Raw genomic sequence first — 576,716 nt, forward strand, 5'->3', positions numbered from 1 at the left:
CTGTACTGCCCTACTTCCTGCCTTTCTGCATGCTCCATACAAGAGGTTTAGATATCCAAACCATACTGCACTAAGCCCCGAAAGTTAGAGGACCACTTCGCTCCCCAACTAGTTGCAAGGTAAAGGCAAATAAAGTACCAACGAACCTCGTTGATAACAAATAAGATCAAAGCTGATTGTTATGTGAGAACATTGCTCACCACCTCTCTAATATTAAAAACAACATTAATGAGAGTAGAAAGCATTTATCAAATGCTACTGTATGCTTGGCACATGCATTATCTCAGCTTAAAATAACCCAGTGAAACAGAGATTATCATACCCATGTTAGAGATGACGATTGAGTCACATGCCTAAGATCATTCAAACAGTAGGCGGTGGAACTAGAATTCCAAACAGGGCCTCCTTTCTCACTCCCTGCCATCCCCACTGATCTTTAGTTAACAACTAAACTGATGAAGAGTAGTGAAGCTTCAGTTGATCTGAATCTGGAAGATTCTTGATGCCAGGATAGATGCTTTCCTCCTCCCCATATTTAGGGAGGGCACATAGACTATTTAAATCCTTTAAACTTTCAAATAAGATTTTATGAATTTTCAAATATATTACTTAGTGAAAATAGAACTAGAGCCGTTCCCAGATGATGTGAGCCTGCCTTTTATGTTCTGTGATCATGACTGTCTGTCTGCCATTCCTCCTCATCACCATCTTTACCGGCACTATTCTCTTGGCTATGGCTATTCTTACCACCCTTATTCAGTGGTGTCCTAGAGATTCTAGCCAATCCAGCCATAAGATTAAATTAAAGAAATTCAGATTGGAAAGGCAGAAGTAGAATGATCTCTGTCTCCAGACGGCATGATCTTTTACATAGAAAGTCCTAAGTACCTACCAAAATTAATTAAGTTCAGTAGGGTTGCAGGACTCATGATCAATATATAAAAACACTTGCAACAAACAATTTAGATTTGAAAGTAAATTTGAAATTTGAAAATAATTTCATTTATAATAGCATCAAAAGGAATAAAACATGTGGGATAAATTTAACAAAAGAAGTATAAAACTTAGACCCTGAAAGTCATAAAACACTGTTGAGAGAAATTAAAGAACATTTAAGTAAGTAGAAAGATGCTCCGTGTTCACGCATTTAAATTTAAAGTGGCAATATTCCTAAAACTGATACACAAGCTCAACACAAGCCCTATCAGATTCCTAGCTAGCTTCCTAGCTAGCTTTGTAGAAATTGACTGGCTGATCCTAAAATCCATATGGAAACTCAAGGGACTCACAACAGCCAAAACAATCCTGAAAAAGAACAAAGGAGGTGAACTCACACTTCCTATTTCAAAACTTACCACAAAGCAACAGTAATGAAGAGAGTGTGGCATAAAGATAGACATACAGATTAATGGAATAAAACTGACATCCCAAAATGATTGTTTATAGTCAATCGATTTTAAGCAAGGGAACTAAAAAACAATTTAATTGGAAAGAGTCAGCTTCCAACAAATGCTGCTGGGACAATTGGATATCCATATACAAAGGAATAAATTTGGACCAGTTACTACACACATTATATACAAATTCACTCAAAATGGAAAAAATACCTAAATTTAAAGCTAAAACTGTAATACTCTTCATGGAGGAAAGATTGGTTGGCAAAGAAAATAGAGGTCTCTAAGTATACAAGCACTCCTGGTACTATCAGAGACGGAGACACAAGACCCACAGAAAAAGGGCATTGGCTCTAGAATTTTGTAATACAGCTTAAAGCCTTATAGTTGCTGTCCCACATTGGCCATTCTCTTAACTACTGTCTGGCTTCTTCTAGCAGCAAATTTTTAAAAACCAAAATGATCTGGAAAATATAGTATGAATATAGAATTCACAAAGTCAGAGAGCAGGTCTTGGAAAAGACCACTTATATTTGAATCCTGGTTTTACTATTATTTAGCTGAGAAAATGTCTTCTGTGGGGTGAATTGTCCAAATGTCTTCTATGCCCCAGTTTCTCCATTCTATTGTATTGGCCAGTTCAGTAACCACGAGCCCCACAGGGCTAGCAAACATTTGAAATGGGGCTAATCCAAATTGAGATGTGCTACAGGGTATGCAAATTATATAGCACAACTCAAAGATCTATTCCTCCCCCCCAAAATATCCCATTAATACTTTTTATATTTATTACATGTTGATACAACACTTTACATATATTAGATTAAAAACACGTTATTAAAATTCATTGCACTGGTTTCTGCTTATTTTTTTTAAAGTCATTGCTTGAAAGTTAAAAGTGCTTCTGTGGCTCACCTTATAGTTCTATTGGACAGCAATGATCTATAACATGGAAATAATAATGCTACCTACTCAATATAGTTATGGTGAGAATTAGATTATCTAATATATATATGATGTTTAAAATACCTGCCACATAACAAGCACTAAATAAGTGTTAGCTTTAAAGATATTTCTGAAGGCGGCCAGGTTCAGAGAAGCAGGGAACAACTTGTTGTGTGCAGAGATCTAATGAGATACAGGGAATGGCAGTAGGCCCTCCACAGCAGAAATGCAGCCAGACTAAATCCTTCAGGTTTGCAGGAAGAAGCTGACAGGGCAGAGGACTCATGTCCAAGGGTTGTACGCTTGCCCGGCAGACACCTTTGCTGAGGACAAAGCTGTCTGGACACTGATGTTTGAAACAGTGAATTGGTCAGAATTAGAGACAGCAAGTGAGGCTTACAGTGGTATTTCTGGCTCCAGTATATCATTTCAAAATATGGATTATCACTCCAGCCCTCCTAGACTTCTACCTTGTTCATCCAGAAAGGAGTCAGTGTTTGTCCTATGCTTCAGGTTTCTTATCTCTCTGGAGGAAGTTAGAGCTGGTCAGTGCTATCCATTCTCCAAAAGGGCGACCATGGTTGATGGAGCCAGGCAGACAAGCTGTTGGGAAGTATTATAACACTAATGTCCAGGACACCACACACATCACTCTTGAGTCAAATACTATTTTGCATTTTACAGAAGCAGTTGTGGTGTGTTAAGCATCACCTGGCTGAGGTTCCTTGGCCCATGACATCTTTGGCTTAGTGTCCGAGGTCAACTTGCTTTTGCTGTATGTAGCATGAGTGTCTTTACAGAATGCTTCTCCCAAGACCAATGCCGCCATGACACATGGCCCCTTCTAGGTTTTGATTCCTGTCTTTCTTCTCATAACACCACAATGAAGGTGCCAGTCCAGAGCCTTATGGAAACTGGAATTAGAGCTCGTTTTCAAGTTTGCAGGTACTGACAAGGTTCTGACTGTTGGTAATCTGTGGCTCATGTTCCACAGGGCTCTGACCTCCTATTAGAGAATCCATCCTGTTCTATAGAGTGTCAGAGGCTTACAGTGTATGTGTCTGAGCTCAGAAAGTGGCAGAAAGAGAGAAATATGGTGTTCAAAGTAATGGAAGACAAAGACAACTCAATAGGATGTCCATATATTTATTTCATCACATATCATTTAAAATTTACAACCAGAGGTGGGCTAGCTAAACTTCCATTGCATGTGTGTATGTGTCTGTGTTTAATGGACAAATGAGCACCTGTGACCTGTTTTGAGTTTATCACTAGCAACACATACATCTTGTTTATTAATAGGTATTTGAAAACGTTTAACATGGCTCTTTTAACTTGTACAAATAAAGACAAACTTTTCTTGATTTCATATTTTAGAAGTCCAAATCCATCAGGTTCTTAAAGCAGTAGTAAATTCTCTTGGTCATTCTGGGTTTTGTACAGACTGTAGTCAAACAGACTAGAACTTCTACCACAAAACACTTGAATGAAAGAAAAACTAATGAAAATATGAAAATGTCCCTTATAAAGGACAGTGTCCCACACTGCAGTCTCAAAGGGACACAGCACAAGTAAAATCAAATGGAGTTTTTGAAGTTCGTATTTCTAACTTGTACTGCTAAGTCTAATATCCTTGCAGGGCAGAAGGCAGAGGGCAAAATGGCGCTCTTCTAGCAACGTGACCATGTGGTCAGTGGAAAGATGATGCTGTGTTTGAATTCTGTGTGCCTTCTACCTCAGTGCTTCGTAAAACTAATGACAAAGAGATAAATATCCAACCTTGAAGCTGTGAAAAAAGTCTTTAGAAAGTCTTATTGCCTCCCCCAACTTCTCCTCAAAAAAAAAAAAAAAAAAAAACGGTCATTTCTTGTTTGTTTGTTTTGTTTTTGTTTTTTTCCCCGATTAGGAAAGATATTTGGTAGAAACAAGCATGTGTAAGGTCCTATAGAGGGCTTCAAAAACATTGACTGAAAAATCGTTGAAACAAAGTTGGGTTCTCCTGAGGGTACGTGTGTTTTGTTTTGTGTTTTACAGACAATTGTTTCTCCTTGGAATAACACTTTTACCACTGTACCAAATGGGATGGACAAAGGTACCAGAACACTAGGAATCCTGCTGGAAGTGTCTCATACATTGGCTCAAAATGACACTATCAGTACTACACGGGATTGGGCCCATATTTAATCATTTGAGGTTTTTCAGAGGTTTTTACAAAAATCTTAAATACAGGTAAATATGTAAACACTGTGCTCTCAGAGAGCAAGTATATAGACATGTCACATCGTATCCCATCTCAGAAGACAGATCCAAGTGAAACCTTACCAATCAGTCTCAAAACCAACCGCCAGAACTACTCTCAGGCTCAGGGGCAAACACCACCTTGCACATGTCAGAGTTCTCTTGGTGGAGCGGGAATTCAGATCCCGCTATGAGGCTTTCTTTTCTTCTCCGAGAGACGTAACCTCTGCCTGTGGATAGCCTTTCATACTTGGTCTCAAATTGCCTGCATAATGACAGCAACAATAATAAAATTACACACATATTAAAGGGACCCCACACTCCTCTGAGCCAAGCTACTAAGCGTGTGTACTTGAAGCTTATGTTTCAAAGCAATTTGAGAAAGGACGGGAGTGCCAAAGACTACCAGCTTCCATTCCCATGAATGGGGTAACTGTTTTCTTCCCATTTCTTTCTACACCAACAGATATATTTTGAATGCCTGGAATATGGGAGTCCTGACATATATTTTTCTAGAATGAAGGACCAAATTCCTCTCAGCTTTTTGGAGATGCTGTAAAGCTTTGCAGGCCTTGCTATGTCTCCCACCCCTCATTCCAGGAGCCCCACCTTGGGAGCACTCCCCTTTTGAGTAAGTGGCAAATCCAACTGGATGGAGGCTGAGAATGCAGACAGGCAAACATTTCTAGAGCTCTGGGCCAAGTGGAATGTGGAATGAAACCAGTTAGTCATGAGCCTGGCTTGGTGGTCACTGTATTTCGACCACTGGAAGGCTGATTTTTTTTTTTTAATTCATTAATGGAGATTTATTCTAAATATAAGCTAATATAAGACAACAGCTTTTATTCTGTAAAAATATAACCTATTCATATTTGTACTGATATCATTTATACATTCCTCATATGAGTCATGAAATATCAGCACAATAAAGAAGGTGCTCAACTCTGGTCTTCTTATTGAAGGAGATGATATAAGATATGCTTGGTATTTTAAATATCCAATTGCCTTCATGGTTAATAATGTGTGTCGGGGAGACCTCTAGAACTACAGAAGAGTTGATGCTATCCAAAGCTTCTATTTCCATGTGATAGTATTGTTATAAACAACCGTTATAAGATTCAAAGGACACAGTGTAAATGAGAAGCTGTAGGGTAAAAGAGGTGATAGGAAGCTTCACGAACAATCAAGTATTTGGTATTTGAGACTCTAAGAGTTCTACAGAAAGCAGGTTTTTTTTTTTTTTTCAATTCAAAGTCCCAAACTCTCAAGTTTAACCCAAAACTTAAACAAGACCAAGTTCCTATTGTATGATTACCTAAGAATTATGAATTAATTTGGGCTCTTAAACCAGGGTAAATGATTGCCAAGTATTTTGTTTTGAATTTTTGGTCTAGGAGATAGTTGTGAAGTTAGCTGATAATAAATACACGTTCACTATTTTTGCTGAAACTATGTGGCAACTCTTAGGGTAATTCAAATCCCTTTGTTAGCTTGAAAAAATAATTTCTGGACAAGAATACAATATTATCCCCAGAATCAAATGAATTAGTCCTCATATTTTCTTGGTATCCTAGAAACTGATTTTTAAACCTTTTAATTATTCTCTTATTTATTTAAAGGAAATTTATGTTTCACTGTATTTTTACCATTTTCTTTTAATTTCTGAAACTAAATGCTCAAAACTGGGTGCATGTTCCTGGAGAACTGGAGACTGCCCAGGAACATTCCCCAAGCACTGCCTCTTACCTGAATGGGACTCCATCCTTGTCCATCTGCATGCAAACCAAGAACGGGTACTGAGAAAACTGCACCGTGGACACAAACTCGAGGCCTGCTTCTGTTTCTGCACTGATTTCCAGCCCAGCTTTCACAAAAGAGGAGTCAACGGTGATGCTGCCAACTATTGCCAGAGCCACCCTAAGATTGAGGCCAAAAAAAACCCTGTTACTATCACATTTAATTGATCTGGAATCTGGACCAATAGCTCTAATTTCGCAGGGTCTGAACTCGCAACTGGAAGGAAACATATAAAGGACTACTGTAAGACCTAAATGCGCTCAGAGTTCTGCTAGCAATCAGGGCCTGGCTAGTCCCCTGGATGAGGCCTTGAAGGTCTGCCCTTCCCCTGCACCCCCCCATGGCCTTCAATTCCAGATGTCAGAATGAAGGATCTAGCAGGCACTACTGTGTGATAGCAAGGGCCAAAGGGAAAATGTGCCTGGAACCTGATCCTTTCAAGTCAGAACCACCTGAGCTAGCTTAAAAAAAGTCTAAACTCACAAAGACAGCTGACGTTCAACAATTTTCTTGGTAACTATCTCTCTGTGGGCTTCTATGGAGCTATTTTGGTTCCATTTCATTACTTTCTCTAAAGGGTCTTCAGAGACATAAGTCTATAGTTGTCCAGATATTTGAAAAAAATGTTGTGTCACCAAAAACTATTCCTACAGTGAGGCACGTACAATGAATTGCTCCAGGAAGAACAAATATGGTGGGTTCCCCAGTAGTCGCCTAGAGAACTAGACAGGCAGGTTGGGTTGACAAGGGAATGTGGGTTGGATGACAATGGAGGGATAAACAATCCCAGTAGAAGGTTTACCTCTAGGATCACTCTAATTTAATTTAATTAGACTTTAAATGAAATTGTGTGAAATTATTCCCCCAATTAAATCAGAGCTCTATGCACAGGCTTTTCTGATAGAAGGATACTATCAAAGTTGGCTGTGAAAATTAAAGTCCCTGTTGCTGTTGTTGGTGTAAAAGTAGGTCAGAGGTAGTTTCATGCAAGTCCCTGAATCCCTTACCATATCTTCTAATATCTTACACTCAACAAAGGCTAAAGAGATATTTTTTAAATGAACAAATGAAAAATTAAAGATAGTTTGGCTACACCATGGATACTGGTAAAGTCTTAGGGATACTGTGTCCTTTTTAAAAATCCAGATAATTTTGGGTGTGGATCTTGTTGATTTCTTTCAGCAAAAATTCAATTCCATTTAATTTGCAGGAACTTCTATCTAGAAAATAACTCAAAAAAGGGGAAAGAAGATAGATTCACTGAGAAGCCCTAAATTAAACTGCTTATCCCTCTGATGGCCTGTTTCATTTCTCTTCTTAGGTTCCTTTTAGTAACACTGTGGGGCACCTTTCACATTAAAATGTGCTGCCTTTTGATTTTTCAATTCCTTAAGTACAGTTTCATAGAAATCAAAACTTTAATTTTGCCACTCCTATTTCACTTCTGTCCCACTGTATTTTTAAATATCCAAAAAGGGAAAAATCAATTGCACTTCCATTTTTCTTTTCTTCAATTCCACAACAAACAGAAGAATAATTCTCCTGATTATCACACTGGTTTAGAACCAGTGTCTTATTCTCAAAATCAAACACGTCCATTTGACTCAACATGTACATTAGAAAAACTAAAAGAGTTGAGAACATTTTATTTTAAAAAAAAATAATACTAATGAAAAAACTTAAGGACTTAATATTTAAGACTTCAATTCTGCAACATGTTTTTATTTTTCTCCACTGAAGATAGCAAAGGAGTAAAGATTTAAAATCCCAAAAAGATGGACACCTGGGTGGCTCAGTCGGGTAAGTGGCTGCTGTTGGCTCAGCTCATGACCCCCCGTCCTGGGATTGAGTCCCACATTGGCTTCCTTTCTCAGCAGAGGGCCTGCTTCGCCCTCTGCCTGCAGCTCCTCCTGCTTCTGCTCTCTCTATCTCTCTCTGACACATAAAATCTTTTTTTAAAAACTTTCAACAAGAGGGATAAACTAAAAAGTTTGCTTTGAAGTCACCTTTCCTGACAATTTTGTCAGTTACCAAAGTAGAATAACCAAGAGCAGATGAACTTCTCATTCGTGAAGCAAGCACACCAAATACCAAGCATGATGATTCTTGGCTGAATCGATCAGATAACTGGCCTACTCATGAGAAGATATGGAAAGAATGACTTCCCATGGTTTCTTCCCACTCCGTGATTTAATAATTACAAATAGAAAACATAGGTTTTGAAAAGGCAGAGAGCTAAACAGTTCCAGAAGCATATCTCTGCAGTTCATTGAATAGAATATTATACATATGCTTACCGATTTTTCACCCGGGTTTTAGACTCCCGATACCACAGGCTAAACTCCATTGCACCTGAAATGTCAATAGCTATACCACCCTGCACATCCATATTGGCCTTTAGTCCAGATTGCAACTGAAGCTCCTAGAAGCAAAAATATTTAATAATAATAATAATAACAATACGCAAATTTAGTCTACCCCTCCCAAAGGTATGTTCAATCTCCTGCTATAGATAATGACATTTGAGTTGTGCTAAGGTTGGAGTCTTTCTTGAGGCTTGGAAACACATTATCCTAATCTTGATCCCTAGAAGCAGACTGTGCATTCACTAAAGTATTTAGTCAATGTGTTTATCAGTATTTAGCCTTTAAGTCTTGCATTTTCTGAGGACATTAGCTGGGGTGATGTTGGCTGAAAATTTCTTCAGCTGGATTGCCATCACATTGCCTGCAGACAGTGTTGGAAAAGATAATGGCTCTGGAGAAAAAAAGGCTAAGTATCTTTAATTTTGATATCCCTCCACAGATCTTAGGTTCGTGGTAGCCAGCAGCACGACTAACTTCCTTATGTAACTGTCCTACTCAGACCAAACAAGACCTGATTTCCCTAACTAAAAATGCCACGATTTTGCTTTCTAGAAAGGATCATATTGATCTTTCTGAATTCTCTCCGCTTTCTGAAATAAGTGGCAAGAAATCTCAATCAAAGGCATTGGTTTACAACCAGGTATACCAAAAAGTCTCCTTGTGGCATGAAGCTACTTTCAGTCTAAAAGACACTTGGATGAAAGTGTGAGCTTCTTAATATAGAACTCAGGACACATTAGGAGAGAATCTTAAGAATACTTACAGCTACATTTAGTCTAGAACTAAATATGGTTGTAGTGGGATGCCAGGTTGTCTCATGCATCATAACTAATATTGAAGGAACACAAATTATCCTGAGAAAGCTAGAATAATTATGCCCAAATTTTAACCAATGCCTATGAACTACAGAATCAAGATTTCAGAGTTCTGCATTTGAATTATAACCATGATTGTTCCCAAAGCTCAGTCAATTAAGTGTCCAACTCTTCTTTTTTCAAAATATTTTTTTTAATTTATTTATTTGACACAGAGAGAGAGACAGAGTATAAGCAGGGGAGTGGCAGATAGAATGAGAGGGAGAAGCAGACTCCCCGCCAAGCAGGAGCCCCGTTGTGGGGCTCAATCCCAGAACCTTGGGACCATGACCTGAGCTGAAGGCAGATGCCCAACTGACGGAGTCCCTCAGGCAACCGCAAGCCTCCGACTCTTGATTTCAGCTCAGATCATGATCTCAGGATCATGAGATTGAGCTCCATGGTCAGCATATAGCCTGCTTAAGATTTCCTCTCTCCCTCTCCCTTGGTCCCTCTACTCTCACCTGTGCTCACTCATACATGCACACACACTCTATCTTTCTCTCTCTCTTCCTCTCTAAAAAGAATAAAAGAAGAAGTATTTCTTTCTTTGGATCTTTTCCTTTCTTCCCTATTTGAAAACTATCATCTTGTTAGTCCATTCAATAAAAAAAAGTTCTTTGATGTGGACTTTGGTTTTCCCATTGGCCATATATTAGGTAGATGTCAAAACACACCAAATACCATGGAAAAGACTATTTCACAACTTTGAGACAATGTGCCTTTTGTGAAGGGAGAGCATTTCCACTGCAGTCTGGGTTTTAAGGAGTGCCTTGACTTTCTGGGAAGATTCCATTTCTCTCATGCAAAGGGACCATGACAGAATTCTTAGATGTAGTCACAGAGGAATTTTTCTGAGCTCCCATTGAAGGTCTAAACATTGATCCCTGTAGAGGGACACACCACTCTTTCTTTGTGAAAGGGTCTCAATCACATAGTGCAGTGGTTCTCATTTTTAAGGGTACAAAGTAAGTGGAACTAACACTTTTGAGTAGCTACTGTGTCCCCAAAGCTCTACATTTGGTATGTCATTTAATTCTCATACTAATCTTCCATGGTCTACATTACATCTGAAGATTGAACAGGAAATCAGGCCTGGTAGCCACACATGGAGGCAGAATGAATACCCAGACTGTCTCTAGGGAGGACACTTTTCTATTACCACACATGGCTATCACACAATCATAACTCTCTTGTCTCCTGGTGTGTAAGAAATCATGTTCTGAGAAATATTGTAATAAAGATCATAGGCTTATGTCCTCATTTGACCCAGAATGCATATTTATTGAAATTATTGCCTATGAGCTACAAGAACAAGATACATTACATTTGTAGCTAGTGTGACCCCTTGATCTTGGACCTCTGGTCTCAGAGGTGTCTCTTAGAGTTCAAACACTGATATTTTGAAAAATTATCCCATTGCTTCCATTCAGGAAAATATGTTCTTTGCTGGCTAAAGAGGATCTCCCTATTAAGCTGACTTTATCAGACATCCTTCTCTGAAGAGTAATCCAATTAGCCGAAAAGAGAGAGTGAGAATAAGCACAGAGTAATTCCATCTGCCCTGGAGGCTTTGACAGGCTATCCACTGCCAAAATTTCCTTCAATGTCAGCACTTGACCTAGAGTGGTATGTGCCTCTGAAGCTGGGATGGCATTACTGGATTGCTCTGCAGAACCTAGGAGCCTCAAACAGCTTATTTGTATAGTAACCCCTGATCTGCCAAGTACTCCAACAGGAAATACACAGACATTGGGTTATGTTTTAATAGCCACGGGATGATCTTTGGCTTAGAATGCACCTTAGGTGCCCTCTCTTAACGAACAGAAGAACTTTACAAGATCATCTAGATCAGGAGTTGGCAAACTACGTCCTGCAGGCTAATCTGGCCCACTTGCTGTTTTTGTAAATACAATATTGTTGGAGCACTGCCACACTCGTTTGTTAATATATTGCTGAGGGCTGTTTTCACTCCAGGGTGGCAGAGCTGAGTAATTGCAATAGAGACCATATGGCCCACAAAGTCTAAAATAGTTGCTTTCTACCCTTTACATAAGAAGTCTGCTGAGTTTGACTTCTAGATTATTGTGTTTTCATCAAGTTTTACAGTCCAATTCTGACCATCAGAGATTGTTGATGGGTAGCTGGGCACACACAGATGGGGCTGTACTGTCATGATTCCTGTGTCTTAAAATGTAGATCACTTCCTCAGCACTCTTATGCCTTCTTCAGAGATTTTATTCATTAAGAATCCATCTCCCTTTCGGAGCACCTGGGTGGCTCTGTTGGTTAAGCACCCAACTCTTGATTTTCTTCTAGTTTTATTGAATTATATATGACATTACTGTACTCATGTTATATTGATTATTTTCTCTTTTGCCCCAACAGTGAGGAGGTATTTTCATCAACTAACAAAGGTGAAAGAAAACCCTGCTTCCCTATAACAAAGAGGAAGCGGAGGAAGGGCAGCGATACCAATAGGGTGAGTGTTTAGAACGTGAACTCCTGGATAGGCTGAACCTTGTCCTGTATCCTCTGGGCACAGAGCACATTTCAAATGTGCCTACAAAAGGTTAGGGATTCAATAAATACTTGCAGAATGAACAGATTACCTGGGAATGATCTATCAGCAGAATGAGTCCCTTCACCACACTGACAGGGTCACCAGATGCTGACAGCATTTTGGACATCAAATCACTGTATCCATTGAAGAAAGTGACAGGTCTGAGCTGAACATCAAAGAGGATGGCTGACATGCCAGCGTAGGAGTCAAGGTTCTCCTCCCCCTCATCGGGAGTAGCTGCAATCAAGGCCTCCAGCCCTTGGGCTTCAATGACCACCTGGGGAAAAAAGGGAGAGAACAGTCCTGAAACCAGCTCCTTGCCTGCCCCGTAAGTGATGGTGAGGCTTCTGAGCTGTGGCTAGAACTTTCCTAAGGCTCAGAAATTCAGACATCTGCAGCAGCTAGGCAAACAACAACAATAACAACAACAAACTCCATGCCTGAACACAGGTTTTCTTCATTTAATGCTTACAACCATTTATCCCGTTTGTAGATGTCAAAAAAAAAAGTCAAATGGCAGAAGTAGAACTCAAAACCCTTCTGTCTGACTATAAAGGCCACGAGCTTTCCATTTTATGAGACTCCTAGTCCCTCTCCCTCCAGGACTGTCATACATAATGGGTCAGCTGTCTTGCAGAGCTCCTAAAAGGAGATGGAGAAATGTTGGGACAGTGGCTATGAGGCTGCTGCTATGAGAGGGAGTAGAGTACCCTAAGCCATGACTCACAACCTTCCTGTCCAACTTTCTCTCTTAAGCTGAAAGAAAAGATGATAGAGGCTCGCATCAAGATCTCTCCCATACACGGGAATCATATATATTCTTGGTCCCCCGTACCCACTGGGTGTTTGGCATTTCCGAGTGCATATGAGCAAACAGATGGTGATTCCTCAGGATGGAAGGACATAGTATTCTGACTAGAGTCCCATCAAAGGCTATAGTAATATAATATGGATGAGAACTCAAGTTTGTGTGGCACTGGATCATTTTAATGCTTAAATGAGCTTATTGAGAAGGTTATACTTTGATCTACATAAAAACTAAAAAGAAAGTATATTTTATGATTAGGAAGCCTTTATAGATCATAACCAAATTTTGGATAAAACTAAAGAGATGGAATTCAGCCAGTTGTCAAATGCCTACACTTTATTCTTTTTCCTTCTGGTAGTACTGAAAAATATAATGGACTCTTCAGAGTCAAAATTTTTATTATAGGGAGTCAATTTCTTCATAGAAACACCCAGAGAAGGAAAATATATTCCAGAGTTAGATACATGGAACATTAAGGACTATATCTATAAATAAAGATACAATATTTTTAAAAAAACATAAGTGAAAAATATTAGCACAATTTCAATGTTGTGAATAGGTTTGCTTTGAAATAACAAACGGATGTTTGGCAAGTCCAGTAAATCAAATTACTTAGGCTTCAAGCTCATACTTGGAATTATAAACCATATAGCTTCCTGCGGATGATGGACTCGTGAGCAACTTAAAGCAGAAGCCACTGTTAACTTATGCATCCTATGGCCTTATCATTGGTATATATGTTATTTTACTTTGGACTAAGTTTTTACATACTTTATGAAGCAAAACTAAAGGAAAATGAGTTACCTGGCTACTGTGAAGATTAGCTTTCCCAATGTACTGAAAGATGTTGAGGTTACTTCTCCTTAGGATGCCAGAACCAGAATAAAGAATGTCCAGGCTGTAAGTAGACGCCGAGTGGGGAGCACCTAATCACAACCACAAAAAACAAACAAACAACAAAAACCCAAACCCCTGTAATTTAGCAACAGTTCCAGCAATACCAACTTGGGGAAGGGAAGAGAGGGAGAACCACTTTTTGGGTGACATACGTTCTATGTAGCCAGTGTAGGCAGAAGAGGACCCACTCTTGGAGAAACGGTCATAATTATGAGTAACCATTTCCTTCAGAACTTGACGGACCATTTTGCTGCAACAAAGAAAAGGAAAAAGCTGCACATTCTTTGTAATGGCTGCTTCCCAAGTCAGATTTGGAAAACAAAAACAAAAACAAATCCTCAGGGAAAAGAAGATGGGGCCCAGTGTTCCTCATGCCACTCCAAGACTGGGGAGGTGCCCGCCGGAGTGCCAGGGGCTTTCCCCTTCATTCCTCAGATATGTGGAATTTGGGTTGGTATCAAAATGACAGCAAGGCGAGGACGCCCAGCTATGAATGGCTTCAGCCAACTGGTGGACACACCTCAGGAGTGGAAAACACATGTTGTATGAATCATCATGGTTCTCTTGTTAAGTACTATATACTTTCAAGGAAAGCTATACCAAACTGGGGGTGGGGTGGGGGATGGTGTGCCAATATATTTCTTTAAACATTTTCCTATGCTCTCTCACATTATCAGTGGCTGATGACATGCCACAGTTCATTTCCAGGAATTTTTTCTACTTACAGAGTTTTCAATTAAAGAAACATCTCAGTAAAACCCATAAATAAATGATTATCTCCTCTAAAGTAAGTCTGAAATCTTACTCCTATGCCTCTATCTTGTCTGATGTCTAAGGAGTGTTGAGGTCTTCCAATCCTGATTACTTAATACTAATCATATCAGTAATAATAAAATTATGGCAATAATACAAAAAATATCAAAAGAATCAGCTAAAGAAATCTGGATCTAAATCTGAGGAAGAAAATTATTGAGGGGAGGGAACAGTAACCCTATAGGTCCCCCCCTACACTATCACTAAGTTATAAGGTATTATTAGCCTGGACAAGAAGGGATGAGGAGGTCATGATGGCTGTCTTAAAATATTCAAAGGGCCTGCACATGGATGAATGATTTGACCGGCTCTTCTCTGCTCTGCTCCAGGGATTGGGGCAAATAGGGCCAATAGGAAGCTTTCAGTTACACAAAGAAGTACTGGTGATAGTCTTTAAATAATGACACAAGTTCCCTCAGAGGAGGTGGGCCCCCTGCCACTGGACTAGTGCAAGCAAAGACTGGACACCACCTGCCAGGAGACTAGATCCCATACCAGAGAGAGATACCAAGCAAAGTGGCCCTATAATGTTCTTTCCAACTCTAACCATTCTAGTCCCGAGAATCTGCCCTGCAGTGTTGCAACAGCTTCCTCACCTTTCCCTGGCTTCTCTCTACCCCAGTGCCTCCTCTTTTACTGTCCCCTGCATCATTAGGTTCACAAGACAAGGGCAGAAAACCCACCCAGGATCTCCTCCACAGAGTCTTATAAAAGCAAACAAAGAAACAGAAGTCAAACCCATTCCACTTGGCATACCTGGCTACAGACAGACTTTGCTTCTTCCTCCCTCGCTCACCTGCTCCTTCCTTATCTGTCCTGCTCTTTTCTCCCTTCTACTCACTCCTTCTGTACCCCTTTCTTTCGCTACCTTTAATTTTTTTTTCCTTTGTCTTTATCTATTTTCCAAACTCCCCCATAATCTGTTTTCCTTTTCAACTGGAAATGCTCAAGTTTTATCTTTCCTGGGGATCCTGCTGTGCAAGTAACTCAGGGAAAATGGAAATTTCTTTTCCAGCCCTCTCAGTTCAGTGAGGAATGGCAGAGAGCTCTGGGGAAGCCCCACTTTGAAGGGAGACATCAGTGAATTCGGAAGAAGAGACCTGAGAATTAGAAGGAAGATGAATCCAGTAAAAGTTACTGAGAATGATGAAGTCTGCTGATTCTCCTCCCCATACCTTGCATAGTCCCAAAACATGAGCCATGCCTGAAGCTTTTAACTTAAGTAGTAGATTCATTGATCTGTGATGGATGAGGCTTCAATGTTAGATCACCAACATTTGGAAAGTTAACATTAGAAACAACTTGGTAAGAACATGTATCACTTTGTTGCACTATTGATAAAAATAGTCCTATCAAAAATGTAGTTGGGTTTTAAAACATTACAAATGTTTGGCAATATATATTTACCAGACTGAACAGGAGACCTAAGTAAAATCATAGAGTTTAAAATCATAGTGCCAAAGTAAAGTTGTTTTATCTGGCCCGCTAAATAGTTCTAGGAGAAAATTTGGCAAATTCTGGTTTTATATAACATAACCTAGCAAAAGGACCATACCATTATTATTAGCCACATGTGTACTACACCAATGTATAAATAAGCTTGAACAAATAAAATAAGTTGGCTTAAATAAACAGGGAAACAGATGCACTCCATCATACCTTGCAGGCATTTCAAAACGTAGGATGTCTTGAACAACAGCAAGCATGTATTTATTCATTTCTTTGGGAAGCTCCCCAATAGAGAGTAGAATGTTTTTTACTTCCATGTAGGATGGATTGTTGTTTAAAATGATAGTGGCTGCAGTAGTGCGTACAGTCTTTTCATGAACTTTACGATTCTGGTGGTATATCCTGTTTAAAGTCTTCTTCACCTGTTCAAAGATGTTCAAACTTAGTGCATATCTAGATTTTTGAAGTTGATATTGTGATAGGAAGAGTTAGTGCTCTTAAAAATAGTCACATTCTCTTTTATTTCCCAGGGTTCTTTGCGATTAGGTTGGGACCATAGTTCTAACCAAAGGACCATGAACAGGACTGCTGCGGGTGACTTCTGGACTGAGACAGTTAAGAGCTTGTGTGTCTTCTCTCTCTCTTCTTACTACTATCGTAGTAAGCTCAGGGCCACATTTTCCCTTACCTTCGTTAGGCATGGCATGAATGAGAACCTTTTCGTAAGCTGAGATTTTTGAAGCCCATTTGTTATTGCAGCATATCATGGCATTAGCTAACTAATATCAATTTTTAAAGATGGTACTAAGGAGCAATGGATCTAGTAACTGATATTTCCTTACAATGAAGTCCCTCAGGATCTTTCCTTATCCTTTTTTAAAAAATTAATCAACTTCATTTTTTTAGGACACATTTAGGTTCACAACAAAACCAAGCTGGAAGTACAGAAAGTTTCTCTATACCCCTTGCTTCTTGTCTCCCCCTGCCAGTATACAAGCAACCTCCCCTTCCATTAGCACCCTGCTCCACGGTCGTACATTTGTTACAGTTCACAGATTTATACTGACACATCATGTCACCCAAAGTCCACAAGTTACATTAGGGAACCCTTTTCTTAATAAAACATTAGCACCAAAAAAAAAAAAAAAAAAAAAAAAAAAAAAAAAAAATCTGCCAAAATGCTGGCACTCTGTGGCAATAAATAAGGGCAACAAATGATTTTGTTCATTATCAGCACTGCCTAAAAATATTGATGAGCAGGGGAGGTTTTAAATTAGGCATTTATAAATAGTTCTTTCAATTCCACCTTTCTCTGCTTTTTTCAATCGCCCTGAAATACTGACCTTGTTCTCAAGCAGAGAGGAGTTAAACAACTCACCTGAGCACAAACAACTGGGAAAAAATAGCCAGAATGTATAGTTCTGTCTGTCTCAAAAGCCCATGATGCTAGCTGTCATGCTTTGCAGCCAACCAACTTTGACCCAAAAGTGGTAGGAAGGTGCTCAGCAGCAAACTGGAAATATCATTCTCAGCAGGCAGCTCATCTTGAGGTTTAAAAACTTTTCTGTTCTAACCCAAGTTTAATTTAGACAGCTTCCTGAAAATGCAGCTATAGGAACCAACACAGGAATTCTTAAGCCAGGATATTTCAGTGTTGAAACATTTAACAGCATCTTAAAACTTACGGAAGTAAAGGTATTTCTGGAAAGAATTTGTTTCTTAAAATAAGAGGATGTGCTTCAATATTTATGCTTTAGGATACACGACATTATCTATTCAAAATGTAAGGCTGCTTCAGAATAGCCTTAAATTCAATTTATGAGTTTTTTCTAAACAGGAAAGAGAGCTCATTAGTTTGCGGAGGAAAAGACTGACTTCAGAGAACTTTGCATTTGACTCAAGTTTAGACAGGCTTCTTTTCCTTCTGTGAATGTTGCAAATACTCTCAGGGAATTTACCTCATCAGTTATGAAACGGACATCATATCTCTGGAGCGTGGTGGTGGCAAGGTGGCTGATGGGCCCTTCCCCTGCCTCTGCGTACTTCAGAAGGAGTGGGATGCCTTCCGGGAGCAGTGCATTCTTTAGAGACAGGAGGTACATCATGGTGTCCTCTTTTTTCTCTGCTCTTTCGAGTCCTCCCAGGATTAACTTCTTGGCTTCTACCACTGCCTAAAAAAATCACATACCACCTCAGACATATGTATAATCATATATGAAATAAGGCTTGGACAAGACTGGCTTCACTCTTGGGCCCAAGAAAACAACCCAAAGTGTTAGAAAATTTTGCACTGGTTGGCTGACCAAGACACACAATGGAAATGGACACATATACTTGATGAAGGTATTGTGTTTTTTTAAAAAAAAATGCATATGCTAACATATTCTTATGAAGGAATGAGTACAATAATTGATATATCTACTTGTGAACACATTCTGAATGTATAAAGTCATTTTTGATTCCTTTGTGATTGGTTAGTCATAAAATTGCCTGTTCATTGTATTTCTAAAGCAGCAATTAGATGGCACCTAAGTGATGTCACGTACATTTTCTTAAGTAACAATTTGGTGAAAGTACTGAACTTGACCATAAGGTCTTGTTCTAAATGTTTAAAAAGTGCTCGTTTCCACTTGAATCCAAATTTGATTAATGCTACCATATAGTTCAAAAAATATTTCTCAAATGCCTTCTTTGTGGCAAACACTTTTTTTGAAAAGCTAGGTACTTTTCTGGCCTCGGGGAAAAAAAGAATTGAGTATACGTTAATAATTTAATGGAAAAGCAAATTACAAATGGAGACACCTAGATTCTGGTCTTTGCTATTACATATGTTTTAGGGGATTCAGTTTCATCTTTAAAGATGAAACTTTGCATAGGGTTTGCAAATTCTGAAATTAGGCCGCAGGTACACAGACACACACACATACAATAGGGGAGAGAGAGAGAGTGGGAGATAGGGGTGGAGAAAGATATAAAAGGTCCCCAAATAGAAGGAAAGATACTAAATTTCATGTGTAATCAGATAAATGTTATTTATTAACTATCAGATTGATTAAAAATTCAAAGGTTTGATAAATACTTTCCTATTGAGGCTATGGGGAAATAGGCATTCTCTTGCATTATTGGTAAAAGCATAAAATGGTACAATTCCTAAGGAAGATAATTGGCAAAAGCTAACATATCTGCATTTTGTTCCAGCAACCCTAGCCAACAATAAGAAAATATCTCCAACAATAAGAAAAAATGCCTACATGCATTTTCATGCAAGATCATTCATCTCAGCATGATTTTTAATCACAAAATAGTAGAAACCATCTCATGACCATATGCAGGAGATTTTTAATACACTGGTCCATAGACATAGTGGAAAACTAGGTAGTTATGAAAAAGAATGAGAAAGATCTCTGAGGACCAGTATGGGGTAATTTCCAGGGTATACTGTTAAGTGGAAAGAATAAGCTACAAAAGAGTGTATATAGAATGCTGTATTTTGTGAAAGAAAAAAAAGGAAAGCATGTGTGTACATCTGCTTACTGTTGCAAAAAGAAACACAAGGAGAAACCAAAAACTAATGACAACAGGTACATGGAGGAGGCAGGCAAGAAAGGGTGAGAAGGCTAGGAAAGGGAATGGGACACCTTTGAGAATGTTTTTAAAACGTAGTTTTGACTTTTGAACCATGTTAATACTTCATATATACAAAAAATAAAATTAAGTCAACAGGGATGGAAGATTGCCAAAATTGAATTCAAAGAGAAACAAACAAATAGAAGTATATATCAAATATAATTAATTAATTAAACATAATTAAACAGAAGAGAATAACAAAGACTTGATGCAAGAGACTTAGAATATAGAACTCTGACAGTACACATTTAGTGGGCTACATCCTAAAAACAAAAGAGCTGTGATGAAGTCTTACACTTTATTTAGTTTGACTTTTGTAGCAATACTAGTGTAGCAATTCCAAAACTATTTTGTGTGTGTTTTAGGTTTGAGTAAATGAATTTTAATATATTGATGTTCTTGAACACCAAAGTTCTCTCTGTAGGAGAAGGAAGATAAATGTATGGAATGGAATGAGAGAAAGAAGCTTGTTACATTGGACTGGAATTAAAGATAACAGTATGAACTCACCAACTAATAAATATATATATATATATATGTACTTTGTCCATCGTAAGGGCCTACATGCAACTGTATTCACGCAGTAAGAACTAAAAGCATTTAGGGGTAAAATGCCAGATGTCTGCAACTCACTCTCACATAGTTGAATCAAAATAGAAAATAATTGAGATAAAACAATGAGATAATGGAAATATGCAAGATGTTAAAAACTGGCAAATTAGGTGAAGGAAACACAGATGTTCATGGAATTATGCTATTCTTCTTATTTTCTGTAGGTTTGAATCTTTTCAAATACACATTTAAGGAAAAACGAAATTACAATGCAAGGAAGTCAAGACATAACAAAAAACTAATAAGAAAAAGAAATAGGGGACTTTGTACTCAGTGAGTAAACTTGTCTAGCTGTCACTCCGACTGCCATGGGGTAAGCAAGAAATTTCATGCTAGTAAATGCTCAAAAACTTTAGCACTCGATAGGATGGCAGGTACCTTTTGGGCAGTCAGAGCATTGTATGCCCAGTAAATAGCTTAAATTTTTGCTGAGAATACATCATTTTATTTCTATTCATATGTCCTCAAACTAAGCTATAGGTAGATGAATATTCCACAGCAGAATGTTGAAACACAAACGTGAACATTTACAACAATCCCATCTGGTGGTTAATCATCTTCAAAGATGCATTTTTTAAAAAAGTTCCCCCAAGATATTAACAAAATTGAATGACAGTGAAAGGGGATAGTCTTAAGCTCCCTACAAGATAACTTTAAAGATGTGATGAGAACTTGGCTATCCTGTTTTCAGCCAAACTTTACATTTAATCCTTTGTTCAGTTTCCTTCTTATTCTACATTCTACTCTCTCCCAAGGTTGCAGCCACTCTGTTCCTGGCCCGAACTCCTCTTCTGGGCTGCAGGTGGCTATGGCCATCTCTCTTTTGGACTTGGTGACCCAAGTCCAAAGTCTCTTTTCAAGTCTCTTTTCAACTTGGTGACCCAGAAGATTTCAAAATTAACATGGTGAAAACAAATTCATAGCTCTACCCACCTCCCAGTCCCAAACCAGGTTCTATAAACCGTGCTAGTACCACACCTAGTACCCTACCCTGGAACCTTACTAGTCATCCAGCTTCTTACCTCTCTCACACTCCCCACCTCCCATCAGTCGCTGAGTACTATTAAATCTACCTCCTAACTGACTCTTGAATCTGTCTCCTTCTCTCACCTTACTGCCACTGTGTGAACTTTACTAATTCTTGTCTTGTTGTTGCAAATATTTCCAATCAGATCTCGCTGGCTCTAATCTAGTCAACAGCTGGTCCCTGCACTCTGAATCTTTCTAAATAAGAAAAAAAAAATCTGAGCATCTCATTCACCTGTCTAAAAACACACGATTCTCCCCTCTCTCTGCGGAGTGATGGCCGTTAGCCTCTCATTAATAAAGATCCAACTTATTTTCTCTCTTCCCTTCTTTCCTGTAGCTCTGCTCTCACCTATCTGCCCCACTAATATGAAAACTTTGTGCTCCAGCTCCACAGAATTTCTCACTGTTCTCAGGCATACCCAACTCATTTTTACTTCAGGCCTTTTCATGCATTGTTATATTTCTCCTAGAATTCCCTTTATTCCATACTATCGTGCCTTTACCTAAAAAGCTTTTCTAGACAAAGCTCAAATACTACTATTTTGGTGAAACCTTCCCCAGTACCCCCAAAAAGAAGAGTTTGCTATATATTCTGTATTCTCAGAGCATGTTGTTTATATTTCAATATTATTTTTTTGTTTCTATTTGATAAAAGGACTGGGAGTTCTCTGAGGAAGATAGAATATTCTATGCATCTTTATGTTAAGTGACTAATTATAATAAGCACAGAGTAGATGCTTATTAAATTCTGCTGAATGGATGTTTCATATATGAATTCTGTCTTTAGTCATGATTAGTCATATGATTACTGAAGTAAATCAGCTATTCAAATAATTATAGAAATTGGAAAAAATATGTAAGAGGTCATAGTTCTTTGATGTCATAGAAGTAATACAAATTTGATCTCTGCCAGAACGCAACAGGCTGATGTTCAAACATTTTCAATGCCATTTCTTTTTTTAGTAATCTTTCTCGTACTTAATTTATATTCTAGCTTAGGTTGCCTCTTTTGGCACTATTTCAAGAATGTTCTCCCTATTATTTTTAAGAGCAAGCACTCAGCAAGGAAAATAATATAGTGGTGTCTTTTTTGAGAGAGAAGAAAAATGCTGACTAGAAGCTGACTGTATAATAAATGTGGACCAAAAAAGATTTTTTATATATTCAGCATCTTTAATCTATTTGCATTATAGAAAGATAGGCTGCTTTGGACATTAATCCATTTGGATTTTCTATATCTAGTTATGCTTACAAAGTAAGGTTTTGGTTTTCTATGAGAAAGATGTTAAAATTAATAGTCCACTCAGACAAATGGAGAAGCTTTGAGCAAATGAAATTAAAAACAAAATGTAAAATTTTGGATAATTAGAAGTAACTAAATTCCCTCCATCAAAACTCAAAACTGCACACCACACTTATTATAAAGCTCTCCTCAGGGCACTGCAGTCAGTCAGTTAAGGATCTGACTCTTTGTTTCTGCTCAGGTCATGATTTCAGGATTGTGAGATTGAGCCCTGCTTAGGGCTCCACGCTCAGTATGGAGTGTGCTTGGGATTCTCTCCCCCTTTCCCTTTGCCATTTCTGCTCATACTCTCCTTCCCTCTCTAAAATAAATAAATAAGCCTTTAAAAAGAAAAGTTCTCCTTAGGGGCCTGGGTGGCTCAGTGAGTTAAGCCTCTGCTTTCAGCTCAGGTCATGATCTCAGGGTCATGGAGCCCCGCATCAGGCTCTCTACTTGGCAGGGAGCCTGCTCCTCCCTCTCTCTCTACCTGCCTCTTTGCTTACTTGTGATCTCTCTCTCTCTTTCTCTCTGTCAAATAAATAAATAAAATCTTTTAAAAAAAAGAAAAGAAAAGAAAACTTCTCCTTTAGGAGATAGCCCTAGAGTCTAATATGTTTCTGAGGAAAAGGACTATACCATACATGCCACTGAAAGCCACATATGTAGTGGGCACTCAATAAACATATGTTGGTGAGGGAGTATTAGACTATTTACTTTTTAGGAAGTATTTGTTGAACATTATCTATGCATCAGCTATTATTTTAAGCAAGTGGTATTAATAAGACAAAGATCCATTTTTGCATGGTGCTTACATTTCCGTGAGAGACAGAAATAAGCAATAAATGTCATGAATAAATGAACTGTAAAGTATGCTAGATGACAATAACTGCTATGAAATAGAGAAAGTGGAGTAGGGTAAGGGAGATTAGGAGTGCCGGTGATAGGCAGCCCAGTGAGTACGACATAGAAAGATATGGAACTGCACAACACATGAGACTGGATTTGTACTTACTTTGAGTTTGCAGCCATCATTCTGACACAGCTTCCTGACGAGGGCCCCAGCGATGATCATAACAGTTTCTCTGATGTCATTGCTCCCAAAGGAACCTTTGAACTTACTCTATTAGCCAGAGTAATTGATAAACAGAGGTAAAATAGGTTATCAACACATTTAAGCATTTCCATGGGACATTTTTAGAAACATTTTTTTCAAGAAGCAAAGAAACCAACATCTAAGGAAAATGTTTTATGGTTCTTGATAGCAAATTCAAAATTTTGATTTGGCAACACATACAAATTCACTTTCTAACTTTGAATTGAAGAGTTAATAGAATCTCTTCTCTCCCGGTCTTCTTAACATGAGTCTATGAACTCCCGAGGGGTTTATGGACTGTGTTCACTGTGTCAGTGAACCAAAAAAACAGTCTTTAAAATTTTGCATATGGGTGAAGAGGAGCTTCATGGCTTTCATCAGGTCTTCAAATGGTCCCATTTTCCAAAAAGATTATAAATTATTCCACTAGATTGTAAGTGGATAAGAGGACATTTTGTTTTTAAATCTTGGACCCAAGAGAAGTCTAGCTTTTGTTTCCAATACAATTTTTTTGTATTAGAAGAATTGTATCTCTTCAACGTATTGTATATTAAATGCCAAGAAGAATTTTGAAGTCAAAACAAATATTTTAAAATCAATTTCTGAAGCATAACCAAGAGTCATCTCCTCTGAAATTTTGTTCTATGTCATATTATATGATAAGTGAATATAATCTTTTAATTTCCTTATAATACAGTTTATGTTATTTTAAAGGAATTGCAAAGAAGACACTATGTAAAAAAGTTTACTACAGTTAATGGATTAATGGATAGAAAATAATCCAATCATTGCCTAGATTCTTAATGAACATTTTAGTAGCTGAGAGCCTTTATTTTCCCAGTGTTCACTTGACTTACAATGAGGGCTCTCAGGAGTTCTTCATCGGGATGGGAGGCAAATCCACAGGCATAGAGAAACCTCTCCTGGAGGATAACACTACTGTCACTTTTGAAATCCAAAAAGTCCAAAATAGCATCTAATGAGTCTGAAGTCTGAGCAGAGGTGACAGCGTCCACCAGTTGAGGCCTACAAAAAAAGGAGAGTCATGGATATCAATATTTAGTGTACTTAAGGAATTATTTAAATCTCTACCAGTCACAGACTCTCCATTGATTTGAGTTTCCTAAAGAAGTGAAATTTTTCAATATAAACAAAAAATGATGGGGTCCATGGGTGGCTCAGTGGGTTAAGTCTCTGCCTTCAGCTTAAGTCATGATCCCAGGGTCCTGGGATTGAGCCCCATCAGGCTCTCTGCTCAGTGGAGAGCCTGCTCCCCCCGCCCCCTCTCTGCCTGCTGTTCTGTCTAATTGTGACCGCTCTCTGTGTCAAATAAATAAATAAAATCTTTTAAAAAAATAAACAAAAAATGAATAACTTCCTCAAAAATACCCCCATTTTATTTTAAACCTTTCATTTAGCGACTCTCTAATTCAATGTAAACTCAGAATATAGAAACAAGTTTTACTGTAATAGCCTAAACCAAACATAATTTGGAAATTTATATGTCAAAATTATACATGCAAAATTATAAATTAGGTTTAAATCCTTTTCTCTATGAGTAATACATCAGTTATTGATCTCAAATATTGATTCTCTTTTGTCTAATTAGCTTTGCAAATGTACACATTTCTCAAATGCCTAGTTTAACTCAGGCAGTATTATTTAAAGAAAAGATGGGAAATCCTTTTAATTTTAATTTATATCTGAGGGAGAAGATGTTGTTCATTTTTTCTAAAAATAAAAAATATCATGGTATAGTTACCATGTTCATGTTCAATGTTCAGCCATAATGGCTCTGTGTGGACAGAGTAGAACTCCTATAGGCAAGTTCTAATTACATACACCAGCTGTCAGGCATCTGGTTGAGTCTGGATGCTAAAATTTCTGAAACTATTTGTAATAGTGATGAATATATTACGAATGTAGGTTTGTTCCACATTGTATTAACACACCATACATGTGTTTAGTGCTTTTTACTTAAAAAAAAAAAAAGAAAGAAACACTTGCACTTTATCATTTTGTTCCTATCAAAAACCTAGTAGTGAATGAAGGAGAGACTGAGAGAGAATACTTATTAGGTGCCTATTACACAAGTACTGCACCAGAAATTTTAGGTGTGCAACTTCTCTCATTTCTTTGTCTGTAAGACAGGGCTAAAAATAGTGGTTACCTTAGAACTGTTGGGAGGATTAGATTACGTAATCTACGTAGAGCACTTAAAACACTTGATAAATATATGCTGTTAATAATACAATTATTTCATTTAACCCATGAGACATCTCTGTCAGTTTAGTGCTAATATTCCCCTTTATATATGAAGAAACAGACTCAGAGATGTTAATAGCCCCTAGCTATTAAGTGTATAGCTGGGGTTGGATAGCTGGTAAGTGTATAGCTCCGGTTTTTCTGACTCTGGAATCCATGATTTCATGGATTAATGTTAAATACATTAGTGTTTCCCAAAGTGTTGTTTTGTTTGTTTGTTTGTTTGTTTGTTTTCCATGTGATTATATTCCTATGAAATTCTGTAAGGAAAGGGCTCTTCAAGATTATTTAAGTTTAGAAAATGTTTAAGTAAACTTATATGTAATAATTTACAATTGAAGATGTTGAAAATTTCTGCAGCCAAGAGAATTATTTAATTTGGTTTCACTCAGCATTTTTCCAACTCGGTTGCTCACAGAATTATTTCTTCTTGGCATACTTGGTAATATTCTGCAAATTAACAAGGTACACACAATGGACACTTTGAGAAATGTTATATTCCACCACCCTGTCTTCCACTATGCTATAATAAATAGAAGGAATCATTCTCCGTAATATACAGACATTAGAAGTGAGGATTGGAGAGGCTAAAAGTAAACAATTTGCTCAAAGATTGTACATTGCTGGAGGTCAAAATTAAAAACCAGGTCTCCCAAAATTAAAAACTTGCCTGGGTGGCTCAGTCTGTTAGGTGTTGACTCTTGATTTCTGCTCAGGTCATGATCTCAGGGTCCTGGGAATGCACCCCCTATGGGGCTTCCTGCCCAGTGCTAAGTCTGATTGAGACTCTCTCCCTCTGCTCTTCCCCCTGCCCCCTCTCTCTTTCTCTCTCTCAAATAAATAAACATTAAAAAAAAAAAAAACAAACACTGAACTAAACTAGGTCTTCTGATTTTAGTTCATCCTAGTATCCTTTCTATTACACAACGTTACCTGTGGGTTCATATTATAGAGTATAATATTACATAAATATGAGTATCCCCTGCTTTTCCAAAGTTTGTTTTAGGCTACTTTGCTTTTACAAAAGACCTACGTTAGTACTGTTTTTGGTAACCAAAAGAAATCTGAAGAGGATTTTTGATTTTACAAAAAAAAAAAAAAAAAAGGTTAAAAACAAAATAGCTTTCAACATGTTTTGTAGCAAGCCCATTATAGAGGCAGTGTGCCTCCTGAACAGCAAGTATGTTCACACCAATCCCCTTCCCTGGGACCTATACTGAGCATCTCAGCATCAGGCCACCATAGCTTAGAACTGTATCTATGAGCATCTGGGCTATATCTCCATTTATTTTGTGTATCCATTTGCAAGATGTGTTCTAAGGTATCAGAAAAACCTAAGAGAGATCATTTTTTTCGGTCTGAAAATGCTCAAAAATTTTCCATGTGAATTAATAGTAATTCTTTGCTTAATACCATTTTGGGTTACAAAAGGTTTAATAGGAAGTCTTCACTTATGGGTAGCAGAAGAAACCTGTAATCTGATTTAGAAACTACATCATGAAATTATCCAAATAATTGCTATCTTAAGGTTTTTAGGGTACAAATAAGGTTAAAGTTTAATTCAATCTCCATTCTAAACTAATAACAATATTTTTTACGTTTCTTGTCAGTATCTTTGCCTTTCCTATAAAGATAAATCACCTTACAAATATATTTTAAAGTTCTATGATTAAAACAGGAGTCTGATAATCTCTGATTTTGTGTATTTTTCAACTTCTTGTTTAAATATTTATTTTTTGAAGAGAGCAACCAACTCCGGTTAGTCATATGGAATTCCTAACAATTTAAAAAATGTCCTTGAGACAAGTAAATAACAAATAGAATCAAGAATGAACAACTTCTTCAAAAAAACCTCAATTCTCTTCTTGGAGAACTGAGTTCTTTGAACTCAGTGACAACAGCTACTGGTACTGTGTGTGTGTATGTGTGTGTGTGTGTGTGTGAATTGACCAATTTCCATTTTTTATTATGTTAATGGCTATTTTGACTGTCAAAGTAATTGAGCCACTTTCTGTATCAATAGGGTAATTAGTACCATACAGCTGAATTTGTATGTACAAATTTTATGTTACAGACAAAAACCACTTGCATTTACAAAGTAAATCTGAGAATTATGTCAACTCTCTTTATTATACATGTCAATGAATCACACTTGCAGCAAACATTCAAATAATGCACAGATTTCTTTTTTCTAGATCCTTTTGACTATTTCCCTAGTTCTCAATTTTTCTATATAAAAAAATGGCTTTGATGGGTATGATCTTTAATAAAATCACATTTTTCAATCGAAAAGTCATACTTTTTTTGTTTTTATAATCAACTCCAGAATCTTTTCAAATGTAAATTAATAGGTCTACGCACAGGGAGGCAGCACATGCTTACTGGGGTCAAGATGAAGCCCTGCCCTCCCTTATCTATGTACCAATGTAGACCTGATTTAAACTCATAAACACTCAAAAAATGTTCATTCTGACTCACTGCCAAAACTTTGTTCTCACATATTTCTGGCCAAGTGATTGTTAAATTATTGTATCGTGGCATAATAACTCTTTGATGAAAATGCAAAAACAACACAATAATTGATTTGGAAGCTGGACAGTTGGTTAAAAGGGGTCTTTCTTGCTTAAGAAGAACCAATAACCCAGAAACACTTTTCTACAGATAACCCCACACCAGATTCGGGAACTTACAGCACTTCCTTGCTTTCAGCCTTGAGGATCTGGAGGATCTCTTCTCTTCTTGCTGTCCGGAGATGCTGAATAAAGGCCAGGAAGCTTCTGACAGCCTCAGCCTTGGAGAGGTTGTCAGGCTGCAGGTGTTTTCTGGTTGACTGCCAGTGCTCCGCCAGCTGCAAAGAAACCAGGCTGCAGGCTCATACCCGGGTCGGGATTCTGAACATCCGCATTGTCAAGGGACGCTCTCCCCAGAAAGAAAGCTTGCCTTGTAACTAACAAGCAAAAGAAGCTTTTTGTGTCTTACTTCCATATCCCTGATTGCCACCTGCCCCGCTCACATTCCTGTGACTCTCAGAGACAAATCTAGAGGCCTCCTGAACCCCTGTACGATTCCTCTGCAAGAGGACCATTTTTGTCTGTTAGAACTTAGCTCCAAAGAACCGAGGCTTCCAGGCCTATAAGGTCATTCATTACACCAAGGGAATTAGACCCAAGACCAGGCTTTGACAACCATCCTGCAATTGTGCAGAATTTTCTTTAAGGGCAGGAGATGTTGGAAGGGGGGAAAACATAAAACTGCTGAATAACTGTGTCAGGTTTCTTATGTACTGGGACCTCACTGAAAATTAATCTTCGTAATAACTTGAGCTCCCTATTCTATATCTTTATTTTATTGTTTTTAGGAAATGCAATGTTTAACTATGCTAAGGTCTGAACGGTTCATTATTTGCATGTTAAGTAGCATAGTATTTAGATGAAAGTAATTTTCATACTATTGTTATTCTATTATGATTTTAACAATAGTAAATAATTCTAATTAGTGATATTCTGGCTTTGAAATATGCTAAATAATTGATTTTTCATAATTTACCACTTTTCCCCACATTGTAAAAAATGTGTTTAATCCTGTTCGTGACCTCCAGCTCTCTAATTCTGGGGTATTCAGCATTCTACTAATATTTAAATTATTCGCTCCTAATAAGCAATAGACACATATTTTCTCCTTTTCAAATCCTTTTTGATTATATAATCTTAAGAGGATATCCCAAAGCAAAATTCCAACTATTCTTAGTTAAAGACCTACTGGGTCATTTTGAGGGCAGAGAGCATACTAGTGTGAATTCAGATTTTTTTCTTAAAAGGGTTGCAATAGTGACAATGTACTGAAATTGCAAAAGCAATTCCTCAAAGACAAAAACCCTTCCTACAATAATGAAGAAGTAATTATCAAATCTAAAAATGACTTATAATTTTTAATAACCATGGGGAGAGAAATTAATAGTTCACAGCACTAAAAAAGATGATTGGTTTCATCAGTCACTTTCCTAAATAATTTCCACCTTCATATGACACATTATAAAATTTACTCTGGAACATTAACTTATATATGGAAGAAAAAAAAATGAGATTTAAGAATGATGATTCTTACTTTTTGTTTTTTCCTTAGTTTAATTTTGATAAATTTGAGAAATTAGCAATGACTTAGTGTCTTATACTTTAAGCAAATTATGATATTAGTTCTTGATAATTCTACTTCTCTGAATGCCAATAATATCCAAGGGAATGGCATTTTCCAGTAGCTACCAACAAAGCATGAAGCCAACGGTTTGTTCTCCTGACAAGAGGCTAAGTATTAGGAAATGCTGGACCCTAACGTCCTATACATGGCCACCATCACAAATGACTCATGTGATAAATGAAATTTCTCTTTGTTGGACTTAAAAAGTTATGATGACCTATGCTTTGCCTTGGAGATGTGCTATCTCATTTCTGTCCATAATGGTAAGGGAGTTGGGGCATGGTAAAGCAAATTTTCCTAATTTAGCAGAGAGCTCAGAATCCTTTTTTAGTCCTCACATCAATACTCAGAACACTGAGCTCAGTAAAATATTTCACCTGAGGACTTACTGCTACTCAGTGGTAGAATTTTCAGGATTTAGATTCTTGTCCATGCTCTTCACACTACATGCTTTCCCCAAATTTCATTGGGCCCTTTACCCCCCACTGCATTCTAGGTATTATTATTCAGAACTCAGTGGTGGCTGGTAGCTCTTCATAAGCTTTCTTCAAAGAATTAACTGAAGCTTCCATTGGAGACAAAAGGAAAATTGAATTTTAAGCCATGATTATTCCCCTATCTGACCACCCCACCAAGTTCTTCACACTTACAGAAGGGCATCCTTTACACTCGCTCTGGAAGTTCTGTCCCACGATGGGAAGGGCCCTGTACTCTGAATCAACAGCTTTAATTACGGCTGCAACCTGCTTTCCGGGTATCAGTCTTGGGCCTGCTTCAGTGGTCTTCAGCTCTAATTTCTGCCTGCACAACCAAGGAAGAGAAATATCACATTAGCAGCTTTCTTTCGAGTGAACAAGCTACCGATTGCCATTCTTTTGGCAAACCAGATACAAATTTCTTCACACTATGTGAGTCTGTGTCTTTCAAACTGCAGAAACCTCAAGATCATTATGAAATCTTCCTGGAACAACAATTTTACTCAAGAGCTTCAGAATCTGGGTCTGGATTTAAGAGAACACAGGGAAGAAAACTTGCTCAGATGTTGAAAAAGATACGTGCTATCACTTCTTTCAAATTTAGCCCTGCTTTCTGAAAATATCATCCATACAACCATTTATTATCTAAGATAATTAGGAAATTGTATTTACTAAAAATGATTTCCATATTTTTTGCCTGAAATGCTTTCTCCCATCAAGATGTAGACTCTGCATGCTTATCCTTGATCTTGCGCAGGACTCTGTGATTTCCCCCAACTAAGAGAAGGACAGTAGAAGGAAACTATGTGACTTCTAAGGCTAAATCTTAAAAAGGAATTCAGCCTTCATCTGGAATGCCAGCAGCACATGTCCCTCTGGAGACTTGAGCTGCCATGAACAAAGTGTGACTCCCTGAAGCTGCCATTTTGAGAGGCCACATGTTGATAAAGAGAAACGCTTGGGGAAACCATAGTAGTTTCAGTCTTCCCAGACCAGATAGCAAATAGATGAGGGAGCAACCTTTGAACCAGCTCTGGCCAGTGACTGCCACTGCAGAATAGAGGCCAAACAAGGCATGCCTCGCTGAGCCAAGGCAAGACCAGAATTCCAAGACAGAATAATAAAATGACAGTTGCTTTTTGCACCACTAAATTGGGAGTTGTTTGTTGTAGGGCAATGGAAACCTGATAGACCTGATAAGTAATTTAAAATATTTATTTTATACGAAAATACATGAAAAGAATATGGTGCAAAGCAAAATGCAAAATTCTATCCAGATGAGACTTCAAAAGAATTTTCAAGAATTTATGGTGTGAAGCACTTCTCCCAAGACTTTGCATCCACTGCACTTTGATATTAGAGCTACTTGAGAGAAAGCATTTGACAAGTGATGGCATAAGATAGAATATATTTAATGTTAGGAAATCTTCTAAATTAAAATCTGAAAAAAATATATACTCTTAGATTTAAAAATTCTAGTCCTTAAGCCCCTGTGAACTTCTGATCAGAGAAATTTTCTCACACTGAAATAATGGGCTTGAATACAGTATTATAAATCAAAAATACAAAAATCCTGTCATATCACTTTATGATGGAATTTTTATGTGTTTCTTAACAACAACAAAAAGCTCAAAGAGAGAACAGGCAATTGCTACCACTTTTTAACCTTACCATTGGAAAGATCTGACAGAGAAATTAGAATATAAACTAGAATGAATCAAGTAGTTTGCCTTTTTAAAATGTATTTCGATGGGGTGCCTGGGTGGCTCAGTGGGTTAAAATGTATTTCGATTCAATAAATGATTGATATAATTTTAAATGAGATTCTATTAAAAAACAGTATTTAATGTATGCCCTATATTATTGTAGATGACATGAAAACTAATGGTGAACAAGATATAATCACAGTTCTCAAGAAGCTAAAAGTCAAAATAAGAAAACTCTCTCTATATAGTAAATACATATATAAAACATATATACATTTAACATTTCTAACATGTATATTTAAAAGCCAAATACAATAATATATCAAAGAATAAGAAAGAGAATTTAAATTTCCTCATTATCTTACTTTGATACTATATTGCCTGCGATGGTCTGTAGAAAATTCATCCGAAAAGCATGTGTTTCTTCTGCGAACACAGCTATAACAAAGCTGTCTTCTATCTTATAGGTAGTAACAGATGTGGCTTTTGAAGTGACACCCAAGACCTAAATAAATAAATATGTAAGTAAATAAATATTTGTAGTTGCAACAATCAGCTTTCTATTTCTGAATCAAGTCAAATAGCAAACTCTCTTCTAATTTTCAAAAGAGCTTCCTCTTAAAACCTTTCCTTCACCACCCAAACTTGTAACATATGAAAATAAACCTTTTCATTTGGTATGTGTGAAACAATACCCTAAACTAAAAACTATAAATGTTCCCCAATTCTTTGTTACCTTATTCTCCTATTATTTTAAATTAATCTCTATAAAATGTAATTATTTGGATGCCTTAAAAAGCATGATATCGGTCATACCTGATTTGAGGTTGTAAATCCAGATCTCTCTATTTTGCATGAATCCAAGGCCTTAATTTTGGTCACTTTGTCCTGATGAGCCTGGTATGTCACCTTACAATCTCCAGAGATATCTACCTAAAAAGAAAAGTAAAAGCATATTTTTAAGGATTTTCACATGGACCACTTAAATTCCAGTGGGAAGTGGCCTGAAAACTAGGGTTCCTGATATTGTGATGGGGGGCTGCTTTTTTTGTCCAGGCTGACAAGACCAAAGGACAGGAAGAATTCAGTGTTTTCTGAAGCGTGTGGATTCTTTTCCATCCTCTTTTGTTGGGTCTTACGAACCCCAATAATAAAGGATTTCCTTTAACATCTAGGAAGAATTGGACAAATGACCTGGTCATAATCAAAACCGCTGGTAAGTGGATAATTACGCGGGAAAGGGATCTGACTTTTAATGCTGTATCTAGATGTGAGTATGGGCGTGCACTCGCTCTTTGACTAGCTAAATATAATAAGAAATCCTTAAAAACTTGTGGGATTAATTCAACTCATTGTAAGTCACATTAACAATTTGAGTGTGGGCAAATGTATGTCTGTACAGACTGTTTAGCTTCTCTGTCCCTTCCCTTGGGTCTCAACTGGCACCCTACCTGGCTTTTATTCTAGTAAACTACCCAATATTCCCTTAGCCCAGCCCTGCCGATTATATTTTTTTCACCCATTCCTGGGTTGGCTGAATTCAGAACAGGTAACTCAGACTCAGCCCCGCCTTTGACCCAAAGTGTAATACTGGGAGAGACACTTAACTTCTCTAGTTTAACCCCAGTTTCTTCATCTGTAAAATGAAGGGGGTTGGTATCGACCTCTGGTTGCCCAAACTGACAATGCATCCAAACTCTCTGAGAAAACTGTTATAATACAGATGCTCAGGTCCCCCCTGATCTATTGAATCAGAATCTCTGCAGGGAATCCAGATCTTAAATAAGGTCCCCATGGGATAGTGATGTACAGTGATGCCACTGAAATGCTCCCCAATGTTTTCTGCACCTCTGCCATTTAGTCATTCTGTAAGTCTCCTTAGTATAATAGATTTGAATTTCCTTCATCCTGTATTTGGGTACAAATTGGGATAAATGGCAATCTGTTTCACATGTAAATGAGACTTAACCACCCTAGTCACCCTTTCTGAGCACTACCATAGTAGTAAATTTTTACTGAATTTCTTAAAATAGAAATCCATATAAGCAACTTCTGTAACTATTGACAAATAATATACAGGATCCTTAATATTAGTAAGTACCTCGTTGGTGGTTCCAGAGCTTAACTGCATCTGAAATAGGCTAGCCAGTCCTCTCTTGAGATTCTCTATAGCCACCGGTTCATTTGGATATGAGTAGAACTCTTTGACCTGGGGGGGGGGGAGACAAACATATATGAAGCAAAAATGCATCATTTATCAAATTGGTTAAATAATTAGTGGGAAAGATCAGATTTTCACCCTTATCAGTCTAGAAGACAGAGATCTGTTACTCCAAAGCTGGGAATTTCTTTTTTTGTAAAAATATGTTATTTAAGTTTCTATGAAGCTAGACCATGAAAATTTGGGAGGCAGATAATTAAGGCTCTGAACATGATGGGCATAGCCTAGGGATGGAAAGAGTGCACTGATTTAGGCCGAGATTTCTGTGAAAGCAAGAAGGATTGCCCAAGGAAGAGAAATCAGGAATATTTTCTTTGAACATATCAATATGTTCCCTACCTGCAACACTGCTTGAAACAAAAATGAACCAATGTTTAAAACAAAGAAATCAGTTTTGGGAAGATAATATCAATTAACATACTTGATATTCATAAGCTAGCACAACCTCTAAGGGCTATGACTAGGGCCTACACACGGCCATAAGATCCATGAACAAAATTCCACAGGGGTGATTTTCTCTGGCCCTCCAGAGCATTCATGTAGACCCTGAATATAAGGAGATAGAGATGGTTGGAGGATTTGAGGTTGGGATTGCTACCATTGCATGCCCGACACAGGCAATGCTTTGAGTCCCTTCAGAACGCAGGAGATGAGGTTGAAATGAGGAGGATGACTGTGATTTGTCTGTAATAGTCAATGGCGTAGCTTTGCTTTATCCTTGACATTTACAGGCCCAGGGGTGATAACAATGTCTCATACCATTTTGGTAATTTAGGTCATGTTTAAGAAACAAGAATAAAAATACAGAGAATATTCTGGAAAGTCTGTCACTCTTCACCCTGTATTAACTCCAAACACCTCACACAATTTAGAAGTAGAGCATGAATTTGGCTTCCTTGTAAAAATCCTCAAGGTCTATGGTAATTATAGCTGAGCATTCCTACTGGAAATATCCTGAATGCCTTCCTATTCTCTTTAAAACCAACCATGCTTTCTCAAGTAAAACAGAAAGCTCAGTAATTACATAATGAATTCAATTAATACCAGTTGAACAATTCAACCTATATGAAAACTCCCTCACACCTTAGAAGAGAATATTCGGCCTGACTTAGCCAAACAAGTGACTCAAATCTTTATTTTTATTTTCTACATATACTCTGCCTAGCGATAAATTTACTAGGTACTTTATCCAGCAATCAATTTTAGTCATTATACTGAACGAATCTATAAATGTTGGAATTGTGTTTGTCCAGGTTAAAAAGGAACTGGAATGGTGACCTAAGCGTCTGAAAATCCATGGTATCATATTCTCAAACAAATCACTGGCAATTTCTCAGTTCCTAGGCTGAGTTTCTGATGTTCTATTTTGTAAACTGGGTCTTCCTTCCTTTTCAGAATTACAGTGTAACTTCCTTTTCAAATTTCTGGAAGTATATCTCCAGATATCATGATTATTAAAGGTTCATAAGTGGATCGCTTAAACCCAGACACAGCCAGAAGGACTCACATAGTGGCAATACACATAGCCTACGACCTGTGATTTTTGTGGCTTGAGTCTTAAGTACTTCAGAAAGAAAAGAGGATCCATTAAATGGTGAAAACACTTGTATGGTCATCAGTATCTCACTTTCCTTCCAGGCTATAAAATGTGCCTGAAGTATTTATATAAAGTTTTACTTAAAATTTCAGGCAACCTAGTTCTCTGATTTAATCTTTGGACTACAGAAAAGATTAAATGCTCTTTTATCAATGGCCCATGCCTATGGATTAAGCTTTGATCTTGACTGCTAGATCTCTAAAAAAATGGTATTAAGAACTTTTTTTCCCCTAACAGATTGAACAAGATAAATTGGAAGACAAAAAGAGTTTTTTTAAATTCTTCTATTAATATTTATTGTTTCCCTAAAACTAGAAAAGTGGACAAATCTGTTTTACCTCACTTGTATGGCTGCTATCTTTAGGGCTTAAATACTGTTCTTTTAGTGCAGACCAAAGAGAATTAAAGCTCTGGTACCCATACTAGCTAAACGCCAAACTGTTAGAATTGAGTAGGCTCTCAAAAATTTAAAAAAAAATAGTAAGTCAGAACTTTGCAGTTCAATCCATTTGGCTGTCACAGCAATAATCTTAAATTCATTATTTTGCAACAGGAACCAAGTAAGCTTTATTACATTCAGGCCATAAAGCTGATTTTCTTCATTCAGTTCTGAAATGAGCTCTGAACATCGGAGAGCACAGGACTCTTATCTAAATTCACAGTACCCACAGCTTCCGGAAAGCAACAGTGATACCAGCTAGTTACAAATTAAGTCTTAAACCCAAGGAAACCAAACATAGAGGAAGACGGGTGAGTTGGGAAAAAGGAGATGCAGTGCCTCTTTTTGTCAAATTCTGAGGGCCAATTTTGCCTTGGAATCCGTAGGGATTCATCATATTCTTTTCCTTGGGGGAAAAAATGTTTCCATACATCCCCTTAGTTTTTACATTCTTTAAGAATGTAACTGGCCCAAATAGCAAAAATAAACAAAAAGAATCCCAGCCAACAGACTTATCATTTTATTTAATCTACTTTTTATTTAATCTACTTTTAGCTGGAGCGATGTCTCTACATACATCTTTGTTATACATATCTAACAGAGTATAGCTAGGCAATGACACGTTGGAAAACAGACGAGTGAAGATATATATGAAGAATTGAAGGTTTTCAAGGTGTCCTATTTCTTATATGTGTGTGAAGGAGCCAAACTGCCAGATTCAGGGAACAAATCAATGACCAGAAACAATAAAAAATAAAGGGCCATCTCAGCAGCCACGAGGTTAATTTAATCAATAGTGACAGTGAAAACCAGAAATGGAAATCTGGTAATTATCCAGTTAATTGGATTAGCATTTCAGGCCCAAAAAAGAGTCCATGCATCTTTTACTTGTCAGTGTTAATCAACTTAACCAGGAAACTGTCATGTTTCCAACTTCACTTATGATTTGTAGACAAAACTAGAGCCATGCCCAAACACCTATATAGGGAAGATGAGTGGGCATGGAAAAAAGATTATGCGCAATAAATATGCATTTGAGTGTTTTAATGGGCTCTCGTTTATAATGCAAATGTAGGAGCTTAAAACAGGGGTTCCGGAAAGACAAAAAAATACATGTTGCTCAGCATCCTTGAAATCACAGAAATTTCAGGGGGGTAAAACTTAATTCGAACCTGGGGTAGAACATATTTTTTAACAACACTGCTAATCAGTAGTTCAGATTTTCCTTTCACAACTCCTCTCATAGTAAATTGAAGTGATCATTTAAATAATGATCTTTCTGACAGTGATGTGGCTGAAAATTCCACATGGCATCTTAGTCTCCAGGGTCATATATTTTTTTTTTTCCAACAAGTACTTTAATCATATCACTGATAGAGAGCACAGTGCACTTTAACCTGAGGCGATCGTAAATCATTACAATCACAGCTCGTGTAGAATTGGCATGTCAGAGTCACCAATATAATGATGTGGCAGCTCCAGCCCAGCCTTTGAACAGTGAGGGCACCAAGTCCTTTTGTGTGTGTAACAAGACTTTGTACTCCACTGCTACCCAAGGAGCTATAAAATGGTAGGCTGTCATTAAGATTATAAATGCAACTAATATTTTACAGGCTCAAGTGTATTTACACATTGGAAGGCCAGAAAAGAAAAAAACAGTATTTCAAGTTGTTGTGCCATATGAAAATCAAGTGAGTTACTAGATATATTGAAGGATCAAATAGGAATATTACAAGTCCCCCAAAGAGGTGGTACTTCCCCAAAGCCTTACCGCTGGAAGACAGTACAATGTAGAGGTTTCCAACCTAGCCTCTGAAATTAGACCTTCTGTTTTAATACCACCTCCACTGCTTGCCAGTTGTAGGACCCTAGGCAAGTTTCTTTACTGCTCTTAAATATGGTTTCCTAATCTATTACAAGATGCTTCCCAGAGCTGTCATGAGGATAGAAGACATAATTCATGAAATGCCTTCAGCCTCTGGCACAATAAGTGCTCAGTCTGATTTAGCTATTATTAAGCAAACAATAACCAAAGCCACTCTCAAAGTTCAACTCATTTTAACCCCAGGTATCCTTATACAATCATTCCTTTAGTTTATAAACATTCATTGAGAGGACACTATGAGCAAAGGCACTGAATATACAGAGTTAAAGACACAATTGCACCCATGAGCTTACTCTGAATACTGAATGCAGACAAATACAGAGAGAATCTCAACCTACAGTGATAAACACCAAATATAAACGAGCCTAGAAGAATATGGGGTTTGGGAGAATGCTAGGAAATTCTCCCAGAACACCAAGTCAGTCGGTACAAGGCATGGTTCTGAGTACTCTGGGGAGGAAGGGAGTGGAAGTGCACGAAGGAGAGAGGGAGAGCCTGGAATATAAAGAGCAATGGGAATTTTCTCTACTGAAACCCATAATCTAATAATGAACACAAATGACCTAAGGACAGTGATAAGGGCCATGAGTAAGCTACAAGGTGCTAAGCAGGTTTTAAAGAGGGGTGGTGATTTTCAACTGGTTAGAAGGATATAAACTTTATAAAAGAAAGGGCCTGTGAGCAAAGCCTGAGGCATGATAAGTATTTTGACAAGGAGAAGAAAAGCATTCTTAAAATGGGGATTCATATTTGGTTGTAGAAATTACAACACAAGAGTCCTTTTTTAGTATTTCCTATAAAAATGCACATCATTATTAGCAATATATCACATGTCTGAAATTTATACTTTAAAGTATTTGTTTTTACCTTTATTTTGAATCTAGAAAATTTTAATCTAGAGACATTTTGGAGACATATGGCACTTAAACTCTAATGATCTCTTATTATTTTTCTACTTTGGTACCTAAAATTGATCATCTTTACAGATACGTTTTTAGGTCTGTCAATATAGTATCTATGCTTTTCATAAGTCCACATATGTAATGTCTAGTAATTCACTGATCACAATTGTATCTTAATTCCAAACATATTTAGACCATTTTTAATAGACTACAATCAAATCATAAGTAATGTACACTTATAGAATTCTCTGAGCAAATTTCCAAATGGATATTATAGTATTCATACATTACTTTATTAAATAAAATGCTTTTCAAAATCATAGCTTTTAAATAAGCTCTAAGTACCTTTTTTAAAAAATCAACTCAACCTTAGGAATGCCATGCCCTTTCCAAAGCTTCAGTTTTGTACATTAGCCAGATACTGATATTCTTATGAGTTAATATCATTAATCCAAATTAGATCATTTAAATCTCATAATTTGTCCACTTTCCTGAATGATATAATCACCTGTGATGACCTAGTGAGTTACAGTATTTTTCTAATCCTTCTTAATTTACTAAGGAATATACCTTTTAAGAATGCCTCTCAATAAATACTTGATTCTACTATAAAGATTTTCATAAAAATGGGAAACAAATGGCTAAAAAATATAAGTGAATTAAATTCCTTGATTTACTTCTGAAGTATTTAATTTGCAATCTCTACTTATTCTTGAAAAAGTTCCATTACTTTGAAAGTGATGATATCATGATTACTTCAAAATAATAACTACTGACGGGAAGAAAAATTTGAGGTAGGAAAGATGTGGGATCCCCAAAATCACTTTTACCTTTCCATGGACTAGATGAAGGAGCACAGGTCTTTGTAAAGCTTCTAAGTTTTCTTTTCTTATGATTTTGGATGGGTTTTTTCCTTTGAAAATGCTCTTCTCTCCTCTCTGCTCATTCACATTTTCAACATTTACATCTTTCATCTGGAATCATGGAAAGAAACCTGTTAGAAAAATTTGCTATGTGCATTTCCATTACAGTCTCTTAGAAAATAAAATGATAAAGCAATAAACAGGGTTGCCCATAATGTATTCTGTTGGTTTTCAATTCACGATTCTAGGACTTAGCCATTACCTTTAAAAGAATGGAGAAGGTACCCAAAAATTGGGTTTTTGAATTGGGTAAAAATTCTGATTCCTAAAGAAATCTGTGAATTCAGGTTTACAATAATTATGAATGGAAGGTGGCTTTTTTTTGTCAGTTACTCTCCTTATTCATGTTGAAGGTTGCTGTCTGCCTGGTCTCTTTACCATTTTTTTTGAAAGGAATACTAAACCATTGTACTTCGCTTACATATGCAAAATTAAAGATGAACAGTCTGGTTACTGAAAAAGGAAGTACATATGTTTTCCACAAAGTACTTTACTGTCCTATTGAGAAATGGCTCAGAGAGGTGGATGATGAAGTTTTGATCCAAAACTATGATACAACTATGAGAGACATCCAAAGAAGCAAAGATCACTTGGTACACGTATTACACTGACACCTCATTATAAAGTTTATCAACAACTACTTATCAGTTACAAGGGAACAGATCTTGGTCCTGTGTACCTGTTTCACACTAACATGGAGAAGAATAACTGACTTTACTAGAGAAATCTATTGCCTTTAGGCTCTTAAAAGCAAATATGGAATCACTGTATATTAAAACTGAAAGTTCAAGGCCGCAGAAGCCATTAAATTGACCTCCTTTCTCAACGCATAAATCTAATTATCATAACTGACCAAACACTGTGATGCAGGCCAATGCATGGTTCTTACCTCAGGAAGAACACAGAATTGGTTCACCTCCTCATTGGTAATTCTGTTACAAGAAAGAACTCAGAAAAATTGAGACCTCCCTATTTATCTCTTCTTTATGCTAGAATGGTCTTGTTTTTCACATGACTATGGATTCCAGACTTCTCATTCCTAAAACATCTCAAGTGAATTTTAATTTAAGTGTGCCTATTAATGCAAAATATAGAACTGAACATCATGCTATAGTTACTTACCAATATATACCTTCTTTTGCTTGACTCAACAACTTGGAAAGATCAGATCACTTTTGATTAGCAAAAACTTCAAAACTATAGATCTACTTATTTTAGTTATAGATAACAGACTAAATGGATATATAATGAAGAGCACAAAAGCATCGAATGATACTCTTCACAAAGACTTTGCTGACCTCCAATCTTTGCATCTCTGGTAGAGGATACCTACTGTTATTTGGATAAGTTGGTCATCATCGCCATCAGGATTCCTCCAGAGTAAGATGACATCCACATTAGATGAAATTCGGTAGCCTACACTGTCTTCTTGTTTTCCTTTGCCCCGATCAAGAAAAACTTCGGTGGAATATGTGAGTTTGTACAGCCGGTCATTATTTAATGAGAGACCAGTTGTGTGACCTGCATAAAGATTGTGACACAAGTCAAGTTTCAGTTGTAAGGGACCTGTCAGGCCAAGAACTGTGCTTTCTTGTTATAAAGCATTGCTCATCTAGCACAGTGGTGCCTGGTGGGAGCTTAGTAATATTTGCTAAATGAAAGATAATTCTATTCTCCATCTGCTAAAATTATAGACTTGAACAACAAGAAGAACAACTAACAAACAAATAAGCTTCCCTTTCAGAAAACTTTTGTTTGTATCCCTAATCAACAATCAGATTATCTAATTTTGCCCTGATTAAACCACAGAACATTTTTTAAAGAAATGTCATCATATTGCTTTTAAATTATATGATTTCTCTTCTCCCCCAGCTTTATTGCAGTATGATGAATATGATTTAAAGTAAAGGGTTAGCCAGGAATCACTTTACAAAATTAATAAAAACCATTTGTAATTCAGATAACATTTCAGTTTAACAGATCAATGCCAAGGTAATTTTAAGGGCTAGAAGGCAATTCCTTGAATTGAATATTTAAAGACAATCCCCTGCAATGTAATTTACTCTATTAGTTATAGTAAATATATTTATTTAAGTTTATTTAACTCTAATAAACTTTAGCACAGGGGCACCTGGGTGGCTCAGTGGATTAAAGCCTCTGCCTTTGGCTCAGGTCATGATTCCAGGGTCCTGGGATCGAGCCCCACATTGGGCTCTCTGCTTGGCAGGGAGCCTGCTCCCCACTCTCTCTCTGCCTGCCTCTCTGCCTGCTTGTGATCTCTGTCAAATAAATAAGTAAAAATCTTGAAGAAAAAAAATTAGCACAAAGGTACATTTCAAAGCTACACATACGTAAATTTAAATTAGCTGAATAAAATAATGTTTTACACATAAAATCAATCTTAGTACAGGCTTTAATATGGCAGGGGGTTTAATGTCAAATAGTGTAGTGAGCCAAAATAATTGATACATGGAGCAATTCACCTACTCTCTAATTCAGGTTAACTTAATCCAAAGAAATGTGAAGGAGTAGGATCAACTCTTTCAAACCTAATGGGGTAGTTATCATTATTCCTTTCCTTTTACAGATAAGGAAAGGGAAGGGCACAGAGATTATACATTTTATCCAAGGTTACCCAGACAGTTAGTGATAGAGACAGGACTTGAACCCAGCCTGTCTGGCTCTAGAGACCATGCTCTTCCTTTATTACATACATCTAAACCTTTGGGTTGAACTCTTTTCCATTCCTAAGGAGTGAGTTAGGGATTCACTCATACATTCAATAAGGATATACTGAGCACCTACTGGGTGTTAGGCACTTTTCTATTTCTGGGGTTATACCTGTTATAAGCAGACAGAATATCTGCCTTTGTGAAGTTTACACATGAATGAGGAGGAGATGGACAATAAAAAAGTATATAAGCAAATTACAAAGTGTTAGAAATACTAATGAAGAAAAATGAAATAAGAAAGGGAATAGGAATGTTGAGGGAAAGACCTTTCTGAAAAGGTAATATTCTGGGCAAAGGCTACTTAGGCTAGCCACATGGATATCTGTGGGAGGAGACTTTCCCTCTCCTTGATCCCCACACTTTTACCTTCCCCTCCAACCCTCCCCCTCACACACACACATAAAGGTAATAGCAAGTTTAAAGGCCCTGGGGAGAGCTCAGCGTAGGTGTAATGAAGATCAGGAAGGCCAAAGAGGCTGCAGTTAAGTGAAAGACACTACAAAAGATGAGGTCAAATAGCTATCTATGGGTGACCAGGAGATTTGCAGGGACATGATATAGGAAGCCCCTAGAAAGTTTTGGGTGGTGAAGTTACATGTTCTGACAAACCTTCAAAGAAAGGAGATAAGGAAACAAGAAATAGGAATCTAGAAAAGCCATGAAAAGGAAAGGTGGGAGGTGGGTATCTAAGAGTATACATATAAAAACAGACTGTGTCTAAGCACCAATCAGGCAGAACCTCAGGTATAAAATATAGAAGATAAAAAAAGTCAGGAAAAACCTTGAAGGAGATAAAGTCTGTGACTATCCCTTGCCTCCCCTACCTCCACCTCTTCTTCATTTTAACTGGGGACACGGCTACAAGTCAAACATTGGCTTTCTGGCCAGGAAAGGTATTTTGGTCAGAGAGGCCTACTTTTTATGATGCGTATCGAATTCCACAGAGGGCATAAAGGAAATACATATCTTATCTAATCCTCACAGAAATTCTGAAAGGTAAGCATTATATGACAAGCTGAGAAAAGCTGACTCTGCTTTCAATCCAACATAGCAGATAGAATGCAGAATTTGCTGTCTAAATTAATGAGATCCAAGTTTTGTGCACTACACAAAGATGTCTTCTGCTTAAAATAACTATGAAAATTTTGTAGGGAGGTAGCCTCTCTTAAATTCCAAAGATCTCCAAAGTATCATGCTGATCATTTTTTCCTTACTTTTACTTTACCAATCAAAAGAATGTGAAAACAGACAATATATTATATATATATATAATAGATCAGTTCTGGACTATGATTTGGAAGTGATAAAGCATTGGAAAAAGTATGCCTCCTTCCATATCTTTTTCCCACTTTTTTTTTTCTTAGAGAAAGAGAAAGGGATTGGGGAAAGGCAGAGGGAAAGGGAGAAAGAGAATCTTAAGCAGGCTTCACACCCAGAGCTGAGCCCAACATGGGGCTCAATCTCACCACGCTGAGATCATGACCTAAGCCAAAACCAAGACCCAGATGCTTAACCACCCACGTGTCCCTTTCTTACCTCTAACAGGAGATAAAACCTAAAAGGATTCAAATAAGTGGACTGCTGTAATATTGTCCCTGTTATCCTTTACTCTTTGAAAAGTATTCCTCTGTTTATGTTATTCAGAGATCTGGCAACAATGGGCAATGGGAACATATTCTATTCATACTATTGACTTATTTCTTTCTTAGGCTATTGCTCTATAAAATATGCAAATGGCACTTTTTGGAAACTAAGTTTAGATAAAACCTCTTCAATATGCCCCTTCAAATGCATTTAAAACATTTTAAGTGACTTAGAAGCAACAAAACTCTCAGTTTTGAACCTGTTAAGAAATATCTTAAAATATGCATTTACCAAAATCAGGTAAATTCAAGGTGAGATTTAAAGACAAATGCAGTATTGATAAGGATAGGTAATGGAATTTAGGATTCCAACAGAAAACTACAAGGCAAAAAGCAAAAGAGTAAAATGAAGGATAAGGGAAAAAGATTGGAAGATGATTCCTGTGAATGGACTGAATAGTGCAGGTCTGACTGGGGACTGAGAGAAAGACTGGAAATGAAGGGACAGTTCATGTATAGAGGTAAGAAGATTAAATAGAAAACTCATGCCTGGGTTAGCAAAAGTAAAAGTACTATAAAGAAATCTTGAGGAAAGCATTGAGAATAGATCCTGCCATGACAAAATACAATTGAAAAAAAGTAGGGAAAACTTGAGTCTTTAGGACATTCACACTCAGCCTATCTCTTCTAAGTAGACCCTAGTCCATACTAATTCTACCCTTATTTCTCTTCAGTCCAACCTGCACTCAGAATCCCCCCAGATCTGGGGATTTGCTAAGCAGTTGCATTTATAATTAAGTTTGAGGTGGGTTTTGAGGTTATACATGAGATCCCAAAATTTATAATGGTCTGATTTTAAAATAGACTTTTACAAGTAGTTTGTTTCTTAAAAGTCAATCAATTCAGAGGACAAGGTATCTATAATGAAATCATGGTACCAAAAGACAAAAAGTTATCACATCCAGGTAGAGAGAGCTGTCAAGTCCTCTACTTTTTATTTATGATATTTGACATAAGCAGCTTGTAGCCTGAAGCTAATGATGCTTCAGCTTTGGGGCTCTCTGACCCCCAAGCTCTTTCCGAGGACTTGGAAGGGGACCCTAGCAATGTGTACACATGCCATATCTTTTTTTACATAACATTTGCAAAAGTAAGATGTTTTTGCAATCTTTTCTCAATAATGGCTCCTAAATTGCATAAGCTTCAGGTTCTAAAACTCCGGACTTGCCACTGAGCTTGTATACAACAAACTGTAGCTATCTGTTATGTTCTAAACTGTATTTCTGAATGTCATTGTAGTGTGTGTGTGTGTGTGTGTGTGTGTGTGTGTGTGTGTGCGTGTTTTAGAGTCTTCAGAAGTGCATGTATTGGAAAACATCAACTTATCCAATTTTCTCCTTTATAAAGTGGGAAAAAATAGAAGTGTACAATAACTACTATAGTTCAATAATTTTTCTCAAAATAATAAGGGTATTAGATTTGATACTATGATATATAAATCCCTCATATTTTAAACACTATAAACAATTTATTTGGCAGATATATCACATAAGGACTGTATTTTTAAATAATCAACACTTTGGAAACTGGTGAAAAATACCATCAAGAACCTAAAGTGTGATTTGCTTAGGTAAAATAATTTACATTTAGCCTTTCATTTATTGCTTCAATAACAAAGATTGTCTCTCAAGAGAAATCTTGAGACTAATTTTATCTTAAGATCAAAAGCTACTTATCCCAAAAGTGTTTTAGAACTTTTTAAGTGAATTGTTTTATATCACTTAGAGTACATAGTTATTAAAACTGGATCCTATCATGCTAAGTTATGTGTTAGATCAATTGGTTTTTTACAGTGTGTCCTCTTAAGAGACTCTAAAAGTGTTTATTTTACATCAGGTACAACATGTAGAAATCCAAGGAGTTTGTTTATTTACTAGGTGATTTTAACAAGATTCCATATTAATACATTTCATTCAGCTTTTAGAAACCATCCCTTTTAAAATGTTTGTTCTGAAAGGTATCAATTCCTATGTTTTTTAAAATCAACTTTTCTTCAAGTAGAAACTATAACTGGTAACACTATTAATCCAAACATAATAAGTCTTATTTCTTAAATCTATACCATGTAGTTTTATTTTCTTTAATTCACCAATTATGATAATTCTCACTTTTGAATGGTAATGCAATTAAATGCATGCTTTACCATTTCATTCATAATTCTTTGGGAGATCAAATGCCTTTTTCATTGGGTCTAATTCTTCTTGATGTCACATTGCTAAGCAACTAGACGGAAATTTAAAAACTGGGTTTTTTTTTTTTTTTTTTAATCCTCTTTTACAATTCAAATAAAGGAGCTGCATTCAGTGAGTGACCAACAGCAGCAGGTAACAATAGCTGGCATTTCTTTTCTCTCTTTTAAAAATAGACCATGAATGAGAAACCGAAGCAAGGAGCACATTAGTCTAAGGGGCTGAAACTAAAAGGAACCTCTGTTTTCTTAATGTATGTAGGAATTTGAATTTGGTTTTCATTCCAACCCAGGCATGACTTCACGAATATTCCAAAGTTATGTAGTTTTGAAGATGGTTTAGTTAGGAACTCTTTCACTAGTCACACACACACACACAAACACACACTTTTCCCCTCAATGATTAAAACTAAGGTTTAGCAAAAATACAAACTTACCTTTAACTGAAGCTGAATATGAGGAAATGAAGCAGAGGAAAAGCACGGCGAGGAGAATCATATTGACTAGCTACCCTCTAAGGCATCCAGTTCCCAGCCAGGAGTCACTGAGAAGTGGACTCTTCTGATGGCAGCGAGGAAGTGACCCTCCTCAGAACCTGCAACAAGCATGTTTATCTTTGGGGAAAGGTCAGATTCCAAACTCCAAAATGAGGACCTAAGGTCACCAAAGAACTCACTATTAATGATTAAACTTAGGTGGGCTGCAGTTTTCAGTCTCTCACTCTACTTAATTATTATTATTTTTTTTTTACTGAAGAAGAAAGATCAAGAAAATTTTCACTTTTGAGAGCTAAACCAGTCTGCCTTCCTATAAATTCAGAAGTGTGGAAGGGCGCTTGAGAAAAATTGGTGGTGATACTTCTCTGCTCAATACACAGTCATCATCATCCTATGTTAAGTGCTTTTCTGTACATTTTGCCACTTTATGTGGGAGGGTGGTGAGGATTCTCAAACTAAACTAAACTTAATTGAATTTTATTACTTCCTTAGAATTTTTTAAGACTATGTGTATGCTATTATTTAAAAATCATTCTGAATTTTAAGATTTATTTTTAAATTTTTAAGTTGTACCACCACCAACCACTTCAAAATAATGATATAGCAGATAGAGCTTTCCATTTTGAAAACTAGATTGTTCTCTTTATGTGTGAAATTAATGGGGTTGTAGTAAATCAGCACCATCACTAACATGCTAGCAGGTCAAGTGAGGATATTATAGCAGACCTCTAGCTATTTCCATGACAGGAAACACTTATCTGAGTCCTCAGATTGGCTAGGTGTCCCCTGTGCTTTCTGGATCCCATTTCTAGGAAGAGATTCAGAGGGGAAATTCTAGCCCTTAGCATTTTTGCTACAGAAAATTAATTGGGAAATTTCTCTAGAATTAAAGTGAATATTCTAGTTTGGTTAAGTAAACCAACTCTTGTCCTTGAAAACTTCTGCAAAAGAAACCTGCTATGAAGAAAACCTACTAAAATGAGATGGTTGGTGGGGATTGGGGGTGTCTGTAGGGATGTTTTGGCAGGGAATAAAGCACTGGTGAAGGGCTTTATTTGAATGAACTTCAAAATACTTACAGCTATCTTTAAGTATAAACGGGTTCTTAAATCTTCCCTCTTCTTTCTCAAAGCCCTTTTCTAAAATCCTAACCTTAACCTTATATCTTTTAGACAACCCAGATAAAAAACAGCTATCTTAATGGGGTCACAAAATGAAATATAAAATTTTTAAACTTCCAAAGTTAAGCATATTACCTCTTGAAATATATTTTGTATAAAGAATTGCAGGATGCGGGGCACGTGGGTGGCTAAGTGAGTTAAGCCTCTGCCTTCAGCTCAGGTCATGATCTCGGGGTCCTGGGATCAAGCCCCGCATAGGGCTCTCTGCTCAGCAGGAAGCCTGCTTCCCCCGCCTCTCTCTGCCTGCCTCTCTGCCTACTTGTGACCTCTGTCTGTCAAATAAATAAAAATCTTAAAAAAAAAAAAAGAATTGCAGGATGAAATTGCCTTTATCACCTATTGATATTAAAACTTAATTTGCTATCCTAAGTTTCATATACAAATCATGGTTAAAGTACCTATACAAAAATAAAATGTTTGGCTGTGACTACATCAAAATTATAAATAATAAGTTTTCCTGGGGTAAACAGAAAAGGCCATTCTTAGAAAAATGCTTGTTGAAGAAATGTAGGTTTTTATGAATAGCAGGAATTATAAGTACAAGGTAATGTGAAAGTGCTTTGCTGCTTTACATTTGAATGGATTTCTATGTCCTCTACAATATCCGCATTACATACATAGTGATATAAAGCCATTATAGACACATAAACTTTGCATTCTTACTTGTTTAAATTAAAGATTGGTTTGATTCATGTGATTCTATGAAAACTATCTTTTGTATTTCCTCCATTTGAGGCTCACAGTTACATAGAGCTTTAATGTTTGTGGTTAGACTATGCTATGCATGCATGATACGTGTCTCTTTGGGTAAAGTACCATTTGTTGTCAAGTGTTTGCCAGAGTCCAACCAATAAAAGACGTATCAGTATTGCTTCATAAAATAAATGTTGTTTCACTTGAGCATTTGCTTCAGACTAGAAAGAAAGCTTCTATGAATCATAGTATTAAACAAATATTTCAGCATAGGATGTTCAAAGGAGCCTGTTTCTGTTAGTAATAAATAACATCATCCTTAAATAACATCATCTTTTTATATTTTGCTTATAACTTTTACTTTGTACAAAGACATTTGAAAGTCTTAAGACTGTTTTACCAGAAATAAAATAAGAATATCAAACTCTTCCATATTCAGTGAATTCTGTGTACCGAAGAAGAAGCATTCTTCTCTGTTGCGCGGTTGATCAAGTAGAGCAAATATGGTATAATATATGTGGAAGATACCTCCCCAAACTTGTCACCTATTTTACATGGCATATGAAGCAGGACAGAAGCACAGCACAGTATAAAAATAGCAGAAGCGGCCATCTATGAAGAAATTACTATGTATAATATCCTATGCTGAACACTTCAGATTTTTTCCACTATAGCCTAATAATCAATTAACATATTAGAAAAATGAGACTTGATTTAGTAAAGGATTGATTTAGTAAATGAGGTTAATGAGGTAAATTTAGTAAATGAGGATTGTTTAGTAAAAATAACTTACGAAATACAGAAAAATAAACCTTAAAACCTAATCACTACTCTATTCAAAAAATGTTATAGATAGGAAGTGGAAAAATTGATTTCTTAATGATGACAGAGAAATATTAATTGGGACTGTCACTAACTTTAGCAAATCCATCACAATTTTGTACAGTGGCGAACAGAGCACTTGACTGTTGTGTTTAGATGTTCCAGCCAGAACGTACGGGGAAAAAATTGATTTGTGTTAAGCCGGTCATAATCAAATAATAGATTTTAAAACAATTCTCTTGCAAAGAAATTCTATTGATAGTACATAATACTATGGAATATCTGCTATACAACTCTTTTGCAGTGACAAATAAGAGACTATGACATAAAGATGGATGACTAATTCCAAAGTGCAGTTGTGTTTCTGTTGAGTATCAGAGGTTATTAGGAGTTAACTCAGTTTTGTAGATTGGAAGATAAATGAACTTCACCCACTAGAGGTTGGAAGGAAGTGTATTACCCTACCAGATAGAGATATAGTAAATTAGGCTATAAGATAGCTATAGAAGGGGGAAAAAAAAAGTCTTTATAACATTAGAATATTAGAACACCTTACTCTTTTCTTAGGGGGGCAAAAAAAAAAAAAAAAACCATGACATTAATAGGGGAAAAAGAATTAGGACATTTCAAATTACTCCTTAGTGGTCATAATAAAGTCTAATAGCATTTTTGATTCAGTGAGGGAGTTAGAATTTTCAAGAGGTCTTACAAAAAATAATTCTGTTAGGTTGAGAATATTCTTATGATGTAATTATCACTTTTATGCCAAGGCAAAAGTATAGGAGAATACACAAACTATTTTAAAAGGTATATCTTAAGAATTCTCTTGGGAAAAATAAGAACCTAGTTGCCTAACACTAAATGTCTTTCCTTAACAAGAATAAACTTGAGACTTAGGTTTGAAACATTTGAAATCTAAGGCTCTCTGAAAAGGATAGTAATTTTTCCAAAATGAAGTTATTAAACTTTACCCTCATCCCATCTACACACACACACATATATTTGACAACAACAACAAAACTCCTTATGGTTCAGTAGTAAACCAACAGCTCCCTAAGAGCAGTCTAACTACATTATCTTTGGCCACAAAAAAAACCCTGAATTTCTAACATTTAAAGGAGAGAAAGGATGACTCTTTCAGTAGACTATTGTAAATAAAACAAAATTTAAATTTGGATCAGATTGATTTTAATTACTAAGGCAGTCCAGAGATTTCCCATATAGCCTACACCCAGTTATTCCTATTATCTTACAGTATTTGTAAGATTTGTTTTGGGTTTTTAAAATTAACAAACCAATACTGATACATTATTATTAACTAAGATACATGCATATCTCATTTCATTGCACTTCACTTTATTGTGCTTTATAGATCAAATTGGCGCCATTTTTCCAATAGCATTTGCTCACTCTATGACTCTGTGTCACATTTTGGTAATTCTTGCCATATTTCAAACTTTTTCCTTATTAATATATTTATTATAGTGATTCGTGATTAGTGATCTTTGGTGTTACTATTTTAACTGTTTTAGGGCGCCACAAACCACGTCTATACAAAATGGAGAATTTAATAAATAAATATGTGTGCTCTGAGTGCTTCACCAACCAAGCTCTTCCCCCATCTCTTTCCCTCTCCTTGGTTCTCCCTATTCCCTGAGACACAATATTGAAATTAGACCAGTTGATAACCCTACAATGACCTCTAAGTGTTCAAGTAAAAGGAAGAATCACATGTCTCTCACTTTAAATAAAAAGCTAGAAATTATTAAGTTTAGTGAAGAAGGTATGTCAAAAGCCCAGATAGGCCAAAAGCTAGGCCTCTGTGCCAAACAATTAGCCAACTTTTGAATGCAAAGTTCTTGAAGGAAATTAAAAGTGCTAGTCCACTGAACACAAGAGTGGTAAGAAGGTGAAACAAACTTCTTGCAGATATGAATAAAGGTGGAGAGACCTGAATTGAAGATCAAACCAGCCACAACATTCCCTCAAGCTAAAGCTTAATCCAGGGAAACTTCCTAATACTCCTCAGTTCCCTGAACGGTGAAGAGAGGTGAAGAAGCTGTAAGTTTGAAGCTAACAGAAAAGTTTGAAGAAAAGTTGGAAGCTAGTAGAGGTTGGTTCATGAAGTTTAAAGAAAAGAGTCATCTCCATAACAAAAATGTGCAAGGTGAAGCAGCAAGTGCTGATGTAGAAGCTGCAGCAAGTTATCCAGAAGACCTAGATAAGTAATTCATGAAGGTGGCTACACTAAATAGATTTTTTGCTGTGGAAGAAACAGAAGAGGACACCATCTAGGAATTTTATAGCTAAAGAGAAGTCAGTGCCTGGCTTCAGATCTTCAAAGGACAGGCTGTCTTGTTAGGTACAATGCAGCTTGTGACTTTAGGTTGAAGCCAATGGTCATTTGCCTTTCAGAAAATCCTAGGGCTCCTAAGAATTATGCTAAATCTACTCTGCCTGTGCTCTATCAGTGAAACAACAAAGCCTGGATGACAGAATATCTGTTTATCTGTTTCTAACATGGGCTACTAAATATTTTAAGCCCACTATTGAGACTTACTACTCAGAAGCCTTCCTTTCAACTCAAAATATTATTGCTCTACATCCTCTCCAACACACGTTGTTTCCTGTCTTGCTAATTTTGGCCATTCTAACTGGTGTAAGGTGGTATCTCAATGTGGTTTTAATTTGAATCTCCCTAATGGCTAGTGATGTTGAACATTTTTTCATGTGTCTGAGAGCCATTTGTATGTCTTCATTAGAGAAGTGTCTGTTCATATCTTCTGCCCATTTTTTGATATGATTATCTGTTTTGTGTGTGTTGTTTGAGAAGTTCTTTATAGATCCTGGATATCAACCTTTTGTCTGTACTGTCATTTGCACATATCTTCTTCCATTCCGTGGGTTGCCTCTTTGTTTTGTTGACTGTTTCCTTTGCTGTGCAGAAGCTTTTGATTTTGATGAAGAGCAAGATCAAGTGGTTTCTTGAAATGGAATTTACTCCTGGGGAAGATGCTGTGACATTCACTGAAATGACAACAAAAGATTTACATAAAATTAATTGATGAAGCAGCAGCAGCAGGGTTTGATAGGATTGACTCCAGTTTTGAAAGAAGTGCACTACTGTGGGTAAAATACTATCAAACAGCATTGCTGTATGTGAGGTGTGAAGTAATAACTCACTGTGGTTTAGATTTGCCTTTCCCTGATGATTAATATTGTTGAGCTTCTTCTCATGTGACTATTGTCCATCTTAATGTTTTCTTGGTATAAAATGCCTACCCAGGTCCTCTGCTGATTTTTTAATCTGGTTGTTTGGGTGTTTGATATTAATTTGTGTATGTTCTTTTATATTTTGGATATTTACCCCTTATTGGATACGTGATTTGCAAATATCTTCCATTCAGTAGGTTGCCTTTTTGTTTTTTTGATGGTTTCCTTCACTGTGCAAAGGCTTTTTAGTTCAATATAATCCCTTTGGTTTGTTTGTTTTGTGTTTTTAGCTTCCATTGCCCTTGGACCAGGAGACTGGTCCCCAAAAGGTATTGTTAAGATTGATGTCTGAAACCTTATTGCCTATGATTTCTCTTAGGAGTTTTAAGATTTCAGGACTTATATTCAAATCTTTAGTCTATTTTGAATTTATTTTATATATAGTGTAAGATAGTGGTCTAGTTTTCCTAACACCATTTCTGGAAAAGACTGTCTTTTCACCATCGAATATTTTTGTCTCCTTTGTTATAAATTAATTGACTATATATGCATGGGTTTTTCTCTGGGCTATATATTCAGTTTCATTGATCTATATGACTATTTTCATGCCAGTAACATACTGTTTTGAATGCTGTAGGTTTGTAGTATAGCATCAGATAGTGTGATACCTCTGGCTTTGTTCTCCTTCTCAAGATTACTTTGGCTATTCAGGATCTTCTGTGGTTCCATACAAATATAAGGTTTATTTGTTCTAGTTCTGTAAAAATGCCCTTGGTATTTCAGTGGGGATTGCAGTGAATCTGTAAATTGCTTTGGTATTTTAACAATATTAATTCTTCCAATCCATGAGCATGGTATACATATTTATCTATGTCAATCAATTTCTTTCATCAATGTTTTACAGTGTTCGGAATACAGGTCTTTCACCTCAGTTAAATTTATTCCTAGATATCTTATTTTTGATACTATAATAAATGGGATTGTCTTAATTTCTTATATAGGTATTAGTGTACAAAATGCAACAAGTTTCTGTATATTATCCTGCAAATTTACTGAAGTCATTTAACAGTTCTAAATTGTAATTTTAGTTTTTTTTTAGTAAATAAAGCCTTTAGGGTTTTCTATACACAGTATCATGACATCTGCAGCTTGTGACAGATTTCATCTTCCTTACAAGTCTGGATGCCTTTTATTTCTTTTTCTTGTCTGATTACTGTGGTGAGGACTTCCCGTACTATGTTGAATAAAAGTGGTGAGAGTGGCCATCCTTATCTTATTCCTGATCTTAAAGATTTCAGTTTTTCACATTAAGTATGATGTTAGCTGTGAGTTTGTCATATGTGGCCCTTTTTATATGGAGACATTTCCTTCTATGCTCACTTTGTTAAGAGTTTTTTTTTTTTTAATTAATTTTTTAAAAAAGATTTTTATTTATTTATTTTACAGACAGAGATCACAAGCAGGCAGAGAGGCAAGCAGAGAGACAGGGTGGGGAAGCAGGCTCCCTGCTGAGCAAAGAGCCCGATGATGCTGGGCTCAATCCCAGGACCCTGAGATCATGACCTGAGCCGAACGCAGAGGCTTTAACCCACTGAGCCACCCAGGCACCCCGAGTTTTTTTTTTTTTTTTTATCATAAATTGATGTTGAATTTTGTCAATCTCTGCATCTCTTGAAATGATAATTTTACCTTTTGTCAATGTGGTATATCATATTCATTTATTTGTAGATGTTGAATTACCCTTGCATCCCTAGAATAAATCCCATTTGATCACGACTTATGATTCTTTTAACGTATTGTTAAATTCAGTTTTCTAATCATTTGTCGAGAATTTTTGGATCTGTGTTCACCCAGAATATTGATGGTGTCTTTGGTTTTGGTATCAAGATAATGCTAGCCTCGTAAAACGAGTTTGGAAGTGCTCCCCCCTGTTCAATTTTTTATGGAATAACTTGAGAAGGATAGGTACTAACTCTTCTTTCAATGTTTGGTGGAATTCACCTGTGAAATTGTCTGGTCCCAGACTTTTATTTTTTTGGAGACTTTTAAAATTACTGTTTCAACTTCATTACTTGTAATTGGTCTATTTAGATTTTCTATTTCTTTATGATTCAGTCTTACAAGGTTATGCATTTCTATGAATTTATCAATTTCTTCTAGGTTTTCCAATTTGTTGGTATATATTGGTCTAGCAATCTCTAAGAAAACTATTTCCTTTTCTTATCTTACTGCATTAAGACTCCCAGTAAGATGGTCAAATACATATATGTGTACTTTTTGTATTTTGTATTCTCTGAGTTGTCACTCCTCTTCAAATCTTCTTTTCTTCAGTCACTTTATTTCTAAGGTTTTTGTTTGTCTGTTTTATGTTGTTCTATCTTCTATCATTTAAAAAAAGTCTTTCAGGGCTCCTGGTTGGCTCAGTGGGTTAAGCCGCTGCCTTCGGCTCAGGTCATGATCTCAGGGTCCTGAGATGGAGTCTTGCATCAGGCTCTCTGCTGAGCAGAGAGCCTGCTTCCTCCTCTCTCTCTCTGCCTGCCTCTCTGCCTACTTGTGATCTCTCGCTGTCAAATAAATAAATAAAATCTTTTAAAAAAATAAAATAAATAAATAAAAACCTTTTGGTTTGAAATATTGGGTTATAGTTTTCATATGCTTTTTTCTCTATTTCATATGTTATTATAACAACTTGAAAAGGATTTAACTGTAATCCTTTTTGTGGTATATTTTTAAGCTAAATAAGTTATCTTTTACCTTTAAGAGGAAAGATTGGGTGTAATAGATTTCTAGCCTCATGGTTTTAAAACTTCCTTTTCTCATGTTTTCCTACAATGACACCTATGTATCCTTGTCTTTTCTGAGCTCTGTCTCTTCTCTCTCACTTTGATTTGGACCTTAATTTTTCTTTGCCTCTATTGTCCCATTCCTGTTCAATTTGGATTCTATTCCCAGAAGTTTCTTCTAAGTGTTGGGCTTTGCCCAACAGGGGAGCTCAGGTTTATTAAGTTTTACAAGTTCATAAACTCCATATCTCTCCAGCACTTTCAGACCTTCCTGCTCCTCCCTTTCTACTTACCCTGAGATTACAGACAGCCCGTTTTGCTCTTGATCTCATATTGGTCTCCCTTGCTTTTCAGTAAATACTTGTGGGCAGTTTGGGGGTCCTCCCATTCTCATGGCCTTCAGAAGTCTGTTGTCATCCTGTTGTTTCTTCCTACCCAGAAACTGATACTAAGTTGACAGTTTGTTCCCACCTGCTCATATTATGAGCTTTATGAGGCTTCTTTTTCACTTAGTTATGTTTTAGTCATGGTCTGTATTTGTTATTGTTATTGTTTTGCTATCCAAGGTGTTCAACCTGGTTTTAAAAAGAGATTCAGACTACAATGCCTCCATAGTTATCTTCACAGAGCTTCAGTATTCATGTATTAATTGGAGAGGGGGTACGTTATATCTTTTCAAGTTTTAAACTTTTCCTATATATTTGAAATCAATCAAAATACAAGTTGAAATTATTATATTATTCTGCCTTTTAGATAACTCCAGCTAATTTAAAAATCAATTTGTTTTGCTTTCTTAGCCTGAAATTAATGTACTCACAAGGATTAGTCTATTCCCATACCTCCCCACTCCCAACTTGCTGAAGGACACTCTTAGACTTAATGAAATAATACAAGTAGGCTTAAAATAATGCAATTTGTGATTACTGCCCAATGTTCTCAGGCCAAACATTTGGAGGAGCTCATGATTGTATTTATTACCATTTGTTATTGTTGTCATTGTTGTTGTTGTTGTTACAGATTTCTGGTTCTATCTTAGCCCCTTTCTCACCCTACAAACTACAGTCCAACTTAACAAACTGGCTGCTAATTATCTGACTGTGGTCCACATGTTTTGTTTAGCCTGCTGACTATTTAAAAAATGAACAAAATAGTTGTCAACACTTAAAAACCAGATTTTACATAAAAATCCAGTTTCCTGGCTTCTCTTTAAAAATTGAGATCTGGTGTAATGAAGCCCATATTCCTACTTGGAATCAGTGCCCTGACTAAACAGAGAATGGTCTCTCAGGTTCGTACTTTTCTCCCAGATAGTTTCTCTCATTGTTATCTTCTAGTCCTCATAGACATTATAGGTTTGCAACCCATGAACTTGAATCTCTTTTATTTCAAACTCTTATTTTGGCTTAAACCACTAAATATTTGCTAATGATTTCTAAATCTGTTTCTACTTAGAAATCCCACATACTCCCCGGAACCCACATATTCAATATCAAACTATTTTTTTTAAACCTAATTTTCTCCCACTATTCCCTAAATGACCCAGTTAACATAATTGCATTCCTATAGTTGTCCAAATTAAAAAACCCTTAGGGTTATTCTTTTCTCCTTTTTCTTCATCCTATCCACAGCTTTTCAATCATGTGCCAAATTGTGACATGTCTTTGTTTTTATAGCTCCCAATATTTGAATACCTTTTTCTTCTTTATACCTGGAAAACCACTTACTTTCCAACATGGAGCAAAATTATTCAATTTCTAAAACTATATTTCCTGTCTCCAAGAGCATTTAGTTGCTCCTTTTCATGTATAGGTCTCTCAAGTACATTGTATGTTGTATGGGTATTTATTTACTGCTGGCTTGCCACTAGTCTATGGATTCCTTACAAGGACACAGATTATGATCTAGTTATCTTTGTATGAACAGTACTAAGACAAAAACATGAACTCGATAAACACATGAATTTTATAAATCAATGAAGGTTATTTCATATCATGAATTTACTTTCCTATACTTTCTATATTATGCTTCAATTTCTGATTAATCCCCCCCTCTTTTTTTGCTGGCACTTTTTTGGTGCTTGATAGTAGAATCATTGATAGTATATCACTTAAATATTTGCACCACATGACTGTAGAGTTAAAATGGCTGTATCAAAAGAAAACAGACTCTGCCATGAAAATATGAAGGTTTTTAAGGTAACTTAAAAAAATCCTGCCTTAAATACATAAGGATGCCAAATAGTAACACTGAAAAAATATATTATTACTCATAAACAGAATCCTGAGAGGCACTGAACAGCTGTTGAAAAACTTGGCACGTCATTATGCCAGCCTGAGTTTAATGACCTACATGTGAAGGGCTACATATCCAATTACTAATCCTCACTCAGCTACTCTTTGCCCTGATATAGAGGCAGCTGGAAAAGAGATGCCCTACTAACATCAGAAATGGATCCAGAGTTTGTTGTTAATGTTCAGTTAAGAGATCTTTTAGATTTAAGATGAGGAAGAAACAGGGAGTAACCCGCAGTTTTATAGCTGACCTAGCTTTTCAAGTAAAATTTGAGGGTTTAAAACAAGAATGCTTTCAGTTTTGTGATGAGAGAACTCAAATTTTGAATTTAATTTTCTATTCATTAAAGCCTTTAAATATGTTCAAATATGTTTTCAAGTATCAATAATTTACTTCATAATTCTTCCCATACCAATATGGCAGTCTTCTATTCATCCATTCAAATCTCATTCTTATATTCAAATTCTGCAACAATCACCTATTAGAAGAAGGCTAAAATAAAAGCTAAAATCAACAGTCTACTAGATTATGTTTCAGTTTTCCCTCAAGTTGACTTGGTCTATATATAGCAAAAAGATCATATAAGGTCATGTATTATGAACAATGAAACGTCACATGATGTTTTGCAAAACTGTAAGAAAATTAGTTCAAGGAATGAATGGAGAGTAAGACTTAGGGTATAATGAAGAAAAAAAAATTAAACATTCTAGATTTAAATGCATCTTATTGGGAATTGGACTCACTCTTCCAATTTGATTTTCCATTTGAGTTGTGTGAAATCATGTGATACTGACAGCCTTCTTCCGTATACATCATAGTTCAGGCGTAGCTATGCTTTCCTTCCATCTCCAGTAGAGAATTAAAGAGCTCTCCAACACTGCTTCGCATTTAAAATTTATAAAAGTAGTTATGCCTTACACCCCTCCTCTATCCCCATAGGAATATATAAATGAATACATGCCTGCAAGCATACACTTGCTTTGAGGTGCAAAAGCAGACATCATTGTAACTACCTCCCCTCCAAAAACCCTCACTCCAGACCCCGCCCAACATGAACTCCCTCCCCTTTCCGCAGGTCCAAATGTGGCGCGTTTGATGACGTAAAGACGTACGCGCCCTAGCCTCCTATGCGTAGCCGCCGTCCCTGCCTCTGGGAGTTGAAGTTTCCTTAGGAAGATTCGTGAGCTCTATCAAGACCATTACGAGAAGGCTCTGGGTTGGTGTTCTCAGTTCCCTGACAACTCCTTGGCTCCGTAAGTCTCTTGGCACTGCCTCTGGCTCCTGCCTACTCTCTGGTCTTCTTTGGGCGCAAAAGGGGCTCTTGGCGATGCCCTTCTCGACTAGCAACACGGCTTCCGGGGGAGAGGGGAGTGGGGCTGTAGAAATGGAGCCGCGACTCCGTTCCCGAAGGAAGTGATGTCACATAGAGCGCGTCCCCCGCGCCACGCAGCTCCCTGATTCGCTGGCTGTAGTTTAATCCCTCCTCGAGTGCGTCCGCCGACGGCTGCCCGGGAGGGGAGTGTTGGGCGAGGCTCGGCCCACCCGCAGTGGGAGTGCCGACGGTCGGCGTGTGTGTGGGGGTCGGGATCCGGTCCCTAGTGTATGAAGAGAGTGAGTTTCCAAATAATGAAGGGAGAGGGAAATCTGGGCCCCGAAAGGCTGGCAAACGAGTGTGGTTCTGCCCCTTGGTGGCTAGAGACCGCGAGCTGTCGCTTTACCTCTTTAAACCCGCCTTACCGCGTTTCTCCCAGCGAGGGGCGGACGCAGCTGAACGCTCTGAAATGCTGAGAGCCCCAGGGAAAGTTGCTGCAGGTGCAGGTAGCCCCATGGTGGTGAGCCGAGGATGGTTTTTAAGGAGACAGGCGTTACTTGATTTCAGCGAACTATTTTAAGTGTTAAAATTCGGGAATTTTTTTCTAGAAATATAAAGAGGATAGCAACAGATGATGACTTTCTCCCTTTTGGTTTTGGTGGTTTTAATTCCTTCCCCTCTCCCTAGGCCAGCCCAGCTAAATCGTGCGCTTTCGATACCGCAGATCTGGCCGGCGCCTTTTAACAAAGGGTTTCTTTCCCTCTCACTTTTCTTAAACGACCTGTCACTGTCAGGCCATTCAACTCCATTTTGCAGTTATTCCAACATTCGTTTGGGTCTTTCAGGTGGGGAGGTTGTCATAAGTAATGAAGACTTTATTTAGCCCAATCAAAATCCTTTTTTTTTTTTTTTTAAACTTTTGACTGATATATGTCTATGTTCCCTGCTGGAAGCTGTGCTGAGAACTGGAAATACAAGGAAGATTGAGATGACTTTTACTTACTTATTTGTCTCACACCAAATGGCCTTAGTCACCTTTATCCAGTTCTTGGTGTTATCAGACCATCTGATAACCTAATTCTTGTAACTAAGCGAACCAACTTTGTAAAAATTCTCTATTAAAGTAAACTAAATTTCACACAGATATTTCTATACAAAATATTCTTAAGTATTTGTTGAACGTGATTGAATAAATGAAAATATACTGTGTCACAGCATGGGAGGGAGGAACACAAAACTGCTATGGAGCTTATAAACTGTGGCACAAACTTTAAAAAGCAAGTATACCTGGTAAAAAATGCCACATTTTGCTTCAGGTCATCTGAACAAGCTAGTATATGGTGAAATGCTTATTGTATGGTATCGGAAGTGAGAGTTGATACTTATCTTTGAAGAGTGTGATGTAAGCAGCAATATATTGGGTCTCAAGCTAGCATCATTTTTATTTTGTGCCTCAATGCATCTAGATTATCAAAGCTTAAAAAAATTCACTCGCTGCAGTGTATTTTCTTAATTCAGAATAGCTTTTAAAATAATGAAATTGTCAACCAGCTCGTGACCTTTAGGCCAAGTTAAATTTAGACTACTCAGGTACGAAAGACAAAAGCTCCTCCTGGTGTACATGAGCTGTAAAACATAGCTATATATTGCCTTTTTTTTTTTTTTTTTTTTTTTAATTTTCATACTATAGAGCCAGTCAACACTTTTTTAACAGAATAAAGAATAGCAAAACACGATGCCATTGATTAACAGAAATGTTCTCTTTTGGAATATGAGTCATTGTTTTATGAAGGGAGCAATTTGTTTCCTGTGAATTTTAAGTTTGCGTATTTAGCTTAGTGGATCGGGTTTAACTTATTTTCTCTACCTTGTACGGTTTTGCATACATGCATTGCTTTTATTTAATGAACTATGTATATAAAGGAAGTAAAATAAAAGTGATTCTGGAGATCACAATATATATTTTAAAATTTTCTTTCTTCTGATTTTTTCAGGTTTGCTGATTTTCTCCATCTCCTGTTTCTTAAGTTGAATGCTTATTTATTTTCCAGCTTTTTAAAAACACTCTTTAATGAATGAACTCAAGGTTTTACATTGACCTCCAGTTTACCTTTTTGCTTGTATCTCTCTCATCCTAATATTAAGTCTTTCGTGTCATTTTGTTTCTCTGAATTCTGAGATTGTCAGGATGTCTTCTAATTCATCCATTTCCTCTTGGGCTCCAGGTAATCTGGAGTTTATCTTATATCTTGAATTTTTTATGTCTTTATTTACTGGTTTCCAAATAGGCTCTTTTCCATAGATTCTTCTTTTGCTTATTTTATACCTGCTTTTGTGTCCCAATTTCTGGTTTAGTTTTTATTGTTCTATTGCTATGATCTCTGAAAGATTCCAATCAAATTTATTTTAAAGTCTTTCACATTGTCCTATTATTTTCAGTTTGTGAAGAGTGGATTTATCTCCTGATCATTGATTTTTCTGGGATTTTCCCATCATTTCTTTGTGTAACTTTGCTTTGCATAGTCCTCTTACAGAATTATCTCTACCCACCCCTCAAAACCATCTTTCTATCTGCTGCTGAATTTGTGGTTGCTCCTATCCTGGCCCTGTTAAATGCGTCCTTCCACTCACAGCTTGCGAAAGTGATTCAGATTTCCAATTCTAAAGTATTCTAAGTTCATATGTCATCTCATCGTTTGGCTCCAGTTATAGCTGAGCACTAGACACGGCTTCCTTCAGGTTTCCCCAGGTAACCAGTGTGGTATAAGCCTTTAGTCTAAATTTCATCTGTTTTCAGGCTTTTCTTCATGGAAAAAGGAGCCCCATCCCCAACACTAGTTTAAGGTTCATCTTAAACTCTCTGCTAGGGGTGCCTGGCGCTCAGTTGATTAGATTCTTGATTTTGGTTCCTGTCATGATCTCAGGGTTGTGAGATTAAGCCCTTGCTCAGTAGGGAACCTGCTTCTCTCTTTCTCCCTGACCCTCTCCCTGCCCGGCCCCCACCAGTGCATGTGTTTTCTCTCTCTCTCTCTCTCTTTCTCTTTCTCTCTAAAATAAGTAAATAAATCTTTTAATAATAATTTTAAAAAGTGTTATTCTCTCTCCCATCCTCTTTAAAGCTAGGAGAACTCCCAGTTGTCTTTACATTGCAGACCCAGCAGGAACAACATCTATTTTAGTTCTTGGTTTTGAGAGAAGCTATTCCTTTTTTGTTTCCCCTTGGATCTTATCTACTGTTGTCACATATTTCAAGATTGAGAGACAGGATGCCTCAAAACATGAACTTTTGGCAACTATCTCTAGGAATAATCTGTCCCATTTTTGTATTCAGTTGCATAGGAATTGAACTGGAGCTATTTTTTCTCCTCTTTCAGTGACACAGTGTTCTCAGAGCCCTCCAGCTGTAGGGGTGAAGCCGCACAGCTCTTTTACATTCTTTGGAAACCCTCATTTTCTAAATAAGATTTTGGATTTCTGGGAGAGAGTAGAGTTGAAGCTGGGTTTGAATCTTAGCTCCATCACTTTATTTTCTATTCATTCAGCAAGTATTTAGAGGACTTTGTCCTAGATTTGTTCTAGATGTCTTGTTTCTTAGGAATTAATTAGTACTTTTGTAATTTGAGGCAAGTTATTTTATCTCACGGTGCCTAAAGTGCACATGATGCTTTCTACCTTGTAGGGTTGTTTTAAGGATTAATTTAGATAATATTATTTAGCATAGTAAGAATTAACAAGTGTTCATTATAACTACTTTCATCACTTTTAAAAACTTTTGTAATATATTCACTCATTTGTTTATTTTGCAAATAAATAAGCATCTACTGACATCCAGGCACTCTGTTAGTAATGTAATGTGGTGCTAAATGTTAGGCAAAAGCAGACCTCATCCATGCCCACAGGCAGTTTCCAGTATAAAATCAAATTTGGGTTGTCACTTCTAAGAGATATTTGCCCCCAGACTAAGGATACTGTTTGGTTAGTGGCAAAAGGAAAACTTGCGAACTCTTACTTGGATTATCAGATGGTTCTTTCCCCTTCAGTAATTTGTGACTTAGCAAAACGCCAGGGTTTTTGCTGTAGCCCCTAATACACACATCTTAAAATTTATCTTTCAGTCAAAGTCTGGTAACCTTTGTATTTTCTTAGTTATCCCCATGTGTCCTGTTATAACATTAACATTTTTAAAGAAAGTGAGAACCCTAATAAAACTGCGTAAATTATCTTCTGCAAGGTTTTGTCCTTTCCGTTATCTGAATTGTTGGAATTTTTCTCTTAGATTCTAGCTTCTCTGCACAGACTTGTTAGCCATCTCTTTAAGAAGGAAGAATCAGAGTTTTCTTTAATGCCAGTAGAACATTTGCAAATCATGCTTAGTCTTTGCTAGGGATAAATAAATTTTTAAGTTGTAGTGCTAGTAATCTATTAAAGAGAAAAGACATCTTAGTATTTTTAGCTCTTTCCTAATCTGAGGGTAAATTCAGTTCTGGACAACAGATATGAAGATGTGGGCAGTTAATCCAATTAAATATGTTTGAGATGGTCCTGCACCTCCCATGACTGATTATAAGATCAGCTTACATATTTTGTTCTATAGCCAAGACTAAGGTGGATATTTATAATTATGTATTTACAATGAAATATACTGAGAGGCAACCAAATTTGTTTTCTTCACTGTCCAAAATATATAAATCTATAACATATCTTTTGTTAAAAATCATTTCCGAGTGTACACCCAGGTCATGAAAATAACCTTTCCCTTGTACTGTAGCATTAATGACAACTAAAAAACGTTCTTCCCATCACTTTTTTAAAGTATTTTTTCTTTCATAAAGCAATATATTTTCATTATATAAAATATAGAAAATGCAAAAAAGTGGGTAAAAATTAAACATTATGTGTACATATTCTTTTTAAAACAAAGTTGGACATAATGTTTATATTGTTTCTGGTTTTTTTTCTACTTAGTATAACCATTTCCTTTTATCACTGAATAGTTTGGGGACACAAGATTTTTACTGGATGGTTAGTATTCCCAGCCCATGTTATAGATGAATTGTAATTTACAGACCCCTCTTGCTGACATACAAGTAATTTCTAATTTTCATTGTTAAAAAGTATATTCTGGTACATATACTCTTTTGCATTAATTTTGTGTATATTTCTAATCCATTTACAGGATTTTATTCTAAGGAAACAAATTATTGGGTCAAAGGGTATCATGACATTTTAAAGCTCTTGAAACACAGATCTGCGTAACTTTCTGGAAAAATTGCCATGACTGCTAATAGTATATGCAAACACCATTTCATCAAATGGTCTTTGCCAGTAAATGACATTTAATTGTCTAAATTTATATTTTTTTCATTATTGATAGGATTTAATTTTAATTACATCTTTTGGTCTTTTTTTTTTTTTTAACTTTCTGTGTGTGTATGTGTGTGTGTGTGTGTGAGAGAGAGAGAGAGAGACTTACCTGTTCACATCAAAAGTTGCTTTTCAGTTTTTTCAGAGGCATCAAATAATGTCTTCTGAAATGTTGCCAGCATTTACTGAGTCTTCTAATGTTGAAAGAAAGCAAAGCTTAAGTGAAGATCAAGAGAAGAGCCAGAAGCCAAGATTAGGTGAAGAGTTTGAACCAATATCTAAAAGACAAATGAAGAAGCTAATTAAACAGAAACAGTGGGAAGAACAAAGAGAGCTCCGCAAGTATGTTTCAAAATGTATATATATGCTGTACCATTCAGGAGTGCTGAACTTTGCATAGCCCTTTGACACATCAAAAGTAACTGTGATAATTAAAATTGGGGCTATGTATGTTGTTAGCACTGTCATTTGGCTGTTATTTGTTTCCATCTTGGTAGATTTACAGTACACTTTTTGTCACGCAGAGCCTATTGTGAATAGCAGCACAGTTTCTGAAATAGCTGACTTAGATAAGGGATATAGTTAGCATCCGTGTCCTAGATATAGAACAAAAATAACCACCTCAGAAAGATCAAATTTGGGCCTGACATTGATTTTGCTAGAAAAACCATTGGTTTTGGTGAGAGCAGTTAAGCTGAAGCTATTATTATATAATGCCAACATTAATTGAGGGAAAATAAACTATAGTTGGTGTAGATTATAGGAAAAGTATGAAGTGTTTTTAAAAAAAACACTCTTACTTTGCTTTATTCTATATTAATGTTGTTTGAAAATCATGTAGGAGAAGAATGATAAAAGTAAAAATTCATCCTTAAGTCCAAAATTTAGTATTTTACAAAGTCTTAGTACAGTGTAATACCAATAATAAATGAAATTAGGAGTAGTGAGGGTCTGTGTAGAAAGTATTTTATTGCTTTTACAAAATAATATTCTTTCTATCTAAAGCTTTTTGGTGGACAATATAAAATAGCTGACATTTGATCCACAGAAGTGGCAGTTTTATGTGGTTCAGCCTGCTAATTCAAAAAAAACTATTGGCTTTTTTTGTCTATTTAGAAGAGTCTTGTAAATATCAGAATGTGTAAATAACAACAAAACATTTCAATTCCTAATTTTAGACAAAAGCGGAAGGAAAAACGCAAGAGAAAACAATTAGAGCGACAATGTCAACTGGAATCAAACGTAGATGGAAATGACAGAAAACGCATTCGAAGAGATGTTGTCCACAGTACACTCCGCCTTATCATTGACTGCAGTTTTGACAGCTTGATGGTATTAAAGGTATCATGAATCGTTGTCAGAAAAATCCTGTAGGTAAAGTAGGTTGAGGGGCGCTTGGGTGGCTCGGTAGGTTAAGTGTCTGCCATTGGCCCAGGTCATGATCCCAGGATCCTGGGGGGAGCCCAGAGCCTATTTCTTCCTCTCCCTCTGCCATTCCCCCTGCTGTGCTCTCTCACTCTCTCTCTCAAATAAATAAATAAAGTCTTAAAAAAAAAATAGGTTGAATAATTCTTGCTTTAATAGGTAATATCACTTTAATGTAAACTTATGTACTAAAATGTATCTTAAATAAAGTTTTTCAAGATCATGCCCCCTAAGTTAAACTAGCTAATAAATTGCTCTTATATGCATAGAAGAGAGAGACAGACATGGTAATTAGATTATAAGACTCAGTAACTGTATATTAATCATAAAGATCCAGGAGTTTTTTTGTTATTTGTCCTAATCAGAAGAAGAAAGTAAGAAATGTGATTGGTTTAATAGAATTATTTCTTATTTAGTAATTTGAGAAAACTGGCTATCTGAACAATGTAGGAAAGAAAACATGCTTTACTTACTTTCCAAACCATTAGTAGGTTATGAAATAGCAGTAGTGTGGCTCTACAAGAGTTTTTCTTCTTTTGTTGTCTTTTATTTATTTATTTATTTTTTGAAAGATTTTATTTATTTATTTGACAGAGAGAAAGCACAAGTAGGCAGAGAGGCAGGCAGAGGGAAAAGGAGAAGCAGGCTTCTGGCTGAGCAGGGAGCCCAATGCAGGGCTCGATCCCAGGACCCTGGGATCATGACCTGAGCCAAAGGCAGACTAGACTCATAACGACTAAGCCACCCAGGTGCCCCCTTTTGTTGTTATTTTTTTTTTTTAAGATTTTTTTTTTTTTTTTTAATTTATTTGTCAGAGAGAGAGAGCGCGAGAAAGCAAGCACAGGCAGAAAGAGTGGCAGGCAGAGGCAGAGGGAGAAGCAGGCTCACTGCTGAGCAAGGAGCCTGATGTGGGACTCGATCCCAGGACACTGGGATCATGACCTGAGCCAAAGGCAGCCGCTTAACCAACTGAGCCACCCAGGCATCCCCCTTTTGTTATATTTTAAGAAGAGTAAATACTTTCATGAGTGAGCATTTTAAGTGGGTACAAAATTGAGTTACTGATCAGGGTATTGACTTGACTTACAGTAATTATTAAGTCAGTATGTACAGAAGTTGAATGGAAAATGTCACAAAGAACCTGTATTTCCAGAGGAAAAAGTGTATTGTCTTGACCCTCTCTTTTGCTTATTTTATTCTACTAAGATTATGGACTGGCCATAGGTGATTTTCAAAGTGCTGCTTTAAAAATTGCACTCTTTTATAGGACATTAAGAAACTTCATAAACAGATTCAGCGATGTTATGCCGAAAATCGGCGAGCACTGCATCCTGTGCAGGTATGTTTGGGGAATTTAAAACAGATTCCAGGTTCCTTTTTCTGGAAACTTCTTCTGGAAAAGGCGTAGATAATCCCAGTTGCCTATACAAGAATCTTACAGATGCTTTTCCCTAAAGAACAAAATGCCTATTTGAAAAATGTTCTAATTTGCTACAAAAATAAAGTATTTTCAACATTTTTTCCTGTGTCAGTCTTAGTCACACGCTGTACAGTCATTGTGTTTTGTACCCACTGACCTCATTCCTGTGTAGTTGAACATCTTTGCTAAAGGACATATATGTATTTTCATACCAGTTTCTCAGCTCTCAACTCCTTTCCTCACAGAAAGTGAGGGAACTTCCCCCAGCTTGATGTGTGCCATCATACCTGTTGGTTAGGTTTCTTCTACCTAAAGGATTTTGAGTCTGTGGCTATTTGGAGAAGTACTCCCACTGTTAAGAGTAGATTGGGTCTTTTTTCTATTTGTTTGAATTCTAGGTGACCTAAAAATGAACACTAGCTCACTGATGTTAAGAACCAGAAATTCTTAATATATTTTTGATTAGATATTTATTTTCTTTTTATCAAGTAATAGTATTTTTATATTTTTACATCTTATATTCTTCTCACCCTTGATTAGACTTGGAATAGGTGTCAGGGTTTAGAATCAAAGGAAAATTATGAAGACTTTGGACTGGTAAAAAACAGCGGTGGCAAAAGAAACTGAATGAAAACTTGACATAAATGTAGGGAGTTTGTAGAGAAGCGATTATTAAGGGAGAGTCAGATTGTAGCTGCTTGTAAAATGGGAGAAAAATGTGGATGGAATACTCAAAGTAGTGGGTTATGAGATACACCAAACATGTCACTTTTATCATACATTTATTCTTGTATGTTTTAAAGCATGTCACAAATTTTTTTTTCTAAAATGGCTATATATATATATATATATATATATATATATATATATGGTTCATTGATGATCAGATGATTTTAGAAGAAAAATAAAATACTGGACTCTGGTAGTTATTTGCTCTTTCTTTCTGTGTCCACCAATCTCTTTTATCAGTTTTACTTGACAAGCCATGGAGGCCAATTGAAAAAGAACATGGATGAAAATGACAAAGGATGGGTCAACTGGAAGGTAATTAAAATAGATGAACTCTCACATAATTCCAAGTATTTTTATGCTTAAATTTTTTACTTAAATTCTAAGTAATGCCAATAAATACAGGAATCGACAGTCTCTAAACCCTGTATATCACTAAACCTAAGTCTAATGTTACTAATGGTAGAAGCTAAAGAAACTGAAATGCCTATTCACATGTTCTCATTAAGTCTCACTTATTTTGCCACCTTTATCTTTTTATTTTGTTATTTCTTTTTTTAAAAATTTATTTATTATTTATTTTCAGCATAACAGTGTTCATTATTTTTGCACCACACCCAGTGCTCCATGCAATCCGTGTCCTATATAATACCCACTACCTGGTACCCTGACCTCCCACCCCCAGCCCCTTCAAAACCCTCAAATTGTTTTAATTCTAGTTAGGTAACATATAAGGTGAAATTGGTTTCAGGTGTAGAATTTAGTGATTCATCACTTACATATCACACCCAGTGCTCCTCAAAACAAGTGCAGTCCTAAATTCCTATCACCCATCTGGCCCATTCCCTGCCCACTCCCCACCCCAGCAACCCTCACTTTGTTCTTTACTGCCAACTTTAAAACAATTTTTTAAAACAGGAAAAATTTTAAAGTCTGTGTGTATAATCTCTACCTAGCAAACTGGTAATACATTACCAGAGTGAAATCTCTTTAAAACTTGGAAATGTACTTATATTCTGTTTCTACTAAATCTGTGCCATCCCGTGTGGTGACCACTATCCACCTGTGGATATTGAACTCTTGAAATGGGACTGGTCTGAATGGAGATGTGCTATAAATGTGAAATATACTTGGATTTGAAAGACAGTATAAAAAAAAAGAGAGAATGTACAATACCTGCTTGAAATTTTTAAAAAAACTTATTATATGTTGAAATGTTAACATATTGGGTATAATGTGTTAGGAACAATGTATTAAAATTAATTTCACCAATTTTTGCTTTTTTAAATGTGTCTACTGAAAGATTTAAAATTACATATGTGGCTCACATTTTCTTTTTCTTTTGGACTAAACTGTTCTCATTTGCAAAGATAACAAATAGTTTGGCTTTAGTACTAATCCCTGAGGAACCTTGCCCTATTCTGAGAAGTACTGGGTTAGTCCTATTTTTTTTTTCTGTCTCAGAGCCAGTTTTTACGTGATAAACTTTCCCTCTCACACTCACTAATCCCATAATACTGCTTTTTTTTTTTTTTTGGAGAGGTGGGTGGGGGAGGAAGAGAGAAGATCCTAAACTGGGACATGGGGCTTGATCTCATGACTTTGAGATCATGACCTAAGATGAAATCAAGAGACACCTAAACGACTGAGCCACCCAGGCACCCCTGAATTTATTTTAATAATAGCCTATGGTATGAAACATTTTCTTCAAAAGCTTTCCTAAGTTTTAAAGTACAATATATTTACCAAGTTTTATACCTATGCCTATTTTCCTAAGAGATAATGTAATTAGTATAGGCATACTTTCAGTTATTTTCTGGCTTGTTAAATTTATTATTTATACCACCAGTTTTTCAGAGACTCACAAGTTAACTGCTCTTTACTCAGGGCCCTCCAGGACCCCCCATTAAGCATAATACCATTTTCCAGAAAAGCAGCTATTTATTACCTAGTAGGTTATGCATTTAAGGTGAAAAATCTCCTTCATTTTTTATTTCTTTAAAAATTACTAAGTAAATGCCATCTGAGTCTGGTGATGCATCATCTCTTATTCTATCAATGTAGTTTGCAAAATTTTGACTGCTGAATGTTGTTCAGTCTTGTACCTCTGACCTGATAATTTTGGTGAAGATTTCAAATGTGATCTTTGTAGAAACAGATGTGTAGAATTTATTAAATCTATAGTCCTTTTGTGATGATACAGGCAGATGGATAGGAAGGATTGGAAGAGGCATTCTTTGGTTAGAGAGAAGTTTGAGCAGATTGTGGCCAAAAAAATACATTTGTTTTGTTGGAACAGAGCCAAAGTTAGAAAGCTACATTAGTGCCATATTCAAGAAAGAGTTACTGAGTAAAAGGGTTTAAGTTTCATCCTAAATCATTGAAAGTAGGGTTTTTAGAAAGTGAGTCTGCCATTGGTATATAGAAGTAAACTGGAGGGATCTGGGGCTAGAGACAGGGAAATAGCAATAGGAGGCTGCTTAAATAATTGGGGTGTGAGGTGATGAGGAATTGAAGTAGTAGGTTCTCGATAATTGTAAAATATTGTTTCATACTTCCTTTCATATGCTCTCGGGTGGCTTTGCTTAAGGAAAAGAAAATAATCCTTTTTAGCCAATTTTTACAAAATCTTATTAATAACATCTTTCTACTTATGTCTTAAAGGATATACACATCAAAGCAGAGCATTATAGTGAATTCATAAAGAAAGAAGACCTAATTTATCTAACATCAGACTCACCTAATGTGCTGAAGGAATTAGATGAATCAAAGGCTTATGTGATTGGAGGGTTAGTAGATCACAACCATCACAAGGTACTATTAAGTTTTTATTTTTACTTTTGCTCATATTTTAAAATGGATATCACCAATTTTCTTGATAGTAAAATACTACCAATAGCTGATCATTATTGAATGCCTACTATAATCCAGTCACCCTTCTAGCTAAGAAAGCATTTCACATATATTTCTAGTTTGCTTAATCCTCCCTACAACACAGTGAGGTTAGTGTTATTATCTATATTTTTGATGAGGAACTGGGGGCACAGAGAAACTAAGTCTAAACTCAATAGTAGTAGGTGATAAAGCAGATATTTGACACCAGCAGATGGTTCCAGAGTCCACATGCTTAAATGATATGCTGTATTGATAGTAGATGCTGTTGATGGTAAGATTTATACCAAAATTAATGCCAAATGGTAAATTTATATGAGTTTTTAAATACATAATTTTCATGGGATGTGTTTTCTATTCTCTTGTATTTTGTACTTTTGTCTCTTCCCACCACCTCCTTACCCTCATTTGAATGAAAAATTACAGAAATTTACTTTATAAAAGAAAACATTATTTTGTTCTTGGCCAGCTACTTTGCAGTATGCTAAATTCAACCCAACTCAAGAAAAACATGTTTACCAGTTGTCTAAGGAAATGCTATCAGAATAATATGAAATAATTCATTATTCTTGTATAACATCACTCTGAGGTAGAACTGTCAGTACCGTTGGGATAGTTTATATCATCTTGTCCATTATGATAGCCATGTGCTGTTGAGCACATGTAATGTACATAGTTTGATTGAGAAACTCATCAATTTAAACTTAAGCAGTCACAGTTGTGGCTGTAACTTGGGAGTGCAGCTCTGTAGCATCACAGGAAATTTGTATCAGAATGATCTTTAGCTTCTTAAAATTTTTTTCTTAGTGGAAAAATTCTATTTTGTTGTTTGTGTAGAATCATATTTTTTTCTCTAATGTTCTATGTTTTTCTGAACTACATTAAGTTTGTTTTCAAAAGCACCTGTCTCAGTCTATTATTTGTCCCTAAAATTTGCAAACTACTGGTTAAGAAATTTAGCTCTTCTTTCTCCTGTACTTTGTCTTTTGGCTATTTCAGTTCTGTTTAGAACAGACTCTAAGAATTTTAATTTTGAGGAGAAAATTTATATTTAACAATCTTTTAATTGGTAGGGAAAATAAAATTTATAGGCAATTTAAAATTTTTTTCAAATCAGGTTTTCTTTTACTTTGTCTTTGCCATTTGTGCCTCTTACTGTTATATAATTGAAACATAGTTTTATCTTTATATGTTTTTACATTTACGGGAAGAGTGATGATGCTTCTCTAGGAATTCAATTTGAGTATTTTAAACTGAGAGGAAGGCAGTGTGGAATGGTGAAGAGCTATCTGAGTCAAAAGGCATGAGTCAGATTTTTCTTGTGGTTCTTCCACTGAGGAGCTTTGTGTTGGGGTAGGAAACACTAAATTAGTCTTTGGTTTCCTCATTTGTAAAGCTGTTAAAGCAAATGCCCTAAACATTCTGGACGATACTTTCTGTCGAAAGAATGCTTCCAGATTAGCAATTACACACACAAACACACACACTTCGTCAGATAATGTTCTCTGAACTAAAGTTGTTTCTTATTCTGTTGTAGACTGTAAGTTAAAATAATCTAATGTTCTAGTCCGAGTTATAGTATCTTTGTTTTAGGGACTCACATATAAACAAGCATCAGATCATGGAATTGACCATGCACAGCTCCCCCTTGGAAATTTTGTGAAGATGAATAGTAGGAAAGTTTTGGCAATTAATCATGGTAAGCTATAAGTGGATTATGAAAATATGCTTGAGTGAACAGTGTGAAGAATAACATTACCTTTGGACAAGTAGAAAATATACATCTTGCTGGAGACAAAATTATAAAATGTAATCATTTATAATTTGAATATTGCATATTTTAGAAAAAATTAGAAATGTAGAAAAATATGCTATAATTCCACTACCCAGAGTTACTTGCTATTAACTTCTTGGGTGTGTCCTTCCAGTTCTTTTCCTATGCATATATAATATTATTTGTTACATAATTGGATTTTTACTCTGTTGCATAAAATATTATAAATTTGGATGTTTTCTCCCATTTATAATTTTATTTTCTGTCATTGAATCATTATTAATGGCTCCATAATATTCCATCATCTGAATATACAGTAATGTATATTCTAACTGGGAGAAAATTTTATTTCCTCTTATTTCTGTTGTCAATTTGATTTTTTTTTTTCTTTTTTACTTTTGTAAATAACATTGTAGTAGATACTCTTAGACCCGAGTTTTGCCTGGAGTTTTGCTAAGATTTTTTTTTTAGTGGAGATTTTTGTTAGTATACAACTACTTATTGGGCTCTTTTTATGTGCTAAATTAAACACTTTCTCTACAGCACACTCTAGGGAATTACAGAAATGAATTTATTGATTCAAGGAATGAACTTCTAAGACCTTTGATAGATAGTGGAAATTACTTTTTCATAAAGAAATTCAAATTATGCCCTTTAGCAATATATTAAAATGAGAGTAACTTGCAGACAGTATTTATATTCTTTATCTCTAATGTAAAAAAAAAGGGAGGGCAAGATACTCCCCAGAGTGAGTGACTCTCTATAGGAAGGACAGAAAAAATTTAGATTAATGCTAACCTGGTTTTTTTGTTTGTTCCTAGTTTATGTTAGCATATAAAGGATATAGAAGTGAAACAGGTAAGAAGAATAAGAAGGAAATGAAAATGGTGCCCTGCCTATTGATTATAATTGACAAAAGATAATGGTAGATCTTTGAGTGCTCAAGAACTGAATTGAGGAAAAACTAGAGATGAGGTATCAGGCCTAGTGGGCCTTGGGGCAGATTGGCTCTTACAATGCATAGGAGAAGGAAGTGATACAAACAATGTAGTTACTAGGACATCTTAGCACTCTTAATACAAAGGCAGTGTATTTTAAAATACAGAATGCAACATTGTGATGAACCTGGCCAAGAAATGTATGGATTTTTTCTTTGTTGCAGTGTTTGAGATTATTCTGGAATATCTGGAAACCAAAGACTGGCAGGAAGCATTTTTTACTATCTTACCCCAACGGAAAGGAGCTGTTCCCACAGACAAAACCTGTGAAAGTTCTTCGTATGACAAGACATCTGTCAGGGTTGAAGATGGATTGGACAGTGATTCTAGTGAGGAAGAAAATAGCAGAAATGAACTAGAATCACCACATGAAGAAAAGCAAGATAAAGAAAATAGTAATGAATCTACAGTGAACTCTATGCCACACTAATGTTATCTGTTGTTTTTTGTTTTTTGTTTTTGGTTGTTTTTTTTTTTTTTTTTAGTTTAAGGAAAGCCAGAGAAAATGAGGTGCTTCATAGAATATTCTAACTGGGAGAAAATTTTATTTCCTCTTATTTCTGTTGTCAATTTTTAAAACTTTTTTAGAGCTAATTGATAAAAAGCCCTTATAAGAAAGTATTTTTTGTTTTTACATAAAATTTAAATGTATAATTTAAATGTATAATTCTAAGTCTCAAGAGGTAAAACTTCATTCTCTCTTATTTACTGGATTATATTTTTTAGAATGTGCCTTCTGACCTTTCAGTTTTATTTTTTAATGTTTATATCAAGTGTCTTTCTGATTTTTGCCTACTTAGTTGTAGAGGTAGATATTCATCAATCTCCTCTAAGTCTACTGAAATGTTCTGTCTGGGAGGTTACCTCCTATTTGCAGCTTTTTTTATTCAACTTAGTTACTTCAAAAGAATGCAGTTATCTTAGGAAGAAGTATTAGATTGATAAACTCAACAATTTATTTCTTTTGGACTATGGAGCCCATCTCTATTCCTCCTCTGTGATGCCTTTTTGTGGCTCTAAAGCAATCACCGAAGAGGGTAAAGAATCTCTTTAATGTTCTTTCCGAAGTTCAATAATGGTGGTAACTTATTTCAATTACCAAATGTAATTCTTCAGACTAGATTATTTTAAAAGGCCATTGAGTATCAATTTTGTCTTAAATTTAAAAGGAAACAGCTCTTAGCTGTCCTTTCCTTCTGTATGTACTTCTATTAAATAATATATTTCTTGGTTCTTAAAGTGAACAAAGTTAACTTTATATGTGCATCTGTCTACTAGCATATAATATACAAGCTAATATAACTGTATGTTCCTATAAATAAGCATGTATGAAAAATATATAATTGTATATATATCCACAATCATGTATGATTCTCAGTTAATAACAGAACTGAGTTGCCAAATATCTGTATAATTGCCTCAATGACTGTGTTGAACAACACTAAGAACTTGAATTTCAGAAAGTACAAAAATCCATAGCTAAACTTTTATATGAGGACATTGGCAAGGTGGGGCTGAAAGGAGATGTTTTTATTTTCTCCTGGTAAATGTAGAGCAGATATGTTTAAAATAGTGACTATTCTTTGTCATAGCTAAAGCAAGATTTCAGAAGCCTTCACTGAGTTTGGTTAAATTTTCTGTTCTTTTTACTCACTGACATCTCAAATTATGTACACATTTGGTAGAAAGTTCATTAGATTTAGTATTGATAGTCACGGTCTCTTAATTTTTGTTGCTTTATTCCTAGTAATATAGTTATCCGTTTAAAATAAGGTCTGTGAGCAAGGTACAGAAATAAAAGCCCCTACCATTCTAGAAGAGCAAAGCATATATCTCGAGTTGTATTTCTCAAAGGTTCAGGTTTTCCTAAGTACGGTTTAGTAAAATGAAATCTAATTAATCCTTGAAAAGTGTGGGGATGAGGGGCAGCAACCCCCTCACACAGTTGAAAATCCATGTATAACCTTGTCTCAAAACTTAATAGCCTACTGTTGACCCAAGATCTTACTGATAACACAGTAAGTGTATTTAAACATGTATTTTTATGTTATATGTATTATATACTGTGTTCTGAAAATAAACTAGAGAAAATGTTAAGAAAATCATAAGAGAAAATACATTTACAATACTGTACTATATAGAAAAAAATTCACATATAAGTGGACCCATGCATTTCAAACCTGTGTTGTTCAGGGGTCAACTGTATTATGCCTTTTACTTAAAGTATTTAATATGGAATGAGGCACAAGTTAATTTTGAAAGGAGGGGCAAAATCATTACAGGCACTGTGCAGTTTGTCACTCATTATGAAAGCCCTGTATTATTTCCTAGTGCTGCCATAACAAATTACCACCCGGTGGTTTAAAACAACAGGAATTTTTTCCCTACAGTTCTGGCGGCTAAAACTCAGAATCAAGATGGATCATGTACCCTCTGAAGGCTAAAGGGAAAAAAGTCCTTCCTAGCCTCTTCTTGGTTTTTGGTGGTCCCAGCAATCCTTGCTGTTCCTTGGCTTACAGCTGCATCACTCCAGTATCTGCTTTGTCATCAAATGGCTTCTGCCCCGTCTTTCTTGCCTGTGTCTGTGTCCCTCTTATAAGCATAGCAATCATTGGATCAGTGTCCAACATAATCCAGTATGACCTCATCTTAACTGGATTACATTTGCAAAGATCCTATTTCCAAATAAGGTCACATTTAAAAGGTACAAGATACTAGGACTTGAACATATATTTGAGTAGGCACAGTTCTATCCATACAAGTTTATATCTTAGGCTGTTGGTGACAGGGAGATACAACCTTCACCTCAGGGTAAGATTACAATGAGAAATAAGTAATTGCTGAGGTATTTAAAAATCTTTTTAAAATTATGGTAATCTCTCATTTTAATGTATTACTTTTAACATTGTTTTGGCTTATTGAGGTGCCTTATTTAAGACTTCATTTGCAGTGAAGTCTCCTGTATTGGGACATAATAAAGGTAAGGAATTCAGTCAGTATTTAAATAAATGCATCCAAAGGAAATATGTCTCCTGAAATAATAAAATTTTCTCTCACTTCATTTCTTCAAAAACCTGCAGTGTTAATAAATCAAGCTTATTGATAAAGGAAGGAGCGTTCTTTGGATTGATTCCCCAGAAGTCAGTGTGTTGCCATCTGGAAGCATTTGAAAATACTTGAAATTGGAAAAGAAAACAAACAAACAAAAAAGGCAAGCACTTCTGAAAGAATGTTAAGGTGAATGAACAATTACGAAACCTATCAACTATTGCCAATTAAAAAGGAAAGTGATAGACCATTTTATAGATGGAGAGAGTCACAGATGATATATATCGGGAAAAGGCAAGAATTGTCCATAGAGCACTGAGAACACATACAACAGTTGTAAGAAGAAAATTTTAAAAAGGGAAAAAAATGGCAGAGATTAGAATTAGCAGTGGGGTATGGTGCTCATTAAACTTTGACCTCAATTGGCAGAGAGATGCTTATGTGTGTTTCTAGCTCCTAGTCAAGCACATAGAATAGGCTTTTCATAAATGTGAAGGAAAGAAGCAGTGTCACAATGAAAAGACAACAGAGTTAGTGGGAAGAATAGGCTTAAATTTTGGCACAGCCACCTTTTGATTATGACTCTGGGGGAACTTAATGAACTTCTGTCAGTCTTTGTGTCCTCACTTGTGAAATAGGAATGTTACCCATTTATCCTTTCTCTTAGGGTTGAGCAATCAATTGATTTGAAACTGAGCAGAAGCTAACTTCACAATACTTTCTCATTAACATTCCTTCATATCTTGCCTTGTTTGCCTTGTTTCACATTGTTTGACATGATATGCACCCCCCCCCCCCCGCAAAATGAATAAACCATATATAAGCCTTTGTTTCAGACTCTGCTTTCTGGAACCCAGATGTAGAGAAGAGTTTAAAATGTGAACTTCTAAATTAGCAGAATGAGCACTCGTGTAACAAAATATGGATATCATGGATCATTTAGTGAATTACTTTAAAAGACACTGAAAACAGAATGCTAATATAAAACACAATAACCTCACAAAACCAAATCTCTCCTATGAGCAAGTATAAATGTTGAAAACCACCAGTGTTGAATTAAAAAGAATAAAGAAGGGCATATTGGGCTAATAAAAAGAAGTCAAGTTTAACATTAATTAAAGGAACAGAAGGGCAGGTTGTAATGTTCAAGAATGCAATCCTTATGGGCGCTGAATGGCTCAGTTGGTTAAGTGTCTGCCTTTGGTTCAGGTCATGATCTCAGGATCCTGCTCAGTGGAGAGCCTACTTCTCCCTCTCCCTCTATCCACCGCTCCCCCCCCCAGACCCTTTCACTGTGTATGCGTGGGTGCATGCTTTCTCTCAAATAAATAAAATCTTTAAAAAAATAATAAAAATAATGAAATCCTTAGTTAAGATTTGACAGTTGTGAATATCTATACACAAAGCTTAGTATTCAAATTCACTGAGGAAAAACTGGGATTATATGAAATACTAAGAAATTCATTAGTAGAAGGAGACTTTAAGGCATACTTCACAACCTATGATAGCTGAAATGGACAAAAAAATATATGGGAGATGTAAATGCTATAATTAATAATTGATAAATATCAAGTTCTCTAAGCTGAAAGTAGTTTTCAACATCCATGTAATGTTCATTAAAGTATCTATATATTAGGCCACAAAAGAAAATATTTGCAAACATAAGCAATAGGCAGCTTATCTGATAATATATTAAAGTAGGAAATAAACTTGTGAATGGGAGGAATGCCTTACTACCCAGAACTTTTTTCAGTAAAAAATTTTGTAAAAATTAGTGTTAGAGATAAAGTTGGTCATAACTTCATTATAAAATTGTGGACTGTGTTTGCACATCATGTCAAAATGTATGAATCAAAATGGACAAAATTACAAAGACCACAGAAATACAGACATTTTTATTACACATCTTTCTAATTGATAAAGAAAAGTTAGATAGTATATATAAAATTTGAACAGTACAAATAACACATTTGTTCTAATGGATAGAGCTGCAAATTTGCATCCAAAAATTTTTAATTTCTCTACGAGGCATTTATAAAATTGACCATATGCTAAACCTCAAAACTACCCTCAAGAAGATAAAAGGATTGGTCATTTTTACAGATCACATTATCTGACCACAATGCAATTAAATCATTTAAAAATCTAACAAGATTGAAAAACAAGCTATATTTGGGAATTAAAAAAAAAAAACTCTTCTAAACAACTTGGTCACAGAAAAGAGTAAAAATTAGAAATATTTAAAAGTAAATTTAATGAAACCATGAATTAAAACTTGTGGAATGTAGCTAAAGCAACATTTAAAGGAAAATGTATAGCCTAAATTGCTTAAGTTAGAAAGAAAAACTATCTTTATTGAGCTGTGCATTTAACAAGTTAAAAGAAGGACTGCAGAATAAATTCACAGTTGAAAAAGGAAAATAATAAAGATGGCAATAATAATTAAACATCATAAAGAGGCTCAAGGAAAAACTGACTCTTTGAAAAGACTAATAGACTAACATCTGGCAAATTAAAAAAAAATTTTTAAGAGGGAGGGAGAGAGAGAAGACATAAATATGGAAATTAATAATGGAGATATTAGAAACAAATATTAGAAAATACTTCATGTCAATACATTTGAAAGTTTATATGAAATAATTAAGTTGTAAATTAAAATTACCAAAATAATCTTAAAAAATGAAAACTCCAAGAATTTCTTAACTCAAAAGTAAACGTGTAGTGTTTTAAAATCTAGGCCCATATGTTTTATGGGCATATCTGTGAGACATACCAAATGTAAGTCAGCTTACACAGACTCTTTGTAGATAATTAAAAATCAGGGTACACTCATTTTATGATGCTTATTAACTGTGCTGTTGAAGTCTTTATATTTTCCCATGTATATATAATTTTAATTATGATAAAACAATATTAAATTTACCATCTTAACCATTTTTAAGTGTACAGTTTAGTAGTGTTAAGTATATTCACATTGTTGTGCAACAGATCTATAACTGACTCATCATGAAGCACTGAATTCTATGTTCACTAAACACCCAATTCCACCTCCCCTATCTCACCTGCCCTTGGTAACCGCCTTTCTATTTTGCTTGAAATTTTGACTACTTCAGATACTTCAAATGGTGGAATTTGAAACACAGTATTTCGTCCTTTTGTAACTAAAGTCCTTTTGCTTAGCATAATGTCCTCAAGGTTCATCTATGTTATAGCATGTGACAGGATCTCCTTTTTAAAGCTGCATAATATTCCACTGTATGTATGTACCATATTTTCTTTTTTTTTTTTTCTTTTTTTTTTTGTACCATATTTTCTTTATCCATTCATCTGCTTCCACCTCTTGGCTATTCTTAATAATGCTATGAATGCGGTATGAAAATATCTCTTTAAGATCCTGCTTTCAATTCTTTTCCATATGTAGACTGAAGTGGGATTTCTGGATCATATGGTAATTCTATTTTAGTTTTTTGAGTTTTCTCTAGTATTTTCCATAGCGGCTGTACTATTTTACATTCCCACCAACAACGCATAAGGGTCCAACTTATCCACATCCTTCCCATATTTATTTTCTGTTTTCTTGATAGTGGCTCTAATGGCTGTGAGGTGATATCTCATTACAGATTTGATTACATTTCCCTAATGATTAATGATGTTGAGCATCTTTTCATGTGCTTCATGGCAAGTGGCATATCTTCTTTAGAGAAATGTTTATTCATGTCCCTTGCCCATTTCAAATAGCCATGTCTTTTGTCATTGAGTTCTAAAAGTTCCTTATATATTTTAGGTATTAACCCCTTACCAAATATATGATTTGCAAATATTTTTCCCCATTGCATAGGTTGTCTTTTCATTATATTGTTCCTTTTGACAAAAAGTTTTAGAGTTTAATGGAGTCACATTTGTCTGTTTTTTTATATTGTTACTTGTGTTTTTGGTGTTATATCCAAGAAATCATCGCCCAATCCAATGTTCTTAGGGTTCTTGCTCTGTTTTCTTCTAAGAGTTTAAGTTTCAGGACTTACATTTATGTCTTTAATCAAATTTGCGTTAATTATGTATATGGCATAAGGTAACTTCATTCTTTTGCATGTGGAATCCTGTCTTCCTAACACTATTTGTTGAAGACAGTCCTTTCCCCATTGTGTAGTCTTAACATCTGTGTTGGGAATCATTTGGCCATAAATGCAAGGGTTTATTTCTGAGCTCTCTATTCTGTTCCTTTGGCCTGCATTTCTGTCTTTATGCCAATACCACAATATCTTAATTACTGTTGCTTTATAGTATGTTCTGAAATCAGTGAGTGTGAGGCTTACAACTTTGTTATTTTTCAAGATGTTTTTGGTTATTTGGGGTCCCTTGAGATTTCATATGACTTTTAGGATTTTTTTTCTATTTCTGCATGAATTGTCATTGAGATTTTGATAGGGATTGCACTGACTCTATAGATCTTTTTGGCTACTGTTAAAATTTTAGCAATATTTTTTTTCAACCCGTAAGTTTAGGATGTTTTTCCATTTATTTGTTTCTTTGATTTCTGTTAGCAGTGTTTTGTGGTTTTTAGTGTAAAAGTCTTTGACATCCTTGGTTAAGTGTATCCCTAAGTATTTTATCCTTTATGATGCTGTAGTAAATGGGATTTTTTTCTTAATTTCCTTTTTGAACCAATCATTGTTATTGTTTAGGAATGCAACTGATTTTTATATCATCAATTTCACTAAATTTGTTTATTAATTTTAACAGGCTTGTATGTGGTATGTGTGTGTGCATATAATCTTCAGAGTTTTCTTCAAATAATAGGATGTCATATACAAACAGATCATTTTAGTTTGCCTTTTCCCCAATTTTTTTTGCCTTTTATTTCATGTTCTTGTCTGATCACTCTGTCTGGAATTCTGTTCTTGTACAATATTGACTAAAGTATAGTGAGAGTGGGCATCCTTGCCTGGTTCCTGATCATAGAGCAAAATCTTTCAGTGGTCCCCCTTATCAAATATGGGGTTAGCTGTGAGCTTTTAATATATGGCTTTTATTATATTGAAGTGGTTTCTTTCTATTCCTGGTTTGTTGAGTATTTTAATTATGAAGGGTTTTGTCATCTTAAAAAGGTATTCAAATACATGAGAATGAATGAATATAACTGTAGTAATCCAACTCAAGACATTGGAATACTAATGAATCTAAAGAAACTAAAATAAATAATGAAAGAAGATATTAATGAAATAAATTATAGAAAATAAATAAATTATGGAAAATAGCACTGAATCCATCTGATTTTTTTGAAAGTAATAATAAAATATAAAAGCCATTAGCTAGCTGAATAAAAAATAAATAAAATATATAAAAATGAGATTGCAGGGTAAATATAGCAAGGAATTTAGAATTATAGTAAATCTCTGTCTTAACTCTAGAAAGATGTTTGGAAACATGGATGAAAGGCTTAATTTTCTCAGAAAAATCAAAATTTCCAATCTCAGTCCTCCAAAAATACAGAAAACATAAACAGGGCAGTTACAATAGGAGGAATAAAATTTTCAAAGGGCTAAACACCAAACCTACATGGTCTGGGTGGGTGAATTTTACCAAGTTTTCAAGGAAAAGGGATGTGCAGTACCATTGTAAACTCTCTGTAACAGGGGGAAAAAAAGAGAGAGGAAAGCTTTGACATTAATTTTATGAAATGAGCCTGGTTTTGGTACACATCAGTAGTGCCTAGCGGTTAAGCAGATAGGTTCCAGCCACACTTTGAGTCAGCCACTAAACCTTTGTGTCAGAGAGAGTTAACTATCCACCAGAATTCAATTTTCCTCTCCATAGAATATAGTTGTAACTGGAATATGATTCCCACTTAAGAATTTTATCAACCCCCTTTCAGCTAGACCATTTTTCAACCATGGAATGTGACTAGAAGTGATGTTTGCCATTTCAAAGCCAAGATTTTAAGTAGATGTACCGTCTTCGTAGAAGGCAGAATAATGTCAAGATCCTAATCCCTGGAACCTGTGATGTTACACAGTGAGGGGAAGTCAAATTGCTAATCATTTGCCCTGAAGATGATCTTGACTAAGCTGGATACCAGGCAGGCCCAGTGCAATCATAGGGTCCGTAACAGTGGAAGAAGGGGACAGAAGAGTCAGTGTCGGAGGGAATGTTGTGGAAAGACTCCACTGGCCATTGTTCGCTCTAAAGATAGAAGGGAGCCATGAGTCAAGGAGTGTGGGCAACTTCTAGAAGTTGTAACAAGCAAAGAAACAGATTCTCACTTAAAGCCTCCAAAAGGAATAGACCCCTGCCAACACCTTGATTTTAGCCCAATGGGACCCATTTCAGGCCTCTGTCCCAGATATGCAAGAGATTAAATTTGTGTTGATTTAAGCCACTAAGTGTGTGGTAATTTATTACAGCAGCCAGAGGAGGTCAAGACTTTCCTCCACTCCCCTTTCTATCTCTTTTGCCAGCAGGATGCAGTTGATAGTGATACCCTGGGTGATGGTTAAGTCACAAGATAGAAGGATCCCCGGTCCCTGAATCACCAAGTAAAGCAAAATCACCTGCTGACTAAAAACCACACACTCTGTTGGGTTTATTTATTTATTTTTTGTTATTATGTTCAGTCAGCCAACATATAGTACATAGTTAGTTTAAACCAGGTGATGGGTATTAAGGAGGGCATGTGTTGCAATGAGCACTGGGTGTTATATGCAACTAATGAGTCATTGAACACTACATCAAAGCACACACTTTGAACTCTTACGTGAGAAATAATCCTCTACTGTATTTGAAAAGTGACATTTATTACAATGATTTATCCTATCCCGATGAGTACGACTCTCAGCACCTCAGTTTTCTTATTAAAAAAAGAGAGAATAGCAATAGTATTTATCTCAAATAGTTATCATGAAAATTAAATGTTACTATATCCACTCAGTTTTCTTATTTAAAAAAGAGAGAATAGCAATAGCATTTATCTCAAATAGTTATCATGAAAATTAAATGTTACTATATCCAAAATGTTTAGAATGATCCCTGACACACAATTAAGTGTGATGTAAATGTTGTCATTAAAATCTCATAGACAAGGAGTGCCTGGGTGGCACCAATGGTTAAGTATCCAACTCTTGATTTTGGATCAGGTCATGATCTCTGGGTCATGATTCAAGCCCCATGTCAGGCTCCACATTCAGCACAGAGTCTGTTTATTCTCTCTCTCCCTCAGCCTCTCCCCCAACTCCTTCTCTAAAAAAAGAAGAAAAGTGTTGCACACACCCATACACACATACACAAAATTTATAGTATCTCTTGAATATCATCGCAAACATTCTAAAAGATTGGCTAGTTGGTAGACAGAATCCAGAAATACACTGAAAGAATAATAGCTATGGCCCAATAGTGGTTTATTTTAAAAATACAAAAAAGCTAAGTATTAGGAAATTTGTTAATATCACAATTAGCAAAGAGTAGAAACTAGTTCCTCTCTGGCTCATAAATTAGTGATAATTTTTGTATCTTTTTTGGGGACAAGGCCAGTATTTTTCCATTATCACTTCAGAATCCATTCAGTATTCTAACAGCACTGAAACACGGTAGACTGTGAAAATTAGCTCAGATGTTAAAATTCTGTGTTTTTGTTTTTATTTTTTTCTCTTAAGAGTTTGGGGCACGCATCAAACTGCAGCTGCAAAATTCTGTTATGGATGGCTTTTCTAGAATCAGGACCTTATGACCCAAATACAATTGTACAAATACAATCAGTGCAAGACTAGAAATGTAGCATATAACTAAACATACTTCTTTTACACATGGTACCAGATTAACTACAAATAGAAATACTGTCTCCATTATTATTTATTTAGTAGCATTATATACAGGTGCTTTGAGATTTACATGTGCCACCAATTATTGATTCTCTGGTACTGAAATATTTTTTAAAAAATAATTTGATGTTGTTATGGAGTGAAGCTCATGTCTGTGAAAGAAATAACTCAGTCTAGAATTTCTACCTTTGGAATGTTTAAGGATAAAATGCTCTCTGGGGAGAGAGATTGAATCCTTGTTGCATACTCCTTGCAGACATTGGTTTTGTTGATATGTTTTCCTGAATTTTAGGCTTGGGAGGAGATTTTGGTTTGCTGAAATATTCTGCAATGGGAATTCTCATATTATTTCTTCTTATAAACAATGGAGGCCTGTCCTCAGCCTCTGAAATAGAAAAACAGAACAAAACAAAACAACAAAATAAGACCAAAATTGAGACATCAAATATAGCCTCTGCCATGTTTTAGTAGCAAATGACTTACAAAAAATATATAATGTTTAGGTGAATCAAATATACCCCAAATTCATAAAAGAATCTATACTTATCTTTCTCACCACCAGCACATTTTTTAATGCGTTATTGGTCCTATAACATGTAGGATATTTTCTATTCTCTTAAAATCAAACATTATTTTGGAAGGAATGAATTAGAACTGCTGATCTGTAAAGGTGACGGGCAAGGATGGGACAAGTGAGAGAAAGGAAAAGGATCTATGGTCCTGATAGACAAAAAATAAAATAGACAAACAGATTAAAACAAGTTAATTATAAGAGCTTCGCAAGACCTATAAGGTCAGACCCAAGCAGGAATTAGGATTTGGAGAGATGCTATCACCACTGGAGAATAAGGAGTGTTATTGGGGCTTCTTATACAAAACTTCTCCAAATATCTATTCAGGGGCCAACAGGTAAGACATAGAATTGAGTAATGGAAACCAACCCTGTCATGATTTTGTCGTCTTGAGTGAGGAGTTTGGTGGAAGTCAGACACGACAGACTATCCTTGGTGTGTCAGAGTAAGGGAGTATTTTCTAACTTCTCTACTGTATTTCTCATTGCCTGTGAGCACAGATAGCCTCTTTTGGGTTTGGTTAACCCCCATAAAAGCTGCTGGGGCTTAGAGTGACCTCAAAGAACTCTAACTGATTACCATGTGATTCCCTGGATAAGAGAAGCTTGTAGAAACATCAGGATAGACTTTTGTTTCAGGCTTAAAGACCTACTTCCTAGTTGTTGTTCTATGGTCATTTTTGTCACACATGTTTTAAAGTAAGGAGCTGCCAAACCCACAAGGATTTGGTCTATTCTGGACCAAAGTAGGACATTCTACAATTCTTATTTCTTCTTGGTTCAAATTGTGGAGTGTGGCTGGGTTTCTGATGGGGACACAAACTGCTCCTCTCTCTCGTACTTCACCTGTCTCGTAGAACATCTGCTTGCAGCCGATTGCCATTTTACTGTTTTCTGTGATCGACTTGGTCTCTAATTAAAATAGCTGAGCTCGATAGTTAAAAGCTATGAAGAACCAAACTCTGAGATCATTGTCCTTTTTTTAGGTCAGTGCAGAGCTATTGGATTGGCGTGTCCAAACCTACACTTCCTGCTACTCTGTTATCTTACTTCTAAAAGAGTATCCATTGGTCTCCGATGAGGTACTTGACCTTGCAAAACAAAGTTAAGTTTATGTCAAATTTATCTCGGTAAGAAATTCAGCAGACACTGTCCCTTAAAGGTAATTGGAAATCAATATTGAATTTTACTGCCTTTAAAACCACAGATTTAAATACTTACTGGTTTCCCTATACCAACTCAGTAATTATCACAAACTGTACTTAACCTTTTGGCACTTCATTATTTCCTTCAGATCCTTGGCTTGATACTCTAAATAATCGGAGAAAGAGAAAATGAAATTCACAGGTATATACAAGTACTTTCTACTGACTGCACTATCATCAATATGTTAACTACATACATATTTTAAACATTCTATCCCGATTCTTTGTTTTTCAATGCAGACAGTATTAAGTATACTTTCCAACAAAAGATTCTTCTGACTTTGAGTAAACATCTAAACAGTATCATACATTATTCACTAACATAGAGAGACTAACCCTATTTCCCAGTTTCCAATTTTATGGAAACTTTAAGGTGGAGACAAATTGCAATACAAAACTCTCTGTCTTAGTGATTTTTTAAATGACTTGGGTTTTGAATATTTAATTTCTCTTCATTTAAGCTTTACCTAACTTTTAATTTTAAAGCAACAAGATTTTTTCTTCTGACTTAAATAATATCTTATTACATTTTCACCACATTGAGTATGCATATGTATTTTCTTCTGTCATTGAACTAATAACATTTAAGAAAAATTTATACTAAAAAAATTCCCAATTCCTATAATACTTATTTTCATCCTAGCAGCCTCCAGGAGTGTGCCAGAGAAAGTTAAGTGAAGCAGTTTATTTTAATCTATCATTGTTCTACACAAGAAAAGTGATACTTGTGTGAGATGCATTTAACAAAATATGTAATACAATTTTGGTGTCCTTTATTGCTTTCATGTTTAGATCAAATGAAAAAAAATTTTTCTTAGATGTCTGGATGGCTACAATAGGATTTAGAATGAATCTCATATTACATTTATGAAAGTGAAAGAAAACAAATACACATTGTGGTCATTTACTGAATAAAGAAGAGACTGAAACATCAGCATGTTTAGTGTTTTGAAAGATAATGAAAAGAAAATTAAAAGTCTTTCTGTACCACATGCCCTGTAAATAGCCATTATATCTAATTACCTGGAGGGTTGATGTTCTTGCCTCATTCTGGTCATCACTTTCAATTTTGCAGGTGAATTTGGGGGTGATTTAACTTTGGGTGGCTTCCTAGTCCCTGCTGCTAGGTTTGCTGTGATGTTTCTTCGTTGGGCCAACAAGTTTATTTCAGCCAGTTCAGCATGAATCAAAGCTGAGACCCACTCTTTTTCTGATTAAAAAAAAGGGGGGGTAGGCATGGAGGTTATAATTAATTATCACATTGGCTAGAAACACAGGATTTGTTATTTTATCCAGCACTGTAGTGTGAAAGGCTGGTGATATGTTTGCTGAGTGGACATTCATTTGTGAGTCAACGTTTCTGTGGACAAGCTGGGTCACATCACCGTGATATCTGTGACCTGTGATATTATGGACTGCCCCAAGTAGTTAACTCACTGAAGGACTTGTCCCCAAATTGCAATGGAATGACCTAAATATTGAGTACAAAATTTCAGGTTGTTGCCAAATAAAAAAAGAAAGCATATCTATACAAAATACTAAGACCAATATGACCTCATTAAAATATAGACTGATAAATAATAGTTACAAGCGTATCTGTAAAGATAGATACCAAAGTCATCACTGAAATGATATTTATGATGATTTGATTCATTATTGTTCTTCTTTTCTTGTATTTTTTCTGATGCATCTGGGTCCCCCCCTCACACCCCCAGCAGTAAGCACTTATTATTTGTATATATTTTTTAAAGTTTCATTCTTAAAAAGGAAAACAAAAGTATAAGTAGTAAAGACTCCTTACCCCCAAATACTTCTTAATTGCTTGCCAAGTAGTCTTGAATTTCTAGGTAAAGGACTATTTCCAAAATGCTCCCTATTCAAAAGTATTAGTCTATCCCTAACATGCTGACATTTCCTAACCTTATTAGTGCAGATTCTCAAAGAGTGGCCCCCAGACCAGCATTATCAGTATCACTTGGGAACTTGTTAGAAATACAAATCCTCAGGCTCCACCCACCTCTGAAGTTTTGCCTTAGTCAGTCTGAGGACCATTTAGGTCTCAGGACAGCTACTCTGCCAGTTATGGTTGCCCCCCCTGGGACTGGCACATGCTTCTATGGAACAGTCCACAAAGGTCCCAAAGGAGCCTGGGAGAGGACTGAACTGACGGTTTTGGTGGAGGAGTTGGCAAGGCTGTTAGACTCCAGAACTTGGAAGGCCATGCTCCTGCCATCATATCAGAGAAAGGAAATAGACTCTGCACTCAGGGTTCACATCCGGCCAGAAGATATGCTCAGGGAGACCCCTGAGGTCTACACGACCTCGAGAAGCAGCAAAAACCAACCCTGGACACAAGCACTTCACATCACCCCAAGAAGTTTCAATTGGGACATGCCAAATTTGTGGTCATCGAATGACCAGTTGAATGCAGTCAGAGAGGGCTGCAGAGACTCGGATACTGAATCAGGAGGGAAGTAAGAGTGCAGCAGTATGTTTGCAAAGCCAAGGTCGAAAACTTCAGATATTGGCACATCCCTATTTTCTGATAAGGCACTGAGCTCAGTGTTTGCAAATGCTTCTTTTAATCTCACCTTTTGAGCTTGCGTGAAGCAGCCACTGTAGAACTTCGGCCAGGGAATCAGTGCGTAAAATGTTACAGAGCTTCGCCAGAATCTGACAGAGAGTATTAGAGTCACACAGGGAGCAAATAAATGGCACATGGTCTCTAAGACTTCCTTTACCTCCTCCACGATCTCATCTTTCCAAAAGTCACTCAACACGTGACGCTCAGTTAAGTCAGTTGGGATGTTAGCCTGGGAACCCTATGTCAAATAGTATGCAGTGGAATCTTAAAACAAAACCTCTCCAACACAAGCAACAGTTTGTGGAAGGTGATACAGCGTTCCTCTGGTTTTGTCTGCTCAGTACCCACATTTTCTGGAAGCAAGATTCACTTTTTTTCTTTTGGGGAATGGATCTTACCCTGCTGTACCAGGGTCTCCCCCCCCCCCACGCTTTTTAAAATTGTTGTTTGTTTAAGATTTTATTTATTTGACACAGAGACACACACAGGGAGAGAGGGAATACAAGCAGGGGGAAGTGGGAGAGGGAGAAGCAGGCTTCCCACCAAGAAAGGAGCACGAAGTGGGGCTTGAACCCAGGACCCTGGGATCATGTCCCGAGTTGAAGGCAGATACTTAATGACTGAGCCACCCAGGTGCCCCTGTACCAGGGGTTCTAACTGAAATTTTCCATAACTGTCTGGACTCTCCCTTACTGCACTGCTCTTCTCCGTAGTGGGTGAATCTAGCTGGAGTCATTTTTCCTCAGTTCCCTGAACACACTGATTGGCCCAGTGGGGCGGGGGGGAGGGACATAATTCCCTTTTGTCAATCAGAATCCCTCCTTGACATTTTTCATCTGAAGTTAAGGGCTGACATGCGGGTGATAGAGGAGATAAATATATGAAATAACTGTAATAAAAATGGACTATAATAAGCATCAACATACAAACATGAAGCATGGGTAATGATGATTTCAGTTTGATCTTAAATTGTGTCTATTCTTAGAATTTAGACCCATCTGAAATTCAGTCATATATATATATTATATATATTTATAATAATAATAATTATAATATTATATAATATAAAGAACCCAGATTATCTAAAACTAAGCCCATCTTTCTCTTTCTAGAACCTGCTCCAATTGGTTCCTCCTCATCCCCCTGTCTCGGTGGATAGCATTTGCAAACCCTGAAGAGATGTCCAAGCCAGACCCAGAGATCCATCGTGGACAACTCCCTTGCATCTACAATATGTTGCTGGACAACAAGTTCAGTAAATGCTTCATTCTCGATATTTCTCACATTTCTCCATTCCTTTTTATCCCTACAGCCCTGACCTTGTCTAAACTATCATCAGTTCTTGCTTAAGCTACTCTGCAATATCCTTTTCCCTAGTCTGCCTGAAATTTTTTCTTTTTTTCAAAAGATTCCCAAAGCTACTTTGCCTTTAATGGTTTTTTCATCAAAATGGTGGTTACACAGTGCTCCCAGCTTCTTTTAACTTACAGATCGCTCTAGATTGAATGTGGAAATCATCCCAATTGTTTCTCCTCTCTGAACTGTCATAAATCTGTGCTGTCTGTTGCTTAATGCCTGAAAACAGTTTCTTCATGTGTTTCCCCAGTTTTGTATAGTTGTTTACAGCAGGAAGCTAAGTCTTGGACCTAATCTAACATTTGGAAGCAGAGTGCCTTCTGTGCCATTTGGCCTCCACCTTCCAAATTAGTTCTGCATATTGTATCTAGAGCGATTTTTCTAAAGTACAAATCTGACCATGTAATTCTTATATTTACAAAGTGATTTCAGTATAAGTTGGTGTTTGAAATTCACTAGCTTCCCACAGCACTTCAGATGAATCTGAACACTTATTTCTGGTCTATGCCTAAGTCTCCAACCTCAAACCTTAAAGCCTTCTCCCTCCGAATCAGCCTTAATGTTTTTAGTTTCTTGAATGAACAGTGCTCTCGCTTCTTAGCCTTTAGATATGAAGGTCTCTTGTCTGGGAATGATCTCTTCCATACTAATCTTCATTTTTTAATTGTATCTTAAATATTCTTTAGGTTTATTTCCCTTTGAAGAATCTCTCAGCTCCAAAATCTCCTAAATGTTCTTACAATGCCTGTACAATCCCTCTCATAAGCTATGTGAATAAAGGAATGAACTGTATTCCCAAACTCCAGTATTTTGTCATTGATAACAAAATAAATGAAAGTATTTGGCAGACTTTCCATGTCAATAGTAAAGAGACTATTATTTCTGTAAATTCAAGATTTTTGAGAGGAAGTCTAAAGACAAGATATCAGGAGACACAGAACTCTGTTTTTCTTTTCCTATAAAGTAATAATTGTGAAACTGTATACTCTTTCATACCCACCCCTGCACAAACATGTCTTGCCTTCTCAGCTATTCAGAATTACCAGCCTGGATTGCAGGAAATAGGAAGAGAGTTCAGATTTTTTTGGAGAAGGTATGAAAGGTTGGAATACAACCAAAATGGATCTATTTTTAGGACTCATTTATACAAGCCAAAAGAGTTTGGTAAGACTTATATTCTCACTTGACCTCCTCTGTTTTCATTTATTTCACAAATAGCCACCAACTATTTGATAAAATGCCATGCTGTGTATGCAGCAGTTAATAGTTTTCAAGCAAAGCGATGAGTGCTGACGAATGAGTTGTGAAGTAGATGGAAAGGATCCTTTCGGTCAAAGAGTTTACATTTTAGTGGATTTTGTATTAATGTCCAGTTAAGTCAATATCTGTGAGGTAGAAGATGCTTTTGAGAGGAGGGTTCTTTTATAGATGCCCAAAGTCCAGTTCTGTAGGATCATGTTGCTGGCCCAATATTGATGTGCCTAAGGAAGTAAGACAGCCTGACTCAAACTCCACTCAGTTTATGGTTTCGTTGTGTTTATCAGATGTGAGCATATCAGATGACCTATAATAGGCAGGCCCTATGTCAGTTAACTGATTGCCTACTGTTCCACTCTGACCTTGGTAAAACTTTTCTTTTTAATTCTTGTATTCAACATTCAGTAAATGCTTTTTAATGATTACTAGAGGCCTAGCACTTATCTAGACATAGGAAGATAAAGCAGGAACCAAAACAGAGGAGTATGAGATCCCATAAGACTTAAATTTTAGTGTGAGTGAAGTGAGAGGCAGAGACATTACTGAAACAAATAAATACGAACATATCAAATAGGACATACGCTATGCAAAGAAGAACAGAGGTAATAGCATAGAGGGTAAGTAGGTAGCTACTTCAGACTGGGTGGTCAGGGAAAATGTTTCTGCGTGATATTTTAACTGAGACCTTAATGAGAAGACGGTGACCACTGAAAGGATCAGGGAGAAGAGATTTCTTATAGGGAATCAGTGGTGCCAGAGTGTAGCAGTAAGATGGACAGTGATTCTGAAGACTCTATATAATCAGGAGTCTTTCACCAGAATCATCACGAACACATGTATAACCATAACTCTTGTCTACAGATACTCTCTTCTCTTCTCCTTTCATTTTCCTCATTTTAATCATCAGCATAATTATACGCAACACCACTGTTATGCTTTCCTTTTAAAGTAGTTCCTTATCAGGATTATTCAAGAACAATCCTTATAATATGCTCTTCTATTTGTAATTGCTACTACAGAGGACTCATTTAAAACTGCCATCAAAGTCATCATTATAACACTTTCACTCTTAATTCGTTGCAGCGGGTCTTACTGTGAAGCAAGGTGGAGGTTACCAAAAGGATCTAAAGAAGGAAAACAAAGGAGGAAAGCAAACATCAGCTGATTGAGTCGTTCTTCGTTTTATGTCATTCTCAGAAATAACCGTGGTCGGAGAGAACCTTCCAGTCCCCTGATATGACACAACTGTAAATACAACTGAGTTTATAACCCCACGCAGAGTAGGTTTGAGGAAACAGTTTTCCACAGATAAGACGGAGAGATGGAAGTTGATTGGAGGAACTCTGCCTTAAAGTACGGGAAAGAAATGTATAAGTAACAACGAGTAGTGCCTCTCAAGCACTAGGAAGATGATAAAGAAAAACATGGGGAGAAAGGGCCCAGTGTTTGGCAAATGCCAAGTTCTTCCTTATGTCTAAACCAAGGGTTGTGCTTCTGTAACAGTGACTGGAAATAATTGAAGTAGGCCTTGGATTTCAGGCTAAGGGGTTTTAAATCAATTTGGTTGTTAAGGGAACCACTAAAGAATCTGAAGGATGTTAGTAATGTGATGTTTTGTATGTTCATGCTCTTCCCAGGTTATGGATTTAAGAAACCTGCCTCTTACTTTGATTTCCTGGTCCAGATAATTTGGTATGCAAACAGTATTCTCTTTGACGTCAGTCTTGGTACTCATCACCTCTGAAGAACAGGAGTCAGCACTGGAGCATGCTTTTGGAGGAGACAGTGGCTTTTTTACCTTTATTTCTTCCTAAATCAAAGGCATAATATAATCAATATGCATATCCAACCCCTTATATTTTCTATGAAAGTTGAATTTATTCAATTCATTGTTAAATTTGAAGCATGCAGCCAAAGCGGTGTTTATTTAAAAATCATAATAATATATGACCATCTTAGAAAGAAAAATGGTCTCAACTCAATGACCTAAGCTTCCATCTTCTATAAAGACAAGAACCAAAATCGATGAAATAGGAAAAGAAAAACAACAGATATCATCAATGAAATGAAAGGTTTATTCTTTGAGAAATTCAATAAAGCTACCAAACCTCTAGTTAGATTCATCAAGAAAAAAAAGAAGATACAAATTCCCAATGTCAGGAATGAGAGGCAGAACATCTCTACAGATCATATAGTCATTAAAAGGATATGTTATGAATGACTTTATACCAGTAAATTGAACAACTTAGATGAAATGGACAAATACTTTGACTAACAGAAACTACCAAAGCTCACTAAAGAAGAAACAGATAACCTGAATGTATCTGTATCTGAATGGTCTACATCTATATGAAAATAAGAAAATGAATTTGTAGTTAAAACTCTAACTCTAAGAAAACTCCAGGCCCAGACAGCTTCACTGAAGAATTCTACAAAATTTTAAGAAAGAAACAGTACCAATTCTACATAAAATCTCCCAGAATTTTAAAGAGAAATTCTGAACTTACTCTATGAAGCCAGGGTTATTCTAGTACTAAAACCACAAAAGACATTACAACTGCAAACTCATATTCATTATGAACATAGACCAAGAATGTTAAACAATATTTTATGAAATTAAATATACAAAAAGAATACAACATGACCAACTGGGTTTCCCACCCCAGCAATGCAAGCGTAGTTTAACATTTAGAAGTTAACCCATGCAATTCACCATATTAGCAGATTTAAAAAGAGTGATCGTTTCAAATACATGTAGAAAAAGCATTACGCAAAAACCAATCCCTATTTCTGATACAAACTTTTAGAATACTAGGAATGGAAAGGAACTTCCTCAAGCCATGTGAAGAGCATCTATAAACAAAAAAACTGACATCACATTCAATGATGAAAGTATAAGGTTTACAGCTATAATTAGGTGTGAGGCAACAGTGTCTGTTCTCATCACTTCTATTCAACATTGTACTAGAGGTTAGCCTTTACAGTAAGGCACAATAGAGAGGTAAACATCATGTGGACCTGAAACTATGATAGAAAAATTCTAAATTTGGACTTCATCAAAGTTATAAATTTTGGTTCTTCAAAAGTCACTGTTCTAAAAATCAAAGGTAAGCCTCAGGTTGGAAAAAAAAAATTGCAAAATGTATATGTGACAAAATAATTTTTATCTAGAATATATAAGGAACCTTTAAAACTTCATAATAAAAAGACCCACAACCCAATTTATAAAATGAGCAAATATTTGAACACACATTTCTTAAAAGAAGGTATATGGATGGCAAGTAAGAACATGACAAGAGGGGCACCTGGGTGGCTCAGTGGGTTAAAGCCTCTGCCTTTGGCTCAGGTCATGATACCAAGGTCCTGAGATCAAGCCCCGCATTGGGCTCTCTGCTCAGCAGGGAGCCTGCTCCCTCCTCTCTCTCTACCTGCCTCTCTGCCTACTTGAGATCTCTCTCTGTCAAATAAATAAAATCTTTTTAAAAGAAAAAAAGCGATTCTCTCGTAAAAAAAAAAAAAAAGAAGAAGAAGAAGAACATGACAACCTCACTAGACATCAGGGAAATGCAAATTAAAACCGCAGTGAGACACCACAACACACCCACTAAATTGGCTAAATTTAAAAATACTGACCATCCTAAATTTTGGCAGGATGTGGGGGAAAGGAAATCGGTAAACTGCTGGCAGAAATATAAATTCATACAACCACTTTGGAAAACACTTTGGCAATTTCTCAATAATTTAAACCCACACCTATAATAAGACCCGGTCGTTCCACATCTACCTATTTAACCAAGAGGAAAGAAAATATATACCCATACAAAGACTTGTACCCAGATGTTCATATCAGCTTTGGCAAAAATTGGAAACAAGCTAAATGTCCATCAATGGGTGAGCATGTACACAAACTGTGGGATACCCATTGTGGGATACTCTTATACAACTGAATACTACTTAGCAATAAAAAGGAATGAGTTATTGGTCAACATAACAACATGGGTAAATTTTAAAATAATGCTGCTGAGTTAAATAAACCATTTTTAATGTTTCTATTTAAATTCCAGTCGTTAACATACAGGATTATGTTATGTCGATTTACAACAACATGGATGGAACTAGAGGGTATTATGCTAAGCAAAATAAGTCAGAGAAAGAGAAATGTCATATGATTTTACTCATATGTGGAATTTAAGAAACAAAATAGATGACCATAGGGGAAGGGAAGGAGAAATAAAATAAGATGAAAACAGAATGAGACAAACCATAAAAGACTCTAGGAAACAAACGTGAGGGTTGCTGGAGGGGTGAGGGTGGGGGGTGGAGTCACCGGGTGACGGGCATGAAGGAGGGCACGTGACGGAATGAGCACCGGGTGTTGCATGCAACTGATGAATCACTGACCTTCACCCGGGAAACTAAGAATACAGAGTATGTTAACTAAATTGAATTTAAATTAAAAAATGCTTTAAAAAGCTGTAAAAAATATTGTGGAATGTACCTTTTCAGAAAGCTATGGGAAGAAAAGGAGAGGAAATGACAGAAATTGAACTGAGTAGATAATTGTAAATAGTTGTTTCTTTACCTTCTTAATTGCTAAGGGATTCTCACTGGAAGTTTTGAAGCACTCCTTGATTTTTCTACAGGGCTCTGAAATGATATTGCAGGAAAATTATATTTAGATCAAACTGAAAAAACTTCTACCATGTGACACAGACATCAGTTGCTGAAATAAATGAGAGTATACCTGGATTTCAAATAAGGTCAACTCAGAAATATGTTTTTAAATATTGGAAACCTTGCAGGTAAAGTTATACTACAATAACATGATAAAAGGATCTTTATGTTTACAAAACTAATTCAATGCCCAGGAAGATGGTACAAAGAAAGACTGGAAGAGCTTTCTCGATCTGGATAAACTAATTTTTAAAAATACATATTTCAGTATGACATGTTTTTCTGTTTTCTGTCCATATAACCAACACCTTCTCTAATCAAAGAGATTATATGTGCGCTGTTTGACCTGTGGCCAGAAGGAGATGTGTGCTGAGTTATAATTTCATTTTTTATTTTATTTCTTATTTCATCAATCTCTCACCCCCACACATTTCATAGATTCATCTTACAAAACCACGCTAAAACCATTTTAATGTTTACGTAATTCCCTTTTGCATTAATTTTGTTATATTCTCCATAAGCAATGTTATCTTTTTTATGGAAAAACAGTTAACATAATTTCTTAAAAGATGAAAAGATTTGGTGCATTTCCCAAAAGTAACTGAAGTCATTAGTCCTAGCTGTAGAAAGAAAAATATTGTAAAGTTACCTCTCTCCAGAAGAGAGCAGGGAGGAAGTAGGAAGAACGGAGTTAGGGGCTGTGAGTCTATCAAGTTAGTGTTCACTGGTGAGAAACAAACCACTCTATTTTAAAATAGACTGTAAAATAGACAGAGAATTAGGTGTTTGCAATTTCACTGGAAGGGCTGGAGCAGTGAACTCTGGTGTTGACCGTGTTGACCGTCACAAATCACTTCAAGAGCAGAACCTTGTCCCTGGGCGACCCATGGGGCACAGCCTTTATCACAATCAGGAGGAAGGGGAGTCAGGATGCCCCTCACACTTCAGTTGCTGTCACAGCATCTGTGAGGCTAAAGATTAGGCACTGGGTCACTGCTACTGTCAGAAAGCCACCGTATCGGGTGACTTTGCCACAGACACCCATAACTCCAGAATATGAGCACTGGGATATCATAGCAGGAAAAGTCCTTGTCTCCAGTCATGCCTGAGGGCAGACAGCAGCCAAAACAATGACCTGAGCCCCACATCTGAAATGTAAATCTTACCAGATGGTGACACTTCCCATCAAGGGGCTTTTGCAAATGTAACTGTTAAGTTTCTGGGTTTTATGGTATGAGAACGAACGAAAGAAGGTGGCATATGTGAGGTTTTGATTTCCTTGTTGCTAGCATGTAAGGAAGAGGAACATTTGAAAGCATGAAATGAGTTAACAAGGGTGAAGACCTTAGATTGGAATCACATGGTAAGTACTAATGGTCCGTCTTATGGTTATCCTTTAAAGGATAATATATTTTCCCACATTATACCAAAATAATTTTCATGTGCCCTGAAACTTTCAGTAATAAGAGAAAGAGAGGAGTGCCTGGGTGGCTCAGTGGGTTAAGCTTCTGCCTTCAGCTCAGGTCATGATCCTGGGGTCCTGGGATCAAGGCCCACATCGGGCTCCCTGCTCAGTGGAAAACCTGCTTTCCTCTCCCACTCCCCTGCTTATGTTCCCTCTCTTGCTGTCTCTGTCAAATAAATAAATAAAATCTTAAAAATAAAATCAGAGAAAGAGAACTGGATACAATTTCCACCACCCAGAATTCCTTCTGTTTTACCTAGCGCTTTAGATTTTGCCATACTATAATTTTTTTAAATATATTAGTTTAAGACATACAACATAATGATCTGATATGTGTATATACTGCAAAATGATGATCACAGTTAAGTGTAGTTAACTATTCCCTCACAAAATTTACCAACGCTTCCTTGTGATGAAAAATATTAAATCTCCTCTTCTAACTTCCAAAACCCTTTATTAACTCTTTGTTCTGCTGATTACACTACATACACTTTTCGTTTCATTTCAGTAAACATTAATTAATTGATTGATTTCTAAAGATCAAACACTGTGCTGGGACCTGGGGAGACATCAAGAATACCAGAAACACTGAAGGCAATAACACTAGGCCCCGAGCTTCAGGAGCTGACCATCTGGTGGGGGAAGACGGAAGCACGAAATTCCATCGCTACTGCATTTCCCTGACTCACTTTTTGCTGTAGTAGTTTCCCCAATCTTGTTCGCTAAACATTCATTTTTAGTACCTCTTAGTTACTTTTGTCGGCATTAGAGACAAGAACCACACATATATGTCCTGGACATAATAAAGACAAAATATGTATTAACATTACTGAGTTTAAATGAGATTAAATGAGTGAAATGAGATTAAATGTGTGAAAGCTTTTTATAATGAATTTTCTATTTCATAGTGAGAAAATTTCTTGACTACTTAAAAATCACTGCAGCTATATTAACAATCATAGAGACTATCCTCCCTTCCCTCCCTGCCCCCCGCCCCCGATAGTTTACAGGAGGCCTCAGGAAAGATTTCATGAGTTGCAAGGGACTCACCAGAATGAGGCCTTGGGGGCACCTTGACATTGTTTGGGGCTGGCGAGACTCCTCTGACGGGGCTCTCCGGGGCTACAGCGCTGGGTGCATAACCGCTTTTGGCAAATGGTATCTCGTCCTTCTCCAAGTGGTCGAACTGGCCAACACCCCACAATGCTCCCAATGAGTTGTCATCATCATTCACAGTACAGATGGGAATGTTATTCAAACCTAGGTAAGGATAAACAGACCAAACAACCACATTAGGTTTGGGGCAGATTTTCTTCAAATGATCAGCCATTTCCTGATCAGATATTGTTAAGTGTACACATTGTTAAGATGTCAGACTATAAATTGTATGAACCAGTGTCAGGTGGATATTCTTTGAAGGTCAGTGTAGCAAATTATGTTTGCCATACATGCTTCTTGAAAATGTTCTGCCATCTTTGTAGCCTTGAGAACCAGGCTCACATCTTTGATCTTGGGGTTAACAGTCAAGTACAACAGATCTGCTTCTATCCCAGACAGACCTCTCATTTCCCAAGTCTTGAGGATGACTGAGGAACTATGTTAGCCCTCTTCATGAGTATCACATTCAGGTGTTTGGAAGCATCCAGAATGTCTCAGTACACGGCCTCTGAAAAGACATACATTGGCCCTGTTTTTGTCCTCTCAGGAGGTTTAAATGGCAACGGGAGCTCGGAATAGGAGGCAGGATGAGGTAGACTGTGGTGGAGGGAAGGAAGGAAAACACGGTACAAAGGAACCTTCTTCCTCATGTCTAAGCTTTCTAGGCTCCTTCACTCTCTTGTAATAGTTATTTGCCTTTGACTGATTTATTGAGTTATAGACAGATCCTCTTCCTGGTATCAAAGCCATGGTCATGACATACTAGACAGCTTAGGAAGGTATACAGGACTTTGCTCTATGTTAAACAGTGAGAAGTTCTGAGAGATAGGAATGGATGTCTGCTTTGTTTCCAAGAAGTTGCACAGGAAGCTTCTGAATAGTGTTTTTCATACTTGCCCATTTTTCTCAATTTCCTTCTAGGACTATCAGTCCACCGCCTTCTTATCTGTTCAAATGACATCAAAAAGTTCTTGGCTGGAAACCCTGACTGAAATTTACCCCCTCACACTGTCCCTTTGAGTGCTTTTATTCTTCCCATGGCATTTGTGACCTATCATATCGGTTTGCATATTGCTGGGCTGAGCTGCCCTGGAATGTAAGCTTCACGAAAGCATGCACTTTGTTTGTTTTGTTTTTTTGTCACTCTATTCCTGGTGTTTAGAATAGTGCCTGGCACAAAGCTGATACTCTATGATTATTTATCAAATGAATGAATAACACAACCAAATATAAACCTTTTATTTAGTCTGATACTTAGAACTTTACTGATAGTAACTGGTTCCAAATAGAAATGAGAATAAAATTTTTGAAAATAACACCACATCTTACCATTTTATCTTAGTGATTGACCAGGTGCATGGTGAAACATTACTTACCAAATGAAATAAAATATTAATATGGAGACAGGTCAATGGCAAAATCCCTATTTTCTCTGTTATTTCCTTTAATTAAAAAAATGCAATAAGTAATATCAAAGAATTCAGATTCTGTCTATCCCAGAGTTAGGAAAGAACTACATAAAAATACAGAAAGTGCAATGTCATTAATGGCTTCAGAATCATGGGACAGAGTTAATGGGACAGTATTAAATGATTTAAAGGTAGTCGGGGAAATGTGAAACCCAACCCAGCAGTGAAGGAGATCGGGACAAGATGAGTGAGAATTTCATTAACTTCCTCAAAATACAGGAGAATTAGGTAATGGAGTCTGGGGCTCAGGAAGGACCAGCTCCCCCTACTGGACATCAAATTTCTGTTCTGCAGGATTCCAAAGGACTCACCTTTCAGAGACTGCTGGATGAAGATTCAAAGTTCACATTCCTGCCTTATTTCTGACTGATATGCAACCCCAGTTTAATGCGAAAGTAACTCTAATTTTTTTTTCCTTTTTTTCTTTTTTTTTTTTTTTCCAAGGTAACTGTTTCTCTACTTGATGGTGTGCTTTTAACTTTGGGAAGGTTTCAAATAAAAGATAGAAATTATAAAATGTGAGAACTACACACTATTCTTATTCATCGGTTAAGTTTAGTAAAAACCATTGCATGTGTGCTTTTAAAATGTATATAATATTAGGCAGAAAAGCACGAGAATATCATTACGTTGGTAAACAGTATAGAAGTGTTTTAAATAATATATTTGTCTATATTTATGCTTAATTTATTTAATTTATAGGAGTTATTTATAGCTTGGTGAGAATTCACATGATAAAGATGTGAAATATTTAAAAAAATCAAGTCTACTTAATGCATAATTGACATTTAAATCTTTAAATGTATTCTTTTACTAAGTTTACGAATGGGACTAAATATTAATCAAAGATCCCCTTGAAGTGATTGTTAAAATTTTCTACATGTATAAGCAAAATAATAAAATTTATAAGGTAAATTTAAAATTTAAGTTTAAAATTTTAAATTTTAAATATTTAAATATAAGTTGAAGTTTAAATTTTAAAGTTAAATTTTAAAGTTCACTTTAAAATAACAAGTAACTGCATTAATCTTTATTGTGCATAAAACTTTCCATCAAGAATGCCAAATACTTACTATCAAGATAGCAAGTGCTATAAAAATATTACTACTCCACATCACACCCTCCTCTCCAGGCCAAAGATGACCCAGCCTCTACAGACCAGCAGGGGAGTGGGGGTATGGAATGTTTTTCCTCCCCCTTACTCTTCCACTCTTCCTTCCCCACTCACCGCTGTCAGCTCCTCTGGAGTTGGGGTGGAGGAAGAAGGAATAGTGAAGGGGACACAAAGTCCTGCTTGCTTAGTGGTTTTAATTTAGTGTTGAGGCATCTGTGAGGCAGAGAAGAAATGCTGGCTCTTTCTCTCATGAGATATTTTTATGGGTTCTTTGGAGACCCCTGGCTGAGGAAATCTCTGACACTGTTCATTGTCATGGATAATGTATCTACCAGATAATTGCTAACATCTCTTCCTTCCCACCTTCACCCCAGGTGAAACGTCACCAGCCTCTTTGGGTTGGAGTTGTCCAATGAGTTAATCCTCTTGGGCTGGGTCCTTGCAAGACAGTTCTCGACCAGCTTCCTCCGAGTGTCCACTCCAGCCCACAGGAAACAACACTCTGCCTGGTCTTCTATGGGAGAGCAACTCAATCCCAATCTGTGCCACTGACACAGTGAGCTTCAGCCAACTCCAGGCAGCTCTTGTCTTGACATTTTAGAGGAGAATCAGACACCATTCTCTGTGTCCTCCATAACACAGAAGATACAGAACAAGTTCACTGTGTAGTCTCCCCATGATCCACTACAGAAACAGGGTAGGGCAGACCAAGAACAGCATGGGCAAGGAGATAGCTAGCCTGTGAGATCTGTCTCCTCTCTAGACATTCTCCATAAATGATTCCCTGGAAAGCCCTGGACGTTTGGTAAAGGCAGCTACTACTGCTCTTCATGGAGGGGAAGGGAAGTACACAGCACCCCAGTGACTCTTTTTTTTTTTTTTTAAAGATTTTATTTATTTGATAGGCAGAGATCACAAGTAGGCAGAGAGGCAAGCAGAGAGAGAGGAGGAAGCAGGCTTCCTGCTGAGCAGAGAGCCCGATGTGGGGCTCGATCCCAGGACCCTGGGATCATGACCTGAGTTGAAGGCAGAGGCTTTAACCCACTGAGCCACCCAGGCGCCCCGACCCCAGTGACTCTTTTCGAAGAAATCTTCAATCTCTCTCCTTTCTATCAAGTTTTCTCCAAAGCAAAAAAGCCTAGAGATAGGCTACCATCATAGGGCTAGTTTCTAAATTACTTCTTAGCAAGTCATGCATAAATGATCTCAAAATACAGCTTTAGCAAAAGTTCCAAAAAGCCTCATTTAATTCCATGACTAAATATAATGCTTTTTGCCATGAAGTAGGGGTACTCAAATTTCTTTGGCTACTGTGCTCTTTGTTCAAACACATTTTACTCCATCTTTGTCTCTTGCCTACCTAGATTTCTAGGACTCTTCTGAATACAGCTTAAAAACTTCTGCCAAGCAAATGTAATTTAAAATCATTTCTCTCTGTTTTCAGAGATGTTTTCTATCAAACATCTCTGCTATTTTCAGTCTCTTTCTCTGGATTTTCTGGAAATCTCTGGGTTTCCATCCCTGTGTTTTTCAGAGTTCTGTTGGGATTTCTTTCTTGGGCGATAACATTACTGTTTTAACCTAAATGCTCCTGCTTTTCACATCTACTTTAGCCTCATCTAACCCTTAGCCTCCAAGTCCTCCTATCAATTTCTCTACTTGGTCATTTACTCCTGAATGTTCCATTGGCATATCAAGTACAAGGTTGTCTGAAATGAAGCTTTTCATCTTACCTCTTACATATGTCCTTCATCCTATATGCTCAAGATTAATAGTTGGTTCACTATCCACCCAGTTAACCAAACTAAAAAAAAAATTGATAATAATTTGAGACTTTTTATTCCATCCTTAAATCCAGTAAATGCCCCCAAGTCCCGCTAATTGTTTCTTCTTAATTTTCATCATGTATCTTCTATTATAAACCTCTTGAAATGCATTCCTGACACTCATCCAGTGGTTTCCCTATCTGTGTATTACATCTGAATTTCCAGCATTCTTCTATCACTGCCCATAACACAATGTATTATAATTATTTCCTATTATTCCTATCTCCTCCAAGTACACTGTGAGCAGAAACTGGCTTATGTTGTGTTGCTAACAAAAAGCATAGATGTATCACAAATGGAGACTTAAATTGACATTTCTTAGACCGAACAAACTTACTGATGATTTAATTTTTTAAGGACTTATCTACTAAAATAGCACTAGATCTCACAGACTTAAACATTTGAATGTTGGTAAAAATGGACCATAAGAATTATCTTTGGGCTGAAACTAATGAAACCAGTTGTAGTGTCCTTGTGCTGAGTGTGGGTTCAAGCTACAGATCTGTTAACAGTCAGAATAGAGCAGGTTGCTCCTCTTCTCTTCCTCATGCAATTCCAGTTACTAGGCTTTCTAGAATTAGCATGGATTTCCTTGAAAGATTTCCAAAGAAAATTTTCTATCCAATTGAATGTATATTTATATGTGGACACACCGTACTATAAGCAAGGCTTTGTGGTAGGCATTGTAGGGAATTTGAAGACCTAAAAGTCAACCTTTGCCTGCCAACAGTTTTATACTGGATTATAGGTATAAGATAATTCAAGGCAGAATGTGAATTACATATACAGGACTTATATATCAAGTACTTTCAAGTATTTGGAAGTCAGAAAAAAATATTACGCTCAATTTGGTAATATTTGCCCTCATAGAGAAAAAAAGTTCTAATGAAATGCAACGTTTTTCTCATGTGGGTTTTAAAAACCTGTATTGTCAGATTTTGTCAAGACAACAGATTCAAGGCATCTATGACTTCTTTATTGTAATATCTGTTTGCTCTCTCTTGGCCTTCATTTTCCTGATCTTCTTTAGGAATTTGTCTTTGGTGTTCACCCAGCCATTCTCATTCAATCTTATTTTATCTCATAATCCTGTGATGACGTTCCCTATACTGCTCATCTGGGCTTTTCTCTTGCTCTAACCCAAAGTTCAGTCTTCACTTCTCTAACCTGCTGTCTGCCCTGGCCCATCCTTCATCCCTCTCACTTGAATGACTGGGTCAGCCTTTCAACTGACCTCCTAACCTCTTCTAAGGCCACTGTTCCCCTTCCACTTTCTACAATACAGCTAGAAGGAGTTTTTTAAAGAATGAAATCACTTGCTCAAGGACACACAACTAGATAGCTGAGGTACAACATGAACCCTTTTTAAAATCTTTTAGAGGCTCTAAATTTTTATTTAAATTTTATCTATATTTAAGCTTCCTTCTTTCCTTCCACAAGAATTATCTAGTACCTCCCATATCACAGCCACACTAGGAAACTGAAAATAAGTGGTGAGCAAAAGAGACACATCTTCAGCCTTCAAGGCACTCACAAATTTGTGGAAGATACTTGATAATAATCAAATAAAAATATTTAGTCATAAGCTGCAATAGCTGCTGTCGTAGATGTGGGGATGCACTACCCAAACCATGCCTTCAGGACTAGCGCGCTTATCCGTCCACCTGACATGTGTCAGCGACTGATGGCTCATGCTGAGTCCCTCTCTGGGAATTGCTCTCAGCTGAAGACAGCTCTCATGCATGACAGAAACTTGACCAATAAGTGGTTGATGGGGGTTACAAAGGCCTGACCCCCTTGCTTTAAGCTGAGACACCTCCACAGAGCTGTCCATGGCTCCTTATGGGACTGACTGAGGCTTTTTTTATTTACATTACCTCTGTCCAGTCCTGCTTCCCTGGCCCCCTATATGTGTTATTCCTAAGAGCAGTTCCCAATAAACCTCCTTCACACAAATATCCATCCAAGAGTCTGTTTCCAGAGAACCTGATCTAAGACCATTGCCCCGATAGAGTACTATGAGAATATACAGTAAAGAAAGTGAATTTAGATTGAAGATGTGGAGCCTAGAAGTCTTTTCTAAGTTACACTTAAACCAAAACCTGAGAAACGAGAAAAAGCAAATAATGAGGGGATTTTTTGGTGAGAGGAAATAGTATGAGTGAAAATCCAGAGATGGGAAAGGTCTTATTATACGTTCAAGGAACTTAGGCAAGTGCAGTATGGCATACATATAATGAAAATGGGTGGGTGGGTGGCTACGGATAGGAGATGAGTCATAAGAGGCAGAGGCCACAACATAGTGAACATTTTAGTCTTACATCACGATAAACGTTATCTTAGATACATGGGAAGTCTCTGAAGGGTTTTGAGTAGGGCATTGAAACAGTTAAATTTACATTTTAATATGATCTTATTCCGTGGAGAGTGGATAGGATGAGGGCAGGGTTGGAAAGAGGGCAGTTAGGAGGCTACGAATTACAAAAGTAGCAGTCAGACCAAGAGATAATAATGGCCTAGAAAGGAGCTGTAACAGTGGCCAGGGAGAGAAGTAGCTTAATTTGCAAAATATTTAGAAAAGAAAGTGACAAGATCAAGTTAAGTATTGCAAGAGGAAAGGAAGGAGAGGAAGGAGGTCAAGCAAGACCCAAAATGTATGGTACCACTTACTAGTTCAGGTAGAGTAGCTGGAGAAATACACTTTTGAAGGAAGATCCAGAGTTCTGTTTCCAAGAGCCAAATTCAAGGTGCCCATGAAGCATCCAATGCCTCACATATAGGTCAAACAGGCAATTGAATATGGAGGTCTCAGTTTTAGAAGAGTAGTCTGAGTCCAAGACACCCATCTGAAAGCACTTGGTCTATTCAGTTTTTGAAACTTGTGAATGAGTAAATTGTAGTAGGGTCACGGTATAGATTAAAGAGAGAAAATGGCTAAGGACCGGGCTGTGAGGGACTCCAACATTTACTACAGAATCAGGGGGAAAAAAAACAACTCTGGGAAGGAGCAGTCAGAGAGATAGGGGAGACAATTAGCAGTATATGATGTTACAGAAACTAAATTTTAAAAGACAGAAATAAAAAGAGAGAGAAGGAAAGAAAGAAGAAAGAAAAGAAAAGAGAAAAAGGGGAAGAGAAGACATGAGGCAAAGATGGAGAAAAAGAGAGATGGAAGGAGGGAAGGAGAAAGGGGAGAAAGAAGAGAAAAAAGGAGAGAAAGTAACAGAAAGGGGAAAAGGGCTAGAGGGTAAAATGTATGCTTCTCTAGGGCTAACATTTAGCCTGTAAGTGCTAGCACGAATATGCAATTTGTTGAAATATTGAATACTTTTATACCAATTGGTCAGTTGTTGCCTGTGAACGCTTTGGCCCCCCTCCAGGTCCCTTTCCTAACAGTCAGGAAATCCCAGGGTTAATGCCTGGCACAGGGGATGCTTGCAGGCTCTGCTCTAACCTCAAGTCTGGTCTCTGGTCTCGATGGTCCATACCCGTGCCTCACCATTAGTTAAGTATTCTGAGTACTATCCCTGTGTTTACCCACCAGAATCATCAAGTAGCCCAAATGCACGGAGAGAGAGAGATTCTAGGATCTCGAGTTCCCTTACCTTTGATGTGGCAGACCCTTCTGGGGTGAGGGGTGTGCCGGACTAGAAAACAGCTTCCATTTCTAGCCATGATATGGCTGCCTTTGCTCTCAAAGGGAAGAGCAGACGCTGGGGACTTGAGGCTCATGTTCTTGAGGTATGGGTTTGCTCCTCTCCGCTGTTGCCCCAAAAGGTCCTGGGGTTCTACCTTGTTAACCTCACTTCCAGAGGTGCTTAGACCCTGAAATCATAGAATGATATTCATTCTGATGAGGGGTTCTTGACATTTCCTTACACATCAAACATTTCTTCTTTGTTTGCACTGCATTATTTCTCCTGTTGAAACAACGTGAGGCTATTTTACTTTGGACCAAATTTTTGTAAACATTGAAATGAATACTGGCATGGGTGGAATGGAGGCATTTTTCCCTGGAAAACTCAAAATCTTAAAATATGTTCTATATTTAATTACGTTTAAGGTCACTTTGTTAGCTTACCAACGTAAAAATACATAACGTGGCTATCAATTTTGAAATAATAAATGAAAATGAGAGCTTTAAACTATAATACTTACAACTGTGTTTTATATTGATGCACCTTTCCTATTACGATGTGATACATATAATGAGGACCCTCCCTATTATGCTTTAAGACAACCAGCTTCTTAAATTTGTATCCTCTTCTGAGAAGAAGGTAAAACCTAAAGGAGAAAAGAAATCTGATAGTTACGTCTACAAATGATGTTGCATCTACAAACGATAAACTAGGGAAACTTTGGCATTCGTTAGTTGCAATATTCAGTAATATTTAATGATTTTCTCTCAGTCACTCAGCAATCATTTATTAGACACCTACAGTGTCATAGGCTTAAGCGATCAAAGATAATGTTATGGCTCTTTGGGAAGTTACAATTATGTGGGGAAATTTTCTGGGTGAGAAACACAGGAAAGAGTTAAATAAACTTTCTCTCTCTCTCTTTTTAAAAAGATATTATGTATGTATTTGTCAGAGAGAGAGAGAGAAAGCACAGGCGGGGGGGGGGGTGGAGGGAGACAGCAGGTGGAGGGAAAAGTAGGCTCTCTCCCGCTGAGCAAGGAGCCTGATGCAGTACTCAATCCCAGGACCCTAGCATCATGACCAGAACAGAAGGCAATCACTTAACTGACTGAGCCACTCAAGCGTCCCTAAACAAACTTTCTTAAAGATGGCTTAATATTGGGATGCCTGGGTAGCTCAGTCAGTTAAGCATCTGCCTTGGGCTTAGGTCATGATCCCAGGGTCCTAGAATGAAGCCCTATGTCCAGCCCCATGTTGGGCTCCCTGCTCAGTGGCAGCTTCACCCTCTTCTCTGCCATTCCCCTTGCTTGTGCTCTCTCTCTCACTTTCTATCAAATAAATAAATAAAATCTTTTAAAAAAATGGCATACTATCTTGAAATTTAAAGAGGATTTTATATTTCCTATCTTACATGGAAATCTTATTCATCATAGCAGTTGGGAAATATACATTTTACTACTAACCATGGAAGGGAGTTTTTCTGGTTAGAATAATTTTCAGCATTCAAATACATCCATGTTCTAGAAACTGATCTCAAGATTGGGGCACACATTTTTAGTTTATTGACTACCTTTTTAGACCATAGAATCTGTGTTCAACTTTTTCATGGTATATACTCAGAGTCTATGGTATATAAATTTCCAGCCCTGTTGTCACAAAACACCTAATATTAATAAATTCTAAACTTATTCTAGGCTAAATAAAATATATTAAAATATTTGGAATTCATCAAATACTGTTATCTAGCAATAAAACGTGTATTTTCTTATTGTTCCTCATAAATAATGAGGAGTTAGTTCTAACCTCTTTCCTTAACTCAAACTGTAGAGTTACTGATTCTTTCTGTGTGATATTTCATACAATTAAGTTAGTAAATTCATTTTGTCTCTATTGGGGAAAAAGGATACAGTAGGCAATTTGGAGAGTGGAAAGGACACTGAACTGAAATTTAAAACTGAATACATATGGTCCTAATTTGTCATTAACAAGCTAAGTGACCAAGGATAAATACCTTTATTTCCTAGATTTTGATTTGCTCATCTGAAACTTGATGGGATTGATGGAGTGGTCAGCTAGAATATTACCTGTTCTACTATGTGTGTCTTCCCCACATCAATCATTCTCTTAGGTTAATTTGAAGGGTAGGGATATACTTTAAATTCTGGTGTTATAGGTCAATAAACAAACAATGAAGAAAACTCTTCTTTTTCCTCTTATGAAAATTTTGCTGCCTCCAAGAAGTTTGAAATTCATACATTTAAAAAAGTGCTATAGAATTTACTCTGGGATTACAGAAAACTTAATTATATGATGTTGTGACTTTTATTGCTTCTATTGGAAGTTTCAAAATAATTTCAAAATAGTTGAAGAGATAAAGGCGATATGTAAATATTTTATCCATATATATCATTAAAATATTTACAAAATCAACAAACATCATGGACTATTGAAAGTCTGACTTAAACTTAAATTTTTAGGGCCACCTGAGTGGCTCAGTTGGTTAAGTGGCTTCAGAGATCATGAACTCAGTGTCCTGGGATCGAGCCCTGGATCAGGCTCCCTGTTCTGTAAGGAGTCTTCTTCTCCCTCTCCCTCTGCGCTCTGCGCCTCCCCCTTGCTTATTCTCCCCGCCCAAATAAATAAATAAAATATTTTTTAAAAATCTTAACTTTTCAGAAATGAGGTAAATGAATAACTCCAGACAAAGTTGTACTTTGAGTTGTTCTAACAAGTGATCTAATGATGAAAAAATAAAACTACCTCGAACCTGAAAAAAAGTGAAACTATATTTCACTTTATGAAAGACATTGTTAACAGAATGAAAAGGCAGGTCACAGACTGGGAGAAAATATTGTGATACACATATCTGATAAAGGACTTTTATCCAGAATAATAAGGAACTCTTAACACTCAACATTAAGAAAACAAATAGCCAAATTAATAACTGGGCAAAAAAGCTTAACAAATTCTTCATCAAAGAAGATAATCAGATGGCAAACAACCATGCATATAAAAAGATACTCAACATCATTTTTCATTAGGGGATTGCAAATTTAAACAATGACATACTGCTACACACCCATTAGAATGGCTAAAATCCAACATACTGACAATGCCAAATGTTGACAGAAACGTGGAGCAACGGGAACTCTTATTCATTGCCAGTGAGAATGCAAAATGGTATTTTATTTTTTTTAAAGCCACTTTGGAAGACAGATTGGAAGTTTCTTACAAAGCTACACCTACTCTTACCATATGATCCAGCAATTGCACTCCTAGATATTCACTCAAAGGAGTTGAAATCATGTTGACATAGAAACCTACACATGAATGCTTGTTCATAATTACCAAAAAATGGAAGGAACCAAGGGGTCCTTCAATAGGTGAACGGATAAATAAACTGTGGTACATCCATACAATGGAATACTATTCAGCAGTAAAAGACATGAGCTATCAAGCCATGAAAAAACATGGAGGAACATTCAATGTATATTGCCAAGAAGCCATATGAAAAGGCTACATACTGTTTGATTCCAACTATATGACATTCTGGCAGAAACAAAACCATGGAAACAGTTAAAACATGAGTGGAGGCCAAGAAGCTCTCAAGGGGAGGTGGGGGAGTAATGAATAGGTAGAATGCAGGAGATTTTCTGGGCAGTGACACTAACCTGGATTATACTGCTCTAGACCATAACTGTGGATCCATGACATTATGCATCTGTTGAATCCTAAAGAACTGTACAACACAGAGTCAATGCTAGCTCAAAGTACAGACTTCAGGGGTGCCTGGGTGGGTCAGTAGGTTAAGCCTCTGTCTTTGGCTCAGATCATGATCTCAGGGTCCTAGGATCGAGTGCTGCATCAGGCTCTCTGCTCAGCAGGTAGCCTGCTTCCCCCCTCTCTCTCTGCCTGCCTCTCTGCCTCCCTGTGATCTCTGTCTGTCAAATAAATAAATAAATAAAATCTTTTAAAAAATTAAAATACAGAATGGACTTCAGTTACTAATAAGGTATGATATTGGTTCATCAATCATAACAAATGTACCACACTAACACAAGATATGAATAATAGGGAAGACTAGGTAGGTAAGATACTTCCTGTGCTTTCTGCTTAATTTTTCTGTAAGCTTAAGAACTACTCTAAAAACTAAGGTCTATTGATTAAAGAAAACAAACAAACAAACCCAGAAACTACCTCAAGTCTAAAGAAAAGCAAAACTCTTTTATTTACTATAAACAATGGCCACATCTTATGCTTCCACCTGTTGCTGATACTGATTTTAACACTCTTTGACTGACAATTCATTCCTCGTTTATTTTAATGTATATCATTCTAAAGTTCATAAATTGGCTTAGAATAATTTTTCTCTATTAAGGTATCTCTTTGTTATAAGCACTGATTTTGGACTATAACTTTTTAAGACTTATAAACTCAAAAGAAATGAATGAATCATTAATTCTCAGATGTAAGAATAGATTTTTCCCCCCAAAGACAAGAGCAATATGAAAAGAACATATTATTAAAATAAGGAATTAACAGAAGACCAGAAAATTATTTACTCATTGGTAAACAAAGATTATCTTTATTATACAATCAAAAATATCACTTATTTTATAATGAAGTGACTAAAAATTTTCCTAAATCAATGTTAGAGATACCCTTTAATGCAAAACTGGTCGATGCATATCATGGATAGATTCTGTAAGACTAAACCAGTTATAATAACTTTCACAAATAAGCCATGGATTCTTTACTATACCCAAATACAATTTTATGAAATATTTTTTTAAAAACCCCAAACAAATAAACAACAAAAAAGAAAACACAGAGAAAACAAAACACACACATACTTGTTTCCACTATTTTAACTTGTTAGGTTTTTACTGTATAATATGGAATAGTTCCCAACCTACTTCTCCACCGTGATGCACATGATAGGTGGTGTTCACAGGGAAAGACACATCCCCATCTCATGCTCCAACTTTAAAGAATGCATTCCACAGTTGTGGAGAAGCAAAGGACTAAAAACATTTTCAGTCACTGCAACTATGGTGTGTCAATAACTGTTGTTCAGAAAAGCTGTATGTATTAACAGGTTTTAACTTCAATCTTTCCAAACAGGTAGGCAAATGACATTGGCACTAAATACCAAGAGATAGTGTTGGAAAACTTACCCTTCTTTATATTAATTCCTTTTAAAAGCGAAATGATTTGCAAACATGAATATTTTAGCTATTATTAGTAAATATGTTGTGTTTTGCCTAACCACCTGTGTTGCAAAACCTTGGTGGAGCCCTCCTGACTTAGAGGCTAGGCACAAAAGATCTGCTGAATGAAAGTAGCCAAATTCTGTTTATAATTCTATGTTGCTTGTGATGCTAGCATTCTGCTTTCATTCTGGAGAAGGGGAAAAAAAAAAAGCTGTATAGTGGTAGCTGAGGGAAAATCTGATTAAAATTACCATTTGCCATACAGGGAATTATGAAAGTGCTTCTGAGAACAACATTTTCTTTCCTACAGCCTCTTGAATTGACCTGTATATTAGCAAATCACCGAATTTTATGTAGACTACATGACACAAAATCCTCAAATCTATGTTTTAAAAACATTAGTAATCATCTAGTCCTAACTTTGGCCACTGTTATTTTTAAACTATGCAAATCTGTATTAAATATTAATAATCTTAGTCCAAAATAACACTTATGTATGATGTGTGTTTAAAACAGGAGAACATAATACATGATCGAGAAGAACTGAAAACTACTATGAATTCCCAGAGATGCAGAGATTACATACATAGATGATGAATGCTGAAATATTTTGCATTTGCTAGGAGTAGCCTAAAATGTACACCACTCAGATCTTCACTTCATTGCTCTGCCTAAAGGAGACTTTCTCCAAAAGTCTTCCTTACCCTTCTCTAAAGTAGTTCCCTACCATCTCCCCAGCCTCCATAACTCTCTATCCCTTACCCTCCTTAAGCTGTCTTCATAGCACATGTCACTTTCTTTTTTTAAAAAGATTTTATTTACTTATTTGATAGAGAGAGAGATCACAAGCAGGCAGAGAGGCAGGCAGAGAGAGAGAGGAGGAAGCAGACTCCCTGCAGAGCAGAAAACTCGATGCGGGGCTCTATCCCAGGACCCTGGAATCATGACCTGAGCCGAAGGCAGAGGCTTTAACCCACTGAGCTACCCAGGCACCCCTACATGTCACTTTCTGATTTTTTTTTCCATTTCTATATTTATTTTCTGCTTCTCACCATAAGATATCATAATTAAGCAGGCAATGGTCTGGTGTCCAACCTCTATATTCCCAGTATCTGTCTTATATGCTCAGTATTTGTTACATGAAGTTACTGTTTTCCGCAGAATGTGGAATAAATGTGGAAATAAATTCCACAACATTAGCTCATTTTATTTATATGACCTCCTCAACAACAGATGGTTTACTTTAAAAGATAATACCCCATTACCTCAAAACAGATTTATTTAGCCTTCACATGGTCTTGAAAAAAAGATGAACCTGAGGTTCATTACCTAAACCATACCAAACCTTTTTGAAAATTATTTTAATGATGAATTTAAAATTATACCTGAGGACAGTTTTCAAAGAAGGTAATCTGGTTGACAGGAACTCAAGGTTGCTGATATCCTCCAAGCCCCATAATGGATCTGTACTTAGTTGTAATCTTTGCACTTGAGCTGGGAATTTTTAATTGGCAGAGACAAACTAACGCCTGATGCTTCCAAAAGAATCTCACTGTCTCCCTCCAGTTTCTCCCACTGTTACTCCAAGGAGCCCACGGGGCTCCCTGGTTGTTAAGATACACTACACGGCTTAGCAACGTCGTAACATTCCTTAGGGAAATCTGAATTCCAGAACCTCTTCACCTGCCATTCTTCTCAGAGCTTCACTTACTCAGAGCCTCACAAAACCACGTGGGACCGGCGACTTTCCTCCGTTTCAGACATAGCATAGTGTTGAATGGAATGCAAGAGAAAGAGAAAAGAGAGGGCAATTTCAGTCATATTGATACTTCTCCCCGTAATTCTGCTCGAAGAAACATACCGCGCAGATGTACAAATGTAATCAAACTTAGCTCACCCAAAACATATGGGGGAGAAAGTGTGAGTGATTTTAAAGACATCTCAGTCATCGTGCTTGGTAGCCAGGATGTCCATGATGATGGCTTGTTCAAGAGCCTTGAAAAGAAATTGAAATGTTAACTAAAAGTCAATAAAGAAACATTAATACAGTTAAAGTCATAAAATTTCCTGTCAAAAGTGAAGGTGGAATCATATGCAGTAATTCCATATATGCATGCATGTGCACACACACACACACACACACACACACACGTTTCCAACTATCAGGATTAGATAGACTGGGACTTCCTTATCAGACCATATATGATTTTAATTTCTGAATTACAGTCTCTGAAATCAACATAAATAATTTGTAAAAGACAAACACGAATTGAAACAATACAAGGATAGCACATAAATGAGTCTGTTTCTTTTTTACTTTCTTTCTTTTTTTTTTTTTAGATTTTATTTATTTAACAAACAGCAATCACAAGTAGGCAGAGAGGCAGGCAGAGAGAGAGAGGAGGAAGCAGGCTCCCCGCTGAGCAGAGAGCCCAACGTGAGACTTGATCCCAGTACCCTGGGATCATGATCAGAGCTGAAGGCAGAAGCTTAACCCCTGAGCCACCCAAGCACCCTTAATTGAGTCTGTTTCTTGACTGGCTCAAGAATTAAAGGCTAAGCATCTCCTCATGCCTATAACTCATTTAGGATTTATACCATGCCATTTAACTGTATTTTATGGAGGATTTAAAGGATTTTCTGAGGTAATTTTGACATTCTGAGATTTTCTTTCTACACTTTGTATCAGTTAGGCATTTGCTTTACCCAGCAAGTCACAGAGACGTATTTCTCTGTCACATGAGAGAGTCCAATAGTCCAGGGTTCGTATAGAAGCTTCATGGTGTCATTTTGGACCCGGGTTTTTTCCACGTTTTAGCGCCATCTTCTTTAACATGTGGTTTCCCTCCTTGAAGTTAACTCTTATCCAAGATGCTTCCTAAAGTTCCAGTCACGCAAATGGCTTCTCTGTTTCCAGACATCAAATGCATAGTTCAGGCAGAAACAAAAGGAAAGGGAGGTAAGCACAGACAAGGACATGTGATGGCTCTGTGCTTCCTCCATAAAAGTCTTCTCATGAGTCCCAGGCAATAATCTAGATGCACTGATCACTTCTAGCTGCAAGGTGGAGAAAGAAAATGTAGCTTCTTCACCAGGCACGTTGCCACTGATTTTTAGAATAGGGGCTCATTTACTAACAAAAAGGGGAGATAAAGTATATTGGGTTGTAAACAGCAGTCTCTACCACAGTTCCTGACATTCAACCCTAACCTCTGTGGAAGAAGTGTCCACTCTTTCTGTGTAGTTACACCTTTCATTAGACAGAGCCAAAGGTCCATCAGACATATGGGGGGGGGACATATCCCTGGCTATGGAACTATGGGTCTATTATAGTCCCTTTATGAAGACCTATGGGACCTCTCTTGTCTCATTACTGGGAAAAATGATTCAACTGGTTTGTTTGGGCACAGTTTTCAGTAATTCCGTCAGAATCAAGGGATAAGAGGTTGCTCTGTTGCTCTGCTCAGGGCACACATGTATCTTTGTTGCCTTGGTAACAGACTACCAGTCTGAGACACTATTATTTTCAGCAAAGACAGAAAATAGATGGAGAGATTTCTTGGAATATGTGCATGAATTTTTGAATGGTGATTAGTAATTTTAAAAAACGCTGTCTGGGGCACCTGGGTGGCTCAGTCGGTTAAACATCCAACACTTGATTTCGGTTCAGGTTATGGTCTCAGGGTCGTGGGATCAAGACCGGTGCTGGGCTCTGTGCTCAGTCAGCATAGAGTCTGCCTGTCCCCCTCCCTCTACTCCTGCCCCCACTCATGATCCCATTCTCTCTCAAATAAATAAATAAATAAATAAAATCTTTAAAAAAAAAACAGCAATGGCACTATCATCATAAGCAAGCTGAACCCAAGTTGTTCATCATCCACAGATATTTTGAGTATTATATGGACTGAACTGTGTCTCCCTAAATTCATATGTTGAAGTCCTAACCTGCAATGTGACTACGTTTGGAGGTAGGACCCTTAAGGAGGTAATTAAGACTAAATGAAGTCAAAAGGGCGAGTCCAAATCTGATAGGACTGGTAACCCTGTAAGAAGAGGAAGAGACACCAGAACTCTCTCTTTCCATGCACACATAGAAGAAAGGTCATGTGGGGACAAAGCAAAGACGTGTCTGTCTACTGTTAGGGTCCGTAATCAAAGGAGCGAGACTGATACAAAGCGAAGGTCAAGCAAAGCTTTATTTCACACCAAGCATTGAGAATCAAACTGACGGGTCAGGGCCATCTCTTACAAAGAGGTGACCTCTCCCAGCCTCACAGACTAACTTTTATAGAGGTAGTTGAGACTGGCTATACACAGGTGGCCAATGAGATTGCAATACACAGAGAAAGCTGCATAGTCCTGCTAAGTCTGTAACACACAGAGAAAACTGCACAGTCATGCTAGGTTACACACGGGTGGCCAATTGAATTTCAATTTACCCTACTAGATATATGCATGCCCCACTGACTGGATGTCTCCACCTGGCCTGACCTGCCCTTGTATCCGGGCTTTGCAAGTAAGTTCCTCTGGGAGGGGCAGGGTCAATCTAAGTTCACTGCATAAACACAAAATGGCTCCCTCTAGCTAAGTAGGCCTGTACGTCTACTAGCCAGGAAGAGAGGCTTTATGAAAAACCATCTTTTCCAGAATCTTGACCTTGGACTTCCAGCCTCCAGAATTGGCGGGGGGAGGGGGCGGGAAGAACTTCTGTTGTTTAAGCCACCCTATCTGTGGTATTCTGCTATGGCGGTCCTAGCAGATGAATACAAGTGTGAATAGCAGGACACTCTCTTAGGTCCATTTTCTCCATATAATAAAAAAAATGTAGCCACATCTAAAGCTGTGAACTGCTTAGATCTATTCATCTTTATCCTTATTTTGCATTTTCTATATCTATATCTATAGATATGCCACTGTTTTTGCTTAACATATAAGAAGATAATGTAAATAATTTAGGAAAGGCAAAATGCTTATTTTAAATAATGCAAGAATAAAAGCTTATTTCATCTGGTGTCTTGTCCACCCTCTACTTTGTTCTGTCAATTTTGGAAACACATGATTGAGCTCTAAATTTGCAACAAGTTTCTGCAATTACAGAAAAGGATACCTTGGGATACCTTGTCGTCACCAGAGTGTAACAAAAGTATTGATGTTAAGTAGAAAGAATTCTAAATTAGCCTCTCCATTTCCTCCCCCCGGTGTATAATCCCCATCCCTTGATTGTGGGCACACCTATGAATATGGTAGATGTCGCTCCTGTGATTAGGTTACATTCTATGGCAAAGATGAAGAGATTTCACAGATATAATTAAAATCCCTCATCAGAATTGCTGTGAGTTCATCAAAAGGGGATTGTTTGGGGGGTGAGTCTGACTTAATCTTTAAAGGAAGATTTAGGCTTTCCCTAAGATCAGATAAGCTTCCCTGCCAGCCTTCAAAAAGCAAGCTACCGTGAGTTCTACAGCTGCAAAGAAATGAATCTGCCAACAACCCTGAGGGCCTGGGAAAGGACCCCAAGCCACAGAAAGATCTCAGACTCAGCTGGTACTTTGACTGCAGCCTTAGGACATAGGACCCAGGTAAAGTTAAGCTGTGCCTACACTCCTGACACATGGAAACTGTGATGTAACAACTTCGTGTTATTTTAAATTGCTAGGTTTGTAGTCATTTACTAGGCAGCAGTGGAAAATTAATACAGTAAATATTACTTAAGAACACTATTTACAATTGATACTCAAATATATAAACAATGTCTGTTTCAGGTATGAGATTATGATCTCTTCAAGTGAGGCAGGTTTTGAAGGTGGTTCACAGGTTTGGGTCATAAAATATATCTGTGTGTTCTCAGGGGTGTGTTACAGTTGTGGGCTGCATGCATGTTCTTGGGTAGCAAGCCAACAGGGTGAAATTCAGCCGCCCTGCCCTGACCAGGTGTACTGACCATTTTCAGCTACGTCCTCTCCTGTTGGTTGGTATCTGTGCCGCACAAGTTGTCGGATATTTTGAGTATCATCTCTCATTATAGGACAATATCTGTCTTCTCAAATTTTTAAAAAAAGATTTTATTTATTCATTTGACAGAGAGATCACAAGTATGCAGAGAGGCAGGCAGAGAGAGAGGGAGGGGGAAGCAGGCTCCCTGCTGAGCAGAGAGCCCTATGTGGGGCTCTATCCCAGGACCCTGAGATCATGACCTGAGCTAAAGGCAGAGGCTTTAACCCACTGAGCTACCCAGGCACCTCTCTGTCTTCTCAGTTTTGACAGACTGTCTAAAATGGCCCAAACAAACCAGTTCCTTGAAGGAAGAGGTGATCATTGCCTAAACTTGACATTTGAAATGCCTCAGGTGGGAGCTCATCAGGAAAGCACGGGTGATATAGTGGGAAGACAGAGCACGAGTTAGGCCAGTGCAGCACTTCATGGGGCTTTCAGAGGTTTATGACCATCCCAAGACCATGTGACAGGCAAAGCCTGCCACAACTCTAGGACCTTCCAGTTTCAGCACACTATTAGTAATGCAAGCAGGAGGCTGGATGTTCTCAAGGCCCGTCTGATAGAAAAGAACCTTAGCAGGAAGCCCAGCCCGGCCCATGGAATTAAACTCTTGAGTGAGCGAGAGGTAACTGTCTAAAGAAGGGTTAAGCAGAAGCCTTTTCTTTTGACTGCTTTTGCCAGGATCTGTGTGTGAATGCAAGCAAACGTGAGTGTGTGTGCACGTGTGCGCACACACGTGCACATATAGGGGACGTGCAGGGACAGGCCGCAGGTGTCCACTGTGATCCCTTCACATAGTCTGTGTGCTCTTTCGTCCTCAAGGACATTGTGAAAACTAGTCATTTTCATTGGGGAATGTCACTGGGAAGAATGGAAGCATGATGAGAAAGACAGTTTCACAGAGAGAGATGATGGAAAGAAGTCAGGCTTCTGTCTCCTTCTCAGTATCAGTCCTGTCCTTGCTGTCTCTCCCTCGCTCTCAGCCTTTATTCTCACTGCAGCTGAGGTCTCTGTGTTGCTGCATTTTAGTTTTGCTCTCACTTTTCCTCTAATAGTGTTTTTATTTTATTTTAATTTTTTAAAAAATTTTATTTATTTATGTGACAGAGAGAGATCACAAGTAGGCAGAGAGGCAGTCAGAGAGAGAGAGAGGAGGAAGCAGGCTCCCCTCTGAGCAGAGAGCCCAATGTAGGGCTCCATCCCAAGACCCTGAGATCATGACCTGAGCCGAAGGCAGAGGCCTAATCCACCAAGCCAGCCACCCAAGCGCCCCAATAGTGTTTTTATTTTTAATTAATGTCTCACTCCACAAGCTGTATATCATTCATTCCTTTCAGAATCTCTGAAATTCTATGGGCCAAGCATTGTGCAAGGTGCTGGGCACACAGTTGTGAACAACAATAACAACAAAAGCCTGATGGCTCCTTTCTTCAGAAAACTCAATCACAGACTCGAACACATAAACCGATATCATCTCCCAGCTTGTCCATTATCTGTTGGACAGAATGTCCGAAATGCATGTCCATATAGGAATTAAGGTTTGTCCAACCAGGTCATTCTGAGGAAGATGGTGGAGGAGGAGTATCCTACATTCTCCGTGTCACATAGATATTCCTAGTGTGAACAACCCAGAAAACAACCTGCAGAATGGAGAGACGCTCCACAGCTAAATGGACAGAAGAGGCCATATCGAAGAGGGTGGGAAGGGCAGAGACATGGTAGGGAGCCAAACTGACCAGCATGACTGTCCATGGGAGGGAGGGACACTAAGAGTGCAGAGAGGAGAGAGGAGCAGGCCTCACAGTAGACACCCCAGGTATGTGGGTCCCCCACACTGGGAAGAGAAATCCTCATAACATTTGGCTTTGAAAACCACAGGGGCTTAACTTCCCAAGTTTTTATAATGAGTGGAGCTTAACACCTAGAACTTTAAAATTCATCAGGCTCAACCAGAGGGCGCTAGGAAACAGTCCCTACCCTTACAGAGATAGCAAAACAAACATCCCTGCTGAGATACAGCATCGAAGTAGCAGTTTGAAAAATACCCGGGGTATAAGAGAGGGAGATTTGCTTACTAATCCCAGAAAGTGCTGGAAAGGTAAGGGTCTTTGGGAGACTTCTCCAAGAACAAAAGAACTAGCAGGCACCATTTCCCTTCATCCCACACCAGCCCAGATGCACAGACACCTGCAGGAACCAACACAGTGCAAACATTCTCCACCTAACTTGCTAATAGTGTGCCCTCTCCATCCCCACTCTCACATTCTCCTGCTGACCCAACCCTCCAACCTGTTCTGAGTAGGAATTCCCCAAAGCGGCTACAAGTCTCTTCTCATGTCAGACCAGCACAGACTTCCCTAACACCACAAGCCCCGCCTCTGGGTTCTCCCACAGACTCCCCAGCGTGCCCTTGGCAGGTAACCATCCAAAGCGACCCAAGCATGCCGGTGTGCAAAGCAGCCCTGATGGTGATCAACACCACTCCAGAGTGACTCTTGCCCTGGGGAGAAGGGAAGATAACCACACACATCAGTCTGACTGACCCCCCAGCGGTGGTACCCTACAACAGTAGGGTATACGCAACATGCAGAAGAGACATCTCTGAAATGTAATCCCTGAAATGTAACAGAGGACGTTGCACTGCAGGGCATTATAGGATTTCTTCATAAGATCACTATGTAGAAGGAGATCTTGCTGACTTTCCTAAAATATAGGAACAGACACACAGTGTTTGACAAAATGAGGAGACAGAGGAGTATGTTCCACATGAAAGATCAGGACAAAATCACACCAAAAATACCTAGATGAAATGGAGATGAGTAATATGCTTGATAAAGAATTTAAAGTAATAATCATAAAGGTGCTCACTGGACTTGAAAAAGAGTGGAGGACCTCAGTGAGACCCATAGCAAAGAGATACAAAACATAAAAAAGAACCAATCAGGGATGAAGAACTCAATAACTGAAATTAAAAATATACTAGAGGGAAGGGCACCCAGGTGGTGGAGTTTATTAAGTGTCCAACTCTTGGTTTCAGCTCAGGTCATGATCTCAGGGTTGCGAGATTGTACCCTGTGCCAGATTCCAGCCTCTGTGTTTGGTCAGAATCTGCTTGAATTTCTCTCTCCCTCCCCCTGCTCTCTCTCTCTCTCTGAAAATAGTAAGTAAATCATTTCAAATAATACACTAGAGGAAGCAGAATGAATTAGTGACCTGGAGGACAGACTAATAGCACCCAACGTGGAAGCACCCAAATACATAGAGCAGCTAATAACAAACACAAAGGGGAGCACCTGGGTGACTCAGTTTGTTGAGCACCATCTCTTGGTTTCTGCTTAGGTCATGATCTCAGGGTTGTAAAATAGAGCACTGCATCCAGCTCTGTGCTCATCAGGAATCTGATTGGAATTCTCCCTTCCTCTATCCCTCCCCGTTTGTGCCCTCTTTCTCTCTCAATTAATTAATTAATTAATCAAAATAAAATTTTAAAAAACTAAGGAAGTAGTCAAGAGTGATACAATAACCATGGGGGGCTTTAACACCCCACTTACACTAGTGGATAGATCAGCCAAACAGAAAACCAACAAGGAAACAGTGGCTTTGAATGACACATTGGACCAGATGGATTTAGCAGAGATATTCAGAAAATTCCATCCTAAAACAGCAGAGTACACATTCTACTCAAGTGCACATGGAACATTCTCCAGATTAGATTACATTCTAGGCCACAAGACAAGTCTCAACAAATTCAAAAAGACTGAAGTCATACCATGCATCTTTTCCAACCACATTTCTATAAAACTAGAAATCAACCACAAGAAAAAATCTGGAAAGAGTACGAATATATGGAGGTTAAATAACATGCTACTAAACAATGAAAGGGTCAACCAAAAAATCAAAGGTGGAATAAAAAATACATGGAGACAAATGAAAATGAAAACCCAGCAATCCAAAAATGGGATGCAGCAAAGGCTATTCTAAGAGGGAAATTTATTATAGTAACACAGGCCTACTTCAAGAAACCAGAAAAATTTCAAATAAACAACCTGACCTTACACCTAAAGGAGCTAGAAAAGAAAAGAACAAACAAAACTCAAAACCAGTAGAAGGAAGGAAATAATCAAGATTAGAGCAGAAATAAATGAAATAGAAACTAAAAACAAAACAATAAACAGGATCAATGAAACCAGGAGCTGTTTCCTTTGTAAGATCAACAAAATTGATAAAACTTTAGAAAGACTCATAAATGTGGGGGGAAACTCAAATAAATAAAATCAGAAATGAAAGATGACAAATAACAACTGATATCACAGAAATACAAAGGATTATAAGAGAATTTTATAAAACATTATATGCCAGGGGGTGGGGGGTTGCGTGAGCCTAGTGGTGGGTATTAAGGAGGGCACGTATTGCATGGAGCACTGGGTGTGGTGCATAAACAATGAATCTTAGAACACTGAATAAAAATCACACAAAAATAAATAAAAATAAATAAAACATTTAAGAAATCATTATATGAAAACAAATCAAGCAATCTAAAAGAAATGGATGAATTCCTAGAAACATATAAACTGCCAAAACCAAATCAGGAAGAAAAAGAAAATTTGAACAGGCCTATTGCTAGCAATAAAATTGAATCAGTAATCAACAATTTTCCAACAAGCAAAAGTTTAGACTCAGATGGCTTCACAGGTGAGTTCTACCAAGTATTTAAAGAAGAATTAATACCTACTCTTCTCAAATTCTTTCAAAAAATACAAGAGGAAGGAAAACCAAAACTGCATGTATCAAAATCCCAGATTTCAAGATAGTAATTAAATGTAGTAATTAGAACAGGATGGTACTGGCACAAAAACTGACACAAAGGTCAACAGAACAGACTAGAAAACCCAGAAAGGAACCCATGATTAATCTTTGATGAAGGAGGAAAGAATATCCAATGGGAAAAAGTCTCAAACAGATGGTGTTGGGAAAACTGGATGGCAAGATACAAAAGAATGAAACTGAACCACTTTCTTAGACCAAACACAAAAACACAAAAATAAACTCAAATGCCTTAAAAAAATGTGGAGGGTGCCTGAGATGCTCTGTCATGAAGTGGTTGCTTTCGGCTCATGTCATGATCCCAGGATCCTGGGATCCAGCCCTGCATCTGGCTCTCTGCTCACTGGGAAGCTTTCTTCTCCCTCTCCACCTGCCTCCCATCCCCTGCTTGTGTTCCCTGTCTCTCCCATCCTCGCTTGTGTTCCCCTCTCTTGTGTTTTTCTCTGTCAAATAAATAAATAAAATCTTAAAAAAAACCCAAAACAACAAAAAACCTCAAATGGATTAAGGACCTAAATGTGAGACCTGGAACCATGAAAATCCTAGAGAGCATAGGATTTTTCTAACACTGGCCTTAGCAGCATTTTTCTAGATATGTCTCCTGAGACAAGGGAAATAAAAACAAAAATAAACTATTGGGACTCCACCAAGATAAAGATTCTGCACAGCAAAGAACACCATCAACAAAACTAAAGGACAACCTACTGAATAGAAGAAGATATTTGCAAGTGTCATATCTGATAAAGGGTTAGTATCCAAAATATATAAAGAATTTATACAACTCAACATACACACAGACACACACACACAAAGAAATAATACAATCTAAAATGGGCAGAAGACATGAATAGACATTTCTCCAAAGAGGACATACAGACACATGAAAAGGTGCTCAGCATCACTCAACATCAGGGAAATACAAATCAAAACCACAATGAGATATCACCTCATACCTTTCAGAATGGCTAAAATTCACAACACAAGAAACAAGTGTTCTTGAGGATGTGGAGAAAAAGGAACCCTTGTACACTGCTGGTGGGAAATGTAAACTTGTACAGCCACTCTGGAAAACAGTATGGAGGTTCCTCAAAAAGTTAAAAACAGAATACCATATGATCCAGTAATTCCACTACTGGGCATTTACCTAAGGAATACAAAGACACTCATTCCAAAAGATATGTACAGCCCTATGTTTACTGCAGCATTATTTACAATAGCTAAATTATGGAAGCAGTCCAATGTTCATCGACAGATGAATGGATAAAGAAGAAGTGGTATATATACCATACATAGTGGTATATGGTATATCCTGGTATATACTGCAAAAACATGGATGAATGTAGAGGTTATAATCCTAAGTGAAATAGGCCAGAGAAAGTCAAGTATCATATGATTTCACTACATGTGGAATTTAAGAAACAAATGAAGAAAGAAAGAAAAGAGACAAATAGATGCTTAACTTTAGAGAACAAACAGGTGGTTACCAGAGGGGAGATTGTTGGGGGTTTGGGTGAAATAGGTGAAGACCCTTATCACGATGAGCTCTGTGTCATGTACAGACTCACTATATTGTATATCTAAAACAAACACAACACTGTATGCTAACTATTGAGGAGTTAAATTTTTTTTTCATTTGTCCATTGAATATTAACTGTCCTTAATGCAATGTGGTATCTTACACTGTTGTTTCCTTGAGTGCAATAAAAGGCTTAGAATGCATATTTTGGGGGAATTACTCCACTCTTGGTTTTTCCTTCCTATGCTTAACTGTCTTCTGGATAGGTCCACTTGAGTATCTCATAGGCACCAGAAAAGATGATTCCTATTCGGCCAACTAATAATAGCATAGTAACAGCATGCTGTCGGGGGGTCTAACCCAAGTCTGTTTGAGGCAAGACCTACCTCCACACCTGCCTGCCTAACACAGTAACGCAGTTAACTCTAAAGCTATTTGAAGCCCTGTGCACTGTGATTAACTGGGAAATGTGATGCAGACACTTAGAAATGCATTTTAACATTCTAATTTTGTTCTTGACTAACTTCACTTAGCATAATCCCCTCCAGTTCCATCCATGTGGATGCAAATGGTAGGTATTCATCCTTTCTGATGGCTGAGTAATATTCCATTGTATATATGAACCACATCTTCTTTACCCATTCGTCTGTTGAAGGACATCTCAGTTCCTTCCACAGTTTGGCTATTGTGGACATTGCTGCTATAAACACTGGGGTGCGTGTGCTCCTTCTTTTCACTACATCCGTATCTTTGGGTAAATACCTAGTAATGCAACTGCTGGGCCACAGTAATTTCTTACAAGACACATCTCCAAAGGCAAGGGTAACAAAAGTGATAATGAACTTTTGGGACTTCATCAGGTTTTCTTTATCTTCTTAAAGCTAATTAAAAACCAGTGCTCTTGTTTATTGGATAAATTAGGGAGGCACTTATGTTCATGACTTCCTTTTTGGTTGACAAAGGTGGGACAGACGATTATTATTTTGTTATGAGCTTCCAAGTTTGTAATAGCTCATATCTTTACCATAGTTTTCCTTTGAGAGTAAGGAAATAGTGAAAGTTAACTCCTAAAGTCTTCATTATTTTATAATTCTTATTAATTTTTATTTTGGAATAATTGTAGATACACAGAAAAAAGGGAATGTCCTACAGAAGGATCTGATAGGTGGGGGAAAGGGGAGGAATGGGAAAGGGTCTTAACAGGAGAGTGAAAGAGACGGGAATAGAGTCTGCAGTGACAGAAACAGGCAGAGGGGAGACAGGGAGGGGGAAGAGCTGGTTAGTAATGGACACAGAGAAAAGAAGCAAGGAAAAGTGCAGAGGTTGTTGCTGGATGAGAGGGCACCTCTCGCAGCTTGGGCTGAGGAAGTCTGTGTCCCCAAAGTAAAGAGACAGTAGAGGAGAGACAATGGAACATATGGTAAATAGACCCCATTTATGGTGCTTCATCGGTGACAAACCTTTAATCTCTATCATGGCATCTAATCCTTAAGCTACTTTAGGAAGCAAGCATTACTAGCTACGTTGTACAGAATAGGACACTGGCAGCCAGAGAGAGGAAGTTATTTGCTCTGAGAGCACAGATGTTAAACCAAGGTCTATCAGATGCCAAGTCCAGTGATCTTACTCCTGACCAGTGGGCACCGAGTCAGGCCCCCCAGGGTCTGGACTCTGCTCAGGCAGGAAGAATGGCTCATGACATGTGCGAGTTCACCCTGAGAGTGTCCCATGAGGGCAGTGTAGGTTTGCATGTGTCTCACAGCTTTCTCTGTCCCCTGAGGATTCCACAAGCTCAAGAGAAGGGCCGCTGGGCCTGGCACAGGCGCTCTGATGGCTAGTTATGGGGTGGCTTCACACTTGAGCACTTTGCCAGTCGAAGTTGATTTTCGCATCAAAATATAGGGATGTGAGAGGACCAGTTTCATTGTTTTGGCTACAGAGGGCTAATGTCTGTAAAGGGAAGAGCACCAAGCCGGCGCAATACAGAGCTGCCTTATTATAAATACCACGACCTTCTTCCCCCACAGTCGGCTCCCCAAACTTTGAGGCGGCATCGATCCTATTAAAGCAGAGATTTCTCCCAATCCCCAATGCCTCCTGTTTCCAGCTATTCTGGTGCCACAGACACCCCCACCCCCCGCCTCCCATGGGGGCTACACAAGACAGGGAGGGCCAGTGCAGAGCGCAGCGGAAAACAGGGACGGGAAACTGGGGCGAGCCCCTGAGGTGAGTGAGGTCAGAGCAAGGGCGCGCCAGGAGATAGAGGGGAAAGGCATGGCCTGCTGCAGCTGCAGCCCGCCTGCGACTGGGGAGACACAGATGCACATCAGTTAATGCGCCTCCATCTCGCACGGAGTTTGAGAGTGTAGGGAGGGTCAAGGTCGATCTTGAGATAATTGGCAGAGTACAGAAGTCGAACAAGGAAGTTAGAACTGCTTCCTCCCTGAACATCCAAACTGGTGCTCAGTAATGTCACAGCTGTTGTTTAGCCGAGCAGCAGAGGCAAAACTGAGTTCATAGATAATCATGAATAGATTGGCAGCCGCCAGAGGCAGGGGCTGGGCTGGGGGGGTCATATTATCCAAGCTATTATGCAATTTGCTTTCCGCACTTACCATGGGATGTGATAGCCCATGTTTCACTGGTTCACTGCTGCCCAAGAAACTCCCCTCACCCCCAAAACTTAGTGGGTGAAAAACAAGTTATTTTTTTCTCAAAATCCTCTGGGTTGGCTGGGAGGTCCTGCCAGTTTCCCCTGGGCTCACTTATGTGGCCATGTTCAGCTGGAGGCTGGGCCAGCAGACCCCAGAGAGCCTCGCACATATTGCTGGAGCCTTAGTGCTGGCTGATGGACGGGTGTCTCCATTCCGGACCACATGGCCTCCCACCATGCAGTAGGCTACAAGAGCTCCTTTATGGGGCAGTTCAGAAATAAGGGCTCAATACAGTTTGTTGCAAATAAGTACTTAGTATTACAGTTGCTGTCTGAATACTCAGCTGCAGACTCTTTTCAGTGCTATTTGCTTTTTTATATTGGTATCTTGTCTATCCAACTAGGTCATACGTTTCTAAAGGAAGGAGAATCTTTTTCTTTTTCTTTTTCTTTTTTAAAGATTTTATTTATTACTTGACAGAGAGAGACACAGTGAGAGAGGGAACACAAGCAGGGGGAGTGGGAGAGGCAGAGGGAGAATCAGACTTCCCACCAAGCAGGGAGCCCGATGTGGGGCTTGATCCCAGGACCCTGGGATCATGACCTGAGCCGAAGGCAGAGGCCTAAGACTGAGCCACCCAGGTGTCCCAGAAGGAGAATTTTTCTATTTCTTCTTTGTAGATCAAGAAGAACTTAGCATACAAAGTGCTGTCACATGATTTCTTTTCCTTTAGTGCTCGCGGTTCCTGGTCACACTGCTTAGAAGAATGAAGAGGTAGCCGAGACCAAGAGTAGTGGGCCGCGAAGTCAGGTTGAAGGAGAGCACAAAGCTCCCAAAGAGGAGGAGGACCTGCGAGGGTTGCCACTGGAGTGTCTAAATCGAAGGGCTTTTATGAGCTTGCTGGTGGACTATTTAATTTGATTAACCCTCCAGGGGCCTGTCACCCCATCAGGTTTTAGTCCTCTACCTGTCACATAGGAAAGGGTGGAGGGCTCCTTCCAGCGTGGTGTAAAACCCTTTTAAGAGTGGTTTCCTCTTGGTGGTGGTTTCTTTGTCCCTGACTACCTTTCTTCCAACTGTCCTTTATTAGTGTCTTGGACATGGATGCCTTTAAATTAATAGCTTGTTGATTGGTTGATCATGTTTTCAAGAGTTGATGTTAAAATACCCTTGTGAGCTGGGCTGACAAATGGTAAAAGTGTGAAGTGAGTGGAGCACAAAACCAGATGGAGTGTTGGGGAGCACAATAAACTGAGGAATGCAAGACTAGTCTTCAGAGAAAAAAACGCAGGCATATCTGTTTGCCTCATTCAGTGTAACGTGTGACAGCAAGATCAGTGTTTTTCAGTGTGGTCTGCACACCCTTCATATCAGAATCACGTGGGAGGGGTGTGTGTCAAAAGCACAGCTTCTTTTACACAATCACCAGAACAGCTAAAATGAAAAAACTCAGTAAGACCAAGTGTTGGTAAGGATGTGGAGCAACTGCCTCTTGCATACTTTAAACATGCTTTCAACAAAAGCGGAAATGTAATTAAAATTATTTTTCTAACATAAGTAAATATTTCTAAAGCTAAACACATCTTCTTAATAGCCTTGTTAATTACTAGTCTTCCTGGTGAGTTAAAAATGTAGCCCAATACAAAATCCCATCTTTTTACACATGTTTTGTTTTGATTTTTTTGCTTATTTTAGGTTTCAAGAGCAAAGACAATAACCTTAAACTTGTGTCTGATTTTATGGCCTAGAAGATTAATGTGGACCTATTGAAAACTCAGGTATTGAACACGGAACAAATTTAGGAAGGAAGTGACTCACATCATTCAGGAAAGAGGTGTGTGTTAATATAATACATTTTTTAAAAAAGATTCACTTATTTTAGAGAGAAAGAATGTGTATGCATGGATGGAGGGTCAGAGGGAGAAAATCTTCAAGCAGACTTCCCCACTGAATGGGAAGTCGGATACAGAGCTTGATCCCACCAACCATGGATCGTGACCTAAGCTGAAACCAAGAATCTACTGAGCCATCCAGGTGCACCTTAGTATATTGCTTTTTAATTTAATTTAATTTTTATTTTTATTTATTGATTTGATAGAGAGAGAGAGAGCATAAACTGGGGGAGTGGCAGAGGGAGGGGGAGAAACAGCCTTCCCACTGAGTAGGGAGCCTGATGCAGAACTCGAACCCATGACCATGAGATCATGACCTGAGCTGAAGGCAGACACTTAACCCACTGAGCCACCCAGGTGCCCAATACATTTTATTTTTAAATATTTTTATTATTTTTATTTATTGAGAGAGAGAGAGAGAGAATGAGCAGGAAGGGCAGGGGGAGAGAATCTAAAGCAGATGCTACACTAAACACGGAGCCTTACAGGGGGTTTGATCTCCTGACCCTGAGATCAGGACCCGAGTGGAAGTGACCTAAGTCGGCCTCCCAGACACCCCCAAATATTTCATTTTTTAAAAAGAAGAGGAAGGGGCTCATTTTGAACTGTAGTTGAAATAATATTTATCAGTATTATTTTCTTACATAACCTCTATTCCTACATTTCTAACCTATGGATACTTTATTCCTAAATTATCACAATAGTTAGCTTTTATTTTATTATCAATTTATACCCAAATAAAGTATTTTTCTATTTCCTCTAGATTTTTATCTTTTTAATATAGAATGTTCAAATTAGGGGATCCAAGCCTAATAAATCTTCAGGCAAAAATATTTGCATTTTCCATTTGCCACATAATATTAAATAAGCAACTGTAATTAATACTCTAATCACTTACTTTTTTAGTATCTTGAGATGTTTTGAGACATTGTTTTTCACCATCCAGGTGAAAGGGGAGGGGTGTAATTAAGTCTAGAGAGGGGAAAAGTCTTCATTTCCAGGCATATATTCCTGAACCAGAGCTCCAAGGGTTTTTAAACTGCATTCACATGTGAGTGCACCTGTTTTGAAAACTTACATGGCTGATTTGATGTGCAAGAATGCCTTCACAAATCTTTGAGTGACAAGTGCTGGGGAAAGAAAAAACTCAAAGAATAGGAGTCAGTACCCATTTTAGGCTTTAGAAGTAGGGACTATTAATTTTGCAATGATTGTAGTAGTCTTATTGGCGAAAGAAAAAACAAGTTTTATAATAATAAGACATGGCAAATCTATTGAGCTAGAGATTCTTCTACTTTCTGTGATGCTGGTTGCACCGACGGAGGGCAGGCCCTTGTGCGATGTGGGCAGACAAACACATGGTAGGATACACATGTAGTTGTGTGATCTGAAGTATTACATGGTACTCACAACCAGGCAGCAGGCCATCCATCCCTGAACTGAGGTGACTCCTAGGAATAGCACTGCATGGTCAAGTGAAGCCAGAATTCTCCTCAGGAAGGAACTTTGGTTTGCTCCAGCTTAGAGTGGGGGGTGTCATATGTATGTATGTATGTATGTGTATATAGGACACACAGAAACACAAATACAATATTTTACAAATGCTGTGAAGAAATGAGAAGGGGAAGGTGATGGAGAATAATAAATGTTGGAACTATAATATGTGTCTAAAAAATTATCATAATCAAGGGGGGTATCAATCCTCGATAGGATTGTGTAATGGATAAAGTAAAAGCTCTCTGGATTCAGGGCCCTTGGGTTCAACTCCTGGGTTCAAATCCAACATTGTCATTTACTCTCTTATTAGGCTATTTTCCTAACCTCCCTGAGTCTGTTTTCCCATCTGTAAAATAAGAATACTATTTATTGCATGGGGCTATTATCTGAGATTAGATATAGGACTAGTCTATTTAAAGAGCATCTGCAGGGGCACCTGGGTGGCTTAGTTGGTTAAGCGCTGCCTTTGGTTCAGGTCATGATTCTGGGATCGAGCCCTGCATCTGGCTCTCTGCTCAGCAAAGAGCCTTCTCCCTCTTCCTCTGCCTGCTGCTCCCCCAGCTTGTGCTCTGTCTCTGTCAAATAAATAAATAAATAAATAATAATTTAAAAAAAACTTCTACAAAGAATCTTGGAAAATAGTACAGCCTTATTTTGTCTATATCATAATGCACTACTAATGAAATGTTCTGGAAGCTTTATGTACTGATTGTCTCCATTTTTATATTACAGTGGTAAAGTTGCATTTCCATTTTCAAAACCTTGATGACAAGAAGTATGAAGTCTTTCAAGAAAACTCTCCTGGAATTTTTAATTTAGACATGGCACTATTCGCCAATTACAATTAATTTTTTTTTAAATTCCTCCATTGAAACCAAATCTGAGCTGCTCTCAACAAGATTCAAGATAACTCAGCCTATCAATCCTAGATTATACAAACTTTCTATTCAGTCAGAGCCCCAGTTTAGCCACATCCATCAATCCCAGATTAACCACATCCTAAAATTCTTCCTAACCACTGCCAGCCTCAGATCCCGTATATCTTCTTCACACGTGGCCACCCCTAGATTCTTTTTCCCTGTGTGCTATCTCTAACTGGTGTTTGCCTCTGAAAAAAATAGTGTCTTCTAATTGAGTTTACTAAAAGAAGGGATCTGTTGTATTATTTCATGCTATTGATACCTATAACTGTAATGAAATTATACATTTCTTTACAGTATTCAGAAAATAACTTGATAAAAATGAAAATTTGTGGGATGCCTGGGTGGCTCAGCGGGTTAAAGCCTCTGCCTTCGGCTCAGGTCATGGACCCAGGGTCCTGGGATCGAGCCCTGCATCAGGATCTCTGCTCAGCAGGGAGCCTGCTTCCCTTCCTCTCTCTGCCTGCCTCTCTGCCTACTTGTGATCTCTGTCTGTCAAATAAATAAATAAAATCTTTGAAAAAAAATGAAAATTTGCAAATGGATAAAAGATGGGAAAAAATACATCTCACAGAACAAGCATGTTCTGTGTAGTTTCCAATCTGATCTATGTCTTTAGAATAAAGTTCTCTAAAGTTATTAAAGGAGAAGTCTAAAACCAGGAGATGTATAATTACTAATATGGAGCCAAAAAGTTTTCAGGTCTACCACATTGTACGGTACACGATTATAAAATAATTATTTATTAATTCAACAAACACTTACTGGGCGTCTCTTGTACCAGCTTCGCACAGAGTCATTACCATTCCTTGTAAGATACCGCACAGGGACAGCACATCCCTGGATTAGAAGCAAGTGGTTTTGTACAGAAGATTTCCTAGGGGCTAATTTATGTAGCAGAGAGGTGGTAAAACACAGTGATTAAAAGCACAGGCTTTGGAGTCAGGCAAACTTGGATTTTGTCCTGCTTCCTGCCCTAGCTACGTGATTTGGAATCTGATGACTTCACACCTGAGGTTTTAGTTTCCTTTACTGTTAGTTGTAGATTCCAAAGCTACCAGCTTCAGGGATTTTTTTAGGATTCTATGATAATGCACAATATCTGGAATATGGTGAACATGCTATAAATGTATTTTCTATAAATGTAAGAGTAGTTTTTATCACTGAAGTAGCTGAGCAGGTGCTCTATGTTTCTTGGGAGGGGCAAGGAGAGGAGGTAGGACAAGAGCTCTATAGTCTCAGCTCCCCCCTCCCCCTGCCAGCCTCCCCACCCGCCCTGCTTCTGGTTCACCCATTTCAGATAGCTTAAAGATCTCACCAGTGGTTTTGTTCCAGGATTCTGAACTTTCCATCTCTCTCCAAACAGTTTTCTGTGAAAGAAATCATCTCTTTATCCCATACCTCCATTAAAACAACACTCAACAAAGCAGGCTCTACACACCACCAACCCTCCAACAAGACACTAAGCTACAAATTAAACGTGTAATTTGTAAGTAACCTATTGAGATGTATGTTACTAGAGTTCTTTGAAATTGGCCTATTTCTCAAAAACTAACTCACAGAAGGTCAGTGTTTGCCTTGGGAAGAGATGGGGATTTACATGCTCCCCCACTAACTTGAGTGAATATTAAGCCAAAAGGGGTTGTCGGGGGATGCAGGGTATAGATGCTGACGTTGCAGCCAGACCTGGGCTGATCATCGTCGGTCAAGGACAATTCCAGGCATAAGCCAGATCCCCAGGAAATTTAGGAGGATGTGAAGGTGTCCAATATAGGTTATACCCAGGCAAATAAATCACAGAATGGCTATAAAGATCCAAAATAATGCCCAATATTTAGACTACACATGTTCACAGCAGTGCTGATTTTTATAACAAAAACCTGGAAGCTGCATAATTGAAATGTAAGAGGATGAATTAAATATTTGTAGGTAAAGCTATAGAATAATATGCAATAACATGGAAAATACTAATTATTATTCCATGAAAACAGTTTATGGAAAAGAGAATAGCAGAGAGCTTTTCACTTTTTAAAAATATTTGTGCAACCCAGATTGCCTCAAATTCCCTAAACTTCAGGGCCACCATTCAAAATAATAATCACTGCAATTTCTATTCCATTAAATGGCCCAGAAGTCTAGATTTATTTTGTCAGTAAATGGCCAAGAAGTCTAGATTTATTTTGTCAGTTTCCTTTCCATCTGGGGGTACCAGGTAATTCTAAAACTAATTCACAAATGATTCCCGATTTTTCCTTGTCACTTTAGCTAGCCCTTTCCCTCACCCCAGGCTGCTGCTCAGGGCTCCTCTCCAGATCCTGTCTGGCCACTGGCTGCCGTCGGAGCCCTCCCAGTATTCTCTGGCTCCAAGTGTAATACAGACCCTCCTAGTACCAACTAAAACGAGATCACTATCACACTTTCTGTGGACCAACTTCTCTTCTGAGCAAATATTTATTTATATTTATTCTTCACAAAGCCTAAGAGCATGGTATGGTTATTTACATTGTTTTACAGATGAGAACATCAAAGCAGCAAACGTTTCTGTAACTCTGTCACACAACTAGAAAATATCTACATCAGAATTCACACCTGGGTATTCTGGCTCAAAGGTTCTGCTCTTATCTAAGAAGCTAGCCCGTCTACCAATTCCCCAGGGCACAGCAACGAGGTGGTAACAATCCACAAAACATGGCTGATGAGTAGGGAAGAATAGGAGAGAGTTGAATTGAGGAGCAGGAAACTGAATTTGGCATTTCATGACTCCTTGATGACCAGCATAATCCTTACTCTAGGGCCTCGTGATATGTCCCAGCGCCTCACCCACATTTCCCGAGCCTTACACACACACACACACACACACACACACACACGCACGGGTGCGCGCTCAAAAACACCCGCACAGAGAGCAGAGGGCACTGTGCTGACTGCATTTCCAGTCTCCTCAGTCCAGCGCCTACCAAGACAGAGTGGCTCTCATACTGATACTTCACATTCACACACTCTCGACTTAAGAATTATCTGAAGGGGGCCACCTGGGTGGCTCAGTGGGTTAAACCCTCTGCCTTCGGCTAAGGTCATGACCTTAGGGTCCTGGGATCGAGCCCCACATCAGGCTCTCTGCTCAGCAGGGAGCCTGCTTCCCCCTCTCTCTCTGCCTACTTGTGATCTCTGTCTGTCAAATAAATAAATAAAATCTTAAAAAAAAAAAAAAAAGAATTATCCGAAGGAATAATCTCTGTTTGCCTCTTGCAGCCTTTAGTGGCTGCAGGTATTCCTTAGCTTGTACTTACAAGACTATTTGTCATTGGATTTAGGACCTATCTGAATAATCCAGGATGAAATTATTGTGAGATCCTTAACTTAATTATACCTGTGAAGACTCTTTTCCCGAAAAAGGTTGCATTGACAGGTTCCCAAGATTAGGATAAGGACACATCGCTTGAGGGGCTACCCTATAACCCAGCACAAAGTGACTGTAGGGTCATGGGTCTTATAAACAAGATACTGTGGCAATGGAATCAGTGCTTGTGTGTGCGTGTGCACATTCATATCTGTGTGTGTGTGGGTATGTGTGTGGGTGTGTGAGAGAGTTAGAAGCAATCTTAGCATCTATGTCAAGGGTTTTCAGCAGAAGCCCTGAAGACGTGAGTAAGTTCCCCAGGTTCACGCAGAGAGCTAGCTAGTGCCAGAACTGGTCTCATGTGTAGAAGAACCAAAAGAAATGCAGCATCTTCAATCTGGGACCGCTGGCAGCTTCACAAAATTCAGACTTAAATGAATGAGCTATTTGTTTCTCACATTTCTGTCCCCTCATTTGAATAAAAGGGAAAGCTAGCGGAAATGTTAATTGAGTTCCTTGCAAAGTTTAGGATGGACAACCTGACTTCAGTTCATTAATCAACAAAACAGAAAAAGGGAGATGATAAATTTATTTTTTTCCAGCTTGTGGATCTTATTTCTATCAACTCCTATCAAATGATCTGTCTACAGGTGAGATATTAAAACTCAAAGCAGAGTGCTTTTGAATTGTTCTTCTGGCTCTGAGAAGAGAGGGGACATTCACTGGAGAAGTGCTCTACATCAGATGTTTAAGTCTTCGTAAAAAAGGCTGAAAGAGCATTCTCTGTCACGTGCATAGCCATATTAGCTATTTCACAAATATTGAGAAGTTAAGGTGATAGTTTCTTCCTGATTTTTTTAAAAATATTTTATTTATTTATTTGGCAGAGACACATAAGAGAGAGGGAACATAAGCAGGGGGAGTGGGAGAAGGAGAAACAGGCTTCCCGCTGAGCAGGGAGCCCAATGCGGGTTTGATCCCAGGGGCTCGATATCATCATGACCTGAACCGAAGGCAGACACTTAATAACTGAGCCACCCAGGCACATCCTTAAAAAAAAAAAAAAAATTATAATATGTGAATAGAGGAAACAGAGGAAAGGAGATTTGGTGCGCCAATTTAAAAATATGCCTAATTACAGAATATTTAAACTTGTCAAAAAATACATCAGAGTGTCGTTGTTGGGGGGGGGGCAGCAGGAAATTCAAAATTGTTTTCAAACTGACCTTGAGAATCCTACTGTACTTAATGACCGCCCTGCAAGGGATTTTTATTTCAGTCGCAAGTGTTAAATGCCATCTTTACCACAAGGTGGCGGCAACAGGCTATACTGTGCACAGCCTTGGCAGTGCCCAGGTCAGCCAGGGTAAGGGTCAGCCTTCCGGGCAGGATCTGCTATGGCCATTCAGTTCCCTCAACTAACAAACCTCTCGGAAGGAAGAAAGGAAGGAAAGAAAGGAGGGAAAGAAAGGGAGAGAGAGAGAAGGAGGAAGGAAGGGAAAAAGAAAGAGAGAGAGGAAGGAAGAAAGGGAGAGGAAGGAAGGAAAAGAAAGAAGAAAAGAAGGAAAGAAAGAAAGAAAGAAAGAAAGAAAGAAAGAAAGAAAGAAAGAAAGAAAGAAAGAAAGATTGATTCAACAAATATGCACAGCTCCTTCAAGAGGATCCTCTTAATAAATTAGAACATCTGCAATAGATCGCTTCCACTAGTAGAACAGTCTACATCTTGGCTTTGCCATTTACCAGTTTTCTCCTCATCCAGGTTGATGCAATATTACGTAGCAGGAAAAGCAAATGAACAATTAACATAACTGTTACAGAAATGTATTACAAATTCAAAAGTGCTAGAGAAATATGGGCTGCCATTGACTATTAAGTTATTATTCCAGGAAGAAAAAGAGCTGTAGAGTCAGGCCTCCAGCAAAGACTTGCTCTACAGACCCTGACTGTTCCCCTAGCACCAGCTGTCCTCTTCCCTTTTCACCCTGGGCTTATCCATGCCTGTTTTGTCAGTGCCTCCGCATGATCTGAAATGTTGTATATTGAAGGCACACCTGACAGCTCAGCTGCTTATTTATGATGGGCTGGGCATCCTGTCCTTATTCTGGCATATTATTTGCCAACTTTAACTGCACTCGCTATTTTTTTCAACCCAGGCTCTGAAACAACCTACCAGGGAAGGCTTTTTAAAACACAAATTGTAGGCCCTATTTCAGAGCTCCAGAAGCTCTGCCAGGTTCTTCAGGGGTTTCTGATATCAGTGTTGTCCTTGCAGTGTAAGAAGGTCATGCCTTTAGCTATATTCTTGAAAGGACTGATGAGTTAGTGCTGTCTGGGATGTCCCAGACCCTGAATCTGTCTGGCAGGTCCCCCTTGAGTATTTGTGCAGCCCAATCTCTGCATAGCAACGTGGTTATTCATCCTTGTCCTTTCATGCCCTGCCACCTGCTGCTAATGATACAGAACAACTCTCAGTTGCCTAGTGGGCCTCTGGTGTAAGAGAAGATGTACCTGCCCTTACTGTGGCTTCTGGGACCCACTTTCTATGAGATCCTATGTTTGTCTGGATATGTTCAGGATTCCCATATCTACACTTTCTGTACCACTTCTTGCTAAGATCCTGGAGAGAAGAGATGCTGTAATACATCCCCCTTTTGGCTAGAGGTCCCTCATATATTAGTTTCCTAGGGCTACCCTAATGCATCATACAAACTTGATAGTTTCTGGAAGCCAGAAGTTCAAAATCAAAATGTTGACAGGGTGGATCTTTCTGGAACCTCTCAAGCATAATCTGTCCCCTGTGTCTCTCATAGCTTCGGGAAGTTGCTGGCAATCCCCGGCATTCCTTGGCTCATAGAAAAACCACTCCAATCTCTGTCTCTGTGGCCAGATGGCCTTCTTATAAAGACACCAGTCATTCAGTTGAAGGCCCATCCAACTCCAATATAACCTCCTATTAACTACTTACATCACATTTGCAAAGACCCTAGTTTCAGATAAGGTCACATTCCGAGGTTCTCGTAGACATGGATTCTGAGAGGACAAGATTCAACACACTCATTTCTTCCTAATTAGGTCTTGTAAGAGCATGAGGCATCATTCAGGAATGCTTGAGATTTTACCCACACCATGAGTCTGTATCTCTATATGAAGGCTCATTTATCCAGATTCAAAAAAAAAAGAAAGAAAGAAAGAAAGAAAGAAAGAAAAGCAAGTTAGCTTTTCATCATTGAACACACACTTAAAAATGGCAGTTCAGAGAAAATACTATGAAATACAAATTTTTCAAAGCTTTCTTTTTCTTTTTTAAAGATTATTTATTTATTTATTTATTTGACAAAGCATGAGATCACAAGTAGGCAGAGAGAGGGGGAAGCAGGCTCCTCGCTTAGCAGAGAACCCAATGCGGGCCTCAATCCCAGGACCCTGAGATCATGACCTGAGCCAAAGGCAGAGGCTTACCCCACTGAGCCACCCAAGCACCCCCAAATTTTTCAAAGCTTGCCACATATACCTTAATAAGTCCAGTTAGGGGGCGTCCAGGTGGCTCAGTTGGTTAAGCGACTGCCTTCGGCTCAGGTCATGATCCCGGAGTCCCGGGATCGAGTCCCACATCGGGCTCCCAGCTTCATGGGGAGTCTGCTTCTCCCTCTAACCTTCTCCCCTCTCGTGCTCTCTCTCTCATTCTCTCTCAAATAAATAAATACATAAATCTTAAAAAAAAATAAGTCTAGTTAACATGCATCAGGTAGCTACCCTCTGCCAGGCTTACCACTGAGCTTTAGTAACAGTAATAAAAGCTAATACTTGCTGATCATTAACTGTTAGGGAATATGTCAAGTGTTTCCTATATAGTATCTCATTTGATTTTTTAACAACTCTGTGACTAAAGGGCTATCAGCCTTATCCTCTTTTACAGAAAGAAATTAAGACTTCCTGAAATTAGGTAATTTATCGAAGGTGAAACCATTCTCAAATGGATGTCAGAGTAAGGTGATTGAATTTTTAAACACTGTTCAGTGTAGTCTCCTCATAAGAAAGACATTATCTTTTCCATTTGGCAGATGAGAAAGAAATGAGTACAAGAAGTTAAGTCATCTGCCTGAAATCTTCTGGCCAGTAAATCTGAAATGCAAATCCTGGTGTATTTTACCTTCAGTCTAAATTTTATGATTCCTGAGTGACATTTTGGGCTCTACGGTGGCCCAGATGATGATGGCAATGGAGAAGAGAGGATAATTTGGATCTTTGAGGATTCAGCTGATAGAAAGAAAGAGAGGGAGAGAGGGAGGGAAGAAGAAGGAAGAAAAGGAGGCAGCAGAATAATGGATAATGACCAAAGAGTTTGTTAAATACACACGGGCCTGGCTGTGCCTTTCTTCCTTCTTGAAGCTGATTGATTCTATGTGTGGGTAAGCAAGACAATAAAGGTTTCACACTACGTTCTGCTGCTTGGCTCTAGGGCCATAGGGGCAATCCTATCTTACACTTCAAGCTGAGAATGATGGCTCATTGTAGAACTTGGATGTAAGCTTCAGATCATGTGTCTGTTTCTAGCTCATTTATTTTCTTTCTTCCTCCCTCCTCTTCTTCCTCCTCTTTATTCAGCTATTTTATAAACACTTCCACAACCAACTCGTAATTTTCATTGTCACTCAAGTAGCATTTCCCCTTTGAGATTACCTCCTGAGGCTTACTTCAAATTGTATCTCAGTCCCTCATCTATAAATATGGACTGATTCATGATGATAATGCTCAACAAAGTAGGTTCAGAGGGAGCATAACTCAGCATAATAAAGGCCTGATATGAAAATCCAGGCTAACATCATATTCAGTGGAAAAAAACTGATAGCTTTTCTTCTATCATCAGGAACAAGACAGGGATGTTTACTCTCACATTGCTATTTAACATAGTACTGGAAGTCTTAGCAAACAACAAAAAGAAATAAAAGGCATCCAAGTTAGCAAGAAGTAAAACTGTCACTATTTGCAGATGGCATGATATTACACATAGAAAACCCGAAAGACTCCACCAAAAAACTCCTACAACTGATCAATGAATTCAGTGAAGTAACAGGATACCAAATCAATGTACAGAAATCTGTCGCATTTTTGTATGCCAATAATGATGCAGCAGAAATAGAAATTAAGGAATAGGTCCCATTTACAATTGCACCAAATACCATAAGATACCTAGGAATAAGCCTAACCAAAGAAGTGAAAGAACTATACCCTAAAACTATAAAAAACTGATGAAAGAAATCAAAGATGAGACAAAGAAATGGAACAACATTCCATGCTCACAGATTGGAAGAACGAATGTTGTTAAAATGTCTATACTACCCAAGCAATCTACACATTTAATGCAATCCCTATCAAAATACCAACAGCATTTTTCACAGAGATAGAAGAAACAATCCTGAAATTTCTACAGAATAACCAAAGCAATACTGAAAAAGAAAAGCAAAGCTGGAGGCATCACAATTCTGGGCTTCAAGTTGTATTACAAAGCTGTAGTGGTCAAAACAGAATGGTACTAGCACAAAAATAGACACATGTATCAATAGAGAAGAACAGGAAACCCAGAAAGGAATCCACAACTGTATCATTAGTTTATCTTCAACAAAGCAGGAAAGATATCCAATGGGAAAAAGACAGTCTCTTCAACAAATGGTGTTGGGAAAACTGGACAGCAGCCTGCAGGAGAATGAAACTGGGCCACTTTCTTAAACCATTTAGAAAAATAAATTCAAAATGGATTAAAGACCTAAATGTGAGACCTGAAACCATAGAAACCCTAGAGAACATAGACAGTAACCTCTTTGACATGGGCTGTAGCAACTTCTTTGTCTCAGAGGCAAAGGAAACAAAAGCAAAAATAAACTATGGGACTTCATCAAAATAAATAACTTCCACAAAGGGGTGCCAGGTGAGTCAGTTGGTTAGGCACCTGGCTCTTGATCTCAGATTATGTTTTGAACCTAAGGCCATGAGTTCAAGCCCTGTGTTGGGCTCCATGCTGGTTGTGGAGCCTACTTTAAAACACACACACACACACACACACACACACACACACCACAAAGCAAAACAAAACAAAACAAAAACCTGTGCAGTGAAGGAAATAATCAACAAAACTAAAAGGTAACCTGTTGAATGGGAGAAGAAATTTTGCAAATGACATATATGAAAAGGGTTAGTATCCAAAACATATAAAGAACTGATAAAACTCAACATCAAAAAACCAAATAATTAAAAATGGCTAAAAGACACAGAATACATTTTTCCAAAGAAGATATACAGATGGTCAACATGAATAGATGTTCAACATCACTTCTCAACAAAGAAATGCAAATCAAGGGGTGCCCAGGTGGCTCAGTGGGTTAAAGCCTCTGCCGTAGGCTCAGGTCATGATCCCAGGGTCCTGGGATGGAGCCCCACATCAGGCTGTCTGCTCAGCAGGGAGCCTGCTTTCTCCTCTCTCTCTGTCTGCCTCTCTGCTTACTTGTGATCTCTGTCTGTCAAATAAATAAATAAAATCTCAAAAAAAAGAAATGCAAATCAAAACTATAATGAAATTACTTCACACCTGTCAGAATGGCTAAAATCAATAAGATAAGAAACAACAGGTGTTGATGAGGATGAGAAGAAATCCCCTTGCACTGCTGGTGGGAATGCAAACTGGGGCAGCCACTCTGGAAAACAGTATGGAGGTTTCTCAAAAAGTCAAAAATAGAATTACCCCACGACCCAGCAATTGCACTACTGGGTACTTAACCAAAGAATACAAAAACACTAATTCAAAGGGCTACATGTACCAGATATTTATAGCAGCATTATTTATAATAGCCAAATTTGGGAACAGTCCACTGACTAAAGAATGGATAAAGAAGAGATGATATATATATATATATATATATATATATATATATATATATGGTAGAATATTACTCAGCCATAAAAAAAAAAGAATGAAATCTTGCCATTTGCAATGACATGGATGAAGCTAGAGAGTATTATGCTCAATGAAGTCAGTCAGTCAGAGACCAATACCATATGATTTCACTCATATATGGAATTTAAGATACAAAACAAATGGGCAAAGGGAACAAAGAAAAAGAGAGAAAAGCAGCCCAAGAAAAAGACTCTCAACTATAGAGAACAAACTGATGGTTACCAGAGGTGAGGTGGGGCGATGGGAGAAATAGGGGATGGGGATTAAGAAGGTCACTGTGATGAGCACTGGTATAGGGAAATGTTGCATCAGCATATTGTTCACCTGAAATGAATTGTCGGAGGCAGGCCCCTGGCCAGGGCGGCCTCCGCCATTAAAAGATGGCACCTGGCTAGTTGCCAGGTTAGGATTACCTCGAGACTAAGCAGAACACCCAAAGAGGAAGTAAACAGCATTGGTTGCTAGCGAAGTTGTTCGTTTAGGTGCGCAGCCTGATTCGCTCCCTCCTGTACCCTGCTCACTGATTGGTCATGTAAACGTATATAAGCGTGTAGACTTGCGGAAATAAAGGGAGAGAAGATACATCTGAACCAAGGCTGATTGTCGTCCTTGCGGGTCGAGGGCGATAATGAATATTACACTGTATGTTAACTAACTGGAATTTAAGAAAAAATTAAAAAAAATAGACTTATCATTATGTGCTTTGTAGGGGTTTTATGAACATTAAATCAGATCATGATTTAATGAGTTAATAAATGTTAGCTATGTCAACCAAGGGAATAATCACGTACAAAAAGAAAGATACAGAGCATGTTTTGACCAACGTAACTTCTAGCAAATTGCAGACTATATTCAGATGAAAAAGACCATCTACTCTCCTTCTTTCAGACTGGCAGAAATTTGGCCATATTTCTGCTTTTCAAGCATATTCTGATAGAAAATATTCTGTTCCTTTTTTTCCCCATAAAGTATTGAAATGTTTCTGAAAATTGCTACATTTAAGTATCCAAATCATATTTCTAAGACTAGTTCTCAAATATAGAAGTGAAATCAATTTCAAAGCTAAAAAAAAAACAAAAAAACAAAAAACAAAAACCTTTACTAGACTGTGCATTGATTTTTAATTAGGAAAATAAAATAATATAAATATACGTGTAATTAAACCTTTTTATTTTTAAATTAGAGGGTCTTTGTCTTGAAATAATCCAGAACAAGTCACAGATTTGTCAGTTTGGTTCTCTCATTAGTATTGTTCCTCAGACCTCAATTTAGGCACTAGCTTTTCTCATATTATGCAATCCTGGGGTCTTGTCCTCAGTGAGAACTGCCATATGGCTCCATCCTGCCACATAACTTCATTCCTAAGGCCAGAAAAAAATAAAACAGAGCTATGAATCTGTGACCACAGGTCTTCAACAAGGCCCAGGGTTCTTCCTCCAAGAGTGAGTTTGGCAACAGGGCCTCATGTTTGCTAGAAGACAGGCACCTACTGCTTCATCTTAAAGTGCTATTGAGCTCTTCCTTTTGCTTTATCATTTAGAGGTAATTTACATTTCATACTTATACATCTCCTTCCCCTCCCTCCCAGTCACACTATGAAAGAGTATTGCATCTGTGACATTGACGTCCTCTGAGAGAAACTGGCAAAGATAAGCCAATTCTTGAAGATGGTATACTTAACCCTCCTAATGAAACAGACAATGATAAAGGATCCTACTCCATGTTGTCCTGAAACAGGCTTTGGGAGGCGGGGCGGGGTTTGGAAATAGATGAAAAAAAAAAAAAGAGAGAGAGAGAACAAATCACCAGCTCCACTTAATGACATACTATGCTTCCCAGAATCATAGCTGCCTTCTTCCCAGGGCCACACCTCCTGCCTTCTAGTTCTTAGACATGCTCCCTTTCCTGTTGCTTTGATGATTTGTGGCCTACCCTTCTCAGTAAGAAATAACCCTTAGGCTCATATCTATAAAGAGCTCGCAGGCTTTGGTGCCTTGGGGTTATTTTCAACTTGTTCTCAGCCACATACACAGCAAAACTGATCTATGTTTGTTTGTTTGTTTGTTTGTTTTTAAAGGGGAAAATTGGGGGGGGGGGCTGTTGGGCAGGGGAGTACAAACAACTTGGACTATCTTTTCACTCACTTCCTGATCCCCTCAAATGGAAATTCTCATCAGCAGCACACTCAGCTGGTGAGTTGAGCACAATGGAGAGTTTCTGTTGAGCAAATGTGAAACTCTTGCATTATTATGAAAAATCTGCTTTGGATTCTTTTCTTGGGCAGGGTGTGCCTGCGGAAGAAAATGCTAAGCACCATCTTCACAGGGCGGTTCTGAAAGCCGACACCCTGCGCCTGAAGAAAGGATCAGCAGGACCTTCCCCTGCCAGGTTAGAGCTGCAGAAACCCCAGCCCAGCCTGGCTCTCCAGCCTGGCCCCATCCCCACGCGGCTTGGCACACTGGAAAGGATGAAAGGATGAGTTTCAGCTTTCATCTGGCTTTCTGACCACCTGAGTTCTGCGGTGCTGGAGAGAGAAACTTTTAGGAACAGAGGCCAGAAATAAATCCCATCCTGAAGTTTTGGCGACTAGCAGTTGTGTGCCAGTCCCTCCGCCATGATGAATGACTCAGCAACAGGCCGAAGTTCATTTCCCTGTGGGTCCCTTTTCTTCCTCTCTTAACCTTCTCACTTACGGCCATTTTCTTTTACTCACTGACAGTTTAATAAGCATCTCCACACGTTACTTCGCGGAGGTTGCACGACAAGCCGTAAAGCGGGTATAACTTCCTCTGTGGGCAAAGGTCAGAGCATTTAGCATCTTGCTGCAAGGCCTAACCGGTCGCTGCTGGAGCTCACGCTTGAACCCAGTTCTCCGGACCCTGGTCACTGTTTTCACTTCCCCGCTCTCGTGTTGAGATGGGGGTGTTCAGAGTCCTGTTTGCGGTCTGAAGGGGGAAGGATCCGGACTTGTGAGAGAGGAGGGCTCTGACCTCTGAAGCTAAGGCGACCCCGCACGCCACACACCTGCATGGACCCTGTTGTGATTTAGAACCAGCCGAGGTGACCAGTAGGTCGCCATTGGCCTGAGACTCTCCTGGCTGTGGCACTTAAAATCCTGTGTCTTGGGAACTCCTTCAAACCTGGGCGAACCAAAATGGTTCCTCATCCCATGTGTGGGTTATATTTCACTTCTGCTCCACCTGAATTTCTGGTAGTACCTCCAGGTTCAGAAGATTCTTAACCTTAAACTCTTAGGAAATGTTGGAGATTTCTGAGACCCCACAACTGGTCTCTGCTAAACAGTTTTTGCTGAACCTGGACTCCTGGTCATTCTGTCTCCAAGTGTCCCACTATTTTAAAAATCCTAGCCCTTGGTTGCCAATGGGAAGCAAGGTAATTCAGTGGAGTTTTGCTACTCATTATGCACCAGGCAGGAAGAGCTTTATGATCCTCACCACTAATCCTCAGCATATCATGCAATGTAGTCAGTACTATTCACATTTTACTAATGTCCAGCTGAGGTACTACACATTCGAGCAAGGTTCCAGACCATGTACCAGGTGTACATGACTCCAAAGCCCTTCCTCCTTCCTGCAGCACACTTCCCCAAGTTCTTCTGGGTCCCCTATGTCTTATCCTAAGCAAATTAGAGTTGCCTGGGTATTTTGAAATTAACACCGTTCTTTCCTGGCTCTTGTAAACTTCTGGAGTAGAACAAGGATCACAGTTAGGAGATTCAGTACCCTGTGAGAACTGGCCCCAGAATGTCATAGAAAAATGGTAAAGAGGTTTAGAAGAGAGATCCAGCCGACAACTCCTCCAAACCCAAATTTGGGACAGATGTGCTGTATTACCCAACATGACTGCATTTTTTTTTTTTTAATGACTGCATTTTAAAAAAATTTATTTCTTTTCAGTGTAACAGAATTCATTGTTTATGTACCACACCCAGTGCTCCATGCAGTACATGCCCCCCCATAATACCCGCCACCTGGCTCCCCCAATCTCCATCCCCTCGCCCCTTCAAAACCCTCAGATTGTTTTTCGGAGTCCATAGTCTCTCATGGTTCATCTCCCCTTCCGATTTCCCTCAACTCCCTTCTCCTCTCCATCTCCCCATGTCCTCCATGTTATTTGTTATGCTCCACAAATAAGTGAAACCATATGATAATTGACTCTCTCTGCTTGATTTATTTCACTCAGCATAATCTCTTCCAGTCCCGTCCATGTTGATACAAAAGTTGGGTATTCAACTTTCTGATGGAGGTATAATACTCCTTATCCATTCATCTGTTGAAGGGCATCTTGATTCTTTCCACAGTTTGGCAACCGTGGCCATTGCTGCTATAAACACTGGGGTACAGATGACCCTTCTTATCTTTGGGGTAAATACCCAGTAGTGCAATTGCAGGGTCATAGGGAAGCTATATTTTTAATTTCTTAAGAAATCTCCACACTGTTTTCCAAAGTGGCTGCACCAATTTGCATTCCCACCAACAGTGTAAGAGGGTTCCCCTTTCTCCACATCCTCTCCAACATACTTTGTTTCCTGTCTTGCTAATTTTGCCCATTCTAACTGGTGTAAGGTGGTATCTCAATGTAGTTTTAATTTAAATTTCCCTGATGGCTAGTGATGATGAGCACTTTTTCATGTGTCTGATAGTCATTTGTATGTCTTCATTGGAGAAGTGTCTGTTCATGTCTTCTACCCATTTTTTGAAATGATTATGTTTTTGTGTGTGTTGAGTTTAAGAAGTTCTTTGTAGATCGTGGATACAAGCTTTTGTTTGTACTGTTATTTGTGATATCTTCTCCCATTCTGTGGGTTGCCTCTTTGTTTTGTTGACTGTTTCCTTTGCTGTGCAGAAGCTTTTGATCTTGATGAAGTCCCAAAAGTTCATTTTCACTTTTGTTTCCTTCGCCTTTGGAGACATATCTTGAAAGAAGTTGCTGCATTTTTTTTAACTGAACTTTTCATTTTTTTAAGTAGGTCACCTTCTGTAGTTTGGCTTTTGACATTCAATTGTCCAATCAACTCTCCTAGAAAAGGGATTAAGACCAGAAGGATTTATACTGATATTAAGCCTCACTCAATGCACTATTTTTTGAGGGGGGGCGGGGTTAACATGCTGTAGGATTTTGCCAAGGCCTTTAGAAGGAATTTACAATTGCATGGCACGTCCCATGTTGGCTTTCTTTTGCCTTTGTTCATAAGTAAACAACTTTTCATTGCTGAGAATAAAGTTTGTTTTCTTTGGTTTGAAGGCTGAGACTCAGAATGTTTGTCTATACCTGCTTACCTTTGCTTGATAATACCTGCAAGGTATGCTGGTTTTCTTTAGTGTTTTCACTGCTAAAACAATGACACTCACACTCAGGCCTGATCAACCAGTAGTGTGCTTTTATCTGGTGGGTTTAAATTTGACTGTTGAGATTATATATTACATCAGGAGAGATATTTGTGGCAGTCATACCAGTTTTTTCTAAGACAGTGTTGTTTGTATGTATTATCTGAAAAATATTTCATAGTGTTAACAGCTTTGTCTGAAGAGTTAGAAAACCTGCCTCTCCGATTCACTCTATAAGAGTAAAATCTCCCTTTTGTGGAAAGAATGTACTTGGAGGTGAGTGTGCGAGTGTCACCACTAAACACTATAAGAAGTAAAATCACTTATTTGTGGAGCATAACAAATAACATGGAGGACAAGAGGAGATGGAGAGGAGAAGGGAGTTGAGGGAAATCGGAAGGGGAGGTGAACCTCGAGAGACTATGGACTCTGAAAAACAACCTGAGGGTTTTGAAAGGGCAGGGGGTGGGAGGTTGGGGGAACCAGGTGGTGGGTATTAGGGAGGGCACAGATTGTATGGAGCACTGGGTGTGGTGCAAAAACAATGAATAATGTTATGCTGAAAAGAAATAAATAATTTAAAAAAAAAAAGAAGTAAAATCTACTTCAGGCACCCTCCTGTGGATAGAGGCAGAAGATCCAGAAGATGATAGCATTATTACATCTTAAATTAAGAAAGTGTGGACTAAAGTGGTAAAGTAGCTACTTTAGAAAAGCTATGGCTCAGTGAGTTAAAGCTTCTGCCTTCGGCTCAGGTCATGATCCCAGGATGCTGCTCAGCAGGGAGCCTGCTTCCCATCCTCTCTCTCTGCCTGCCTCTCTGCCTACTTGTGATCTCTGTCTGTCAAGTAAATAAATAAAATTTTTATTAAAAGAAAAGAAAAGAAAAGCTAAGCATTTGCTCAAGTAAATGAAAGCCCTTGACATTTGGAAGTCAGTATACAGGCTGGATTTCAGTTTCCTTTCTGCCCTGAACTTGCACCTTTGTGCACACTGTTAGAAAATTTCCAGTGATGGGGCACCTGTGTGGCTCAGTCAGTTAAGCATCTGTCTTTGGCTCAGGTCATGATCCCAGGGTCCTTGGATCGAGCCCCACATCGGGTCCCCTGTTCAGCGAGGAACCTGCTTCTCCCTCTCCCTCTGCTGCTCCCCCTGCTTATACTCTCATTCTCTCTGTCAAATAAATAAACAAATAAAACCTTAAAAGAAAAAAGAAAGGAAAAAATAAAACTTCCAATGATGAACTGAGTAACCTCAAGATGACACTTTCTAATTATAATTAATGATAAAGTATATAATTTAAGATATAGTGTAAGAGCCATATAATTTTTATATAAAGGTGGCCATGTAGTAGTGTGGTTTGCATAAGGGATATATATATATATATATATATATATCTCCCAAGTTGCTATAGTGTTTCAGGGTACCTCATGAAAGGAAGCATTCTCTTAACATTGGGGATTATTTTTTCTCTTTTTTTGAATAAACATTTTCTTTTTAATTAAAAAAGTGAAAGGTGATTGATTGTTCAGCTTGCTAGGGCTGCCACAACAAAGTACACAGACTGGGTGGCTTAAACAACAGAAATGTATTTTTTCACAGTTCTGGCAGCTAGAAGTCTGCAATCAAGGTTAGCAAGGTTGGTTTCTTCTGAAGCCTCTCTCTTTGACTTGTAAATGGCATTTTTTCTCCTTTTTCACAGGGTCTTCTCTCAGTACATGTCTGTGTATGGACTACTCTGCTAAATTTTTTAAAAGATTTTATTTGTTTACTTGGGAGAGAGAACAAAGTGTGGGGGTAAGGGGTAGGGGCAGGGAGAAGCAGACTCCCCACTCCCCTCATGTGGAGCTTGGATCATGACCTGAACAGAAGAAAAATGCTTAACCTACTGAGTCATGCAAGGTACCCCATAACTTCCCTGCTTAAGGACTCCAGTCCTTTCCACAGTTTGGCGACCATGGCCATTGCTGCTATGAACATTGGGGTATAGATGGCCCTTCTTTTCACTACATCTGTATCTTTGGGGTAAACACTCAGCAGTGCAATTGCAGGGTCATAGGGAAGCTTTATTTTTTAATTTCTTGAGGAATCTCCACACTGTTTTCCAAAGTGATTGCACCAGCTTGCATTCTAACCAAGATGACCTTCAATGGATGAATGGATAAAAAAGATGTGATCCATGTATACTATGGAGTATTATGCCTCCATCAGAAAAGATAAATACCCAACTTTTGTATCAACATGAATGGGACTGGAAGAGATTATGCTGAATGGTGTAAGTCAAGCAGAGAAAGTCAATTATCATATGGTTCGCTATTTGTGGAGTATAAGGAATAACACGGAGGACATGGGGAGATGGAGAGAAGGGAGTTGGGGGAAACTGAAGGGGGAGATGAACTGTGAGAGACTATGAGCTCTGAGGAACTGAGGGTTTTGGAGAGGAGAGGAGTGGGAGGTTGGGTGAGCCTGGTGGTGGGTATTATGGAGGGCACGTATTGCATGGAGCACTGGGTGTGGTGCATAAACAATGAATTCTGGAACACTGAAAAGAAATTTAAAAAATAAATAAAAATTAAAAAAAAATAAAAGGACTCCAGTCCTAATGGCTTGCAGGCCTACCCTAATACCTCATTTTAACTTAATTATCTCTTAACGCACCCATCTCTAATACAGAGATGTTCCAAGGAATTGGAGATTAGAACTTCAACATTTGTAGCTTAGGGCAATACAATCCAGCACATAACCATAATCATTTTATAAAATGTGAATAATCAGAAAATATGAGAGGGAAAAGTCAACCATAGTCTTATATCCTAAAGACTACCATTGATTTCATTATTGTTTATGTTTCCCTCCTTACAGTTTTCCATCCATAATGTATGAAGTTATACTCACACAATATATAAAAATTTTCACTCTATTTTCCTACCTTATTGTATTTTCTAAATTTATTATGATTTAAAAGCATTTTTAAATGTTTAACTCTGTTTTCTAGATTTACCATAATTTATTTCATCATTTCTCTCTACTGTTTACATATTTGTTTACAAATATTGTTTATATATTTTCCTTTATAAACAGTGCTGTGATGACCTCTAATATATATTAAGATTTTTCAGAATTTAGCATTTATTTAAGGTAGATTTAAAAATGGAATTATAGGGTAAAAGTGTCAAAATACTTGTAAGTAGGATCCAAAGTTTTGGTTATGCAAGAGGAATGAGTTTTGGAGATGTAATGTACAGGATGGTGATGACAGTTGGCAATATTATGTTGTATACATGAAAATTTCTAAGAGAATACACCTTAAATTATATCTTCTCAACACATACATAATAGTAACAATGTAGAGGTGAAGGATAAGTTATTTAGTTTGACTGAAGATCTTTTCACAATGTATACATATATCAAAGCATCAAGTTATATTTCTTAAGCATATATACATTTCATATGACAAAGATATCGTAGAAATGTTGATAAAAGAAATAAAATGTGGTCATCCACAAAAATAAAATAGTCTTAAGTATCCTGATGTGTATACTGCAAGTTATTTTCCAAAGGTGTTCATATAACACCCATTACCATTTCACCACCCTTTTGCCAATACTGTGCTTTCTCACATAGTAAAAAGTCATTGCTCATACTACCTAAAGCAATTTATAGATTCAATCCAATCTTTTACGAAAATACCAACTGCTATTTTCACAAGACTAGAATAAATAATCCCAAAATTTTTATAGAACCACAGAATACCTCAAATAGCCAAAGCAATCTTGAGAACAAAGCTGGAGGTATCACAATTTTAGATTTCAAGATCTACGACAAAGCTGTAGGAATCAAAACAGTATGGTCCTGGCACAAAAATACATGCACAGATCAATGGAACAGAATAAAGACTCCACAAATAAAACCAAGATTATATGGTCAACTAATCTATGACAAAGGAGACAAAAATATGCAATGGGAAAAAACCTCTTTAACAAATAGCGCTGAGAAAACTGGACAGCTACATGCAAAAGAATGAAACTGGACCACTTTCTAATACCAGACACAAATTTTCTTTATCCTCGATCTTCCCTCTCCATCATCTTATATGTAATCTAGCTGCAAGTCCTATTAACTTTACATAGAGGCAATATTTCAAATTTGGCCATTTTCTTCAACTCACCACCATCATCACATCTTGACTGGAATGATGTAACGGGTTCCCTTCTATTGTCCTCATTACTCTTCATTACTCCAATAAGTCTCCATTTATCAGCCAGAGTAATTTCATAAAACATAAATCAGACTACTTTCCCTTTTCATCAAGAATCTTTCAGTAGATTCTATAATGGAAAAATCTCATCTGTCCCATGACAAAATGGCCACACTTGTCTCTCTTGAGACCCTCAAGCCTGCTGAGCTCTTCCTGCATAAAAGCACTTTGATCATATGCTCAGTCTGAGAAGTTCTTGTTTCTCTGTCTACTCTACCTGTGGAGAAACCTCTTCGCATTATTCAAGGGAACATGACTGCTTCAATAAAGTGTGTTCCAAATCTCAAACTCTCATTATATCCAAACTATCATATCCAAAGATGTCCAAAGATGTCTCATTATAGATAAGTCCTCCTCATTAAATTATGAGCTCCAGGAAGGTATTGATCAAATCTTCTTTAATCACTACAGTGCTTATCAAGGAGCATGAACACAGCAATGGCTTAATAATTAGCAGTTGGAAAAAAAGGAATGTATGAATGAATGAAAGAAGGGGATGTCCAAATATGTGGAAGAAGTGTGGAAAAAGATGAAGGAATTTGCGGAAAATATGCAGTAGATGTGGAGGCAGATTTGTCCTAAACATGAGCCCATGACAAGTCTGAGGTCCACAAATCTAAAACATTAGTGTGCATGCACATATCAGTAGCATTTTCAGTCACCACTTGCTTATAGATTTCTTTGGAAAATTCTGGAGATGTAACGTTCTGTCCTAGATAGAGGTGAAAAAAAAAAGAAACATTGGATTTATTTTTACAATTTGTATTTATAATTTTTTTACTGTATAAGATGCATTGATACCATATTAACACCTGACTAATATACTACTAAAAAAGACAATCTCCACTTTGAGGTATTTTTTTTTTCCTGGTAGCTGTGTCTTAAGGCAAATCACTTGAATGAACATATGTTCTTGCCTTTGCCTATTTGAAAATAGGTCACACTTACAATATAAGAGTATGTGAGGGGGAGGTCTCCAAACCCCCCTTTGTTTCAATGATTCACTGGAAGAATTTATGAAACTCAGAAAAGTGATTATCCTCATGTTTCCAGATTGTTACAGCAAAAGGATACAGATCAAAAATGGCAAACAAAAAAGGCACATAGGGCAGAGTCCAGGAAAGACCAGGTACAATCTTCTGGTTGTCCTCTCCCAACAATATCACATGGACAGAGCTTAATTTTCCCAGCAACAATGTGTGTCAACCATGAAAGTTCACCCAGATCTTGAGGTCCATGGTTTCTATTGGGGAACATAGGCATGGAACACTCCTGTGACCAACCTCAGCTATTCAGACCCCAGTATCACTAGAAGTCAAATAGCTCAAAGCCCCAGATATGCAAAAATAGGCATTCACCATACATGATTATTAGCATAAACTATCATATCCAAAGATGTCAGATACACAGACACATAAGGCAGGATAACCTAAGGACTCAAAAGTTATCTTTTAGGAGCTGATCAAGGGTCAGTCTGAAAACTTCTGGAGTATGGGGCACCTGGATGGCCCAGTCAGTTAAGCAACTGCCTTCAGCTCAGGTCATGATCCCAGGGTCCTGGGATTGCATCCTACATCAGGCTCCTTGCTCAGCGAGAGTCTTGTTCTCCCTCTCCTGCTTGTATTCTCATGCTGTCTGTGCCAAATAAATGGATCTTTAAAAAAAAAAAAAAAAAAAAAAAAAAAAGACTTCTGGAATAGTGAAACCAGATTTTTTTTTTTTTTTTAATTAAAGAACACTAAGGGAATGGGAACAATGCAGAAAAACAATGGTAAAAAGTAGAACCTAATTATATTTTAAAATTCCTGTATTTTGTATTTTTATTTTAGACTATGGTATTCTTCTGAAATAATGATATGGATAATTTACTACAGACATTAATTTATAATTCCCATTCCTTCAAAGAGGAAGGTTGGGAAAGGGAGAGGGTCGTGGGTTTGTTGTTCATTTTCTTGTTTGGTGGAGTTGTCATTGTTTTCAGATGGAAGGAACAGTTAGCAGGATAGGGCCATGATCCATTTAGAGGCTCAGAGGCAAGTAACAAGAGGGTCAAGAAACTATGACTTGACAGATGGATAGCTGAGACCTAGGGAGAAGTTGAGTGGTACAGTTTTATGATTAGAAAGATCGCACTTCAGGGCCACCTTGGTAAGTCAAATATTTACTAGAGATAAAGCTGAATGAGCTTCGGAAGACTGAGCTAAACTCATAAGCTTTCATGCCTAAATCTAGAACCTGAAATGCAACCAGCAACAAAAGCTTCTGTCTCAAATCTGGACAATAAAGCTAGTACATAAACTGAAAGGAAAGACAGAACATACCCAGTTGAGTTTCTGGTGCAAAATTCTCCCCATTAAGGAATCCATCAATAAAGTTTATTGAATGAATGAATGATACTTGAGAGAATGACTGCACTGGCTTCAGAGCTTCAAATTCAGGAACTAAACTGAAGGATTAGGATGCCATAACTGACATTAAAACCCACGGACAGTAGGTGTAATATATCTGTAGTTCTCTGTCAATCTCTGATTATAGGTATAGACATTTTAAAACACATGCACACGTATATGTACACAAGGTATTCCTTCAGGTGGTCCCTTCAAGGAAGGACAAAACCAGAGAATCAGAAGGTCTTAAAATAGACCCTGCTTACCCATAAGCCTCTGCATTTAGGGAAGAAGAAAAGGGAAGGAGGGAGGGAGGGAGGGAAGGAGAAACTATCACAATAAGTGTCATACCTGTTCCATCGGTTTCCCTGTGTTCAGGTCTCTCTGATACCTGATGTGAAACAGGATTAGGACTCTTCTAGCAGGAAAATAACTTCTGGCTAGAGCCTTCTTTAATATAGCTGAGTAAAAATCCCAAAACTGATTAACCTCATTTCCTTCCTAGAGGAAGGATGCATACGCATGGATCACTTAATGGCTATGTGGAGGTTTGACTTTGATGAAAAACCTATTTATTTACAAATGATTCTGAGTCGTGGTTATTTAAGGAAGTGTTAGTCAGAGCAAACCTAGATTTAGAATAACTCTGTGGAGAAGAGATAATAGAGATCTTGCCACTTACTTCACCCCGTTATGAAGTAAGATGAGGTTGTGGGTGGTGGCCAGAAAGGCTACAGAAACTCCCACACAAAGGCTTGAATAACGTAACCTTTTATAAAGGGTTTTCAGTTATCTGGCAAATACTGTTTTTGTTCCTTTTCTGTTCTCATACCTTCTGCTGTTTCTAATCCTCTTTGAAGCATTATCGTTAAAATAAGTCATCCAATCCTGATATCATACAGAGCCTCTGAATTTTGTGTTCTTGATACTGCCTTTTTATCCTACTTTTAGCATTTACAGGTCACCCTGTGGTGAAATTGTGCTGTCTTTGACCTGGGAGGGATAGCCTTTCAGTCATCATGAGCTGTAAGCTGGCTGGGTACCCAGGTTTCTTGGATTTACCTAAACAAAGACAAATTTGAGAAGGCCATAGCTATGGTTGCCACCAAATGCATCAATTCCCAGGATTCTATAAAGCCCATGGGTGAGGTGATTTCAGAAATGACAGGCGACACTGCAGCCTAGGGGCTTTGAAGTCATTGGGCATCTTGAAATGGTGATAAGAGCCAAGATAGGGGAGCCATACAACACCCAAGCTCTTTGATTGCACAAGGCAAAACTCACTTTCTATAGCTTTGTTAACAACCAACTACAGAAATAAACCTGCTATGCCCAAACTAGTAACCATGAAGCAGGTTTATTTAAAAAGTCAAAAGCTTATAAGTGTGTCTTCTAACCATAAGTATCACATTACACCACTCTCATGTGACCAGAGTGCAAGGCAGTCAAACACCTAGACAAGTTTTTGTGTTCTCTTTCTTGTATACCTGGATTTCTTGTATATCTCTTGTATATCTTGTGTATCTTACATATCTTGTATATCTCTTTCTTGTATATCTGGATTTCTGGACAAAGGTGAGTCCATCTCTTATACTTTAACCAGCCAAATATCACAAAGTGACCCTCTGAGATCCACAGGGAAAGGGCACTTTTCCAAATTTGTCAGTCTTATCCCCCAAATCCATGATGTAACCAACCGTACTCCTTACGCCTGAGTTTTGTTTTCCGAATGTGAATTCCCTTAAAATAGAAGCCTTCAACTTCTTTTTTTTTTTTTTTTTAAGATTTTATTTACTTGACAGAGAGAGAGAGACACAGCAAGAGAGGGAACACAAGCAGGGGGAGTTGGAGAGGGAGAAGCAGGCTTCTCACTGAGCAGCGAGCCCCTGGGCTCAATCCCAGGACTCTGGGATCAGGACCTGAGGAGAAAGCAGATGCTTAATGACTGAGCCACCCAGATGCCCCAGCTTTCAACTTTCTAAAATGTGCCCCCATTGCAGCAGCCAGTAGCACCAGATCCCCCTTTAGATTTGAGAAGTAGGTCCAGGGTATATTATTAGGGTCTATTGATTTCTAGATGATACTTTGATGAACACTGGTCTTTGAAAAATGTGCACAACTATTGTTATAATCCAGCAACTACTCAGAAAGCCACTTGGACAAATGGCCACAAAATGTGGGTTTAACCTCCAAGATGTAATCAAAAAAAGAAACTCCTTTGTCTCATGTCTTAACATTTTATTTTCATACCTTTTAAAAAAAGATAAGTCAATTGACTTAGTAGAGTTAATTCAATTTAATTGAGTTCAAATGACTTTTCAGGGTTCATCAGAAGTGGTGATATTGGTCTGAAAATAGCACAGGAATTTTCTCTTGAGTATTGGTCCATGGTCCATTGAAATGCCATGAACACTGACCACAATAATTTCTGCTTTCTGCCTTGAAGAGCAAATGTATGAAAAAGTTAAATTAAGACTAGAATTACATTGTAATTTTTTAAAAGATCTTATTTATTTATTTGACACACAGAGAGAGAGATCACAAATAGGCAGAGAGGCAGGAGGGTGGGGGGGGGGGGGAAGCAGGCTTCCCGCTGAGCAGAGAGCCTGATGCAGGGCTTGATCCCAGGACCCTGAGGCCATGACCTGAGCCAAAGGCAGAGGCTTAACCCACTGAGCCACCCAGGTGCCCCTGTAATTTTTTGTTTTAAGCAAGCAGAAAGCAAAGGCATGGGGACCTAATTTTCAGCATCATGATGTGGAAATTGAACTATTTGCTGGAACCACAGTAACATGTAGGACATTTCAGGGTCCATGAGATATTACAAAACAGAAGGAACAAATAATCGCCTTTGTTTTAAACTCAGATTGATGCCCTTGCAGCCTGCTATGGAACCAGCATGGTGCAAGTTGCTCCTCCATGAGCCAACATGCTCACCCACAACCCTATGCTGCTCCTCACTGGACATTGTGTAGGGGTAAGGACAGCAGAGCCTCTGATGTAAGAGTGGTGTCTTAAACCTTGGAGCTTCAACAAGTGAGAGAAGCCTATTGTCTCATCATAACCCCCCTTACAGGATTTCCAAGGATGGGTATAAAATGAAACCACATGATATGAAGAACAATTACCCACCCCTCACCCTGATTTAGGGCTTTTAGTTGGCATGTGTTTAAAATTGGCATTTACAACTCAAGTTCCTCCAAGGCTCGAATAGAAACACCAGCACTGTTTCTATCATAATGGTTTGTGGGACAAGATGTTTGAGTTGATTGTTCTCAAAATATTCAAGAATGTGTATTAAAAATAGAAAGTATCCAATTCACAATAGCATCAGAAAGAAATTCTGGACCCTAAGCCAAAATATACAAAAAGAATGTGTTACATTTTATAGGGACAATTGAGAGTCACACTAAAATGAGTGACATGGACAATGGTCAACTCTCAGTCCTGGTCTTGTAAGAATGATCAGCATAATTTGATACTGCTGGTGGCTGCCTTTTTCTCAAACACTCTGTTCACTTGGATTCTAGATATCACTTTGTTGTTCTTCTTGTTGTTCTTCTCTTTTTTTCATTTTCCTGTCTCCCTGGTCACTCCTTCTAGGAATCTATGCCAGAGCCTCTACATTCCTCAGACATCTAACTTTGGGGTATCCTAGGGCACAGTCCTCAGACTTCCTCCTCTTTACTTACCTTTACTTCCAAGGGGATCTCCTCTGGTCTCGTGGCTTTCAATACACTGTTTATGACACTTAAGGTTATCTCTTCAGCCTAGACCTCCACCTGAGCTGCAGACTCATATATCCAATAACCTACCTGACACCTCCACTTAGATATTTGATAGACATGAAAACTCAACTTGCCCCAGACCACACATGATTCCACCACCTCTAACCTAAGACCCCACCCTACCTCTCCAAATCTTCCCACTGCAATAAACAATAGCTCCATCATTCCTGTTGGTCAAGCTCCAAAACTTGGATTATGCCTTCTCTCTCAAATAATGAATGTTTCATCAAGTCCTATTGGCTCTATCTTCAAAGCATACCCAGGGTCTGACCATTTCTCACCAGCACCTTCACTTGTCCATGCCACTATTATCTTTTTCCTGCATTAGAGTAACTTCTTAAATGGCCTTCCTGCTTTTGTCCTTTGCCCCTATATAGAATGTTCCCCTCAGAGAAGCCAGACTGTTAAAAATGGGAGTCAGATCAGGTCACGCCTCTCTCAAAACCCTCTAATGGCTTCCTTTTTCATTCAGAATAAAATTCCAAAATATGCAATGGCCAAAAGGCCCCACATGATCTGGCCCTCTGACCTTAGGTGCTACTGATGAGGGAGTAGGAGGCTGGCTGAGAACGGATCAGGGGCTGGTGCCTTGCACCCCCTCTCCACCCACTCCCCTTGGTAATATGTGTGACATTCCACAGGCACCCCTGACTGCCCTAAAAGAAGAACACATGGTTATCTTGCAGAGATCACAGTCCTGCAAGGCAGGAGTCTCTCTTGGTTTACAAATGTCCTTGAGATTTACAAAAAAGAAGTTGCCTTATCAATAGCCCAATTTCCAAAGATACATAACTCAGTTCCTCAAGCACTAACGTCACCCTCCCCTCCATAAAAAACCGAAGGAGATGGAGGTAGAAGGAAAAGTAAATAAAGTTAAATTTCTTTTAAGACCTAAATCTCACTAACAAGGACGTTTGATAGCAGGAATGTAACATTCCACCAGGAGACTCCCAATTGTCTTTATGTTAGTGCCTCATTAGAGGGAAAGTGGCCTTGGCTTGATAGTAACCAGGCCTTCAATATCCTGACAGTTTTCTTTACCCCAATAGCCCTTCTGAACACCCCTTTGTCCTCACCTACCCAACTCCTGTGTATATAACCAGACACTCCTCACAGGCCCTGGGCAGCCGCATCTCTGCCTGCCCATGGGTCCTGTCCCCGTGCTCTAATAAACCACCTTTTTGCACCAGAGACGTCTTAAGAATTCTTTCTTTAGCTGTCGGCTCCGAACCTCACCCCACCGAACCTCACCTAGGTTCAAGAACTTCATCACTACTATTCTTCTGTCCTCGCGCTGTTCAGCAACACTAGGCTCCTCCCTGTTCTCTGGGCCAACACTCAACCTCGCTGGTCTTTGCGTTTACTCTGCCCTCCCCCTAAAATATTCTTTCCCAAGATTTCTGGCTAGCTCATTTCCTTTAGGTTTTTGCTCAAATGTCACTTTATCAAGCAGCCCTTCCCTGAACTTTATTAAGTGGCATTCCTTCCCTCCCTACCCACCCTCATTCCCAGGCACTCCCTCCTGCCTCTACTCTGTTTGTCCTTCATGCTTGTCACGGATTACGCATTTATGGTCAGTTCTCGACACTGAAAGGAGACGGTTCTCATGCTTCCTGTGAGCGGTGACTTGGTATGTTTCACAATACTGGCAGCCCTGAAATGGTGCCTGATACTCAGTCCATACTCAGTAAGTATTTACTGAATAACTGAATTTACTTCTAATATTCCTGTATAATCCAGAATCTCCCCATACCACACACACAGTCCAAGTGAGGAGGCTCAATTTATATCTCTTATTGTTTGTTCCTTAATTCAAGTCTTATTTCCTTGAAGGAGTCTTCTCTAAAAAACCCCATCCATACCAACCAGCCCCTCACTCTTGTAACCCAATTACTGTGGAAAGAAAACAAGCTTTGGCTTCACATCGACCACTAGGTCATGGGTGATCCTGACAAACGCTGTAAGCAGAGTGCTGAGTGGGCTCCAGGGAGAATGAGAAGAAAGGAAGTGGAATCGCAAACAATGAACTAGAAACAATTCTTTCTGTAAAGACTGTTTTATGTAAAAGGAACACATCCAGGGCAACAAAAAGAAGATGCAAGCATCAAGAAAGGGTTTGTTGTTGTTGTTGTTGTTGTTGCCTTTGTTTCTCAAGACAGGTGAAATACAGCTTATGTGTTTGCTCGTGAGAATAGCCATTATGGGAAAAAAGTAATAATTCAGCAGAGAAAAGGGATAAATGTAAGATAAAATATAAAGATCACTCGGTAAAGCCGAAAGAAAAAAATGTGTGTTTATTTATAGGTTGGGAAAGTAGAGATAATGTTCCAAAACTAATGACTGATTTCCTGACAAAGAAATTTGACCCAGACCAGTTGATTATCTGTTTTATGTTTTAAAATAAAATCAGTAAAGAATTTGAGCTCCTCTTATTCAGGACAAAGGTCTCTGTCTGGTGATCTCGATCCCTCCCCACAATCAACTTTTAAAATGTAATACTTATCAATGTACCCATTTCCTTCATATTTTATTTCTGATTATTTAATCTAACAAGATTGATATCTCTGATTATTTCTTCATAGATTTTGTGTATCACTGTCCTATATTAGCCACTTTTTTTTTGTACTGTTGAAGTCATTGCTTATTACAGAAAAAGAAAGGAGCATGCAACATTGGCATTTCAAGAATAATGAGTGTGTCATTCACTCACAACAAGCAAGAGGATTCAACAGACCCGCTGGACTGATCTGGTATGAAGTAATTGCATTGATGACTCTTCAAGTTGTGATCACCAGATAGAGCCTGGCAATTATTTTGAACAGCTGGCTGGTATTGTGCATCTATTTATAAAACCGTCCTCTTCTACAAAGCTGGGATCTTTTTTTATTTTCTTTTTCACTTGATTTCATCTTGGCTATTTTTTATCTCATCATAAAGATGCTTATTTTTTCAAGTAAGGCCTCAGAAACTTACTTTACAGTTTTCAAAGTGCTTTTTCTAAACCTACTATCTTCTGAGCCTTCTATTATTATGGTTGTTGCAACCATTTCCGGTTGAAGAAACCAAGATTGTGAGTGGCAAGTAAATAACTTCCCAGACCTCACAGAGGCAGACTCAGTGCAAAGCCTGGGCTCTTCCCACCACTTTTGAGCTCCTCTGGCAAAGAGTGGGCAAGCTCCGGGCCAACAAGGACTTTTCTTGTCACACTACTTATTGCTTCTGAGGGTTGGGCAAGAGTTGAGGTAAGATATGAAGAATTCACAAAAATATCAACTGGGTCATCCATCTCATAGGTCAGAGATCCTGTGTATAAGATGAAATAAATTTCATTCACTGAGTCTAAATTTACCAAACATCCACTACATGCCAAGGCTTTGGGTTTCATTAGCAACAGGAACTGTGTTAATGAAATCTGAGATCCAAATTCTCACTAGTTTTTCTCCTGCATGCCTTTTCAGTGTTGTCTCTAGTCTCTACATCTGGTCTAGATTACTAGATCATTTTATCATGAACATTCAAACCATTTATAATAATAATAAAAAAAAGTGGTTCCAACTGTCAGGATTGCCCACATGCCTTTACTCGGTGAAGCAAAAATAATAGCTTAATATAATAATTACAAATTATTGTCCAAAGAAATAAATTCCACTTTCAGGAATTTTGCTTCAAATATCCCACCTTTTGCAGTGACTTCCCAGTGAATATTTATAGACCCAAGCTCTTCAATTTCTACCTACTTCCTGTAGAGTTCCACCTTAACGTCCCACTTGCACCTGCTTTGTCACAAACAGTTCTTTCACCAGCACATCTCATCTCAGGAAATAATGCCCCCTTTTCTGCTTTTATAGACTAGAAGCCACAGCCTCACATTTGACTTCTTCACTCTTGCCTAGCACATAACAAACTGATGGTGAGACCCGATGGTTCCCCCTCCAGTATGCCTCCCTCTCTTGCTCACGATCATTACCTTAGCTCAGTCTAATCATCCATCATCTGGACAAGTTAACACAGCAGTGGGATAACAGGTCTCCTGCCTACTGCATTTTAGCACAATTGTCAGGCCTTCGCCAAGCTGCTAAAACTCAGCTTGTCCCCAAATGCCAACAACACCTTAGAATAGTTCTGGAATTCTTTACTATTGGACCACAATCTATTTTATTTCCTAATGTATCCAGTCTTTCAAAAACTAAGAACTAAGCACCCATTCTTCTGCAGCATCTGTGCTACACTCTGGAGACCTAGTGAGGGAGGAGGTCTCATCCACTTTTATAAGTCGGCTAGGCATTCAGAAGTTTAAGTGTACTCAATTACACTTCCTGCTCACACCTTGCTAGCCTTAAACATGCTTTCCCTTCAGCCAGAAAAACTCACTTCCTATTGTCAGCCTGTGGCAACCGTACTGATGCTTCAAGAATAGGCTCAGATATCCTTATCAAAGACCCACAAGAGGGAAATTAATTGGTGAGGACTTCAGGTCCAGGATATTACCAATACAGAATTTACCTGAAGATTCTGTAACAGATAGGAAGGCCAATTGGTTTAACTGTCATCTGGGAGGTATGGAAACAAATTACAAAAATGGTCATTCTCCCTTTCGCTTCTGAACTGTCTAGACATTTTGAGTCAAAGTGGCAGGAAATCTGTTGTATAATGGCGACCTGGAGCTCCTTTTTCACACTTCTTTCCTCTGTGATCATGGATCTGTTTCAAAAATATAAGCAGAAGTAGAAGATTTGGTGAAGATATATAATCTTTATAAAATAAATATTTAGAGGTTTCTTAGCCCCAGGAAATTAGCGGGGGGCTTGGGGGTCAATAATACTAAAATTTTAAATTTATATTTTCTGCATCTGTAGTTATGTTTGGATTTTTACATTGAATAGTTTCTAAAAAGAAATTTAACCGCTGCCACCAGTTAGAGCCGACTGGGCATGTAAAGATAACGGTTTGTATTTCTTAAAGTAATAGTAATGCTATGGATGGTCTTTAACACATTGTAACCATATTATTTTGGATTGAAATGGAAAATTCTTTAAAACACTTTTTATAAATTAACTTGAATTGGGTTTTCAAATCTGCTCACTGAATGGTACAAATTCCTTGATGAGCTTAGGAAAGAAATAGGGTCATTTAAGGGCAAATAATATTTTTTAATGATTAACTTTAATAATCATTATTATATAACTAGGTGAAACCAAAAAGCATAGTAAAGTGCATGAGGCTTTTTTACCAGCATATATTAATATCTCAGAAAATATGCCTTTTTATAATATTACTTAAATATAAAAGTGTAACTAGAATCACGCTGTAAAACATATCCTATGGGGCATCTGGGTGTCTCAGTCTTCAAGCATCTGCCTTCGGCTAAGGCATGATCCTAGGGTCCTGCTAGGTGAGCAGCTTCAGGCTTCCTGCTAGGTGAGCCTGTTTCTCCCTCTCCATCTGCCTACCACTCTCCCTGCTATGCTCTTTCTTTCCCTCTTTGACAAAAAAATAAAATCTTAAAAGAAAAATCCTAATGTTCAGCTCAGTAAAGTAGAATCATAAGTCCCCAAGCCCCTGTTTACTTAGTAATGACTCTGATTTAACAAAAAAATGTTTTCAATTTGGTGCAACTGCATCTATCACCTTTCTTTATGTCTATATAATCTATCAATCTATCATCTATCTATTTCTTTATGTATATTGCACTAAAATTTCATAACAAAAATTGAATAGTTTATAAAATGTTTTGTGGTGATATATTTTGTTTGAAGAGGGCAGTTTTATTTTGTTATTGAGCTTTTCTTGGCCTTGGATAAAGTATTAAAACACCTGAAAAAACATATGAGATGCTTTGTAAAAAAAAAAAATAATAAGTAAAGGGGGTATAGCAGAAATAGGGGGTTTTAATACAAGGCCATAATATAACTCAGGCAGACCTGCCTTGGTAGATTACAAAATCTCCCAAACCTCCACTTTTACACAATGACATGAAAAATGGCTTGAAGTCAAGAGTAAAAGTTTTCTTCCCTTCTCCTAGTTTGCTGATCTAGTTTAACTAGGCTTAAAAAAAACCAAACAGCTGAAATACCTAAAAAGTACATGGAATTCCTTTGTGAAGTACCTTCATCATCAGCTAAGTTTGGCTATAGCAATTTTCAAAGCACTGGTGATAGTCACAGTTTATTAATATATAAGATATATAACACACATAAATATATGTATTTATGATATAGATGTACAATCTATACTTAAGAATCATTTAGAGACATTTCCCTTGTCCATTAATAATGGCTACTGTTAGAACCCTATGACCTAATTAATTAGGAAGTAAAAAGTGCCCCCAGAGAAGCATTTTTGACCAGAAAAATATGTGAAATGAATTATCTCTTATCTCAAACTTTAAAAAAACATTAAATAAGGACATATAAAGTTATATTCAAGTACCGTTACAGCAAAGAAATAAATCCAAGAAAGAGTAAACATGTTATCAGATAAGTTTTGATCATCTTGGAGTCAAGATGGAGGAGAAGTAGCAGGCTGAGATGACATCAGGTAGTAGGATATCAGCTAGATAACTTATCAAACCATTCTGAACACCTACAAATCCAACAAAAGATCAAAGAGAAGAAGAGCAACAATTCTAGAAATGAAAAATTGACCACTTTCTGAAAGGCAGGACGTGCAGAGAAATGAATCTAAAGCGATGGGAAGATAGACCATAGGGGAAGGGACTGGCTCCCAGCAAGCAGTGGAGCAACGGAGCACAAATTCAGGACTTTTAAAAGTCTTATCCACTGAGGGACATCACTCCAGAGTCTAAACTGGAGTGAAGCCCATGCAGGAACAGCGTGGTCTCAGGTCCCACGGGGTCACAGAAGGATCGCTGGTGTCTGAGTGTCACAGAGCTCACAGGTATTAGAGTAGGAAAGCCAGCTACAGAGACAGCAGAGGAGTGAGCTCTCAACTCAGGGTTACCTTACACTGTGATCCGTTGCAAAGGCCACTACTCTGTGAGTGGGGACACCCCTGGAAGAGCACGGATCTGAGGTGTTTGGAGACTCCAGGCAGGTCTGTGTGCCAGAGACAGAGATGCTTGGTCACAGGCTGGGTGAGCTTGGAGTGCAACTGGAGGCCAGGGAGATGAGAGTGATTGAGCACTTTTCTCTGAAGGTGTACTGAGGGGTGGGGCCCTGAGCTCTCGGCTCCTCCGGGCCAGAGATTGGGTGGTCATCATTTTGATTCCTGTCCTCCAGAACTCTATGGGAAGTTTCTGAAAGTGAACCCAAGCAGATTACTTAGCCTGGCCCCTGGTAAGTGCGGTGCAATTCCACCTCAGGCAAAGACACTTGAGAATCACTCCAACAGCCCCTCCCCCAGAAGATCAACAAGAAATCCAGCTAAAACCAAGTTCATTTACCAAGGAGAACAGTGGAATTCCAGAGGAGGAGAAAGAAAAACATGGAATTCATGGCTTTCTCCCCATGATTCTTTAGTCTTGCAAAGTTAACTAATTTTTTTTAATTTTATTTTTTTCTTTTGCTAAATTTAAATTTTACCCTTTCCTTTCTTAATGTTTTTTTAAAACTAGTTTATCTTAACAATACCTTTCAAAAAAATCTTTTTTTAACCTTCAATATTATTATAGTCATATTTTATCCTTCATTGTATCTAACTTTATTGTTTGTATACACATATGGTTTTTTCTTCTAAAAAAAATTTGTGATACAACTTCTTCTAATAGATCAAAATATACCCTAAATCTAGCACAGGGCTTTGTTCTAGTCTCCAGCCTGAGCAAATTCTCTTCACTTTCTTTTTCTTTATTCTCCCAACTAACCTATCTTATCAACTCCTTTTTTTAGAAATTAAAAAAAAATCATCTTTATAGTCATATTCTATCCCTTAATTGTGTTTACCCTTATATATGTTTTTTATTCTTTAAAATTTTGGGAGGTAGTTTCTTCTAAGAGACTGAAATGCTCCCAAAATTAAGTGGGTGACCCTGTTCTATTCATATATATATATATGATATATATATTCTTTTTAATATTTTTTCCTTATTTGTTTTATTTTCTTAATTTTTTTCCCTGAACTTCTTTTTACCCCCTTTCTTTTCCCCATGATTTTGGGTCCCTTCTGATTTGGTTAAAGCACATTTTCCTGGGGTCTTTGCCACCCTTTCAGTATTTTATTCTCTCCTTCATATATTCTTATCTGGATAAAATGACAAGGTGGAAAAACTCACCACAAAAAAAAGAACAAGAGGCAGGACTGAAGACCAGGGGCCTAATCAATACAGACATTGGTAATATGTTGTATCTAGAGTTCAGGTGCAAGTGGGGCTCAAAAAAGGCATGGAAGATATTAGAGAAACCCTGTCTGGAGAAATAGAAACCCTTTCTGGAGAAATAAAAGAACTAAAATCTAACCAAATTGAAATTTAAAAAGCTATTAATGAGGTGCAATAAAAAATGGAGGTTCTTACTGCTAGGATAAATGAGGCAAAAGAGAGAATTAGTGATATAGAAGACCAAATAACAGAGAAAAAAGAAGCTAAGCAAACGAGAGACAAACAGCTACTGGACCATGAGGGGAGAATTCGAGAGATAAGTGATACCATAACAGGAAACAACATTAGAATAATTGGGATTCCAGAAGAAGAAGAAAGAGAGAGGGGAGCAGAAGGTATATTGGAGAGAATAATTGGAGAGAATTTCCCTAATATGGCAAAGGGAACAAGCATCAAAATCCAGGAGGCAGAGAGAACCCCCTCAAAATCAATTAGAATAGGTCCACACCTCATCACCTAATAGTAAAATTTACAAGTCTTAGCAACAAAGAGAAAATTCTAAAAGCAGCCTGGGACAAGAAGTCTGTAACATACAATGGTAAAAATATTAGATTGGCAGCAGACTTATCCACAGAGACCTGGCAGGCCAGAAAGAACTGGCATGATATATTCAGAGCACTAAATGAGAAAAACATGCAGCCAAGAATACTATATCCAGCTAGGCTATCACTGAAAATAGAAGGAGAGATAAAAAGCTTCTAGGACAAACAAAAATTAAAAGAATTTATAAACACCAAACCAGCTGTACAGGAAATATTGAAAGGGGTCCTCTAAGCAAAGAGAGAAACTAAAAGTAGTAGATCAGAAGGGAACAGAGACAATATTCAGTAACAGTCACCTTATAGGCAATACAATGGCACTAAATTCATATCTCTCAATAGTTACCCCAAATGTAAATGGGCTAAATGCCCCAATCAAAGCACACAGGGTATCAGAATGGATAAAAAAAGAAAACCCATCAATATGCTGTCTACAAGAAACTCATTTTAGACCCGAAGACACCTCCAGATTTAAAGTGAGGGTGTGGAAAACAATTTATTATGCTAGTGGACATCAAAAGAAAGCTAGGGCCGCAATCTTTATATCAGGTCAATTTTATTTTAAGCCAAAGACTATGATAAGAGATGAGGAAGGACAATATATCATACTCAAAAAGTCTGTCCAACAAGAAGATTGTGGGAGCAGCCAACTACATAAAATAATTAATAACAAAAATCAAAGAAACACATCGACAATAATACAATAATAGTAGGGGACGTTAACACTCCCCTCACTGAAATGGACAGATCATCCAAGCAAAAGACCAGCAAGGAAATAAAGGCCTTAAATGACACACCGGACCAGATGGACATCACAGATATATTCAGAACATTCCAACTCAAAGCAACAGAATACACATTCTTCTCTAGTGCACATGGAACATTCTCCAGAGTAGATCACGTCCTGGGTCATAAATCAGGTCTCAACCAGTACCAAAAGATTGGAATCATTCCCAGCATATTTTCAAACCACAATGCTCTGAAGCTAGAACTCAATCACACGAAGAAATTTGGAAAGAACCCAAATACATGGAAACTAAACAGCATCATTCTAAAGATTGAATGGGTCAACCAGGAAATTAAAAAAGAATTGAAAAAATTCATGGAAACAAATGATAATGAAAACACAACGGTTCAAAATCTGTGGGACACAGCAAAGGCAGTCCTGAGAGGAAAATATATAGCAGTACAAGCCTTTCTCAAGAAACAAGGAAGGTCTCAAATGCACAACCTAACCCTACACCTAAAGGAGCTGGAACAAGAACAAAAAAAAAAAAAAAGCCTAAACCCAGCTGGAGAAGAGAAATAATAAAGCTCAGAGCAGAAATAAATGAAATAGACACACAAAAAAATAGAGCAAATCAATTAAACTAGGAGCTTGTTATTTGAAAGAATTAAAAAGATTGATAACCCCCTGGCCAGACTTAAAAAAAAGAAAGGAGAAAGGACCCAAATAAATAAAATCATGAATGAAAGAGCAGAGATTACAACCAACACCAAAGAAATACAAACAATTATAAGAACATACTATGAGCAACTCTATGCCAGCACATTTGAAATCTGGAAGAAATGGATGCATTCCTAGAGACATATAAACTACCACAACTGAACCAGGAAGAAATAGAAAACCTGAACAGACCCATAACCAGTAAGGAGATTGAAACAGTCATCAATAATCTCCAAATGAACAAAAGCCCAGGACCAGATGGCTTCCCAGGGGAATTCTACCAAACATTTAAAGAAGAATTAATTCCTATTCTCCTGAAACTGTTCCAAAAAATAGAAATGGAAGGAAAACTTCCAAACTCATCCCATCAAAAAAGAGAATTACAGACCAATATCCTTGATGAACACAGACGCGAAAATTCTCACCAAAATACTAGCCAATAGAATCCGACAGCACATTAAAAGGATTATTCACCACGACCAAGTGGGATTTATTCCAGGGCTGCAAGGTTGGTTCAACATCCACAAATTGATCAATGTGATACAATACATTAATAAAAGAAACAACAAGAACCGTATGATACTCAATAGATGCTGAAAAAGCATTTCACAAAGTACGGCATCCTTTCCTGATTAAAACTCTGCAAAGTATAGGGATGGAGGGTACATACCTCGATATCATCAAAACCATCTATGAAAAACCCACCACAAATAACATTCTCAATGGAGAAAAACAGAGAGCTGTTCCGCTAAGGTCAGGAACATGGCAGGGATGTCCATTATCACCACTGCTATTCAACATAGTACTAGAAGTCCTAGCCTCAGCAATCAGACAACAAAAAGAAATTAAAGACATCCAAATCGGCAAAGAAGAAGTCAAACTATCACACTTTACAGATGATATGATACTATATGTGGAAAACCCAAAAGACTCCACTCCAAATGTGCTAGAGCTTGTACGGGAATTCAGTAAAGTGTCAGGATAGAAAATCAATGCACAGAAATCAGTTGCATTCCTATACACCAACAACAAGACAGAAGAAAGAGAAATTAAGTTGTCCATCCCATTTACAATTGCACCCAAAACCACAAGATACCTAGGAAGAAACCTAACCAAAGAGGCAAAGAATCTATACTCAGAAAAGTGTAAAGTACTCATGAAAGAAACTGAGGAAGATACAAAGAAATGAAAAAAATATTCCATGCCCATGGATTGGAAGAATAAATATTGTGAAAATGTCTATGCTACATAAAGCATTCTACACATTTAATGCAATCCCTATCAAAATCCCATCCATTTTTTTCAAAGAAATGGAACAAATAATCCTAAAATTTGTATGGAACCATAAACGACTCAAATAGCCAGAGGTATATTGAAAAAGAAAGCCAAAGTTGGTGGCATCACAATTCCGGACTTCAAGCTCTATTACAAAGCTGTCATCATCAAGACAGTATGGTACTGGCACAAAAACAGACACATAGATCAATGGAACAGAATAGAGAGCCCAGAAATTGACCCTCAACTCTATGGTCAACTAATCTTCGACAAAGCGGGAAAGAATGTCTAATGGAAAAAAGACAGCCTCTTCAAAAAATGGTGTTGGGAAAATTGGACATCCACATGCAGAAGAATGAAACTGGACCATTTCCTGACACCACACATGAAAATAGACTCAAAATGGATGAAGGACCCAAATGTGAGAAAGGGATCCTTCAAAATCCTTGAGGCGAACACAGGCAGCAACCTCTTTGACCTCAGCCACAGCAACTTCTTCCTAGGAACATTGCCAAAGGCAAGGGAAGCAAGGGCAAAAATGAACTATTGGAACTTTATCAAGATCAAAAGCTTTTGCACAGCAAAGGAAACAGTTAACAAAACCAAAAGACAACTGACAGAATGGGAGAAGATATTTGCAAATGACATATTAGAAAAAGGACTAGTATCCAAAATCTATGAAGAATTTATCAAAATCAACATCCAAAGAACCAATAATACAATCAAGAAATGGGCAGAGGACATGAACAGACATTTCTGCAAAGAAGGCAACCAGATGGCCAACAGACACATGAAAAAGTGCTCCACATCACTCAGCCTCAGGGAACTACAAATCAAAACCACAAGGAGATACCACCTGACACCAGTCAAAATGGCTAAAATTAACAAGTCAGGAAATGACAGATGCTGGCGAGGATGTGGAGAAAGGGGAAACCTCCTACACTGTTGGTGGGAATGTAAGCTGGTGCAACCACTCTGGAAAAAGCATGGAGGTTCCTCAAAAAGTTGAAAATAGAGCTACCCTATGACCCAGCGATTGCATTACTGGGTATTTATCCTAAAGATACAAATGTACTGATCCAAAGGGGCACATGCACCCGAATGTTTATAGTAGCAATGTCCACAATAGCCAAACTATGGAAGGAATCTAGATGTCCATCAACAAATAAATGGATAAAGAAGATGTGGTATATACATGCAATGAAATACTATGCAGTCATCGAAAGAAATGAAACCTTGCCATTTGCAACGATGTGGATGGAATTAGAGGGTATTATGCTTAGCGAAATAAGTCATTCGGAGAAAGACAACTATCATATGATCTTCCTGATATGAAGAAGTTGAGAGGCAATGTTGGGGGTTTGGGGGTAGGAAAAGAATAAATGGAACAAGATGAGATCGGATGGGAGACAAAGCATAACAGACTCTTAATCTCACAAAAGAAACAGGTTTTCCAGGGAGGGGAGGCAAGGAGAGGGTGGTGAGGTTATGGACATTGGGGAGGGTATATCCTATGGTGAGTGCTGTGAAGTGTGTAAACCTGGTGATTCACAGACCTGTACCCCTGAGGCTAATAATACATTATATGTTGATTTTTTTTAAAAGATATGGTTTTACGTAAACTTTACTTTGACTGGATTAGAATTTCCTATCAATTACATTTTTATAAATGTTGCATATGTCATGATTTCATATATTTAATATTTGTTATGAAATTTTATGAAATCTTTTTTCACTTCTGTACTTGTCATGGTCAAATAGTGAAGAAAAAGACCTTCTACTATTTTGCCAGAAAACCTGCCTATGAATGGTTTTTTGAATCATCAGAAAACACTGCTCTTAAGGTGAGATCAGGAAATTGATAGTTTTTGTTTATTTTTCATTTTTAGTCAATGAAGCCATGAAGCAATGTCAAACTGAATTATTGGATGTTAAATCAAAGGATAAATAAGCAAGAAATTCCTAAGGGATGTTAAAAGAAATATCATTTTTAATTAAGCTTCTTTTTTAAAGAATAAAATTTTGATCACTTAATGTGTGAGGGGTATTCATTCATTTGGCAATGTTTTTTTCCCTCTTCAGCCATGTACCATGTACTGAGTTAGGTAAGCAGCTAGCTCACAATGGCAAATAAAACAGATATGGTCTCTGTCCTTATAGATCATATAGTGTAGTAAGAGACCACATAAATAAGGGAATGACCGAGGTACCATGTTAGAGGGGAAGAAAGGGTAGAAAAAGAAGGAATGTTCAGCTTTCCAGAAGGTGATTTGGAAGGCAAGATCACTTTAAGCTCACATGTTAAGGATGAGCTGGAAACAGGAAAAATTCTCCCATTGAAGGAACCACATGGCCAAAAGCCAGTAATCTGGAAAAGTTGATAGTATCTACTGGGAATTATAAAAAGGCTAGCACAACTGGTATTTGCCTCAAAATGTTAGAAAGATTGTTTGGGTTCATGAACCTGAAAAAAAAATGTTAATTCCTTAAGGACATTTTTGTGTATCTATTTATCTCAATAGTCAGTCCCCTTATGCATTTGTCCAAAAGAAAACATGATTTAGTTTTCACCAAGATTGGTATAAAATGATTTTAACTTAGAGGAAGAAAAAAAAAAAAGGAAGAAATAGCTACATACGTAGCTTTCCCCATGACTTCCTCCACTCTGTACCTCCCTCCACTAGTGTTTTCTTGTTTCTCGCTCCTTTTTATATCTAAAAGGTTTTCTAGTCCTCTGTAATAATTAGCTGTGCCCTCATAAAGTAATATTTATCTTTCTCATGCACAAATATTTGTTCATCTTTTTGTTCCTCATTTCTTCGCAGAGTTGGATTCCCTTCATGAAAGGAAAAGTAAAAATCCCTGTTATTCCAGGCAATTAGCCTTGGGTTTCAGTAGTTCTTTCCACTAACTTGCTGACATTGCAAGTCACCCCATGATCTGAAGAGAAGTGACTGATGCCTTGCCTGAGAATTCAACCCTTTATACATATAGTTTCATAAAACAGAGACTACTGCAAATTCTTTCTTTAAACAGTACCTAGTAGAACATCCTGTGCCCAATGGACACTATGTATTCTTGACTGATTCAACAATCCAGTTGAAAGGATATGTATTTCTGGCAGTACCAAGCATCCAACACACTAAATACATCATCATGTTAGCCAAAGAACTGAATGAAGTAGCAAAACATGTTCTCGGCCACTGCTCTTTCTGGCAGTCAAATTATCTAATTTCATATTTGGATTTTTTCTACTCTGAATGAATAAGACTCTCACTTAAAAATCAAGTCAACATTTCAATTAAAAATAATGTTTACCCAAACTTGTACCTATGGGGGGGGGGTGGGAGGAACAGTGTTTTAACTTTGCTGGCATTTTATAAATTTCAATGCAAATTTAGCAAAGAACCATACACTTACATAACTACCTGGCATATCTCAAAAGTAGCACTATTTACTCAGCAAAACATTTCGTAAAACTAACTTGGATATTAAAAAAAAAAAAAGCCATGAAGCCCAAATAGCATATGTAATTATGGATTAGAACTTAATCAAAAGCCTGATATGTCCACCTGCGTCCGAGGCCTGGATTCCAACTCTCAACATTTGAGGTTCCATCTTTTTCCAACTTTCACAGCCTAATGTAACTAGAATGAGGGCTTCTGGTTTCTCTGTCTTTAGGAAAAGAATGCTGAGGAGTGCTTTCCTAGGAATAAAAGGTGGTAAAGAACTTCTACTTTATTTTTGCAAAACAGAGGACCCACGCTAGTGCTTTCATTCTGGCAACTGAGAATCACAGAAATGGGCTCTCTTCATTCAGTGGAAGCCACCAAATGTCCTGCAAAGCACATGGTAGAATTCTAAAGAAACTCTCCAGTGTGTTCACCTAATGGAGTAATAACTCAGACAGAGAGAGGACTACATTCCAAAACCTCAGCCCTAGCACTGCCAGAGGCCCTGTTTCATTCCTACTTCCTTCTAGAATGCTTGGTAAAACAAATCTCACCTGATTTGGACTATTGTCACTTTGAAACTTAAATAAATAAATTATTATAATCCTGGTTATTTTTTTTTTTTGAAGTCAGTTTCCTCTTATTTTGAGGTTTCTTTTTTTATTTTTATTTTTTTGTAATTTTTTTTCATGTCCCAAGATTCACTGTTTATGCACCACACCCAGTGCTCCATGCAATACATGCCCTCCTTAATACCCACTACCAGGTTCACCCATCCCCCCACCCCATCCCCTCCAAAACCCTCAGTTTTTTTTCTCAGAGTACACAGTCTCTCATGGTTTGTCTCCCCCTCCAATTTCCTCCAACTCCCTTCTCCTCTCCATCTCCCAATGTCCTCTGTGTTATTCCTCATGCTCCATAAGTAAGTGAAACCATATGATAATTGACTCTTTCTGTTTGACTTATTTCACTCAGCATAATCTCTTCCAGTCCCATCCATGTTGATACAAAAGTTGGGTATTCATCCTTTCTGATGGAGGCGTACATTGTATATAAGGACCATATCTTCTTTATCCATTCATCTGTTGAAGGGCGTCTCTTGGCTCTTTCCGGTTTGGAGATTGTGGCCATTGCTGCATGAACATTGAGGTTTCTCTCGTTTGAAGAATATTGTCTCATCCTTTCCCCCAGTTGCTTCACGAAGTAATTCAGCATGGAGAATATCCCATTATCCAAAGTCTTTCCTCCAGTTGTAATAAGGGTCAAATCCCTATACTGGATGTTTATTTCTGAGACTCAATTAGCCGCTAGCTGCCAGACTTTCATAGAGGCAGTTAGGCATGTTCCTTTAGTGTTGGTGCAGTAGACAAATGTTTGTAGGAGTAGTAAGAGTACCTAAAAGGAGAAACACCTAATCATTCCCTGAAGTCTCCCCACCTCACTTAGGAGACCTCTAACATGAGGTCTTTCTATCTTTAACCAAGAATATTCTGATTTTCACAACTTACACCATGGAATTATACCTGACAGTCCATGCCCAGTACTTTTCCCTAAGAAGAGGTGGGCAGGGTGCCTGGGTAGCTCCGTCGTTAAGTGTCTGCCTTCAGCTTAGGTCATGGTTCCGGCATTCTGCTATCACACCCTACATTGGGCTCCCTGCTCAGTGGAGAACCTGCTTCTCCCTCTCCCTCTGCTTCTCCCCCTGCTTGTATTCACTCTCTCTCACTGTCTCTACCTATCAAATAAATGAACAAAATCTTTAAAAAAAAAAAAAAAAGAATAGCTTGGCATTTTGACCTTACTCATCTGGACGAACTCTCCAACTACTAGGGAATAATCATCTGGGCAATTCAAACTAGTCTGACCCAAACTAAATCCTTTATTCCCTCCAGAGTCAACCTACCTCCTGGGTTTCCCATTTTAGTTTGTGGCCCCACCATCCACTCAAACTGGAAAGCTAAACACCATGCTGGATTCCTCCTCTGCACCAGTCTCCACATGTAACAACTCATTAAGGCCTCTTGGTTTTACCTCCGAAGTAAAAAATGAGCTAATTTCCTCTCATTTCCTGCTAGCACATTTCCTGACTTGGTTTCCTCATCTCTTGCCCAAAGGCCTGCAATAAACATCAAACATGTGTCACTGTCTTGCAAAATGGCTTTGGACTAATTCGTCCAAGGCCTCCAAACCCACCCCTGCCAATGCCCAAACTAGTATTCACTTTTCTTGCTCTTTAAGATACAAATCGGCTTTCTGAGTGCAAAGGAGAAAGCATCACCAACCTCCTCATACCACATTCTCTCACCTAAGGCCTGAGAGCGGGATGGGCATGGACAGGATGTGTGGAGTAGAGAGGGCATGCCCCATTCACCATGGATCAGCTCTGCTTGGGCCCCAGTTGGTTTCTGTTCAGGTGGGAGCGAGGACAAGGCCCCACCTGACAAGAATGGATAGAATGCCAAGCACAGGTGCCCCCTATGGCTGGGACTCTGACCCCACTGATGTTCTCTCCTCCTTTCCACCAGAGCAGGAACTGTTTCTTTTCCCTTAGGAAGGAGTTTTATTTTTCACTGGCTTATTTCCCCTGAAAAACAATGGAGAATTCAGGGTCCAGATACCATGAACTTAACTGCTTTATCTTTCATTGAAGAATCATGATATTCTTCTAGTTGGATTTACTGAGTTTTAAAATTTAATTTTACTACTAACCATTGAAAATACAGCCTATATGACCCACTTAATTTTCCCTAATCTTTGGAAATTATGAATACTTAAAGAGAAATGTTGCTATCCTATTACCTTCCTGTAAAGTAATTACAGAGAGAACTAGGAAATTCCATATACCTTATCTATTATCTTATTCCCCTCTGGTTTTTTCCCCACAGTCCCCAGGTGAGGCATCTGAAAGACAAATTTGACTACATCATCTCTTTACTTAAAAGTCCTTAAAAGACCAAACTTTGCCTCCTTCAAAGACAAAAACTATGAGCACGAATCAAAGACCCTGCTTGATGGACCAGCTGACCTCCCCACCAGCCACTATATCACCCACCATGTTCAGGCAACACTGAAATGCTTGGGTTCTTCGCTGCACATACCATGCTTGGGTTTCTTCTTTTCCTGGCTTTCTCTCTTGCTTTTCCTCCTCCTAGAGTTTTCTCCCATCCTGCCCCCTTGTCTTAGCAAATTCCTGCTCAGCTGTCAGGATTCAGGTTAGTTTTCACTCCTCCAGAATATCTCCTCTAACCTCAATGCCTCTCTGCTCATTCAATAACAACCTGGGTATGAGTCCATCATTGAATGTACCACAACACATTGTAGCATTCTGTTTATGTGTTTGTTCCCTCACAACTAATCTCTCTCCAGCAACTAATCCTCTCTGCTGGCAGAGAGGCTAACAAAACCAGATGCCCAATAGTGTTTCTTAAGTAACAAACGCACAAATGGAAGGTTGTCAGTCCAGTGAGGACTGATTTCCTCTGTGGATCTGAGAAAGGAGTTGGGGGTGGCAGTATCTATTGAAGCCAAAAAGTTAAGAGTGAGTCCACTGTCAAATTAGGAAGACAGATGAGACATAACTGCTCCTTTTCACAGGTGCCTCAGGACACTCATACAAATGCCTTGTTTATTTCTCTTTTCTAGCAGGGTTGAGGACAATGAAGTCACAGCCAGAAAGTTTGTGCTTAATGGCAACACCACACCCTGAAATGCTGGACCAGCTCTGCAGCTTACACAAAGCACACCCCGCCACGTCTGTCCTGCACAACCTAGGAACTGCTTTAGGAATAAGAGAAAATGTCTAGAAAATGGTCTGTTAATCCATGTGGAAATCACATTTGAGCTTACAAATTATGTCACTGGCTGAGAGTTTTAGGAGAGTGTGCTTATTATATGCCTACTATGACTCTAAATCTTTCTTTTTATACTATATTTATTCACTTTTAATCTCACTGAATTTATCCCATTTTCCCACTTTATTTATTTTTAAATTATGTTACATTAGTCACCATACTGTATGTCATTAATTTTTGATGCAGTGTCCCAAGATTCATTGTTTACGTACCACACCCAGTGCTCCATGCAATGCATGTCCTCCTTAATACCCACCACCAGCCTCACCTGTGCCACCCACCCCATCCCCTCTAAAACCCTCAGTTTGTTTCTTGGAATCCACAGTCTCTCATGGTTTTTCTCCCCCTCTGATTTCACCTCCTTCATTTTTCTGTTCCTTCTCCTAATGTCCTTCATGCTACTTATTTTTGACCACAACCCAAGCAAGATGTACCTTAGGGCTATTGGCCTCTTGTTCCTTCAGCCTGTCTTCTGGGGGAGAGGGCTGCCATGCTCTTACTCAGGCAACCCTGTTTGGGCAGAATTTCCCTGCTCCATATTGGGGGGGAATGGGCTCAGTGAAAACGGGTGTTGAGGGGCTTTTGTGTTCTGGCAGCTTTCTGCATGTCTTCTGAGAGTCAGAGCAGAAGTGATGGAATCCAATCCTCTATCTCAGAACAGAGAGATCATAGTCTATTTTCCAGAAAGCCCTCCAGGCCATATTGACTCCATTTTTTACTGTGTTACTAAAATCCACAGCTCCTGGATTGTGTGCCCCACAGTAGTACTCCCAGTGCTAAAACCACCAGCCACCCCCAGTTCACATGCATGCCCCCGCAGCTCCAGGTTTCAGTCTGGGGGGCTGCCCTAAAGTCCTTTCCCTGCAGCTTCTGGTCTGCAAGACTGTGCCTGGTCCCCAGCATGGGTCTTTTTTGTGCTTCTGAGCTATTTCACTTTCCCAGCACAAGCACTTATGGCGGCTTCCTCCACCTTCTGTTTATCTTCCAATATCTGCCCAAGAATTGCAGCTCTCTGCTTCATATCAAAACCATCTGCCAGAGATATTCTGTTGGTATATATCTTGATATATCTTCTTACATCTCAGGCTGATTTTGTGGGTGTTCAGAGTGATCTGGTAGATATCCAGCTCAGTTCAGGGGACCGGTTGAAATAGGATTCCCTGTTCTTCCACCATCTTGGCCCCCCTGTCAAACATAATTTTAAAGCAACTATTATTAATCAAAGCCACACATCGTCACCCAACTTCTAATCAAGATAAAACATCTAAGACTACCACACTGAGTTCATAGAGCCCAACCAAAAGAAAAGCAATTTGACCTTTTTGGCTCTATAGTCCTACCAAGAAAAAGACACATTTGTTTAATATCTGAACTAACTCTTTGCTTCTGTTACTTCCTTCTCAAAGTTTCAAGACCTCTAAGATCAAGAAATAAAATTTGATAAACTGGTATTCTATAGTAGAGTTAAAATCAACATGAAATGTACCCTTGACTTTGTGATGACCACTTCAATATTTACATGAATGTATTGAGTATTTATTTATTAATTTATTTGCTTTTCAGAGTTCTAGAGTAATTCACTGCTTAAAGGAGATTTGTGTCATGAAGAAATAAAGAACTGGGACCAAAAGATTCATTTCCCCCACCAAGAGAACCCACCAATCTATGGAACACACACGGATCTCTAAACAGCATCTGGTTCCACAACTTCTCAAATCACCCTCCTCACTCCTGTAGCTAGATCCATCTTATTTCACAAAGTTTCTTTCTCTAAAAGATGGGAATGAAAAAAAAAATTACTCTTTCAGAACCAAGGTTGGAATTTTATGTATTTTTCATGGCACTACATTAAGTTTGAGCTTTAAGAAAATTTTTCAGATTCTGGGGATATAAAACAACATTCAGCTTTCAGAGTTTTATAGATATTCAAGCTCAAAGTTAGGTAACATATTAAGTTTACCCTGTGTTTCAGATCTAGTATTGGCTGGCTTCTCTCTTGAACTTTGTATCTATAATCCAGTTTTAGAAAGAATCAAGAACACAAGTATATTCATCATTAACCATTAATTTCAATGATTAATCCTGTGTATGATTAACTTAGCTTCTATCTACCCCAGGTCCAGAAATATGGTGGATATCACCAGAACAAATTTTGTTTAGTTTTAACAAATATTCCCAGATGTGCAGCCTCATACGTAGACTCTAAAGCCTAGGGTGGGTGACAGTCCAGGGAGGCCAAAGAAAAGACTTGGATACAGCGATTAAGAGAGATTTATTAGGGAGACTGTAGGTACAGGGAGTCTAGGAGAGGCCAAATGGACAAAATAGCCACTACTGGGATCTATGTGCAGCAAGTTTTTACATCATAGCAATTCAATCAAGCCCTTCTCCTCCCTGCACCACAAGTATTTCCAAGGAACCAAGGCCTGCTGCTTGGACATTCTTCATCATAATGTAGACACGCTTGGTGGCTACCCAAAAGCTCTTGACCCTGAACACTGGATAATACATTTTTTTTTTTTGTACATTCTGCTCAATGGAAATATAGAGGGAGGAAAGGGTCTCTATGTTTTTCAAGATTGTCATTAATAGAGGCATTCAAGGTATGCTTGCACAAACTAGCTATTCAGCATGTACCATACACAAAAGTGAGGCTCAAAGCCTACAATCAGAGATCCAGGGGAAGAAGGGTCTTCTTTGTAGTTGGGGCACACCCTAGGGGATATGTGGGATTTAAGGAAAACTTGTGGTGGTCAGTTTCCTTACAGCTGTATAGAATAGGAGTCATGTCAGCACAAATGAAATGAGTGTTCGGTAAATGGCTGCAATTGTCTCAAAGTGGTCCCTGGTCTCAGAAAAGCCAAAGAGGTCCCTTTGTTTAGGTCACAGTGGAAGAATGACCAATGGTCAATGCAAGGGGTTACAGTGTTTCAGGTCCTTTTTGGTTTCAGCTGCTTACCACATGGCAAAAATGGACTGTAACAGAAAACTAAACTGGACCTGTGTGAGTGTGTGTGTGTGTGTGTGTGTGTGTTTGTGACTGTGTACAGCAAAATTACTGGTCTCTTTCTCCTGGCGGGGAACATGGAGTTTCTTAGGGTTGGTGAAGTTGGGAGTTGGGGAGGCAATGCCCTTCTAAGAAAGTAGGGACGTGCAAGACATATGCACATAACTCTCTGTTGGGGTAAAGGATGATTTTTTTTTAAAGATTTTATCTATTTATTTGACAGAGACAGACACAGCAAGAGAGGGAGCACAAGCAGGGGGAGTGGGAGAGGGAGAAGCAGGCTTCTCACAGAGCAGGGAGCCAGACATGGGGCGTGATCCCAGGACCCTGGGATCATGACCTGAGCTCAAGGCAGATGCTTAAGGAGTGAGCCATACAGGTGCTGCATGAACCATTTCTATTGGCCTTTGATCTTTTGGATGCTTGTGACTTTGGAGCCCCTGTGCAACAGAGGGGAGACAGAGGAAGACTGCTTCTTGAGGGTCTCAGTATTTCTTTGTCATACATGAATGGGGTGAGTGCTGATCGATGCAGCCCTGGGAGCTGATGCAAGAGACAATAGGAGAACCTGCTGCTCTCTCGTCTCCAGTGAGTTAAAGTGAGAGTGAGTCTAACTACCTTGTGTGCATGAGACCTGTGTAGTACTTTATCAGCTCCAGCTTTTTCTCCCCATTCCCCTCTTGTCAGATGTCCCTATCCAGTTCTACCCAGTTCTACCGGTAAGACATTCTGAGTCCCATTCCATGCCTCTTAAACTTCATGGCCTTGAAAATATATACAAACAGGAAAAGGTCTTTAGTTAGTGCAGGCTTCTTCCACCTCCTCACCTCTTTTCCCCAGAGTCAGTTATGAGGTAGAGGCATATGGACCCTTCTAAACCAGAGAAATTCATACCAGGAAATGTCATAATAGTCTGCCCCAGTCCCACTGAGTAACCCAGTGTCCCCTCATTTGAGATCTTGGAGGCTCCCTGACAAAAGTTCTGGGAAAAACAGAATGGGAGGCTGTTGCTACAGCTCAGTACAGCCCCCATTTCACTTGTCAGTAAGAGCCCTCTGGACTTGCCTGTGATCTCCTAGAATTTCTTCATAGGTAATGGTCTGGAGTGTTCATCCTCTGTTTAATCCCATCAGCTCCGAGTGGCTCTGAGGTTTCTTACACACAGAATGGATGGGATGAGTAGGAAAGGGCAGTAGACACATTTGGAGGTTCCAAGAAGAAAAGAAAAGGTCTGACTGATTGTCCTCCTTAAGCATCACACTGAGTTTCCTGTCTGTAAGATGAGCATAACCCCGTGCCCCACCTCCCTGCTGCGGCAATGGTGGGATCCAATAAAGTCACATCAGTGGGCCCTCAGAGTCTCTAAGTCCAATGGTCACAGTCAGATAGTTCTTCCACCAAAAGGCTAAACTTTACCCACAAAGACATCAAGAGGAGGCTGTGAGGAGCAGGAGGGTCCTTCCTCCTTTAGCTCCTCCCCTACAGAGTCCTGTGGATTTCATAACATCTCCAGTAAGACTGTGGCCTCCATAGGATCACAGGCTCAACTTTGGGTTGAATTGCTAAGTGGTGATATTGTTCTCATACATATCCTATTAGCTCATTTTAAGCCTTCACAAGTGCTGTGTGAAGAAAGGGAAAAAGGAAACCAAAGCTGATATGAATATTTATTTTCATTGAGTCTACCCTCACTGGCAGTTTACAAGTGACAACTCTCTTTGTAGACTCCATTTATGTTGGAGGAAAATCTCATCCCCTGACACTCCCAAGTCACATTCCACTAGACTTGAGCCTCTGCAGGGGTATCTTTTACATGCAAAATATTAAGCTTTCCAGTTTCTGGGTGACTAAGAGAGTACCTAAATTCTCAATCTGAAAGTAAACCAAACCCAGCAGAACTGGAATGCACAGAGTTTTATGGGAGGGAAAACTGAACTAATAATATGTATTGAGAAAAAAGGCAGGTAATGGATAGGCTGTGAGAGCTGGAAATGAACTTAAATTACTCCAAATTCTACCCCTTATTTTATAGGTTAGGAAGGTGGAAAATAAAGTCACACAGTTGGTTCAGAGATAGGAACTCATGATCGTAGTGTAGTTTCTTCTGCTCCTTTCAGTGGGACACTCTACATTCTAGCAGCTGGTGTGATTTTAGTTATTAAGTTAGAACAGGAAAACAACAACAACAGCAACAACAACAGTTCTCTGCTGCTTGCATTAAAAAGGTCAGGGAATGATGTGTGTCCACCAACAACCAGAATATTCTAACCTCCAATTTGAAAGAACTTTATAAGTTGTCTACTGGGACCACCCTCACATCTGATGTTCAACTTCTCCCCACTGTGATTTGTGTAACGGTTGGATAATCAGCTAGGACATCTTCAAGCTGCCCATAAGGATTTCACTGCTCAACAGCTAACCTAGGGAAGTTGCTCATCATGTCAGGCTGGTCTGCCTCTAAGTCCAAGCCTTGCCCTGGCCCTGCATCATAGACCTGAGAAAACCGGTCTGATCTTTTTTTCCTACATGCCAGCCTCTCTTCAGATGGTTGAAGATGGCTGTCATCTGGTTTCTCTGCCTTCATCTCAAGCTCACTCCTCTACAGAGCAAATGTCTTAGTTCTGTCAATGACTAGGCTGAGCAGCATGCAAAGATGGCAAAACCTTCAAGCAAGGACTATTTCCTGTGATGCATCCTGCTTTCTTGAATGCAAAATGCACTTATAACTAAATAGAATATTAAGACATTGGAATTTATGGGACTTTTTATAGGCCTATAAATTTTACCATTAAGCATTGTAATGATTTTCTCCAGATTAAATAAAACAGATGTCCCTGACAAACTGAGAATATACTAACTCATGGAATCAAAGGATGAACAACCAAACAATGAAGAGGATAGAAGGCACCTGGACCTCAAGAACAGTGGGACCCAGGAATAGAACTTGATCTCAGCACAGACTTCACCTTTATCATTTTATCTGCTTCTTTTTACTAAAATATTTTATTTATTTATTTGACAGTGGGAAAAAGAGAGAATCAGAGGATGAAGGGAAAGCAGACACCATGCTGAGCAAAGAGCTCAATGCAGGACTCAATCCCGGGACCCCGGCATCATGACCTGAGCTGAAGGCAAACACTTAATTGACCGAGCCACTGAAGTGCCCCTATTACTTATTTATGTGAGGTAACTTCTCTTTCCTTCACTTAAATTTGGATTTCTTCATACATAGTGAGGTTAGTACCATTTCCACCACCAATTCATGTTCTCTTGATAAAAAGATTCATATGGGAACAGAGGATTTAAGCAATTCTGAGAAGAAGACGACTTTGATATGTGTACTCCCCCATGGTGTTCATTCTGTCTCTTTCTTCCCTCTCCTGCATCTTAGCCAGCATTGGTAGGTGCCAACAAAATTTATTATCCAAATCAGTTTAATTTTAAAAATCAATGGCTGTTTTACCAATAATTATGCTGAGACAAAAGGCACAAACAAACAGTAGCCCAGAAAAACTAAGAGACGGTTTTTCACTCCTACTTTCAACCTCCCCTTAAGACCTGTTCAAAGGAAAGTTTTAAATCAGTTATTTATATCTTTTCATGAATTAAAATGCTTTCTCTCTCAGGGAAATTTTATTATTTTTTAAAATATTTTATTTATTTATTTGACAGATAGAGAGATCACAAGTAGGCAGAGAGGGGCAGAGAGAGAGAGAGAGAGAGAGAGAAGCCGGCTCCCCAATGAGCTGAAAGCCCGATGCAGGACTCAATCCCAGGACCCTGAAATCATGACCTGAGCTGAAGGCAGAGGCTTAACCCGCTTTGCTACCCAGGTGCCCCTCTCCCAGGGCAATTTTAAATCCCAATTTAATTTACATCAAAAAATACATAATAATAAGTAATTTTATTTTCTTTGTAAAGGAAGTAGAAGAGGTTGCTTTTTTATGTTTAATTTTATAAGGGTTTTAAAAGATACTTTATGATTCTACACCTTTAATCAAAGACATTCCTGCTGCCAGCTAAAGATGTGTGTGTGTGTGTGTGTGTGTGTGTGTGTGTGTGTGTGTGTGTATTTTGGTTTGGTTTTGGTTTGGATTTTTTTTTTTTCTCCATTGTGGGACCTTGATTACAGATGAATACAGGAAGATAAAGTCAACTCAATGACTGTTAGATAATAAAGATTTCCCTGATCAACTTCATACTGTGTATATAGGCTTTTTAAAAAGCTCCTCTGAATTATAATTGACATACAAAAAACTGCACAGATATAGAATCATGACCAATATTTACTTTCCAGCTATGTTAAATAGCCTGGTTTGAGCAATGTGACTATGATATGCCTTGGCATAGTTTTCTCCATGTTTATTGTGCTTGGTGTTTACTGAACTTTTTGGATCTGTGTATTTACAGTTTTTGTCAAACATGGAGAATTGCCAACCATTATGTCATCAAATATGATCATCTCCCCCACTTTTTTCCCTAGGACTATAATTATACATACATTAGACCTCTTGAAGTTAACTCACTTCTCACTAATGCTTTGTTCATTTTTTCCCCCTGTATTTAATTCTGGATAGTTTCTCTCTCTCTCTCTCTCTTTCCTTTTCTTCAGATTGACTAATCTGGGTGCTTGGGCAGTTCAGTCAGTTAAGCGTCTGCCTTTAGCTCAGGTCATGATCCCCGTGTCCTGGAATCAAGTCCTGCATTGAGCTCCCTTTTCCTCAAGGAGCCTGTTCTCTCCCTCCCCTTGCTCCTCCCCACTGCTCATGATCTCTCCTCAGCCCTTGTCAAATAAATACATACAAGTATATTTTTTTTAATTTTTTATAAACATATATTTTTATCCCCAGGGGTACAGGTCTGTGAATCGCCAGGTTTACACACTTCACAGCACTCACCAAAGCACATACCCTCCCCAATGTCCATAATCCCACCCCCTTATCCCAAACCCCCTCCCCCCAGCAACCCTCAGTTTGTTTTGTGAGATTAAGAGTCACTTATGGTTTTTCTCCCTCTCAATCCCATCTTGTTTCATTTATTCTTCTCCTACCCACTTAAGTCCCCATGTTGCATCACCACTTCCTCATATCAGGGAGATCATATGATAGTTGTCTTTCTCTGCTTGACTTATTTCGCTAAACATGATACGCTCTAGTTCCATCCATGTTGTCCCAAATGGCAAGATTTCATTTCTTTTGATGGCTGCATAGTATTCCATTGTGTATATATACCACATCTTATTGATCCATTCATCTGTTGATGGACATCTAAGTTCTTTCCACAGTTTGGCTATTGTGGACATTGCTGCTATAAACATTCGGGTGCACGTGCCCCTTTGGATCACTATGTTTGTATCTTTATTTTTAAAATGATCTTTTCTTCTGCAACATCTAATCTTCTGTTAGTCCCATCTGGTGTATTTTTCATGCCAGACATCAAAAGTTCAATTTGTATCTTTTTTATTGGTAAAAACACATATAAAATTTACCATCTTAATCATTTTTAAATGTACAGCTCTGTAGTGTTAAGTGTATTTACACTGTTGTAAAACAGATCTCTAGAACTTTTTTATCTTACAAATCTAAAACTCTATGCCCATTAAACAACAACTCCTTTTTTCCTCATGGTAACCGCCATTCTATTTTCTATATTTATGTATTTGGCTACTTTAGAGAAATCATATAATGTAATCATACAGTTATTGTCCTTTTGTGACTGGCTTATTTCACTTAGTATAATATCCCCAAGGTTCATCAATGCTGTTGTATGTGACAGGATTTCCTTTCTTTTTTAAAGCTGCATAACATTCCACTGTATGTATGTACCACATTCTGTTAATCCATTCATCTGTTGATGTGTTACCCCAAACTCTTGACTATTATGAGTATTGCTGCCATGAACATAGACATCCAAATATTTGAGACCCTGCTTACAGCTCTTTTGGATATATACCCAGAAGTGAAGTTGTTGGATGATATGGTAGTTCTGTTTTTAATTTTTTTAGGAATTGCCAGTTCACAGTTTTTTGTGCCATTTTAGAATCCCACTAACAGTACACAAGTTTTCCAACTTCTTCTCCACATCCCTGTCAACCCTTGTTATTTTGTTTGTTTAATAGTAACCATCCTAATGACTATGAAGTGGTATCTCTTTGTGGTTTTCATTTTTAACCCTGATGATTAATCATATCTCTTCCAGAGAATAGAAAAAGCAACATTTTCCAGCTCCAATTATAAAGCTAGCATAAATATAATAATACCAAAATCTATTACTGCATCACAGAAAAAAGGAAAATTACAGATGAATCTTACAAAAAATAGATGGAAATATTCCAAACAAAATAAATTCACCATATTATAAAAAGGATAATACATCATGGCTAAGTAGATTTATCCAGGAATGAAAAATTGGTTTAGCATTTGAAAATCAATGTATTTCAGCACATTGACTGAAAAAGAGACAAAGCTATATGATGATCTTGATATATGCAGCAAAACATGAATTAAAGAGACCTTTCTTATTCTGATAAAGTATATCTACATATCAACCTACAGTAAATATCATACTTATAATGAATTATTGAGACTGACAATGAGGCAAGAATACTAATAGGAATACAACTCCTATTCAAATTTTAGTGGAAGCCCTACCCAGTGTAAGGATGTAAAAAGAAGAAAAACAATGTTTAAGAATCAGAAAGGCAGAAATAAAACTTTCATTATTCCTAGATAGCATATGTACAGAAAATCTAAAAGAATCTTCAAATTATTAAAATAGGGAATTTAGAAAGATCACTGATACAAAGTCAATCTATTTCTGTATAGCAATGACAAACAGAAAATGAAAATAAAAATAAAGCTATATTTCACCCATAAATAGATCTAAAAATGACTAATAATTTAGTATATAATAATTGAAATTTTAATGAATGCTTAAGGGAGAGATAATTCAGTAATTTGTATTGGGATACTTGATCATATTCCTACCTCATTCCACATATCTAAATAAGTATCAGAGATTAAGATTTATACATTAGTAGTAGATTTACCCCATTAGTAGTAGAAGACATATGTTAAAGGTGGGGGAAAAAGCCCTAGAAAAGTTCTAACTGCCAAAGACAACTTGGAAAATTTTTCAAATTAAACATAAATGGCTAATGTATTCTCTACAATGATTTCTTGCATATCAGTAAGAAAAAGATCTCTCAAAAATAGGCAGAGGAAATGAATTAATGAATTAATATCTGGAAGAAAAACAAATGGTCAATCAGTACATAAAAAATTAAGCCTCAGTAATTAAGAAAATTAAAACTAAACCAATCAAACAAAGGAAAACTTCAAAGACTGAAAAGACTAATATGGGTGGAATGTAGGAATCAGAGGTTCTGACATATTGTTCATAAGTTATGGTATATCCATACAGTAAAATATACTTTTCACCAATTTAAAATATCATAGATGGACATTTGCCAGCATGAAAATATTTTTCCAAAAAAAGAAAAAAGACAATATTTTCACTATTCTGACGTGAATTTGAAAAGTACTGAAGAGTGTAAGTCATATAAAGTTGTGTGTACAAAGAATTCTGGAAGCAAATAGACCCAATGTTATTATTCATGGTTATCTCTGGGTGTTGGATTTTATTCTTTTTACTATCAGATCTTATATTTCTATAATATATAGTATTACTTCCCAATAAATTTGATGTCATTAACAAAGGAAACATTACACTGTGTTTGTAATTTCTATTAAGGATAAACATTTCTGAGGAAATTATTTCCTACAAATATTACCCTTACCTGCGACAGTTCATTAACATGAACAGAGAATGTTGTCTGTCCCTGGCACTGATTTCACTGGGAATTACGTGAAATGCAAACATTTACTTTGGATGTTTAGTTTAACTGGAATTCTTTGTGATAAGGCCACTCTCATGAGCCAATGATAATACTGTTTTCCTTAGGCATATTTTCTCTTAAGCTATGGCTGTTTTGTTTTGCTGAATAATAAACTTAGTAGATAAACGCCTTCTTTGAATTTTGCTGTAGGTAGTGCTGTTAACTGAATTGTGTCCCCCATTCATATGTTGAATTCCTAACCCCTAATATGACTATATTTGGAGTAAGGAAGTATGTCAAGTTAAATAAAATCACAAGAACAGGGCCCTGATTTATAGGATTAGTGTTCTTGTAAGAGAAGACACAGAGAACTCACTCTCTCCAACAGAGGGAGGACACAATGAGAAAGTAGACATCTATTGGCGGGGAAAAGGGCTCTCATAAGGAACCAAATTGTCAGCACCTTGATCTTGGACTTCCAGCCTTCAGAACTGTGAGAGATAAATGTCTGTTATTTAAACCACCTCATCTGTGGTATTTTGTTATGGTAGCCCAAGCTAAGATAAGTGGTGAAGTATTTGCTTAGACCTGTGTTGGCTAGTTCCACAGCTCTATCAGAAGAAATGGCATATTAATAGTCTGTTTAATAAATACTGTCTATGGTGAGAAAACTACTACTGTACTTGATTACTGAAGAGGGAATTAGCATTGCCTATAGTTATTGTCAAGCCAAACTGTTTTTCCCTCTAATAAGCTACTAACATGAAGACAGTTGGGAGTTTCCTGGAGGAATGTTACACTCCTCCTATCACAAGTCCTTGTCAATGGGCTTTAGGTTTAAAAGAAATTCAACCTTATTTACGTTTCCTTCCACCTCAGCCTTCCTCAATTTTATGGAGGGGAAGGTGATGTTAGGGCTTCGGGAACTAAGTTATGGGTCTTTGGAGGTTAGGCTATTGATAAGAAAGCTTCTTCCTTGTAAATCAGTAGGACATTTGTAAGCTAAGGGAGACTCCTGTCCTGCAAAATTGTAATCTCTACAAGTTAACTGTTTCTTTTTCCTTTAAGGCAGCCACAAGTGCCTGAGGAATGTCACATATATCCCATTGGGGAGGGAGAGGTTGTGGGGTGTCAGCTTCTGCTTTGTCCTCAGCTAGCCTTTTGCTCCCTCATCACTTTGATTCCATCCCCTTCAGTTTTCCTTTATATCCACTTTAAAGTGATGTTACGATCTCTCAATGAGATAGTATTTGTTAAATGTGATTGGCACATGGCACATGGTCTCAACAAGGTCTTAGTTCCCTTTCATGGCCACCCATTTCTCCCATGAGCTGGGAGAAAATAAAACATAAAATAAAATAAAAATGCGCTGCCACCTGTATCTCAACAATAAATTGCATGGATTGTAATTAGGAGTTTGAGTATGATCTCTTCTTTTCCATTTTCTTTTCTTTTTTTTTTTTCATTTTATTTTTTCCACTTTAATGCCACTGCTCTAATTTTGAATGTTTATATCTTCTTACATAAAATAATATTTCTACTGCAAGAACTCCTGTCCCCCCACACACCTCACAATATTCTTGTACAAGGCTAGTGGTGGATTTTTATAAAACACAGCTTTCATCCTTTCACTTTAATAATGGGAACTTTCAGCAGCCTCATTCTTTTGATAAAAGAAACGCTAAGCCTTTAAACTGGTGTTTGAAGTACAGTTGACCGAACATGGGTTTGAACTGAGCAGGTCCACTTATATGTGGCGGTTTTTTCCACCAAATACAATACAGTACTGTAAATGGATTTTCTTTACTTTATGATTTTGTTAGCATTTTCTTTCCTTTAGATTATTTTATTGGAAGAATATAGTGTATAGTATATATAACATAAAAATATGTCTTAGCTGCTTATGTTATCAGTAATGCTTCTGGTGAAAAGCAGGCTATTAAGTTTTGGGAAGTCAAATGTTATAAACGGATTTTCAGTTGCATGGGAGTTGGCATCCCTAACCACCACCATGTTGTTCAAGGGTAAACTGTAATATATACTTAGATCTTACCTACTTCTCAAGATTACCTCCCTACGCTGTGGGCACTCAGACAAAACATGCCTTACCTTGCCCCATTCTATTCAAGGGATTCCTCTATTTGGAATTATAATTCCCTCATGTGTTCATTTGTCAAAATATATAAAACCCTCTTTATTTTTATTTTTTAAAAGATTTTATTTAGTTATTTGACAGAGAGATCACAAGTAGGCAGAGAGGCAGGCAGAGAAAGAGGGGAAAGCAGACTCCCCACTGAGCAGATAGCCCAATGCAGGGCTCGATCCCAGGACCCTGATATCATGACCTGAGCTGAAGGCAGAGGCTTAACCCACTGAGCCACCCAGGGACTCCTAAAACCCTGTTTAAATGTCAACTCTGTGAAGATTTCCCAATTGCAACGGTTTGACTTATTTGATAACTCTTTTTATGCTTCTACGAAAGGATTTATCTAACTTTCCCTATAAAATCTTCTGGAATTTAAGTTTCTTGCAAACAGAAAGAACATCAAACTCAAATTCAAATTCTTGGTATTTGTGCATCTGTCTCCTACTGAGCCCTCCATGCTGCATGTGGAGCCGGCTTAAGATTCTCTTCCCCTCTCCCTCTGCCTCTACTAGCCCTCCCTCCCCAGCTTGAGTATATTCTCTCTCTTAATAATCATAATAGGAAAAAATGACACCTTCTTCTACATTTCATCCTTTCCTACCTACTCAGGATTTTTTTTTTTTTTTTTTTTTTTTTACATTCTGTGACTAAAGACAAAGAACCATAGTTCCCAATATAACATTCCCTATATAGATCAGTATATCCCACACAGACTGTGCTATCCATCACATCCCACCAGATCTGGCTGTCTTACTTGCCAGCACTATTTAAACTTTTCCCACGCCTCCTACCTTCCATTCTCACCCCACAATTCCAGAGGGAAGATGGAGTGTGTTGATTTGCAACAAACTGAACGTGAAAGGGAATGTCACTGGAAAAGCACATGAGCTGTTAACAGAGATTTTAAGGAAATCACAAAGAAGTATGAGGGACACAAGTGAGGGATGGGGGACAATAGACAGAAGAGATTGCAATATCAATGTCAACTAATAGTGCTTTGACTCCAAGCTTTAAAATTCATAAATTCTATCACATTCTGGCTCCTGCATTATCTTTGATGACCTTAAAATTTTAGGGTCTTGTAGGAGGAAACTGCCAATTTTGCCACATAAATGGACTTCACTTTAGAGTTGAAGTCGCTGATCCTTGAGCCAGTAATATTCTGTTACTTTATAGCTTTTCTGGAAATTTTCACTACTCCTTAGATGTCAGTCTTAGATTTGACCAGACTTGACCCCTATTTCCATTGTTATAATTTAAAAATATTGTTCATTATCCCTTCCTGATGGTGCTTTCATTCTGTCCTTGCTTTCATGTACTATGTGCTATGTGCTATGCCTCCCAAATATTATACTATACTATGCCTCCTAAATCTACACCAGTAGCCAGGGCCTCTCTTTGGAAATCCAGATTCATGTCGGCCAAATGCCCACTGGGCACTTCCCTTTGGATGGGCATTAGGCACCTCAAAATCCACATGTCTAAAGTACGACCCATCACCTCCTCCACCAACTTCTTTCTTTTCTGATCCCTCTATACGTGAAAGAACCAGAGAATCAATATGCATTTCTCTGTCTCCACTTCTGACATCCAGTCAATCACTAACTCCTGCATTTCATGTCCCAAACATCTCTTGGTCTCTATGATTACCCCCTACTTGTTTAGCTCACCACCTCACGTAGGCTGTCATGGTCTTTCCTGTGTGCTACTACAATAGGCCCCTGCCTGGTTTTCAGTGTCCAGCTTAATCCTTATCTATTCTATTCTTCACCACACAAATACAATGGTCATTTGAACATGCCAAAATGATTACAAGCCCATTTAAAAATACCCAAAGTTCATAGTTCATACACATATATAAAATCTCCAAAGTTTCTCAATCACTCTTATGGACAAAGTCTTAAGTCTTTGTTCTCAGAATTCCTTAGAAAACCATCTAGGTGGAGGCCAAGACTTCCTGGCACAACCACATAGTGTTTTATTTTTCCTTGTGGGGACAGATGTGATTAATAACTTTGTTTTCTATAATTCTTAAGCAAAAAATGCCAAAGGCTAGACTTCATTCTGACACATATTGAATATCTACAGTAAAAGGGGTACACATGTAATGTGCAACCAGAATATCAAAATACTCTCTGTTTAGAAAATTAAATATATTTACCTTTTATTTGTCCATAAAATTCAGCAAGAAGCTTGTCTTCTGTATCCTAAATCAGAGCAGAAAAATGTTGTGATTCAATGCCACTATGAATGTACATTATTTGCCCTGACAAAGTAATAAACAGAAACAGAACACCCTCCTCTGTCCTTCCAGGGAAGGTGATCAGGTTGTCCCAGCAGGGGCTCAGCTGTAAGTGGCAAGTAAAGCTCTTCTGTGGTCTTCTAATTAAAATATGAGCTCTTCTATCTCTGGGTCTCAGTTTCTGAGGCAATTAAAAACTTCCATTTTCAAGGACAGAGCTAGGCACAACACAGTACTAGCTGAGTAATAACTGGCTTCTACACCAGTGTAGAGAATAATGACAAAGCTACAGGTGGTTGAAGAATAGGATTTATAATCTCTGTAAGAAAAAATTCAATTCAGTCAGTTTTCCCACCAGACATGTGTGTCTTGACCTGTTCTTTCAACAAAGTTGCTGCAGTTTCTCTACTTCCTTAACTTAAATATCTAGATTATACTTTTTCTTATTAAATAATTAAAGCTTTTGCCTATGAATACAAAACGTCCAAAGTTTTATTTTTAATATCCTCTTTGAAACAATAGCTGGTAGCTGTTTTTGTTTGTTGATTTTTGTTTGAATCTGTGCAGTTAGATTTTAATTTAATTTTCAGACTGTATGACTTGTACAACTTCTGCTCTTTGGAGTTAATAAGAGTGTTGTGGGGCACCTGGGTGGCTCAGTCAGTTAAGTGTCTGCCTTCAGCTCAGGTTATGATTCCAGGGTCCTAACATTGAGCCCCACTTCAGGCTCCCTGCTCAGTGGAGAGTCTGCTTCTCCCTCTCCCTTTCCCCCTGCCTGTGTGCGCGCTCTCTCTCCCTCTCTCTTTCTCCCTCTTATTCACTCTCACTGTCAAATAAATAAAAATCCTTTAAAAAAAAAAAGTGTTGGGGCACCTGGGTGGCTCCATTGGTAAGTGTCTGCCTTCAGCTCAGGTCATGATCCCAGGGTCTTGGGATTGAGTCCTGCATTGGGCTCCCTGCTCAGTGGGGAGTCTGCTTCTCCCTTTCCCTCTGCTCATGCTCTCTCTCAAATAAATAAGTAAATTATTTTTTTAATGTGTTACTATATCCTAGTGACGAATTTCATAAGTCTTCCATAAATGTTCAAAAATGAGAATAGTCTCTATATGCAGAGTATGTCGCATATATATTTTTACCTTATTATGTTATTATTAAAGATAGTCTTTATATATCAAGTATTTGAGTGTGCATGAGTGAATAATGTGCATTTGAATCACCTAGGCATTTTGTTAGAATGAAGATTCTGATTCAATAGGTGTGGGCTAGGCCTGAAATTCTGCATCTCCAGCCAGTTCCAGATGAATCCCGTTCTGCAGGGCTGTGCACCTCACTTTCAGTAGCAAAGTCTTAAGCCATGGTCCACCCAGATTTTGTGACTTAGAGTACAGGCATCCTCACAGATGGAGTAGCCCAACCTGTATGCATTCCTCTCCCTTGGGTTAGATCAGCATTTCCAAGTTCCCATTAAGGGTTTGTGTCTCTCATTTTCCCCATAATTCTAACTTATAAAATATCACATTTATTTAATACTAAGATATTTCTTGACAATACAACTTTCCTCTTATCAATACAAAATTGATACCTCTGTCAGTTTTCATACTTTTTTGCCTTGCCAGCTACTCTATATGATATTTATGAAAACATTTTGATTTCTTTTTCATTTGAATTTTCACAGTGTATGCCTAAAATGGAATAGATACTTAATATAATTAAGTTAAAATTAAAGTTACTGTCATCTTTTCTTTTATTTTTAATCCTTATCACTTTAAGAAATTCTTTTTTTAACTCATTCTACAGCTTCTTGATGAGTATCTCAAGTTTGTCCTCTAGATTATTGATATGTCAGAAGTGTTAATTCTATTTACTACTTCCATTTTGAGAGGATCTTTAAACTAGTGTACCTATAACTTATCGTGTAAGTTTCTCATTCACTCAGATAATACTTGGATCCCAGCTTTTGCCTTAGCCTGATGGGCAAAGTACCTATTTCATGGAGGCTACCATTCATGTGTTTAGAGACCAATGAAGCAATTGCTTTCTAAAATGATGTATATTTATATAGATTTGTTTTCTTTTATATTTGGGGGTGTTTCTCTCTTTCCTTAAGCTATAGTATCCTTTTATAAGCCCCATTGTAGATTTTTCTTGTTTACTTTTTCTTAAATGACATCCAGGCACTGTATTTTTCAAAAGATACGATGAGTGGAATAGTCTTCAGTTTCCATTCTCTGCACTTGAGAGCTCATTTTATAACTAAAGCTAAGGATTCAGTCTATGTGCACAGTTCCTAGGTCATTTTACATTGGCTAGCAATGCAACTTCCATTCAGTGCTCGGTTCCTACTTGAACGAAATAACATATGGGACTAGACCTCATAAACTGTTCCCACACCTTAATTCTATCCACTTTTGCAACACTTTTCCTTAGGTCACTAAGCATTTCAGGATGCCATGTGATTTCTCCAGGTCCCTTTTCATAGAACATGTTATATTCATGGAAAAGCCTGGACCAGGGAAAGGAGGCAGTGACACTGTAGGATCTGGTCAGGAAGAGAAGAATAATTCTGATGGGAAAAGATAATGCTTCATAGTTCAGGAACTCGAATTTCCCAATGGTTGTTTTAGAACCCTTTCCTTCTTAAAAAAAAAAAAAAAAAGAAGAATAAGAAGAAGAAGGAAGAAAGAAAGAAAGAAAGAAGAAAGAAAGAAAGAAAAAAAGAAAGAAAGAAAGAAAGAAAAAATAAAAAAGAAAAGGAAAAGAAAAAAACATATAGGAGAGAGAGAGAAAACAAAATAGTTTTCTTTTTCTTTGTTGTTAAATTTCCATCTGGTTCAAAGGCTGAGGTATGTGGTATGCTTCAAAGAAAATGCTTCTCAATACAAATGGGAGCTCTATTCTGACTATGGCCATCTGAATTTCTACTGTGGACACCATTTTTGTAGTCATTGCTGATTTGGTTTTGTTGACTGGAAGTGTAGCAGACAAGCTACTCTCCTATCATGCTGAAGCAAGGGTGCGATAAGGTTAGAGAACTAAGACACCTGTGGTCAGACCCCTGTGTTGGTGAGATATACTAGAAAGCACATGAAGCTCCTATTCCAGATAATTTGTCAGCTCTGTGTGACCTGAATACATTGCATAATCTCAGAGAACCTTTGGTTTTATCATGTATAAAGTAACTTAGACCTTAATTATCCCATCCAACCACAGAAAGTTTGTAAAAAAAAAAAACCTCAAAGTGCAATAGGAGTGTTTTTATTTTTCCTACAGAGTTTTAGTGTCAGAAAAGCCTTATAAAGCAGATGTTCTCCACTTTTCAAAAGACAGAGGACCTAGAATTTAAAATGGTCTTAATGGAATATTGTGTAATGTTGACATTAAACTCAGAGCAACTAATTATGCAATTCTGAGATAATAGAATAAACACATAGACAGAGGTGTCAAAAGTTTAAGTTTATGGCAGGAAGAGAAAACATGTTATTTTGCCCAAGTCTACTTCCTAACATTATTTTCATGCTCTATACAATAAACTGGCACACATACTCTTTTCAATTATCTATTGTTTTTAAGATTTTATTTATTTATCTTAGAGAGAGACCACAGGGAGAGGGCCAAAGAGAGAGGGAGAGAATCTCAAGCAGACTCCATGCTAAGCACAGAACCCAATGTGGGGATCAATCCCAGGACCCTGAGATCATGACCTGACCCAAAACCGAGAACCAACACTCAATCAACTGCATTAAATGGGCCCCTCTACCTATTGTTTTTAGAAGTTTTACAAACTTAAGATTAACTTTAATTGAATTTCTGTCTTTCAGACCCTTGAGAATATTTTATAGGAGGTTGCAGAATACAGCCTGCTTTTAAAGTTTTTTAACTAATTATTTCAATTGTGTGACAACATGAGTAGGAAGAAATCAGCCAACTCTGACTCAAGGGCCCAGGCACTTTGCTGAAAGAAATACTGCTCCTCTATGTTGTCGCAAATGGCAAGATTTCATTTCTTTTGATGGCTGCATAGTATTCCATTGTGTATATATACCACATGGAACTAGAGCGTATCATGCTTAGCGAAATAAGTCAAGCAGAGAAAGACAACTATCATATGATCTCCCTGATATGAGGAAGTGGTGATGCAACATGGAGGCTTAAGTGGGTACGAGAAGAATAAATGAAACAAGATGGGATTGGGAGGGAGACAAACCATAAGTGACTCTTAATCTCACAAAACAAACTGAGGGTTGCTGGGGGGAGGGGGTTTGGGAGAAGGGGGTGGGATTATGGACATTGGGGAGGGTATGTGCTTTGGTGAGTGCTGTGAAGTGTGTAAACCTGGTGATTCACAGACCTGTACCCCTGGGGATAAAAATATATGTTTATAAAAAAAAAAAAAAAGAAAAGAAATACTGCTCCTCTTCACAGTCGCGGAGCAGTGTTCCAAACAGATTTTAATCCTATGAGAGTAAGATTTTACATTTCTTTTTTTCTTTTTCTTTTTCTTTTTTTTTTCAGGTCAGAGGTTTTAAAACAAAATTGAAAAGTGTGGTCTCATTGTACCTGGAACATGGCCACATGAAACAAGAAATACTTTCTATTATATTATGTCAGCAGTGCAAACAGGGTTAGCACGTAAGGGGAAGCCACAACTGGCTGTGTTTTTATTAGTGTATAGGCGTATCTGGGAGGGCTTGTCTCTTAAGGACCGGGAGATTTTCATTTATTTTTCATGTGGTAACTCTAAAATTATTGCAAATCACTGCAAAAGCATTGCAATGTATTCAGTGAGGACATATTAAAGGTCAGAGAGCATGATGCTTTCCAAAAGTGAAGGAAAATATCTTCCTAGAAGGAGGGTGAATGGATGTTTCTACTCAACAGTCATACTCGGTAGCTTTGGTCAGAACAGGGAAATTAGAAAAACACTGGAATTTTCTACCCAGTTCCAAAGCTGGCCTGCATTACAAATGTTTGCTTCTCTATGACACCATCTCCTGCTAAGAGCTTCTTCTTAATCGACCAGAAATATCCATTTGACTGGTGGTTAAAGAAATATGGATAAGCATTTTTCCTATTCAATTCATGACAGTTAATATAGGACTTCAAAGTAAGACAAGAAACTCAAAAGCCAAGACTTTATAGGAAGAGAAATTTCTAAATTCCTTTCTTTCATTTGTTTAAATCTGGAGAAGACGCCGATTTCTCACACAATGTAACACCTATGTGCCTTCTGTGCTTGATAGCCAGGTCTTATTGCATGGTGATAGGAAGAAGATGTGATGCAGAAGAAGGCAGGGAAGTCAGTCCCTGTTACTAGGGGGCTATAGGAAGGAAAAGGGAAAGAGAGATGTGGAAAACAGTCAGATCCGAGTGTCCCAGCTTCTCTCTGGGCTTCAGCCAGGATTGGGTGTTAGGAAAGACAATAGGGTTATTTTAGATATGGTTTTAAAAACATATCTTATGTATATGAGATGCAGTATGCATAAATTTTTTTTACCTTATTACAAATGCTTGTTGAATAAATTAATGATAAGTAAATGAATGAGCCAAACAATATAAGGGAGAAAAAAATAAGAGCTTAAGATAATTAATCATCTTCAACAGTAAAGTTCTCCAGAGAAATACTAAAATCTCGGCAATATCTTTAGCACTAAGATTATGGTTTTCCCCAGTATTAGGTCCAGTAGGAATGAGCCTGAAAAAAATTGCCAAGTAGATAGTAATTTCTTTTCTTTTCTTTCATGAATATTTAATATTAATAGAAATCGCAAACAATTCTATTTATGATTTTTGGATAGAAACATGTTGCAGGAGCTACGAAATTTACACTTGTGGTCTTCGATGAAAGGTCTTTCATGATGGTGCTGGTGGGTAAAAAGAAGGAGTTTTAATTTGTCAGTTATGTTTTCTTTAACAAAAAAGATCTGAAACAAATATGACATAATGTTGCTGGTTTTTAAATGACAAATGTTAACATTGATTAATTCCATAGGCTTTATTTTTTTTAATTTTTGTGTTTAAATTTTTCAAAATTAAAAAGAAATCAGAGGAAAGGCACTGAATTTTCCCAGGGAAGCTTGGAAAATCTCCAAGAAAAGGTGACAGCTGGGTGTTAAAGGCAGGCTAGGAGTTGGCAGGTTTTACTGGGTGCAGGGGACTTAAGAAAAGGAGATGCAGAGTGTTCAAGGCCAGGGCATATGTGCATTTTTTTTTTTTTAAGATTTATTTATTTATTGGTGGTGGAACAGAGGGAAAGAATATTCAAGCAGAGTCCCTACTGAGTTCAAAAGAACTTAATCCCAGGACGCTGAGATCATGATCTGAGCCAAAACTGAGAGTCAGAGGCTTAACTGACTGAGCCACCCAGATGCCCACTCTGTACTTTTTAAATGTTAGTTGAATGACTTATTTTTATCAAGATGCCCCTTCCCTGCTACCTTCCTCATCGTCATTCCAGCTCCTCTATTTCTGGGCTGGGTACATAGTAAGTAGGCTTCTGTTTGAAAAGTTAAGTGTCATTTGATGATTATTTTAGCCCCAGATAATCTAATGGGGTTGGAAGAGGAATGACCCAAATATATAAAATTGAAGATTAAAATAGGGAAATAACCACAAATTCAGAGAAAAGAGAAAGTATTCTTGGAGAATATTATGCTTGACCACACACAAATTCAGCTGGGAACCAGTTGAAACTGGTAATTTTCTGAGAAAATATAAGTCACCAGTTTGACTCAAAAAGAAAACCTCAACAGACTAATATCATGAAAGAAACTGGTAAAGAAGATCTCTTTAATGTGAGAGGAGGCAAGATGGAGAATAATCAGGGGACCCTGTTTCAACTGGTCCCCTGAATTTACCTGGATATCTACCAAAACGTTTTGAACATCCACAAAATCAGCCTAAGATGTTAGAATATATATCTGGATCTCTACATGCAGAAAAGTGAGTGCTTTTTGCAAGCTAGGACAGGTGGAGCTGTGAATCTGCAGGGATATATTGGAAGATAAACAGAAGGCAGAAGGGGCTTCCATAAGCTGACTCCTGGAAAGTGATACAACATCAGAGTGCAAAGCCATAGAAATCTGCTCTAGGGATAGACAGTCCTCTCTGAAAGATGCTCTGGAAATGAAAAGGCAGAATTCTACATGGGACATTGTGGTCTCAGGATAGGAAGAGCCACAGAGTAAAAGAGGGGCCCTGAACCACAGAGTGCCCAACCAGTAGAGCCAGGGAGCAGGTTATGGTCAGTGAGTTCAGGAAGGAACTCTCAGATCAGATCACCATAAACAAGGAGCTATAATCACTGGTCTATAATCACTCTTCTCTTGGGCAGCCTGAAAAAATCTTGAACCTGTGTCCACAACCAGGCAAAATCTTGCAGAGTGGTAGAGGCCCAGAAAAGGCTCTAGAGTGGCACTCAGACATGATCCAGGAACTCTGGGTGTGACCTGAGCCTGCAGCTGCTTGAGGTTTTAGAATCACAAAAGCCAGTGCTCCTGAGCTCCTGGGCCTACCTCTGAAAGAATTGCTGTGGGTGTGCACCATAGGCGTCTGCAGTTTTCAGGGGTATATAGGGAAATGGAGACTGTTTGTCCGGGAGGGTTTATTAAAGAGGGCAGACTGTAAATTTTCTGCTTTGGGCCAGAGGTTTGGGTGCAGCCATTTTTGCTCTGCTCCTCTGAAGAGGAGCAGATAACTCCAGGGAAAAAAAGATACATTAAATACCAGTTTCCACTGAACCCAACCCCCTGACAGAAGGTGGGAGAGACTCCACACAGGGAAGGTTACCTGAGAAAGAGTAAGGCAGGCCCGTCCCTCAGAAGACAGGCTAGAAGACCAGGTGGAAGACAATGCTATGGATCCCACAAGATTGTAAAATCACAATGCCAGGGAAAAATTATATATTGAACTCCAGGTGTAGCCTCATGAGTTGTTTAGTTTTCAGTAAATTCTCACTTTCTTTTTATTTTTTATTTTTTTTTCTTTTTCTTGTGCTTTTTCTTTTTTTTTCCTTTTACCTTCTCATTTCAACTAGATGTTTACTATGTCAAATTGTATTTCATAGTAGCTTTTTGATGTATATTTTTTCACACCTATGTCTTTTATAGATATATGCTTTATTGTTGTCCTTTTCCCACTATTCAATTTTACCTTTATATATATACACGAGTTTTACTTTCTTTACAATTTTGGGATGTGGTTTCTTCTAACACACAGACCAAAATACACCCAGGAACAACTGAAACACCTGTTTTGTCCACATTGAGAGATTATTCCACTCCCTTTTAAAAAATTTGTTGAATTTCACCCTTGTGTTTCATTATGGCTTAGTTTTTTTGGTGGTGGCTTCAGACCACTCCAGATTTTGCTAGGGTTCATCTTGCTCAGGTCGTGGTTGGTATTTTGGACTCTGCTCTTTCACTTAACCAACCCTTGACAGAATGAGCAGGAAGAACTCTCAACAAATAAAAGAAACAGAGACAATGTCCTCTGCCACAGAACTAATGGATATGAATATAAGCAAGATGTCAGAGATAGACTTCAGGACAGCAATCATAAAGTCAATAGCTAGGTATGAAAAAAGCATTAGTGACAATGTAAGATCTCTAAGAACAGAAATGAGATCTAATCAGGCCATACTAAAAAAATATTGTGAAGGAGGTACAGTCTAAACTGGATACTCTAACAGGGTAAATGAGGCAAAAGAAAGAATTAGTGATCTACAAGATAAGCTGATGGAAAGGAAGGAAGCTGAGGAAAATACATATAGCCCTCTAGTAGCACATGAGAAAAGGATTAGAGAGATTAAGATACTATGAAATGTTCCAGAGTTAGAATTATTAGGATCCCCGAGGGGGTGGAGAAAAAGAGGGCTAGCACATATATTTCAGCAAATCATAGCTGAGAACTTCCCTAATTTGGTAAATGAAACAAGTATTCATGTCGAAGAGGCAGAGAGGACCCCTCCCAAAATCAATAAAAATAGATCAACACCCCAACATATAATAGCAAAGCTTGCAAATTTACAACTAAGGAAACAATCCTGAGAACAGCCACAGAGAGGAGGTTGCTTGCATTTGGAAGGAGGAGCATCAGAATAACATTAGACCGATTCACAGAAACCTCAAAAGTTAGAAAGGGCTAGCAAAGACATATTCAGCGTACTAAATTAAAAAAAATATGAAGCCAAGAATATTTTATCTAGCAAGGCTGTCATTCAGAATGGATGGAGAGAGAAACAGCTTTCAGGACAGGCAGAAACTGAAAGAATATGTGACCACCAAGCCAGCCCTGCAAGAAATATTAAGGGAGATTATGTAAACCTGGAGAGACTCCCAAGAGTCACATATACCAGAAAGAAACAGAGAAAACCTATAACAACAGGGACTTCACAGGCAATACAATGACACTAAATTCACATCTTTCAATAATTACTCTGAATGTAAATGAGCTAAATGTTCTCATGAAAAGACACAGGACTTCAGACTGGATAAAAAACCAGGACCCATACATATGCTCATTTTTGAACCTAAAGATACCTCCAGATTGAAAATACGGGATGGAGAACCATTTATCATGCCAACAGACTTCAAAAGAAAGCTGGGGTAGCAGTTTTCGTATCAGACAAATTAGATTTTAAACTAAAGACTAGTCAGAGATGCAGAGGGACACTATATCATACTTAAAGTGTCTATTCAACAAGAAGATCTAACAATTGCAAATATCTATGCCCCCCAACATGGGAGCAGCCAACTACATAAGTCAATGCTGACCAAAATGAAGAATCATATTGATAATGATACTTTAATAGTAGGAGACCTCAACACTCCATTCTCTGCAATGGATAGATCATCTAAGCAGAAGATCAACACTGAAACAAGAGCTTTGAATGACACATTGGATAAGATGGACTTCATAGATATATACAGAGCATTCTACCCTAAAACAACAGAATATTCATTCTTCCCAGATGCACATGGAACTTTCTCCAGATAGACCACATACTGGGTCACAAATCAGGTCTCAAATAATACCAAAAGATTGAGATTATTCCCTTTATATTTTCAGACCACAATGCTTTGAAACTGGGACTCAATCACAAGAAGAAATTTGAATAAACTCAAATTTTTGGAAGTTAAAGAGCACCCTGATAAAGAATGACTGGGTCAACCAGGAATTAAAGAGGAGCTTCAACAATTCATTTAAACCAATGAAAATAAAAACACATTAGTTCAAAACCTATGGAATACAACAAAGGCAGTCCTAAGAAGGAAGTACATAGCCATCCAAGCCACCCTCAAAAAATCAGAAAAATCCCAAATGCACAAGCTAACCTTACATATAAAGGACCTGAAAAAAGAACAGCAAATAAGGCCTAAACAAAACAGGTGAAGAGACATAATAAAAATTAGAGCAGAAATCAATGAAATAGAAACCAGAAAAACAGTAGAACAGATCAACAAAACTAGAAACTGGTTCTTTGAATCAATAAGATCAATAAACTACTAGCCAGACTTATCCAAAAGAAAAGGGAAAGGACCCAAATCAATAAAATCATGAATGAGAGATCATGACTAACACCAAGGAAATAGAAACAATTATTAGAAATTATTGGGAATCAAGATGGCAGAGTAGCAGGCTGAGATGACATCAGGTAGCAGGAGATCAGCTAGATAGCTTATCAAACCATTCCAAACACCTACAAATCCAACAGGAGATCGAAGAGAAGAAGAACAACAATTCTAGAAACAGAAAATTAATCACTTTCTGAAAGGTAGGGCTGGCAGAGAAGTGAATCCAAAGCAATGCAAAGATAGAACACAGGGGGAGGGGCCAGCTCCTGGCAAGCTGCAGAACATTGGAGCACAAAATTAGGACTTTTAAAAGTCTGCTCCACTGAGGGACATCTCTCCAGAGGCTAAACCAGGGTGAAGCCCACGCAGGGTCAGTGTGGCCCCAGGTCCTGCAGGGTCACAGAAGGATCGGGGGTGTCTGATTGTTGCAGAGCTCACAGGTGTTAGAGTGGGGAAGCTGGCTACAGAAACAGAGCTGAGGAGTGAGCTCTCAACTTGGGGTTACCTTGAACCATAATCCATGGCACAGGCCACTGCTCTGTGAGTGGGGTCCCCACAAGATCCGGGGAGACTCCCCTTGGAAGACCTCAGGAATCTGCAAGGGTCAGAGACTCCAGGCAGAGTTGTGTGCCAGAGACAGAGATGCTTGGTCACAGGCTGGGTGAGCTCGGAGCACGGCCGGAAGCCAGGGAGATGGGAGTGATTGAACGCTTTTCTCTGAGGGCATACTGAGGAGTGGGGCCCCGAGCTCTTGGCTCCTCTGGGCTGGAGCCTGGGAGGCCACCATTTTAATTCCCATCCTTCAGAACTCTACATAAATCATTCAGGGAACAAAAGCTCCCGAAAGTGAATCCGAGCAGATTACTTAGCCTGGTCCCTGGTAAAGGCAGTGCAATTCTGCCTTGGGCAAAGACACTTGAAAATCACTACAACAGGCCCCTCCCTCCCTCAGAAGATCAACAAGAAATCCAGCCAAGACCAAGTTTACTTACCAAGAAGAACAATGGAATTCCAGAGGAGAAGAAAGCAAATTCATGGCTTTCTCCCCATGATTCTTTAGTCTTGCAAAGTTAACTAATTTTTTTAATTTTATTTTTTTCTTCTGCTAAATTTTTTTTAACTTTTACCCTTTCCTCTTTCAACATTTTTAAACTAGTTTATCTTAACAATACCTTTCATAAAATAATAATAATAATAATCATTTTTGAACCTTCATTATTATAGACATATTTTATCCTTCATTGTATCTAACTTTATTTTTTGTATACACATAGGATTTTTTCTTCTAAAAAATTTGGGGTACAACTTCTTCTAATAGATCAAAATACAATGTAAATCTAGCACTAGGATTGTTCTAGTCTCCAGCCCAAGCAAATTCTCTCCACTTTCTTTTGATTCCCCCAAGCAATGTACCTTATCAACTCCTTTTTTTTTAGAAATTAATAATTTTTTTTTCATCTTTATAGACATATTTCATCCCTTCATTGTGTTTACCCTTATATATGTTTTTCATTCTTTAAAATTTTGGGAGGTTTTTTTCTTCTAAGAGACCAAAAACTCCCAAAATTAAGTGGGTGACCCTGTTCTAGTCACCAGTCTAATATTTATATATTTTTTCTTTTTTATATTTTTTCTTATTTGTTTTCTATTTTAAATTTTTTTTTCCTGAACTTCTTTTTACCCCCTTTCTCCCCCACTCCCATGATTTGGGGTCTCTTCTGATTTGTTAAAGCACATTTTCCTGGGGTCTTTGCCACACTTTCAGTATTTTATTCTCTCCTTCATATATTCTTATCTGGACAAAATGACCAGACAGAAAAACTCACCACAAAAAAAAGAACAAGAGGCAGTACTGAAGGCTAGGGACCTAATCAATACAGACATTGGTAATATGTCAGATACAGAGTTCAGAATGACGATTCTCAAGGTTCTAGCCAGGCTCAAAAAAGGCATGGAAGATATTAGAGAAACCCTCTCAGAGAGATAAAAGCCCTTTCTGGAGAAATAAAAGAACTAAAATCTAACCAAGTTGAAATAAAAAAAGCTATTAATTGTGGAGGCTGAGAAAAATCAAGGCCATCCCACCTCAGGTTTAGCCTTAACATAAATACAGCCATCTTCGCTCCAGCAGCCATCTGAGACTCCTGTGCCCAACGGCTGATCTTTCCCCTACTTTACTTTAGTTCTAAGGACCCCCGCCCTGTTTTAGTAACAAGAACCCCCACCCTGCTTTGGTTCCAGAAACCCCCACCCTGCTTTAGTAACAGGAACCCATAAATACCCCTGCCTTAACTAAGCTTGGGGTCCAAGTCCCTACTCCGCTGTGTCAGGTATACTTGGGCCCAACCTTAAGCTTGTTAAATAAACCCTTATGTGATTGCATTGGTGTTGGCTCCTTGGTGGTCCCTTGGATGCAAAAACTTGGGTACAACATTTGGAGGTCCCACCGAGACCTGGGAGACTCGCAGGACCCCAACCTGGAGGGTCTTGCGCCAGCTGGTGAGTGCACTCCTTTTTATCTATTTGTGCACATAATTTGGGAGCTCCAATCTGCATTTTTACCTGTAGGAATTCCAACTTGTATCTGGGCCAACATTGGCTCAAGCAGACGCGGACATGTGGTGGGCTGTTGTCCCTTGCCTCCACAGGGGGTTTGAGTCCCCCACCGTTTCAGGGGGTTAGAGCCCCCCTAGGCCATAACCAGGGGGTTTGAGTCCCCCATTGTTTCAGGGGGTTAGAATCCCATAAGCAATCACGAGGGGGTTCGTGGTCCCCCAAGACAGCCAGGGGGTTCGAGTCCCCTAGGTGGTCAGGCGTCTTGTTTCTGTTGTCAGTTGTGCTGTTTGTTAAATGTATGCTAGTTGTTAAGTTTATGGGAATTTTTGGAAGAGGCATCCCTTACCCCCGCCTGGAGGGCAAGATCCTCATCTATGAGGAAAGCTGGCTGCCATTGGGGTCAGATTCTCTCTTAACTTCCTTTCAATTTTGTCTTCGCGGCCACGCCAGATCATTTGTCTGTGTGAGTGTGTTCTTGTTAATTATTGTAAGTTTATGTGCCTTGTTGTGGACTGAAGGCATGATGGGACAGACACAGACTAACCCTCTAATGATTAACCTGATGATTAACTACTTCTCAGATGTCAGGGAGAGAGTTCATAACCTGAGCACAGACTACAAAAGGGAAAGTTTTGGACTTTGTGCATGTCTGAATGGCCAGCTTTAAATGGAAAATGGCCCTGGGAGGGAACTTTTCAACTGCCTATTATCCTACAGGTTAAGGCCATCATCTTCAGAGAAAAACCACACGGCCACCCTGACCTTATATACTCTGACCTTATATACTGGTCTGACAAGACATGATAGAGAATCCTCCCTCCTGGCTTAAACATTTTCTCCCTCCCAAAGCAGGACCTACACCCAACATCCTGGCCCTGCGGAAACCAACTCCTAAGTCTAACAAGAAAGCAGAGTCCAAACCAAAGACTCTGCTTTACCCGGTGTGCCAGGACACTCCCACAGAGGACCTAATTTTTCTGCTGCCCTACCAGGTCTCCCCAGACCCCCATCTGCCCCTCCAGCAGAGGCCTCAGGGGCTGTCGAGGGAGTGCCACCCCCTCTCCCAGATCAGGGGCCCCCATGCATGGGCCGGCAGCAGGGACACATGGACGGACCCATTGAGTGGCCCCAGCCTCAAATCTGGGATGAGGCAATTCCATTGTCCTTCCCCTTAATGCCATGGGACCCCCCGAATGAAACAGGGGGAAAACCAATGTTATATCTGCCATTCTCTACTAGTCATTTATACAATTGGAGAACTCAACATGCAAAGTTCTCCGATAACCTAAAGGATCTGATTGGTCTTTTGGATACTGTTCTTTTCAGCCAACAGCCCACCTGGGATGACTGTCAGCAGCTCTTGCAGGTCCTCTTTACCACTGAGGAAAGAGAGCAAATCTAGATGGAAGCCTGGAAGTTCACGCTGGGTGATGACAGACAGCCAACACAGAACTCCGATCTCATAAATGTAGCTTTCCCCTTGTCTTGCCCCATTAGGGACTACAACTTGGCAGAAGGTAAGGAGAGGCTCTGGGTCTACTGCCAGACTCTAATGGCAGGTCTCAAGGCTGCAGCACACAAGCCTACCAATCTGGCCAAGGTATATGATGTAAAACAGGGTAAAGATGAGAGTCCCAGTGGCATTCCTAGAAAGGATCATAGAGACATTCAGACAGTACACCCCTATGAATCCAGAGGCCCCAGAGGCCAAAGCTGCCATAGTTATGGCTTTTGTTAACCAAGCCGCTCCAGACATGAAAAGAGAATTACAGAGGCTAGAAAGACTAGGAGAGAAGAGCCTACAGGATCTGATAGTGGTAACAGAAAGAGTCTACAATAACAGAGACACCCTGGAGAAGCAACAGGCTAGGATAAGTGACCACCATCAGAACTGGAACCTGGCTAAGATCCTACTGGCCATGACCATGGATGGCCCACATGAAAAACAGAGAAGTCTCAAGAAGCTGGCTTCAGGAGAAGGTAAGGAGGATGGCCCCCACTGAGAATGCCCCAAACTGAATAGAAACCAGTGTGCTTATTGCAGGAAAGAAGGCCACTGGGCAAGGGCCTGCCCCTGGTTAAAGCAATCCCCCAACAAAAGACCAAAGGCCTCCACTACTATTAGAAGTCGAAGAGTTAGATGACTAGGAGAGTTGGGGTTTGGCACCCCTCCCCAAGCCCAGGGTAACCCTTAAGGTGGAGAAGCAACCAATTAAATTCCTATTAGACACAGGGGCCCAGCACTCTGCCTTGCTACAACTTCAAGGGAAGTTAGCAAATAAAACCTCATGGGTCCAGGGGGCCACAGGCACTAAACAATATTCATGGACTACCTGAAGAACAGTGGATCTCAGCATGAGCTTGGTAAACCACTACTTCATGGTCATTCCTGAGTGCCCCTACCCCCGGTTAGGCTGGGACCTACTCACCAAGATGGGAGCCCAAATTAGTTTCCACCCTGAAGAGGCAAACGTTCTGGATAAAGAGGGACACCCAATCCAGGTGCTTGTCATGAACCTGGAGGATGAATATTGTCTTTACCAAATGCCCCTAGAATAAATGACCGACATTGACCACTGGTTGCAGGAGTTTCCCCAAGTGTGGGCAGAAACCAGGTGAATGGGATTGGCCCAACACTGGCCAGTAATATACAATGAACTAAAGCCAAGAGCAGAACCAGTCAGAGTCTGCCAATACCCCATGCCTCTCACAGCACTCACAGGGATCACCTCACACATCCAGCGACTGCTAGACTCAGGCATACTGCAGCCTTGTCAGTCAGCATGGAACACTCCCCTGCTGCTGGTATGAAAGCCACACTCTAATGATTATAGACCTGTACAGGAATTGAGGGAAGTTAACCGACAGGTGATGGACATGCACTATGGTCCCAAACCCCTACACCCTCTTCTCCACCTTGCCCCCAAATGAGACTTGGTAAACAGTGCTAGACCTAAAGGATCCCTTTTTCAGCTTGCCCTTGGCCCCAAAGAGCCAAGACCTCTTCGCTTTTGAATGGGCGGACCTGGAGAAGGACATCAATGGCCAACTCACCTGGACTCAACTACCGCAAGGATTCAATAATTCGCCCACCATCTTCAACAAGGCACTGCATGAAGACTTAGGTGAGTTCCATGCCAAACATCCTAATCTGACTCTATTACAATATGTAGATGATACCCTGTTGGCAGCAGAGGACCAGGAAACATGCCTACAAGGCACCAAGGACTCGCTCCAAACAATAGCAACTCTGGGATACCAGGCTTCAGATAAGAAGGCTCAGATCTGCAGAATGGAGGTGAGCTACCTGGAGTACAAATTAAAAGATGGACAAAGATGGTTAATGGATGCAGGAAGGAGACCATCATGAGAATCCCACAGCCCACATCCATGGAGCCATTTATAGAGAAAGAGAACTCTTAACAACAGAAGGAAAGACTACTAAAAACAAGGCAGAAATCCTTGAGCTCCTAAGGGCCCTTTGGCTGCCTAAGGCACTGGCCATTATCCATTGTCTAGGACATCAAAAAGCAGACACACCAGGCCAGGGGAAACAAGCTGGCCAACTTAAAAGCAAAAGAGGCAGCTCTTTCAGTGGACCATGTCTTAGTCACCACACTGCCAGATCCAGGAGCACCGAGCTTGCCAGACAACCCCAACTTCGCTGACACAGACTTACAATGGATTAGGCATCTACCCAGGGCACAATGCCTACATGGCTGGTGGAGAGCTGCAGATCGCAGCATAATCCTACCAGAGGAACTGGGATGGTGACTCCTATCCAAAATGCACAGGAGTACACACATGGGAACAAAAAAAAATGGAAGACTTGGTGCGACATGCAAAGATCACTATCAAAGACTCCCAATCAAAGATCTAACAGATTGTGGTAAGCTGCCACACATACCAATTAACTTATGCCACCGCCCATGGATCTAACCCAGGCACCCGGCTCCAGGGGGACTGCCCAAGAGCCTACTGGGAAGTGGACTACACCAAGATAAAACCTGGAAAATACGGATACAGATATTTACTGATATTTGTAGATACTTTTTCAGGATGGACAGAGGCATTTCCCACCAAACATGAAACCACACAGACCATGACCAAGAAACTACTGGAAGGCATCTTACCAAGGTATGGTTTTCCTGTTAAGATTGGATCAGACAACAGACCCGGATTCATCTCTATGGTAACAAAGTGTGTGGCACTAGTACTTGGGGCAGATTGGAAATTACATTGCACATATATGCCCCAAAGTTCAGGACAGGTAGAGAGGATGAACATAACATTAAAAGAAACCTTGACTAAATTAGCCTTGGAGACTGGCAGGGATTTGGTGACTCTCCTTCCCTTCACCCTATATATGGTGTGAAACTCCCCATATTAGATGGGACTTACCCCTTATGAGATCATGTTCAGTATTCTTCCACCTATTATTCCCAATTTAAAATCTGAGGTGCTTGCTGAGTTTGATGATCACCAGCTCCTTTTCTCCCTCCAAACATTACAACGAACCCATGAGCAGGTGTGGCCTAAGCTGAGGGCCCTCTATGAGACTGGGCCACCCCTGGACCCCCATCAATATCAGCCAGGTGACTGGGTGTATGTCTGGAGATACCAACACCAGACACTTCCATGCTGGAAGGGACCCTACATCATGATCCTGACCACTCCCACCGCTCTCAAAGTCAACGGGATTACTCCCTGGGTCCACTACACCCACGTCCAGCCAGCTGACCCACACGCCAGCCTCAAGGACTTTGTCCCAGAATGGAAAAGTCAACCTGACAAGGACAATCCCCTAAAGCTAAGACTGCACCATTATCACTTACCCCACTAATGTTGCTTATTTTTGTCAAAGACAGAGTCAGTACAGTTCAGTTCATGGTACTCAGACAGCAATACCAACCATTGGACCTTGTTGCTGAGACCAGCCTGGACCCATGATTGGGTCCTTCCTTAGGTTCCTTTGAGAGGGGGAAATGTGGAGGCCAAGAAAAATTAAGGCCATCCCACCTCAAGTTTAGCTTTAGAATAAGTACAGCCATCTTAGCTCTGGCAGCCACCTCAGACCCCTGTGCCCAAGGGCTGCACTTTCCCATACTTTGCTTTAGTAACAAGAACCCCCATTCTACTTAGGTTCCAGAGACCCCCACCCTGCTTTAGGAACAAGAACCCCCACCCTGCTGTAGTAACAGGAAGCTCCACCCTGCTTTAGTAACAAGAATCCCCACCCTGCTTTAGTAATAGGAACCCATAAATACCCCTGCCTTAACTAAGCTCAGGGTCCAAGTCCGAACTCCGCTGTGTCGGGTATACTTGGGCCCAACCTTAAGCTTGTTAAATAAGCTTGTTAATCACCCTTGTGTGATTGCATTGGTGTTGGCTCCTGGTGGTCTCTCAGATGTGAAAACTCAGGTACAACATTAATGTGGTGCAATAAAAAATGGAGGCCCTTACTGCTAGGATAAATGTGGCAGAAGAAGGAATTAGTGATATAGAAGACAAAATGACAGAGAATAAAGAAGCAGAGCAAAAGAGAGACAAACAACTACTGGACCATCAGGGGAGAATTCGAGAGATAAGTGATACCATAACAGGAAACAACATTAGAATAATTGGGATTCCAGAAGAAGAAGAAAGAGAGAGGGGGAGCAGAAGGTTTATTGGAGAGAATTATTGTGGAGAATTTCCCTAATATGGCAAAGGGAAAAAGCATCAAAATCCAGGAGGTGCAGAGAAGCCCCCCTCAAAATCAGTAATAATAGGTCCACACCCCATCATCTAATAGTAAAATTTACAAGTCTCAGTGACAAAGAAAAAATCCTAAAAGCAGCCTGGGATAACAAGTATGTAACATACAATGATAAAAATGTTAGATTAGCAGTGGACCTATCTACAGAGACCTGGCAGGCCAGAAAGAACTGGCATGATATATTCAGAGCACTAAATGAGAAAAACATGCAGCCAAGAATACCATATCCAGCTAGGCTATCATTAAAAATAGAAGGAGAGATAAAAAGCTTCCAGGACAAGCAAAAACTGAAAGAATTTGCAAACACCAAACCAGCTCTATAGGAAATATCAAAAGGGGTCCTCTAAGCAAAGAGACACCCTAAAAGTAGTAGACCAGAAAGGAATACAGATAATATATAGTAACATTCACCTTACAGGCAATACAATGGCACTAAATTCATATCTTCCAATAGTTACCCTGAATGTACATGGGCTAAATGCCCCAATCAAATGACACAGGGTATCAGAATGGATAAAAAAAAACAAAACCCATCAATATGCCGCCTATAAGAAACTCATTTTAGACCTGAAGACACCACCAGATTTAAAGTGAGGGGGTGGAAAACAATTTACCATGCTAATAGACATCAGAAGAAGGCTGGGGTGGCAATCCTTATATCAGATAAATTAGATTTTAAGCCAAAGACTATAACAAGAGATGAGGAAGGACACTATGTCACACTCAAAGGGTCTGTCCAACAAGAAGATCTAACAATTTACAAAATCCATGCCCCTAATGTGGGAACAGCCAACTACAAAAACTAATTAATAACAAAATCAAAGAAACACATTGACAATAATACAATAATAGTAGGGGATTTTAACACTCCCCTCACTGAAATGGACACATCATGCAAGCAAAAGACCAACAAGGAAATAGATGCCTTAAGTGACCAGATGGACATCACAGATATATTCAGAACATTCCATCTCAAAGCAACAGAATACACATTATTCTCTAGTGCACATAGAACATTCTCCAGAATAGATCATGTTTTGGGTCATAAATCAGGTCTCAACCAGTACCAAAAGATTGGAATCATTCCCTACATATTTTGAGACCACAATGCTCTGAAGCTAGAACTCAATCACATGAAGAAATTTAGAAAGAACACAAATACATGGAAACCAAACAGCATCCTTCTAAAGAATGAATGGGTCAACCAGGAAATTAAAGAAGAATTGAAAAAATTCATGGAAACAAATGATAATGAAAACACAACAGTTCAAAAATCTGTGGGACACAGCAAAGGCAGTCCTGAGAGGAAAATATATAGCAGTACAAGTCTTTCTCAAGAAACAAGAAAGGTCTCAAATGCACAACCTAACCCTACACCTAAAGAAGCCAGAAAAAGAACAGCAAAGAAAGCCTAAACCCAGCTGGAGAAGAGAAATAGTAAAGCTCAGAGCAGAAATCAATGAAACAGAAACCAAAAAAAAAAAAAAAAAATAGAGCGAATTAACAAAACTAGGAACTGGTTCTTTGAAAGAATTAATAAGATTGATAAACCCCTGGCCAGACTTATCAAAAAGGAAAGAGAAAGGACCCAAATAAATAAAATAATGAATGAAAGAGCAGAGATCACAACCAACAACAAAGAAATACAAACAATTATAAGAATATACTATGAGCAACTCTATGCCAACAAATTTGACAATCTGGAAGAAATGGATGCATTCCTAGAGACGTATGAACAACCACAACTGAACCAGGAAGAAATAGAAAACTTGAATGCAGACCCATAACCAGTAAGGAGATTGAAACAGTCATCAAAAATCTCCAAATGAACAAAAGCCCAGAGCCAGATGGCTTCCCAGCGGAATTCTACCAAACATTTAAAGAAGAATTCATTCCTTCTCCTGAAACTGTTCCAAAAAATAGAAATGGAAGGAAAACTTCCAAACTCATTTTATGAGGCCAGCATCATTTTGATCCCAAAACCAGACAAGGAGCCCATCAAAAAAGAGAATTACAGACCAATAACCTTGATGAACACAGATGCGAAAATTCTCACCAAAATATTAACCAATAGGATCCAACAGTACATTAAAAGGATTATTCACCACGACCCAGCAGGATTTATTCCAGGGCTGCAAGGTTGGTTCAACATCCACAAATCAATCAATGTGATACAATACATTAATAAAAGAAACAACAAGAACTGTATGATACTCTCAATAGATGCTGAAAAAGCATTTCACAAAGTACAGCATCCTTTCTTGATTAAAACTCTGCAAAGTGTAGGGATAGAGGGTACATACCTCAATATCATCAAAACCATCTGTGAAAAACCGACCACAAATATCTTTCTCAATGGAGAAAAACTGAGAGCTGTTCGGCTAACTAAGGTCAGGAACATGGCAGGGATGTCCATTATCACCACTGCTATTCAACATAGTACTAGAAGTCCTAGCCTCAGCAATCAGACAACAAAAAGAAATTAAAAACATCCAAATTGGCAAAGAAGAATTCAAACTATCACACTTTGCAGATGATATGATACTATATATGGAAAACCCAAAAGACTCTTCTCCAAATGTGCTAGAGCTTGTACGGGAATTCAGTAAAGTGTCAGGATAGAAAATCAATGCACAGAAATCAATTGCATTCCTATACACCAACAACAAGACAGAAGAAAGAGAAATTAAGTAGTCCATCCCATTTACAATTGCACCCCAAACCACAAGATACCTAGGAAGAAACCTAACCAAAGAGGCAAACAATCTATACTCAGAAAAGTGTAAAGTACTCATGAAAGAAACTGAGGAAGATACAAAGAAATGAAAAAAATATTCCATGCCCATGGATTGGAAGAATAAATATTGTGAAAATGTCTATGCTACCTAAAGCAATCGACACATTTAATGCAATCCTTATCAAAATCCCATCCATTTTTTTCAAAGAAATGGAACAAATAATCCTAAAATTTGTATGAAACCAGAAAAGTCTCAAATATCTGGAGGAATATTGAAAAAGAAAGCCAAAGTTGGTGGCATCACAATTCCGGACTTCAAGCTCTATTACAAAGCTGTCATCATCAAGACAGTATGGTACTGGCACAAAAACAGACACATAGATCAATGGAACATAATAGAGAGCCCAGAAATAGACCCTCAACTCTATGGTCAACTAATCTTCGACAAAGTAGGAAAGAATGTCTAATGAAAAAAAGACAGCCTCTTCAAAAAATGGTGTTGGGAAAATTGGACATCCACATGCAGAAGAATGAAACTGGACCATTTCCTGACACCACACATGAAAATAGACTCAAAATGGATGAAGGACCCAAATGTGAGAAAGGGATCCTTCAAAATCCTTGAGGCGAACACAGGCAGCAAACTCTTTGATCTCAGCCTCAACAACTTCTTCCTAGGAACAATGCCAAAGGCAAGGGAAGCAAGGGCAAAAATGAACTATTGGGACTTCATCAAGATCAAAAGCTTTTGCACAGCAAAGGAAACAGTGAACAAAACCAAAAGACAACTGACAGAATGGGAGAAGATCTTTGAAAACGACATATCAGATAAAGGGCTAGTATCCAAAATCTTTAAAGAGCTTAGCAAACTCAACACCCAAAGAACCAATAATACAATCAAGAAATGGGCAGAGGACATGAACAGACATTTCTGCAAAGAAGACATCCAGATGGCCAACAGACACATGAAAAAGTGCTCCACATCACTCAGCCTCAGGGAACCTCAAATCAAAACCACAAGGAGATACCACCTGACACCAGTCAGAATGGCTAAAATTAACAAGTCAGGAAATGACAGATGCTGGCGAGGATGCGGAGAAAGGGGAACCCTCCTACACTGTTGGTGGGAATGTAAGCTTGTGAAACCACTCTGGAAAACAGCATGGAGGTTCCTCAAAACTTTGAAAATAGAGCTACCTTATGACCCAGCAATTGCACTACTAGGTATTTACCCTAAACATACAAATGTAGTGATCCGAACGGGCACATGCTCCCGAATGTTTATAGCAGCAATGTCCACAATAGCCAAATTATGGAAAGAACCTAGATGTCCATCAACAGATGAATGGATAAGAAGAGGTGGTATATTAAAAAAAGAAAAATGGAATACTATGCAGCCATCAAAGGAAATGAAATCTTGCCATTTGCAAAGACTTGGATGGAACTAGAGGGTATTATGCTTAGCAAAATAAGTCAGTCAGAGAACAACAACTATCATATGATCTCCCTGATATGAGGAAATAGAGATGCAACATGAGGGGATTTGGGAGGTAGGAAAAGAATAAATGAAACAAGGTGGGCTCCTGAGGGAGACAAACCATAAGAGACTCTTAATGTCACAAACAAACTGAGGGTGGCTGGGGGAAGAGGGGTAGGGAGAGTGTGGTGGGGTTATGAACATTGTGGAGGGTATGTCCTATGGTGAGTGCTGTGAAGTGTGTAAAACCTGGTAATTCACAGACCTGTACCCCTGGGACTAATAATACATAATATGTTTATAAAAAAATTTTATTAAAAAAACAATTATTTGGAATTATTACCAGCACTGGGAAAATTGGACAGTTATGTATAGAAGAATGAAACTTAACCGTCCTCTTATATCATACACAAAGATAAACTTGAAATGGATAAAAGACCTCAACATGAGACAGGAATCTATCAAAATCCTAGAGGAGAACATAGGAAGTAACCTCTTCAACATCAGCCACAGCAACTTCTTTCAAGATATGTCTCCAAAGGCAAAGGAAACAAAAGCAAAAATAAACTTTGGGTACTTCATCAAGAAAAAAAAAAAGCTTCTGCACAGCAAAGGAAACAGTGAACAAAACAAAGAGGCAATCCACAGAATAGAAGAAGATATTCACAAATGACACTAGAGACAAAGGGTTGATATCCAGGATCTATAAAGAACTCCTCAAACTAAACATTCAAAAAACAGATAATCATGTCAAAAAATGGGCAGAAGACATGAACAGATACTTCTCCAAAGAAGACATACAAATGGCTTACAGACACATGAATAAATGTTAATCATAATTAGCCATCAAGGAGATTCAAATCAAAACCACATTGAGATACCATTTTAACACCAGTTAAAATGGCCAAAATTAATAAGACAGTAAACAACTGTTGGAGAGGATGTGGAGAAAGTGGAACCCTCTTCTTACACTGTTGGTAGGAATGCAAGTTGGTGCAGGCACTTTGCAAAACAGTTTGGAGATTCCTTAAGAAATTAAAAATAGATCTACCTTATGACCCTGCAATTGCACTACTGGGTATTTACCCCAAAGATACAGATGTAGTGAAAAGAAGAGTCATCTCTACACCAATGTTCCTAGCAGCAATGGCCAAAATGTGGAAAGAGCCATGATGCCCTTCAACAGATGAATGGATAAGGAAGATGTGGTCCATATATACTATGGAGTATTATGCCTCCATAAGAAAGGATGAATACCCAACTTTTGTATCAACATGGATGGGACTGGAAAAGATTATGCTGAGTGAAATAAGTCAAGCAGAGAAAGTCAATTATCAAATGGTTTCACTCGTTTGTGGAGCATAAGGAATAACATGGAGGACATGGGGAGAAGAAGAGGAGAAGGGATTTGGGGGAAATTGGAGGGGGAGATGAACCATGGGAGACTGTGGACTCTGAGAAACTAACTGAGGGTTTTGGAGGGGAGGTGGGTGGGAGGTAGGGTGAGCCTGGCGGTGGGTATTAAGGAGGGAGCATATTGCATGTAGCACTGGATGTGGTGCATAAACAATGAATTCTGGAACACTGAAAAGAAGTTGAAGTAGTAAATAAAAATTTTAAAAAAGAAAGAAGAAAAAAAACCTTATGCTTTTCTAATGACACCATTAAGGAAGTGAAAATGCCAGCCACAGAGTGGAAGAAAATATTCTTGACACAGATATCTGACAAAGTACTGGTATCTAGAACATTTCAAGAACTCTTACAATTCAATATTAAGAAGACAGCCCAATAAAAATAGGTAAAAGATTTAAACAGCTCACACAAAAGAAAATATACAAAGGGCCGATATGAACATGAAAAAAATGCTCAGTAAGTACAGATTTTTAAATAGAGTTATTTATTTATATATTTATTTGAGAGAGAGAGAGAAAGCATGTGCACGTGTGTGGGGGGGAGGGGAAGAGAGACAGAATCTGGAGCAGACTCCCCACTGAGCAGGGAGCCCAACACCAGGCTGGACCCCATAACCCTGATCATGACCTGAGCCAAAACTGAGAGTCAGACTCTTAACTGACTGAGCCACCCAGGAGCCCCTGAAGTAAGTGCAAATGTAAACCACACTAAAATAACACTATACCCAATACACTGGCTAAAATTTAAAAGACTGACAGTCTCAAGTGCTGATGGGGATACAGAACAATGGGAATTTACATGCAGGGCTTGTGGGAGTGTAAAATGGCAGAGTGACCATTTTTCATAAAATTCAATATCCACCTATCACATGACCTGCAAATCTACTCCTCAATATTTATTCAAAAGAAATGAAAACATATGTCCACAAGAGAACTTGTCCACAAGTGTTTCTCGTGGTTATTTTCCTATTGTCCCAAACTGCAACAACTGAAATGTCCATCTCCCAGTAAATGGATAAACAAATTGTGGTAAACCCATGCTATGGACACAGTCTAACAATAACAAGGAATAAACTACTGATACCCACAAAATACTTACATCTCAAAAACTGCAGAGGCTAAACACAAAAAAGGGTGTACTGGCATGATTTTATTTATATGAAATGGTAGAATAGACGAAACAATCTATATTAATAGAAAGCGCAGCAGTGGTTGCCTGGCATTGGGTATATGTGGGTGGATTGACTGCAAAGGAGCCTTAGAGGAACTTTGGGGGGTGATGGAAATGTCCCATATCTTGTTTGTGGTATATTTAAAGGTCTATTAATTGGTCAAAACTCATTGAGTATACACAGCATGGGTGCATCTTTCTTTGTGTAAAGTTGACATCAATCAAGTTAATTTTAAAAATAAATAACTAAACTGCTCAAAGGAGCCCAGAACCCTCAGACCTGATAATTGCCTACTGCTTAAGTTGTAATCTTTGGAATGTCCCTGTAGGAGGAGAAGACACCATGTGTCTTATAAATAGCCCATGAATCCTCTAAACCCTTCCTGCTATTTTTATTGGAGCATGGGGGGAGGGGCAGGGGAAGGGTGGTGCCTTTGAACTCTCTTTTATAAAGGAATATACTGCACTCCAGACTTTCTTTTAGAGTCTACTTTACCAAGGTCTGAATTTAGACTCAGGAGAAAAACCTATTCCTAAAGTTGTTTTTTTAGCATTCTTCCCTTCTCCTCTCTGCAACTTAGATTCCAGACAAGGCATTTCATGAAGATACTTACTTTTAACATTAAAGTAAACAATATTAGTTCTGTTTTGAGACTACGGTGATCGACTTTAAGACAACTAGAGTCTGCCAAGATTACCACAATTCCTGGATTTCCAGGTGAGTAGTAAATCAGAAACATCAGGCTTACATAAGAATGATCTTGCTTTTTCTCTGATTTGCCTTCATTGAAAAGAAAATTTATTATGTTTGTTGGCATAGTAAATGCCTTAAAAAGCTTACCTGGGCAATCTTTCACACAGCTGTGCAAACCAGGATTTTTTTTTTTTTTAATTTCCACTTAGCATGCAGTTTACACAAATAAGCAAGTTCTTTCTCTGTTGTTTATACTAGCAGCACACAGAATGCCTTCTGGATTGTAAGTCAGGGAAAAAAGAAAAATACCCAAGTCCACATTTATGACCATTAAATTCTACAAATACCAATTTGATTAAAGCTATAGTATAATCATTGTACTTTTCATTCTTTCTCATTCCAATAATTCTATCTGTTCTTATGCAATGGCCCATTTCCAGGTTCTTGCAAGTTTTATACAAATAAAACTTCAATGCAGCCACTGCTTTCAGATCTTTCAGTGACTACTTGATTAAGGTTTTGTTCTACTCATTTCCTAACAAAATTAAATATTTAACTATTATATAAATATTGAATACAGAATTTGATTCATTCTAAACTCAGCTTCTGAGAGTAATTTTCTTATGAGTCTGTCAAATTTTTAAAATCACATTAGCCTTTTCTTTTTTTAATCCTAGACCAGCTTATATGTTATTCATAAAGTAGTAAAGGTTAGCTAAGTGATACTTTGTACTACTCTTTATAGTTAATTGTCACAATATCACTGAAATAGATCACAACCACCAGAACTAGGTGGCAAGCAGTTTTTAAGTTCTAATTCTTGAAACTCTGAGGTTTGTTCTCTTCCCAGCAAGCCTTTTGGAGCTAACTAAATCTAGGTCCCATCCAGGGTGTCCATGAGCCTCTGTTCGGGCTCACACAGAAGGAGAAGCAGGGTAATCCCATAATTAACCACCTGAACTAGCACACTTCTGAAAGCAAGGGGTAAGCTATTATAATCACTCTGGGATAACAGTCAATGTCTCTGGCACACTGAGATGTGTTATTATCAAGCTGTCACTGTTCAAGCTGTAGCAGAGGTCTGAACTGGACCATGAACTTATCCGTCATCCTAGCAATATTATCTACAATTTCTCAGGAGACTAACAGGCATGGTAACCAAAAAAAAAAAAAAAAAGAAAAAGAATCAGGTCTCCTGTTTCCATGAATATAAGATGTATAAATTCAGAGGTGACAATTTGGGGGCAAGCCAGCCAAAGGAGAAGCTCTTAATCTTAGAAATCAAATTTTTCATTGCTGGCACCCTGCTGCTCATCACCCCAGGCTTCAATTCCACGGCACCTCCTGCCCGAGACCTGCAACTGACAATGAGGCATCAGTGCTAGGTTAGCTGGTACCCTCAAGCTCTAGGAGGACTGTGCAGGCTTTGGAAACCCTATGCCACCTGTGCCTTCATGTAAGAAGAGGTTTGAAGCTGGAGGGAGCACAAATACAAAGAGATAGTATAAGGAAAAAGGGGCTGGGGAGAGAAAGAGAGTAGTGTGTCAACATATTCCCTATATGAATAAGAATGAAGGAAAGAACAGAGAAGGCAGGGTGGGAGAGGGAAGGAGTGAGTATGAATGAAACAGTTTAGATAAATTTTCCCAAACTTAAAAGTTAATCCTCATTTTGTTTAAAACCACTGCATGCCAGAAAGACAGTACGCGCCTTTAGTCTGACCCAGAACAGATCACTGCAAAACTGTCATGTGAAGGAGGAGGAAGCAGCGAGCTGGGAAGGAAAGGGTGGAGTGTGAGGCCGCAAGCCGGGGAATGTAGCAGCTGCCGGAAACTAGAAAAGGCAAGGAATGCAGTCTCTCTTCAAACCTCTGCTGACACTTGATTTCAACCCAGTGATAGTGACTTCAAATCTTGGGCCTCCAGAACTGGGGAAAAATAAAACTCCACTGTGTTAAGCCTCCCAGTTTGTGAACATTTGTTACATCAGCCACTGGAATTCAATACCACACGTTGCCCCAGGGGCAGAGCCATTCTGGAGCACCCAGGCCATTCTGGAGCAAGTCAAAGCTCTAGGTGGGATTTCTCTACAAGACAAAATGGGGGGGGGGGGTGTGCTTGATGGCATCTATTTGTCTAAAGTGGTGAATTAGACCACTGGAGACACTTTGGGCATTGAATTTGTTATAAGTATAAAAACAAAATCAAGCTAGGTGGTTTTTTTTTTTTTCATTCATCAATAATATTTATTTTTTTAAATTTAATTTAATTTAATTTTCAGTGTTCCAAGATTCATTGTTTATGCACCACACCCAGTGCTCCATGCAATATATGCTCTCCTTAATACTCATCACCAGACTCACCCAACCCCTACCCCCTCCCCTCCAAAGCCCGCAGTTTGTTTCTCAGAGTCCACAGTCTCTCATGTTTCAACTCCCCCTCCAAGTTCCCCCAACTCACTTCTCCTCTCCAGCTCCCAATGTCCTCCATGTTACTCCTTATGCTCCACAAGTAAGTGAAACCATAGGACAATTGACTCTCTCTGCTTGACTTATTTCACTTAGCATAATCTCTTCCAGTCCCACCTATGTTAACACAAAAGTTGGGTATCCATCTTCTGATGGAGACATAATGCTCCATTGTATAAATGAACTGTATCTTCTTTATCCATTTGTCTTTCGAAGAGCATCTTGGTTCTTTCCACAGTTTGGTGACTGTGGACATTGCTGCTATGAACATTGGGGTACAGATGGCCCTTCTTTTCACTACATCTGTATCTTTGGGGAAAATACCCAGTAATGCAATTGCAGGGTCATAGGGTAGCTCTATTTTTAATTTCTTTTTTCAAAGATTTTATTTATTTATCTGAGAGACAGAGATCACAAGCAGGCAGAGAGGCAGGCAGGGGACGGGGGAGCGGGGAGCAAGCTCCCCACTGAGCAGAGAGCCCTGTGCGGGGCTTGATACCAGGACTCTGGGATCATGATGTGAGCCAAAGGCAGAGGCTCTAGCCCACTGAGCCACACAGGTGTCCCTATTTTTAATTTCTTAAGGAATCTCCACACTGTTATCCAAAGCGGCTGCACCAACTTGCATTCCCACCAACAGTGTAAAATGGTTCCGCTTTCTCCACATCCTCTCCAACATTGTTGTTTCTTGCTTTGTCAATTTTTGTCATTCTAACTGGTGTAAGGTGGTATTGATGACGTTTTAGAATATAAGTCAGGTACGGTGGGGTGAGGTCCAGGGCCAATGACCAAGAAAGAATTCTTGAGACATCTTCAGTGCAAAATAGTGGTTTATTAAAGCATGTGGACAGGACCCATGGGCAGAAAGAGCTGCTGCTCCAGGTCTGTGAAGGGTGGTCCATTATATTATTGCAAGTGGGAGGGAGTCAGGGATGGTGTAAGTCTCTAAGGAATTTTGGAAGCAAGGTTTCCAGGACCTTGAGGGCCTTCTATTATTGGGGAAAAGGTTATTCATTACTGGTAATAAAACTTTTGTCCTGAGACCCGTTAGATCAGTGGGCCATATGCTTGGGGATAATTGCCAACACTCTCTTAGAGGGTTTAGAGATAAAGGAAGTTCCCAAAGAAATTGTTAAAGTAGGCTCACAGGATCCTGGTTGGGCATAGGGGTTGGTGGGTCAGGCTAGGATAGCCCTTTGCCCTTAGTGAAGCCTTAAGGTGGAGAATCCCTAGAGGAATCACTCTGCCTATTTCAAGGGCTTGTCAGTGCTAAGGAAACTTAATAATTTTTCTTCTGCCTCTGTTTCCCACATTAGTATCTCAATGTGGTTTTTTATTTGAATCTCCCTGGTGGCTAATGGTGATGAACATTTTTTCATGTGTCTGTTAGCCATAAAACCAAGCTAGTTAAAAAAAAAAAAATTTAATCCTAGGGGAAAGCAGAATTGCTTAGGTAAAGGGAGAAAACAAAAACAAAAAACACTGTAAACTACACAGCTCACCCGTAAGCAGCATTCACATAGTCCTAATAATACGAATTATTCTGTTACTCCTTTGAGAAGCAGAAGAGTAGAGTATTTTTGTGGTATTGTCAGTCTCAAATTTTTATCCTCCAAATTGTGAAGTTAATAGACATGCACAAAGAAAAACCAAGTTAAGAATATAGGCATACTACTTAGAGATGTGGAAATAAAAAACAATATAGTAAGTTTCAAAAGTTGAAAGCTGTGGATGCTAGGGAGGAATAAATGTAGGAAGAAGTAGGAGGGTCAATACTGCTGCTTGTCTTAAGAGGTTGCTTCTTTTTTCCTTTTTAATTATATTTATTAACATACAATGTATTATTTGCTTCAAAGGTACAGGTCTATGAATCATCAGTCTTACACAATTCACAGCACTCACCATAGCACATACCCTCCCCAATGTCCATCACCCAGTCACACCATCCCTCTCCCCCAGCCCCCAGCAACCCTTAGTTTGTTTTGTGAGATTAAGAGCCTCTTACGAGATTTTGTAGAAAAAAATTTTTGCCTACGTATAGGCATGTATAATTTTGGTAAAAATGAAAATGAAAAATCAAAAACTAGAAAAATGATGAAGACAAAAGAGTTGGTCATATTCTAGGACTCATAGAATACAAAATAAATGGGAATTCTAAAACAAATTTCATAGCTTTGCGCAAATAGGTGGTTGTGACCAATCATTACATTTTCAGTGGCTTTATCATCAGGATTCAAAAGGTACTATATTTTGAACCCCTTGCAGGTGCTCTGGAAAACTACTGGAAGGCACATGGACAGTGTGCAAAACATTGCAGATGAGGCCTACATTCGATCTGTAATGGAAAAGAGCAACTGGGTCCTGTTAGTCATCTCTCCACTTCTCTATTGATGATTCTGGATCTTTTCCTTTCTTCTCAACCTCCTTAAACATACCCATTCCAGTGCTTTCTGTCAGCAAACTGCGACCATTACAAAGACATCAACTCTGTCTTCGTAAATACTTTTACTTGAGAATGCACTTCCAGGAGGACTCTTGGTGAGAAGAATTGTCTTAGTTTCCAGTAAGGGAAATAGAAAACTATTTCAAACAAAGGGGATTTAATACAGAAAACTTGTGGCATAATTGCTGGAAAGATCACAAAAGGCATGTTAAGGCCACACAGAACATTAAGAACATTCAGCCCCTGGAGTGCTCGGAGAACAAGAAGAAAGTGGTAATAAGGCAGTCAGCACTGAAACCTTAGCAAGAAGCTAATATGCATCCAAGTTTGTCCTATTTCAGGCTCTCTTTTAAGCGCTTTAAAAGGATGATCTGTTTTCCTCAGACAACTCTTTTTTTTTTTTTCAAAGATTTTATTTATTTATTTGACAGAGAGATATCACAAGCAGATGAAGAGGCAGGCAGAGAGAGAGAGAGAGAGAGAGGGAAGCAGGCTCCCTGCTGAGCAGAGATCCCGATGCGGGACTCGATCCCAGGACCCTGAGATCATGACCTGAGCCGAAGGCAGAGGCTTAACCCACTGAGCCACCCAGGCACCCCTCCTCAGAAAACTCTTTGATGATGTTAGTCATCCTCATTTTATAGATAACAAAACTGAGACCAAAGACACTTAAACAAAAAATCCAAGTGCACACAGCTGGTAGGGTTAAGGTCTGCCTGGGGTGCCTGGGTGGTCCAATTGGTTAAGCATCTGCCTTCAGCTCAGGTCATGCTGCCAGTGTCCTGGGATCGAGTTCCGCATTGGGCTCCTTGCTGAGCAGGGAGCCTGCTCACCCCCCCCCCCCCCCCCGCACCGCCTGCTTGTGCTTTCTCTCTCTCTCTCTGACAAATAAATAAATAAAATCTTTAAAGATTAAAAAAAAAAAAAAAGAAGCAGTTGGACATTAGTGCAGGCAAAGAGAAAACAGAACTCTGAATACCCTATGTGGGATTGAGAGAGAAGAAATATAGAATCCAGGAAAAAGAGGGAGATTAAAATTTATATGTAGGGAAATATTTAACCTAATGAAATCAAGATATTAATTGAAGTTGGCATATTGCAAAAAAAAAAGTCAGGGTGTGAAGGCTGGCTCAGTGATCTTTCCTTTCTGATTTGACTTGGCTAGAGAATAAACTGAGGAGATTGGCTTAACACCCTCAGATCACGTGGGTGCAATGGGTCGTTACTGAAGCAAACAACCTGTGCAATGTATCAGCTTTATGTACTCAAGCAGAAAACAGTATAAGGATTCACCAGTCTCCTGCCTTGAAGAGAAAACGGAACCATGAGCACAGCAGGAAAAGTAAGCAAAAAAACTTTTTTTTTCCTTTCGGAAATATATTCTTATTATATAATACACAAAGAGATAGTATTAATGAATAATTTAAAATTCACATGAAAATTAGAAATAATAATGTACTTAGGGGTGCCTGGGTGGCTCAGTTGGTTAAACGACTGCCTTTGTTCTGCTCCGGTTGTGATCCTGGAGTCCTAGGATTGAGTCCTGCATCCGGCTCCCTACTTGGGAGTCTGCTTCTCTCGCTGATTTCTCTCCTTTCATGCTCTCTCTCTCTCTCTCAAATAAATGAATAAAATCATTAAAAAAAATTTTTTTAAATAAATAAGATGTACTGAAATACAACAACATTATGTGCTTCAATATGCTATTCTACTACACTACAATGAAAATAGGCTATTCCTCTGTTAAGAGTATTTATAGACTGTGACAAAACTGGGACTTGTTTCTTATAAATTATTTTGAAGTATAACTTATAGTACACTTATAGTTGATGAGTTTCAGAACACTTTTTTCTAAAAAAAATTTAGCTCTTTGTACACCTGAGTGTCCTGTCTGAATTCAGTTTTAAATGCTATGCAATGGCAATTTAATGTTTCCTACAGCATTTGCTGTAATTTGCAGAAGTCACATGAGAAAACTAAGAGTACCTTCATGAAATCATGCAAAATACCTGTTTATGCATTGTCTCTCTATCTGTTCAATTAAAAGGAAAAATATTTTTTAAATTGTCTTGTTAATAATTGGCTTATGCAAAGTTCATGTAAAAAGCAGTGGAGGGTTTTTTTTTTTTTTTCTGTTGAACTGGGTGATCTTTAAATTTAATTTCTATTTCTCAAAAAAAAAAAGGCAATTCCTAAATATCTTTATCAAGAATGAATAGCATCTGTACCTAATAGTCTTGACTTCCTATATTAATGTGCAATAGGTATGGCCAATCACTAATAATTTGCAAACCTAAAATTCTATGTTCTTAATCAAGAAGTAATCTTTATATGAAGAAACCATAATTTAAATGTGGGGTTTTTTTTGTAATCATATATTTAGGAACACAGGGAAGTTACATCTGACAAAAGGTCTATGACAGGAATTTGATTCAGAGAACTTTATCCTTTGAAGCTTCCTATGAAATCTCTTACAAAAGGCATATCGATTTCAAAGCATTAGAATCATCAAGGTTAAGCAAGCCAATATCAGCATGCAAATTCTGAATTAAAAGGGTCTTATTGGGGCGCCTGGGTGGCTCAGTGGGTTAAAGCCTCTGCCTTCAGCTTGGGTCGTGATCCCAGGGTCCTGGGGGGGATCGAGCCCCACACTGGGCTCTCTGCTCTGTGGGGAGCCCGCTTCCTCCTCTCTCTCTGCCTGCCTCTCTGCCTACTTGTGATCTCTGTCAAATAAGTAAATAAAATAATTTTTAATAAATAAATAAATAAATAAATAAATAAATAAACGGGTCCGGTTGTGGCAATCCAGGAAATTTCCATAGAAATCCTATGGAAATCCTTTTCTGTTTCCTGTTTTTTGTTTTTTTGTTTTTTACAAAAAAGTAGTAAGAGTAACACAGTTTGAATCACTTATTAGCACCGGGAACACAGATAACCGGTTCCAAGTCTTCCATAGATCACGTCTATTTGTTCAGGGTGCTCACGGGGGCAGAGAAACACGCAAGTGGTCATGCAACATAAACAATTCATGTTGTTTAACTGCTTAATTGCAAAAGCCTGTGCAGCTGTTTCCAGTATAGGTGTTATGCTAGGAGTGGACCCCACCCACAGTATGCTATCTTGCTAAGAGAAATTAAAGATTCAGAGGTTTCTGCACACACTGTGATACAACACTCCTGTTGTATCAGTAAGATCTGCTGAAAATCACACAGGCCACCAGCTGTCAGTTTTCTCATTGCAACTCTTTTTATTTTCATTCATTACTAGTTACCCTTTAAAATGGCATTAGGTTTCAAATGAAGAATAGTTAGGAAAAAGGAAAGTTAAATATGCCAAAACTCAGCTTAAAAGAAGGAGGTCAGAGAGCAAAAGCGTAAACCAAATGTATTAATGAAAACAATCCTCTCCTTTGGATGCAACATCAACACTTTCAGCTTTGTGCAACACCATTCATGTTTATCCTTCCTGCATTCTATTGTCCTCAAATGCCAAGAGGCAGTAATATCTATTTTATAAGGTGGTTATGAGAACTTAATAAATCAATACTGTAAAACACTTAGGATAGTGCCTGGCACATAGAAATAATTCAATAAACATTAGTCACTGCTATTACTACTGTTGTTGCTACTACTATTTAACCTTTGTTAATCTTTCACTGCCATGGGGTAGCAAACAAATAAAGTTGGATGATTCTTTTTTAAGTTGGAGTCTCTGGACAGCCAGCTTTGTGACTTTTGGGGAAATTATTCAATTAATTACTGAGTCAATTGAGCTCAATCTTTTTAGTTGTAAAATAAGACCAAAAATTCAATAATACTGCTATGGTAGCATCATGTGAGGTTTACAGATCAAGCATGTAATTCACCCAGAACAGAATCCTATAATTAGGACCTATCTACATTAGTGTTTTTTCCAAGAGCTTTCACATTTTTTGTGGCATTGACTATGGCCAATGCAAAAGTCTTGCAAAGTGGAAGGATTTGACATATAAATAATGAAAATGAATTGTCAGAGGATATATTCCTATTGAAGATTTTTTTTTTATCATATTTGCAATTATATCAGTTCTTTTTGGAAAAAACTCCCTTACCCGTATAAGCTTTGCAACAATGAAGACAAACTTTTTTTGTTTGTTTCTTTTTTTGTTTGTTTTGTTTTATTTTGTTTTGTTTTTAAGAGAAGGAACGCAAGCAAGTGGAGTGGGAAGAGGGAGAAGTAGGCCTCCCGCCCAGCGGGGAGCCCGATGCGGGACTCCATCTCAGGACCCTGGGAGCTCAGGATCCTGGGATCATGCCCTGAGCCAAAGGCAGACACTCAACAGCTGAGCCACCCAGGAGCCCCAAGACAAGTTTTATATTACATTCCCAAGCACTAAAAACACGTTTTCACCTTTTTATTTTAAAGAACTTCCATGAGTCGCCTGTACAAGCTAGAAATTCAAGCACACCATTCTCCCATTTTTATATATATACATGCAAATTTGTGGGTGTGAGTGGGTGCGTACAGCTATAACCTGGGCAATTTTTGTTGCAAATCTAATATGGAAGGATTTCTATACATACATTTGATGAAAAAGACAGTACTACCAAAGCTAACTGCCAAATGAGTGATGCAAACAAGTAGCACACACAAACAGTAGGGAAAACAAAGTCAAGAGAAGAGAACAGGCAAATAGAGAAAAAGAAGGCATTGTAGGCAGGGAGGCAAATGTGCAAAGGAAATAATAAAGTTAGATCATTTGGGTTTCAGCAGAGAATTGAGCAAGAAGGCAATAGATTTCATGTGAATAGCACTATACCTGTCAGCAAAATTATTTCGATTCAGAACTTCATGCACTAGCAACAGGTGTGGATAAACAACCAACTTAAGGACCACATTAAGAAATATAAGAAAGAAACATCCCTTGGAGAAGAAAAACCAACATACAGAGGCCCAAAAGAATATATTCCTTTTTATCTCAATATCTCATTATAGTTAATTCTGTTTCTCTTTCCTTGTGTTATTGCTTTACCTGTTGTTTAAAAAGGTATTTTTATTCTCTTTGTAAATCAGAGGTCCTTCATTTCTATGGAACCCTTGTTAGTTTCCAGACATGGGGATAGATGTTGCACATAACAAAATGAAAGTCACTCTCCTTGACTTTAAGAGTGGGGAAAACTGGTATCATCGTTCTGTTCAATTTTCAGGTAATCAAATGCAAAGCAGCTGTGCTATGGGAGATAAAGAAACCCTTTTCCATAGAGGAGGTCGAGGTCGCACCACCTAAGGCCCATGAAGTTCGTATTAAGGTGAAACATTTTTCCATTTCTATTTAGTTTTAGGTTTAAAAATTTCAGAAAATGGTAAAATTGGAAATAAGCAAAAATCCATTAAAAGGCACTTTTTATATGGTGATCCAAGCAGTGGAATTACATTTATTGTCAAGAAAGATGTACATACAATTCATCAAATTTTTAAGAAGGAACCAAGGAGTATATACAGGATAATCCTAATAAAATAAAAAAAGAACTTATGCATTTGTACAGGAAAAAAGCACAAAGGGATATACATCAAGATTTTGAAATCAATTAGCATCAGATGGTAAAACTTAAGTGACAATTTTCTGAGTGTTAACCTGAAATTTCTACTTCTATAAAAAAGGATATATTCTTATATATTAAATAAGATTTAAATATTTCAGAAACAACTATTTTATGGACTATTCCAAATTATTTGATGAGGAAAAGGAAAGGGTCTTTATCTTTTATAAATCTAAATATCCTCCCTTTATTGTGTAGATGGTGGCCTCAGGAATCTGTCGTTCTGATGATCACGTGGTTAGTGGAGCGCTTGTCACACCTCTCCCTATAATCTTGGGCCATGAGGCAGCTGGCATTGTGGAAAGCATTGGAGAAGGAGTGACTACAGTAAAACCAGGTACAGAATTCTCACTTAAGGAATGTGTCTCAGTTCAGGACCCCAAGATCATCCAGCCTGGAAAGACCTTACAGAAGGTCATGGCAAAGCTGGGACTAGAACATAGGTCTCCTCCTTTCTTTCCTCCCTGACTCAGACATGTGTGCATTCATGCACTCATAAATTCTCTCGTTCAGCAAGTGCCTTTTGAGTACCTACTAGATGTCAGACACTAGGTTAGATCCCAGGGACACATCAGGATTGAGAAAGATGCAGTGCCTGCCAAAGTTAGAGTTCATAAACAAATAATTTCCATTTTACTGTTGCTGAGTATTGTCTTCTGTCAGGTCCAAAAAGAATGACAAATGAGATAAAATAAGAAAAATTAAGACTATGTCCTGATCCTCCAAATCAGTGTATGGAAAATGTTCCATGCTGATTTCACAGGATGGGGGCCATGAGTCTACGATTAAATCAACATGATCTCCTCTTAGATGGGAAGAGGAGCCCATTCACTGGTTTCCTCTCCCAGTATGGCCTCCCATCTTGAACACTAAATGAATGAGACAGTCTAAATGGAAGGGAAGGAAGTATACCCAGCAGAAAACTTCCTGCCATAAGCAATATCTGTTTTAGTACCTTTAAAGTGGTTAAATGTGATTGGTGATAAAGTACTACTTTATCTTTAATATTTATTTTATCCTATAGAATATCCTATCCCAATAGTTTAACAATTAAGGGGTGACATAGAAAATTTCCATGTCATCATCTCCATATAAAATTTATGTACTAAATGTTATGACCTAACCACTTTTCTGGGTTTTGTGGATAGGTTGCTTAGGTGATTAAAAATAAAAATTCTGGGGACGCCTGGGTGGCTCAGTTGGTTGGACGACTGCCTTCGGCTCAGGTCATGATCCTGGAGTCCCGGGATCGAGTCCCGCATCGGGCTCCCAGCTCCACGGGGAGTCTGCTTCTCCCTCTGACCTTCTCCTCGTTCATGCTCTCTCTCACTGTCTCTCTCTCAAGTAAATAAATAAAATCTAAAAAAAAAAAAAAAAAAAAAAAAAAGAAGAAGAAGGCCTTTAAAAAAAATAAAAATAAAAATAAAAATAAAAATTCTGTCTAATTTTAAAAAATCACTTTAACAGTAAATGTGGCCTCCCCCTTACCAAATACTTAATTGGCCTATCATCAGAAAATAATAAAATAAATCATCTGGCTTGAGTTTCAGCTCTTAATCTTTCCTTTAGTTAGAAATAAATTAATAATAAATGACACACTTACTTTTTAGCTCTGTTCCTTCTACCAAAGCAGAAAAAATAATTAACCAATTCGGTTGCCAGATACAAACATTTGAAAGACAGGTTTTTTTCCTCAAAGAGCACGCCTAACTCATTGTTGAGGTCTACAGAGGGATTTGGTGAGTTCTTTTTGTTCCATTTTTGTTAGTTTTCCTTTAAAAAACAAAACAAAATCCTAAATGCATAGTCACTCTGAAAAGCCAAGAAATGGTTGCTGAAATATGCATTTTTACTTCATCCCAAACTATTAAAACTACTGAGGACAACCAGGCATCTAATGGACCGATGGCAGCCTGCTCACAGCTGAAAGTTGTATTTACAGTTACAGGGAGAATATTTAAGGTTTAATTATCAAGGATTTATGAGATGGTATGTATAAAATCCCCAAGAGAAAAGGCACCCCATGAAAGAGAACTATTAACACAGGAGAAATAGTCCTTTAAATCCACATTGTTTCCTATATTCGCATGTCCTCTTTGGGAATCTTCAGGCACATACAAACCCAGGCCATTAACAGTGCTGGCAGGGAGGGACCAGTGACTTGGTGGTGACTGAGCTCTATTTCTTGGAGATTTTCCAAAGACACACACCTCTAATACATACACATAAGCTTCCAGTTCTTACTGCCTTAACTCCTGAGTAGAAATTTAAGAAGAATGTGTTTTGTACCTTCCAGGTGACAAAGTCATTCCACTCTTCACGCCCCAGTGTGGAAAATGCAGTGTTTGTAAACACCCGCAAGGCAACCTCTGCTTGAAAAATGAGTAAGTTTCTGATACTCTCCTTACACAGCCAATGGATTTGTGCATCGGTTATGTCCCTGTCTCATGCCCTCTGTGTCTATGTGTTGTGTTGGCCAGTCTGAGCAAGCCTCGGGGGTTCATGCAGGATGGAACTACCAGGTTCATCTGCAGAGGAAAGCCCATCCACCATTTCATCAGCACCAGCACCTTCTCCCAGTACACAGTGGTGGATGAGACTGCAGTGGTCAAGGTCGATGCAGCCGCACCATTGGAGAAAGTCTGTCTCATTGGCTGTGGATTTTCTACTGGGTATGGGTCTGCAGTCAACGTTGCCAAGGTAGGAATGACAATGGGTGATAAAATTGGTTATACTCAGACTATTAGGAACTAAAAGGAGAGCCATTTCTCACAGTAATCAGAGATCACTCTTCATAGATTTGCTGGTAGCTTTCTGCCTTGTTACCACAATAACATTGATATACTCTACAAAATTTAGGTTATCAGTTATGAGCACAAAAATGGCCTCGGAAGGAATTGAAGAGCATTTCCTAGAGAATTCATCTGTTTACCACAGATGAAAAAGCTTTTGATGCTTAGTTAGGCAAAAGTAAAGTTGTAATCTTCACAATTATTATTACAATTATTCTTCTCTACTTGTTCTTTATGTGATCACTAAATTTTAGAGCTGGGAGCTTATTTAGTAATTTACTGTATTGCTATCACCAATATGCATCAGGTAGAGTAGGTTCTGCGAGCTTCTGAGGCAGCAGACGTCAGTGAGATGAAGGGGTTGCCTCTGAGGAACATCTAGCCCACGGACCTCTACTCCCAGAATTAAGACCAGCAGTAGATTCCAAAGCCTTATGTGTCACACTTCCAAATCAAGAGTCAGCAACCCACCTACTCTGTGGATCCTTGAAAAGGAAGTAATGAAGCTTCAATAATGCATTTGGCATTTAGTCCAGTCATTACAGGATTTCACTGCTACATCTCATCTGCGCGCGCGCACACACACACACACACACACACATACATTTTAAAGGTGGCAGATTTTAAAGAGCAAGGCCTCTTTTCTCAAAAGGTTGGAAATCTCACAGTATCCCTTAATTTTATGAAATGGAGGCTCAGAGACATAAAGCTATTTGCCGAAAATCTCACAGCTGGTTAGTGTGAGAGCAGCCACTAGCCTTTCTCTCAAAACTGCTGAATCATAGGGGCACCTGGGTGGCTCAGTGGGTTAAAGCCCCTACCTTCAGCTCAAGTCATGATCTCAGGGTCCTGGGATTGAGCCCCGCATTAAGCTCTTTGCTTAGCAGACAGCCTGCTTCCCCCTCTCTGTCTCTGCCTGCCTCCCTGCCTACTTGTGGTCTCTCTGTTAAACAAATAAAATCTTTTTAAAAATTGCTGAATCTTAAGTCATGATACATAAATACCTTCACCTTTAAACCAGAATCACAAGTCTCAATTTTTTCTAAGTAAGGTAAAAAGTGGTGCTGTTTCCCACAGAATGATTACTTGGGAAAGGAGAAATATAGTCAGCCACCCAGAAGGCTGACCATAGAAGTTTAGATTTACTAACAGACCAATTTAAATCATTGAGTGCACTTGTTTTCCAAATTTCTGTGGCTCTAGCATTAGGTGCCTTGTGCGATTACATCATCTGTTTGAGCAGAGCAGAAGCAAGGGCACCCTTAATAATTAATCTCAGCCATTAATAAAATACAGACCAACTTTTCAGTGCACTATTGTTTATTAGTACATTCTTAAAAGCAGGGATAACAACCGACAAGATCACAGCAGTCTCAAGCTGTATTATCTTAGTTATCTGTTAAATTTCCCCTGTTCTCAGGCTTTCCTCTAAACTAAGGATAACTTTTTTATGTTTCACAGCTCATTTCTGTTCTCGCGATACTGGTCATGATACTGAAAGCTAATGAACCAAGGAATTAATTATTGAGGATCTGTTTGGATTATTTTTCAGTATTGCAGAATAATCTTTCCACTTATTATTTCATTTCCCCAAACTTGCATTTCTGTGCAAAAAAAGCTGGGCATTGGTGGCTTTGAGCTATTAGATTCTCTTCAAGATGGGGCTCATTGGCATTTAGAGCTTAAAGATCATCCAATGCACTGGCTCCAAACCTGGGCTTCCCATTGGGGTCACCTGGGAACTGGGTCCCACCAGCAGAGACTCTGATGAAATTGATTATGAGCCATGACCTGGGCACGGAGACGTTTTAAACCTCCCCAGGTGAGTCTTACGTCCAGCAGAGTCTAAAAACCACTCATCTAATTCAACCCTCTTAATTTCAACACAAAGCAACTAAAGCCGAAAGAGATTTGACAGCCGGTTGGACCTAAGAGTTTGAATAGCTTCTCATAACAAACAAGGCATGGCACTTTCTTCAGCTTAGATAATTTCTAGTAATCATTATTTAATCCATTCTTGCATTTTCTGTAAATACAGGTCACCCAGGGTTCCACCTGTGTGGTGTTTGGCCTTGGAGGAGTCGGCCTGTCCGTGATCATAGGCTGCAAAGCAGCAGGAGCAGCCAGGATCATTGGGGTGGACATCAACAAAGACAAATTTGCAAAGGCCAAACAGGTGGGTGCCACTGAGTGCATCAGCCCTCAGGACTACAAGGAACCCATCCAGGACGTGCTGAAGGAAATGAGTGGTGGCGGTGTGGATTTTTCATTTGAAGTCATTGGGCGGCTTGACACCATGGTATGTAACAGGAAATGCCCTGAGATATTGGTTTCTACATTCCAGAGTGTACTTTTAGGCAGCAGAATATAAATATTATATATAAATAATATTTTTAAAACTATGAATGATGGTTTTCTATCCCCTGCTGGTTACCTGGGATATTCAATTTATTACTATGAGAAATCTTTAATTCCATCAGCTAAGCAAATCTGTCTCAATAGTTCCCCTTTAGAGAAGGAAGAGGGTCTTTTTTTTTTAATTAAGTCATTACAAATTTACTTTGTTAATTTTTAGTAAAAAATTTCAAATTCAAGTAAATATAGATAATATAAATTCTGTTTTCAGACTGCCAAGTTTCACTTTTCCCCACATTCTTAAGAAAAATGGCTTAACAATTTTTTATGTTTTAATAAGTTTTGATTTCTTTTCATATATCATACTTTGGCCAGAAGAGATAATGGTCAATTTTAGACCAGTATCATTTTATTAATAGAAAATATTACATTTTACCATTTACCACACTGCCCCATTTTGCCACAGCAGACAGCATAGTGCCTGGCACAGAGTTAGCATCCAATATCTATGTGTTGGGCTGAATGCTTTAGAAAGTCAAAAAATTTTTCCCACCAAAAATATTTAAGAGATACATATTGTATAGCATGGTTTATAAATTACATGAGTTAACACACATAAAATACCTAGCACAGTGTCACCTGTCAGATGATAAGCCCCATAAACAGTAGCTAGTATTATTGACATGCAATACTGTTTCTTTTTTTTTTTTTTTTAAGATTTTATTAGTGACAGAGAGAGAGAGCACAAGCAGGGGGAGCAGAACGGGGAGTGAGAAGCAGACTCCCTGCTAAGCAGGGAGCCCGATGTGGGACTCGATCTCAGTACCTGAGATCATGACCTGATGCATAAACATCTGAGCCACCCAGGCGCCCTGCAATACTGTTTCTGATCTTGCAGTGTTTCCATCACCAGTGGAATATGCAAAACGCTACTTTCAAATAATTATAAATATCATCAATTGCAATGAGGAACATATCTCCAGTTATAGTCCACCTAACCAGAACTCTCTAGAATCCTACTGAAACAGTCTCCAGAAGCCAACAAATCCACCTTTTGAGGTTCTCCAGTAAATCCCAGGAGTGCTGTAATAGGGGGCACTGCCCTAAGAGTTAAGCTCTTCATAGCCTTGACTTAGGACAATATGCCAACTTCAGAGAACAGAAGTTCCAAGGGAATCCAACTTTATTCAGGGTGGTAGCATTTCTTTTTATGCCTTTTTTCTGTTGTTTTCTCTCTCTTTTCTTCTGTGAAATTGGATTTTTACTTCATGTGAAGATACCAAATACCACCCAACAGCCACATGTTCTGAGGTTACCTGGTCTCATATACATCATATTCCAAAATCAAAGGACGAATCCTTATGTATTGCTGGGGCAGGAGGTCCTCAACAATTCTCTTACAATGGAACATGTTTAAAACCTTGACTGGAGGGGCTAGTCTTTCTTGTGAAGTTCCAGGAGGCCATCAAGTGGATAAGAGACCAATTTTGATGACGTAATTGATCTTATATCTTGTTTGCCATCAAAACATGTGGTTCAAAGTACTGCATTCAAAATATCGACTTGATAAATAAGTGAAAAATGACTTAATCAACTGCCTGAGAGCCATATAATGACAAAACAATAATTTTACTTGAGGACTCAGACTTTATATAGATATGTTTGTAATGATGTTTGCCTCCATTATTTTATAAGGAAGAATTATGCTTGCACAAATTATTCATCCACTGGTCTCACTAAAAAAAAAGATTTTCTGGACATTTCCTAAAATCACAGCATGATTCTAGGCACAATGGGGAATAAAAAAACAAAAGACATTATCTCTTCCCCAAACACACTCACAATCTAACTAAATCAGTATTGCATACCAAGCATCATGAGTGGAAACTACCAGAAAATTCACTTTAATGATGCTAAATACTAATTTTATTCTAGGTGGCTGCCTTGTCCTGCTGCCAAGAGTCCTATGGTGTAAGCGTCATTGTAGGAGTACCTCCTAATTCACAAAATCTCTCTATGAACCCCATGTTTCTACTGACCGGACGTACCTGGAAAGGAGCAATTTTTGGTGGTATGTGGTTAGGCTTGATGGCTGAATTCTTATTAACCTCAGGAGTTCTTCCCTTTTACAAGTGACAAAACCGGGTTTTAAAAAGCAATATGGTTAAAAATAAATTAAAATTCCTTTATAAGCTATAAGCTATAAAATTCCTTTATAAGCTATAAGCTATAAGCTATCAACTAGATTTATGGATCTGATGCACACTGAAGGTTCAAAGACACAATTTTTGGTGTTCCCATAAGTTAGCTAGAATCTTCCAGTACCCTTCTTTTATACCAATGATGGCACAAGGCACTGAAATACCTCACAGGACCCAGGAAATCCATAGCAGTCATTCACGTGTGCCCTCGTTGCCTAAAATTAGGCTAAATTTTCTCCTTGATTTTGGGAACAGGCACCTATGGTATAATTTCATTATGGAGAGCTAATAATTAAGAACCCCAGTTTATCCAGGTGGATTAAAAAAAAGTCTAACATGGCAAAACGATATTGAAACACTATCTCTTATTAGCCTCAGTAATAGTAGTCTGTGGGACATAGCACTTTCTATAAACTTTCCTCTTAATTCTGCTTGGAAAGTCTCCTCTCCAATTCTCCTTTTACCCATGCCTGAAACTTACAATGATGTCATTTTCTTTTTAGGCTTTAAGAGTAAAGATTCTGTCCCCAAACTGGTGGCTGATTTTATGGCTAAGAAGTTTCCACTGGATCCACTAATAACCCATGTTTTACCTTTTGAAAAAATAAATGAAGGATTTGACCTGCTTCGCTCTGGAAAGAGGTAGATATTAAATTTCTTTTTATGGTGGGTATGGGTCAATAAAGAAAAAAGGTGAAAGAATGAAAAAATACTGGAGTTCCTTGTTTCTCCATTTGTAGTTCAGTCTTTGGATATAAAGAACAATTAAGATTGTATTGGGAGAAACTAAAACAATTGCTTTCTTACTTCCTCTTCTACTGAAACCAAATTATTTTGGTTACAGTGACTCTGAATAATCAGAACCACTCAGCTTTACTTACTAAAGAAGAGTCACCCTTGCAAGGAAAAGAATCAGTCACACAGTCTTAATTTGAAGTCACTGCAGCCTCTGTCTGGCCTCCTAAAAAGGTTGAACTTTAATGGCTACAAATAAATTTAAATTATATTAAGGGCCTATTTCATTAAGGAAGCAGGTAGAACTACCTTGATATTTTTTTATAAACATATATCACTAATTTTTTCATTAAAAAACACCCTTTTTTTTTTTTAGTTTACAAAGAACTTTTCACAACTAAAAATTATAGCATACCTTAGAGGTATGGTGGGCTTGTCTCCGGACCACTGCAATAAAGCACATATGAGTAAAGTGAGTCAAAGGAAGTTTTTGCTTTCCCAGTGCTTATAAAAGTTACTTTTACACTGTACTGTAGTCTAGTAAGTGTACATTAGCAGTATGTCTAAAAAACAGTGGACATACCTTAGTTAAAAAATATTGTGTTGCTAAAAAATGCTAATCATCATCTGACCTTTCAGTGAGTTGTAATCTTTTTGCTGGTGGAGGGTTGTACCTCAGTGTCATTGGCTGCTGACTGTTTGGTGTGGGGGTTGCTGAAGTTTGTAGCGACTGTGGCAATTTCTTAAAATAAGACCGCAATAAAGTTTGATTCTTCCTTCCACCAGAATACTTAGAAACCACTGCAGTGTTATTAATTGGCCTAATTCAATATTGTTGTGTCTTGGGTGATAGTCGCAGGAAATCGAGGGAGATGGGAACAGCTAGTAGCAGTCAGAATACACACAATACTCATGGATTAAGTTCACTGTCTTCTATGGGCGCATTCATGATAGCACCCAAACAATTACATAATACATAACAATTACCTAATAACACCGAAGATCACTGATGACAGATTAGCAGAACAAATATAACAACAATGAGAAAGTTTGACATATTGTAAGAATTACCCCAATGTGACAAAGAGACAGGAAGTGAGCAAATGCTGTTGGGAGAAGTAGTAATGGGAGACTTGCTCAACACAGTTGCCACAGACCTTCAATTCATAAAGAACGCAGCATCTGCAAGGAGAAAGGATGAGGGATGCCTGTGTTGTAAAGGGGAATGCTCTTTTAAAGGCTAAAGTCTTTCTTACATTTTCTTCCATGATTAGGAAAATAAGCCGATTTCATTTCCTACCTCTAACATTTAACTATAATGACCACCTAAGAAGAATTCTGTCGTCTGCATTTATACATGAGGTATAATTTGACCTAGGCAGTTATAGCTAACTCCCACCTTCTAGTTGCATCGCCTATAACTTTTTCTGCTATCACACACTTCTCATGAGGTTTTCAACTTTAAATAAATTTCTTCAGCACCCGCACACATAACATACTGGGCAGTCTGACAAATCTTATTGAGAAAGGAGAGCACCAGATTTCATCCTTTCTGGAAAGTAATTTGGTTAATTTGCATCAGAAACCTTTAAAACAACTTAGATCCTTAGTCCCAAGCAATTCCATTTCTGGGAAACTATTCTACAGAAATAATCAGAGACACAAATATACATCTATTTAAGCACACTCATCTATTATCTATATTATCAAAACTTGGAAACATACTAAAGTCCAACATTAAGGGGATGGTTAAATAAATTCCAACAATGTACTAGAAATCAATGAAGCCATTAAAAAGAAGTTATTTCATGAAATTTGGAAATTCTCAGATTGTAATTTTAAGTTACAGAATTGAGAATACAAACATATATAGGATGACCCCAAATTTTCAATATGAGCAGTAAAAAATTGACATACTCTAAAAAAAAGTTGATCAAAATTCAAGAAAATATTAGCACTGATTATCTGTGTGTATGAGATTACAAGTAATTTTTATTTTCTTCCTCACACTATCTTTGTTTCTAAAATTACATATATTTTCCTTATTAAATATAAGAATATATATATATATATATATATATATATATATGTATTTAAGGCACAAAGACCATCTTTTTCTAAAAGTATATATCCATCAGAAGATAGATTATAGGAAGGACAATAGTTCCAGTGTAAGTATTACATTTCTAATCTCCACAAGAATGAAGTTTCTGAATACAAATCAACTTTATTATCTATTTCTAAGAATCCTTCAACATTTCTTTTTTTTTTTTTTAAAGATTTTATTTATTTATTTGACAGAGATCACAAGTAGGCAGAGAGAGAGGAAGGGAAGCAGGCCCCCTGCTGAGCAGAGAGCCCAATGTGGGACTCAATCCCAGGACCCTGAGATCATGACCTGAGCTGAAGGCAGCAGCTTAACCCACTGAGCCACCCAGGCGCCCCCAACATTTCTTTATCAAAGCTCTATGAACCTTCAAGATGGTCTTTATTACATTCTGGTTCCTTTAGGCAAGTCATCTATCATTTTTTAATTTCTGCAACTTTATATTTAAATTTAAATTCTCACACCCCACACTAGATATGTAACCTGGAACAAGTTAAAAACCTCTCTCTCAGTGTTTTTAATCTCTAAAAAGGAAACATTATGACCTGCATCCTAGCATGGTTGCTTCAGCTGAGGTTTAAATGATAAAATATATGAAGAGCATTTACAGAATATGTGACAAACAGCAAGAACTTATTACACACCATTACCCATTGTTGTTTTGCATTATTATGCCAGATATGCATGCTCTCCAAAGTGATTTTTGGAGGATGTTCATATACAGTGAAGCCTAAATGACAGTCCTACTCAGGATGTTATGATTGAGCTTAAGGCAGGAGAACACACAAGAGAGGACCAGCAAAAGAAGACCCACCGTACCACTTGACTTGACAGGAATGCAAGGGATGTGAACAAAGTAGAGGGAACCACAAAGAGCCTCTCACTGCGACAAGGCTGAACGTTCCTTGAACTCTCACATGGAAGAGGGTGGGTTATCTGAACAGTAAAACAACTAATATCTTTTATTTCCTGTTGCAGCATCCGCACCATCCTAACATTCTGAGACCATATGGATGGCTTCATTGCAGCAGGCTTTTGGCTCGTGAACCTTCTAGAACGAGCAGCCAAACAACATCACCAGTTCTGTTCTTCAGAGATGCAGTCAACAAATCATGCATGAGAGCTATCCAAAAGAAACAAAAATTCATGCGAAATCCTTTTTCAAGCCAATGTTTAAAATTCAAGTGAGAGCTAGATGAATCATTAGCTGCATAGTTGAATCCAGTAAACTTTCTTTCTTAATCATTCTACTCATGTTGAATTATGGCATCTTTCCATTGAAGAAAGACAGGTATTTCTTTGACTTCTTGAATTTCTTTTACCTGTGCCACCCTTAGTCCCTGAAACCTAGGGGAGAAGGTCTTCATTATACTTTATATGATACATAATGACCTCCAGCATACATTGATTAGCTACTGTGCTTGAACTCTTCTATTTCTATTTCCACTGTCTATATTTTCCTTTTTATGAAATGTACCAAAGTCCTAAGGGAAACGCTATCATCTGGGAAAGGATACACTTAGATTTACCAGTAGGGAAGGTCTAGAACCTCTATATGCATGGAATTTCTTTCTTTCTTTCTTTTTTTTTTTTTTAAACTGAAGTGTAGGGGCGCCTGGGTGGCTTAATGGGTTAAAGCCTCTGCCTTCTGCTCAAGCCCCATGTCAGGCTCTCTGCTCCATGGGGAGCCTGCTTCCACCTCTCTCTCTCTGCCTGCCTCTCTGCCTACTTGTTAACTCTGTCAAATAAATAAATAAAATCTTAAAAATAAATAAATAAACAAATAAATAAATTGAAGTGTAGCTGACATACAATCTTATATTAGTTTCAGATGTATGATGTAGTGCTTCAACACTTACGTACATTATGAAGCGATCAACACGATAAATTAGCTACTATCAGGCACCATACAAAATTGCTACCATACTATTAGCTATATTCTAAAAACGAGGAATTTTTTAGGGAAATGTCACATATTTTTATATGACAGAGGGAAGTACACTTACTGCTTTTCATACTGTCCACAGTGAAAATGCCATTATTCTTTAAAACAGAAGAAGTTTCATGCTACATGTGATAAATATGAGGTTCAAATATTAAATGTTAAAACTGAACTATTCCTAGAACCATATTCAAAAATCTGTAATTTTTTGGTACTTTATTGGCCACACAATTAATTATTACAATTAACTAAAATGAGTCATAAGGTAATTAAAAGGTAATATGGTGGCTTGAAGTGTAGGGATCAGAAAGAAGCAGCTGTGGACCCAACATGTAAAATGGGGAACTAGGAAATGCACAAACATCCAAAGTGATAGATTTTTTTTTTCAGTAAACATACATGCATATACAGATGTGCATTTTCAATCTAGAAGTTTTCTAGTAACTATCATGTCTTAAATCTATAATCCTGGAATTAATGTTATTTTTTTGAATATGCAAGAGCCTGTGGTACTTACCCATTTGTCCATGCTTTCCCACTCTTGAGGGAAGATTTGCATTTTAAGCTTTATCTCCAGATGCACTCTTTTAAGGGGTTTTGTCTCTCTCTAAAAGTGTTATTTGTTTCTGTGTCTACAGTTTGTTTGATATTGTGGAAAGGACTTCAGACTGAGAGCAAGTGATCTAACACCTACATAATGGTGACCTTCCCTAAGTCTCTCAACCTTTCTGAGGCCGTTTCATCCATTGCTTTAAAGAACTACTTAAAACACAAGGCCCATGAAACCTTTTTGTTTGTTTGTTTTAAAGTATAAAAGATTAATTTAGTGCCTTTGACACATTTTTTTATTGTGGAGGATGTATGGTATCAGCACTGACAGATCACACAGATACAAAGAACTCTAGCTTATGACAATATTGAGGGCTTATCCCAATTCTGCAAAAGAGCTTCTTTTTTTTTTTTTCTTTTTATTTATTTGACAGACGGAGATCACAAGTAGGCAGAGAGGCAGGCAGAGAGAGAGGAGGAAGCAGGCTCCCCGCTGAGCAGAGAGTCCGATGTGGGGCTCCATCCCAGGAACTTGGGATGACCTGAGCAGAAGGCAGTGGCTTTAACCCACCGAGCCACCCAGGCGCCCCCTGCAGAAGAGCTTCTTAAAGATGCTGTGAAGGCCTCAGAGCAGCAGGCTTCAGATAAGAGATTCTCCATAGACTGAAATGTCGAGGACCTAACACCTGTGTGTTGATTATTAACCAACGATGTGTTCCCTATTAACCAACAATCGCGTATGGCACATACACCTCACCCCTCAGGACCACACTCACCAGGTGATTCTGGATTTTCTGTAGGCCGGGATAGAGCAGATAACACCTATCCACCCCCTGATCTGACACATAGTTTACAGTCTCAGACCAACACTTTAGTCACAACAAAAGTGGAAGGAAAAGAGAGGGACGGCTTTTTCATCAGTGCAGAAATGTGGAGGGGAAAGTAGCTTGCAAACAAAATGTGAATCAGTGTGATAAAATGATGCCCATGTCTGCTGGACTTTCAGTGAACACCAAACCAGCAGCTCTTAACAATCAGCACCATTCGCCCAGATACCCCTTCAGTCCTGTCCAGCAGACAGCCTGACCATTGTACTTCTTTGTGCCTGTTTCTAATGTCTGTGCATTGGCAATGCATTGAGAGATGATGTATATCTGATATATTCCCTTGAAATAAATTTCCAGCAAACTTTCTAACTTTTTAACTATTGAAAAAGAGATTTAAAACTTTTGCTTAAATCATGCCCAAATTATGGACTGTGCCTCTTATTTTTAGAAATCATTTCTTACCTTTAAAATTTTCAAAGAAAAAAAACTGAGGTACTGGTGAAGTCCCCAAGTAAATGTGTTCTCTTTTCTCCATGCTGCCAGTAGACCAAATCAAAAGTCATCGCCCTCCCCCCAAAAAATGTGTTTGAGAACATGTGTGGATGAGAAGTGAGATTTATAGATTGCAGTCTTTGTTTCATGAAGCTACCAAACTTTTTCATTCTACACCTAAAACTTATATTACACTGTATGTTAGCTAACTAAAATTTAAATTAAAACTTAGGGCAAAAAAAAAGTTACCCTTTTTCTCTTTGTTATGGAATTTAGTGATTGTAAAAAGAAAAATGAAGGTTTGTTGTATTTTTGATGCTGGCATGAGGTTTACTTTGTCAACTTTTATTCATATATCTGGGTATAAAAAACTCTGTCCAAATGTTTACTATGAGATTAGCATTATGTTTTGAGGTAAACAGAAAAATTTATACTACTTGATAAACTATTGTAAATTTTAAAAGGTTTCTTTACCTCAATTAACATAATGGACCAATAAATCTTAAAAAAAACAAACAAATAAACAAACAGATTACTCTACCAGGCCAACACAGCTTCATAAAGATTAGACAATATGATGCTAGTGATAGGGCTCTGTCAACATGGAGTGCCATGTACACATAGGGCATAGTTTAATTGTTTTGTCAAAGAGGCTGAGGGAGATATTTATGGTTAAGGCAGTTTTCAGAGTGGTTCTAAGAAAACACCATGGAATACTATGGGTCCCATATTACTCAGCATACCAATGTTTTATGCTGGTGCTGCCAGAGAATGAAGGCATGGTTCCAAATGCACACAGCACAAGAGTGGGCATAAAATCCTACTGGTTGTCCAGAGGCCTATAATCACCTCCAACACTCCTTCCTCCCAGGCTATGGGTAGCAAGTGGAGAGTAGAACCGGGCATGTCACTGAGTGGCACAGTTCTCCATGGAGTATCTGTGGGGGAGTTGGGGATAGGTACCTTCCGCACCCAGCACTGGATTGACATTAAAGGGAAAAGAGGCAGGTTGAAATCCAATGTATAAAAATGGTATCCTGATGAGGCTATAATGGTGCATATGGTCACGGTGTCCAACTGGTCTCCAGCAATGAAAATTTTGACTCTAGAACCAAAAATTTCCATATTGCTGTTTTCCTTTAAAAAATATAACTGTGAATATACATAACTTGCACTGACTTTTATCCAGCCCCAAATGCTGAGTCAAATTGAAGAAAATTTTCAGTTTCCTGAGAAAAAATTTCATGTTGATGGTGTAGCTAATAGCTCTGATACAGTGACACGGCTCCTTCTGAAATAGTAAATAAGCAAAAAAGAAGCAATAGGATCTCTTAATTAACCCTTTGCCATTTTATAAATCATGTAAGCTGGTTTAGGATTAGAAAGGAAGTCCTTTTGATAGAACCATTAGAAAATTACTCAGAAGTTGAAGCAGAGTGAGATCAAGTCTGTATTTGAAAATTACATTTCTTAGACACTTGACTACTTAATTCTGTTAGTAAATGATTATTGCACAAATAACCTCTACTAAATGTTCCCTGAAAATGTTAAAATAACAATTTTATTGAAGTTCACTAAGTTCTATTTGTCAAAAACCCAATAATACTTGGAAAATGGGTCACCAAATAAAAAGAGAAACCAAAATTAGGGAGGCAAGAACAAAAGAAGAATGGGAATATGAGACTCGGGGCCAAACACAATTTCGATGAGGTTAACGGTTGTATATGTGGCCTTGTTTGCTCATTGTATTCACTTGGGACCCGGTGTCCAGAAGATCATCTGCACAGTCCTGTCAGAATCAAGAGAACCCAGAAGTGCTTAATAATTTGCAAAGTTTGAAAAAAAAATTCTCAAAGTTGGGATGCCTGGGTGGCTCAGTCGGTTAAGTGTCAGCCTTCGGCTCAGGTCATGATCCCAGGGTCCTTGGATCGAGTCCTGAATCAGGCTCCTTCCTCAACAAGGAGCCTGATTCTCCCTCTGCCTGCTATTCCACCTGCTTGTGAGCTCTCAGGCTCTCTCTCTCTCTCTGTCTGACAAGTAAATAAGATCTTCAAAAAAATTTTTAAAGATAAATAAAAATAAACAAAAATTAAAGAGAAGATTGACAAAGAAAAGGGGGTGGAGGGTCCCAGACAGAAGGCTCAACATGAAAGAGCAGAATGTGTTCAGGGAATTATAATCATTTTGTATTGCTGACCTGCCAACTTTAAGATGGGAAAAGTAACACTGATTCCTGAATTCTTCAAAGAAGGTTTAGATTTTATCCTCTGGGTCATGGGAGCTTTACTGAAATTTTCTAAGCAGAGGGGTGATGGATCACAACACATCAGTAGCTCATTCTTGCAGCCCTGGGGAGGGGGTGTGAGAGGTGAGGAGAGTAAGAAGTCTTTCATTAAGTAGAGACAATAGAGAATGGAACCTGTTCTAGGGCAGTGTCAAACGGGGAAAAGGGCACCAGATAAATGAGATGTCCTTAGGGAGTACAAGTGACTTGGCAGCAAGACTGAGAGAATGCAGGATGCACCATAATGGAGGCGACAGAAAGTCTTCAAAAGATGACCAGTAAGTAGATGTGAGATGTGAGGTCCAAGATGGCACAGGAGATGAGGTGATTCTTGCCTCATTCCCCAGTCATACCAGGCAGAGGTAATAGTAAAAAGCATGAAAATAAAAACAGTTTTTGAGAGTAGTGTATTGGGATGTGTCCCCATCTTTAGGGTAAAAAAACAAAAACAAAAAAAAAAAAAAAGAGAGAAGGATGTTCTCTGAGGAGGAGAGACAAGCAGCAGCCAGTAAAGACAGTAAGACAATGAGGAGACACTGGGTTATGAAGGCCAGAGATCTTAGGAAAGAGCTCCCTTTTACCTCTGGAAGTGACAATTCTAGCAAAAAAGGAGAGAGGGAGAAGTAAATGGAATAAATGAAGAAACTCAAGAGTTTAGCAATAAGGGAAAAGAGGCAAGTATGATCAACTTTAAAAGGTTGGACAAGTAGACTGTAATAGCAGTAGCAACAGGGTGGAAAGGAAATTCTTTTTAGGGAGCCATGAGAGGAAGATCTCTAGTATGGACTTCATCTATCCCATAGTTTTGTGCACGGGGAAATGCTTTCTAAATTTCAAAAAATCTAGAAGGGAACTTCTAAAATATGATGTGTGACCTGGACATTTCTTGTAAGAGCCATCTCAGTCAATTCGCCTTGCAAGTTTATGGGCTAACGAAGTTGAAACTTTGGACTGTGAGATTGTAAAACATAAAAATTAAAAATTAATAAATAAGATGACTGGTTATCAAAGTAGTCACCAACCTAGTGCACCTTTTGTATGGGTAGCAGTGTATTAGAGTTTATACATACAGAAAATAAAACTTACATCCTAGGATAAAAGCACAAGATTTTGATTCTTTTGGTGCTGGGAATGCTTTCTGTGATCCCAGGCAACAGAATCTTCACTGTATGCCTTGTTAAGTGTGGTATACATTTCAAACATGAGTCCAGAATGGTAGGCAAATAACCAGGTAGACAGGAAGATATTGGGAAGTCTGAATATAGATTCTTGATGTGGGGGGGGGAAAGCCTACCCATTCCCTTGGGCATCCCAGTTACAACACTACAATGCAACCCACTAACTACCTGTCCTACAGGAGGCCTCACGAAGATCCCAAGTGAAGAAACACAATTTTCATTTGTCAACCAAGTATCAATCCTTATGAGTTCCTGAATCTTACAAATTTTTAGTTGAGTGAGATGTTTCACATAAAAGAGACCAACTAACTGCCAAGGAAGGACTTTTTAACTCTGATTTGTGCATACACAAAAACAATGAGAGTCTGATGTTTAAAGGCACACAGCTTAAACAAACATCATGCTCTGAAAAACACTGTCAATATTGGCTCTACCATATTAGAGATGTTTTTTCTATAAGGTCCACCAGTAAATATGAAAACTCTGAAAAACCTTAGATGGCCTTCTTTCTCCCACATTGTTAGCATTTAAACTAAATTTACCAGGAAATGACTATGTTTCAAAGATAAATAACGAAAATAATAACAAGTCAAACTCCTGGTAGACAGTGAAGCCAGATTATGTATGTTTACCTCACTCTAAAAACAAAACAAAACAAACAAGCAAAAAACCTAACTTGTTCCCAACCTCATAGATGACACCCTATACAATATGTTGTCCAATTTGAATATTACAAGGCTTTCAAGACTATGTCATATGTCAAATTCCCATAGAGAAAGACTGAAGCAGGTTTTTTACCAGGGTTACAGAGCCCCGAGTCCAGTGGTCAATTCTATCACGCCAGCTCTTCCTTGGGGCCACTGCCCAGAACATGCTGTCAAAGATCTGCACTGACTCTCTTTCAAGTATGAAAACTGACAATATGAAAAATAAGATGAAGTTTTTAAAAAGAAACAAAATTTACAGATTCAATGGGCTTTCATTTTATTATCTTTATATATTTTTTTATTTTTGTAAAGATGTTATTTATTTATTTGACAGAGATCACAAGTAGGCAGAGAAGCAGGCAGAGAGAGAGAGAGGGGGAAAAGCAGACTCCCTGCTGAGCAGAAAGCCCAATATGGGGCTCAATCCCAGGACCCTAAGACCATGACCTTTGGCAGAGGCTTAACCCACTGAGCCACCTAGGCACCCTAATTTTATTATCTTGAGAAGTTGGTATGTTTATTCCAGTCATGTTGCCGTTGTTCAAAATATGTTTTTAAGCATGGACATAAAAGTCTGTCACATCTGATTTTAAAGGCAGTAAGAATATGAACACTGCTTAAAAAAAAAAGTTTGAATGTTGAATGTCAACAAATAATGCAGATCCCTGCAACTATCTAGTTTGAATCCTAGCAAGTAACTAGTACAAATTAGCTAACCTCAGTTTTTTCATCTGTATAATAAGGATAATAAAAGCACCTACCTATAGCATCATTGTGATAACTAAGTGAGACCATTCATGTAAAACACATATTCCTACCTCCAGTAGTCCTTTGTTCCTGACCAATAATATCCATTGCCTAAACCAGTATACCTCAAACCACGTCTACCTTGCTGCCTCTACCACAGGGCTTAGGAGTTATATACTTGCTTTCCCAGCCTTTCTTGCGTCTAGGAGTGGCCATATGACATTCTTCTTACCAACAGAGATGTAACAAAATTTTGATGAAGTCTTCTAGAATGAAGCTGCCCATTTTTTTTTTTATGAATAAAGCAAATGTGATTAGCACTATCCCTTTTTTCTGCCTTCTCCCCTTTGCCTGTTTAAACATAGTTGTAAAACGTGGAGCTGGGACATTCATCTTGGACCCAATGGTAACAATCATGGGAAAGGCTAAGGTACCTTCTGAAACCCTAGCCTTGATGTCTTCATGCTGTTGAACACATGCAGGAAAATGTCTACCTCCACATTCTAATTATCTTTGGAAGAAAATAACCCCTAACTGTTAAGTTCATTCTGAGTCAGGTTTTCAATTACTTGCCCTTGAATCCATTTCAAACTAATGTACTTCTTAGACTTCATAATCCCCACACTGAAAGTTGAATTTGAGCCCCATTACCTGGTGTGCTCCTCCTCCCTTGTAGAAGCCTGCCAAATATCAAATGCCATCATGCTGATGTGAGAAATGAGAAAGTGAAAAAACAAAAGGAGCTATTAATGTGTTTCTGTGAGAGACACCAAAGCTCCTTTATTGTGACAAAGGCTACCCAACAGTGAAAACATGGACATCCCAAGACATGGCAGCAAGAGAACTTTTTCTCCTCTGACTCCTGAACAGATAGTTCTACAGCTTATAAGTCAAGTGTTCATGTTATTGCCTTACATGTACCCTTTAATATTCTGTTTAACCTCAAGGTTATATTGACCTTTAATATGTTTATTATGTTTAATATTATGTTAAATTATGCTGAACTTTCACTTAAATCTCTCACTATAAGGGAGTGTCTTATGGTGCCAAGACCTTGTTTTGTGTGTATCTAGTCTCCCCAGAACCTAACACTGCAATACACATAGTAGGGGAGGAGTAAATGTTGTTCTGAAACTTAATCTTGTGCAATTTAGACATTTGCAATCAGCAATAGAACACACTGGTGTGATCAAATTTCATCATGTCCATTACCCTGAGGGTAAAGTTTAAGCTCACGAATGAGTCTTGTTGCCTCTCTGGGTCTACATTTCCATTCAAATCCGTGGCTCTCCACTGATCATTGAAGAGACGATAATTCTTGTGAAATAGTCAAAAATTATTATTTTCCCTAACACAGTTCCTAAAAAGAATTACATCTCTTTCTAGTTTGGTAAGTGAAGAAAAAGTGAGGAATTCTAACTGAATGATAGTTCATATATGGAAAATTAGTATTACATAAAGAAGAAATGATAACTTTGAAACTGATTTTCTTTTTCTTTTCTTCTCAGTACAAACTAGTCCACTCCCTGGGCAACTTGGAAGCTGGGAAACTAGAAAAAAAATGACTCATAAATTAAACATTAAATGAAAAGTAAATCATTAACAGTCTGAAGAAGTCATAGTATATTCAGTTATCTACTTTCATTTGGGGAAGGGAGAGATTTATATAATAAATTTCCAAAATTTGAAGACTGATAACACCTTGGGACCTAGCTATCATGATTATATCATGTGCATTGCTTCAGGAGTAGAAATCTCTGCAACTTTCTGGGTGAGCAAATGTCTTACAGCTCTTCCCACAAGTTAGGAAAAAAAATAGGAAGGGAAGGAAGAGCTACAGTGCTTCCAAGTGGGACAAAATCTCGTGACTAAAAACTCCTCCTTCCCCTGACCAATCTCCTAGATATACTGGGGTTGTTGTAGGGCCAATAGTTAATGATATTCCAGAAGAAGGAAGCACTGGCCCAAATTGTTACTGCAGTCCTTAAGGTCTCTTTGTTATACTTTCAGAACTATAAAAACTGTTGATTAAATGCTCTCCTTAAACTCCTTTATACAGGGATGCCTGGCTGGCTCAGTCAGAAGAGCATGTGACTCTTGCTCATGGATTGGAAAAACAAACATCATTAAAAATATCTATGTTGTCCAGAGCAATCTACACATTCTATGCAATCCCTACCAAAGTACCATTGACATTTTTCAAAGAGCTGGAACAAACAATCCTAAAATTTGTATGGAACCAGAAAAAAACCCAAATCAACAGAGAAATGTTGAAAAAGAAAACCAAAGCTGGTGACATCACAATGCCTAGTGTCAAGCTATATTACAAAGCTGTGGTCCTCAAGACACAATGGTATTGGCACATAAACAGACATATAGATCAATGGAACAGAATAGAGAACCCAGAAATGAACCCTCAACTCTGTGGTCAACTAATCTCCAGCAAAGCAGGAAATAATATCCAATGGAAAAAAGATAGTCTCAATAAAGGTGCTAGGAAAATTGGACAGCCACATACAGAAGAATGAAACCAGACCATTCTCTTACACCATACACAAAAATAAACTCAAAATGCATGAAAGATCTCAGCGTGAGACAGGAATCCATCAAAATCCTATAGGAGAACATGGGCAGAAACCTCTTTGACCTGCGCCACAGCAACTTCTTACTAGAAATGTCTCCAGAGGCAGGGGAAACAAAAGCAAAAATGAACTATTGAGACTTCATCAAGGCAAAAAGCTTCTGCACAGCAAAAGCAACTGTCTAAAAACTAAAAGACAATCTATGCAATGGTAGAAGATATTTGCAAGTGACATATCAGATAGAAGGCTGGTATCCAAGAAGTATCCAAAGAACTTATCAAACTCAACACCCAAAACCCAAAAAATCCAGTCAAGAAATGGGCAGAGGACATATACAGACACTTTTGTTTATATATACAAATGGCCAACAGACCCATGAAAAATGCTCAAAGTCATTCAGCATTAGGGAAATACAAATTAAAACCACAATGCAATACTACCTTACACCAGTTAGATAAACAAGGAATATCAAATGCTGGTGAGGACATGGAGAAAGAGAAACCCTCCTATACTGTTGGTGGGAATGCCAGCCAGGGCAGCCACTCTGGAAAACAGTACGGAGGTTCCTCAAGAAGTTAAAACTAGAGCTACCTTATGACACAGCAATTGCACTACTAAGTACTTACCTCAAAGATACAGACATAGTGCAAAGAAGGGACACATGCACCCCAGTTTCATAGCAGCAACGTCCACAACAGCCAAACTGTGGAAGGAGCTGAGATGTCCTTCAACAAACGAATGGCTAAAGAAGATGTGGTTCATATATACAATGGAATATTACTCAGCCATCAGAAAGGATGAATACCTACCATCTACTTTGACATGGATGGAACTGGAGGGGATTATGCTAAGTGAAGTAAGCAGGGAAAGACAATTATCATATGGTCTAACTCACACGTGCAATATAAGGAATAGCATAGAGGACCACAGGGAAAGGGAGGGAAAACTGAATGGCAAGAAAGCAGAGAGAAAGAGACAAACCATGAGAGATTCTTGAATTCGGGAAACAAATTGAGGGTTGTGTTAGGGAGGGGGTAGGGGTAACCAGGTGATAGGCATTAAGGAGAGCACATGATCTGAGGGGCACTGGACATTATATGCAACTAATGAATCATTGAACACTACAACAGAAATTAATGATGTACTATATGTTAGCTAATTGAATTTAAATTTAAAAATAAAGAAAAGATGTCAATGTTGGGGTTGTGAGGTCAAGCCCCACACTGGATGTAGAGATTACTTAAATAAATAAAACTTTTTAAAAACTCCTTTACATAAATATCAGAAGTAAAAATAAATAATTTTAACATTTAGCCAGTTTATAAGACTTTTTAAATTATTTTAGAGCTTATTTCTATCCTTGTATCACACTTTTTAATTTCAAACTAAATTTTCCATTTTCAAAAATTTCCTAGCAAGTAGTATTCTATTGTTAGTTTCCCAAATGCTTCCCCCTCTGGAGTCAAAATCTTAGCCCAAGTGACTTCCCCATCTCTACTCACCCATCTCCTTCACCCTTCATATCACTAAAAAAACTCCATAATTTCCCATCCTCCCTAATGTCTGTCCTTATTACCTAAAATCAATTCCTTTCTAAACATCTTCCTTGATTACACATAAAGGTTTACTCTAAATTTGAGACAATGTACTCGAAGAATAAACATTGTTGTAGGTGATTCATAATGGCATGAAACATTTTGCCATATGTATATCAGTTTTCTACTGCTATGTAACAAATTATCATAAAATTAGTGGCTTGAAAGAACATCCATGTGTTATCTCATGGTTTATAGCAGCAATGTCCACAATAGCCAAACTATGGAAAGAACCTAGATGTTCATCAACAGATGAATGGATAAAGAAGAGGTGGTATATATATACAATGGAATACTATGCAACCACCAAAAGAAACGAAATTCTGCCATTTGCAACGACGTGGATGGAACTAGAGGGTATCATGCTAAGTGAAATAAATCAATCAGAGAAAGACAATTATCATATGATCTCTCTGATATGAGGAATTTCAGAGGCAGGGTGGGGGTCATGGGGGGTAGGGAGGGAAAAAAATGAAATAAGATGGGATCAGGAGGGAGACAAACCGTAAGAGACTCTTAATCTCATGAAACAAACTGAGGGTTGCCAGGGGTGGGGGGAGGGATAGGGTGGCTGAGTGATGGACATTGGGAAGGGTGAGTGCTATGAAATGTGTAAGCCTGATGATTCACATACCTATACCCCTGGGGCAAATAATACATTTTATGTTAATTTTCTTTAAAAATTGGGGGACCAGTTAAACTGGTCTTTCCATTCAGGGTCTCCCAAAGTTGATATCAAGGTGTCAGCTAGGCTGAATTCCTTTCTGGAGCTTGGAGTCCTCTAAGTTCACATGGCTGTTGGCCAAATTCAGTTCCCTGTGATAAGAGAACTAAAGTGTCACTCTTGATGGTAGTAGGCCAGGAAAAATCTTAGCCTGGTTTTTTCCATTTGTCCTTTCATGTTTACAACCTCCTGACTTTCGTTTTTTATTTTTTATTTTTTAATATTACATTTTTTTCAGTGTTCCAAGATTCATTGTTTATGCACCACATCCAGTGCTCCTTCTAATCCTCCTCCAGTCTTGTGTAATGCAACATAATCGTGGCAGTAACAATAGCATCACCATTTATTATACAAAATAACCTAACCAAGCAAGTGACTAGCCCAACATATTCAAAGGTGCCAGATACACTTAAGTCTAGGGGATTATGCAAAGGGTATATGCAGGGTAAGGAATTCTTTGGAGTCATCTTAGAATACTGTCTACTGCAATATGACAATACAATTCAGAACTAGAAACCCTCAATATCAAGTTCTTATAAATTATTAAAGTATGTGCTTAACAGCATTTTGTTTACCTGTCCACTCTTTAAGACTTTTAAGAATATTGGATCAGGGCACCTGTGTCCTCAGTCAATTAAGCATCTATCTCTTGGTTTTAGCTCAGGTCATGATCTCAGGGTCATGAGATCTAGCACCCCATAGGGTTCCATGCTGGACGAGGAGCCTGCTTGTTGCTTGGGATTCTCTCTCTCTCTCCATCTTCCCCTACCTTCCCTCTTAAAAAAAAAATCAGATTAAATCAACTTTTACTAAAGAGAAGGTTGATTAAATAGCTCAAGTGATTATATTTATATAAAAATATGTATTCCAGCACAGAAGTTATTGACTAGGACCATAATTGAAAATTTCCACAGAAAAGGAGAAGGCACAGGCAGATGTCATAGATATTGATAACAGGATTTTAAGAGTAACTGAAGCATAGGGCCTGGAGGATAAAGGAGAAAATGTGTGTGGTATATAATAATCCCTTTAAATCTCTGACTTCTCATGAGATATATTAATTCAAATAAAATAAGAAGTTGACATCAATAATTTCATGAAAGTATTTAATATCAAACTCTGAGTATGTAGAAAACTTGTAATTTTTTGTATAAAAAATGAAGTCAAAAAGAAAATAATACACAAGGAAAAATATGTACAACATATGATTAACAAAAATTAAGATCGCTAATATCTAAGAGCTTTTTTACAAAGAAGACAAACAGTTCAAGAGGAAAATGAGCAACAATGAAAATTCATAACAGAGAAAATACAAATGGCCAGCAGGCATATGAAATGAGGCAAAACCATGATAGTAGTCCATAAAACATAAAATAATACAAAATCAGAGAACATCTGGGTGGCTCAGCCAGATAAGTGTCTGCCTTCAGCTCAGGTCATGATCCCAGAGTCCGTGGATGGAGCCCCATGTCGGACTCCCTGCTCAGCGGGGAGCCACTTCCCTCTCTCCTCCCTGCTTCTCCCTCTCCTCTCTATCTCTGTCTCTCTCTCAAATAAATAAATAAAATTTTTATTTTATTTATTAACTCACCTCCCAGTTTGTACAACGGATAAAAATGTGACTTGTTACAGGTTCCTAGCAATTGACAATATTTATGAAAATTTTAAGACATACATTTTAAAATTCCCCCAGGAATACTATACCTGGGCATCAAGCATCTGGGTGTAAGGATATAAAAACAAGGTCATGGGGCGCCTGGGTGGCTCAGTGGGTTAAGCCGCTGCCTTCGGCTCGGGTCATGATCTCAGGATCCTGGGATCAAGCCCCGCATCGGGCTCTCTGCTCAGCGAGGAGCCTGCTTCCTCCTCTCTCTCTGTCTGCCTCTCTGCCTACTTGTGATCTCTCTCTGTCAAATAAATAAATAAAATCTTTAAAAAAAAAAAAACAAGGTCATTTATTGCAGCTTTATTGTAGAAGAAAAAAAAATCTTTAAACAGGATAAGAAATAATAAAACCCTCATTTGAATGTTAAGTGGATATTTATAAACTATATTTTTAAGAGGGATGAATATGATGCATCATTGTAAATAAAAAAGTACAGAGTAACGTATTGTGTGATCCAATTTTTGTGAAAGACGAAGTAAAAATATTGCCATTTGTTAATACATAGGTTTATATGAACAAGGAGAAAGGTGTGGAAATGCTCAAAACCGTCTGTTTACCTCAGATACCTGTGACTGAAGGGAAGTAGAGAACTAAATTTACTTTTAACTGTAACATTTTGGTTTTACTTGTTACAGTGAGATTTATGGCTTTATTACTTATAAAGAAATATTGAAGAAATAAAGCTTTCAGCTGCCAACATTCACATGTAACTATAAAATAACTTGAAGTTATTGTGATTTTTCTTTTCATTAAGAAAAAACCCTCTGGCCAAACAATTGTCTAAATAATGTAAGTTATTCTAAGATGGCTAAATCCTTGAAAAGATTCAAAACTTTGTACATTTTGCATGTACTCTTAGAGTCGTAGATGTGTTTTTCTCACTGGATCATTTAGGAACCTGAGAGTATCTAAGGCAGATATATAAGTCTAGATATAAAAAAAAATTCACAGGCCTTAAAAGAGACCATTTAAGAGCTAGTAAACATGAGATGATAAGGTCTAATAGAGTTTTGGCTTATAGTCATATGAGGTTAATGTAAACAAACTTTCTGGAGTTGCCTGCACATTCCTAGATTCTGCCTTTTTCTTCCAAGAGACTTATACTGGGATCTTCAACTGCCCTCTTGGACCTCTAAATAGTGGCAGTTGGGCATGTATGCTCCACACAAAAAACTGGAAAATCCTTCTGTGAAAGATTGGGGTATCAATCCTTCTGACTGAAAGAGGCCAAGGAGAAAAGACTTAGACATATTGACATTGCAGATTCCCTAAAACTAAAAACCACCAGATAACTCCCTAGTAAATCTCATGGTCAGCAAATGCCACCCATGTATCCAGAGCGTCCCAGCTGCTTGTTGGTGCCCCATTCTTCAACAAAAAATAAACAATCAAAACCTACCAGATGTCAGAGGTGATTCTAACTTTCCAACATGACAGAGAACAAAGCAAAGAAAAAGAAGTTAGAAGAAATAATCCATGAAAAGAATTTTAAAATCTCCCCAAAAGCTGTTATTAATATCCTGAAGGAGGCAAGATACTGAACATATGAAATAAGAAAAGGTTGCAATGGAGAAAAAAGCACTTGAGAATTGAAAGTTTTCAAGGAAGGAATGAAAATCCAATAGAAACATAAAAGATCTCAAGAATTTATGCCCCTGTGCACCTTTTCTCATGAAGTTGCTTAACGTTCTACCAAAGTGACAAACCAAATCAAGAGAAAGACACTAAATTCTACCTCTGAAACAGAGGAAGAAGGAGGGGGAAGGGGGAGGGAGATGGAGGAGGAGGAAGAAGAAAGAAAGGAAAAGGAAGAAGGGAGAGGAAAAAGAGGGAGAGAAAGGAACCAGACCAAACCATGGACTCCTCGAGGCTAAGCAAGCTGATCAGAGTGCACACCCAGAACTTACTGCACAGTCTGGCACATACAACAGGAACACCCAACCTTCAGTGTGTACAAGAATTTCCCGGGCTTTTAATGATCTAGACAGTCTGGAGTACAGTGTGAGATTCTGGGTTTATACCAAGGTTGGTGCTGATGATGCTGGTCTTCAGATCACACACTGAAGTAGCAAGCTCAGAGAGCAGGATTCCCACATGGCTGTGCATCAGCCTCTCCTGTAGGCCTGATTAATTGATTCCTGGGGCCACGCTCAGCATTCTAAAATGGTAGGTCTGGGGAGAGCCCTGAGTATTTGTTTTTTTGTTTTTTGGTGTTTTTTTTTGGTTTTTGTTTGTTTGTTTGTTTGTGTTTTTTTTTTAAAGATTGTATTTATTTATTTGTCAGAGAGAGTGAGCACAGGCAGACAGAGAGGCAGGCAGAAGCAGAGGAAGAAGCAGGCTCCCTGCTGAGCAAGGAGCCCGACGTCGGACTCAATACCAGGATGCTGGGATCATGACCTGAGCCAAAGGCAGCCGCTTAACCAACTGAGCCACCCAGGCGTCCCCGAGCCCTGAGTATTTGTAACAAAACCCACAAACAATCCTGGGGCTCCCACCACATAGGGAAGCCATTGATGAGAGTGCTTATTATGGGAAGATCTTACATCCACCTTTGAAAGGTTTTTGAGGGAAGAAAAATGCAAGACATGCTAGGAGATATATATTTTCTCTTCCATGGGGCACAACCAAATGGCAGACTGAGGAAGTTGTTATCAGCTCCACATAAAATCTCTGTGTCAGTCAGAGTGTAGATCTTAAATGTTTGTACCACATTAAAGAAAATAACTATGTGACATGATGCAGGTGTTAGCTGATGCTGTGATGAAATCATCTGCAGTATAGAAATGTATCAAATCAATAGGTTGTACCCTTAACCTACACATGGATATGCCAATTACATGTCAATAAAGCTGGAAAAAAATCTCTGAAAAAGAGAGAGAGAGAGAGAGAGAAAGTCATGGGATCTAGAAGCCAATGTTCTCACCCAAGAGAAAGTAGAGTAATTTCCCTTGGACAAGGGTGGGGAAGCTCGAGGGTGGCAGGGACGCTCAGATGCAAGGCACTGCCAGCCTATGCTAGCATATGCCAAAGACTCCAGTAGGAAAGGTGTCTGGCAATAAAATTTCCTGTGCTGTATCAGCTCTTGCTTGAAAAATGTACTGTGTCTCGAGCAACTTAGATGGAAGTGTAGTTGACATGTTCTGGAAAACTGCCACAAAGCGAAAAAAGTGGTTTTAGTGATGACATAGACATTGAGGAAAAACATGCATCTCTAAAATGGGGATAATAGTGAACCTACCACACAATCATTGTGAGGATTAAATGAATTGTTAAATGTGGTACCTGGAACATAGCGAGAATGACAAAAATACCAGCTATCACTGCTGTTGTTGTTGTTGCTGTTGGGCTATTAGGCAGGTTATTTAACTCTGGAGCTGGGTTACCTGGAATACAAGCTTTACCACCAGTTATTTTACCTTGAAACATTTATGTAAACTCCTTAAGCCTCATTGTCCTCATTTGTGGAATGTGCATCACAAAGATATCTACCTCATGCATCAATTTTAAGAAATAGATTAGATGCAACAATGTATGCGAAGTACGTGGCAAACTAAGCACCCCATGAATATTAGATACTGATAGTAATAATTTGTTTTTCATGAAAAATTGTATTCTTAAATTGAGGAGAAAACCCTCTACCATTAAAGGACTATTTTTTTTTATTTTTTTATTTTTTATAAACATATATTTTTATCCCCAGGGGTACAGGTCTGTGAATCACCAGGTTTACACACTTCACAGCACTCACCAAAGCACATACCCTCCCCAATGTCCATAATCCCACCCCCTTCTCCCAAACCCCCTCCCCCCAGCAACCCTCAGTTTGTTTTGTGAGATTAAGAGTCACTTATGGTTTGTCTCCCTCCCAATCCCATCTTGTTTCATTTATTCTTCTCGTACCCACTTAAGCCCCCATGTTGCATCACCACTTCCTCATATCAGGGAGATCATATGATAGTTGTCTTTCTCTGCTTGACTTATTTCGCTAAGCATGATATGCTCTAGTTCCATCCATGTTGTTGCAAATGGCAAGATTTCATTTCTTTTGATGGCTGCATAGTATTCCATTGTGTATATATACCACATCTTCTTGATCCATTCATCTGTTGATGGACATCTAGGTTCTTTCCATAGTTTGGCTATTGTGGACATTGCTGCTATAAACATTCGGGTGCACGTGCCCCTTTGGATCACTATGTTTGTATCTTTAGGGTAAATACCCAATAGTGCAATTGCTGGGTCATAGGGCAGTTCTATTTTCAACATTTTGAGGAACCTCCATGCTGTTTTCCAGAGTGGCTGCACCAGCTTGCATTTCCACCAACAGTGTAGGAGGGTTCCCCTTTCTCCGCATCCTCGCCAGCATCTGTCATTTCCTGACTTGTTGATTTTAGCCATTCTGACTGGTGTGAGGTGATATCTCATTGTGGTTTTGATTTGTATTTCCCTGATGCCGAGTGATATGGAGCACTTTTTCATGTGTCTGTTGGCCATCTGGATGTCTTCTTTGCAGAAATGTCTCTTCATGTCCTCTGCCCATTTCTTGATTGGATTATGTGTTCTTTGGGTGTTGAGTTTGCTAAGTTCTTTATAGATTCTGGACACTAGTCCTTTATCTGATATGTCGTTTGCAAATATCTTCTCCCATCCTGTCAGTTGTCTTTTGATTTTGTTAACTGTTTCCTTTGCTGTGCAAAAGCTTTTGATGTTGATGAAATCCCAATAGTTCATTTTTACCCTTGCTTCCCTTGCCTTTTGCGTTGTTCCTAGGAAGATGTTGCTGCGGCAGAGGTCGAAGAGGTTGCTGCCCATATTCTCCTCAAGGATTTTGATGGATTCCTTTCTCACATTGAGGTCCTTCATCCATTTTGAGTCTATTTCTGTGTGTGGTGTAAGGAAATGGTCCAATTTCATTTTTCTGCATGTGGCTGTCCAATTTTCCCAGCACCATTTATTGAAGAGGCTGTCTTTTTTCCATTGGACATTCTTTCCTGCTTTGTCGAAGATTAGTTGACCATAGATTTGAGGGTCTATTTCTGGGCTCTCTATTCTGTTCCATTGATCTATGTGTCTGTTTTTGTGCCAGTACCATGCTGTCTTGATGATGACAGCTTTGTAATAGAGCTTGAAGTCCGGAATTGTGATGCCACCAACGTTGGCTTTCTTTGTCAATATCCCTTTGGCTATTCGAGGTCTTTTCTGGTTCCATATGAATTTTAGCATTATTTGTTCCATTTCTTTGAAAAAGATGGATGGTACTTTGATAGGAATTGCATTAAATGTGTAGATTGCTTTAGGTAGCATAGACATTTTCACAATATTTATTCTTCCAGTCCAGGAGCATGGAACATTTTTCCATTTCTTTGTGTCTTCCTCAATTTCTTTCATGAGTACTTTATAGTTTTCTGAGTACAGATTCTGTGTCTCTTTGGTTAGGTTTATCCCTAGGTATCTTATGGTTTTGGATGCAATTGTAAATGGGATTGACTCCTTAATATCTCTTTCTTCTGTCTTGCTGTTGGTGTAGAGAAATGCAACTGATTTCTGTGCATTGATTTTATATCCTGACACTTTACTGAATTCCTGTATAAGTTCTAGCAGTTTTGGAGTGGAGTCTTTTGGGTTTTCCACATATAGTATCATATCATCTGCGAAGAGTGATAATTTGACTTCTTCTTTGCCGATTTGGATGCCTTTAATTTCCTTTTGTTGTCTGATTGCTGAGGCTAGGACCTCTAGTACTATGTTGAATAGCAGTGGTGATAATGGACATCCCTGCCGTGTTCCTGACCTTAGCGGAAAAGCTTTCAGTTTTTCTCCATTGAGAATGATATTTGCGGTGGGTTTTTCATAGATGGCTTTGATGATATTGAGGTATGTGCCCTCTATCCCTACACTTTGAAGAGTTTTGATCAGGAATGGATGCTGTACTTTGTCAAATGCTTTTTCAGCATCTATGGAGAGTATCATATGGTTCTTGTTCTTTCTTTTATTGATGTGTTGTATCACATTGACTGATTTGCGGATGTTGAACCAAACTTGCAGCCCTGGAATAAATCCCACTTGGTCATGGTGAATAATCTTTTTAATGTACTGTTGAATCCTATTGGCTAGTATTTTGTTGAGTATTTTCGCATCTGTGTTCATCAAGGATATAGGTCTATAGCTCTCTTTTTTGGTGGAATCCTTGTCTGGTTTTGGGATCAAGGTGATGCTGGCCTCATAAAATGAGTTTGGAAGTTTTCCTTCCATTTCTATTTTTTGGAACAGTTTCAGGAGAATAGGAATTAGTTCTTCTTTAAATGTTTGGTAGAATTCCCCAGGGAAGACATCTGGCCCTGGGCTTTTGTTTGTTTGGAGATTTTTAATGACTGTTTCAATCTCCTTACTGGTTATGGGTCTGTTCAGGCTTTCTATGTCTTCCTGGTTCAGTTGTGGTAGTTTATATGTTTCTAGGAATGCATCCATTTCTTCCAGATTGTCAAATTTATTGCCGTAGAGTTGCTCATAGTATGTTCTTATAATAGTTTGTATTTCTTTGGTGTTAGTTGTGATCTCTCCTCTTTCATTCATGATTTTATTTATTTGGGTCCTTTCTCTTTTCTTTTTGATAAGTCGGGCCAGGGGTTTATCAATTTTATTAATTCTTTCAAAGAACCAGCTCCTAGTTTCGTTGATTTGTTCTATTGTTTTTTGGTTTCTATTTCATTGATTTCTGCTCTGATCTTTATGCTTTCTCTTCTCCTGCTGGGCTTAGGGTTTCTTTCTTGTTCTTTCTCCAGCTCCTTTAGGTGTAGGGTGAGGTTGTGTACCTGAGACCTTTCTTGTTTCTTGAGAAAGGCTTGTACCGCTATATATTTTCCTCTCAGGACTGCCTTTGTTGTGTCCCACAGATTTTGAACCGTTGTATTTTCATTATCATTTGTTTCCATGATTTTTTTCAATTCTTTAATTTCCCGGTTGACCCATTCATTCTTTAGAAGGATGCTGTTTAGTCTCCATGTATTTTGGTTCTTTTCAAACTTCCTTTTGTGGTTGAGTTCTAGCTTTAGAGCATTGTGGTCTGAAAATATGCAGGGAATGATCCCAATCTTTTGATACCGGTTGAGTCCTGATTTAGGACCGAGGATGTGATCTATTCTGGAGAATGTTCCATGTGCACTAGAGAAGAATGTGTATTCTGTTGCTTTGGGATGAAATATTCTAAATATATCTGTGATGTCCATCTGGTCCAGTGTGTCGTTTAAGGCCTTTATTTCCTTGCTGATCTTTTGCTTGGATGACCTGTCCATTTCAGTGAGGGGAGTGTTAATGTCCCCTACTATTATTGTATTATTGTTGATGTGTTTCTTTGATTTTGTTATTAATTGGTTTATATAGTTGGCTGCTCCCACATTGGGGGCATAGATATTTAAAATTGTTAAATCTTCTTGTTGGACAGACCCTTTGAGTATGATATAGTGTCCTTCCTCATCTCTTATTATAGTCTTTGGCTTAAAATCTAATTGATCTGATATAAGGATTGCCACTCCTGCTTTCTTCTGATGTCCATTAGCATGGTAAATTCTTTTCCACCCCCTCACTTTAAATCTGGAGGTGTCTTCAGGCTTAAAATGAGTTTCTTGGAGGCAACATATAGATGGGTTTTGTTTTTTTATCCATTCTGATACCCTGTGTCTTTTGACAGGGGCATTTAGCCCATTCACATTCAGGGTAACTATTGAGAGATATGAATTTAGTGCCATTGTATTGCCTGTAAGGTGACTGTTACTGTATATGGTCTCTGTTCCTTTCTGATCTACCACTTGTAGGCTCTCTCTTTGCTTAGAGACCCCTTTCAATATTTCCTGTAGAGCTGTTTTGGTATTTGCAAATTCTTTCAGTTTTTGTTTGTCCTGGAAGCTTTTAATCTCTCCTTCTATATTCAATGATAGCCTAGCTGGATATAGTATTCTGGGCTGCATGTTTTTCTCATTTAGTGCTCTGAAAATATCATGCCAGCTCTTTCTGGCCTGCCAGGTCTCTGTGGATAAGTCAGCTGCCAATCTAATATTTTTACCATTGTATGTTACAGACTTCTTTTCCCAGGCTGCTTTCAGGATTTTCTCTTTGTCACTGAGACTTGTAAATTTTACTATTAGGTGACGGGGTGTGGGCCTATTCTTATTGATTTTGAGGGGCGTTCTCTGAACCTCCTGAATTTTGATGCTCATTCCCTTTGCCATATTGGGGAATTTCTCCCCAATAATTCTCTCCAGTATACCTTCTGCTCCCCTCTCTCTTTCTTCTTCTTCTGGAATCCCAATTATTCTAATGTTGTTTTGTCTTATGGTGTCACTTATCTCTCAAATTCTCCCCTCGTGGTCCAGTAGCTGTTTGTCCCTCTTTTGCTCAGCTTCTTTATTCTCTGTCATTTGGTCTTCTATATCACTAATTCTTTCTTCTGCCTCATTTATCCTAGCAGTTAGAGCCTCCATTTTTGATTGCACCTCATTAATAGCTTTTTTGATTTCAACTTGGTTAGATTTTAGTTCTTTTATTTCTCCAGTAAGGGCTTTTATATCTCTCGAGAGGGTTTCTCTAATATCTTCCATGCCTTTTTTGAGCCCAGCTAGAACCTTGAGAATTGTCATTCTGAACTCTAGATCTGACATATTACCGATGTCTGTATTGATTAGGTCCCTAGCCTTCGGTACTGCCTCTTGTTCTTTTTTGTGTGTTGAATTTTTACGTCTTGTCATTTTGTCCAGATAAGAGTAAATGAAAGGGCAAGTAAAATACTAAAAGGGTGGCAACAACCCCAGGAAAATATGCTTTAACCAAATTAGAAGAGATCCAAAATTGTGAGTGGGGAGAAAGGGGATAAAAAGAGGTTCAAAAAGGAAGAAAGAAAAAAAAAGCAAAAAGAAAAAAAAAAAAAAAGAAAAGAATTTTTTAAAAAAGAAAACACCTAAGAAAAATGTAAAAAAGAAAAATATATATATTAGATAAACTAGTAAAAAATTGTTAAAAAAAGAAAAAGGTAACAGTTAAAAAAAAAAATTTACCCGAAGGGGAGAGAAAAAAAAAAAAAGAAAAAGAAAAAATTAAATTAACTGCAAGACTAAAAAAAATCACAGGAAAAAAGTCATGAGTTCCGTGCTTGGCTTTCTCCTCCTCTGGAATTCTGCTGCTCTCCTTGGTATTGAAACCGCACTCCTTGGTAGGTGAACTTGGTCTCGGCTGGAGTTCTTGTTGATCTTCTGGGGGAGGGGCCTGTTGTAGTGATTCTCAAGTGTCTTTGCTCCAGGCGGAATTACACCGCCCTTACCCGGGGCCGGGGTCAGTAATCCACTCGGGTTTGCTTTCAGGAGCTTTTGTTCCCTGAGCGCTTTCCGTAGAGTTCCAGAGGACGGGAATACAAATGGCGGCCTCCTGGTCTCCGGCCCAGAGGAGCCGAGAGCCCAGGGCCCCACTCCTCAGTGCGCCCTCAGAGAACAGCGCCCAGTTACTCCCGTCTGCCTGACCTCCAGCTGCGCTCCGAGCTCACCGAGCCTGCGACCGGTTCAAGGTAACTCCGAGCTGTGAGCTTACTGTCGGCTCTGTCTCTGTAGCCGGCTTTCCCGTTCCAATACCCGCAAGCTCTGCGACACTCAGACACCCCCGATCCTTCTGTGACCCTGCGGGACCTGAGGCCACGCTGACCCCGCATGGGCTTCGCCCCGGTTTAGCTTCTGGAGCGATGTCCCTCAGCGGAACAGACTTTTAAAAGTCCTGATTTTGTGCGCGGTTGCTCCGCCGCTTGCCGGGAGCCGGCCCCTCCCCCCAGGGTCTATCTTCCCGTCGCTTTGGATTCACTTCTCCGCCAGTCCTACCTTTCAGAAAGTGGTTGTTTTTCTGTTTCCAGAATTGCTGTTCTTCTCTTCGATCTGCCGATGGATTTTCAGGTGTTTGCAATCTTTAGATAAGCTATCTAGCTGATCTCTGGCTAGCTGAAGCAGTCTCAGCCTGCTACTTCTCCACCATCTTGACTCCTCCCCCCTCTAAAGGACTATTTTTAATTAAGATATTTGTATGCTGTCATAACCATGGCATTTGTATTACTTTGTATTATTTCAAAGTACTGTGAACATTTGGTGTTTCTACATCATCTCAGTAATTTTATTTTGCCTCTGCCAAACATACCATAAAAATTATTTAAAATAAGTCCCCCAAACATTTGGGGAACATTCGGATTGTCAGTTGGTTCTCACAGAGAAATGAAGTGTACATCTTTGTAGTTTGGGATTTTGGCTTCTCCTAGATTATTTCCCAACACTCTCAGGAGACAGGCAGACAGGAAGTTACAAATTACTCACAATGTTATTCATGGCAAGCTTCCTGGCTCCACAGCCCCAGCAGTACTCGCAAGTATTTCCATTCCCTTAACATTTTTGGCTTTGGTATAAAAATCAAAATAAAATGCTAATTGTGAAGTAACTAATGGTCTTGAATGTGGCTATTTTTTTAAAATTGCTCTAGGAATTTAAAATCTTGGTCCAGAGTTCTATTTACTGTTACTAAATTCCCTCCCCCACTCTTCATTCTGTAACTCATCCTTCATACTTTAAAGTTTCCAGACTATTTATGTGCTTATGTGAAGGGTTACATTTTTTCTCTAAATATTTTTAAAATAACTAATTTCATCATTTTGCCAAGCAATTTAACCTTTCAAAACTAAGAATTTGGACTGAGAATTATTTCTGCAAGTTGTAATATTCTTTCTTAGGTTCTTATAAATTATGAGCCCTCTAGGTAAAAAAGAGATAGTTCAGTCTCTTGCAAAGATGCTGATTTTTCCCTCTTGGTCTTTGGAGTCAAATCCTAGCAATGCTCATTATTAGAAGTTTGATGTATTAGAGATGCTAATGTAATGTAATTTGTTGTATTATCCACAAAAAATTAATACACGCCCTGTTGTCATATGGCCACCTGAGGACCGTGGGTAGTCCTGTCACTCTCCTTGACCACAACCTGAAAAGTTTCTTCTATTTTAAGAACTCATGTACATAGATTGGGTCCACCTGAGTAATCCAGGGTAATCACTTCATTTCAAGATCTTTATAGAAAACAAAAATACTGATTTAAAAAAAAATATATGCAACTTTATATTTACTGTAGCATTATTTACTATAGTGAAGATACAGAAGCACTTAAATGTCCATTGAGAGATAAATGAATAAAAAAAGATGTGGTGTGTGTATGGTATAGTGTATATATGTATATGTGTAGACATACATATATATGGGTATATATACTCAGCCATTACTCAGCCATAAGAAAGAATGAAATATTGCGATTCATGACAACATGGATAGACCTATAGGGTAACATGTGAATAACAAGTGAGACAAAGAAAGACAAATATTGCATGATTTCACTTATATGTGGAATGCATAAAAACAAACAAATGAATAAACAAGCAAACAAAAACCCAGAAGAGATTCATAAATACAGAGAACAAACTGGAGGAAGCCAGAGCAAGTGTAGGGGTAAGTGTAGGGAGGATGTGCAAAATAAGTGAAGGTGATAAGGAGGTAAAAACTTCCAGTTATAAAATAAGTTAAGTCATGGGGATGAAAAATCCAGTATAGGGAATACAATCAATAATATTTTAATAATGTTGTATGGTAACTACACGTCATGGCAAGGATCACATAATATATGGCATCATTGAATCACTATGTTGTACACCTGAAACTAATATAGCATTGTATGTCAACTATACTTCAGTAATAAAAAATAAAATAATAGTAATTTTGAAAGATCTTTAATTTATTTTATTTTATTTTATTTTTTCAGTGTTCCAGAAAGATCTTTAATTTAATCACATCTGCCAAATCTCTTTTGCATGTATGATAACATACAGTTAATCTTTAAACAACACAGGTTTGAACTACAGGTTTGAACTATACTGGCAGATTTTTTTTTCAATAAATACAGTTTAGTAGTATAAACTTACTTTCTTTTCCATATGATTTTTTAATGTTTTTCTTTTAGTTTTTTTCCCTTATGATTTTCTTAATAGTATGTTCTTTTCTTTACCTTACTTTATTGTACAAATACACTATGTAATACACATAACCTACAAAATACGTGTTAATGAACTGTTTGTGTTATTGTTAAGGCTTCTAGTCAACAGTAGGCTATTATTAGTTAAGTTTTGGGAGAGTCAAAAGTCATATGCAATTTTCAAATGTGCAGTGGAAAGGGGATGTTGGTACCCCAACCCCTGAGTTGTTCAAGGGTCAACTATATTCATAGGTTCCAAGGATTAGGAATGGACATTCCTGAAGGCTATTTTCCCAACTACCTGAGGGAGCATCTGTGACCTGGTCTGAAACAATCATATCCTCTCTCTGGAGAATCTGAACTTAGAAGATGGTGTTTGCATCACAACGTTATATAGAGTTGGGCTCAGTTACAGAGAGAAGGGACAGAGACAGAGAGAGAAAGAGAGAGACAAAGGTGAGGGATACCCTTTAAAAATTGATAGGATTACATTTGAATATTCCAAACAGTGTTCCAGGTCTGTCATGGCCATTTCAATTTTGGAACACTGGTACATGTCCCCTACTCTTCTGACCTGCCAATCGAAACTTCTAGAAGGCAGGACAATGGGTAAGAGCAGAAAACTTGCCAGAGCATAACAAAGATAGTCTGACTCTATGGAGTTTGTCCTCATGTGTTTTTGGTTTTTTCTGGGGCCATAGGTTCATGGAGTAACAGAATGTCATGGTTCGGTATCAGAGCTCCAAAATCACTTAGGACTTGAAAACAAGCTGGTAATGGCTATAATTCCCTCAAACCTTCAAACCAGATCTCTGGGTAGGGGAGATGAGTAAACAGGAAAATGTGTATAAGAGGATATTAAGGGAAAAAAATTTTAAGGTTCTCTATGTTGATCCCATCTGTACCTCTCATTTCCAACTCCTCTTTCTAGGTAAGACTTAATAGAATACTTTCCTTTAAAGCTTCTTTGACTCTCTAAATAGAAGTTACTCCCTCAGTTTAGTGAACAAATATCTGAGCACTCACTATGTGCCAGGCAGTGAGTTAGGTGTTGAGAATGCATAAATGAAAAAAACAGGGTGGTGTCTTCTTCCTCTGGATACCACTTTAGAACTCTATTGACAATGACCACTTCCTACCTCATAGGAAGTTTTCTCTGTCTTGTTGACCTCATGAATGCTGACCCCACAGCTATTTGCGAGCCCTTAAAGAAGCAGCACTGGATTATATTCATTACAGATCCCTCATGGTTATTATATGCCTGGCCTAAGGTAAATGAGCACAAAAAATCATCAATTATTTATTAAACACCTATTGCATAACGCTACTAAATACAGCTGAGAACGTAAATGAAATTTAAGAAGGTCCCTGACTAGACATTTCCTGTAGGATTTGAAAGTTTGATCTCTATACTAAATACAAAGAGCAACAGAAGAGAATGTGTCCTAGATGCCGCAGGAGGAATGCTGGTGTCGAAGGAATGACTATGAGATGGAGCTGACCTATTCCCATAGTGGGGCACTTTGACCTGGGTCTCATCATTTGGGTAGAATCTGAATGAGCCAAGGGGACAGAAAAAAGAAGGAACGTGATGAGCAAGGGTTGAATAAGGAACAGATTTCTGTTCTGGAGACCATGCAGAAGACGTTAAAGAACATACATCCTATACTGGAGAAAATGGAGAGGTAAGGTGGATGGGAAAGTTAGAGTCAGATTATTAAGGGTCTTGAATGCCAGACACCAGATTGGGCACTTTCTTCTTTCCTTCAGACCTTTCCAAACTGGAAGCAACTTGAAATCATAGGACCTCCCTTGCCTCTGGTAGCTGAATGTTTCTTAGCTCCCATTCATTTCTCAATGACTACATGATTAAAACTTGCTGATACAGCCATGGACCAGTTACAAAATTATTCCATTGTCAATTCTAGGGAAAGGTGTCCTTTATGTTAACTTATCCAACTGGACAAACTACATTTCATTAGATAGCTTGCTGTCCTATGGATTTTATAAGGTTGTCAAATGTGAATTTAAAAAAAAAAAACAAAAAAACAAAAAAACACCAAACTTCTATTCCTTGGAAAACAAACACATACTAGTTATTCTGAATAAAGGTCAATAAGCATGGCCCAGTAAGGTTTTTTTTCTCTATTCTCCAAGATTATTTAAAGTCTACCTCAAATGCCTGCTCCTCTATAAAGTTCCTCTGAGTCTTTCATTCAGAATGTTGTCTCTCTGCTCCCAGAGAGCTATCTCATACCTATGATATGGCACTTCCCAGATAGGCCAACACAATAACTGGTTGTCTGTGTTTCTTTTCTCTTATAAATTGTGATCTTGCTTTTATGGATAATAATTGTAGCTAATATGTATCAAGGGTTGTCTTATTTGCCAGAATGCCTCCCAATCCTTTAAAAGAATTACCTCATTTGTTCATCAAAGCACCCTTTGTAGAGGGACTATTATTGTCCTCATTTTAGAGATAAGGAAACTAGAGTCAAGGACAGTTAAACAATAAATTTAAGTTAAACAACTAGTTGGGATAGGGTCTGCTTGAACCCAAGGCTATGCCATAACCTCTGCTCCGAATTCCCTGCTGGCACAGGCAGAGGCCACCTCTTACCCATCATTGCCAGCCCACTTTGCCCAGCTGAGTGCCTGGAATGGGAAGGTGCACAGTCAGTGCTGGTTTCTGTTGTATGGAACAGAAATGCCAGAGATGGTGAGCACTTTGCTGTGACCAACTTGCATGTCTGACCTCCCTGCAGTGAAGAGGAGGAGAGTGCTGGAGCTCTCCACAAAAATATTTTGACTGAGGTGCCTGGTTGGCTCAATCTGGTAAACATCTGCCCTCAGCTCAGGTCTTGATCCCAGAGTTGAGTCCCAGGATTGAGTCCTACATCCGTCTCCCCACTCAGTGGAGAGCCTGCTTCTCCCTCTTCCTCTGCTTGGCACTGCTCCTGCTGGTTAAGTATCTCTCTCTCTCTCTCTCTCTCTTTCTGCATCTCAAAATTAAATAAATAAAATCTTTAAAAAATGTTTTGAATGGTAATAGTTTTATAATAATGAAAAGAGATCAGTGAATGAATGTCAATTTAACTCAAGTCAATATCTAACAATTGAGTCAATATTTAACTCAATATCAACTGTAGTTCAAGACTAAAAATATCTAAGCAAATTCAATCCCTAAAAATAACTATCATCAAACATTAAACTGTCCCAGGTAGAGACTCAAACCCAGTGTCCTATGCAAAAAGATGAAGAGAAGGAAGAAAAAGGGGAAGAAGAAGAAAAGTTTGACTTTGTAGTTTTTGACTTCTGCATTTCTTTTTTTTTTTTAAGATTGTATTTATTCATTTGACAGACAGAGATCATAAGTAGGCAGAGAGAGAGGAGGAAGCAGGATCCCTGCTGAGCAAAAAGCCCAACTCGGGGCTCCATCCCAGGACCCTGGGACCATGACCCGAGCCAAAGGCTGAGGCTTTAACCTGCTGAGCCACCCAGGTGCCCCTTGACTTCTGCATTTCTTGTCCCAGCTCCAGTCTAGAAAGCAGTCCCTACACAGAAAACACAAAGCAAAAGACTGTGTGCATGCTAAGTTCCAAATGAACTACACGAACAAAAATTCCCTCTGTAGTTCTACGGAGAGAGAGTTAAATAAAGGTGAAGCAAACATGTAGAGAGTGAAGGGGAACACTTGGGCTGATTCCATAATTTGGCTATTTGTCAATAATGCTGCTATAAACATAGGTGTGCGTGTATTGCTTTGAATTAGTGTTTTTGTATTTTGGGGGTCAATACCCAGTAGCACAATTATTGGATCAAAGTATTTCTATTTTTAACTTTTTGAGGATGTTAACTATAGTGGAATTAAAGTTAAAAAAAAACACACACACAGATTGGTGTGGCTGAAGCAAACAACTGAATAAGGAGGCAATAAGAATAATAAAAACACAAATATCTTTCTATCACCAAATATCGGTGATACAGAACTTCATGCACTGACTTCATGACAGAGTTGTCGTTAGATAACCACTGATAAAACTACACTAGGAAATCTAAATCTAAATCTAAATCTAAATCTCAGTTAAATTACCAAGTTCATCACATCCAAGTTCTACTTTCCACACAACATTAGAATACAATTCAAATAAGTTTTCTGCCACTTCATAACAAGGACTGCCTTTCCTCCAGGGTCCAATAACAGATTTCTCATGGGCAAAATGCAGTTACCTCATTCCAGTATACCCCAAAAGGCTTGACTTATTCCAGCATTAACTCTAAATTCTAAATCTCATCTAAATAACTTCAACCCCAAATTTCCAAATCTTATCATTTAAATTGTGTATCGGTCAGACTTTAGGTATGATCCATCGTGGTGCAAAGCTTCTCCCTATTTGTGGACCTAGAAACCTGGAAAATTAGTTACCTGCTTCCCAAGTACAATGGTGGGACAGGCATAGGATTCCAAAAGGGATAAAATGAAAGAAATAAAGGAGTCTTTGGTCTAAAGAAAGTTATCAATCTGGCAAGACAAGTTCCATCAGGTTTCAAGGACTGAGAATAATTTTCTATGGTGGAGACGCCCTGTAGGCTCATGGAGGCTCAAATCTCTGGGTCTGTCACTGTAGACTCTGCATACACAGCCCTACTCTCGGGGTAATTTTTCTTTTGTCTTAAAAGGTAGCATATGTATGTAGCTGCATAATTCTGTCAGCTGTTTTCCTGTTTGTAGACTCCCAGAAGTCCAGCAGCTTTCCTTCATCCTGTCTCTGGTTCCCTCTGTTCAATCTGGTAGTATTTCTGCTGTTATAATGTTTTCTTTTTTTTTTTTTTTTTTTAAAGATTTATTTATTTATTTGACAGAGAGAGATTACAAGTAGGCAGAGAGGCAGGCAGAGAGAGAGAGGAGGAAGCAGGCTCCCTGCTGAGCAGAGAGCCCGATGCGGGACTCGATCCCAGGACCCTGAGATCATGACCTGAGCCGAAGGCAGCGGCTTAACCCACTGAGCCACCCAGGCGCCCTGTTATAATGTTTTCAAGAACCATATTAGTCTTTTCTGTATGTCAGGGGATCCACACCATTACATAAGAGGGTCTTCCAAAGATCCTTCTTTGGTAACCTCACTTTTATTCCTTCCTTCTGATGAGATAGTTGATCAGATCCATGGATAACACACCTGATCTCTTCAGTAAAGGTTGTCCAGTCACATCCTTGGATCTGTTTCAGAGCTGCATTACCTAGATTATCAAGTGTTTTGTTTTGTTTGTTCATTTTGGGGGTTATTTGGTTCGTTGGTTGGTTGTTGTTTTGTTTGTTTTGTTTTGTTTTGTTTTTTGCTTACCACTTCCCTTCTCAATTTATCTTTTTCTTCTCCTACTTACTCTAGGCATCAAGGAGAAACCGGGATACACCTTCCATATTTGGCTCAGAAATCTCAGCTAAAATACAAGTTCAAGGGGAGATGGAGAGGAGAAGGGAGTTGAGGGAAATTGGAAGGGGAGGTGAACCATGAGAGACTATGGACTCTGAAAAATAATCTGAGGGGAATGAAGTGGTGGGGGGGTGGGAGGTTGGGGTACCAGGTGGTGGGTATTATAGAGGGCACAGATTGCATGGAGCACTGGGTGTGGTGCAAAAATAATGAATACTGTTATGCTGAAAATAAATAAATTTAATTAATAAAAAAAAATTTTAGAAAGATTTATTCCAGCTCTGTGAGTAAAATTGATGTTATTTTGATAGGGATTTCATTGAATGTATAGATTGCTCTAGGTAGCATACACATTTTAACAATATTTGTTCATCCAATCCATGAGCATGGAATGTTTTTCCATTTCTTTGTTTCCTCCTCAATTTCTTTCATGAGTGTTCTATAATTTTCTGAGTATAGAACTTGCCTCTTTGATTAGGTTAATTACTAGGTATCCTATGGTTTGGTATGCAACTGTAAATGGGATTGACTCCTTAATTTCTTATTTCTTCTGTCTCAGTGTATAGGAATGCAACTGATTTCTGCACATTGATTTTATACCCTGCCACTTTGCTAAATTCCTTTGTGAGTTCTAGCAATTTGGGGGTAAAGTCTTCTGAGTTTTCCCAATAGACTATCATGTCATCTGCAAAGAGTGAGACTTTGACTTCTTCTTTGCCAGTTTGGATGCCCTTATTTCTTTTTGTTTTCTGATTGCTGAGGTTAGGACATCTAATACTGTGTTTAACAGCAGTGGTGATAGTGGACATCCTTGTCGTGTTACTGACCTTAGAGAAATAGCTCTCAGGTTTTCCGCATTGAGAATGATATTGGCTGTGGACTTTTTATAGATGACTTTTATGATACAGAGGTATGTTCCCTCTATCCCTATACTGTGAAGAGTTTTAATTAAGTAGGGATGCTGTATTCTATCAAAAGTTTTTTCTGCATCTATTGAGAAGATCATATTGAGAAGATCATTTCTTTTATTAGAGTGGTATATCACATTGATTGATTTTCAGATGTTGAACCACACTTGCAGCCCAGGAATAAAATCCACTTAGTGGTGGTGAATAATCTTTTTAATGTACTGTTGGATCCAGTAACTAGTATCTTGGTGAGAACTTTGTGTTCATTTCATCAGGGATATTGGTCTGTAAGTCTCCTTTTTAGTGGGTCTTTGTCTGGTTTTAGGATAAAAGTAATACTGACCTCATGGGTTCAGAAGTTTTCCTTCCTTTCTCTCTTTTGGAAAAGTTTCAGTAGAATAAGTATTAACTCTTCTTTAAACGTTTGGTATAATTGTCCTGGGAACCCATCTGGCCCTAGGATATTGTTTGTTGGAAGATTTTTTTATTACTGCTTCAATTTCCTTGCTGGTTATGGGTCTGTTCAGGTTTTCTATTTCTTCCTGGTTCAGTTTTGGTTATTTATATGTTTCTCTTAATGCATCCATTTCTTCCAGATTGCCTATTTTTTTGGCATATAGTTGCTCATAGTGTTCTCTTATAATTGTTTGTATTTCTTTGGTGTTGGTTGTGATTTCTCCTCTTTCATTCACGATTTTATTTATTTGGGTCCCTTCTATTTTCTTTTTGATAAGTCTGGCTAAGGGTTTATCAATCTTACTAATTCTAAGAATGAGCTCCTAGTTTCATTGATCTGTTCTACTGCTCTTTTGGTTTCTCTTCCATTGATTTCTGCTCTGATCTTTATCATTTCTCTTCTCCTCCTGGCTTTAGGCCTTATTTGCTGTCCTTTCTCCAGCTCCTTTAGGTGTAGAGTTAGGTTGTGTATTTGAGAACTTCCTTGTTTCTTGAGGAAGTTTGTATTGCTATATACTTCCCTCTTAGGACTGCCTTTGCTGCATCCAAAGATTTTGAACCGTCATGTTTTCAATTGTATTTATTTCCATGAATTTTTTAAATTCTTCTTTAATTCCCTGGTTGACCCATTCATTCTTTAGTGGGATGCCCTTTAGCCTCTATGTATTTGAGTTCTTTCCAACTTTCCTCTTGTGATTGAGTGCCAGTTTCAAAGCATTGTGGTCCAAAAATATGATATGATTTGTGACCCAGGATGTGACCTATTCTGCAGAATGTTCCATGTGCACTCAAGAATGTATATTCTGTTGCTTTAGGATGGAATGTTCTGTATATATCTGTGAAGTCCATCTGGGCCAGTGTGTCATTCAAAGTCCTTATTTCCTTTTGATCTTCTGCTTAGATGATCTGTCCATTGCAGTGACGGGGGTGTTAAAGTCACCACTATTATTTTACTTTGTTGACGTGTTTCTTTGATTTTGTTATTAATTGGCTTATATAATTGGCTGTTCCCATATTAGGGGCATAGATATTTATAGTTATTAGATCTTATTGGACAGAACCTTTAATTATGGCACAGTGTGCTTCCTCCTCTCTTATTACAGTCTTTGATTTAAAATCTAATTTGTCTGATTTAAGGATTGCCACTCCAGCTTTTTTTTGATGTTCATTAGCATGATAAATTGTTCTCCACCCCCACACTTTCAATCTGGAGGTGTCTTTGGGTCTAAAATGAGTCTCTTGCAGACAGCATATGGATGGGTCTTGCTTTGTATATAATCTGATACCCCATGTCTTCTGATTTGGGTATTTAGCCCATTACATTCAGATTAACTATTGAAAGAAGTGAATTTAGTGCCATTGTATTGTCTGTAAGGTGACTATAAGTCTCCTTTTTAGTGGGGTCTTTGTATACTTTCTCTGTTCCTTTCTGGTCTATGTTATTTTGGGGCTCTCTCTTTGCTTAGAGGACCCTTTTAATATTTCTTGTACGACTGTTTTGGTGACCACAAATTTGTTTGGTTTCTATTTGTCCTGGAAGCTTTTTATCTCTCCTTCTAGCTGGGTAAAGTATTCTTGGCTGCATATTTTTCACATTACTGCCCTGAATATACCATGCCAATCCTTTCTGGCCTGTCACATCTCTGTGGATAGGTCTTCTGCCAGTCTAATGTTTCTATTCTTTTAGGTTATGGACCTCCTGTCCTGAGCTGCTTTCAGAATTTTCTCTTTGTCTCTGAGACATGCAAGCACCACTATTATATGATGGGGTGTTGACCTATTTTTATTGATTTTGAGGAAGGGTCTCTGTGCCTCCTGAACTTAGATGCCTGTTTCCTTTCCCAGAGTAGGGAAGTTCTCTTCTATAATTTGCTCCAATGTACTCCCCCTCTTTCCTCTTCTGGAATCCAAATTATTCTAATATTGTTACACTTCATGGTATCACATATCTCTCAAATTGTCTCCTTGTGATCCAGTTGTTGCTTATCTCTCTTCTTCTTGGCTTCTTTATTCTCCATCATTTTATTTTCCATATTACTAATTCTCTCTTTTGCCTCATTTATCCTAGTAATTTGAGCCTCCATGTTTGATTGCATCTCATAAATAGCCTTTTTGATTTTGACTTAGATTTTAGTTCTTTTATTTCTCCAGAAACAGATTATCTAGTATCTTGTACTATTTTTTTCAAGCCTAGGTATTTTCTTTATAATTGTTATTCTGAACTATAGTTCTGGCATCTTACTTATGTCCATACTGATTAATTGTCAGTACTGCCTCTTGTTCTCTTTTTTGAGGTGAGTTTTTCCTTGTAATTCTTGCAGAAAATGGTCACTTTTCTATTTGTAGCATTGCAGCTATTCTTTTCTTAGGTCTCTGGTTGAGTTCACAGGTGTTCAGAATGATTTGACAGCTATCTAGATTAATTCCTGGGGCCAGACAAAACTAAGGTCTCCTACTCCTCTTGGGCCATCTTGGACCCTCTCAACTAAGTTATTTAAACAGCACATTTATCTCTCACAGTTCTGGAGGCTGGGAAGTCCAAGATCAGGGTGCTAGCAGATTTGGTACCTGGTTCAGGCCTGCTTCCTAATTCATAGATGGCCATTCCCCTAATGTGTCATCATTGTAGACAAGGTAAAAGAATTCTCTGGAGTTTCTTTTAAAAGGTGGCACCACTGTTATGACCTAAGTAGACCCCGTTGGCCCTACCTCATATACCATCATATTGGACATTAGGTCTAAATTTACGAATTTTGAGAAGACTCAAACATTCAGTATCTAGCAACCCTATTTCCAAATAAGGTCACATTCTGAGATTCTAAATAGCCAAGAGGTTTGAATGTTATTTAAGCCAGTATATATTATAAGTACATATTTAGTTTTATTAGAAACTGCCAAACTTTTTTCCAGCATGGCTGTACCATTTCATGTACCCACCAGTGATGCATGTGTGATTTAGTTTTTCCACATCCTTGTTAGCACAGTATTATCACTATTTTTAGTTTTAGCTGTTCTAATGGTGTATAGTTCTAATACGTATATATAATATGGTTTTAGCTTGCATTTCCCTAATGGCTAATGATCCTGAACTCTTCTTTAGTGAAGTATCTTTTATGTATTTTGCTCATTTACTGTTGAGTTTTGAGAGTTTTTTTTATATATTCTAGAGATAAGGCTATAGTCAATTATATGGTATTTTTGTTTGTTTTTTGTTTGTTTGTTTTGATGATGTCATTTACAACCATGTTCTCACAATCTGTATCCTTTGATTCTCTTAATAAGATCTATTACAAAGAAAAATTTTAATTTTGACGAAGTCCAATTTACATTATTTTTTTATGAATTATGATTTGATGTCATGTTTAAGAACTTTTTATCAAACCTGAAGTCCTGAGGATATTCTCCCATGTTTTCTCCTAATAGTTTTATGTTTTTTGTGTTTATATCCACAGTCCATTTTGAGTTAGTTTTCTATACAGTATAAGGCTTAGGTTGAGGTTCACTTTTTTGCTTATTAATGTCTGATCGACCCAGGACCATTTGTTGAAAAGATTTTTTTTACTCTTCTTCCATTGAATTGCTTTTAGACTTTGTCAAAATGGACATATTTGTGTTGGTCTATTTATGGATTTTCTATTCCATTTGTGTGTCTATTGACACCTGTGTGTCTATTCATCTACTAATACCATACCATTCTGATTACTATAGCTAGAAGGTAAGTACTGAGATCAGGTAGAGTAAAATTCTCCACTTTAATTCTTCTTTTTCAAAATTGTTTATTCTAGTTTCATTGCTTTTTCATATAAATTTCAGAATAATCTTGTTTATGTCTACAAAAAAATTGCTGGAATTTTAATAAGAATTTTGTTAAATGTGTAGATAAATTTAGAGAGAATTACATCTTTACTATATTACTTCAAAACTTTTAAAATTCAATTTTCATCCCACAATGTCTGCCCCAAAATTACTCCTAGAAATGGAGGCTTTTATAGACATTTTTGCATTCTTTTTCCTCGACTCCCTTTTTTACTGCCTTTGCATATGACATTTAAAATGAAAGTTCAAAAAAAGCATACTCATTATAGTAAATCTAAGCATATTCTTTTCAAAAAGCCAATGACTTCTGTTCATAATGATAACCAAAATTTTATTTCCATATAATCCAAATCAACACAAAATGCCAGATTGGCTCAATAACTATTAGAACTTAGGCAATCCACCTGGAACTTCAATAGCAAAAAACTAATCCTGAAATGCTTTGAGAATATTTCAGATTTGTTTAATTAAAGATTAACTGAAATATGATAAAAGTTTTTTAGCATAGATCATGGCTTATAATAACTATTTTAAAATTATAGCTATAAATAGCAGAAGAAAAAACATTATTATATACAGTATGGAGATCACATGAAGTGATGTATGTAAGAGTACCTTGTATATGTAAGGTATATAAGAGTATGTAAGAGTTCCATACATACATAACATCATGTGATCTCCATAATAATGAGAGGTATTACTTTAGTATTTTAGAGGAGAGATAACCTAGACCTGGATATATAATGGATTGTCAAGTTAATGAAGATAATAAGCAGAGCAGCCAGAATTGAGACCTATGTCTACTGACACCAAAGACAATACTATATATTATATACTATACCATAGTATATCATACCAAAGACTAATATATACAAATTACTTAAAACTATTAGATAGTTAAACCATCATCATTAGCATCATCATCACTACTTTGTGATCAGGAAGAATTATTGCTCTCAATCACAACACTGATCAGCAAAGGAAATGTTGAAATATTGTTAAACTCTCACTCTAAAGTTTGCTATGCATAAGTAAGTACAATAAACCCTATGACATGGGAAATATATAAAATGATATAATATTTAATGATAGTGGAATTATATAAATTTGCACTTCTGTTTAATCCTTCTAGGAATATAAACTGCTCCACATTTTCTGGAAGCAAAAATCTTCATCAGGAACTCCATGAAGGTGGCATTGTAGTGAAACTTCCAGTTACTACCATGATGGAACATTTATATGAGGCTGAAGCTCCAAATGATGATAACTATAGAAACTGGACAAAATATATAATACAACCATACAATCTTAACTTTGAAAAAAATAAAATTTATATTTGTAGAAAAAAGTTCTAAAATACTTATGGTGATTAATAAGTAATGTGGTTATAAGAATTTTTATTTTTTCCTTAATTTTTCCTTAATAAAGCCTCTTGTCTAAACATCAACTATACTGAGGATGATGGCTTAGGAAGATAATGAAGCATAAAAAAACAGTTCCAGAGTAAACATTTCATTTCCAATCTCCTGAAGCTGAAAAGCTAACCATAGCTATGTATCAAGTCTACAATTATTGCAGGGGTAGCAGAGAGAGATGAGGCTGAATTCTCAAGCTCAGTAAGTCAGCTCTGCCAAAGTCAGGAACATTGGCATGAATACTTAATTGTTAAGAAGAGGAGAATGAAGCTTTAAAAAAAAATGTCAAAAAAGGAACAACCAAATATTATGGGGAAAAAAACAGAAGAGGTTTGAACCAAGAAATCAAAGGAAGAAAGAGTTACAAGGAGGATGTGACCAGTGGCACTGAACTTTCAGGGTAACTGCTGAAAAATGGCTATTGGCTTTACTGAAATGGAGATCACAAACAAAGTTCAATATGGATGCTTTAGTGGAGTGCTGGGAGTATAAAACAGGATACTGTGGTCAAGGAGCAAAAGGAAGATGAAGAAAGGGTGAATGTAAAGCATCTTTTCTTAAACTGTGTCTGCAATGATAAGACTCTGGTTTATTGCTATCTTTGCAGTCACTAGCAAACACCTACCAAAACACTGTAGAAACTCCCTGAAGCAACACAGTCCAAATTACAAAGTCAAATTATACATTGGCATCCTCTTACTAAGATTATGAAGTGAAACTAAAATTATTCAAATATAAAAATCCACCCACCAATTGGTCAAATTGCAAAGTCCCAATTACACCCAGGATAATTAAAATTTCTCAAAGCTAATAACCAGAAGGCCAGATTAATAGTATTTGGCCTATAACTCTTAACCCTCAATTCAGAAAGCCACATAAACATCCATCTTGATTCCCAGTAGTAGTTGGAAAGAGATATGGGAAATGGAAAGTTTGTTTCTGCTTTTCTTCTTAGTGGGAAAGGGATGACTATGTTAAAAACCTGATAAGTTGGGGTGCCTGGCTGGCTCAATCAATGGAGTGTGTGACTGTTGGTCTCAGGGTTGTGAGATCGTGTCCCACGTTGGGTGTAGAAATTACTTAAAAAAATAAGATCATAAAAAAAAAAAAAAAAGCTGACAAGTTACACTGACAGAAGAAATCAGTAACATTGAGTTTCCCAAGCAGAGAGAGACACATGATAGGGAAGAAAAAGATGAGTAGGGATGACTGCATTATACATAGATTACATAATAGACATCCAAGGAAGTTCTTTTCTGATAACCTCACTTTAATTCATTAATTCAATACTTACTGAGTTCCTACTATGTATCTGGCATCATTCCAGTTACTTTGAAGAGAGGAAAAAATATTGAGATTCAAAGTCCCAAGTCTTATAGAAATTGTATTCTAGAGTAGAGAGTAAGATATTAAACACTAGCAAATTTGGGAAATATATCAGAGGTAGATTTGGCAGGAATTGTCAATGAAGTGAATATAGAAAGGGGAGGGTTTTGTCCAGAACAACTGGGTGAATTTTCAGTGTGCTGTAAGTTCATCTCTAGAGGGAAAGGAGGATGGAAAAAAATGGGGAGTGGGATAATGGTCAGATATTTGACACAAGTGTTGAAAGACTGATATTTATTTCAGGAAATTGGACAGCAGTTTGGCTAGGAAAATGATATATTGCCAAGCACTACTGAGACTTCATTTCACCTTGGTGATCCAGAATTTACAATGGAGCCAATCAGCCCTGTGATCTTCCCCAGCAACCTTCAGCTATTCATCAACATGGCTGTGAAAACAACTACCAAATTCTTCCACACCTGCACAGCATGGGCTAGTTTTCATTGGTTCAAGAGTGAGCACCTGACCCAAACTGAGCGAGGAAAGACTCCCTTACATTTTTGAACCTAAGAGGACAGACAGATCTGAACTTTCTCGTTGCAATTGTTAGATTTAAGAATTAAGTGGGTTTTTTGTGGCCATATTTCCCACTATATGGCAAAAGAAAGACAGTGTTGAGAAGAGGCAATAAAAGTGCTCAGAGACACCATAATAAAAAAATAAAAATAATAATAGATAATACCTATATATAGGCCATGCTTTGTACTTGGCACAGTTCTAAACAACTGTCATTTGTTAATTAATGTTTATAACAAACCGATGAGGTAGAAACTGGTCCAGTCATCCTCACCTTATTGATGGGGAAACTGAAGTACAGAGATGTTGAATTTCCTGCCTTATGTCCCAGCACATAAGAGATGGAGCTAAGATTGAATGCCGGATTGTTAGTGTTAGTGTTCATGTTGTTAACCATTTTGTTGCATTGCCTCACATAAGGAAGAGGGAAAATCCTACTGAAGTTGAATTGATTCTAGTTGCTATTCCCAGTTGCATTCCTGCCCTTGACTTTGTTTGTTCATTCCTTTCATGATTTCTGTGAAGTCAACATTTTCCTCCTTTGCCTTAAGTTTGCTCATGTTGGGTTTCAGTAATTTGGAAATAAAAGAACCCTAGTACAAAAAGTGGGTTCCAGAAGGGAAATAGTTCATTGATGTTCCAGAACTATGGAATTCACTGAGTGGAGGGGATTGGGAAGCAATGAAGATCCCACCATCCTTGATTTGGAAGATAGATCTTGTAGAAAAGCAATTACATTGTAAGTTATCACCTGTCATCTCAGGATTCAGACCACATGCCCACTGAAGCTCTAAATGTAGGCAACTTGGAAGAAAAAAAAACCTTCCTAATGTTTTAGCCTTTAGCAAGATGTTATGGGAGAGACAAACCCAAACTGGTCCTTCTGAAAAAAATCATTCACATCAGAACATTCGTTCACTTCAAGTCACAGTCAGTCTTCTCAGACAATATTGAAATCTCATCATCCAAGCATTGCTGACCAGGTACAATGTGTAGTTTCCACACGTAGTGCATGGATGCAGAAAGCTTCATGACAAGGGTATTGCAGAGAAAGTTTATTTAAGGAGAGAGAAGAATGTACAATCTTAAATTCCTTCAACGCCATCCAAGAACCTCCATTCTTGTGCCATCTTGCCCAGAAAGGTGATACCTCCCTAGATAAAGCATAGTCACTTGACATGCCTCCAAAGAGCATTCTTCTGGCCAAGTTTCAGAACAAAGAAGTTGAGTCTCTCCACCCTAGTCCAGGACGTTTCTGATCCAAGTTTTACAGCAAGAGCTTCAGAATATCTTTAGGGGAATGGCAAGTCCCTACCCTGCATGATAAGACTGTAGTTAGGGTCACGACCCTGAGAGGATTTCTGAATTATTAGGAGATATAAAACCCTTCAAATGAAACTTATAAACAACTAAGTAGGGGGTTAAGAGAGTTTTGTTGCCAGAAAAACTCCAAACTAGGGAGCTACTAATTACTGAAGCTCGTCCCAAATTACTCTCACTTCCATTCCTACCCAAAGTTTAGTAGCTGTGAACTGTCAAGGTAATAGGTTTGTGGCAGAGAAACTGCTACATTTTTGGAGTTCTTTCTATCATATTTATGCTTTTCCATCTTTTTTGACTCCCAGAGACCCAGTGTTATACTTTCCTTGTCTGGATCTAGCAATACCTTTCATGTAACTGACATTCCAGAAAGTCTTATTGTTAACTAATTAGTAATTGAACTTCCTTTTAGTTACTATCACTTGATTCACATTTTAATAGTCTCTTCATTGCTTTCTCATGCATTCCTACCTTTCAAGCTCTCCTTATTCACATCCTTGTTTCAACCCACTGCCTCCCTAATCACTTTCCCATGTTCCTTTCTGACTTTCACCTTCACCTATTTGCTAATCACTTCGCCTGTCTGGTTTTCCCCAAGTTGATGTGTGATTATGTAATTATTTTTAATGACTTTTGGTATGCAAACAGTATAAATACTTGTCTAGGTTGTCCAGGAGCAGTCAAAGAAGTGCCTTTCTCTCGGGTATACCTGTAAGGCACCAAGGAAAGAAAATTCATCATGGACACTTCAGGCAAAGTAAGTGCTACCTTTCAAATAGATCTATGTCATTTTCATTAGTTATCTAAAAAACGTACACTGAAACAAAATTAAGACACCGTTTTCTCGAATCAGATTAGCAAAGATTTTTAGTGATAATACCTAACGTCTCCCACCTGTGGAAACCCAAACATCCCTGGTGGGAAAATAACTTGCTAGAAGTTATAGTTTGTGGTAGTTTGACAATATTGTATCAAATATCTTAAAAACATGTCTATCATTTGACCCAGAGATTTATTTAAAAGAAATAATAATGTTGTTTCTATAAACAAGTTAACTGTGACATTGCTTTAAAGGGTATAACGCTGGAGGGACAACTGAATGGCTCAGTCAGTTAAGCCTCTATTGATTTTGGCTCGTGCCATGATCTTGGGGGAGTGGGTTTGAGCCCCATGTTGGGCTCTGCACTCCACATGGAGCCTGCTTGTCCCTCTCCGTCTGCTCCTCCCAACAATTGTACTTACTCTCTCTCTCTTTAAATCTCTCTCTCAAAAAAAAGCATAACACCGGAAGCAGATATGTCAAATACTAGGAAACTGATTAAATAAATAATGATATATTAGTCAGCGATCATTTTAAATTACCTGGAAAACATTTATAAAGCAAACTTCAAGAACAGACCATAAAACAGTATCCTTAGTATGATTACACAGACACACGTGGAATATCAATTGGAAAGACTTACCCTAAAATGTTGAAATAGTAATAGCTGAATGCCAGATCAGATCTGCATTTTTTCCTTTTTACATTTGTCTGAGTTTTCCAAGTTTTTTGCCTTGAGTGTGTATTATTTTGAAATTACAAAAGATTTTTTTCATACATTTTTAATTGAGTTCAGTAGGTAAAAGCAGAATTATTTCATCCTGAAACAAATAATGTTTTTTTCCTTTTTTTTTTTCCTTAAAGATGTATTTATTTATTTTGAGAGAGAGAGCAAGCGTGAAGTGGGGAGATGCGGGCAGAAGGAGAGAATCTTTCAAGTAGACTCCTGGCTGAGCAAGAAGCCCGATTCAGGGCTCCATCCCATAACCAATGATATCATGACCTGAGCCAAAACCAAGAAGTGGACACTTAACAAACTGAGCTAACCAGGCATCCCAGAAATAATTTTTTTTTTGTATCTTTTTATTTGAATTTCTCTTCTGGCATTTGTCTCTTTTCTTGGTATTTTTTTTTTAAGATTTTGTTTATTTATTTAACAGAGAGAGAAAACCTGAGTGGCCCAGTGGGTTAAGCCTCCGCCTTCAGCTCAGGTCATGATCTTGGGGTCCCGGGATCAAGCCCCACATTGGGCTCTCTGCTCATTGGGGAGCCTGCTTCCCTCTCTCTCTGCCTGCCTCTCTGACTACTTGTGATCTCTGTCTGTCAAATAAATAAATAAAGTCTTTAATAAAAACACTAGTGAAAAAAAGAGCTAGTTTTTTGTACCTATTAGATACTTTGGTTTGGATGACTACTGTCAGTGCTAAAGAGGGTGGAATAAATGATGATACAGATATCCTTTTATACTTCTAGGAATTATGCCAAGTTATTCAACATTTCTGTAAAGAAATTTGGAAATCAATTTAGCCTTAAAAAGGTCTCTATCTTTTCCAAAGTAGTTGTTACTTTAGGAAACCAGGCAACTCAAAATTATGAACAAAGTTGTTTATCAAAATATACTTTAGAGTAGTCAAAACAATGGAAATAATTACATGTCTAGATAGTCATTAAGCAAATTGGGACATATTCAAATGATGAAATATAAAGTAGCCATTTAAATTTCTGATTACAAAGCATTTGAAGTCATGAGAAAATGCTTACTTACAAGTAAATGAAAAATGCTCACTATATGATGGCTGTTACTAGCAAAAAAGCAGAATATAAAATTCTTATAGACACAATCTCAACTATACCAAAATTGTTGTTAAACTGAAAGGGAATATGCTAAAATTTCAACAGGTTGTACATGAAATTGCAAGGATCTTTCTTCTGTTTCTTTTTGATTTTTATATTTGTACTAATTATAACAAATAACTGTCATTTGTATGATCAGGATGAAAGTTAATTTTTTTCACTCAATGATGTCACTTTATTGTCATCATGTCAACAGATAATTACATGCCGGGCAGCCATTGCCTGGACAGCAAATTCTTCTCTTTCAATTGAGGAAGTACAAGTTGAACCACCAAAGGCTGGGGAAGTTCGTATAAAGGTAAATTTAAGTCTTTTAACTTTCATCTATGAGGGTAAATGTAAGGAAATCCTGTTTTGTTTCATGTATATATTACATATATAAATAATATGCATAGAATTTGGATTTGGGGTCTGTTCACTTTTCTTAGTAAAAGAAGAAATTTTAAAACTAAGATAAATGAATAGAGGTAATGAATGTTTAAGATATTCTTAATACTTGTAAAATACTAGTAGTTCACTCATCCACCATAATTATTTTTTCAGGATTGAAAATTTTACTTAAGTTATATAATATCATAGGCCTATATAGTTCACAATGTGACCTAGAAGGTGTTTTAAGTAGTAACTTTTTTTCATTTTTGAGAGAAAGAGAACAAGATGTTTATTCCCCTCTACTTCTCTGATACAAAATTGATATCAACAAATGAATATGCAGTGGCTAACAGACTAATTTTCCATCTCTATTGTTTTGGACTCATACATTATAGTGATCTCAGATTTTGTCTGAAAAAGTCTAGAAATGCACACTGGGACATCCTGATAGCCTCCAAAGTGATTTGGAAGGGTTAACAATTATTGAACAGAACTGAGACCAGGGATGGGAAAATACTGACCTGTCAAAAGCTCCTTGCCACTCTCAAATCTCCTCTCAATCAATACATCTCAAATTTTACAAAATCATTAAATACCCAGTTTTAGGAGTATTACTGCTTTAAATCTTATTAAACATTAAATTCACCTATCTTTAAATTTGAGACCAGGAAATTCAACACCTGATTTAATGAACACAACAAATACTGAAATCCATATGCTTCTAGTCCATATTATATCTAATCAAAGTAGAAGGTATAGGAGGCTGGTTACAGGAGAAAAGGAATGAAGGAAATTGGAAAGATGACAAAGGGAAAGGCAGTGAAGGGAAGGAGGAAAGTAGGAAAAGACAGATGGGCAGTGAAAGACAAAACAGGAGAATAAATTATCAACTCCATGTCTGCTGTTACGCTAGAGATTTTATATCACCAGAGAGAGATGGTAAAGAACAAAATGAAAAGTGATCAGAATGTACACAGAGAAAGGAGTTTAGTAACTGACTCCTCTTCCAAAGCTATATTTTTCTATTTATCATCCCTTCCAACAGCTTTTAATTAGGGCTTACTGTATACTGTGTCACCATCTGCTGAAATGTTTCCTAGTTAATTAGCCAATATTCTCTGATCTTACACTGACATGCTCCTTCACCACAAAAGCTGAATCCTAAACAATAAATCCACAATCCACCAAATTAAAAGTTGCAACAGCAAGAACCTGAGCAATATCACACTGAACCCTAGACAAAATCAAGCTTATGGACTGTATTTGTTCATAAGCACAGACAATTCCACCTCCAGTTTATGCCATGGACAACTTCCCCAAAATAACTGCATATTCTTAACTGATAGAGCAAACCTAATGAAGGGATTCTAGCTTGCTGCTTACCTAAAACAACACTTCAAGCCTTTGATAGCATCTCAAAGACATTTTAGCTCTATGGAAACCAAAACCACAGCGTATTTCTAATGAGTTATCTTCTTAGCTATTTGCCACAATCATATACTGTGGTTGTTCCCAATGTTCCAGTTATAAATGCTGCCATTCCCACTACGCATACTGGAAAACTAGTCAATATGCTTGGGCATATGCTTTTCTGGCTGTATTCCAGGCAGGGCAGTAACTTAGGGACCATGGTACATGAACTGTTTCATTTTTATGATCAATGTAGTTTGGTTGAGTCTATTAACTGAAAGAAAACTCAATCCATCAAGTAAGAAGTTTCAAAACTCAATATCAACTGAATTTTGCAATGGTTAATTTTAACTGAAACTCATTCTTACATTATTGATTTGAAGAATGTTTTCAACATACAAGTTTAAAATGCTGAAAACAGATTTTCCCAGGGATGCCTGGGTGGCTCAGTTGGCTAGGCATCTGCCTTCAGCTCAGGGTTCTAGGATTGGGTTCCACTTTGGGCTTCTTGCTCAATGGAAGCCTTCTTGCTTCTCCCTCTGCTTGTGCTGTCTCTCTCTGACAAATAAATAAATAAAATCTTTAAAAAAAAAATAAAAAAAAAAAAAACAGGTTTTCCCAGAGCAGGGGATAAACATTCCATGGTATGAGCCTAATATTTTTTGTTTCTCAATGGCAGTGCTGTTGATAATGTGGGCAAAAAGTCCTTCATTGTATTCAACCATCCCTCATACTTCAAAACTATTTGATGACATAAATGTACAGAGTAGATTTCAAAAACCCTAAATTTATTTCCAGATCTGAACATGTGCCATGCAAATTTGGACAAGTCATTCTCAGTCGTTGAATCTCTATTTCTTCATCTCTAAATTGGAAATGATAAGATCTGCCCTGTATTCCTCTGCACAGTGGTATAGGGATGAAATGACATGATTCATGTAAAATTTTTAATAATCAGTCTCAGATTAAAAAAAAGAAGAAGAAGAAGGAATAAAAAAGAAAAATTCCAAACCAGGTGATCCTTATTCACTTAATTCCTCTGCAGATGGTATCTACAGGGATCTGCGGTACTGATGATCACACAATAAAAGGATTACTCTCAGCAGTCTTTCCTTTCATCCCAGGCCATGAAGGAGCTGGGATTGTGGAGAGTATTGGCAAAGGAGTGTGCTCGGTGAAACCAGGTAGGAGGTGGGGCCGTAAAACGCTTCCCACAAACAGCCTCCCAAAGAGCAACTATTGCACAGAGAGGGAACTTAAAATGCATTAACGTATATTTGAGAAGAAAAATCATGCTTAGCGAAATAAGTCAAGCAGAGAAAGACAACTATCATATGATCTCCCTGATATGAGGAAGTGGTGATGCAACATGGGGGCTTAAGTGGGTACGAGAAGAATCAATGAAACAAGATGGGATTGGGAGGGAGACAAACCATAAGTGACTCTTAATCTCACAAAACAAACTGAGGGTTGCTGGGGGGAGGGGGTTTGGGAGAAGGGGGTGGGATTATGGACATTGGGGAGGGTATGTGCTTTGGTGAGTGCTGTGAAGTGTGTAAACCTGGTGATTCACAGACCTGTACCCCTGGGGATAAAAATATATGTTTATAAAAAATAAAAAATTAAAAGTGAAAAAAAAATTGGTTTGCCTCTAGACTCTTCTGACTAATCACATATCATTATATTAAGTGTATCCAGTGACTCCAAGAGTCACAGGTTTCCCTACTGCCTTCTCTAGCAATCCAGAGGGGCAGTAGCTGAGCCAAACATATATCCATAGCTAAAAGAGGTGTGAGATAGGACCAGTGTATTTCTAAATAAATTGGAAGCTACTGAAACTGTTTCTTATATATATTTGTATCCCGACATGCTTAGCACAATGCCTGTCCCAGGGTCAGAATGCATTAGAATGTTTGACAAATGAATGTTCTAATCAACTGGAATATAGAATTTGAATTTTCATTGACTGGATGATAATGATATTTCAAAGAATCAAAGAAAGCAGGTATATGCTCTTCACCAGACCATCAAAACAGATCTTCACATCGCTATTCGTAGCATGTCTGAAATGAACAGAAAGAATAAGGGAATGGCACAGACCAAGGTATTACAGAACCTCACAGCTTGGAGCCAGGCCCACAAAGAGATTTAAGAGAGTGCATGGTCAGGACACTTGTGAAGCTCTTACCAGGGAATTCATTTAGCAAACAATTATGAAGTAGCTACCATGCATCTGACACTAGACATAGCACGGGGACAAAAGTAAAAGGCGTGGTCTCTATGTCTCCAAAAACATAATACAAACAGGTGAGATACATGCTCTAATTCCTCTTAGCTAGAGGAAATGCCAGTGAAAGTTTTGTGGAAAACAATGAGCATTTGGAGGGAAAGGATAAGAGAGCAAAAGTTCTCCTGAATTTGAGATGCAGGACCTTTGAAATTTTTAAGGGCCGGTGAAGCTAAGTTGCATCTTATTTAAATTTACAAGAGATTTTAATGCCATCTAAACTCTGCAAAAGGCCGAAGTGGGGGTTGTTTCATTGTTAAGAAAATTGTAAGGGTTATCAGAAACAGTGTTGTAGACTTCTGACCAGGCCTTTGTAAGTCTGTGATGACTGTGTTAATTAATTTTCTTCGCAGACTCTATCCAGCCGGTCACCCTAAGGCCCAGGAGGGCTATCTAATGACTGCATCCAAATATAATCAATATTCTCTCCAGAACTCTCTGCAGAGGGAGAATGATTCCTTTTATTCTCTGGAATTAGCATATCTAGGAACTAAAGAAAATACGTCAGAGGCTGCTATGGGTCAGTGTGCCATCGTGGGGCACACTCAATGAAAAGTGCTCTGTTATAACCTAGCTGGGTCCTAACCAAGTTTCTACACTATGGGGCTTAAATCCTTCAAATGGAAAACAAAAGGGTTAAATCAGATAACATCTCTAAGGTTTGCTCTTAGTTTCATCATTCTATTTCCAGAGCAGAGAAAAGCAAACCTACAACTATCCACCCCATAAAAAAGATCCCCAAATTTCCATTATTTGCCCAAAAGAATAATGTAATTTCTAAAACCAGGCTATATGGTTTCTCCGTCAAAACAGCAATGTGCAACACAGGAAACAACAGGTGTTGGGGAGGATGCAGAAAAAAGAGAACCCTCTTGTACTGTTGGTGGGAATGCAAACTGGTGCAGCCACTCTGGAGAACAGTATGGAGGTTCCTCAAAAATTTAAAAATGAGAGACTGTGGACTCCAGGAATCAAACTGAGGGTTATAGAGGGGTGGGGGGTGATGGGATGGGTGAGCCTGGTGATGGGTATTAAGGAGGGCACGGATTGCATGGAGCACTGGGTGTTATATGCAAACAATGAATCTTGGAACCCTCCATCAAAAACTAATGATGTACTGTGTGGTGATTCACATAACAATAAAAAAAAATTATTTTAAAAAAGTTAAAAATAAAACTACCCTATAATCCAGCAATTGTGCACTACTAGGTATTTACCCCAAGGATACAAAAATACTAATTCAAAAGGACATGTGCATCCCAATGTTTATAGGAGCATTATTAACAATAGCCGAACTATGGAAATAGCCCAAAAAGAATGGACAAAGAAGACGTGGTATATGTACATGCATACTGGAATATTGCTCAGCCATGAAAAAAAATGAATTCTTGCCATTTGCAATGACATGGATGGAGCTAGAGGGTATTATGCTAAGTGAAATGTCAATCAGAGATAGACAAATATCGTTATGATTTAAATTGTGTGGAATGTAAGAAACAAAATAAACAAGCAAAGACAAAGAGAGGAAAAAAAAACCAGAGAGGGGCAAATCAAGAAGTATACTCTATTTTTTTTTGCTTTTAATAAAATTTTTTATTTTTTATAAACATATATTTTTATCCCCAGGGGTACAGGTCTGTGAATCACCAGGTTTACACACTTCACAGCACTCACCAAAGCACATACCCTCCCCAATATCCATAATCCCACCCCCTTCTCCCAAACCCCCTCCCCCCAGCAACCCTCAGTTTGTTTTGTGAGATTAAGAGTCACTTATGGTTTGTCTCCCTCCCAATCCCATCTTGTTTCATTGATTCTTCTCGTACCCACTTAAGCCCCCATGTTGCATCACCACTTCCTCATATCAGGGAGATCATATGATAGTTGTCTTTCTCTGCTTGACTTATTTCGCTAAGCATGATACGCTCTAGTTCCATCCATGTTGTTGCAAATGGCAAGATTTCATTTCTTTTGATGGCTGCATAGTATTCCATTGTGTATATATACCACATCTTCTTGATCCATTCATCTGTTGATGGACATCTAGGTTCTTTCCATAGTTTGGCTATTGTGGACATTGCTGCTATAAACATTCGGGTGCACGTGCCCCTTTGGATCACTACATTTGTATCTTTAGGGTAAATACCCAATAGTGCAATTGCTGGGTCATAGGGCAGTTCTATTTTCAACATTTTGAGGAACCTCCATGCTGTTTTCCAGAGTGGCTGCACCAGCTTGCATTCCCACCAACAGTGTAGGAGGGTTCCCCTTTCTCCACATCCTCGCCAGCATCTGTCATTTCCTGACTTGTTGATTTTAGCCATTCTGACTGGTGTGAGGTGATATCTCATTGTGGTTTTGATTTGTATTTCCCTGATGCTGAGTGATATGGAGCACGTTTTCATGTGTCTGTTGGCCATCTGGTTGTCTTCTTTGCAGAAATGTCTGTCAATGTCCTCTGCCCATTTCTTGATTGGATTATTTGTTCTTTGGGTGTTGAGTTTGCTAAGTTCTTTACAGATTCTGGACACTAGTCCTTTATCTGATATGTCGTTTGCAAATATAAGAAGCATACTCTTAACTATGGAGAACAAGCTGGTGGTTACCAGAGGGGAGGTGGGCAGTAGGACGGGTTAAATAGGTGATGGGATGAAGGAGGGCACTTGCTGTGATGAGCACTGGGTGCTGTATGGAAGTGTTACATCAGTATATTGTACACTTGAAACTAATATAACACTGTATGTTAACTAACTGGAATTTAAATAAAAACTTAAAAAGAAAAAAAAAATGGCCAGTGTTTCCCTGGCTGCCATAACCTGCCCACAGCAAGTTTTCAAACCATCTGATGAAACATTTATAAACATACTATTGTATTTCAGTTCCAAAAGTATTTCAAACTAATGCTTGTATTATTATTTTTTATATATACAGGAGATAAAGTCCTCACACTCATTATTCCACAGTGCAGAGAATGCAGCTCCTGCTTGCATCCCAAGGGAAACTTCTGTGAGAAGCAAGAGTTAGTAACTTACTCCTTACTTTTTTATTAAACTGCTGATATTGTATAAGCACTAACCTGTAACTAAAGGGGCTCAATTCTGTCTTTACAAATCCATGTGTCTGTGCCCTGCCTGCACCTGTGTCTGTGTCACTGCAAAACAGTGTTCTGCCTTCTTCGGGATTAATGTTGGACGGGACAAGCAGATTCATCTGCAAAGGAAAAAAGATTCATCACTCTTTCCGTGCAAGCACATTCACTGAATATACTGTTGTACCTGAGATTGCAGTGGCAAAAATTGATGATGCTGCTCCCCTGGATAAAGTCAGTCTCATAAGCTGTGAGGTGCCCACAGGTTATGGGGCTGCTGTGCACTCAGCCAAGGTGAGGAAGCTACCTGTGTGAATGTTCAACTGTTATATACATTTCCAAAAGTTTCAATGGTTGTTTTTGTTTGTTTTCTTGATTACATGTGCACCCAGGTTTGATTCCTAATACCTGTCCTGTGAATTTGTAGGTCACTCGTGGTTCCACCTGCGTGGTCTATGGACTTGGTGGAATCGGTTCAGCCATTGTCATGGGCTGCAAAGCATCTGGTGCTTCTAGAATCATTGGGGTTGACATCAATGAGGAGAAGTTTCCCCGGGCCAGAGCGTTAGGAGTCACTGATTGTCTCAACCCTCAAAAACTCAAGAAGCCTGTCCAGCAGGTGGTCAGGGAAATGACAGGAGTTGGTGTTGACTTTGCCTTTGAGGCCATTGGACTCAGTGATGTCATGGTACGTGGGCTTGGGGCACAGTGATTAGATGCTTAATGTGGGGGGTGCAACATGCTAAATATCTTCATGTAGATACATACAAACTCTTCTAAACATGGGTTTTGGACCTGTGGACCTCAAGTGTAAAAGAATGTAAATTCACTCTAAAATATTTATTTTAAAAATAAAAGCAATATATACTTAAAAATATGTCATTGTAGCACACAAAGTTTAAACATTTGAAAGGCCACAATACCAGTAGTCCCTTTTCTTTATTCTTAGCTCTGCATATATGCTTTTATATTTAAGTATAAACATTATTTAACTCATGTGGTAATTATGGGTCCTATATTAGAACCATTCATTCATTTGAAAAATGAATTCCTATGCACCAATGCGTTATGTTCTAGGGATACAAGGGTGAATAAAATATGTACCTTTCAGATCTTACAGTTTAGAGGACAGCAGGTAGATAATTCATATGTACCTAATGTACTTAACTGAAAAATAAAGGAAGTAAAGGTAGTGATAGAGATAACAGGAAAGAGAAAATAAGACAAAACAGAGGAAAAGTGAAAGACAGAAAGATTCAGTCAACTTTTTCTGGTACAAAGCAGAGAAGAAAGTAAAATAATTAAATGTGAAGAAGTACACTGAACATCCCTACAAAACAGTCCCTGGCAGAACTGTGAAAAAAAAAAAAATAATAATAAAACTTCACATACCCATATGTATATATTTGTTTTATTTTATACAAATGGGTAAGACAGAGAACCATAGCTAGTGGACAATTTTATTTAACAAATATACGGTCCTTATTATATCCCAGGTAGTGTTCTAAATGTTTTAAAAATGATAAATCACTTAAATCTCATAACCACACTATGAAGTAAGGTAGTATTCTTCTTCTTTTTACAATGAAGAAACTGAGGCATAGGGAGGTTAAGTAACTTACCTCAGGTCATCCAGCTAGCACAGTCTGTGCTCTTTCCTACTAAACTCTGCTGATTTTCTAATGAGATCCCATCACTGGCAGTGTTGAAACTGAGGTTGAGGTAGTATCTGGCCAGGAAGAGATGCAAGATTTAGGAACTTGATTCCTTCCACTTCTGGTGGTAGCTGTCACTTACTCCTGGGAGGGTGCTTATGGTCATTATTATCATTATCAGCTTGCTGCTTGGGAATCCTGCCACCTGAGCCATGGTGTCTGCCTGATCGTTGGGGTGGCTCCAGTAAATTCAAAGCTTTCCCTGTCTGCACCAATGATTGTCTCTGGACGGACGTTGAAGGGAGTATGCTTAGGAGGTAGGTCGATGACTAGGAGGGGCTGGTTGGTTGCTCTCATGAAATCCCTTTGAGTTTGTAGAAACATAGAATTCAAAATTCTTCTCCTTGAGGAAACAGAATTATAATGGTAGGAAAGATTTCTCCAAGAGTTGGAAAATTTTGTTAAATCGATTTTAGTTAATTTAATTAAATAGGTTTTTTAAGTCCAAATATAATTTTTATCTCCTGCAAAATAGTTTTGGGGTTTTTCCAATGTTTCAAATAATTTAGTCAATCTCAGTTCCATGCCAGTGGGTTTCTTGTGCTTTTATAGCCGCAAAGCTTCTCAATTGTATAACACTATATAAATTATATATATATTTTTTACATATATATAAAAAATATAAGCTCTCTCTCTATATATTCATATATATATTATTTATAAATATGTAACATATATATATATATATAAATCATTTATAAATATATAACATCAACCTAGTGTTTTGGCACCGGCTCTTATCTTTTAAGAAGAGCCTTTATTTATGAGCAATGTCAACCAACAGCTTTAATCAATTAATATTCCCATATTTCCCCATTGCTCTGATACTAAGTTTCCAATGCCATCTCCATGCATGTGAATACACAAAGGATGAAATGTTTATGCCATGGTAAGCCCAGGAACTGAGCTAGAGAATTCTAGTTTAAAAGTACCATTTTTCAACTGAGTAACATGTGAATATTGACCCAGTTTTTCTTCAAAGGAATTCTAGGTAACAGAATTTCTGGAGCAGCACACTTAATAACAGTAGTCAATGGTTTCTGATGTACAAATGATTTATTTTCCATGTTTAATGTTAATTTTTCAGAAGAAAATCTCCATGACATAATTTTTTGTTTTGCAGATTATAAAACCAGAGACTGTATTCCCCAACTTGTGACTAGTTACCTGCAAAATAAAATTAATATAGATCCATTAGTAACCCATCAGTTGCCTTTTGACCAACTCCACAAAGCTTTTGAGTTGTACCATGCTGGAAAAACGTGAGTGCTTTATTTGATGATCTTCTATACCCTGAATTCACAGTGAAAATGACTACTCAAACATTTCCAAGTGGTTTTGTGACAAAGAGACGGCTATTTAGATCTTTAATATCTTTCACATGCTCAACCCTATTCCTGTCACCAGAATAAGAAAAGGTTTTACCTGTAGGTCCCTCTTTAGGAAATATCCTCATCGACCTATTTTAAAGAAATGTTCAAGAATTCATTATAATACTACGAACCACTCCACACTACATTGGTCAATTATACATTTTTTTTCTGGTTAGAGACATAATCTAGAATGAATGAGTTGATATGATTGGAGTCATACAATCTTGTGAGGAATCTTAGAGGCCAAGGTTTAGACTCCACCTAGAGCACAAATCCTTCTACGTCATTTCTGACAAATAGACACTCTGCTTCAGCTAGCAGGAATGGAGTGTTCACTCAGTGTGTTCATTTTTTCAATATTCATTTAGTGATAGTAAAATATTAGCCAGGACTTTCCCAAGTGCTGGATACACAGAAGAGAACAAACAATAATAAATAAATAGGGAATTACTCCTGTGATGAATGCTTTGATTTTCTCATTCTGATTCTAAACACATCTCCTTTTCATATTCTCTTCCCCAACTCTACCTACAGATTTTCTGTTTAAGTGATTTAAAAAAAAAAAATTTCTCTAGGTCTTTAAGTTTTACCTTACTATACTGCTTTCTTGGTTTTGACCCAGCATGTCAGCCCATCTAAATCAGGAATGAAGAATCAAGAAACCTCATCCGAAATTTTATAATCGGATTACAGAGAATGCAGAGAGGGGATCTATCAAGCAGAAGAAAGACTTTAAAAGGAAAGGAATCCCCCCAAAATGCATTTATTTTCTTTCCTCTTCAGACACAGTGCTAGATCTTGGAATTGACAGATGCTGATCAGAAGCTATAGCAGAGGATTTGGATGTCTTTGTGGTCATGCAGCCTGAGGGAGCTGGGCTCAAAGCTGAGGCCTTCCTTTCTGATGTTGGATCCTGATGCTGATCCTGCTTTCACCATATCCACGTGGTGATATTAATGATGATCCCAAACAGATGATCAGTCAATATTTCATACAGGTGTACTGGGTTGAAGGTGGTCAGGAGGGGGTATAGAGAAGAAAGTAGGCAATGCAACCTCACATGGTACTGTGCAAAATTGCTTTGCTGAAATCACTGTTTCTTAAGCACATCAATCATTTTATTACTGCACTTTTTGTTTCAGCATCCGCTGTATCCTGCTGTTCTGAGATCCCAGATGATAAAAGGTGCAGGGACCTCCTTGGGGATTTCATTCCTTCGTGTATCACCTCTCTGATTGTTCCAGTACAGAGGAAGAGTATCAAAGATGGAAATGTAGTGTAACTGTGCAAAATAAAATAATGCATCTTGAATGTTGCTGTAATAAAATAACTTCTTAGAGAACGGATGTTATATAATTCATTCTATGACTTTAAGAAGAGAGATGATGGGATTTAGTGGTGACATTGTTGATAATACCTATCAACCCAACTGACCTCTGTCACCAGTCCATAAAAGTGTCATTGAGTCATCCCTTGTTTCCATCCACAGAGTGCCTCCGTAATACACAAATTTCTCTGTATCTTTCATGCCATAAAAGAGTTTGTATGATTTTGCTGCTTCTTCAACATGCTGGGATGTCATAAATCTTTGGAAGTCTAACTCAGGACACAGTAAGCCATTTTCTATACTAATCCTAATTATCATATGCCTTTACCCATGAAATGTCAGGCCACAGTTCCCATCTGCTTTCAAACACGAAAACACATTTGGAAAATCTTGCCAACTTCACCTCTACGTAGCAGGTATATGACCCTCTCAGAAGAATTCCTTCATATTTACAGCCTCCTAACTTCCTTTTAAAGTCTTTGAGTCAATATAACCATTCCCTCATTGGGATTGAGAGATTTGGAGCAGAAGCAAAAACTTAAGTCCTCTTATCCTGCTTCTTTTCTTATATTTTTCATCTGTCCTTGAGTCATTTCCACTCTCCTTAATCCTTCAACTTTTGAAACACAGAAGCCAAGAGTAAAATTTCTCTTATAATCATTTTAGTTGCAATATCCCTTTCTGATATTTGGGCACAGAATGGCCAGTTGACATAAAGGGGGAAGGTCCAAGAATGAAAGAAAACACATAAAAAAAATGTTTTCCAAAGGTGACTATGTTAAATATGATCCTGACAGGTTAGTTCTATCACCTTCATAAGTCCTTTCCTCTCTGAGTATCAACTGCCACACTATAAAATGGAGAAAATAAGAGCAAAGTTGTTGGATGATTTTTAAGACTGGAGATCATGTGTATAAACATAAAAATAAAATGGAAAACCTCTAAAAAGTTTAAAGAATAAAATAATTAGGATTTTTAAAAAGAGGGAGAAGATAAAGCAAAGAATATTTTAAACTAATCAGTCAAATAAAAATTTATTATAGAATCAAAACATCCTACAGAATAAATTAACAATTAATTAAGATTAGGAAGAATTGAATTTCAAAAGAATACAATGAAAACTGGAGGTTTTTAAAAAAGATTTTACTTATTTATTTTTCAGAGAGAGAGAGAGAGAGAGCACAAGCAGGCAAAGTGGTAGGCAGAGGCAGGGAGAGAAGCAGGCTCCCTGCTGGACACAGAGCCCAATACAGGACTCAATCCCAGGACCCTGGGATCACAACCCAAGCCAAAGGCAGTTACTTAACTGACAGAGCCACCCAGGCCTCCCCAGTGAAAACTGTTTTAAATAAAATATAAAAGCTATCAAATTGACCCAAAATATGAGAAAGAAAATAAAACAGTAATAGAACACATTCTTAATAAATCACAAATAGAAAAAAAAAAAAAAACTGGTAGCATTGTTGCATCCCAGAAGAGCCCACTTACAACACAGGGACCAAACCCTGCTCACAACAGGCAAAGAGAGCCATCACAGATGACTGGACTGAAGGAAAACAAAACTCAGCCACAATAGTAGTGTGCATGCAACATACATAGGAGGTCACCCCTGATGTGCTAGGTACTGGTGAACAGGGGACACTGCACTGCAGGACACTACAAGACATTTTCATTAGGCCACTACTTTCAAAAGCAGGGGACATACCTGTCTTTGCTAAGACAAAGAAACAAACACAGAGAATTAAAGAAAATGAGGAAATAGAGGAACATGTCCCAAAGGAAAGAATAGGATAAAATCACAGCAAGAGAGCTAAACAAAGTGGAGATAACTAATAAGTCTGTTAGAGAATTTAAAGTAATGGTCATAAGGATAGTCACTGAACTTGAAAAAAGAGTGGAGGACCTCAGTGAAACCCTCAACAAAGAGAAAGAAAAAATTAAAAAGAACCAATCAGTGATGAAGAACTCAATCACTGAAATTAAAAATAAGCTAAAGGAAGCAGAAGAATGGATCAGTGACCTAGAAAACAAAGTAATGGAAAGCAATCAAGTTGTACAGGAGAAAGACGAAAGAATAATTTTAAAAATGCAAGTAGATTAAGGGACTTCAACAACACCTTGAAGAATAAAAACATTTGGGGCACCTGGGTGGCTCAGTGGGTTAAAGCCTCTGAGAGAGCCTGCTTCCTCCTCTCTCTCTGCCTGCCTCTCTGCCTACTTGTGATCTCTGCCTGTTAAATAAAATATTTTAAAAAACAAAAACAAAAACAACAACATTTGCATTATAGGAATCCCAGGAGGAGAAAAGAGGAGAAATTGGGCAGAATATTTATTTGAAGAAATAATAGCTGAAAGCTTCCCAAATCTGAGGAAGGAAATAGATATCCAGATGCAGAAAATATAGAGATTCCCCCAACAAAATCAACCCAAAGACATCCACACCAAGACACATAGTAATTAAAATTGCAAGGAGTAGGGATAAAGAGAAAATTTTAAAATCAACAAGTGAAGATATAGTTACAAACATGGGAAACCCCATAAAGCTATAAGCAGATTTTCTAGCAGAAACTTTGTTGGACAGAAGAGAGAGGCACAATATATTCATAGTGCTGAAAGACAAAAACCTGCAACTAAGAGTATTCTATCCAGTAAGACTATCATTCAGAATAGAAGGAAAGATAAGGAGTGTCTGAGACAAACAAAAACTAAAGGAGTTCATTACCACTAAACCAGTCCTACAAAATGTTAAAGTGAACTCATTGAGTGGAAAGGAAAAACCACAAGAAATATTTAAAAAAAAAAAAAAAGTAAGAAACACAAAAGCAGTGAATATAAATAAGTATATCTGAAAAAATCAGTGAGGGAAATCACAGAATAAAAGGGTGTAAAGTTTGACACCATATAACTAAAACATGGTGGGGAGGGGGAGTAAAGAATGGGTTCATATGTAAGCAAACATCAACTCAATATATATGGCTATATGCAGAAGATGTTATATACAAACATAATGGTAACAAATCAAAAACTGGTAACAGGTATGCAAAAGGAAAGAGAGAGAGAGAGAGAAAGGAATCCAAGTATATCCCTAAGAAAGCCAGCAAACTGAAAAAAGAGCAAGAGATGAAGGGATAAGAGAAGAAATACAAAAACAGCCACAAATCAAGTAACAAAATGGCAATAAACACATACCTATTAATAATTACTTCAATGTAAATGGAATAAATGCTCCAATTGAAAGATATAGGGTGACCAAATGGATAAAAAAGCAAGAGCCATCTATATGCTGCCAACAAGAGACTCAGTTCCGACCTAAAGACACATGCAGATTGAAAGTGAGGGAATGGAGAAATGTTTCATGCATATGGATGTCTAAAGAAAGCCAAGGTAGCAATACTTACACAGGATAAAAATAGACTGTAACAAGAGACAAAGAAGGACACAATATAATCATAAAAGAGACAATCCAAGAAGATATAACAACTATAAATGTGTATGCACCAAACATGGGAGCACGCAAATACATAAAACTGTTAAGAACAAACAAAAAGGAACTAAATGATAAAAACACAAAAAGAGTAGGGGAACTTAACACCACACTTAACATCAATGGACAGATTATCCCAAAGAAAATCAACAAGGAAAGAGTGAATTTGAATTACACTCTAGGCCAGATGGATTCAACAGGTATATACAGAATATTCCATTCTAAAAGAGCAGAATGCAAATTCATTTCAAGTGCACATGGATCATTCTCCAAAATAAATCACATATTGGCCACAAAACAAGTCTCAAAAAATATAGAGATCAAAGTCACATCATGCATCTTTTCTGACACAGTGCTATGAAACTAGAGATCGATCACAAGAAAAAAATCTAGAAAGAACACAAATATACAAAAGTTAAATAACATGCTATTAAACAATGAATGGGTCAACCAGAAAATCGAAGAAGAAGTAAAAAATTACATGGAAACAAATGAAAAGGAAAACAAGTGGTTGAAAATCTTTGGGATACAACAACAGTGGTTCTAAAAAGGAACTTGGTAGCAGTACAGGCCTACCTCAAGCAAGAAAAATCTCAAATAAACAAGGCAATCTTATATGTACATTAAAGCTAAATGTAAAGCTTTACATTTATCCCTGTTACATTTAACTTCATTAGTTCAGGCCAGTTATTGCAACACATTAACAGCTTTTTGAATCTTGACTTTGCTAACATACTAATGTGATTCATGGATTTGATGTTATTAATGAAAGCATTGAAATGACAGACTCTAGAATAGAAAATTTAAGAAGTATATGTGCCAAAAGGTAGGCACTAACATGTTCCCAAAGTAGCATTATCCATGGTATTTTCAATCTAGTAACAGCCCAAATGTTTATCAGTTGTAGAACAGACAAATTAATTATGGTATATTTACAGAATGGAAGACTATACGGGAAGGAAAATAAATGAACTACACTAGAACAATTACTTTAATGAATCTCGCAAACTGGTGTTAAACAAAAGACCCCAGATACAAAAGAATATATAGTGTATTTTCATAAATTTAAAAAACAGATGAAACTCATTTATGACTAGGTATCAATATACTGGTTATCTTTAGGCAGAAATTAGTGGTTGAGAAAGTGTGCAAGGTGGGCCCTTGAGATGATAATGAAGTGCTTCACTTCTTGACCTGGATGATTCTATGAAAGTGTTCACTTGGTGATAATTCTTCAAGCTGCATACTAAAGGTTTGTGAGTTTTTCTGTATGTTTCTTACATGTCAATGAAAAGTTTATTTTATTAAAAAAACAAACAAAAAAAAACGTAACCTAGAGGAGCTAGAAAAGAACAAACAAAACTCAAAACCAGCATATGGAAGGAAATAATAAAGATTAGAGCAGAAATAAATGATACAGAAATTTAAAAAAAAATAGAATAGCTCAAGAAACTAGAAGCCAGCTCTTTGAAAAAATTGACAAAATTGATAAACTTCTCATAAGACTCATGAAAAAGAAAAAAATCTCAAAATCAGAAAAGAAAGAGAAGAAATGACTGACCACAAAAATACAAAAGATTGTAAGAGAATATTATGAAAAATTGTATGCCAACAAATTTGGCCTCTAGAAGAAATGAGTACATTCCAAGAAACATATAACCTACAAAAACTGAAAGAGGTAGAAATAGAAAATTTGAAGACACCCATTACCAGAAATCAAATTTAATCAGTAATCAAAAAATGGTCAACAAAAAAGTCCAGAACCAGACAGCTTCACAGATGAATTCTACCAAATATTTTAAAGATTTATTTATTTATTTGAGAGAGACTGCATGCAATGGGGAAAGGCAGTGGGAGAGGGAGAAAGAGAATCTTTTTTTTTTCTTTTAAGATTTTATTTATTCATTTGAGAGAAAGAGAGAGAGAGAGAGAAAGAGCATGAGAGAAATAAGTCAAAGGGAGAAGCGAACTCCCCATAGAGGTGAGAGCCAGGACTCTGGGATCACGACCTGAGCCAAAGGCAGTAGCTTAACCAACAAAGCCACCCAGGATTCCCGACAGAGAGAATCTTAAGCAGACTTCCTTTGAGCCCAGAGTCCAGAGCCAGATGCAGTGCTGGATCTCACAACCCTGGGATAACAAAATAAGCCAAAACCAAGAGTCGGATGCCCAACCAGCTGCACCATCCAGACACCCTTCTACCAAATATTTAAAGAAAAGTTAATCCCTGATCTTCTCAAACTTTTCCAAAAAATAGAACAGGAAAAAAACTTCGTAAATCATTCTGTGAGGTCAACATTATTCTAATATCAAAACTAGATAGAGATACCACATAAAGAAGAGAACTATAGGCCAGTATCTCTGGTGAATATAAGTGCAAAATTCCGCAACAAAATAATAGCAAACAGAATCCAACAAAAAAATTATTCACCACACTCTATTGGGATTTATTCCTAAGATGTGAAGGTGGCTCAATATTCACAAATCAATCAATGTGCTATATCACATCAATAACAGAAAGAATAAAAACCACATGATCATTTCAAGAGATGCAGAAATATATATAGGAAAAAGCTTTTGACAAAGTACAACATCCATTCATGATTTAAAAAAAAACCCTCAACACAATAGCTTTAGAGGGAATAAATCTCAAAATAATAAAGGCCATATATGAAAAGCCCACAGCTAACATCATACTCAATGGGGGAAAACTGAGCACTTTTCCCCTAAAGTCAGGAACAAGGCAAGGATGTCCACTCTCACCACTTTCTTTCTACATACAAATTGTTAACTGTTTTGAATACTTTATGAGGTTTTTTTTTTTTAAGTATTCTATACCTTCAGATCTGAGAAATACTCTATTTCTTTATAATTTCTGACTTTTTGTTTCTTCTCTCTTTAAAATTACAATTAGTTGCCTAATATCCTTGTTGCTCCCCTTAATTTTTATCCTGTCATAATTTCTAGGGGCTTTGTTTGTTTTTTTTTTCCCTTTACTAGATGATTTTCAAGGATTTTCATCACCATCATAATTATTATTTTGTCATTTATAAGTCATGTTTTAACTTTCCAAGAATGATTTCTTCTTTGTTCCCCTTTCATAGCATCCTCCTGTTTCAAAAAATTAATACCATCTGTATCCTCTCTAAGCACATACATTAGGTTATTAAAAACTCAGTCTTCTATTTGATGTACCTTGTGTGTGTGTGTGTATTATTGTTTCTTATAAATGATACTGCTAGATATGTATTTTTAAAAGATTATTAAATTTAAATTTAAAAGATTATTTAAAAGTTTATTTATTTAATTCCAGTATAATTAACAGATAGTATTATATTAGTTTCAGGTGCACAATATAGTGATGCAACAGTTCTATACATTACTCAGCGCTCATCAAGATAAGTATAGTCTTAATTCCCTTCACCTATTTCACCCACCCACCTCCAGTTTGTTCTCTACAGTTTGTTTGTTCTCTATAGTTAAGAGTCTGTTTCTTGGTTTGTCTATTTTTTTCTTTGTTCATTTGTTTTGTTTTTTAAACTCCACATATGAGTGAAATCATATGGTGTTTGCCTTTCTGTGACTGACTTATTTTATTAGTATAATACCCTCTAGATCCATGCATGTTGTAAATGACAAGATTTCATTCTTTTTAATAGCTGCATAATACTCCATTGTGTGTATATATATATATATATATATATATATATATATATATGCTGCTAGTTATGTATTTTATGTGCAGTGCATTCTAGTTCAAGAATGAATGACTAAGCTGATTATAGGTAGATGTTTTTCTTGTGTAGGCTAATATGCTTCCCCATTAGCTTTTCTCCTGAGTGAAAGGCTGACCAGAACTCTATGTAAATGTATGTATGTGCATGTGCATTGTGTATGTACATTGTGTGTGTGCATTGTATGTGCATTGCTTTAATATCCATTTCCTAGGAGGATCTCTTGCAAACCTTGGAGGAACCTCCAAGCCTAACTTCAGAGGAAAACTAGGTGGTTTTGTAACTCCCAATATAGTAAGGGGAGAAAACAGAAGTAAGGGCTTGTAGAAGGGCATTTGGCATTATTTTTCTATCACTGCTTTCCTAATACTATGAAGTTACTCTGAGGTTTATTCTACCTAATGTGATGGCTAATTTGAAGCTTAGCTTTACCTATGTTCTTCATGGTGTGAGATCAAGAGAAGCCAGCTAGAGAAGGGAGAACCCCACAATCTCAAATAAGATCTCTGAGAGAGGAGAGGTTGTTCACTGAAGAGACTTTTACAAATTGTCTCAAATATATACTCACCAAGAATGGTGAACTTAAGAAGATGAGATACCCCTTGACACGAAAAGTGAGATCTATCCCTTCAGAAGTCTTAAAGCTCTGAAAGATGGCTGAGGCAAATGTCTATCAACAGATGGATGGATAAAGAAGATCACACACACACACACACACACACACACACACACACACACACACACATTCAGTTGTAAAAAAAGAATGAAACTAGCCATTTGCAACAACATGGATAGAGCTAGAGAGTATAGTGGGATTTACTTCTGGGATGCAAGAGTGGGTCAACATTCAGAACATAATCAACATGATATATCACATCAATACAAAAACATATGATCATTTCACTAGATGCAGAAAAAGCATTTCACAATGTACATCCATTCAGTACAAAAACAAAACAAAACAAAAAAACCCACAACACTCTGCAACTCAGGTCTAGAGGGAACATACCTAACCCTAGTAAATGCTTTATATGAAGAATTCACAGCCAACATCATACTCAATGGTAAAAAACTGAGATTTTTTTCCCCTAAGGTCAGGAAAAAGACAAGGATGTCCACTCTCACCCCTTCTATTCAACGTAGTACTGGAAGTCCTAGCCGCAGCAGACGACAACAAAAAGATATAAAAGACATCCAAACTGGTAAGGAAGAAGTAAAACTCTATTTGCAAATGACATGACACTATATATAAAAAAAGCCCTAAAGATGTCACAAAAAAGTAACTACTAGAACTGATAAATTAATTCAGTAATGGATACAAAATCAATGTACAGAAATCTGTTGCATCCCTATAAACGAATAGTGAAGCAGGAGAAAGTGAAATAAAGAAAATAATACCACTTATTATTACACCAAAAAGAACAAAATATCTAGGAATAAACTTAACCAAAATGTCAAAAAAAAAATCTGAACTCTGAAAACTATAAAACACTGATAGAAGAAACTGAAGATGGCACACACAAAAATATGGAAAGATATCCCATGGTCATGTATTGGAAAAATAAATATTGTTAAAATGTCTATACTACCCAGAGGAGTCCACATATTTAAAGAAATCCCTATCAAAATACCAACAGCATTTTTCACAGAGCTAAAACAAACAATTTTCAAATTTCTGTGGAACCACAAAAAACCCAAGTAGCCAAAGCAATCTTGAAAAAGAAAATCAAAGCTGTAGCCACCACAATTCCGGACTTCAAGCTACATTACAACGTTGTAATGATCAAAGCAGTACAGGTACTGGCACAACAGTACAGAATAGAAAATCAAGAAATAAACCCACGATTATATGGTCAATTAATCTTTGACAAAGAAGGGGAAAAAATCCAATCGGAAAAAGTCTCTTCAACAAAAGGTATTGGAAAACAGGACAGCAACATGCAAAAGAATGAAACTGGACCACTTTCACAACACACAAAACCAAATTCAAAATGGATTAAAGTCCTGAATGTGACACCTGAAGCCAAAAAAATCCTAGAGGAGAACACAGGCAATAAATTCTTTGACATGGGCCATAACAACTTCTTTCTAGATATGTCTCCTGAGGCAAGGGAAACAAGAGCAAAAATAAACTATTGAGACTATGGTAAAATAAAAAGCCTCTGCACAATGGAAGAAACAATCAACAAAACTCAAAAGCAACCTACAGAATGGGAAAAGATATTTGCAAATGACATATCCGATAAAGGGTTTTAGTATCCAAAATATAGGTATATAGGTATATAAGTATGTCAAAATATCACTCTTCCCTTCAGATATTAATTAGCAAAGTGTGCAGCAATCCATATAAAAATTAAAATTTTGACTAAAAATGGAAAAGTAGCCAAATTGTAACTGGTTGTTTTTGTTCATATCTTAATAGGTAAAATGATGAGACTAATGATGCCATACACCAAAGAGAAACTGAAAAATTTTATTACTCATGTAATAAGGTTTTCTGGCAGGAAGAGAGCAGACTTTCAACCAGGACCAAAAATGACACAAGAGAGCAAGTTGCAGTAATTATCTTTGGCTTTTACAGTGGTTAAGGTGTTAGGCTAAAGTAAGAGTTCCATAGGGCTTCTGTCATTTAATCTAGTTGAATTTGAACTTAAGTCATTACGGAATTCTATATGGCCAGAAAGTCTGAGGCTGGTAAGAGAGGTAAAATTTCTACCGACTACCCTCTTCCAAGAGCCTAATATTGTGTATTATAAGAAGAGAAATCAGTGATTTGGTTACTACCAATAATGTCTGTAAACCTGGGTGATAAGGAATGTCTGGATAAGTCCTTCATATGGCTTTAGCATATAAACATCCATATGGGGCCTTGATTTATATTTTTGCACATCCGTGAGGCAGAAAATTATCACAGTCCTTTTCCTCAGAGGAAGCAACCTTGGATAAGGAATAGTTGCTGCCACTAGTCAGGCCAGATGGTCACATCATTGACAAGAGCATGCAAATCTGTAAGAAAGTGCACATGGAGCCAACTGCTACCCAGGACATCCTCTGTTACAAAGATGACTGAAGTTCAGCCAATTGTGCTGACCCTTGAGTTCCATCCTTCACAGGGATGTTCAGTGTACAAAATGAAAGTCAACAGCTCTCCTTGGAGCTCCGTATGTGTGATGGTGGCGGCACAGCCATCTGCAAAATGAACAAACTCCTTTTGCTGTTCATTCAGTTGATTCCTAGGGGCTCCCCATGTAGCCAAGAGGTCCAGGAGTTGGATGAATTCCCCCATCACCATGACATTTGTCAAGGGACTAAGGATAGACCACCATCCCCTCTTGCAGGTGGCATATGTCAGAGGACCCAGATCTGGCTCCATCCTGCATTAATGCTTATTTTCATTTTAGCAAGGAGGAATTAGAGGTCATCCCATGTTTGTAGGGTACTGCTTCCTTGACACAGGCTTAATAGGCAATTTGGTATGGAAGTTCATAGACCCAGGGCCTCTAAAAATTTCCCAAAAGAAAATAGTATGTGGCCAGCAGTTATCACCCTAATGGCATACAGTATGGGATTTAAGAGGGCAGTCTCTTGTACCAGGAGACACTATTACGTAAACCATTATAGTATATTGTGTGGCCTGCAGCTTGAGGCTGGTTAGGGTGGTGAACAATTTATGGCCATCACAGGCAGACCAGAGACTCCAGGAGGCAAGAAAGGAGGTTAAGGCCTCTGTAAAAGGAGTCTTATTGGGCATTGATGGAAATGCCTTTTATACTACAATTTGAACAGATTCTAGAGCTTTGCTCTGGAGAGTCCTATTCAAAGTGGGCTGATTTTTCAAGTAACAGTGTAAATTAGCTTAAACAAAACTTGTGAATGAGAAATATATTGCCTCTAAAGTCCAAAATGGCCTAAAAAATGTTCAGCTTGTTTTAAGATTATGGGTACTGAAAGGATCAGTAACTCTTTCTTGACAGTATGAGGGATGGAGAGGCCCTTGACTGATCAAATAACACCCAAAAATGTTACTGAAGTGGTGGGGCCTGTTACTATACATGGGGCAATGACCCATTCCTCTTTGTGTGCAAATCGGTGAATATTTGGATATCCTTAATTAGTATCTCAAATGAATCTCAGAGGAGAATGTCATTAATGTAATACCATACCCAGGTTCCTAGAGAAAGGTGGGTGTAGGTAAGAATTTGCAGGGGGCGCCTTGGTGGTTCAGTCAGATAAGCATCTGCCTTCAGCTTAGGTCGTGATCCCAGGGTCCTAGCATCGAGTCCTACATAGGGCTCCCTGCTCAGCGAGGAGTCTGCTTCTCCCTCTACCTCTGCTTCTCTCCCTACTTGTACTCTTTCTCTCTCTCTCTCTCAAATAAAATCTTCAAAAAAAAAAAAAAAAAAAAAGGATTTACCTACAGGGATTGTGAGCAATGGCAGGACTATTAAAGATAGAATAGACAGCTCAAGGCTAATAAAGGGATATTGTGTCCCTTCAAAGGGGAAGGTAAACCACAACTAATAGGCTGTTGAAATGGCATGGAACAGAATGCACTAGTCAAATCTATAAGACCAAAATATCTTCCAGTTACTAACTGCATGTAGTCTTTAATTTCAATGATATTGGTACAAGGACCTAAACGGGTATGCCCACAGCATTCAGGTTGTAGTAATCTGCCATGAAAACCCACTCATTCCTGCCAGATTTGAGAGTAGGCCAAATGGAACTATTAAATATAGAAATAGAGGGAATAATCATCCTTTCTCTACATAGGTCTTTTATAATGGGTTTCAATCCTTAAAAGCCCTGCTTTAATTTATATATGTGCCATAATAAGTATTTCAAGTAGGGGTATAAAAGGTTATTTTGTCAGGGCAATTATAAGTACCAAAGATTTAATTTAATTTAATTTCTTACTTGTTAGGCCAGAGTGTCTATGCCTGATACCTCCATACCCAAGAGATATTTGAGGACAAGGAGCTATATAACCATGGGAAATTTACACAAAATAATAGCTCTGATGGTTAAAATGAAAAATACTTAAATTTCATCTGTTTTATATTTGCCAACTCTCCTAAGAGAATAGGGTGTGTTTTATTTCAATTTAGTGAGATCCCCATGAATAAGGAACCTTGTTTAATTTAAATTCAGTACAATCCACCTTGAGCTCTAGTGTTTTTTTTAAGATTTTATTTATTTATTTGACAGACAGAGATCATAAGTAGGCAGAGAGGCAGGCAGAGAGAGAGAGAGAGAGGAGGAAGCAGGCTCCCTGCTAAGCAGAGAGCCGGATGTGGGGCTCAATTCCAGGACCCTGGGATCATGACCTGAGCTGAAGGCAAAGGCTTTAACCCACTGAGCCACCCAGGCGCCCCAAGCTCTAGTTTTAAGTTCAGAAAAGTTTGCCATGTGGTGCATCTCAGTAGATGTTAATTTAGAACCCACATTATACAGGCACAAAAACCTTTTGGCATTATTTTCTGTTGTATAAACTTTTTAGGAATTTTAGATTTCTAATCAGGTCAAATTGTGGATGTCTTTTTTGGTTGTGATTGGCTATACTTTGAAGGAATTCTGTATATTCTGTTGATATTTATAGGTTTCTTCCTCCAGAGTCTCAAATCTGCATTATTAGGATTAGGGGACTTGCTCGTTACAATGGCTGCTCTGTAGGGGTTAAAGACACCCTGACTTAAGGTTCAGTTGACACCTTGGCTAAGCCATGGGTATCCTTCCCTATAGCCCTGAGAAACAGGATCTTTGTTAAGGACAGAGGAGTAAGCAACAGCTGCTGCATAGGGTCTTAGTGCGTGATCTCTTTTAGGAGTGTGGACCTCACATACCACATGGTGACTATTCTTCCTCCACATAAGCAACCACCCAAATGGCCCGTACATTGAACAGAGCATCAGTCTTTCTCCTGAGTTCTCTATGCAATGGCATCAACGCCTGGCTGAGATACACCGTCATCATCACAGAATAAGAATCATTTCCCTGATCCTAGCATCTGCCATGGCTTATCCTAGAACTGAAATGCATGATTCAATCTGAGATATACAGGTAGGTCTGGGCCAAGATGCACAATTCAGGGTCAGGTTAAGGAGGACTCCAATTTCATATCCTCTCCCCAAATGGAAGTTATCAAAGCTTCTGACTCAGGGCAGGGCAGTTAAATCTGTGACAGACTCCACAGGACTCAGCAAATGCAACACTAGGCATTAGCTCAAAGTATAAGCTTGCCAGCATAGTTCAAAAAGCATGCTAGGAAGCAAGCAGCAGCTCAGAGCATGTACTCACCAGCTGGCAGCAGAACAAATCAGCAAGCCAAAGCAAGAAAAGATCTCCCAGTGGTGATGACCTTGCTGAGAAATGTTGCTTGCTGCAGAACTGCTGTAGTCACACACCTTTTTGAGATGGGATGGACTTCTTGCCCAAAATCCCATCAAGTATGGACAGATGATGTCACGTGTATACCCAGAAGGTATGAAAAGAATTTTTTTAATTTTTTATTTTTTATTAACATATAATGTATTATTAGCCCCAGGGGTACAGGTCTGTGAATCGCCAGTTTTACACACTTCACAGCACTCACCATAGCACACACCTTCCCCAAAGTCCATAAGGTATGAAAAGACTTATTATTGGGGTGCTTGGGTGGCTTAGTTGATTAAGGGACTACCTTCGGCTCAGGTTGTGATCCTGGAGTCACAGGATCGAGTCCTGCATTGGGGGTCCCTGTGCAGCAGGGAGTCTGCTTCTCTCTCTGATTCCCCACCTCTCCTGTGGATAAATAAAAAAATAAAAAATAAATAAAAGAAAAGATTTATTATTAACATAATGAGGCTTCTGGGGAGAGCAGGCATACTTTCAAGCAGGATCAACAATGGCTTGAGAGAATACATTTTTGACTGACTTTGACCTTTATTGGGATTAAGGGATGGGTCAAGATAAGGAAAGACCAGGGCATGTGGTGAACCTTCCCCCATCACCAAAGGAGAGAGTGTGCAGCATTTCTGATAATATGTGGGGCATGAAGGGAAAACAGATGAGTAAGGGCTTAAAAGCAGTCAGCAGCCAAACATGAAAAATGGAATCAGACTCTCTTACTAGAATTAAAAGCAGAATGTTTAGAGGGGAGTGTATGTCAGCACTTGTTGGGGTGGCAGCCGGAGGCCTTCCATCTACTATGCTCCCCACAGCAGGTTCTCTTGAGGAGATCTGAAAAATTCGCCTCTGCAGCCACCTCGTCCACTCCTTGCACCACATCTCTTTCTCTTTGCATGATCAGAAGCAGCTCCTCAGTGGTTCCCATGTCTTTCTTATTGAGGAGAAATTAAGAAAAGAGATGATAGGTGGATGACCAGAGGCTCCATTGCTGCACTTCATCTCAGGGCTGCAACTACCACTCACTGTGTCCCTCTTCTCCATCCATTCTAAGTGTCTTTCTCCCTTAGCTATGGCCTTAGCAAGTCTTAGTGAGTTACCTGTTGGTGGAACCTGTCATTATCTATGAAGCACCTGTTTGTAATTCTTGATGAAAAATTATTTTCTGAGAAAACAGAAGTTATTTAAAGTTGACTCAAGAAATAGGAAACTAACCAATTATCGAGGGAAAACTTTTTGCCTAGAATGCTTTCCTCCCAGAATGCTGCAGTGCTGCCTCCTTCTGGTCAGTCAGGTCTCAGGGTAGTTACCATCTCTACAAAGAAGTCTTCTCTGACATGGTATCAAACACCTCACCCTCAAGTGCTACCCCAACACCCAGTTTCATAGCACTTATCTCTACACAAGATTATTGATCTACGTACTGACTGAGGCACTCAGGCACCCGAACATGAAAAGCCTTCTGTTTTGCCTTCATTGATTGGTGGAATAAGGGAACAAAGAACAATGCAGGGAAAGAAGCATTAATATATTATTTTCAAGAGACGCCATAAAATTTGGATTGTTTGCTTTATCACATCCTGTAGAACACAAGACTTTTTATTCTGATTTTGTGTTCTTTAAATACCAATATAAATAACACAGTATTATAGTTCATACACTGCCAAAGAGAGTACGTAACATACAGTGTTATATTGGTTTCAGGCTGTTAGGTCCCCCAATAATGGGTCCATGATTAAAGGAGCGAGACTGATACAAAGCGAAGGTCAAGCAAAGCTTTATTTCATGCCAAGCATCAAGAATCAGACTGACCAGCCAGGGCCACGCCTCTTACAGGGAGGGCGACCCCTCTCTGTTTCACAGACTCGCTTTTAAGGGCAAAGGCCATGCGGTTGGACCTGGCCATGCACAGGTGGCCAATGAAATTGTAACACACAGAGAAAGCTGCACAGTCATGCTAGGTGACCAACTGAATTACAATTTACCCTAGTAGATATTTGAATTAGCCTATCACCTTGGTCAGAATTGATTCCCAAAAGACTCCCAAAGGGCAGGGCACATACTCCTTGGTAACTAGGGAGACAGTATGCACCCCCACACAGATCGGATGTCTCCGCCTGGCCTGACCCACCCTTGTATTTGGGCTTTGTTACCTGGGACTGGTTTTCAAGACTTGTTTTTAAGTAAATCCCCTGGGAGAAGGGGGGGTAGGGACAGTTTAAGGGTTAAACAACAAGGTTATTGTTTAACCTGGATAAGTGCTCTGGCTAAAATAGGTCCTTACATTCCCCTCTTTTCTTTGGAGATTATTCAAATCTTTGACTTTTCAGCCAGTTCTATACCCCCCTTTTAACAGCAGCTAGACTGTATTAATGACTCCAATGTGATTTACCCAGAAACAGTATTTCTCTCCTAGGGCTACACAGAGCCCCCCTTTTTCTAGAAATTGAATATCAAGCCTTTCTCTATTTTGCAACTGTCTATATCTCTCACCTATACCTTAACAACAGGAGCAACAATGAACTTAATGAACTCATTGTTTTTTGAGTCTTAGCTTTTGTCCACAATTGGTGGGGTCCATTGGCAGCGGCATCCACCTCTGCAGGGTGCCCTCATCCTCGGCTCATTTGACATGACCCGTGTGTATCCAGGCCCTGATGCCCTCTACTTCCGCCACCGTGGGAGTGGTTGAGATGGTAGCAAAAGGTCCCTTCCAGTGAGGCTCCAAGTTTCCCACTTGGTGGCGATGTATCCAAACTAAGTCCCCAGGTTGGTAAGGATGTGGCTCCACTTCCATCTCTGTCCCAGTGTGGGTAGTCCAGATCCCTGCATGGGCTCTTTTTAAGACAGACTGTAATGCCTGCAGTCACTGGAGTACAGACTGATCAGTCATTTCTGCTATAGCAACCTCTTAAAGCCAAGGGCAGAGCGGGGGGAGGGGGTGTCTTCTGAACATTATTTCAAATGGGGTCACCTTATTTAAGTAGGGTATACATAGCGCCCGGAGGAAGGCTAAGGGAAGGAGATCCACCCACCCACCCCCAGTCTCCATAATTAACCTTGTCAAGGTCTCTTTAAGAGTCTGGTTTATTCTTTTTACATGGCCAGAATGCTGGGGCCAGTAGGCACAATGTAGCCCCCAACTAGCGTCCACGGCTTTGGCCAGTGCCTGCGAGATTGAACTCACAAATACAGGGCTGTTGTCTGACCTGATCGCAAGAGATAACCCAAACCTCTAGTAGCTTTTTGGCTACCACTCCTGCCATCTCATGTTTGGCAGAAAAGGCCTTTACCCAGCCTAAAAAGGTATCTATAAAAACTAACATATACTTGTGTCCATATTTTCCCGGTTTCATCTCTGTAAAATCTATTTCCCAATAAATTCCTGGTTCCTTACCTCTTTTTCTTTTCCCTCTTTCCATTCTAGTTCTTCCCGCATTTACCACCTGACATTGAGCACATCTATCAACCACATCTTGAGCCATATGCCCTAATTTAGAAACCTAGAACTGCGTGCCCATAAGCTCTTTAAGCTTGTGTGTCCCCAAATGAGTGCCCTGATGTATTTGGCTTACTAATTTCTTCTCATCTTCAAGGAAGAATTAACTTTCCTGTTCTAGTATTAGCCCAATCCCCTTTATAGTCTAATTTAGTCCATTTCTGTAAATATACTTGCATCCTTGACCAGGAGGGCCATGGCAGCAATTATGTGGAGGCAAGAGGGAACCCAGCCGCTACTGGATCTAGTTTCTTGCTAAGATAGGCTACTGGCCTTTGCCAAGGCCCCAGAGTCTGAGTCAAAACTCCTTCAGCCACTCCTGCCTTTTCATCCACATACAAGTGGAAGGGCTTGGTAACATCTGGGATGGTCAATGCTGGCGCACTCAGTAAGGCTGTTTAAAATTCCCAAAGTGTTCCTTCTGTCCACTCTACCATAGTGAATCCTCCCTTAGTCAGTTTATAAAGAGGTCACGCCATCTCCTCAAACCACGGTATCCACAGCCTGCAGTAGCCCACTGTCCCAAAGAACTCCCTCGTGGAGATCAAAGCTTAAATAAGTGGTGTAAGGACATATTTAGAAACTGTCCCTGCTCCCCTTCCCCCAGGGGATTTACTTGGAGACAAGTCCCAGAAACCAGTTTCAGGTAACAAAGCCCAGTTACAAAGGTGGGTCAGGCCAGGTGGAGACATCCAATCAGTGGGGGGGTGCATATTATCTCCCTGGTTACCAAGGAGTATGGGCCCAGCCCTTTGGGAGCCTTTTGGGTGCCAATCCCAATCAAGGTGGTTCAAATCAAGGCTGGTTCAAATGTCTGCTAGGGTAAATTGTAACTCAATTGGTCACCTAGCATCACTGTGGAGTTTCCTGTATGTGTTACAATCTCATTGGCCACTTGTGTGTGGCCAGGCCCGACTGCATGGCCTTTGCCCTTAAAAGCTAGACTGTGAAACAGAGAAGGGTCACCCTCTCTTGTAAGAGGTGCGTCCCCAAATGTTCCATTAGATTCTTGACGCTTGGTGTGAAATAAAGCTTTGCTTGACCTTCGCTTTGTATCAGTCTTGCTCCTTTAATCACGGACCCATTATTGGGGCATAATATATGGGGGCTCATCCGGGATTAATGACGAGAATTGAGCCAGCATCAGAATTTCTGGGAAAAGCCTTGAGGTAAAATCTCAACAGATTTTACTCTGTGGGATCCGCCGATCTCCAGGTGCTCTGTGAGATCGGTTGGTCTGTCTGGGTGGAGCTCCAGGTATAGACCACTGGGGTGAAGCCGGACGTGGCCATGCTCCCCAGGGCTGGAAAGGATGGGGGGATGCCCCTTCCCTCCACTGGTAGATCACCAGGGGGTTCGAGTCCCCTTAGGCGGTCACCTAGGTGGTCACCTATACAGCCAGGTGTTTCAAGTCCCCCCAGGTGGTCACCGGGGGTTCGAGTCCCCCTAGGCGGCCGGGGATTCAAGTCCCCCTGGACAGCCAGAAGATCAGAAAGTCCCCACTAGTGGCAGGTTCTGGTTAAGAACTGCTGGGCCTACGGTTGTCTTTGTCTTGTCTTTTTGCTGTCCGCTGTGCTGTTTGTTGTGTTTGAAGGAATGGGGCAAACAGAGAGTAAGGGAACTCTGACTCTTTTTTTTTTAGATTTTATTTATTTATTTGACAGACAGAGATCACAAGTAGGCAGAAAGGCAGGCAGAGAGAGAGGAGGAAGCAGGCTCCCTGTGGAGCAGAGAGCCAGATTCAGTGTTTGATCCCAGGACCCTGGGATCATGACCTGAGCTGAAGGCAGAGGCTTTAACCCACTGAGCCACCCAGGCACCCCAGGAACTCTTGACTCTTAAATGGCTATAACTGGAGCCAACTGGAGGTAGTCTAACTCAAGACAGAGACTTTAAGGAATATTCCCAAGCAGCTGCCAAAACAACTTTGTTTCGGGGACATTCCTTGCCCTCTCTGGCCCAACAGAGACTGCCTAACCCCTCCCCTTGCTGGGGGAAAGCATGGCATCTGCTTCTCTCTTGGAGCTGATGAGCTCTAAAACTGGGAATCCTTTCTCTGCCTCCTGGCAGCATTTTATTTCTTCTGTTTTCCCCTTCTCCTGTTTCTGTACCAACGTGTGTGCAGCCTGCATGACTAGCCTCTAGATCATGCACCACAACTCCTTCTCTCTTCACTGTCAAGGAGCAAGAAGAGCAGCCCCTGGACCTAATGCCCCCCACTCCAGATCTTCCCAACCAGGTCTCAGGTAAACATTCAAAACAGAGTGGGCCCACGTGGAATGTAAATCAGTATTTGAACTAAGTTAAGTTTGTTGGGTTAATTAGGATAAACATGTCTTTTGAGTTAAAAGTAATAAATGTGAAAGTTCAGAGTTTTTACTTAAGGTCAATTAAACTCGTGTTATTTGTTAAAATGTGTTAACAAAGAGATGACTAAACTGATGGTTAATTGTCTGTCTCAAAGTTTTAATGGGTAATTGTTAAAGTAGCTTTCAAAGTCTTTGGTAACCTGAAATTTTAAACCAAATGGGTAAAATGCTAGAGCGCTGGTTGCTGGAACTATGTCATGCGTTTGAAATCTGTTGGTAAACATGTTTTCTGCTTAACTGATTGATAAATTTGCCATCTAAAGAATTCTGTTGTAATAGTTCACAATTGGTTTATATTTAATCTTCAGTAGAGGTTAAGGTATTTCTAAGAGTACAAAATTCTGTTAAGTGTAATTAAGACTGATGGAATTGGAGGGGGGACAAGATGGCGGGGGAGTAGGAGGAGGCGCCTTTTCAGCCAGTACCCCAAAGTGAGCTGATTACCTACCAAAGAACTCCGATCACCCATGAAATCAGCCTGAGATCAGAATTACACACGTCTGGATCTCTACAGGGGCAGAAGATGCCAGTGGGCAGGTAAAGCAGAGTGGGAACAGCGGACTGATATCGGAAGATAAACAAACAGGGGGGGAGCCACCAGAGGCGACCTGCTGGAAAGTAATACCCCAATACGAGCGAGAGTGCCCTGCGTCTGGGGACCAGCATTAACTTGGAGAATGGTTGAAAGCACTCCAAAAGAGCAAAGGATCGCGGAGGGGGGGATTGTGGGAATCGGGGCAGCTAGGGTCAGGGACTTAAGTCCCCGGTCCCAGGACAGCCTCTCGTGGCGCTAAGGCAGAGAGAGTGCGGCGGAGAAACCGGCTCTTGTCCCTAAGCCACCAGCACGCCCGAGAATGTGTGGGTTCTAGCTCTTTGACCCACGCCATTGTTTCAAAGCCTAAGCCAGGCGCCCCAAACTCTCCCCTGACAGAGGTGCGCAAAAGCCCAGCCTGGTGCTTACAGACCAGCGCCCCGTTCTCAGTCCCTGAGACGCGTGATGCCTCTGAAAGAGGTGTGCGCAAGCCGGGCACTCCCAGCCCGGGCCAGCGGCAAAATCTCAGTGTGCGATTGCTGCTTGGAACCTCTCTGGCGGTCAGGAGCTCCCAGACAGCCGCCGCTGCCTTGGCTTTAGGTACAAGCAAAAGATCCTGCACCCCCAGGGTCTGCAACTTGGAACCTGCTCTGCCAGCTGCCAAGGCGGAACTTATTTAGGCTCTGCACCCAGACTGAGGCTTCTCTCTGAGAGGGAGATAAGGGTGCAGTTTGTTTTCTCTAAAACTACAAAAGCCTGAAAAAAAACCAGTTTCCTCAGAGCCCACCCCCTTGAGGGGGGCGGGAGGACTTAACTCAGGAAACATCATTGACTGACAACCCACATGGCAGGCCCCTCCCCCAGAAAATAAACCAAGAAAGAAAAAACAAAAAAGAACTACAAGAGTGATAATTTGACTTCTTCTTTGCCGATTTGGATGCCTTTAATTTCCTTTTGTTGTCTGATTGCTGAGGCTAGGACTTCTAGTACTATGTTGAATAGCAGTGGTGATAATGGACATCCCTGCCATGTTCCTGACCTTAGCTGAAAAGCTTTCAGTTTTTCTCCATTGAGAATGATATTTGCGGTGGGTTTTTCATAGATGGCTTTGATGATATTGAGGTATGTGCCCTCTATCCCTACACTTTGAAGAGTTTTGATCAGGAAGGGATGCTGTACTTTGTCAAATGCTTTTTCAGCATCTATGGAGAGTATCATATGGTTCTTGTTCTTTCTTTTATTGATGTGTTGTATCACATTGACTGATTTGCGGATGTTGAACCAACCTTGCAGCCCTGGAATAAATCCCACTTGGTCGTGGTGAATAATCTTTTTAATGTACTGTTGAATCCTATTGGCTAGTATTTTGTTGAGTATTTTCGCATCTGTGTTCATCAAGGATATTGGTCTATAGCTCTCTTTTTTGGTGGGATCCTTGTCTGGTTTTGGGATCAAGGTGATGCTGGCCTCATAAAATGAGTTTGGAAGTTTTCCTTCCATTTCTATTTTTTGGAACAGTTTCAGGAGAATAGGAATTAGTTCTTCTTAAAATGTTTGGTAGAATTCCCCCGGGAAGCCGTCTGGCCCTGGGCTTTTGTTTGTTTGGAGATTTTTAATGACTGTTTCAATCTCCTTACTGGTTATGGGTCTGTTCAGGCTTTCTATTTCTTCCTGGTTCAGTTGTGGTAGTTTATATGTTTCTAGGAATGCATCCATTTCTTCCAAATTGTCAAATTTATTGCCGTAGAGTTGTTCATAGTATGTTCTTATAATAGGAAGAATAAATATTGTGAAAATGTCTATGCTACCTAAAGCAATGTACACATTTAATGCAATTCCTATCAAAGTACCATCCATCTTTTTCAAAGAAATGTAACAAATAATTCTAAAATTTATATGGAACCAGAAAAGACCTCGAATAGCCAAAGGGATATTGAAAAAGAAAGCCAATGTTGGTGGCATCACAATTACGGACTTCAAGCTCTATTACAAAGCTGTCATCATCAAGACAGCATGGTACTGGCACAAAAACAGACACATAGATCAATGGAACAGAATAGAGAGCCCAGAAATAGACCCTCAACTCTATGGTCAACTCATCTTCGACAAAGCAGGAAAGAATGTCCAATGGAAAAAAGACAGCCTCTTCAATAAATGGTGCTGGGAAAATTGGACAGCCACATGCAGAAAAATGAAATTGGACCATTTCCTTACACCACACACAAAAATAGACTCCAAATGGATGAAGGACCTCAATGTGAGAAAGGAATCCATCAAAATCCTTGAGGAGAACACGGGCAGCAACCTCTTCGACCTCAGCCGCAGCAACATCTTCCTAGGAACAACGCCAAAGGCAAGGGAAGCAAGAGCAAAAATGAACTATTGGGATTTCATCAAGATCAAAAGCTTTTGCACAGCAAAGGAAACAGTTAACAAAATCAAAAGACAACTGACAGGATGGGAGAAGATATTTGCAAACGACATATCAGATAAAGGACTAGTGTCCAGAATCTATAAAGAACTTAGCAAACTCAACACCCAAAGAACAAATAATCCAATCAAGAAATGGGCAGAGGACATGAACAGACATTTCTGCAAAGAAGACATCCAGATGGCCAACAGACACATGAAAACGTGCTCCATATCACTCGGCATCAGGGAAATACAAATCAAAACCACAATGAGATATCACCTCACACCAGTCAGAATGGCTAAAATAAACAAGTCAGGAAATGACAGATGCTGGCGAGGATGCGGAGAAAGGGGAACCCTCCTACACTGTTGGTGGAAATGCAAGCTGGTGCAGCCACTCTGGAAAACAGCATGGAGGTTCCTCAAAATGTTGAAAATAGAACTGCCCTATGACCCAGCAATTGCACTATTGGGTATTTACTCTAAAGATACAAACGTAGTGATCCAGAGGGGCACGTGCTCCCGAATGTTTATAGCAGCAATGTCCACAATAGCCAAACTATGGAAAGAACCTAGATGTCCATCAACAGATGAATGGATCAAGAAGATGTGGTATATATACACAATGGAATACTATGCAGCCATCAAAAGAAATGAAATCTTGCCATTTGCGACAACATGGATGGAACTAGAGTGTATCATGCTTAGCGAAATAAGTCAAGCAGAGAAAGACAACTATCATATGATCTCCCTGATATGAGGAAGTGGTGATGCAACATGTGGGCTTAAGTGGGTAGAAGAAGAATCAATGAAACAAGATGGGATTGGGAGGGAGACAAACCATAAGTGACTCTTAATCTCACAAAACAAACTGAGGGTTGCTGGGGGGAGGGGTTTGGGAGAAGGGGGTGGGATTATGGACATTGGGGAGGGTATGTGCTTTGGTGAGTGCTGTGAAGTGTGTAAACCTGGTGATTCACAAACCTGTACCCCTGGGGATAAAAATATATGCTTATAAAAAAAATAAAAATGAAGTAATAATCTAAACAAAACAAAACAAAAAAGAACTACAAGAGAACAACCACTACTTCATGGGAAAACGTGTATTGTTCACTCGTTCCCACTATTCCGGTTCTTTTTTTTTTTTTTTTTAAACATAGGTAATTTTTTTAACCTATTTACCATCACAGCGAATTCCATAATACCTTTCTAACCTGAAGTTTTTGATACATACAGCTATGTTTTTCTTTTGCATTTTTATTTTTTGAATTCCTTTTTTAAAATTTTAGTTTAGTTTAGTCTAGTTTATTCCTTTTTATTTTTATCCTCTAATATTCATATAGAGTTAAACTTCAAAGTAATCCCCTTTCCCCAATCAATACTACCCCTATAGGTAAACCAATTTTTAATCCCCTTTATCTTAGGAAAGTTGAGTCCTTTAACAAAGATATCAAGATACATCCAGGAAGAATCAAAACAACCTTCCTCGCACACACTGAGAATTTATAAGAACTCTTCCATCTTCTTCCACCAGTGTTTCTGTTTTTTGTGTTTGTCCTGATAGCATATAAATTTCACACTTGTGGTTCTTTTTGACGAGGTTCTTTCTTTATTTGCATATATATATATATATATATATATATATATATATATATACTGATACAAGTATATATATATACTTGTATCAGTCTTTTTATCTCTTTTTGTTTGTCTACTTCATAAATCTTACCTTGGGGCCCATCTTTTTCATCTTCTTTTTCATCTTCCCTTTCTTTCCTGTCTCTCTCTCTCTCTTTTTATTTTCTTCTTTTCTTTTTTTTCTTTTTCTTTTTCTTTTCTTTTGTCTCTCGTTTGGGTGGGGAATCCTGATTGCTCAGAAGTGTTCCAGGGTGCACCTTGACTGCACTACAGTTGATACATCCAGCTACATCTGTTCAGTCATCTCCCACCAAAATGACTAGGAGGAGGAATGCCCAACAGAAGAAAAATACAGAGGATGGACCTTCTGCAACAGAGCTAACGGCTTTCAACATAGACAATATATCAGAAAGAGAATTCAGGCTAACAATTATCCAGGCAATAGCTAGGTTGGAGAAAGCCATGGATGACCAAACAGAATTGATTAGGGCCGAACTGAAAGCGACCAGACAAGATGTTCACAATGTTAGGGCGGAGCTTAAAGATACCAGGGAGGAGGTTCACAATGCTCTCAATGAGTTCCAATCTAATCTAAACTCTCTCAAAGCTAGGGTAACTGAGACAGAAGATAGAATTAGTGATCTGGAAGAAAAACAGATAGAGAGAAAGGATCAGGAGGAAGCCTGGAACAAACAGCTTAGAAACCATGAAAACAGAATCAGGGAAATAAATGATGCCATGAAGCGTTCCAACGTCAGAATTATTGGAATCCCTGAAAGGGAGGAGAAAGAAAGAAGTCTAGAAGATATAGTGGAACAAGTCCTTCATGAAAATTTTCCCAATCTCGTGAATGGAACCAGCATTCAGGTACTAGAGGCTGAACGGTCTCCACCCAAGATTATACATTCCAAAAAAAACATCACGACACCTGATAGTCAAATTGAGGAATTATAATTGTAGGTATAATCTCTTGAAAGCCGCCAGGGCAAAGAGGCTCCTTACTTACAGAGGGAAGCCCATCAGAATAACGTTAGACCTGTCCACAGAGACCTGGCAAGCCAGAAGAGGCTGGCAAGATATATTCAGGGCACTAAATGAGAAGAACATGCAACCAAGAATACTTTATCCAGCAAGACTGACATTCAAAATGGATGGAGAGATAAAGAGTTTTCAAGACTGGCAAGGCTTAAAAGACTATGCAACCACCAAGCCGACACTGCAGGAAATATTAAGGGGAGTTCTATAAAAGAGGAAAAATCCCAAGAATATCATTGAACAGAAATATAGAGACAGTCTACAGAAAGAAAGACTTCAAAGGTAACTCGATGTCAATAAAAACATATCTATTAATTATTACTCTCAATGTGAATGGCCTAAATGCACCCATAAAACGGCACAGGGTTGCAGATTGGATAAAACGACAGGACCCATACATATGTTGTCTACAAGAGACCCATTTTGAACCTAAAGATACACCCAGACTGAAAGTGAAGGGATGGAGAAGCATCTTTCATGCCAATGGGCCTCAAAAGAAGGCTGGGGTAGCGATTCTCATATCAGATAAATTAGACTTCAAACGAAAGACTGTAGTCAGAGATACAGAAGGACACTACATAATCCTTAAATGGAATATCCACCAAGATGATCTAACAATTGTAAATATCTATGCTCCCAATATGGGAGCAGTCAATTACTTAAGAAAACTGTTAATAGAGATAAAGAGTCATATTGATATGAATACACTAATCGTAGGAGATCTTAACACGCCTCTCTCAGAAATAGACAGATCTTCAAAGCAGAAAATCAATAAAGAAACAAGAGCATTGAATGACACATTGGACCAGATGGACCTCATAGATATATACAGAACATTGCATCCTAAAACAACAGAATACTCATTCTTCTCAAGTGCACACGGAACCTTCTCCAGAATAGACCACATACTGGGTCACAAATCAGGACTCAACCGATAACAAAAGACTGAGATTATTCCCTGCATGTTCTCAGATCACAATGCTTTGAAATTGGAGCTCAATCACAAGGAACTCAAACACCTGGAAGCTAAAGACCACCTTGCTTAAGAATGCTTGTATCAACCAGGAGATCAAAGAAGAACTGAAACAATTCATGGAGACCAATGAGAATGAAGACACTTTGGTCCCAAACCCTTGGGATACAGCAAAGGCTGTCCTAGGGGGGAAATACATAGCCATCCAAGCCTCCCTCAAAAAAATTGAAAAATCCAGAATACGCCAGCTGTCTCTACACCTTAAAGAACTGGAGAATCAACAACAAATCAAACCAACTCCACACATAAGAAGGGAAATCATCAAGATTAGAGCTCAGATCAATGAGGTAGAAACCAGAGATACAGTAGAACGTATCAATGAAACTAGAAGCTGGTTTTTTGAAAGAACGAAGAAAATTGATAAACCATTGGTCACACTAATCCAAAAGAAAAGAGAGAAAGCCCAAATTCATAAAATTATGAATGAAAGGGGAGAGATCACAACTAATGCCAAGGAAGTAAAAACAATCATCAGAAGTTATCATCAACAGTTATATGCCAATAAGCTTAGCAACCTAGATGAAATGGATGCATTCCTGGAAAAATATAAACTACCAAAATTGAACCAGGAAGAAATCAACAACCTGAATAGACCGATATCTAATAACGAGATTGAATCAGTGGTCAAAAACCTTCCAAAAAACAAGAGCTCAGGACCTGACAGATTCCCTGGGGAATTCTACCAAACCTTCAAAGAGGAAATAACACCTATTCTCCTGAAGCTGTTTCAAAAAATTGAAGCAGAAGGAAAACTTCCAGACTCTTTCTATGAAGCCAGCATTACCCTGATCCCCAAACCAGGCAAAGGCCCTACCAAAAAGGAGAATTTTAGACCAATATCACTGATGAATATGGATGCTAAGATTCACAACAAGATAATAGCCAACAGGATCCAACAGCACATTAAAAAGATTATCCACCCTGATCAGGTGGGATTCATCCCTGGGCTACAAGGATGGTTCAACATTCGCAAATCAATCAATGTGATACAACAAATTAATATGAGAAGAGAGAAGAACCACATGGTCCTCTCAATTGATGCAGAAAGAGCATTTGACAAAATCCAGCATCCATTCCTGATTAAAACGCTTCAAAGTATAGGGATAGAGGGAACATTCCTGAACCTCATCAAATCTATCTATGAAAGACCCACAGCAAATATCATCCTCAATGGGAAAAAGCTTGCAGCCTTCCCGTTGTGATCAGGAACAAGACAAGGATGCCCACTTTCACCACTCTTATTCAACATAGTATTAGAAGTCCTAGCAACAGCAATCAGACAACAAAGAGAAATAAAAGGTATCCAAATTGGAAAACCCAAAAGACTCCACCCCCAAACTACTAGAACTCATACAGCAATTCAGCAACGTGGCAGGGTACAAAGTCAATGTGCAGAAATCAGTGGCTTTCTTATACACTAACAATGAAAATACAGAAAGGGAAATTAGAGAATCGATTCCATTTACTATAGCACCAAGAACCATAAGATAACTGGGAATAAACCTAACCAAAGAGGTAAAGGATCTGTACTCGAGGAACTACAGAACACTCATGAAAGAAATTGAAGAAGACACAAAAAGATGGAAGACCATTCCATGCTCTTGGATCAGAAGAATAAACATTGTTAAAATGTCTATACTGCCTAGAGCAATCTATACTTTTAATGCCATTCCTATCAAAATTCCACCAGTATTCTTCAAAGAGCTGGAGCAAATAATCCTAAAATTTGTATGGAATCAGAAGAGACTCCGAATCACTAAGGAAATGTTGAAAAACAAAAATAAAGCTGGGGGCATCACGTTACCTGATTTCAAGCTTTATTACAAAGCTGTGATCACCAAGACAGCATGGTACTGGCATAAAAACAGACACATAGACCAGTGGAACAGAGAGCCCAGATATGGACCCTCAACTCTATGGTCAATTAATCTTCAACAAAACAGGAAAAAAATATACAGTGGGAAAAAATCAGTCTCTTCAATAAATGGTGCTGGGGAAAACTGGACAGCTATATGTAGAAGAATGAAACTCGACCATTCTCTTACACCGTACACAAAGATAAACTCAAAATGGATAAAAGACCTCAACGTGAGACAGGAATCCATCAGAATCCTAGAGGAAAACATAGGCAGTAATCTCTTCAATATCAGCCACAGCAACTCCTTTCAAGATATGTCTCCAAAGGCAAAGGAAACAAAAGCGAAAATAAAATTTTGGGACTTCATCAAAATCAAAAGCTTCTGCACAGCAAAGGAAACAGTCAAAAAAACAAAGAATGGGAGAAGATATTTGCAAATGACAGTACAGACAAAAGGTTGATATCCAGGATCTATAATGAACTCCTCAAACTCAACACACACGAAACAGGCAAACATATCAAAAAATGGGCAGAAGATATGAACAGACACTTCTCCAATCAAGACATACAAATGGCTATCAGACACATGAAAAAATGTTCATCATCAGTAGCCCTCAGGGAGATTCAAATTAAAGCCACATTGAGATATCACCTTACACCAGTTAGAATGGCCAAAATTAACAAAACAGGATACAACATGTGTTGGAGAGGATGTGGAGAAAGGGGAACCCTCTTCCACTGCTGGTGGGAATGCAAGTTGGTACAGCCTCTTTGGAGAACAGTGTGGAGATTCCTCAAATAATTAAAAATAGAACTTCCCTATGACCCTGCAATTGCACTCCTGGGTATTTTACCCCAAAGATACAGATGTCGTGAAAAGAAGGGCCATCTGCACCCCAATGTTTATAGCAGCAATGGCCACGGTCACCAAACTATGGAAAGAACCAAGATGCCCTTCAACGGACAAATGGATAAGGAAGATGTGGTCCATATACACTATGGAGTATTATGCCTCCATCAGAAAGGATGAATACCCAACTTTTGTAGCAACATGGACGGGACTGGAAGAGATTATGCTGAGTGAAATAAGTCAAGCAGAGAGAGTCAATTATCATATGGTTTCACTTATTTGTGGAGCATAACAAATATCATGGAGGACAAGGGGTGTTAGAGAGGAGAAGGGAGTCGGGGTAAATTGGAAGGGGAGGTGAATCATGAGAGACTATGGACTCTGGAAAACAATCTGAGGGGTTTGAAGTGGTGGGGTGTGGAAGGTTGGGGTACCAGGTGGTTGGTATTATAGAGGGCACGGATTGCATGGAGCACTGGGTGTGGTGAAAAAATAATGAATACTGTTTTTCTGAAAATAAATAAATTGAAAAAATTTTTTAAAAAAGACTGATGGAAATGAGGAAAGCAACTCTGTCTGTAAAAAGTAGGAAATATGTAAAAGGAGAGAAAAATACCAGATGCCTGATCCTGTTCTAATAAGAAAGAAAAAAACAGGCCCAGGTCCACTGTCTGAGCTAGATCCTTTCATAAAGAATGGAAGGGGAGAGCCGGTGGGGGGAGGTATCCAACATGTTTGAATCTGAAGAGTGCCTGACTGTGTGAATGTTTCTGTATGGCTCCACCACTTCCGCTACGGAGTCTGAGTGGGCTGCACCCTGAGTCTCGTGGGGCGTCATATGGCATAACGGTCATGTACTCCACGGAGTAGCCTGGTCCGGAGTTTATATGGACAGACCTTAGCTAAGACGATCCTAAGTTCCCATGAGGGACACGAGCAGGACAGCATCTGAAAGATCTCCCCTCCCTTTGTCTGCGACATCATTCATGATGGGAGGGAAACCCAGAAAACTCATATCTTAAGACTGCGTGCTTAAAAATTAAAAAAATGAAAGACACTGGTATAGAAAAGCTGGTTTTTCTCTCTGTTTAAAAAGGCAAAGTTTTCTTCAGTTAATTGAAATGTAAATGGTTTTCTCTTTGCCTGCCCAGAGTTGTAAATGAGATCTCTTTGGCTCATAAGGCTTCCTTGATATGTTAAGTTATTGATAAACCTTGGGTTGCATTTGGGTAAATGCTGTATTTATTCTAGAGGTTCTATACATTTCCTAAAATTATAATGTTTTGATTTAAGGGTCATCACTTGATATTTAACTGTATCTGTTCTGAGTTTTTTCACTTGTAATTGTTTTAGTTCTCTTGTAAGATGAGTTCCGCCTTAAAGGAAATTCATATGGGAAGACTTTCAGGACAAATACAGGTCTTCGATATGTTAAATTCCTGGGAACTGAAATGGGTAAAGATTTACAGAAGTAAGGGCTACATTCAGACTAAACCAGAATTAGTAACATGGGACTAGATGAACTAAAATGTTGTAATGTTGTGTCTCTTAATGTTTTAAACATGACTGGTTCTGTAATGTTTGCTCCTCTAGACCAGGGAAACTTTTTCTTAAGTTACCTGTAACTTATAGAGATGTAAAGGTGTTCATTTGTAAACGAATTAAGGCATTCAACTTTTCTCTTTATCTGAACCCTCTGAAACCAAAAGGTCTCAGCAAGTATTCTTCCTTGGCAATCAGTCATTTGCATAAGTTCAATAAGAATCTGTTCTCCTTGTACCAGGATACCATTAGAAACACTGGTTATTTTACCAAGGCTTTGACAGGAATGTCATATTTGAAAAGACTCAGATATGACCAGCTTAAAGGAACTAAGGTTGACTTTGTAAAACCTGAAGCCATAAAGCCCTTTGGAACTGTTGGCCTGATCCCTTGCTTACAGAGTTCCCAGCAGCCTCACCAGGTGAGTGAAGAATGTCACTCCCTGGTAGGAGCAGGAGCCTCAAGATACTTTGGGTACCTCAGGGAGAGGATTTTGCCAAAGTCAGCAGGTATTGCAGGCATGCCTGATGGCAAGTACGTGGCTTGGCTTCTGGCCCAGAGAGGCTACTAAAAGTTCAACCTAGAGATTCCTTATAAAAAGTTCCAGCAAAGCAGATTCTAAAAGATTTATATGATTACTCACTGTTCTTGCTGAGTTTATGTAAATAATTAGGCCAAGTCTGTTAAAACAGGACTTGTTTTTCAAACGAGTTAGCCCTGATTTGGCTATATGGAAATGAGGGTTATTTTAGAGAGAAAAATTATGTTTTAATAACATGGATTTATGGGTGTTAAATTCTAGATTAGATAGTTATTAAATGTTTGTTTACCTAAGCTAGACAGCTTAAGGTAAACTTCAGAGAAGTTGCACAATAACTCGTGTAGATGATCTTGCTTTTGCCAGTCAGCCCCAGATATAAGGAGGAGACCTCAGAAAATTGAAGGATTTGAAAGGAAGAATCTGACTGAGTTAGTGGGAATAGTAGAAATAGCCGCTGAGGACTATGGGTCTTGCTTATAGGGGACAAGAGCTCTCTTACAGACTCTGCAGGGAAAAGGGTACTGGGTGTCAGCAATAAAAACACAGCTTTGTAAGAGCCACACTACTTACTTAGGCTTTGGTCTCCATGAGGGAGTTTCTTGGGACGTTGGGCTACAGCAGGCTGTGGATACCGTGGTTCGCGGAGCTGGCGCGACCTCTCTACGAACTGACTAAGGGATGACTCACTATGGTAGAGTGGACAGCTGAGGCAGAAGGAGCATTTCGGGAATTACAAACAGCCTTACTGAGTGCCCCAGCATTGGCCATCCCAGATGTTACCAAGCCCTTCCACTTGTATGTGGATGGAAAAGCAGGGGTGACTGAAGGAGTTTTGACTCAGACTCTGGGGCCTTGGCAAAGGCCAATAGCCTATCTTAGCAAGAAACTAGATCCAGTAGCAGCTGGGTTCCCCCTTGCCTCCTCTTAATTGCTTCCACAGCCCTCCTGGTCAAGGATGCAAGTATATTTACAGAAGTGGACTAAATTAAACTATAATGGAGATTGGGCTAAAACTAGGAGAAAATTAGTAAGCCAAATACATCTGGGCACTCATTTGGGGACACGCAAGTTTAAAGAGCTTATGGGCAAGCAATTCTAGGTTTCTAAATTGGAGAGTATTGCTCAAGATGTGGTTGATAGATGTGTTCAATGTCAGGCGGTAAATGCGGAAAGAACTAGAATGGGAAGAGGGAAAAGAGAAAGAGGTTGCTATAGCAGAAATGACTGCTCAGTCTGTACTCCAGTCACTGCAGGCACTATAGTCTGTCTTAAAGGAGCCCATACAGGATCCGGACTGCCCACATTGGGACAGAATCGGAGGCGGAGCAACATCCTCACCAACCCAGGGACTTTGTTTGGATGCGCTGCTGCCAAGTGGGAGGCTTGGAGCCTCCCTGGAAGGGACCATTTATGTCATCCTGACCACCCCCATGGCAATAAAAGTAGAAGGCATCCGGGCCTGGATTCACGCAGGTCATGTCAAACGAGCCGAGGATGAGACGCCCCCCAGAGGTGGATGCTGCTGCCAATGAACCCTGCCAATCATGGACTAAAACTAAGACTCAAAAAACAATGAGTTCATTAAATTCATTGTTGGCTCTGTTGTTAAGATATAGGCGGGAGGTATAAGCAATTGTGAATAAAAAAGGGGGGGGCTTAACTTACTGTTTCTGATAAAAGGAGGAGGGGGGCTCTGCAAACCTTAGGAGAGAAATACTGTTTCTGGGTAAATCACACAGGAGTCACTAAAACAGTCTAGCAGCTGCTAAAAGGAGGGTATAGAACTGGCTAAAAAGTCAAAGATTTAACTAGTCTCCAAAGAAAAGGGGGGAATGTAAGGACCTATTTAGAAACTGTCCCTGCTCCCCTTCCCCCAGGGGATTTACTTGGAGACAAGTCCCAGAAACCAGCTTCAGGTAACAAAGCCCAGATACAAAGGTGGGTCAGGCCAGGTGGAGACATCCAATCAGTGGGGGGATGCATACTGTCTCCTTGGTTACCAAGGAGTATGGGTGAAAGACCCCCCCCATCGTTAAATAATTAACTGCTCTTTTGTTGTGTAAGAGTACCCCTCCTCCCCTTGCAATGAAAATACCCTTCCCCCAGGGTTGAATTCAATGTAACTGCTCTTTTGCCTTTCTGTAACTGCTTGGCTTTTAGGGCATGACACTTGTCTCCTGTTTGAACAAGATACCTTCTCCTAATAGCCAAGGCAAGGTCACGCAGGCAAGGGGGCTACAGGGTCACGTAGGTCACGTAGACAGGGGGCTGCATAGTCAGGTAGGCAGGATGTCTTTCTGCTGAGTAATAAGGTCAAACTTCCCCTCTTTGTTTCCCCTTCCCGCCTTTCTCTTCGCGCGAGGGGGTCTTCCAAAGCCAATCCGCTAACACCAAGTATGCCTTTTTTCAAATGTTCAAATTGTCAGCCAATCGGCCCCGTCCCATCCGGGACTTGTTTGTACCTGTCTATAAAAATCCTGTACCACCCCAGCCTGGTGTGCTCAGCTAGCAGGAGCTGCTGACCACCCGCAGGCGCCTGTGCTACAATAAAGAACCTCTTGCTGTTTGCATCCTGTGGCAGTGTTGAATTCTTGGGTAAGGGGATCCGCGGGTCTTTCAATGGGCCCTGCCCTTTGGGAGCCTTTTGGACACCAATCCCAATCAAGGTGGTTCAAATCAAGGCTGGTTCAAATGTCTGCTAGGGTAAATTGTAATTCAATTGGTAACCTAGCATCACTGTGGAGTTTCCTGTGTGTGTTACAATCTCATTGGTCACCTGTGCGTGACCAGGCCCTACCGCATGGCCTTTGCCCTTAAAAGCTAGACTGTGAAACAGAGAAGGGTCACCCTCTCTTGTAAGAGGTGCGTCCCCAAACGTTCCGTTAGATTCTTGATGCTTGGTGCAAAATAAAGCTTTGCTTGACCTTCGCTTTGTATCAGTTTCGCTCCTTTAAACACGGACCCATTATTGGGGCATAACAAGTGGCATGGCTCTGACAGAGCTGTGCTTTCTTTGCTGACACCTGCTACCTTTTTTTTCCTGCAGAGTCTGTAAGAGAGTTCTCGTCGCCCACAAGCATGACTCATAGTCCTCAGTGGCTATTTCCACTATTCCCACTAACTCAGTCAGATTCTTCCTTTCAAATCTTTCAATGTTCTGAAGTTTCCTCCTTATATCTGGGGCTGACTGATTGGCAAAGGCAAGATCATCTAAACAAGCTATCGTGCAACTTCTCTGAAGTTTACCTCAAGTTATCTAGCTTAGGTAAACAAATATTTAAAAAACAACCAAATCTAGAATTTAACATCCATAAAGGTGTGTTATTAAAACTAGTTTTTCTCTCTAAAATAACCTTCAGTCCCGAAGATATCCAAATCAGCACTAATCCATTTGAAAAACAAGTCCGGTTTTAACAAACTTGGCCTAATTGTTTACATAAGCTCAGCCACAACAGTGAGTGTGATCATATAGATCTTTTAGAATCTGCTTTGCTGGAACTTTTTATAAGGAATCTCTAGGTTGAACTTTTAGTAGCCTCTCCGGGCCAGAAGCCAAGCCACGTACTTGCCATCAGACATGCCTGCAATACCTGTTGATTTGGGCAAATTCCTCTTCCTGAGGTCCTGCCCCTGCCAGGAAGTGACAATCTTTACTCACCTGGTGAGGCTGCTGGGAACTCTGTAAGCAAGGTATCAGGCCAACAGTTCCAAAGGGCTTTATGGCTCCAGGTTTTATAAAGTCAGCCTTAGTTCCTTTACGCTGTCTGGTCATATCTGAGTCTTTTTCAAATATGACATTCCTGTCAAAGCCTTGGTAAAATAACCAGTGTTTCTAATGGTGTCCTGGTACAAGGAGAACAGATTCTTATTGAACTTATGCAAATGACTGATTGCCAAGGAAGAAAGAATACTTGCTGAGACCTTTTGGTTTCAGAGGGTTCAGATAGAGAGAAAAATTGAATGCCTTGATTCATTTACAAATCAGTACTTTTACATCTCTGTAAGTTACAGATAACTTAACAAAAAGTTTCCCTAGTCTGGAGAAGCAAACATTACAGAACCAGTCATGTTTAAAATAAGACAAAATATTAAGAAACACAACATTACAATCTTTCAGTTCATCTAGTCCCATGTTACTAATTCTGATTTAGTCTGAATTCAGCTCTTACTTCTGGAAATTCTTACCCATTTCAGTTCCCAGGATTTTAACATATCAAAGACCTGTATTTGTCCTGAAAGTCTTCCCATATGAATTTCCTTTAAGGTAGAATTCATCTTACAAGAGAATTAAAACAATTACAAATGACAAAAATTCAGGATAGATATAGTTAAATATCAAGTGACGACCCTATCAAAACATTAAAACTTTAGGAAATATATAGAACCTCTAGACTAGTTACAGCATTTACCCAAATGTAACCCAAGGTTTGTTACTGGTTTCAAAGAGATCTCATTTACAATTTAAATCTTGTCAACAATTGCTAAAATTTTAGAAAGTTTTAAAGCACATATCTAAATATAATTAGGGATGTTAAGCACCTGATAAAACAAAACATAGAAACAGAATTTTCTGGAAAGGCAAAGAGAAAACGATTTACATTTTTGAACAGGTCAATTAACTAAGAATACTTCGCCCTTTTGAACAGAGAGAAAACCAGATTTTTTATACTAATATCTTTCCTTTTCATTCTTAAGCATGCCGTCTTAAGATACTGGATTTACTGGGTTTCCTTCCCATTGTGAATGATGTCGCAGACAAAAGGTGGGGGGGGGGATCTTTCAGATGCTGTCCTGCTCACATCCCTCGTAGGAATTTAGGAGCATCTTATCTAAGGTCTGTCCATATAAGCCCCAAACCAGGCTACTCCATGAAGTACATACAATTATGCCATATGATGCCCCGTGAGACTCAGGGTGCAGCCCACTCAGACTCTGTGGCCGAAGTGGTGGAGCCATACAGACACATTCACACAGTCAGGCACTCTTCAGATTCAAAAAGGTTGGACACCCCCCTCTGGGTATCCCTGGCTAATGGGAGGTGATCATTCTCCCCTTCCATTCTTTATGAATGGATCTAGCTCAAACAGTGGCTCTGGGGGCTGTTTTTCTTTCTTATTCAAACAGGATCAGGCATCTGGTCTTTTTTCTCTCTTTTTACATATCTCCTACTTTTCTACATACAGAGTTGCTTCCCTTATTTCCATCAGTCTTAGTCACACTTAGCAGAATTTTGTACTCTTAGAAATACCTTAACCTCTACTGAAGATTAAATATAAACCAATTGTGAACTGTTACAACAGAATTCTTTGAAGGCAGATTTATGAATCAGTTAAGCACAAAACATGTTTGCCAACTGATTTCAAAAGCACAAACCTAGTTCCAGCAACCAGCACTCTAGCATTTTATCCCATTTGGTTTAAAGTTTTAGGTTACCAAAGACTTTGAAAGCTACTTTAACAATTACCCATTAAAACTTTGAGACAGACAATTAACCATCAGTTTAGTCATCTCTTTGTCAACAGATTTTAACAAATAACATGAGTTTAATTGACCTTAAGTAAAAACTCTGAAGTTTCATATTTTCTACTGTTAACTCAAAAGACATGTTCAGCCTAATTAACCCAACAAACTTAACTTAGTTCAAATATTGATTTATGTTCCACCAGGGCCCACTCCACTTCGAATATTTACCTGAGACCTGGGTAGGAAGATCCGGAGTGGGGGGTGTTCGGTCCAGGGGGTGCTCTTCTTGTTTCCTGACAGTGAAGATGAAAGACCCCCCCTCGTCTTTAATTAATTAACTGCTCTTTTGTTGTGTAAGAGTACCCCTCCTCCCCTTGCAGTGAAAAGACCCTTCCCCAAGGGTTGAATTCAATGTAACTGCTCTTTTGCCTTTCTGTAACTGCTTGGCTTTTAGGGCATGACACTTGTCTCCTGTTTGAACAAGATACCTTCTCCTAATAGCCGAGGCATGGTCACATAGGCAAGGGGGCTGCATGGTCACGTAGGTCACGTAGACAGGGGGCTGCATAGTCAGGTAGGCAGGATGTCTTTCTGCTGAGTAATAAGGTCAAACTTCCCCTCTTTGTTTCCCCTTCCCGCCTTTCTCTTCGCGCGAGGGGGTCTTCCAAAGCCAATCCGCTAACACCAAGTATGCCTTTTTTCAAATGTTCAAATTGTCAGCCAATCGGCCCCGTCCCATCTGGGACTTGTTTGTACCTGTCTATAAAAATCCTGTACCACCCCAGCCTGGTGTGCTCAGCTAGCAGGAGCTGCTGACCACCCGCAGGCGCCTGTGCTACAATAAAGAACCTCTTGCTGTTTGCATCCTGTGGCAGTGTTGAATTCTTGGGTAAGGGGATCTGCGGGACTTTCATTTGGAGGTCCCACCGAGATCATCGGCCTCCTGCCCAAGGATCCAACCGACTCCCACCGGGAGATAAGCTGGCCAGCATTTAAATTTTAATAACTGTGTTCTTGTCTCCTGTCTCGTGTTCTCGTTTGTCCTCTGTCTTGCCTATAGGCCTGTATAGGACTGTACTACTATGTGTAGTAGCTCTGTATTCTGGGCAGCTTGAGAAGGAGTTGACGAACTCGGACTTCTCCCCTGCCACACTGGGGGACGCCCCAGGGTTCAGAGGGGCCCGGTTTTTTGGGGCTTCACAAGTATCTGAGGGATACGTCTGTCTGTAGGCCTCAGAGGAGACTTGCAGTTCCTCGCGGCCGTCTGAATCTGTACTTTCGGTGTTGCACCGAAATCGCGCGCGTTTGTCTTTGCCGGCTTGTTAATTGTCTTGTGTGTCTTGTGTGCTTTTCTCGTCATCCTTTGTGTTTCCCTTGATTAAGGTTAACTGGAGCCAACTGGGGTTAGTCTAACTCGAGACAGAGACTATAAGGAATATTCCCAAGCAGCTGCCGAAACTCTCTTTGTTTTGGGGAAGTTTCCCTGTGTTCTCTGGCCTGACTTGGACTGCTTAACCCCTCCCCCCTTGCTGGTGGGAAAGCGTGGCGTCTGCTCCTCTGTTGGGGCTTAGGAGCTCCAAAACCGGGAATCCTTTCTCTGCCTCCTGGCGGCGCTTTGTTTCTTCTGTTTCCCCCTTATGTGTTTCTGTACCAACGTGTGTGCAGCCTGCATGACTGGCCTCTAGATCATGCACCACAGCTCCTTCTCTCTCCACTGTTAAGGAGCAAAAACAACACCCCCTGGACCTAACACCCCCCACTCCAGATCTTCCCACGCATGTCTCAGGTAAACATTCAAATTGGAGTGGGTCCAGGTGGAACATAAATCAGAGTTGGAACTAAGTTGAGTTTGTTGGTTTAATTAAGATAAGACGTGTCTTTGAAGTTACAGCAGTAAATGTAAAACTTTTATTCTATCAGTTTACTGAAGGTCAGATAAGCTCGTGTTACTTGTTAAAATTTGTTAGCAAAGAAATAACTAAACTGATGGTTAATTGTCTGTCTCAAAGTTCTAATGGGTAACTGCTGAAGTAGCTTTCAAAGTCTTTGGTAATCTGAAAGTTTTAAAGTTTCGCTTGGATGACAAATGGAATTGAATTGTGGACATCTATATCTTAACCAAACAGGATAAAAAGCTAAGTCATTAATTACTGGATGTAGGTTTGTGCTTTTGACTTCTTACTGCAAAGAAACTAAGAGTATTTAAGTCTGTTGGTAAACTTGTTTGCCACTTAACTGATTGATAAATTGCCACCTGAAGAATTCTGTTGTAACAGTTCACAATTGGTTAATAACTAAAGGTGTTTCTAAGAATACAAAGTTCTGCTTAGTGTAACTAAGACTGATGGAAATAAAGGGAAACTGTATGTAGGAAAGTAGGAGATATGTAAGAAAGACTTAAGGAATGGGAATACATTTTGTTGAAGGTAAAGGAAGGTAATTTTGTCCTAAATGAGATGGTTGTTTAGAAGGAAATGGCTTGGGACAAAACCTGAATGCAAAGGAAAGTTGTAGAAGGTTTGTGAAGGGAAATCTTCAGAAAAGGAATTTTAGCGATGGTCAAGAATGAACTAAGATTGAAATGAATGGATTTTAAAGGTACATTGGTACAAGACTGAAATTGTCTCTGTTCAAAAGGACAATGTTTTCTTAGCTCAATTGATCTGCTGTTAAGAAAATGTAAATGGTTTTCTCTTTGCCTGCCCAGAAAAACGAGTTTCTATGTTCAGTTTTATCAGGTGTCAACATCCCTAATTATTTAGGCATATGTGCTCTAAAACTTCATAAAATTTTAGCAAATGTTGACAGGATTTAAATTGTAAATCTCTTTAACTCAGGCTTTTCCTTGGTATGTGAAGTTGCTCATGAAGTACTACTGAACCAATGATAAACCTTGGGTTACATTTGGGAAAATGCTATAACTATTCTAGAGATTCTACGCACTTCCTAAAGTTTTAACGTTTTGAGAGATCACCGCTTAATACTATAATTATGGAAATGTTATGTATCTCAGAAATAACCTGATTTCCTTGCAGCTAAATTGTAAACTCATGTGTCTCTTTAGCTCTAACCCTATCCATTCTGAGTTTTTGTCATTTATAATTGTTTTAATTTTCTTGTAAAATGAGTTTTATCTTCAAGGAGATTCCTATAAAGGACTTTCAGGACAAATACAGATATTTGATATACTTGAAAATCCTAAAACTGAAATGGGTAAGAATTTCCAAAACTGACTAAAGCCGCATTCACCAGAATTAGTAACATGGGACTAAATGAACTAAAAGATTATAGTGTTGTGTCTCTTAATGTTCTGTCTTACTTTAAACATTGCTGGTTCTCTCTAATGTTTGCTCTTCCAGACTAGGGATACTCCCTCCTAGTTATCTGTAACTTATAGAGATGTAAAAGTGCTCAAAGCATTCACCTTTTCTCTCTATCTGAACCCTCTGAAACCAAAAGGTCTCAGTAAGTATTCTTTCTTCCATGGCAATCAGTCATTTGCATAAGTTCAATAAGAATCTGTTCTCCTTGTAACAGGAAAAAATTGGAAACTGGTTATTTTACCAAGGCTTTGACTGGGATGTCATATTTGAAAAGACTCAGATATGACCAGACAGCTTTAAGGAACGAAGGTTGACTTTATGAAACCTGGAGCCATAAAGCCCCTTGGGACTGTTGGCCTGATAACCTTGCTTACAGAGTTCCCAGCAGCCTCACCAGGTGAGTAAAGAATGTCACTCTTTGGTAGGTGCGGAGACTCAGAAGAGGCATTTGCCCAAATTAACAGGTATTGCAGGCATGCCTGATGGCAAGTACAGGGCTTGGCTTCTGGCCCGGAGAGGCTACTAAAAGTTCAACCTAGAGATTCCTTATAAGAAGTTCCAGCAAAGCAGATTCTAAAAGATCTGTTGATCACACTCACTGTTCTTGCTGAGCTTATGTAAATAATAGGCCAAGTTTGTTAAAACTGGACTTGTTTCACAAGTGAATTAGTCCTGATTTGGCTATCTCTGTAAATGAGGGTTATTTTAGAGAGAAAAATTGTTTTAGTAACACACCTTTATGGATGTTAAATTCTAGATTTGATTGTCTTTAAATGTTTACCTAAGCTACTAAACAATTTGAGATAAACTTCAGAGAAGTTGTACAATAGCTTCTTTAGTCGATCTTACTGTCTTGTGGAGATAATGGATGACCCCACTTTCTTAATGAGTGGATTGAATGATGCATGGGGAACTCCCCTTATCTCTTGACAAGTTTTCTTTTTTTTTTTTTTAAGATTCCATTTATTTATTTGACAGAGATCACAAGTAGGCAGAGAGGCAGACAGAGAGAGAGAGGAGGAAGCAGGCTCCCCTCCGAGCAGAGAGCCCGATGCGGGACTCGATCCCAGGACCCCGAGATCATGACCTGAGCCGAAGGCAGCGGCTTAACCCACTGAGCCACCCAGGCGCCCCTCTCTTGACAAGTTTTCTCACTTGCCAATGATTCTCTGTAATCAGGATATTGTTAAGGCTGGACCACTCAAAGGTCTCCTTATTGGTTTCATCCCTTAGTCATATTTATCCTAGAGGCCACCTCTGTTGAGGTGCAATTGCAAATAGATGCTTTAGCTAAACATAGAACAGCCCTCATAAAAGGAGCCTCAAAGCTCACTATGGGACAGTCCCTGACTGTAATGATGTCACATCAGGTCCAGATTTGTCTTAGAAGCCAAAGACCACCAATGGATGATGGAGGCCGACTTACTAAATACTGGGCTACACTAACAGATATGCCAGAAATAATACTTAAGACTTGTCAAACTTTAAACCTAGTTACCTGTATGCCTGAACCTGACCACTGTACTTCTTTCTCTATAGAGCAAAAATGTTCAAAGGTTATTGATCTTGCTTACTCTATTTGCCCAGATTTAAGATGCCCCTGTTAAAAATACGAATGACAGTTGGTTTTCTGATGACAATAGTTTTCATAGAAAGAAATAAGATAAGCTAGGTATGCCATAGTGCTCACTAGCACTTTGCAATTGCCAAAGCCTAAGAATTAACATTTATACTGACTCCAAATATGCTTTCCTGGTACTACATGCCCATGGAGCTATTTGTAAGGAAAGGGGATTGCTATCAAGCCATAACTCCCCAATCCAATATGGGCCTAAGTTCCAAAACCCTCCTCATCACTATACTAAGGATGGTGTATATCAAATCTGAAATACATATCTGTGGCTTACACCCATGATTGGACAGCTCAGTCAGAAGGCAGTTTTATGCTGGGAACAAAGAAATCATATGTATGATACTTGGGCAAATAACACACGACATCTAGGATGGCTGTCTTTAGAAATGTTCCCAAGTAATAGTACTCCAGGCTACTGACTGGTTTGCTACTGACTGGGCAAGGCGACCTGGCATTAGATGGCCAGCTCCAAATGGAACCCACTGGATATGTGGAACTAACCTGTGGGCCTGGCTTCCTCCAGGGTGGATAGGTCGCTGTACTTTAGGACTTGCCTGGATTCATGGGCGCATTACTAAAACTTATCACCACTCCAGCTAATCTCCCTACTTAATACCGAAGTCTCACAGATACCAAGGCACCCCAGAAAATAGGATGGCCTTAGACAGCAACCCAGGGTGGCACATGTGCAATTATCAAGACAGAATGTTGTGTGTACATCCCAGACTATCACAAAAATGTCACAGGACTAATAAAGGATATGAATGCCCAGATTAAGGCACTACAAGGTCTCTCTCTCTCTTTTAGTGATTGGTTAAGTTCCTGGCTTGGAGAAGGGATATGGCCGAATCTCCCTTTCAGGCTTCTCATTCTTATTGCCTTACTAACCTTAATATGTTGCTTTGTTCACTGTTTCTCTACTTGGTGCTGAGACTCCATTGTTACAATGACTACACCACGGCAGACGATCCTTCTCACGCGCGAGGACGCCTCTTCACTGTCAGCGCTGGATTCAGCTGCCTCCACCTTTCCTAACTCCCTTATACATTCCTACCCTGATCAATATTGACCCCAGTAGGTAGGGACAGCTCTGTGCCCCTATTCAGCACGAAGAAGTTACAGAAGATGAGACCTTCCACCTTCAACCCCCTTAAAGATTTTAGGGTCAAGATTGTTCAGGGGGAAATGAAGGAGCAGGAGGCTGGCTGAGGAGAAAGCAAAAGCTGGCGCCTTGCACCCCACTTAGTGCAAGAAAAGGACAAATGGATATAAGATTCTATCCATGATCAATAAAAAGTGGGGAATGAAAGACCCCCCCCCCAGTCTTTAAATAATTAACTGCTCTTTTGTTGTGTAAGAGTACCCCTCCTCCCCTTGCAGTGAAAAGACCCTTCCCCCAGGGTTGAATTCAATGTAACTGCTCTTTTGCCTTTCTGTAACTGCTTGGCTTTTAGGGCATGACACTTGTCTCCTGTTTGAACAAGATACCTTCTCCTAATAGCCGAGGCATGGTCACATAGGCAAGGGGGCTGCATGGTCACGTAGGTCACGTAGACAGGGGGCTGCATAGTCAGGTAGGCAGGATGTCTTTCTGCTGAGTAATAAGGTCAAACTTCCCCTCTTTGTTTCCCCTTCCCGCCTTTCTCTTCGCGCGAGGGGGTCTTCCAAAGCCAATCCGCTAACACCAAGTATGCCTTTTTTCAAATGTTCAAATTGTCAGCCAATCGGCCTCGTCCCATCCGGGACTTGTTTGTACCTGTCTATAAAAATCCTGCACCACCCCAGCCTGGTGTGCTCAGCTAGCAGGAGCTGCTGACCACCCGCAGGCGCCTGTGCTACAATAAAGAACCTCTTGCTGTTTGCATCCTGTGGCAGTGTTGAATTCTTGGGTAAGGGGATCCGCGGGTCTTTCAAAGAACAGAACAAAGTGCCACCAGAAGGCAGAGAAAGGGTTCCCAGTTCTAGGGCTCATCAGCTCCAAGAGAGGAGCAGACGCCATGCTTTCCCGCCAGCAAGGGGGAGGGGGTAGGCAGTCCACGTCTGGCCAGAGAGGGCAAGGAATGTCCCCAAAACAAAGTTTGATTCTGCAGCTGTTTGGGAACATTCCTTAAAGTCTCTGTCTCGAGTTAGACTAACCACAGTTGGCTCCAGTTGTAGCCATTAAAAGTCAGAGTCCCCTTACTCTCTGCTTGTCCCATTCCTTCAAACACAACAAACAGCACAGCAGACAACACAAAGACAAGACAAAGACAACCACAGGCCCAGCAGTTCTTACCCAGAACTTGCCACTGGTGGGGACTTTTTGATCTTCTGACTGCCTAGGGGGACTCGAACCCCCTGACTGCCTAGGGGGACTCGAACCCTCTTACTGCCTAGTGGGACTTGAACCCCCTGACTGTCGAGGGAGACTCGAACCCCTGGCAATCTACCAGTGGAGGGAAGGGGCATCCCTGCATCCACTCCAGCCCTGGAGAGCATGGCTGCATCCAGCTTCTCCTCAGTAGGCTATACCTTGGAGCTCCACAACCAGACAGACATATCAGATCTCACAGGGTAAAATCTGGAGATCTTACCTCTGGAGGCTTTTCCCAGAAATTCTAATGGTGGCTCAGTTCTCGTAGTTTAATCCCAGCAGAGCCCCCAAATGTTAGGTCCCCCAATAATGGGTCCATGATTAAAGGAGCGAGATTGATACAAAACGAAGGTCAAGCAAAGCTTTATTTCATGCCAAGCATCGAGAATCAGACTGACTGGCCAGGGCCCCACCTCTTACAGAGAGGGCAACCCCTCTCTGTTTCACAGACTAGCTTTTAAGGGCAAAGGCCATGCGGTTGGGCCTGGCCATGCACAGGTGGCCAATGAAATTGTAACACACAGAGAAAGCTGCACAGTCATGCTATGTGACCAACTGAATTACAATATACCCTAGTAGATATTTGAATTAGCCTATCACCTTGGTCAGAATTGGTGCCCAAAAGACTCCCAAAGGGCAGGGCCCATACTCCTTGGTAACTAGGGAGACAGTATGTGCCCCCCCCAACTGATCAGATGTCTCCACCTGGCCTGACCCACCCTTGTATTTGGGTTTTGTTACCTGGGACTGGTTTCTGGGACTTGTTTTTAAGTAAAGCCCCTGGGGGAAGGGGGGCAGGGACATTTTAAGGGTTAAACAACAAGGTTATTGTTTAACCTGGATGGAAGTGCTCTGGCTAAAATAAGTCCTTACACAGGTATATATAGTAATTCAATAATTCTGTACAGTATTCAGTGCTTACCAGGATAATTGTATTCTCCTTTTTTAATATTTTTAAATTTTTTATTAACATATAATGTATTATTAGCCCCAAGGGTACAGGTCTGTGAATCGCCAGGTTTACATACTTCATAGTACATACCTTCCCCAATGTCCAAAGATAATTGTATTCTTAATCCCTTTCATCTATTTCACTCACTCACCTCCTCTCTGGTCACCAGTTTGATTGATTGATTGATTGATTTTAGAGAGAGAACACAAGTGGGAAGGGCAGAGAGAGAGAGAGAATCTCAAGCAGATTTGTGCTGAGTGCAGAGTCGGACATGGGGCTCCATCCCACAACCCTGAAACCAACCTGAGCTGAAACCAAAAGGTGGACACTCAAGTGACTACACCACCCAGACACCCCTTCTTTATATATTTAAGAGTCTAAATCTTTTTCTTCTTTGTTCATTTGGTTCATTTCTTAAATTCCACATAAGAGTTTCTTCAATTCCATAATATGGTATTTGTCTTTCTCTAACTTGTTTTGCTTAGCACTATACCCTTTAGATCCCTCCATGTTATTGTAAAGGAAAGATTTCATTCCCTTGGCTGATTGATATTCCATTGTTATAGAAACCAGTTCTTTATCCATGCATCCATCAATGGACACTTGAGTTGCTTCCGCAGTTTGACTATTATAAATAATGCTATAATAAACATGAGGATGCATATATTCCCTTGAATTAGTGTTTTTGTTTTCTTTTGATAAATACCCAGTAGTGGAATTACTGGATCATTAGGTAATTCTATTTTAAAACTTTTTGAGGAATATCCATACTGTCAGCCTCAGTGGCTGCACCAGTTTGCATTCTCACCAAGATCACCCAAGGAGATCTTTAAAAAACAAACGAGACTCTGTGACTCCCTTGCTTAAGTTTTACTGGCCTCCTGCTACTTTTAGAACCCAATCCAAGTTTCTCACCACAAGGTTTTCATCCTTATCTCCTCCCTGTCCCATCCAGCCTCAGTCTGTGGCAACCACAGCTGCCTTCTACTAGTTCTTAATCATGCTAACTCCTTCTGTCTGGGTGTTTTTGCTCTGCTGCTGTTTTTTACACCTGAAACAAAGAATTTCTGTTAGTCACTGTTATTCTTTCAATCTCAGTATAAAAGTTCCTTCTTCAGTAACACTTTTGCTCACCACTCTACCTAAGGTAGCTTCCTCCAACTACTCCTTCTTCCTGTATTTTTTCCCCTCACAGTAATTAACAAAGACTATATTTTCTTTATCTGCTTACTTGGTTATTACCCTTCCCCCTCATTGAAGTCCCACTGGAGCCAGGACCCTGCCTCTTACTCATCTTTATCCCCACCTTCTAGTACAATGGCTGGCATACAATAGGTGCTCAGTAAATGTTTGTTTTAAGAAATAAAGAGAAAGAATAGACATTATAAATATTTCTTCCATTTCCAACTACCTTTCCACTTTTGTCAATTCTATTACCTCAATCTTTTGTTTCCTTTTGCCTGGATTTTCTTCTATTTCCTGTTTTCATAGAATATATTATATTGGAGTAAAACATCCATTTTTGCCTTTTTATTTCAGCTTTTTTTACTGCTCTTTCTCTTCTTACTGTTTTTTACATATAAGAATCAGTGATGAGATTAAGCTTTCTGGCCCCCTTCTTTTTCTTTTCTGAAACTTTCTCAATAGCAACTCAACACTGAGCTCTCCTAGTTTTTCTTGGGTTTTCATATGAATAAGACTTCCCCTGAAGGAAGATGTAGGCTCTATAATGATAGAATTTCTTTTCTAACTCAGAGAGTGGTTTGTTGAGTTCTGGGCATGTAAATCTCCAAAAAACTGAAGGAGGTGATCAGCAGTACTTTTTTTTTTTTTTTTTTCAAAAAAAAAAATTTATTTGTTATTTATTTGACAGGTAGAGAGAGAACAAAAGCAGGGGGAGCAGCAGACAGAGAGAGAGGGAGAAAGAAAGCAGGCTCCCTGTCGAGCAAGGAGTCCTATATGGGACTCAATCCCAGGACCCTGGGATCATGACCTGCACCAAAGGCAGCCACCTAACTGACTGAACCATCCATGTGTCCAGAGCGGCACTATTATGCCCAAGTTTTCACATCCAAGAGACCACCAAGGAGCCAACACCAATGCAATCACATGAGGGTTTATTTGACAAGCTTAAGCTTGGGCCCAAGTATACCCAACACAGCGTAGTAAGGACTTAAACCCCAAACCAGATTACAGTCAGAGTTTTTAAAGGCAGAGTACGGGTGGACTCGGCAGTAGGTGATTGGGCCATGACTGCTAGCCCTATGTTCCTGTTTTTTTCTGACATGATTTATTACAACATTAAGCTATCCTATTCCTGATTGATCTTTGGTATGGGGTGTTGTTTTTGAAACCTTTGGTCAACCTTCCTTGAACCAGGGGTAAACGAGTTGGGTAGGTGAGGACAAAGGGGATGTTAAGAAGGGCTGTCATGGTAAAGAGGACTGTCAGGATATTGGAGGCCTGGTATTTGTCAAGCCAAGGCTTTTATCCCTCCAATGAGGCACTAACATGAAGACAATTGAGAGTTTCCTGGTAGAATGTCACCTATCAAACATCCTTGTCAGTGAGTTTTAGGTTTAGAAGAAATTTAACTTTATTTACATTTCTTTCTGCCTCAGCCTCCTTCAGTTTTATAGAAGGGAGGGCAACATTAGGGCTTGAGGAACTGAGTTGTAGACCGAGGGAGACTCCTGTCTTCAGGATTGTAATCTCTGCAAGTTAACTATTTGTTTTTCTTTTAAGGCAGCCAGGGGTGCCTGAGGAATGTCACACATATTACCAAGGTGAATGAGTGGAGAGGGGGTGCAAGGTGCCAGCTTTTGCTGTGTGCTCAGCCAGCCTCCTACTCCTTCATCAGGCACCACTTTTTAAAAACACAATAAGACTCAGGTACGCCATGGTTAAAATATCAAAAAATTCCAAGTCAGTGGATCCTGAAACTGTTACAACCCTACAGCATTCCAAATTTAATTAACCATATACTTTTTGTGTAGAACTTCTATAAGAATAACATGTGTTCTTGGGGTGCCTGGGTGGCTCAGTGGGTTAAAGCCTCTGCCTTCAGCTCAGGTCATGATCCCAGAGTCCTGAGATGGAGCCCCGCATCAGGCTCTCTGCTCAGCGGGGAGCCTGCTTCCTCCTCTCTCTCTGCCTGCCTCTCTGCCTCCTTGTGATTTCTGTCTGTCAAATAAATAAATAAATCTTAAAAAAAAAAAAAAAGAATAACATATGTTCTCAAAATCATGCAGAATAATTTCCTACAGATAACTCCCTGTTTAGATAGAGGAACTGGTATCATTTATTTGGTAACATATCTCTGCACACATTTCTATTTCATACAATTCAATAAGATTATAATTATGAAAAAGGAATACAATTTCATCTTAACATGAAGCTCTAGTCCCCCTGGTGACAGAAATTCTTTTGATGAAGACTATAGCCAAAAATATGGTTAAATATTTTCAAAGACCTTTCACCAGAAAGACTCGCATTGTGGATTTTGTTTGCTATCTTGTTTATAACTTATAGATATCCAAATACCTGAGAAATGAGCCCAAAAGATGACTGAAACTTTTGATTCAAGACCTAGCACATTTGTTTTGCTTCGCTCTAATCTTCAGAACTGCGTATCATGTTGACAAGTCCCAGATTTCTTATTTGTTCTTTTAGTGTTAATAATAATTTGTTGCCATGCTTGGAGCTAAGAATAATGTATGTCCTTTTTTTTTTTTCTTTCATCATGATTAGTGTACTCTTTAATCCACATCACTATTTCACCCATTCCCACACCCACCTGCACTTGGGTAACCATCAATGTATTTTCTATACTTGACTTTTTTTCTTGTTTTTTTCTCTCACTTTCCTCCTTTATGTTCTTTCATTTTTCAATTTCAATTATTTTCAAATAATTTTCTATTATTTTTTTAATTTAAATTCAATTAATTAACATGTGATGTGTTATTTGTCTCAGGTTACAGGTCTGTGATTCATCAGTCTTACATAATACCCAGTGCTCATTACAACACATAACTTTTCCCAACTTTTCCCATCACCCAGTTACCCCATTTCTCTACCCCCTTTTCCCTCCAGCAACCCTCAGTGTGTTTCCTATGGTAAGAGTCTTTCATGATTTGTCTCCCTCTCTGGTTTTTTCTTGTTTTGTTTTTACTTCCTCTCTTCCCCTAGGATCCTGTCTAGTTTCTTAAATCCCACCTATCAGTGATATCATATGGTAATTGTCTTTCTCTGACTGACTTATTATTTTGCTCAGCATAATACCCTCTAGTTCCATCTTCATCACTGCAAATGGCAAGATTTCAGTTTTTTAATGGGTCCTAGTTTTGTTATTTCCTTCCATTTGTTTTTGTTTTTGCTTTTAATTTCTATGTCATTAATTACTGTTCTGATCTTTATTTTCTCTCTTCTCCTGCTGCCTTTAGGCTTTATTTGCTGTCCTTCTTCAGCTCCTTTAGGTGTAGAGTTAGGTTGTGTATTTGAGACCATTCTTGTTTTTTGAGAAAGTCTTATATTGCTATATACCTCCTTCTTAGGACCACCTATGAGGCACCTCCAAAATTTTGAACTGTATGTTTTCAATTTTTGTTTCCATGATTTTTTAAAATTCTTCTTTAATTTCCTGATTGACCCATTAATTCTTTAACCTCTATGTATTTGAATAATTTCCAACTTTCCTCCTGTGATTGAGTGCCAGAGTCTAAGGACTGTGATCCAAAAATATGCAAGGAATGATCTCAATCTTTTGGTGCCAGTTGAGACATGATTTGTGACCCAGGATGTGATCTATTCTAGAGAATGTTTCATGTGCACTAGAGAAGAATGTGTATTTTGTTGCTTTAGGATGGAATGCTCTGAATATATCTGTGAAGTCCGTCTGGTCCAGTGTGTCATTCAAAGCCCTTATTTCCTTATTGATCTTCTGCTTAGATGATCTGTCTATTGCAGTGAGTGGGTGTTAAAGTCACCTACTATTATTGTACTATTATCATGTATTTATTTGATTTTGTTATATAATTAGCTGCTGCATGTTAGGGGCATAAATATTTATAATTGTTAGATCTTCTTGTTGGACAGACTGTTTAATTATTACAGTGTCCTTCTTCATCTCTTAATACAGTCTTTGGTTTAAAATCTAATTTGTCTGATATAAGGATTACCACCTCCGCTGTCTTTTGATGTCCATTAAGATGATAAATTTTTCTCCACCCCTCACTTTCAATCTGGAGGTGTCTTTGGGTCTAACATTAGTCTCTTGCAGACAGCATATTGGTGGGTCTGGCTTTTTTATCCAGTCTGATATCTTGTGTCTTTTGATTGGGGAACTTAACCCATTCATATTCAGAGTAACTATTGGAAGATATGAATTTAGTGTCATTGTATTGCCTATAAATTGACTGTTCCTGTATATTGTCTCTGTTTCTTTCTGGTCTATGTTACTTTTTGGCTCTCTCTTTGCTTAGAGGACCCCTTTTAATATTTTTTGTAGGATTGGTTTGGTGATCACAAATTCTTTTCATTTCTGTTTGTCCTGGAAGATTTTTATCACTCCTATTTTCAATGACATCCTAGCTGTGTAAAGTATTCTTGGCTGCACAGTTTTTTTGTTTAGCACCCTGAATATACCATGCCAGTCCTTTCTGGCCTGCTAGGTTCCTGTGGATAGGTCTGCTGCCAATATAATGTTTCTACCCTTGTAGGTTATGGACCAAGCTTTTAGGATTTTCTCTGTCTCTGAGATAAGTAAGTGTCACTATTATATAATGGGCTGTTGACCTATTTTTTATTGATTTTGAGGGGGATTCTCAAGTGCCTTCTTGATTTTGATGCTTGTTTCCTTCACCAGAGTAGGGAAGTTCTCCACTATAACTTGCTCCAATATCCCTTCTCTCTCTATCTCTCTCTCTCTTTTCTCTTCTTCTGGAATCCAAATTATTCTAATATTGTTTCACTTTATGGTATCACTTATCTCTCAAATTCTCCCCTCATGATCCAGCAGTTGTTTATGTCTCTTTTTCTTGGCTTTCTTATTCTCCATCTTTAGTCTTCTATATCATTAATTCTCTCATCTGCTTCATTTATCCTAGCGGTTAGAGCCTCCATTTTTTACTGCATCTCATTAATAGCCTTTTTTATTTTGACTTGGTTAGGTTTTAATTCTTTTATTTCTTGAGAAAGGGATTTTCTAGTCTTCTATGCCTTCTTCAAGCCCAGCCAGTATCTTTATAATTATTCTGTACTCTAATTCTAACATCTTACTAATGTCCATATTGATAAGGGCCCTGGCAGCCAGTTCTACCCCTTGTTCTCTTTTTTTGAGATGAATTTTTCCATCTTGTCATTCTGTCCAATGAAGAAAAGATGAACAAGAGAAAAAATACTAAATAACAACCCCAGATAAGTATACACTAAAGAAATCAGAAGAGACCTGAAATCAAAGAGAGAGAAAAAAAAGAAGGAGCAAAAGCATATTATCGGGGGGGAGGAGTAGAATAGAGTAACACACTGGATTCTGTGTGTATTTTGGTCTGTTTTTTTTAGAAAACTAGGTCCCAAAACTATAAATAAATAAAAACTTATAAATATATATATATATATATATAGAGAGAGAGAGAGAGAGAGAGAATTAAATACAATGAAAAGATAGAATGTAACTGTAAAAATGGCTATTAAAAGACAAGAAAAATAAAAGAGAAAGAAAACAAAACAACAGCAACCAAAAAAGTAAGGTATATAAACAGACACATGAACAGAACAGAGCAATACTCTATCTCCTGCGAGTACTTTGGTCAGTTTGTTAGAGGAAACTACACCTCAGAATTACAAAGAAGGAAAAACTTACATATACAAAAATAAAATTAAATATATTGAATGGACAGAATATAACTGTAAAAAGGAAAATTTAAAAGGTATTAACAAGGGGGACCTGGGTGGCTCAGTGGGTTAAGCCTCTGCCTTCGGCTCAGGTCATGATCCCAGGGTCCTGGGATCAAGCTCAGCATCAGGCTCTCTGCTTAGCAGGAAGCCTACTTCCTCCCTCTCTCTTTGCCTGCTTCTCTGCCTACTTGTGATCTCTGTCAAAAAAATAAATAAATGTTTTTTTTAAAAATGGTCTTAACAAAACAAAACAAAAAATAGAACATATTTTCTAGATTTTCTTTTCTAGCCATACACTAGAATTTGGGTGTATTTTGGTCTGTTAGAAGAAACTGCATCCCAATATTTTAAAGAAATAAAAACATATACAAAAATAAGATTAAATACAATAGAATGTAACTGTAAAAATGATAATTAAAAAAGATTTGAAAAAGGGATTGATAAAATAAGAAATTAGTTGAAAAAGGAAAGAATAAAATTTTAAAAGAAAAAAAAAATTAAATTAACATTGAAAGACTAAAGAATCATGGTGAAAAACCTCACCTACAACTGAGTGTTTCTCTCTCAGGCACACGACCCTGTTTAAATCTCCAGACCCTGCAGATTCCTGGCATGCTCCTCTGCTGCTCCACCCAGGGGGATGAAGGAGGATCTTGCCTTCTCTGCCACTAGTTGGGCCTCTGCTCAGACAGCAGTGACTTGACTGTACCACAGTTCTTGGTTTATGGTAACCCTGAGCTGAGAGCCCACTCCTGGATTTACTCTTTACATCCAGCTTCCTCACCCCAATGCCTGGGAGCTCTACTGCACTCGGGCACCCCTGGGTTTCCTGTGACCCCAAGGATCCTGAGACCACACTGTCCCAGCTGGACTTCTGTCCCCACTTAGCAGCTTAAGTGACCTCCCTCACTGTAGCCAACTTCTAAAGGTTCTGTTTGTACTCCACTGCTGTATCACTTGCCAGTAGCCAGCTGATGGAGGCTCCCTCCCCCTCCATAGTCTGTCTTCATATAACACCTCAGATTCATTTCACACCTCCTACCTTGCAGAAAGTGGTTCCTTATCTTTTCACAATGTGGCAGCTATTCTATTCTTTGATCTCCAGTTGAGTTTGCAGGTGTTCAGAATGATTTGATGGCTATCTAGCTGAATTCCTGGGACCATACAAAATTAAGGTTTCCTATTCCTCCACCATCTTGGACTCTCCCCTGTTTGTTTTGTTTCTTAAATTGCACATATGAATGAAATCAAATGATATTTGTCTTTCTCTGACATATCACTTACTATTACACTCTTTAGCTCAATCCATGTTGTTACAAATAACAAGATTTCATTATTTTTAATGGCTGAATAATATTCCATTGTATTATATACACCACATCCTCTTTATCCATTCATTTTTTGATGGACGCTTGGGCTGATTCCAAATTTTGGCTATTCTAAATAAAGCTGCAGTAAACATAGAGGTGCATGTATCCCTTTTGTGTTTTTGTATTTTCCCAGTAAGAGCCCACAGGGTTATTTTTTCCTCCATAACTTCTCCAACACTTGTTTCTTGTGTTTTTGATTGTAACCATCCTGACAGGTGTGAGGTGACGTCTCACTGTAGTTTTTTTCATTTCCCTGTTGATTAGTGATGTTGAGCATCTTTTCATGTGTCTTGGCCATCTGTATAGTTTTCAAAGTAATGATCTTTCACAGTCTTGGTTAAGTTTATTTCTAGATATTTTATTCTTTTGGTGGAATTTGAAATGGGACTGTTTCCTTAATTTCATTTTCTTCTACTTCATTATTACTGTACAGAAATGTAACAGATTTCTTTATATTGATTGTGCAACCTGTGCCTTTATTGAATTCATTTACCAGTTTTAGTAGTTTTTTGGTGCAGTCTTTGGGTTTTCTACCACACTTCATAGTATTTGTAAATAATAAAACTTTTACTTCTTCCTTACCAATTTGGATGCTTTTTTTTTTTTTCTTGTCTGACTGTATGGCTAAAACTTCCAGTATTGTGTTGAGTAAAAGTGGTGAAATGGACATCTTTGTCTTATTTCTCATCTTAGAGGAAATATTCTGTTTTTCACCACTGAGCTTTTCACCACTGAGGAAAGGTTCTGTTTTTACTTATCAGCTTTTCATAGATGGGCTTTATTATGTTATGTTCCTTTATTTACTGAGATTAATAAATAAATTTTCCCATATACCCAAGGTATTTTTCAAATCTCTACTTCTACTCTGTATCTCTATGGGCTTATGTGTTATGCTGCATCTTTAAGGGCAGGGACTTCGGTTCCTATCATCACCCTCTGGCTCTTCCAAAGCCAAGTCAGCTGATTTTTTAAAGTTCCTAATTCCTAATCCCCACTGATTATAAAAACTCACAAAGTTAAGCACCCCTGGTTTTCAAAGCCAAATGTTATGGGGATTCTTCTTGTGAGTGTGGGTCCTTCCTTCCTGGGGTGTTAGGTGGGGTGTGCTCCTCTCTCTTCTCCATATTGACTGGAGTGGTGTCCCTCCCTTTTGTGGTTTATATCATGGCATTGTTTCCCAACCGTGTCTCCACCATTTCTACCACTTTCAGTTAGCTATGGAGACTGTTCTGCTAGTCTTCAGGTGTTTTCTGGGTTATATACACTAATATGGGTATTATGCAGGTGCATCTGTAGGTCAAGGTGAGCTTAGGATCCTTTACCATCTTCCCCAGAAATCCACAGAGCTCTTCTTGGCAAAGAGCTAGAAAATACTTCAATAGTGTTTGTGATATTACAGAGGCCTTGGGAAAATTATAAAGACAGAAACAAATAAGTGTTTTCATCCTTTTCTGAAATAGCTATACTATATGGACATAATCATAACGTCAAATTTGTAGCCCAGGCTTTAAAGAATATATTCTACCTCCAGTGTAGGAAATACTTACTGCACTTCCCTGAAGGATCCAATTTTATGACAAGGCATTTCATCTCCAATCATCTAATCACCATTCAGATTCTGTCTTCTAGGTTCTGTGGTTCTAACAGGTACATCCTGAAAGGTAAAAAGATAATAGCTTTCCTATGATTTGGAGCAATGGGGAAGGAGGAATCATAGAGAGTAGTGGAGAAAGTGTAACCAGTGTGAAACCAGGTAGACAACTGGGCAAGCTACAGTGTCAACCCAGTAAATTCTCCCTCCCTAACACTCCCTGACATTTCCCTCAAACCACCATAAACACAACCAAACTCATCACATATTCACTAAAAATTTAAATGTATTCACACACTAGATATAAAAAATAAGCAAACTAAGATTCAGGATCTTCTAGTTTTGTATTTGACTAAAAGGGCCCAAAGAAAAAAAATCGTTCTCCACTCATTTCCATAGAGATTATCTCTAGTTTATTTATTCCAAATCAAACTAAAAGTTACAAATATTTACAACATATTAAAAGTATGTACGATTAAGAGCTTTTTTTCTACACCCATACACATCCTACACTTACTCCCGTACATATATATGATAATTCTTTAAGTTGCCTAAAGTAGGCATCATCGATAACCAAGTTTCCTCTAGAATTTATAGTTTCTTCTTCTGCCTTGGACACAATAAATATTTCAAACACGTTTCTAGCTGCTTTACATTATCACCTGTCATTCTAACAATAAGCATATGTCATATATATTCCCATTTTGTGTATGAGAAAATAGAGGCTTCAGCAAATTAACTTAGTCACTTGATTTAGCTACTTAATGGCATGGCTAGTATTAAAACACTGGCTGCCTTCCCTCAAATTCTGGGCTTTTTATAATACCTCAGAATGAGTATTAATTCTAACATTAACACTAGAGTATTAATTAATTCTTTCAACAACTACTTATTTTTTTTTTAAGATTTTATTTATATACTTGACAGAGAGAGGTCACAAGTAGGCAGAGAGGCAGGCAGAGAGAGAGAGAGGAGGAAGCAGGCTCCCCGCTGAGCAGAGAGCCCGATGCGGGACTCGATCCCAGAACCCTGAGATCATGACCTGAGCCGAAGGCAGCGGCTTAACCCACTGAGCCACCCAGGTGCCCCTCAACAACTACTTATTAAGCACATACTAGAAGCAATGCTTCACTAGGCTCCTTGGATAGAACACACCCAAACAGACAAGTTTCATACCACAGATAGTGGTGTCATTCTGAAACTTAGCTAGCTCTCGATTACATTTGAACATCAATGTTAATAGAGACAAATGTTCAATTTTTATTCTGTATTTTGAAGGTCCATTGCATTGACATGGATTTATTTCCATACCATTGTGAGATGATAATTAACTTCAAAAAATAAGTACTATCATTACAAGAAAATAGTAACATTTATTACAAATAATTTCCTATCAATAAATACAGTGTTCATTGCATTCAGTGCCTTCCCTAACCTGGTAATGACTTTCTTGTTCTTCTTTTCTCAGGAGATAAAGTTTTAATGTTCCTCTGTCCAAAGTGCAGAGAATAAGGCTCCAGGTTGCTCCACAAGGGCAATTTATACTTGAAGAAGAAGTTCTGATTTCTCTGACCTCTTTTCACCCAATTTGCTTTCATTGGTACAGGTATTGACTAGGAGCTAAAATCTGATATTTCTCTGCTTATCATACTACCTATCTGTGAAACAGTATTCTTTCTCCCACTGGACTAATGTTAGATGGAACCACCAGATTTACCTGCAGAAGAAGGAAGATTTATCTTCTTTATGGCACTAGCACACTCACTGACTATACTGTCATGTGTGAAATTGCAGTGGGGAAAACTGATGCTGCTGTTCCCATGGATAAAGGCTGGATCATAAGAAGTGAGGTGCATAAAAGGCTTTGGAGCTATGTTTAACACTACAAAGGTTAAAATGTGCTTTTGTGTAGTTTTTCAGTGACTCTAACTACAATACTGGGAGCAATACTGTCAGACTGCTTCTTCCACAAGAGATAACACTACAGTGGTTTTTTTCTTTTCCTATTAAACACAGGTGCACCACCTCTGAATAACTTATAGATGTTTATCTTCTGAATTTGAAGGTCACCCTGAGTCCCACCTGCATTGCCTTTGGGCTTAGAGGAATTGGCTCAGCCATAGTCATCCAGGAAAGACCTCTGGTAAATCTAGGATCATCAGGGTGGACATAAATGATAGGAAATTTCCCTGGAAAAGAGCATTAGTGGTCACTGATTGTCTCAACCCTTAGACCTTCAAGAAGCCCATCCTGCAGGTGGTGGTGGAAATGATAGGTTTGGGTGTATACTTTGCCTCTGAGGTCATTGGAATCACTGATAGTATGGTATGTGATTTTAGAGCACAGTAAGAAGGAGCTACCTATCAACATATGAGTACACATTAACTTTATGAAGATATGAAATCACTATTGTTTTGTTTGAAATTACTATTGTTTTTAACGAGTATTTCTGAGCACATTTTTTTAAGATTTTATTTATTTGACAGAGATCACAAGTAGGCAGAGAGGCAAGCAGAGAGAGATGGGGAGAAGCAGGCCCCCAGCCAAGCAGAGATTCCGATGTGGGACTCAATCCCAGAAACCTGAGATCATGACCTGAGCCAAAGGCAGAGTCCCAACCCACTGAGCCACCCGGGCACCCTTTCTGAGCACATATTATGTGCCTTGCATGGTGTCAAGATATGTACATACCCTAGCCCATTTAGTATTCACATCATTTTACAAGTTAAATACTGACATCTTCATTTTAAAGACTGAAAAACTTCATTGTTATTAAGCTAAAAACAGCTTGCCTAAAATCTAACGGGGGGTGTACAACATGTTTATTCTATATTATTTTTCCATATAGCTACCCTGAAATTATGTTTTAGGATTGTGAGTTAAAAGAGTTATAATTACGGGTTACTGAGATGCTAATCAGGTTCATTTCTGAAATTAGGCCATGGAGTCCTGCCATCTACACTATAGAGTATGTATGATGACTGGAGTAGTGCCCTCAGATTTACAACTCTCCTTGGCCCAATGCTGATTCTCTCTGGGAGAATCCCGAAAGGTAACATTATGGGAGGCAGATCTTTGACTTTACATTGCCTTTTCCAGAAATCGGGACCTGCTGCATTCCCCCACCCCCCAAAAAAGGAGAGGTTGAAGAGGTTGGAAAAATACTCCTCTATGAAAGGAAATAGAAGACAATGTGTTAAAATAGGAAAACACATCTTTACCTTCCCACAGGCATTTATTACCTATAGGAACAAAAACAGATTAATATTTTCACATTATTAGTAAGATATAGAGTAATTGCATTTCAAAAAGCTGCCATTCCATAATTGTTGGGAATCATCTCCTGCCCCCGTGTCACTCTACAGCACAGGATAAGACTAGAAGAAAATCCCACTGTGCTGATTGCAATTCTTATCTTAGCAATCATCCTAATTTGCTATTTAAGAATAAAATAGACAACTCTAATGTGGTATGTAACTTGAATCCCTCTTCCCCAAACAACACCTCCAAATTCCTTTCACAAAATCTCACACTTACATCCAGTATTCTTCAGACTGGCACTCTCCATCTTGGAAAATTTTCTGTGGTGATGAATATGTTCTACAGCTGTATTGCCCATTCAGTAGCCACAAGCTGTATGTGGCTAGCTACTGAACATGTGAAGTATGTCTAGTACAACTAGAAAACAGACTTTTAAATTCTATTTAATTTTAATCAATTTGAACTTCAATAGCCACATATTGCTAGTAGATACCTTATTACACAGCACAGTTGAGATTCTTTTGTTCTTGGACTCCTGGCAGAATGCTTTGGTAAGATTAAATGGAGAAAACTGGCATAGAACTACATAACATTGGCTACGCTATCAGATCACTTACCAGACTTGTGACCTGAGCAAGTTATTTAAACTTGTTGGCAGTCCTATCATCTGAAAAACAGGGTAAATAATAGCTCCCTTCTTACCGACTATAGTAAGAACTACATGAGAAAATGTAGGTAAAGCACTTGACAAAATACTGATGCATATGCAAAAAATTAATGTTTAACTGTGGCAATTACAACAATAATAACAGTAGCTTATCAGCCCAGACAAAAGATAAGGAGGAAAACACATCTATTGCAGAAAATAACTGGAGGATTTTTTGCTGTTTTAAAATATCTGGGTGCTCTTTCCTTTTTTCCTTTGTGCAACTTTGCATGGGTTGATTGAATGTAAATAAAACTGAATTAGTATCTAGATGTCAAATATTAGAGAAAACTTTGCCATTGGCCAACCTCCCATTATAGAAGTTTCTTTTTCCAAGACTCTAGATGTATGAATTTTCCAATTTGGATAAAAATTCAATTTAAAATTTAAACTATTTCAAAAGTGATTAAGCTGGTATTTGAAATGACTAAGCATAACCAACACTATTTCTTTCAATGTTAACCATTCTCAGCTTCATTGGAGGAATTTATTTACATTTTCTAAAACTCTTCATTATATATAAGGCTGATGAATCACAGACCTGTACCCCTTGAACAAATAATACATTATATGTTAATTAATTGAATTTAAATTTTTTTAAAAAACTATCATGCTCAAATTCTCAATGAATAATTATGGATGTGAAAGCTAAAATTGTTATTCTGACTTGGGGCATTATGTTTTTAAAATCTTATCAATATTAACTGAATAAAAAAATATCAACTGAATAAAAGTTAAAAAAATTAAAAATAAATAAATAAATAAATAAATCTCCTCATTATGTATCTGCCATGTCTTCTTCCTCCCTACTACATGGAAACACTCTCAGGAATCCACCCTTAATAAGATTCTCATTCTGAATAGAAAGATCTGGAATGGCTTTTACCTTTCATTCTTGCCATGCTGACGAGTTTCTAAGTTACTCAAAATCCTGTATATCAATTACATAATACCCAGATATTTTAGCATAAATTGTCCTAATAGGTAACAAACTATTTGTAATCAGGGCTCTGATAAAGAGTACCGATTATCTTTTTAAAAAAGAACTCAACCTTTCTGGTTTTGTTAACCATATCTTAACATTTCCTAATAATCTTAAGAGCAATTTTACATGACATTTATAAAGAATATAAAGTTGTAGAACTTTATATTCAGTACTATATAGTATTAGCAGAACTCTGCTTGTAATATAAAGACCTGGGTCCTAGGTTCCGCTTTGCCACTTTGTAGGTAGGCATCACTGATTTAAAATGTACCCAGGGGAGTGCCTGGGTGGCTAAGTCATTAGCATCTGCCTTCGGCTTAGGTCATGCTCCCAGCGTCCTGGGATCAAGCCCCACATCAGGCTCCCTGCTCAGCGGGAAGCCTGCTTCTCCCTCTTCCACTCCCCCACTCCCCCTACTTGAGTTCCTTCCCTCACTATCTCTCTCTCTGTCAAGTAAATAAATAAAATCTTTTAAAAAATAAAAAATGAAATGTACCTAGTATTTAGTACAGTCAGATATGGCAAAATGGCAAATACAGAGACAACTGCCTTGAAAGAAGAATTTATTACTCATATTTCCCAAGAGAAGGGAATATCCCACACCTTACAGGCCATATGGGGAACATCCAGGACCAGGTAGAAAGAGCCTGGCAGAAAGAGCTAGAGGACAGCACAAGTCAGTGCCTTTATTCTTTATTCATAAGAAGGAGCAGGTAAGGCCAGGTAGGCAAGGTAAATAAATTACAACAGGTCCTGGGCCATAGGGGTGGTCTTAGACAGACTCTTAGGTGACTTAGAACAGGGAATAATGTCTCAGACTGTTGGCACCTGATAAAAGGACCAAGATAATACATTTACTGTCGGGGCTGGCGTGACAAATTGGCCAGGAACGTGAGGGTAAGAGGATGAAGAAAAGAACTCGAGAAGCAAAGAGATGGGGGCAGGAGGAGCACTGAGGAGGATGTCCAACAGTGCTAAGTTTATTCAAAGCACTAAGGCCATATATATATAGTGATAATAGGAGAAGCAATACATCTGTGTCTAGTTGAACACCCACGAGTTCCAATAATAAGTTTCACATTTAACTATAAGCAGACCTCGTGATGCCAAACAGCTGATGCCAATACAATTGTTCTGTATTGATACAGCAAACCTGAAAGTAATTCATGTGCTGTACTAGGGCAGCAAGGACCAGCAACGAACTTTGGACCCAACCGAATTGTTCTCATTTGTTTAGCAAGCATGTGGAAAGTTACGTAGGCGAGCGCCCAACACATAGCACAGACCCTTTCTTAGTGCTACTCAACTTTTCCCATCCTAAACCTTTTGTTAGGTTATTCGGACTTTAAAGGAGGCACAAGTCAGGGCCTGGTTTGGTCCTCGTCTCAAGCCTTATTGCGGCCTCCCACAATTTACACATGCTTATTATTTATATAAATAAACTATTTAAACAAATTACTAAGAAAAAATGAGGATAGCGGACTTGCAATTGCTTGGCTGCAAATCAAAGACTTGCTGACATAAGCCATTTGCTATCTCTAGAAATTAGCTAACTCCAGGAGGAGCAGTCCCTCCCCAGGTCCACATGTTTCCAAGGCATCAAAGCATCATAAAATGTAGAAAATGAAAAACATAATAAATGCAATCAATGAAAGATATTTCACCTGTCTAAACCTCAATCCCATCAAAGTTAAAAATGGGAAAAATAATGTCTGCATCTAACTTACTCAAGGTGATCAAATAATAAATGGGATCCAGGCAGGGCACCACAAGCACCTTCTGCAACTACTCAGGTACACTACACCCCAAACACTAGTAAAGGAGCAGCAGAAGTTATTTCTGAGGTTGAAATGTTAGGTATGTGAAGGAGCTATATCGAGAGCCTCAGATGGAGGGAGAACATGGCAAATCAAGCCAGCTGAAGGGTGAACAGTTACAGGAAATCCTTAGTGCCCTGAAGGCAGAGGAGAGCAGTAGGCTGAAGATCCGTGATCATGACGAAATGCGGTTCAGTCATCAGTCCACTACTGCCCTTACAGGACTCACCTACAATCTTAGCACTCCTACACATTAAATGGATTCTGCTATGGAATAAATTTTACACATCAGCAGTTCATTTGATGCTTTTGTTAGCTTTGATTTTTTTTTTCAGGTCTTGTTTTATTATTAACCTTTCCTTATACAGAGTTTAAAACCAGACTCTACTTCTAAAATAATAACTGACTACCCACAAAACAAAGTCAAAATATAGATTTGCTTACATCCTGTAATTTGCCTTTTTACTAATTAATAAGGTAGATGAATTGCTCTGAGTTAGAAATATGTGGGTTCTTGTGCATAAGTGGTCTGTGTGTGAGTGGTGTGTGTATGTGCATAAGATGTATCTGTGTGAAATATTTTATACATGTGACTCTCGAATGCAAAATTTTGTGAAAAATGAGGTCTCAGAGCAAGTATAAAAGAAAGCAATTATTAAAAACAGCTCAGAGAACCACAATAAAAGACCTTTAAGTCAGTTGTGACTTAAGTTGTGACCTCAACCCTTTACTCAGTGTCCGTGTGACCCCAAATGGCTACCTTTACCCATGTCATCCATGTTACCCATGATGCCTCAAATATCTAATGGGAATAATAATAACATATACATTTTCAAGAATTTTTTAAAATATTTTATTTATGTATTTATTTATTTATTTGAGAGCGAGAGCAAGCAGGGGGAGAAGCAAAAGGAGAGAGGAAAGCAGACTCCCCACTGAACAGTGGCCCAAAGTGGGTCTCAATCCCAGGACCCTGAGTTCATAACCTGAGTTAAAAGCAGACAGTTAACCAACTGAGCCACCCAGGCACCCCAACATTTTCAAGATATTTTTATAGTATTTTCAAAAAATGTCAAAGACCAAGGTCACCAAAATTTTAGGGAAAAATGAAAAGGGTGAATCTAATTTCCTGAGGTGGTGAGATGGGCAATGATGCTAATTTGATGGATAACATGCTTTATTTATAAGGTGGATGGTTCTTTTGCAGAGTTTACAAGCACATAAAAAGATCAGAGAAGTTGCCATTTCTGCCATTCACATTAACTATGACTAATGGGGTAGTGATTAAAAATAAGCCCAAGATATTAATTTAAAGCAGTTATATTGCCTATCTTAAAACCTAATTTCAGAACTTGACCATAAAAGCAGGCAATTTTCATCAACTTATTTACAAAGTCTTCAAGCAATTTACATTGCTGAACTGGACTATCAGGAAGTGCTACTTCTGTTTAAATTTCCTTTTTTGGAACTGGCTTGAAAATCATTTGTCATTTAAGAACATTAGAGTTTGGCACCAATGGTAAAATAAATCAATATTACCCCATTGTAATTATAGCAGTGTATATGGTAATAGAACAAAATGGGTGCAAAGAATTTGAGATGAACTTTAATGAGGAAAAAAAAAAATGCAGACTAAGCCCCTGGGGTTTTTCTGTTTTGTTTAAAGATTTTATTTATTTATTTATTTATTTGAGAGAGAGAGAGAGAGAGAGAGAGAGGGCATGAGCTGGGGGCAGGGGCAGTGGACAGGGGCAGAGGGGAGAAGCAGAGAAGGCTGATCCCAGCATCATGACATGATCCAAAGGCAAACATTTAACCAACTGAGTTACCCAGACGTCCCTACCCCTGGGTTTTATACAAAGATTCCTAGACTAGAATATTATTAGCCTTCCTCAACCCCACTAACAAAAGCTATCTGTAGGAACCTCGTACAAAGGGACCTTTTGAACTTAGCTTTTATAGGGTATGAGTAGATATAACCCCTGAGGCCATTTGCGTGTTTCCTACATTTTATGGGGAAGAAAATCAGGACCCAGGGAAGTGCAGTATAGTAATTTCCTAGAATCACATAGCAAATTACCAGGTGAGTAAATTCTCCTGCATTCTTCTCCTCTCTATATATGAATCTTCCATGTTATTCACATCTTATTATTTCACCCCTTACATGCAATAACTCAATCACACTGAGCTTCTTTCGATTTTCCCACAGTCCCCATTCCTCAAAGGATGATGCCAGGCTGTTGTCTCTGAGCCTTCACACATGTAGTTCTCCTTGTTCTGGAACCCATCCATGCACAAAACCCATCCCCACCAAGCTCCATGTTCCTTAACTCCCAGCCATCATCCAAACTACAGTTTACCAAGGCCTCTGAGTACCCAGAAATTTAAGTTACATATACTTCTCTGTTCAATTCACCCTCTACTTCCTCCTAGACATATTGCAACAGGTCAAACACTGTATGGTAACTGTTGATTAATTATTTGTTTGCACTATTAGACTTTGGATTCTCTGAATATCTAATTCAGAATCATTACCTAGCATCAAGTATAATGCTTGAAACATGAAAGCTGCTCAGTAAAAAAAAAAAATTTTGCTTAAATGAATGAATAAATAAGAACATGAATTAATGAGCCAAGGCCCCTAAAACAAACACATTTAGAACAGAAAAATTAGACTACTGCACAGATCTAGGGAATCTGCTAATATACAATGTGCAATGTATATTGTTCTTCCTAATAAAGAACTACTTCACAGCTATTAAAAATGGGGATGTTACATCACAGGAGATGAGGAACTAAAGAAAGAAGCTAACATCTGAAGTGGATCATACTGTGATGATCCTCGTGTAACCACTGACAATTAGAAAATAGAGAGAGGCTGTGAAAACTCTCCCTTTCCCACCAGACCACCTCATGGCCAGCAAAAAGGTGATTAGAAATTATGGGGTAAAGTGGACCCTGTAATTGTGGATCCAAACAAGATGACAACTCAAGGCTCACAACTCTTTCTTGCTTTATTGTCTTTGCCTCCCATTACTAATGTCAGATCCCATGGTTGCTACTTATCCACTGTATTCAATTCAAGAGACATTTTCTGGTGTCCATAAGGGAAAGGAGGAGATAAATGTAGAGAATATATATATATATATATATATATATATATCTCACTATAATAACATTAAACTCGAATAACTTATCTAATTGAAAGACAGAGATTGTCACACTAAATAAAAAACAAGATCCAAATATATGCTGCCTGCATTTATATATTCAAAGATATAAATAGATTGAAAGGAAAGGCTAGATAATGATAGCATGCAAACAGCAACCACATGTTAGCTGGATAGACTATACTGATATTAAACAAAACAGACTTCTAAAAATGTTATTGGAGGGGCACCTGAGTGACTCAGTCAGTTAAATGTTTCTTGGAGCATGATCTCAGGGTCCTGGGATTAAGCCGCATCAGGCCCACTGCTAAACAAGAAGCCTGCTTCTTCTCTGTCAGCCCATGCCCCTGCCTCAATCCTGCTCTCTCTCTCGAATAAATAAAATCTTTAAAAAAATAAAAAGAAAAAAGATCTTAAGTCAAGAACTTTCTACCTTACAACACTGGAAATCAAAACGAAAACTAAACCCTTATCAGGCAGAAGGAGGGGAATAATAAAGATTAGAAGAGAAATTAATGAAAGAGAAAATAGAAAAACAATGGAGAATATTAATGAAACCAGAGCTGGTTCTTTTGAAATGGCCAACAAAATTAAGAAACCTTTAGCTAGATTGACCAAGAAAGAAAATTCAAATTACCAGATTCAGAAATGAAAGAGGAGACATTACTACCAACCTCATAGAAATAAAAAATATTATGAAGGAATGCTACAGAATAAGGAAAGGGTTAAGACATAGACAAGGAGAGATAGGGGGCCCCTGGCTGGTCTCTGAATCTATTCCTGCCAGGCAGAAGTGCTAACCCAGAGTGAACAAGAGATAAGGAAACAGACCAGCTGGTCCTGAATGGTTACAGACCATTTTTCTTTGATGGCTACAGTATATCATAGAAAGTGTCACATCTCAATGAATTAAGTCATTAAGGTTGTTATCAATAATCCATGCTCAAACCAAGACAGCAGAAGAATCTCAAGGTCACAAGTTTCCCAGTCAATTCTCACTAAAAGACTGCCACTAGAAACCTTCAGTGGCTACCCTTTCAGGACCCTTCTCACTCTAGAGAGCTGCTTCTTTGCTTTCTGCTCTCACCTTCATTTAATAAACTTGCACTTCACCTCACCCTTTTGCGTCTACGAGATAGATTCATTCTTCGACTCTGAGAGTCAAGGACCCTGCCATCCTATAACACTATGAATAACTGCATGCCATTAAATTAGATAGCTTAGATAAAAAGGAAAAATTCTCAGAGTCAAAAACTACCAAAATGGGGGTGCCTGGGTGGCTCAGTGGGTTCAGCCTCAGGTCATGATCTCAGGGTGCTGGGATCGAGCCCCGTATCAGGCTCTCTGCTCAGCTGAGAGCCTTCTTCCTCCTCTCTCTCTCTGCCTATCTGCCTACTACTTGTGATCTCTGTGTGTGTGTGTGTGTGTGTGTGTGTGTGTGTGTGTGTGTTAAATAAATGAATAAAATCTTAAAAAAAAAACCTACTAAAACTAACTCAAGAAGAAACAGACATTCTGAACAAACCCATAACAAATGAAGAGATTGAACTTGTGATCAACTTATCACAGAAAAGAAGCTCAATGAGCACCTGGTATCATACAGAAGCATTGCATCAGTATGTGGTACACCTGAAACTAGTATTACACTCTGTGTGAACTAACAAATTTAAATAAAAACTTAAAAAAAAAAAAGGAAAAGAAAAAGAAGAAGCCTGAGCTCAGATGGCTTCACTGGTGAACCCTAGCATATATTTAGTGAAAAATCAATGCCACTTTTTCACAAATTCTTCCAAAAATATAAAAGGAGAGAACAAGCACTTCCCAGCTCTTCTTATGAGGCCAGTATTATCCTGATGCCAAACCAGACAAAGACATCACAAGAGAAAAACATAATAGTGTAATGAAACTAAAAATAAAAATAGGATAAAAAAATCCACAATTTTGAAGATTTTAACATCCCTGTCTGAAAAATGGATAGAAAATTTAAACAGAAAAAAGACAAAAGTATAAAAGAACTCACAACATCACCAACTAATGGAACATAACATTTATTTATTGAACACTCCTCACTAAGGGAGCAGAATACATATTCATTTCAAGCGCCCACAAAACATGTCTCAGTGAGACCATATCCTGGGCCATAAAACAAACCTTAACAAATGTAAAAGAATTATAAATCATGCAAAGTGCATTATCAAACTACAATGGAGTTGAACTAGAAATTAATAACGAGACTGAATGTGAAATCAGTAACAGAAATAAAAAGAAAATTTCTAAACATTTAGAAGCAAAAGAACACACTTTTTTTAGGTTAAAGAATACTCAAGGAAAATTTTTCAAAACACACTGAACTTAGTGAAAATGAAAAAATAACGTCAAAAATCTGTGTGACACAGGGGCTCCTTGGTGGCCCATTTGGTTAAGTGACTGCCTTCGGCTCAGGTCATGATCCCAGATTCCTGGGATGGAGTCTCACTCACATCAGGTTCCCAACTCCACAGGAAGTCTGCTTCTCCCTCTGACCTTCTCCCCTCTTATGCTCTCTCTCTCTCTCTTTAAAATAAATAAATAATATCTTTTAAAAAAATAGAATTCACTGAAAAATTTTTTAAAAAATTTGTGTGATACAGCAAAATTACACTGATCCAATATTTATGGCATTAAACACCTGCTTTAGAAAAGAAGAAAAGCTGCAAATCATTCTCCCTCATACCTCGTGATCCCAGAAATAAAAGAGCAAAATAAACTCAAAACAAGCAGAAGGAATAAAATAACATAATAGCAAAAATCAATGAAATGAAAAGAGAAAAACAAAAATCAATAAGAAAGAGTTGTTCCTTTAAAATATCAATAAAATTAATAAATCTCTGGCAACAATGACAAAGAAAAATAGATGCAAATTATCAATACCCAGAATAAAATGGGATATCCTTACAAACATTGCAGACATCAAAAGAATAATAAGCTAAGTGTGTCTGGGTGGCTCGTTAAGCATTGCTTTCGGCTCAAGTCTTGATCCCAGGGTCCTGGGATTGAGCCCCACATCGTGCTCCCAGCTCGGCAGGAAGTCTGCTTTTCCCTCTCCTTCTGCTTGTGTTCCCTCTCTTGCTGTGTCTCTCTCTGTCAAAATAAATAAAATCTTTAAAAAAAAAAAAAAGAAGAAGAAGAAGCTAAGATTATACTCAATGGCAAAAAACAGAGCTCTTCCTCTAAGGTCAGGAATAAGATACTTGTAGCCCTATGTTTAGGGCAACATTATTTATAATAGCCAAGATATGGAAGCAACCCAAGTATCCATCAAGAGATGAATAGATAAAGATATAAATACATATATATAGATAAAGAACAAATATAGATATAATATATATACACAATAGAATATTATTCAGCTATAAAAAAAAGAATGAGATCTTGACATTTGCAATAATATGGGTGACCTACAGGATATAATGCTCAGTGAAATAAGTCAGAGAAAGACAAATACCATATGATTTCAATTATATGTGGAGCTTAAGAAACAAAATAAACAAACAAAAAGACAAATGAAAAAAAAAAAAAACCAGACTCTTAAATACAGAGAAAACCTAGTAGTTATCAGTGGTGACAACTACTAGTGTAAGTGGGAGGAAGGGTGAAACAGATAGGGGGAATTCAGCGTTCACTTATTTTGATGAGCAGTGAAAAAGTTATATAATTGTTAAATCATTATATTATACTGAAACTAATATAACACTGTATATAATTATACTTTAATACAAAAAAAGAAGGGAATACTATTAACTCTATACACATAAATTTGACAGCTTAGATAAAACGAACTAATTGCTTAAAAAAGTATCACAACTCACCAGATATAAAATCGATCATTTGCATACCCTACAAATATTAAAGTAGTTGAATGCATGATTTAGAAATCCCAAAAAAGAAATCTGTAGACCCAAATAGCTTCACTGCAGAATTATACCAAATACTTAAAGAATTAACACTTATTTTACACAATCTCTCCCAGAAAACAGAAGAGGAGGGATCAATTTCTCAAAATTACAGTTGACCTTCGAACAACACATGAGGTAGGGGCACAGACACCCCACCACCACAGTGCAGCTGAAAATCTGCAGATAAATTTGGCTCCCCAAAAACTTAACTACAGTTAAGCCTTACTGATAACATAAACAGTTAACACATATTACATATGCTATGTGTATTATAGGCTATATTCTTACAATAAAGCTAGAAAAAAGAAAGTGTTATTAAGAACGTCATAAGGAAAAGAAAATACATTTACACTATTATTCTACATTTATCAACAAAAATTCGTGGACCCACACAGTTCAGTCATCTGCAGTGAAAGGGTCAATGCAGTATTACTCTGATACCAAAATCACACCAAGACAGCACATAGAAAGAAAAACTAACACCAGTAACTCTCGTGAATAGAGACACAGAAATCTTTAACAAACATTAGCAAAATAAATCCAGGATTATAGAAAAGGAATTGCATGCCCAGTGCAATTTGTTCTGGGTAGGTAAAGCTGGTTCAACATCAAGAAATTAATCAGTGTAAATCACCGTATCAACATGATAAAAAAAAATCTTATGATCACAGCAGTTGACACAGAACAGCATTTACTCTTCTTCTCTTCTCTTCACAAGAGACGTATTTACTTGTTCCCATCATTGTTTACCAAGGTCCTGGGTCTTGGTCAAGACTCTCTTAGTCCACATACAGAGGTTTATCTTAAATTCAAATCGGACTGTCAGGATCATTATGCAAATTGGGTTCACTTTCTCTGAGTAACCAGTTCAGCATACCAAGAAGTGGGGAGTGTATGCTAAACTACCAGATAAAACTGTCTAGTCATATGCTCAACAATGTGACACACGTTTGGAAAATCAAAAGGATTACTCAAATTTAGAGACACAATCATATTTGCATTTGAAAAGCAACATAAAAGAAACAATTTTGTAAGCTCTATTAGAAATGCTAAACTTGGACATTTAAAAGACCAAATTTAAAATTCAACAGGTGTACTAAGAGAGAAGCTTCACGACTTTCACGACTGTGAAAAGAAAAGAAGTTCAGGTAATTTCACATTTTATGTTCTTTCACTGAGCTAAATCTATTTAGATTATACTTAGGAAAACCTCCCTCAAGGAAATGGAAAAATCTCAGTTTCCAGGTATTGGGCATAATGATAGCCTTATTATTTAAAAACCAAACCAAAACAAAAAAACTCATGACCCAACCTCTTGGCTAACCAGTGACTTGTGTAATACTAACCTTCCCGCAGTGAAAGCTATAGCCCGAATCCCTCCTTTCTCAATACATTCACTTGTGGAGAGAAGAACCCCAAAACAGGCAGCATGAGTACTACAGGGAAAGTAAGTACAGTCTTCTCTTTATATTGTGTCATGATTGTGTCAGCTTCTGTGCTTGCTTTTTCACCTACACCTCATCACCCAAACAGTATCTATATTTTTCAAAGTAGGAGACTATCTTGATCTTAGTATCGCTCCTCTACTCCCTTTTATTTTATGCCTTTTAAGCACTTGCCTTTCTTCATTTTTTCATTTCATCATTAATCAATATATTAAGTCCTATGTCAAATTTTCCAGAGTCAGAGACATCCCCTCTTTCAGTGGTCTCACAAGGAGATAGAGTAATTATAAAAGAATCATTATAAAAGAGTGTGCAAGGGTAGAAAAGAGAGAAAGTGCTCCTAACCTAGCATTGCTTCCCAGAGATGGGGACACCTAAGAGGAAACCTGCAGAAGAATGTGCCACGTACAGGAGAAGACAGTTGTGCAGGCAGATAAAGCATGAGGAGCAACATAGAAACAAGAAAGATATCCCACATAAGAATCTCCAGAATATTTTCCTGTGCTTGGAGGGTAAAATCTAAGGCAGGAAGTGACCAGAGGAAAGGTGTGAGACACTGACTGGAAGATCATGGAGAGCCCCATAGATCATGTCAATGGATCCTGATAAACAATCAGAGTATCACTTTTAGGCAGAAGATTAGCACGATCAGGATTATAGTGCAGATGGCAAATAGCATAGAGGATGGATTTGAAATTGATGAACTCAAGCTAGGTGAAAGGCAATGAGGATGTGGACCACACAGTGGTGGTGAGAGTAGAGAAAAGGAAAAAGTTCCCAGAAAGTGGTAGATTGTGGAGGTTGAGGGAGAGAGATAAACTAAGGATACTTCCCAGGTTTCTTTCCTACATAAATGAATAGGTTACATGGCCACTCATTGAAACAGAGACTACAGAGGGAGGAATAGATTATATGTTGTGTCCTCCACTCATTGAGGAGGGGAAAGGGGGGAACGGAAGGTGAAAAGAGGACAGAAGGAAGGAAAAAGAAATAATGTGTTCATGTTTTGTTTTTGTTTTTCGAAAGATTTATTTATTTATTTCAGAGAGAGAGTAAGGGGGGGGGGGGGAGCAGAGGGAGAAGAAAGGGAGAATCTCAAGCAGACTCTGCACTGAGCATGGAGCCCGAAGCAGGGTTGATCCCATGACCCTGAGATCATGACCTGAGCTGAAATCAAGAGTCAGACGCTCAGCCAACTGAGCCACCCAGGCACCCCTAATGTGTTCATGTTTAAATGTTTCTATAGGACATTCAAATAGGAGATGAATAAATAAGTCTAAAGCTTAGAGTCAAGTTTATCTATAGATACAGACTGTCAAAGTTATCTCCAAAAAGGTAGTGGTTGAATCTATAAAAAGAAAGGTAAAACAACATAGGAAGAGGTTTTATAGCAAGTATAGGGGTAGACTGAAATGAGAACCCCTAAATACTACTTTGCCACCAACAACTTTTCTGACCTTAGACTGCCAGTGACCACTACCATTTGATGAACTACCACAACTAATGGTCTCCATTCCCTGCTCCATAATTGACCCCTCTACCCCAAAACTGATGATCTCCCATACCTAGGATCACATAAATTCCCACAATGCAAATGCCATCCTCATGCAGAAACAGCCACTGGACAACTTCATTCTTGATACAAACATCAAAAATAGGACATCTACCCTCTTATTGTATAGCATTATATAATTAACACTGTGAAAATAACTAGAATATAGAAACTGATAGCACAAGAAAAGCTGAATTGGTATTTAGAAACTACATATAGCATATATTTAAGCAATGATTATTTTTTTCTGTTCTGAGTGTAGAACTGAACTAAACCTTCTAATATTCATTAATATAGGAATTCCCCAGCTCTTAGGCCTAAGAAGTTTCCCTTTCTGCCCCCATATTCTATTTCCCAGGTCATTAGGTGCAGAGCAGCCATACTCTGGAAGCCTGGTGCACCATTTTCCATCGAGGAGGTAGAAGTTGCCCCACCAAAGGCAAAGGAAATTCGCATAAAGGTAAAAAAAAAAAAATCATATTTCCACACCAAAAATCAAAGCTATTAACTGTAAATTACACATTCTTTTCACAATGCTCAACTCAGAAATAAAACTACATACTCTGCTATTTCTTTTCCATTTCCACCAGTCTTTTTTTTAAAGATTTTATTTATTTATTTAATTGACAGAGAGAGAGAGAGACAGCAAGAGAGGAAACACAAGCAGGGGGAGTGGGAGAGGGATAAGCAGGCTTCCCACTGAGCAGGGAGCCTGAAGCAGGGCTCAATCTCAGAACTCCAGGATCAACGACACAAGCCGAAGGCAGACGTCACTTCATCAGTCTTTTAATCCAGCCAGACAAAAGATTAGGAAGATATAGCATAGGCTAAATGCATAAAGGATACTTATTTACAACTATAATACTAACTACTAATTAAAAGAAGCTTCTACCCATAAACCATATTGTATGATTAATACAGCCCTAAAACCCCCTCCACCGTGAAATAAAGTAAGTCTTCAATTATAATAGGAAACATCTCTTGCTTTTCTGGGTTCCAATTATTTCATTTCTATAATTGGTCTTCTTCCTCCATACTCCTACCCACAAGCTTCAATGAAGGACAAGTGAGACCTCTGATGTACACTACAGTTGTACAGATGTCTTTTCTGAACCTATGTAAGTCTTAAATCATCATTTTGCTTCTGAAATTAGCTAATGAAAACCACTGAATTGCTTTAAACAAATTATTATTGACCCCTCTCTACAATTAAATCTAGGAAATAAATGCATTAAAATTAATGTAGTGTATCAAACTCATAAAAAGTTTTAAAAGATTAATAATTCCTTTCTTCTCCGGTGATCCTCTGTCTTGTTTCCTAAATTCCACATATCAGTGAGATCATACTATAATTGTCTTTCTCTGACTGACTTATTTTGCTTAGTGTAATACTCTCTAGTTCCAACCAGGTCATTGCAAATGATAAGATTTCATTTTTGATGGCTGCATAATATTCCATTGTATATATACACCACATCTTCTTTATCCAATCATATATGTCGATGGACATTCATACTCTTTCCGTAGTTTGGCTACTGTGGACATTGCTGCTATAAAAATTTGGGTGCATGTGCCCCTTCAGATCACTACGTTTGTATCTTTAGGGTAAATACCCAGTAGCGCAATTGCTGGGTCATAGGGTAGCTCTATTTTCAACTTTTTGAGGAACCTCCATGCTATTTTCCAGAGTGGCTGCACCAGCTTGCATTCCCACCAATGGCATAGGAGAGTTCTCCTTTCTCTACAACCTCACTAACATCTGTCGTTTCCTAACTTGTTCATTTTAGCCATTCTGACTAGTGTGAGGTAGTATCTCATTGTGGTTTTGATTTGTATTTCCCTGATTTTGAATTGGGTAAGGGGATGAGTTAGTGGGCGATGGACATTGGAGAGGGTATGTGTTGTCATGAGCACTGGGTATTATATAAAACTGATGAATCACAGACCTGTACCCCCGAACCAAATAATATATTATATGTTAATTAATCGAATTTAAATTTTTAGAAAAACATTAAAAAAAGATTAACAATTCTGAAACACCTTTGTTTGACACTGAGAAAACCATCTTACTTTTTGCCTTCCATATAGATTGTGGCCACCGGACTCTGTGGTTCAGAGATGAAAATGTTGGAGAATAAAACCTTTTACAACCATTATCCTGTCATTATGGGCCACGAAGTAGCTGGAATAGTTGAGACTGTGGGAGAAGGAGTGAGCACAGTGAAAACAGGTATGAATTAGCACTGGGAGCTAGGAAATTGCAGCAACTTAGAACCCCCATCAGGAAAATAACAAGCATCTCTTAAATGTTAAGCTCAATTGGAAACAAAATGTGAAAAGTTGCCCATTTCACAGGAAAGGAGGGATCGTTATTTATAATTTACACAAAACACAAAATGTATCTATGCATTCCTATTTTGATATTAATAAAAACAAGTAGAATGCAATAAACTGAACTTGAAATAAAGTACAAATGAGGCAAACATTTATAAAAAAGGAAACTGAGGAAAACTGTTGAAAATTATTAAAATGAAGCATATAATAAATAGCCGAACACAGTAGTGGAACAAAAGAGGGAAGGAGTCCAGAATTAGATCAAATATATAAAGAAATTTTTTTTAATTTTTTAAATTTTATTTTGTTTTATTTTTTTCAGTGTTCCAAAATTCATTGTTTAGTCACCACACCCAGTGCTCCATGCAATACGTGCCCTCCTTAACACCCACCACATTAATACCTACTCACCCATCCCTCTACCCCCTCCAAAACCCAATTTAACACAGGGTTTGGTTTGGTTTTGCTTTCAAATTTGAGGGGGAGAATGTGGATTACTCAGTAAATGATGTTGAAACAATTGGATAGTCATCTGGGGAAAAAGTAAGTTGAGTTGCTATTACATTCTTTATGTCAAGGAAATACACATTATGAACCCAAGAATTAAATGTGAAAAGTGAAACTGCAGAAGTGCTATAAAATGCTAAGAGAGGGGCACCTGGGTGGCTCAGTTAGTTAAGCATCTGCCTTCAGCTCAGATCATGATCTCAGGGTCCTGGAATGGAACCTCCCCACCCAGCTCTCTGCTCTGCAGGGAGCCTGCTTCTCCTTCTTCTCCCTCTGTGCTCTCTCTCTCTCAAATAAATAAAGGGAGTCTTTAAAAAAAAAAGAAATACCATAAGAGAACACTGTATTACCTCAGGGAAAGGAAGGAAATTTTAATCAACACAAAAAAATCTAGAAGATATGAAATAATACATCAATTAAATTAACACCATAAAAAGTTCTTGAAATTTTGTTTATAAAAAATAACCCCCGGGACACCTGGGTGGCTCCATGGATTAAGTCTCTGCCTTCGGCTCAGGTCATGGTCTCAGGGTCCTGGGATCGAGCCCCTAATTGGGCTCTGTGCTCGGCAGGGAGCCTACTTCTCCCTCTCTCTCTGCCTGCATCTCTGCCTACTTTTGATCTGTCAAATAAATAAATAAAATCTTAAAAAAAAAAAAAAAATCAACAACAATTATGACAATGGGCAAATTCCCCTAATATATAAAGAATTTTTTAAAAGCCATTTGATAAAAACAGCCAAGTAGAAAAATAGCCAAAGGAAATGTACATTTCCTTTGGAGAAAATACATATATACACATGAAAAGCTGCTTAACCTCAAACATACTGAATAAAAATTTAAAATACAATGGGCACTGGGTATTATGTAAGACTGATGAATCACAGGGCTATACCTCTAAAACCAAATATATATGTTAATTAATCAAATTTAAATTTTAAAATGTTTAAAACAAAATACAATGGTAAAATACTGGCTTTTTGTTTTTGCTTTTGCTTTTTTTTATTAACATATAAGGTATTATTTGTTTCAAGGGTACAGGTTTGTGAATTATCAGTCTTACACAATTCACAGCACTCACCATAGCACATGTTTTTCCCAATGTCCATCACCCAGCCACCCTATCTCTTCCCCACCCCTCCAGCAACCCTCAGTTTGTTTCCTGAGATTAAGAGTCTCTTATGGTTTGTCTCCCTCCCTGGTCCCATCTTGTTTCATTTTTCCCTCCCTTCCCCACATGACCTCCTGCCCCGCCTCTCAAATTCCTCATATCAGAGAGATCATATGATAATTGTCTTTCTCTGATTGACTTATTTTGCTTAGCATAATACTCTCAGTCCCATCCACAGCATTGCAAATGGCAAGATTTCAGTTTTTGATGGCTGCATAGTATTCCAGTGTATATATACACCACAACAGATGTGGTGTATATATACACTGTTGATGGACATCTAGACTCTTTCCATGGTCTTGCTATTGTGGACATTGCTGCTATAAACATTCAGAAGCATGTGCCCCTTTGGATCACTCCATTTTATGTGTAGGGTAAATACCCAGTAGTGTGATTGCTGGGTTGTAGGGTAGTTCTAGTTTCAACTTTTTGAGGAACTATATACTGTTTTCCAGAGTGGTTACACCAGCTTACATTCCCACCAACAGTGTAGGAGGAAAACACTGTTTATCTAACAAATAAGCAAAGGTTTAAAATTCTGATACTATGTAGGGCTGACAGAGTGCAGGCAAATAGCTACCTCAAACATTATTATCTAGAAAGTAAATTTGTACAACTTTGAATTTGGCAATATGTAACATCATTTAAATGTGTATATTTTGGATCCAATACTCCCAATTCTAGAAAGTCATTCTATAGTTCTATACTCATGTATTAGCTTTCTATTAACGATGTTAAAAAAAAAAAAAAAAAAACAAAGCACCACAAATGTAGAAGCTTAAAGTAAAACAACTTTATTATCTCATAGTTTCTGTGGGTCCAAAGTATGGGTGGTTGACTGAGTTCCCTGCTTAGGGTTTCACAAGGCTAAAATCAAGGTGTTGATCAGTGGGGTTCTCATCTGGAGATTCTGGAGAAAAATCCACTTCTAAGCTCATTCAAGTTGTCAGTATGCATTTCCTGGAGGTTGTAAAACTGACATCTTCAACCTTAGCTGAACAGCTGTTGGCTAGGGCCACTGTCAGCTCCTTGAAGCTGTTCACATTACTTCTCATGTGGCCCTTTGCCCACTTTCAGTCTCAAGGCAGCACTGGCATATCCAATCCTACTCAACCTTGCAATCACTTTGTCTTCTTCTGATTTTTCCTCTTGCCTCCTTTCAAGGGCTCATGTGATTACTTTGGATCCACCTAAATAACCTAGGATGATTTCCCTATTTTCATGTCAGATGCTCAATGAACTTAATTACATCTGCAAAGCCCCCTTTTCCCTGTAACATATTCATGGGCATGATAACACATTCAGTTTCTGGGGATTCGAATGGGACCTCTTGGAGGGGCACTTTTTAAAATTTCTGCCTACCACAGCTCATGTATGCACAAAATATTCATTGCATTGTTATTTTTCATGACTGTTTAGGAAAAAACCTAAATGTCTATCAGTGTCCAAAGAACTGGTTAAATAAATGATGATATATCTATACGACAGAAAAACTATGTAACTATTAAACAAAAATCACTAAATCTCCAAGGTCTATTGTTAAGTAAAAAAGTAAGATCTACAAAGAGGGTAAGCCATGTGTTAGCCTTTATATTTTGAAATGGGTTACAACTCTGAAAGATACCATTGATAAGAACATAAACTACATTTTTGTGAAATTTAAATGTTTTGACATATGCATGTATACTTTTTAAAAACTAAAAGTAAATTTATAAAGTCCAAATCCTGTAAGTGTTCTTAACTAAAAATATGAAACAAATTCCTCTACAATAATAGATAATGCAGTTGTATGATTACAAGTCAGTAAGTCCATTACATGCAAGTTACTCTAATTTTTTTCTTATACTTTGCACATTACTAGAGGAACCTGCCTGAACTTTTTTTCTTATACTTTGCACATTACTAGAGGAACCACCGCCAAGAAGGACTGATTTAAAACACAGAAGAGAGTAAAGAGACACTCTTTACTTATTCTCTGAACTAGAATCCATTCTATTTTACATCCAATCCTTCACAGCAGAAGTTGTATAGAAAATATAAAGTAAGGCATGGCTCAATGACTACATAACAAAATCATTTGACTTCAAGAGGAATTTACAGGATGGCAAGTTCCTTGACATTCAGTTGCTGAGCCCAGGGCTGGACACAGATGAAGACATCCCCTCTTTTCATAAGTATTTGATATTTTCCACAAAACTGAGCACCATTAAATGCAGAAATAATTCACAGTTACCATATTTTCTTGGGTGTCTTGTTGGTGAAGTCCTGAAAGTCAGCTATCTCTTTACTTGGAAAAATAATAACCTAATAAATGCTTTTCTTCTTCAGGAAATAAAGTTATCATACTCTTTCTACCGCAGTGTGGAGAATGTGCCTCTTGCCTTAATCCTGGGGATAATTTTTGTATACAAACCAAGTAAGGTTTTACTAATATTCTTTTTGAAAAATTCAATTTCCTTAGAAGGAAACTAAGCTTTCTAATTCAAAAGAAAAATTTGGTTTTGTGTTTTGTTTTGTTTTTGTCTATAACAGACAGTCAGAGTCCAGCCTGATGTCTGATGATACCAGTAGGTTTGCCTGCAAGGGAAAACCAGTGTATCACTTTGCAAATACAAGCACCTTCTCTAAATACACAGTGATAAAAGAAATCTCGGTTGCCAAGATTGATGCAGTTGCTCCTCTGGAGAAAGTATGCCTAGTGAGCTGTGGTTTTCCCATCGGGTATGGTGCTGCAATCAATACTGCCAAGGTGAGGAGCATTTATACCAGGTATGAACGGAATTCTTGGTCGATGGAGATGAAAATCCTCATGCACCTGGCTGGGCATGTTTAACCAAACAACCTGAGGAAGAATCACAAACCTTCCTCTAAACATCCCTGAGTTCCTTACTGTCTCGTCATCCTCTTACACCCTTCAATATCTTTCCCATTCCCTTTTGGTCAGTGGTAAGTAGCAAATCAAGTCTGGATGACAGTCACAAATGGAGATACCAGGAATTCCTGGGAGTTAAACATAAAACAGTTGCAAAATTACTGTGTTCCTCCACATTCCAGTTCATCCTTTTTGTTTTGTTTTGTTTTGTTTTGTTTTTATTCAACAAACATTTATGGAGTCATTCACTGCTCCAGGTGCTGGCATTCGGCAGCAAAACTCACTGAGCTGCTATTCTGTTGTATAATGTATCAGGGGAAAGTCAAGTGCTCATAAAAATAAAAGGATAGTAAAAAGACCAGGTGGCAGAGGAGATACTGCTATATAAGACAAATTGGTCAGGTAATCCCACTCTGACTGAATGGGAACTACTCAGTAGTGGGAACTACTGTTTCTGAGACATCCCCCAAACCTTCCCAGCTACCTTTTGTAAATAGCTGTTGAACTTCATTACTTTGTTTTACTCTAAAGTCTGTTAGTCCCCATCCTAGAGAAATAGGACAGAAGGGGTTCTATTTGAAATAGTCTCATTTTGGACCCCCCCCCCAAAAATAAGCCTTTGCTTCATAAGGCATTGACATTTAAAGGGATGCAAAGTTTTCCAAAGGAAAAGAGAAATGAAGAGTTGCATGGAGATAGATGAGGAAATAAAATAACTGGAATCAAATATTCTGTTAAGTAAGTCTTAAGATCCAATGAAATTTCATTAAACTGCTTCTACTCATGTTAACTTCCAGAACTTAAAATTGTATTTACAGGCAGTTTTTTGCTCCTCTAGCAAACAGTATTCCACATCTAGAAATACCCTCAGAAACTAAAACTCTCAGTTACAACGAGTTTTATCTGAAAATGTCCTTTGCTTATATCTCATAAAAAGTATATACAGACTTGGCTCTTTCCAACTGAGTCAAGACACATGTCCCCTTTGCTTTTGTTTTCTGCCTTCGTGTGCTTAGGTGACCCCAGGTTCTACATGTGCGGTGTTTGGCCTTGGAGGAGTCGGCCTGTCTGTGATCATAGGCTGTAAAGCAGCAGGAGCAGCCAGGATCATTGGGGTGGACATCAACAAAGATAAATTTGAGAAGGTGAAGGAAGTGGGTGCCACTGAGTGCATCAACCCACAGGACTTCAAGAAGCCCATCCAAGAAGTTTTATTTGATATGACAGGTGCTGGTGTGGAATTTTGCTTTGAGGTCATCGGAAATCCAGAAACTGTGGTATGTGATTTTTTTCCCGAGGGAAAATAACCAATATTTCTGCCCGTCGTAAGTTTAGATTTTAATTGAATGAAAATTCTAAAATTCCCTCCACTTTTCCTCTAAATTATTTAATTTTCCTTGTGCCCCCATGACATCCAGCTGGTATCCTCTGTCCACGCTTACAAATCTATTCACTACTCCAACACTGAACTCCCATACTGAGATTTCTCCCTCTCTTCCATCATACCATTCCTTCAAATAAGAAGACAACCTCCAACAGGAAGTACAGAAAAGCTTTGTAAAGAATTCTCACTGAATTATTTCATGAACAACAACCTGGTAACTACAGATTCCAAGCCAGGAGAGTTAAGAAAGAAGGGTAGTACTGGATTAACCACCGTATAAAGGAATGAGCTTTGCACTTTGAGCAGTCTTTCACGGTAGATCTGAGTAAGCTTCCAAAGAAAATATTAGCCAATTTGATTAGATGGATTCATTTCAAAAGTGAAGCAAGCAGTAGTTGTTTTTCCAGCTGAACATGGTTTATATAAGAATATAAATGTAGAGGGAGTTATTTCACAATCTGATGCTTTCCTTGAGGATTTGTAGAAATAACATACTATTGAATTGCATGACTCTGTGTTCTAGTTAGCTGTATGAAAACCCAATCACCGTCTCTTTCAATCTCAGTGCTTTCCTCAGCTTACAAAATGTTTTCATTCCTCACTACACATGAACTCCCTCGTGTGTAAAAATGTATAACCAAATCTTTCTCACAGTCTTTCCCACAGATAGTCTTGCTATGAGAAACAGCTTTTGAAAATAACTAATGGGAACATGTCTGTTTATCACTTGGTTAATACAAGATGTTATACAACTCTCCAGCTGTACTCGTCAATGTCTAAAAGAAAAAGTCAATTCTAACAAATCACCCATATTAGTAATGGTTCTCCTAAAAATTATTACTATCGTTGCTGTTGTTGTTGCCACCACGGGTGTGTTTAGTATTTTCATTTTTTAATTTCCATTTACTGGGTCTTAAAGTGCCAGGTATTACACTAGGCATCATGCAATGTCATTTCAGTAAATCCCTGTGAGATAAATGTTATTTCAAATGAGGTCATGGAGCATCAGAAAAGATCACAGACCATTTAGCAGTTTATCTGAAATTAGGTCCAACTCTCAAGTACATCTTTTAACTCTTGCATTGTCTTGCATTGCTTCACAACAGGAAGCTGCCCTGGCCTCGTGCCACGAGAGCCACGGGGTCTGTGTGATTGTTGGGTTCTTGGCAGGCGTCCGTCTCAACATCAGTGGCTTATTGTTTCTTTCAGGACGTTCTTTGAAGGGAACCATTTTTGGAGGTATGGATGAAATAGGGGAGAGGGAAAATGCATGAGGTTTTAGAGATGATAAGTAGAGAAATGTGTCATAAATGCTTAAGAAGGAAATAAAACAAGAACTTTAGATTACAGTTTTTGTTTCAACACATAAATATACAAGATAGGGAGATGGATATTTGATGTATACAGTTACTTTTTTAATTTTATTGAAACTTACAGTTACTTCTTGGTAAACTTTTTGTTGATTAATAAAGAAACCGGTGTCCAAAGTTTATTACAAATTATAAGTTGAAAAGAAAAGGCAATATTGTGATCAAAAACTATACTTCAATTGAATTATATATATCTGCCAAGTGAGATTCTTTGAAGAATATACTGAACTACTGTTTGACTAATGTAAGCCTCATATCAACTCAAAGATATTAAACATAATGGATTAGTGACTAAAAAGAAATACTACCAATAAAAAGCAAATGAGAATTATTCCCAGAAAAAAAAATTTTTTTCATAGAATCCTTTGATTTTCCATTTTTTAAGCCTGTCCTAGAACCTGCATTCTAATGCACTTTAAAAGAGTAGTTTATTGAGAAAATTAAGAAAGTAGAAAACTAAATAAATCTGCTTAGGATTCTGGTCTCATAAGCAAGTAATCTATTATTTAAGAAGAAATGTTTTATCCAGAAATTTGGGACAATCTGAATTTGGGAGCAGAAGAGATAAGGATTAGGAGCTATCTGAATTATTTGGACCAGTGAGCTATTTGTGGTCTCCAAATTAGCTATGGCAATGTATTGTTATAGACACTAAGAGTCTTACCCAATTCATTTATGAAGAGTAGATAAATGGCAGGGCTAGCAAAAGCAAACAAACAAATACATAAATAATCCAGTTTAAATTAAAAATTTCAGTTCTTCCATTTGTAATAATTGGATACAACCACTGCATTGTCCCCCTTTTATAGATGAAAACTATTGATTCCAAATACACATACTCAGCTAACTCTTATAAAATAAGATCACCAGGATTTTAAATAATTCCCATAAACTATATCACTGGCCACTTAAGCATTCATATAGTTATTATTAAATGAATCATACCTTCCATAGACAGTATAATCCTCTGGGTCAATAGTTTTCAAATAATGACAATATTTAAGAAAGGGAGGATACAAGAGGGCAGTATAGGGAGATCCTAAACTCATCCCCTCCCACAGACACATCAAGCCTACAGCCCCACACGGATCACTTCCCTCTGGAAAAGATCTAAAAACTGAAAACTAGATGAAATGCTCTATACAACAAAGGATAAAAGGATCCTATTGCCATGGGGAGAAGATGCAGAGACATGGTCTTACAAAAACCCCACCCCTGCTTCAGTGATATACAGTAAGGATGAACCTCAGCAGATAGGCGCTTGTTCCAGAAGAGCAAAAGATTGGTTCCCTACAACAGGCACCCTGGCCCCTGAGATTTGCACAAGGATGAGATGAGACCCCAGAATGTCTGGCTTGGAAAACCCACCAGGGCTGACATTAGGTGGGGGTCCCAAGTGCTATAGGAAACTGAGATTCCTCTCTTAGAAGGCTCATGTATGGTCTTGCTCACCCCAAGACCCAGTGAAAAATCAGCAGTTTGAAAACTGTCTAAACTATATGTGAGGGAGATACATTTGCTAATCTGGGGTCATCCGCTGGAAGGACAGGGGCCAGATGAGAAGCTCCTCAGTGATGGAGGTACTAGCCAATGCCATTGTTGTACTCTCCACAAAACTGCTAGCATAGGTAAGCAAGCTTGGATACAGCACACTCCCATGGCACTCAATGAGGCCAGAGGGCACAAATGGTTGTAGTGCTCCCCTGTTCTCTCTCTGGGGCAAGGAAATCATGAGTGGAGTTCTCCTGGTACCTAGCTAAAGTCTGTGAGCTTGGGCGGTTGCAATGCTCCCTTGCCCCTGACTAAAACTGACAAGCACAAGCAGTCCAGCATTTTCCTGCTTTCAGCCTAAAGGCTGCATACACACATACTGAATAGGAGGAAATATTTGCAAATCATATGCCTGATAATAATATCCAAAATATATAAAGAACTTATACAACTCAGTAACAAAAAATCAAGCAATCCCATTAAAAAAAAAAATGGGAGAGGAACTAAATACACATTTTTTTTCCACTGGAGACAAACAGCTGGCCAACAGGAACATGAAAAGATGCTCAATATCACTCATCATCAGAGAAATGAAAATCAAAACCACAATGAGATACCAGCTCACACGAGTCAGAATGGCTAGTGTCAAAAGACAAAAATAACAAGTGTTCACAAGGATGGGGAAGAAAGGGAACCCTCGTGGCACTGCTGGTGAGAATGTAAATTAGTGCAGCCACTGTGGAGAACAGTAGGGAGGGTCCTCAAAAAATTAAAATAGAACTACCATATGATACAGCAATTCCAGCAATGAAAACACTAACAAAAAAGATACAGACACACTTATATTCATTGCAGCATTATTTACAATAGCTGAGATATGGAAATACCTAAGTGCCCGTCTGTGAATGGATGCATAAAGGTGTGTGTGTGTGTGTGTGTGTGTGTGTGTGTAATAGAATGCTGTTCAGCCAAAAAAAAAAGAATGAAATCTTGACATTTGCAATATCAAGTATGAACCTTGCGGCTATTTTGCTAAGTGAAGTAAGTCAGAGAGAAAAAAAAACAAATACCACATGACAAATGAAACAAAGCAAAACCCAGACTCATAGATAAGGAAGACAGATTTGTGGTTATCGGAGGGGATGAAGATTGTGTGCAAAATGGGTAAAGGGGGTTATGAAGTACGACTTTCCAGTTAAAAAATGAGTAAGTCCTGGTGATATAATGCATTACATGCAGAATATAGTCAATAATGGGATATTAACTTTGTAAGGCAGTACATAGTAACTAGACTTGGGGTAACCATTTCACAGTGTATACAGATGTCAAATCACTATATTGTACAACTGAAACCAATACTGTATGTCAGTTTTACCTCAAAAAATTTAGAAAGTAGAAGGGACAGTGTTGTCCAGGAGGCTAAACCTCCTATAATGTACACAATGAAGCACAAAACGCCATGCCATTGTGAGAAACACTTCCTCACCTAGTGTTTGGTCTTGGACCCTTTCCTTGTTTAAAAAGCAACTGGAAGTATTTCTCATATAGATATGAAAATGCTTTATAGATCACCAAGCACAAGATAATAACTAAGAACAGATCTTCAAAGTTGTCATCACAAGAAATAAAAAAATTTATAACTGTGTACAGTGAGGGATGTTAAATAGATTAGTAGTGATCATTTCATAATATATATAGGCACTGAATCATTATGTTGTAGGCCCAAAACCGATATGTTATATGTTAATTACACCTCAATTTTTTTTTAAAAAAGATAAAAACAAATAGAAAAAAATACACTAGCCATTTGTGTCATGAATAGAGGAACAGTTAAGAATTGATCACATATAACAGAAGCAAACTTAATAGACAATGAAGTTTTAGGTAGTTTTGAGAATAAGTAGGAAGGTTAGAGAACTCAGCCCAGGATGGAATCAAGAAAAGTAAGTAACTGCCAAGATCCTGTCACAGTATAAGCTTGTTCTGACACTGCTACTTCCCTGCACCATTACACAACACTCACCCTTTCCAGGAATGAGCAGGCCACCAAATTCTGGGTTGTGCCCCAGCAGGCATGTTACTTAGCACAATACTAAATATAAGGATGTATACTAAATATACTAAATATAAGGATGTATAAATTCTAAATATAAAGGTAGTATTTGCTTGAAAACCATGATTTTTGAGTCTCATGAAAATCATGATTCTTGAATCTCATGATTCTTGAAAATCATGAGAAAGAAAAGAGAACGGCAAGCTTACATTGCCTTAACTGATCCCCTCTTCCCCTGTGCAACTCTTAGTTCCATAAAGCACACCTCATTCTTTCCTCAAAGCTTGACTGAAATCACTACCATGATGAAAGTTCTTAAGATATTTGGCTTTTTCAGGAAGCTGCAGATCAAAACACAAACACGCACAACCTTTGCACTACTTCCTTTCACAGTTCCCAAGACTTTGGTCTTTGTTACACATTAGATACGGATTTACAGCTCCCCAAATAGTACAACCTGACACCAAAAACATCTAAGATGAGACCCATGTTCTATCTGCTTTGAGTAAATCCTCCTCTTAATATCAGAGGTCTTCTTCAAAAGAAAAGCCTTCTCCATAGGTGTATGGTTGGGACAGTCATTCCCAGGATGACTGAGATAATCAATAGGAAATCCTTAGATCCCCTCAAAGCCAGGACCTCCAGCAGTTACCTTATATTGCCTTTCCTGTATGATGAGTCTCATACATAAAATTTATGGTTTATCTGTGTATTTCCAGGCTGGAAAAGCAGAGAGAGCATCCCTAAACTGGTTTCTGATTACATGGCAAAGAAATTTAATCTAGATCCACTAATTACTCACACTCTGAATCTGGATAAAATCAATGAAGCAGTTGAATTAATGAGAACTGGAAAATGGCAAGTTGCTCACATAGTTTTTAATGTCTGAGTGTTTGGGACCAAGAAATAGAAGTGTGGGGACTGGGGAGGCAGTAAACAGGAAGTTAAGGGCTGCAATTTAAGGTTTCAGGAATTTGTAAAACATTTCCTTCTGCTTTATATTTTATTTTATTCCCAGTTTATAAAATATGTAAGCCTGAAAATATTTAAGTGTTCAACTGCCCTTACCAATAACATTTAATTTACAATCTAGTGGGTTTCTTTTTTTTTTTTTTTTTTACATGACAGATTACCTAGTGAAGTTAGCTCACAAAATTCTAGCCCAAGTTCAAGTTCATAGTTTATAAAGAGGCCACTATTGTTTTTGTTTATATTAAAGGGGAAATTATCTTCAGAATTCTAAATTCTGATGTCTATCTTTGGCCCACAAACCAGACAACAGTTATAAATTGGGGCACTGGTATTCCCCACAAGAGACTAAGCCTGCATCCCTGTTCTTTTACCCTTGGAGTTCATGCCATTTTGAAATATCTCACAACTGATTTAATCTGCCCATTTTAGGCTCACCTAAGAGAATCTAACTTACTTGTCTACAAAGTTAAAAAATTGAAATCCAAAACAGATGTTTTAGAAACATTTCAACTGTTTTTTTTCCAGTATCCGCTGTATCCTGCTACTTTAAGAACAATGCGATATAACTAAGATCTGCAGTTTCTTTCACCAACTAGATTGTGCTCTGCATCATTTTTGTGGTCTAGAAGAATTATCCACACAACACTGTTTCTAATTTCTAGCCTCTGATACATTCAGCAGTAGGCTCATAGCTGGCTTCTACCTACCCTCATTACCCCCATCAACATTGTTCTTAGGTGACCCAATGTCCCCCAGTAACATCCTCCCCTTTAGAGCTACATTAAGTTCGATCTGAATCACCCAATTCTAGACCCTTTAAACAAGTCACCCCAAGATACTCCCACTTTCATCTCTACCTCATGGCCCATGTTTCCTTGAATATTTTTTCTCTCCCACCCCGGTAAGCTCTGTTCATTTCACACCAAAGAAACAAAACTCACCATTCATGAGTTTATAAAACATTCAGGCTAAATAAAGCAAGCTGATGGAAGGCGGTGGCAGTCTTCATTACATCAACTTAAATAAATCCCCATTGAACATTAAGTATTTCATTCTTAATACAACTCCCCTCAGAGAAACTTCTAGTGGTATTTCATCTTATGTAACCTAGCCTTAAGCCATCACTTACATCTTTGGCACGTCCCTCTTCTCTCCAGTCAAAGCAATCTCAAGTTCTTCTTCAATTGGCCAGGAGAGTTTAGCCCTCAGCGGTACAGATTACCTGACCTTATAACTAAGTCATCTAGGGATTCCACAGGGAAAGAAAGGGGGTGGAGGGAGGAGTGGGCTGGGAAGAATCTTGTTATTTATCAGGATCCACACTTCCTGGGAGACAGTTGTGGTATTAAACAACAAAACTAGTTTTTATTCCACTCTCCACAGAAAGGGGATAATTGTGTAGTGCCTTCCTAATGTGTCTCACAGATTCTTTCCCCCAGGAAATGGAGGAGGGGAAGACAAGATCCAGTAATGGTTGGTGGCATCCAATCCCTCTACCCTGGCTCCCTGACACCCTGCCTAAACCCCTTCTTAATTCTCCTAGAACCAGGATTATCAGTCCTCTTGGGACAGGACTTCCTTTCCTATCTCCTAGATACAGAGTCTCCTTCTCAACTCTCTTCCCACCATACATACAACAGGAGCTCCCTTCCTAGTTCAAGTCTCTTCTGCCCCAGCCTGGGCTTCCCTAGATCTGGAACCACTGAATTAGACAGGAGCCAACACATCGGGAAACCTTGAGAGACCAGGAAATAAAATACCATTTTTTAAAATCCTAAACCCACTAGCTTCATGATCTAAGATTGGTCAGGAAGGTGGGCTACATCCTTAGTATCTCTGATACTAAGTACCTCTGATACTCTGATACTAAGTATCTCTGATACTCTGATACTTAGTATCTCTGATACTCTGATACTATCTCTGATAGGATATCATGGTTATCACATGATGTCAAGGGACTCTTGTGAGACCCTGCTTTCCAAACAGTAAGCATCATGAGGTGGACATCCTGCCTTCCCTTCAGGGTGCCTGCTCCCTGCAGATGGAGGGGATAGGTGCTAACAAACCTATTCACTCGGCCTTGGGATGACTCTTCACCATCTTCCCAAGTCTGAACTGGAATTTCCATGTCCAACACACTGCTGTGCTCTCCTCTTCCCAGAGGGCAGCTATGGTGTCCTCCTGCTCTGCCTCCCAAATTAACCTTACTAACAGTGAGATGTTGGAGGAATCTTCAGTTCATGCAAAGTCTGAGTCTGTCCAAAATGTTTGGCTGTAAACAGAGTCCATATTCCTTGCTCTAATAAAGCCCAATTCTTGAAGCTACTTTGAATGTCTCTCTATAGTATACCTTATTGTGAAAGCCTCTCTAATCTGCAAAAATGCAGATTTTTTTTTCTTTCTGTTGATGCATGTCCAAAAGTATTACACAAGTACTGGTGACTATCCACATCACTACCTACTCCTTCACTGCCGTTGCTCACTTGGAGGCTACACCGGACTCCTAACATTGGCGCCATAAACTTTCTGTGAATAGACTCTAAGTTCTGGGTTTCAGGTCTAAACTCTACCACGTCGGTCACATGTAAATGTCCTGTTCCAATCACAAAGCAAAATACTTCTTTCCATTCTTGGGTGCAGCACTTTCCTGGACAGTCACTCTCTTAGGGCAGTTTATGTATTTCTAGTCCCAGACCTACAGTGCGATTCTAGCCTTCAGGGAGAACTACAGTCCACACCTCTTGCCTTTATAATGAGAAACCTTGAGAATTTTCAGAGCTTTGAGGTGCCTGGATGGCACAGTTGGTCGGTCATCCAGCTCTTGATTTCAGCTCAGGTCATGGTTTCAGGGTCATGGGATCAAACCCTGCATCAGGCTCCATGCTCAGCGGGGAGTCTTCTTAAGATTCTTTCCCTCACCCTCTGCTCCTCACCTCCTCTTTCAAATAAATAAATAAATATTTTTTTAAAGAGAAGAAGAATTTTTAGACTTTGACCTCAAAACAAAAATAATCACATTCTAAGCTATCACTCAAACAATAAAGTGTGTCCATACAACCGAAGCCTTCTATTAACACATGATATGCATCCAGATGCCCAATTACAACACTACTGATAATTAATGTTCCATGACAAGTTGCAAGTGATAACCATATGCTCCTGCATAGTCACAAGAAGGCTTTATACTGGTGTTGGCACAAACTGCTGAAATGTTTTCATATCCTATACATGAACCTCAATTTCTTAATAAATGTTGTAAGGTAACACTAGAATTCTCTCCAGCAGAGTATATGATACTAACATATATTATAATTTTAGAAGAATTATATTGCTCCCCCTTATTTCTCACTGACATTCTTACACTAGAAAACCAACCACAACTAACAAGATACTGAAGAAATTCACTAGCTTTTCTTTGCCTTTTTGAGGCACACTGATAGTCACTTAACTAATCATTTATTCATACAACAAACATTTCTTCAGTAAATGTACTTGGTGTTGGAGACATAAAATTCCTGGTACAGCTTGATGTCTAGAAGGGAGATATGCTAACAATTAAAACACAATTTAGGGGCACTTGGGTGGCTCAGTTTGTTAAGACTCCAACTCTTGATTTTGGCTGGATCATGATCTCGGGGTCATGGGACAGAGCCCCATGTTGAGCTCCACACTCAATACGGAGTCTGCTTATCCCTCTCCCTCTGCTCCTCCCACTGCTCATGCTTTCTCTCTCTCCCAAATAAATAACTAAAATATTTTTATAATGGAAAAACATTCCATGCTCATAAATTAGAAGAACAAATATTGTGAGAATGTCTAACTACCTAGACCAATTTACACATTTAATGCAGTCCCTATTAAAATACTATCAACTTTTGGGGCACCTGGGTGGCTCAGTGGATTGGGCCGCTGCCTTTGGCTCGGGTCATGATCTCGGGGTCCTGGGGTCGAGTCCCACATCGGGCTCTCTGCTCAGCAGGGAGCCTGCTTCCCTCTCTCTCTCTGTCTACTTGTGATTTCTCTCTGTCAAATAAATAAATAAATAAATCTTTTAAAAAAAAATACTATCAACTTTTTTCAAAGAAATGGAACAAATAATCCTTAAATTTATATGGAACCAGAAAAGACCCCAAATCAACAGAAGAATGTTGAAAAAGAAAACCAAAGTTGGTGGCATCACAATTTCAGACTTCAGGCTCTATTACAAAGCTGTCATCATCGAGACAGTATGGTATTGGCACAAAAACAGACACATAGATCAATGGAACAGAACAGAGACCCCAGAAATAGACCCTCAACTTTATGGTCAACTCATCTTCAACAAAGCAGGAAAGAATGTCCAATAGAAAAGAGACGGTCTCTTCAACAAGTGGTGCTGGAAAAATTGGACAACCACATGCAGAATGAAACTGGACCATTTCCTTACACCACACACAAAAATAGACTCAAAATGGAAGAAAAACCCAAATGTGAGGTAGGAACCCATCAAAATCCTTGAGGAGAACACCGGCAGCAACCTCTTCAACCTCAACACAGCAACTTCTTCCTAGAAACATCACTAAAGGCAAAGGAAGCAAGGGCAAAAATGAACTATTGGCACTTTATCAAGATAAAAAGCTTTTGCGCAGCAAAGGAAATAGTTGACAAAACTGAAAGACAACCAACAGAATGGAAGAAGATATTTGCAAATGACATATCAGATAAAGGGCTAGTGTCCAAAATCTATAAAGAACTTATCAAACTCCACACACAAAGAACAAATAATCCAATCAAGAAATGGGCAGAAGACATGAACAGACATTTCTCCAAAGAAGACATATGAATGGACAACAGACACATGAAAAAGTGTTCCACATCACTCAGCATCAAGGAAATACAATACACCTCAAACCAGTCAGAATGGCTAAAATTAGCAAGTCAGGAAACAACAAATGTTGGCAAGGATGTGGAAAAGGGGAAATTCTCCCATACTGTTGGTGGGAATGCAAGCTGTTACAGCCACTCTGGAAAGCAGTATGGGGGTTCCTCAAAAACTTGAAAATAGAGCTACCTTATAATCCAGCAATGGCACTACTGGGTATTTACCCTAAAGATACAAACGCAGTCATCTGAAGGGGCACATGCACCCCAATGTTTATAGTAGCAATGTCCACAATAGCCAAACTATGGAAAGAACCTAGATGTCCATCAACAGGTGAATGGATAAAGAAGATGTGGTATATATATACAATGGAATATTATGAAACCATCAAAAAAAGAAAGCTTGCCATTTGCAATGACATGGATAGAACTAGAGGGTATTATGCTAAACAAAATAAGTTAATCAGAGAAAGACAATTATCATATGATCTTACTGATACAAGGAATTTGAGAAACAAGGCAAAGGATCACAGGGAAGGGAGGGGGAAATAAAATAAGTCAAAACCAGAGAGAGAGACAAACCATAAGACACTCTTAATCTCAGGAAACTAACTGAAAGTTGCTGGAGTGGAGGGTTTGGGAGGGATGGGTTGGCTGGATGGTGGACATTGGGGAGGGTATGTGCTATGGTGAGTGCTGTGAATTGTGTAAGACTGATGAATCACAGACCTGTACCCCTGAAACAAATAATACATTATATGTTAATTATATATATATATATATACGCACATATATATACACACACACACTTTTTTACTTCCTCTTCCTATCAGTCCTTAGAAAAAGAGATAAGAAGGTGAAGTAGGAAGGGAAAGAAGAAAGATTACAGGTTTTGCTGCATCATATATATATATATATATATATATATATATGAAGCATGGTATATATACATATATGTATGTGTATATATATATAATGCACACACACACATATATATGTGTATATATCAAGAAATGGGCAGAATATATATATATATAAGTTCTTTATAGATTTTGTATATGTGTATACACACACACACATACACATATATATATATACACATTGGTGCATTATATATATATACACATACATATATATATGCATATATACCATGCTTCTTTTCTACATTTGTTGTTGCTGCTGTTGTTGCTAACTAATCTTTGGGTAAGAACGTTTTATAGAAAATAACTTGGTCAGTGCAATAAAATGATATTAAAGATTAAAAAAATCTTTTAAAAAAACATACAATTTAATAACCATTATGGCAGAGGAATATGCAATCAAGAAATAGGATGGAAAAATTAGTCTCGCCTGGGAGATACTGGAGAAAATGCCACAGAGCACATCACCTTTGAGCTGAACCTTGACAGGCATACTTGATTTTTCCAAGTAGAAAACAAGTACTGAGAGCCTAGATAAAAGCACGAACAAAAGTTGAAGGTGGTAAAAGAGTACGGTCTATCATGGGAGGAGGCTTGAGATTCCCTCCTTTGAGAGATGGTATATACGAGACGGTGGGAGAGAGGTGTGACTGGACAGGCAGTGATAAGAAGGAAGAATTTCATCCCAGAAACCAAGCATTGACACAAAAGGAGTCCAAGGAAACAAATGGCATGTTATGTTTTTGGTTTTTTAAGATTTTATTTATTTATTTAAGAGTGAGCAAGCAAGAGAGCCCGAGCAGGGGCAAAAGCAGAGGGAGAAGCAGCCGTCCTGCTGAACAAGGAGTGCGACGCAGGGCTTAATCCCAGAACCTCAGGATCATGACCAGAGCCAAAGGCAGATAAGTGCTTAACTGACTGAACCACACAGCGTCCCAACAACTAGCATGTTTATAACCCGTGTTTCAGAAAAGCATTACTTTGGTAGCACTGTGGAGGATCCTGTGGATAGGAGAGAGACCGGAAGTAGGAAGAACAATTAGAAAAATTGTGGATTAAAACGGACTAGAGAAAAACTTTGGAACTAAAACCAACAGATGTAGTTACGATTGACATGGACGGCTCCGGGGGCTGCTGCCTTCAGGGCTTCATCCAGATCCTTGGGACCTTACTACTTTCCTTTGCCCTGTTGGCTTCCCGCTGCCAGAAGCAGGATTCCCATGCCTGAGGGCTTTTGCCAAAATAGCAGAAGGTTTCTCTGCCCACCTTCAGGTTAGGCAAGCCAGAAATCCCAGAGAATTTATACCTCCCCGAAGCAGCCCTTAACTAATGACTGACAGAAGTTGCTATAAAATATACAACCCACAGAATACCCCTAGGGGATTAAACTCCCGATGCCCATTTTGGTAATTGGCTTTAAACATGCACTCTTACACCCATGTTAATGGTGGCATTATTGGCAACAGGCAAATGAAAGAAGCAACTCAAGTGTCCATTGACAGATGAATGAATACACAAAATATTGTATATATATATGTGGGGGAATATTATTCAGCCTTTAAAAGGAAGGAAATCCTGACATGTTACAACATGGTTGAGCCCTGAAGACAAATACACCGAGTGAAATAAGCCAGTCATAAAAGTACACTAAATGAATGATTCCACTTATACGAGGTATCTAGAGAAGTCTAATTCATAAAGACCACAGGTAGAATGGTGTTTGCCCAGGAATGGGAGGAGAGAGGAATAGCCAGGTAGTGTTGAATGCACAGGGAGTTTCAATTTGTAAAGAGGGGAAAGTGCTTAACATAGATATGAATGTAAGTACAACATGCATGTACTTAATGCCACTGGACTGTATGCTCAAAATTTTATGATATGCATACGTTATCACAATAAAAAAAAAACTCTTTATTGGTAGCTTTCCCTACCTTGTATCATCTCCCTGCTTTCCTATTTAGTGTCCCATTCATCTTGTTAATCAAACTACTAGAAAACTAATTTTCATCTCAAGGTCTGCTTCTGGGGTTCCCAAACAAAGTGAGTTGGTACCAGAAGTCATCCTAGGAAGCCAATCCTAAGGATGGGATTCTGGAAATTGATCACTTACCAACAAGATGGCAAAAGACCACCACTGTGGTCTGTTCTTAAGATGGGCCCCCAGGATGCCTGCCTCCTTGTATTCAACCCCCTGTGTAATCCTCTCTCCTTAAATGTGGGTTAGACTTACTGACTCAATTTTAAAAGCAGAAATGATAAGATGTCACTTCTGAAATGGGTTCCAAAAAGACCATGGCTTCCATTCAGGGAACTTCTCTCTTGGATTGCCTGTTCTGAGAGAGGCCAGCTATCACAGCATGAAGCACCCTTGTGGAGAAGACCCAAGTTAATTTGAAAATAGGTCTTCTGAGGTCTGTCAACACCCATGTGAACACAACTAAAAAAGGATTCCTCCTGAGTCAAGCTTTGAGATGACTACAGCCCTAGCCAACATCTCCATTAGAGCTTTGTGGGATCCTGAAACAAAACACCCAGCTAAGTTTCTCCCAAATTCCTGACCAATAAAAACTTAGAGAGCATAAATGTCTGTGTTTTAATCTGCTGAACAATAGATAACTAACACACTGGTGTTAAGTGGGTAATAATCCCCCTTGGCATGCTCTTATAATACAATTACTAAGAGTCTTCTGTGGTTAATTGGGAGGAGATACTGATTGCAGGATATGCATGGCTTGTGCAACATCATTGGCACCTGAGAGAGAACATGGTTTAGTTGGTTTTTGTTAAGTGTCATCAATATGCTGAAGGAAAAACAAAATGACAAGCTGAGTCAACCAACCACCAACTAAAAGCCCAACTGAAAACCACAAAACTTCTCTAACAGCACTTAAACTGTCCCTTTATCTCCTCTGATTACTCTAGTTGTAACTGCTGGCTATAACCAGAGGACAGATTAGGCTAAAAAATCAGGCCTAGGATTTGATTATCAGTCAAATTGCAGAGAAGTTTTCATCTAAAGTTCTTCCTTTAATCTCCAACATTAAAATCAGGGCCCTGATAGGGAAAGATTAAGGTCTTAAAACTCTTTGGGGAATATCTTCAGAAACTTGAGCCACAGATTCTGATAACCCTAAAGGCCTAAAGAAGTGGCCCATTGCCCACTGCCACGTGAGACCAGTTTCTCCCTGCCTGGACACCACAGGAGCTTTACTAAGGCAAAAGCCTCATAAAATGATACCTACCTTCCTTCCCTCATGACTTCTCCACCAATAAATAAGTTCAAGTCTCAGCCTGACTAGGAAAATAGTTCACCAAAATAACCACAAGCTGTGGCTCACATGTACCAGGAAGAACTGGAAAAACATGTTGAAAATCAATTATAAGCAGACCGGACCAAGGGAAGAGAATATAAGGGAGAGGTTATTGATATGGATACAATCTATAACTCAGGACTGAACTACTGAGGAGGACACCTAGAGTCAGTTCTGTGCTGCTGGAACGGTTCCTTGAAGCTTGGGGCAGGGAGGCGTGGGGGGGGGGGCAGGGAGAATTATGGCCTACAACAAGCAAAGTGGAAATGCCAGAACTACTTTGGCAATGTACCAGAAGTCGAGACACTCAGAGAGGTTGGCATGTTACAGTAGGTCTGGCATAAAAATCTGAAAATCTACCAGATGACCATGGTCCTCAGTAGAATCCAGAGGGAGCACCCCTTTCACTATAGCAGAAAGAAATGCACCAGTGGTTCAGAAAGAATCCACCACACAGTAAATATATACACTGCCAATTCCCCTAATCCTCTCCCATGCAGACAAACTAAAATAATTAGACACGGGGAGAGAGGGAATGCCCAGATCTTTCAAGAACTGTCAGATACAGAGTCCGAGCTGACACTAATACTGGGATAACCAAAATGCTAGCGTGTTCCCCTATTAAAGTTTTGTGGAAGATGAGGCATTCCAGTTTATGGAAGAACTTACTGGGGGAAGAAGGGAATCAGTAATTTGAAGTTGTTCAAGACATCTTGTCTGGAAGCCTTTTATCTGACCCTACTTATTGTTGGTTGCTTTTCCAAACCTGAAGAACAAAAACATGAATTCCGGAATCTAGCCCCTTGGTTAAAGTTGTAGTATCAGCTACAGAAACTAAAGTGCCCTTAATCTATAGAACTTCATACAGAAAATGTGCTTGGTTGTTTCCATGTACAAAGAAATAAATACTTCCCTTTCTCTGATTATTTTGCAATTAATAAGTCCTCATTTACAGCATGCTTACAGAATACATGAAAACTGTAGCAGGCTGTCTTCGGCAGAGCTATTATTTCATCGGTGTCTTTACCACAACTTGTATTCTACCTCAATCATAACACTCGTCACCAAGACCAAAGTTATATACCAACTAATGTAATGCTCTGATTTGGCATCTGTTTGGTACATAACAAATTACTTCAAAACTTATGTCCCAAACAACCACATTTATTATCTCACCATTTCTGGGGGTGAGCTTTTTGAGGAAAGCTGAGCTAGATGGAGTCACCTCACAGTCTATCCTAGGGTTGCAGTGAAGATGGGAACTGGGACTACTGCCATCTGAAGCTTGCTTAGGGCTGGATAAACTGCTTTCCAGGGCCTCATTCATATGGTTGGCAAATGAGCACTGGCTACTCTCTCTTTCTACCACCTGGACCTATCTATATGGCTGTGTGGGTGTCCTCACGGTATGGAAGCTGACTTCTCCCAGAGCCGGTGATCCAGAAAGAGTGAAAAGATGTCACATTGTCTTTTATGACCTAGACTTAGAAGTCACATCCCATCATCTCTACAATATTCCATTAATAACACAGGTTGGCCCTACTCAGAGTGGGAGTTGACTGCATGAATACTGGGTGGCAAGGAGCGCTATGGGCGATCTGAAGCATGGTTTATGACACGATCCTACCCCCCTACTAGTGCATTTAAGGGTGGCCTTGGATTTACTTTAGTATCTGTAAAAAGTGTCCTAGTTGGATACAATAAGGACTGTTGAGTTTAACTGAGATAGATTATGCAAAATGGCAAAAATAAGTGAGAAGGTTAAAGTGGGGTAGGAATCAGGGAAAGAGTACAATCTATGAAAATAGCCATCAACAACAAATGTACTGACTTTCCCAGGTTCAGGACTACCAAACCAGTTTTACTCTATTTTATTGCCTTCTAGGATACAAAACTTAGCTCAACCTCAAGTTCAAATAAGCATTATTGAGCGTACTCAAAGCATACAAATTTAAACAGCCAAAGGTCCTTGCCATTGCATTTTGCTATGCTTCAGTCAGGATTCAGCCAAGAGACAGAAACCATACCAGTTAAGAAATTGTTAGGTGGCAAGAGAGTTGGTTTACTAGGTGATTAAAAAGCCAAGAAGAGAAGACTACCATGTAATAAAGGTAGCAATTCCAATAAACTGCTACAATCTTTAGGGTTGAGAGAATAAAAGGACAATGTTGGAATTATTAAAACAGAAGGTTAAGAGAGGGGCCCAGCCAACCTGAGACTCAGACCTCTGAGGAGGGGGCTCTGGCTAGCTGGGGTCTCTGCGGATGCATCATGAGAGACTTTTGCAAGGGCTGGGAAAACTTCTAACTGGAATAAGCTGCTGCTATAAGAGGGCCTTGCTGCTACTGGGGTGAAGAAATGATGTTGGGGTGATATTCACAGGAAATGTAAGCATCAAAGAATAAAACGGGAAGCTCTCTGTGCATAAACAAGAAAGAGCAAGTCCTTCTTCCTTCTCCACCCTCCTGGTCCCCCTCCTCCATAACCCCAGTGTTCCCTGTTGGCAGAGAATAAAATGGATTCAGCCAGCAAAGCAGAACAGTGGTTTACAGGAGTGCCAGCATCATGGAACCAAGTGTACAAGGGTATTTGGAGTTGAGAGAAAATAGTTTAACAGCTGTACACTGGGCGAACAAACAGCAAACAAGACAGACACCAACAGTGCTGTCCACCATGTGTTATGCTCTTGTAATCTTTGCATTTTTGTGTGTATCCAGAGATACTCTTGTCATATCCCTTTGGGTTTATAAGTAGGAGGCTATGTTCTATCAGACAAGGTTATGTCCAAGTAGCCAAAATATATAAAGAACTTATACAAATCAATAGCCAAAAAACAAATAATCCAAATAAAAGTGGCATAGGACACGAACAGACTTTCTCCAAAAAAGACATTCAGATGACCAACAGACACATGAAAAAGTACCCAACATCATTGTCATCAGAGAAAAACAAATCAAAAACTACAGTGAGATATCACCTCATACCTGTCAGAATGGCTAAAATCAAAATGCAAGAAACAACAGGTATTGGTGAGGATGTGGAGAAAAAGGAACCCTCTCATGCACTGAGGGTGAGAAAGCAAACTAGAGCGGCCACTCTGGGAAACAGTATGGAGGTTCTTCAAAAAGTTAAAAATAGAACTACCAGTTATCACATTATTGGGTATTTACCCAAAGAATACAAAAAACACTAATTCTTTTCTTTTTAAAATTATTTTCTATTTAAATTCAATTAACCAAACATTTGGTGTATTATCGGTTTCAGATATAGAGTTCAGTGATTCATTAGTTGTATATAACACCCAGTGCTCATTATATCACCTGCCCTCCTTAATGGTCATCACCCAGTTACCCCAGGCCCACAACCCCCACCCCTCTAGGAACCGTAAAAAAACACCAATTCAAAAGGACATACACACCCGTATGTTTATTGCAGCATTATTTATAATAGCTGAATTATGGAAATAGCCCAAGTCCCCATTGATAGATGAATGGATAAAGAATATGTGGTGTGTGTGTCTGTATTTTTCATATATATATATATATATATATATATATATATATATATAATGAAATCCTACACAGCCATTTAAAAAAAATGAATCTTGCTATTTGTAACAACATGGATGGAACTACACAGTATAATACTAAGTAAAATAAATCACAGAAGGACAAATACCATATGATCTCATTCATATATGGAAAAAAGAGAGAGAGGCAAACCAAGAAACAGACTCTTAACTATAGAGAACAAACTGATGGTTTGGGGGGGAGGGGGGAGTGAAATAGATGAAGAAAATTTAAAAGTACACTTACCATCATAAGCACTGATAATGTACAGAATTGCTGAATCACTATATTATACGTCTGAAATTAATATAACACTGTATGATGATACTAGAATTAAAATTAAAAACTTAATAAAATTTTAAAGGAAAAGAAAAGGCTATGTCCAGGCATGAGCAACTAGAGGTGCAGCATGTGATAAGCCCCTGGCACTCCCAAAGAATGTGCAGGAGTAGAGCCATGCTGTTGGAAAACACTGTTGGAGGTTCCACTGAAACTGAAGTGGTCAGATCAAAGAGAAGATAGTGGGGAAAGAAAACAACTGTCACCACCACCCCACATATGCGTGCGCGCACACACACACACACACACACACACGCACACACGCGCAGAAATACATAAAGTAGGAACACACGTAATGTCTCCAAATACAAACACATTCCAAAAATATGTAGCAATGGTCTCAGAGCAAAAGCCTTAACCAGCCACTCAAAGCATGGACAAGTACAGGTCAAGGAACTCTTTGCTGTCAGCCCATAACAAAGTAAATACCAAAGTTGAGAGTAAACATTTAGAAACCTCCGTAGCACATTACCAGAGTACTTTTATGTCTTTTCAATATAATAATGAAAATCAAGTCTTATTTTTGTCTTGGGGTTTATATTTCTAATCTCATTTTTCTAGCAATTGATTTTTATATTTTCTACCAAAAAAGCACCAGCCCACAATGGACAGAGAATATAAACAGAAGTCATCCTTCACTACCGATAACTTGAAAGACACTATCCTAAACCAGAGACTTGCTGCAAATTGAATGCAAGACACAGTAACTGGCACAGCTTGGCCGCCAGGTATCATCAGCTAGTGCTCCATGTGCATCATGGCCCAGGGGACATCCTGGGAGAGACAGTAACTAGACAAGTTGAGGCCAGAGGATGGGCTCTAGCGCCAGGAAGCAGTGGCACCTCTGTCCAGGCAGTCTACCAAAAGGAGAAGATGCTGAAACTGAGCAGGGAAAGTCAAAGGGCTCATGACTACTGGCAGAACCTTCACCAGGAAATCTTCCAAGCAGCTACTCTACATTTTCAAGTGTTCAGCCATTGTTTGCCATGAACACCCTGAAGACCTCAAAAACTAGGGACATTTATTTATTTACTTACTTATTTATTTTTAAATTTATTTTTTATTCATTTTCAGCATAACAGTATTTCAACATAACACCATGCAATCCGTGCCCTCTATAATACCCACCACCTGGTACCCCAACCTCCCTCCCCCGGCCCCTTCAAAACCCTCAGATTGTTTTTCAGAGTCCATAGTCTCTCATGGTTCACCTCCCCTTCCAATTTCCCCCAACTCCATAAACGTGTCCTTTCCAGCACCCCAGGTTTTTCTCATGATGTTCTGATGCTACAATGCCAGATACAAACAGAGATAACCCACATATCGGGAAGAAAAGACCTGAAGGCTATAAAGGCCATAATCAAAAGGTAAACTATATATAGTGACTCACCTTGTAAACAAGGGATTGAAACAACCCTACCTCATGTTTACAACAAATATGTAAATACTCTGGTTTCTCTTCATATCTTACAAATCTTTTGCCTTTTACAACAAACATGTATTATTTATGTAATTTTTAAGAACAAAATAATTAAAAATGTAAGCCTTTAAGACTCAACAACAACATGCTCTTGCCTAATATCTACAAGTCTTAAGGTATCTCATAAGTGTTTTCCAGATGAGGTTCAAATCCTCTGGACCACAGCATCCCTCCTTGAATATAATATTTTCAGTAGCAATTATCTTCATCAATCCAACAGACATTCTTTCCAGTTACCTGTCTTAATGCACAGAACGACCTCTGGGAGTTTCTGGCAGTCTGACAAATTATATTTTACCCCATAATTGGCCATGGATCTACAAAATACACAGTGACTATATAAAGATCTAAGGTTAAAAGATTTTAACAGGAGGGGAGCCTGGGTGGCTCAGGTGGTTAAGCCTTCATCTCAGGTCATGATTCTGGGGTTCTGGGATCAAGTCTTGCAACAGGCTCCCTGCTCAGTGGGGCATCCCCCCTCTCCCTCTCTCTCTGCCCTCCCCCACCCCAGCTCATGCTTGCTTTCTCCCTCTCTCTCAAATAAATAAATAAAATCTTTAAAAAAAAAAGGAATTTTTAACAGGAAAGAATTTTTAATAAGAAATGTTTTTGAGTCAAGATGGCGGAGAAGTAGCAAGCTGAGACTGCTTCAGCTAGCCGGAGATCAGCTAGATAGCTTATCTAAAGATTGCAAACACCTGAAAATCCATCGGCAGATCGAAGAGAAGAAGAACAGCAATTCTGGAAACAGAAAAACAACCACTTTCTGAAAGGTAGGACCGGCGGAGAAGTGAATCCAAAGCGACGGGAAGATAGACCCTGGGGGGAGGGGCCGGCTCCCGGCAAGCGGCGGAGCAACGGCGCACAAAATCAGGACTTTTAAAAGTCTGTTTCGCTGAGGGACATCGCTCCAGAGGCTAAACCGGGGCGAAGCCCACGCGGGGTCAGCGTGGCCTCAGGTCCCGCAGGGTCACAGAAGGATCGGGGGTGTCTGAGTGTCGCAGAGCTTGCTGGTATTGGAACGGGAAAGCCGGCTACAGAGACAGAGCCGACAGTAAGCTCACAGCTCGGTGTTACCTTGAACCGGTCGCAGGCTCGGTGAGCTCGGAGCGCGGCCGGAGGTCAGGCAGACGGGAGTAACTGGGCGCTGTTCTCTGAGGGCGCACTGAGGAGTGGGGCCCTGGGCTCTCGGCTCCTCCGGGCCAGAGACCAGGAGGCCGCCATTTGTGTTCCCGTCCTCCGGAACTCTACGGAAAGCGCTCAGGGAACAAAAGCTCCTGAAAGCAAACCCGAGCGGATTACTCACCCCGGCCCCGGGTAAGGGAGGTGTAATTCCGCCTGGGGCAAAGACACTTGAGAATCACTACAACAGGCCCCTCCCCCAGAAGATCAACAAGAAATCCAGCCGAGACCAAGTTCACCTACCAAGGAGTGCGGTTTCAATACCAAGGAGAGCAGCAGAATTCCAGAGGAGGAGAAAGCCAAGCACGGAACTCATGGCTTTTTTCCTGTGATTTTTTTTAGTCTTGCAGTTAATTTAATTTTTTCTTTTTCATTCTTTTTTTTTTCTTTCTTTTTCTTCTCGCCTTCGGGTAAAATTTTTTTTTTTTTAACTGTTACCTTTTTCTTTTTTAACAATTTTTTACTAGTTTATCTAATATATATATTTTTTCTTTTTTACATTTTTCTCAGGTGTTTTCTTTTTTTAAAAAAAATTTTTTTTCTTTTCTTTTTTTTTCTTTTCTTTTTTCTTTTTTTTTTTTCTTTCTTTCTTTTTGAACCCCTTTTTATCCCCTTTCTCCCCACTCACGATTTTGGATCTCTTCTAATTTGGTTAAAGCATATTTTCCTGGGGTTGTTGCCACCCTTTTAGTATTTTACTTGCCCCTTCATTTACTCTTATCTGGCCAAAATGACAAGACGTAAAAATTCAACGCAGAAAAAAGAACAAGAGGCAGTACCGAAGGCTAGGGACCTAATCAATACAGACATCAGTAATATGTCAGATCTAGAGTTCAGAATGACAATTCTCAAGGTTCTAGCCGGGCTCGAAAAAGGCATGGAAGATATTAGAGAAACCCTCTCGAGAGATATAAAAGCCCTTTCTGGAGAAATAAAAGAACTAAAATCTAACCAAGTTGAAATCAAAAAAGCTATTAATGAGGTGCAATCAAAAATGGAGGCTCTAACTGCTAGGATAAATGAGGCAGAAGAAAGAATTAGTGATATAGAAGACCAAATGACAGAGAATAAAGAAGCTGAGCAAAAGAGGGACAAACAGCTACTGGACCACGAGGGGAGAATTCGAGAATTAAGTGACACCATAAGACGAAACAACATTAGAATAATTGGGATTCCAGAAGAAGAAGAAAGAGAGAGGGGAGCAGAAGGTATACTGGAGAGAATTATTGGGGAGAATTTCCCCAATATGGCAAAAGGAACGAGCATCAAAATTCAGGAGGTTCAGAGAACGCCCCTCAAAATCAATAAGAATAGGCCCACACCCCGTCACCTAATAGTAAAATTTACAAGTCTCAGTGACAAAGAGAAAATCCTGAAAGCAGCCCGGGAAAAGAAGTCTGTAACATACAATGGTAAAAATATTAGATTGGCAGCTGACTTATCCACAGAGACCTGGCAGGCCAGAAAGAGCTGGCATGATATTTTTAGAGCACTAAACGAGAAAAACATGCAGCCCAGAATACTATATCCAGCTAGGCTATCATTGAAAATAGAAGGAGAGATTAAAAGCTTCCAGGACAAACAACAACTGAAAGAATTTGCAAACACCAAACCAGCTCTACAGGAAATATTGAAAGGGGTCCTCTAAGCAAAGAGAGAGCCTACAAGTGGTAGATCAGAAAGGAACAGAGACCATATACAATAACAGTCACCCTACAGGCAATACAATGGCACTAAATTCATATCTCTCAATAGTTACCCTGAATGTGAATGGGCTAAATGCCCCTGTCAAAAGACACAGGGTATCAGAATGGATAAAAAAACAAAACCCATCTATATGTTGCCTCCAAGAAACTCATTTTAAGCCCGAAGACACCTCCAGATTTAAAGTGAGGGGGTGGAAAAGAATTTACCATGCTAATGGACATCAGAAGAAAGCAGGAGTGGCAATCCTTATATCAGATCAATTAGATTTTAAGCCAAAGACTATAATAAGAGATGAGGAAGGACACTATATCATACTCAAAGGGTCTGTCCAACAAGAAGATTTAACAATTTTAAATATCTATGCCCCCAACGTGGGAGCAGCCAACTATATAAACCAATTAATAACAAAATCAAAGAAACACATCAACAACAATACAATAATAGTAGGGGACTTTAACACTCCCCTCACTGAAATGGACAGGTCATCCAAGCAAAAGATCAGCAAGGAAATAAAGGCCTTAAACGACACACTGGACCAGATGGACATCACAGATATATTCAGAACATTTCATCCCAAAGCAACAGAATACACATTCTTCTCTAGTGCACATGGAACATTCTCCAAAATAGATCACATCCTCGGTCCTAAATCAGGACTCAACCGGTATCAAAAGATTGGGATCATTCCCTGCATATTTTCAGACCACAATGCTCTAAAGCTAGAACTCAACCACAAAAGGAAGTTTGGAAAGAACCCAAATACATGGAGACTAAACAGTATCCTTCTAAAGAATGAATGGGTCAACCGGGAAATTAAAGAAGAATTGAAAAAAATCATGGAAACAAATGATAATGAAAATACAACAGTTCAAAATCTGTGGGACACAATAAAGGCAGTCCTGAGAGGAAAATATATAGCGGTACAAGCCTTTCTCAAGAAACAAGAAAGGTCTCAGGTACACAACCTAACCCTACACCTAAAGGAGCTGGAGAGAGAACAAGAAAGAAACCCTAAGCCCAGCAGGAGAAGAGAAATCATAAAGATCAGAGCAGAAATCAATGAAATAGAAACCAAAAAAACAATAGAACAAATCAACGAAACTAGGAGCTGGTTCTTTGAAAGAATTAATAAAATTGATAAACCCCTGGCCCGACTTATCAAAAAGAAAAGAGAAAGGACCCAAATAAATAAAATCATGAATGAAAGAGGAGAGATCACAACTAACACCAAAGAAATACAAACTATTATAAGAACATACTATGAGCAACTCTACGGCAATAAATTTGACAATCTGGAAGAAATGGATGCATTCCTAGAAACATATAAACTACCACAACTGAACCAGGAAGAAATAGAAAGCCTGAACAGACCCATAACCAGTAAGGAGATTGAAACAGTCATTAAAAATCTCCAAACAAACAAAAGCCCAGGGCCAGATGGCTTCCCGGGGGAATTCTACCAAACATTTAAAGAAGAACTAATTCCTATTCTCCTGAAACTGTTCCAGAAAATTGAAATGGAAGGAAAACTTCCAAACTCATTTTATGAGGCCAGCATCACCTTGATCCCAAAACCAGACAAGGATCCCACCAAAAAAGAGAGCTATAGACCAATATCCTTGATGAACACAGATGCGAAAATACTCAACAAAATACTAGCCAATAGGATTCAACAGTACATTAAAAAGATTATTCACCACGACCAAGTGGGATTTATTCCAGGGCTGCAAGGTTGGTTCAACATCCGCAAATCAGTCAATGTGATACAACACATCAATAAAAGAAAGAACAAGAACCATATGATACTTTCAATAGATGCTGAAAAAGCATTTGACAAAGTACAGCATCCCTTCCTGATCAAAACTCTTCAAAGTGTAGGGATAGAGGGCACATACCTCAATATCATCAAAGCCATCTATGAAAAACCCACCGCAAATATCATTCTCAATGGAGAAAAACTGAAAGCTTTTCCACTAAGGTCAGGAACACGGCAGGGATGTCCATTATCACCACTGCTATTCAACATAGTACTAGAGGTCCTAGCCTCAGCAATCAGACAACAAAAGGAAATTAAAGGCATCCAAATCGGCAAAGAAGAAGTCAAATTATCACTCTTCGCAGATGATATGATACTATATGTGGAAAACCCAAAAGACTCCACTCCAAAACTGCTAGAACTTATACAGGAATTCAGTAAAGTGTCAGGATATAAAATCAATGCACAGAAATCAGTTGCATTTCTCTACACCAACAGCAAGACAGAAGAAAGAGATATTAAGGAGTCAATCCCATTTACAATTGCATCCAAAACCATAAGATACCTAGGAATAAACCTAACCAAAGAGACACAGAATCTATACTCAGAAAACTATAAAGTACTCATGAAAGAAATTGAGGAAGACACAAAGAAATGGAAAAATGTTCCATGCTCCTGGATTGGAAGAATAAATATTGTGAAAATGTCTATGCTACCTAAAGCAATCTACACATTTAATGCAATTCCTATCAAAGTACCATCCATCTTTTTCAAAGAAATGGAACAAATAATGCTAAAATTTATGTGGAACCAGAAAAGACCTCGAATAGCCAAAGGGATATTGAAAAAGAAAGCCAACGTTGGTGGCATCACAATTCCGGACTTCAAGCTCTATTACAAAGCTGTCATCATCAAGACAGCATGGTACTGGCACAAAAACAGACACATAGATCAATGGAACAGAATAGAGAGCCCAGAAATAGACCCTAAAATCTATGGTCAACTCATCTTCGACAAAGCAGGAAAGAATGTCCAATGGAAAAAAGACAGCCTCTTCAATAAATGGTGCTGGGAAAATTGGACAGCCACATGCAGAAAAATGAAATTGGACCATTTCCTTACACCACACACAAAAATAGACTCAAAATGGATGAAGGACCTCAATGTGCGAAAGGAATCCATCAAAATCCTTGAGGAGAACACAGGCAGCAACCTCTTCGACCTCAGCCGCAGCAACATCTTCCTAGGAACAACGCAAAAGGCAAGGGAAGCAAGGGAAAAAATGAACTATTGGGATTTCATCAAGATCAAAAGCTTTTGCACAGCAAAGGAAACAGTTAACAAAACCAAAAGACAACTGACAGAATGGGAGAAGATATTTGCAAACGACATATCAGATAAAGGTCTAGTGTCCAGAATCTATAAAGAACTTAGCAAACTCAACACCCAAAGAACAAATAATCCAATCAAGAAATGGGCAGAGGACATGAACAGACATTTCTGCAAAGAAGACATCCAGATGGCCAACAGACACATGAAAAAGTGCTCCATATCACTCGGCATCAGGGAAATACAAATCAAAACCACAATGAGATATCACCTCACACCAGTCAGAATGGCTAAAATCAACAAGTCAGGAAATGACAGATGCTGGCGAGGATGTGGAGAAAGGGGAAGCCTCCTACACTGTTGGTGGGAATGCAAGCTGGTGCAGCCACTCTGGAAAACAGCATGGAGGTTCCTCAGAATGTTGAAAATAGAACTGCCCTATGACCCAGCAATTGCACTATTGGGTATTTACCCTAAAGATACAAATGTAGTGATCCAAAGGGGCACATGCACCCGAATGTTTATAGCAGCAATGTCCACAATAGCCAAACTATGGAAAGAACCTAGATGTCCATCCACAGATGAATGGATCAAGAAGATGTGGTATATATACACAATGGAATACTATGCAGCCATCAAAAGAAATGAAATCTTGCCATTTGCAACAACATGGATGGAACTAGAGCATATCATGCTTAGCGAAATAAGTCAAGCAGAGAAAGACAACTATCATATGATCTCCCTGATATGAGGAAGTGGTGATGCAACATGGAGGCTTAAGTGGGTAGGAGAAGAATAAATGAAACAAGATGGGATTGGGAGGGAGACAAACCATAAGTGACTCTTAATCTCACAAAACAAACTGAGGGTTGCTGGGGGGAGGGGGTTTGGGAGAAGGGGGTGGGATTATGGACATTGGGGAGGGTATGTGCTTTGGTGAGTGCTGTGAAGTGTGTAAACCTGGTGATTCACAGACCTGTACCCCTGGGGATAAAAATATATGTTTATAAAAAATAAAAAAAAATAAAAAAAAAAAACCAGGTTAATAAATACATTAACAGGTAGGTTAACCATAGAGAACAAATGTCCTAGTTTTCTTTTTGAAAAGTCAATAAATCAAGTATGCTGAAAAAAAAAAAAAATGTTTTTTAATGATATTAACACTCATGGTACTAATGCTAAATTGACCCTTCCCTATTTAAAGATGGCTCAGAGTACAGACAGCACTAAACGCAGCCATTGAACATTCTAGAAAAAAACTGTCTGTATATGAACTGTCTGTTAGGCATGTTGGCAGGCCATGTGCGTGACCTGAACAAATCAGACATGGGCCTTTACCTTTATAGAGCTTATAGTCTTAGACACTAAATGTGTACACACACAAATAAATACATAATTACAAACTGTGATAAATATTTTGAGGATAACTGGCTGCTGTGAACCAGAATGAAAATAATAGGATGAATCTATTTTGAAATTGGAATCTAAGGTGAGCTGTGAATACTAACAGAGCAATGTGTGTACATAATAGGTTTGTGTTTATCCTGAGCCTTCTAGAAAATATAGCATTTATTGTCTTTTTTGGTATGTTCTCTGATTTTTAGGTTTTTATTATTTGGTTTGGCAGCCACACTTTGCTTCTAACATTAGCAGGACATGAAAGTGCTTGAGATACCATTCTCACTTTTTATTTCATTAATATTCAATAAAACATTTGTAACATTTAACAACTCAGTATCTCCTTCCGTGATCCCTTCAGGCTTCTTCTGACCTTTGTTTTCCCTGGAGGAAAAACACATCATGCTGATTCTGTTTCAGAGCAGTTCAGTTTATTCTGCAAATATTCTCCTGACATAACGTATGATCGCCTAGAGCTTGTGTGGTAAGCTGATGGTGAAGAATTACTGTAAGTCCATTTAAATCCTGCACGCTATATATTCATCCTAATCACTAGGTGAAAAAGAGACACTACTCAACAGTACCAAATTTAAAAGTGTAAGTTAAAAGTGCCATGACGGAAAAGGAAAGGGTGTTGTGAGAGTAAAGCACAAGGGGCCCTGACCCAATCTGAGGGATTTGGGGAGGACTAACTAGAACAAGGGACGCTTATGCTAAAATCTGAAAAACAAGAGTTATTTTCCTGATCTCCCAATGCTAAATGTATTATATGTTATTATGAATTATCTTACAGACACTCATCTAAAGATGGAAAAATAATTCTTTTTTTCTAACTAGGACCTATTAGTGCTATACATGTTTACTAATTTAACAACAATGAAAGTAAAATGAACACCATCCTAGAAGTCACAATTGTATTTAGAAGTCATGGCAAGAGAAGGGAAACCACAGAGCCCAAATTGTGCTGAGTAAGGTAAAACTTTCCACAGCTTAACTAGAAAAAAAAACAAACATGAACTTTGGATTCAAACAGACTTCAAATCAAATCCTCACTTTCTTAACTAACAAGTGTTTAGAAGCTAATAGGAAACATACTATCTACTTCCCAGGACTGCGAGAGAGGATGAAACTAGTAACAAAGTGCCTAATAATCACCAGGCAGTCAATAAGTGTTCCTTTCTTCCAACTAAATAAAACCAACCAGTTTTAATTTAGTTAATAATTTATATACTAAACAAGAATTTTAACAGGAACAAACCCCTGTGACTTTTTCTGACACATCTGTTTAGTTTTCTTCCCCACAATCAGACAGAGCTGGCTATAAGATTAAGTAACCAGAAACTAGGAGCTATTTAAATCCATCGATGAAGCTCCGAACGATTTGGGAGGAACCAAGGCTCACAGAGGTACTCTGGGGCTTCATGTGTTTTGCTTGCTGCTACAGCTTTTGGCATCTTTGGACAAAACCAGCTGTGTTCTAATTTCTACTAACTGGAAAGTGGGAAAATGACTAATTAATGGATTATCAATTATAATGCTATCTTGCAATTAGATTTGTTCTGTAAAAGAGAGATATTTAGAATTTGGGCCATTAATGTCCTCTCCACAAACATTAGTGAAATAAAGGCTAGATTTTGTTTGTGTCTTGTGTGTATGTGTCCACATATGTTATAAGTATGAGATATTTTCTCTACCCCTAGACGGTTTTGCTGAAATTAATTTGTAAAGGAGCTTTATTTAATTGGTTTAAAAGCTAGTGTTTGTAAAAATTGGGCACTCTGAAACTCAAAAAGATAAGAACTAACCCAAAAGTTTTTCAAGTTCCTGTGATCCGGGATAATCTTTGGTAAATTAAAATTTGATTGCTGGTTTAATTAAAATAGATGTACTTAGAGTTATCATCATTAAATATAAAATGTTTATTCTACCAGATTTCCTATAGGTCAAATAAGTTCATGTTATCTCTGTTGCAATCTGTCAGCAAAAATTACTTAAAATGATTACTTTTTTCCTGTCTCTTTTTTTTTTTTTTCCTGTCTCAAAGTTTTCATGGGTAATTGTTTAAGAGCAAACAGGTTAAATAAATAAAAAGATTTCTAGGTAAACTTTTAATAGCTTTCAAAATCTTTGTTAACCTAGAACTTTGAAGTTTTGCTAGGTTAAATGATACATTGGGTTAAATTCATTGAATATGTAAGTCTTTTCCAAGTAAGATAAAATACTAAAACAATTACAAAACACAGGTTTGACAGCTTTTGTCCTATTGCAGAGAAATTGTAGATACTTGGGTCTATGAGTAAATATGTTTTATGTTTATTGATAGTTACACTATGAAAAAACACATGTTTCTAGAAGTTATGAAAAATATTCATAAATTTGTCATCTAAAGATTTCTAATGTAACAGTTCACAATGTGTTACTACTTAGTTTTCACTGGAAGCTGAAGTTTCTAAAAGTTAAATTTCTGATAAATGTAATTGAGACTGCTAGAAATGATAAGGATAGCAACTTTATACATAGGAAAGTAAGAGAAATGTAAAAAGAAATGGTATAAAAAATGACAAGTAATTTTGTCATGAAATGAGACAGGTTATTTAGAGAGGAAATTTTTAGGACAAAATCTAAATGAAAAAAGAAAGTTGTAAAGGGGAATATTAAGAAAAGAATTTTAAGTGTGGCCAAGACTTAGAGAAATGAATAAGTTTTAAAAGTATACTAGTATAAGATTAGAATTCAGTTTTTCTCTCTGTTAGAAAGACAAAGTTTTCTTGGATTGTTGGTCTGCTCTTGATAAAAAATCATGAACAAAGGCGTTTCTTTATCTGCCCAAAGAAAGTTTCTATATTTCGTCTTTATCGGGTCTTCAATTGCTTAAGAAGTTTAAATCTTCTCAATGTTAAAGGAGCTAAGTTTTTCTGTGTAACCTTCTGTATTTGTCCAGAATGTCTTATGGCTACCTTGGTTAAACAGATAATTAAATTCTAAGTTTTGAAATGATCTGTGATCCTATTTAGGCATATGCTTTAAAATCTTTTGATTGTTGGGCACCTGGGTGGCTCAGTGGGTTAAAACCTCTGCCTTCAGCTCAGGGCATGATGTCAGGGTCCTGGGATGTAGCCCTGCATCGGGCTCTCTGCTCATCAGGAAGCCTGATTTCCCCTCTCTCTGTCTGCCTCTCTGCCTACTTATGATCTCTCGCTCTCTCTCTGTCAAATAAATAAATAAAATCTTTAAAAAACAATCTTTTGATTGTTATAACTTCTCAAATACTCAAATCATAAAATGAAGTCTTTTTGACTAATTAGCTTGTCTACTTGCTATGTTAAAACTACATGGAAAGCATTGTCAGTTAAGGGATGATAAATCTTCTCAGGTTATATTGTACGAGTGAATTCTATAACTGTAATAGAAAGCAATTAAAATTCTTAAAGTTCTAATATGTTCTGGTGCAATGCTATCACTTAAAATTCTAATTATTAAAATGTTATGTTTTCCAGAGTGCTTGCACCAGCTTGCATTCCCACCAACAGTGTAGGAGGGTTCCCCTTTCTCCGCATCCTCGCCAGCATCTGTCATTTTAGCCATTCTAACTGGTGTGAGGTGATATCTCATTGTGGTTTTGATTTGTATTTCCCTGATGCCGAGTGATATGGAGCACTTTTTCATGTGTCTGTTGGCCATCTGGATGTCTTCTTTGCAGAAATGTCTCTTCATGTCCTCTGCCCATTTCTTGATTGGATTATTTCTTCTTTGAGTGTTGAGTTTGCTAAGTTCTTTATAGATTCTGGACACTAGTCCTTTATCTGATATGTCGTTTGCAAATATCTTCTCCCATCCTGTCAGTTGTCTTTTGATTTTGTTAACTGTTTCCTTTGCTGTGCAAAAGCTTTTGATCTTGATGAAATCCCAATAGTTCATTTTTGCCCTTGCTTCCCTTGCCTTTGGCGTTGTTCCTAGGAAGATGTTGCTGCGGCTGAGGTCGAAGAGGTTGCTGCCTGTGTTCTCCTCAAGGATTTTGATGGATTCCTTTCGCACATTGAGGTCCTTCATCCATTTTGAGTCTATTTTTGTGTGTGGTGTAAGGAAATGGTCCAATTACATTTTTCTGCATGTGGCTGTCCAATTTTCCCAGCACCATTTATTGAAGAGGCTGTCTTTTTTCCATTGGACATTCTTTCCTACTTTGTCGAAGATGAGTTGACTGTAGAGTTGAGGGTCTATTTCTGGGCTCTCTATTCTGTTCCATTGATCTATGTGTCTGTTTTTGTGCCAGTACCATGCTGTCTTGATGATGACAGCTTTGTAATAGAGCTTGAAGTCCGGAATTGTGATGCCACCAGCATGGAGGTTCCTCAAAATGTTGAAAATAGAACTGCCCGATGACCCAGCAATTGCACTATTGGGTATTTACCCTAAAGATACAAATGTAGTGATCCAAAGGGGCACATGCACCCGAATGTTTATAGCAGCAATGTCCACAATAGCCAAACTATGGAAAGAACCTAGATGTCCATCAACAGATGAATGGATCAAGAAGATGTGGTATATATACACAATGGAATACTATACAGCCATCAAAAGAAATGAAATCTTATCATTTGTGCCAACATGGATGGAGCTAGAGGGTATTATGCTTAGCAAAATAAGTCAATTGGAGAAAGACAACTATCATATGATCTCCCTGATATGAGGAAGTGGAGATGCAATGTGAAGGTTTTGGGGGTAGGAAAAGAAAAAATGAAAGAAGATTGGATCAGGAGGGAGACAAACCATAAAAGACTCAATCTCACAAAACAGGCTGAGGGCTGCTGGGGGAGGGGAGGTCAGGAGAGGGTGGTGGGGTTAGAGACATTGGGGATGGTATGTGCTATGTTGAGTGCTGTGAAATGTGTAAACCTGGGGATTCACAGACCTGTACAACCTGGGGCTAAAAATACATTATATGTTTATTAAAAATTTTTTAAATTAATTAAAAATAAATAAATAAATAAGGACTTTTGACAAATACAGGCTTTTGATATTTTTAATATCACAAAACTAAACTAAAACTTTCTAGAATAGGAAAACTGCATTCAAACAAAACAAGTATAACACTGGACTAAATGAACTGAGAAGGATGGTTATAGTTTTTATGACTCTTATTTGAAACACTGCTGGTTTTCTAATTTTTGCTCTTCAAGATATAAGGAAATTTTTTTCTCTTATGGTATCTACAACTTATAAAAATTTGATTTAAAAATGTTTTATAAACAAATTAAGACATTTATCTTTTTCCCTTACCTGAAACCTCTAGAATTCAAAAAACTCTCAGTGAGTATTCTTTCTTTCATGGCAATTATCATTATTTGTGTAAGTTCAATAAGAATCTGTTCTCCTGGGGTACCTAGTCAGAATAGCATACAACTCTTGATCTCGAGGTCATGAGTTCAAGCCTCAATTTGGGTGTAGAGATTACTTACATAAAAACTTAAAAAAAGAAAAAGAATTTGTTCTCCTTTTAACATTGGTTATTTTACTATGACTTTGAGTGGGATGTTATATTTGAAAGAGATGCATAGACACATATTTAACCAGACAGTTTCAAGGAACTAAGGTTAGCTTTATGGAGCCAATGGAGCCCCTTGGAAATTTGGACCTGATATCTTGCTTACAAAGTTTCCAGCAGCCTTACCAAGTGAATAAAAAAATGTAACTTCCTGACAGGTATAGGAACCTCAGGATATTTGGGAAGGGAATATCAGGAAGAGAGGAATTCACTCAAATCTACACATACTGCAAGTGAGTTTGATGGTAACTATTTGACTTGGCTTCTGGCCCTGAGAGGCTATTAAATATTCAATCTGAAATTCCTTATAAAAAGTTCCATCAAAGCCAATTTTTTGTCCAGCAAAACAGATTTCAAACACCCATGTGGTCAATCACTATTCTTGCAATACTTATGTAAACAATTAGGTCAAGTTCATTAAAACTGGATTTGCTTGGTTGCTCCCGGGTGGTTGAGCCAGTTAAGCAGCTCACTCTTGGTTTCAGCTCAGGGTGGGCTGTAAAACCAAGCCCCACATCAGGTTCCACACTCAGCACAGAGTCTGCTTAAGATTCTGACCCCTCCTTCTCCCTCCCTCTGCTTGTGCACTCTTACTCTCCCCCTCCTTCTAAAATAAATAAATAAATAAAATCTTTTTTTTAAAAAAACTGGATTTGTTTTTACGAACAATAAATTAGTCTTAATTTGGCTATCCTTCTGTGGAAATGAGGGTGATTTTGGAGAAAAAGATTTCAATAACACACATTATGGATGTTAAATTCTAATTCTGATAAAGTGTCTTTGAGTGTTTCCTATTTGCCTATAAACCTAGGCCAGATCCTGAATTCTTCTGATTTCCTTAAATATCTGGCTATGACTTCAAAGTAAAGTTTCTAATATTCTCTGATTCTTTTGACTTGAAATCACTGAGAAATAGAACTGCCCTTTTCCCCAAAGCCCTGAAAACTGAAGCTAGCTAGACTTATGTTCACGGGCAGAGAAACTGCCACAATGGTCCATGTTTACACAATATTCCTGCCTAATGCTCTGTGGTCACTCAGAAGGATCAACCAATGACCTGTGAACTATAAGCCCCCAAAATCCACCAGGTTGCCACTGCCTGCCCCTACTCCATCTGAGGATGCTTTTCGTCTGATATCCAGAAATCGTCTCACTGGATTCAAACACTATATTTGTGCTTTGCTCCAAACATTAATCTGTGTTTTTCTTTTTTTCCATAGAAACACCTCTTGTGAATTACCTAACAATTTGCATAACACAGGCCTAACTCTGATGGCTCACCTGCAGGAGCACCCCCTACAATGAGACAACTATTTCAACTTAGATATAGATACATAGATTGTTTAAAGTCATGACAATATTTAATTAAAAATAAAAACAAATGACTTCCCTGGTAGGAAAAAAGACTTTGATTTTTCACAGTGTAATCCAGATACTTGTCACGCATGTGCATCCCCTCTTGCATTCACTATTCCCCCTCCCAAAAAAATGGCTGGCTTATAGACTCCCTTCCATGTTTTCTGAGAATTTCTGGGCTTACGTTCATGTGGTCTGAATTCCTAGTCCTACTGAATTTTTTTTTTTTTTAAGCATCCCATGGGTCAGCTGTCCTCCTAAAGCTACTGTCATCTGTGTCACCTCACCATATGCTGTACTTTCCCTCTTTCTGTATTTTCCAAGCACCACTAACACAAGGCCCTGGTGGACAGTTGACTTTGCTGAGGGCTTAGGAAAGATAGATGATAATGCAGTGAAACATGAACAGACAACAACATTATTCTGTTGCACCCACACAAAAAAGATTTTAAAAATCCAGCTATAATTTACTTACACTAACATAATTATTCGTCTATACCTCTTCCATCTAATCCCTGGCCAGACGCCTTGCCCGACATAACCACCCATGACCACAAAGGCATTTTTCCTATACCAGATTGAATTTTTCACTTTTCCTTGGCCAATTATCACAAACCATATAGGCAGATTCTAAAATAATACTGCTTCTTCCTATTACACCAATACTGATTTAACTTACCTAACTTACCTAACTGGATATATATAATATATACCTAACTGGATATACCTAACTTACCCACTTACCTAACTGGATATATATCAATGCATCTAAGGAAACTCCATCTGAAACAAAAGGTTTTCATTCCCTACCAAGGAGTGATAAAGATGCTCTCCTTCACCAAATCTGATTCAGGTTCCTCTGAGCCCTCTTCCCAACTAGGTCCTGGCCTTGGGCACTGTCCTTGGCCTGCTTAGTCCAGTTTTAGAAAGAATACTGAATTATTTTAGCAAAACAAAACAAAACAAACAAACAAACAAAAAACAAAAACAAAAATTACGTTCAATATCTGGTCTAATTTCTCTTCTTCCACCCTTGGTATCTTATCACCCTTGCTTGTCTTCAGCAAGGATCCCGTGGAGCCAAGCTAGCAAGAACCTTCCTAGTCTTGACCTTTGCTCTTAGTAATTTTCCTTCCACTAACTGCCACTGAACCCTGCTCCTTGGCCATAAATCTCCACTTGTCTTTGTCATATTTGGAGTTGAGCCCAATCTCTCTCCCCTATTGCAAAACCTGCTCTGCCCAAGTCTCTCTTTCTTGAATAAAGTCTTCTTTATGTCTCTAACAATTGTCATGAATAATTTTTTCTCTTTAACAAGAGCCAACTGCAACAAAGGAAAGTGAAGGCATCCCAGGAAAATGACCTGTGTGCATTCACCGGATCATCAAAATATTCTTATTTGTTAAAAAACATGAAAGATCATAAGTCCGCTGGACTTATATTCAAAATTTAAAGAGAATTTAGACAAGAAATGGTGGCATATAGTTCTTCAAAAATTTCAATATCATGAAAGATAAAACCTAAGAAACCATTTGCAATTGAAGGAGACAAATGAGATATGACAACTAAATGTAATCCATGATCCTGGACTGGATCTGGAACTCATAGGGGGAAACATGCTATAATGTAAATTATTGGAGGGGCGCCTGGGTGGCTCAGTTGGTTGAGCATCCAGCACTTGATTTCAGCCTATGTCAAGATCTCAGGATCATGGGCTCAAGCCCCACATCAGACTCTACTCAGCTCAGTGTCTGCTAGTCCCTCTCCCTTTGCTCCTCCACCCTACCCCCTGCAATCTTGCTCTCTCTAAAATAAATAAAATCTTAAAAAAAAAAAAAGTAACTTATTGGAAAATGATCAAAACTAGAATATGGATATAGGGGTTTTTTCTTCATGCTTAAAAAATACATATTTTGAAACAACCGAAATTTATAGAAAAGTAGCATGTACAGAACAAAGACTTTATCCACCTGAACTATTTGAGAATAAGTTGACAATGTAATGTCCTGTTATCCCCGACCTCTTTAATCTATATTTTGTGCAAAGATATTCTAACAGTACAAACATCAAAATCAGGACATTCATATTAATACTTTACTACCATCTATTCCTCACCCGAGTTTCATTAATTATCCTAATAATGTCCTTAAAACCTAAGGATCCAATTAAGTATCACAAGTTGCATTTAGTTAACATATCTTTTTAACCTTTCCAGAACTGGAATAGCTCCCCATACTTCCCTTGACTTTCACGGCCTTAATACTTTGGCAATTTCTCTATAACTTAAAAATGTTTTTCAAAATAAAAAAAAAATTTTAAAAAGGAGTCAATGCAATTGCTATCTCAAGCAAAATCTCAGAAAGAACTCCATCCTCAAGACTGAGAGAGTAGACGGGGCGCCTGGGTGGCTCAGTGGGTTAAGCCGCTGCCTTCGGCTCAGGCCATGATCTCAGGGTCCTGGGATTGAGTCCCACATCGGGCTCTCCGCTCAGCAGGGAGCCTGCTTCCCTTCCTCTCTCTCTGCCTGCCTCTCTGTCTACTTGTGATTTCTCTCTGTCAAATAAATAAATAAAATCTTTAAAAAAAAAAAAAAAGACTGAGAGAGTAGAGCTAAAGTAGTTATTACATGTAATCACAGTGTTTTATAGAACCACTGAGAACTCTGTAATAATCTATGAAAAGTAGATTAGGTGATTTCAAAGGTATCAAATTTCTGTTTTATAACAGGCCTTACTAATTAATCTAGACCTTGTATCCATTGGGTGCCATTCCCCTATTGGGATTTCTTAGGAATATCTTCTGAACCCCAAGCTTTGCATAGGACTCAGGGACCCTAAAAAATCAATTTATAAGCTACACCTAAGGCAAAAAAAATGAAACTAAGTCCATAATAGAAAAAAACAAGGAGACTAAAAAGATTTCTACTTAGAGATACTAGTGGTATACATTTCAGGATTTTGAAATGAAATAATAAAAGGAATGAAATGAATGCCTAATATTTAAAAATACTCCAAGAGTAGAAAAATTAAAATGAAAAGAAAAAAAAGCTGGATAAGTTAACATAAATATGCAAATGTTCTTTCCAGTTTCCAATGATGGAAAAAAAGAAAAGATCACAAAGTAAAAATCTTTGTAGTTCCAGTCCCAGAATTTGAAATCCCAAGGAACATACATAGAACACGAACAAAAGCAGAAGGTGCCAATATTTATTCATCCATGTCTATGTGTGGAAGAGGTTGTTTTGACTTTAAGTCATTAATTTTGTTTCTTTAAGCAAATATAGCTCCAGAGTAAAGAAAAAGGAGCATTCATTAAGGTTTATTGTAATATTGGTTGATTCCCCAATATTATTCTTCCCCACGGATGATTAAACTAAATCTAACAGTAGCTTTTAACATTCTCCCCACAACTGTTCTTGGTGTATGGGCACGTGACTTGAGTTGGCCCAATCAGCTTATAATCTCCCATGAGTTTAACTGAGTTCTATCTGGGTTGGCTGTTTTGTCGCTTTATCACGACTACGTCACCGAGTAAGATGACATTCCTATTTTCTGGAATTCAGTGGGATGGCACTTCTTTTTCTGGAATTTCAAAGCTAGTAATCAAATTCAAAATACCCCTCTCCTCTTCTCTCCCAATTTCAAATGAATGAGGAAGCATGTAGTACCAATTAGAGATTCTAATCACAAGAAAAAAATGGCCCCCAATGAATTCAACAGGGACAGCAGAGCAGAGAAAAAGATACAATCTAAGTTCTTACTGACATCGTTGACCCAGTAAATCAGCCACCTCAAAAGTCAACCTGGAAAGTCAACCCTGGAAATCTAGAAATCTAATTAAAGCCATAATGATCTTATTTAAGCTAATTCGGGGTCAGATATTCCTATCATTTCCCGCTAAAAATGTCTTGAATAATTTAGTTCCCTCCCCTGTAGTCTAAATAAATTATTCCCAACTTTCTTTTGGTTTCCCAATAGCAAGTGAATTGTCTGAACTTTGAACTCTAATTTAAGTTTCAAAATAGACCCATGAGTCAGTAAAGATGTGGCCTTTGCAGCAATCAGTCACAGAAATCTGACAGGCCCTATATATTTCCCATTATAAATTAACAAATTGGCATTACAGTGTGCAGACACCTAGGAGTTTAATTTATTGTGCTTCCTTTCTCAGTACTACCTTATCTTGTAATTTTTAAAAGTTCCTGTTTTCTGGAACTCTAAAATTAGCAATAAAATAATGGGCCACATTTTTATGATATGCTAATGAATATATTAGTCTGTATTCTGAGATATGCTTTAAAAAGATGAATCATAAAGAGGTAAATTATATGAACTTATTTTAAGTGTAAGAGTAATCATCTCCAGCCATACACAAATACATAATACACAAAATTGAGCTAATTTTTGCAGTAATAGATCCTAACACCTAATTATTCCACTCTACTGCCTCCCCTCCCCCCACAAATCAAGAAACAAAATGCAGTAGTTACTATACTATACTTTTAAAAAACACATTGCCCTCAGAGGGTGACTCTTCAAAAGTCTTAACCCAAACTATCTGGGGCTAGAAGTATCTTTCCTTTCATTAATAACCTTAATACTGTAGCAGTATAAGAATAACTGCAAAAGTACAGAGCAACTGTGGTCTGGGGCTGGGACAGCACCTGCACATTCCTCCAATCTCCTCCTGGGAAGATAATTAAAGGGAAATTCCAGTCAAACAGGCACATCTCAGCCATATTCACAGCCCTTAGACAAGGCAGCCTATTCATGACAAAACTGCTTTCACCACCATCAACTGCTCCCTGGCCTACTTATTACTATTTAAGTGCCTGAATTTCGTAACTCCTCACTGGCATAAACTGAAGTATCTTTTTAAATCATCACTCAGACCTGTTTGCTCTGTAAAGTCCTCAGGAAAACAAAGGTCATTTAACAACATGGGTCATTGAATATCGAGGCCACTTCAAAGATGTTGAAAACACACAGCTGAAAATAATTAAACCAATCAATAAGACAGTTTACCAAACATGTAACTTAATTTCAGTTACTAGATTTACTGAAGAAACAGCCTTTCCTATATTGTGCTCCAGCTTTCCCAAATAATACTGTCCTTTAAATTAAAGTTCCAGCTCAATTCCCAAGAATCTGCTCTTATTCTGTCCACCACATTACCAATCCACCAGCATGATTCTTTGCCTTCAAGGCAAGTTTAAAGTTATTAGATTCACAGATTCATATTTCTGTAGATTTCATATTTTCATTCCTGTTTCTCCAACAGACTAAAAGCAAGTTTTTTCTCTTTTCCCTAACACATAACCTCCCTAACACACAGCACAGTATACTTCAAAAAGATTCACCTAATTCTGTGAAACCACTGAAGCATTTCATAGTGAAATTAGTTAATTATTAAATATATTTTTTTAATTTTTTATCTTTTATAAACATATATTTTTATCCCCAGGGGTACAGGTCTGTGAATCACCAGGTTTACACACTTCACAGCACTCACCAATATTTTACATTTATAAAAAACTACAGACACAAGATGAGTAAGTCTTTGTACCTAATGAGGAAGGTCAAGAAAAGAACATGATCTTTCATATTAAAAGGCAGAGCGAGAGGGATAATATATGAAATATACCAATTTCTCTGGATGCTCCGAAGAGGGAAAATCATGTATGGATGAGAGGTTTCACTTGGAAGAGGATTTCTGAGATGAACCTTTAATGAAAAGTAGAAATTCCACCTATAGAAGTGAAGGTATAGGAAACAAAATTAACAAAAGACAGTATAGGAGATGTTCCTGTGACAGTGAATCTTCCAGATTTGTTGAAACAAAGTATTACCAGTGAAGGAGTGAAATAAGAGCAGCAAAATTTATAGAGAGATATATTTAAAGTCTTTGCATCCGGAATAACAAAGTCCTACCTAATTTGACAGATTTGTTGTGGAACCATTGAAAAATAGTTTTAAAGGAAATTATATAACTTCCCTTTGGAAACCTACTAGGCCAGTGGGGTTTGGATGAACTAAAATGAGAAGAAACCAGAAGGTCAATGAAGAAGTTATGAGGGCTACACCATTTAAGAAACAGTAAGGAACACTATTTCACACTATCTAGAAGGGCTATAGTGAAAGGAAAAAAAGAAAAATAGCAAATAGCAAGTGTTGATGAAAAGTGAAGAAGTTTGAGGCCTTATATACTGCATGTAAAATGTAAAATGGTGCAGCCACTGTGTCAAATAGTTTTGCAGTTCCTCAAAAATTAAACACAGAGTTACCGTAACTTAGCAATTCCACCTCTAGGTATATACATAAGAGTTAAAAATGTATGTTCTGCACAAAAGCCTATATGGGAATACTTATAGTAGCATTATTCATAATGCCAAAAAGTGGAAACAACCTAAATATCCATCACTTGAAAAATGGTAAACAAACTGTGGTATACCCATACAAAAGAATATTGTTTGGCAATAAAAAGGAATGAAGCACTGATACATGCTACAGCACAGGAGAACCTTGGAAGTGTTACAGAAAATCAAAGAAGCCAAGCACATGAGGTTGTATATGTATGTATATTTGCATATATGTATGATTCCATTTAAATGAAATGTCTCAGATAGGCAAATCCATACAGACAGAAGGTAGATTAGTGGTTGCAGAAAATAGGCAGAGGGGGGGATTAGAAAGAATGGGGTTTCTTTTGGGGGTGGCAGAAATATTCTGGAATTAGTATTAGTGACGGTTCCATAATATTGTGAATATATTCAGTGATTAAATTGTACACCTACGAAGTTAAAATGGTGAATCTTATGTTAAATGAATTTTAACTCGATAAGAAAAAGAAACTGAAGAAATGAATTACAGTAAAGGTCATGTGAGTAGAAACAAAATGGGTGAAAAGTTAAGGAGTTATAATCCACATGTTTTTGCAACTATTATATTTTATGAGAGCTAAAGTGCCATCAATGTTAAGATGCATCATAATTTTATATACCAGAAGGAAAGAAAAATACTACCAATTAAACAATGATATGCCATTGATGGTAAGAAGCAACTGGTACAACAAATTTTACCTTAGGGGGCGCCTGGGTGGCTCAGTGGGTTGAACCTCTGCCTTCAGCTCAGGTCATGATCCCAGGGTCCTGGGATTATGCCCCACATCTGGCTCTCTGCTCAGTGGGGGACCTGCATCCCCCTTCCCCTCTGCCTGCCTTTCTGCCTACTTGTGATCTCTCTCTGTCAAATAAATAAATAAAATCTGTAAAAAAAAAAAAAAAAAGAAAGAAAGAAAGAAAGAAAGAAAAAGAAAAAGAAATTTTATCTTATCAAAAAGTGCTTTAGAATGAAGGAAATGTAGAATTAGATGCAGGAAATAAAGAAAATATGTAGTTTAGAAATAGAGAAAGATCTATTTTGTGCAGAAACACAGTGAATTCAGTTTGGACCATCACAGGTCCCAAATAAGCTATTTGGATATTCATGTTGGGATTAATGAATTATTATCTTAAAATTATTTATATATAGAAATGTAATGGGAGGGATATTACACTTTTAGATGTATACAACACTGAGAATCTTGAAAACTACAACCCTAAAAATCAATGATCAAGAAAGGTAAATCCAGTCTCTCAAGAAAAATTCATGACCTTCTTTTTTTTTTTTTTTTTTTTTTTTTAATTAGAAGCAGCCCTCACATCCAAAAGCCCAGGGATTTACCATTCTGAAATCTGTTTTCCAGCTTCCTCTCAAAACACTTTTTAGAAGGTTCTTTTGATATTTATAAAAAAATAAAAGTCTCTATCTTCCAAGAAACTCATCAAAGTGCAACACAAAAACAAAAGCAGAAAGAAGGCTAATAAGTCCATTAATGGCTACTGTGCAACTGAGGTAAATATTAAATTTGATCAGCATTCATTAAGCATGGAGAACTTTTCAGTCTCTGAACTATACCCTGAAGGATTTGAAATGCAAGTAAAATAAAATTTTTACAATTAAGGAAGCTAGAGGTGGAAATGAGGTGTCAGAAAGGATAAAAATAACAGAACACAAGACAGAATAACTTTTGCTTCATATAGCTATCTATGTGTGAACAGTACAACCTATGTAAACATGAGTGCTGTGGAGCTTCAAAGAGGGAAAAGATTGCACCCAAAAAGGAGAACTGGAAAAGGTAAGATAGATATGTACATGAAGATGGACTTAATATATTAGAGTTTAAGGGCAGCTGGCTGGTTCAGTTGGTAAAACATGAAACTCTTTATCTCAGAGTTACAAGTTTGAGACCTGCATTGGATGTAAAGCTTAAAATTTTTCTTTAATTCCTTAAAAAAAAGAATAAATTAGAATTTAGTAGGCAGAGATGCAGCAGTAGGGTTTGTTTATTGTTTTTGTTTTTTAAGATTTATTTATTTATTTGAGAAGGGGGAGAGGGGAGGAGTAAAGGGAGAGTCCCAAGTAGACTCCATGTTCAACAGTCTTAAGACTACTAAATGGACTTGAAAAAAGTGTAGAAGACACCAGAGAAACTCTGGCTGCAAAAATAAAAGACCTAAAAAACTAGTCAGGCTGAAATTTTAAAAAATTCTATAACTAAGACACAAAACCAAATGGATATAAGCACAAGGACTGAAGAAGCAGAGGACAGAAGAGGTGATATTAAAGATAAAATTATGGAAGGGCACCTGGGTGGCTCAGTCATCAAGCATCCGCCTTTGGCCCAGGTCATATCCCAGGGTCCTGGAATCAAGTCCTGCATCGGGCTCCCTGCTCAGTGGGAAGCCTGCTTCTCCCTATCCCACTCACCCTGCTTGTGTTCTCTCTCTCTCTCTCTCTCTCTGTGTGTGTGTGGGTGTCAAATAAATAAAATATTTAAAATATTATGGAAAATAATGAAGTTGAAGAGGGAAAGGAAACTATTAGATCACAAAGATAGACATAGGGAACTAGTGATTCCATAAAGAGAAATAATATCCATATCATAGAAGTCCCAGAAAAGAGTTGGATAAAGGGTCAGAAGGTTTATTTGAACAAATTATAGCTGAGAATTTCCCTAATCTAGGGAAGGAAATAGTCATTTAAGTCCAAGAGGCACAGAGAACTCCCACAAAATCAACAAAATCCAGGTCAACACACAACATGTCATAGTGAAACTTCCATACAAAGATAAAGAGAGAATTCTGAAAGCAGATGAAAGCAGCTATAGACAAAAGATCCTTAAACTACAAGGGCAGACCCATAAGGTTAGCAACAGAGCTGTCCACAGGGAGCTGGCAGGCCAGAAAGGTCTGGTATGATATATTCAAGGTATTAAATGGGAAAAATGTGCAGCCAAGAATACTTTATCCAACAAGGCTGTTATTGAGAATAAAAGGAGAGACAGTTCCCAAGACAAACAAAAGCTAAAGGAATTCATGAACACTAAATCAGCTCTTCCAGAAATACTAAAGGGGAATCTTTGAGCACGAAAGAGACACTAAAGGTAACAAAAACTGGAAAGGACAAGAGGCAATCTATAAGAACAGTGACTTTATAGGCAATACAGTAGCACCAAATTCATATCTTTTAATAATTATTCTGAATGTAAATGGATAAATACCCCAACCAAAAGACACATGGTATCAGGTTGGATTAAAAAAAAAAAAAAAAAAAACAAGACCCACTGACATGCTGCTTACAAGAGACTCATTTTAGACCCAAAGACACCTCCAGATTGAAAGTGAGGGGGTAGGGAACCATTTATCATGCTAATGGACATCAAAAGAAAGTTGGAGGAAGGGGGCCTGGGAGACTCAGTCAGTTAAGCATCTGCAATTGGCTCAGGACATGATCTCGATGTCCTGGGATCAAGCCCCACACTGGGCTCCCTGCTTAGCAGGGAGTCTGCTTCTCCCTCTGCCCCTCCCCCTGCTCAAGCTCTCACTCTCTCTCTCTCTCTCTCTCAAATAAATAAAATGTTAAAAAAAAAAAAACTAAGAAAGCTAGAGTAACCATACTTCTATCAGACAAACTAGATTTTAAGCCAAAGACTGTAACAGAGATAAAGAAGCACACTATATCATAATGAAGGCATCTATACAATTAGAAGACCTAATAATTATATATATATATATCCTTAACTTGGGCACAGTCAAATCTATAAACCACTCAACAATAAAATCAAAGAAATTCACTGATAATAATGCATGATAGTAGGGAAATTAACATCCCACTTACAGAAATGGACAAATCATCTAAGGGGATCAACAAGGAAACAGGGGCTTTATTATTTTTAATATTTTATTTATTTATGTTAGAGAGAGAGAGATCGAGAGAGAGAAAGAAAGCACTAGCAAGAGGGAGAGGGAGAAGCAGGCTCTCTGCTGAGCAAGGAGCTCAACGTGGGGGTTCCGTCCCAGGAACCTAGGATCATGATCTGTGCTGAAGACATATGCTTAACCAACTGAGCCACCTAGGTACCCCCAAAACAAGGGCTTTAAATGACTTACTTGACCAGATGGACATAACAGACATATTCAGAGCATTTCATCCAAAGCAGCAGAATTCACATTCTTCTTGAGTGTACTTGGAACATTCTCTAGATTAGAGCAACATACTGTGTCACAAATCAGACCCATCAATTCAAAATTGATGAAAGACCTAAATGTGAGGTAGGAACCCATCAAAATCCTACAGGAAAACACAGGCAGCAACCACTCTGACCTTGGCCACAGCAACTTCTTACTAGACATGTCTCCAGAGGCAAAGGAAATGAAAGCAAAAACAAACTACTGAGACATCATCAAGACAAAACTTCTGAACAGCAAAGGAAACAATCAACAAAACTAAAAGGCAATCTATGGAATGGGAGAAGATATTTGCAAATGATGTACCAGATAAAGGGCTAATATCCAAAATCTATAGAGAACTTACCAAACTCAGCACCCAAAAACCAAATAATCCAGTCAAGAAATGGGCTGGAACAGACAGTTCTCCAAAGAAGACATACAAATGGCCAACAGACACATGAACAAAATGCTCAATGTCACTCAGCATCAAGGAAATACAAATCAAAACTACAATGAGATACCACCTCACACCAGCCAGAATGGCTTAAATTAACAACTTACAGAAACAACAAATGCTTGTGAGGAAGCAGAGAAAGGGGGTCCCTCTTACACTTTTGGTGGAAATGCAAGCTGGTGCAGCCACTCTGGAAACAGTATGGAGGCTCCTCAAAAAGGTAAAAATAGAATTACCCCATGACCCAACAATTGCACTAGTAGGTATTTATCCAAAGAACACAAAAATAGTGATTTGAAGGGGCACATGCAGCCCAACGTTTATAGCAGCATTATCAATAGTAGCCAAAATATGGAAAGAGCCCAGATGTCCACCAACCAATGAATGGATAAAGATGTGATATATGTGTGCATATGCGTGTGTATGTACACATTATATGTGTATATGTATACACACACACATATACATACAATGTGCTTCTACACACACACACAATGGAATATTACTCAGCCATCAAAAAGAATGAAATTGCTATTTGCAATGATGTGAATGGAAGTACACAGTATATTATGCTAAGCAAAATAAGTCAGAAAGACAAATACCATATGATTTCCCTCATATATGGAATTTAAGAAACAAAAAAGATGAACATGGGGAACAGAAGGGAAAATAAAGTAAGATAAAGACAGAGAGGAGGCCAACCATAAGAGACTCTTAAATATAGGGAAAAAACTGGGTTGCTGGAGGGGAGGTGGGGGAGTAACTGGGTAATGGGTATTAAGGAGGGCACTTGATGTAATGAGCACTGGGTGTTATAGGCAACTGGTGAATCAGTAAATTCTACCCTTGAAAATAATAATACACTATATGTGAACTAACTTGAATTTAAATAAAATCTTGAATTAAAAAAAAGAAAAATGAATGAGAAATACAAATTTAAAAACAAATTTCAAACACATATACCATTCACAACCACAGATTATCAAAAGTTTTAAAGTCCACCATTCCAAGCATAGGCAAGGATATGGAGCAATGGAAACTCTTATCAGCAACAACACTAATAAGTGCAGCCACTTTGTAAAACTCTTTGATCTTATCTATCAAAGTTGAAGACTCAGCAATTCCACTCCTAGTCAAAGTACTTAACAACCAATGTTCAGTTTCCGAAGTATGATTCAAGGGATCTATGGCCCACAGCACCATAGGTCATAGCCCCAGGATGTCTGAAGGGCACTAGGGATTTCCCTACCGGGGTCCAGAGACTACCCTGCTACATACCATCAGAGACGCAGAACCTCTGGGGGCTGCATGATGAGCTCACACATCTGGAGGAGCAAGAGAGTAGCTCCTTAGCAGTGACTGAACAGGGCTCCCAGAGCCACCACAGAGTTAAAAGGAAATCTGAGAATTTGGGGTAGTGGTTTTTTTTAGCAAATGAACAAAAATTTCAATGTTTTAACAGTTGGCATCACCTTAATAATCCCATAATATTGTGTACTGGTTGCACATTAATCATATATTTTCCCCCAAGGAAACTTATGCACATGTACAACAGAATACTTTAAAAGGATTTTTATGTAAATAAATAAATGATTTTTTAAAAGGATTTTTATGTAACCACTGATTAATCATAAGGAAAAAAAAAGCAAAAAGGAAAATAGGTGATAAAACAGATTAATGTGGATGTATCTCACAAATTGGAGTTGAGAGGAAAAAAAAAGACAAAAGAACACATACACTATGACTCCTTCATATTAAGGTTTTAATGGGTAAAACTTACCATGTAGAGAACCATAAACTATAAGGAAATGATTAGGTTTGTGAAGGAGAAGGTCTAGGGCAGTAGAAACATCCTTTACTTTATATGTTAACTCATCTGTGTAAGGTTAAAAATCTTTTCTCTATTATCTTTTATTTTTCAATTAAAGGGAAAAAAAATAAACATCTGGGCCTCCTGGGTGCCTCAGCTGTTAAGCATCTACCTTCAGCTCAGGTCATGATTCCAAGAGAGTATAGGGCTCCTTGCTCAGCAGAAAGTCTGCTTCTTCCTCTGCCATTCCCCCTGCTTGTGTTGCCTCTCTCACCGTCCTTCTCTGTCAAATAAATAAATAAAATCTTGAAAGAAAGAGAGAAAGAAAGAAGGAAAGAAAGAAAGAGAGAGAGAGGGAGGAAAAGGAAAGAAAAGAAAAGAAAAGAAAAGAAAAGTGGCTGCACTTATCAGCGTTTAAAAGATAACAGGTTTAACATTTATTTGAACTATCTTTATATTAACCATTAGCCCTAAGAAAAGAAAACAGAGAGAAAGGAAGAAAGAGAAAGAAAGAAAGACGGGGAGGGAGGGAAACATAAACTCTTCAAATAAGGGCTGGGAGCAGTGGTAATTGGCAGCTGAAATATGATAACACAAATCACATGAGAAATGGGCAGAGCTATGTGTCAAAGCCATAAACGAGAAAGTGATTGGATAATAAAAGGCAGTAATGGTATTTATTCAAAGACAGGTCATTACAGGACACAGAACACACTGAACAGACGTGGAAGAGCTTCTTAAATCAGAAAGAAACTTCCAAGCCTAGTTTGCCAAAGGAAAATGGGCACCAAGGGCAAAGTAAGCAAATATACTGTTTCTTTATTTGATTCTTGGTTTGTGTGGTTGGGTTTTTTGTTATTGTTGTCTCTTTATAAGTTTACTAAAACAAATTTCCTTTAGGATTACTCTCAGAAAGCAGCTATTTAAAGCTGATCAAAAGGATATGAGTGAACTCGTGCTAGGAATTTAAGGAAATTACTGTGGATTTGCCAAAATGCTTAATACAAGAGTGTTCAATTAAATATTACTTATAAAGGTCAAAAAAAGAGGAATTTGAGTACCTATGCTACAATAACACAATAGAATTTGCATCTGTTAGAAATAAAAGAATATGGAAAATAGTGTATTAATAAGTAGAAAATGTAGATTATGAAGTATTACGTTTTCATATTATTACAAAAGTATTATGAAAGTATTTTGTATTAGTTTCTCATATTTTATATTAATATAAAAGTATTACAAAAGTATTTTATAATACAAAAGTATTACAAAAGATCCCATATAGAGATACTGAAAATATTTACATCAAAATCATAAAATGAGTCATAAAATTCCAGATGGATTTTGTTTCTTTTATTTTTATTTGTATTTTGAAACTTCCCATAATTAATATATATTGCATCTGCAATAAGACTAATGATATTTAAAAATATAATTCTAAAATTGTATAACTACCAAAAATTATGGATTCATGTGTCAAAGACTGGGAAAAGCATACCAAAATCAAAAATAGTAGCATTACAATAGAGGATTATAGGTTTGTTTCTTTCCACTTTCCTTCAATGCCATACTTAAATTTTTAAATACAATCTTGATTAATGCTAGTTTAAGGCTTATCTGTTATTTATGTGATTAATTTCCCCTTCCTCCCTCTTTCTCAGGTTATTAAATGCAAAGCAGCCGTTGCCTGGGAAACAGGCAAGCCTCTTTGCATAGAAGAGGTTGAGGTAGCTCCCCCCAAGGCTCATGAAGTTCGTGTGCAAGTAAGTGGGGATTTTTCATAGCCCGTACAGACGAGGCACTAAGTGCAGACTTGCCTTCTTCAGGTCAAGCCTGCGTGGCATGACTGAGAGTACCTGGAGTTTCACCTTCAGCAGAACTACAGTCTTTAGGTCCAGATAAAAATACACATTATCCCAGGAGGTGCAAATTACTAATTACCAGTTGTTACTGATAACAGGTTTAACATTTATTTGAACTATCTTTATATTAATCATTAGCCCTAAGAATTAGACCAAGGAATTCACTTCAGACGAGAATCAGGTAGATTTTCTTTTAGTTTCCAGTTGCCAGTTATTGGAAAGTGTTATTAAAAGAAAAATGGGAGGGGGGGGGACTGGCTCCAAAACAAAATAGAGGAAAGACCTGAAGTGCTGCCCAGGGCAGTAAAAGAGACCTGGGGGCGCAAAGGGGGAAGTATGGGTAAGCAGGGAAAAGAGACCATCCCAAGGAGGCAGAGATCACAGATCAAAAGGTGGCAGAACTTCTCCATTTTCGCCACAGCTGGCCTGGCTTCCATTTTTACCTCCGGACCACTACAAGACAGGTTTATACATGAGAATGAATAGGATAGCCTCACCAAGAGAATCTTGAAGAGTAAGGGGTATGTTGGTGACTGAGACAATCCTTTATCTGCTATAACTTTGAATTATAAAAATTGTATTATTTCTATTTCACTTCATAAAATTTCAACAAAATTTGCACAAGCCCTAGGAACCTGTGTTCCCTACACTCCCTCTTCTAAAAGATTCTGTTCAGCTTTTCTCTTTTACCTTTGATTTCTCCTCTCCTGGAGACACTAACTGCCAATTCCATCTCTTCGCCTAATTTTCCAGGGGCCATGAAAGTTAGAAAACAAAGATTTAGAAGAAAAGACTATATGCTGATATTTTTAATTGTTCTTTTTTTTTTTTTTTTCCAAAATGTAATTCTTTTACTGAGCTCCAGGAATGTTGTAAAGTTTCAGGGTGACATTGGACCTAAAACTACCCTCCTAACAACTCCAGTGATATGACAGAAACAGGACTCAAGTCTATGATTGCCTTGTAGATAATCGCCACTGCCCTGTGCCATACTGATGCCCATCCTATCAATCCTAAATTTAAAGATGGCCTTCTTCCAGTGATCCTTGGCCATGAGGGTGCCGGAATTGTGGAAAGTGTGGGGCCAGGAGTGACCAACTTCAAACCAGGTATGTTCTTTCCTGTCTCCGATTCAATGGAAATGTCCAGATAGCTTGAGAACTGAAAGAGTCCTGGTTTTGCATGTTATAATTGATCTCTATGTTTATAGGGGAACCATATCTTCCAAAGACAAACTAAGTAAGACATGCAATCTACCACAGTCTAACAAGGAGACAGAATATGTGATATCAGAACTAATAAAGTCTGGAAAATATGGTCACTTTATTTACATATAGCATCAAGAAACTGTGCTATGAAGCAAAGCCACAAAGTGGGGCACAAATGAAAATTCATGACAGCCTCTTCTAAATAAAACAAAAATAGTTTAATATCATAAAGAATTTAAAGAATGAGTATTTACAGTTAGCTTAAGTGAGAAATATTATATATGCCCATGTCAGCTTATGTGTCTTTTTGAAACTTTGTAACATAAAAATAGTATGTAAATGAAGTATGGCAATGGCTGAAATCATTTACTTCACATTTTATAACATATTCACAAAATATTGGAATATGGGCTATATACTTGTCATGTAGGAGGACCCATATCATTCTTTCCTCCTTTAATGAGAATGCTCCAAACCTAGAAGTGTTTTAGATTCCATGCCAAATAAGATCAGAGAAATAAACCGCTCCTGTAAGTTTTGTATCTGTCAATTAGTCTGGAGAATGTAGTTCCAGCTCTGCCGTTTACTGAGCCATTTACTGGATGTGTGACCTCCACCAGTGAAGTCACTTTTCTATGACACAGCAGATTTCTGTTTTGTGAAGTGGAGAAAAAAGGTACCCATCTCAAAGATTGTCTGAGAATTAAATGAGATAGTATGCAAAGCAGTTAAAAGGTGCCTAGTCCATACTAAATGGTCATCAGGGGATAGAAGCCATTATCAAATTGAAATAGAGTAAAAGGCAGAAAGATACAGAATGTGAGAGTGAACTAAACGATGACACGCGGCAATGACATCAAGTTTAATCTCCATATCCAGCATGTTGTTGTCAACCTCTCCTATTATATGAGGATACTCTGTTCCCTACTGGATGCTCAGAAATGTAAAAAATAAAAATAATAGTAAGAGTTATGATGCAGAGAGTTGCAATGACAGCAGAGTCTCAGACAGGACACCGTAGCTAGCGGTATCAATGCAGATTTCTTGCTTACATGCCCAGTAACCAAAAAAAAAAGGAAAAAGGAAAAGTTAAAAAGACAGTTATGCAATGCTTGGAAGAATCAGCAATCTTATAAAGCAACAAAACACCATCCCCATTTACACTTCCTGCTGAACATAAAATGTGTATCATAAAGAATGGTGTTTTCTACTAACTCTTCTGGTAGAAACTTTTTAGAAGCTGTATCTTAGGCACCATCCAGCATATGGTCTTTCTTTCCAGGTGACAAAGTAATTCCACTCTATATGCCTCAATGTAGAAAATGCAAGTTCTGTCTGAGTCCACTCACAAATTTCTGTACAAAACTCAGGTAAGCTCTATACTCTGGTTAGTAAAACTATAAATTGATATAAATATATGGGGAAGTATATTGGCAATACCTGAAGTTTCTACCCACCAATTCTAGGCCTGGGTGTATATAAGAAATTGTTGCAAAATTACCCAAAGAAATATGTGCTAAAATGTTCGCTGCAACACTGTTTATAACAGCACTTAAAAATAGCCCAATGTCCGGGTGCCTGGGTGGCTCAGTGGGTTAAAGCCTCTGCCTCTGGCTCGGGTCATGATCCCAGGGTCCTGGAATCGAGCCCCACATCGGGCTCTCTGCTCCATGGGGCTCCCCTCTCTCTCTCTGCCTGCCTCTCTGCCTACTTGTGATTTCTCTCTCTCTGTCAAATAAATAAAATCTTAAAAAAAAAAAATAGCCCAATGTCCACCAATAGGAGAATGGATTAACAAATTGCTCTGGAGTAACACAATGGAAAACTATACAACAATGGAAAGGGTTAAACTTGAGCCACATACAACAACATAGAATAATTTCACATACATAATGTTAACAGAACAAAGCAAGTTGCTGACAAATATATTTAGTAAGATATCATATACAAAACAGTACAATACACAGGGGCTCAGTCCCTTAAGCCTCTGACTCCTGATTTCAGCTCAGCTCTAGATCTCAGGGTGGTGAGATCAAGCCCCACATCAGACTCTACCTGCTTCTCTCCTTCTCCCTCTCCCCATTCGCACTGTTCTCTCTCTCTCAAATAAATAAATAAACTCAAAATAGTAGCTACTTCTATAGGAAATGAGAAAATAATAAAATGAGGTGCACTAAAATAATTTATTCCAAGGCCTACAGATATAAGTTCTGAGCTAGATTTCGAACATGGTCTGACTCCAGAGTTCAAAACCTTCATCGCCTTATTCTTTAATGAGACTACATGCAGAAAACTCTATTTGTCCTTAATGCCAAATAAAGCTAGTTATTTCAGAAGCTAAACTGTACTACTCTTACATCTAATACCGTGCCTCAATTTCCTCATCTATAAAATGGGAATAATAATAATGTTTACTTTGCAGGGTTGTTTAGATATTTAAAGAATTAATATACCCTTTTGCAAAATTTAAAGAAATAACAGATTTTGGCAATGACCATCAATTCTTCCTAACACCACAAAAAAGAGAGATAACAAGGTAATATTTGTCTCCAGATGAAGATACACAACACCACCTCTGAAATAGTCCTACAAAATATAAAACCTTAATTAAATCAGCCAATTAGACTGAAAATACTAGTTTAGAGGAAATACAGGGATGGAAAATGTATAAAACCCAATTGGGTTTTAGTATTTTTTATTTAAATTTATTTATTTTATTTAATTAATAAATTTACTTATTTAATAATTTAATTAATTCAGGTTTTAATTAATAGGAACGTAATTAAGAGGAATTAATAGGAATGTAATCAGAACACTTCAGAATGAGGAAAACTGTACAGGACAAATGACTATTTCTTCAGTAAACAAATTGCAAAGGAAAAAAAGAAGAAAAAGGAGGGAGGTGAGAACCTATCGATTAAAAGAGATTTAATCATATCAAGGAAATGCAATATGTCAACCTAAAAGAATCCTTTTGAGATACATATTAAAACTAAAAGAATCCTTTTGAGATACATACTAAAATATTTACAAATGAAGTTATTAATGTGTGAGGTTTACTTCAAAACCATCCCATGGGGGCGCCTGGGTGGCTCAGTGGCTTAAAGCCTCTGCCTTAGGCTCAGGTCATGATCCCAGGGTCCTGGGATCGAGCCCATATTGGGCTTTCTGCTCAGCAGGGAACCTGCTTCCTCCTCTCTCTCTGCCTGCCTCTCTGCCTACTTGTAATCTCTGTCTGTCAAATAAAATAAATAAAATCTTTAAAAAACCAAACAAAAAAAAACAAAACATCCCATGGGGGAGGGTAGGTGCTGGGGAAGGGTCAGTGCTGGAGCCAGTGGCGGGGCATGGTAACAGACACCAGACCATCAGCCCTGAGATGGTAAATTCTGAAACTGGGATACGGTTGCACAGACATTCAACACACCAGTCTTTCTACTTTTATATACAGTTGAGTTTTCCATAACAAAATTTGTTTAAGAATTAATGCATACAAATCCCTAAGAGAGTTTCTGGCACATAAAAAGTATTCAGTAAAAAGTTTATTATCATTATTGTCTTTGGACTGCTTCTGACTATATATTTACAGGAAAAGTCTCAAGTCATTTTCTCAATTTTTCTATCTCATAAAATTGTCAAAACAAAAATATGACACCTAACATTTTTTTCAGGATTGTAGTCAATGGTCCATTTACTTTCTCTTTTTATATCTTTTTTTTTTTTTTAATTTTCTAGTCTTGACAAAAATCCCCTTATTGATCAAGAACTAATGCAAGACAAAACCAGCAGGTTCACCTGCAAAGGAAAACCGATTTACCATTTCATGGGGACCAGTACCTTCGCTCAGTACACTGTAGTATCAGATATAAATCTTGCCAAAATCGATGATGATGCAAATTTAGAGAGAGTTTGTCTGTTTGGATGTGGGTTTTCAACTGGCTATGGAGCTGCAATCAACACAGCCAAGGTAAGAGTGTTTCATCACCAGGTTGCATGAAACAGGATTTTACCAGGAGACAGGGTGATAAAGCAGCTAGTTATTCTTTAAGCCCTAGCTCTGTCATTTATCACCTCTGTGGTGTTAGGCAAGTTATTTAACTTCTCTACTCCTACTCTCTGCAATAACATCTACTACAAATGGTTTTGGAGATAATTAAATTATATTACATATATAAGACATCTGGCCCAGCAGCAGGCATAGAGTTGGCACCTGGTTCATGTTAATCTCTTTTCCTACACTGATACGTTAGATTACAGACCATCCCTACCTTAAACACTGCATGCTTAAATATGTCCCCTGAATATAAATGCTCATCTTGGAACAGCAGACCCAGTCAAGAAGCAAGAGAAACTACAGAAACCCCACCCATACAGTCACCCCTGCTTTCCCCCTGATCTTGCAGATTTCTCTCCCTCCAATTTGTAGTTCATCTCCGCTTCTCATCCTGTCCCTTTATGGCTCCAACGGAGTTTCTCAGGAGGCAGCCCTGAGGGTGGCAAGATGCATCCCTGGAAGCCCATGTTAGAATCTAGAAGCTTTCACAAAACCGTTCAATGAGAACTGGACAGATGTCAGTATCACTTGGATGCCTCAAACAACCCCCTTATTGAAGCCTCTTTCACATCAGCCTTCATCCCTTGAGTTCAAACTGCAAAATGCAACCAGAGTGGTCTTTCTAAACAACAAATGTGAAGATTTCATTCCCCTTTCATTACTCCACTTTTCTGTCAGCGAGCTAGTGATTCTCCCTAATTCTTCCTTCGCAGGTTCACTATTCCTCAAGGCTGACCCTCAGTCTCTGGGCTCCAGTCACTGTGGCCCCTGGGATTTCCATACCTAGTTCCCACCAACACTCTATGGAAAGCTCCCCACCTCTTCTGGTTGATTCCATTTTTTTTTTTTAACTTCCTACCAGAAACCCTCCAGCCTCTTAGGCATGCATTGAGTGTCCCTGCCAAGTTCCCCCAAAGTATCTGTGTTTATCCCCATCTTCCTTCTTAATACACTCTGGAGAAATTTTCAATTTATTTCTCCTTCTTATCAGACTATTTCGTCCTTGAAGGCAAGAACTCTCTCGTTCATTGTGATATCTCCAGAGCCTAGCCCCGCGCCTGGCCCACAGTAGGAACTGGATAATTTTTCAATGAATGAATGAAGCCAGGCTCTTATGCGACCCTTTAAACACCTTGATAAGGCTTGATCCTCAGCTTTAAAATCCAAATATTCCTTTTTATCAGGCTACCTGGAGTTGTGTAAGTGTCAAGGAATTAAACTCAGCCTAACCAATATAAAAAGCTGATCTAACAGCCAGAATATCTAGATAAGACTTCTCACTGAGAATTACTCAAGCAGACAGGAATGCTACTTTTGGCTATTAGTATTAAAAATTTAAAAATTGTATGAGAAGTCAGACTACAATCTGAAGGCTCCTAGAGGAAGGGTATCGTTAATTGAGTGGACTTAAAAGCACATGTTAACCATGGCAGTCAAGGCATATTCTCCTCTAGAAGGCACTGGAAGCATTATTGCTCTTTGGGCCACCCTTCCCCCTTTCCTGGAGTCCATGCAGACTATCACCTTCTATTACTCTAGTCTTTCTTCAGGGATATTAACACTAATGATTCAGCTACAGTTTTCTTTAAAAACCAATCAAAGTTGATGTAAATTTCACGTCCTGCTCTTCTCACTGTTGAGGAACACTTAAACCACTTCATAGGAGGCTTAGGGAATAGAAGAGAAATGAATCTGATAGTAACAAATTAAGAGAATAAATATCACTGATTCTAGCCAAAAGGCAAGAGCTTTAATAAAGTTTAATATACTTCCGGGAAAAAAAGTCATGAAACAACTTTGTATAATTATTGTATAACCTGCATCCAGGATGACCAGGACTCCTAATTCTTTTTAATTTGCTCACATCCTTTACTGCCAAATTAACCACATGTCACAGAGATCTTTGGAAGCATTAAAGTGTCCTGTAACAGTGTTGTCTACGAATAGATAATCATCCACTATGTATAGTCCTATCCTCAAATGGGGAGAGGGATACTTTATGTAACCCTTTCCCCTACTGCAATCAAAGGCACTTCTACACACAGCCATTCAGTTGTTTAACACAATTAATACAGTATATTCTAATTATATGGTTGTGAGCTGTGTACAACCACTGTGTACAACATTGCCTTTCTACTCTCAATGACAGAGGCAAACTTTTGAACATGGTCTCTAGAGAAATATATTTAGGACTATAGTGAACACATACCACAATATTAAATAGTACATTGTGTACATAGAAAATATTCTGAGTACTTGTAAAAAAATGTTTTATTTCACCCTGAGTAATAAAAGTCAGTGTATGCATGCCTAATATCATGCATAAATTAAAGTAAGAGATACTCATTCTCTCCATTCATTAACAATTTTGTTTTCAATTTAGAATGTATCACTATTCCCTGTGGGCAGATTCCTCTTTCCCTTTTGTTTATGATTTAATTCTAACAGTTTCCCATCATCATTAGAAAATATTATCTCTGTGTAGTATTTTTTTTACAGTTATACCATTCTACAGAATAACACATCTCAGTCACAGCAACTTTCCTTATCATCTTGTATATTCTGTTTTTATGTAATTCAAGGCAACAAAGATTTATTAAAGACACGACATACAGAATACCCTGAATAGCAATGTGGAAAATAATAAGCCTTCAAAGAACTTAGTCTTTTGAAGAAACACACAAATACAAAATCAATCAACTAAGGCAGATTATAAATACAACATAAAAAAAGCAAAAAAGGTGGACACTAATTCCTGATTGAAGAACCAAGAGAAGTTTCATAGGGAGAGTGTCACTTAAGTTAGGCCTAGAAGTATAGGTCACATTTTAAAGGGAGGAAATACGATGATGAGGAGTGCATCAGGCAGAGGAAACAGCATGAACTGAGGACAGAGAAAGGGATTGGCAACAGTGTGCTGTGTTGTAGCAATGGAACTACCACAGAGAGGAAGCTAGATGTCTGCAGGTCAGCTCTAAAAACCCTTCAGTGTGATGCAAAGATATCTAGATTTCATTCCATTTAAATCAACTGATGATTTGGGATGGGAGCTAATTTACATATAGAGAAATATCTGTGCTCATTCAAAACCAAGTATAACACTAATATGACCAAATAAGAATTAAAAATATAAATTAATTATGATCTATTGAAAAAGGAAAACAATAAACCCTTTAAAATATGTGGGTTTTAAAATTTTGTTCTGATAACAGTTAAAGGAAAGAGGAAACAAGCAGCTTATTTTCACTTGGGTTTGCTTCTCATGAGCTGATAATTCTAATGGCATTCAAATGATTGCCCATATTTAGCCAATGACCCATCCATTTTCATATTGGGAGATTTCCCCCATTAGCTCTATCATCTTGTTCTATGACAGGCAGTCTTTTATTTTTATGTTTCTGTCCCCAGCTCACTCTCTTCCTTAAACAAAAAAGAAAAAAAATAAATAAATAAAGGCTACTTCCTTTTATAGGGGTGGCTCGATGGCTCAGTCTTAGGCATCTGCCTTTGGCTCAGGTCATGATCCCAGAGTCCTGAGATCGGACCCTCATTGGGCTCCCTGCTGCGAGGGAAGCCTGCTTCTCCCTCTCCCACTCCTCCTGCTTGTGTTCCCTCTTTCACTGTGTCTCTCTCTGTCAAGTAAGTAAAATCTTTTTTTTTTTTTTAATTATTTTATTATTTTCCTGCCTGCAGGTCACCCCTGGTTCTACTTGTGCTGTCTTTGGCCTAGGAGGAGTTGGTCTTTCTGCTATAATGGGTTGTAAAGTAGCAGGAGCTTCCAGAATCATAGCTATTGACATCAACAGTGAGAAGTTTACGAAGGCCAAAGCCCTTGGAGCCACTGACTGCCTCAATCCTAGAAACCTAGATAAACCCATCCAGGAGGTCATCATTGAAATGACCGGTGGAGGTGTCGATTTTGCCCTTGACTGTGCAGGTGGACCTGAAACCATGGTATGTATATTTTTTATAATAGTATATAATAATTTGTATTTGTTAACATTAATAAACATTGGCAATATGTTTATACTGAATAGTTATTTTATATTTACAATATATAATATATTTATATAGACAATATTTATTAATAATATTAGATTGTGTGTATTATTACTAATATTTAACTAATAAATATTAATATTTACTTAGTAAGATATTAATATTTCTGTATATCCTTCCACATGAAATTCAGTAAAAAGAGAAAATTTAGAAATGAAAATCTTAAGAGAATTGTGCCTATGAGAAATGAGAAAGAAAAAAACAAAAAAGGCAGATTTAGAGAAGGGAAGAAGATAGGCTGACACAATATTACCCCTAACAGCTGGAGGTATTCCACACCCACCTAAAAGCAGAGAGTTCAAAGGTTAGCAATCTACAAAATTAGGTTCACATCATAAATCTGAAATTTTCAAGTATATTCAATATATTAAATACACACACACTGCAAAATTGAAAAGTGGATTTTTTTTTTTTTTCCTAAACACTACAATTCCGTATCATTCAGATTTCTTCTCTCTGGACAACCTACATAATTGGCAGGCCTATCTAGGCATAGGACCCTAAGTGACTGCACAGCTGGAGACCCACAAAGCCAGCCCTGTTTATTCTACTCTAGAAAGTGGGGTAAAGAGCCAACCACAGAGATAACACATGGAAAAGTTAGCTTGCCAGACTGCCCAGCCTCACTCTCCAATGAAGGTTCACTTGATGCCTATTTATTTGCTCAAAGACGCTAAGTAGGGTTTTGCTTTGTTTTATGAAATGACCAGTTTATCAACTAATTATCTGCCCATGAATTCTTCTTATTTCATGAGTGAGCTCTGTGATTAACTATGGCAGGATACCATTTTATTTACGACTTCACTCAGTGAAGGCTCCCAAAACCCTCCTCTGGGGAGGTTATAGAAAATAGAATTCTGTACTTTAACCTCCCAGTAGCAGGCTTCCCTGCAGTTCTTCCCCTCGGTTCTTATCCAACTCACACATTCTCCAGAAGAGAATGGAGTGGAGGAGGAGCTTCGGGAAGCATCAGGCTCCCTTCCTGCCTCTCTCCTCTCAGGATGGTTTCACTGCTTAATGTAACTGCTTAAAGTTACATTATTACCTGGCAGGTAATAAGCACTCAATAAATATTAGCTGTTACTGAAAATGCATGCATTAAGGGTTCCTTAATGTACTGTGTTCAATGCTTCAGACCCTGCTTTTTAAATTATCCTTGGCATCTGCAACTTACAACATGTTACATCCACTCCTCCACTTTCCACAGCTCAAAATTTTTTCAAACACTGAAATTCAGCCTATTGACCTTATTTTTCCAGTACAGAAATTGTCAATACTGGCTACACTTTATAAATGACGGAGATCACAAGTAGGCAGAGAGGCAGGCAGAGAGAGAGGAAGGGAAGCAGGCTCCCTGCTGAGCAAAGAGCCCGATGTGGGGCTCGATCCCAGGACCCTGAGATCATGACCTGAGCTGAAGGCAGCGGCTTAACCCACTGAGCCACCCAGGCGCCCCTAAAATCTTTTTTTTAATTGCTTCTTTTATACAGTGATCAGTGATGGAAAAAGCTATACTTCCTATTGAGACTTTTGTAAAAGTAAAAATTGCCCCAACAAGTCAGAATTAAGTTGAGCACGGAGTATGGCAAAGGACATAAAACAAAGTTCACACTTTTCCTCTTTAAGATTAGTCTCAAAAGATTTAAATGTTCATCTATTTACCATATAGCTTCTTGTGGAATGGCCATCAACAAGTTTATATATTTCTTAAATTTCTTTATATTTTTAATCCTTGGCATTTTTATATTAACCCCAAACTTCCAATAAGTTACCATAATATGGTTTTCTCTGTCATGGGAAGATCAGTGCCACTCCCCTGGACCACTGCCTTCCTTGCAGTGACTCAGCAATCAAGGCTTAATCAAGTTCACAATTTTCGCTTTCACAGTCTCAACATGAGGTCATCTTGGTTGTTACAGCAGGAGAATGGACAGCTGGCAGGTCGCACACCAGCTTTCCTGTTTTGTCTATGAGGTAACACATCACTTCTGCTCACAGCCCATGGCCCAGAGTTAGTGATATAACTCCACCTAACTATGAGAGTTAAAAAATGTAGGGAAGCAGATGAAATGTTTTATGAGCAGCAGCCAATGTCAGATTCTGTTTAACTGTTTTTCTCTCTGCTTTAAATAGCATTTTTTTAATCTATTCTATTGAGATATACTAAGTTTACAGTGTGTACCTCACTTCCTAGGTTCTAGTAAATACTTATTCATCCTCTCCTCAGGACTGCAAGGATTGTGTTTTTATGTCTCTGAAATTGCACGTTTTAGTACATACCCACAGCAGATCACAGAAAACTTGATTAGAATTTATAATATACATCTTCTAGAGTTCTTTCTTAACTTCACATATGTTTTTTTCTTGATATGCAATGATCTAAAGTCCAGGTTCAGCCCAACTATGGTATTAAATAGAAGAAATTATTAAGCTCTGTTTCTTTTTAATATCTTTTTTGATGAAGTTCAAATTTTTAATGAATGTTCTATCTGAAACTGAACAGTGCAGCTTCAAGTATCAATCAACAATACCGTAACCTCCTTAGCTTTAATAATCTTGTCTTATATGCAGAGTTGTATAAATTTTCCCTCAAGTATTTTACATACCTACTCTAGAGTTTGTGTTCTATTTTTTTCTACTTACTCAGCTAATCCTTTTTGTTTAACTTCCAGAGAGCAGCCCTGGACAGTACAACAGCAGGTTGGGGGTCATGTACTTTCATTGGAGTAGACTCTGAAATGAGAGGACTGATGATATCTCCAGTGGAGCTAATAATGGGCCGTACCGTAAATGGAACATGCTTTGGTGGTCAGTTTCTTTCCTCTCTTAATTTTCTCCATAGCGGTACACAAATTCTTATAATGAAGATTATTGAATGGAAAGGAAAATTGTTTAAATACTGAATGCCTAATAATACATCTAGAGACTGCATAAAAGTTATTCTAGGAATTATTTGAAAGTAAATATTTTGTATATATGGATAACTACAATTTGCAGACTGAAATTCAATTTGCATTAAAGTGAACCAACACAGAAGAAAAACTGAGATAATTCCTTATCTAGAAATAGGAACTAATTTTAACATTTCTTATTAAGAAAAACTTTAAAAAAAAAATACAAGTGTAGAAAATTAAAGAAGCAACCTAGTAATTTCATTCATTCAACAAACTGATTAAACTAACTCCTGTCAAATACCATGTCTTTAATTGGCATTTTGGCCAAATTACAGGTTGGAAAAGCATTGATTCTATCCCAAAGCTGGTTACTGACTACAAGAAGAAGAAAATTGATCTGGATATATTGGTGACTCACACCCTGCCTTTTGACAAAATCAATGAGGCATTTGAACTAATGAACCAAGGCAAAAGGTAAATTAACAAACAGAGGAATAAGTGGTTTGAAAAAACTTTACGATGACTATTTTATGTTAAGAACTAACCAGTTTGTCTTTTCTGACATCTTCCACATCATCACACATACTAGATGTGCTTAAAAGATTAAATAGTGGCCTCTGGAAAAAAGATAAGCTTCCTGCTCTATTTCCATAATATACACTGTCATACACTATTCCAACATAGAATGGTGATATAAACTGATAAATATTTTCCTTCTCACAAACAACTATTAACTCAGTTGGGGCTGCTCTCTAGAAAGAAAGGTTTTCACAGTATAATATTGCCCTGGGTTTCGCCTAATTATGTTCTGCAATTAACAAAAAATGCCCACTCCAGGCCCTTCATAATCAGAACCAGGTAAAAACCATGGACATGTGAGCAGTGGGCGGCTCATTTAAAGAAACTTAAAGGGTGCCCCAACTCTACTCCCTCTTGCTTTGTCCCTGGTCTCCTATAAGATACATTCTGATCCACAGTTTTAGCTATATTGTGCTCCTCTGGCACAGACCCTGAGAACTGATTTATAGAAATGTCCCAACTGGGGGACTTGTAGCAACTGGGGAGCAGGAGATCTTAGGATGATTAATTTTGGTTAAAATGATCAAGCACAGTTTGGTAACTAGAAACAAAGGGGGAAACACCAGGAACAGTTTCACAGAGGAGATGCAGGACCAAAAAAGCAACAAAAAAAGAAGATATCACAAAATGAAAGTCAGGGGAACCTAAAGTTAAATGACATGAGTGTGAAGCAGAAAATAAATGTTGCAAAAGTAGAAAATAGGTCCATGACATGAGGATCCAGTTTCTTTCCTGGGAAAGAAACCTGAGAAACTATTTCTACTGACATGAATTATCTAATTTGCAAACATATTACCTACAACATATCCAATAGAAGCTCAATAGGGGCACCAGGTTGCCTCAGACAGCTGAGACCCTGCCTTTGGCTCAGGTCATGGTCCCAGAGTCCTGGGATCAAGTCCCACATTGGGTTCCCTGCTCAGCAGGGAATGTGCTCTTCCCCCTCACTCTCCCTCTATGCTCTTTCTCTCTTGAATGAGTAAAATCTTTATTAAAAAAAAGTTCAATAAAAGAAAGAAAAAAGAACCATTATTTAAGCTATATAAGATAACTTAGTGTATAAATCCTGCAATATCTCGCACATTCTCAATAACCCCATAAGGAACAGCCCTTATGTTGGGAGTTAGGGTGGAGTTTGGGGCCTCAGACTATAAAACTCTCATCTCCTCCACCACCATCCCTTTTCCCCCTAGAGTTATGTTACAGAATATAACACACAAGGAATGCTGAGTGGGAGCCAAATGGAAAATGGTGAATTACTTTATTAATAGCTGGGAAAGTCTCCCATACTCTTAAAGCAGGCCTGATAATCGGTGGAAGAATGCTAGGCTGAGGGCTAGATACCTGAATGAGGCCTCCTACTTCCCCTCTGGTTCACTGGGAAGACCACATTACTGCCCACACTGAAGGAAAAGTGACAGTGGAGAAGGCAGAGGATAGAAGTTAGCATATGGGTACAGAAGCAAGGAAGTAGAGGGAATGCAACACCCAGCTGGTCTTTTAAGGTGCAGTGACCCTGACTCATGGTGAGGCAAGGACACAGGGGTTCTCCCTCCACAGGTAGACAGATGTAGTTCCAGTCTCTGGGTGAAGAAAACATCATGCATGGCAACCTGCTAAAGCCAGGGATTCGACAGCTCCAGCAGTAAGGTGGAACATAAGGAAGTCTCTGTCCTTAAGGCTTTATCCACTTCTTTGCTTCTTGTTGAAGGAATTATCCAGGAGTAAGAATATTTAGATTCTCAGAAAGCATCATCCCAGCACACCAAGCAGTGACTGTTCCAAGATGAAAACCCCAGTACAACCAGAGCATGTTCTACTCTGTAGCAACAATGGGCAGCACAGACTTCACCCAGGGTCACGTGAGGGTCCCCAACTTTTCCCAGCTTAATAGCACCATGTACAAAGTATTATTAATTCCATGAATGGCAAGATAAAAGAAATTAGGGATAATGTATTAATTTCTTTCCTTTATAGATTGTCTATAAAGAAAGACTGAACCAAATGTTGAAAGAAAAATACAAAAATTGGGGCACCTGGGTGGCTCAGTCAGTTGGGCAGCTACCTTTTGCTCAGGTCATGATCCCAGGGTCCTGGGATCAAGGCTGATCGGGCTCCCTATTTTTCCCTCTCCCTCTGCCTATCATTCTCCTTGCTTGTGCTCTCTCTCAATCTCTGTCAAATAAATAAAATCTCTTAAAAAATACAAAAATTATTTGTGGGTTTTGGTTAAATTTACCATAAAAAATTATGCCAACAATTGTCTTATTTTTCACAGCATTCGAATAGTCCTGACCTTCTGAAGATGCGCAGGAACAATCTGGAAATCTACCTGACTGATTCTGAATGGCTCCAGTTGATTTGTATAAGGAAACAAACATTGCCACGAATCTAAACAACTATTTGTAGCTATATAACTATTTAACATCAAATAGTTATAAACATCATAGTATCTGTATCCATAAAGCATGTTAATATTTCCTATTTAGTAAGTATGATAACTGATGTTTATGAAGAGAATTATGAGAATTGTTTAAAACTAGTTCTGCAGGGGCGCCTGGGTGGCTCAGTCATTAAGAGTCTGCCTTCGGCTCAGGTCATGATCCCGGGGTTCTGGGATTGAGCCCCACATTCAGTTTCCTGCTTGGCGGGAAGCCTGTTTCTCCCGTTACTTGTGCTCCCTCTCTTGCTGTGTCTCTCTCTGTCAAATAAATAAATAAAGTCTTTTAAAAAATAAATAAATAAAACTAGTTCTGCAGAGGTGGGAGTGAAGAATGAAGAGTGATAACTAAAGCTAGATTGGCTATATGTTTATAATTTTTTAGGATGGGTGATAAATATATGGGGTTTCCTTACACTGTTCTCTCTACTTTGTTTATGTTAAAATTTTCCATAATAAAATAATTCTTACTAGAAAAAATTACTATTATAGATGTGTACATAAGATACATATATCTTAAAACATGTCATGTATATAAAATGCTATTACATAATTTCTGGGTTTCAATAAACTGCAAGCTCATCTTTAATAAGTTGTTAAGTAATTTCCTTTTTAACATCTGGTATTTTCTATTCTCTCAGCCCTACTTTACTGCTATGAACTATAATTACAAGTAGTGGGATATCAGAAGGTATATAAATGAGTATAGGTGTATAAAAAATGAAGATTTTTGAAAAGAAAAAACACATCTATACTCTCCAATTTCTATCTTTATTAATTGCCCCTTTCACCTTTGATAATCATGACAACATATAATGTTTAGAACTTTGGAGTTTAACAATCTGTAATTTGCATTAAGTATTTTTCCAGCCAAAGAGAAAAGTACCTATAATAAAGTAACACAGTAAGTAAAAAGTTACAAGATATAACAGTAAGTAAAAAGTTACAAGATATAACAGACTAAGATTCACATAGGCTTTAGTGGGAAAGGAGGGGAAAAATTAAAAATAAAAAAGATTTATATGAAAAGTAAAATGAGTATTTTTAAACAATCCTCATAGACGCTACAATGGACAGTTTAAGAATAAGAGATAATAATATCATGATATTTGGATCACAGTAACAAACACTAGCTATCAGCTTAGAATAACTCCTGAAACCAGCTAGTTTTATTTTTAAATGTTTACTACATGTTGAATTCTGAGGGAAAATAAACTTCTCAGAAGCTCTGGCAGAGGAGGGTGATAATATCTCAAAGCAGAAACTAGTATTTCTGCTTACTGCAGAGTCTCTTTCCTTAGAAATGGAAGCCAGTTCATCTGTGTGTAAATGCTTGCTTTGTTGGCATCCTGGGAAGCAGGATGTGCCCAACAGGAGGCTGGCTGTCCTGTCCCAGGCTATTCCCTGTGTCAGGTATGTCTGTCCCCTCAGCCCCTCACCTCCTCTCCTCAAGCCTTCTCCAGCCTCCCTTGAGGCCCACCACCTTTTCAAGCTTTTGGCAGCCACAGAGATGTTTTCCCTCCCTGACCGCCTTAGGTTCTTAATGTCTTTATCCAAATTCTCATACAGGCCCTTTCAAGTGCATGTTTGTAAACTTCTTCAAGGCAGGACAGTCTTTGAATACGTGCCTCTGTTAGACGCACTCAAAAAACACATGGTGCTTGACAAAGTTTATCCTCACAAGTATCTGGTTTATGTTAGAATGATATTTCTTCTGAGTGATATTTTTCCAAAACATTTTCTACATGCTGCTTTTTTTACTAAGCAGAAGTTCACAAACCCCATCCTAATAACTCAGAATGGTCACTATGAGAATTTTTATGCCACGTTGTTTTCCTCTCCCTCTCCCTTCTCTCCCTCTATCTCTGCAATCACTCCTGCAGTCAGTGGCCCCTGACTCTATCCAACTTCTAATTTTCCAATTTTGATTCTGTGACTTGGAAAAAAAAAAAAAAAAAAAAAAAAACAACTTCATTATTCTTCACTAGTCTGTTAAAATGACTTACATAATCAGTGAAAACCCAGAGTGATGTGTATGAGGTTTAAAGCTGAACTTTGCTCATTCCTTTGGCAGCAGAGACCTTTTTTCTCATCCATGCACCCAGCTGAAACTCCTAGTGTATGAAATTACAATATAATTCTACAGTACAATATAATTCCACAATATAGTTTCCTGTAGATAAGAAATCGACAATATAATTGGGGGACCTAATGCCTAAGTCCCCCAAACATCTCTTTCTTAAATGAGAAACGAATGCCAAATCTGTATGATACTCCAGAAACCAAAATCACACACCAGTAACACATTTGGCAATGTGCAGAAAAGTTCCATTTAAAAATTGCACTTCATTTTTTTAAAAGACTTATTTATTTGTTTGACAGAGACAAAGAGAGACTGAGGGCAGGAAGGGGGCAGAGGGAGAGGAAGACAAGCAGATGCCTCACGGAGGGGGGAGACTGATGTGGGCTCTATACCAGGACCCTTAGGATCATGCCCTGAGCTGAAATCAAGAGCCCCTAAATCAAGACGCTTAACTGAACCCCTAAAAACTGCACTTTAAAGACATAAAAATAAATTGCAAGCTACTGACAATTATCCGTTTCTCCTAAGGGCTCTCACATTCTCTCTTCAATTGTAAATGTCACTTTTTAAAATACTAAGGGCAACACACAAATCACAGTATTTCTAGGGTATCAAGTTACAAACAAAACTGGATGGGACTTGATCCCTCTAAAGGGAAAAAGAAAATTATTTTAAAGTTTTCAATTCTCTAACATAGATATTCAAGCCTATTTTTGTGTGTGTGTGCTTTTTTGGCCTGAAATTATTACAAAACTTTAAGAATGTCAGTTAACAGGGTGAGCAATACTTGAATTTAAAAGGCATCACAAGGAGCACCTGGCTGGCTCAGTGGGTTAAAGCCTTTGCCTTTGGCTCAGGTCATGATCCCAGGGTCTTGGGATCAAGTCCCACATCGGGCTCTCTGCTCAGAAGGGAGCTTGCTTCCCCCACTCTCTCTCTCTGCCTGCCTCTCTGCCTACTTCTGATCTGTCAAATAAATAAATAGATAATCTTTAAAAAAAATAAAAAAAAATAAAAGGCAATACAATCATGGTATACTCTTCCGACAGGAAAAAAAAAAAAATGTGGTTTTAAGATACAGTCCCAGTCTCTTCAAACATCTTAGCCAATAATTGTTTTTCTAAATGCTACTACAGCACCCTCTGGTGTTCATTAAAACACTATTCCCGAAGAGATTACTGCCTATGTTCTCCTCTAGGTTTCTGATGGATTCCTGTCTCACCGTTGACGTCTTTTATCCATTTTGAGTTTATCTTTGTGTACGGTGTAAGAGAATGGTCGAGTTTCATTCTTCTACATATAGCTGCCCAGTTTTCCCAGCACCATTTATTGAAGAGACTGTCCTTTTTCCACTGTATATTTTTTCCTGCTTTGTCAAAGATTATTTGCCCATAGAGTTGAGGGTCCATATCTGGGCTTCAATATCTGCCACAGCAACTTCTTTCAAGATATTTCTCTAAAGGCAAAGGAACAAAAGCGAAAATAAACTTTTGGGACTTCATCAAAATCAAAAGCTTCTGCACAGCAAAGGAAACAGTCAAGAAAACAAAGAGGCAACCCACCGAATGGGAGAAGATATTTGCAAATGACAGTACAGACAAAAGGTTGATATCCAGGATCTATAATGAACTCCTCAAACTCAACACACACAAAACAGACAAGCATATCAAAAAATGGGCAGAAGATGTGAACAGAGACGTCTCCAATCAAGACATACAAATGGCTATCAGACAAATGAAAAAATGTTCATCATCACTAGCCCTCAGGGAGATTCAAATTAAAACCACATTGAGATATCACCTTACACCAGTTAGAATGGCCAAATTAACAGGACAGGAAACAACATGTGTTGGAGAGGATGTGGAGAAAGGGGAACCCTCTTACACTGTTGGTGGGAATGCAAGTTGGTACAGCCTCTTTGGAGAACAGTGTGGAGACTCCTCACGAAATTAAAAATAGAATTTCCCTATGACCCTGCAATTGCACTCCTGGGTATTTACCCCAAAGATACAGATGTAGTGCACCCCAATGTTTATAGCAGCAATGGCCACAGTCGCCCAACTGTGGAAAGAACCAAGATGCCCTTCAACGGACAAATGGATAAGGAAGATGTGGTCCATATACACTATGGAGTATTATGCCTCCATCAGAAAGGATGAATACCCAACTTTTGTAGCAACATGGATGGGACTGGAAGAGATTATGCTGAGTGAAATAAGTCAAGCAGAGAGAGTCAATTATTATATGGTTTCACTTATTTGTGGAGTATAACAAATAGCATGGAGGACATGGGGAGTTAGAAAGGAGAAGGGAGTTGGGGGAAGTTGGAGGGGGAGGTGAACCATGAGAGACTATGGACTCTGAAAAACAATCTGAGGGGTTTGAATTGACGGGTGGGTGGGAGGTTGGGGTACCAGGTGGTGGGTATTTTAGAGGGCACGGATTGCATGGAGCACTGGGCGTGGTGAAAAAATAATGAATACTGTTATGCCAAAAAAAAACCACTTTTTCCCATCTACCAGATTCTATTTTCTTGAAGAAAAAGGATTCAGGGAGAGAATAACAAGTTTCATTTATATCACAGTTAACATTTTAAAAAGTACTTTCATGTGCATTATTCCATATGATTCTCCAGAATTCTGACTGAACAATAAATTCTTTTTTTTAAGATTTTATTTAATGATTGATTTGAAAGAGAGAGACAGAGATAGTAAGAGAGAAAACATAAGTGGGGAGGAGAGGGAGAAGCAGGCTTCTGGAACTATGACTGGAGTTGAAGGCAGACGCTCAACTGACTGAGCCACCCAGGCACCACCTAGACCATAAATTCTTGAGGGTAAGGCCATTTTTCATATTCTTTGAGTGCCTTGCCAATAGCAGGCCCTCCAGCAATGTGCCCTATGAGGTATTTATTAATTTATTAGCCTCATCAAATAAAGCCTGTGTTACAGGGAAAAGAGACACTATTTTTCTCACTTGCTTATGAAGACTCTCATAAGCAAGTGGGAAAAATCTTGAAGGGTCACAGAAACTTCAAGCTGAACATGATCTTAAGAATGTATGGTAACGGGGCGCCTGGGTGGCTCAGTGGGTTAAGCCACTGCCTTCGGCTCAGGTCATGATCTCAGGGTCCTGGGATCGAGTCCCGCATCAGGCTCTCTGCTCCACAGGGAGCCTGCTTCCTCCTCTCTCTCTCTGCCTGCCTCTCTGCCTACTTGTAATCTCTCTCTGTCAAATAAAAAAATAAAATCTTTAAAAAAAAAAAAAAAAGAATGTATGGTAACATGTAGGAGAATGTCCCTATTAGGAGATAACTGCTAAAGAATTTAGGGGTAAATTTCATGAGATTTGCAACTTCCTTTCAAATTGCTCATCAAAAAGTTTGTGTGTGTGTGTGTGTGTGTGTGAGAGAGAGAGAGGGGGGGGGGGAAGTAAATGTGACCAAAAAATATTAATTGGTACATCTAGGTGAAAAGCATAGAGGTATCCATTGTCCTGTTTTTCAAATTCTGAAATTGTAAAACTTTTCAAAATAAAAATTTGGGTCAAGAAAGACAGATATTTCCCAATTCCACATTAAATAAATAAGTCACATTTTAAAATATGCCTGACAGGCAGTCAGTCCTAGATGAAGCATCCTTCCAGGACAATTTTTTCCTTATAGTTAAAACTAAGGTCTGCCTCCCTAGTTCTGCTCTCTGGAGCAGTAGAAAGTTTAGTCCCTCCGGTAGTTGAAGACAGCTGGAATAATCCCGTCTCCCATACCACCATGTCCTCTCTATTCCTAATTAAATATCTCTAAGTATACTTAGAGTCAACATTCCACATGCAGTGTGAATAACAGACCAGCAAATGCAAGCTGTGTTTATATATTCTTTAGTCTGCCAACTCCATCACTGACAAATATTGAGGTGCATAAAATTCCTAAATATTTCCTCTCTGGAATCTACTAACCAGAATGTTCTTATTCTATCACTTTAACCCAAAGATAGACCATTTGTCTTCTCCAAAGTTTCAAGATCCTTTTAGAAGGAAATTATGAGTAATTAGACATTTACTAATATAGAAAAATTATATTCTCTTTATTTTATTATTTTATTTATTACTATCAAATATTTTATTTTATTTTATTACTATCAAATAACATTCTTTAAATGAAACAAGATGGGATCAGGAGGGAGACAAACCATAAGAGACTCTTAATCTCATAAAACAAACTGAGGGTTGCCAGGGGAAGGGAGATAGGGAGAGAGTGGTTGGGTTATGGACATTGGGGAGGGTATGTGCTATGGTGAGTGCTGTGAAGTGTAAACCTGGCGATTCACAGACCTGTACCCCTGGGGCTAATATATACATTATATGTTAAAAAAAAAAAATTCTTTATCCTTTCTGCCAATAAATTTGTTTTGTAGGCCTACTTACAATGTAACTAATAAAATTTCAGAACCTGACCTAAAAAATAAAAATGTTTATAATTAATCAAAGGAGTTTGAGAAAGAGTTTCCCTTTCTTGCAGATTATGTAAAAAATAAAACAAAATTCTACATCATAAACTACTTCTAAAAACCTGGTTTGATAAAGTATTAAACTAGAAAGGTTTCCAGGGGTGCCTGGGTGGCTCAGTGGGCTAAGCCTCTGCCTTCGGCTCAGGTCCTGATCTCAGGGTCCTGGGATTGAGCCCTACATTGGGCTCTCTGTTCAGGAGGAAGCCTACTTCCCCTTTTCTCTCTGCCTGACTCTCTGCCTACATGTGATCTCTCTCTCTCTGTCAAATAAATAAATAAAAATCTTTAAAAAAAAAAGTTTCCAAAAGAGACAAACCAAAAAACCAACTCTTAACTGTAGAGAAAAAACAGATAGGAAACCAACCAGAGGAAAGGTTGGTGGGGGGAGGGGGATGGTGAAATAAGTGAAGGGAATTAAGAGTACACTTACCTTGATGAAAAATGAGTAATAAATGCAGTTGCTGAATCACTATGTTGTACACTTGAAATGAATATAACCCTCTATGTTAACTATACTGAAAATAAAACTTTCTTAAGCTCTATTTTCTCTAAAAAAAAAAAAAAAAAATTAAAAGGTTTCCAAATATATCCACTGGTTGTCCTCAACAATATGGAGATGTGTGACTATCCACAACTGTTACTAGAATGTCTCCTGCTCTTTGTTAAAAAGAAATAGATTCTCAGTTAATTTAATATTATTTGAACCAAAATGTCTCATATGACTACAAAGACTTTAGAAAGTGTTGCCTTGTCCTGTAAAAATAACCTCCCAGAGGAATCTGCAATTCTGCTCATCTTATAGCCAAGATTTTAACCTGGTAATAATAATGTAATTAATATCTCTATATTTCTAAGCAGTCTTCCAATTTTTCTGCCAAATTAAAAGAGAATCCTTAGCACTTTCCTTTTCTTCTGCATGCACAATGTGGAATTATTAATTATTCCAAAATGATGGGCAAATGTACGCAAAGCTGAAAATAACAGATAGGGGGAAAATTCTAGATTTGGAATAAGGGTTGATCCCAATGAGAACACATGCCTGCCCCCTGCATGGTGGAAGGAATCCAGTGTAACCAATCTGTCACAGAATGGCTGCCTAGTCCCCCTTAGGTTTTGTACCATATCAGGGATCCAGCATTGTTAGACACCACTATCAGTCTGAACACTCAGCAGTGGCAGAGCCAGAACACGCTTGGAAAGGAATGTTTCTGCTGTTGAGCCCACGCTCACGACTACAGGCACCACATGGATCAGGCCTCTAAGCAAGCACTTGGGGGACCTGAACAATATCCCCAGGCTGGCTCACCTAGTTCACCTGACAATCTCTTTCAAAACCAGAACGTTAGGTGAGATTCACATGGAACATAAATTTTCTCACATACGTGCTCAGTACAAAAGTTCCAACCACGTATCTCTTCTCCAGATTTCCTTATTACCAATCTTATAACCTCATTCCTTCAAAGTCCCTGACCATCTGACCAAATCACTAATTACTGCCTATTAATCAATGTAGATCCATACCTCAGGCCATTTCACTCCTATCAAAGAAGACTCAAAGAGATACACACAGGGTACCGATGGGCTCAGTCAGTTAAGCATCTGCCTTTGGCTCAGGTCATGATCCCAGGGTCCTGGGATAGAGTCCCTCACGTGGGTTCCCTGCTCAGTGGGGTGGCTGCTCTCCATCCCCCTTTGCCCTACCCATGCTCTCTTGTGTTTTCTCTCTCTCAAATAAATAAAATCCTTTTAAAAAAAAAAAAATTTTTAAAACAAAGAGATATACGTAATTCTTGAAGTTCTGTATTCCTGTAAGATTTTCCAAATCTACCTCTACCAACTGCCAGAATATTGTGCAGAGCACTGTAAGCAAAGCTGAAATTCTCTTCCTCCTCTACAACTGATCTTATGGAAGTAGAAGTGCAATAGGAGTGTGAATCAATTGCTCAGCAATTTACTGGGCCTTCAGGATCTGCTTGGATTCAGCCCTGTACACACAATTCCACTTGATAATGCTATCCTCCTGGGGCAGGTCCAGGCTTATAATTCTATTAATTCAATAATACCCAGCTCATGGTAAGAAATTCAGAAAGCATGATTACCTAATATGTCGTAGTCAGATATTTTCAATCCTAAGCAGGACTGAAGAAAGCATGATTTTGCTCTAAAACTTGAGGTTCTCCACCATAGATCTACTACTGGAGTTTGTATAGGCTCCATACAAGAACACAGACACTAAAAAAACATTAAGTCTATAAAAGGAAAGCATCAAGGTTGTTCTCCCAGCAGTCTAGACCAGCTGGACTTCTCTCGCTCTACGTTCCATCAAAGCTGGGAGATTTTAGGTCACACTGTAAATAGGTAAGAGCTGCCCAAAGATGGTGTTGCCCATATTGGTTGCCGGCTCATTAGCCATTCCTCACTTCTCTCTTAGGAAAAAACCCCAATTTCATTCCGGAAACAAGCAATAATGAACTCAGGGAAAGTAGGTGTCTCCCTCAGCCCCAAGAGTTAAACTATGAATGGTCTAATCCCATTCTCCTTTGCTAGTCACTGACGTGGGATAGACACATGACTCTATTCTGTTAAGACACAAGGGAAAGTCTGTTAGAGGGCTTTTGGGAGTGATTTCTCCCCGGATTTTTTTTTTAATTTTTTATTGAAAGATTTTATTTATTTATTTGACAGACAGAGACCACAAGTAGGCAGAGAGGCAGAGAGAGAGGGGAAGCCGATTCCCTGCTAAGCAGAGAGTCTGATGCAGGGCTTGATCCCAGGATCCTGAGATCATGACCTGAGCCGAAGGCAGAGGCTTAACCCACTGAGCCACCCAGGCGCCCCTCTCCCCTGATTTTAGAAAAAGGAAGGGGAAAAAGAAAATCTTTTCCTTCCTACCCTTGGATGCTGCCATGTAAGGACATGAGAAGCTGGAACTGTAGCAGCCATCTCACAATCATGGTAGGAAAAACAAGAGAAGAGAAGAGCAGCTAAACAAGAGCCCTGACATCACAGAGCGACCAGAATTTACCACTCTCTTTCATTAACTGTCCAGCACTTTTTTCTGTTTTTTTTTTTAATTTAAATGCAATTAGCCGACATACAATACATCATTAATTTCAGAGGTAGAGTTGAGTAATTCATCAGTTGCATATAACACCCAGCACACGCCCTCCTTAATGCCCATCACCCAATTACCCCATCCCCTCACCTTCCTCCCATCCAATAACCTTCAGTTTGGTTCCTATAGTTAAGAGTCTCTCATGGTCTTTCTCCCTCTCTGATTTCTTCCCATTCAGTTTCCCCTCCCTGCCCCTATGATTGATTCTCTGTGCTGTTTCTTATATTCCAAATATGAATGAAACCATATGATAGTACTAGAAGTCGTAGCTTCAGCAATCAGACAACAAATAGAAACAAAAGACATTCAAATGGACAAAGAAGAAGTCAAACTCTCTCTCTTTGCAGATGACATGATTCTTTACACGGAAAACCCAGAAGACTACCCCAAAATTGCTAGAACTCATTCGGGAATTCAGCAAAGTGGCAGGATATAAAATCAATGCACAGAAATCAGGTGCATTTTTATACACTAATGATGAGAAAGAAGAAAGAGAAATTAAAGAATTGATCCCATTTACAATTGCACCAAAACCTACAAAATACCTAGGAATAAACCTAACCAAAGAAGTAAGGGATCTTATTCTAAAAACTGTCCAGCACTTTTAGAAGCAACCATCTACCAGCTCTAGCTCTGAATGACTCACACACGTTAATACTCTTCTACAGCAAAAACTGAGTAGTCCCCAAGGCATTGTCTCCAATACTTACTCACTTCATTCCAGAAAATCAGAGTTGATTTTTTTTTTTTTTAAGATTTTATTTATTTATTTGACAGAGAGAAATCACAAGTAGGCAGAGAGGCAGGCAGAGAGAGAGAGAGGAGGAAGCAGGCCCCCTGCTGAGCAGAGAGCCCGATGCGGGACTCGATCCCAGGACCCTGAGATCATGACCTGAGCCGAAGGCAGCGGCTTAACCACTGAGCCACCCAGGCGCCCCCAGAGTTGATTTTTTAATTAACTGTTTCATTCATCCCTGCATACCTAGAGACGCTCTACTCCTTTAGAATCAACTGAATTTTCACTGCTTTCAGCCTCGACCAGGTCAGATAATTAATCCCAGATTAACCCACTGATGGTGTGTTTTCTTGCAAAATTCCTAGCAGTGTTTTTGACTGATTTCCTTGCAAGTCACAGAAATCGATTCTGGCTAATTTAAAATGATAAGGAACTTGTTTTAAAGATATTGGGTAGTGAGGTGCCTGGGTGGCTCAGTCATTAAGTATGTGCCTTCGGCTCAGGTCATGATCCCAGGGTCCTGCAATCAAGCCCTGCATCAGGCTCCCTGCAGAAAGCCTGCTTCTCCCTCGCCCACTCCCCCATTCCCTCTCTTGTTGTCTCCCTCTCTCTGTCAAATAAATAAAAATCTTAAAAAAAAAAAAAAAAAAAAGATATTGGATAAGCCACAGTACTATTAAGAGGACTAGAAAACACTTTCAGAGACATACAGCTTGAAATTTATGTCCAACCCTATGCAGAACTGATCTGATCAGGCTCCAGATGCTACAGACTGAACCACAATACCATCCCTGGGCACAGGACCACCACCACGGGCTTGGCTGCCATAACTACCCCAGGAAATGAAATCTGCAGTAGCGAAGGAACAAGGGGTTTTCTTCTTCTGTTCAAGCTCCATCGCTCCCACCACTTGCTAGCTACTGCTCAAACTCCTCCATTGTTCAGATTCCAAGGGAGGGGAAATTTGGAGGAAAAGACTGTATTCTACACTACCAGTAACTACTGTTGCAATCTGTTATTGGTACTTTCTGGGTGTGGCACCTTTCAGAGAGATACTGGATTTCTTCTTGAGTGGGGAATTTCTGTGGCTTTCACAAAGAACCCTCTACACCATTAGGGACCTCCTACCTACAATTACTTTACAGGTTGGATTCTTCACACAACCAGCCAAACTAAGACTTTGCCTTCAGCCCCTGACTTGCATCAGGGTCACCTACCCTCTCCAGATGGATTTCTTTGGTGAAGTTTCTTTTAAGATTATCTACAAGTGTAGATAATCAGGCTCCACATTTGGTCCATGGGAAAACACACCTCTGTGTCTGACTCCACTAAATTCTCCTCTACTTCATTCTGCCACCAAACAGACTGCTCTAGCCAGCCTCTAGCCTGACATTTTTTTTTATTATTATTATTTCAGATATCTGACCTTTAGATATATTCAAGTTCCAGAGAATATATTTCAAGCTTCTTGAGTGGCTTTCTTCTCTTGGCTTCAGATGAGAAGAAGTGCTTCCATCACCGTCACCAGAAGGTGGGAAGGACATATACAGCACACTGACAACTCTCTCCAAAGACATCCTCCCTCATAATTATTTCTGCCCTTCTTCAGGAAGCCTTTGCCATCCCTTACAGAGCTCAGAAACAAGAGATGAGCTAATGCTGGCAGAAGAAATTGCCTATGTCTTATGTCCTACATAAGGTAGGTTAGTACCTTGCCTTAGAATGTGAGGGTAATTTTGTCACCTATATTCAGCCTTCAAGTTCTTAGCCAAAACTGAGATAATATGAAATTATAGCTTATACTTCTCCAGCCTGTCAGGTTTTCCAGAGTCTCCAAAGTTCCTGTCCAGAAAAGATAAGCTCAGGTTATTTACCATAAAGAATAACTTCTAATATATTATTACCTAAGAAAAATACAAAGAAAGTTTACTTATGTGGGATCACAGAGCCCCCTGAGAACTCTCTGACCTCCTGATTCTATGATATATGTTGGTCTTGAAAAGTAACAGGAAAAATTGCACAACATAATTTAGATCTGTAGCTGCAAACTAAATATCCATCTTCCCTGTATGCTACATGTCTATGTGTTAGGTAACTCTGGAACCTTCAATTTATCAGAATCAGTACCAGCCACTTCTGGTTCTCTCATGTAAACCCAACTGAGGCTTCCTTCAACTCAGTTTTCTGTTCTGATTCATGGGGTCTATAGCACTGGCTATCTCTGCCTCTCAGATGGAGCACGTACACAAGCAATGTCAACTAGAATGGGAGGCAGAGGGGCAAAAGGGGGGAATAGTTCCCCTGAAAATGAAGAAGATAGTTATGGCTTTGTGAACTCTTCTTTCAATTTGTTCAGTATTTATCTTTCTTGCGAGCTCTATGACATATACTTTCACTTTTTGAAATGTTTGATTATGTACACTTATTTGCTAGTATAAAGTCAAAAATGATGGGTCATCATCACCTAACAAGTCCTTCAGTTCAAAATAAACTGAACTTTTTTTTTAAAGAATTTATTTATTTATTTGACAGAGAGAGGTAACAAGTAGGCAGAGAGGCAGGCAGAGAGAGAGGAGGAAGCAGGCTCCCTGCCAAGTAGAGAGCCCAATGCAGGACTCGATCCCAGGACCCTGAGATCATGACCTGAGCCGAAGGCAGAGGCTTAATGCACTGAGCCACCCAGATGCCATTGAGAGTCAGAATTAAGTACAAGTTAGCAGTGTAAATCATTGTTTACTCTCTTCTACTAGACGAAACAAAAGGCAAGATACATAGATCAAGAATTTAACGGGGCGCCTGGGTGGCTCAGTGGGGTCAGCCGCTGCCTTCGGCTCAGGTCATGATCTCAGGGTCCTGGGATCGAGTCCCACATCGGGCTCTCTGCTCAGAGGGGAGCCTGCTTCCCTCTCTCTCTCTCCCTCTCTACCTGCCTCTCCGTCTACTTGTGATTTCTCTCTGTCAAATAAATAATTAAAATCTTAAAAAAAAAAATTTAACTAAATGATGCCTGGAGGTTGATGTTCCCCATTACTTCTATCTTTTGCTGCTATGCCTGTTTTGTGATTTGTATTTGGAAAACATCACCTGTATCTCCTACCTGGTCAGGTTATTTTTCATCTAGTCCACACTAGCAAATTCCTTAATGAAACTGAGGGCCTCTGATTTCACTTTGAATCAATTTTTCCTTCTCATAGTAAGTGGATGTGACTTCCACATCTACTTGTAAATCCTGTCTATTTTTTAATATACTTTATTTCTAGAAATTTTAGGATTCACAGCAAAACTGAAGAGTGCCCATGTACCTGCCGCCTCCACACACAGACACAACCTGCCCCTCTATCGGCATGTCCCACAATACTAGTGCATTTGCTACAACTGATGAACACTGACACATCATTATCACCCAAAGTCCAGACTCTAGGTTACAGTTCACTTTTGGTGTTGTAAATTCCATGGGTTTTGACAAATGTGTAATGATGTATCCGCCATTACAGTATCATCATACAGAATAATTTCAATGCCTTAAAAATATTCTCTATTCCACCTATTCATCCCTCCCTCCCCCCAATCCCATACTGTCTCCATTACTGTCTCCATAGCTTTGTCTGTTTCAGAAAGTTGTATTGCTGGAATTATATAGTATGTAAACTTTTCAGACTGGCTTCTTTCTTTCAGTAATATGCACTGAAGATTCCTCCAAGTCTTTTCAGAGCTTCATAGCTCATTCTTTTTCAGCATTTGACAATATTACACTATCTAGATAAACCACAGTTTATTTATCCATTCACCTACTAAAGGATATTCAGTTGCTTCTAGGTTTTGGCAATTATGAATAAAGCTGCTGTAAATATTCACATACCAGTTTGGGAAATTATGAACAAAATCATTTGGGTAAATATCAAGGAATATGACTATTGGATAGTATGGTAAGAATATGTTCAGTTTTATAAGAAACTGTCAAAATGTCTTCCAAAGTGGCCATACCATTTTCCATCCCCACCAATAACGAATGAGAGTTCCTGTCACATTTGGTGTTCTGTTTTGGATTTTGGCCAAACAGTTGTGTAGTAGTGCACATTATTGTCTTAATTTGCAATTCCCTAATGACATGTAATGTCAAATACCTTTTCATAGTTGCCTGCCATACATACGGCCTCTTTGATGAGGAGGCCCATTTTTAAGTTGGATTATTGGTTTTCTTATTGTTGAGTTTTAAGAGTTCTTTGTATATTTTGGAAGACCATACTTTATCAAACAACCTTGTAAATGTTTTCTCCTAGTCTGCGGCTTGTCCCATTCCCTTGACACTGTCTTTCAGAGCATAGGTTTATTTCAGTGAAGTCCAACTTATCAATTATTCCTTTTATAGATCATACCTTTGGTATTATATTTAAAAACCATTGCTATACCTAAGATGATCTAGATTTTCTCCTATGTTATCTTCTAGAAGTTTTACAGTTTTACATTTACTTTCAGGTCTATAATCTATTTTGGGCTCATTTCTATGAGGGATGAAGGTCTGTGTCTAGATTCTTTTTTTTTTGCAGTGTATATCTAGTTGTTCTGCACCATTTTTTGAAAGACTGTATTAGGGACACCTGAATGATTCAGCGGGTTAGGCACCTGCCTTTGGCTCAGGTCATGATCCCAGGGTCCTGGGATGGAGTCCCACATCAGGCTCCCTGCTCAGCTGGGAGCCTGCCTCTCTCTCTGCCTGCCACTCCCCCACTTGTGTGCACTCTCCCTCTCTATCTTTAAAAAAATAAAATATTGTATTTCCTGTATTGTATATTGCATATTTTCTTTGCTATTGTCAAAGATCATTCATTATATTCACACAGGTCTATTTGTAGACTCTATATTCTGTTTTATTAATCCATTTGTCTATTTTTTACTTAAAACCTACTGTCCCAATTATTATAGCTTTATAGTAAGTGTTGAAGTTGGATAGTGTCAGTCCTCCAACTTTGCTCTTCTCCTTCAACACTATGTTGACTTATTCTGGCTCTTTTGCCTCTCCATATAACCTTTAAAGTAAGTTTGCTGATATCTACAAAATAATTTGCTGGGATTTTGACTGGGATTGTGTTGAATCTATAGACCAAGTAGGAAAGAACTGTCATATTGACAATATCGAGTCTTTCCATGAACACAGAGTATCTCTTCATTTATTTAGTTCTTATTTGATCTCTTTCAACAGAGTTTTGCAAATTCTCCCCATATTAATATTGAACATATTTTGTTAGGTTTATACCCAGTATTTCATTTTTTCATAAGCACACATAAATGGTATTCTGTTATTTTCAAATTCCATTTGTTCATTGCTGGTATATAGGAAAATAATTAACTTTTGGTTATTACCTAGTACCCTACAAACTTGTTATAATCAGCAGTTCTAGGAGACTTATGTGGATTCCTTCAAATTTTCTACATAGGCAATTATATCGATTGTGAATAGTTTTATCTCTTCCTTGTCAATCACTATACCTTGTATTTTATTTTGTCCTGTTGCATTAGCTAGGACTTTCAGCATGATATTGAAAAGGAGTGGTGAGAGAAGACATCCTTGCCTTGTGCCTGATCTTAGCAAGACAGCCTTTAGTTTCTCTTCATTAATTATATTTTTACTTGTAGTTTTGTTGTAGATGTTCTTTATCAATTGAGGAAGTTCTCTTCTATGCCTAGTTTCCTGAGAGTTTTTATCATAAGTCGATGTTAGATTTTATCAGATGCTTTTTCTGCATCTATTGATATGATCATGATTTTTCTTCCTTTAGCCTGTTGATATGACAGATTATGTTAATTGATTTTCAAATGTTGAATGAGCCTTGCATACCTCAAATAAATCCCACTTGGTCATGCCATATACTTTTTATAAATTGTAGTAACCAATCTAATAATATTTTGTTGAGAATTTTTGCACCTCTGTTTATGAGATATTGGTCTGTAGTTTTCTTTTCTTGTAATGATTTTGTCTAAATTTGGTATTAGGGTAATGCTGGCCTCATAGAATTAATTAGCAAATATTTATCTTCCTCTGCTTCTGTCTTCTGAAAAAGATTATAAATAATTGACATAATCTTTCCCTTGAACAGTTGGTAGAATTCACTAGTGAACCCGTCTGAACCTGGTGTTTTCCGTTTTGAAAGGTTATTAATTACTGATTCAATTTCTTTAATAGATATGTCTTTTCTAATAACCAATTTTTTCTTATGTGAGTTTTAAGCAGATTGTGTCTTTCAAGGAATTGTCCATTTGATCTAGGTTAACAATTTTGTAATTATACAGTTGTTCACAGTATTACTTTATTATCCTCTGGGTGTCCATGATAGTCCAATGTCCCTTTTTCATCTCTGATATTAGTAATTTGTGTTTCTCTCTTAGTTCTTAATTAGTCTGGCTAAAGGCTTATCAATTTCATTAGTCTATTTAAAGAACCAGCTTTTGCTTTTGTCGAATTTCTCAACTGATTCCAGATTCCAATTTCTGGATTTCTACTCTAAATTTTATTATTTCTTTTCTTCCGCTTACTTTGGACTTAATATGTTCTTCCTTTTCTACTTTCCTAATGCAGAATGTTAGCAAATTGATTTTTATCTCTCTTCTTTTCCAGCATATACATTCAAAGCTATAAATTTTCCTATAAGCACTGCTTTCACTACCTGCCACAAATTTATTGTGCTTTCATTTCCACAAGGTTCAAGTAAGGAGCAAAAACAAAACTTTCTTCCCTTCTTTCCCACTGAGCACTTTGTCCAAGACCCTATTTCAATTCTGATAGCCCACTTATAGGCCAAGCACCGCGCACTCCCTGAAGTCACAAAAGTGTGAGGGAACACCCCCACCCCCGCAAACGACTACATCTCTCTGGAGTTAATTCTCAGACTTATCCACACTAAGCTTCCAGCAATTCATCTTTTCCAATACCAGTACTGGTTCCCCCAGAGGTGGGTTTTTGCTCCAATAAGTTGTGATTTTCTGTATTTGTCTAACTCCAATTCTGGGGTCATTGGTTTACCCTGAGTTCTCAATTCTCTGATAGATCTAAGAAGAGTTTTTGATTTCTCAGTTTGTTTCAGCTTTTTACTCGTTAGGATGGACGGACAATTTTCAATCCCCTTATATGTCAGACCAGAAACTAGCAAACTAGGAAGGTATCACAAAAAATGCAAATGCCTCTTCCCAGAAAATAGACAATATAACTATATTGGGATATAGTTGGGATATATTGGGATATAGGAAAAAGAACATTAACTCTTTGCTAAAAGCGTTCTTTCACTGCATCCCAGGCAAAAGTTCTATTATATACAAAGGCTTGGAATCAAGAAAGAGAACAGTCCTTTTAAGAACATGCAAATGTTCCATAAGATTGGAATGAGAGTTGTGTGGTAGAAGAGCAGAAAATAAGCATATAGAGATAACTAGGATTCAAAGGGTATTAAAGGTGGGGTACCTGGGTGGCTCAGTGGGTTGGAGCCTCTGCCCTTGGCTCGGGTCATGATCTCAGAGTCCTGGGATCGAGTCCCGCGTCCGGCTTTCTGCTCAGCAGGGAGCCTGCTTCCCCCTCTCTCTCTGCCTGCCTCTCTGCCTACTTGTGATCTCTGTCACATAAATAAATAAAATCTTAAAAAAAAAAAAAGAAAACAAAGGGTATTAAAGGTGAAAGAAATAGCACGAATTGGTGTGTGTTTCAGGGGTCATTAGTCAGAAATGCCTTAGACTCAGGGGCCTGACAACAAAGACATCAGATGGGAGGCTTTTTCAGAAACCCTTTAAGAGGTGATGACAGCACAAAGTAAGGCAGCAGCAGTGAGGGGTTGGGGATGGAGAGAGACCAATTCAGGGGGATGGAGGGGGGGCAGAGAAGGCACAAGATATAAGAGGTATTTAGGGTTTGGTGACATTTTGAATGGAGGCACTGAGTGTCTGGGAGAAGGTGCAGTTTCCAGGTTTCTGGCTTGGGGCAAGAAGGTGGGGGTGCCTGGTTGGCTCAGTAGGTCAAGCATCTGATACCTGTGGCTCAGGTCATGATCCCAGGGTCCTGGGATTGAGTCTGCATCAGGCTCCCTGCTCAGTGGGTAGTCTGCTTCTCCCTTTGCCCCTCCCCCCCACTGGTGCTCTCTCTCTCTCCTTCTCTCTCCCAAAAATAAATTAATGAAATCTTTAAAAGAGGAGAGGAGTGGGGAGGGGGGAAGGGAAAAGGGGGGGAGGGGAAAGGGAGGGGAGGGGAGGGTGGTGGTGCCATACACAGACAGAAGGAAGATTAAGAAGAAAAGATGACAAAATGACTTGAAGAAGTCGACTTTGAGATAACTAGGAGATACCCGAATGGAGACAGACAGATGTCTAGTAGTCCGTTGTATGCCCTAGCCTGGAGTTCACCACAGCCATCCTTATTCATAACCTAGAAGCTGTCCTTACATAAAAATAAGTTAAAAGCCATGTAAATGAGAGTGGAGTGAAGGGAAAGTCGTTAGACAGAAATTTTTTTTAGATCGCCAGCACTGAAGATACATACTGAGCAAAACGAGCCACGAAAAAGACCATGAAGCAGAGGAAGAGAGTGGTCTGGTAGAGCCATTTAAAAAAAAAAAAAAAATTCAGCATTCACAACAGAGTTTAAGAGAAACTGGCAAATCCTCCACCTCCTTTCTCCACTCCGGCCACTCCTAAACCACACCACATCAAATACATCCACGCTCCGGAGGCTTTACACTCACTCGTGCCCTCCTCACAAAGTTCTCTCCCCGCATCCTACCAACCGCCAAAACTTCTATTCGCCCTTCAAGAACAGCTGGAATAGAGCCTGGGCAGTTTCCCGAATGGGTGCGTCCTTTGCGTCCCCTTTACCATTGTCCTCACAGCTCAGTTTCCCCGCTCCACTGAAGAGTCCTTTGAAGGGCTGGATCTTACTCCTGTTGTCATCTCAAGACACAGCGCGCAAGTAGTGTGTAGAAGGAGCACAAAATGGTGCCGTCCTGTTTCTCACGTGCTTCCAGTTAAATTCCTGGTTCCTCACATTCCATCTCTCTCCTTCATAAGCCTTATCTCGCTGCCTGGGCTAAAAGTGACGGGGGAAAACTCCTTCAGACACAGATAATTCCACATAGAGCCTAACTGCCTCGCGCAACCCCTCCAACTTCAGAGCTGAAATCACGTGGGCGCGTCCTACACCATCTGCCGCGTCCAGCGCAGGCCCCGCCCAGCCCAGGCCCCGCCCAGCTCAAGGCCCGCCCCTCGCGACCAAAGAAGGCCTAGCAAGTCCCGCATTCACGCTCCGCCCCCGGTGCAGGCGGAGGCGGGACCACGCCAGGAGCACGGCCCGCCCACGCCGCGCCCCCAGCGCCAGGCGCACGCCCCCCTCACGTGCCCGGTACCGTGGGTCCCACCCCGGATGTCCGCCCCTAGCCGACTGAGCCCGAGGCCATGGCGAGCCAGGTAGGCCATCCTGAGTCGCGCGACCGACTCCAAGGAAGGAAGGGCTAGAGGGAAAGCGTACGATGGAACCCGGCCGCTGACTGTGAGGGGAGCGCGGGTCTCGGCCCGTAGACAGGCACGAGCTGCCGGATCGGAAACGGTGCCTGGGGCGAGCGGTTCTGCGGGAAGGAAAGGAAGGAATCTTTGTTTGATTCCTTACTGGAAAAGATGTTGCTGCTTCTAGGGCAGCGGAGAGCGGGGGCGGGGGTGGTCGGTTTCCTGCTAGAAGTGGTTTAGGAGCACTTGTGCTTTGCAAATGCTAAAATAACTAACTTGCCTGGGGTCATAGTTGGCTGGTAGCAGAACTCGTGCGTCTAACCCTTACAATAGTTGTGTTTCATGATCGTAATTCATAATTGAACATAAAAGACTGTATTTGGGGAAGACTGCTAGAGACCTTTCGGTAGTAACATTTTTGAGCATTTAAGGCACCAGAAGTTTATATCCTTTTAATCCTCCCGTGACACTTCTGCGGGGTATTGTCTCCATTTTACAGACCAAAAATTGAGGCTTAGAGGTTTGGCGTGCTTAGTGGTCACTTTAAGGTAGACAAGATTCCGATCCAAGTCTGTTCCTGTGCAAGGACTATTCTAGGTTCCTGAAATAGGCATTAGACGATAAAGAAAGGCAGAAATATACGAATACCATGAATAATTAAAAGTGATTTGGTGTTTAAATGTTTTGCAAACTTTAGAAATTTTCTAGAAAGATTTAGGACCTTAAATGTTGAAGTTGAGAAGAAACGGTAAACTGTAGACAATCTTTTAGACTTAACAAATTGGCAGGTTGTTTATCCTTATTACCAAGTGCCTTGATTCGAAGAAGGTGAGAAATTATAATCCTGTGATAGTTCAATTGTTGAAGTAGGGCAATTGTCTGTGGATTTGGGGTGGAGCCTTTTCTGCTTAGAATCGTCATTGAAAGGAAAAGGTTAATCTTTCAAACATTCCTGAGAAGGAAAGGGGCATAAAAACTTAGATTATAGGTGTTAGATTATAGGTATAGATTATCATGTTGCTTAAGTTCTCTAGGATCCATGACTATTCTAAATTTGACCTTTAGGACTTTGTTCTGAGCTTTAATGATCCATTCAGTTGGAAACAGATTCTAAAACAATGTCTGAATTCTTTGACCATCAGATTTAATATCTACACTTTAATTTTAAAAGCAGTAATTTCCAGCCTCACCAGTTTACCCAAGCCATTCATCTCTCCATATAGTTCAACTCTCCTTTTCCTCCAGGCTTTGTTCTACTGCTACTAATAAGTATTGATTTATTATTACAAAGCTACACAATGCCAAGGACTGTTTTAGGGACTTCGTTTTCAGTTACTTCTCACAATAGCTTTTTGTAATTGTAGGTGTTTTATCACTATTTGTAACTCTTTCTCATCCTTTGGTATCCTAGTTAAAAGTGAAGATTTTTCAAACCCACCAACCAAAGTTAACTCTTTCTCCGCCTTGTGCATTCTGTAGCACTTTATGCCTCTCCCTTTAACTTACACTTGTTGGAATTGTTGACTTTCCAGTCTGTCTCCTGTAAACCCAGCAGTTTGCAACCTTTATTCTGTCAACAGATTTCATAAGCATTATGTGAACTAATCAAAACTTTCCTGCGGGGTTGGAGAGGTGGCAAAATAGGTGAGGAAGATTAAGAAGTTCAAACTTCCACTTATAAAATAAAGAAGTCATGGAAATGTGAAGTACACCGTTAAGAATAAAGTCAAGAAAATATTGCAATAACTTTGTATGGTGACAGATGATAGCTAGACCTACTGTGGTGATCATTTCCTTATGTATATAAACATCAAATCACTATGTTGTACACCTGAAACTAATATAATACTCAATGTTAACCATACCTCAATTAAAAAAAAAATGTTTAAACTCTCCTCATTACACTTGATTCTCTGGTAAAGGAGGAGTGTACTGACTAGAATTTCTAAGGCAATGCTGTGCTATAGAAATATAATACAAGTGCCATATGTAATTTTTATTTTTCTAGTTGCCACATTAAAATTGGATAAAAATTTAATCCATTATACAGTAATCCACACCACCCCCTGCCCTACCTTATCCACTATTTCAGTTACCCAAAGTCACCTACAGTCCAGAAGCAGGTGATCTTCTTTCTGACCTATTGTCAGAAGGTCACTAGTAGCCTAACACTGCATCACAGTGCCTACATCACTCTGTGTCACCTCATGTAGGCATTTTATTGTCTCATATCATCACAAGAAGGGTGAATACATAACAGTACAATAAGATATTTTGAAAGACCATATTCATATAACTTATTAGAATTGTTCTACTTTATTATCATTGTTAATCCCTTACTGTGCCTAATTAAATTAAACTTTATCAGAGGTATATTTGTATAGGAAAAACATAATAATTTCAGATATCCACTGAGAGTCTGAGAATGTATATTCCACAGATAAGGAAGAACTACTGTATTCAAGTTACTATCATGATATATAATTAATTTTTTTTAATATTAAAATACTTCTACTTTATTTGTACTAAGTCTTCATAATCTGGGTAACTTTTACACTTACAGTTTGTATCAGTTCAGACTGGCCATTTTCCAGCTCCTCAGTAACACACATGGCAAGTGGCTACTGTATTTGTATAGAACAGCTAAAAGGAGTAGATGTAGTATTTTCAAGTTCCTGCCTTCTGTTACTCCTTATGCTTCTTCCCACTTTGCAGTTTTGCACTAAACCAGTGTCAGCTTAAACCAGCCATAGAGGAATCCTCTAGGGTATATGTTAAGCATTCAGATTCCTTGGATCCTATGCCAGACCTACTAAATCAGATTGTCTTGAAATGTGTATTCTTTTTTTTTTTTTTTTAAGATTTTATTTATTTATTAGAGAGCAGAGTGAGGGAGAGAGCACAAGTGGGGGTGAGGGGCGAAAGGAAAAGGGCAAGCAGATTCCCTGCTGAGCCAGGAGCTGGACATGGACCTTAGTCCCAGGACCCTGAGATCTTGACCTGTGCCCAAGGCAAACACTTAACCCACTGAACCACCCAGGCGCCCCTGGAATCTGTATTCTTTTTTTTTTTTTTTAATATTTTACTTATTTATTTGACAGTGAGAGATCACATGTAGGCAGAGAGGCAGGCAGAGAGAGAGGAAGGGAAGCAGGCTACCGGCTGAGCAGAAAGCCCGATGTGGGGCTCGATCCTAGGACCCTGAGATCATGACCTGAACCGAAGGCAGCGGCTCAACCACTGAGCCACCCAGGCGCCCCTGGAATCTGTATTCTTGATGTGCTCCTGCTTATGCATTGTAGAAGGCCATTAAGTATTTGGTTAACAAAACTTCTTTACCAAAAGAGGCTTTTATATCTGACCATATGGTCTTCTCAATTAAATTTTTTCCATGAACATTATTTATATGAAATCTAACAACATGCAAAATAGTTCTCCCTATGACTTCGGGGTGTAGAGTTTTTGTGTGTGATATACTTCCTAAGATTAGCATTCCTCAAGACCTAAATTAATAAGTAGTTCATTATTAGTGCAGGAGGATAAACAATGTGCTCTCTATTTTTCCCCATTTCAGGTTATCAAGTGCAAGGCTGCTGTTGCCTGGGAGGCAGGAAAGCCTCTCTCCATAGAGGATGTAGAGGTGGCACCCCCAAAGGCTCATGAAGTTCGAATTAAGGTAATGATACATCTAAGGCCCTGGAAGAGAAGACTTAAAATTAGGTCTCTGGGTAGGTGAATCCTCTGAGGATAAATCCCAAAGGCCAGTGTCAAGGAGAAGGTATCGAAAGTCATCCAACCTTAGAATCACAACATCTTCCTCTTACTTTACCCAGTTCGCTTTTGCAACACTCCTCTCTGTCTTTTTTGCTTTGATGTTGAGCTGAATTCAGCAACCTTCCCCATGGATCAATGGATTATTGCTGCTTACCTTCTGTAGCCTGTGTTTAAGATGAATTTGTAAGATGCTCCCTTTTCTCCTGATCCCATGACTTAAAATGTATGAAGACCTTTGGAAACAGAAGTAGAAATGGTCTTCAGTTGTTAGAAAAGGTTTTAAATAATATTTGGAAAGAGGCTCCTGATTTAACTGGAGCAACAGCCAAGTGAAATCCGCTTGCTTAGAGAGCTTTAAAATGTACTGACCCTTGCAGGCAAGGCCAGGGTTCAGGGGATCAGTCTAGTCCTACTCAGCCTCTACTGTGGCAGAGAAAGGAAGATCCCCGTGGAGAAAAGGCTGTTGCACACGGCAGTCACCTGGATATTTTTAGCATTCTACTGTGTTGTTTTGATGCAAAATTAATACTTTAAAGTAGTGACCACTGAGTAACATTCTAGAAAAGTAAGCTTTTTTTGCTTTTTTTTTTTTTCTTTTTTTTTGCTCTGAATTAGAGTATACCTTCCCCATCTCACCTCCAAACGCTCATGCTCCCAGGGATCAGATACCAAGTGGAGGAGCCTAGGGCCAAGTAACTTTTCAAGATCCTATTCAACTCGGACCCAGGAATCTGAAATCTTACAGGGCTTAGACGTTTTCCCTTAAGTTCAGAAATTAACCTGATTGTGATTTTGCTACTGAAAAAGAAAATGTGTCCTGGGATGTACTAAGATGAGCTGTAGAGCAATAGGAAGCTACTAACAAATAGCAGGTATATAGGTGAGAAACAAAGAAGTATAAACACAAACATTCCACACTTTTTTTTTTTTTAAGATTTTATTTATTTGAGAGAGAGTGTGTGTGTGTGCACAAGCAGAAGGAGTGGCAGAGAGAGAGAAAGAAGCAGACTCCCCGCTGAGCAGGGAGCCCAATATGGGGCTGGATGGAGTGTGGCTCAGGATTCGATCCCAAGACCCTGGGTTCATGACCTGAGTCAAAGGCAAACGCTCTACCAGCTGAAGCACCTAGGCACTCCTCCCAGATTTCTTTCTTGTGCTTTTAGTGCTTAGAAATATAAGCTACTTTTTAAAAACCAGAGAGATAGGAATGAAGGATTATTTAAGTAGAAATTGTGTGTGGTTGCTAAGAAGGGAGTCAGTTTCACTAAAAGCTCTGAATTTGGGCTCAGAATAAGTAGCCTGTCATATTTCAGAAGTAGGACATATCTCCTTAGAAATCACAATTGTCAGCAGTCAGGAGGATCCCAGCAGTGAAGTGGGCTCCACCTGCTTTGTACACAGGTCATGTTCCTCTCCATATCTGGAGGCACAGGGCCCATAAAGTCACCATGTTTACCTGCTCTTGCTAGCCTGCGCTGGAAAGGAGTCAGAAAAACCATTTCCTTTGCGTATAAACACACCATTACTTTTATGGATCACTAAAAAATGCTGTCAGTTCTAATTGTTAAGAGGCCATAGATTATAAGCACATGCTGATTTTTAAAGAGGTTAAAATATCAAAGAAATGTGTCTTAGAATCAGTGAAATACGGTATTAAAAATGCCTTGCCTTTGACCTGTATCTCACTCTGAATTGCATGCAAACACACATAAATGCTCTTTAATATCCTGTTAGATTATTGCCACTGCAGTTTGCCACACCGATGCCTATACCCTGAGTGGGGCTGATCCTGAAGGGAGTTTTCCAGTGATCCTAGGACATGAAGGTGCCGGAATTGTGGAAAGTGTTGGGGAAGGAGTTACTAAGGTGAAGGCAGGTAAGGAGGATATTTGAACCACTTGATTTCATAATTTCAACTAATTTCTGCAAGGAAATTATAATTCCAATAAGCTATGCATTGTTTCTTCAAGAACAGATTATCACCTGAGTCATTTGTCAAGAACGATTTTATTCCTTATCTGGGAAGTTCAAATACTGGAGTGTTTTTTCTTTTGGATTTTGCAGACTACTGTTCTTCTGAAACTATTTTTCCCCAAAGCCAGTTTTGACCAATTACGCAAGAATTTTTGAAGGTTCAGCAGTGAATCGGTATTTCAAAGCCCATGACCTTGTTTTCCAGTTAAAATTTTAAGAGCTCCATTTCAATCAAAATTTTGAAAACTTGTACTTCTTGTATAGTCAGTGGTGTCTGAGTGATGTTACGTAGGTTATGATCTAAGTGAAAGTTGTTAATTTGGAAAGCCATGCGAGTTGACAGGAGTGGGAATTTACAGGGGCTGAGGTATCCATTTAGAAACAGAGGTTCCCTATTCAGGAGAGTGTCTTTGCATTTGTTTCCCAGGTGATACTGTCATCCCACTTTACATCCCACAGTGTGGAGAATGCAAATTTTGTCTAAACCCTAAAACAAACCTTTGCCAGAAGATAAGGTTAGTATCTTTGTGATTTTTTTCTTAAAATAATAAGTAATTGTGTGGCAGTGTATACAGAATACTCTACCTGCATTATTTCATTTCAGCCTTATGGCAGCCTTATCGCTCATATCCCCATTTTCATGGATGAGAAAATTAAGACTCAGAAATTAAGCGGTTTACCCAATATAATAACTGTTAGATAAAACAGAATTTTCTGAACCCATTTTCCTTCCATAACACTAGGCTAAATTTGCCAGAATATACATTAAGGAGGGACATGCTTATGAAATTAAATGAAACCATTTAAAGAGCCATTTTATTGTCCATGAGATCCAAGTAATAAAACTCATAGGTTACTAGGAAGACTACGGGAGATAACATAACCCCTTACTACACAGAAAAAGGTGGTTATTTTATTGTAGTAAGGTAGCAGCACTTAACTCTATTTTGAGGCAATTTAAGATCTCCATGTATTCACCTTTTTTTCTTCTTCTTCTTGAGGTAGAACATATATAATAAAATACTTAGTCTATAAATCTTAAGTGTACAGCTCCATGAATTGTTATGTATATACACACCTATATCCACCTAGATCAAGATCGAGAACCCTTCCAGCACCCTGTGGAGTCATTTGTATCCCTTCCACGTCAGTACCTGCCTCCCTCAAAGGGAACCACTATTCTCATTTCGTTTGCTACAGGACTTCATATAAATAGAATCTCATACAGTGTGCTCTTTTTCTGGTTTCTTTCATTCAGAATGTCAGTGAGATGTATCCAGTTTGCGCTGCCATATTTCATTCATTTATCTCTAGCCATTCCCCTGTTGATGGACATTTAAGTTGCTCCTTCAGTGTTTGGAGCTGTCGTGGCTCATGCCGCTGTAAACATTCTTGTGCATATCTTTTAGTGAATGTATGCACTACTTTCTCTTGGGTATTTTCCTAAGATTGGAATTGCTGAGTGTAATACCGTGATTTCATTTAGATGACCAAATTTATATTCTCATACGTATTTGGTATTCTGCCATGGTTTCTGGCTCATAGCTACTAAAACCCTTGGAATTTCCTATGATGTGGGCTATGAAGGTGTCTTTATCGTGTTATTAAAAGTGACCTTTGGAAAACCGTTAGGAAATCTACGAACGGCCTGGCCTTTGGTAGAGGAAAAGGGGCTACTGAGGTCGAATCAGCCAATGGCCAGTGTCAACCATAACTATAATTAAGCTTCCATAAACCCCAAAAGGATGGTTCAGAGAGCTGTGGGGTTAGTGAACACATGGAGATTGGGGAGAGTGACATACCTGGAAAGCATGTGGGAACTCCTCGGTTTTTTCCCATACGTCCTATGCATCTCTTCATCTGGCTGTTGATTCGTATTCTTTATCATATCCTTTAATAACAGAAGTGTTTCCATGAGTTCTGTGAGCTGCTCTGGAGAATTAAAAGAACCTAAGGAGGAAGTCTTTGGAACCTCCAATCTGGAGCCTATGGGTCAGAAGCATAGGTTCCATGGGGCACCTGGGTGGCTCAGTCAGTTGAGCCTCCTACACTTGGTTTTAGCTCAGGTCGTGATCTCAGGGTTGTGGGGTCGGGTCCCGTGTCAGGATCTGCACTTGGCACCAAATCTGAGATTCTCTGCCTCTCCTTCTGCCCCTCCCCCAAGTCATGTGCACGCATGCACCTGCACATACTCTCTTCTCTCTCAAATAAAATCTTTAAAAAAAGGGGGTGGGGGGGCCTTGTAACAACCTGGAGCTTGCAACTGGCTTTTGAAGCAGAGGGTAGGGACAGTCTTACAGGACTGAGTCCTTAATCTATGGAAGCTGATGGCTCTCCAGGTAGCTGGTGTCAGAATTGAGTTGAATTCTTGGACCCTGCTGTGTCCAAGAATTGTTCAGTGTTGTGTGTGAGGGAACACACCCCCACACACACATTGGAATTGTGTCCGTGACCTAGAAGATTGAGTCATATATGGAAAATCCATGTGTCATATTTGTTTTCTAGTGCCATTGTTAAAATTAGCTTATATTTTGGGAAACGAGATTCCATTTACTTTATAACAAAAGTCCAATTAGTTTTGGCAAAGCTAGAACCAAAACAAATCTTGTTTTGAAAGATAATTTCAAACACTGTCTAAAAGCTTGGGACCTATCAAGTATAATAAGGATAATGGACTTTTTGTGGTTGTCTGTAACCTTTTAGAGGGACAAATCCTTTCAAAGCATAAAATGTATCCCATGTCCCCTTTTGTTAAAGAAACTCCTCTGGAACAGAAGTGATTTCTTACATTAAGGAAGGCTAAACAAACTTAAGTTGTTCTCTTAAAGATAGAAGTTATTTTTGGTGGAGCTTTGTCACATAGTTTTTTGTTTCTGGTCTTACTTTTCTCTCCAAGGGAATATATTTGCTCTTATGTCTAGAGGCAATCCATTTTCTCTTCATCTGTGTATTTGTTTATTCTGTGTATTCCAAAAGATTAGCTTAAGAATGTACATCAAATTATAGTACATTGTTTTTACTAAAAACAACAAATATTTATTAAATTAATTTATTAAATATTTATTAGTATTGTCCCTGTGCCAAGCACAATACTAATGCTTTATGAATGCTCATTTGATTTTTATAACAATCTGTAAGGAAAATACAATTGTTTCTCCATTTTCTAATGAGGAAACTAAGGCACAAAGGTTAATTAACTGGCCCACGATCACACAGGATTTGAACCCAACTGTGTTTGACTTTAGGGCCTGCACTCCTAAGCAGGACATTACATTACCTATCTATTTAGAATGTCAAAAATAACTTTTGACACCATTTATCATACTGGTGGCCTTTGTGAGGTTTTTTTTTTTTTTTTAATCCTTCATTAGTGTTACCAACTACAAAGGCAAAAAAAATAAAGAAAGAAAGAAAAGATAACTTGAATCCTTGAGGACCGTTTTGAAAAAACAAGCCTCCTGAAAGATCTAAATTAGCCAGTGTGGCTATCTATTTTCATCACCTGATCTGCATAATTGCTCATAATCTCTCCTTGTATAGATTCTGGCTTTGGCTCTGTGCTTTCAGAAGTTATATTTGCTCACAGTTTTATGACAGAATTTTAAAATTGTTTCATCTGTCGTAAGTTGTATCTGTTAAATTTATTTCAATACCAACAGTAAGATCCAGAAGGATATTGAATGTTGGCAAATGTCTTTCTTAAGTTTCCTTAAGAAGGCATTGCTGAAAGGTGCTAAATTATTAACAAATACAATAGAAATTAGACTTTAGGGATCACCTGGGTGACACAGTTGGTTAAGTGTCTGATTTTTGTTTTCAGCTCAGGTAATGATTTCAGGGTCGTTCAGTGAGCCCCACATCATGCTCCTGTGCTAAGCACAGAGTCTGCTTGAGTTCTCCCTTTCTCTCTGCCCCTTTTGCTTACGTGTGCACATGCTTTCTCTGGCACGTTTGTGCTGTCTTCTCTTTCTCTCTGAAAAAAATTTTTTTTTTAAATTAGACTTTGGGTCATAGCACACATTTCTGTCATATTTACAATCGATTTTCCTGTGCATTTTGGGAAACCTGATTTTACCCTGCTTTTTTCCTTTTTTATTTTCTTTAGAGTTACTCAGGGGAAAGGATTAATGCCAGATGGTACTAGCAGATTTACTTGCAAAGGAAAGACAATTTTACATTACATGGGAACCAGCACGTTTTCTGAATATACAGTTGTGGCTGATATCTCTGTTGCTAAAATTGATCCTTTAGCACCTTTGGATAAAGTCTGCCTTCTCGGTTGTGGCATTTCAACTGGTTATGGTGCTGCTGTGAACACTGCCAAGGTAAGACATTGACCTGGATTTTAGCTTCTGCTTTCTAATTTGATAAAACAGAGCTTTGCTAAAATAGTGAACTTGGCCTGGTATGTAAGAAACCTAGTGATTTCCTTGACACTTGCACAATGAGTGCCTAATAGACTATCTTTACTATTAGGTGGAGCCTGGCTCTACTTGTGCCGTCTTTGGCCTAGGAGGAGTTGGATTGGCGGCCATCATGGGCTGTAAGGTGGCTGGTGCATCCCGAATCATTGGTGTGGACATCAATAAAGATAAATTTGCAAGGGCCAAGGAATTTGGAGCTTCTGAATGCATTAACCCCCAGGACTTCAGTAAACCCATCCAGGAAGTGCTCATTGAAATGACTGACGGGGGTGTGGACTATTCCTTTGAGTGCATTGGTAATGTAAAAGTCATGGTAGGTATGTTTCACTTTATTCCTTTTTTTCTCTAGCTTTATTATAAGAATAGAGCATAAAATACCCAAAATATTGGCTGATTGACTGTTTATACTATTATAAATTATTATTTTATATTTTATGAATATTATGAATTATTATTATAAGTAAGGCTTCCAGTCAACAGTAGGCTATTAGTTAAATTTGGGGGGAGTTATGTGTGCATTTTCAACTGCACAAGGCAGGGGTGCCCCAATCCCTGTGTGTTGTTCAGGGGTTAGCTGTACATCCACTTCACTAACCTCAAGCAACAGCTTCTCTAAAGCTCAGTTTCCTCTTGTGTAAAATGCAGACAGTAATGACACCTCCTTCACACAGAGTTGATACTCAGCAGGAGTATCACGATTCTCCACTGGCTTCCTTTATTAAAGTCTGTAGAATTTTGAACTAGGATTTATTTTTAAAACTAGACAGTAGGGGGCGCCTGGGTGGCTCAGTCTGTTGAGCATCTGCCTTTGGCTCAGGTTGTGATCCCACAGTCCTGGGAACGAGCCCCATGTCAGGCTCCCTGCTCAGCGGAAAGCCTGCTCCTCCCTCTGCCTGCCGCTCCCCCTGTTTGTGTGTGCTTGCTTGCTCACTCTCTTGCTCACTCTGTCAAATAAATCAAATCTTTAAAAAAAAAAAAAAAAAAAACTAGACAGCAAATAAAAGCTTTAAATTCTTTCATTTTGTGTTAATATTTAGCCAGGTTAATAATTTTTTTAAAAATACTGTTGAATGAAATTACATTTACTAAATATACAGTATGATCATTTTGTTGTGATTTTCTTAAAAAGCTCTGAGCTACCACTCTCTCCCACCAAAGCTATTTTGCTGATATTCTTAGCCAGATGCACTGACCTCTGTGATTTGGTCCTATCTCTGCCTGCAGAGAGCAGCACTGGAGGCCTGCCACAAAGGCTGGGGTGTCAGCGTCGTAGTTGGAGTAGCTGCATCTGGTGAAGAAATCTCCACTCGCCCATTTCAGCTGGTAACAGGCCGCACGTGGAAAGGCACTGCTTTTGGAGGTAATTCAGTGGATGAGCATGTTTTCTCTGTTGTTATCTCCATTGGCATAATTTTAATCCCAAGCTGATTTTTATTTGTTTTGTTTTAACAAGAATTTTCATAGACTACCTTCTCATCACAAGTTGTTGCATAGTTGCTGTAATGGGAGGGTTTCACGTTCATTCAGTACTCACCCCAGGGCTGGGGAGATGCTCACCTTCCTGTGAAGCACTAGATCACATTCCGCACACACAGTCAGTATCCTGTTGATGAGGAAATAGTTGGGGGTCAGGCAGGAGTGAGGAGTTGGTTCCAGGATACACAAACAACAGTGTCAGCCACACTGTTACACTCTGGACTTAATTGTTGGCATTTCTACTCCTCTTTCCCAAGTGCAGCTGTCGCTGGATGTGATCATACCTCTGTCTACATAGTACTGACTTCAACAGTAACCAATACAATACTGCAATAAAATACTGGGGTTTTTTAAAAATTTATTTATTTGACAGAGAGAGACAGCGAGAGCAGGAACACAAGCAGGGGGAGTGGGAGAGGGAGAAGCAGGCTTCCTGCCGAGCAGGGAGCCCAATGTAGGGCTCGGTCCTAGGACCCTGGGATCTTGACCTGAGATGAGGGCAAATGCTCAACGACTGAGCCACCCAGGCGCCCCTGAAAATACTATTTAAGACCAAACTTTATAATAGAATTGAAAAGTTGCCAGACTGATCATTTTTCCCTTTTGTGATCCTAAAAAGTACATGGTTGGTTGCAGTTGCCTAACTACTGGTAGAATGCTAAAAAATCATTTCCATCTTTTTCGTGGTTGCTCAGCTAAGAAGCACAAATCATGCTTTTATATCCCAACAATTATGAATGAATGAAATCTTAAGTTTTTATAGGTTTTTAATACACACACACACATATTCTTACCATTCTTTTAGGAGTGAAAAATCACATAGCATGAGTTTTTAATCCGTATTTAACAGAGTGTCTCTTAAGATCCCCATTGTCCATATTATGTCCACTTGTTTGTAGCCCAGAGGAAAAGATCGGGAAAGTATGAGGAGTTTGGCCAAAGTTTTCTGTCTTTGTACTATAGAATTCATCATAAAAAGATGTCAAGGGGGCGCCTGGGTGGTGCAGTCGGCTAAGCGTCTGACTCTTGGTTTCAGCTCAGGTCATGATCTCAGGGTTGTGAGATCAAGCCCCATGTTGGGTTTAGCTCAGTTCTGCTTGCAGATTATCTTTCTCCCTCTGCCCTTCTCCTGACTCAGGTGAGCTCCCTCTCTTTCTCTGTCTTGCTGTCTCTCAAAAAAATAATAAAGTCTTAAAATAAATAAGGGATTTCTATTAAGAAAAATATATAAAACTGACTAAACTTGCCTTTCCAACTAGATATATGCCTCACTTGAGTATCTTAGAATAGACTTTTAAGGTCACACATCCTCCCAGGGTCTTATCTGCATTTGAAAGGACATTCTGAGCCTGGGAGACTGAGCCTGGGGTTTGATCCTAACCCTAACTGAAGCCTCATCCTCCTGGCACATGCTGATTGGGAAATAAACTGGAGCACTGGGGCCCAATGGTGTTGTTAAAATATGACCCACAGATGAAAATAGAAGTTTTGGTCTAGAGAAGAGTGGTGGTTGTACTTGTCTCCGTTACCAGGAGATTTTAAAGGTGAAAGAAGGGGGTGCCTGGCTGGCTCAGTGGGAAGAACATGTGACTCTTGATCTTGGGGTCAGGAGTTCAAGCCCCATGTTGGGCATGGAGCCTACAATCAGTCAATATTATACACACACACACACACACACACACACACACACACTTTTTTGTTCTTAAAGGACAAAGAAAAAGCCCCATAATTCTTAGGAGAAGAGTAATTGGTAGAAGATATAAAGAGGGAGATTTGGAAAAGGCTCAAAAGTAGTTTGAAACAAGCTACAAAGTGTCCCTAGTTTAAAAGGTGAAGAGGCTTCTTTGTCGTTTTATTGCATCTTTCAGTAAAAGTGAAAGACTGAAGCCCCTGATTTTGTTTAAAATCTTAAATAGCTAAAAATTTCCCACTTTTGTTTTGTTTTACAGTTTTTTAGGGTGAGATGCTATCCCTAATTTAATTGCTAAATTTAAAGCCAAAGGAATAAAGTCATGTATCACATCAGTTTTATTCTTCCTTGAATTTCAGGATTATAGAACTCGTTCTTTTGTGGACCTAAGTAAATTTGTTGTGAAATATCCAGAGTTCTGTCCAAGGCAGTTTAAAATTTTGTCTCAATTTGCTAAAAACTTAATGAGATTTTAGTAAATCTTAATACAGAAAAAGGAAAATACTCAGAAGGCATTTACTATTTTCTTAACTAAAGACAAACATTAAATTCTTCTTCCTCTCTGCTGATTTTGAAGGTCTTCATTCCCTTTTAATTCATGATAAAATTTATTCTCTTAAATGTCTGTCACCCACTAAGTAATAAGCATACTCTAAAGATTTGTTGGGAGAATTAATAGATGTATGATTTCTTTTAGGATGGAAGAGTGTGGAAAGTGTCCCAAAGTTGGTGTCTGAATATATGTCCAAAAAGATAAAAGTTGATGAATTTGTGACTCATAATCTGTCTTTTAACCAAATTAATGAAGCCTTTGAACTGATGCATGCAGGAAAGAGGTAAGCTTCCTTTTTGGGTATATATTATAAAATGTAGTAATGAATTAGGGTTTATGGAGGGAGGGTTAAAAAAAAGTAGTTTTAGTGGTCTTCAAAGATAGCATTTAAAACCTATTTATTGTTTCCTTCTCTTACAGCATTCGAACTGTTGTAAAGCTTTAAATTCAACAGAGAAAGCTTTAAATTCAGCAGTTCATCCTTGTACCTAAGTCTTGCGGTCCAGCTGGAACAGCCAGACAAACAGGGAGAAGATCTTCCAAGTTCACAGCCTCTTAGACATTCTAGACCTTCTAGGCCTTCTCTACTGTTAATTCTAGAGCAACCTACTTTAGCAGTATTTTTTGTATAATTCACAAATCTCTAATCAAGGACAAGACTAATAGAGTCATAAATCTGATTTCTCAACTCTCCTTCACATGAATAATTGCCAGCTCATTAAGGAATATCCCAACATAATAAAAATAAGTTCTGCATATGTGTAGATGTTTTCATCTCTCTTTTATGCTGAATTCATTCTCATGGTTCCTGTCCGCATTATCTTCATTCTTTAAAGGAAAGCTAGAGGAAACAGGGTAGTGGTGAGTATCTGAACCTTGCCTTCTTCTGTCCTCAGTAATTTTTGCTTAACTTTTAAGTCTCTGGCCCATTTACTAAAGAACAGATTTCCCTCACCATCAGGGGCAAAGTTAATCAGAACCCAGGTCAGCCTCTGTGAGAGTACATTCTTGAGAACAGATACCATGCCTTGTTCAGACTTTCCCAATTTCCTAGTATGGCATCTGGCCCACAGTGGGCACTAAACTTCATTAAACTACCTTCTGGGCAGAAGGTATGTGTGTGTTGGTGGTAGCTCTATGAACTTTCAAGCATATTAAAAATATAGGGGCGCCTGGGTGGCTCAGTGGGTTAAGCCGCTGCCTTCGGCTCAGGTCATGATCTCAGGGTCCTGGGATCGAGTCCCGCATCCGGCTCTCTGCTCAGCAGGGAGCCTGCTTCCCTCTCTCTCTCTCTGCCTGCCTCTCCATCTACTTGTGATTTCTCTCTGTCAAATAAATAAATAAAATCTTTAAATAAAAATAAAAATATATACTGAATTTCACATTTTTCCAATTCTAGATCATATTGCCTTTCCTCTCCAGAGGTTTCTTGTGAAATACCTGCCCACATCCTTTCTTCACCACCCAGAATTTGGTGTTAACTCTTCATGCATGTTGTTATACTTTATACATATGCATTAACCTTCTAGTCTTTTGTATGGAAAACCTGATACTGTCTCATTCTGCAGCTTTCATTTTTTACTCATTATTGTGTGATGAATCATGTCATGCTGTTTTTAATACTGTGCTACAGTATTCAGTTATATGAAATAACATAATCTACTTGCTGTCTAAATGATGGCATAAAGCAACTTCCAGAGCTGTTTCTGTTTTGCTAACACTGGTGACAACCACTGTACATCCTGCTGATTGTGTTAGTTACTTAGGCCATATAGCTGACCCTTGAACAACATGGGTTTGAACTGCACAGATCACTTACACATGGATTTTTTACATTATGGTACTGTTAATGTATTTTCTCTTTAATATTTTTCTCTAGTTTATTTTGTTATAAGAATACCACTTATAAGACTTATATAAGAAATATGTTAATCAGCTGTTTCTTAAGGCTTCCAGTTGAAAGTAAGCTGTTAGTCGAGTTTTAGGGGAGTAAAAAGTAATATGTGGATTTTCAAATGCGTGGAGGGTCAGCAGCCCTAACCCCTGTGTTGTTCAAGAGTCAGCTATATATCCTTGGATTAGCGCATCTTAACTTGACTAGAAATTGCCAGATTGTTCCTCAAAATGGCTGAAAACTTTAGCAGGTGAGATGGACATGACATGATATTTTGTTGCTTTAGCTGGCTTTCCCCTCAGTTACTAAAGTACTATTATACATTTGTATTTTCTTTTTTGTGAAGTATTCATTCACATACTTTGCTCATTTTTCTGTTGAATTAGTTATCTTTTTCCGAGTAATTTTTAGGAGTTACTATAGATGCCAACCCTTCATCCATCTTATATCTTACTTTAATATATCTTATATTTATTTTTAATAGAGTCAAATGTATCAGTCTTTTTGTGGTGCTCTTAGGTAACATTTGTGTTTTTTTATCCTAAGCAATATAAAGAAGCAAAAATGATTCATAATCTTCCCATCCAGGTAATCCATTGACATAGAAAAAAATAAAACATAAAAGCAACGTATCCAAGAGTTAGAAAATTCAAATAGAGAAAACTATATAAGAAGAGCAACACTCCCCTCCCACAATACACGTAGTTGACTGCTGTTAAGTTTATATTATCTTCCCAGAAGTTTCAGTACATATAAGAGCATTGATATATATCCTTTCAGACTACACAAAGCATATTGCAGACTGTCTTTTTATCAACACATTGGATATGCCATGCACATTAATCTCTTCTGGTTGGATTGAACCCATGTGCTTTTTTTATTGTTTTAATACTTTCGATCAATGTGGCTTAATTGCTCCTATAAAAAAGTTGTGTTTCTGAGCACCATCTAGTTGACTGAAAAGTAGAAAAGTGGCAATTATGGTCAGGCCCTCTCCTTTTTGGATCTTTGGTGCATTTGTAGGCAGTGCAACCTAGCTTTTCAGTTTAGCTAGAGGGCTAGAGTACACTAGGGGCCCAATAGTCGCAAACTATTGCCCTGAGAAAACCAAAAGAAGAAATTAAAACTAGCTTCTACCAAAGCTTCAGAAATAGGCTTTTAATCAGGTTTGATATAGCCTAGACTTCCAGGAACCAAGTATATTATTACCTTGAGCAATTGCACTAAGAAAATGGACATGTAGGGTAATAATGGAGAGCTAATAATTCTTTAAAAAGTTTTTTTCCCCATTGCTTTTCTAATACATGAGGTATACACAAATGAGATGGCATTTTTATGTTCCCCAGTGTGAGAAAGTAAAGCCATTTTTAAATATAAAATAATTAACTCCATTTCTTGTAGCTGGCCAATTAGAGAGTTTACTTTTTATTTCTGTCACAGTTAAGTACATACTCCCGAGCCAGCTAATTTAGTTTAAGAAGTAGGAGCATTTCCTGGCTGAGAGCACAATTGTCTATTCAAGGAGCTAGTAGAAGCAATCAAGTTTATAAGATCCTTATTATAAAGATTCTTGGATCATGGGACTAGAAAGCTTTTTCAGGGTCCTTTTAATATATCCTTTTGGGTGGCATCTAGGAAGTTATAGGCTTTAGAAGAAGGTATAGATAAAACATGGCTAAAATCTATTCACTGTGCGCATGTCAGCAAATCTACCCTGGTTGCCCAAAATTAGGAGTCTACCACTTTAGAAGTATTGTTGAGAATTTTTTTTTTTAAGTATCTTAAACTGCTTTCTTGGACAGATATATAATTTTAACACAAATGGCTAACCCATTATATATTTCATGGAAGCTAGTAAAATGTATTTTTAATTTAAGTACCTAAAATTTTACAGTATTAACAACTAATTTTACGGGTTCCTGGGTCGCTCAGTCAATTAAACATCCAACTCTTCGTTTCGGTTGTGATCTCGTGGCTCCTGGAATTGGCCCCCGCATCAGGCTCTACATTCAGCAGGGAGTCTGCCTGAGACTCCCTTCCTCTGCCCTCCCCCTCCCCACTCACACTCACTCTTTCTCTCAAAAAAATAAAATAAAAATAAAAATAACTAAGCATCTTTTTCACTGAAAATTTTTACCATACCTAGCTAATATTTTTCAAATCTTATTTGCATATCCATTTTCAGCATGCTGTGCTATTCTTTTTATTTAACCCTACTAATGTTCACTAGAGTAAGATGTCTAAAGACAGACATGTCTTAGAATAAGTTCTTTATTACATGCAAAAAACTAACCTATAAAGTATAGTATAGTATAACTAACCTATAAAGTATATAGAATGATGAGGTTTTAGGGGATGGAGGAAGGAAAAAACTGCATTATATCCAGAACAAGTCACAGGGAACCAGTTAATGTGTGTACAAATTAAAACAAACAAACAATGCTCCAAAAAATAAACATAATGCTATTTCCATTTATCCCATTTGAATGCAAAAGTATACATAGCTGGTAATTCTGAAAACGTTTGTTGATTTGGAAACAGAGGGAACATATTTTCCATGCACAGAATTCTTCAGAACATTTTCTGCTTGGCTACCAATCTGCCAGTTACACTGATGATCAAAGTCCTAAAGTAACTGACAGTCCCTTTGGGCCTAGAGTCACTTTGTGACCCGGGAAAAAGACCAACTCTGGATTCAGCCAAATTTATTTCAGTTAATACACAAGATCAGATTTAGAAAAAGTATACTACAAACACATTTGGAAAACATTTTATAAATTATATTTAAAGAGATATTTTGATAATAAATGCATGGAACTAAGGGAATTGTGTCTTTAAAGAAGTAATTACTGGGACACCTGGGTGGCTCAGTTGGTTGGACAACTGCCTTCGGCTCAGGTCATGATCCTGGAGTCCCGGGATCGAGTCCCGCATCGGACTCCCAGCTCCATGGGGAGTCTGCTTCTCCCTCTGACCTTCTCCTCGCTCATGCTCTCTCTCACCTTCTCTCTCTCAAGTAAATAAATAAAATCTTTAAAAAAAAAAAAAGTAATTACGAAGCGAACAGGGACAAACAAAGTCCTCCATTATACAAATTGCTTTGGTAGAACTTTTCTTTCTGAGACAAAGCAGGTGGGATGACTTTTAAGCAGACTGGTTTTTATCAAGGTGGACATCATACCAGAATTCCTTATGAGATAAATTTTGCACATGTTCTTTTCAAGAAAGGAGTGCTAATGTACCAAAGAACCACCGCCAGTTCAGAATGGACTCAAATGTCCTTGACTACCGAAACCAGGCTATATGAAGCAACATAAACAGTGAAAATGGGCTCTAAAATATCTACTGCTCTTTCTCTAAATTACACATCTTCATACTAAATGTTCTTATCCTCAGCTATTTTGTTTCCTCTGAATCACTCAGGGCTCAGATTTACTAATAAAGTTTTTTTCTACCCTGAGGGACACCTGGATGACTCAGTTAAGCATCTGCCTTCAGCTCAGGTCTTGGTCCCTGGGGTAAAGCCCCGCATCAGGCTCCTTCTGTCTTTCCCCCCACTAGCTCCCCTCTCTCTCTCTCAAAAATAAATAGAATCTTGATTTAAAAAAAAAAAAATCTACCGTTTTCTGTTGACCCCTGACCCAGGTATTGAAATAATGTGAAATTTATAGTCATATTATCCATAGAATAAAACAGTTCCTAAGTTATGATTACCATTCCACAAATTGGAGGTCTCCACAGAGAAGCACGATGATTTGTCCTAGTCAGGCAACCAAGTAAAAAATTAGAGAAATCAGAGCCCTGGGGTCCTGACTGTTAGTCTTGTGCTCTTCTCGTGACACCAAAGTACAGATGTATCTACAGGTTTTGGAAAGTGTTAGCCTGTTTGTTCTTAGGGTAACAGTAACAGGGCCAAGCACTCAGGAAATGTAAGCCATTACTCTCCGGAAAACTTTACAATGGTAAAAAGATTAAACATCCATTTTTTAAAAAGTTAATGAAATACTTCAAGCTATAACAAACATATTACTGGTAATTTTCCAGTAAGCCCTCCCTCAAGTGTTCTACTGACTTGACTTTTTGGCACATCTGAATAAGATATACCAGGGTTGATACATTTTTTATTTTATTTTTTTTTTAAGATTTTATTTATTTACCTGAGAGAGAGACAGTGAGAGAGAGCATGAATGAGGAGAAGGTCAGAGAGAGAAGCAGACTCCCCATGGAGCTGGGAGTCCGATGCGGGACTCGATCCCGGGACTGCAGGATCATGACCTGAGCCGAAGGCAGTCATCCAACCAACTGAGCCACCCAGACGTCCCTTGATACATTTTTTAATATAACCACAGAATCGCCATAGACTGACAGTTCTATTTTTGCTCATCCACAGTTCCCCAAAAGCAAATGGTAACAGGGAGCCAAGGCCACCTTATTCCTGCTTCCTTTTTCTCAAAATAACCAAATACACACCACCATTCTTCTTTGTCATACTTAACACCAAAAGGAAGAAGAGGAAGGGGGGAAGGATGCCACCAAAGGCTGCTTGCTGCTCAGAGTTCAAACATGGGAGAGCCAGCTAATTTCTCCCCAGAGCCTGTGCTAAGCTAACCTTTCCTTGCACATTCATTTTTAAAATGCAACAACACATTAAAAACCTTTAGGATATTAGCATAATGTAGCCTACATTGTGAAACAATTTGTTCCTAAGGCATCAATGTCCAGATTTTCTTCTCTGCTGCAAAATGGGCCATATATCCACATTACAAAGAGGTATAATTTGCTCCTCTTATAGCTAGAGTTTGGTAGAAGTCAAACACCAAATGTAGACAGAATCGTATCACACTACCTCAAGCAGTTCCAGTATTTCTAACTCCCAGACCACTAAAATATTCCCCCCCAACTCCTCCTACTATATGTTTTCCCCCCAACATTCACTGTATTCATTGTTTAAAATGAATGAAGGGAGGAAACTAATGTTTTCCTCCAAGGAAAACAAGGGAGGAAAACTGTAAGAGACTCTTAATCTCAGAAAACAAACAGGGTTGCTGCAGGGTAGGGGCATGGAAGGGATGGGGTGGCTGGGTCATGGACATTGGGGAGAATATGTACTATAGTGAGTGCTATGAATTGTGTAAGACTGATGATTCACATACCTCTACCCCTGAAACAAATAATACATTATAGGTTAATTAAAAACATTTTTTTTTAAAAGTAGCTCAGTTTAGGAAATTTTGAATATAGTAGGAAGAAAATTGCTTCATGTAATTTTTAAACCAATACTCTGTACTCTCACAGTGAGTCATGTTCCAAGTTAGTAAAAATCACAAAATAATACAAATTTTGTACTTAGGTTCATTGTTGGTAGTGGTTTTGATAGAGCAATTCTAAATTTTACATGTCTTCTAGACTCAAGCAAATAAGTAAATATTAATGTTATTGAGAACCAAAGTTCCCACCATGGGATAAAACAGATACAAATATGAAACAGGGAAAGGTGAGGAAGATTAGTGGTAGATTTAAAAGTATCAGAATGGGGATGCCTGGGTGGCTCAGTTGGTTAAGCAGCTGCCTTCGGCTTGGGTTATGATCCCAGCGTCCTGGGATCGAGTCCCACATCAGGCTCCTTGCTCAGTGGGGAGCCTGCTTCTCCCTCTGCCTTTGCCTGCCATTCTGTCTGCCTGTGCTCGCTCTTTCTCCCTCTCTCTCTCTCTGATAAATAAATAAAATCTTAAAAAAAAAAAAAGATTTAAAAAAAAAGTATCAGAATGAACTCATGATTTATTTATTTTTTTTAAATGCATTTCCTTGTTCAGTTCCCTGAAAGTGACTGGAAACAATGACAACCAGTAGTACCCAGATCTTGAATTCCAAATAGCAGTTCCGATGAAAAGGAAGCAGGGTTCCTTGGAGAAACAGCCTGTCCCACTGAGGGAAAGGAAAACTGTATGATAAACATACACCTTGCTATGGAAAAAAGCAAGAAAGTATGCAACGACCAGTAGGCACAGGTCAAAATGACACATGAATAAGCTGAAAGTTGCTTCTGCTGGCCAAATTTGGCCCAATTACAGCAACTGATTTATAAGAACTGATGTTTACAGAATTTTTATGAATCGACGAGCTCATATGGATACTCAAAAACAGTGCGTAGGAGGGTAAAAAAAAAAAATGCTTCCTTGTAAAAGAGTGACAGCTAATAATGTAGATGGAATGCTACACTTAGAAAATCTCAACTTACAGTCCCCAGTATAATAAAATAATCTACCCCAGCAAGGATTATCAATGAATGTTAAAACCATGGAGTGAACAGGATACCAAAATAACCTCCAAATATCTCCTCCCAGATTATTTGCTTAAGAAAAGATATCCTTAAAATGGAAAGACGGACAAGGCAAATGACGGAACTTATATTGGCAATGTGACAATAACATTGTGTCTCCTGATGCGATACCAAGAAAAAGACATGCTGCATATCATCAGCTGACTCTTCTGCCAAAATATTTATCCTGAACTTACTCATGAGAAACAAATACATAATTCTACAAGCTAACTGGCTTAAGTGTCAATTTCATAAAACACCCAAAAAGTTAGGCTTGTTCTATAATAAAGAAGACTACAGATACGGGACAACCAAATGCCATGGGGTTTGGATCCTGGATTTTCACAGAAGAAGAAAAGCTTTAAAGAACACTAGCAAAAAATTGAGACTCATGTTTGAATGTGTACTCTAAGAGAATTCTGTATCAATGTTAAATTCCTTGGGTGCCATAATTGTCTTATGATCAGACAGGAAACGTGCTTACCTTGTAAAAGACAGGCTGCAATAGTACTGAAAGAAGTACGGAGCAACTTCTTTCAAAAGAAGTGCCTCAAGAGAGAGATGCAGCCAAGTAACGGGCACTGGACACAGGGAAAGAATTTAGGATTATTTCATTGTACTATACTTTTAACTTTTATGTAAATCTGAAAATTTTCAAAATAAAAGGCTGGAAGTAAAAAAAAAAAAAATTTTTTTTTAAGAAGTAACAGCAGATACCAGGAGGGTGATTTGGGGGGCCTTAGCCAAGTGAAGCCCAAGCCCTTCTATTTTCACCTAACAGAAAGAAAAGCCAAATGTGGTTACAGGACAAAGGAATCAAGCTAAGATAGCAAACAATTCCTAACCCTCTTCCTATTAATTTTGACCTGTGGCAAATGGTATAGAAGTGTCAGTGTGTGGGTTCTAATGTACATTAATCCATTCTATCAGCAAAAAAAATAAAATGAAGATAAAAGGCAAACATGTTTCCCTGCTTCTAAAATTATAATCCCAAGGAAGATGGAGGAATGGCAGGAAAAAATATATATTTATTATTTTAAAAGTTAACACCAAAAAATGGAAACTTAAATTTACTGACTTATTTTGGTGAAAAGTTGGCAGAATGATATAACTTGATGTTTTCATCTAAATCTAAGAAATATGATATTACATATTTACATTTAGACTAGAGTCCATATTGTTTTGAAATCTCTCAAACCGAAAAAAGCATCATCACCAATGTGCTGGTTTATCTTTTCCAAAACTATCCCAACAAGACCTTTTCCCCTTGAGCTTATTTTCTAAGGATAGACATTAAAGAAGCCCTCACTGTTAATTTCACAATCAGTACATAAGATGCTCCCCTAAATATTCAGCACTCGATCTTAAAATTAGCTCTCAAAAATATAGCTGCATCTCAAATGCTGCTGATAGACTGCTGAAACAAACACAGTAATGGAATCTTTTTAACTCAAATGGTCATGGAGTTTATTTGAGATTATGAAATCACCCACCCTATTCCCATCACTGCCCTCTGAAATCCCCAACAAATGCAGCAAAGTTAATGACTACACAGTGAGATAATCACTCAAACTTTTAATCTCCCTTTACACATTATATTAACATTCATATTGCAAGGCATTCCATTCACAAATATTACAGTTTGATAAAAAAACTTCACACACATACCCCCAAAAGTCTATACCAGATTCAGTCACTTCACTAAATCATTAAAATAATAAAAGTAATGAAAACATTATCATAATTCTTTTAAAGCAATAAAGGTCTGAGGCACTCTGGGAAAGATGTTCTTGTATTAACATGTCAGTGGTATCAAATTATCTTAAAGAAAGTTACCAGATACCCAGTAATCAAGTACGCTCCAATGACAGTAACTTTGACCTGATATGTGTTCACTGGATACACTCCCATTGGACTGAACTACTGAAAGGAACACAGATATTGGGCAGCTGAGGTCATTTCTAAGGAGGTTCCCAACTACGTAAAGGTAAAGTGTGTTTTCAAAACACCAAGGACAGCTGCACCTCTACCGCAAGGGAACAACAGTCCAGTCTCAAAAAAGAAGTTCCTTTCTTCATCAGTACCAGGTTTACTAAATGTCAGAAGCTAATAGTCCACCAGACTTAACTCTGCTAAAGAGATTTCAGAACTGTCTCTTCCCATCAACCTCCACAGTGCAACCTTCGCCCTTCTCTGAATATCTCCAAGGTGTGCCCTTGAAATAAAACAGAGGGGAAGAAAGGGAGCTTTCTCCCTCCCATTTCGACCAAACAGAGGTCTGAAATAGCAACATTTACAAAATTCTCATGCTCTGCAACAGTCGGGTAGCATCTGAAGCATGGCTATTTTTGCCATAAACTAGGTTTTTAAAAAGCTGACAACCCTTTTCCAAAGTGAATTTTGCCACATCCGCTCACTGACAGAGTCCACGTTGGAGAGAGAGTCTCACTGACTGAGTGCTTCCTTACACACAATTACAAGGGTAAATAATCAGCATGGGGAAGAGGGAGGCCAATTCCCAACTGGGAAATAAATCACTGCAAACTATGGGTCCACTTATGACAGCATATCACCCTGTCAGAGCAGAATCAACACAAACCCAGGTCATATAGTGTTCGGTAATTACATACATGGAATTTAAAACGTATACATATATATTTCCATACATATATAATAAAAAAAAAATCTGGAACAACATATGTTGCTAAAGTTTCAAGGATTCTCATCTTCCACATTCACCTGGAGAACAGCTGGCTCTTGCTGGCCCAGTTGTGGCAGTGATAAAAGCAACTAGAAGCAGGTTTAAGTAAAAAGTGCTCAAAGGCCAAGTGAGAAAACGGGGGTGCAGAGATTTCTGGAGGGACAGGGGAGCACTGAAAAGAGTTGAGAATGTCTCCTTTATTCTTCTCAGCTTTTCCAGACCCGAGACAAGTTCTGGAGGACACTCATCCAAAGGTGGAGTCCTTCCTTATCTATAGTCAAAACAAAACAAGTAATAAAAATTTTCCTCTTCCATTCTGTACTCTCTATAAAATGCATAGTACAGCCAGAAGGTATTATCGAGATGCGCCATCTCAGGAGGAATTAAAACTGGGACATGAAGTGAGGCCGCGTGCTGTCGAGTCGCCGCGTCAGGATTTCACAGCCCGTGTCTGTGACCAGCAGGGTGTGCTCGAACTGAGCAGACCGCTTCCCGTCTCTTGTCACCGCGGTCCAGCCATCTGGCCAGGTTTCATCCTGCCATCCACCTTAAACATACAAACAAGAACAGTTTCTTAATTCTATCACTCAGTTTTCTTAACAAACTCTTGAGGTAAGTGTATTTCCATGTACTCCCATATGCTGAGATATCAAGAAACAATTAGAAAATTCACTATAGGACACCTACTTACAAAAGGTGGACAGCTACATGCAAAAGAATGAAACTGGACCGTGTTCTTAACACCACACACAAAAATAAACTCAAAATGAATAAAAGACTTGAATGTGAGACCTGAAACCACGGAACTTCTTCAAGAAAACATAGGCAATAATCTCTTAGCCATCAGCCTCATCAACATATTTATGAATTGTATCCTCAGACGAGGGAAACAAAAGCAAAAATAAACTATGGGGGGGGTCCCCAGGTGGCTCAGTGGGATAAGTGTCGACTCTGGGGTTTTGGCTCAGGTCATGATCTCAGGGTCATGAGACTGGGTCCTGGCTTGGGCTCTGCGCTCAGCACGGAGTCTGCTGGAGATTCCTTCTCCCTCTCCTCCTCTCCTTGCATCCCCCTCAAATAAACAAATAAATCTTAAAAAAAAAAAAAAAAACTATTGGGGCTACACCAAAATAAAAAGCTTTTGCACAGCAAACAACAACATCCACAAAACAGAAAAGCAACCTACTGAATGGGACAAGGATCCACAAATGATATATATATCCAATATGGGGTTAATATCCAAAATACATAAAGATTTTATACACCAGGGTTGCCTGGGTGGATCAGTCGTTCAGCGCCTCCTTTTGCCTCAAGTCATGATCCTAGGGTCCTGGGATCAAGCCCCACACTGGGCTCCCTGCACAGCAGGAAGCCCGCTTCTCCCTCTTCCACTCCCCCTGCTTGTGTTCCCTCTCTTTCTTTCTGTGTCGAATAAATAAATAAAATCTTTAAAAAAGAAAGAAAAGAATTTATACACTAAAACAACAAAAACCCTACACAAATAATCCAATTAAAAATGGGCAGAAGAAGGGCGCCTGGGTGACTCAGTCAGTTGAACATCTGCCTTCGGCTCAGGTCATGATTCTGGAGTCCCCAGATCAAGCCCCGCATCAGGCTCCCTGCTCAGTGGACAATCTGTTTCTCCCTCTGAAGCTCCCCCACTCTCGTGCTCTCCCTCCCTCTCATCACTTGGCATCAGGGAAATGTAAATCAAAACCACAATGAGATAACACCTCACACATGTCAGAATGGCTAAAATCAAAAAGGTAAAAACATGTGCTGGTAAGGGAACAGAGAAAAGGGAATCTTATGGACTGTTGGTAGGAATGCAAACTAGTGTAGCCTCTGTGATAACTTGTGTAGAGTTTCCTCAAAAATTTAGAATGACATACGATCCAGTAATTTTATTACTAGGTATTTACCCAAAGAAATAAAAACAGTAATTCAAAAAGATACATACACCCTTACATTTATTGTAGCATTATTTACAATACCCAAGACATGGAAGCAACTCAAGCGTCTGCTGATAGATGATGGAGAAGATATGGTATACATACATGATTGAATACTACACAGCCATAAAAAAGGATGAGATTGTGCCATTTGCTGCAACATGTGTAGACCTAGAGGGTATTATGCTACATGAAATAAATCAGACAAAGGGGAAAAAAACCCTATGATTTCACTTTTATGTGGAACCTAGAAAACAAAACAAATGAACTTTAAATCAAACAGACTCTTAAATACAAAGAACAAATTGGTGTTGCCAGAGGGTCGGTATGTGGTGGGGGAGGGCAGGAAATAGATAATGAGAATTAAGGGGTACAAGCTTCCAGTTATAAAATAAGCAAATCATAGAGATGAAAAGTACCACACGAGAAATACAGTCAATAATATTGTAATGCTATATGGTGATAGATGGTGACTATACTTACTTACCACGATGGGCACTGATACAGTACTGTCCAATCAGTATGTTTACCAGATGCCTGAGACTACCATAACATTGTACATCAACTACACTTCAGTAATAATAATGAAGATTCCTATTTATACTTCAACTGTTTTAGTCCTTCCAACTTGATTTTGGTCCTTAGTCCAATGAAGTAATGATGATATTTTAAATTTCCTTGGATATGTTATAATCTCAGGTTTTTTATACCTCCCAAATATCAAATCAAGATGGTATTTCCAAAATAAAGGTACTGGGTTTCATTTTAGAAAACATACTGGTACCACTCATTATAGAACTATGAGTTAAAAATTGAATTAATGAATTTAGCTCTTTCCTGGTTTAACTTTGGCATCTGACTAAACTACAGCCAATGCATAGTGTGAAGAATATAATCTTTTTATACTTCTATTATACCACTTAATTCCTGATATTATTTTGAAATGGCAGGCACACAGATGGTGAGAACAGATTATACTGTGCAATTTCTGTGGACTATACACCCCTGTTAACCAGAAGACAGGGCTAAGAGATTGGTGAGGGAAGTTAAGAAATTAGAGTGAGGCAAAAGAGGTTAGGGAGGGGCTAAGACTAGAGAAAGGAAACTAAGGGACAGTGAAAACAGCCCCAAGACAATGAAAGAATGGCGGGAAGGAGAAAAGGAGAGTAGGGGAGAGAGGCAGAAGTAAAATGAGAAAGTTCTGCAGTTCTGGATATTGCTATCAAACTGTGTTTATAGAGATTTACTTTCGTGTCTCCAAATTAGAGGTCAAAAAATCAAGACATCCCTCATTCTGAGTAATCTTTATCAAAGATTAGGTCTCAGTGACTCAGTAAAATCCCAGAACATAAACTCTGCAGTGAAGTAACCTACTTTTGCAATATTAAATCCCAGCCTAAAAAGAAAAAATATGAGGCAGCTTGAAGAAAGTTAACTCAGGCATTGTCAAACATCTAAAGACAAGTGACTGGGTATTTTCTGATGTAATGAGTAACGTTTTCACCTTCTGATTTAAGATACAATACTCCTCTGACTTTATTGTGATTTGCTTAAATCAGGTTCTTTACACTAATGTCAAGTAAAACATGCCTGGATATTATCCTGAGAAAATACAAATTCCTCTTTGGATTTGAAACTTTACACTCCAGAGGTAGGATTTAACCTCACTGAGCTACACTGAAGTATATGCATTATAATTTGATGACTATCTGACCAGAGTCCTTGGAAAGTTATTTGCTTATACCTGGAAATATCACATTGTGTCTCACCAACTACATGCCAGTTAACGAAAACAGGTGCATGACCAAAACACTTTCCTCTGAGCTCCTTGCCTTTGCCTAACATACTTACTGCCCTTGCAATTGGTTCCATGTGATCAGAACTTCATTGTTATTCCATGAGGATGACAAAAACAATACCTTACATCTGTATAGCTCTCTAAAATACACAAGGTATTTTGTGCTACCATAAATCGTCTCAATTCTTAGAGCAGCCCTGGGGAGTTGGCAGGTTCAAGAATGTCATTTCCACTTTACAGAAAAGGCAGCAAAGTACCATGTTATAAAGCAGCCTGTGAGCTGGATTCAGTGACTCACTCCTAAGTGACTGCAATCTGGCAGAAATAATGGGATGTCACTCCCAAGATCAGGTTACAAAAAAGACTGGAAGGATCCAGAAAGGAAGTATCCTTCAGTGAGGCCCCAGGACAAAAGGACCCCACTACCACTGTCTCACTGCAACCCCTAATCCCAGCAGAGAACTGGCTGAGAAGAAAGATGAAGGGAACACATGAGCCTCTGGGTGAGAAATCCTAATCATGCCACTGGGTCTTCATCATGAGCACAAGCCTGCCATGGGGACCAGTGACAGTGAGGGCACCGATCTGTCACCACTAAGCTTGTCTGGGCTGTGCTTTCCTTTACAGCCTAAGCACAGAACCTGAAGGGGCAGAACAGCTCCTGAGGTTAGTGTCAGACAAACTCTGTCACATAACTAGCTCGTGACTTTAGACAAGGATCAGTCTGCTCTTCTACATAATGGGGTCAGCACCTACCTCACGCGTGGAGAATTAAACATATACCCGTGTCTGTCTCAAAGTGAATGGCTCTACTACTTCTTTCCTCCACCTGGACCCTCACCATGCAAGCTCTGCACGGTGGAAACTCGGGACTGTCAACAACACCCCCCTTGATAGAGTCTTTCATTGAAAGGGATTGGGATTCAAGTACTTGAGCATCTACTAGAGCAGAATTAGCAGGCAGAAAGGATTGCTTTATTGACAACCCTTACAAGTCTCAGTTCTCTACATGATATTGAATTGAGCTTGAGATGGGACAGAAGCGGAAATAAACCAAAAAGAAAATAAACAGAGCAGACTACTAATCTGATCATGAATAACCAATACAATTGGTTATATACAATTAAAAGACATTACAGCAACCCTTTTTCTCACCTTCACAAATCATTGGTTCAATTGTAAATACGTGGCCCGCTTTCATCACTCCAACTGCTTTATTTTCTGAAATTAAAGAAAATAAAATTCTCAAAACATAGCAGAATCTCAACAGTGTGCTCCTGAACAGCTCATTGGTAAGAGTACACATTGTGTGTGAATATGAAGAGTATTTTTCAGGACCATCATGAGAAACACAACTATGAATTCCAGTATCCAGACCTGCCATCCTCCAAAAAAGGCTAAAAGGTAATAATAGGGACAGACCTTTGGAGACAATGTCAGACGAAAATGGAGAACCAGGTTAAAGTTCAAATTCAAAAACAACGGATGTGAACATCCGCAAACGAGAGACTGCACTTGCTCTGCCTGACCACCAGATGGCAAAGGCACTGGCTTTCAGGCTACCCTCGCCACGGGGACTTCAGGAAAGGACACTTCTGGAGATGCACTCTGGAGACTGCATTTACTAAACACCATTCTTCCTGGGTATGGTCTCAACTCACCCACACGTTTTTACCTGCACATCTTCCTTGTGAACAGCTACTATGCTGCTCCCCACTATCTTAGGTATTGCCAAAATACACTTACTGCCGATTTTAAAATCAGGAGTTTGTAAATAGTAAATCTGAGAGGCAAAACATAATTTTGACTTTCTATTTCTAATCCCATGAACCTTCTTTCCCAGTGACTGCAACTTACTACATATAAAGAACTGGTCATAATCCCTGGATATATGTATATTTTTTTAATGTCAAGAGTGTCAGCGTGGTGTCACAGAAAGGAAAAGGATAAAGGCCTCTGGAGCCAAGCTGTCCCACTGCAGTCAGTGCACCAAGCCAAGGAGTGTTTGCAAAGAGGCCAGTCAGAATGGTATCGGCTCAAAGTATAAAAAACAAGTCAATTTCAAAGACAAAGTATGTAACAAATCTCAATCATTTTTACATTGACCCAATGTTAAAATACTGCCACTGTGAATGCAATGTATTAAATAAAATAGACCATTAGTTTCACCTATTTCTTTTTACTTTTTTAATATGACCGCAAGAAAGTTTTAAATTACATATGTGCCTCATAATACATTATGAGCAGACAGTGCTGATACAGAGAAATCTAGTTCCACTCCTGTTTCTGCCACTGACTCATTATTCTAGAAAAGTTACAACTCCCACTCAACTTGACTCATGGTTTCAGTTTCTCAACATACCTCATTCAGCAAATGTACCTTATCTGATTGACTATAGTACTGCAGATACTATACTAAGTATTTTTTAAAAAATCTGTACCTGCTCTACAATCTACCTCAAAGAATTACTTTAAAATACATTCTAAATGTAGGGTATTATCATCATCACTTCCTAACCATGATGACTTAAAGGACATCATCTAAACTAACAAGGACTTCTCTTACATTAAAGAGGGTGGAAGGAAGTTACACAAAATTTCCTAGTTTCACCTTCAGTCGGTTAGGAATATGGAACGACAAGCCAAAGCAGGGATCATTTACATTTCAAAAGGTCTCCTCTCTACAAAGACAGTTTTCTTTTACACTTCCCTAAAGTGATCACAACCTACTCTAATTTACATAAACCCAATTTACACTGGACTTTTCATAAATGTCTCAAATTTATGAAACAAGTACATGCCTGGTCCTTGCTTCTTTTTCTAGAATCATTTTTTTTTTACTAATTAAATGGGTTTTATGTGCTTTACAAGCACAATCATCACTGACCCATATCCCCTTCTCCCATAAATTCTATCTTCTTCAGTCTCTCTTTATATAATCCATATCTAAACCTGAGTTTGTCAATTCAGTAAATAAAGGGACTCTTTCCACCCCCTCCCCTGCACACGCTCTTTTTACACACATATACACAAACCTACGCCTGTATCACTGTAATCACAGCAGTTACTTCCATTCTGTTAATGGAATGCACATTGGACCACTACAGGGCCTCCCAGGAAGGAATTAAGTTAGTAACTTACTTTCTGTCGCTAATTTTTATTTCAAGCACAATTCACAGCTTAAATAAGAACTCTGTGGTCTGCTAATAAATGTTTGTTGATATATATCAAATGCTGTGCTCTAAACTACTTCCCCAGCTTCTCCCGCTGAGAGGCTTCTCACTCATCTCCCTTTTCTTCACAACTACTGACACCTAGAATTTTCCAGCTTCACATCTCAACTGCAGCAACTGTGCATCAGGCTGGCTAGCCTTGAGTCGCTCACACCTGCAATACGTTCTAGGTACCACTGTCAAACCTGTCCTCCTAAAATAGCACTTCACCTTGTCATTCTGCTCAAAAATGTTTCTGCAAATCCCTGCAAATGAAGTCAAATATCCTCGGTCTGGAACTGCCTACTGCTAGCTTTTAACACAAAATACTCAGCCCCAGCTTATCTTGTCTCTATTCAGTCTCAACCTCAAGTTGAGACTCATGATACCCTATACCTGGAATGTTCTTCCTCATCTTCTCCACTGAACCAAATTTCAATGGTTCCGTATTTCTCTCACAGGACCTGCCTCCAACTACTCCAGTCCTCACCAGGCAGCACAAAGTACAGAAATAAAGACTGTCTCTAGAAAGAACCCAGGTACCAATCCTAGCCCTATAATTTATTTACCAGTCTGTGTGACCCTGAATAAATAAAGTTACTTCCCTAAGCAAATAATCTTTCTTTCTTTCTTTCTTTCTTTCTCTCTTCCTTCACAGTCTGCTCTTTAAACTAGGGTTAATGGTGCACCTGGGTGGCTCAGTCAGTTAAGCATCTGACTCTTGATCTCAGCTCAGGTCTTGATTTCATGGTCATAAGTTTAAGCCCATGGTAGGCTCCACACCCAGTGGAACTTTATAAATAAATAAATAAGGCTAAGAAATTATTCAGAGTGGTTAGATCAAATGAAATAATGTATATCATCATCCTCATCATGATCGTTCTAAAAGTTAACATTAAGGGCTCCCCACATACTCTCTGTCTCACTCCTAGGAACCCTTCTCGGGAGGTGCCATTCCCTATTGTTCAAGACGAGAAAACTGAAGCACAGGAAGCTGTGTGCAAGTGTCTACATTGCAATGACTCATACATACATATTAAAATTCCTTCTCAAAAAAAAAATATAAAAAATAAAATTCCTTCTCAGGTCACATAGTGTGGACAGTTTTCCTTTTTAGCACTAAATAGCAGACTTATTCCTGCATACCCTGGCACTCCAAGAGAAAAGGTTTCTGGAAGACATCAATTGTCCCACACTTCCTTTGTTCATCTACCCAACACCACTCAACTTGAGGAAAAGTACTCTGTTTATTCCCCTGTATTTATATCAACAAATAGTAGTATCTGACGTATAATACAAAATCAAACCAAATCAAACCAGTTTCATTTAAGGAATCAGAATAATGATAGCTTGACCCATGGCAGAGGCTATTAGCTGTTCACCAAAACTAGTTTACTTTTCTTCTGAGTACTCAGCTAGATTCCATTTCCCAGCCTCCTCTGCAGTTAGCACAGCCTTGTGACTACATTCCTGCCAATGAAAAGTCAATGTAAGAGATTTATGCCAATTCCAGGCTGGTTCATCAAAACCTTCCAAACATACCCCTTCTACCAAACATACTCCCCATCCTCCCCAGTATCTACAGATTAGAAGAGTATCCTGAAGTGACAGATAGAAGATAACAGGACCTGGATCACAGAGTAACTGCCTGCCACCACCCTCAACAGTCAGCGAACACACACTGGACTGTTACTTGAGCAAGATACAGATGTATGCTAGGTATGAGCAAGTATACATTTTGGTGGTCCATGTCTAACAGCTTATAGGTAAGTCAGTACAAAATAGTAGGTCCTGTTGAATGTCTTAATAAATATGAGTTGAATAAATGGCTAGCAAAGACCAAGTGTTTGGAGAGTACTTACTGGCATAATGGGGTACATTGGGGGCTGTATGAAAAAGCTTGTGGATTCCATGCCCACAATAGCTTCGAACAACTGAAAACCCATTTGCTTGGGCATGCTTCTGAATAATGTTTCCCAATTCTCTGTATCGAACACCAGGTTTCACTGAAAGGAAAAAAGAAGAGTCATAAAATAAAAAATTAAAAAAAAAAAAAAGAAAGAAGAAGAAGAAGGAGAAGAGTCATGACGAAGAGTAATAATAACTAATATTTACTGAGCAACTACTATCTATGTGCCAGCAACCTTTCTAAATGCTTTACATGCCTCCTTTATATGCCTCCATGTGAACAAATTATGTACAAAACTTTCAGATGAGGAAACCAAGGGACAGAGACTCTGTACCACCAGTAAATGGTGAAGTTGAGATTCAAACCAGTAGCACCTGTCTGTACTACATCCTTTGGTGTAGAAAAGGACATGGGTGCAGTACGAAGGGCTTGGGGAAACTTACCTTTTGTTTTCTTAATAAACAAAAGAAGGGAAAACATGCATGTCTTCCTCTCCTTCTCTAAGGTCAAGTGTGCTACTCTTTTGAGAGAGAGAGATGGGGGTGCAGCAGAGGAGGTGGCACAGGAGAGAGAGAATCTTAAAGCAAGCTCCACACCCAGTACAGAGAGCCCAACACAGGGCTTAATCCCATGACACTGAGATCATGACCCAGGATGAATTCGAGAGTTGGATGTTTAACTGACTGAGCCACCCAGGTGCCCCAAGTGTACTTTTAAAGTAAGCAGAAGAGGTAAGAAAGGAGAGAGCACTGGGAGAAAAAGAAATGTCCAGAAAGTAACCTGACTTGTCCTCAGTTTCAGTCTGATCAATTTCTCAAAGAATTACTTCTCCTGGGCTTCTTTATCCCCATAAAAGTGACCCTAAAATTATTCAGAGCTGCCTCTGAACTCTGAACACAGTCCGACAGGTATGGTATAGAAAGATACTTCTTGGGCGCCTGTGTGGCTCAATCAGTGAAGCCCTGCCTCTGGTTCAGGCAATGATCCCAGGGTGCTGGGATAGAGCCCCATATCAGGCTCCTTGCTCAGCAGGGAGACTGCTTCTCCCTCTGCCTTTGCCCCTCCCCACTCTCAAATATAATCTTTAAGAAAAAAGATACTTCCTATTACATTTTCCTGCTCTGCTTAATTTTTATGACTTTTACCACTGTTTCAATCAAAATTAAAACAAATGAAGTGGTTCTCCCCTAGCACTGAGACCCCAGGAGCTGGGCCCTGTCAAGACTCTTGGGGAACCTAACCATGGTTCTGGGGGTCCTCAGACTCCATATAGTCTCCTACTCTGCCTACCTGATTTGCAAGCTGAGATTCAGATACAATGTATCTCCTCCAGCCAAGCAAATCTCTGGGAAAATAGATCTAGTAATCATTTCAGTTAATATACACTTGCTTTTAACTCTATGTTCCAGCTGGACTTTTTTGGGGGATGGGGAGGGTGATATGTTAATAATTTTGAGGAACCATGCTGACTTTCATAATGATTTGCTTGCATTCCCATCTGAGACTTCCTATCAGTCACAGTCGTGGGGGAAGGAAAGCAAAATTTTAACTCATTTTGCACAATATACAACAAAGAAAATCCCTGTTCAAAAATAATGAGCAAGTAGAAGAGAAGAGATTCCTCCCCAGTTCTCAAACCCAAGGATGCACCTCATTAAAATCCGGAGATGTTTCTGGCTGTCACAAGTAGGAGTGGCCATGCAACTGGCGTCCGTCGGGTAAAGACCAGAAATGTGGCTAAACATCCTATGATGCACAGGACAGGCCCCACAACAAAGAACTCTCAGACCCCAAATACCAGTAACGGAGAGGCTGAGAAGCCCTATCATAGAAGGAGAATGTCAACACGAGTGAAGCTCTCTACTGTGCCGCACCACACTCAGCTGCCAAGTTAACAGAAAATAGGGGGCAAGAATGATACACATGGTATTATTAATAGCACTTTCCAGAGATCAGGCAAATTTTGTTCCTTCCTGGCTACTGTTATGAAGACCTTGGTTTCTGATAGTTTCTTGGCAAGTTTCATTCCCAAGTCTTCATAAAACAACATTTTTACTGTCTGGTTACTTAAATCAACTCACAGAAAAGCAAAAAGGACATAAACACTGAACACATAATCTGGCAGAAACCTTAAAAGTTATTTTCAACTCCAACTTCCACAAATGAGAAACTAAACATTGTGGATTTTAAATAATCCACAATGAATAATAAGTAAAAAGAAATCTCATACCCTCTCATACACAGACACCTGAGAATATCACGTTTTCATTTCTCATTCCTCCAAATTTATTAGTAAAAATCTCATCATCTCCCATGCATGTTAAAATAGACTCAAAACAATAACAAATTTATGTCATTAGAGAGAACTATGTGTTTGTCAAAAAACCTGGTCATGTCCAATACTTTGTTGATGATGTATCAGGTTTATTGTGCAGGGGGTGGAGAGGGGTGAGGGGTGGTACAGATAATATACTAAACAATACAGCTAAAATGTTTTGGGTTTCAACTGAAAATGTTGTTTGCATGCAAACTGTCCTTTTAGTAACAGTCTGCTAGTATTCCGAACAAGCCATTCCTTCCCCCTCCTCCCAAGAAAGTATAAACAACAAAAATATCTGTATGAGCTGTTTGCATGGAAAAAGACAGCCTGAGCAAGAGCCTAGAGAAATACATTCATTAAAAAAAAAAAAGTTATTATTCACTATAGTAGCAAGATACCTGGGAAACACCAAATTAGTAGGGGAATAGCTGTAGAAATGTTTACACTATGGAATATAATATATAGCCATTAAAAGAAGGGATTAGATTTATGCATGCAGATACATATGCTAATTTGGAAAATTCATAAAGATCCTATTAAGAAAACATTAAATTACATACTACTACCAATACTATAACTCCATTTAACCTAACAAAACATACATACAGGTATATGTGGTCTGTCTGTTAATACACAGGGGAGAAAAAGATTAAATGTTAGAAGTAGGAAAAAACCTAAATGTTAAAGTAGATTTAAAAAGACATAAAAAGGAAAGAGCTAAGTATAAAGGAAGATCATTCATTTTTCTCTCATAACCTAGCATCTTGTTTTTTTATGAGAACGTAATACCTGTAAAAGAATTAACAAGGAAAAAAACTGCACTCAAGAACTATACATTCCTCTGCATTTATCAGCCAAAGAAAAGGCTAATAAATCACAGAAGAGATAAAGGATGACAAGCAATTATCTGGTCCTGGTCCACCTCATCAAGGATTCCCAAATCACCTATAAATCCATCACTGCTAAAATCCTAAGAAACTCAAGTTAGGGTAGAGGCAGAACTGGTAGGGACACGGAATGCAATAAAGAGCCAGGTGAGGCCCATCAACACAGAGCAGCTCCTGCGGGTGCCAGACACTGACCTGCATCGATGGCTTGCATCAGGCATTCATATGTGGTCTGCACCAGCTTCCGCGCTCCCTCATCCACATCTCCAACAAAAAACGTCTCATTCAAGTCCCCATGATAACCATTGCGATAAAGAGTGATGTCCACTGCAAAACAACAGACAAATAAAAGGGCCACATTTGTTATTTCAAAATAGAAGTCACTTCTCCAACATGGCAGCATCAAGCAGTTTCAGGAGCAAGACAATTACTGCATTCTCCAAGCAGACACTAAGGGATATTTACAGTGACTTCCTGAAAGACACCCCTTGCCTGTAACTAAACTCACTGTGGAGAAAATGGAGTGGTCATGCAGCACAAGCCAGATAGTGGGCTTCTATACATACAACAGTAATCAGATCATGGGGGGCAGAAGAAACCTACTGAGGACATGTTCGTGCAAGATTAATAAGTCACATTAATAGCATTAAATGGAGAGTTATGCTACATTTTGACATTAAACAAAATACTTTCAATTACCATCTTCAACGAGTTTTTCCTCCTCTAAGCACATCCATAAATAGAAAAGCTTACGCTATTCTATATTTATTTTTTCAAAAACTCATCTGCCTTCTCCTTATTTGTGAATATTCATCCCTCCCATTGTCCCCATATTTAAGAGGACAGACTACTAGTATATAAAACACTAAATGTATACATTAAATTAGTATTTTTAAACCATGAATTTTCAATCAACCTACAAGATCACAATATAGTGTGTTGGCTAACATGACACATATATTCCTGAAAAACCACACACATTGTGCATGTAATAAAAGTAACAGGGTTTGTACAAAAAAAAAGAGTTCAGGCAGACCCCTCAACACCTGTAACATTTCATAAACAGACCCTTGACTGTTATAACCAGAATAAGAGGTGTCCGTTGTCTCTAGCACTGCACCCAGCCAACATCACGGGCACTGCATCCCCAGTGCCTTCACCACTTGGGCTCATGCTTCCCAATCTGATACACAAGCCTTTGAAGATATCTGATTACTAAAGAGACCAAGTTCATCAATATTAAAAATACCATCTAGGGATGCCTTCTTTGTCGCTATGTCTTTTAATCCCAGAGGGAAATGTCTTGGCAGCTCCTTCCTCTGCACTTGCAAGATAGCTTAACACAGTGGTCCTCAGAGCCACATTCTGAACTTTTTACATCAAGGAAGGCTTCTGTACTTCTGTAGGATTTTAGCTATTTTCTTAGGGTTTTCAGACGTTACTAAAAACTTCTTATCTGTAAGAAAACCTGCTCTGATCTCTTCAAAATCATCAGTGGACTAAAAGGAAAAGGGGGAAAATACCCCAGTTGAATGAACATTACTTCCACATTTCACTCATCTTTCACCTATTTGTCATTCACATACAATAATTGGCATTAAAGAAATTCATGCTGTACCAAACATATACTAGAAGTATCTTAAAATCATAAAAAAGTTTCCATATATTTAATATTTCTTTTACATTTAAATACGAAAAAAGGGTAAGTCAAGACAGGAACAAAGTGAACAAAATGAAGTCACTATCAGATGTCCAAAACCTTGCTGTTGTTTCACTGATGGGGATAAAAGTCACACTTACATATTTCTTACCATTAACAATATCACCTTCTTGCAAGGGCCGTCTGTCTGGAATCCCATGGCAGATCACTTCATTCACTGAAGTACAACAAGACTTTGGGAAATTATAATAATTCAGGGGAGAAGGATAACAGTTTCTTGCAATACATGCCTACAATAAAGTAAAATACAGAGAAAATAATTTGGAATGAGCAAAAGAAAAAAATTAATCAATATGCAATTAACCAGATTTTTTTAAAGATTGTGTTTATTTATATAGAGAGAGTAAGAGTGTGCCAAGTGGGGGAAGGGGCAGAGGGAGAAGAAGAGAATTTCAAGCAGACTCCACAGGCACACAGCCCAATGTAGGGCTCAAGTTCATGACCCTGAAATCAGGACCTGAGCCAAAATCAAGAGTCAGATGTTCAACAGACTGAGCCATCCAGGCACTGCAATTAGCCAGGTTTTAAAATTTGAAAAATGTGAAAAAATATGTTGCACAGATGCTAATGCTAATTTTGCTAATGAACTTAGTATTTTATTTTAGAAATAGTAGTAAATGTCATCTTAAACAATATATACCAGGCTTTATGCAATCCAGTTTACTAATAATTGCAAAAGAAAAGCAAATTCACATATTAATGTGGAATACTTACAAATACAAATGTTAGTATCTGAAGATTCTAGTTTAGAATTAACTACTTTTTATTAAAAATATATTATTTAAAATAAAATGATAATTCCTAAAGAAAATATTAACATGGACTTTTAATGTAATTACAATATCTTATACAACAACCCTATATCCCTGTGACCAAAAAAGGAATACCAACATAATTAAGAGATGATAAAGTACTTTCAGATACATTTTTAATCACTACGAACAACAAAGGAATGTCTAAGAAAACGATTGGGTTTTCCTTAATGAATTTTATGTTACTTGGATATTTTTCCACAGTGGGAGTTACAGCATACATGCTTTCTCTTTCCATACTGCCACACAGTCTTCAGATGTAATTTTTAAATAATTGCATATAATATGATTTGTGAAATACACCAACATTTTACTGCCAATTCCACTATTATTGGAAAATTTAAATTAAGTTTCCTCAATTACATAAAATGTTACAACCAATAACTACTTTCATGTCACTTTTCCCTTACTTAATGATATACTCTTATACTTCTCACAGCCAATATAAATAATAGTTTACACAGCAAACTGTCTTGACGAAAAATGCCAACTCCATCACTTATGAGTTGTGTCTAACATTGGACAAGTTAATTAACCCCTTCCTCAGTTTCTTTTCCTATAAAAAGGAGACAACAGTGATATCTACTTCATGGAGCTGTTGCAGAGATTAAATAAGTTAGTAAAAGCAGCATGTAAAAGGGCACCTGGGAGCACCTGGGTGGCTCAGTCAGCTGGGCACCTGCATTCTGCTCAGGTCATGATCCCAGGGCCCTGGGATCAAGCCCCAAATCGGGCTCCTTGCTCAGCAGGGAGCCTCTTTCTCCCTCTTCCTCTGCCCCTTGCCCCAGCTTGTACACACGCTCAATCTCTAATAAATACACACACACACACACATTTATAAAGAGCACCTGAGCTATCAAAAGTGCACAAAATGCTATTACTGCATATTACATATTTTATAATATATGGAACAATTTCCCCAAATCGGAATTTGTAGTTTTTTTTTTTAATAAAAAATGTTACCAGCTGGGGTGCCTGGTGGCTCAGACGGTAAACATCTGACTCTTGATTTCAACTCATGTCCTGATCTCAGCATCTCAGCGAGATGGAGCCTCGCTGCTGGGCTCCGTGCTGGGCAAGGAGGCTGCTTGGAATTCTCTTTCCCTCTGTCCCTCCCTCATTTGCACACATGGGCGTGCACTTTCTCTCTTAATTAATAAATAATTTTATGAACATTTTTATGGCTCAAGACACACTGTCAAATTTCCTTTCAAGAAGGTTGTCCCAGTTTACAGTAGCACCACCATGTAAAGAAGTACCAGCTTCATCTCCATAAAGGCAGTGGAAATAAACATCTTTAAAATACTGAACTAATTCAGTAGGTCTTCATGATTTGCTTTTGATTACCAGAGGAGGTTTAATTAGTTTTCCCTGTGATTTATTAACTAATTATTGTTCTTCTCTTGTGAACAATCTACTCATATAATGTGTGCATTCATTATTACTCATGTACTAAGGTCTCTCCATGATGGATAGGCAATCTTTATAAAAAAGATACCCTTTATTGTATTTACTATAAACACTGATCTATTTACTACTTTGTTATTATAGATATGAAAGGGAACATTTTTCTACTAACCTAGTTTCAGAAGTTGTATTCTTCTTTATTTCAGAATACATAATGTATGTAGTGGCATGGTTTATTTAAAGCACTAGCATTAAAAAAATAAAGCACTATAAATCTGTAAAATTACCATTTTATAAAAACTAAACTAAACATTATAAAATGTGAGATTTCAGAAACAAGGTATTTCAAGCTCACCTCTGACATCAATATCATAGATACTTAAAAATGGGAATAAAGACTTAAATTTTTTCTATATTGAAATAAAGCAAGAATCTGCTTTCAAATTAGCTATGTTAATTTAGACATTACTTTTGACATTTAGAACTTAAGTTTCCTTAATTTTTAGAAGCCTAAAGCATCTAATAATGTGGAAAACATTTTCAAAAGTAGAGTTCTTACTAAGTGTACAGCATGATCTATTTCTTCAGTAGTCACACCGGGTTTAATCATGCCAGCAGCAATGTCCAACACTTCTCTAGCAAGCTGTAAAAAAGAAATATTTAATACATTCAAGAAGAAATGAAACAGAAAGAGGAATCTGTATGTTGTACTATCTTGGGTTTTGTGAGAGAATCGTACCCTAAATATTATAATCTTGAATTTTCATTTTTAAAACCATTTCCATTTCTAATGTCCATCAATCAACAGATGTGTGTGTATAAATATATAGATAAAATTGGGCTAACTAGCTTAATAAGTAAGCATGCCTGATTTCTATGTGAAAATGCATATCCTAGGAATCTAAACAATAATCAACTAGTGGAAGTTAAGTCTTCTCCCATTTTTATACTTCCTAGTTACAGCAGCTTCCCATTATCTCTAGTGACACCTGAAACCAGTACCAGACTGTACCAAAACCAACATATGCTATGTCTTCCTACACATATAAACCTATGATAAAATTTAATTTATAAATGACAGAGATTAATAATAATAATAGAATAATTATAACAATATACTCTAATAAAAGTTAAATGAATTTGATTTCCCTCTCTCAAAATAGCTTGCTATACTGTACTCACCCTTCTGGGATGATGTGAGATGATAAAATGCTGTCATGATGAGATAAAATGAAGTGAATGACACAGGCACTGTGATGTAGCACTAGGGTACTAATGTATTCTGACAATACATCAGAAAAAAGATCAACTGCCTCCAGACCATGGTTGACCACAGATAACTTAAACCATGGAAAGCGAAACCACAGATAAGGGTGGGCTACTATATTTCATGGCTTTAACGGAGGCTTTAACTTAAAGTTAATAAGGCTTAAACTTTACCTTATTGTTATGATGACTCACGAAAATAAAATAACAAAATACCATGAATATCTGGTTCTTTTAAAAAAAAAAAAAGTGTCAAAAAATCGACTGCCAAAATACCACAAATACCTGGTTCTTTAAAAAAAAAAAGTGTCAAAAAATTGACTGCCAACTAAGCTAGATTACCTGCCATATTATTTTTCAAATAGGCTATCCAAGCTATCGATGTAGAAAACAATAGCTGCATAAAATTATAGGCTAACACTAGTTTAAGGAAAAGTAAGTATGGCTAGCCAAAGTCTAACAATATAACAACTACTACCTTTATACATCAACAAATCATTGACTTCATGTCTAATTACTCCATGTCCACTTAAACATAGCTTACCACATGGAGAAAAAAGTAACTCTTACCCTACATACAAGTCGCATCCCTTCTATATCTTCAGATGAGAGTAATTTAATTTGAGAAGTACCTTTAAGAGCCTGTTCAGATTCAGACATTCCTGAAAAAGAGAATCAGTTAGAAAAAACAAAATGAATGGACAAATGTAGTATTTATTAGCATAGTTGTCTTCCTGACAAAACAATAATCATCAAGTCTCATTACTTCACACATTTTAGAGGGTCCAGGTCAGGTATTTTTTAAAAATATTTCCAACGTGAAAAGAAAATTTGCTAAACAAACAGAAGAAAGAATTCTAAAGGATAAACTCCCAGATCAGAGATACTTATCACGTGACAGGCAATACGCTGGTAAGGTCAGTAAATGATTCACACTAAATAGTACTATACAATTTACAAATTGCTGTCATGATCATCAACTAATGAAGCAATTACACACCAACAACTGATGAATTATTATACTCACTGATTTTTTTAAACAAGAACCTAAGTTGGTGTTTTTCAAACTGTAGCAACTAACATTTTTTTAAAGTAAATACATGGAACAGAAAATATTAGACTAAATCAAATAGAACAGAAGTAAAAGCTGTTGTGGAATGTTTGTTAATTTACACACACACACACACACACACACACACACACACACAATCATGTTATAAAATCCATTTCTCATCCTAGGTCATAGTCAAAAAAGTTTGAAAAATTTTGCCCTAAGAATCTTAACTAATAAAACTAGCTTAGTTCAAATTATTCATACATTTGAAAAGTGTTACAGTCAATATAATGGTTATTTCAAAACTTGACAAAAGGGAATATAATAAACCATAAACTAAGCTTTTTTATAAATGATTTTTAAAAATCCCAAATAAAGTCTTATCAAACAGAATCCAAAAAACATAAAATACAGAATGATTTAAATGAGATTCACAGTGGAAAGCAAGGATAGTTCAATAGTAACAAATCTATTAATATAATTCATCAGAGCCACAGATTAAGAGAGGAATGATAAATGATCATCTTCAAAGATAATTCTGATAACATGACCAAGTAACACCTTAACATGACAAATACAAATCTCAAGCTAAGAACCATCGTCATGGAATGCCCACTTGTCAGGAATATTATTTAACAATGTTCTGACGGCACTAACAAATGTAATTAAACAGAAGAAAGAATAAGAAGTATAAAACTAGAAAGAAAAGAACAGAATCCTCACCACTTTTAGATATGATTATGTGACCCTAGAACGAGGGAATATCTGATGACTACAAATAAGAATGCAGCAGTTGGCAGAATATCAGATAAATGTATCACAGTCAATTAACTTTCCCACATACAAACCATTGCTAAAAAATACAGAAGATACTCTTCATAAGAATAACTAAACAAGATAAAGTATCTAGGAATAAATAATAACAACAACCAAAAAAAACCCCCAAAACTATTGAAAACACCACTAAAAGACATAGAAGGAGACAAAGGAGAAAAACACCCTACTCTTGGGTAGGAACACTCAATATTGTAAAGGTGTGAATTCTTCCAATATTAATCTATACATTTAATGCTATCCCAAGAAAAATGGCAACAGGATATTTTTGGGAACCAGACAAACGGATTCTAAATTTCACATGGAAAAGCAAACATGCAAGAATCTCGGGAAAATTATGAAAAAAGAGGAAAGGTGGCATAACAAGGCTTACCAAGTATTAAAACATTATATAGCAATAATAATTAAAAGAGTTTGGTGGGGCGCCTGGGTGGCTTGGTGGATTGAGTTCATGCCTTCGGCTCAGGGCATGATCTCAGGGTCCTAGGATCAAGCCCCACATCAGGCTCTCTGTTCAGCAGGAGGCTGCTTCTCCCTCTAATGCTCCCTCTGCTCTCCCTCTCTCTAATAAATAAAATCTTAAAAAAAAAAAAAAAGAGTTTGGCAATGGCACATGATTAGACAAACAGTCAATGAAACAGATCAGAAACCAAAAACAAACCCAAACATGTAAGAATTAATTATAAAGATATAGATTGCATTTTACAATCAATTAAAAGACAACTGATTTGCTTAAACACTACTGATATGACAACCAGATATTCTGACAGAAAAACTAAGTTGTATCCCTGTTTAACGCCTAATAATAAATAATAAAAGCATCAAAAATCTTACCATACACAAAAAGAGTGAAACCACGAAACAGTGGAAAAAAAAAACAAGAAAAATATTTTTTATAATATCTGAACCAGAAAGGTCTTTCTGGTTCATCAAGCCATAGACACCTTGAAAGAAAACACTGATAAATTTTATTATGGAAAAATGTTTCAAGTCTGTCATAAATGTAATGTTACAAAGACAAAAATGTAAATATTCAGTTGGGAAAAAACATTTATAGCATATACATCAAGGGATTATTTTTCTTAATATACAAAGAGTACTTACAACTCAGAAAAAACTACAAATCTAAGAGGGAGAAGCCTAGGAATATGAACAGACAGATCAAGAGGAAAAAAAATAAAAATGACCTTTAACATATAAAAAGATGCTCAACCTTACAATTTAAGAATATAAATTACAGTATCAATTAGCACAAATCATAAAACTTGGGAAGAGTCAATACAAGGGAGAATATAGGAAAAGAAACCCCCATATGTTTTTAATGAGAGTAACAAATGGCAAAAAGCTCTGAAATTTCTAATAACTCTCAAAATTAAAAAATGCATGCATCCTTTGCTCTACTCACTTTAGCCAATTAACCTACAGAAATACTCTCACATATTCACAAAGATGTAATTATAAGAACAGTTACTGCAGTCAAATTTTAAGAAGTAAAAACCTGAAAATAAACTAGCCATGTATTAGAAGAGGCCTGGTTTACCCAACTATGATGCATCCACATAATGGAATATACCTCAGTCATTAAAAAGAAAGAGGTGGGTTTATATGGGTTTATACAGAATGTTTCCAAGAAGTATTGAGAATATCACAAGGCAAAAAGTGAAAAGGTGTATATGGTTTGTCCCTTTTGTGTGTAAGTGGGGGTGGGATATTTATATGCGTATACACATAAAATATCCCTAGAAAGTGTCCCAAGAAACTGTTAACACTGGTTACCTGTGGGGAATAGGACTTATTTTCACTGTATAACATTTTATCCTATTAGAATTTACCTCGTCTTTTTTATTAAAATCATACTCAAGTATATTAAGTACAGAGTAATGAAATTATACATCCTTAACAATGTTCTTTCATTCAGACTGTCCTGTCCTTCAATTCATCTGAAATTGTGAAATTTAACGAAATTTTAAAATTATATTCATGAGACGCCTGGCCTGGGTGTCTCAGTCTGTTAAGCAGCCAACTCTTGCTTTTGGCTCAGGTCAAGATCTCAGGACATTGACCCTGAGCACTACAATGGGCTCCGTGCTCAGCCGGGGAATCTGCTTGTGGATTCTCTCTCCCTCTCCCTCTACCCCTCCCACTGCCTATATGCACTCTCTCTCTTTCTATCTCTAAGATAGATCAATAAATAAATCTTTAAAAAAAATAAAATTATATTCATAAGAAGTTAATACACATCCAACTTCTTAGAGAACAAAGCAAAGCAAAGGTAGCTTAGCTTAGTAGATTAAACCACAGAAAAAGAATGATACTCAACATTTTAGACATGAAAAATAAGTAATGTCACACAGTCCAGCTGAAGCTATGTGTGTAGGCCCTACAATCAGACCGCTCCACTAACCTGTGTTGCAAATTACATTATCTTCTCTGGGTGCCTCACTATCAATATCTATAAAACAGAGAAGATCACAGAACCCAACTCAGGGGTGGTCGAAGTATTAAATGGAGAAAGGAATACACGTAAAGAACTTAGCATGGTGCCTGACACATAGTCATGAAAAGTAAGTACCAGTTATAGAATCAATCATCCTGACTACTATTTCTATTACTGCTACAGCCCAGAGTCTTTAGTTAGGCATTTAATCAAGGCCTCCACAAGCTGTTTTTTATCTAAATAGATAGTACATAATTAAGGTAGGAGGGCATGGTAAAATCAAAACAATTTTTTAATTTAGAAGTTGACAGAACAACACAAAATACATTATGTTAAATGTACCCACTAGCAGCTACATAAACAATGTTTTCAGAATTGGGTAGATTTCTAAAGGAAGGAAAGAAACTTTAATTGTTGCAAATGTTCTAGTGTGTCTCAGAAAAACATGTTTATATTTACTGGAAATCCAGCACTGAAAAATTTCTATCCAAAAAAACCCAAAACAAAACAAAACAAAAAAAACAAAACAAACACCTGCTTTCCTTTGCAGTAGTCACCAAGCCCACAAATTAAAAAATGAAGAATCAGCACAGAATTTACCTAAAGGGTGATCAGCATAATCTGGTCTTTGAATATAGCTTGGCACCGGCCTTGTTGGCATCTAAAAGCATCAAAGAGGTTAGTTAAAACCAATTCAAATCTGGAAGTAACTTTCATTATTAAAATTTACTAACAAAGAAAAAAAGTAGGGGAAAAGACACTAAAGATAAAAGTTCATTCATAAATATAAATGGAAAACAAGTTTTAAATGACATCTTAAATATCGTATCTATTTCATGAAGACTAAGCCTTCCTTTCCTAGTGGCTAACTCCACTCCCTTTCTGAGGATATTTAAAAAAGGAGGAGAGTAGACAAGTTAGGATTTAAGATGACATGGACAGCAACATGCCCCTGTTGCTTCAAACAAACTAGCAAACCAAAAACAGTAATAAAATAATATCTCAAAGTATATCTACATCAATATGCTCCCATTACCTCTGCAGGTAGAATTAAAAAAACTTTCTCATATTTTTTGTATTTTTCCAAATTTAAAAATAAAAGATACACTCCTTTGATAAAAAGAAAACCATCAGTAAAAAGAGTTTTTAAATACTTAAGGATGGCAAACAGATGTCAATGTAAGTCAATTCCTATGTTAAGATTCTTGAGGTCCACCTGCCAAGAACCATAGGAAGGGGTGGGAGTGGCAGAAAAGCTGTATCTAAATTAAGGTGGATATATATCCTGCTTTAAAAAAAACTAAGAAAATAGTAATATACACTATTACTGTGCGGGGTAGAAAATACCTGTTCTACCTCATTTTTTTAAGATTAAAACCTTTTTAAGCCTTTCACTTAGAATTGTTTCTGCTTTGTCCATGACTGTCAATTATCCTAAATTCCAAGTACGACATCATAAAAGCTAAAGTGCTAGAATGCAAATTTGATCCTGATTGTGTGATTAATAACTGTAATACAAAACACATGTATCATTTTTAGGAAACTGAAAATTCTGAAAATTGTTAAAAGGAAAGTAAAATTTTGGGCACCTCAGTCAGTTGAGTGTCTGACTTTGGCTCAGTTCATGATCTCAGGATCTTGGGATCAAGACTGATAGCAACAGCAGGCTCCCTGCTCAGTGGGAAGTATGCTTCTCGCTCACCTCCTGCTTATCCTCTCCTTCTCTCTCTCTCTCAAATAAATAAATTAAACCTTTAAAAAAAAAAAAAAGAATGTAAAATTTTTATTACCTTATTTACTCACCAGTGGGTAATGTGGTCTGAGTTTCCCAGTATATCGATAGCCTGCCCATGGATCAGTGTTAATATCACCTTCTACAGTCCAGGAAGACACTTCTCGCTTGGCCTTTTCATCTTCTAGGAGGTAGGCAGACAAGAAAAAAAGAGAAAGAAATACTTCAGCTGTCAAGCTATTGAGGACAAGAATACTTGAACTATCACTTGTTTGGAAACCAAGCCACAGAGCCCAGGCATAAAAATCTCACAAACTTCCACACTAACCGAAATCATCAAAGCTTCTGCTTTCTTGCTATGTTCACAACCCTATGACTCCCCAGATCTCACTGTCTTGGGAGAAAAGACCCAAGCTAAACATATTCCAAGATTTTACACAGTATCAAAAACTGGAATAGCTCAGAGAACTCCTTTTCCAAGAAAATGCTAAATGTATTCTCTCCACAGTATCAATTTATAGGAAGCCCATTTTTTTTGAAAATATAAAATCTTAAGCCTAGCCAAAACTTCCCAACTGAGAGCAGATGTTACAAATGGATTCTGTGCTCCTACTGAAAGAACAGACTCTAAATAGTTCCACACCAAATTTAAAGTAAAAAATAAAAATTTCCCACTTATTTGACAAGTAGCTTTCAGACTAGTACTTCAGAATGTTTTGAAAATTTTATAGTCATCATATCATCATATGCCTTTTTTCAGAAAGGGAGAAATAGAAGAAAGTAGGGAAGTCAAAGATAAGAGGAGAGAACAATCAATAGAAAATTACTGAAAACTCGGTAGAAAAATTAAGAATCACACACACTCACTCTTGCCAGGTTAGCTATTAATACAAAATGTTAATGCACCTGACTTCTTTGCATATGAAGAGACCCTCAATGTTGTTTGATGCCAGCACCCTGACTGTACCTCTCATCCACCAAGTAAAATAAAAGTAACCTAAGACTTTTACATAACAACAATTCAAATCCCTCCTATATCAAATCAACCTGAACATCTCCCAATGCACATTGGTCTTCTCTCCTGTTTACCGTTAAGTTATCATAGCTTTTGAAAGTCAGATTTTTTAAAAATTTAAAAAACAAATCAAAGATTTCAAACAAAAATTTCTGAGGTCTGCAAGGAAAATAAAACTCCCCCCTTTAAACAATCTAAATATCCAAAATTGGGGAGAACAGAGAGACTCACACAGTGTTAGGCTAAAGAAGAATGGTGAAATGAGTGAAGGGGTCCAAAAGTATAAACTTCCAGTTGCTAAGATCAGTAAGTTCTAGGCATGACAAATACAGCATGATGACTCAAGTTAACAACAACAAAAAGACCATCGGCACTAACTGACTCCTCATTTTATAGAGGAAGAAACTGAGGCAGTATGGCCCACAAGAGCAGAGACACGTAGCAATGCTGGCTCCCAGGGCAATGCCCTCTCCACGGAGCCCGTGGTCAACCTGGAATTGAAAGGTGGTTGAAGCACAATGGATAAGACTGCAAAAATACAGCCAGTCCAGTCACATTACTTTGGAAATGCAAAGTATTTATAATTATCACTAAAAATTGTGACAATCTAAAATCTACTGTATGATTTACAACTTTTACAGGTCAGAAATGCAAAGTAGTTGTAGTTATATTACTTTGGAATGCAATTATAGCATTATATATAAAGGAAAGGAATGGAAAAGAGTAAGACTAGAAAATAAGAATAAGAAGAGCAAAGGAAAAGAAAAGCTCTGTCATGCTCCTGATTTTGAGATCTTTCTCCCCTCTGGAGTTCAAGAAAGCCACCGGAGGACATGAACGTCAATAGGAAAACTGTTACACATCCCAGGACAAAAACAGACTCCATTCATTACCCCCAGGGTCAAACATTTCAGAAAACAGTTCAAAATGCAGGCAAATGGATGCCTGCTTCAGCTATCAGTTACATCAAGTGCTTTGTCTGAAATATAAACTTCAAGATTAATTTTCACCTGAAACCTAGAACAGAACAGCAAACAAGATGTAGGCTTTTTGGTCTGACATACTGTAGGGAGTGTGGAAGGAGCAGAAGAGATGTGCAATCTTTCAAAGCTTCCAGATGATCTGTGTTCAGGCCCTTCCAAAGTCTATTTTCAAAAGAGAATTAAAAGCAGACCTCCAAGGGACGCCTGGGTGGCTCAGTCATTAAGCGTCTGCCTTCAGCTCAGGTCATGATCTCAGTGTCCTGGGATCGAGTCCCGCATGGGGCTCCCTGCTCAGTAGGGAGCCTGTCTCTCCCTCTGCCCTCCCCCCTGCTTGTGGGCATTCTCTCTCTGTCTCTCTCAAATAAATAAATAAAATCTTTAAAAAAAAAAAAGAAAAAAAAAGCAGACCTCCAACAGATAATATAACTCAAAGTTACCCAAATAAATTAAGACTGAATGATGGCTATTTCTTTTCTAATCTCCAGGTATAATTTACTTAGGGAAATTGACACTTCAAAAGTAAGTTAGTTTACATTTTAGGATCAGTTTGCTCTAACCCTCAATGCTAGACACATTAACAGTGTCTACCTAGTAAGCATGAATTGTACTGGGGGTTAGGAACAAAACTATTTACTAACTGGTCTTTGTCAAAAGACTAAAAACACAGGACAGTGTAAATAAACCTCTGTAGCTGTCTTTCAAACATTTCAATGGGGGCGCCTGGGTGGCTCATTGGGTTAAAGCCTCTGCCTTTGGCTCAGGTCATGATCCCAGGGTCCTGGGATCGAGCCCCGCATCGGGCTCTCTGCTCAGCAGGGAGCCTGCTTCCTCCTCTCTCTCTCTCTTTGCCTGCCTCTCTACCTGTGATCTCTGTCTGTCAAATAAATAAATAAAATCTTAAAAAAAAAAAAAAAAAACATTTCAATGCAAAAAGACCAGCCAGGTACACCACAGGTAGCGGCAAAGAGTAACCGGTATGCACAAGGTGTGACCCAAAGCACTGCACACGCAGGCTTCACTCTTGAAAAGGTCCTGCACAGGCGGCCCCCTCCTAGTCAGTGGATACAGAACTGCACCCATCTCAGCTTTGCCTGGGACAGGATCTTCTGCTCAAAATCCTGAATCAGTTTTTGCAGAGACAATTATTAAACAATTGTTGAGCACTTAGTAGGCATTATACACATGCTAAGCACTTGATGTGGATTTATTTAATCCTTGTAACAAACTTATAATTTTAGCACTTTGGAGGTAAGGCTTAACGTAATCCATGCTCACAAAGCTTGGTGGAACCAGTTCTGAATGATTACATAACACCTTCTGTCTGCAATCCAAAAATCAAGCATACTAGGTTCGGAGCAATAGAGAAGTAGAATAAAAAGAATTAAAGGTTTGGGGTTTGGGGACGCCTGGGTGGCTCAGTTGGTTAAACAGCTGCCTTCAGCTCAGGTCATGATCCCAGAGTCCTGGGATCAGAATCCCACATCGGGCTCCTTGCTGGCAGGGAGCCTGCTTCTCCCTCTGCCTCTGCCTGCCATTCTGTCTGCCTGTGCTCGCTCGCTCACTCTCTCTCTGACAAATAAATAAATAAAATCTTTAAAAAAAAAAAAAAGGTTTGGGGTTTGTTTTTAAGATTTTATTTATTTATTTGACAGAGATCACAAGTAGGCAGAGAGGCAGGCAGAGAGAGAGGGGGAAACAGGCTCCCTGCTGAGCAGACAGCCTCATGTGGGGATCAATCCTAGGACTCTGGGATCATGACCTGAGCCAAAGACAGAGAGGCTTAACCCACTAAGCCACCTGGGTGCCCCTGGGTTTTTTTTTTTTTTAAATAGAGTTTTCATATCATACTTTTGGCAATTCAAAAGGTACTTCTAAAGTGCTCCTCCTACCTTTTATTGGAGGCAAAGGTGACAAAGAAACATACTGATTTTATCAGTGATAAACTAAAAACAGTAATAACTAAAACCTACTGTATTATCATTTACAACTTTTACAGGTAAGACTGAAAGCCAATGCTACTGTGTGCATTCTGACAGGAGATACATGTTGGCAGTATGTGCCCAGCAACAGTCAACACTGTGTGCCTTTAAGGGCTCTGCAATCTAACGGGTCTTCTTCCCTAGGACACATGAAAAGTAAATTCTGCCCTTGAGTCATTTCTTTAACTCACACTTGAAATGTTCCTAAGGCCCGATTAGCTCCTGCAATCAAAACAACTCCAGGTCCAGATGGCTTCACTGGTAAATTCTACCAAATATTTACAGAAGAAATAATACCAATTCTACACAATCTCTTCTAGAAAAGAAAAGAGGAGGGAACAGCTTCCATTTCATGAGTCCAGGATTACTCTCATGCCAAAACTAGGCAAAAATATTAAAAGCAAATGACAGACTAATATCCTGCACCAATATAAATATAAATCAGGAATTTAATTACAGATCAGTACACATTATAGTTTTAAGAAAAAGAGGGATGCCTGGGTGGCTCAGTCAGTTAAGCATCTGCCTTCAGCTCGAGTCCTGCCCCCAGGGTCTAGGATCTAGTCCCACATCGGGCTCCCTGCTAGGCGAGAGGCCTGCTTCTCCTTCTCTTCCCTGCTCCTGCTCTCTCTCGCTACATCTGTTTCTCTCAAATAAAGAAAGAAAATCTTAAAAAGAAAAAGACTGAGTATAACATCTTCACAAAATGAACTGCATGCTATATATTCTCTCACTATTATTTCTTGGAATAAGAGATGCCTAGTTCTAATATGCCTGGTTCCTTGCCAGCCCAATATTCTTTTCTACTGATCCCTTTCCAGATACTCCTCTTAGCCCTAGATACCAACCCTCCCCACACCATTTCCTCCTCTAGGACTGTCCTCCCCAGTGGATGTAGTCAGGTTCAATTTAATAGGATATGAAAGATACAGGGCTGGCCAGCTGAGGGCTGTCTCTATCCAGCACAGCCCAAAGGGATCAAGACAGTGCTCACCCACTAAGAAAACCATCCCCAAAGATCCAAGAGGGCACCATTTAAAAGATGGCACCATAGTAAACACTAGAGCAATGAGTAAAATGCAAATAGTTTCAGTCTAAAGCATAATAATTATGATCTTTTTACTTAGGGTACATTAGCTGTTGAATTCTCTTGGAGTATAGGTTGTAATGACTCTTCAATTCCTGTAGGACTCCAGTATTAAAGAAACACACACACGTGGGGCACCTGGGTGGCTCAGTCAGTTAAGCATACATCTTCGGTTCAGGTCATGATCCCAGTATCCTGGGATCCTGCCCCATGTAGGATTCCCTGCCAGCAAGGAACCTGCTTCTCCCTCACCCTCTGCCCCTTCCCCCACTCATTCTCGTTCTCTCTTTCTCTCTCTCTCAAATAAATAAAATCTTAAAAAGAAAGAAAGACAGAAAGATGCATACTTTCTGTTAGGAAACGCCTGGGGTAGAGACCCATTCTTTTTTTTTTAAGATTTTATTTATTTATTTGACAGACAGAGATGACAAGGAGACAGAGAGGCAGGCAGAGAGGAGGAAGCAGGTTCCCTGCTGAGCAGAGAGCCCAATGTGGGGCTCGATCCCAAGACCCTGAGATCATGACCTGAGCTGAAGGCAGAGGCTTTAACCCACTGAGCCACCCAGGTGCCCCGAGACCCATTCTAAGCTATTTTGCTAACATACCATTTCACCTCAACCCTTCACTTCCCTAAACTTTTTAACTTCCTGGATATAAAATATTAATAACTGGTCAAAGAGCTCTAAAAATATCTAACACATTAGAAATACAGTACTTAGTGTATTACTGAATAAAGTTAAATGGCATTTAAACCAAACTCTATACTTTGATCTGAAGTAACGAATCCTGTTATTTATGCTTTGTTAAACTCTCATTTATTCACAATCCTTCTTTCTCATCTCTAACCACATTTCCTCCCACAATAACCTAGCATTTCCATTCAATGTACACTTCACTTTACAGAACCACAGATTGTCTTTACATTTTTATTTCCCTTTCCTTCAAGTGGTGGTTAAACTGACCTCAATGAGATTTTAAGATAGATACATATAAAATAATCTCTCTATGTTTATTAAACCAGCAAAAATTCCTTAAAAAAAATACATAATTTGATGAATTAAAAAGAACAAGATCAATAGGTCGAGAAACAGAAACTTTATACCAAGAACCATGAGTTGTCTGCCAAATCTTCATCCATCAAGATGGCAATGTTTTAAGACCAGAAAGCCCTGGTCAATTTTCAGGTAAATGCAACGAATTGTCTTAAGCCCTTAAGGCAGTCCACTGACGAAATGAATTTACAGGATGAGTGAGTAGCCAAAGCAGGAAAAGTCATGTGAATTGGTAATAGATCCATGTGGCTGACAGCAATAGCTAAGAGTTTCACTTTGTGGTGTCTCAGAAAGTAACTTTAAAAAAGAAAAATCGAATATTCAGCTGCAAATATTCAGCTGCAAATAAGAGTATTAATACACCAAAAAAACAAAGTAATAAATTTTGAAAATGAAACAAAAACAAGAGATTTGGCTAAATTTAAAAGCCAGACAGCTCAAGTACCACTGCCGACAACACTCAAACACTTCTAGCAAAGGAAAGTGGGTGCCAGAAAATTGGGACATTGTCAAGTACTGCTCAAGAAAGATCCATCTATCCTAACAACCATCTCATGTTTTTGTGTTACATACAAGATTAACAAAAAGACTGCTCAGCCACATTTTATTTCCATGATTACAAACCACAAAGAATAAAAAATTTTAAAACTTGTCCTAATTCTCACTCTTGGGATTACACTTTCAGAAATTCAAATATACACTTTCAGAACTGGAAGACTTTTTTCAAGACACATGGAGACAAAGGAAACAAAAGCAAAAATGAACTTTTGGGACTTCCTCAAGATAAAAAGCTTTGCACAGCAAAGGAAACAGTCAACAAAACAAAGAGGCAACCCACATAATGGGAGAAGTTATTTGTAAATGACACTATAACGGGCTGATATCCAAGATATATAAAGAACTACTCAAACTCAACACTCAAAAAACTGATATAAAAATGGGCAGAAGACATGAACAGACACTTCTCCAAAGAAGACATACAAATGAGGCCTCTGCTTTCAGCTCAGGTCATGATCCCAGGGTCATGGGATCGAGCCCCACATCGGGCTCTCTGCTCAACGGGGAGCCTGCTTCCCCCTCTCTCTCTCTCTCTGCCTGCCTCTCTGCCTAATAAATAAATAAAATCTTTAAAAAAAAAAAAAAAGAAGAAGACATACAAATGGCTAACAGACACATGAAAAAATGTTCATCATCATTAGTCATCAGGGAGATTCAAATCAAAACAGAATGGCAAAGATTAATAGGACAGGAAACAACAAATGTTGGAGATGTGGGAAAAGGGGAACTCTTTTACACTACTGGTGGGAATGCAAGTTGGTGTAACCACTTTGGAAAACAGTGTGGAGATGCCTCAAAAAATTAAAAAGGAGTTACCCTATGACCCTGCAATTGCACTACTGGGTATTTATCCCAAAGATACAGATGTAGTAGAAAGAAGGACCAACTGTACCCCAATGTTCATAGCAGCAATGGCCACAATCGCCAAACTGTGGGAGGAGCCAAGACGTTCTTCAACAGACAAATAAATAAAGAAGATATGGTCCAAATATGCAATGGAATATTACGCCTCCATCAGAAAGGATGAATACCCAACTTTTTTATCAACATGGACGGAACTGGAAGAGATTATGGTGAGTGAATAAGTCAAGAAGAGAAAGTCAATTATTATATGGTTTTTCTTATTTGTGGAGCATAAGGAATAATACGGAAGACACTGGAGATGGAGAGAAGTGAGCTGGGGGAAATCAGGGGGAGACGAACCATGAGAGACTGTGGACTCTTAGAAACAAACTGAGGGTTTTGGAGGAGAGGCGCGTGGGGGGGTGGTTGAACCTGGTGGTGGGTATTAAGGAGAGCACGAATTGCATGGAGCATTGGGTGTGGTGCATAAACAATGAATCTTGGAACACTGAAAAAAAAAATTAAATTTAAAAAAATTTAAAAAATTTTAAAAATACAAATATACACTTTCAGAACTGGAATATTTCTAGTCTTCTACATAAAAGTCATTTTCTAAGACAAATAGTACAGAGATATAAGATTTTACTTACTTGCTTTCTTATGCAGTAACTTGTGAGTTGCCCAACTTCCTTTAAAACATTCCTGAAAGAGCAAACATGAAAATTAGTGTCAGGCCTTCAGAGACATTTTAAGGAATACTGTATGTAAAAAATAGACACCAGACACTTTGCACAAGTCAAAATCTGTGACTTTACTACATCCAGTTTTTGGGAAGGCTTAAGAAATGGTGATACCTATTTAAAAATTCACTTCAAAAAGGAACCTAAACTTACAGTACTTCAAATAAGTAGAAACATTAGCCTATATTATAAATAGCAGTCACAGTTATATTTCAATTTTATGTCATCAAATTATTTTGAAGTATTTGAAAAGAACCATAACCCAATTAATCAACTCTATACTAGAGGGGGGAAAAGGAAAATTTTGCAGATTTTTCCATTATTTATAGTAGTTTGATTCCTGGCTAGCTATACCCTCCTCTTTGTTTTCTCCATGCTGACAGCCCTACACTGTAAGCTCAGGAAGGGAAGGGACTATGTCAAGATTACCCCCACATCCCGAGAGCCAATCACAGTAGTTAGCACACAGTGGAGTTTCAGTGAGTACTTTGAGCAGAATGGATCAATGACCAGGAAGACTCAACTTTTCACTTAAGAAAAAAAGTTCTTGTGACCTATTTCAGATGCCAGTAGGAAGTACTGTCTTGGGAAAATGAACTCAAGTAATAAATTGAATTCAAATAATCAACTCAAGTAATAAATTAGAAAAAAAAAAAAAATGAATTCAACCAGACACAGATCTTAAGCATGCTTTCATTTTTATGGTATTTCCTTCAAAGGACTTAAAATTATTCAAACAAATAATTATCAATACAAAGAAAATTCACAAAATCCTACAAGTGTTTTGACTTTGCAATATAAAAAAGTAAGTAATGGATTTTTTAAAAAGCTAAGAAAAAACAGAAAGCACCCCTAGGACTATATAGTAATCAAACCACATTACACCAGTGATGCTAAAGGTACTCTCCCCCAAGGTTCATCCAAAGGCTGAGGGGTTAGTTTGCTCCTCCAGTGTCAGAATCTTCATGACTTCCCCTTTTCTCTCCCTGTATCCTCCACAGCAGACCAGCTGTTAGGTTAAGAAAATCCAGGTCATACCTATTACCTCCTATTGCAACATTAAACCCCAAGACTTCTGATGTATAAAAAGGTATCCACAACATTCAAGGATTTTTTTTTCAATTTTGAAGTTAAAACTAAGCTCAATCTTTTGGGAAGGATGGGGGATGTGGTTGGCAGAATAACGGCACCGCCAGGAATCGCCATGTCCTAATTCACGGAACCTGTGAATGTGTTGGGTTACAACTAAGGTAAAGGAGAATTAAAGTTGCTAATAAACTGACCTTAAGTAAGAGGGAGGCATGAGTCATCAAAGAAGGAATGATGGAGGCAAGGTTGGAGAGAAGTTACATTGCTGGGATTGAAGATGGAGGAAGGGGCCATGAGCCAAGACACTAGCCTCTAGAAACTACAATGAGTAAGTAACAGTTCCCAAAGCCTCCAGAAAGGCTGCCAACCTGCCAACACCTGACTTTAGCCCTGAGACCTATGCAGACTTCTGACCTACTGAACTGTGAGAAAATAAGTTTGTGTTGTCTTAAGCTACCAAGTTTGTGGTAATTTGGGATGGCAGCTATAGGAAACTAATACAGGAGGGAAAATAGTTATCCCTATCTGCCGTCAAACTGCAAAAACCCTCACAACCGGCAAAAAGGTCTGTTTTTCTCCACCCTGGAGTTACAGGAAACTGGTTGAAACACATACACACACACACACACACACACACACACACACACACACACTTATCTATGATTCTAACATAAGAGGTACTGTAATTAACTGAAAAATCCCAAGAACTGAAACAGGATTAAGTGACTTCTTCAGTACTACATCTATTCAGCCTAAGAAAAGAAAGGTAAAATCAGTATTAAACTGTAATATGAAGACAGCCATAATAAATAAGTTACCATTTACTATGTGCACTATAAACCTGTATCTCATTTCATCCTCAGAAAAATCCTGCAAGGCAGAAAGCATTATCCCCATTTTACACATGACAAAACTGAAGCACAAACAGCTAAATAACTTGTCTGTCACATAACAGAATCACACCAGGCAGAATGAGAACACAAACCCAGGATTACCTAAGAACATGCTTTCTCACTGCTTCTGTGTATGGATGAGTAGGTGTGGGTGCGTGTGGAGAGTTTATATTCAATTCAAAGCATCTATTTAGTACCAAACTCAGAACTAGAAAACATGTATGCAATTAAACTCTACCATTATAAGCTCTAGAATTTTATCTTTAAGGGAGCACCTGGGTGGCTCAGTCAATTGAGCCTCTAACTCCCCGTTTCAGCTCTGGTCATGATCTCAGGGTCATGGGATTTTGAGCCCTGTGTCAGAGACTCCACACTGGGCATGGAGCCTGCTTAAGATTCTCTCTCTCCCTCTCCCTCTGCCTCTCCCCCGACTTGTGCACACTCTTTGCTCCCTCTCAAAATAAATAAGTAAATCTGAAAAAATAAATAAGTTTTTATCTTTAAATCTAGGAAATGATAACTACTAACCATTTTCATGGATCCTCAACTGCCCACCTATAAAGTGGGGCTGATACGTCTAGGGAAGATAATATAGCAGATTAAAAGAGATCCTGTAAATAACTCATGGGAAAGTAGTTAACAAAGTTTCTAGCACATAGCAAGTATCAAAATATGGGAGCCCCTGACATCCCAGTGCTTATCACTATGCCTGGCATTGAACAGGTTTTCTTGGTTTTTGTTAAAGAATGAACAAAAATTAATCTGATCATATACACAAAGCCTTCTTCTGGTTATAGATGGAAATATAAACCTTCCATCACCTGCCAGAACTGACCACAAGCTGCCTACTCCACAGCTTTCTCCCCTCTCCTGGACACCAAAGAACGCTGCAACAGCAGAATTGTAATGGACCCTGGGAAAAACGTTCCCAGCCTCCTGGATGATACAAGTGGCCTCGTGACCTAGTCTGGCCAACATGTGAGCCCAGTTGTCAGGTGAGGCCTCTGGAAAGCTTTTTAGAAAACAGGCACCTATTTTTCTCTTTGCCCTTTCCCTGCTTCAAACCCAGAGACGCTGGCTGAGGTAAAGCAGCAGTCTTCTATCCACAAAGTAAAGAGTGCACCCCAAGAAGCCAAGGTCCCTGGTTTTGTGGAATTGCTGTTCCAGTCTCAAAATATCTACACCTCCAGACTCCTCATCATTTAAAAAAAAAAAAAAAAAAAACTCCACACCTTTAGTTTTGGAAGATGTATTGGTTAGAAATTGCATTAGATTATGAGAAACAAAAGCTTGAAGAACAGTGACATAAACAAATCAATCACTCACCTATTTCATAAGACTAAAAGGCAGGGGATGGGGTGGGGGTGGGAGAAAGGGGCCCTGGATGAAGGTGGCTGTAACAACTACAGCAGGTTGAATAATGGCCACCCAAAGACACCAGGTTGTAATTCCTGGAAACTGTAAATGTCACCTTATTTTGAAAAAGGGTATTTTTGCATATATGATTCAATTAAGGGTCTTGTGATAGGGAGATTATCCTGGTAGGCCCTAAATGCCATCATCATGAGTGTCCTTAGAACAGGGAGGCAGCGAGAGGCTCACACACACAGAAAAGGAAGTAATATGTCCAAAAGGGTAGAGATTGGAGTCATGTGGTAGAGCCTCTGGAGGGAGTACCGCCCTGCCATCGCCTTGATTTTGGTTCAGTGAAACTGACTTTGGACTTCCTACCTCTCCAACTGTGAAAGAATACATTGCTGTTGTTTCAGGCACTCCTATCAGTGGCAGTTTGTTACAGCAGCCACAGGAAACTAAGGCAGTAAATAATAAGACACCAGGGCATACACCTAAAGAATGACTCCAATTAGGGCACTGGGGATGAAGGACTAATTACAGTTTTCTTGAAGCTTTTTCTGCTTACGTGTACTTATTCATGAGGTCAACTCCCAATTACGCACAGTGATTTTTAAATGGGATCAACAAAGGCACATGACTTATTAAGAAACTTCAGTCAGCCATTTCGAACCCTACTCTTCTTCCCCTTTCCAAACTACTCATCATTATGGGTAAGACTGGCAAAGGTGATGAGACAGATTGGAGTTTCACTTGTTTTTCCTTCATCCAGACTACCTGATAGCAGAGATATTCATGGCAGTAAGGTTGTCAACAAGGAAAAGTTCAGGAATGGGGAAGAAAGGAGTGGAGAGAGGCATTCAGGGTGCGTCCTGGAACTCCAGTCTAAGAGTCAGCCAGGTCCAGAGGCAAAATGCCACCAGGGCTGCATGCCTAGTGTACCAGTGCTATTCTTCAGTTCCAGGCCTTGACTCCAGTGTCCCCTTAATACTAGGCAAACCATCTGCATACTAAGTGCGCTGGATACAATTCTGAATTCATTTTCAGTAGAACAGCTTAGAATAAATCAACTGACTGTCTGTCAATGAGAACGATGTATGGCTGAAGTGGCTTACACATCTCCTAGGTACTGATACGGCCAAGACTGCAGCACTGCAAAAACAGTCTTCCCTGAGAAAAATCAAGGTCAGATTTTTTGCTCTGTCACATACACCCTCCTTTCCAAAATCCGAAGGTACTTCACTTGTTAGGTAAGCACAGCACAGTTTGCATCCTCAACCTGGCTAACCCTTTTCCTGCTATCATTAAAATCAGGATATAAAAAAGGCAGGAGACCATCAAAAAATGAAAAGAAAATATGTCAAGAATAGAGAAGAGACTTCTGAACGGAGCAAGGTTATCAAAAGATGACTTTCAGATACTCTTCAGCTCCATTAGCCTAGGATTCCATCTTTTCAGTAATTATGGAAGAGACCACAAGTTCTTAAAAACCTGTGACAGTAGAAATGATTATCTCAAAGTTAATCTCCCCCAAAGTAAAGCAAAACAACAAAAAATTGAAAACAGATGGTGTTTTTGAAAAAAGGATTTGAAACCAATGATGTCTGGGGCACCTGGCTGGCTCAGTCAGTGGAGCATAGGAATCTTGATCTCAGGGTTATAAGTTCGAGCCCCACAATGGATGAAAAGATTACTTATTAAAAAGGGGGGGGGGCTGGGTGGCTTAGTCATTAGGCATCTGCCTTCAAATGCCAGTCATGATCCCAGGGTCCTGGGATCGAGCCCCGCATCGGGCTCCCTGTCCCTCTGCTACTCTGCCTGCTTGTGCTCTCTTGCTTTCTCTGTCAAATAAATTAATTAATTAAATCTTTAAAAAAAAAAAAATATATATATATATATATTAAAAAAACCAACAAGTTTAATAACTGAATAACAAAAGTTTCAGAAAGAAAAGGGAGAGGGGAGATCAAAGAAATAAATTCAAAGTTTCCCATAACTGAAAGACAGGAGTTTCCAGACTGAAAAGACCCCCAAAAGATAAAACTCAACTTGCCCAAGGAATGAAATATGAAATTTTGTAACAGTGTGATAAGAGAAAATCCAATTGGCTTCCAGAGAAAGGGGGGAGGGCTCCATCCTAGGTCCCCAAGATCATGACCTGAACCGAAACCAAGAGCTGGACACTTAACCGACCAACCCACCCAGGTGCCCCAACAACCAATTTTTAACACAGGCAGTCAGTCCTTACTTTGCACAATAGTGCAGAACCATAAAAACGACCATGCAAGCCATAAGTGTACAAAGTAATCTTCATAATCAATGGGAAATTAGAATTGTTCCAGGACCTTTAAAATTTTTTGTTACGACATCCAAAACTCTGTCAGTTATAAATACAGAGTATTGGGGGAGAAAATAAAACTCATGTTTGTTTATTAGTACACCGTACCACTGAGAATTAGAGCATTTTCTTTCTTTATTTAAAAACTTAACAAGACCAGTTTGAATGTTTGCTTTCTTCCCATTGTATAACTCATGAAATGGAGTGAACATCTTTTTTATGATTGGCAAACTGTCCTACTCCTTTCTAGGTTTGGAACAGCTTCCAAATTTTATCATTTGTACGGTCAATGGCTCTGAGAGTTCCATTAAAGTTTTTGTTGGTATTATTTCCCCTGCAACACAGCTATTCTTTTCATCACAACCATTTTCCTCATTTATTACAACAAGTTGGCCCCACAGAGTTGCTCTGGCTGCACGTCTAGAGTTTCTAAAACAGTGAGCAATGCCAACATTCCCGTGGTCAGCTATTTCTTCTACAAACCCCTTTCTGGATTTAGATTTCACTTCCGGCGTGATCATTTACCATTTCTTTGCTGTACTTTCTATCTTTGTTGGCAAATTCCCTCTTTCGATTATCCATTTTTGTAAAATATCACAGAAGTCATCACTGGCAAACAAAGCAACACAACCACGGACTTGGCTGTCTGGAAGAGAAACAAGTGAGAGTTGCACAATGGCCAGTCACTGATAGGTTCTAAAAGAAAGGAGGGATCGGTCACTGATCAAGGTGCCCACCTGTGACTTACACAATGATCCTGGGACTAAAGAGTTCCCTGTAAAGTATGTACTTCATTTAATTACTTCATGTTGCTGGGAGACTGGTTTCAGTTAACTAAACTATGCTAACTAAATTCATGCATATCAAAACTGCAAAATGAGATCTGCCTTTAGTGGGTACCTATCTAGCTCAGTCAGCAGAGCATGCAACTCTTGATCTCGGGTCATGACTTCAAGCCCCAAGGTGGGTGTAGAGCTTACGTTAAAAAAAAAAAAAAATCTGCCTTTACATAGTTGGCACTCTGATATAACCTATTTATAAAACTTTTCTAAATAGGTTATGTGAACAAAACACTTCTGTATCACCCAGGATCTTTTTTTATGCTCACAGAAGCTGACACACATTTCCTTAAGTTAAAAAAAATCTCTCTCCCAACTGATTCATTTAGAGAATACAGAAGTTTACATACCAATTTAAATGGGGGGTAGGGGATACATACTAATTTAAACAAGAAAGGGAGGGGGAAGACATCATTTCTTTAAAGAAGCATTTAAAAATGTTACCAAAAATTTAGCATATTCACCTAATTTTTTAATACTAAAAAACAAAACAAAAAAAATACTTTAACATTAACTACTTAGTACTAAGGATACTTCATTAATTCCTAAAGGGTTTATAAGTAGGGACAACTCAAAACCCACAAGATTTCCTAAAACACTCCTTTTCAAAAGTGGCTAGTGGCTAAAAATCATGGACTCTGAAGTCAGACAGACTTGTATCCTAGCTTGGTCACTTATTAGCTGTACAACACTTAGTATCTCTCAAGTTCTGGTTTCCTCAACTATTATGTAGGGAAAACAACTGTGCAGTGCTCAATTCTAATTATCATCAATTTTGTTAATTTTTGAAGCAATTTAAATTTTAAACTTGAAAAATGAAGCACTTAAATATCTGTCTTTAACATGTGTCAATACTGGCCCAAAGTCTCGGCTTATGAAAACCAATGGCCAATGAAGCAACTAGTCATTACTGTGAGCTCTGTATCTTTCTAGCATCATGACTGCCCACAGAAGCTGCACTGTTAAAGAGGAGATGTAACCCGAAGTCTGAACCTGCTCCCACCACACATACCATCAGAGAGAACCAAGCCTCCTGGCTCATGGCATCTGAGTACAACCAGGGACCAATCTCTGGCAGAATTCTAAGCTACACAGACATAATGGCAACCCTTAAAAAGTCAAATCTTTTTTAAAAATACATATAAAAAATAAAACATTCATCAGTGACACCAGTAGCCACAGTGCAAAGGAGGCAAAAGTCAGAAGATTTAGTCCAACCATAAAACCTGAACAGAATGCATGGGACAGTTATTTAAGAACTCTGAAAAGCAAACAGTAGCAGGCAAATTAGGGACAACCAAAATTTGAAGGTCCACTGAGCTGGTGATGAGTTCAGCATCCCAGCTGACCCTGAGTATCTTCAGCGGCACCAGAGAAGTGACCACCTGGCACAAACACACAGTGCTCACAGAGAAAATGCTCTAATTCCAGCTCAAAGACCAGAACAGGGAATTAACAGTGCTCAAAGAGCACAGATACCACCTTCTCCTCTCTCTTTATCCTCTCACACCCGAGATAGCCACCCATAAGCCTGTAGGAGCCAAAATTCTGAGGAAGAGGCATTTTCCTTCTCTTATCAGTGAAGCTGTAGTCCATAGAGGGTGGACCAAACCCCACTTTCTGCTCTCTGCCTTCCTGCCATTTGGCCCCAGACACAAACACAGTCATAAACTGTGCAGCAAAGCAGGTAACTAAACCAAAGATTTCTGACCAGAGAACAAGCAAAGAGAATTCCCAAGAAACCAGAAAATACTGTGAAGAAGTTCCAGAAAGGGAGCCCATAGAGTTGTTCATAATACAATACACTGATGCTTGTGAGAACAGAACTAATCACAAGTCTATCATCCAAGTCTCACACCAAGCACTGGGTCAGAAAGGTTAGAACTCGCAGCCAGAATGTAACCCAGATCAGGAGCCTGCTAAAACAAAAATATCAACATTCTCCACAGGATTTAAACAAGTCTCAAAATCTCAATATTCAAAATCTCCAGGATACAATCTAAAATTATTTGACATATAAAGAACCGTAAAAATTTCAACTCACAAGGGAAGTGAGTCAACAGACACCAATACCAAAATGACATGAACATTGCCATTAACTGACAAAGACCTAGAAGCAGGTATTATTAAATTAAAATGCTCCAAAAACCAATGAGGGATTCTTAATACCAGTGGAAAAAGAGAAAATCTTTGCAATGAAAAATAGACATAAAGAAAAACCGCACATAAATTTCAGAAGTGAAAAATACAGCAGCCAAAATAAAACACTAACTGGGTGGATCCAAGAGCATGATGGAGATGACAGAGGAAAGAGTCAGTGAACTAAAGGATCAACAGAAATTATCCCATTGGACATGGAAAAGATTTATTTTTAACGAACAGAGCCTCAGGGACAAATGTGACCATAACGAATTACTGACAGCAAAGAGGGAAATTACATAATGATTTAAAAAAAAAAAAAAAGGTCAACTAAGATGATATATCACAGTCTAAATCATACATGTCTAACAACAGAGCTTTAAAGTACATGAAGCAAAAGTGATGAAAGTGAAAGAGAAAAATCCACAATACAGTTGGAAGAAAAAGTAACATCCATTCATAATAAAAACTCCCAGTAAATTAGGAGAGCATTTCAACTTGATAAAGATCAAGATAAAGGAGCACTGGGTGGCTCAGCCAGTAAAGCGTCTGCCTTCGGCTCAGGTCATGATCCCAGGGCTTGGGATCCAGCCCCACATCGGGCTCCCTGCGGGGAGCCTGCTTCTCCCTCTCCCTCTGCCTCTCCACCCCTCCCACTCATGTTCTCACTCTTTCTGCTCTCTCTTCCAAATAAATGAAAAATCTTAAAAAAAAAAAAAAAATCATATACCAGAAGTCTACAGATGCCATATTTAATTGTGAAAGACAAAATGCTTTCTCCCTAAGATCAGGAACCAGACAAGGATGTCCACTCTCAACATTCCTAATTCAACATTACACTGGAAGTCTTGCAATTCAAAAAGGCAAGGAAAAAAAAAAAAAAAAAAAGCCATAGAGACAGAAAAAGCAAAGAAAGAAAACTGTCCCCATTCAAAGATGACATAAGTATCTATATAAAAATACAAAGGAAAAAACTCCCAGAACTAAAATATCAGGTTAGCAGAGTCACAAATACAAGGTCAACACACAAAAGTCAGCTGTTTTTCTATATACTGGCAATATATAATTGGAACATGACACAAAAGCAATACCATTTACAATTACTCCTCCCCAAACTAAATAAAGAGCATAAAGGTAACAAAACATGTATAGCAACTATATGCTGAAAACTACGAAACAATGATAAATCAAAGAAGATCTAAATAAATACAGAGACATCTTGTGTGCCTGGAGTGGAAAACTAAACGTCAGAAAGATGTCAATTCTCCCCAAATTCATTTGTAAGTTTTAAGCAATCTCAACTGGGATTTTTTTTTTTAGATATAATAAAGTATGATTCTAAATTTTATATAAAAAGGCAAACAAACTAGAACTGCTCAATTTTGAAAAAGAATAGAATTGGAGGTATCTTACACTTTTTCTTATATTAAGGAAATAATTTTTCCTATTTCTATTCTAAAATTAATTAGGGACTGATGGTGAATATCACCAAATGCATCTTTAGCATCTACAAAAGGAAATTTTTTTTATTTGATATAATGGCTTAATGTATTATTATTTTAATAGCTTTTCCTAGTATTTCATGATTTCTACCTCCCTGAAACAAACTAGTTGACTATGGTGGGTTATTCTTTTTTATACTATGCAATACAACTTGGTAATATTTGTTTTGCAAAGTTGTAGGCATTTTATATCTCTCACTGTGTATTGCTGGGTATTTTAATTCAGGTTTTCCTTACTGCCCTTTCTTCCTTTTCCTGTCTACCTGCCACTTCACTATTACTGCCAACCCTTATCAAAACTGGCCTACAGATAATTTGTCTCAAAAATATAAATACTTCTGCCATCTTCTTAATGAATAAAAAGGACCAGGTGGCAAAGATCTTAGAGGAAGGTTCCCATCAAGGTGGGTTGGCAGAACATCACCTTCCATTAAGAATAAAAGCCTGTGGAGCCTCCATCCGACATTGATTAATGGGAACCACCATGTGTTGACAGCCTTTCTTGTGTCGGGCATCTTGGATGCATCATCTCATCATCTCATTCACAGGTCACATGAATCCTAGGAACTGGATATTAATACTCCCATTTTACAGATGGGGAAGTTATTTAAACCTTTCCTACAAACTAAAGTCAAAATAATTTGAGCCAGTTCAAACAGCTATTGAGTGGTAAAGCCGGACTATAAATATAGGGTTTTCTGGTTCCAAAGTCCACTCTCTGCACAGCTATAGGGCTCACAGGGCAGGGCAAGGAGAAAGCGACAAATTGGTAAAAGAGATAAAAGGGGTAAGATATCGGTCTGCACCACTGCCCCCACTGCAACACCGTGCCCCGTGCATATTTTCCATTTGGCTGTCCCTGAGTTGTATTCTGTATAGTAAATCAGTAAATGTGAAGAGAAACAAAAACAATCTAGCAGCATAGAAGAGAAAGAGAAAGAGAAAGAAGCAGATGAGATCAAGGTAAAGGGGACAGATTTCAGAGAAAAGGCTAAATAAAATATTTTAGCTTAAGATTTTTAAAAATATAAATATGAATATGAAGAATTTCTCAGTATATACTAAGAATTGGCAAAAGGGCAAAATCAAAGGAAAAAATATGAGACTGGTCCCAAGCAGAATCATATTACCATTTTATAAACATTTTACAATGTAAGATGTTTTTATCCACAGAGCTTATATTATTATAAGTATGCTAATTCTCTTAGCAAAATTATTTCTTTATTAGAAACTATAGTTTCTAATGTTATCTTTATTAGAAACTATAGTTTCTAATGTCAAGTTATCATGTTATACCATGTTATCAAGTACAGACAGGAAAACAGAGTGTTTCTTATTGAATTCTGTTGAAAAGATGTTCATTAAGAAATGGATTACGTACCTTGAGAACTTCTTGGAATACAGAGCAACCTGTTGTTAACAGTGATTACTCCAAAGGATTGAGACAAACTTGGGGGAAGGCAGACCTCACTTCAAATTCTCTACATTGTATTACCTTTATTTTAACAACAACAACAAAGGACATGGTAATAAAATATCTCAGAGATTTTCATGGAATTAAAACATACACACAGAAAAATACTCAGCATCCAAAGTTAATCATCCTGATGGACCAGAAGCTCCCAGAAAGAACTTCACATGAACAGAATGAACTCAAGAACTTCTAAGTTGTACCAGTGAAAAGTTACTAAATGCCAGTAAGTCACTCCACTAGATTATTAATCCTTCATGTTGGTAAAACGCTACTTCTAAATAATAAAAATGAGCAAACACAGCCAGCATGTTATACAATATGGTTTCTTAAACCCTCCTGTTAGGCTTTAAGTGATTTCTTCTTCATTTTCAAATGAAGACGACAAAAAACGAAAAAACTGTCGGCTTACTCTAGAAGACCTACTAGACTCACAGAAAACAAAAGAACACAGTAACATTAGAAAGTTCAGGAAAATGTCCTTTCAAGAAGATACAGACCTGTTTTGTAACATAGTAACATTAGAAAGTTCAGGAAAATGTCCTTTCAAGAAGATACAGACCTGTTCTGTTAAGTTCCAGAAATACTATAACTAGCAACTATATTGTCATATTGTGGTTTTGTAGCTTTAAGACCTGGCTGTTTCTACTATAAAAATTTGGTCAAATAGAAGGATATCTAGGGGCGCCTGGGTGGCTCAGTGGATTAAGCTGCTGCCTTCGGCTCAGGTCATGATCTCGGGGTCCTGGGATCGGGTCCCGCATCGGGCTCTCTGCTCGGCGGGGAGCTTGCTTCCCTCTCTCTCTCTCTCTGGCTGCCTCTCTGTCTACTTGTGATTTCTCTCTGTCAAATAAATAAATCTAGAAAAAAAAAAAATAGAAGGATATCTATAAAACTTTGGTCAATAGAAAGAGTTGTCAAAAATCAATTACTATTAAGTGAGTGTTCAACATATAAAAAGCATTCCTGAGTGACAGTCTACTGCATTTGAAAATAACTATTTTGGGTCCAAACTATGGTATTCCATGTAAAATTGCTATTCAACAGCTTTCACCATTACTGATTTCTATAACTATAAAGTAATATCAAAATCACTTCTAACTAAAGGGGGCATTAAAAAGTTGTCACCTAGATGTGGTTTTAAATTAGATACAAATGTTTTATAACCTTAGAAAACAAACTATTTTCTCAAAATACTGTTTTTCAAGAAATCTCCTGCAAATATTTTAGCAAAATGCAGGAAACAGGGAATACTACATAAGAGAAAGTAAAAGCAAATCCCAGAATGATATGAAATAAATACCCACCAACCCCCTCCCCTGCAAAAAACTATACAACAGAGATAGAGACCTACTAATCCAAGTTGAAAAGATCAGAAGACACAAAAGAGACTTCTTACAGAAACATGAAAACTGACAGAATACCAAATATGTTTAAATATACTACAAAGAGATTTACAAACCCAAAGAAAAGGTTGGGGTAAATTAAAAATAAGTACACAAAGAGCTAAGTAAAGGATCTGCATAGGAAAGAAAAAGTAATCACAATATAGTAATAATGGGTAACACATGTAATGCCTACTATGTGTCACTATTCTAATTACTTTACACATGCTAACTCTTAACAACCCTATGAGGTAGGTACTACTTATATACTCCTTTTACAGGTGAGAAAACTGAAACATACAGATGATAAAGGACTTGCCCAAGATCACCCGTCTACTTACAGGGGAAACAGGCTACATGACTGTTGTCAAAATCACTTATAAATCAGAAGATAAGCATATGGCAAGCAAGGAGTAAAACAACTAAATACTCTTCTTGCATCTCCAGGAAACCTAGAGAGAAAGCCTAAGCCAAATCATCAGGACATAGCAATATAATCATGTTACTTAGAGATATGGAATTAAATGACAAAAATAATCTGTTTAAAACATTGAAATAAAGATAAGTAAGTTCTGAGGATGTAATGTACAACATGATGATACTGTATTGTGTATCTGAAAGTTGCTAGGAACAAAAATCCAAAAGTTCTTATCACAAGGATATAAATATTTGTAACTAGTGAGGTAATGGATATTAATATTAACTAAATTTACTGTGGTAATCATGTTGCAATATCTACATATATCAAATCATTTAACTTGATATGCCTTAAGCTTATACAAAGTTAAGTCAATTACTTCTCAGTAAAACTGGAACAAAATTTTGAAAGAAATTACATGGTATAAGGATTACAGAATATGTGACTCAAAGCACGTCCTTCCAAGAACCAAAATCAGATTCCCTATAATGCAAAGTGCATATATACTAAGGCTCATCTCCTACCGTCAGTATTTTAAATTGAATGCCCTTTTCTAGCTCCATGAAGAATCCATCTAAAGATTAGTTGCTTTCTTTTCCTGAGTTAAAACATTATACCAATTAATACACAATTAGGGCAATGTATTTATACTTTCTGCTAATAGTGTGACTGAACAAGTTACTCTCCACCCCACGAGTGAATATCCCATGGGGCAAAACACACAGCCCACCTTGTTTAGTCTCTTCCCTGGGGGACATCACTCCTCTGATGAAGTAGGCCTGACAGACTGGCATCAAGAACTAAAACAATTAGACTGACTGCCCCTTTCTTTCACATTGATCTTACTTCCATCCTAACACCTGTTGTATTCAGTGACTTACCCCCTTACAGGGGTATGTCTACACACTTATCATTATTTGATTGTTCCAATATTATACTCAGAAGGCCATGTTATTTACAACAGGACCACATCCAGAACCCAATCATCAAATCTTCCTGAATTTTAAATACACAAAGACTTTTTGCTTCCAATTGCAAATACTTGCCATCTGGAGTGTTCAAAGTTAAGTTCCAAAGGTTTTTCTTTTTACCCCTCTTGATCAAGGAACTCTTGTTAGAAAGAAATCTAGAGCAGTCTTCAGTATTTAAAACAGAAAAAAGAGTGGCTCTAAGACAGGAGCAGGGAGCTGGTGCCATTCCCACTTGTGCCCAACTCCATAGGTAGCTTTCAAAGCAATTAAGCTTAAATAATCAGATGCCCTCCTATCCTCCATTCAAACCTCACCTTTCTTCAAGAGTACAGAATATAATAATAACTGATTTTAAATACCATCTGTCCCTCAGTGGAAACTGACACTTCCAAACCCTTTAGCAATAACTACCTCTACAATTCACTTAATTTATTCCATTGTGAGAGCTACTGTTGTTTCGCTTCTCAGGTAAACTTGGGACAAACTAAAAGCAGTAAAAAATTTTTAAAGGAACCACATTTCAAAACCCTTCTAATTCATCCTCACTTCGTGACGGGCAGAATACACCCAAGATAATATATAAAGACCAGCATTTAAATACCTCTTAAGTTTTCAAAGAAAATTATTTTTTCATATCTATTCTGAGAAGTAATAAGCTATGTCATAATTACCAAGATTTAAAAATAATCATGCTTGATTCTACTTTAGCAAAGACACTTTCAACAAGATTATGAACATACCCCCTGAAAAAACACAACGCACTTTACATATTTCAGACAACTTGCTATTCTTTTTTTTTTTTTTTTACGATTTTATTTATTCATTTGAGAGGGAACAAGAGTGAGAGAAATCACAGAGGGAGAGGGAGAAGCAGACTCACCGCTAAGCAGGGAGTCCAATGCTGAGCTCAATCCCAGGACCCTGAGATCCTGACCCGAGCCAAAGGCAGATGCTTAACCGACTAAGACACCCAGGTGCCCCAGACTACTTGGTATTAAAAAGAAGCTTACAACGCACTGGGGATCAACTCTACCCCCACTTAATTTTTCTCCCAACTGTATTTTCAATATAGCCATCATTGACTAACATTTTGAAATTTCACACATTTCTTGAAAAGTAGCTATCCAACTAGGTTTCTACATTCCTCAGAGTGCTTTACATTTGGTTCATGAAATTTACATCAAATTCCAACTTTTTAGTAAGAGGACTAATAGGATTATTCTCATTAAATAAACGGGGGAGCTATCTCACGGAACAGCTTAAGTAGCTAAAGACTCGTATTTCAACATATACAAGGGTTCAAGTAAATGAAGGAACTAAAGTATCCATAAAAAACACCTCTCAGGGGCGCCTGGGTGGCTCAGTGGGTTAAAGCCTCTGCCTTCGGCTCAGGTCATGATCCCAGGGTCCTAGGATCGAGCCCCACATCGGGCTCTCTGCTCTGCGGGGAGCCTGCTTCCTCCTCTCTCTCACTCTCTGCCTGCCTCTCTGCCTACTTGTGATCTCTGTCTGTCAAATAAATAAATAAAATCTTTAAAAAAAAAAAAAAAAACACCTCTCACCTGTATAAGGACATCTACCTTCCTCTTACTTGCTGAGGCCATGAAACAACCTGGTCATAGCCTTCAAAATCACAGAGGGTATCAAGAATATCCCTACATTTCCTAACGACTTTTGATGGCTGAACAGCGTTCTTTCCCTAACCCACAATCCCACTAATTTTCTTCTCCCATTCATTACCAGACTAGGACCGCCCGAAACCACAAGTGACTAACTACCCATTCAGACTTGTGAATGCTTAACTGGGCAATCTTTCTCTCCTCTTCTCTGCAAAATGTACCAATGACCCAACTAAATTAGACTCAGAGTTCCCCAAACACACTTTCTTTTCCTTGCCACAACGTGGTCTATCTGCTGCTGATACTCCCCTTTACATCTCAGTTCTCAGAAGCTTTATCTACCCCTTCAGGTCTATTTCAAATGCTACCCTCTCCATATAGTGCCCACACCAGACCCTAACCCACCCCCAAACCTAAGAGGTCACATGTGCTTATTTGGTCCTTATGTGAGAGCACTTTGTCCCACTGCTTTACTCTCTACCTGTTGAACAGCACCAAAGCACTGTCTATAGATTACCTATTATAACTAGTTGTAAACCTTGAGTTCTCACCCCGAGAGAAGGTATTTTTCTTTAGCACCAAGGAAAAGGTCTACCAGGTTTAGGAGCTGATAGGAGATAGTGTGGTTCTCGTCGTAGCTATATATTAGAATCATCTGTAAAGATTTTCTTTAAAAATATTCATGCTGTTTCCTACCTCAAATTTAATCAGAATCTCTGAGGACAGGCTATGTTGGTGATTCTTTTTTTTTTTTTTTAAGATTTTATTTATTTATTTGACAGAGAGGGTCATAGTGGGAATGGGAGAGGAAGAAGCAGGCTCCCCGCCGAGCAGGGAGCCCGATGCAGGGCTCGATCCAACGACCCCGGGACCACAACCCGTGCAGAAGGCAGACACCTAATGACTGAGCCACCCAGATGCCCCTATGTTGGTGATTCTTACTTATTTCCAGGATTGTGAATCACTGGACAGCAAAAAAGTATCAATAGGGGTAAGATATCTGTGTTTTCATTTCACTGCTAGAACAAGTCATTTCCTATTTTATTCTTCTTATCTAGTTAATTCCAATTATCTCCCATCCTATTTTAGGCTCTACTAATTTGACAAACTATCAAAACAGCTTCCTACTGGTTTCCCTACCTGGACCACCTCTTGGATTCAACTCAGATCATGATCTTAGGATAGTGAGATCCAGCCTCATGCTGGGCTTCACAGTCAGCTCAGAGTCTACTTCAGATTCTCTCCTCTCACCCCCTGCCCTTCCCACTTGTGCTCTCTCTTTAAATAAAGAAGTAGGGTGCTTGGGTGGCTCAGTCAATTGAGCATCTGCCTTCAGCTCAGGTCATAATCCCAGGGTCGGGGGATCAAGTCCCACATTAGGCCCCTTGCTCCACAGGGAGCCTGCTTCTCCCTCTCCTTCTTCCTGCTGCTCCCCCTGCTTGTGCTCTCTGTCAAGTAAAGTAAATAAATAAGACGTTAAGAAAGAAAGGGAAAGAAAGGAAGAAAGAAAGAGGTAACTCTTTTTTTAAAAAAGCTTATGGGATGCAGTTAAAGGGAAGTTTATAGCTATAAATTCATGTATTAAAAAGGAAGAAAGGGGGCATCTGGGTGGCTTAGTCGTTAAAGCTATAGACTCTTAGTTTCGGCTACAGTCATGATCTCAGGTCAGGAGATGGAGCCCTGCATTGCACTCTGTGCTCAGTGCAGAGTCTGCTTGAGATTCTCGCTCTCCCTCTCCCTCTGCCCCCCCTTCAAAAATGAAAAAATATTTAAAGAACATTAAATAAATTAAAAAATAATAAAAAATTAAAAAGGAAGAAAAATCTCAAATTAACAACACTAACTTTACACCTCAGGGAACTAAAAGAATAAACTAAACCTAAAGCTAGCAGAAGGAAAGGAAATGATAAAGAGTACAAGAGATTAATAATACAGAAAAACAATGACAGTGGGAGGCCAATGGCAAGCAGTGAGGGGAAATCAACCCAACTAAGAGTTTAATTTTTTTTTAAACATCAACAAAACTGATGAACCCTTAGCTAAATTAACTAAGAAAAAAAGAGAGGACTCAATTAACCAAAAAAAAAAAAAAAGAGGGTAAATTCCCACTGCATTCATTCTATGAAGCCAGTGCTACCCTGACACCAAAGCCAGATAAAAGACACCACAACAAAACTACAGACCAACATCCCTGATAAATGCTAATGCAAAATCCTCAACAAAATAGTAGCAAACCACATTCAACAACACATTTAAAAAATTATACACCATGATGACATGGGTTCCTGGAAGTCAAGGATAGTTCAACATACAAAAAAATTTAAACAGCATTTAAATATCACCACTACGTGAACAGAATGAAGGACAAAAATCACGGTCATCTCAATTGATGCAGGAGAAACATCTGACAAGACTCTACACTCTTTCAAGATTAAAACACTTGTTAAGAACAGAAGAAACTATCTCAACATAATAAAAGCTGGAAAGCTAACATCACTCAATGGTGAAAGAGTGAAAACTTTTCCTCTAAGACCAGGAACAATACAAGGATGCCCACTCTGACAATTTCTATTCAACATAGCATTGGAATTCTTAGCCAGAGCAATTAAGCAAGAATAATAAAAGGCATCCAACTAGGAAGGAAAAGCAAATTTATCTTAGTTCACAAATGCCATGATCTTATATGTAGAAAATGTCTTAAAGATTCTAAAGTGAAAAACCGTTAGAATAAACAAAAGCAGTAAAGCTGAAGGATACAAAATCAACATGCAACAACTATGTTTCTATACACTAACAATGAGCAATCTGAAAAGGAAATTAAGAAAACAATTTCATTTATAATAGCATCAAAAAGAACATTTAGGGGCGCCTGGGTGGCTCAGTGGGTTAAGCCTCTGCCTCAGCTCAGGTCGTGATCCCAGAGTCCTGCTTCCTCCTCTCTCTCTGCCTGCTTCTCTGCCTGCTTGTGATCTCCGTCTGTCAAATAAATAAATAAAATCTTTAAAAAAAAAAAGACTTTTAAGATTTTTATTTATATGAGAGAGAGAGAGAGCATGAGCAGGAGGGGCAGAGGGAGAGGGAGAAGCAGCCTCCTCACTGAGCAGGGAGCCCAATGTGGGGCTTGAGCCCAACACCCTGGGATCATGACGCAAGCCACAGGCAGACACTTAACCACCCAGGCACCCCAAACACTAAGACTTTCGCTCATCAAAGGACACAACTGACAGTGAAGAGGTAACCTATGGAATGGAAGAAGAGATCTACAAGTCATGTACCTGATAATATTATGGTTAATATCCAGAATGTATTAGTCGGTTAATATTCAGAATATACAAAGAAACCTACAACACAACTAGAAAAAAATCAAATAACTGGATTAAGAAACGTCAATAGACATTTCACCAAGAATGATTAAATAAAAGGCCACAAGCAGCTGAAAGATACTAAATACCACTAGTCATCAGAAAAATATAAATCAAAACCCAATATGAGATCACCTCATATCCACAAGGATAGCTATTTTTAAAAAAATAAAAATTAAAAAAATTAAAAAACAAGCATTGGCAGGGATCTAGAGAAGCTGGAATCCTTGCGCACTGTTGGTGGGACCATAAACTACTGTGTAAAACCATAGTGGAATAACACAGATACTGTGGAAAACAGTATGATGGTTCCTCAAAAAATTAAAATAGAACTAGTTAATGATCCAGCAATCCATCTTCAGGATATATAGTCAAAAGAACAGAAAGCAGGGCCAAAGAGACAACTGCACCATGTTCCTAAGCAGCATTGTTCACAAAAGCCAAGAGGTGAGAGCAACACAAATGCCCATCAAAGGATGAACAGATAAACAAAATGTGGTACCTACATACAATGGAATACTCTGCAGCCTTAAATTGGAAGGAAATCCTGTCACATGCTATACCATGGATGAACCTTGAGGACATTATGGTAAGTGAAATAAGCCAGTTGCAGGGTACCTGCAGTTAATCAGTGGAGACTTCAGCTCCGGTCATGATCCCTGGGTCCTGGAATCAAGCCAGAGTTGGGCCTCTCTGCTCAGCTGGGAGCCTGCTTCTCCCTGTTCCACTCCCCACCCCTGCTTGTGAGCATGCGTGGTGTCTCTCTCTCTCTCTCTCTCTCTCTCTGTCAAATAAATAAATAAAACCTTAGGAAAGAAAAGGAAAGAAGCCAGTCACAAAAAGACAAATACTATATGATTCCACTAGTATAAGGTATCTAAAATAGTCAAATTCATAGATACAGAAAGCAGAATGGTGGTTATCAGGCTGGGAAAAGGGACTAAAAGAGAATTCTTGTTTAATGGGTTTCAATTGTGCAAAATGAAAAATTTCAGGAGATCTCTTCCACAACAATGTAAATACACTTAATACTGAAACTGTACACTTAAAAACGGTTAAGGTCCTAAAGTCTTTTTTTACCACAATAAAAAAGACACACTTTTTTAAAAAGTTAAGCTATAAAACTGTATAGATATATGTAAAAGCAATGATCCAATTTTTGTTTTGAAAAAATAAAAACAGCTAACATTTGAGTGCATACTATATGCCAAACTCTGACTTAGGCAGTTACTATGTATTAATGCTGTTAATCCTACAACAACTATAAGAGGTCAATGCTATTACCATCCCATTTTACAGATGAGAAAACTGAGACATAGACAAGTTACTTAGCATGTCCAAAAAACACAAAACCAGGGTTTCTTTGTTTTGGTTTGCAGGGGTTTTTTTTTCTTTTTAAGTTTTTTATTTATTTGAGAGAGAGCAAGCACAAATTGGAGAGGGGGTGGAGAGCAGAGGGAAAGTGAGCAGACTCCAGGGAGCCCAAAGTGGGGCTCAATCCCAGGATTCCCAGCTCATGACCTGAACAGAAGGCAAACACATAGCTGTCTGAGTCCCCTAGGTGCCCCTGAAGATTTATTTATTTGAGAGACAGAGAGCATGTGCACCTGCACAAGCACACGGGCCAGGGATAGGGGGGAGGTGTGGACAGCAAAAGAGGGAGAGAAAGAGAATCCTCAAGTAGACACCCCATTGAGCACAAAGCCCAATGTGGGACTCCATCCCAGGATCCTGGGATCACGACCTGAGCCAAAATTCAGAGTTGGCTGCTTAACCAAGTGGGCCACCCAAGCACCCCACAAAGCCAAGTTCTAAATACAGACCCTCTTGAGACACTATTCGTGCTCTTAACCTCTATGCAATACCTACACAAAAGTTTGGAAAGATAATGAACCAAATTATAAACATTCTCTTAGATTCTTTCTGATCATGATGGACTTTCATTTCATACACTTCTATTATATTTATGAAAAGATTATGTACTGCTTTTTATAATGAAAAGCAAAAGTAGATACTGACACTTTCAAAAAGTATACTTAATGTAACAGCAAAGTCTCTATACCTACTATCAATGACTTTATTTACTTATATATCTCTGGACTCAGACCCTCCACTACAGTAAAGCTACTCTATTTACTGTAACATGCTGTTTCAGCTGGCTTCTCTACTTCTGTAAGCTATCCTTCCCCTGGAATATCCTCTCCTATGCTCTAATGAGCACTTTCTGATTTACCCTTCCACTTTTAGTTATTTTTGTAATTTATCAAAATCGAGTTCTTAACTCACCTCCTTCAGGAGGCCTTCCTGTCCTTACCTATACCATTTTTCACCAATTTAGTATGCTGCTTTGAAAAAACTGCCCTACAGAGGTTTTATCTGAGTCCCTCATAGAGCCATCAGCAAAGTTCCTTGAAGATGTTACTACTCCTTCTCCTACAGGCAAGGGCACTCCAGGGGCATAAAATATACTTAGCACCAACATCTAGAGTTCTGCAGACTTTCCTATCAGAAACAACAGCTCCGGGTGCCTGGGTGGCTCAGTGGGTCAAGCCGCTGCCTTCGGCTCAGGTCATGATCTCAGGGTCCTGGGATCGAGTCCCACATTGGGCTCTCTGCTCAGCAGGGGGCCTGCTTCCCTTCCTCTCTCTCTGACTGCTTCTCTGCCTACTTGTCAAGATCTCTGTCTGTCAAATAAATAAATAAAATCTTAAAAAAAAAAAAAAAAGAAAGAAAGAAACAACAGCTCCTTAGAGATAGGACTGATTCCAGATCTGGGATAGGGAAATTACAAGGTAAATCTGATTTGTCTTGCACCAGAAGGCCAGGAAGCAATCAGAGACTAATGCAGGAGGGTCAAAAGGATATAGAAACCACTCTGAAAATGGTTATCACTGACAAAATGAGACAATTTGAACATCCAAAAGAATAAGGATTGCAACTTATTTTAATGTTTAATGAAGGCAGGGGCACCTGGGTGGCTCAGTCAGTTAAGTACCTGACTCTTGATTTTTGCCTAGGGATGTGATCTCAGGGTCATGAGATTGAGCTCCACTTCCAGCTGAGCATGGAGTCTGGTTGGGATTCTCTCTCCCTCTCCCTCTGCCCCTACCCCCTGCACTCGCAAGCCTCTCTTTCTCTCTCTCGGGGCAGGGGAATGAAGGGGGGAAAAAATCCAAAGGACCCTATACTGAAAAATGGGGAAACTACAACAAACATTTGTGATCCCTGGAAGTGACCAATATATTACCATTACATGTCTTCTAAGTAGGAATCTTACCATTTTTAGGGAGAACACAGTTTTTTATTAACCAGTTGATGAGGAAGAACCTCCTTAGAGGGGGGAAAAAAATCAGACAGTAAATGACAGAACGGGGTTGGAAGGGGAATCACTATGTACAAACCCTTACTGAAATAATTATCAGGCAACGACCATCATGGATACTAAAACCACTTGGAGAAAGATCATGAAGAAAAGCATAGTCTCATCATGCCAGAGTATCACCCTACAGATTACACAGTCACTGCAAAGTGAAAAATACATGTTTACAGTGGTAATCTGGCAGCAACCTCTCTAACCAAATGTCAAATTTTGGAGTGGAACAGCCAGGCATTCTGTGTCTCCTAATGTGATAAAATACAAGGCATGCAGGATCACCTAGGAGTCTTCTCAAGTGAATCTCAACAAATTCTAGTTAGGCCTTTGGACCTAATATTTGGCTGAAGGAAAATACAGTGGATAAAAGAACAACTTAAAGACACTACAAGGAAATAAGGAGTTAATCAAGAATATGTGATGTTGAGGAAATAATGAGATAATCAAGAATATGTGACGTGCTACAAGACAACTGACTAATCTCTTTTAAAAAGTCAGCATCATGAAATAAAGATGAGAGGACTCTTCTAAATCAAGAGACTGACAGACATGACAAGCAAATGCTACTTGTGAGCTCCTATAAGATCTTAATTTCAAAATATAATAAAAAGCAAAAAATGCAACTATTAAAGATGCCTAGGGGATAACTGGGAAATCTGAATAGGATTGACTATTAGACGATGTTAGGGAATTCCTGTCCATTTTCTTAAATGTAATCATGGCATTGTAAACAAGAAAGAAGAATGTCCTTGTCATTAAAAGAGGCATGCTGAATAATTAACAGGTGTGGTGTCATGTTGTCTGTGACTTTCAAACGTTTCAACAAATACACAAATGCAATACACATACAAGCAGACACAAATAAAGCAAACAGGACAAAATGTTAATTTAGGTGATGAATATACTGCAATTAGTTATTAATATTCTTCTTTAAACTTTTCTGTATGTTTGAAATTCTTCACAATAAAAAGCTAGGGAAACTTAATAAAGTTGTAAAATAAGTAAGGGGGAAAATAACTCCTGGTCTCTTTCCCTTAGCACCACCTCGTGATTTATTTTTTTTTCTTAAATAAAGCAAACTTCACATATAATATCGGTTTCAGGTGCACAACATCCTGATTCAATCACTTATCTTTTTTTAATGTACTTCCTGTCTGTACAAGTAACCTTAAGTCCCTCAAGGACACTTAGATTTTCACAGGTTTACAAATATATAAATAGCCCAACAGATGTTGTTATTCATAAATAACATAAAAGACCACTTTGATAAAAATCAAAATGTCTGTTAATTTAAAGTCTTAGCTAGGATATGGAACAATACAAAGCTTTTGATGACAGAAGTATAAGTATAATCATGTTGGAAAATAATTTGGCACCACCAAAACAAAGCTGACCACATATATATCCTATTACTAAAGAATGTTTCTGATGGGTGTAGACCCAGGAGAAACTCTTGCACACAGGCACCAGGAGTTAGGCTTAAGAATATTTAAAGCAGGGGCACCTGGGTGGCTCAGTTGGTTAAGCGACTGCCTTCAGCTCAGGTCATGATCCCAGGGTCCTGGGATCGAGTCCCGCATCAGGCTCCCTGCTCTATGGGGAACTCCCTCTGACCTTCGCCACTTTCATGCTCTCTCTCACTGTCTCTCTCTCAAATAAATAAATAAAATCTTTTAAAAAAAATAAAAAAGAATATTTAAAGCAGCACTATACAAGAACAAAAACCTGGAACAACCCAAATTTCCATTAACAAAGAAATGAATGAACTATGATATATAGATTCACTGGAATACCACAGAGCAATGAAAAATGAATGAACTAGAGCTATACACATGAATGAATCTCAAAACCATGTTAAAGATAACAAGTTGCATAACAATACTAGCAGAGATTTCATTTATAAACGTTTCAAAAACATCGAAAGTAAACAATGCATTATCTAAGGAATCAAACATGTGGAAAAGCAAATGAATGATAAACACAAAATTCGGGATAAGTAGTTCCTCTTGTGTGAAGCATTTATTGTATCATTTTTGTTTTAGATTCTATTAATGATTCACTATTAGTTTTTTATTCTACTCAAAATCTAATAATAACTGAGTAAAAGAAATTAATAACTAACTGACTTTAAGGTACATAAAACCTCAATTCAAAAACAATACTAAATTATTCACATAATAACTGCACTTAAATTTCTCTGCATTTATTTAGTAGTGAACAATGCAAAGCTATCAGTATTCAAATAGTCAAACCTATCAGTAGTGCCAATTAGGAAAATAATAAGGAATAAAATAAATCCCCAACCCAAGAAGCCATGCCCCATTTGAGGAAAAAAACAAAAGCCATGCTCTATCTAATGGCACCTACAGTTACCTATTTTACTCAATGATTTAAGCTCACAGCTTGACAAAAAAGATAAAGTAGCCTTCAGAATCTGACACTAAGTTTGCTCTTTTGACCTTTTATCAAGGTAGAATCATTAAATACAGGTTCATAATATGAAGAAGTCTGTTTCCTCTTACTTTATGACCATAAGGAAAGTCCTAACATCACAATTTCATTTATCTTTTATACCCTAACCACTAGAAGTCTGAGCCTGTGACCCAAATAATGCCACACAAGCAGACCCCAGCTGACAGGATTTTAGGAATGCTTTCCATCAGACATGGCACAGCGGTTGTATCATTAGAAGTCCCTAAAGAACCTTGCAATAAAACAGAACCTTTTTTAAATGTAAGAACACTTTAACATGAAATCTACCCTCTTAACAAATTTTAAGTGTCAATATAGTTTTCCTTGTTGTAGGTACAATGCTGAATAGCAGATGTCTAGAGCCTATTCATCTTGTGTGACTCAAACTCTGAGCCCACTGATGAGCGCTCCCCATTTCTTCCTCCTCCCAGTCCCTGGCAGCCACCATTACATTCTTCGATTCCATGAACTCAAGTGTTTTAGATACCTCATGTAAGTGCAATCATCCAGTGTCTTTCTGAAACTGGCTTATTTTAGGTAGCACAATGTGGCATACTGCAGAATTTTCTTCTTTTTAAGGCTATGTTGTATTCTACTGTGTGTATATACCACAAATTATTTATCCATTCACCCATCCATGGACATTCTGGTTGTTTCCACGACTTAGCCACTGTGAACAGTGCTACAAGAAGAGAACTTGTGTGCGATGTATAATTTAAGGGAAGTATCACAGGGTCCTTCTACCAGGTTCAACTACAGCTGCCAAACACATAGCGAAAAAGACCTAGCTTACAGAATATGCTGAATTGCTCTTTATTCAAAGTCAGACACAAGACTGATACCAATCAAAGAAATCGAAATAAAAACACATAACTGTTGAGCTAGGAGTACTACCTGCCCAAGCATGAATAAGCAAATGCCTCATGTTAAAACAGGAGATCCGGAGAGGTTCACAATCAACCAGGAAGGATAATAATTGTATTTATACTCCATTACATTAAAACTTTACTATGCAGAGATTTATAATGGTTGCTCTATGGAGTATGCCTAACTATAGTACATCTACTAAATGGGTTTGCTATCAATACCAGGGACAATTCCTTATTAGTACAGGAGTTACCATGCTATTGCTTCTCTCTTCTAACATCTAGAGCTAAGTATGTGCTTAGCTATGTGCATACGTGTCTATTACATCAATTCCTACCAAATTTACCATAACTAAAAATTTTGTATGTTGGGATGCCAGGGTGGCACGGTTAAGCATCTGCTTTCTGCTCAGGTCATGATCCCAGAGTCCTCCTTGCTAAGCGAGAAGCCTGCTTCTCCCTCTCCCTGCCACTCCCCCTGCTTGTGCTTGCTCTCTCTCTCTCTCTCCCTCTCTGACAAATAAATAAAACTTTAAAAAAAAACAAAAATAAGAAAATAAAAATTTTGTATGAAAAAGATTCACCCCCCAAAAAATGACTAAAATTTCTATCTACAAACTGTATGAACAATATAAGATCACACCTACTTCTACCAGCCCTTCAATCTCTTTAAAAAAAAAAAACAAAACTGAGTTAAATAAAGACTTCTTCAACTTTCAATTACCTACCAATCAAATGATACCTGCTTTTTAAAAGTTCTACTGGAATATAAACATAACTCGTGCCAAAACCCCAGCATAACTGTTTATAATATAAGCATGTCAATAAAAGGATATCTCCACTGACCACCACAATGTCCTCAAACCAACATTGGTCTTTTGTAAAATCAATGAGCTTTATAAGAAGCTATGACAGTTGTACCCAACCACCTAACTTACAGCAGTACCTAGGGATGGTATGAGATAATGTGAGGAATTTAAAGATAATCTTTATAAATACAAAGTATAATATGGTAGTATCTCCATCAGTGATGAAGAGGAGTTCCAGAAACATGCTGCATTATTAGGAAGGAACTTTGTTATGGAAGGACAAGAGTTTCAGAGGGTACAGTGACATTTCAAAGTTGCTACATGCTGGAAGGGCAATCCCTTCCTCAGTTTCCAAATCCAACTCCCAAGATGCCCAGCTACGCACTTTCCTCCTGGAGACCCAAATCACCTTACCTTGCTACTGTTCCTTTGAAAGAATCTACTCCAAGAATGTGTTCAAAATGTTCATAAGCCGATGGAAGCAGGAGTCGGGGGGGGGGGGGAGGCAAAATGAGTGAAGGGTAGTGGGAGACAGGCTTCCAGTTTCAGAACAAGTCACAGGAATAGAAAGCACAGCATAGGACATATAGTCAATGATATTATAATAGTGTTGTACAGTGACAAACAGTAGTACACTTGTGGTGAGCACAGCAGGAGGTAGAGACATACTGAATCACTATGTTGTACACCTAAAACTAACGTAACATTGTGTGTCAACTATTCTCAAACTAAAATACTTAAAAAAAAGAAAAGAAAAGAAAAGAAAAAGTTCTAAATACTGGGAGAATTACTAAAATGTGACAGAAACAATTAGAAAAATGGAAAAGAAAGAAAGAAAAATGGGGCTAAGAGACTTGTTTGACACAGGATTGTCCCAAACCTCCAATCTGTAAAAACCACAGTATGCGTAAAGCCCAATAAAGCAAGCACAATAAAACAGGTGTATAAGGGCGCCTGGGTGGCTCAGTGGGTTAAAGCCTCTGCCTTCGAGAGGGAGCCTGCTTCCTCCTCTCTCTCTCTGCCTGCCTCTCTGCCTACTTGTGATCTCTGTCAAATGAATAAATAAAAAATCTTTAAAAAAAAATGAAATAGGTGTACATATATGTTTGTGTGTGTGTGTGTGCGCATATACCTCTATATGTATACCTCTATGTACCTCCATTCCTAGCTTTTAATTTCTCTCAGCAATGATATGTATGTTTTTAGTGTAGAGATCTTTCATTGCTTTTATTACATTTCATTTATTACATTTCATTTTATTACATTTCATTATATTTTATTTCATTGCTTTTATTACATTTTTTCTAGTTATTTGATTTCCTTGGGTGTTACTAATATACTATATTTTATAATTTTATTTTTCAAAAGCTATTATGGAGAAACAAAAATTGTTTTTGTAGTTAAAAAAACAAAAATAAAATTTTCATAAACAAATGATACTTCTCCTTACACATTTTTAAGCCTTCCTTCTAATTGGGACACCTGGGTGGCTCAGTCGATTAAGCATCTGCCTTCAGCTAAGGTCACAATCCCAGGGTCCTGAGATTGAGTCTTACATCTGGCTCCTTGCTCTGAGGGCAGGCTGCTTCTCACTCTGCCTGCTGCTCCCCCTGCTTGTGCGCTCTCATGCATGCTCTCTCCCCATCTCTGGCAAATAAATTTTTAAAAATCTTAAAAAAACAAAACAAAACAAAAAACCTTCCTTATGACTAGGTGTAATAGTATTAGACATGAAATTACATGCATAATAAAACCACTCACTGAACACTGTGCCAAGTATTTTGCATGCTCTCTTATTCACCTTCCCATCAATTCCATGAAGAGGATACACCATTAGCCCTCTACTACAAATTTAAGAGAGAACTTGGCCAAGGACATGGTAGTAAAGATTTAACTCCAGGTCAGACTATAAACCCAGTCTCCTTCCACTCATACTATACTCTTTAAAGTTCTTACATCTTATAAATGGTTACAAATCACTCAGGTCCTCAGCTGATCCTTTAACTACAGACAAGGTAGCATCTGCCCTGAGCTATTTACTAAGGGCTTGAATGCTCTTTGCTTTCCTTGTCAGGCCCAATGACCTCTTTTCGTTAAGAAACTGAACGCCTAAAAAAAAAAAAACCTGAATGCCTTCAGTGTACAAGGTAGAGAAAATGAAAATATGTAAAGCACAGCCTGCACCCTCAAAATATTTTTACAGACTCCTAGGAACTAGGCATAAACTATTACACTACTATTAAAATTAGTAAACTACTATTAAATAAGAATGAACACTTCTATAAGGAAATGCCATCAAACATCAGAAAAGCTCAATTTTCAAGTAAAAGGGATTTTATTCATATAAAGAGCCAAAGCTTTTCTTAAAATTAAACATCTTAGGGGCCCCTAGCTGGCTAAGTCAGAAAAGCATGCGACTCCTGATCTCAGGGTTGTGAGTTCGAGCCCCACATTAGATGCAGAGATTACAAAAAAAAAAAAAAAAACCCTCAAAAAATAAATTAAGCATCTTAAATAAAAATATTTTTGTACCTTAAGCATGAAACACAGCATAATACTACAAAGACCTTAACATTGACAGGTGCCTGGGTGGCTCAGTCGGTTGGGCATCCAACTCTTGATTTTGGCTCTGGTGATGATTTCAGTGTCCTGAGACTGGGCTGGGCGATGGGTTCCCCCCTCAGTTGAGGAGGGAGGAGTCTGCTTGAGATTCTCTCCCTGTCCCCCAACACCCCTCCCCCTGCAAGTGTGTACTCTAATAAATAAATGTTTTTTAAAAATGTTTAAACAAGAAGACCTAACATTGATTAAATTTACTAATGTGTGAAGTGTTTTACATACACTTAGAATTTACACCAAAATCCTGTACTATCCATGGGCCCACTGGATGTAACATCAAACAGAAAGTCAAGTTATTTGCCTAAAATCATGCAGCTAGTAAATGATGGAGTCATGATCCAAATGTAGCATATAACTCTTTATTCAGCCTTGTGATGCATTTATCATTGACGCAAACATTCTATGCCCACCTACTGCATGCATAGCATTGTACTGAGAAACCAGGGGGCAGTGAACAAGATAGCTTATTCACAAACCTCACCTTGTGATTAAAAAACAGATAAATAAGAAAATAAATGAGATAACTACTGATTGTCTAAAATACCTATAGGAAATCAAGGTGTTGTGAGTAAGTAACTGGGAAAGGCTTACCTCTGTTATTGCCTCTTATAGTTTTGTTCTCAGATTTTTCCCACATAAGCTGGCCAGACAGCCAGGCTGGGGATCAGAGAAGCAGGCAGACAGAAGACAGACCACTGAAGATGATCAGAACAGGAGAAGGCTTATGTCATGTTTTCACGAATTTGTTGGCATTTTTCCACAAATCCTAAGGAGACAATGTTCTTTCTACTGAATAATACCATGCCTAAGAGAGTATCACCTATGCCTGATGAATATGGTTTCACAGTCAAAATCTCAACATGTAAGTGTCTGTACATATTAACTCATTCAGCATTACAAAATGCAACCTAACTTTAAACTGAAGGTAAACCACATTATTCCACTCATGGTACACAATTTCCAAAAGCAAATTATTGGGTTTTTTGTTTTAAATCCAGGTCCCACATAGCCTTCAACAAATTAAAAATTTGAAAATTATTTCAATTAGCAATAATCGTGCCTCGGATAAACCTCATTGGCTACGATACTGCCACTGCGCAAAGCTGAAAATTATTTCAAAGAAACAAAAAGACTCATACCACGTTTAGCATGCTGAGTAGTCCCAATGCTATTTTTAGAAAGAGCAACACTTCTCATGTGCAACTTTTTCCAAATGATACTAACAAGGTCAAGGATCATATCCTATCTAAAAACAAGACCTATACAACATAGCCAGGATCTCTTAGAATAGTTTATGTACAAGTCGTGTGGCCTGAAGGTTTTACTTGTATTTTACATGTCTTTATATTTACATACTTTATATTTAAAATATTCATATTACTTGTATATACTATTCTTACTTGTTTTCATTCCAAATCATTTATATTTTTCATATGGCAGTGTTCAAACAGCCTTTAAAAGAAGAAAATAATGCTTCACGTCTTACCAGCATTTCACATTCACTGGATAATTTGAGCTCCAGAACAACCTTGAGAAATATGTAAGTAAGAGTATCATCTTCCCCTCTGCACAGTGGTAGGAGTGGAGCTCAGAAAGGTTAGGTAACTCGGCTAGTTCAAGATTGCACAGTACTTGGCAAAGGCAGAGCCCTGACCAGGCCTTCAGACTCTTTGTTCATGCTCTTCTCCCCACAGAACGCTGCTAATTTAATACATGAACTTTCACGCATCTCCCTCTTCAACAGACCTGGACTGGAACTAAGAGCCATACCACCGTGGCCCTACCGATACTCTGAGTGTCTAAATGCAACCGGAACACGAGTGCTTTTCAGTAAACATAAACACTAGCACACGTTTCAGTCAGGACCCCATTCAGTGCTGGGTTTGCTCCACTGCACAAAACTTATTAAAATACACCATGCCTTAAAGCATAACCCTTAATGGAACTGACTTTTTCACTCAGTGGCAAATTCTGTAAATGAGAACCGTGACTCATAGCGCTAACTTACGGTTTTCTAAATTAATAAATTCGGATGCCAAAACAAACGAAGGAATTACAGACCCCTATCTATCCCCAAGCCCAAAGTTGCTGAAGTGTCAAAGCGCGGTAGTCAAACACAAGGAGAGAGGTGGGGCTGGAGCTAGCGTTCCTCCTTTTCTGCGACCCCAGGCAACCCACTCCTCAAAACCCCAACGGGTCTCTTCCGACCCCCAATCCCGCCGGGACCAGAGTGACTGAGTACCCGGCCCCGCGACGCCCCGCGACCACGACCAGAGTGCTGCCGGGAGCTGCGGCTGTGGGGGTACGCACGGCTGAGGCTGCCCCCTCCCCGGGGCGTCCCCACCTGTCTCGGGTAGCCCGCACACCTGACAGTCCCAGCAAGGACAGAAGATGCGCTGCGGGAAGCCGCCCCTCAACGCGGCGCCCTAGAACCGCCGGGCTGCCCGGGACAAGTCCGCTTCCGCCCCCAGCCCACATGGCCGCTGGCAGACCGCGCCCGCGTCCGAGGGGCCCAAGATCCCCGGAGGAGGGAGGGGGCGGCGGCGACAGTGGCTGGGGGAGGAGGGAGCGCGGCCGGCGCGCCCGGGGGGTGGAAGAGGAGGAGCGCGTCCCGACCGGCCGCGAGGGCAGACGGAGAGCGGAGGAAGTCCGCCGGCCGCAGCTGCGTCGCGGGGGAGCAGGCGTCTACCTGGGAGCAGAAGTACGAGCCCTGGATGCCCAGCTTGATGCAGGTGGGACACTGGAGCTTGGCCTCGCTGCTGCAGCCGTCCGTCTCGCACACGCGCGTCTCCACGGCCGCCATGCTGCCTGGCTGCTCGAGGAGCGCCTCACCGAGGAAGAGGAGGAGGAGGAGGAGAGAGGGCAGAGGAGGGGACAGAGGCCGAGCCAGGGGAGGAGCTCGGCCCGCGGGGCCTGGGCGCGGAAGCAGGAGGAGCGCCGGGCCGGCCCAGACCACGCTGCGCGCCCCGCCCCTGCCCCGCGCGCGCAACTGGCGCCCCGCCCCGCGGCGTTCGCCCCGCCCCCGCCGGCGGCCCCCGCCTCCCGGCGCCAGGCGCGCACGTGGGGGCTGCGAGGGATCGTGGCGGAGACCTCCGCCGGCTCCGCGTGGTCTCACGCCTGTCCCGGGCGAGAGCGACCCCCTGGCCCTGGTCAGGGAAGGCCAGGTGCTGCCGGCGGGGAGGGGCCCTCATGTCTTGCGCCGCGTGTATCTAGAGAGACAGCGCTCTGGTCCTGCCTTACTGGATCGCGGGGTCTTGAATGTCCCCCACACTCGCAAGAGGTTGGAAAGGGCGCCCCGCTCCTCTGCGTTGGTCACCCGGCAGCTTCTTGGAAAAGGAAAGTAATTCATTTTTTAAAGTTCCGTTTCTCACGGATACTGCCTGCTCTGAGGCCTAAGGACCACCATTCAGTCATTCACAAAAAGGGGAGCCAGAGAGCTGTCAGGAGATGGGCCGAGATTTGCATCAACCCTCCCTCGTGCCTGATTTTCTTCATGTACACACCCCCATTCACAATGTACAATGCTAGTAATAGTAACACCGCAACTACTAGATATTCAGTAAAACAATTTGGTGTTATCCCAGTCGGTTATTTAAAAGGTGAGTGGGGAAGAATTGTATTAATCTTGAATCATCGGGGTTGAAAGGAGGTTTAGTGCTCTTGTGACGCAACTTGTTGCCCAGATCTCTTCAACTACATCCCAGATCTGCCATTTTCGAACTTGTCCTTGAATATCTGTCACTAGGGAACGGAGAGGGACTAATACTTGTTGATCATCAACTAAGTATTGTGACCTTCGTGTTATCTAATCTGTATTTTTTAATTTAACACATTTAATAGAGGAGAAAAACATGTCACTTTTATTTTTAATAAGTTTTGATGTGTAAGCAGTACAAATAATAATAAAATCAAACACCTTTTTAAAAAAAGATTTTATTTATTTGAGAGGAGAGAGTGGGGAGGTGCGCGTAGAGGGAGAGGGAGAGAAGCAGGCTCTCTGCTGAGCAGGGAACTGGATTCAGGACTCAACCCAGGACCCTGGGATCATAACCTGAGTGGAAGGCAGACAGACACTTAATGGACTGAGCCACCGGTGCCTCCCAAAACACTTTAAAAAGTAAGACCTGACCAAAAAGATATCAACCATTAAATATATGTGTGTATAGATGCATATATATATATATACATATATATATATATATGCTACATATGTGTATAGGTATATATAAGATATTTTTTAACAAAAATATTTTTTTGTTAAAAAAATTTAAAATTTAAAACCATGCAGAATTTTTAGTTAATTGCTTTCCTCAGTTATTACATTTTGAACTCCTTTATTGTCATTAAATACAGTATGTTTTGTTATTGACTTAATTATCATTAAACCATTAAATTATTGACTTAATAAATAAAATTTACCACATAATTTTAACATCTGCATGATATTCTATTATATGGATAGTTTACTGAACCACGTTCACTAGTAATAAGCATGTAAGTTATTTGTAATTGTTACATATTATAAGCAAGGCTTCAGTAAAATACTCTCTTATTTTTTTTTTTAAGATTTTATTTATTTATTTGACAGAGATCACAGGTAGGCAGAGAAAGTAGGAAGCAGACTCCCTGCCAAGTAGAGAGCCCGACGCGGGGCTCGATCCCAGGACCCTGGGATCATGACCTGAGCTGAAGGCAGAGGCCTTAACCCACTGAGCTACCCAGGCGCCCCTCAGTGAATACCCTTTTAGCTAGAACTTTGTGTACATCCTTATTTACTTAGGATATATGTTTTTTTGGTTTTTTGTTTTTTGGGGTTTTTTTTTGAGTAGGCTCTACACCTAGCATGGAGCCCAACATGGGGCTCAAACTCACAACCCCAGACCATGGCCCAAGCTGAGACCAAGAGTGGAATGCTTAACTGAGTGTGCCACCCAGGTGCCTGAAAGATATATTCTTAAAAGTGGAACTACTACATCAAAGGGTTGTCACTATTTATTTTTTATAATATGATTTGTCAAGTTTTCCTTTAAAAAGTGTATATAAGAGGTGCCAGTGTGGCACAGTCGGTTAAGTGTCTATCTTTGGCTCTATCTAGTCGGTTAAGTGTCTATCTTTGGCTTGGGTCATGATCCCAGAGTCCTGGGATGAGCCGCACATGGCTCACTGCTCAGCGGGAGGCTGCTTCTCCCTCTCCCCCTGCCTGCCACTCACCCTGCTTGTGCACACTTTCTCTCACTCTCAAATAAGTAGATAAAATCTTTTTTCAAAAAAAGTACATAAATTTATAATCTGGTCATAACTATTCTGACATATTATTTCCTGAGATTTTACTAGTGCTGGTTATTATTTATTTTAATGTTTGTCATTTTGATAAATGGGAAATTGTATCATGTTTTTTAATTTTATATTATAATGAGGCTGAACATTTTTCTGTGATTATCAGCATCTGTATGTTTTCCTGTATGTGTTTGCTTTTGTCAAATTTTCTTTTTTACAGAACAATACTTAAAAAAAAAAAAGCCAAGACAAATTGGCCACATTGCCATTACCTAAACACATCAATGCTTCATTTGTCCTTGTTACCTTTGATGTGGGAAACAAAGGCAGAAGAAAAATTACTAATTTCCTTACTACCCAGAGCCCACTGACAAGTCTGAAACAGGCAGTGACATTCCTCTAGGGACTCAACTGCCTCAATGTTAATACTTTGCTAAGGGCAAAAGGCAATCCTGGCCTGAACAACCCCCCCCAAACCAGGATCTTGTAAGCCTACTTTAACATATAAAAATTCCTTTGGAAACTTCCTTTATCTCTAAACCCCCCAAGATATGTGTTGGCAATCATCCGTAAGCACATGGCCCACTGATAAACATCTGAAAGGTCTCATGACTAAAGTTTCATTAGATAGTAATAAATGACCTTGTCCCAACAATAACTAGCCTTCTCAAGGTCCTGGAAACCTTGCTTCCAAAATTCCTTAGAGACTTTTTCTATCTCTAACCCACTCCCCACTGGAAAGTATATAATACACCACTCCTCATGACCCTTGGGTATCTCTTTCTGGCCACTGGTCCTGTCCCCGTGTTTTAATAAAATCACCTTTTTGCACTAAAGATGTCTTGAGAATTCTTTCTTGGCCGTCAGCTTTGAACCCTGACACGTCTTTCCTACATCACCTTCGGTCCTTATCCACATGCATATTCAGTGATTACATATTTGCTGTTATTGATAAAAATTTTTATTCTACATTTTCACATAATATTATGCCATGGATTAATCTTAGATTTAGGAGAAACACTAAATTCTATTCCTTTTCTACATGAAAGCTCTTTCTGTTTTTGAGACCATCATGTCTTATGGGTTGTGAGTTTTACAGTACCCCCTTCTATCTTGTAGTATGTTTAGATCTCTTGCAATCTTTCTCCATCAAATCTGGAGGAATTCCAATTTGTTGTCCCCTGATGGGTTGTGTTCAGATTAAGCTAATCAAATAGAGGAACAGGAATTATTGATAATTCTAGTCCAAAAGGCCCTCAGGGTTCTTCTCAACCAGGAAGAGCCTGAAAAGTCTCTGCTTTTGCCGGCTCTTTGTTCTGGAGGATGCTGTATCCTCATACCTTCAGGAAACGATGCTGTGGGGCAATTAAGAACACAGAAGGTTGCATTAAGATAGGCAGACCTGGGTTTAAACCTCTACCTCCAACTCTCCCTCCTTAGTCCTGTTTCCGTGAGAAACTTTTTAACCTTATTTTCTATATCTGAAAAATACCGGCCAGTGTAACTACCCATTGAGTTTTATGATAATTGCATTGAGTAGATTTTGTGAAGTGCTTAGGAACCCCATAAGTGATAATTAGTTAGCCTTACCATTAACTTCTCCTTCCATGGTCCTCCTCACCTTCCACAAAACCAGCTGTTCGGTGAGATAAACTTCCTAAGACCATCCTTCTGACTATTTTTATAATCATGCAGACCCCTCTTGTTTAAGCATAAAAAAGTGACAAAATGGAAGATTTTTACAAAATTATGTCAGAGTCCCAGTTTTATTCCTCTCTTCCTTCTGAGATTTTAACTCAAAGTCCCCATTGGACATCCTGTTTTAGTTTTAATTCCTGTGTGCAAAGTTCAGCCAACCCACTTTGAGGACAAAGAGTGGACTTGAGAATCTCAGAATTTGGCACTGATAAATGATAAAGAGTCCTTTGGCCTTGGAAGGCACTTGTTTCCTGGGACTTCCGGGCAGAGAGCACTTTTGAGATCATGTCTAAGCACATGCCCAAAGCCATCCGTCCAACTAGCTACTATATTTCTAATGTCCATGGACATCTCAAATCCAGCATGGCCAAAAAGAAACAATTATCTTCTATTTACCCACTTTTGCCCTTTACATCTGCTTTTTCTCCTTACTCCCCTGTCTTGCTTGGTGACATCCTCTACCCACTTGCCTCACAAGTTAAAAATTGGGCCCCTTCTCTTGCTTATCCCCCCATTAAATGAATTGATCAGTCCTATAGATTTTATCCTCTAAATATATTTTTTTTAAATGTGTGCTCTCTATTCTTATGGCTGCAGCTTTAATTTAGGCCATTTTAAGCCTTTGCTCAGACTATTACAGTGACTTCTTAACTGCCTTTAATGCATCAAATCTACCCTGCCATCAAGCTGATTGTTCTCAGAGATAAATCTGATCAGGCCTTTCCCTGCTTAAAATCCTTCACTAATCTGGGACTTGGCGAGTTGGAGCCAGGGTCAAAAGGTGGCCAGAACCTGCAGAGTTTGTGGCAAGGAAACAGTACTAAGGAGATCTATGGACCATGAAGGCCAAAGGTAAGGCACAGTCAAGGAGATAAGAGGCTTGGAACATAAAAGGGAAAATAGCAAGTAAGTAACTAAGTTAAGGATAGTGAGAGCCAAGTTTATCACTGTCTGAGGAGGGAGTTACAAATAGGAAAACAATGAAGGCTAGGATGAATCATGTGGTGTTGTATTGGAATTAGAAATATTGATGTGAACTCAAGGTTTGATTAATGGATAGGTAATATGGATGTGTGTGTATTTATGTATATGAGATTCTGACCACTAAGGGGACCCATAGCCAATGAGCACTTAATTTTCAGATCTTTGTTTCTAAATACTGATCTCCACTAAAAGGAATCAGATCTCTTTGGAGAGCTGGCTCATTCCAGGACCAGAGCATGGAAAGTACAAGTCTGGAAAGTCTCATTTTACCAGCACATGAGATAGAGCACAAAAATTACAGAGACTGTAGAAAGGACACAGTAGACAGTTTGAAGCATCTCCCACGGGCCAAACTGAATACAATTTGAGCACTAGAATAAATAATCATAGTATCAGATGATAACACACTGAAGAAAAATAGTATTCCATGAGCCCATACTGATAAATATACATAAATAAACTAGCAAATGGGGGACAAAAGTAAGCCCTTCTTTACAATAGATTGTCAACTAAGAAATTGGAAGAAAATTGAGAGCTTTATTCTAAGATCAGGGACAAAGCAAGGATGTCCATGCTTACCACTTTTATTTGACATAGTACTAGAAGTCCTAGCTGTAGCAACCAGACAATAAAAAGACATAAAAGACATCTAAATTGGTAAGGAAGAAGTAAAACTTTCACTATTTTCAGATGACATGTTACGTATACAGGAGACCCCAAAGACCACCAAAAAACTATTAGTACTGATTAATTCAATAAAATTGTAAGATACAAAATTAATTACAGAAATCTGCAGCATTTCTATACACTAATAACAAACCAGCAGAAAGAGAAATTAAGAAAACAATCTAACAATTGCACCAAAAAGAAAAAGATACCTAGGAATAAACTTAACCAAGAAGGTGAAAGACCTATATACTCTGAAAAATGTAAGACATTGGTGAAAGAAATTGAAGACAACACAAACAACTGGAAAGATATTTTTATATTCTGTGTTCATGGATTGGAAAAATTAACATCATTGAAATGTTCATACTACCCAAAGAAATCTATGGATTCAAGGCAATTCCTATCAAAATACCAGTAGCATTTTCCACATAACTAAAATAATCTTAAAATTTGTATAGAACCACAAAAGACCTTGAATAGTCAATGCAATCTTGAGAAAGAACTGGAGATATCACAATCCCAGAATTCAAGGTACATTACTAAGCTATAGTAATCAAACTGACATATGGTACTGGCACAAAAATAGATCATTGGGAACAGGATAGAAAGTCCAGAAATAAATCCATACCATTATGGTTAATTAATCTATGACAAAGGAGGTAAGAATATACAATGGGGATAAAACAATCTCTCCAACAAGTGGTGTTGGGGAAACTGGACAGTCACATGCAAAGGAATGAACCTGGACCACTTTCTGACACCATACACAAAAATAAACATAATATGGACTGAAGACGAAAATCTGAGACCTGAATATAAAAGAAAACATAGGCAGCAATCTCTTGGACATGAGCCCTTACAAAATATTTATAGATATATCTCTCAGGCAAGGGAAACAAAAGCAAAAATTAACTATTAGGACTAAGCCAATATAAAAAGCTTCTGCACACCAAAGGAATTATCAACAAAACAGAAAGGCAACTTACTGAATGAGAGAAGATATTGGCAAGCGATATACCTGATAAGGCGTAAATATCTAAAATATAAGAACTTATACAACTCAACACCAAAAAAAAGAAATCCAACTAAAAAAATGGGCAGGGGGCACTGAATGGCTCAGTTGGATGAGCGGCTGCCTTTGGCTCAGGTTGTGATCTCAAGGTCCTGAGATTGAGCCCTGTATTGGGGTCCCTGCTCAGCGGAGAGCCTGCTTCTCCCTCTCTGCCTGCTCATCCTCATGTGCTCGCTTTCTCTCTCTCTCTCTCATGTTCTCTCTCAAATAAATAAGTAAAATCTTTTTTAAAATTTTCTTTAGGGGTGCCGGGGTGGCCCAGTAGGTTAAGCCTTTGCCTTCAGCTCAGGTCATGTACACAGGGTCCTGGGATTGAGCCCTGCATCAGGCTCTCTGCTTGGCTGGGAGCCTGCTTCCCACCCCCCTCTCTCTGCCTACTTGTGATCTCTATCTAATAAATAAATAAAATCTTTAAAAAATAAAATAAAATGAAATTTTCTTTAAAAACTTAAAAATAGGCAGAGAATCTGAATAGACATTTTTCCAAAAAGACATACAGATGGCCAACAGACATATGAAAAGAAGCTCAACATCACTAATGAAGGGAATGCAAATCAAAACCACAATGAGGGGACACCTGGGTGGCTCAGTTGATTAAGCATCTGCCTTCGACTCAGGTCACGATCCCAGTGTCCTGGGATCGAGTCCCACATCGGGCTCCTTGCTTGGCAGGGAGCCTGCTTCTTCCTCTGCCTCTGCCTGCCACTCTGCCTGTGCTCGCTCTCGCTCCAAATCTTAAAAAAAAAAAAAAAAAAAAAACCACACACACAATGAGATATCTCCTAACACCTGTCAGAATGGCTGAAATAAAAAAGACAAGAAGTAACAGGTCTTGGCGTAGATATGGAGAAGAAGAACCCTCATACACTGGTGATGGGAGTGTAGATTGGCATAGCCACTGTGGAAAATTGTGTGGCGCTTCCTCCAAAAGTTAAAAATAAAAATACCACAAACACCATGAATTCCCCTACTGGGTATTTACACAAAGAAAACAAAAACAGTAATTCAAAAAGATATATCCACCCCTATATTTATTGCAGCATAACTTAACAATAGACAAAATACAGAAGCAACCCAAGTGTCCATTGGTAGATGAATGGATAAAGAAGAGATGGTACAGGAATCTTAAAAGGAATATTACTCAGCCATGAAAAAGAATGAGATTGTGCCATTTGTAACAACATAAATGGTCTTAGAAATATTATGGTAAGTTAAATAAGAGAAATACTGATACTGTATGATCACTTACATGTGGAATCTAAAAACAAAACAAATGAAGAAACAAAAAGCAAGAATAAAGAGAACAAACTGTGGTTGCCAGAGGGGAGGGTGGGCAAAATGGATGAACGGGAATGGGAAGTACAGGCTTCCAGTTATAGAATGAATAAGTCATGACGATGAAAGGTACAACATAGTGTATATACTCAAAGGTATTGAAATAACACTGTATGGTGACAGACGGTAGCTACACTTGTGCTAAGCATCACATACTGTATAGGGTTGTCAAATCACTATGTTTTGCACCTGAAACTAATGTAATATTTTGTGTCAACTACACTTCAGATAAATAAAATAAAGGATTACCTAGGTGGCTCAGTCAGTTAAGCATCTGCTTTTGGCTAGGGTCATGGTCCCACACTGGGTTGCGTTCCGCATCAGGCTCTCTGCTCACCAGGAGAGTGCTTCTCCCCTTTCCTCTGCCCGTTACCCTGCTCATGTTCTCTCTCTCTTGCTCACTTTCTCAATAAATAAATAAAATTTATTTAAATTTAAATTAACTAAATAAAATAAAACTAGAAAAAAATAAATAATGGAAAGAATAACAGAGTTAGAAAATCATTATTTGGTAATCATTATAGCAGTAATTTATTCAGGCCAGAATCATCAACAGATGCTAAAAAAAACAAACAAACAAACAAAAAAAGACATTTTCACTGGGTAAAATGTTCTTAAGGAACAGAATATTTTCATAGTCTCAGTGTAAATCCCTACAAAATATCATTTAACAGGGGAAAATAAGGGCACCTGGGTGGCTCAGTCAGTTGAGTTCCTTACTCTTGATTTCAGCTAAGGTCATGATCTTAGGATCATGAGATGGAGCCCTGCAATGGGGAGTCTGCTTGACATTCTCTCTCTCCCTCTCCTCTCCTTTTGGCTCTCCTCCCACTCATGAATGTGTGCACACATGTGCACTCTCTCTCTCCCTTTCTCTCTCAAATAAATAAATCTTTAAAATAATAAAAAGGCAAAATAATAACTTCACAGTGAGAAACCTTGCAGATATTTTCTTAACTGTGTTATCAAAGTTAAAATCATCAGTAATGAGACAAATTGACTGTGCACCTTCTGATATGAAACACTGAGAACATAATCTATTTTCTGTGGTATTCTTGACAGTAATGCATAATTGATTCTAATCATGAGGAAACATCACTCAAACCCAAACAGGAAACAATATACAATATAAATGATCTGTACTCTTCAAAATGTCAACATCCCAAAGACAGAAAGATTTGAGGAACTCTTCCATATCAAAAGAGACTAAAGAGATATGACAACTGGGTTGTATTTTGGATGAAAAAAAAAAAAAGTTTCTGCCATAAAGAAAATATAAAGATGGTATTGTATCCTTAAGAATTCCCTGATTCTGACAGTTATATCATGGTTACAGTATTGCTTCAGAATAACACAAATATGTAATTCATATATATTATATATTGAATATATAATTCATACATTTATATGTTCATATCTGAGAAATAGCAAATGGTAAGACATTTGTAGCAGACTGTTAACAAGTAGGGGCCTTGGGTATACCAGCATTCTTTTTACAATTTTTGTAACTTTTCTCTAGGTTTGAAAATATTTCAATATAAAAGAAAGTTTTGAAAGTTCTTTCTAGATGCACATGACCTGCAGGATCAAGCCCAAACCAGGTTCTTTTTGTGTATTAAGCCCTTGCTTAACTCATTGGCCTCATCTCTCATTGTTCTTCATGCCTTGGCCTCAATCCTCCAGCAATAACAAACCACTCATGTTTCCCTAAACACACAATGCTATTTCATTTTTCCATGTTCGTACACATGCTGTTTCCTCTGCCTCAACTGCCTTTCCCTACTTGATCTCTTGGTGAAATTACTGTTTCTTCAAGATCCAGCTCAGACATTACTTCACCCATTAAACTTCAGTGACCTCAGCTCCAGCTAATCAATACCTTCTCTGTGTTTCCTCTAAACCAGACACAAAGTACTATTGTTCCAATTAACAATAATTTTAAGTAGTATTTATTGGAGACTTAATTTATGCTAAGCACAAATAGATCACAGCATGTATCTATGCTTAGCATATAGTAAGTATAGATGCTAATAGGTTCACTTTTAATGTTCACAATGACCCTGTGAGGAAGGTTCTAGCCCAAGATCACATAGCCAGTAGGTGGCTTAGCCTGGACTTGAGCTCAAGTCTGAAAGTCTGACTATAAATCCCTTGCTTTTAACCATTATACTTCATTGCCTATAATTTTTCACCTGTCTCTCCTACTGCGACTTTCTTGTGACATGAAGATTTGTATCTTGTTTTTCTCTCTATTCCCAATCCTTAACCCTATCACGATGCTTATCATATAAGTGCTCAACAAATGTTTTTCCTTAAGTTTTTTGTAAACACAAATTATTTCATATATACAAAAAATAAAAAGGATTGTGTGTGTGTGTGTGTGTGTGTGTGTGTGTGTGCTTAAAAACAGAAAGAGAGAATACCTAGGTTATCATTTAGAACCTAGCAAGAAGCCTATGATACTCTCAAGCTGGATAATTTGAGAAGAGTGAAGGATTTCCTAAAAATACTATGTACCAAGGCAAGTTAGTGTCTTGGAAAAACAACAAAAATAGTGCAATAAACAGAGAGAACAATGGGGCAACATTTCTATTCATAGGCTTGAAGGAGTGGGGGAACTGGGAAAATACCAAAACATAGAGTAAGTTCAGAGGAGAGGGCCTCTACCAGGAGTTGAGAGCTTTGCCTTAGAGACCTAGCTAACCCAAAGCTCCATTGAAGTCAGTCTTAGACCTCATTCTCATCCCTCCTTCCAATCCTCTAAAGGCTAAAAAAGATAAAGAGCCCATTGACCTACAGTGGACCCTGTAAATCAGCCTTTCAGGGCTGGATTGGGAATTGTGGAACATGGATACACAGGGGCAAATAGAAGATAATCAGAACAACATTGTACCTACCACCCATCTTCAGATGGAAACGGCCAATACAGTTTAAGTGTTCAGTATATCCCTCCCATATGGCCTCCCTCTCTCCTGCAGGGGAGGCATTATCCTAAAGTTGGTATTTATTGTTCCCATGAATATCTTCAAATTTTATAGTGGCATTATACCATTTTTTAGTCTTCATCTTACCTTCATTCTCCATTATGACTGTGAGATTCATCTTTGTGGACAATTTACTGCTCCCAGTTGTTTATGTTCCCTATGATAGAGTATTCTATTCTCTGAATATACCACAATATATGCATTCTCCCGCTGACAGACATTTACTTTGTTTTCCACATTGTGCTCTTACAACCAGTACAGCCATAAAGATTCTCACACTTCCACATAATATGTCATTTTTAAAATAAAATTTAATAATGGATTTTTCTGACAAAAGCTCTTTCTTTGTTCTGTTGTACCCTTATATTGAAGAAACATGGCATAAACAATAGGCTTGGAGTCAAAAACCTGAACTCCATCTATCTAGTTGCTAACTTTGTTTTGTGTGAGGCGTGGAAAATCTTTGGGCTTTGTTTCTTCATCTGTAAAATATTATGAAGATCAAATGAATTGGTGCTATGAAATACTTTGTAAACTGTACCATATGAATCTAAAGGATTATTATTTATTGTTTGCCTTCTCTTCTATAACATGTCCTGTAAAAGCAGAAACCTTATCTCTTTTGCTAGTTTGCTACTGTGTCCAGAATGAGGGCTGGTACAGAATAGGCATTGCATTACTATTAATCAGGAAGGTTAACTGTTATAACAGTCCCAAAACTCAGAGGCTTAAGGAAAAAGTTTGTATCTCTTTTATGTCAGAGTCAGCTATAGATCATCTAGGGAAGAAGGGAAGTCCTGCCCTCTTAGTTATCACATATTCCAGACCTGTCTTTTATCTCCACCCACCTCATAGATTCCTGGAATCATCTCTTGAGGATAGGCTGACACACGAACATTCCTGTGCATGAGATTCAACAGGCCAACCCTGAGAGTGGCATACTTCACTCCAGCCCTTCCATGGGCCAGAAGTCAGTCTCTGGCCACATCATATTCCAAGTGATATTAGAAAATGTAGTCATTGTAGCCTTAAAATAGGAGAAAATGAGTTTGATCAGCGTCTAGCCAGTCTTTGCTATGGCATTCAATAGATATCTGTAGAATAAATAAATGAATGAAATATCCACGTATGAACGTACATACATTTACTTATCTTTTTTTTTTTTTTTAGCTTTTCAAAATACCTTAATTTTAATTTGTGTCAGTGAAAGTGACTACAACTTTATCACTGTCTGCTGTTAAGGTCCACTGAGAATCTAGTAGTTTCTCAAGAGTCTCATTTCCCAGAGATGGGTCGGGGGAGATTGGTTAGCAAAGGCTCTGCTGCCCTATTACTAAACTTGCTCTCTAATAACATCATGGCAGTGTCTACCTTCCTTAGGAAACAGAGCCAGAAGCACCTTTTCCTGAAATCTTACTTCCAAAATCTCACATGAATGGCTTATAATTTCAATCTGCTGGCCAAGAGACTAATCCTTTCTATTCCATTCTGAAGCAACAAGGGTTCCACTTCAAGATTTGCATCATCGCAACCTCATTCTTCCTCACAGATGAACACTCTTGGATCAAGTGAATACTAGAGTTTCTGAGGTCAGACCATAAGACAACTGCAGCTTCAACTTTAATTCCTCTTGGAATACTCTCCATTGGTACCAAACCATCATGCACGAAGTCTAACTTCCTTGGGACTTCTGTGTTGAGCCCACATTTATTTATTTATTTATTTATTCATTCCTGGATAGTCCAGAAAAGTTCAGTTTCTGGGGATTATAGATATAGATGTGAAAGGAAAAATAATACAGATTCTAGATGATAACGTTGGAATATATCTCCATGACACTGTGGAAAACGGCAATTTCTTAAACAGGACACAAAAGCTTCATTATTTATTTATTTATTTATTTATTTATTTGGCAGGCAGAGATCACAAGTAGGCATAGAGGCAGGCAGAGAGAGAGAAGAGGAAGCAGGCTCCCCGCTGAGCAGAGAGCCCGATGCGGGGCTCAATCCCAGAACCCTGGGATTATGATCTGAGCCAAAGGCAGAGGTTTTAACCCACTGAGCCACCCAGGCACCCCAAAAGCTTCATTTTTTAAAGTCAACCCTTTTCCCTCTGCTCCGTTTGTCATCTTCATATGGACTCACAAAGGTCTATATGTGAGTGTATTTGTGTCTTGATGCTATTAAGTGATATTGGTCTTCTTGACTATCCCTTGGTTCTATATTGTACTGCCCTAATTAATATAACTTTATAATAAGTATTGATATCTGAAGGAGCAAGCCCTTCTAATTAGTTCTTTTTTCAAGATACTCTCAGTATTTAGTACCAGGAGGTATGAGAAAAGTTTCCATGGGAAGGTGAGAGGAACCAATTGACACAGGGTGTCAGAGTTTAAAGAGGTGAAGAAGGAGTCTTCTTCAGGCATGGCGGCCAGTGCAGCTCAGAACAGAGTGTCTGAGCCTAAACAGGATGTGGAAGGAGTCCACGTGAGGGACAGCTTGATGTCAAGTACCAGAGCCTGACACTGTATACATCCCACTCAGGCTAGGCACCTTTTCTTTGGGGACCCTTCTCATCTTGCTCAAGTGCTGTCGCTCCAAGGAAGATGGTCGGGGTAGGGTGTCAGAGCCCCACATGATGATAATGACTTCTCTGTGATGGTCCCACCTGGAGTGTCATGACCAGAGCAAGGTGAGAAGGACATGCCCAGAAGAGGGATAGGCTGGCAAGGAAAGTCAACCCTTGAGTACATTGGGGATGGTAACTGCACAGGAGGGCACCTTAGCCTAATGGAGGATCAGGTGGGTTTCCCTCCAGAGGGGTGGGCCAATATGGGTAGTCAAAGCTTAGCTGCTGTGAGGAGGCCCACAGGGAAAGGGGGCAGATGTGGAGTGTCCCAGCCTGAGTTGGGTGAGGAAATCATACCAGTGAAGGAGAAGACTGATGTGGGGTGTTGGAACTCAGTATGAAAAAAAGAAAATGCATTCACAGGAGGTCAAGAAGAACAATAAGGATTAGTTGTGTATGCTGGATCCAACAAATAAATATGTTAAGAATAATCAAAGCTAGTCCACTCTCTGTCAGAGAAGTTAGTCGCAAACATGGAAAGGAGGAACACTAAAAAAAATCCCCGTGGGAGTGAATGAAATTGGAGGAATTGGTGTGTGCTATGGTTTTCAACATATGGAAATATGTTCAACATATAGAAATATGGATATAGATATAAATATACACTTAATTGTAAGTATATATTTGTATATAAATAAAGACACATCCCATTCCTTAGCTCTATCCACTGAATGAGGTTGAGACCATCATCCCAAAAGCAAATATCAAACCTAGTGCCAGATTCTGGCTTCTAAATATCAGTCTCTACTAACAGGAACCAAAATAATGATAGTAAGAGTAATAAATTATAGCTCATTAAATATAGTAAGAGATAATGATTCATAAATCGTTTATTGCTATAAAATGATAAATGAATAAATTGTCAGTTTGGTGAGGAATAGAATCTTTACACAATTTTAAATATTTTCCCACAAATTTTGTTAATTATAAAGGAGGAAAAGTATCTTCAGAGTTGACAAGCCCAGCAGCTGCCTCCTTAATCAAGTAATCAAAGCAAACATTATCATCAAGGGAACAAATCAAAATAGTGTTCCACATGATAGGATTCAATGACAATGTATGTCTCTTCTAAAGATGCATAACTTGCATCTGATCGTGAAAAGACATCAGACAAACCAAAATTGAGGAACATTATATAAACAAATGCCTTAATATGATCAAAAGTTAAAGTCTGGAAAATAAAAGAACTAAGAAACTGCTTTTGGACAAAGGAAACTAAAGAGACATGACAAATTAAAAACAACTCATGAGGGGCACAGTGGCTCAGTGGGTTAACCATCTGCCTTCAGCTCGGGTCATGGTCCCGGTATCCTGGGATCGCGCCCCGCAGCAGGCTCTCTGTTCAGCAGGGAGTGTACTTCCTCCTCTCTCTCTGCCTGCTTCTCTGCCTACTTGTGATCTCTCTCTGTCAAATAAATAAATAAAATATTAAAAAAAAAAACAACTCATGATTCTGAAATGGATTCGTTTACTCTAAAGGACGTTGTTTGAACATCTGGTAAAACCTAAAATGGGGTCTGCTGATCAGATGGTAGTAATGTGTCAATGGTGATTTTCTTTTTTAATTTTCTGATTTTTATGGTAGTATAATTACAGAGGAGAATGTCTTCATTGTAGTAAATACACTCTAAAGAATTAGGGGGTGATGGACATCAGATAGGCAATTTTCTCTCAGTCGAAGAAAAAATAATTTTTGTACTGTACTTATAATTTCTCTTCTCTAAGTTTAAGATTGTTTCAAGAAAAATAGCCTCATCCTATGTAAAGTATTTATTAAATAATATTTTATGGAGACACCTGGGGGGCTCAGTTGGTTGAGCCTCTGCTCTTGGTTTCAGTTTGGGTCATGATCTTAGGGTCATTACTGGCTCTGGGCTCAGAGAAGCATCTGCTTCTCTTCCTCTTCCCCTTTCCCTCCTGCTGCTTGCCCGCTCACTCTCTCTCACTCTCTCTCTGTAAAATAAATAAATCTTTAAAAATAATATTTTATGTATGCTTATCATTTTTTCTAATTCACTGTATAATAAACTCTGCCTACAATTTATAAATTAACTTGCTGTAGGTATTGTGAAAATTGCCTGACCTACTTTGAGGTGGTACTTTGACCCTGATTCAAGTGCTTTAATTTTTGCAGGCACATATTTTAATGCTACTAGAATTTTCAACAATTAATATTAGCAATGTACATATTTGCATATGTATTTACGTGTATATATGCACAGAGTAACAAAGCACAATGAGATTACACAAATGCACATTTCAGCTATGAACCACATAAAGCATATCTACAATATCCACGGCTTATCTACAATATCCAGGTATTTGTTAGGTAATGGATATGGTAAATTGTATCTCCAATAATAATTTTTACTGCAGAAATGCAATAGAATTAGCCTGCTTTATTGCTACCTACCATACCCCACAACACACTATTCTAGATTCTCAGGATACAACAGAAAACATAAACTTTGTATTCTTGAAGGTTCTGACAAGAATCAAATAAATAAATAACTGCTGTCACAAAAAATACACAACTCTGTGGTACTGGTTTATAGGCAGGCATATAAATCAATGGAATAGAATTGAGAGTCCAGAAGTAAATCCATACATTTATTTTCCCAAAAATGGAAAGCACACAAATGTCAATCAACTGATGAATGAATTTTTTAAAATGTGTTATATCCATGTAACAACAGTATTCAGTCATAAAAAGGAATGACAGACTAATACATGCTACAACATGGGGAAATCTCAAAAACATTATGTTAAGTGAAAGAAACCAAACAGAAGAGGCTACATATTGTATGACTCCATTTATATGAAATGTCCAAAATAGGCAAATCCATAGAAACAGAAATTGAATTAGTGGTTTCCAGGGATGAGGGCAAAAAGAGAATACAGAGTGACTGAGGGTTTCTTTTTGCATGACAAAAATCAAATGCTGGAGATGGTTGTTCAACTTTGCAAATACACTAAAAACCACTCAACTGTATACTTTGCAAAGGAGAATTTTATGATATAAGAATTATACCTCAATTTTTAAAAGTTACTTTGAAACAAAAAAGAAAAAGATGTAAAGACTGATTCATGGAGGTAATCCTAAAAAAGGACTTTAAAGTTATACTTTTTTTTTAACTTTATTTATTTGAGAGGGAGAGCGAGCATGAGTGGGGGGGGGGGGGGTCGGGGAGGCAGAGGGAGAGAGAGAAGCAGACTCCCCACTGAGCAGGAAGCCCGATGTGGGAATCAATCCCAGGCCCCCAGGACTGTGACCTGAGCTGAAGGCAGAGCCTAAGTGACTGAGTCACCCAGACGCCCCTAAAGTTATCATTCTAATAGCTATTGGTCTTTAGGACTTCTGTTTAAAAGCCAGCTGTTAGCCTTGTTGTTGTTCCTTTGACATTGATTCCCCCCATCCCCAGAATATTTTAAAGATTTCCCTCTTTGCCTTTGATTTTCAGTAGTTTTGCTATGATGTGCCAAGACATGATTTTCTTTGGATTTATCCTGCTTACGGTCTATTGCTTCCTGGCTCTGTGGCTTGATGTCTCTTGTTGGATTTTGAAAATTCCTAGTATCTCTCATTACACACATGTTAAAAGTAAATTCCAATTACACATATATTCAATTTCTTTTCTGTGTATTATGTGACTCTTAAGTTCCTTTTTACATTTTCTACCCTTTCTCTAAGTTTCTGTCTGAATTTTTCAGACAACATGTCAGCCCTGGTGTTAGGAGCCCAAAATGTTATTATTTGGTGGTCTATTCTCCTCCTCTTAAGTTATTCAAGAAAATAATTCTCTTATCTCCTGCCAAGAAGTTGTATATATCTGACAACCTCAACCCCTAGCAAAGAGTCTGCATATTTTCCCTTTATTCTGGCCAGCTCCCGGAGTCACTGCTTCCTGTGGTCCTTATTTCATATTTCTTTAGAGGCGGGAGGGGCAGAGGAAGAAGAAGAGAGAGAGAATCCCAAGCAGACTCCTCACTGAGGGCAGAGCCCCACTTGAAGTTCAATCTCACAACCCTGAGATCATGACCTGAGCTGAAAGAATAAGATGCTTAAGAGACTGAGCTTCTTTAATGAAGCTTTGAGTAGAAGAGAAGAAGAGAAGAGAAAATAAATGTATATGGTCATGGTGCCGTGTTTTACAGGAAGTCATATATATAATGCTGGTCACTGTTGCTTCCTCTGTCCCTCCCCACACCACTCATGCTCTCTCTCTCTCTCTCTCAAATAAGTGAATACAATATTTTTTTAAAAAGAACAATAACTGGCAAAATAATGCCATTGAACAGCATTCTTATAAGTTTCTGATGGCATCTGATTGCAGTGTCCTTTTCTTTTTAAGGTCTTTAAATGTGATTTCCCTTCTGAAAAGAAAGCCTTTATAAGTAAAATTCAAAATTAAGAGTTTGTTCTGGGCACAAAGATGTTCACAGTAATATATTTTACAAAATCTAAAACTTACATCAACCTAAATACCTAATGACCTGGGACTAGATAAATAATTTAAAGATCCACATTTAACGGAAAATTGTATGATCCTTTAAAATTATTTGTAAAGATATGTGTTGACATTGATAAGTGGTATTACTATTATTAACTAAAAAGAGCAGAATAAAAAAATAATTGTATACAAACAGAAGCTCAAAACAAAAGCATAAAAAAGCACAGAGGAAACGTACTCAAATATGGATAATACCTATCATTGCATGGTGGAACAATGACAAATAGGGGTTTTTTTCTTTGCATTTTTGTATTTTCCAGTATTCTTAATGAATATGTTCTTTTTTTAAGTGTCTCTGAAATTTGACTTTACTTTTTATTTATTTTTTTTGTTGTTATGTTCAATCATTAGTTTTGATGTAGAATTCAACAATTCATCAGTTGCATATAACACCCAGTGCTCATCATTACACATGCCCTCCTTAATATCCACCACCTGATTACTCCTCCCCCAATCCCTCCCCTCTGTAACCCTCAGTCTGGTTCCCAGAATCCAGAGTCTCTCATGGTTTGTCAGTGAATATGTTCTTAAAACAAAGGGGGAAAGCTATTCTAAAAAGAAGAAACATTATTTCTCTCTCTCTTTTTTTTTTTTTTAATTTTCAGCATAACAGTATTCATTGTTTTTGCACCACACCCAGTGCTCCATGCAATTCATGCCCTCTCTAATACCCACCACCTGGTTCCCCCAACCTCCCACCTCCCGCCACTTCAAACCCCTCAGATTGTTTTTCAGAGTCCATAGTCTCTCATGGTTCACCTCCCCTTACAATTTCCCCCAACTCCCTTTTCCTCTCTAATTCCCCTTGTCCTCCATGCTATTTGTTATGCTCCACAAATAAGTGAAACCATATGACAATTGACTCTCTCTGTTTGACTTATTTCACTCAGCATAATCTCTGTCCCGTCCATGTTGCTACAAAAGTTGGGTATTCGTCCTTTCTGATGGAGGCATAATACTCCATAGTGTATATGGACAACATCTTCCTTATCCATTCGTCTGTTGAAGGGCATCTTGGTTCTTTCCACAGTTTGGCGACTATGGCCATTGCTGCTATAAACATTGAAGTACAGATGGCCCTTTTTTCACTACATCTGTATCTTTGGGGTAAATACCCAGAAGTGCAATTGCAGGGTCATAGGGAAGCTCTATTTTTAATTTCTAGAGGAATCTCTACACTGTTCTCCAAAGTGGCTGTACCAACTTGCATTCCCACCAACAGTATAAGAGCGTTCCCCTTTCTCCACATCCCCTCCAACACATGTTGTTTTCTGTCTTGATAATTTTGGCCATTCTAACTGGTGTAATGTGATATCTCAACGTGGTTTTAATTTGAATCTCCGTGAGGGCTAGTGATGATGAACATTTTTTCATGTGTCTGATAGCCATTTGTATGTCTTCATTGGAGAAGTGTCTGTTCATATCTTCTGCCCATTTTTTGATATGACTATCTGTTTTGTGTGTGTTGAGTTAGAGGAGTTCTTTATAGATCCTGGATATCAACCTATTGTCTGTACTGTCATTTGCAAATATCTTCTCCCATTCCGTGGGTTGCCTCTTTGTTTTCTTGACTGTTTCCTTTGCTGTGCAGAAGCTTTTAATTTTGATGAAGTCCCAAAAGTTTATTTTCGCTTTTGTTTCCTTTGCCTTTGGAGACATATCTTGAAAGAAGCTGCTGTGGCTGATATCAAAGAGATTACTGCCTATGTTCTCCTCTAGGATTCTGATGGATTCCTGTCTCATGTTGAAGTCTTTTATCCATTTTGAGTTTATCTTTGTGCATGGTGTAAGAGAATGGTCGAGTTTCATTCTTCTATATATAGCTGTCCAGTTTTCCCAGCACCATTTATTGAAGAGACTAAGTTATTATCAATAGCTATATGCCAATAAGCTAAGCAACCTCAATGAAATAGATGCATTCCTGGAAAACTATAAACTCCCAAAATTGAACCAGGAAGAAATTGACAACCTGAATAGACCTATATCTAATAACGAGATTGAAGCAGTGATCAAAAACCTCCCAAAAAACAAGAGCCCAGGGGCGCCTGGGTGGCTCAGTGGGTTAAGCTGCTGCCTTCGGCTCAGGTCATGATCTCAGGATCCTGGGATCAAGTCCCGCATGGGGCTCTCTGCTCGGCAGGGAGCCTGCTTCCCTTCCTCTCTCTCTACCTGCCTCTCTGCTTACTTGTGATCTCTCTCTGTCAAATGAATAAATAAAATCTTAAAAAAAAAAAAAAAAAAAAAACAAGAGCCCAGAACCTGAAGGATTCCCTCGGGAATTCTGCCAAAGTTTCAAAGAAGAAAGAACACCTATTCTTCTGAAGCTGTTTCAAAAAATTGAAGCAGAAGGAAAAACTTTCAGACTCTTTCTATGAAGCCAGCATTACCCTGATCCCCAAACCAGGCAAAGACCCTACCAAAAAGAAGAATTTCAGACCAATATCACTGATGAATATGGATGCTAAGATTCTCAACAAGATCCTAGCAAATAGGATCCAACAGCACATTAAAAAAATTATCCACCATGACCAGGTGGGATTCATTCCTGGGCTACAAGGATGGTTCAACATTTGCAAATCAATCAGTGTGATAGAACAAATTAATATGAGAAGAGAGAAGAACCACATGGTCCTCTCAATTGATGTTGATGCAGAAAAAGCATTTGACAAAATCCAGCATCCGTTCCTGATTAAAACACTTCAAAGTATAGGGATAGAGGGAACATTCCTGAACTTCATAAAATCTATCTATGAAAGACCCACAGCAAATATCATCCTCAATGGGAAAAAGCTCACAGCCTTCCCATTGAGGTCAGGAACACGACAAAGATGCCCACTCTCACCACTCTTGTTCAACATAGTATTAGAAGTTCTAACAACAGCAATCAGACAACAAAGAGAAATAAAAGGTATCCAAATTGGGAATGAAGAAGTCAAACTCTCTCTCTTCACAGATGATATGATACTTTATATGGAAAACCCAAAAGACTCCACCCCCAAACTACTAGAACTCATACAGCAATTCAGTAATGTGGCAGAATACAAAGTCAATGTACAGAAATCCGTGGCTTTCTTATACACGAACAAAGAAAATACAGAAAGGGAAATTAGAGAATTGATTCCATTTACTATAGCACCAAGTCCCTTAAGATACCTGGGAATAAACCTAACCAAAGAGGTAAAGGATCTGTACTCAAGGAACTACAGAACACTCATGAAAGAAATTGAAGAAGACACAAAAAGATGGAAGACCATTCCGTGCTCTTGTATTGGAAGAATAAGCATTGTTAAAATGTCTATACTGCCTAGAGCAATCTATACTTTTATTGCCATTCTGATCAAAATTCCACCGGTATTTTTCAAAGAGCTGGAGCAAATAATCCAAAAATTTGTACGGAATCAGAAGAGACCCCGAATTGCTAAGGAAATGCTGAAAAACAAAAATAAAACTGGAGGCATCACATTACCTGATTTCAAGCTTTACTACAAAGCTGTGATCACCAAGACAGCATGGTACTGGCATAAAAACAGACACATAGACTAGTGGAACAGAGTAGAGAGCCCAGATATGGACCCTCAAATCCATGGTCAAATAATCTTCGACAAAACAGGAAAAAATATACAGTGGAAAAAAGACAGTCTCTTCAATATTTCTCTTTTTTTAAAAAAGATTTTATTTATTTATTTGACAGACAGAGATCACAAGTAGGCAGAAAGGCAGGCAGAGAGAAAAAGCAGGATCCCTGCTGAGCAGAGAGCCCAATGTGGGGCTTGATCCCAGAACCCTGGGATCATGACCTAAGCCGAAGGCAGAGGCTTTAACCCACTGAGACACCCAGGTGCCCCAAAACATTATTTCTTTAAATAACACAATATGCTATTTATAATAAATATGATAGCCATACTATTAGTTCAAACTTTTCTATTTCTTTTTCATTAATTACAAGTTTTGGATTTCAGTCCAGTTATAAAAATGGGGATTCTTTAACCTAAATTTCTAAAAAATAGTGTCTAAGAAAGAGTACTAAACTCAAAAGACTAGCAGACTTCTGGGATCATCTTTACTACTTTTCATGGAAAACACATGTTTCAGGTATAAGTCAGCCTCAGAATTAATGGACTCAAATTCTGTGCTAATACAACTCGAAAATGCAATGCCTCAGATAAATATCAACCAAGCACTACAAAGTTTAATTTGAAATATGTGTTCCACATTACAGTCTGGTTTCCCTCAATACTGTTTAACAAATTAAAATGTCAAGAGGCATCATCTGCTAACCCTTTGAGGCAGCAAGAGATACTGAAGAGTTGCTTGAATTTATTTCTGCTGACATATTCTTCAAAGTATTGTAAGACTGTTCTAAGATTGATTATGCGTACAAGTTGAACTAAAAGTGATTTTTTTAAAAAAAGTGAATTTGGAAATGTAGTGTACTATCAGTACCATTCTCGTGTTCTGTCTTGAATGTCTGTGATAAATTTTTAAAAAGTGAAATCTTTGAGTGATTAGAGATAGACAAATATCCATAAATTGTGGAATATGTGACATATGTATTAACACCAAAGTCACTTGGCAGATTCTAAACTTTATTTATCATCTGAACTGTGGAAGTAACTTGTCATCAATAAGCTAGCAGGATCGAAAAGATAGAGATTTGATTACCTGTCTAAAATTTATATACAAGGAAATAACTTACGTTCATGGCAACCCTTTTAGTAAAGACAGAGGCCCAGGAAAGAAACAAGGGGAAGTATAATTCTTTTACATCTTTCATGCTGGGTTCAAATTACACCGAATGGTTTGTCATACCTTCCAAGTAAATGGCAGGAAAGACAACTACATTACATCAAACCAGTTTGGAAATGAAAGACAAGCATCTGTTTGTTTGATAAATTCTTCTGCATCTTCTCCGATAGCTGAGTCAAGCTTCTTCTAAGTCCCTCTAGAGCTGCCCTTCGGCACTGCTGGGTGGTACACTCACAAGAAACAAGCTTACTGATTTCTTCTTTCTTTCTTAGGAAGCGAAATGGTCCTCCTCCATCATGCCTTCTAGTTACTCTATTTGCATAGCTTTATGTCCCTAAAAGGAACACACACCACGTAGCATATAAATCAGGAAATGTATAGTAACCATTCATGGACCTTGATTTATGGCAGGACTCCATTTCAGCTCCATTCTGGGCATGTCTGAGAGCAGTGCAAGAGGTGAGATCTGCAGAAGCTAGCGGAGAAGGCTCAAAGGAGAGGTCAGACATGCTACCAAGGTCAGAATGCCTTTGTGAGAATGCGACTTCGTCCAGCTGCGAGTACAGAAGCTGTGTGAAAATGGCCTGTGTGACAGTGTGATGATGCATCAAGTGTCTCCTGATAATTCAAAGTGTCAATGTGCAACCTGGGATTGCATAAGCTATTTACTTTGCTTTAGTCCAATCTCATCAGCATCAAAATGAATAATGTAACTGAATAATGCAATTCAGTTCTCTTTCCTTGTCTTACAGTTAAACCATATTTCTTCCCAAATACTTGGTGCATTTAGGCAAGGTTTTTCAATAATAGTTTTTACAGGGGCGCCTGGCTGTCTCAGATGGAAGAGCATGCAACTCTTGATCTTGGGGTCATGAGTTCAAACCCTACATTGGGGGTAGAGATTACTTAAAAAATTAACTTAAAAAAAATAATAATCTTTACAATGAGAATATTAGCTATGCATCTCTAAGATTCGTAAGTAATTTTATATTTTTATCATTGTTTTCTCCATGTGTTCTGGTATTTTTTACAATGATAAACAGCATAGGATTCCAAATCTTTATATCACTTTATCATATTTAAAACATTGGTCATTATCCATAAATATTTGGTTTTATAATTTATAAAAACTGAATAGGACATAACCATAAAATATTGTTTTTTTTTTAATTTTAAGACTGAAGTAAAGCCTCTTTAAAAAAACATATTTTATTTATTTATTTGACAGAGAGAGAGAGAGATCACAAGTAGGCAGAGAGGCAGGCAAAGAGAGAAGGGGAAGCAGGCTCCCTGCTGAGCAGAGAGCCCGATGCGGGGCTTGATCCCAGGACCGAGACCATGACCTGAGCCCAAAGGCAGAGGCTTAACCCACTGAGACTCCCAGGTGCCCCCATAAAATGCTTTTTTTTAAAAAAATTATTTATTTATTTGAGAGAGAGCGTGAGAGCATGAGCAGGGGAAAGGGCAGAGGGAGAGAGAAAACAAAAGAAGCAGACTCCCCACGACGTGCAGAGCAAGATGCAAGGCTCCATCTCACACCTGAGACCATGACTTGAGCCAAAATCAAGAGCTGGATGCTTAACTGACTGAGCCAACCAGGCGTCCCAACCATAAAACGCTTTTAGAGGATTCTCTGAAAAAGTCTGATATTAGTGAAACTACTCTTCTAAAGTTTCCTTAAAATAAACAAAAATAGAGGTCCCAACAAAACCATGTTATGCTCCTCATAGTTTTGAATATTGAAGAAAAATATTTACCATAATCAGATCTCTATCTTCTTTTTTATTTGGGAAAAAAAAATGCTTACTGAATTTGTGAGATTATTAAAAGAATCTTTCTGTTAGTGATATTCAAAGATTGAACTACAATCGGCAGCTTGGTGTGAATATTCCTGACTTAATTGAAGAGTTGGATTAATTGTCTCAATTCAGAAAATAAAGGCACAACTTCTAACACACAGGAATGTCGTGTTCATTCAAAGAGCACTTTGAAAAGTGCTCTTGGCCCTGGAATTGGTAAAATTAAAAAAAAAAAAAAAGGGTCTGTGTTCACAATATTTAGAGATCAACTCATACATAAAAATTCTACCCACACTATGCAAGATTATACCTGTAAGGATTTAGGAGATTTAAAGAAGCAGAATGTTAATTCCGAGGGACAAAGGGCCTTTTGGAATTTATTAGTTTGCTAGGGCTTCCATAACAAAATATTGCTCACGAAGTTTATTTTCTCACAGTTCTGGAGATTAGAAATCCAAGGTTATGGTGTTGTTACGTTTGGTTTCTTCTGAGACCACTCTCCTTGGCTTGCAGATGACCACCTTCCTGTTGTGCCCTCACTTGGCCATCCCTTGGCCTGTGCTGTCTGTGTCCTAATCTCTTAAAAGGAAGGACAGCAGTCTTGTTACATTAGGACCCATCCACACAATCTCATTTTACCTTAATTACCTCTTTAAACACCCTATCTCCAAACACAGTCACATTCCGAGGTACCCTTCTCCAAGTGGTCATCTCAGAGAACCAGGCACTTTCCATCTTATGTCACTACCACCTTAAACAGGTGGATCCAAGTTCCCATGGAAGAAGAGTAGGGCATGAAGAAAGACTCTAACTTCTCTCTTTTTTTTTTTAAGATTTTATTTATTTATTTGACAGAGAGAAATCACAAGTAGATGGAGAGGCAGGCAGAGAGAGAGAGGAAAGCAGGCTCCCTGCCGAGCAGAGAGCCTGATGCGGGACTCGATCCCAGGACCCTGAGATCATGACCTGAGCCGAAGGCAGTGGCTTAACCCACTGAGCCACCCAGGCGCCCCAACACTAACTTCTCTGACCTGAATGTGAAACACATCACCTGTATTCACATTGACAAGAACCAGTCAGATGTTCTTGCTTAGATTCAAAGGTACTAGAAAACAGGAGTGCCTGGCTGGTTCAGTCAGTGGAGCATGTGGCTCTTAATCTCAGGGTCATGAGTTGAAGCCCCAAGTTGGGTGTGGGACTGACTTAAAGTAAATAAACTAATTTTATTTTTTAAAAAGGGGGGGACCAGAAAACATAGTCTTTGGTTGGGCAGCTGCTTCCCAATGACAACTTTCCACTGTGAACACAGAATCTGAGCCATTAGTCCTCAACCAGCCCCTCTGCTGTGCACAGCAGCTCTGGTGTAGGTTTCTTTAAATTCAGGCAAACTGGGGGTGCCTGGGTGGCTCAGTAGGTTAAAGCCTCTGCCTTCGGCTCAGGTCATGTTCCCAGCATCTTGGATTCGAGCCCCACATCGGCCTTTATGCTCAGCAGGGAGCCTCCTTCCTCCTTTCTCTCTCTGCCTGCCTCTCATCTACTGGTGATCTCTGTCTGTCAAATAAATAAATAAAATCTTAAAAAAAAAAAAATTCAGGCAAACTGGAAATGTAGTGGGTAAAAGCCAGATTGCCGGGTTAGAATCCTGGCTCTACTGCCTACCAGCATGTGACCTTGGAAATATTGCTCACCTCTAACGGTATTAGCTTCCTTATCTGTCAAATGGGAATTTTATTCAGAGGTTGGAACAGACTAACTGTAAAGCCCTTGGAACAATGTCCAGCCTGCAGTTAGCACTCCCTAAGTGTTAGATATTACTATTATTATTTTCAAAGAGTCTGTCCCTAAAACACTCCTTGTTGAGGTAGACTCAGAAAGGCCCAAGAACACATCTCACTGCCTGCAGCGGAAATGATCCAGGTGTGAGAGCTCCACTGAACGGAGGCAGCTGTATGGATGAATGGATGGCCCAGGATCCTCTTTTGCAAAGGCTGAGTGTCTAGCACACGGAGTAGGTCAGCAGTTTATTATGGGGTAGAATTCCGAAAAGGAAAAGAACAAAACCAAGCAAATGCCCAGAGAAAAGGCAATAATCAGATGCTGTGAGACAATAAAACCCAACAGTAGTCAGAAACCATGAATGGCAAAAGCTAAGAAAGACAATGGAGAGAATGGAATAGCAGGAATAGCAGCTACAAAGAGGCGCTGAGTCACCAGAATGGTATAGGACCGCAGTGGCCATGGCGGCAGGACAACACAATGGTGTGAACTACTAATATCCCAAATGACCTTTCAGATTCATTCTAGTCGGGGGCAGGGGGCCTGACTGCAGGACAGTCATTTGTCTGCCTTACTTTAAAGCCCTATCACTTAAGCTTCCCTAGCATGTCATTCCGGCTTGTGATTTGAAAGAGCCTGTCATCACAGCCACTACAATTCATTTGAAATTAACAAGTGATTTGGTATTTCTCTCTTTTCCCATAATGCAAGTATAGTGCCTTGTGAATCTCAGGTCACAGAGACAGAGGTGCAAAAAATGTTTTCTATCAAGGTGCCTCCTGATGCGGAGCCCTACCGCCGTCCTCATTCCACCAGGTGTGTGGAAATTTAACCTTGTTCATTCTTGGGGCTGACCCCAACCTACCCCGGGCTGTTCATGGTTCTGGAGTCTTCTGTGGTGCCAAGGCATCACTCAGGTGCAAGAAAGGTTATTGGTTGTTGGTCATCTGTTCACGGCCTGGACCATGTTCTGTCTGCCTGGTCCTGCTCCAGGTCCATCAGCTCTCGGCTGCTTCTACACCCAGTTTGCAGCCTGTATATTTTCTTCAAGAATTCCAAGCTTGGGGTCTCCAGCCAACCCTTTCTGAGGTCCATCTTGCTCCCTCCCTAACAATACTTCCTGAGAGCATGAT

General features: G+C 38.3%; 9 protein-coding genes and 2 long non-coding RNA genes across 21 annotated transcripts; 6 read left to right on the forward strand and 5 right to left on the reverse strand.

The window, feature by feature from the left end:
* Positions 1-3,469: 3,469 nt before the first annotated feature.
* On the reverse strand, positions 3,470-65,295 carry MTTP (microsomal triglyceride transfer protein). 4 transcript variants are annotated; one of them, XM_082726794.1, is made up of 20 exons: positions 65,205-65,295; positions 52,990-53,158; positions 47,376-47,533; positions 41,709-41,896; positions 40,283-40,426; positions 34,510-34,617; positions 33,225-33,341; positions 32,774-32,913; positions 30,877-31,027; positions 28,723-28,880; positions 24,625-24,793; positions 23,687-23,794; positions 18,083-18,295; positions 16,335-16,546; positions 14,015-14,112; positions 13,770-13,891; positions 12,207-12,434; positions 8,672-8,796; positions 6,324-6,494; positions 3,470-4,842 (listed from the first exon to the last, which is right to left on the reverse strand). In XM_082726794.1, the coding sequence occupies exons 3-20, from the start codon at positions 47,434-47,436 to the stop codon at positions 4,671-4,673; spliced, it is 2,685 nt and encodes an 894-aa protein (XP_082582920.1). In that variant the 5' UTR covers positions 47,437-47,533; positions 52,990-53,158; positions 65,205-65,295; the 3' UTR covers positions 3,470-4,670. The 4 variants fall into 4 exon arrangements, with proteins under 4 accessions (XP_082582920.1, XP_082582919.1, XP_082582918.1 ...); XM_082726793.1 differs by lacking the exon at positions 65,205-65,295 and adding an exon at positions 59,381-59,475; XM_082726792.1 differs by lacking the exon at positions 65,205-65,295 and adding an exon at positions 59,163-59,466.
* Positions 59,522-78,210, forward strand: TRMT10A (tRNA methyltransferase 10A). 3 transcript variants are annotated; one of them, XM_082726797.1, is made up of 8 exons: positions 59,522-59,672; positions 65,232-65,437; positions 66,274-66,436; positions 67,788-67,859; positions 68,910-68,984; positions 71,334-71,483; positions 73,155-73,260; positions 74,498-78,210. In XM_082726797.1, exons 2-8 carry the CDS (start codon positions 65,253-65,255, stop codon positions 74,761-74,763), a joined length of 1,017 nt encoding a protein of 338 aa, XP_082582923.1. In that variant the 5' UTR covers positions 59,522-59,672; positions 65,232-65,252; the 3' UTR covers positions 74,764-78,210. The 3 variants fall into 3 exon arrangements, with proteins under 3 accessions (XP_082582923.1, XP_082582924.1, XP_082582925.1); XM_082726798.1 differs by lacking the exon at positions 59,522-59,672 and adding an exon at positions 59,869-60,030; XM_082726799.1 differs by lacking the exon at positions 59,522-59,672 and adding an exon at positions 60,135-60,237.
* A 7,094-nt stretch (positions 78,211-85,304) lies between these two features.
* LOC309862662 (uncharacterized protein C4orf17) lies at positions 85,305-114,200 on the reverse strand. The gene is made up of 9 exons (XM_082726796.1): positions 114,111-114,200; positions 107,477-107,696; positions 99,355-99,564; positions 96,748-96,812; positions 93,832-93,975; positions 89,560-89,641; positions 87,992-88,178; positions 87,031-87,074; positions 85,305-85,577 (listed from the first exon to the last, which is right to left on the reverse strand). Exons 2-9 carry the CDS (start codon positions 107,601-107,603, stop codon positions 85,390-85,392), a joined length of 1,047 nt encoding a protein of 348 aa, XP_082582922.1. The 5' UTR covers positions 107,604-107,696; positions 114,111-114,200; the 3' UTR covers positions 85,305-85,389.
* Positions 114,201-224,708: 110,508 nt separating this feature from the next.
* LOC309863847 (alcohol dehydrogenase E chain) lies at positions 224,709-245,844 on the forward strand. Of its 2 annotated transcripts, none has more exons than XM_082729085.1 (9): positions 224,709-224,851; positions 228,696-228,797; positions 229,287-229,425; positions 231,385-231,472; positions 231,569-231,788; positions 233,919-234,179; positions 236,171-236,306; positions 236,940-237,078; positions 240,257-245,844. In XM_082729085.1, the coding sequence occupies exons 1-9, from the start codon at positions 224,834-224,836 to the stop codon at positions 240,279-240,281; spliced, it is 1,128 nt and encodes a 375-aa protein (XP_082585211.1). In that variant the 5' UTR covers positions 224,709-224,833; the 3' UTR covers positions 240,282-245,844. The 2 variants fall into 2 exon arrangements, with proteins under 2 accessions (XP_082585211.1, XP_082585212.1); XM_082729086.1 differs by having other exon boundaries at positions 233,919-234,056; positions 240,257-240,528.
* Positions 240,311-440,103, reverse strand: LOC309863853. The gene is made up of 2 exons (XR_014311293.1): positions 439,897-440,103; positions 240,311-240,923 (listed from the first exon to the last, which is right to left on the reverse strand). It is a non-coding gene; the product is annotated as an uncharacterized lncRNA (long non-coding RNA).
* Positions 282,522-295,988, forward strand: LOC309863848 (alcohol dehydrogenase 1-like). The gene is made up of 9 exons (XM_082729087.1): positions 282,522-282,607; positions 284,721-284,822; positions 287,352-287,490; positions 291,525-291,612; positions 291,756-291,975; positions 292,109-292,369; positions 293,518-293,653; positions 294,520-294,658; positions 295,912-295,988. The coding sequence occupies exons 1-9, from the start codon at positions 282,590-282,592 to the stop codon at positions 295,934-295,936; spliced, it is 1,128 nt and encodes a 375-aa protein (XP_082585213.1). The 5' UTR covers positions 282,522-282,589; the 3' UTR covers positions 295,937-295,988.
* On the reverse strand, positions 305,869-394,772 carry LOC309863852. Of its 2 annotated transcripts, XR_014311291.1 has the most exons (4): positions 394,517-394,772; positions 350,543-350,649; positions 309,994-310,094; positions 305,869-306,503 (listed from the first exon to the last, which is right to left on the reverse strand). It is a non-coding gene; the product is annotated as an uncharacterized lncRNA (long non-coding RNA). The 2 variants fall into 2 exon arrangements; XR_014311292.1 differs by lacking the exon at positions 305,869-306,503 and having other exon boundaries at positions 309,879-310,094.
* Positions 352,278-381,527, forward strand: LOC309863891 (alcohol dehydrogenase 6-like; the record flags this gene model as incomplete). The annotated part of the gene is given in 12 exon segments (XM_082729141.1): positions 352,278-352,436; positions 352,652-352,729; positions 352,819-352,911; positions 365,829-365,937; positions 365,940-366,010; positions 367,816-367,917; positions 369,546-369,687; positions 373,797-373,884; positions 374,001-374,217; positions 375,357-375,617; positions 376,831-376,963; positions 381,358-381,527. Coding segments are annotated over 12 exon segments (1,623 nt in total).
* On the forward strand, positions 423,781-440,860 carry LOC309863846 (all-trans-retinol dehydrogenase [NAD(+)] ADH4-like). Its single transcript, XM_082729084.1, has 9 exons — positions 423,781-423,973; positions 424,837-424,938; positions 426,005-426,146; positions 427,528-427,615; positions 429,981-430,212; positions 433,993-434,253; positions 437,031-437,166; positions 437,588-437,726; positions 440,110-440,860. Exons 1-9 carry the CDS (start codon positions 423,956-423,958, stop codon positions 440,132-440,134), a joined length of 1,143 nt encoding a protein of 380 aa, XP_082585210.1. The 5' UTR covers positions 423,781-423,955; the 3' UTR covers positions 440,135-440,860.
* A 19,085-nt stretch (positions 440,861-459,945) lies between these two features.
* LOC309863849 (alcohol dehydrogenase class-3) lies at positions 459,946-484,597 on the forward strand. 3 transcript variants are annotated; one of them, XM_082729088.1, is made up of 9 exons: positions 459,946-460,148; positions 463,759-463,860; positions 465,693-465,834; positions 466,360-466,447; positions 470,038-470,257; positions 470,409-470,669; positions 471,581-471,716; positions 474,220-474,358; positions 474,496-474,833. In XM_082729088.1, exons 1-9 carry the CDS (start codon positions 460,137-460,139, stop codon positions 474,518-474,520), a joined length of 1,125 nt encoding a protein of 374 aa, XP_082585214.1. In that variant the 5' UTR covers positions 459,946-460,136; the 3' UTR covers positions 474,521-474,833. The 3 variants fall into 3 exon arrangements, with proteins under 3 accessions (XP_082585214.1, XP_082585215.1, XP_082585216.1); XM_082729089.1 differs by lacking the exon at positions 474,496-474,833 and adding an exon at positions 482,314-484,597 and having other exon boundaries at positions 459,982-460,148; XM_082729090.1 differs by lacking the exon at positions 459,946-460,148 and adding an exon at positions 460,153-460,287.
* Positions 483,844-549,073, reverse strand: METAP1 (methionyl aminopeptidase 1). Of its 2 annotated transcripts, none has more exons than XM_082729083.1 (11): positions 548,794-549,073; positions 516,497-516,548; positions 508,401-508,510; positions 507,198-507,258; positions 502,843-502,934; positions 501,566-501,649; positions 498,879-499,017; positions 497,263-497,394; positions 493,814-493,957; positions 489,895-489,960; positions 483,844-485,536 (listed from the first exon to the last, which is right to left on the reverse strand). In XM_082729083.1, the coding sequence occupies exons 1-11, from the start codon at positions 548,905-548,907 to the stop codon at positions 485,373-485,375; spliced, it is 1,158 nt and encodes a 385-aa protein (XP_082585209.1). In that variant the 5' UTR covers positions 548,908-549,073; the 3' UTR covers positions 483,844-485,372. The 2 variants fall into 2 exon arrangements, with proteins under 2 accessions (XP_082585209.1, XP_082585208.1); XM_082729082.1 differs by having other exon boundaries at positions 508,401-508,513; positions 548,794-549,072.
* Between the last annotated feature and the right edge of the window lie 27,643 nt (positions 549,074-576,716).

This window comes from Mustela nivalis (assembly GCF_964662115.1).
Source record: "Mustela nivalis genome assembly, chromosome: 4".
Classification (NCBI taxonomy): Eukaryota; Metazoa; Chordata; class Mammalia; order Carnivora; family Mustelidae; genus Mustela; species Mustela nivalis.

Bases quoted from the DNA above. Each gene is read 5' to 3' on its own strand.
- MTTP (XM_082726794.1), bottom strand. From the start codon at position 47,436: ATGATTCTCCTCGCCGTGCTTTTCCTCTGCTTCATTTCCTCATATTCA. The intron at 41,897-47,375 runs GTAAGTTTGTAT...ATCTTTATGCAG, and splicing joins ATATTCAGCTTCAGTTAAAG to GTCACACAACTGGTCTCTCA. The intron at 28,881-30,876 runs GTAAGTGTGAAG...GTTTCTTTGCAG, and splicing joins AGTGTAAAGGATGCCCTTCT to CTGGCGGAGCACTGGCAGTC.
- TRMT10A (XM_082726798.1), top strand. The intron at 71,484-73,154 runs GTACTATTAAGT...TCTTTGTTTTAG, and splicing joins TAGATCACAACCATCACAAG to GGACTCACATATAAACAAGC. The intron at 73,261-74,497 runs GTAAGCTATAAG...TCTTTGTTGCAG, and splicing joins AGTTTTGGCAATTAATCATG to TGTTTGAGATTATTCTGGAA.
- LOC309862662 (XM_082726796.1), bottom strand. From the start codon at position 107,603: ATGAGCCTCAAGTCCCCAGCGTCTGCTCTTCCCTTTGAGAGCAAAGGC. The intron at 99,565-107,476 runs GTAAGGGAACTC...ATCCTTACCTAG, and splicing joins AAGGGTCTGCCACATCAAAG to GTTTGAATAACATTCCCATC. The intron at 89,642-93,831 runs GTAAGAGGCAGG...ACTCTCTGTCAG, and splicing joins ATCTGGACCAGGAAATCAAA to ATTCTGGCGAAGCTCTGTAA.
- LOC309863847 (XM_082729085.1), top strand. The intron at 231,473-231,568 runs GTAAGTTTCTGA...TGTGTTGGCCAG, and splicing joins AACCTCTGCTTGAAAAATGA to TCTGAGCAAGCCTCGGGGGT. The intron at 237,079-240,256 runs GTAGATATTAAA...TTCCTGTTGCAG, and splicing joins CTGCTTCGCTCTGGAAAGAG to CATCCGCACCATCCTAACAT.
- LOC309863848 (XM_082729087.1), top strand. The intron at 291,976-292,108 runs GTGAGGAAGCTA...GTGAATTTGTAG, and splicing joins CTGCTGTGCACTCAGCCAAG to GTCACTCGTGGTTCCACCTG. The intron at 292,370-293,517 runs GTACGTGGGCTT...TATCATTATCAG, and splicing joins TTGGACTCAGTGATGTCATG to CTTGCTGCTTGGGAATCCTG.
- LOC309863846 (XM_082729084.1), top strand. The intron at 437,167-437,587 runs GTCAGTTTCTTT...GCCAAATTACAG, and splicing joins AAATGGAACATGCTTTGGTG to GTTGGAAAAGCATTGATTCT. The intron at 437,727-440,109 runs GTAAATTAACAA...TATTTTTCACAG, and splicing joins CTAATGAACCAAGGCAAAAG to CATTCGAATAGTCCTGACCT.
- LOC309863849 (XM_082729088.1), top strand. The intron at 463,861-465,692 runs GTAATGATACAT...ATATCCTGTTAG, and splicing joins CTCATGAAGTTCGAATTAAG to ATTATTGCCACTGCAGTTTG. The intron at 471,717-474,219 runs GTAATTCAGTGG...GATTTCTTTTAG, and splicing joins GAAAGGCACTGCTTTTGGAG to GATGGAAGAGTGTGGAAAGT.
- METAP1 (XM_082729082.1), bottom strand. From the start codon at position 548,907: ATGGCGGCCGTGGAGACGCGCGTGTGCGAGACGGACGGCTGCAGCAGC. The intron at 508,514-516,496 runs GTAAGTAAAATC...CCTACCTCCTAG, and splicing joins GTTACTGCATAAGAAAGCAA to AAGATGAAAAGGCCAAGCGA. The intron at 502,935-507,197 runs GTAAATTCTGTG...TCTCTTTTTCAG, and splicing joins TTATGCTGATCACCCTTTAG to GAATGTCTGAATCTGAACAG.